This window comes from Odocoileus virginianus, chromosome 23 (genome assembly GCF_023699985.2).
Source record: "Odocoileus virginianus isolate 20LAN1187 ecotype Illinois chromosome 23, Ovbor_1.2, whole genome shotgun sequence".
In the NCBI taxonomy this organism is placed as follows: domain Eukaryota; kingdom Metazoa; phylum Chordata; class Mammalia; order Artiodactyla; family Cervidae; genus Odocoileus; species Odocoileus virginianus.
This window is the reverse complement of record NC_069696.1, coordinates 4265723-4730184: the sequence shown is the minus strand read 5'-3', so window position 1 is coordinate 4730184 and position 464462 is coordinate 4265723. Positions and strand designations below refer to the sequence as shown.

General features: G+C 44.9%; 4 protein-coding genes, 2 long non-coding RNA genes, 1 other non-coding gene and 1 pseudogene across 45 annotated transcripts; 3 read left to right on the top strand and 5 right to left on the bottom strand.

Annotated features, from left to right (window-relative positions):
• Window positions 1–45519: 45519 nt before the first annotated feature.
• On the top strand, window positions 45520–71996 carry RAD52 (RAD52 homolog, DNA repair protein). 9 transcript variants are annotated; one of them, XM_070453231.1, is made up of 14 exons: window positions 45521–46067; window positions 51045–51116; window positions 51915–52019; window positions 62936–63033; window positions 64026–64127; window positions 64480–64627; window positions 64722–64789; window positions 66850–66968; window positions 67646–67721; window positions 69169–69365; window positions 69508–69689; window positions 70426–70515; window positions 70846–71061; window positions 71483–71996. In XM_070453231.1, exons 4-14 carry the CDS (start codon window positions 62953–62955, stop codon window positions 71542–71544), a joined length of 1341 nt encoding a protein of 446 aa, XP_070309332.1. In that variant the 5' UTR covers window positions 45521–46067; window positions 51045–51116; window positions 51915–52019; window positions 62936–62952; the 3' UTR covers window positions 71545–71996. The 9 variants fall into 9 exon arrangements, with proteins under 9 accessions (XP_070309336.1, XP_070309332.1, XP_070309334.1 ...); XM_070453235.1 differs by lacking the exons at window positions 51045–51116; window positions 51915–52019 and having other exon boundaries at window positions 45520–46067; window positions 67649–67721; XM_070453233.1 differs by lacking the exons at window positions 51045–51116; window positions 51915–52019 and having other exon boundaries at window positions 45521–46063.
• A 483-nt stretch (window positions 71997–72479) lies between these two features.
• On the bottom strand, window positions 72480–203707 carry WNK1 (WNK lysine deficient protein kinase 1). Of its 28 annotated transcripts, none has more exons than XM_070453201.1 (32): window positions 202157–203707; window positions 147355–147527; window positions 139543–139763; window positions 137504–137661; window positions 118287–118375; window positions 116262–116481; window positions 114673–115006; window positions 113726–113913; window positions 108040–109281; window positions 105671–105754; window positions 98944–99093; window positions 97301–97777; window positions 96309–96587; window positions 95520–95617; window positions 95271–95433; window positions 94640–94756; window positions 94155–94328; window positions 93867–93924; window positions 93607–93729; window positions 91730–93132; window positions 90553–90636; window positions 88978–89061; window positions 88281–88341; window positions 85935–86017; window positions 84099–84748; window positions 83306–83505; window positions 81775–81969; window positions 80824–80916; window positions 78245–78286; window positions 76762–76788; window positions 75716–75903; window positions 72480–75295 (listed from the first exon to the last, which is right to left on the bottom strand). In XM_070453201.1, the coding sequence occupies exons 1-32, from the start codon at window positions 202919–202921 to the stop codon at window positions 74978–74980; spliced, it is 8541 nt and encodes a 2846-aa protein (XP_070309302.1). In that variant the 5' UTR covers window positions 202922–203707; the 3' UTR covers window positions 72480–74977. The 28 variants fall into 28 exon arrangements, with proteins under 28 accessions (XP_070309302.1, XP_070309305.1, XP_070309304.1 ...); XM_070453204.1 differs by having other exon boundaries at window positions 80845–80916; XM_070453203.1 differs by having other exon boundaries at window positions 98944–99090.
• On the bottom strand, window positions 142090–142619 carry LOC110130292 (dynein light chain Tctex-type 3 pseudogene; annotated as a pseudogene).
• Window positions 203708–206310: 2603 nt separating the features above from the next.
• On the bottom strand, window positions 206311–346054 carry LOC110130299 (uncharacterized). The gene is made up of 6 exons (XR_002311804.2): window positions 345823–346054; window positions 339807–339857; window positions 324187–324335; window positions 226460–226627; window positions 212758–212864; window positions 206311–208290 (listed from the first exon to the last, which is right to left on the bottom strand). It is a non-coding gene; the product is annotated as an uncharacterized lncRNA (long non-coding RNA).
• Window positions 237755–237861, top strand: LOC139030741 (U6 spliceosomal RNA). Its single transcript, XR_011483143.1, has one exon. It is a non-coding gene; the product is annotated as a U6 spliceosomal RNA (small nuclear RNA).
• On the top strand, window positions 275694–349536 carry NINJ2 (ninjurin 2). 2 transcript variants are annotated; one of them, XM_020882152.2, is made up of 4 exons: window positions 275694–276039; window positions 347862–348093; window positions 348571–348746; window positions 348918–349124. In XM_020882152.2, exons 1-3 carry the CDS (start codon window positions 275893–275895, stop codon window positions 348726–348728), a joined length of 537 nt encoding a protein of 178 aa, XP_020737811.1. In that variant the 5' UTR covers window positions 275694–275892; the 3' UTR covers window positions 348729–348746; window positions 348918–349124. The 2 variants fall into 2 exon arrangements, with proteins under 2 accessions (XP_020737811.1, XP_020737810.1); XM_020882151.2 differs by lacking the exon at window positions 348918–349124 and adding an exon at window positions 349169–349536 and having other exon boundaries at window positions 275699–276039.
• LOC139030551 (uncharacterized) lies at window positions 321568–324161 on the bottom strand. Its single transcript, XR_011482895.1, has 2 exons — window positions 322564–324161; window positions 321568–321926 (listed from the first exon to the last, which is right to left on the bottom strand). It is a non-coding gene; the product is annotated as an uncharacterized lncRNA (long non-coding RNA).
• A 956-nt stretch (window positions 349537–350492) lies between the features above and the next one.
• Window positions 350493–431362, bottom strand: B4GALNT3 (beta-1,4-N-acetyl-galactosaminyltransferase 3). 3 transcript variants are annotated; one of them, XM_070453199.1, is made up of 20 exons: window positions 431075–431362; window positions 374965–375068; window positions 373918–373995; window positions 366854–366949; window positions 366358–366448; window positions 365905–366005; window positions 365498–365565; window positions 364149–364227; window positions 363968–364034; window positions 362019–362162; window positions 361046–361155; window positions 360293–360393; window positions 360018–360079; window positions 358668–359472; window positions 356487–356806; window positions 355625–355778; window positions 355341–355413; window positions 354830–354983; window positions 354119–354245; window positions 350493–352535 (listed from the first exon to the last, which is right to left on the bottom strand). In XM_070453199.1, exons 1-20 carry the CDS (start codon window positions 431274–431276, stop codon window positions 352427–352429), a joined length of 3045 nt encoding a protein of 1014 aa, XP_070309300.1. In that variant the 5' UTR covers window positions 431277–431362; the 3' UTR covers window positions 350493–352426. The 3 variants fall into 3 exon arrangements, with proteins under 3 accessions (XP_070309300.1, XP_020737790.2, XP_070309301.1); XM_020882131.2 differs by having other exon boundaries at window positions 358668–359469; XM_070453200.1 differs by having other exon boundaries at window positions 431210–431362.
• Between the last annotated feature and the right edge of the window lie 33100 nt (window positions 431363–464462).

Sequence of the window (464462 nt, the reverse complement as noted above, 5' to 3'; positions counted from 1 at the left end):
CTCGGACTATCCGCACCGCCCGGGAGACCCTGCCGGCGGCCTGTCCGCGGTTCACCTCGGCGGCCTTCCCTGTCCTCGCGAGTGGCAGGCGGCCCCGCGTCGGGCACCCCAGATTGTGGTGCCGAAGCGCTGGCAGGTTTCCTAGTCTGAGGCGCGCACCGTTACTGTGAGGCAGTAGGTAAGCCGTCGCCGCCCGAAGAGTGATGATGTGGGTTGTTTGCAGCCCCTGCCAGCGAGTGTTTTATCAGTAACTAAACACCCTGAGAGCAGTTGAGTCACAGCAGCGTGAGTTCTTTCGTGGTCCCACCGCCACCTTCGCGCCCCTCCTCGGGGTCCTCGCTCGTCACCGCGTCCCCCTCCGCCCAGCGTCGCCGCCTTCGGGTTCCCCCGGCCCGGATCCTGCTACACAGTCGCCCCCTTCTGTACGGTCAGGACCGCGGCCGGGGGACGGCGCGGTCCTGCCAAACGAAGCGTCCTAAAGCATTTGATTTTGTCAGACTCTTCACCCAGGAAAAGCCTGTCCCCCTGTGACCATTTCTCACGGTCCTGCTCACCTGACTACGGATCCGCTCGTCTTGTAAGCTCCCTAGCAGTGTGAGGAGGCGGAAGGAAAGCAAAGTGGACTTGATGCTATCTACCTGGTTTCCCCTCGCCCATCCTCTACTTGTGTGACCTTGGGAAGATCACAGTACTTCTGGGTCTTGCTTTTCTTAACTGTAAAGTGGGGTGTGGACGAGATGTCTCAGGTTTATCTTCAAACCCTGAAATGTGTGGGTTTGAAGAGTGGAAGATGCTAAGTTAAGCATTGTTCTGCCTACACAGGAATACTGTCCACATCACAGGCTTAGAAAATTTTTTTGCTTTCTCTTTTTTGTCATTCCATTGTTCTTGTTTCTTATTGCCTACTCTGCCCTACATATCTTTTTTTTTTTTTAATCTACATTTAAGGTTTGGTTTTTTTTTTTTTTTTTTTTTTTTGGCCACCTCACACAGCATTCAGAATCTTAGTTCCCTGACCAGGGATGGAACCTATTCCCCCTGCACTGGAAACTTGGAGTCTTAACCACCGGACCACCAGGAAAGTCCCAGGGTTTGTTTTTGGTTTTTTTTTTTTAATTAAAGCTGGCTGAGTAAGTTCTCTAATTGCCTCCTCTTCCTAAAACCCTGTTAAAATGCTTATAAAGAAATGAAAAATGATACAAACCAGTACAGGACACAAAATGGGAAGGGAGCCACCAAAACTTTTTTTTTTAATTTTACACTGAGAGAGTGTGGTCTGATTAAACAAAATGGAAGAAACCATTGTTTTGGAATAGGTGTAGGGAATTGGTACTGCAGTTGAGGAAGGAGGCCTAGCAGCTAAAAGTGATTTAAAGAAACTGAAATTTGGAGACATCAGCACAACAGACCAAGAGGGAGAAGCAGGGATGAAAACAAGGAAACTAAATAAAGGTTTCTATGTAGAACAACAGTACCCCAGCCCTCCCCACCCCATACCTCAGATACAATAGCTAGGCATTTATCCCGAGCTAAAAGTCAAGTTCTTATAATCTCTGGGGAGCATTTAATGACTAGGAGTAAAGCATTCTTTATTCTGGCACAATAGCCAGCTTCCTACCCACTCACCCTAGAGTGAAGTTGGCAAGACCCTCCCAGGTTCTAAAAATTCGTCATCAGCGTCCAGCTATTTCATCTTAAATATGAACAGATAACCAAGGGCTTTTAGGTGTTTAAGGGAAGTCTCCAACTTGGGGCTGACAGAGGAGAAATTGTGACCATAGAGGAAAAAGAAACTTCAGAGAACTTAAAAAAATATAGTATGCTCCCAAGCTTATTACAGCTATGAAAAAAGGATAATATATAAGTTCACACACCAGGAACAAAAAGTAAATCTTAAATTAGAAATAAGAAATTGCCAAAATTGTAAATTCACTTTTATTGAAAGGTAAAGTCCATGAAGTTTTAAGGAAAATAGAAGAAATATGCAAAGAGATGGAAATTGCAAGAGAAAATATTAAAAAAAAGTCAATCCAACAGGACTAATATTACAAGAGAAAGAGAAAACAGTAAGTAAAAGATGGAAAAGTATCCCAAAAATAATGGAAGAAACTTTCCCGGAGCTAAAAAATGTCCACTGGTGGAGAGCAAAAACGGAAAACAACCTTGTGAAATGTTAAAACGCTGAAGATACAAGAAGGTCCTGAATTTCCCAGGAAAAAAGTGACCCATAAAAGAGTAAGACTGTGATTAGAATTCTTACCAGCAACAATAGATATGAGAAGATAACGACCTTCAAGTTTCTGAGGGAAATACTTCTTGAGCTTGAAATTCTAGGAATTTTTTTAATTAAAAAAACAACAACAACTATTCCTAGCTGAACTATCGTTAAAAGATCAGAATGAGAACATTCTCAGATATGCAGAGATTGAAAACGTCAAGCGCCCACATAGGCTTTTTTTTTCAAAGTTACTTAACAATGAGGTAGAAATGAGGTATCTGACAACACTACTGACCAGGAATCAGTGGATCTAATTCAGAAGTAAAGGGATGTCCCAAGAGCCAGGCTAGGGCTTCCCTGGTGGTCCAGTGGTTGAGAATCTGCCTTCCAACGCAGGGGGCATGAGTGTGATATCTAGTCAGAGCTGTGTCCAACAAGCCACAGGGCAGCTGAGCCCTTGTGCCGTAACTGCTGAGCCTGCGCCTTCTACAGCTGGTGCTCTGCGGCAAGGGAAGCCCTCTTGTGCTGCAGTGAAGACCCAGTGCAGCCAAAATTAATAAATAAATAGCTAGGCTGGATTGGGGTGGAAGAATAGGCATTCTGGGAGAGAAATCTGAAAAAGAGTTGAACTGAATAATTACTCGATAGAAAGTTTAGTGCAGGTTTCTAATCTTGCTGTAGTTAAAGCATACTGATGTTGACAATGTAAAGGTAAAAAATATGACTGGCAGTTGAAGATGTAAAACAGAGAAAAGGTAGAGGTAAAGGTAAAAGCACTCCAGAGATGTCTGTAGTTGGCAGAATCAGAAACAGTTGCTAAAATGTAGTGTAAGAAGTAGGAAAAGTGGCCAGTGACGGAGTGAGGAATTATTTGGCTTATTGAGAGGATGGGAAGACACAAAGTATAGGGTTTATAATTAAGCTAAATTGTGATCAAGAAATAGAAGACTTGACATTGTTACAATAAGCAGTACTCCTTTATTTGTTCTACAGGTTCTATGCAATCCTATCAAAAATCCCAGTTGCTTTTTTCCCCCAGAAATTGACAAGCAGAGTCTAAAATTCACATGGCAGTGCAAGGGACTCAGAAAAGCCAAAAGAATCATGAAGTAAAAAGTTGAAACATTCATTCTTCCTGATTTCAAAGCTGACTACAGAGCTACAATAATCAAGGTAATATGTGGTACTGGAATAATAATAGAAGTATATATTGTGGAAAAGAATTGAGAGTTCAAAAATAACCCACACATCTGTGGGCATTTGATTCACTGGGAACCCTTCTCAACAAAGGGTGCTGGGACAATTGTATAACCACATGCAAAAAAAATGAAATTGGACCCCTACCTCACAACACAAAAACTAATTCACAATGGATCACAGGCCTAAATATAAATGCTGAAACTAAAGTAATTTTAGATAAAAGCAGGTGTAAATCCTTATGACCTTGGATTAGGCAATAGTTTCTTAACTATGAAACCAAAACTGTGACAAAATTTTAAAACTGGACTCCATCAAAATGGAATATTCAAAACTTTTGTATGTTCAGCTTTGAAAAGGAAGGCTATTCGGACACATGCTACAATATGGTGAACTTTAGAGACATTATGCCAAGTGAAATAACCCAATCACAAAAGGACTGTACGTGGGATGTACATGAGGTACTGGTAATAGTAAGAGTCATAGAGACAAAAAGCGTAAGAGTGGTTGCCATAGGTTGAGGAAAGGCAGATGGCCATTTGCAAACCAAGCAAATCTGCCAACACCTTGATCTTGGATATCCAGCCTCCAGAAATGTGTAAAATGCTTTACTGTTACTTAAGCTGCCCAGTCTGTGATGTTACGTCAGCCCTACCAGGCTAATAACAGATTTTGGGACTGAGAAGTGGGGTACCGGTACCACTATAACAAATACCTTAAAAATGTGGAAGGGGCTTTGCTAGTGGGTAATGAATAGAGGCTTTCCAGGTGGCACTAATGATAAAGAACCCGCCTGCCATCACAGGAGTTGCAGAAGACTCAGGCTCGATCCCTGGGTAGGAAAGATCCCCTGGAGGAGGCCATGGCAACCCACTCCAGTATTCTTCCCTTGAGAATCCCAAAGAGTTGGACATGACTGAAGCAACTTAACACAACACAGCACACAATGAGTAGAAGCTGAAAGGTTTTTGAGATGCGTTTTCGGAAAAGCCTAGATTACCTTGAAGAGACACTCTTGGTAGAATTAATGCAAGTTAAAAGGTGACTGTGATGAGATCTCAGGAATGAGGAGCATGCTATTGGAAACCAGAGGAAAGGTGACTCTATTTATAAAGTGGCAGAGAAGGCCAAACTGTTTCCTAGTGGTTCTGTGGAAGGTAGAAATTAAAAGTAATAAACTTTGATACTTAGCTGCAGGAATTTCTGAGCAGTGTTTGTGGTGCAGCCAAATTTCTTCTTACTCCTTAGAGTATACAGGAGGTGAGAGAGAAATTAAAGGAGTTGTAAAGCAAAAATGAACCAGAAGTTGAAGATTTGGAAAATTCTTAGCTTATCTGCAATACTGTAACTTGCAAGAAAAATATATTGGTGAACATTTTGTAATATGTTTAAATGTCAAATCACTATGTTGTACACCTGAAACTAACATAATATACATCAACTATACTTCAGTTTTAAAAAAAGAAATACACATTTGGTCATTCAGACAACTAAAATATATCTCTCATATATATTTGGTCTTCATCCAAGGTTCTTGACTCAGCTCCCAAAACCCTTGGAATTTCCGGAGGGACAAGAGCAACAGGAACTTTTCTTGTAGTGTTTAGTCCTTGCTCCTCTGTTCCTGAAATCACTTTCAGAGCCATAAAGGTGAAATGGGTATCCTGTTATTTAAGTGTTTATGTTAATGAGGTGACTTTTGGAAAGCCCTAAGGATGGAGATTGTTAGCAAAGGACCCAACCAGGGAATACAGTGTTGGAACTTCAGCCCCACCCCCTTACCTCCACAGAGGGGAGAGAAACTAGAGGCTGAATCAGTTGCCAATGACCAATGATTTGATCAATCATATCTAAGTAATGAAGCCTCCACAGCCCTCCGCAAGGACAGGGTTCAGAGAGCTGCCTGTTGGCGACTGCCTGGAGAAGTGGGGAGAGGCAAGCAGGAGGGGGCTCGTTATCTCTGCGCCCTCTCCCCATGCCTTGCCATGTGCGTCTCTTCCATCTGGCTGTTCTTTTTATAATAAACCAGTCATCCAGTATGTAAAAATTTTTCTCTGAGTTCTGTGAGCCACTCTGGCAAATTAATCAAACGCAAGAAGGCAGTTGTGAGAATCTCTGACTAATAACCCAGTCAGTCAGAAGTATAGGTCACAGCCTGGAGTTACAGTTGGCATCCTGAGTTGGGAGAGATTGTTGGAACCTGTAGTTTGTGGCCAGTGGGTCAGAAGCACAGGTAACAACCTAGCTTGCACCTGGCATCCTGAGATGGGGGAGAGGGGTGTACAGCAGTCTGTGACCTGCACAGCCTGATGCTGTCTCTGTGTAGATAGTGTCAAAATTGAGTCGAGATGTAGGACACCCAGCTGGTACCCAGAGACTTGCTCCTTGTTGGTGTGGGGAACCACCCCACTCCTCACATGTTGGAATTACGCACAGAACTCAGTTACTATCCATATTACACAAAAAGAAAATGTCCTGGGAAACATGTCAAGGGTGTAGCTGGACAACCATTTGATAAAGATATCATGGGTCCAATTTATGGATTTCATCAGTTATCTCATAAGTAGCCAGGAATAGAACTAAGATTATACTGGCAGAAACACCACCAATTTGGACTAAGGGCATAGAGACAAGAAAATGGAGGAATGCTGTCAGACTTCTGAGATTCTTAGGATAGGACACTAGAGCTATCTGGCTGCCAGTTACATTACCCATCAAGAAAACAGAAAAATGACAACAAATGGGATTCAGGGATCAACAGCTGCTACTCCAGCCACCAGCCCACAGAATACACGTCTGGGGGGCAAGGCTGTCTCCTTGGTTTCAGTGGAGCCTGCTACCAACCAGTACCTCAGGAATAAAACTGCTGCCCAGGGCTGAGCGGATGGAGCCACTACTCAGGACCAAGAGGATAAGGTTGCCACCCCAGTGGGCCCAGAGGGCAGAGCATTAAGCCCAAAAGAGTTCTTCTTGAGCCTTAAAAGAGGCTCAGTTTGGGGTATGCTTTGGACCCATTCTCTTTTCTGATTTCTCTCTTGCAGAATGGAATATCTCTGTATGCCTGTCTCAACATTGTATTTTGGAAGCACATAGCTTGTATCACAGGTTCACAGCTAGGGAGGAATTTTGCCTTAGAATGAATCATATCTCAAGTCTCAACCGTACCCAAGGATCAGATGAGACTTTGTGCTTGGAGTCAATGCTGGAATGGGTTAAGACTTGGGATTGGGGTGAATGTGTTTTGCATGTGAGAAGGACAAGAATTTGGGGTATCCAGAGGACAGAGTGTTTTGGACTGAACTGCATTCTCTGAAAATTTATGTGTGGAAGCCCTAACCCACATGTGTCTGTATTTGGCGACAGGGTTGTTAAAGAGCCAATTGAGGTTAAATGAGGTCATATACAGTCTGTGGTATTTAGTTATGTCAGCCCTAGTAGACTGATTCAGACAGCACCAGGAAAAAACAGACAACTCACAGAATGAGAAAAAAAAATTTGCAAACCATATATCTAATATTTTATCTAGAACATTTAGATAATTCTTAAAACTCAACAATAAAATATAACTCATTAAAAAATAGGTATAGGATTTGAATAGATATTTCTCTAAAGAAGTTATATAAATAGCCAATAAGTACGTATAAAAATGCTCAACATCATCAGTTATTAGGGAAATGCAGTGGAAACCACTTCACACCCATTCAGTTCAGTTCAGTTGCTCAGTCGTCTCCGACTTTTTGCGACCCCGTGAATTGCAGCACACCAGGCCTCCCTGTCCATCACCAACTCCCGGAGTTTACTCAAACTCATGTCCATCGAGTCGGTGATGCCATCCAGTCATCTCATCCTCTGTTGTCCCCTTCTCCTCCTGCCCCCAATCCCTCCTAGCATCAGGGTCTTTTCCAATGAGACAGCTCTTCACATGAGGTAGCCAAAGTATTGGAGTTTCAGCTTCAGCATCAATCCTTCCAATGAACACCTAGGACTGATCTCCTTTAGGATGAACTAGTTGGATCTCCCTGCAGTCCAAGGGACTCTCAAGAGTCTTCTCCAATACCATAGTTCAAAAGCATCAATTTTTCGGCACTCAGCTTTCTTTATAGTCCAGCTCTCACATCCATACATGACCACTGGAAAAACCATGGCCTTGACTAGACAGACCTTTGTTGGCAAAGTAATGTCTCTGCTTTTTAACATGCTGTCTAGGTTGGTCATAACTTTCCTTCCAAGGAGTAAGCGTCTTTTAATATCATGGCTACACTCACCATCTGCAGTGATTTTGGAGCCCAAAAAAATAAAGTCTGACACTGCTTCCACTGTTTCCCCATCTATTTCCCATGAAGTGATGGGACCAGATGCCATGATCTTAGTTTTCTGAATGTTGAGCTTTAAGCCAACTTTTTCACTCTCCTCTTTCACTTTCATCAAGAGGCTTTTTACTTCTTCTTCACTTTCTGCCAGAAGGGTGGTGTCACACCCATTAGGATGGCCATAATCAAAAAGGTGTGTAACTGTCAGTGAGAAATCAGAACCCTCATAGACACCTGGTGGAAATGTAAAATGGTGCAGTCACTTTGTGAAACAGTCTGACCCTTATCTTCTAGGGACTTCCCAGACAGTCCAGTGGTTAAGACTGACCTTCTACTGCAGGGAGCACCGGTTTGATCCCTGCTCCAGGAACTAAGATCTCACATGCCACATGGTGTGGCAAAAAAACAAAACAAAAACAAAAACCAGCAATTCTACACCTAGCCGTATAGATAAGAGAATTTAAAATATCCACACAAAACCACAATATTTTGTATATGAATGCTATAGCATCATTATTCACAGTCACTGAGCAGTGGAAACTAAATCATGAATAAATTACCAAAATGCATAATTTTTAATTTCTGGCCTGCAAGAAAGTAAAGGAATTGTTCTCAAAGACTCAGTAGCTTATAAAAGAAAGCAAATATTTATTTCTGACTTAGCTGGAATTTGACAGCTGGAGGGAGGGGCAGTCAGCTGCTGTGCTGTGCTATGTCAGATCCACCTGCCTCCCATTCAGGGAGCCAGGCTAAAGGAGTAATAGTCACCTGCATTTCAAGTGCACAGGAGGTAAGCCGAGGAAACTCACTGTAGCCTCTGCTCAGCTGTGTCATATGTCCTGTGTGCTCACACGTCATTAGCCAGAGTAAGTCACTCAGCAAGGTCCAGCATAGTGGTGTAGGAAAGTATATGCCTTTCCCCTTCAGAAAACTGCCTAAAAAATTGTGCACGCCACTTCTGTTTATATCCCATGGTAAGAGCTTAGCTCATGGTCATTCCTTGCTGAAGGGCAAATTGGAAAAACAGATTTTGTTGTGGATGGGCATGTATCCAGTTAAAATTAAGAAGTTATATTACTGAAATAATATAGAGACTACTCTCTAACAACAATAATATAGATTGTGAGACAACTATCAATCTGCCAGAAACTTCTAAAACAATTGTTTAGTTGCTCACTCATGTCCAACTCTTTGTGACCCCATGGACTATAGCTCACCAGGCTCTTGATGGGATTTTCCAAGCGAGAATACTGGAGTGGGTTGCCATTTCCTTCTCTAGGGGATCTTCCTGACATAGGGATCAAACCCATGTCTCCTGCACTGGCAGGCAGATTCTTTACCAAAGAGCCACAAGGGAAGCCTCTAAAACAATGATATTTAAAAACTGTAAATAGACATTAGATGCATCTGAAGAACAAAATGAGGTAGAAGATGCAATGGAAGAATTAAACTGCTTGATAAGCTCTCAAACTGCTTAGGATGCAGCACGGAGAGACAAGGAGATGAAAATATGATGATTTTAAAGAGGGGGTAGAAAAGGCAGTCTCCTACTTTAAGCCTACTAAGAGTACTTTAAGGAGATTATAATGGAAGGAGGTGAGTGTCTGTTCATATAATGGGTGAGGATTTTCCAAACCAATAAGCAAAATAAATCTACAGATCAGGAGTTGCTAAGAACGGAATCAGTCAAAAGAAATCCAACCTAGATACAATGCAGTGGAACTGAGAACCTAAAGGACAACACGTCTTAAATTCATTTGTGTTGGTTTCCCAGGACTACTGGAATAGAATGCCACAGCTGAGTGGCTTAACATCATAGGAATTAAGAGTCACAGTTCTTGAGGCTCAGTTCAGTTCAGTTCAGTCCCTCACTCTTGTCCAACTCTTTGTGACCCCATGTACTGCAGTACACCAGGCTTCCTGTCCATCACCAACTTCAAGAGCTTGCTCAGACTCCTATCCATCGAGTCGGTGACGCCATCCAACCATCTCATCCTCTGTCATACCCTTCTCCTTCCTCCAGTCTTTCCCAGCATCAGGGTCTTTTCCAATGAGTCAGTTCTTCGCTTCAGGTGGCCAGAGTATTGGAGCTTCAACATCAGTCCTTCCAGTGAATATTCAGGACTGATTTTCTTTAGGGTTGACTGGTTGGATCTCCTTGCAATCCAAGGCACTTTCAAGTCTTCTCCAACACCACAGTTCAAAAGCATCAATTCTTTGGTGCTCAGCTTTCTTTATGGTCCAACTCACATCCATACATGACTACTGGAAAAACCACAGCTTTGACTATACGAACCTTCGTTGGCAAAATAATGTCTCTACTTTTTAATATGCTGTCTAGGTTTGTCATAGCTTTTCTTCCAAGAAGCAAACATCTTTTAATTTCATGGCTGCAGTCACCATCTGCAGTGATTTTGGAGCCCAAGAAAATAAAGTCTGTCACTGTTTCCGTTGTTTACCCATCTGTTTGCCATGAAGTGATGGGATCGGATGCCATGATCTTTGTTTTTTGAATGTTGAGTTTTAAGCCAGCTTTTTGTCTTTCACTTTCATCAAGAAGCTCTTTAGTTCTTCACTTTCTGCCATAATGGTGGTGTCATCTGCATATCTGAGGTTATTGTTATTTCTCCCGGCAATCTTGATTCCAGCTTGTGCTTTATCCAGCTCGGCATTTCACATGATGTACTCTGCATAGAAGTTAAAAAAGCAGGGTGACAGTATACGGCCTTGACGAATTCCTTTCCCAATTAAGAACCAGCTGGTTCTTCCATGTCCATTTCTAACTGTTGCTTCTTGACCCGCATACAGGTTTTTGAGGAGTCAGGTGAGGTAGTCTGGTATTCCCATCTCTATCAGAATTTTCCACAGTTTGTTGTGATCCACACAGTCAAAGGCTTTAGCATAGTCAATGAAGCAGATATTTTTCTGGAATTTTCTTGCTTTTCCTATGATCCAGCGGATGTTAGCAATTTGATCTCTGGTTCCTCTGCCTTAGAGGCGTGTGGTCTAAAATCAAGGTGACAGCAGGGCCTTGCTCCTTCTAAACAGAAGGGGGAGTCCCTTCTGCCCCTCCCTTGTTTCTGGTAATCTGCAGGCAGTCCTTGGCATTCCATGGCTTGCATCTGCAGCACTGTCTGCCTCCCATCTGTGTATCTGTCTCTTTTCCTCTTCTGATAAGGAACCCAGTTATATTGGATTAAGGACCCATCCTCCTCCAGTACAACCTTACCTTAACTAATTGTGTCCAAAATAAGGTCACATTCTTAAACACTGGAGGTTAGGACTTTAACCTGTCTTTTTAAGGAACACAGTTCAACCTATAACAGGAGATCAAATAAAAGATTGACTCACTTACAAAGGAATAGTAATTAGACTGATGGCAGACTTATGAACACACAAGGGAAGCCAGAAGATAGTAGAATAATGCCTCCAAGTGCTGACAGAAAATAACTGTCATCAGAATTGTGTGCCCAGTAACACTGATGGGTGAGATCAAGGACAGAATAATAACAGTTTCTAATAAACAAAAGCACATGGTTTATTACCAACTGATCTTCATTAAAGGAAAATCTAAATGATACTTCAGAGAAAAATAATCCTAGAAAAGGGTTTGAAAGACAGCAAGATGATAATCAGAAAAATTCGTGAACATGGATGTATCTAACCAGACACTATTTGTCTATAACTTCCCAAAACTGACTGAAGAAGTAGTAGAAGTCTGAATGTTCCTTTAGAAAAGAAATTTGGTTTGTAGTAAATCAATCAAAAATCTTCCACTCAAAAAAGTGTCCAGAATGTTTTATAGATCTGTTTCTTGGAAATATTCAAGGAAAAGTTCATTTTAAACTTATTCCAAGTCTTCTAGAGAATTTCCCCCCCACCCCGAAAAAATAGAGTGAGAGAAAATTCTCCACTCCAACTCATTTAGGGAAGTTATCAAATATTGATACAAAAGCCAGACAGGGATAGTATAAGAACATTAAATTACAAAGCAATCATATGAAGAAAGGTGCAAAGATGTTAGTAGCAAACTGATAAAATGTATTTAAAAAATAGTATTTTATAACTAAGTTGAGTTTACCCAAGTGTACAAACGTGAATTAATATTAGAAAACCAATGCAATTTACCATAATATATTGAAGAAATCATATCAATAGATGCAGAAGAAATATTTTTATGACAAAGAAAACTTAGCAAAATGATTATAAAGGAAAGCTATAATAAAAAGCTATTTATAAATGTGTATAGCAAACTTTTTTTTTTATGGAAAAACAAAAAAACATTTCTTTAATTTAGGGACAAGACAAAGCCACTGCTGTCACTTCCATCAGTGTTCTATCCTCATCCTAAATAGCACACTAACACAGGAAAGGAAATTTATAAGGATAATAAAGGAAGAGATATAACTATTACTTTTCACAGATGATATGATTGTCATCTTAGGGTTTTCTGCATTAAAAAATTGACAGACTAGGAACTTCCCTGTCAGTCTGGTGATTAAGACTTCATGCTTGCACTACAGATTCAATCCCTGGTTGGGGATGTAAGATTCCATACGCTGGGTGCTATGGCCAAAAAAACACACAAAATTGACAGACTGAAATCAGACTTACTAAAATAATTTAGTACTGTATCTAGATAAAAGATAAATATACAGAATCAAGCATATTCTATGCCCTAATTAGAAAATCTCATTTTAAAAAATGATAACCTGAGAAAAATACATATGCATGACCCATAAGCATATTACTGTAGATGGTGACTGCAGCCATGAAATTAAAAGACACTTTCTCCTTGGAGAAAGCTGTGACAAACCTAGGCAGTGTATTAAAAAGCAGAAACAGCACTTTGTCAACAAAGGTCCATATAGTTAAAGCTATGGTTTTCCCAATAGTCATGTATCGATGTGAGAATTGGACCACTAAGAAGTCTTGGTGATGAAAAATTGATGCTTTCAAACTGTGGCATTGGAGAAGACTCTTGAGAATCCCTTGGACAGGAAGAAGATCAAACCAGTCAATCTGGAATTTTGATACTAATTTTTAGATACTAATTTAGATACTAATTTAGATACTAATTTTTAGAAATTAGTCAATTTCTAAAGGAAATCAACTCTTAATATTCATTGGAAGAACTGATGCTGAAGCTGAAGCTCCGATACTTTGGCTACCTGATATAAAGGGTTGACTCATTGGAAAAAAAACTCTGATAGTAGGAAATGGTAACCCACTCCGGTATTCTTGCCTGTAAAATCCCATGGATGGAGAAGCCTAGTAGGCTTATAATAGTCCATGGGGTCGCAAAGAGTTGGACACGACAGAGGGACTTCACTAGGAAAGATTGAGGGCAGGAAGAGAACGGGACAACAGAGGATGAGATGGCATCACCAACTCAATGGACATGAGTTTGAGCAAATTCTGGGAGATAGTGAAGGACAGGGAAGCCTGGCGTGCTGCAGTCCATGGGATTGTAAAGAGAAGGACATGACTGAGAACTGAACAACACAAACATATGACAAGCTGCAACTTATGATAGAAGAAATGTGAATTAGAAGCACAGTAAAATATCTGTAATTAGTAGAATGGGAAAAATTCAAAATCTTGACAACACTCTGTGGGTGCGGCAGTAAGGAAAAAAACAAAAGAGAGAGACCCTCATACACAGCTGGTAAGGATATAGAATGGTGCAGCCCCTCAAAGGGGTCATTAAGAATTATCAAACAAAACTACCTGTATGCACCTTTTAACTCCGCTATCCATTTTCTAGGGATTTACCCTGAATAGGCACCTCCACAAACATTACACAACATACACATAAGGTTACCCACTCAGGCGTTATTTGTAGTAGCAAAACATTGGAAACATAGTATAAACTATGATAAATATATACAATAAAGAAATGCAAATATAATAAACCTATAATGGAAAAGGATCTGGAAAAATATACACACATGTGTATAAATATATATTAACTTTTACTGTACACCTGAAACATTGTAAATCAACTGTACTTCAATTTGTAAAAATACAGAGGTAAAAACAAATGAGAGATTTCTGTAGACTGATAAAAGAGTGCTGTATAGGATACATTGTTAAGCGCAAAAGAGCATGTAGTATGTTACCTTTTGTGTAAGAAAAAAAAAGGAAGTGTTTGCTTATTTTCCTGAAAAGAAACACAGGAGGGATAAACCATATATTAACTGTTAATTATTTAGTATGATAAACCATATATAAATTATCTCCTATATAAGCCTGCTAGGGCTGCCATAACATACCACAGCCTGAGTGGCTTAAACAACAGAAACTTTCTTGAAGTTCTGAGGTTGGAAGCCCAGGACAAGGTGCCAGAAAACTTGGGGCTCTGGTCAGGCGTGCTTTCCTGGCTTGCAGATGGCCTCCTTGCTGTGTCCTCACTTGGCCCTTTCCCCATGGAAGTGTACAAGGAGGGAGAGAGTCTCAGATGTCTCTTCTCTTAAGGACACCAGCCTTCTCTGATCAGAGACTCACCCGTATGAGCTCATTTAACCTTAGTTTCCTCTGTAAAAGCCCAGTTTCCAGATAGAGTCACATTAGGGATTCCTGCTTCACCATACACATTTTGGTGGTGGTTTAGTCACTAAGTCGTGTCCGACTCTTATGACCCCATGGACAGTAGCCTGCCAGGCTCCTCTGTCCATGGGATTCTCTAGGCAAGAATACTGGAGTGGGTTGCCATTTCCTTCTCCAGGTGATCTTCCCAACCCAGGAATCGAAGCCAGGTCTCCTGCATTGCAGGCAGATTCTTTACCGACTGAGCTATGAGGGAAGCCCAACTCGTTCTGGAAGCCCAATACACATTTTGGAGGAACACAAATCCGTAAGTTACCTCTGGGATTTGAGGGGAATGGATGGATACAGTAATGAGATTTCTCGGAGTGTATCATTATTTATAAGTTTTACATTTTTAGTAACATAAATGGTTTACATATTTTAAATGTATGACTTCAAAAAAACAATGAAGCAATGAACCTAATTTTGTCAAATTGATATGTAACCACATTGACAAAAGTTTCATTTAAGTCACTTTTGAACATAGTGTTCTCATGTACACCCTCGTAGATAGTCTGACAACTACAAAGAAATTTTGAAAGTTACTTCGGTTTGTTATTGGTAGCATCGGTGGAATAGCAGTTCTGGGACTTGTTCATCTTTTTTTTTGTAGAACAGAGCAAACGAGTGACTATACTGATGTCGTTATGTGAGGTAGGAAGTTCACATGTGGAATGGGGGAAGAGGAAGAGGAACCCTGCAGTGGGATTTGGATTGAAGGTGTCCGTGTGAACTGATTTTCCCCTGGACCTGTCCACTCAACGGCCTGCAAGCAAAGAAGTTCCAGTAGCAGGGACAACACAGCAAGAGCCAGGTGATACCTGCACACAATGTGGGATGGGTTACAGAAGAGGAATCCCGAGTTAGGGAGCTCCGGGTTTTTATAACAGGCTGCATGCAGACATGCCTGACTTTTGCCTTATGCCTTATAGATATTATCTTATTATACTGAATAATAATAATCTTGTTCTGGTGGGATACATTACCTCTGAATTCCAAGGCTACTCACTGTCAACTTTAAGAATAATATAGGTCATTATGTCACCAGAAAAATGAGTTTATTTGGGAATAGCTAGAGGAATTGCAATTCAGGAATGCAAGCTCTGGCAGACCATGGGCATCAGAGAACAAAGGAGGGAAACCTGCTATTATAGAGAAATTGGGGTTTAGGAGGGGCTGTTCTAAATGAAAGTTCACTGGAGGAAAGTAAGAGTTCAGGGTGGCACTAATTCCTCATTGACTGAGCTGCAGAGTTTTCCATTGGATGGGCTTGTTGCTGGGTGAGAAGAAGATCTTCCTTCCTCCTGCTGGCTTGTAGAGGGACCTTCTTGCTGGAGATGCAAACAGATCTGTCCTATTTGGAGTAGTTGACAAGGAGTGTTAGGGCATGAGAGTTCCCTCTAAAGAACTTCCTGACTTTAGTTGTAGTTGAGGTTTCCTGTGTTAATTTTCACATCATTATTCAAATACTTTGAAAAGATAATTCAAAACAAAAGGATAATTTGTGGCTTTCCACTCACAAGTCATGAAGAAACATTCAGTCATGGAGAACTATCTCTCAGTAGCCAGTTTGTGGGTCATTCTACAAAGCAACCGGTCATAGTTCATTAAAAATATTAATGTCTGGACTTCCCTGGTGGTCCAGTGGATAAGAATCCACCTGCCAACGCAGGAGACATGGGTTCAATCCCTGGTCTGGGAAGATCCCACATGCTGCAGAGCAGCTAAGGCCATCCGCCACAACTAGAGAAAGCCCACCCAGCAACAAAGACCCACTGCAGTCAAAAACAATCATAATGAAGTAAAAGCACTTTAAAAGTATTAATGTCCAAGCAAACCTTGTTAGTGTCCTGCCCACATTCCCTCAACGTTTCCAGCTCAGTGTGCTCTCTTGGTGTCTCTCTTCCAGATTTTGCATTTCTTTGCCTGAGTGTTTTTTGCCTGAGCTGCTGTGTAAGGCTGGTGGGGAATCAGCTCCTTTAGGAGCAGCATGACCAATGACTGATAAAAGTTAGAACATAGATTACCCCAGGTCCCTTGCCTTCTATGTGGGTAACTCTGAGGCACAGGTTGTAACTAACTCCGTGAGTTCCCCAGCAGTAGAAAGCAACTTCCTTCCATCATAACTGGCTTGATGACACACCCTGTTGTTTGGTCTCTTTCCCTGTCTCTCTTCCCTGTGACATTACTGGTGTTTCCTGAGTTTACCTCTCAAATAAGCTACTTCTAGTTGAATCCTTGTCTCAGGTCCGTTCTAGTAGAACTCAAAATAAGACATGTCCCTATGGAAATGTCAAACACGCAGTCAGATGTGAGTCTGGAATTCAGAGGAGAGGTTCACACAATTTGTGAGACATCAGCAGAAAGATGGTATTTGTTCCAGTTATCTGTTGCAACGAGAGATTACCCTAAAATTTCGTGGCTGAAAACACCACTTTTTTTTTTTTTTGTAACTCACACTTCTGTGGATCAGAAAGTCAAGCCTGTCAGCCAGGCAATTCTTCTGTTCCACAGGACATCACCTGAGGTCAGTCATTCCATGGTATTCAGCTGCCTCTGCAGGTAAAACTGTGAGCAGAGATAAGAAACCAAAGGTGTCAATGGGGATGAACTAAAAGCTCTGAAACTTCCAATAGTAAGAGGCCATCGAGCTGAGGAAGAGCCAGCAGCAGAAACTGGGCACTGCCTGTATCGTATGCTGCTGATAAATCAACACACATTAAAAACTGACATTGTGAACATCTGTTGGGACCCAGAGATATTGAATAATGTCCTCCAAACTTAGAAGGAGCTTTGTGACCAAAACACGAAGGAGGCAACCCCATGAAGTGCAGTCAGGAAGTTTATGTTTGCCACTTACAGGCGTGATTCTGTGGACCAGCATCCAGGGGCATTCACAGCTGTAGTCTGTGTCACCAGAAGGGATACCGGGACTGGAAGGGGCCAGGCTAAAAATAGAACCTGCTACCAAGTGGGAAGCACGTCCACAGTGATGGGAACCCAGGGTTTTTCTTCCCCTAGGGGTGTCTCGTGATCATTAACCACCTGCATCAGCACAAGGCATTCTTCCAGCTTCCATATCAGATGAAGGCAAGGGTAAATGTTGATAGGAAACTTAGAGGACCCGGATGCATTCCTGTGAGTGAACTGCAGCTCAATCACATGGGAAGGGGAGGGTTGGACTGGGGGCCCAAGATGGGGCTGACAAAATGGAGTCAGTATGGTCCAGCCACATGGCATCACATGGACCATGACAAGAGCAGATATTCAGGTGAGTCAGTCGAAACTGATTAATTGGTTCAAGGGAGGATGGAATGGGTGGAAATAGAATTGTGAGTATTAGCAGTTCTTCAGAGAATTTCTGTTATAAACAGGAATGGGGAGATGCGAGGTCAGCATTGTGCTCCCATGTCCCTTTCTCCTATTCCAAGATTCCATCTGACATCATCCACTTCTACACTTCTGGTTTGGGACTTGTACATGGAGGCATACTGGCTGGTGTGATAGCTTCAGATCCCCCTTTATTACCTGTTTTATTTGCATAATAGGACGATAACTAAACTTTAGTAATAAGTATCTCCTACAGCACTTTTTAACTCCAAAGCTGCAGGGAGGAGGAGTATGAGTATGGTTTTTTTTTTTTAATCATTATTTCACCATACACAGTATTACCTAACTTTACCCATTATATTTGAAGTTTTTATACCTGATAAATGTCTGTATTTATGTGTATGTGAAAAAGGATTTGCCACAGTGAGGTTAATAGTCACAGTTTTATGTCAAATTAAGCAGGCACAAATAATAGAAGGCATTAATAGCAGAGTCTCAGGGGCAACACATTTCAGTTCAGTCGCTCAGTCATTTCTGACTCTTTGCGACCCCATGGACTGTAGTAGGCCAGGCTTCCCTGTCTATCAACAACTCTTGGAGCTTGCTCAAACTCATATCCATCGAGTCGGTGAGGCCATTCAACCATCTCATCCTCTGTTGTCCCCTTTTCTGAGGGTCTTTCCGAGCATCAGGGTCTTTTCCAGTGATTCAGTTCTTTGCTTCAGGTGGCCAAAGTATTAGAGCTTCAGCTTCAGCATCAGTCCTTCCAATGAATGATCAGGACTGATTTTCTTTAGGATTGACTGGTTTGATCTTCTTGCAGTCCAAGGCACTTTCAAGTCTTCTCCAACACCACAGTTCAAAAGCATCAATTCTTTGGCGCTCAGCTTTCTTCGTGGTCCAACGCACATCCATACATGACTACTGGAAAAACCATAGCTTTGACTAGACAACCCTTTATGAGCAAAGTAATGTCTCTGCTTTTTTAATATGCTGTCTAGGTTTGTCATAGCTTTTCTTTCAAGGAGCAAGCGTCTTTTAATTTCATGGCTGCAGTCACCATCTGCAGTGATGTTGGAGCCCAAGAAAGTAAAGTCTGTCACTGTTTCCATTGTTTACCCATCTATTTGCCATGAAGCAACCAGATGCCATTATCTTAGTTATTTGAATGTTGAGTTTTAAGCTAGCTTTATCACTCTCCTCTTTCACCTTCATCAAGAGGCTCTTTAGTTCCTCTTCACTTTCTACCATAAGGGTGGTGTCATCTGTATATCTGAGGTTATTGATGTTTCTCCCAACAATCTTGATTCCGACTTGTGCTTCACCCAGTCCAGCATTTTGCTTAATATACTCTTCATAGAAGTTAAATAAGCAGGGTGACAATATACAGCCTCGATGTACTCCTTTCCCAATTTGGAACCAGTCCATTGTTCCATGTCCAGTTCTAGCTGTTGCTTTTTGACCTGCATACAGGTTTCTCAGGAGGCAGGTTAGGTGGTCTGGTATTCCCATCTGTATCAGAATTTTCCACAGTTTGTTGTGATCCACACAAAGGCTTTAGCTTAGTCAATGAAGCAGAAGTAAATGTTTTTCTGGAATTCTTTTGCTTTTTCTGTGATCCAAACGGATGTTGAAAATTTGATCTCTGTGGTTCGTCTGCATTTTCTAAATCCAGCCTGAACATCTGGAAGTTCTCAGTTCACATACTGTTGAAGCCTAGCTTGGAGAATTTTGAGCATTACTTTCCTAGTGTGTAAGATGAGTGCTGGGGTCCATATTGTGTCTTAATCTATCCTTGCCCAGTTTCTTTATTGAAACTGGAGACAAAAATAGTAAAGGTGTTATAAAGATTAAATAGGAAAAGATCAATGCATGTAAAGTACTCAGACTAGTGCATGTGACTCTTTGCGACTCTATGGACTAGTAAACTCTTCCTGAGTACATAGTGGAGCTTCCCTGGGTGGCGCTCGTGGTAAAGAATCCTCCTGCCAATGCAGGAGATGAGGCTTCAATTCCTGGGTCAGGAAGATCCTCTGGAGAAGGACATGGCAACCTGCTGCAGTATTCTTTCTTGGGAAATCCCATGGACAAAGGAGCCTGGCAGGCTACAGTCCATGAGGCTGCAAAGAGTCAGACATAACTGAGCACCTGAGCACACATGTACACAAGTATATAGTAAGTCCTTGATAAAGTTAGCTAGTGTGTTATTACTGAGCAGTAAATCAACTGTCAGTAGGAGAAGGCATGACTTACAGTGGCTTAAATAAGAAGAGATTGTTCTGATGACCCAGCAGGCACCCTGGAGCTAGGTGGTGCTAAAACCAGCTCATCTCTACAATGCCAGGGCTTTGCCCCGTGTCAGTTCCCTTAAACTTTCCCTTGTGATTATACTCCCGCCAGTCACCACAGTCTCAAACAGAGGCATTCAAAGGCAGAAAGCTGAAGGCAAGGAAATAATTTCTGCTCTGGTGCCTTTCTCTCACTAGGAGGGAAACCACTTCTTAGTGAGTTGTGTTCTGTTTTTAAGACTGCCTTAGTTTGAGAAAGCCCTCTGACTAAGAAATGGAAGTGCTGGCTGTTGATGGTCCTAAGTGCACCGAGATGGTCCACGCAAGGGGCAAGATGCAAGAGGCACCCACTTGCCACTGAAAGGGCATCTGATGTTGGGCGTGTACTCGCTGGAATACTACTCAGCCACGAAGAAAGAAATGATGCCGTTTGTAGCAACATGGATAGACCCAGAGATTGTCATACTTTGTGAAATAAATCAAGACAAAGACAAATATCATGTGATACAACCCACATGTGAAATCTACAATATAACAGAAATGAACGTATCTTCGAAACAGAAATAGCCTCAGAGACAGAGAACAGACTTGTGGTTTCCAAAGGGGAAAGGGAGTGGGGGAGGGATAAATTAGGAGCTTCAGATTAGCAGATACACACTGCTATATATAAAACAGATGAACGAGAAGGTCCAACTGTATAACACAGAGAACTATATTCAGTATCTTATAATGAACTATAATGTGGAAACATGTTTTAAATAAAGGGCATCTGAAATCTTACAGATTCAAGAACAAACTTCTAATTTCTAGCACCAGATCTGCTCTTCCCCATCTCAGTAGCTGACACTCCATCCTTCCAGTTATTCAGACCAAATGCTGGAGTCCTCCTTAACTCCTCTTTCTTAAATGTCACATTCAACTAGTTAATTAATGCTGTCAAACCTGCCTTCAGATTCTATCCAGAATCCAGTCACTCCCATCACCCCTGTCATTACCGTGCTGACCCAACCCACCATCATTCCTCACCTCCATTATTTCCATCCTTTTCTGACTGCTCTCTGCTTTCTCCCTACCCCCACTGTCTTTTTAAAAGCTAGATTATAATTATGTCACCTTCTGGTTCAAAACTCTCCAATCTCACTCAGTAAAACCCGGTTTCTTCTCATGGCCTACAATTCCTCTGAGAGAGTCAGTCCTCCTGACTCTGACCTCACCTGCTCCTCACCTTCTAGCTCATTCTGCCCGGCTGCACTGACTTCCTTGCTGTTCTTCAGTCTTGCTGAGCATTGTCCCACCTCAAAACCTGCTCCTCCTGATAAGCACACAAAGCTTGACCCCTTCCCCCGATTCCTTCAGGCCCCCTTGTCCCCACTATTGCCACCTTCCCTGACCTTTTCCTGTCCTCCCTGCCTCCCTACTGTTTCATTTTTCTCCATCTGACTTGCTGTGTATGTATATTTATATACAAGGATGTAGTGTGCTTCTTGGAGAAGGCAATGGCAACCCACTCCAGTACTCTTGCCTGGAAAATCCCATTGTCGGAGGAGCCTAGTATGCTGCAGTCCATGGGGTCGCTAAGAGTTGGACACAACTGAGCGTCTTCACTTTCACTTTTCACTTTCATGCATTGGAGAAGGAAATGGCAACCCATTCCAGTGTTCTTGCCTGGAGAATCCCAGGGACGGGGGAGCCTGGTGGGCTGCCGTCTATGGGGTCGCACAGAGTCGGACACGACTGAAGCGACTTAGCAGCAGCAGCAGCAGTGTGCTTCCTTACTTTTTTCCTATCTCTCCCACAGAAATGTAAGTTCTGTGAGGGAAGGAACTTTCTTTTATTACCTGTTTTAACCCTAGTGCTTGAAACCTGGTAGGCACTTGGGGGAAAACATTGCTAAATGAATGAGCAAACAATGCTGAACATTCGGGTTATTTAAGCTTTGTACAAAGATTTGTGCATATTCTTTCCATATTTTATGGCCGATACCTTTTGTGAATAATTCTCAAAATGAGAAGGTAAAGACATTTTTTGGCTTCTAGTAAAAGTTACCAAACTGCTTTTGAAAATATTTAAGCCAGTTAAGTAGAAGATGGGGGCTTCCCAGGTGGTGCAGTGGTAAATAATCCACCTGTCAATGCAAGAGATGTGGATTCGATCCCTGGGTCAGGGAGGTCCCCTGGAGTAGGAAATGGCAACGCACTCCAGTATGCTTGCCTGGGAAATCCCATGGACAGAGGGGCCTGGCGGGCTACAGTCCATGGAATCACAGAGTTGGACACGACTGAGCCCAAGCAGAAAGAACCAGCTATGTGATGCTCCTGTTAGACATTCTTGGTTGAAACTTTTCCATGTGTTTTGTAGGAAAGACTAGCAAAATTGATTATTTTTCCATATTTATCTGTAGCCATCAACAGTGCTGTTGTTTTTTTTCCCTTCAGTTTTATTGAGATGTAGTTGACATACAGCAGTATGTAAGTTTAGAGTGTTCGGCCTAATGCTTTGACTTACATACATCATGAAATGATGATCACAGTAAGTCTAGTGAACACCCATCACCGTAAGCAGATAGAAAAATTAAAGACAAAATGGTTTCCTTTTGATGAGAACATCAATAGTATACTTAAATAAATTAATATAATATTACTTTAAAAAATTAAAATCTCACCCACAGGCTTTCTCATGTTCATTCACCTTTTTGGTTCTGACCTATCCTTGTTGTTCAGTTGCTTAGTCGTGTCGGACTCTGTGACCCAGTGGACTGCAGCACGCCAGGCTTCCCTGTGCTTCACCGCCTCCCGGAGCTTACTCAAACTCATGTCCATTGAGTCAGTAGTGCCATCCAACCATCTCGTCCTCTGTTGTCCCCTTCTCCTCCTATCCGTAGTGACTTTAATTAAAGGTGAACTCATCAACCAACTTTAAACACTCCTTCCTGTTTTCCTGCACTAAGGGTCGTAGTGACTTTAATTAAAGATGAACTTATTAACCTATTTAAACACTCCTTCCTGTTTTCCTGAACTAAAGGTCATATTGGCCTCACAAGTTCTGGATTCTAAGTCCTGTTTATTAGCATTTATCTTACTTGTAGAATTCTCACACTGGAAGGAAAGGCAGTTTTTTCTGCCTCCTTGGCTATGCCCTTTTAAAAAATACCAGGCCCCTCCCCACGATATTTTCTTTTTCCTGTTAATATGAACATATGTATAGACTATATATGACCACCTGAGTATACTTTATACAGTTGTATTTTTTCTGTCTTTGGCTGTGCTGGGTTTTAGTTGCACAATCTTTAGCTGTGGCATGTAAACTCTTAGTTGCAGCACATGGGATCTAGTTTGCTGACGAGGGATGGAACCCCGGGCTCCTGCATTGGGAGCATGGAGTCTTAACCGCTGTACCACCATGGAAGTCCCACAGCCCTGGATTTTTTTGACCATACCGTATGAATATGTATTGGTCTCTGTCCCTACCTCCTTGTATCTTGCTCAGTGGTAAGAGTGTCAGAGCATCTTTTGTTCTAATATTTGATCTTTGATCTTAGTTCCTGACACAGAGACTTAGGAATCCTTTGGCATTTCTTGTGTGACAGGAGTGTCTTTTGTTCTAGTGAGGCGACTGTGGTGGGCTTCTCAATAACTTCAGGATGGGGCAAGGGTGGTGCTGGGCACCAGAAAGACCGAACCATGATTAGAAGTTCATCCCCTACCCCCTCTGAGAAGGGGAGAGGGGCTGAGGACAGAGCTAATGATTGATCATGACTCTGTGATGAAGCCTCCACAAAAACCCCAAAACTAGGGTTTAGAGAGCTTCTGGTTGGTGAACATATTGGGAGGGAGGGACGCCCCAACTCCTCAGGGACAGAGGCACTCATGCTTCGGGCCCTCCCAAATCCAGGCCCCGTGTATCTTCTTATCTGGCTGTTCATCTGTGTCCTTTGTTACATAATACATGGGTAAATGCAGGTAACTCTCTCCCTGCATTCTGTGACCTGTTCTAGCAAATAATCAAGGAGGTGGGCAATAGGAACCTCTGATTTGTAGCCAACTCAGACAGCTTTTTGGGGTAACCTGGGGACCTATTACTTGCAAATAGCATCTGAAGTGAGGGGCAGTCTTGTGAGACTGAACCCTTAACCCATAGAGTCTGCCTAACTCCAGTTAGTGTCAGGATTGAATGGAATTGTAGTGTCAGCTAGCAGTGTAGAGAATTGCATGATCTGTGGGAAACCCACACACTTGATGCTGGAAGAGTGAGTGTGTCAGTATTATGAGAATAAAGGAGAAATACACAGGAGGAGAAGGGTAGGTTTTCCCATGTACCTTCTCACTCATTTCATTTACTTGTTTGCTAAGTCATTTTATCAGAGACGCCTTCCCCGCATCATCCCTCAATCTAAACAGCACCACCGTTCTCATTACTCTGGCTTCTGCCTCAGTCTTGGTCATGGCACCTCCTTCTACCAGCCAAACTTTATAACTTTGCTTGCTCATCCTTTCTCTGCCTTCTAGGATACAAGTTCCAGGCGAGCCCAGGCTTTGTTCTTTGCTCCATCCTCAGCTCCTGGATTAGTGCCTCTCACATAGGAATGGTTTAATAAATATTTATTTGATGAAAGATGAATAAATGAATGAATAATAAGTACTACCCATTTACTATACTATGGGAGCCTTTGACTGGTAATATATTTGGAAGTGACATGTTACACAGCACTCTACACAAAACAGAAGAAACCCGCACATCTCATGTGTGCGTGCGTGATTTTACTTCAGTCAGGTCTGACTCTGTGAGCCTATGGACCGTAGTGCTCCAGGCTCCTCTATCTGTGGGATTCTCCAGGCAAGAACACTTGAGTGGGTCGCCATGCCCTCTTTCAGGGGATCTTCCCGACCCAGGGGCTGAACCTGAGTCTCCTGTGTCTCCTGCACTGGCAGGCAGGCTCTTTACCACTGTGCCACCTGCGAAGCCCCACACATCTCACATGGAAGCTTAACACCATTTAAACTACGTAAATGAGCACTTTTCTTTTAAAACCTTTTTCTTCTATGCACAGCAAAGGAAACCATCAACAAAATGAAAAGACAACCTGTAGAATGGGAGAAAGTATTGTAAATGATGCAACTGACAAGGGGTTAATATCCAGAATATGCAAAGAGTTCATGCAGTTCAACATCAAAAAGCAAACAAGCCAATCAAAAATTAGGCAGAAGACCTAAATAGACACTTTTCCAAAGAAGACATACAAATGGCTAACAGGCACATGAAAGGATACTCTCAACGTTGCTCATTAGAGAAATGCCAACTCAAAAACCACAGTGAGGACAAAATGACCATCTCAAAAAGTCTCCAAGTAATGCTGGAGAGGGTGTGGAGGAAAGGTGGTGGTGGGAGTGTAAATTGACGCAGCCACTATGGAGAACAGGATGGAGGTTCCTTATAAAACTAAACATAGAGCTACCATATGATCCAGCAGTCCCACTCCTGGGTATATCTGGAAAAAAAATGAAAACTCTAATTCAAAAAGATACATTCACCACAACATTCATGGCAGCACTATTTACAGTAGCCAAGATATGAGATCAGCCTAAGTGTCCATCAACAGATAAATGGATAAAGAAGATGAAATATATATATATGTACACAATTGAATATTACTCTGACATAAAAATAATGAAATAATGCCATTTGCAGCAATGAAGATGGACCTCAAGAATATTATGCTTTGTGAAATAAATCAGAAAGACAAATGCTGTATGACTTATATGTGGAATCCAAAGAATAATACCAGTTAATGTATATGCAAAAAAACAGACTCACAGATGCGGAAAACAAGCTAGTGGTTACCAGAGGTGGGTGGGAGGAAGAGACAAATTAGGGGTATGGGATTAATGATACAAACTACCATACATAAAATAGATAAGCAACAAAAATTTATAGCACCAGGAATTATTTGTCTTGCTTCCCTGGTGGCTCAGTGGTAAAAAATCTCCATGCCAAGCAGGAGTTTGATCCGTGGATCGGGAAGATCCCCTAGAGTAGGAAATGGTAACCCACTCCAGTATTCTTGCCTTGGAAATCCCATGGAGAGAGGAGCCTGGCATCCATGGAGGAGTTACATCCATGAGGTCACAAAGAGTCAGATACAACTTAGCAACTAAACAACAACCAAGAAAGGTATAATGGAATACAATCTGCAAAAAAAAAAGCAAGCCGTGCTGTACAGCTGAACCTAATCCAACATTGTAAATCAATTATACTTCAGTGAAATTAAAATTGCTCTATTTTTGTTCCAGTCTCATTACTCTAGTCTGGCTTCTTACATCTTACATATAGTGCTCCTCACATCTATCTGGCTTCTCCTGAGGGCTCTTCCCTCTTCCCTCGGCTTCCAGCTTCCAGGTGGCCACCTCCTCTCTGTCTTCACGTGGTCTCTGTGCTCCTGTATCCCGCCCTGGTGTCTCTATTTCCTCCAAATTGAATCAAGACCCACCCTAACAGCCTCACTGTGTCCTCTTAGCGTGGAAGGGAGCACATCAGTCTCATAATCTGAAGGTCTTGAGTTCGTGCCTCAGAGAGGACAGATCATACCTTTGGACTTCTCTGGTGACTGAGACGGTAAAGTGTCTGCCTATAATGCAGGAAACCTGGGTTCGATTCCTGGGTTGGGAGGATCCCCTGGAGAAGGAATGGCAACCCACTCCAGTACTCTTGCCTGGAAAATCCCATGGACGGAGGATCCTGGTAGGCTACAGTTCATGGGGTCGCAAAGAGTAGGACACGAGTGAGTGACTGAACTTTCACCTTTCACCTGTTTACAGGCCTTATCTCTAGTTACAGTGACACTGTGAGGTACCGGGGCGCAGGCTTCAACATGAATTTTGGTGCAACACAAATCAGTTCCCAACAAGTAGCTTCTGGGCTTCCCTCCTTACCTCACTGGCCATTCCCTTGGAGCTTTCTTTGTTCCTTCTCTTTTGTCTTGCCTCTAATGTTGCAGTGCTCAGGACTCAGTCTTTGGGGGCCCTTCTCCTTGTTATCTACACTTTATTCTTATGTTATCTCATCTACTCTCATGGCTCTAAATATTATTGGGTTGGCCAGAATGGTCATTTCCCTTTTTCTGTAAGATGGCTCTTATAGCCCTTAGGTGTCTTTAACTTCATTTGAAACAATTTTGTTATATTGTATTGTGACAGCTATCAGATCAGCATGCATTTAAAAAAAAAATCAAAATTGGTGAATTTTTGTGTAGCTATTTTAATATTGAAAATGGAAGAGAAAAAGCAACATTTTTGACATATTATGCTTTATTGTTTCAAGTAAGGTAAAAACACAACTGAAATGCAAAACAAGATTTTGTGTAGTGTATAAAGATTGAACCTGTCAAACCTGATTTGTGACGTTTCATGCTTGAGCTTTCTCACTGGATGGTGCTCTATGGTGGGATAGACCAGTTGAAGTTTATAATGTCAAACTGAAAAACTAGTTGAGAAAGTCAACGTTCTATCACACAGGAGATAGCTGACATACTCTAAATATCCAAATCAAGCACTGAAAATCATTTGCACCAGCTTGGTTATGTTCATTGTTTTCATGTTTGGGTTCAACAAAAGTTACGTGAGAAAAATCTTGACTGTAGTTCCACATATGATTCTCTACTTAAAATAGTGAAAATGTTCCATTTTTAAAACAAATTATGAGCAATGAAAAGTGGATACTGTGCAGTAATATGGAATGGAAGAGATCATAAGGCAAGCAAAATGAACCACCAACAACCACATCAAAGGCTAGTCTTCATCTTAAAAAAGGGATGTTGCATATATGGTGGGATCGGAACGGAGTCCTCTCTTACGAGCTCCTTCTGGAAAACCAAACTATTAATTCCAACAAGTACGGCTCCCAGTTAGACCAACTGAAAGCAGCTCTTGATGAAAACTATGCAGAATTAGTCAGCAGAAAACTCATAGTCTTCCATCAGGATAAGGCAAGGCTGCATGTTTTTGTTGTTTTTTAAATTTTTTTTCATTTATTTTTATTAGTTGGAGGCTAATTACTTTGCAATATTATAGTGGTTTTTGTCATACATTGACATGAATCAGCCATGGATTTACATGTGTTCCCCATCCTGATCCCCCCTCCCACCTCCCTCCCCATCCCATCCCTCTGGGTCTTCCCAGTGCACCAGCTCTGAGTACTGGTCTCATGCATCCAACCTGGGCTGGCGATCTGTTTCACACTTGATAATATACATGTTTCAATGCTATTCTCATCATCCTATTCAGATCATCCCACCCTCGCCTTCTCCCACAGAGTCCAAAAGTCTGTTCTATACATCTGTGTCTCTTTTTCTGTCCTGCATATAGGGTTATCGTTACCATTTTTCTAAATTCCATATATATGCATTAGTATACTGTATTGGTGTTTATCTTTCTGGCTTACTTCACTCTGTATAATGGGCTCCAGTTTCATCCATCTCATTAGAACTGATTCACATGTATTCTTTTTAATGGCTGAGTAATATTCCATTGTGTATATGTACCACAGTTTTCTTATCCATTTGTCTGCTGATGGGCATCTAGGTTGCTTCCATGTCCTGGCTATTATAAAGAGTGCTGTGATGAACATTGGGGTACACGTGTCTCTTTCAGATCTGGTTTCCTTGGTGTGTATGCCCAGGAGTGGGATTGCTGGGTCATTTAGCAGTTCTATTTCCAGTTTTTTAAGGAATCTCGACACTGTTCTCCATAGTGGCTGTACTAGTTTGCATTCTCACCAACAGTGTAAGAGGGTTCCCTTTTCTCCACACCCTCTCCAGCATTTATTGCTTGTAGACTTTTGGATAGTAGCCATTCTGACTGGCGTGTAGTGGTACCTCATTGTGGTTTTGATTTGCATTTCTCTGATAATGAGTGATGTTGAGCATCTTTTCATGTGTTTGTTAGCCGTCTGTATGTCTTCTTTGGAGAAATGTCTGTTTAGTTCTTTGGCCCATTTTTTTATTGGATCACTTATTTTTCTGGAATTGAGCTTCTGGGGTTGCTTGTATATTTTTGAGAGTAATCCTTTGTCTGTTTCTTCATTTGCTATTATTTTCTCCCATTCTGAAGTCTGTCTTTTCACTTTGCTTATAGTTTCCTTTGTTGTGCAAAAGCTTTCAAGTTTCATTAGGTCCCATTTGTTTATTTTTGCTTTTATTTCCAATATTCTGGGAGGTGGGTCATAGAGGATCTTGCTGTGATTTATGTTGGAGAGTGTTTTGCCTATGTTCTCCTCTAGGAGTTTTATAGTTTCTGGTCTTACATTTAGATCTTTAATCCATTTTGAGTTTACTCTTGTGTATGGTGTTAGAAAGTGTTCTAGTTTCATTCTTTTACAAGTGGTTGACCAGTTTTCCCAGCATCACTTGTTAAAGAGGTTGTCTTTTTTCCGTTGTATATTCTTGCCTCCTTTGTTGAAAATAAGGTGTCCATAGGTATGTGGATTTATCTCTGGGCTTCCTATTCTGTTCCATTGATCTATATTTCTGTCTTTGTGCCAGTACCATACTGTCTTGATGACTGTGGCTTTGTAGTAGAGCCTGAAGTCTGACAGGTTGATTCCTCCAGTTCCATTCTTCCTTCTCAAGACTGCTTTGGCTATTTGAGGTTTTTTGTATTTCCATACAAATTGTGAAATTATTTGTTCTAGTTCTGTGAAAAATACCATTGGTAGCTTGATAGGGAATGCATTGAATCTATAGATTGCTTTGGGTTGTATAGTCATTTTCACAGTATTGATTCTTCCAGTCCATGAACATGGTATATTTCTCCATCTATTTGTGTCCTCTTTGATTTCTTTCATCAGTGTTTTATAGTTTTCTGTATATAGGTCTTTTGTTTCTTTAGGTAGATATACTCCTAATATTTTATTCTTTTTGTTGCAATGGTGAATGGTATTGTTTCCTTAATTTCTCTTTCTGTTTTCTCATTGTAAGTGTATAGGAATGCAAGGGATTACTGTTTGTTTCCCTTGTGGCTCAGCTGATAAAGGCTGCATGTTTCTTTGATGACCAGGCAAAGCTGTTACAGCTTGGCTGGGAAGTTCTGATTCATCCACCATTTTCACCAGACATTGCACCCTTGGATTTCCATTTGTTTTGGTCTTTACAAAATTCTCTTAAAGGAAAAAAATTTCAGTTCCCCAGAAGACTGTAAAAGTCACCTGTAACAGGTCTTTGCTCAAAAAGATAAAAAGTTTTGGGAAGAGGGAATTATGAAGTTGCTTGAGAAATGGCAGAAAGTAGTGGAACAAAATGGTGAATATGTTGTTCAATAAAGTTCTTGGAGAAAATGAAAATGTGTCTTTTAATTTACCTAAAAACTGAAGAAACTTTGTGGCCAGTCTGACACCTACATACCAGCAACACCTGTATGTATGTTTCTAGCTCTGACCTCTCTCCTGACTTCTCTGATGCTCTCTAGCCTTGCCAGTTACCTCACCTCTCTGAAATGCACTTTTCTTAACTATGAATAGCAGTAACACTGCCTAATTCTTAGAGTATTTTGAAAATTTAGCACGACAGTGCATATTAAACACAGCATACTGTTAACAATTAATGTCAACGTTATTTTTATGTCTTTGGAATTTCTCCGTGAAGGTGTTAAACCATATGCCTAAATGCTTCTTTCTCCGGTGAGTGGAGTGGCAGTGACTTGGTAAGCAGTGGAGCTGCCATCATATAATAGACAAGGACAGGAAATGAAACAACTCCCTATTCCCTGGGGATCATGGCTGCATTCAGAGGGGCAGAATGTTATTACTGGATTGGGAACCTGGCTGAGTCACGCACACTAACACAGTGATGCTTGAGAAAGCCGCCTCCCAGCCTCCAGCAGCCAGACTCCACCCAGTCACTGAAGCACTGCCCTCTCCCATTTCACATAAAACAGAAGAAACTATGAATCACAGTGTCAGCTCCACACCCCCCAGATGCTTCCAACTGCAGCCTGCATTAAATGTGAAGTCCATAATAGGCTAGCCACCGACCAACCACATCATGTCCTGGCCCGATCTGCTATGGCAGATGTTACCAAAAAAAAAAAAAAAAATTCAAGAGGTGGAACAGTTCTCAGCTAATGTTATGAGACAAACTTTAACCTGTTGTCAAAACTAGACAAATATAAGAAAACTTCAGACCAATATCTCCCATGTATATACTGCAGAGGTCTCTAGAAAATTGTAGCAAAATAAAAACCTTTATGACCAAGTGAGTTTTTTCCCCAGGGATGCAAAATTGATATAACGTTAGATTAGAACAGGACAGAAAGCCAAGAAAGAAACCCAAAAACCTGTGGTCAGTCAGTCTGTGATAAAGGAGGCAAGATGACAACGATGGGAAGACAGTCTCTTCAACAAGTGGTGCTGGGAAAACTGGACGGCTACATGTGAAAAAATGAATTTAGATTATTCTTTAACACCATACGCAAAAGTAAGCTCAAAATGGATTAAGCACCTAAATGTGAACCTGGACATTATGAAATTCTCAGAGGAAAACACAGGCAGATCACTCTTTGACATGAATTGCAGCAATATCTTTTTCAGTCCATCTCCCAGAATAATGTAAGTAAAAGCAAAAACAAATGGGACCTACTTAAATTCAAAAGCTTTTGCACAGCAAAGGAAAGAATCAGTTCAGTCACTCAGTCGTCTCCAACTCTTTGTGACCACATGGACTGCAGCACGCCAGGCTTCTCTGTCCATCACAAACTCCTGGGGCCTACTCAAACTCATGTCCATCGAGTTGGTGATGCCATCCAGCCATCTCATCCCCTGTCATCCCCCTTCTCCTCGCACCTTCAATCTTTCCCAGCATCAGGGTCTTTTCAAATGAGTCAGTTCTTGACATCAGGTGGCCAAAGTACTGGAGCTTCAGCTTCAGCCTCAGTCCTTCCAATGAATATTCAGGACTGACTTCCTTCAAGATGGACTGGTTGGATCTCCTTTCAGTCCAAGGGACTCTCAAGAGTCTTCTCCAACACCACAGTTCGAAAGCATTGATTCTTCAGCACTCAACTTTCTTTGTAGTCCAACTCTCACATCCATACATGACTACTGGAAAAACCATAGCTTTGACTAGATGGACCTTTGTTGGTAAAGTAATGTCTCTGCTTTTTAATATGCTGTCTAGGTTAGTCATAGCTTTTCTTCTAAACATCTTTTAATTTCATGGCTGCAGTCACCATCTGCAGTGATTTTGGAGCCCCCAAAAATAGTCTCTCACTGTTTCCACTGTTTCGCCATCTTTTTGCCATGAAGTGATGGGACTATGACATGATCTTAGTTTTCTGAATGTTGAGTTTTAAGCCAACTTTTCCACTCTCCTCTTTCACTTTCATCAAGAGTCTCTTTAGTTCTTCTTCGTTTCTGCTATAAGGGTGGTGTCATCTGCATATCTGAGGTTATTGATATTTCTCCTGGCAATCTTGATTCCAACTTGTGCTTCACCCAGCCTGGCATTTCTCATGATGTACTCTGCATGTAAGTTAAATAAGCAGGGTGACAATATACAGCCTTGATGTACTCCTTTCCCGATTTGGAACCAGTCTGGCATTCCATATCCAGTTCTAACTCTTGCTTCTTGACCTGCATATAAGTTTCTCAAGAGGCAGGTCAGGTGGTCCAGTATTCCCATCTCTTTAAGAATTTTCCACAGTTTGTTGTGATCCACACAGTCAAAGGCTTTGGCATAGTTAATAAAGCAGATGTTTTTCTGGAACTCTCTTCCTTTTTCAGTGATCCAGTGGATGTTGGCAATTTGATCTCTGGTTCCTCTGCCTTTTCTAAATCCAGCTTGAACATCTAGAAGTTCACAGTTCACATACTGTTGAAGCCTGGCTTGGAGATTTTTGAGCATTACTTTGCTAGTGTGTGAGATGAGTGCAATTGTGAGGTAGTTGGAACATTCTTTGGCATTGCCTTTCTTTGGGATTGGAATGAAAACTGACCTTTTTCAGTCCTGTGGCCACTGCTGAGTTTTCCAGATTTGCTGGCATATTGAGTGCAGCACTTTCTCAGCATCATCTTTTAGGATTTGAAATAGCTTAACTGGAATTCCATCACCTCCACTGGCTTTTTTCATGGTGGTGCTTCCTAAGGCCCACTTGACTTTGCATTCCAGGATATCTAGCCCTAGGTGAGTGATCACACCATCATGGTTATCTGGGTCATGAAGATCTTTTTTGTATAGTTCTTCTGTATATTCTTGCCACTTCTTAATATCTTCTGCTTCTGTTAGGCCCATACCATTTCTGTCCTTTATTGTGCTCATCTTTGCATGAAATGTTCCTTTGCTATCTCTAATTTTCTTGAAGAGATCACTAGTCTTTTTCATTCTGTTGTTTTCCTCTATTTCTTTGCATTTATCACAGAGGAAAGCTTTCTTATTTCTCCTTGCTATTCTTTGGAACTCTGCATTCAAATGGGTATATCTTTCCTTTTCTCCTTTGCCTTTCGCCTCTCTTCTTTTCTCAGATATTTGTAAGGCCTCCTCAGTGAACCATTTTGCCTTTTTGCATTTCTTTTTCTTGGGGATGGTCTTGATCACTGCCTCCTGTACAATGTCACAAACCTCCACCCATAGTTCTTCAGGCACTCTGTCTATCAGATCTAATCCCTTGAATCTGTTTGTCACTTCCACTGTATAATCATAAGGGATTTGATTTAGGTCATACCTGAATGGCCTAGTGGTTTTCCCTACTTTCTTCAATTTAAATCTGAATTTGGCAATAGGGAGCTCGTGATCTGAGCCACAATCAGCTCCTGGTCTTGTTTTTGTTGACTGTATAGAGCTTCTCCATCTTTGGCTGCAAATAATATAATCAATCTGATTTCAGTATTGACTATCTGGTGATGCTGTAAAGAGCAATATTGCATAGGAACCTGGAATGTTAGGTCCATGAATCAAGGCACATTGGAAGTGGTCAAACAGGAGATGGCAAGAGTGAACATCGACATTTTAGGAATCAGTGAAATAAAATAGACTGGAATGGGTGAATTTAACTCAGATGACCATTATAGCTACTACTGTTGCCAAGAATCCTTTACAAGAAATGGTGTAGCCATCACACTCAACAGAAGAGTCCAAAATGCAGTACTTGGATGCAATCTCAAAAATAACAGAATGATCTCTGTTCGTTTCCAAGGCAAACCATTCAGTATCACTGTAATCCAAGTCTATGCCCCTACCAGTAATGCTGAAGAAGCTGAAGTTGAACGGTTCTATGAAGAACTACAAGACCTTCTAGAAATAACACCCAAAAAAGATGTCCTTTTCATTACAGGAGACTAGAATGCAAAAGTAGGAAGTTAAGAGCTGCCTGGAGTAACAGGCAAATTTGGCCTTGAAGTACAAAATGACGCAGGTCAAAGGCTAACAGAGTTTTGCCAAGAGAACACACTGGTCATAGCAAACACCCTCTTCCAACAAAGGAAAGAATAAACAAAATGAAAAGACAACCCACATTCAGGAGAAAATATTTGCAAATGCTGTGACCAACAAGGGATGTCTCCAAAATTTACAAACAGTTCATGAGGCTTAATATCATCAAAACAAACAACCTAATTTAAAAATGGCCAAAGACCTAAATAGGTATTTCTCCAAAGAAGACATACAGGTGGTCAAGAGGCACATGAAAAGATGTTCAGCATCTCTAGTTATTAGAGAAATGTAAATCAAAACTACAATGAGGTACCACCTCACACCAGTCAAAATGTCTATCACCAAGAAATCCATAAACAATAGGGATGGTCCAGAGGCTAAAACCCAGAGCTCCCAATGTAGGGCACCCGGGTTCGATCCCTGGTCAGGTAACTAGATCCCACATGCCACAAAGAAGGTTGGAGATTATGAGAACTGCCACTAAGACCCAGTGCAGCCAAATTAATAGTTTTTTAAAACAAAAGAAATCCACAAAAAATAAATCCTGGAGAAGAGAGCAAGGAACTCTCCTATACTGTTGGTGGGGATGTAAAATGGTACAGCTACTGTGGAGAACAGTGTGGAACTCTTCTCCTTTATAAACTAAAAATAGAACTACCATATTACCCTGCAACCCTACTCCTGGACATAAATCTAGAGAAAAATGGTTCAAAAGGATACATGCACCCCAGTGTTCATCATAGCATTGTTTACAATAGCCAAGACATGGAAGCAACCTAAATGTTCATCTTAAGAAAATGACATTATATATAGTATGGTTGGATAGGACAGAGGAGTGGGTAAAGATATGGTGCATATATACAATGGATTATTACTCAGCTATTAGAAAGAATGAAGTAATGCCATTTGCAGCAACATGGGTGGATCTAGAGATTGTCATACTGAGTGAAGTAAGACAGAGAAGGAGATATATTATATGATAGCTCTTACATGTGGAATCTAAAAAGAAATAATACAAATGAACTTATTTATGAAACAGAAACAGACTCACAGAGAACAAACTTATGGTTTCTGGCAGGAAGGATGGGAGAAAGGATAGTTTTAGAGTTTGGGATCGACTCGTACACACTGTTATATTTAAATTGGATAAACAAGGACTTACTGTAGAGCACAGGGAGCTCAGGTCAATGCTGTTGGCAGCCTAGATGGGAGGGGATTCTAGGGGAGAATCAGCGTAGTTCAGTTCAGTCGTATCCGACTCTTTGTGACCCCATGGACTGCAGCACGCCAGGCCTCCTTGTCCATCACCAACTCCCGCAGTTTACTCAAACTCATGTCCATTGGGTCAGTGATGCCATCCAACCATCTCATCCTCTGTCGTCCCCTTCTCCTCCCACCTTCAATCTTTCCCAGCATCAGGGTCTTTTCCAGTGAGTCAGTTCTTCACATCAGGTGGCCAAAGTATTGGAGTTGCAGCTTCAGCATCAGTCCTTCCAATGAATATTCAGGACTGATTTCCTTTAGGATGGACTGGTTGGATCTTCTTGCAGTCCAAGGGACTCTCAAGTCTTCTCCAACACCACAGTTCAAAAGCATCAATTCTTTGGCGCTCAGCTTTCTTTATAGTCCAACTCTCACATCCATACATGACTACTGGAAAACCCAGAGCTTTGACTAGACATACCTTTGTAGGTAAAGTAATGTCTCTGCTTTTTAATATGCTGTCTAGGTTTGACATTGCTTTTCTTCCAAGGAATAAGTGTCTTTTAATTTCATGGCTGCAGTCACCATCTGCAGTGATTTTGGAGCCCCCAAAAATAAAGTCTGTCACTGTTTCTGTTTCCCCATCTATTTGCCATGAAGTGATGGGACCAGATGCCATGATCTTAGTTTTCTGAATGTTGAGTTTTAAGCCAACTTTTCCACTCTCCTCTTTCATCAAGAGGCTCTTTATTTCTTCTTCGCTTTCTGCTATAAGGGTGGTGTCATCTGCATATCTGAGGTTATTGATATTTCTCCTGGCAATATTGATTCCAGCTCGTGCTTCATCCAGCCCAGTGTTTCTCATGATGTACTCTGCATGGTGGAGAGTTCTGACAAAATGTGGTCTACTGGAGAAGGGGATGGCAAACCACTTCAGTATTTTTGCCTTGAGAACCCCATGGGGGAGAATGGATACATGTATATGTATGTCTGAGTCCCTTTGATGTTCACCTGAAACTTTCTCAACATTGTTGATTGACTGTACCCCAATATAGAATTTAAAAATTTTTTAAAAACACACACCAAAAATACAAGTACCTTTATTGATAAAAAATGCTAACCATCATCTGAGCCTTCAGCAGATTGTAAACTTTTTGCTGGTGGAGTGTCTTGCCTCTATGTCGGTGGCTACTAACTGATTAAGGTGGTGGTTGCTGCAGGCTGGGTGGCTGTGGCAAGTTCTTAAAATAAGACAAAAGTGATGTTTGCCACATTGATTGACTCTTCCGTTTGTGAACAATTTCTATGTAGCAGCAATGCTGTTGGTTTGCATTTTACCTACAGTAAGATTTCTTTCAAAATTGGATCCAGTTCTCTCAAATCCTGCTGCTGCTTTGTCAACCAAGTTTTTTCTAAATACTTTGTTGTTGTTTCAACAGACTTCACAGCCTCTTTACCAGGAGTAGATTCCATCTGAAGAAATCACTGTTTTTGTTCATCCACAAGAAGCAACTCCTCATTCCTTGAAGTTTTATTGTGAGACTGTGACAATTCAGTCCTATCTTCAGGTTCCACTTCTAATTCTAGTTTTCCTGCTATTGCCACCAGGTCTGCAGTGCCTTCCTCCACTAGTCTTGAACCCCTCAAAGTCATCCATGAGGGCTGGGACCAGTGCTTCCAAATTCTTGTTCATGTTGATATTTTGACCTTTTCCCATGAATCACAAGTGTTCTTGATGGCATCTAGAATGGTGAACCCTTTCCATAAGTTTTTCAGTTTATTTTGCCCACATCCATCAATCAGAGGAATCACTGTTGGGTCTTAGCCACCAGCTGGTCTATGCTCCCAAGACAGGGGGCCTGGGGTTCAATCCCTGGTCGGGGGGCTAGATCCCACATGCCACAACAAAGATCAAAGATCCCAAGTACCGCAACTGAGACCTATACAGCCAAATAAATTTAAATAAATAAATTTTAAAAATAAGAATCACTGTCTATGGCAGTTATAGCTTTACAAAAGACATTTCTTAAATAATAAGACTTGAAAGTTTAAATTACCCCTTGATCCATGGGCTGCAGAATGGATGCCATGCTAGCAGGCATGTAAACACTATTAATCTCATTGTCCATCTTCCATCAGAGCTCTTGGGTGATCAGGTGCATTGTCAATGAGCAGTAATACTTTAAAAGGAATCTTTTTCTTTTTTCCTGAGTCGTAGGTCTCAACAGTTGGATTAAAATATTCAGTAAACCATATTGTCAAAAGATGTGCTGGTTTCTTTTATCCAGACCCCTCAGACTTCCTCCATATCAACAATAAGGTTGTTTTACTTTCTTATCATTCTTGTGTTCACTGGAGTAGCACTTTTCATTTCCTTCAAGAACTTTTCCTTTGCACTCACAACCTGGCTATCAAGAAGTTTAGCTTCTATCTCAGCTTCCAACGTGCCTTCCTCACTAGGCTTAGTTCATTTCTAGCTTTTGATTTAAAAGAGTGTGACCCTTCCTCTCACTTGAACACTTAGAGGCCGTTGTAGGGTTCCTAATTGTGTCTCAGGGGATCCCAGGGAGGCTCAGGGAGAGGGAGCAGGATGCGGGAGGGTGGGTCAGTGGAGCAGTCAGCACATGTATAACATGTATGCGTTTAGTTCACTGTCTTACACAGGTGCAGTTCATGATGTCCCAAAACAACTACAACAGTAACGTCAAAGACCAGTGCTCACAGATCACCATCACAGATATACTGACAGTGAACATTTTTTAAATATTGTGAGAGTTACCAAAGTGACACAGAGACACAAAATGTAACAGCAAATGCTGTTGGACAAATGGTATTAATAGACTTGCTCTATGCAAGGTTGCCACAGTTCTTCAATTTATAAAAACAAAACTGCAGTATCTGCAAACTACAGATAAGTGAAGAGCAATAAAACAAGTAGTTCCCTGCACAGTATTTTGTACCTACTAAGTGATCAATAAATATTTGTTGAATGAATGCAGTACAATCGGTTCATGTTTTATTTGGGAAAACGAAACCACTGTCTTGTGAAAGAGACATTCGGCTTGTTCTGTGTGGTCCCAAAGGATGGATCAGGAAGTACAGAACTCTGATAGAGAAGCTCTGTTTTTCCAGTTCCGGTTGCCCAAAGATAGATTTACCGACCTGTGAAGTGAGGTCTCCACCAGCAGAAAGGGGGAGATCACTGAAGATGCAGAGAGTTGAATGCTTCTCAGCTCTGAGGCCAGACCACCCCAGTTCAAAGTCCAGCTCAGCCACCTACTATCTGGGAGGTTTTGGGGCAAATCACTAAATCTGGCTGTGCCAGGCTCTGTGTCTACAAAGTGGGAATGCTTTCTTTGATGCTAAGATGCAGTTATTTCAACATTTCTAAATCAGGATGCTGATCACAGTCATTGTTAGGCAGACAGCAGCAATGGCACAGTTGTCTGCCCGTGTCGGGCATACTTGGAATGAGCTGTGTGCAGAGGTAGGACTCCATGTGTGCTGAACTTGACTGTCTTTTTAAAAATGTCTTTGAAAAGACTGTGGCATAGATGGGTATTGAAAATTAACAATTTTTTGTGTATGCAGAAAGATAAGGGAACAGCAGTGGGGTGTAAATTTCAGATTAGTGAACGCTGTTTACTGTTGACTAGATTTTTTTTCTTTTCTTCAGGGTTAATAACCTAATGATAAGTCTTGAACTTGACAGCATCTGAGATTCAGTGAATGTGGCATCTCACTAGTTACCTCCTGAGGTTATTATAAAGGTTGTAAAGTTGTAAGGATTAACACCTATCTGTAAATGGCCTAGAATGGGGCCTGGTGCAAAGTCAGCACCATGCAAGTACTGTGTTGTTTTATTTTTAAATACTTAGTCATCATTGATTTCAACAGTTGTTGCCTCTCATCTAGCTTCTGAAGGGGTGCCATAAGCATTGAAGTCATGGAGATTGCGAAAGGACAGTCAGGGTTTCTCTAAAATAGAGTCTCGGAAATTCAGAGTTGATGCCACTGAAGTTGCGGAAAGCCTCTGACAATACTGGAAGTTCTTACAGAACCAGACATTTTAAACTCAACGAGACTGATCGAAAAAGAAGACTCTGGAAATAAAAAATCGAGGTTGGGGCTTCCCCGGTGGCTCAGTGTTTAAGAATCCACCTGCCAATGCCGGGGGACACAAGTTCCATCCCTGATCCGGGAAGATCCCACATGCCGCTGAGCAACTAAGCCTAAGCACCGCAACTACTGAAGCTCATGTGCCCTGGAGCCCATGCTCCACAACAAGAGAAGCCACCTCAACAAGAAGCCCGTGCACCACAACTAGAGAGTGGCCCCTACTCTGTAACTAGAGAAAGCCAGGGCGCAGCAATGAAGACCCAGCACAGCCAAAATTAAATTTTAAAAATCAGGGTTATGGCAGCACCGGCCTTCTCTCTCTCATTCTCAGCAGCTTCTATGCTGACCCACATTTCCCTCCACCAAGTCACAGCCTGGCAAGGATTCCACCATTCCAAAGATTTATCACTTATAAAAGACTCCATTAAACACCGACTGACTCTTCAGCAACAGGAGAAAGCCAGTGCTTCTCCACACTTCCTTGCCTGCCCCTGCCTCAGACCCAGCAAACCTACCTGTTCCCAGGAAGTAGCTTAGTTGGGAAAAGATGTTTTGCATTGAAACAGAGTGGTTCTGATACCAGCCAGCTCCATCTCAGAACACCTGTTTGGGTGTGAGATGATAATTATTGAAAGAACACAATATGGAGATTTCCCTTTGACAGCTGCTCTTGTGTTCTTAAAGCCTCTTACTTCCTTGTTAAGAAATAGGCAGTAGAATGCATAGGGAACCAGGCTCATTATGTGTACTGCCTGGGCTGAGACTCACACCTGTATATTGTGTCTTCTAGCATGTCAGCCCCTGCTTTGCAGCACACAGCAGTTAGCCAGTCATTGGTTAAAATGTCCCTTGTCTTATTCCAAGCACTAAGTTCACTTCTGCCAGAGCTTCATGAGGGTCAAGCAATGGGGGAAGGCTCCAAGGTTTGGGGAAGAAGTCGAGGGTCTCGGGAGACCTGCCAGCTCTATCATCCCAGGATACCCGTGGAATAAAGACATGAAGGACCAGTAAGCTCTGAAAGTATTTTAGATTGCCATCCACCCTTCTCCAGCTCCCTCCTTTCTGGCTCGAAAAGTATGAAGATTCCATCATTTACACCAGATTGACAACCCAGATAAGGAAAATCAGTTTTCATTATGGCTGGTTTAAGTGTGTGCTTGCAGGCAGGTTCACAGAAACAATCAGCGGTACTGGGAAGCAGAGAATTTGCACAACTTGCCAGAGTGGGCTCCAAGTTGATAAAATAATCCTCTTGTTTTGAGGTATGATTCAACGTGGCCTGTCTCTACTACGAAGAATCAGGCTCAGGATAAAGTGTAATTATAAAATCCTGGAGCTTCTTAGAAGGAAGTTGCTTGATAAACACCAGGTGCTTTAATATTGCTGACTCAGTCATTGTGAGAAGATTTGCAGAAGGGTCAGGCTCCAGGTATGGAGGTGGCACTGAAAATGTGAATGCCTCCACTGCCATAAAACTATATTTTTATTATTATAAAAATAATACCCGCTTATTATGGGAGGATTCAGAAATGTGTAAGTTTAAAGAAAAATAATGTCACCTATATAGTCCCATGAAATTAAAAGACGCTTGCTCCTTGGAAGAAAAGCTATGACCAACATAGACAGCATATTAAAAAGCAGAGACATTACTTTACCAACAAAGGTATGTCTAGTCAAAGCTATGGTTTTTTCAGTAGTCATGTATGGATGTGAGAGTTGGACCATAAAGAAAACCGAGTGCCAAAGAATTGATGCTTTTGAACTGTGGTGTTGGGGAAGACCCTTGAGAGTCCCTTGGACTACAAGGAGATCCAACCAATCCATCCTAAAGAAAATCAGTCCTGAATATTCATTGGAAGGACTGATGCTGAGGCTGCAACTCCAATACTTTGGCCACCTGATGTGAAGAACTGACTCATTGGAAAAGACCCCAGTGCTGGGAAAGATTGAAGGCAGGAAGAGAAGGGGACAATAGAGGATGAGATGGTTGTATGGCATCACCGACTTGAAGGATATGAGTTTGAGCGAGCTCCGGGAGTTAGTGATGGACAGGGAAGCCTAGCGTGCTGCAGTCCATGGGTTCACAAAGAGTAGGATGTGACTGAGTGAACTGAACTGATATAGTCCCATCCCCCAGAAAAATTTGATGTTTCCTTTTCATCTTATAAAGATAAGTAATACATAATACATATGATACAAAACTAGTATCATATTGTATTTCCAATATTTTAAAACTTTTACTTGAAATAGTTTCAAGCAACACAAAGTTGCAAAAATAAAACAGCACAAAGAATACCTGTGTACCCTTACCTCATCTGCATTATCTGTGTTCTCTCCAGCTAGCCATCCATCATATATTCATCTATCTGTAATTAAAGGGTGAGTTTCATCTATCAAGGCTCTCTTACCCCTAAACACTTCAGGGTGTATTTCCTAAGGAAAAGGATTTTTCTCCTTTAACGTGACCACAGTTGTCAGCCTAACAAATTCATAAGCTTATGTTGATTTAAGAATTTAATCTATCATCCATATCCCAATGTAATCAATTAAGTGAAAAATGTCCTTTATGGCAGTTTTCCCTCCAGCACAGGATCCAGTCAAGGGTCAGGTACTACATTTGATTGTCAGATCTCTTTAGCCTTCCTGATCCTGGGACATTTTCATGTTGTTGTTAGTCCCTCAGTCGTGTCCAACTCTTTGTGACCCTGTGGACTGTAGCCCGCCAGGCTCCTCTGTCCATGGGGGAGAGGAGCCCCCATTCTTCTTTCCCAGGCAAGAATACTGGAATAGGTTGCCATTTCTTCCTCCAGAGGATCTTCCCAACCCAGGGATGGAACCTGCATCTCCCGCATTGGCAGGCGGATTCTTTACCGCTGTGCCACCAGAGAAGCCAGGACATTTACATATTTATCTTTTGTGACACTGACATTTGAAGAAAGCAGTGTCTCCACCGCTGCCCCCTAACACACAGCTTTCCCCTTGTAACTGAATGTTCCTTATTCTGCATTTGTCTGGGGTTTCTTTGTGATTCAACTGAGGCCATGCATTCTCCATTGGATACCGAGTAAGTGAAGCTGTGTCCTCCTTGGGGTGACACACCTGGAGACACTGTCCTGCTATCCTCACTGATGACGTTAGTGTGATCACCTAGTCAGGGCTTGTGCTTGCCTGGTTTCTCCACTGTGCCATTACTGTTTGCTTGTTTGTTTTCCAATCCTCCTTTGCAGTTTATGTCTGTAGGGAGACAGTCTGCTGCTGCTGCTGCTGCTGCTGCTGCTGCTAAGTCGCTTCAGTCGTGTCCGACTCTGTGCGACCCCATGGACTGCAGCCTACCAGGCTCCTCTGTCCATGGGATTTTCCAGGCAAGAGTACTGGAGTGGGCTGCCATTGCCTTCTCTGGGGGAGACAGTTTAGGATCATGCAAATATTCTGCTCCTCATCAAAATCTCCCCTGAGATTTAGCATCTATTGATGATGCTTGCCTGCTTCAACCTTGACTATGATAGTTGCCAGATCCACTCTAGCACCTCTTCAACATTTGCCAGTTGGCCCTTATCACTCTGTTTTTTTTAAATTGGTAAGGACTCATTAATTTTGTTCAATACAATTTCTCAGACATCCAAAACAGTCAGATAATCTCTCAGCACCACATCCCCCTATGGATCCTTCACCTAGAGCTCTTCCTCTCTTCTCCACTTCAGACCCATGGTCTGCTGGCTGCCGCAAAGCTGCCTCCCTGAGATTCTCACTTCTTACCATCTAAGGAAGTTCACGCCTTTTTTTTTTTCCTCCTATGTTGGATCATGTTTCCTGAAACCTGCACCTTCCTCTTTCATAGTTTCTTTCTATGTTTTGAAGAGAAGATATTTTTCTCTAACCTTCTGAGAAAGGCAGGCAACATTTTTTGGTTTTTTTTTTTTTTTGGTGCATATGTGTGTCTAAAAATGTCTTTGCCTTTTCTCTCACTTTATTGATAATTTGGGTATTGAATTCTGAGTTTGAAGTCATTTTCCCCGAGACTCCTGAAGACATTGCTTCAGTGTGTTTTAGCTTCTACTATTTGCTGCACAGGAAGCCCAAAGCCAGTCTGATTCCTGGTTCTTCTGATGTAAACTGAGACTCTGTGTATCAAGTTTTTGTTTTCATTCTGCATATTTTCATTTAAGATTCTGTTTCCTCTACTTCTTATGATCTAAAATTTCTCAGTGTAGCTCCTTGTTAATTCATCCCACTGAACTTTGGGGTGGGAACTTTCAGTTTGAAGACCTATGTCTTTCAGGTCGTAAGAGGTTTTTTGTTTTCTCTTTGTTCATTTCTTCCAAGCATTTTCTTACTCTTTCTGAAACACATATTCAGATGTTGGACTTCCTTGATTAATGCTTTAATTTTCATATTGTTTCTTTTTTATTATCCATCTCAACCAACTTTCTGGGAGTTGTTTTTTTAAACTTTATCTTCCAAACTTGTTAGTGACATTTTTATGTTGGGTATTGTATTTTAAGTTTCTAAATGCCTTCTTTATCTAATATATTTTTTCTTTTCTTTCTTTTTTTAGAGCATACTGTCTTGTGAACAGAATACATATATCTTCTTATCCTAGAATGTTATTTATGTTTTCTTTGGAAAAATATTTTTGTTTTCCTTCTCGCTTGGGTTTTTTCATTTGTTTTAATAGCTTTTATCTCAAAGATATTCCTTGTGATCCTTTATTGTCTTCATAGTTAAGAACAAGGTAGTCAATCAGTTCATATGGAAGCTCTCTGATTTGCCTCACTGTAGGCAAACTTTTAAAAAAATATTTTAATTAAAAAATTTGAAACTGCAATAGGATACACATAATATTTACCATAATATTTTCAAGTGTACATCTCAGAAGTGTTAAGGACACTCACATGGTTATACAGTCAACCTCCAGCTCTTCTCCTCTTGCAAAATTGAAGTTCAGTATTCACTTAACAGCAACTGTCCATTTCCCCCTCCTTCCAAACCCTGGCAACCACTCTTCCACTTTCTGTTTTTATGAATCTGACTGTTTTTATGGGAGGAAGGAGAGGAAGGAGAGGAAGGAGAGGAAGGAGAGGAAGGAGAGGAAGGAAGGAAGGAAGGAAGGAAGGAAGGAAGGAAGGAAGGAAGGAAGGAAATGAAGTCACTCAGTCGTGTCTGACTCTTTGCGACCCCATCCATGGATAGTAGACTACCAGGCTTCTCTGTCCATGGGATTTTCCAGGCAAGAGTACTGGAGTGGGTTGCCATTTCCTTCTCCAGGGGATCTTCCCAACTCAGGGATGGAACCCAGGGCTCCTGCATTGTAGGCAGACGCTTTTACCGTCTGAGCCACCAGGGAAGTCATTCTGCCATAAGGGTGGCGTCATCTGCATGTCCGAGGTTATTGACATTTCTCCTGGCAATCTGGATTCCAGCTTATGCTTCATCCAGCCTGGCATTCCACATGATGTACTTTGCATATAAGTTAAATAAGCAGGGTGACAGCATACATCCTTGTCGGACTCCTTTCCCAATTTGAAACCAGTCCGTTGGCCTGGGGACCGAGCGGCAGGGGGCATGTTCCGGAGGGCCCGTCTCCCTGCTGTCCCTGCCGGGCTCTGATGACCATAGCAGCCTCGAAGCACCAGGGGCGCCAAGCAACCGGGCAGTCCTTGCTGGGCTTGGGGCGCAGAGGGCGGCGCGGCGAGCTCGCTGGGCGCCAGGGGGCAGCAGAGGTCACGGCGACGTAGGGCCTGGGGGAGCCGAGCGGCAGGCACGGAGGTCCGGGTCGTACGGCCACCTTGCTTTACGGCTCTCAACAGACGGCTCTGCTTCCATCTGCCGACTTGACTTGCGGCTTCTCTTACTATGCCCCGCAGTGATCCGGCGCGAGTTCAGTTGGACCTACTCCTTTCCCACGGTCCTCCACTCAGCCATCCTAAGCAGGGTGGGGTCCGGGTCGCCCCGCCCCGGGGTGTTGTCACTCAGACCTTCTCCCCATGGTCCTCTGCGTGCCCTTCAGGCCTCCTCGTCCTTCGCGGTGTTTCCGAAACCTTCTTCCCAGGGGCCAACCTTCTTCCCAGGGTCCTCTGCGCGGCCGTTCAAACGCCCTGCTGCGTATTGAGGCCGTCACCACTGGCGCGATTTCTCCCAGACCTTCTTTCCAAGATCCTCTGCGGATCGTGCCTAGTGACCTTCTGCGCGTTCAGACCGCATCCGCTGGTGTGGTCTCGCCCAGACCTTCTTCCCAGAGCCCTCTTGGCGGCCGTGCCTAGTGCCCGTCCGCACGTTCAGGTCCCCTCCGCTCGCGCGTTCTTGCCCAGACCTTCTTCCCAGGGTTCTCCAGGCGGCCGTGCCCCAGGGAGTTTCTGTGCATTCAGTCTGGCCAGAGCTCTGTCCGCCCTGCGCGGCTGAGGCACGTAAGTGGAGTCGGCGCCGGGTGGGAGTTCGCGTCGCTGGTCCCGGCTTAGCAGTTCCGCGCCCAGCGGTGTGTGATGTGCCGTGAGGGCGCCGGGCCGGGCGAGCGGGCGCGCGGCCGGGGCCGGGGTCGCGGGCTCAGTGATACCCGGGGCGGGGACCGAGGGCTGTTACGCCGACGGGCCCCAGGCGGGAGTGGCTGCGGCGGGAAAGGCGCTGGCGTTTCGGCGGAGTTTGACAGTTAGCGCGTAGTCAGCTCTTGTGGCGCTTTCAAACAACTGAGCCGGAATCCACACACGGTGGACTCCCTCAGTCTGAAGAGACCGGCTGCGTGGCTTCGGCGCGTTCTCCGGGCCGGGCCGCGCCGCAGTAGCCGCTAGTGTGGAGCGTGTTGGGCACCCGGAGAGCCCCGCGAGCTCGTTAGCTGACGCGGCTCACCTGGTCCGGCCGGGGTCGGCGCTACTCGGTCCACGGCCGCTGGGCGACGTGGGGGAAACCTTGCTTTCTTTCCCCGTTAACTGATGGGCATTTGGGCTTTTGCGCTTTCTGGTCTCCGAGCCCGTTTAAGGTCTGTTCCTCCCGGGGACTCACAGAACGAGGCACAAACCTCTGAAATCTAAATTCTCCCCCAGCCTGGAGCTCTGGGCCCGGGTCAGGTGTTTCGGCGGCCTCGGGTCTGGTTTTTTCGGAAAGGTTTGTACAGTTTTCTTTTCTCAGTACGGCATTCCTGGACCCTTGGCTTGGCGGTCACGGGGGGAGCAGCGTTCGTGTGCGGGGCTCGCTGGAGACGCCGCCAGGCCGGCCGTCCGGTGATGGGCACCGGGTGGGCTGGACACGAGCGGACGGATGATGTAGTAGAGGCGGGGGTCGGGGGGGCTCATCTCCGAGCAGACCTAGCGCGCCTTCGGTGTTTGTGGGTTCACGGACCGGCCCCCGAACAGAACCAGTACTCAGGGCGCCTGGCCGGTGTGCGGGGTGATCCTCGCGCTGTCCCTGCCGAAATCTGGCGGACCGCCCCTCTGCCTCCTTTTTTCAGACTGTAAACCAGCGGCCTCGTTGTCCTTCATTGCCACAGTTTAAGCTTTTTATTCGTGATTCCACTGTTTCTTTAGCACATTTCTAAAAAATTGATTCAAAGATTCTTTAAATTCTGTAATTCTTTACAATTTTCCAGTTTCGCTCGCACGAGATCGTGCTGTGTAACAACCCTCTTTTCCCCACTACCCCTGCCTTGCCCCTCCCTCCTTCCCTCCCGCACTGGTACCACCACTGAGTTCACTAGTGAGTCTGCTTCTCTCTTGTTGACTAGTGTGTTGTGTCTAGTGTGTTGTGTCGTTTCCGTTCCACCTGTGAGTGACATCACATGGTGTTTGTCGTTCTCTCTCTGACTGACTTAGTATAACGCCCTCCCAAGTCCATCCCTGTCTAGAAGGTCCTCCAAGCTTGTTGGTGCAGGAAGGCAGGCTTCTTTCTGATGAGCTTTGTTCAGGTGTGAGTTAGGTGCTGTCGGCTGTGAGTTCAGTGTTAAGGAATCAGCAATGTCTTACTTAAATAGGGTGCCTTTAATAGAAACATGAAGAGCAAGGCTTTGTACTGACTGGTTGATGAAAATGAAGCAACCGGAGGCCCCAGGGAACCTAGCCCAGGTTTCTGCAGGAGTAGTGGCTGGGTCTTGAATCAGTCAGCGCTCAGGGTACCTGTAGAACAGACCACCACCAACAGTGAGAGCGGACTATGTGACCAGTTTAATTACTCAGAAAGCTTTGTGGGGATGTCTATTCCATTTCTATGACTTCTAACATTTTTCCACGCAAGATACTCATTTTTAATAAAGTCCTGGCAGTTTTGAAGTGGCAAAGAGCTAAAAATAAAGCTACCATTCTCTTTATTCTACAGGTTGGGTAGGGACTATGCTAAGTCCTAGAGATCCAGTCAGTACTTAGTATACGGCCCCTGTGTTCTCAGCGGTAGAAGGGATTATAGTGTTAACCTGTGCTGTGTGCTCAGTCGCATCTGACTCTGTGGTCCACCAGGCCTTCTGTCCATGGGATTCTTCAGACAAGAATACTGGAGTGGGGTGCTATTTCCTCCTCCAGGGAATCTTGCTAACCCAGGGATGGAACCCATGTGTCTTGCATCTCCTGCATTTGCAGGCCAGTTCTTTATCGCTGGGCTACCTGGGAAACCCATGTGCTGTGATGTCTGTCTAAATGCTATGGGAATTTAGGATTAATTCTGTTTAGAGTGTAGTGAGGTGTGTCACGTTTCAAGGAGGAGAGGACATTTTGAGATCTTTTTTCCTCTTACTTAATGCTTTTTCTAGTCTTGCTAAATTTAAAAAAAGTTTTACAAACATGGGAGCAGCATGTACATAAATGAAAATAAAGAATTTTGGTTTCTAGTCTTGGTGGTCTTGATCCTCATAGTCAGCACTTCACTGATCACTCAGCTCTGCCTCAGTGATGCACATACAGAGTCCATGCTTGTCATCTGTGGCTGTCACTTTGGTCGAGCCTCTGTGGTTTCCTCTGCCGACTGTTGTAGACTCCAACTGTGCTCTCCTGCAGTTATTCACTGCTGACGAGGAATATTTCCAGGAGAAAATATTATTGTATAATTCTCAACTTAAAATTTCCACTGCTCTCCCATGTTTATAAACTAAAGTTTTAAGCTTTTAAAGGTGGCTTATTCATGATAATGTTATCGGAAGGGTGTGTGTGACGGGAGGTCCATCTGCTCACCACTCAAAAGCCAATAAACAGGCCAGGTTGGTGGAAAGGAAAGTTTGCTTTGTTTCAGATGCCAGCAACTGAGGGGGAGTGTGGTGGACATCTGTCCAAAGACTGACTCTGCACCCCCCGCCCCCACAAGCAGGGGATGAGAGCCTTTATAGCTAGAGCTGGAGGGTTGGCCGGGGTGGGGGGGAGGTGGGGCGGGCTACATGCAGAAACAGCACAGTCATCTCTAAGTCATCTTCAGATTGGTCATCACTGGTCTTCCTAGCATCATCTTGGTTGTTTTGTATACAGTTAATCTTCAGTTCTGGGGTGCACGTGTTCCCATTTCTTTGCAGTCAGTTCTCAGAATTGTGGCAGCTCAAGTCCTGGGTTCAGTCTGGTCATCAAGTAGTTAATTTCTCTGCCTGGTGTTTTAATATCTGTAAGACAGCTCACAGGATATGGCTCAGAGTATTACCTATAGTCCTTGAGAAAAAACTAAAGGTCCTTGACTATGCTTCATGACTACATTATTATTTAGTCTCCTTTGACTGTTTTCCTTTGTTTCCACATTTTTCAATTTTCTGATTAAACTTATTATTTGAAATTTTCCACAGACAAAAAGCAAACAGAAGACATGGGTGGGGGGCAAGGACCATATGGTCCTGCTCCATTTCAATCCCCGCCCCCCGTCCCCCCCCTTAAGCATTAAACTTAAAAGCCAGCAGTCCTACACATCATGAGTAGTTATATCCTGGGACAACATTTGGTTCAGTCCCTCAGTTGTGTCCAACTCTTTGCGACCTCATGGACTGCAGCATGCCAGGCTTCCCTGTCCATCACCAACTCCCGGAGTTTACTCAGACTCATGTCCATTGAGTCCGTGATGCCATCCAGCCATTTCATCCTCTGTTGTCCCCTTCTTTTCCAGCCTTCAATCTTTCCCAGTATCAGGGTCTTTTCAAATGAGTTAGTTCTTCATATCAGGTGGACAAAGTATTGGAGTTTCAGCTTCAGCATCAATCCTTCCAATGAATATTCAGGATTGATTTCCTTTAGGATGGACTGGTTGGATCTCCTTTCAGTCCAAGGGACTCTCAAGAGTCTTCTCCAACAACATGGTTCAAAAGCATCAACTCTTCGGCATTCAGCTTTCTTTATAATCCAACTCTCACATCCATACATGACTACTGAAAAAACCATAGCTTTGACTAGACAGATCTTTGTTGGCAAAGTAATGTCTCTGCTTTTTAATATGCTGTCTAGGTTGGTCATAGCTTTTCTTCCAAGGAGCAAGCATCTTTTAATTTTGTGGCTGCAGTCACCATCTGCAATGATTTTGTGACAACATTACTGGACAGTTTTTCTATCCTGAACATTAGGTTCAAAAGTATCATTAGAAACAAAGCAATTACTTTCCATTGGGTGTCTCTGTTACCAAAATCAGATCAATATTCCAGGAGAACTTTGCTTTTTTAACAGAGGGGAAGAAAAAGAAAGTCTTGTATCAGTTTACTGTTAATAGCAAAATTTATATACCTAATTAAATTTAGTCTAATCTTAATCTTGACAACATAAATTTTTTTCAAAAAAATTTTTTAATAAACCTTTTATCACTTTTTGGATTTGAATAAATTACTCCTGTATTTCCCCCATCCAGAAACAGCTATAGGACAAAATTATCATCTTTGTTTTCAATAAAAATATTTTTATTTTTATATACCTTTTTTTGCCAACAACATGTATTACTTGTTTTTACATACCGAAATGCTTTCCTTATTATTTTTACATATCACAATTTTTAACCCTTGAAACTGTAACAAAACCAAGAAACAAGTGATTGAAATGTTATACCAGCATTTTCTGATTGGCAAACTTAAGAACATACTCCATAACCTCAAAAAACATACACTTTTAATAGCATAATTTTTTAAAATAGTACATGTATGTTTAATAAACCCAAACATCTTTAATTATCCTCTTGGTTTTATAAGAAGACAAAAGTAGGTAAATTTAGAGTTGTTTAATTTGTAAGCGCTTATACTTTTTTAAACCTAGTATGTAGAACTTCTTTACAAATTAACCTCAGCAATATCATCCAAAAACACATACTGAGACATGGAAACATCCAGAGATCTCATTGTTTTATCTTTTTACATTTTATGAATTAGGCATTGCAATTAATCTTACCAGCTTATAGATAATAGAATAGCCAAATTTACATACTCAATTTTAAAGAGTTTTTTCCTTTTTTTTTCTTAGCATTAAATTTGACAATTAATCCAAGGCTGGAGTTCCAAGCAACATGGATTATGTTTGTATTTTAGGGACGTGGTAAGTGTTAACTTCAAATTTTCTCCTAGGATTATTTTTGTTTCCTTAGGGTCTTAAAAAAGCATTTTATCAAACTAGCTTTTCTTAACTGTATATGTAAAAAGAACTGGCTTTTACTGAATTTTAAGAGTTCCATTTTAACCAATCTTCTCTGGAGTCTAAAGAATACTGTTGCCATACATGGTCGAAAAAATAATCATCTTTCTTTAGTCGTAATTTTCCAGCTAAAATTTTTCTTAATGAATTGAACCTGAATTTCCATTTCACATAAGGCAACAAGAATACCAGTCACACAGATGGAATACACACTCACACACTGATTGACAAATTTGTCAAAAACCCTCTTTGAGGGTGACCAGTACGGAGTCGCAAACAAATACTTCCCCAGAACAAACTGTACTCAGTGGTAGTCGGACATCAGAACCAATTGTCAAGAATGCCCAAGTAGCACCATGTGTGTTAGTTACACAAGTAACCAACTGTCTATAAACAGGCCAGGTTTGGTGGAAAGTTTGTTTTATTTCAGATGCCAGCAACTGGGGTGGGCAGTGGAGGACATCTGTCTGAAGGCCATCCCCCGCTCCCCCGGCACACAAGTAGGGGTGAGAGCTTTTATAGACAGTGTGTGTGTGTTATGCAGGTAACACTGTGTGTGTTAGTCGCTCAGTCGTGTCCGACTCTGCACCAGACTCCTCTGTCCATGGGATTCTCCAGGCAAGAATACTGGTATGGTTGCCATTTTCTTCTCCAGAGGATCTTCCTGACCCAGGGATTGAACCCGGGTTTCTTGCATTGCAGGCTGACGCTTTACTGTCTAAGTTACTAGCACTCACAAATGGAAGGTTGCCCGTATGCACGCCGGTGGACTTATTCAGTCTTGGAGATCATCAGCTTGTCCCAAATGTAAGTTTTTATTCCACCAAAGAAAAGCGTACGTTGGCAGTCAGTGCTGAGCAGGGGAGAAACAGGGAGGATCCTCAAAGCAAAAGGTTTTGGCAGCTGCTGGGAATATCCCCCAAATGCCTTACTTGGCTCTCTCACCACAGGCAGGTGTATACACCGTCATGGCCACAGCTCTCCCCTGGAAGACCTGGGAGAGCCTGGTGCCATGATAGCACAAGAGGCAGCCAGAGTGAGCCCCGCATTGGGTGCCAAAAATCTGTTACCGAAAGGGTGTGGAAGGTGGGGTTTGGCTGCTCACCGCTCAAAAGTTCAATAAACAGGCCAGGTTTGGTGGAAAGTTTGCTTTATTTCAGATGCCGACAACTGGGGTGGGTGATGGAGGACATCTGTCTGAAGGCCATCCCCCCCCGCCGGCACACAAGTAGTGGGTGAGAGCTTTTATAGACAGAGTTGTGGGGGGGCCTCCATGTAGAAACAGCAGAGTCAGCTCTGACAGTCATCTTCAGTTGGTCATCAGTGGTCTGACTAGCATCATCTTGATTGTTTTAGGTACAGTTCTAGGATCCATTTGTTCCCGTTTCTTGGTGTTCTCATGATGTACTCTGCATATAAGTTAAATAATCAGGGTGACAATATACAGCCTTGACGTACTCCTTTTCCTATTTGGAACAAAGGTCCGTCTAGTCAAGGCTATGGTTTTTCCAGTGGTCGTGTATGGATGTGAGAGCTGGACTATAAAGAAAGCTGAGTGCAGAAGAGTTGATGCTTTTGAACTGTGGTGTTGAGAAGACTCTTGAGAGTCCCTTGAATTGCAAGGAGATCCAACCAGTCCATCCTAAAGGAAATCAGTCCTGGGTGTTCATTGGACTGATGTTGAAGCTGAAACCCCAATATTTTGCCCACCTGATGTGAAGAGCTGACTCATTTGAAAAGACCCTGATATTGGGAAAGATTGAAGGTAGGAGGAGAAGGGGATAACAGGATGAGATGGTTAGATGGCATCACCGACTCAATGAACATGAGTTTGGGTAATCTCTGGGAGTTGGTGATGGACAGGGAGGCCTAGTGTGCTGTGGTTCATGGGGTCGCAAAGAGTTGGACACGACTGAGCGACTGAACTGAACTTGGCGTTCAGTTCCTGGAATTGTGGCAGCTCATGTCCTGGGTACAGTCTGGTCATCATATAGTTAACTTCTCCACCTGGTGTTTTAGTATTTATAAGACAGCTCATAGGACATACCTCAGAATAGTATCTATAACCCTTGAAAAAGAGCTAAAGGTCTTTGACTACGCTTAATGACCACATTATTACTCTTTAGTCTCCTTTGACTGTTTCCTTTGTTTCCTCATTTTTCACTTTTCTGATTAAATTTAGTCTTTGACCGAAGTTTTCCACAGACAAAAGTCAGGCAGAGGACATAGTGGGGGGCAAGGACCATAGGGTTCTGCTCTGTTTCAGTAATGCCCTGTCTTGTTTTTAATAAAGATGAGAAGAAGTCAGACAAAAGAGCGTGCTCAGTCACTCAGTTGTGTCCGACTCTTTGTGACTCCATGCACAAAGCCTCCTGCGAGGCTTCTCTGTCCATGGGATTTCCCAGGCAAGAATACTGGAGTGGGTTGTCATTTCCTTCTCCAGGGGATCTTTCCGACCCAGGGATCAAAGCTGTGTCTCCTGCATTGGTAGGTGGATTCTTCACCGCTGAGCCACTTGGGAAGCCCAGACAAAAGAGAAAACCATCCTTATGTGGCATGTGTCCTTCCCACCTTCCTTCCTCCCTCTACCATTAATTGGAAGTGCTTTTAGGTGATAAGGAAATAGATAAGAATAAAAGCATTTGGGGCAGTCTTAGTTCGGTTCAGTTGCTCTCTAGTGTCCGACTCTTTGCAACCCCATGGACTGCAGCATGCCAGGCTTCCCTGTCTGTCACCAACTCCAGAGCTTGCTCAAACTCATGTCCATCAAGTCAGTGATGCCATCCAACCATCTCATCCTCTGTCATCCCCTTCTCTTCCTGCCTGACAGTGAGTCAGTTCTTCGTATCAGGTGGCCAAAGTATTGGAGTTTCAGCTTCGGCATCAGTCCTTCCAGTGAATACTCAGGGCTGATATCCTTTAGGATTGACTGATTCGATCTCCTTTCAGTCCAAGGGACTCTCAAGAGTCTTCTCCAACATCACAGTTCAAAAGCATCAAATTCTTAAGTGCTTAGCTTTCTTTATAGTCCAACTCTCACATCCATACATGACTACTGGAAAAACCATAGCTTTGACTAGATGAACCTTTGTTGGTAAAGTAATGTTTCTGCTTTTTAATATGCTGTCTAGGTTGGTCATAGCTTTTCTTCCAAGGAGCAAGTGTCTTTTAATTTCATGGCTGTAGTCACCATCTGCAGTGATGTTGGAGCCCAAGAAAGTAGTCTGTCACTGTTTCCATTGTTGCCCCATCTATTTGCCATGAAGTGATGGGATCAGATGCCATGATCTTCATTTTTTGAATGTTGAGTTTTAAGCCAGCTTTTTCACTCTCCTCTTTCACTTTCATGAAGAGGCTCTTCAGTTCCTCTTCGATTCTGCCATAAGTGTGGTGTCATCTGCATATCTGAGGTTATTGATATTTCTCCCGGCAGTCTTGATTCCAGTTTGTGCTTCATCCATCCTGGCATTCCACATGATGTTCTCTTCATATAAGTTAAATAAGCAGAGTGACAGTATACAGCCTTGACGTACTCCTTTTCTTCTTAATATGACTTGAATTCATTGATTTCTTGCTTATAACCACAGTCCTAGTTCAGGCTCTTACCCACCAGCCCCAAAATTCTTTGTTTTTGGTCATATGTTTTTATTTTTTTTGGAAAATACCTATCAGAAGAAAATACTTGGGTCATATGGCAAATTCAAGTTTAATTTCTATAGAAATTATCAGATTTGTTTGCAAAATTATAAAACCATCAGGCTTCTAGAAGAGAATATAAAAAAAAGATAACTTCATGATCTGGAGGGGTGCAAAGGTTTCTTAGACAAGATTGAGAAAGCAATAACTGCTTAAAAAAGATAGGCTGGATAACATCAAAAGTGAAAACTTCTCATTTAAGGTAAGTAACTCTACAAATGAATGGGCACTGACATTTGTTTGACAAAGCACTGATATCCAGGGTATGGAAAGAACCTCTGGGGTTCAAGGCCTGGAACCAGGACTCTCTGGGATGCTGCCTTCATCTTCAAGCCATGCTTTTTCTGTGAAGGATATCCTGTGTTTACAGCTGTCAGCACTGCATGGGGGTTCTGGCTGCTTCACATCCTTGCCAGCTTTTGGTGTTGTCAGGCTTTATTTTTACCCATTCTGGTGGGTGAAAAGTGGTGTGGAATTATGTTTGGTTTTAATTTTAGTCCTTGATTACTAACAATGTTGAGCACTTTTTCCTGTGTTTGTTGACATTTTATAGCTTCCTTTGTGAAGTGCCTGTGCAAATCTTTTGCCCATTTAAAATTGGGTTAATTGTCTTTTTATTTTTGAGTTGTAGGAGTTCTTTATGTGTCCTTTTTATATCCTGGATATCAGTCTTTGCGGTTGCCTATTCTCTTAGAGTTGTTTCGATAAGTAGAGTTTTACATTTTGATGTAGTCATATTTGTCTTTTTTTTCTTTTCATAATTATTGGTTCCCAGGTCGTAAGTAAGAAATCTTGGCTACCTCCAGGTTGTGAAGATATCCTTCTGTATTTTCTTGTAGAAGTTTTAGTTTTAGCTTTTATGTCTAGGCTAAAATCCATCTCCAGTTTTTGTGGATGATATAAAAATTATTTTGTGAAAAATATTAAATGTTCTTCCCATACACATCTCCAGTTGTTCCAGCATCGCTTGTTGAAAATGCCATTGTACTGCACTGGTACCTTTGCTGGAATTTAGATGACGGCTGATTTTTGGACCCTCTTTTCTGTTCCAGTTTTCCAGTCCTCACCACGGTTTTTTTTGTTTTTGCTTTTTGTTTTGTTACTTATTTTTGGCTGTGCTGGTCTTCGCTGCTGCTCGAGCCTTTCTCTGGTTGTGGTGAGTGGGGCTGCTCTCTCTTTCAGCGCGCAGGCTTCTCACTGCGGTGGCTTCTCCCATCGGGGAGCACAAGCCTAGGCGCGTGGGCTTCAGTAGTTGCGGCTCCCAGGCTCCATAGCACAGGCTCAATAGTTGCGGGCCACAGGCTTAGTTACTATATGGCATGTGGGATCTTCCCAGATAAGGGATCGAATCTGTATCTCCTGTATTGGCAGGCGGATTCTTTACCACTGAGGTAGTGGGAAGGCCTCCCCGCCCCACTGTTTTAATTATAGCAAGTCTTGAAGTCATGCATTGTAGGTCAGCAGCTTCATTGGTTTTCAGCTGATTGATTTGGTTACTTTAGATCCTTTGCATTTTCCACATACATGTTTGAATCATCGTCCTAGCAGTTTCCGCAAAACAGTCTGGTAGGATTATGATTATGCTGTTATTGCCACACCATTTAATAAGGTACATTTTTGAGGGTGGTTTTATTAATATTCCCTTTTGCAGATGAGAAAATTGGGGCCCAAAGAGGTTAAGTAAGTGTCCTGTTTAAGCCCTTGGAGCTCAGTCCTGAGCCACGTTGGACTGTGACCTTCACAGCTTTACCACAGGGGATTGCACACTGTGACCTGAGGGCCGCAGCTGCCACCTCTTTTGTGGTAAAGTTTTTGTTTCTTTTTGGTTTTCATTGTTTTTTTTTAATTTTTATTTTATATTGGAGCATAGTTGATTTACAGTATTGTGTTAGTTTAAGGTGGACAGCAAAGGGATTCAGTTATACATATACATGTATTTGTTCTTTTTCAAATTGTTTTACCATTTAAGTTATTAAAGAATATTGAGCAACATTCCCTGTGCTGTACAGTAACTGGTCCTTGTTGGTTTTCTGTCTTAATAGATACCTACCAGTGTAGCAGCATGTACATGTCAGTCCCAATCTATCCCTTTCCTCCACCCTTCCACCCCAACCATATGTTTGTTCTATAAGTCTGTGATGTGAATCTGTTTCTGTTTTGTAAATAAATTCATTTGTGTAATAAAGTTTTATTGGGACACAACCACACTCATACATATTATCGGTGGCTTGTTGTTCACTCACTAAGTCATGTCCAACTCTTTGCGACCCCATGCTCTGCAGCACATCAGGCTTCCCTGCCCTTCATCTCCCGGAGCTTACTCAGACTCATGTCCATTGAGTCAATGATGCCATCCAACTGTCTCATCCTCTGTCATCTCCTTCTCCTCCCACCTTCAATCTTTCCGAGCATCAAGGTCTTTTCCGGTGAGTCGGCTTTTCACATCAGGTGTCCAAAGTACTGTAACTTCAGCATCAGTCCTTCCAATAAATATTCAGGACTGATTTCCTTTAGGATTGACTGGTTGGATCTCCTTGCAGTCCAAGGCACTCTGAAGAGTCTTCTCCAGCACCACAGTTCAAAAGCATCAGTTCTTTGGTGCTCAGCCTTCTTTATGGTTCAACTCTCACATCCATACATGACTACTGGAAAAACTATAGCTTTGACTATATGGACCTTTGTCGGTAAAGTAGTGTATCTGCTTTTTAATATGCTGTCTAGGTTTGTCATAGCTTTTCTTCCAAGGAGCAAGTGTCTTTTAATTTCAGGGCTGCAGTCATCATCTACAGTGATTTTGGAGCCCAAGAAAATAAAGTCTGTCACTGTTACCATTGTTTCCCCATCTTATTTGCCATGAAGTGATGGGACCAGATGCCATGATCTTTGTTTTTTGAATGTTGAGTTTTTGTTTTGTTTTGTTTTTTAATGTAATAGTTTTATTGATGTATGTTTTAAATACCATACAATTAACCCACTTTAAGTGTATAATTCAGTAGCTTTTATACTTGCACAGTTGTGGAACTGTCACCATCATTGATTTAGAACATTTTCATCACCCTGAAAAGTAACCCTGTATCCAGTAGCAGTTACTCCCCATTTGCCCTGTTGCATCTCATGCCCCAGCTTCTGGCAGCACTGATAAATTTTCTTTAGTGGTTTAGTTGCTAAGTTATATCTAACTCTTGTGACCCCAGGGACTGTAGCTCAAAAGGCTCCTCTGTCCATGGAATGTTTTCAGGCACGAATACTGGAGTAGGTTGCCATTTCCTTCTCCAAGGAATGTTGAGTTTTAAGCCAGCTTTTTCACTCTCCTCTTTCATCTTCATCCGAAGGCTCTTTAGTTCCTCTTCACTTTCTGCCATTAGAGTAATATCATCTCCATATCTGAGGTTGTTGATATTTGTCCCAGGAATCTTGATTCCAGCTTGTGAGTCATCCAGCCTGGCATTTCGCATGATGTTCTTTGCATATAAGTTAAATAAGCAGGGTGACAATATACAGCCTTGACATACTCCTTTCCCAAATTTGGAACCAGTCCATTATTCCATATCCAGTTCTAACTGTTGCTTCTTAACCTGCATACAGGTTTCTCAGGAGGCAGGTAAGGTGGTCAGGTATTTCCCATCTCTTGAAGAATTTTCCACAGTTTGTTGTGATCCACACAGTAAAGGCTTTAGCTTAGTCAATGAAGCAGAAGTAGATGTTTTTCTGGATTTCCCTTGCTTTTTATGTGATCCAGTAGATGTTGGCAATCTCTGGTTCCTCTGCATTTTCTAAATCCAGCTTGAACACCAGGAAGTTCTCAGTTCATATATTGTTGAAGCCTAACTTGGAGAATTTTGAGCATTACCTTGCTAACTTGTGAAATGAGTGCAGTTGTGCAATAGTTTGAAGATTCTTTGGCATTGCCTTTCTTTGGGATTGGAATAAAAACTGACCTTTTCTGTGGCCACTGCCAAGTTTTCCACATATGTTGGCATATTGAGTGCAGCACTTTCACAGAATCATCTTTTAGGATTTGAAATAGCTCAGCTGGAATTCTATCACCTCTACTAGCTTTGTTCATAGTGATGCTTCCTAAAGCCCACTTGACTTTGCACACCAGGATCTCTGGCTGTGGGTGAGTGATCACACCATCGTGGCTATCTGGTTCATTAAGACATTTTTTGTACAGTTCTTCTGTGTATTCTTGCCACCTCTTCTTATTCTCTTCTGCTTCTATGAGATCCTTGCAGTTTCTGTCCTTTATTGTGCCCTTCTTTGCATGAGATGTTCCCTTGGAATCTCTAATTTTCTTTTTTTTTTTTTGGAATCTCTAATTTTCTTGAAGATATTTCTAGTCTTTCCTGTTGTACTGTTTTCCTCTATTTCTTTGCTTTGTTCACTTAAGAAGGCTTTCTTATCTCTCCTTGCTGTTCTTTGGAACTCTACATTCAGATGAATATATCTTTCTTTTTCTCCTTTGTCCTTCACCTCTCTTCTCTTCTGAGCTATTTGTAAGGCCTCCTCAGACAACCACTTTACCTTCTTGCATTTCTTTTTCTTTGGGATGGTTTTGGTCACCGCCTCCTGTACAGTGTTATGAACCTCCATCCATAGTTCTTCAGGCATTCTGTCTACCAAATCAAATCCCCTGAGTCTATTTGTCACCTCCACTGTAAATCATAAGGGATTTAATTTAGGTCATACCTGAATGGCATAGTGGTTTCCCTGCTTTCTTTAAGTCTGAATTTTGCAATAAGGAGCTGATAGTCTGAGCCACAGTCAGCTCCATGTCTTGTTTTTGCTGACTGTATAGAGCTTCTTCATCTTTGGCTATAAAGAATATAATCTGATTTCAATATTGACTATCTGTTCATGTCCATGTGTAGAGTTATCTCTTGTGTTGTTGGAAAAGGGTGTTTGCTATGACCAGTGTATTCTCTTGACATAACTCTGTTAATCTTTGCCCTGCTTCTTTTTGTTCTCTAAGGCCAAACTTGCCTATTACTCCAGTATCTCTTGACTTCCTACTTTTGCATTCCAGTCCCCAATGATGAAAAGGGCATCTTTTTTTGGTGTTAGTTCTAGAAGGTCTTGTAGGTCTTCATCAGTTCAGTTCAGTCCAGTCGCTCAGTCGTGTCCGACTCTTTGTGACCCCATGAATCACAGCACGCCAGGCCTCCCTGTCATCACCAGCTCTCGAAGTTTACTCAAACTCATGCCCATTGAGTTGGTGATGCCACCCAGCCATCTCATCCTATGTCGTCCCCTTCTCCTCCTGCCCCCAATCCCTCCCAGCATCAGGGTCTTTTCCAATGAGTCAACTCTTCACATACGGTGGCCAAAGTACTGGAGTTTCAGCTTCAGCATCAGTCCTTCCAATGAACACCCAGGACTGATCTCCTTTAGGATAGACTGGTTGGATCTGCTTGCAGTCCAAGGGACTCTCAAGAGTCTTCTCCAACACCACAGTTTAAAAGCATCAATTCTTCGGCGCTCAGCTTTCTTCACTAGAACTGTTCAATTTCAGCTTCTTTGGCATTAGTGGTTGGGACATAGACTTGGATTACTGTGATGTTGAGTGGTTTTGCCTTGGAAACAAACCAAAATTATTCTGTCATTTTTGAGATTGCACTCAAGTACTACATTTGACTCTGGCTGACAATGAGTGCTACTCCATTTCTTCTAAGGGATTCTTGCTGATGGTCATCGAATTAAATTCTCCCATTGTCCATTTTAGTTCACTGATTCCTAAAATGTTGATGTTCACTCTTGCCATCTCCTTTGACCACGTCCCATTTACCTTGATTCAGGGACCTAACATTCCGGGTTCCTGTGCAGTATTGTTCTCTACAGCATCAGACTTTACTTTCATCACCAGACACATCCACAACTGGGTGTCCTTTCCATTTTGGCTCAGCGTCTCCGTTCTTTCTGGAGTTTTGTCTTCGCTTCCCCAGTAGCATATTGGACACTACTGACTTGGGAAGCTCATCTTTCAGTTTCGTATCTGTTTGCCATTTCATAGTGTTCATGGGGTTCTCAAGGCAAAAATACTGGAGTGGTTTGCCATTCCCTTCTACGGACCACATTTTGTCAGAACTCTCCACCATGACCCAACATTATGCCTGCTTTCATGCTAAAATGTCAAAGTGAAGTAGTGACAGAGACTGTATAACCTGTCAAACCTAACATATTTACTCCCTGACCCTTTATGGAAAAAGTTTGCTGACCCCTGCTTTTTAAATTTTTGTTCAAGTAATACATGTATGTATTTGAAAAGGAAATAGCACTAAAATTTTTATCTTTAAAAAGACGAGCCTTGATGCACTGTTGTTCACACTGGCACCACTCCTCAGGGACATTTCATTCCTGTCTTTTCTGGCATTTACAGTTACATTCTAATAATATTCTCACTGCACTGTTTTTTGATTTAACAATTTTAGACACTAATTATTGACTAGTATAGGCCACTCTTTACTTTTTTAGTGCAAGATTATAAATAAATTTACCATTTCTTAGCTGAAAGGTAATGTTTTATGATCATTTAAATAGTTCTTTGCATTTTCATAATTACATAAAGAAATTAACAAGCACTCAGCAAAAATTAATGTTTATTTAATACTTCATGTGTGCCAGGCACTCTTCTAATGCAGGTTTTAAAAACTGAAGTGTAGTGGATTTACAGTGTTGTGTTAATTACTGCTGTGCTGCAGAGTGATTCACTGACACATATTACATACATTTAAAAAATGTTCTTTTCCATTATGGTTTATCATAGGATATTGAATATAGTTCCCTGTGCTGTGCAGTAGGACCTTGTTGTTATCCAGTCTGTTTGAGAATCTTACACCTGCTAACCCCAGCCTCCTACTCCCCCCCTTCCCCCTCAGCAACTACCAGTCAGGTCTCTGTGTTCCTGATTCTGTTTCAGAGATAGGTTCATTTGTGTCATATGTTAGGTTCCACATGTGAGTGATACCATATGGTATTTATCTTTCTCTTTCTGACTGACTTCACTTAGTATGATCATCTCTAGTTGCATTGATGCAGTTTTATGCAGTTTCACACTTAAATCTTTACAGAACCCCTAGGAAGTGTAGGTACTATTGTTATCTCCATCTTCCAGATGTTGAAATGTCTTTGGAGAGCTTATGTGATACTTCTCTTGGTCAAGACCTCATGGGTGATGGAGCCAGAAGTCAGCATTAGGAATGTGAGCTCTTAAATACTGTGCTGTAATGCCATGTGTGGAATCATGTACTACTTGATGGTCACAGATTTGTGGTTTTATAGGTAATCTAAGGGTTTATATGCAGAGATTCATGTGCAGGTCCGCTGAGGCCCCACATGGAATCTGCTGGGTGTGCAGCAGGCGCAGGGCCTCAGGTAGCAGCTGACTCGCCTGCACACTGGCGTGGTCTCAGTCTAACACACTGGCTCTCAGACTGGAGCTGATGTCAGAATCGCTGGGTGGGCTTGGACCTCGCCTCTGGCTTCTGATTCAGTTGGTCTGGGGTGGGGCCTGAGCAAGGTCCCAGGAGATAAAGAAGCTGCGGGGACCATGGGTGGCTCAGTGCTGTGTCCTTTCTGAACACGGAGTCTTCTGTGCCACGCGACTCTCCCATGGCATCATGTCTCCATGACAGTTCAGCTGCTGTGGCTTATGTTTCCTTTTTGACCCCACAGAGGTCAAGGTCATGATGCTCATACAGTAGGTGATCATAAGCTGGTTATTGGCTCTTCCCTAGCGTGCTTTTGTAGTTTTGACTTTTTCTATTACAAACATTGTAATTATAACATACAACACATTCTTCCTGCAAAAATCACCTTTAGTAGCAGCACCACGGTGGAAGAACTCAGCAGAAAGGTAGACTAGGCCCTGAGGGATTCAGAGGCCTATTTGGTGACAGCCAGGCACTGAAGAGCTGTGCCCCTGACCTGTGTTTAAGGTCTGTGGAGAAAGTGACTTCATCTGATTGTAGCGGAGACTTGCCTTTCACCATTAGCATCCTTTGAAATCTCTGTTTTGCTCTTCTATTTAGAGTCCACCTGCATCAGCATGTCCGGGACCGAGGAAGCAGTCCTTGGAGGCCGTGGCAGCCAGCCTGCTGGGGGCAGCCCCGTGCTCTGCTTTGGTCAGGTGGGTGTGTCCCCCTCTTCCCTGGAAGGGATGAGAGTAAGTGGAAACCAAGACGGTCTGGGGAAGCAGTGTGTAAGCGCCATCATGTATGTAAGCTGCTGTTTTCATCTAGCGGCATTATTTGGGCATTTCTGTTGAGCTCTGAGCATGTATGGGAGCTTTAGCAGTGCTGGGGGCTACATTTATATATAAACTGTTTTTGGATAGGTTGCATTTTCATATGCTTTTAACATTCCAAGTGGAACAGACTATGTGAAAAGTCTCAGTGTTTCCTGTCACTCCTGTCCCCATGACACTTGGATCTCTCTTTTTGGAGGCATCCAAAGTTTCTGGGGTTTATGGAGATACCCTGTGCTTATAAGGGAGATTCTTGCTTTGTCCACCCACATTCTATCTGTCTTACCAGAGATCTGTGTGTATTTGTTCCACTTTAATAGGGCCAGGGGAAAACTACCAAGGGAACGAAAATCTAATCAAATAGTGGTGCAGTTCTCCATGTGCAGGATGGGAAATGGTTGAATTGGAGGACACGTGGAAGCAAGGCTTCCTGTCCTGTTTTCTCCTCTTCCATGTCTACATAAATGTCATGAGAGACTCTTGAGACAAGAAGTCTTAGTTTCCTAGTTTTGGCTGGAGAGAGTTGTGGTAACACACTAGTCACATCTAAGGCAGTGTTTCTCATAGTGTGGTCCAGTGACCCCTGGGGTCCACAGGACCTTCCCGAGCCTGTGAAATCAAAGTTATTTTCATAATACTACCAAAGTACTCTGCCTTTTTCACTCTCATTCTTTCATGAGTGAGGGTGTTTTCCAGAGACTGCATAGCATGTGCCGATGTCATTGCTCTGGTAGTTACTGGAATGTGTGGAATGTGAAGTTTTAATTCCTTGTATCGATAGACAACCCACATGAACAACAGCTCATAGGATCCTCAGTACATCTGAGCGTAGGGATGGCAGAAATGTCGGTTCAGTTTCCCCTTTCTGATTCCAGTACCAGTACACAGTGGAAGAACACCAGGCCATCCAGAACGCCCTGAGGCAGAGGCTGGGCCCAGAGTACATCAGTAGCCGCATGGCTGGAGGAGGCCAGAAGGTAGGCGAGTTTACTGCCTGAAAAGTGGGGGCCCATGATGCTGACTGTTGGACGGACTTGCCGGCTCCCTCTCTGGTCCTCATGGATTCAGTAGGTCTTTCATTCACTATCACTTCTCATCTCTGGAAAGGGATGGGATCCATCCTTCATTGTTCTCTGAAGTGGCCAAGCCACAGCCATGAGACTCTAGTCTCAGACCCTAGTTCTCTGAGATGAGTTCACTGGGAATTTCCCTGGAGTGTTTAGGGTGATTTTGACAAAAGAGCTGGTAAGGAATAAGTAAATTCTGATCCACAGTTAGGTATGGCGAGGAATTTTAACCAGGTGTTTTTTTCTTCTTTATTTTTTCCAGGTGTGTTACATTGAGGGTCACAGGGTCATTAATCTGGCCAATGAGATGTTCGGCTACAACGGCTGGGCTCACTCCATCACCCAGCAGAATGTGGGTGAGTGTGCGTCCCTTCCTGCCATCGGCCAGCTTCCAGCCGGATGGGCCGCGGGTGAGGGCCTGGTGGGTGTGCTCCGTCTCTGGCAGGAGGAACACGGGTGAGGCAGGATCAGCACACCCTCACCTGGCTGTCTTTCCCACCCTAGATTTTGTTGACCTTAACAATGGCAAGTTCTACGTGGGCGTCTGTGCGTTTGTGCGAGTCCAGCTGAAGGTGAGGGTGATGGAGGAGACGTGCTGGGGGAGAGTGAGTGCGTGTGGAGGCTCTGGGCCAGAGCGGGCTGTGTATTCACTCGGCCTTACTCAGGCGCCTGAGAAAATTTTGAGGAGCTCGTTCTCCTGCACATTTTTAAGTGACTAAGTATTTTCACCATATAGACAAATATTTGCAAGGGTGCATTTTTTGGTATATTGTAAAATTCTACATTCTAAAATAAATCTGCTACATCTTTTTAAAATGTACCAATGGATTCTAAATATTAATACCATAGATTACATGCTGTCATCTATTTTAAAAAATACGTATACAAGCTACTTTTCTTTTGAGCAAGTTACTCTAGTCATTAGAAATTTTATGTTGTTTCTTCTTGAACACATATTTCCATTCCATTTCCCCACTGTTTTTTTTTTTTTTAAATAATGCAAAGCGATGCTTTATCTCTGGCTGCGTTGGGTCTCCATTGCTTTGCAAGGGCTTTTCCCTGGCTGCAGTGGCCGGGGGCTGCTCCTGGTTACAGTACTTGGGCTTCTCACTGCAGTGGCTTCTCTCGTTGTGGAGCCCAGGCTCAGCAGTTATGGCTGTGGGCTCTAGAGCTCAGGCTCAGTTGTGGCGAACGGGGTAAGTTGCTCCATGGCATGTGGGATCTTCCTGGACCAGGGGTCAAACCCCTGTCCCCTGCATTGGCAGGCGGATTCTTATCCACCGTGCCACCAGGGAAGTCCCCTACTGGCTTATATTATATAATTGAAAATCTTTTAATAGTAACTATTAAAGCTTTTCTGCCTGTGTCCGTCTGTATGTGTAAAAATTTGGAGGGGGGAGTAAATTTCCAGTGACTTTAAGGCTATTAAAACATTTCTTTTGGATTGAGATATTGTTAATATTACAGGTGTTATTAACACACAATAAGAGTCAACAGTGTTTATTTTGAAGAGACAGCAAAACTGCATCAAAATATAAAATTTTATGGAGAACGCATTTCTTAATAAGATGGATGAAGCTTTTTTTCTATTGTTAATATATGTATAGTTAGTATTACTTATTCCTAAACATCTAGCATTAATTCTGTTCTGACTTATTTTTGTAAATAGTACTGAAAACCTTGGGCTTCCCGGGTGGTGCAGTGGTAAAGAAACCTGCCTGCCAATGCAGGAGACGGAAGAGACACAGGTTCGATCCCTGGGTCGGGAGGATCCCCTGGAGAAGGAAATGGCAACCCACTCCAGTATCCTTGCCTGGGAAGTCCCACAGACAGAGGAGCCTGGTGGGCTACGGTCCATGGGGTCGCAGAGTTGGACATGACTGAGCACACACACACACAGATTGAAATCCTTATTCACATACACTGGGACTGGCAAGAGTCTCATTATAGTGTTATTCATTGACTGCTTCTGAGTTATATTTCAGAATCACAGTGTTATCATCAGAAGTTATACTCAGCTCTTTGCCAGCTGACAGCTTGATCAGGCCTACCTTTGCTTTTTGGTGGAAGCCAAGAAGTAGATTCCACCTGACTTGTGAGAGGATTTGCTATCCAGTCATTACAATCAGTGAAATATAATATTTCAAATTTTCCCCTTTCTTGGTATCCCAAAGGCTTTTTCTTTAACTTTCTCATATTGGAGTACAGTTGACCAATAATGCTGTCAGTTTCAGGACTACAGCAGAGGGGACTCAGTTACACGTGCATCCATTCTTTCTCCAGTTGTCCTCCTGTTGGGTTGTTACAGAATACTGCGCCGAGTTCCCTGTGCTGTACAGTACCTCTTTGTGGATTAAATACAGCAGTGTGTATATGTCCATCCCAAACTCTAATTATCCCTCCCCCACAAGGTTTTCCTGCTGTGTGGTAGTGCATTTAGTAAGACTTGGGCTGGGTTAGACTTGTGCCTTTTTATGTAAGAGGAAGAGAGGGGAGAACACAGATCCAGTCCAGGAGGCAGCCCTGGAGGACTGTCGCCCTGTCTGAGCATGGCTGCCTGAAGACAAAGAGAGCTATGAGGGATGGGCTCTAACTCCTAACGGTGGGGCCTGAACGCCTTTTCTGCCCCCAGGATGGCTCGTATCATGAAGACGTGGGCTACGGTGTCAGCGAGGGCCTCAAGTCAAAAGCCTTGTCCTTGGAAAAGGCCAGGAAGGAGGCAGTAACAGATGGGCTGAAGCGGGCGCTGAGGTGGGCAGGCACCATTCATTTCAGAGCTGTCCCCAGCCCCGCCCCACCCTTAGCCCCAGGCGGCCTGTTTCCTGCTGTCTTTCCCTGCTGCGCCTTTACTCCTTGGCCCTCTTTGGGGAATACTTGGTAGGATCCTGTTCTGTGCGGGGACCCCCCCCCCCTCCCCTCCCCTCCCCACCACAGGGTGCTTCCTCCTTGTAGCGCACCTGTGTGGTTCTTTGTTATGTGCAGGTAAGTTAGTTACACAGAGCAGGGTTTTAACCTTTTTGGGGGTTAAAGATGCCTTTGAAAATTGAATTACCAGAAACAAATACAGGTAAAACTTGCTTTAAAAATCCGCAGTGCCACAGCCTGTAGGGGATCCGAGCCTCCCAGTACAGAAGTCTAGTAGTGACGATTGTGCCCCGAAGCACGTGTGCTCACTCACTGGGGGTCGCAGTGGTCCCTGGGAAGGGATCTCGGCCCTGGAGCTTGTGTTCCGAGGCAGGAAGGACCAGTGGGCTTTGTGAGTGGCTGACTCACGCCCTGTGCTCTGGAGCAGGGACCTATGACTGTCCCGCTCTCTGCTGTCTTCTCAGAACATCATTGAGAAGCAGCCTGAACAGAGGCTGTAGCCCTGCTCTCCAGTGTGTACACGTAACTGTTCTCAACCCGGTTCCACTCTGTCTTACCCTTAGAAGTTTTGGGAACGCACTTGGAAACTGTATTCTGGACAAAGACTATCTGAGGTCACTGAACAAGCTTCCATGCCAGGTATGTTGGAAGTGGGGATGGTGACTCTGCTGCCCTTGTGTCTGAGTATGTGGTGACGGAAAAGGACGTGAAGACTCGGCCAGCTCTGGAGAGGGTCGGGAATGTGCACTTCCACCGTCTTTGAACATAAGAGCTGGCAGGGACCAGCCGAGGACGATGAGGCCGAGAGTCCAAGGTGCAGAGGAGTGTGCTTGGCAGAGGTCTGAGTGGGAGCACAGGGCCCTCTCAGCCCACTGCCATTTCTTACAGACCTCTGGAGCCTCAGCGGCCCAGCCTTCTGCTCTTCCGCAGCCCTGTGTCTGGAAGGGCTGGATTTCCGTTTGTGTAGGTGCGTGCCACATGAGAGTGGGGCCTGGAGCCCAGCGTGACCTGGGCTGGTCGGGCGCGGGATGCCCCTGATGCTGCTGGGTGGGGCTGTGGTTCTTCGGGCCCCTGCAGAGCCTCCACCCGCCCGGGCAGCCTCCCTCTGCTGTCCTCGAGGGGGCTTTTTCTTGTGCTGCCCCTCACAGAGGTGTGTGTCAATTGGCAGAGTTTCGTTTGTTTCTTTCCTTTTTTAAAATCTTTTTTATGTATCATTGGACTGTTTGCTATTAATAATATTGTTTAGGATTTCTGCTTCTGTATTCATGAGGGATATTGTAGTTTTGTTTTGTAATCGTCAAGAAACAAACAGGAGCTTCCCTGGTGGAGTAGTGGGAAAGAATCCACTGCATCAGCAGGTTTGATCCCTGGGTCGGGAAGATCCCTAGAGAAATGAATGGCAACCCGCTCCACTTCTGCTCTGTGCCAGGCTGCGGCTGGGGGCGAGTGGCATGAACATCCCACCTGCTTGCTGTAATTTTGTTTTGGTTTCACGTTGGCTTGAGTGCTGGCACGTCTTAGCTGGTCACTGGAGCTCTTACAGGGGGATTCTAGTCTGTTTACTGTTACCATGGTGTCTCCGTGAGGGAGGGCGTGGAGCTTCTTAGTCGGCCGTTTTGTTGACATGACTGTACTTTTTCACCTTTTTTTAAATGAAGTATAACATATACACAGAAAGCTGCGAAAGTCATAATGGCACAGCCTCTGTGAGCCTCACATTACTGAGTGAGGCTTCGCTTGTGGAGCACATGCTCTGGGTTTCTGTACTGTGATGATGCACGATCATTTCCATAGAAAAGTATGTCAGGCCCAGTTGCCAAGGAAAGATTGAAGTTAGATTTTACAGAGTATTTTGCCCTACATAAAAACTGAAGTGTGATTCCTTCATATGAAAACCCCGTTAACACAGAATGGCTCAGGTGGGAAATGGAGCTGTTTTACTCCACACAGAGTTGGAGTTACTTGCACTTGTGGATCCTTTGTCTCAGCTTCTCAGGACCTTGAAGGAACGAGGGCAGAGAAATGCGGAATGCCTTCAAGGAAGGGGCAGGAGCAACTGAAGGAAATTATTCTCTCTCCTTATTAGCCGCCTCTTGAAGTGGATTTAACTAATGCAAAGAGACAAGATTTTGAACCATCTGTTGAACAAGCCAGATACAGCAGCTGCCAGCAGAATGTGACTCTGGAACCCCCTAAAGCCCGGGAGGTGACCTCACCGTGCAGACTGAGCCACTCAGCTGGCCCCCACGGTGTGATGCAGGGGGACAAGGAGACCAGCTCCCGGTACGGCCGCCTGCCCTCACCTCTGCTCCTCCCACTTGCACCTTCTGAGCAGCACGTGGGGCCGTGAGCCCCCTTGGGAACTGTGTGCTGTTGACCAGGTAACTCGGAACTCCCCCAACACCCCACTGGTCTCCTGCTGCAGAAGCCTGGTCCCCGGCACCACGGAGAGCGAAGCCACGCTCCAGCGGAAGCTCCGGCAGAAGCAGCTGCAGCAGCAGTTCCGGGAACAGATGGAGAGACAGCAGCAGGCTGCCACCTCTGCCCTGTCTGCCGGAAGGAAGGACCAGGGTGAGAGGCTGGGGGCACCTCTGCCTGGAGCAGCAGGTTCGGTCCAGACCAGGGCTCGGCACACACGGGGCCAGGGCTTCAGAGCGCTGGGTCCTGCCCTGCGTTTCCCCGTGGGTGAAGACAGTGGTCCTCGGGGAAGGGAAACAGACAGCCCCTGACGTCACCAGAGCTGAACTGCTCCAGTGCCAGAGCTGCTTTGGGTCTCAGTTACTCTGGCCACATGGACATGAGCTCTTTGACTGTAAGGCAGAAAGTTGCGTGTGCAGGTGATGGGGCTTTTGGCAGTTCTTCATGAACTTGTGTTTATTTCAGAGTCCAGATTCATTGGGAGCAGTAAATACAGATTGTCTTGAAGTCTTCCAGAGACAAGAAACAAAGACAAAACGGATTTTTTTCCCAGCTTCTACTTAAAAATTACTAAGATTCTGATGACTTGGTTCCTGTTTAGTTCTTTAAAACTCCCCTCAGCACTGGCCAGCCGAAATTAATGAAAGGAAAACCAACAATGGATTGTGCTGGGGCTGTTCTTAGAATTATTATTCTGGGTCTCTAGTTTCCAACCCAGACTTTTCAGTTTTTTCTCTAGTTTGATGAGAAGAATATGGTGTTTTCAGCTCTGGTTTATACAGATGAGTAGGTGGGACTGGGACATAGGGCTCCGAGCTTGATGGTGGCTGTGCGGGGCGGGTAGCCAGGCAGCTCTGCACGCACCCCTGAGGCTGCCCAGCCCCCAGATGACGACGGGAGCTCAGCCTGTCCCCTCTCTCTGCAGCGCAGCCGCCACCAGTGCCTCCTGCCAAGCCCAGCCTCCCCAGGACCCGCTCACCTTCGGAGCCACTCACCCAGAGAGACCTGCTGCCAGGTAAGCGGAGCTAGAGGACTGACATAAGGCCTAGTCAGTAAACATGTCAGGGGCCTGTGAGTCCCTGGTCGTCACGCACACATCTCAGAAGAGGCACAGGGATCTTCACTTCTGTCGGTTCTGTGCCACGGTGATGCGAGCGGCCCGATGCTGGGTTGAGTGCTAGCGCACGTGCAGCTCCTTTGCTGCCCCGTGGAGGCCTGGTGTACTTCCGCAGGACGGGCAGAGAAATTCAGATGCTGTCATGGGGCCCTCACGATACAGAACTTCTCATGACCTGCTCTTTTCTCTCGTTTGTGTTACGTTTTCCTGTGACTGCCGTCCTGGCAGACAGTCTTGAAATGTGGGACATGGCTATGGATGCAGAGGACAGCATGCTCAAGCCCTTGTCGAAACCAGAACCACCACAGACCCCTACCATCTCCATCCTGAAGAACCACATGGAGACCCAGAACAGGATTCCACAAAGCCTTTGCCACCAGACTCCACAGGCACAATCTGGACCCTGGCACCTCCAAACTTCCAGCCTTAACCAACACGCCACAGGTAGCCGAGTGTTCTAGGAGCAAACACCAAAGGGAACCTGGGTGTGTGTGATTGATTCACTGAATCTTAAAAGCAGGATGACATTCCATTTTAAGATGTCCGGTGGACTCCTGTCAGAGGGGCAGCAGTGTAAGAACGTGGAGGACAACTAGTTTAAGAGCCAGAAGTTCCCCTGGGGTAACTCTTCAGCTATATTTAACAGCTGTGGTTAAATGCAGGCCCATCTTGATTTCTCCTGCAACTTGGTCTCGTGTTAATGGAGGGATCTGTCCTCATGTAACAGTTCTCATTCTTGGGCTCTGTGGTTAAAAGTAGGTAAACTAGGACTGTTAGCTAATGACTTCTGGATTGTATCAGTTGTTACTTACTCCTGATTTTAAAAGTCACCGCAATTATGTTTGAACAGTTTCCTCTTCCACAGGGGACTGTGATTCCTCTAGGAAGAATCAGGACATGAAGAAGAGGAAACTGGATCCATCTTAACCAAGGCTCAGGTCACCTCCTGAACTCGGTTCTGACGGGACTTCATTTTGGTCCTGAAATGACTGCTCCTGCCTGAGGAGTGCGCTCCGCTTCAGGGCTCTGCCTGCTTCATCCTGAACTCTGCCGGAGGACTCGGCACCTGCTCACATCAAGTCGGGCAGTTGGGAAGCTGTGCAGAGACTCAGTGCCTTTTCTTGGGCTCCTCACTCTTTCTTTATTCCTAAGCTATTATGTTAATGAAGACAGAAATCACCTCGGCCTGTGGTACATCCCTGAGTGACCTCTGACCTCTTGCTGTGGGGTCCCCCGTTTTCTAATGCTGCCACACAAGACTGCAGTCTTCATCACTATCGTTTATCAGCTCATCATGAAACGACTTCCCTTTTCTCCTAAGACCAAAGAAAAGGCATTTTTAAGAAAGCAAAATTAAATCCTACCCTGTAACAATATAACAGGCATATCTCTTCTTATTGCACTTCACATTGTTTTTTAAAAACAAATGGAAGGTTTTTGGCCACCCCATGTTGAGCATTTTTAAAGATTTTTTTTTTAAGATACAGTGCTAGTGCACACTTCAACTACAGTGTCATGTCAACAGTGTTCATATGTAGCCGAAAACCAAAAATCTGATGTAAACAGCTGTTTACATTTACTTGTTTCAGATGCAAAGGGGCCTCATATCCAGTCCAGAGGCAGCTGGAGCCGTGGCCTTGGCCACGCCAGCATCCCCATTCCCTCACCTGAGCTGCAGATATTTTTTTTCTGATTTTGGTATCGTTACTGCGATCTTCCTCATCTGCAGCATCTTAGTTCAGGTCAGAATTGCTGTTTGAAAAAGTTTCTGGAGATAGGAATCCAGTTATAAATTGCACACAAGTCATATCAGAGCTAATGTGATCACGAAAAGGCACCTGCTGAAAATGAATCCCCACAGCTCAACAAAACCAAGTTCGGTTTATTCGAATGGCTTCATCACATGTCCACAGGCAGAAAGTGCAACCCACAGTTAGTGCCAAACATAGGAGTAACGGCTGCCAAGAATCCCCAAGGTTTGAATTCAGTTTATTTTTTTTTTTAAACAGTGTACATTGTTAAATAATGTAAGGAAAACATTTATAATTCAGAAAGATTTTTTAATGTGGAAAAAGATACTCAAAGTGTACTATTAACACGAAAATAATTTAAACAGTTCAGTAGCACTGGTTCATTCCTCTAGGCTTGTTATTTCATCCACAGGAGGGGAAAAAAATCAACAGTAAGTAAAACCAGTTCTTACTTTCCATGTGAGTGAAGAGACCTCAAAAATCATTAAACCAAAGTGACAAGACAGTCGTGCTGCATTTGGCTCCCTCCTTTGGTACAAAGTCCTGTCTCCTCTGTCCAGGTGTCCGTTTCCCATTTCCTCGGCACTTCTTGTTCTGTCCTTACTCTTACCATTTCCCGAGGATTATAGGCAGAGAAAAAGTAAAGTTTCAAAGCAAAGCTTGGAGCACCTGCCCTTCTCATCTCTTACCTTCCTAAAACCTCAGCTTTCGTTTGTATCTTTGGGGCCTTGGCTAACTTAATAAAGAAAATGGCCAATGAAGGATAGAACAGCCAGGCTCTTCCTGTCATGGGAGATTCCTGGGATGGGCCACTGAGGTGGCTGAGAGTCAAGAGAAGCAGCACCCCAAGATTAAGAGTCCTGGCTTCTTGCCCCATCTGCTGGGAGAACAGAGATCCCCAAAATAGGCAATTGGGAGGGTATTTCCTGAAGTTTCTGAAAATAAAGAGAACTGCCCATCACAACTAGACATAACACTAAATAATACTGGCTGGCTGCAGTTATTACTTGAGGGGAGTCTCTCTTGATATGAGAGTATCCATTGTCATTCTAGAAACACAGGTAGCCAGGAGATTATGACCCTGCAACCCTCTGGACATTATACAGAAGTGAGGAGGAACAAGCAGCCGTTCCTGCAGTGCTTATTTCAGATGTGGGACCACCTGCCACAAACTGCAGGCCCCCACTTTGAGAAATACACGGTACGTTTGCACCAAGAGGAAAGCAAGCCAAACAATTTTTCTTAGAGCAACTTTCTCCATCTGAGACGTTTCACTATCACACCTCCCAACTTAAAAACTAGCCCCCACCCCCTTCCTTTCTCTTCAGCCATTTCTTCTCAATCTTCTGTGTTCAAGCCCAGCGCAGGTAAGTAAGGCTTAGGGCAGCCGCTGGCCAAGCACCAAGTCTTCAGAACACGTCTGTTCTCCAGCCTCTAGCCTCTCAGCACCTATCGCACACCACGCTCAGTCTGTTAACTGCCCAATTTGGTGACAGCATCTCTCCTCACTTGTCCTGAAACAGTTTTCTGCTTTAACCACTGATGTCAACTTAACTTCTCATCCTGCTCATCTTACAAAATTGTTAAATGACTTGAAAAAAAATACCCTTCCAGTTTCCTTACAACATAGTCCACTGCTGGGTCACACGGACCCACGCTGTCCTTCCACACGCCCTCGCGGACCACGGTCTGACGAGAAGCTGATGCAACGGCAGAAGCGACAGAAGTCCAAGGCACTAAGCGTCCAGCAAGCGGCACTGGGAGGACGGAAGGATTCAAGTCGAGTGACTTTACAAGTGTACATTCACATTTATTTATCTAGTACAATGGAGATACAAAGGGGAAAAGTGAAACCTCAGTAAGTAAGGACAGAGCTAGCCTTTTTAAGCCTTTCATATTTTACTCTTAAACTACTGTTGTCCAACAACATTTATACATCACAGTGTTTCCACATCAAAACTGATGGCAAAGTTACATGTCCGCAGGGAACTTAATTTTTTTCCTAATTGCTAATGCTGCAGTCAAAGCTGCGAGTATCATTTGCTTAAAGCACTAATGACCTATTTTAAGAAAGGGCTGAAACCTCCATCCCTCCCCTGGTGTCTTCACTGGGTTCTAAAGATTGGTTGGTTTGGGGTGGGGGGTAGGGGGAGACAGGAGAAAAAAAAAAAACAGTGGGGGCGACAGGGTAGGAGAGAGCCCGATAGTTTAAATTTTTTGTCTTGTGGTTTATATTCTTGAGGGAGTAAGTAAGGGGTTGGGGTGGCTCCCAAAATGAAGAGCCCCACCACCTGAAAATGCAGACGGCTCTGCTTTTCCATAGCTCTCTAGGAGCCTTCTGACCAACCCGACTTCCCAAGCGCTCACTGCTGGGTCTGGGTGACGACAAAGCACACAAGACAGCTGCCCTCTCTCCTCCTCCCACTCTAGGCGGCGCTGAGGGCAGGGGAGAGAGTCCACTCCAAGGGCTCTAAGCGGGATTAAAACATTCCTTTCTGGCAAGAAATGACCAGTTAAATGCAGCACTAGTAGTTAGCATACAGGCTATTCCCCCCCACCCCCCACATTCCATCTCCTGCCCCCAAACCTTCCCCAGGATCGCCTCGGGTCTACGTGGTCCGCAGGTTGGAACCTGGGGGGTTGCTGATGGATTTCTGCAAGTTGCTGATGTTGAAATTCTGTAAGGAGGCTGTTCCCACAGGCTGGAACTGGCTAAGCGGCTGAGGTGCCGGGCCACCCGTCCCACTCCACTGCGTGCCAAACGGGGGGGCAGGGAAACCGTACTGCTGAGGGGGGCACATGGACTTGGGGAAGTGCCCTAGAGAGGTAGCTGACGCTGCAGAGCCGGGGGCAGAGCCGCCCAGGTTTGAGGTCATGGAGACGCACAGCTGACCGGGCGCGGAGAACTTCCTTGCCATGCCAGGGCCCTGGGGAGAGAATAGGCCGGTGAAGCCGTGCGGGTGGGACAGGCACAGGGCGAGGGAGAGTTCTAGGACTGGGCTGCTCTGACCTTCCAGAGTCGGGGGAACAACTCCCAGACAGCCTTCGGTCACCATCACTGGCTCCTGACACTCACCACATACCTGTTCTGACTGGAAGGGGGTGGCGTCGCATGCCTCGTGTGAGCGGCGCGAGCATACGCCGTTCAGAGTGTTAAGGAAAGGGGAAGAAAGACTGGGCTGACTCGGTTCAGTGAAAGGAATCCAGGGAAAGAACCTAAGGGACCTGGCTGATTTCTTTCTTGCCGGAAGTGCTAGAACTCAGGAGCCCCTGGAGGTGGTCATGGCAGGGTCCCGTGTGCCCAGCGACACTGGACAGGCAGGAGGAAGCATGAGGGGCGTGCTGACCTCATAGCTCACGTGTCCTTTGCTTCCCCGCCTGCCTGAGAGACTCATGGCGTCCCGGGCCCAGTTGTCCACCAGCTTGTGCAGGTCATCCGTGAACGTGCCCTTCCTGCTGGACGTCACGGCAGGAGGTGGAGCCGGGGCGGCCTGGCTGCTCACGGCTCCCCCGACGGCGTTGGTGCTGCTGGTCCCTGAGGTCAGAAGAAGCAACAAGGCACGCCTGTTAGCAGGGACTTGGGTGGTGACTTCAGGGAGAGGAGAAACCTCCCACGATGATGAACGGCAAGCCCAGGATGGGGGATGAACCAGGGAGCCATGCAGAAAGGAGGTTTCAGGGTCTCGGGAGCCAAACGCCGCGGCGGAGCAGGGCCGGGGGAGGCTCTCCTCAGGAGCTGCCGGGGAGGGATGAGGGCGGGGGGCCTCACTGCGCCCGTCCCCGCGGTGTCGGGACCACGGACACTTGCTCTGGGCCTCTGTGCCCAGCACCCGCTGAGGAGAGGTGTGCTGTAGCCGCCAAGCCTGGCTGCTCTGGACACTGCAGGATAGGGCACGCGACGAGGGCCCCCCGAGCACAGGCAGGGTCCCCGCGGGGGCCGAAGCACTGTGAGCACAGGCCCGAGGGGGGCCGGGCTCCCCAGCCTCGGGGGGCCGGGGTCTGGGACGCGCTCAGCCATTCTTCCACAGAGAGGGAGACGAGAGAACGCGTGCTCTGTTCAGAAAGCTTCTTCACCTGGGCCCCTAAACATGAATGCAAACATGAACTTGGGAGAGTGAAGGCTCAACCTCTCCCAGCTCCCCGTGAGTGAAGCAGCACGAGGACGCGAAGGTTCTCTCTGCTGCGCCCGAGCCTCTTGGCTCCAGGAAGCCACAGCGTCCCCGAGGACGACCCCGGCTGCACCGTGGCTGGCTTCTCCCACCCTGACTCTCCCCAAAGAGCAGGCACTCTCTGTGCACCCAGGGAGGTGGGGGGTGTAGGGGAGCAGGAGGCTCTGGGGCTGCGATGAAGGGACTCTATGGTTTGATGAGGAAGAAAGGAGTCTGTGTCCTGCCTGATTTCGGCTCTGCTGGAGGGCACACTGGCGATTATTCGAGAGGCAGGTTTGAGGGAAGAGGGAAAGAAGAGTCAGGGTCTTGTGTATTCCCCGCACCCCCACTTTCTTACCAGATCTCACATGTGCTGCGGAATAACTGTAAGCGGCCACTGTAAGGTGTGAGCCAAGAGGACTTCAGATCCCCAGTCAAGGCCAGGGCTGAATGTCTAAACGTGGACACTGCCCGCTGTCACAGCCCAGCAGTGCCAGAAGCAACTCCCCCCACCCCCAGGCCCCACGACGGGGAGGCTCACCCGCCTGGGCCGGGCACCCAAGCCCAAGTGCGGGATCAGCTGTCATGAGGTGAGGCTGCCCAGCGCAGAGGTCCCGTGCTTCTCAGCACCCAGGCAACACGGGGGGCAGGGGGTGGGGGCTGCGTTCCCTACAGAGCAGAACCCAGGAGGAAAAGTGGGACGCACAGGACACAGGCTTCCGGGACGGCAGGAGGGAGACAGCGCAGGCGGGGGACAGGGGTGGGGATGGGTGTCGCAGCGCATGCATGGGGACCATCTCACCCCCGCCCCCCGGGTGAGTGACCACGGCGGCATGAGCTTGGTGGCGAGTGAGACAATGAGGACGACACAAAGGATCACAAGTGAGCATAGCTGTCAGGAGCCCGTGGAGGGGAGCGCTGCTGGTCACAGGCTGGGCTCAGCTGGGTGCCGAGGCCCCTCGACATGGCTCGGGGTGGACACCGGGGGAGCTTCAGCCACACAGGCAACCTTCTTATTCTGGCTTCTGAAAACCGCCTTCCCGTGAGACGATGACACACACACACCCCTTTCCAAGCAGAAATTAACTCTGGGAAAAGCTGGCTTGGCTACTAAACCCAGGAGAATGGAAGTGCATGTGGTCCGTGGCAGCAGGAAAGCGGTGACGAGACCGGCAGAACAGGCGTTTCCGAGACATGGCCAGCCTTCAGAGGACACTCACTGTCCTTTAAACCCTTCTTAGTTCTGCTCAAAAATTCTAAAAGCAGTGCATGCTTTCCCACCAAAATGTTCTCTTGCTGTAGTCTGCCCCCCACCCCTGCCCCCTCCTAGTAACAAGAGCCCACTATGAGCCACGCTTATTGCTGCCTCCCAAGCACCGTTTTCTGGAAGAGTCCCTTGGCGGCAGCTGCTACTGTTCGCACTGTCTACACAGCTGGCTGACTCCTCAGGGGGCGCGAGGCAGCCCCACTCACCCTATACACCCCAGCGGGCGCGCCCACCCACAGCGGTCACAGGGCTGGGTGCGGGCTGCCACCGAGAGCATGGACTGTGAGGGGACTCAGAATCTGGAAGGAGAGCCAGTGGCAACCACTGAGCGTGTTGAAGACGACACCAGAAAAGGGTGCAGGGCTGGGGTCCGGGAGTCGAGAGGCTGCGGGGCGCAAAGAGCTCAGGGTGACTCGCTTCACAGTCAGGGACCAGAAGTAACAGAAAGAAAGGATAATTACTACAGAGCTGGTTGCAAGGGCAGACTTTTTTCACCATCTTCCCTGAAGCACAAAGAGAGAGCAGTGTGTTAAAGATAAGGAAACAGAAGTATAAAATAATTATAGACTCTCCAAACAGCACACCAGGGCCCAGCAGGAGAGAGCAGGAGGGGAGAGGACGGGGACCGGCACAGGCGCCAGGCTGTGCAGGGGGCCCCCTCCCGGCCCATGGCCCCACCCCACTCTCTGTCTGCAGGAGCGACCCTGCACCAGGCTTCTGGGGCTCTGGCCTCACTGCTGGAACCTCAAGTACCCAGGCAGTCTCTCCACGCCCTGGCCCCTTCCTGCTTCTCCTGCTGGGCTGTTAAGACGCACTGCATTAAATGCATTAGCAATTCTACCACAGGAGGCTGACAGATGGTACCATTGTTACAGTTCTCATTTAAACTGGCTAACACACTATTTCCAAACCCTAGACATACATACTAACCCCGTCCCCTCTAGAAAAATCTTTTTTATGTGGAAAACGAGCAACTTTCGAACAAAAATAAAGCATGAAGCCAAGCCGTGCTTCCAAACCATTATCTATTTTGAGCATAGAGTGAAGCACCCCAGACTGGTTAAGACCCCATGCCCGAGAGCCCGATCTCTGTCCATATTTGCTGTTTCACCTTTTTTCTTCTCTTCGGCCACACCACACTGCTTGTGGCTTTTAGTTCCCCGACAGGGACTGAACCAGGGCTTGGCAGTCCTAAACCACTGGGTTTGTTTGCTTTAAATCTGCATCTTGCCATCTGCTCACAAAGGCTTACATGATGGACGCTGATATGCCTCCAACGGAGGCAGGGCCTCTCATTTTAGACCTAAGGGAGCGATCAGATTTAATACTTCAAACCACTTTCATCTGAACAACACTGTAACACCACCTACCTTTAGGAGTGCGATGAGAATGTTCTGAGCTAACAGAAGAGGTCCCTATCACATGACACATCCCTCACAAAAATGCCCTGGTGCTTTTCCTTCCCCGAGACACTACAGGCTACATAACACAGGACTTACACCTCCAAACACTTGTCTCCTGCTATTACTGTCTCTTCAGTCATCTTTCTAACTGGACTTAAATGCTTACTTAAGTGTTGAGGAAATAACATTCTTGGTTCAACCTAGCCTTGCCAGGCCCCGATAGCTTGGTTGGTAAACAATCTGCCTGCAATGCAGGAGACCCCGGTTCGACTTCTGGGTCCAGAAGACACCCCTGGAGAAGGGATAGGCTGCCCACTCCAGTATTCTTGGGCTTCCCTTGTGGCTCAGCTGGTAAAGAAGCCGCCTTCTTCTCCCGCAATGCGGGAGATCTGGGTTTGATCCCTGGGTTGGGAAGATCCCCTGGAGAAGGGAAAGGCTACCCACCCGAGTATTCTGGCTGGAGAATTCCATGGACTTTGTGTAGTCCATGGGGTCACAAATAGCTGGACACCACTGAGCGCCTTTCGCTCACCCGCTCAGCCTCACCAGGAAAGCTGTCGCCCCACCAGGTAGGGCAGGCCTTCTGCCTCGCCCTTGGCCACGCAGTCCTGGACTAGTGCTGCATGAGGCCCAGGGACCTCTGAACCACATTCAAGAAACGACGACAGTCCAGAGCACATGCACTTAAAAAGTATGTCAACAGCCACATCAGAAGTTTGAGGCCTGAACAGAGAAGATCTTTCAGCTCAAATGCAGGCTTTCTATTTAAACCTCAGTTTTGTTTTTAAAATTCTCATTTCAACATACATTTATCAACTACCAGAACGTGCCAGGCTCATCAGAGAGCAATGATGTGTGCTTCCCTGGGCTCCTGTCTTGTGCCCGTGATCTCACCGGGTCTGTGCAAGACCGCCCTCACTCCTCACACAGGGAGGTGGGCTGGAGAAGCAGATGCCTTGTTTTGGGGAAGAAAGCTGAGAAGTCCCAGCAATTTTGTTAAAAAGCCCATCTTCGCTTACAGGTGCTGGCCCTCGGTCTTAATGAGCATAATTTATAAGACGAACTGCACTGAAACCCTCTTTGAAATACTGACTTTATGGAATCAGAGGGCAGTGGTGGTGAAAGCATCCAGTGAAGAGATTCCAGCATCTTTACAATTGATAAGATGGTTATGCTTAACTGAGATTACAAAAAAAAAAACAAAAAAAAAAACAAAAACCTTTCAATCTACTCTGCAAAATAATACAAAAACAGGGTTTCAGTTTTCCCTGCACCGGTGATCAGGAAGCTTTCTGTGACTTCTAATGCCAGATCAAGGGGCAGCACTATGCATGGCTGGGCGCGTGGACATCACTATGCTGAGTGACCCAGCAGTCCCTCGCCCTGGACACCAGGCTGCCCTCTGGCACAGGCTGAGGAAGAGGCAGTTCTATCAGAAAATTCATTTTGACGTTTATAGAAACCTATGACCAGTTCTCCATCTTTTATCATAATTAACAGAGGCCCAAACTTCTGAGGGCAATACTAGTTCAGCCAAGCCACTGCGGAGATGACGCACAGACACAGATGAAAATGGAGCGCGTGAGACAGACCCAGCGCAGACACAAGGACGAGGAAGGAGTAAAGGTGTTACACACAAAGAGCCAAGCAGGGCGTACTCAGAAATCGCGTCCTCCTGCCGCCAGCTTTGAATGTCACCTGCTCGGACGCACAGTTAAACTTGGCACAGCCTGTGAGAGGGGAAGAACGGGGAGAACAGGGAGAGAAGAGACAGAACACAGCTACGAGACGTTAGAACCCGAGCTGAGAGCCAGATGTGCTAGGACGGCACACAGAGGGACGAGCTTGCAGGACAGGCCTGCACGCCAGTGGCAGGGGTCAGGCCTGTCCCCCACCGGCCCAGACTGCACCACCCGCCAGCACGCACATCCTGCGAGAGACAGGCTAACCTCTAACCTCCACAAAGCTGCGGCAAAAGCACCTCCGTTTGCCATTTGGTCCCCTTCATTCTCTTCCACCCAGATGCCCAACACCTTTTAAGTTCTAATGTTACTAAAAGGTCTTTCCTCTACAGGAATGTTGTGAGTAATCATTTCATTAAACCTTGGTTTATTAAACGACCTACACTTGGGAAGCAGGTTAAAGGTAGCAACTTGAATTTTAGGGCTATTCACTTTAGTATGTCTCTCTCACACTTGGAAATTATTAAAGTCTACACTGGCTGAACAAATGCATTAACTTTCAGCAAGGGCTAAAACGCCTAAGAATCTGGTTGCAGGAAACCCTAGTCCAGTGTTAAATCATAAGTTCCAAATCCCAAAGGAGTCCTGCACTGCACTAAAGCATCAGAGGCACTTTCTGCTATAATCCCTTGAAGAAAACCTACTTCCACCAGAAGGAAGCAGTGATCTCACCCAAGCGGGTTGCCACCCACCCCCGACAGCCCACAGAACCGTGTGGGCAGCAGGCGGCTGGTACCAGGTCCACTGCTCCCCCAAGCCACCCGCCTGCCCCAGGCTTCTGTCCTGCGTATGGCTGTGTCTCCATTTCAAGGCTCTCGGAGGATGGTGGCTGCTCGTGGCTCTCACCTTGACCTGGAGCAGAAAGGCTTGGTACTGAAATGGCACCATCACTGGTGAAGGCCGAATACAGGTTGTCACTGGAAGGAGATGGCTTCATGGGCTGTAACAGCTGGTTGGGCCCTGTCTCTGGGATGCTGCCAGGAGCAGGGAGGGTCTGCTGAGGATGCAAGACTGAAGCTGCACTCTGACCAGACAGGGTACCTGTCAGAATATACAGTGGTGTGAGGGAGGTGCACCGCTTTCCACCTGCATGGGACAACTACTGTCCACTGCTTGTCCCACTGAGGGAGTGATAATGGGTCAAAAGCTACAGACCAAAGGGCAAAGGCCTCCGGACAGGACGGGGAGTAAGAGATGGAGGAGAGGCGACAGGGCTGCAGGGCCCCATCCCTGAAGCTGCTGAGTTGCAGATAACCTGGGGGACTCAGGAGTCCAAGTTGGGTAAGATGAGAGCACGTGCAGGAGACCTGAGAACTCCCCTGTGCAGCCTCAGCCCTGCCTTTACCCTCTTATAGCTGAGACTGGTCCAGAGAGAGCCTCTCCTCAGTCTTTCTGGTACATGTGTCAAACTAAGTACAAAGGTGTCAGAAATGATAGAGGGATTGTAGAGTAATGCATATTTAGAGTTATTTTTGATAAGTGGCTTTCACTCATTAGCCAGGTGTCCTAAAGTGTGGACATCTGGCTATTCCTTAGAGTAACTAGTGGAACAGAAGTGCACTTCAAAAGAAGGTTGAAATTGGGATCAGAATCTAAATTAGCTGCTGTGACGTATGATCTCACATCTCATAATGAATTGGCTTTAACATCCCAGAGAAAAGGTTTGGGCTCCTGAAAACTTGCAGAGAATGGGAAACTGTTAAGCCTGCAAGTGCTTTCCAATACAGTTACATGAGAACTGAAGAGCTAGTGTGAAGTGAAAGTATGTTCCAGCTGCTTTTACTTACAGCTAGTTATCTAACATTACCATTAACTTCACCAAAGAGTAAAAACTCTCTACATAATTAAGAAAATAGGCAAATCACAATTCAAGAAATTATGACTTAACTGTTTTTTAACTATAAATACTAGCGTGTTCTTTATTCTAATATAGCTAAATAAAACACAACTTTAATCAAGGACATTATCACATGACATACCCAAACACCTACATGAAATTTACACTCATCCCAACTGTGATTATGACCACTCCACTCATTAAAAAGAGAACTGACCTGGACTTTACTAAATAGAGAACAGCGTGTTTTTTTCCAGCCACCTAGGAGTTTGGGGACATGTGAGTTCTGTGAGTCAAGAACAACTACACATGAGGGCAACCACCAGACAGCGATGTGGACAACCCAGGAAAAGGTCACAGCACTACCCTGTCTCCCAGACTCAAAAAGAGGTGCTATAAATATGGGGAGCAGAAGGCAAGGAAGTCAGAGTACAGAAAAGTCAATCTCCTTCACAATTAATTCAACTGAAGTAGCCAATATTCAAAAGATTGTATACACAGATGGAGACAGAAACATAAGACAGGATGTCCACGGCTGACCTGGTCCAGGGCTTTTATTCCCCAAAGAGCTGCTGCGACTGGACTTGCTCCCTTTGCTTTTGGTGGGTCGCCTCCTTCTCCCTGCAAGGGGGGCTGCTGGGGGAATGATGACAGCGGGAGGAACCTTGCCCAGTTTGGTGTATAAAGACTCAATTTCATGTTTCTGGCGACTCTGCAGGTCCTGAATTTCTTTAAGATGTCTACAAAAGATAACCAAACAATTTAAAAATAGAATAACCAACTCTGTTTCAACAAAAATTAACATTATTTCACCTTTACCCACATTTTTACTTACTAATGAACCTGTCCCTCAAGTGCACTTAATCTAATTTATACTAGCTTGCGATTCTGGTTTTTCAGCTCTTCTTGCTGGCCTCCATCACCCAAGCCAAATTCCAACAAGCTCCTAGCCAACCACAAATGGATGATGATGTTCCAGAAGGATTTCCTGACTTTGAGGCTCTATACAGGATACTAAACTGGCAACTCAAATCCAGTTTGTCAACTGTGACCAAGAAAACCTGCTAAGGCAATCTACACCCCAGTGCCATTACCAGATTCATTCAGTAGGCCAGGAAATGGTTAAGATTAGGTTAATAACGCTAAAGTGCTATTGTTAAAAACCACACGGTAGCAGTCATGCACAGGTGCTGAGGCAGTTCTATAACTAGGGATGCCCCGAGTCCTCCCAAGAACTACATCCAGAGGCCCCGCTCCTGCGTCATCTCTCCAGCACCAGGAGCTGGGTCCTCACACAGCTCTGTCGCCACCCTCATGGGAGAAACACACTCACTTTTCCCGTAGTCGGCGAAGCTCTAACTTTAAGTCCTCGTCTTCAATGTCTGACTCATTGTCACTGCTCATGTAGGAAGAGTTGAAGGAATTGCTGAGGCTCTGACTGAGGCTCTGGGCAGGAAGGCTCTTGGAGCTCAGCTGCGGAGGGGAGTGTGGGCTCCCTGAGCCGGCATCCGCATCCCGGCTGAGGAAGGCAGCCTCCAGGTCGGAAGACGGCCCGTTCAGATGCGAAGGCTCCGACAGTTCAGGTTTCTCTTTCTTTGGCGTCACGGTGGGAGGAAGGTCGTGTTCCGAGTCCACGAAAGGAGGGGAGGCCACTGGCTCCTCTCCCTTCACCTCAGCCATCTTGTCTTCAGTTCTGGACACAGAGAAGCGGCCCACTCTGCTCGCTGTGGTGGTCACCTGGAAGCGGCCAACCCTGCTAGGCTGCCCAGCTTCTGAGGTGGGCAGCGGGCGGGCGCTGTCCGGCACATCTGCAGAGGCGCCCCGGATGGCCAGCCCATTGGGCTCTGCCTTCACCACGGTGCTCTCGGGGCTGCTACTTGACAGAACTGAGGACTCTGACGTGCTGGATTCGAAGTGGACAGACTTGACATCCTCTGACTTACTTTTACCCTCTTTCTGGGGATCATCCATTGCAACGGAAACCTGACATAAATAGACCAAAGTGAGATTAAAAAACTCCCAAACACTCCATTTTTACAATGGATGATAAAAAAAGTGAATCACTTTATGTCCCAGTCTGAGTAGGTGAATTATTTGTTTGCACAGGCCCTCCACCTGTGAAAACACAAGGAACCGCACTGTAGAGCAAGACATGTCTGCACTGAGATGTATGATCAGATGCAGATTCTGAGCGGCTGGCTAAGCTGAGTAAATTTGCTATTTCCATTATCTCCCGTTGTGCACAGGACTCAGATCACATCTTGTGAAAATATAAATAACAACAGGTCACAGAATACTGATGATTGCTTGTGAACAAGAGAAACTACAAAGATTAAATCCAATAAATGTTAAAGGCCAGCTAAGCTTCAAGAAACAACACAACTAGTTAGTGCTAAAGGAAGGATCCATATTCCTGTGCTAGTTCGACAAAGTATTATAAATACAAACTCAGGGCAACCACAAACTCTGAGAACACTTTACAAATGAGAAGAACATGACCCAATACCCCCAGCTTCAAGTGCTATCCTGAGAATAATTAGAAAGTAGCTAAGAAAACAGAAAAAGATCTTTAAAGCCTGCACTGTTTCCTATCACATTTTGCTTCCCAACTGGGAAAATATAATTAAACGGTATCATTTGATGCTGACTCAGTGAAATCAAACTTAAGAAAGTTATCCTAAACATGAAAACTGTTTTTATACAAAGATATTTACTGTTACTTATTAAAAAATTAGAAACAGCCTAATGACTGACAACAGGAGAATGGCTAGATAACCCTAGCCCTAAATGGGAAAAGCTACAGAGAGCCATCAGAAAAGAAGCAGGGTCAACGTCAGGTCCACACATGCACAGAGCAGAAGGAAAAGAGGAGGATAGGCAGGGATACAACTGTCTACTGTTTCTCTACCACTCTAAGTATTCTTCATTTTCCTTAATCAGCAGGTATTATTTTAAGAGAGGAAAATGATAAACAGCTCTTAAGTACTCCCTATAAAAAAGACATGTCATTGATGGCAATTCGGTTCCCAAAGACAGATGCGTTTCTTATATACACACTCCCACCCCGAAATGGGAAATTCCTTTTTTATCATACATACACCACTATCCCCCGTATTGGGGATCCTTTTTTCATCACACACACACTACCCTCTAAAAGCGAGAGTCTCACCTGAAATCGCCCCATCTTCAGAACACCAGCTGTGGAAGTGGGTGCAAGGACAGGAGCTTCTGTGACTTGAGAGACTGAAACAACTACACGGAGGAAGAAAGGAACGAATGTGAGCATCTTTTTAGCAGCTTCCTTTCCCTAGCCAGAAACATAGCAAATAGAAACTGTGCATTCCAAGAAAAAACTCATTAGAGGAGAGCAACACTTCCTTATATCTGTCCCCCCTCACTGAGCCCGACAAGGGGAAACGGTTACTGCTCGCCTTCCTACCAGACACCTTCTGTGTAACCCTCTGCCTCCACGTATACCATACACAGGACAGCGCACCACGTGGAGGAATAAAAGCCACACAGCAGCAATGCAGCTTCCCAGCTTAACTCACACAAGAAGAGATACTAAGGCCGACAGGCAGGGACACTATAGCTCTGTCCTGTAACTCAAAGATGTAAATAAATGAAGCAAACCATGAGAGTCTGTTGAAGACACTAAAGACCCATTTTAAATGGGAACTAGCTGTAGCAGACTTTTATAGCAGCAACTGCTCTAATATGTATATTCTTATATTAAAAATCATGGAGTAAATTAAGAATGGGCATACTGAATCTCTGCCATTTAAAACTCTGACAGACATAAACTGATCTCCAAAAAGGCTATATATATACCAAGTCACCAGTGGTTATTAACTTCTGAATTTACTAAGGACAGGGGGAAAATATGATGACTTGTAGTTTTATTCTACTGTTCTGTTTCATGAAGGAAGTCAAATATTTTCATGTCTATGTTTTTTTTTTCCCCCAGTTATCTTTTTTAAAATTTTGGTCTATGCCAAATTTACAGAAATTCTTTATCCTGGCAAAACTAAGTCCTTTTTGTGACAGGCATATACAACACACACATTTCCCAGGTTTTCATTTATCTTTCTCTTTGGACATAACAGTCCTTTTCCCCCCATGCAGAAATTGAAAATCTATAAATGCTTCTGGGTTGGGTATTAAACATAATAATAACATCTTTCTCTGTATCAGGGAGTAACAAACTATGATCTGTGAACCAAATCTAGCCCACAGATTGTTTTTATAAATAAATTTTATTGGAACATAGCTCATTCATTTATTATCTATTATTTCTTTGGGGCTACAACAGGTTAGATATTTGAGTAGTTGGGACAGAGACTGTATGGCCAGCAACACCTGAAATATCTCCTCTCTGGCCTCTTACAGGACAAGTTTGTCAACTCTGCTCTAGATAGTTGAAAAAAACAAAGAAAGATCCACTTTGAATTTATTTTGGCCTAGGCTAGTGATACATCTTTACTTTCTTCCAGATGGCTGTCCAGTTGTCCAAACCACTTACTGAAATACCCCATCTCGTCTCATCAATTTGAAAGGCTACCTTTTTCATATTCTACATTCCATTTTAGTTTGTCCATTTCTAGACTTTCTAGTCTATTCCACTCATTTTCAAGTCACTTCTTTTAAAATAAGAGCCAATTCATAGTGTGACTGTCTTGAACATAATTTAATTTAGAAAGGTCTTAAGTGAAACTTAGCACTTTTAAGGAAGACAGGAAGTAGTAAGAGCATTCAGGCAATCTTACTAATAGTTATACGGGGAATTACGCTTATGTCAGGTGGTGTTGAGGAGGATGGTTATTTGGAAAAGGCAACAACAAAAAGAAAGTGTTACATTTCCCATGTTCTATGGGACTGATGGTGAAGAGAGATTTACAACAAAACTTTACAGCAATAATAAATAGCTGATATGAACTTACAACTAACATCATGATAAAAGTTCTAATAAAACATTTAAGCTGTTGGTATGGATAATTTTTACAGAATTAAATTTTTTTGGAAAAGTACCTTTTTAAAACAGATTATTTTATGGACATGCCAATTCTAAACAATTCAGAAATAGATAAAAATAATGTTTAAAACTGAGAATCTGAACTCTTACATACGCATTTTCACCATCCATGCTGTTTAAGCTTCTATATTTCTATACATCTCAAAAGCCAAGAGGCTGCAAATAAATTAACTTTTATAAATATGCTTGAATTTCCTTGTCATGTTTTAGCAAGGATCTGGCCTAGCTAAAAACAAAGAGTCTTATGCTAAGAAACTATCATTACCCCCTGGCAAGCCACTGCTCAAAAAGAAGTAAAAACCTCATGACCCTACTGACACTATTGCTCTAGATGTTAGTATTGGTTCTTGTCAATCAGGAAATACATAAGAATGTCCTCTGACAGGCTCAAGTACACCTGCAAACTCTCAAGAACGTGTACCTCCCACCATCAACTATAGGAAGGCCTGGCATGGGAACAGGGAGGAAGAAGGGTGCTCTCACCATCCTTCGGAAGCTGGGCTCCTGTCTCCACAACCGCTGCTGGAGCCACCACAGACACGGGCTGCAAGACACACACAGACACCACGACGGCTTTAGTGTCAGAGGCTTGGTAAGAGGGTCTTTTCCCTGCTGCCTTTCTGCTCGTCAGAAAGAGCAGAAAGACAGGATATGTAAAGAAACACTTTTGTCTAAGGCAATTTTTCTTTAATAACCTAAAAACTAGTCTGATGTAAAGAAAGGCAGATGTTCTAGAGATTTTTTAAAGAGATTTTGAGTCTTCACCTTTCCAAACTGCTTTCTTAATTTTTCTCATGGAATGCTTAAACATGGATATTCCACAGAAAAGTAATCTGAATCAGAACATTATTTTGTCACAAGCCTAAAAGGAAGACGTTAAGACTTCAAACTTAAAAGTGTGGCCTCCTGCCAGGCATAAACACAGCATCCACAGGGCTGGTCTGTGGGAGAGCTCTAACTACAGGGAAGATAAGAAAATCAAAACTAATGTCTTGCTTGGTTACGCTGCTAGGTCAGGGTTACTCCTTCATTAACCATCTCATTTCTGTTGACTGGAACAAAAGCAAAGACTCTGCTTTGGTGCTAAAGGTATGCAAAGTGGTCAAGGTCACAGCTTACATCCCAGAAACCTAAGACATGAGGGTTATGGGGAGATTTTATCAAGGTTGTCAGAACTCACACCAACGGCAGACGTCAGCACGCCACTCTCGGGACTGAGGGTTCTTCTCAGCTGAGCGTCCAGGTCTCCCAGGGGCTGCGGGGGCTGAAGGACACAGCATGGTGAGCATACCCTCGGGCACGGCCAGTGCCAACGCACACGGGACACACTGCTTCCTGCTCAGACCACACGCGTGACCTTCTCTGCTCACTCAGTACTGAACCCAATAATCTACACTCACCTTAGCTTTCCTGCTTGAATGATTAACCAAGCTCTCAAAACAGTATCATCAAGTTCTCAAGCCACACAAAAAACCATTTACATTTATATTTTTACAGTTTTGAGGTCTTCTTATATCTGTCCTCTCCGTAAAAATATATTCTAAAACATGTATCAAGATTGACGGGCAGATGAGCCGTATGTTCCCTGTTTTCTTCTTCAGTTTGGTCCATCTCCCCGAGGACCTGTCCTTGTGAATAACAGGAGGCAGCAGCACACTGTCACTGCCTCGGCCTCCATCAACCGTGCATCTCTCTAGCCTTCGTCCCCTTAGCCTCACTCCCACAGGTCTAATTTTCAGTTTCTCATTTCGGGCCTTCTGAGGAACTGGAATACATGTTTTTAATGAGATAATAGGTTCAAGACTTTCACATTCTTTTTCAAAGTTTAGCACCTGATGGAGTTTGGGTTCTCTATTGGAGTTATTACTTATTTAGCAAGTTGCTTAAATTATGCTTTACTGTGTATCTGGGATTAAAGAAGTAAGGACAAACTCAGACTTCAAGTTAGCAATTTATCATATTTTTTCTTACATCTTATTCTAAAGTAAGTCCCTAATTTAGTTTCACTGTTTACTAACTTGTCCTGTGTCACAAGCTCTTACATAGTTACAATGGGATCATACCAAGTACTTTATTTATAGGAATTTGACTCATGTGTGAGGTTGGGGGTAGATTGGGAAAAGCCATATTAATTCACAGACTGCAGGCGATTCTGACCCCAAGTGAGCAGAACGGGTGTGAGATGGGATCTCATTGTTACGTCACTGGTCTCACTTGTCTCTGAGCAATCTCATGTTAGCTGAGCTCTGTTGGGTTTTGGATTTTAAGATTAGTATCTGTTTTTCGTAACCATGACCCTCTCATACCCAATTACTTCATGAAGAGGTCACTGAGAGAAATGTCAAAATTCAAGAAAAAACAGGCCATTATCAGTTATCAGGGTGGCACCCTTTTCTTGGGAAATTTCACCATTAATTTTGATCACATAAAAATTTTTCACTTGCCCAATGGTGTAATCTTTCAGTATTCTACAGAAGTATGAATGACAAAGCAATTATATCTTTTCTGGCAAAATGTCACGTTTACTATTTTTTTCCATAAGATATGAAAAAATATTAACATCAAATGATTTCTAGATGATTTACTTCTGACTTTAAGTAGGACCTATATTGTCAGCTACGGTGTTTTAAAAGCAAGTTGTTACTAAGTCAAAACCAAACGGGAGCCAGAGGCAAGTTCATGCAGTGGAGAACTGCAATAAGCTTTGAGAAAGAAAGGAGAGGCACAAACAGAAATCTGCCAAGTTGAAGGGCACCTGAGTTAGTGAAGGTCCCGGAAATGGTGGCAGCTGCTCACTGGGCGGAGTATCAGCTGGAAGTTCAGTGCCCACGGGCAGCACCTACACACAATGAAGGCAAATTCAAGTCCGTGAGATGCTGAGCAGAGACAGCATACAGAGAGCAAACCAACTAATTCAAATGCAGAAGCGTAGGAACAGGACACATCTGGTTAAGGGAAGTTTGTTGCCTGGGTCACAATCTGGTATCTATCATAAATAAAGGACATTATAACCGTGGCACTCTTAGAGGGGTTACCATGATATACCAACACAACGAACAGAACTTAGTAAAAGGCTGTTCCTGAGGGAAAGCAGAGCGGATGAAGGCTGCTGGACACGAGGCACAGGCCAGGCCTTCGCAAGCCTGTCTGGCACAGTGTCATCAGGGTGTCTGAGGGCACAGGACAGTTCAGAAATAACCATGGGGCAGGTCTGATAGCCAAAGGCATCAGAAATCTAATGCCATCAAGTCATCTGTATGCTGTCTGAGCGAAGCCGCTGTGCTACCCCACCGTACAAGGGATCTCACACAGAAGGCAAGGCAGAAAGAGGGGGAGGCAAACAACAGGAGAAACACAGCCTTGTTGAAGAAAAGCAGAGACTGAAGATGGCAGAATGAGAGGGAGGCACCACAGCAGAACCAGCACACACATTCTAGTAATCGTATCCTTCACGTTAGATTCACTTCTCCTTCCATCAAATTTACCAACTTCCAACTTTTTATAAACTCCAAATTGTGTGTCTATGGAATCTGAGCAAAGCAGAAAACCTGCTTCATTCTCATGGAAACAAAGACTGTGAACTGCTGTCACCCAAGTGCAGCTGCCAGCAGGAGCATCCCACGCCCTGTGGGATATGGGTTTCTTCAGTATCAGTCTGTACCGATTCAGAAACAATGCCTGTATTTTACCTACTATGCATTCTTAGAAAATCTTACAGTTAACCCCAAATCCTGCCACATTTCAAAAGAGAAAAATCTCAAGTTCAATGAACATATATTCTAAAATTACCTTCAATTAATTTCATAAGTATCTACTATTAGGAAGCCAAGCATCATTATAACCATACTGCAAGGCTGAACTGAAAAATGTACTTTGGGGTGGGGGTAGGGAAGAGCAATATTTTCCAAACTATCTCAAAATAAGAATCTTACTGGAGGCTTAGTTAAAGGTGGCTTTGCTGGAGGAGTTTCCAGTTTCACTCCCGGCGCAGAGCTGACTGGGGTGGGAACTTGCCCAGGAGTGACCGTTGGTATAACTGATAAGCCAGCTGCTCCTAAGGGCAGACTGGCCGGTGGCAAGCAAGTACTGGCAGAGGAAGTCAGAGGCTTGCTTGGTGCAACAGCAGCGGCCGGGAGGCCTGCTGTGACCGCGGTTTCCACAGCGAGCGAGGTATCCAGCGAGACGGGGGCATGCTGGGCTCCAGATGAGCCATGCTCACTAAAGAGAGATCGCAGCTTTTCCTCCAAAGTCTTGATATCGTCGATCCCGGGAGCTTTGGGTTGAGTGTCGGTGTCTATCTCAGGACAGTGAGTGTGGGGCTGGTTGGGGAGCGGAGCGGGCTGAGGCTGACTATGAACCAGGGTCTGCTGCACGGCAGGCACACTGACAACAGGCTGTACCAGGGGTGGGATACCGGGTACCTGGGGCAGTAGGGGTGTTGACATGGGTCCTGCCTGGGAGAGTACGGGAGTAGAGGCTATGACTGATGGGAGAACCAAAGGGTGAGCCGCGGCAACAGGCTGAGAAACAGCACTGGACACTCCTGCTCCGGGGGCGGGAGAGGACGAGGTGGCAGGAAGGGGCAGAGCCAGTCCAGTGGTGCTGCTGTGAGCTGTCTTATCCAGGGCGTGGGCACTGACCAACACTGTTTCTGCCAGAGCCGGGGCGGAGGTGCTGCTGCTGAGAGCAAGGGACGGCGGTGCCATGAGGCTGGGGCCCAGAGCGGCAGCGGGCATGGCTGTCAGCGTGGCCACCCCGGCCGAGCTGCCTGCCGCGGGCTGAGACAGCACAGGTGGAAGCTGAGCAGCGGAGGCAACAGCACTGCCCACAGCAGAGGCTGGTGCCAGGGATGTGGGTGCAGAGGGGAATGTGCCTGCACTGGAGGCCCTGCCGCCGGGGGTGGGAGCCTGCGCTGCCTGGGGCACCGGCAGTGCCGAGAGAACTGCAGGGATGGTGATGCTGGGGGCCACGCTGGAAGGTGCCAGGGACTCAGATGCAGGGGGTACAGGGAGACCACTGGGAGGCATGACACCTGTTCCAGGGGCCACTGTCACCTCAGCCTGAATGACCGACGTGGCCACGTCACTAAGAGGGTGACTCGGGGCAGAGGCTGACACTGAGGCTGCGGCTGCTGCGGCCGGGGCTCCAAGGGCGCTGCTCAGTGGGGGAGGCACTGCTGGAAACACAGGGCCTGTCTGACCAAAGTGGGGAGGAGCCGTGCTCGGCCCTTCTGCCATCCGAGCATGTCTAAGTTCAGAAAAGGCCTGCTGCAGACTAAGGGACGAGGCAGAGTGAGACAAGTTCATTCCAGGGCCCGCAGATGTGGAAGCAGCAACTGCAAAGGAAAAGGAAAACTCAGACTCAGTCCGTTGTAAAAAGCCAATTCAGAAGGGTGCCCTCACCTATCTTTGGGCTTCTTAACAGTGCCACACACCCACAAGGTGCACGAGCCCTCCCGAGCAGGTGTCAGCATGTGACAGAGGAGCTCGAGCAGAGTAGGTCATCTTGTATGAATGTGTACTTCTGAAAGAGACACAGAGGGACGGCAAGCCATCCATGGTAGCGCTAAATGGAGACACACAAGGTGCTGACCCCACGCAGCATAGGTCACACAGGCTGTGTCTAGTGCAGCCACCCTTTCGGGCCCATTTGCTTAAATCCACTCTATTCATCATCTATTTCCCTTCTCCATATGTTTATCTGTTGATTAGTCTCAATTTTCTACTCTTCTGTACTGTCTATGTCATCATTTGACCAAGCTTGCAATCTAGGAGGGACAGACATGTATGTGGGAGAAACAATTTCTTACCCGTATCTGAAATTTCAGTGAAAAGTTTTGATTCTCGTAATCGACTTTCTGGCACAGGACTTACTATAAACCGTCTTCCAGCAGAATGAACAACTTGAGTTAAAGAACTGGCAGGAACGCCTGCTTAAAAAGAAACAAACCACTTAACTGTGCTATTATTACATACACTGTCACCAACACAAAGCTTCAAAATTTCATCATTAGCACACAACTTCTTAGGTAAAAGGTAAGAACAAACAATAAAAAGAAAAGAAATTCACCTATCTGTTGTGGCATGGAAGATGCAGGAATCGGTTGTTTGAACTCTCCTTCCAATTTCTACAACAGACAAAAGGGATTAAATGTGTTCTCTAACTCAATCTTAATGATCAAGTAAAGCAAACAGCCACATGCAAAGAGAATATAAATGCTGATCATCTCAGTTACAGGTGTGATGTGGTATCATCGGACACTCGCAAAGTGTCAGACTAGATGGGTCAGACTCTGCAAGGCAAATACGGCATACTTTTACCATAAACAGAGCTTCACCATGGGAATAATGAACCTACCTGGGCGCCTGAGAAGCCATAGTCATCCTTGCCATGGAGACTCTCCAAGCTCTGGTCACCCTCTGGCTCCACGCTGACATCCTCACTGAGCATCTCGTCAGCTTTCTCAATGATCTCCCGCACTTGCTCCACAAACGCATCTCTCTCCAGTGCCAGAATAAAGTCATTGTTCACCTGTAAAAGGAATGTGACATCCACCTTTCGTATAGTGCTAGAGCTTTAGTCATCCCATCACCACTTCTGCCCATCTGTGTAACACCCATAATGTGATTTGATTACTACGTGAGTTGGTTCTTCAATACCTAGTTACACATGACCTAGAAAAAAACACCTGTAAACCACAGGTTTGGTGTGCTAGTTAAATTCACACTGAAATAAATTCGTTACTGTCAAAATAGTTCACAGAATACTGCACATGTGCCTAAGGCAGTGGATATGAAGATCAAGGACACAGGAAAAGTCTGGAACTCCAGACAGAGACGTACCATAATTGTGGCTATCTCCTCAGGGTTGTCACCATCTAAATCGAATTTGAATGTAACCATCTTCCGATTGTGAGTCTCTAACTGACATTCTACCACCCGATCTCCTTTATTTGAAACCTAAAAAGAAAAAAGGAAAGGTACTTCACATCTCAGAACACCACACTCAGCTCTGGGACTTAATGTGACAGGTAACACAGGCCAAGCACTGCCTCTTATACTACTAACAAGGAAACCTGAAGAAAGTATCAGCCTTTCAGCTGCTTGTACACTTATGGAGAAGGAAATGGCACCGCACTCCAGTGTTCTTGCCTGCAGAATCCCACGGACAGAGGAGCCTACTGGGCTAGTCTACAGGGTCGCAGAGTCGGATACAACTGTAGCAACTTAGCGTGCACTTGCATACATCTTTCACCAAAGGGTCTGGAAGAAATGTAAGGTCTTTGTTCTACAAATAAAACCCTATTTCTTTCCTAAAAGATAAGACAGTGCCTTCTCATAGAAATATCGAATTTAACAATATCATCTGGGTGATTAAAAAAAAGATCCCAAACTTTCATCAATATACCCAAGCTTTAGAAATATTTAAACATTATTAATCAACTGCATGAACCCAGAAGTCAGCAACACTTACATTGAGAATTCTCAGTTTGGGGCGGGAAGGCTTCTCATGACGAGAGCGGCTCCTTATAGACTTCCGATGCAGCCGCTTCGTCGTCCTGCCCTCATGCCTCCCGCTGGAAGAGGGGACGTTCTCGTTGCCATCACTCATGCCTGAAGCCACATCTGAGTGTGCGCTGCAAAACCAAAGTTTACGGTGAGATTTCAACCTTCCTTCTATTTCATCCTCCCATCAAGAATGGACAACTGCCCTGTCACACACCTGTCTATAGAAGAGACCACCGTGGCTGGCTGGGCAGGCTGTGGCTGAGCCCCGGGAGCTGGCTCTGAAGGAGCCACCTGAGAGACGACCTGAGTGCTCTGTGAACAGAAAGGGAAATTCACACCTCGGCCATAAAGCAGAGTATTACTGACCATCCCCAACTAGCTAGTCTTTTTTTTTCCTTATCCCTCCCCTAAGTTCTAGAAGCACTACATTTACTAATAACTCTCAAAATCAGCATCTACAGACAGTTGTCTTAAACTGCGAAGGAAATTTCTAAAGCCAGTCTCTGGTACAGACTGCATGGTGTGTCATCAGCCAGAGGAGCGGCTAGGTAGTGAGGAACTACAACCTGCCATGCAGCCAGCATCTCATCACAATGTGCAACAGGGCAGGCAGAGCAAAGTGCGGAAGACGGCTCAGAGCTCTCTCGGAGTGGGGCAGAAAAGACCACTGGGAGCATAGCAGGGGAAGCTATTCTGGTGACTGCCCATGGCAGGAACTTGTGAAAGAAAGGGTTAAGAACGACGGCTAGAGAGGGGTCAGCTAGAGAAGTGAAGTGCTAACGAGGTTAATCTTCTCAAGGCACACTCACTTCCCAACAGAACAGCCAGTGGCAACAAGGCCCCCACACTGGCATTTCATTCTGCTGTAAGAAAAAGTCATTTACAAGTTAGTTTGAAATAGTTTCCAAATGAATCCTAAGTCAGGGAACCTATGTTTCTCCTTTGTCATTTCTATCCCATTGTGCGTACGCTTCAGACGTAAACATGCAGGAACTCCATTTACCTCCAGAGCTGCTTGCTGGGAGGATGTGGTGGGGGCTTGTGCTAAGCTCACTGCTGGCTGGGACACCTGGACCTGTCCTCCTACACTGCCCACAGGAACCAAGAGACTGGATTCCACATAGGGCTGCACCATTGCAGGAAAGTAACCAGGGGCAGCCAGCGCTTCTGCTGGCATGGGAGGGGACAGGACTGCAGAAGGCAGGCACACAGAAGCTGCACTGGAGGAGGGAGCAATGTTTGAGTCTCCTGGGTACTGTGATGGCAGTCGAGGTGGGAAGCCCTGTGACAGAAACGAGGAAGGGAAATTAGTGCAGGTTGGGTCATCCAATGAGCAAAACAGCAAGACATGCAAGGGAAAAAGAAAAAGAAAGGAAAGCACACAGCAAAGAAAAGTAGCCCAATCTCTAATAGTTTAAACATTTTCAAATGAAATGATTGATTGATTTCAATTTAGAGGACAGGACTGTACATAACTGAACTTTTAAACTGCTGCTTTTTTTCCCTTCTGGAGATGATTTTAAATAGGAAGAATAAACATAATTCCTCCAAAAAAACATCTACTTTCCAGGCAGTCCAACACGAAAATGCAAAAACTCTTGAAGGTATCAGTCATGCCAATCACATAATGACTTGCTAGTATTCTAAATCTAAACCCTGAAGGTTTCCATTGACACCATGTTGGCTACCCAACCATTACTTCTCCCATAAAAAAATGCAGCCTGATACAATCTACTGTGAGTCATACCAAGCTCTCACTCACAGTGAATGCGGAGAGAGCCATTTTTCTCTTAAGGAGGGGTCTTGGAGAAGATGCAAATGAACCAGACATCTCTACCCGGTCCTTTCTCAGATGTGGACCATTCTGGCATAAGAACAGCAACCTGTGTTATTGCTGGTTATTATGATATTCAGTTATTCATTTTTTAAGTCCCTGATGTTCTGTCATTACGACCAAATGCTCCGTGGCCCTTCTTCTGCCAGCCAGCACAATACCTGGTAGAGAATATCTCCAGGGGGAAGTGGCACCTCGGCAGTCTGTCCAAGGCTGGCGGGGATCCCCATGGACTGAACTGCTGGCTGCAGGAGCTGCGGGTGAGCCTGACTCGGCAGCTGGGTCACAGGCTGCAGCAGGGCAGGAAGCTGACTAGGGACCACAGCGGGTGCCCCTGGGACAGCCGCCGCCGCAGCAGATGAAGCCAAGGTGAGCAGAGGCTGACTAATGCCAGCTGCCATCGTGACGGGCAGGGGTGGGAAGCCTGGCTGAGCCACGGACACGTGAGGAGGAGCAGAGGGGAGCTGAGAGACGGGCGGCAGCTGAGATATGGGGTACTGGGGCAGTAAAGAGGGCGGGAGGGGCTGTCCCACAGGAAGGAAGTGAGCACCAGCATGGACGGGAACGACTGAGGGCTGTGTTGCAACTGGGATCTGAGGTTCGCCTTGGAGAGTTGGTACTGGCTGGGAAACTGGAAGCTGGGAAGGTAAAGAAAAACAAAACAGATAGACTTAAAAAAAAAGAAAAAAAGCAAGGCTGCCAAAGCAAGACTTGTTTATTAGCCAAAAAGAAAGAAAATTAGAACACACACCAATCCCTGCATACATTAGTGTAAGTTAACGTGCCAACAGGAGCAGGGAGAGGCAGCTGCAGACAGGCGGCTGATGGACTGCTGCTGTTCTAAATCTGCACTAGAAAATTCCGCTCACACTTTACCATCAACAAGACAGCTCTTGCATAGGAAATGTCTTCTTCACATCCTGAATGAGGCATGTTTCACAAGCCATAATCCACTGGCACGTTTGCTGTCACTAAACTTACAACTGCTATTATAGTAATGGCTGAAATTCAAAGGACTTTCTCCCCAGTGGACTTATAGCTCATCCATATTGCTTCCACAGTTCTCATGTCCCACCCAGGCCTGTAAGAGTAGGTCTATGACCACATTCCACTAATTGCAGGATGTAATCATGTCTTTCCACATGGTCATTTTAACATTTATGAAATTAAGATATACCTTACAATTAACGGTGCATCAGTTCTCAGTGTTACCTAAAATAATGGTGCATTTTACAACTGACAGTCTCACAGATGTGACAAAATATGACAGAAACAATACATTGTATCAAAATACAAGCCCAAGTCCCAAGGTTAAAGTTGAAAAAATGTCCTTCAGAAAGGTGTATCTTCAACAGGGCTACTTTTCAAGTGACTAGAAAGATTATTCAGGAAAAAAAAAATCATATAGCGTTTTTTTTTATGACTGTCAGAAGACAATAAGGGCAGGGAACAACACATAAGTCTACATGAAAACAGCATAATTGCAAACCTGGAACAGATACAACTGACAATCCTAGAAAATGTCATCACTGCAGCACCCTTATCAGTTCTACATCTGTTAAACTTATTTTCTGTTCAACCTAAAAGCTGAACATTCTTGGATTACCACTGCTGTATAAACACCCATTTATATTAATCAATTCATATGTACAAAAGACACGCCATGGACAGAGGAGCCTGGCGGGCTGTGGTCTGAGCGACTGAACGGGAACAATGCACAGAAGTAATGTTCATTCCACTTAGCAGTTTTACCACCAGGGAAGCAAAAGTCATGGGGTGCTCCTTCCAGAAATGTGGCACTCACCTGTTTTCCCGCGGACACGTGTGGCAAGGCCTGTGGAGGTGGAGGCTGACTCACGGGCTGAGCAATCGCGGCCTCGCTGGGGGCCGATGCCTGAGGGAGCGGATACTGCGCCGCCTGCTGAGAGGGGGCTGTTGGCTGCACTCCTTGCTGCTGAGAAGAAAACCACCACTCAGTTTTATTTCAAGTCATTAATAGCACGTTTCTAAGGCAGTACATCTGCTTATCAGTGTCTGTAAGAGATGGCAATTTTAGTAATCAAGACATGCACAAAGTCAAACTCACCAATTCCCCTTTACACATCTTCATTTTTCCTCTGCTGCTGTGTGTGATGGGACAACCAAGAACTAACCCATGTTTCCAGTCTGAGTCACCACTGTTCTTCACCTGACATGCTCCTTACACCAGGAGCAGCTCAGATACAGGTTCAAATAGATGTTCTCTCCTCCAAATGCCCTCCCCTCTTTGCTCCCATTTCTTGATAGCAGCTCTCAATGTGGTTCATATTAAACCAATCCAATGGGCTTCCCTGGTAGTACAGATGGTAAAGAATCTGCCTGCAATGCAGGAGACGCAGGTTTGATTCCTGGGCCAGGAAGATCTCCTCGAGAAGGGAATGGCAACCCACTCCAGTATTCCTGACTGGAGAATTCCATGGACAGACCATGGAGTCACAAAGAGTCAGGCACGACTGAGCGACTAATGCTGATGCTGAATCTCTTCCTGTAATCTCTTAGTCTAGTTTCTCAACTGTATAATTAATTTGCTTAAAGAACAGCTCTGACAATAGCTACAAAACAGAAGAAAAGCACTGAATTTTGAACTCCACCAGAGACTAGCTCTGATACCTTTGTGATTGCTCATTTTACTGTCAAAATGAGGTTTCTTTCTTTGAAAACAAGGGCACAATCACTCAATTTGAAGTGAAGCAAAGTGAATGACATCAGGGAATCCAGCATGTGCTGGACACTCTGGTATAATACATCTACACTCAATGCTGACATGTAACTGTACCCAAATACTAAATTTTGCAGTAAAATTAATGGCTCCCTCTAGCTGAAACTCTGAACTTCACAGCTGACTTTCAAGATTCTCTAATACCTATCAGTAATTTAAAAATTAATTTTTAAATACAAAATAAACACTTGTTTGTAATAAAGTTTTAACCATTATATTACATTAATAGAGTTAAATGAAAACACCCAACTTCATTTCTCCAGATATAACCACAATTAGTGGTCCGGTGCACTTGCTTTATGGATTTTCTGCTATGCATAAGTGGTCACTTACACACATTGATTTAAAAAAGAAAAAAAACAAAAGCCCATTTTTATAAATACTATTCTCTGACCTACCTTCATTACATTTATCTATGGTACCAATATCCTAATGATGAACATTTTAGTTGACTCAATATTTTGTTACTTAAAATAATGCTACAAACAATAACAGATTTTCACATATTTCCTGGTCCATACAACTAATTAGTTATTGCTGGTATAAAGATAAGCTATCTGTGTGTATGTGTTTGTGTATATGTACCTAATTGAGATACAACTGACAGGTAACAAAGATTTGATATATGTACATACGGCAAAATACTCACCACAGTAAGTCTAGTTAATATTCATCACCACATATAACTCATATTTTTTTCCTGTGATGAGAACTTTTACAATCTTCTATTAGCAGCCTTCAAACATATAATACAGTATTATCAACTATAGTCACGATGCTATACACTGCATTCCCAAGATTTTTGTTTTTATATTTATTATGCATCTGGACACCTCAATAAGCATCCTAGATTTTGTTAGGTAATAATCGGTAAATAATATTTCTGTTCTCCATGATATTTATTTCTTATTTCTTATTATACCAATTAAAACCTTCAAAAGAATTCTGAAATGTAGTAGTGACAGTAATCATGTTTTATTTTTATTTAATTATTTCTGATAATGTATTCTTATTAACTTTAAAAAATTAGGAACTAATGGCTGTTGAATTATAAAAAATTTATCTTCAGCAACTAAGATATATCATAAATACCCAACTATAAGGCAACTCTGAATGTAAGACAATTATGCCCATTTTCCCACTAAAAACTAAAAAAGTAGAAAATGCTTTTGGTTAACCTGAATATATTGAAACTTTAAGGAACTCACATGGAACTATCTAAGTTACCTAAGTCATTAATTTACATAGCTAAATAAGACTGCATATTATATAAACAAAGTAATTCAGAAATACTGCTCCCCTTGCCTCATTCTAGTTCTTCACATGTAATACATCAGCATCTTTATCTTCAGGAGACCCACACTAGGAATGATCTTGGTTTTCTGCACACAACACAGTGCCTTTCCTTTAAGTTGTGTCTTGAGGTGAAATCTGCAGTGATAGCAGATTTGTCTGACATCTGTTTGGTTAATATTAGGATAGCTGTAGTGTTCTGCAATTGCTTCATAAGAGCATATTCATGTAACCTTTAAGTGATCTGTAAGTTATTTACAGTGAACCTGGAATAGTGAGGCTGTTCCCCTAAGAATAAGATGTATGATGTCTCGGCTTATATAAAACCAACTCTGTTAGACATTGCCTACAAACATTCCCAATCATACACATACCACTTAAGGTCCTTACAGGCACATCTGTTCTCAACAGTTTTACTTTAGTCCATTCATATTTTTTATGTTATTGTTCAAAACAAAGACCAGTGAGAGCCCTCTGATATGAACACTGGCTCAAGGTCTGATTATCTGGTGGTCCCCTTTGTTATAAGGGGTAAATTTGAGGAAAACCTCCGCCTTGTATTTTTATGTATGATTTACCTCTCCCCCGATCTCCATCAGTGCAGAACCTTGCTTACATCAAGGTTTGGACTTAATTAGCTCTTCTCAAAACTTACACCTTCACTTTCCCCTGCCTATGTTTTAGGCAGTATGTGGGATCTTAGTTCCCTGACCAGGCATTGAACCCCTGCCCTGGTCTGCACTGGGAGTGCTGAGTCCTAATCACTGGACTGCCAGGGAAGTCCTGACTTATCTGTATTTTGGTTACACTGAAGCCAAGGTTTGTTTGTCTCACAGCTGTCTACCTTTTTGCCTTCTACCTTTCTTATACTGCCCCCTAGCTCACTCTTTTCTTTGGGCCTAGACTCCTTACATCCTTCATCTGAATCTAACTCATAATCACAGTCCAGTTCAAAGGCTTTCATAAATCTACTGATATCCCCCCCTCTCTGCTCAGAAGAGATATAATTTCCTCCTTTCATGGAGCCAGACTGCTTGGGTTTAAATACCCTCTCTGAGAAGCTGTGTACATCTGGGTAAAGCACTCAGCCTCTCCAGCTCTCGTCTCAGCTTTCCCATCTGTACAATGGAAATGATGGTACTTGGAGGGTTCATATAAGGACCAAATAAAAACCCAGGTAGAGTGTGTCATGCATTGTGTATAATGTTACTATTATCCTCACTCCTTTTGTAGAAGCTGACATACATGTTTACCAGATGACTCAGGTTCCCTGAAACTAGCCTTCCACAGGCCATCTTGCTCTCCATCACTGCCAACTCAGCACATGGTCCTTCAGAGCATGAACTCAGTTTGGAAAAAAACTGTTTAATTAGTTGCTGGGTGTGTGTGTGTGTGTGTGTGTGTGTGTGTGTGTGTGTGGACTGTCTAAAATAAGCAGTTTTATAGACATACCCTCACTCCTTGCTTAAAGTAACCGAGAGGCACGTATGCCAGTTAACCCTTAAAGCATTTATAGAAAAGTGGCACCTCTGAATAAGCCAGGAGTATATGGGGTGGTTTTTTTGCACAATCACCCTGGCTAGTAATCAACACTTTAGCCAAACAAATATTGTTTTAGCCTAACAGCTTGATATCATGCTTTGCATAAAACTGCCTCATGAAACCAGTTCACATAACCTATACAGACTGTGTACTATCTGTCGGACAAGGGTGCTTGAAAAAAAAAATACTCCTACACCTGAGTTGAACAGAAAGTAAGAAATACCTAAATCTCTACATGTGTTCTGCTGGATGAAATTATTAAGTCAGTAGGGTAGGTCATGACCTTTCTTGGCAGCAAAATACTGTTTTCCAGGAGAAATCTATTTTTGGTACCGCATTAAGACACAACATACCATTAGAAGAGATTCCTGAGGAAAACCTGAAAAGACGCAATGCCTTATTCATTTTATTTCAGAAACACAGAAATAAAGAAAATTTCAGCTAAAGTTCATCTCTTTCCTTACACTAATAAAATTAGAGGTATGGTTTCCTAAGGAGGCACTGGGTCCTGACAGTATGTAAAACATAAATCACATCTAAAAAGAGACTCTAATTGAATACTACAAAAGATTTACCATTTTTCTTTTCTATATATGGAATCCCAGAAGATAAAACTAACTAAATGCAGCTTCTTGGGCACCTCTGCATAATCATGAGTCCCTGTGGAACTTTAATATAGGGGGGGAAAAATACTGGAAGAAATCTTAGGTTCTGGTTTGTAACATTTCATTCTATCTACCTATTGGCTATGCAACCCTGGAAAAGTTAGTCCATACTGCATACATTCATGCAGACTGTGATTCTACTTAATTAATCCTATATTTAAAATAAAAGTGTCTGAAGAAAGCATCACTGAAACAGGCACTTTCGTCTGTACTGCAGAGACAGTCACACCTTTTCCCATAGCCAACCACCTAATTCCTTTCAGCTGACAGGGTTTGCGGAGCTGCCCACCTGACTGAGCACACTCTTATCACTGCTACACTCAAGGGCTTCCTGCACTGTCTGCTTCATTGCATGCCTGAATATAAGACATCTAACAAACTCCTTTGAAAAGGAAAAATAGCATACACTGACACCTGTACATTTTACTGGTATTGGTAGGAAATTGGTACCAACGACAGTGTCTGTTCTCATCCAGCTTTATGGAACTTTAAATCTGTGTTCCTATGAGAGGTTGTTATTATAATTAGACCTGTTAAGGGTGGCAAAAATGTGACTACTTGAATTTAACTATAATTACACACAGATTAAGATACTTGTCTGGAAGAAAGGACAGGAGCAAGATAAAACAAGTTATTTTCAGCCCTTCCATTCTATAAGACAGAGATGTTGGTCACAGAGAAAATGGATTACATAGGTATCTCAGAGATAATACAGATTACTGGCTCCAGATCACTGCAATATAGTGAATATTACAATAAAGTGAGTCACATGAATTCTTTGGACTGAATTTCCTGCGCATATAAGTTATGTTTATACCTTACTGTAGTCTATTAAGTGTGAAATAGCAGTATGGCTAAAGAGACAATGTACGTACCTTAATTTAAAAATACTTTATTGCTAACAGATGATCACCATCATCTGAACCTTCAGCAAATCGTAATCTTTTTGGAATAGTAACAAAGATCACTGATCACAGATCACCATAACAAACAGAACAGTAATGAAAAAGCTTGAAATACTATGGGTATTACCAGAATGTGACACAGAGGCACAAAGTGAGCAAATGCTGCTATAAAAGTGGTGCCGATAGACTTGCCTGAAGCAGGGTTAACACAAACCTTCGATTTTTTGTTTTTTAAAAAAAAAAAAAGTGGTACCTACGAGCACAATAAAAAAAGGTTTCAAAGAATACCTCATCTTAAGCCAGCATCATGACTACATGATCACATGCTAAGATAAGCAGGCCATTTGTAATGAGAATTAAAAACTTAAGTTTCAAAAATTAATAAAAACAAGACAATTCAGAATTTGGTGGTTTGAAAACACACTTTGTAGGGAACTATCAACAATATAATTCATTGGGAAGTTTTTATGACACACGCAGTGACTATAAATTTTACTTGTAATGGGTAATAAATATTCAATTGTGCCCCTAAAGCATTATTTCCTTATAAGTAACTATTGTTAACTAATAGCAATGATGATCTACAGACTCTTAATTTTAGAATCAGCAGTTTTTCTGTTGAATACTTCAGCACTGTACCAATCTCTCAAGCTCTCTGAACCTTTGGGAACAAACTCCCCCAATCAGAAGTTTAGAACATGTTATAAAAGTTTCTGAAAATGGTTCCTAGGCTTTCATTCATTTTAGCATAAAATCTGACACCTCAACGTACAGATTAGAAATAATTAAAAAGGTGTGTAGAATCATTAGTGTCAAGCACAAGGAAAGCAATGATAAAATGCTCATAAAAGGACAAATCATGAAATATACAGAAATAAAACTGATATTCTTTGTAGAGTTGATCCTTGAATAACATGGATTAGAATGGCACGGATTCACTTATATGTGAATTTCTTTCAGTACTATACAATCCAAGATTAATGAATCCATGGATATGTAACCATGAATAGGGAAGACCTACTATAAAGTTACACACAGATTTTCAACTGAACAGAAGGCCTGTGCCCCTAACCCCCTGTTGTTGCTCAAGGGTCAACCACATTGTTAAAATAGCATAGAATCATCTGTTAAAGAAGGCACATAAATTATTTCAGGAAAAATTCTTTTGAATATCAATATATGTCTAATCGAATAAACTGTTCAAAAATACATTAAACGAAAGATTCTTTAAAATGTTACCGAAGACAAGAAATGTTATGCTTCTTGATTTTCCTTTCAAAAACTTAGCAAGCCACTTACATCAGGAACCCAATTCATGAAAGATGTAAACAGGGTTCTGGATAAAGCGCAGCAATGAGTTGCTCTCACCTGCTGAGAATGCTGCATGGGTTGGGAGGATGGAACCCCTGTTAAACTACTTGAAGATGGCTGACCCTGGCTCTGCCCCTGTGCCTGAAGGAAAGAAGTGAATACAAAAAATTAGAGCAGCCCAAAGGTACCTGTATACAGAGGTCAGGGTTCTGCAATAAACATATGAGTTCCTGAGAGCCTGACTGAGCAAGATGAAACATTAGCTTGATCAAGTATGGAGGGAGAGATGGCTGGGGCAGGTTTTTAAAGAGAAGGGTAGAGAAGGATCATATTATAAAACATACCATGCAAAAAACCACTGATGGTTAAAACCTAACCTATCCCACTGCTCAAACTATAACTCTGACCTAAATAGTAAGATTCATAATAAAATTGTTACTGAAAATGAGGAAAAAAGTAACCAGACTATCAATGTGAAAAACCTATCTGAACAAAAAAAAGGGGGTATTTGGATAATGTGACTTTGGTTCCTTTTGCTATTTCTTATAGTGATATAGTGACTTTTGTCAAAAATGTAAAAAACAAAAAACAAAAACCTGGTACTATTAACTGCCAAGTACCTGCAGCAATGGTTCTCAACCAGGGTCACTTTGGGTGCCCCACACCCTTCCCAGGGACATTCGGCAATATCTGGATGTGTCTCTGGCTGGCACAACTGGGAGAGGTAGCTGCTCCTGGCGTTTAGTGAGTAGAGGCCACAGATGCTGCTAACATCCGACAAATGCACAGAACAGCCCCCACAACTAAGCATCACCTAACCTAAAATGTCAATAAGGGTGAATCTGAGAAACTCTCACCTAGAAGAGATCTTAAGCTAACCGAGAAGGTGAGAGTGAAAGAAGAACTTGACAGAGGTGAGTTATGAAGATGAGAAGTCCCACCTCTGCTGTCTCATCTCAGTTCAGAGGCACTTCTTTGAAGCCTACTTGGATAGGACATCCAATCCAACTGCATCTTAACCACCTGAGCATACATTCCTGCTGTACCTTTCCTGTAGAGTACTTGATGCTTAAAATTTCATTTTGGAAGTTTACAGAGTGAAAGTGGCAGTGCACACATTTACAGCAGAGCTGGCAACCAGTGTGTTAACGTGAGCATATCACACTGCATGTGCACGCAGTACAAATTCTCAAGCTCTGCATCTTTCTGCTTCTTAGTATTGCTCTAAGTAACTAATATTTGATGTGTATTTTGGGGGATACTTTTGCCTCAGATGAGGGAAGAACATAGGAAGAAAGTATGAAGAACATATAGTAATTTATGTAAGAGTGAGATCATTTAAAACATCTAAATAACATCCTGAATACATAACTGCAAAGTTTCCTAATTAACTGCAAAGTCTCCTACAAAGATTTCATAAGACTTATACATTTGACACAATGTATCAAGGGAATATATGAAACAGTCAATACTGATTCCACTTCTTGAATCCTATTATGTCCATCACTTTGTCTTTACTTGCAAGAGGCTGCATATGTTCACATACATAAACAACATTTAATTTGTTGAGGAAAAATCTAAGAACTGAGATATCTCATGTTCCTTACCTTGCAACATATATCACAAATTCTTAAGACAAAAGAAGCCCCATCACCCACACTAGATTCTAATTTAGTTACTAAAAATTAGAATTAGTCAATTTTACGGATTAACATTTTATTTGAACATATAATACATGGTAGTCACATGCTGGATGCCATTTTTAAAAGGCATCTTCATTTGTTAAGACAAATTCCTAAGGTGTTTCCTGTTTTTTAAGATCCTTTCTTATTAGTGGAAACTCTATATATTCCTAATACTTACTTCAAAAAGAAAAAAGATTCCCTATTTTCCATTCTTTTCATTTTAGGGGAAAAAAAATTATCTCCTCTAAGTTTTAAAAACTAGCCATGTTTGTTTCCAGGGAGAAAGAAACATTTTACAATACTGTTTGTAAATAATCAATGCTCTGTCAACTTTATAGACACTAACATGTTCATAACTAGTTGAAAACTCCATCCATTCTATTGAGCTGACCAAAAAGTTTGTTCGGGTTTTCACATACCATCATACAGAAAAACTCAAATGAACTTTCTGGCCAACCCAATACGTATGGACAGAAATAACTGATTTTGACAAGCAATTAAAATTCTAAGTTTTTGTGTTCTTTTTTCCAAGGGTTTGTACACATTATAGGTAAATCAAGCAGCTTTGGTCTCAAATTTTGGTCTTAAATACAAGTAGTTTAAAATCACCCTCCCCACTCAATGGAGAAACTCCACAATAAATTAAACAATATCCCTGATGAATGGAAAAGAGGGACAGAAAACTTAAATGTAACTGTCACAGCAGGGTAGTGTAAAAGAACCGTGAAGTTTTCCTGTAACCTGTGGATGGAGTGCAGATCCTCCTGAAGAAAATGAGGCGGGTAAAACCTGCGGAGAGGTGGCTCCTTGGGGGAAACAGAAGAAGAGTGGGGATTCTTGCAACACTGTCTGAGGCAGGCGGATAAAGGGTAATGAGACGTCAGAGCCAAAAGGAGCAGCTGCTCCCCCTGTAGGGGGAGGTGACTGAAATTCACCGGGGTCTGAAGAAGTGACCTGGGAGGAATCACTGGAGTACTCTGGGCTTCCTATGGGCCAGGTCTGTCCAGTGGGCTCCACCACAGAGACGGTCAACTCTGGGGCCTGGGGCGTCTGCTGCTCTTCAGTCACAGGCTGCAGGCGGCTGTGTAATCCTGCAGGTGGAGGAGGTGGTTCTTCCTGGTTCGAGTCCACAGCAACCTGCCGATTTCGGTAAATGCGCTGAGGTAAAACTCCTCCCTCTCCTTCTCCTGAAGAGGAGCTTGGAGTATGAATGTGAAACTCAAACACACAACTGCTTCTGCTTTCGTTGTTATGAGTTAGCACAGCAGGTGCAGAATGAGGAACAAAGACAGGGTGAAACTTCAAGTGTGTGGCATCTGTACTGACAGGCGCAGAAATGCTAGACAGGGGAGAGCCTGGGCTCAGTCCCGAATCTAATCTTACATTCTGGAGGTGTCCTACCAGGAGAGCCTGTCCCGATGGAAATTCAAAGACAGAACTGGAGGTGGGGGCCCCGTGCACTGGCTTCTGCTCAGGTGTCTGCTTCATAGGACTTGACAGGACTGGAGAGCTGTATGGAATACCCTCAAACTGTTCTGCCACCTGGGCCTGGTAATGTACCCCGGCTAGATACACTGCTTCTGGAGGGAGGAAGTAGTGAGCTTCTTCTGGAAGCACCAGTCCAGCTCTGTAGTCACTGTAAACTGGAGCTGGCTCAAACACAGGATGGGCCTGCACCTCACACAGCTCTCCAGCGACTCTACTGGCTGCAGGGCCCCACATGACTACAGTCTCTGGAGTCCAGTTAGGTGGGCTGCCACCAGGTGGAAGAAGACTCTGGCCGACAGTCCTCAGCAGGGGTTGGAACTGGTGAGTTTGGGCTTCCAAGAAGGAGGTGCTCTTACGCCGCTGGGCAATGGCCACCTTCGGTGGACAGGTGGGAGGTGGTGAAAAAGAAACTGGACGTTCATGAATAGTTGGGAAAAATATCTGTGATTCTGGGTATGTTGGGGTCCCCCCACGCGGATGCGCCATGGACTGAGGCTGTATCAACATGAATAAGACAAGTAATTCATACATTCATATGTGAAATTACATCAGACATGCACAACTGGGCAGCTCTGTGTAACCCTACAAAATGGTTACACCAAATTTATAATTAATAAAGAAATATAATGCTTTTGGAAATTATGTGCATAGTAAAAACCCATTAAATACATCCAGGGTCAATAAAACTATTCTGTGGGCATCTTTGCATTAGATAAGAGCTGCTTTTCCACAACACTCCCCTCCTCAAAGGAAATGAAGAATTTAACCTTCCGAGTGACTATTCTGCTTTTACCCACAAGTAACATGCTCACTTATGACTGTACCAAATCTTCCTACCCTGAAGCCTTATCATCTTCTGCTGTGTTAAGACGCTCCAGGGTTCATTTCTGATTAACTAATGTCATGTCTTCTAACTAGAAATCAGAAGAGATTTCTGATGGGTAGTAAAAGATACACAGCTTGGCTAGTGACCATCATTTGGTTTGGGAAACCAAACCATACACAGTTAGTTTTACTACATGAAACATGTTAGAGATGCCAAACCACTGAATGTCCACTTTTCTGATACCATTTTAAGGATCGACTAAATTTGCTGTTCAAATCAGGTGAAAAGGGTAATGTAAATAGCCAACTTGATTTGACAGCATTTTTTGGTCATAGAAGCAGTTCTAGGTTAAACAATCTAAAATTAGAATTCTACCCTGTCAAATGCAAATGGTACACACTGTAACAATTCACTTTCATGGGCCCTTTTTTTAAAGGGTAGATCAGTTTCACTCTTTCAATGGGAAAGATCCTATCAAAATTGCAAAACGGCTCCACTGTTACTTCTTTACAACAGTTAAAAGGAGGCTTCTATTTTGAATCAGAATGTTCTGGTTTACTGTTGTTTATTCAACAGCATCTTGAGGCCACAAGACACTATACAGTTAATCACTCTCCTAGGTACAAATCTGAAGGTTTTGGGATTCTTAGATCAGAATGCTAACCAAATCCTCTATCTGGAAAAGCAGCAGCAAAGTCCCACAGTGTTTGAAATAACCTTAAGAGATAAACACATCTACAGACATTAATGGGGCCAAGACAAACTGCAAGTATTTTACGTGCACCTAATGTATTGCATTACAGTCAAGGTCCGCTATTCAATCTAAAAAAAAAAAAAAAAAAATTTGCCAAGAGGGAACATTATGTGGCCTTTAAGGTTGTTGATCCCTCATTTTAAATAGGTAACAAATTAAAAGCAACTTTCTTCAATTATTCCTCACTGACTACAGGAAAAAATGGACTCAAGCAGTATTATTGGTATCTCTCTAGAACAAAGTGAAAACATATTTGGATAATTTCTGATAAAGAGAAAGTTTGCTTTTGAAAAAGCCAACGAATTTAAAATTAAATAATACACATACTCTTTGCTAAGATATGAAAATGCAAGGAGTTGAATACACTGGTGGGGATAGGAGATTATAATAAAGGCTAAATTTTGCTGCTCACAGACTGCTATGTGCCAAGGGTGTTATAAGCATTCTCTCTGATTACCTCCTTGCTTTTCTCCCCATTACAGTCTTATAACAAACAAATTATAAGAAAAACCTATTTCCTAAAAGCGCACTATATTACTAAGTTCAGTCCTGTTCTTTAATCATTACTACAACTCCTGATGCCTGGATGTATTCATTGGTGATAAATGCTCATCTGTCAGGAAGTTGATGTTACATACAGCACTGACAAAGAGGGAAGGCAGGCTGGAGCGTCGGCACTTGCGCTGAGAGGCAGAGTACATAGGCAGGACCCTCTCCAATGCTTTAGAAAGCTTTTCGGCAAAAGTTTCCTCGGGGGCAGTCCGGAGGAGGGAAGGAGAAAGAGGTGCGGACAGCACTGGTGGTGGGGTGGAAGGAGCACTGGGAGAGATGCGGGACAAAGAGGGGACAGCAGGAAGATGGGGGACACAAACGGACATGCTACGGCCACGACGAGGCTAAACAGAAAACAAACACACACGTGAAAAACACAGCACTCTGAAAACAAAACAAAAAGTACAATGGTAACAGGGCATAGCTGACATAAAGAAATGTTCCATCCTCCCCCCATTCCACGAAGTCATTTTCTGAGGAGACAGAACTCCACAAAGCACACTTGGCAGACCAAGATATTCTCTCTACACTGTTGGCCAAGTGCAGGTTTTAAAAAATTAACCACCAAAATAATGATTAAGTACCTTCCTAAACATTCTGAAATAACATTAATTGTTATGAGTGTATGAATAAGAATGACCGACTGAGGCAGCAAAGCAGACTGGGAAAACGATGAATACTGGCTTGTAGTCTCTGCAAACTTGTTAATAAATTCTATCAGTTTAATGCACATTACAAGATACAGAAGATCTTAAGACTGAATTGCTCTGCTGGAGCTCTGGGAACCTCAGACATACAGGATTTCTCAGTCCTATTTTAGAAGGCAGTAAACAAAAAATTGTTGGCTGATAGAATAGTTTATCACATTTGCCTATCTTTGTCTATAAAGCTAAAAGTCATATTCCAGAAAAAGCATTAGTTTTCTAGACATAATTCATAGTACACACAGGAAATATTCTGTACTTTTACTAAAGTAGTCAATGGAAAAATATCTAAACTGTGAATCTCTAAAGCATAATGTTAAATTTTTTTCAGCCACAACAAAGTTGACTTTGGTTTAAAAGTTTAAAGCACCTTAATATAAAGGTTTCAATATAGCCACAAAGCAGCAAATCTAAAGCTCTAAGGCTGTCCTGAGCATGTCTGTTGTTTCCTTTCAGAAACTGTGAACTGTGTAATTAATTACATTTTTTCCCCACTCTTGCTTCTCTTGTATTTTTAAATTTTACTTGTAATTGATATGCTATTGCAAGCCATGGTAAATACTTTCTGGAATTAGAAAGGACTGATTATAAAAGCTTTGAAAAATCCTCAATATTTAGTAATTCTTCATGATACTTCCATAGAATATTATCATTAAAAGGCAAAAATGTCTGCCTTTTTTCATTTCATTTAATTAATAGTACGCTTTTGGAACATTAATAAATATAGCTATATTTGTGGCTCAAATATTTAGCATCTTCATAAATGGTCAGTCCTTTTCCATTTCTAAAATAGAGACCCAAAGTTCATATCCTGTGATGTGGAAAGCCAAGAGATTAAAAAGTTTTTAAAAAAATCTATAGTTATGATGATCCGGAAGAAATCAACAAGAGTAGAAACTGATAAGAAATGCTGACAAATAATATTTGTTACATCACAGAAATACACCTGTACAGTCTGTATAAAGCTCTTCTACCCTACCTACTTATTTTAAAGGTCAGAGAAGTAAATTGCTATTACACTGGAAGCTTTCTTTCTGTAACTGTGGCCATTCATCTTAATATGCAGCCAATGCAGAACTAACTAATGGACTCTAAAACAAGCAAACATCTTTTATTCCAAGCTGTAGGATAAGAGACCAGAACAAGCAGAAGTATTTTCTTACCAGAGAAAGAGTTTCATTCAATGAAGAACAAGAGTTCCACAAATTCAAAGTTTCTGAGACAGAGGGGCAAGCTATCTGCCTAAAGATCTCACTAAACAAGAGCACTGTAGTGACCAGTTATTCTCAATTCGATCCTGAGGCAGAAGATGCATCTTGTTCACTTCTGAAGACTTCATGGAAAGTTGACCAAAGAAATAGGGTATTATCTACTGGTCTATTTGAACATTCTCTGTATGAGAAGCAAGAGTGGCTAATGTAAAACATGGGTAATAATGTGTGTGTGTATGTGTATATATGCATAGGTACAAATGTACAATATATACATTAGGATATAATTGCTACAAATTGAATCTGAAAATAAATCAGTCATAAAACAGATACCAAAATAAAGGGAAGAAGCAAATGAACATATACTGGGGAAAGAACTTGTGTCCAACACAGACTTTAAGGCAAGAACACGCATAGCAACTGATGATTAAACACAAGCGCTAAATTAAATGGTCATTCCTTTTCTCTGGTGTACTCACATGCAGCATTCTATAATGGTTTGAAGGTCTTACCTGTGTTTTATACAATAAGATGTCTTACAGAAAATGTTTAGTAATTCTTTCAAGTAACTTCTGAAAAACTCTCCTTGCCCCCCACTCCCAAACCATTTGTATGTCTAACTTAGACTGCTTTGAACAGTTTGAACTTTAAAGTGCTGGAGAGCATCACCTTTAGTCAAAGGCTGAGGAGTCTGAATCCTGTAACAGTGTCTGCACGGAGTAACGCGTGTGCCCCACCTGCTGAACCGCCCTGATGGCTCTATATGAACCACCTGCCTCCTCTGGAGAGGCACCGCTGTACGCGTCACTCTGGACTCGTGCTGGCACTCAGTCAGGGGCAGAGTGTGCCCTGAGCATGTGACAGGCGTGCGCGCTCTTGCACAGTTACTCACCAAACTTGAGGGTGGATATACTGCATGGGGCTGAGCCTGCGCTTGGACAACAGATGCTGTGTGCCCTGGGAGGGCGCCAGTGGAAGGTGCCTGCTCATGCTGGGACCCGTACGAAACTGTCTGTTGGCTGCTCACTCGAGATTCCGTGAAGACAGAAGACCCTTGACCACTGTCAACTGTCCCGTCAGCTGAAGGAGAAGTTGCCAAAATACAAGACAGAGAGACAAATCATGAAAAGGAGATTCATATTTTCCCATCACAAACCCCTGATTTTAGAGTTAATTGGTCTTATCTTTGCACAGACCTGAACTAAATAAAGAATGACTAGTTTTACTAAGTAGATTTCTATGTTTAACTGACGAATCCATATAGAAAAGTTTCATCTTAAAAAAAAAATCCCCTGGCCATCACAGAATTTACCACCCAATGAACAAGGGGGAATAAAACAAAAAGTTGTTAATAGGCCTGAAGTTTGACACAGCTTCCAAAGTCTTAACCATGGAGACCAGTGGGCTCTAAGTATTAAGATGGCTCAATTAGTAACTAGTGGCCTCATTAATTTCTAGTTTATATGTTATTCAGCTTTGCTAAAAGAGCTGAACCAGATTAACAGGTTCAATATTAAGTAGCTAAGATAAACTTGTCACATTTCACTATTAATTTAAGAAACTGTAAAAGGTAGGAATCGACAAATAGAACATCCAAGATGCTGGAACCTGCAGAATTTCTCACATCCTAATCAGATTTCCTCACTGTCCCATTCTTCTATGCTATTAGCTGTGAACATAAGAACCAAAAGGAAAAGGAGACAGCAAACATTTCAAACCTCTTATTTATATGTAAGATTCACAATTCAAAACCAAGAGGCCAGTGCAAAACGATGACCAGGAAGACAGAGCGTCAGCTAAGAGCGTGCCTAGCAACCTCGCTGGGCCCCCGATACTCACATATCACAGACACACCAGGCTGCTGGTACTGCAGCTGCTGGTGCTGGTCGGCCTCAGGCTCTTCTGGCTCTACCTGCGTGGAGACGGACGCAGACGCAGCAGAGGCAGCGGGTCCGCCAGTGCTGGTGGCAGGCGGCTGCTGGACTCCGGCCTGGGAGGTGCTGGGCTGCTGCTCCACCTGCTGCTTGAGGCTGCTCTCCTCCTGCTTTCTTTTTTCTTGCTCCTCCCGCACTAGTTGACGCTGTTCTCGTTTTCTCTTAATTAACGATACTCTATCTTTGATGGCTTTTGCCATGGTCTTGTGGTCACCTTCACAGACATACCCAGAATCTACCTACAGGATGAAAGCGTACATCAGGAAGCAGCAGGATAGCAAAAGAAAACAAACCAAACACAAACAACAGTCTTTGGGGAAAGAAAAACAGAGAAGGAGAGGAAGAAAGAACTGTCCGAGGACTGACCTTAACCAAACAGTGAAACTACTGGTCTGCACTATGCACTTGCCCACCATTTTTGCAGATACTCATGGGGTGGATGCTATTATCTTTATACAAACTCATCAAGTACATGTACCTTCACTAATTATAACAAATCAACAGTGAACCTAAGCATCCAAGTGGTAAAACCAAAAGGCTTATTTTATTATACTCAATTTCCCACTCACATGTAACCATCAATATGAACCTGTGTTGCTTTTACTTCTTTTCACTAGAAAGAAAGTAATGTAGCCCACCAGGCTCCTCCATCCATGGAATTTTCTAGGCAAGAGTACTGGAGTGGGTTGCCATTTCCTTCTCCAGGGGATCTTCCTGATACAGGGATTGAACCCGGGTCTCCCGCACTGTAGGCCGACGCTTTACTGTCTTTTCACTAGACAACCACTTAACCAAACAAAACAACTGTGGTAAATATATGAAGGTTAAAAATAAAAACTCAAATAATATAAAAACCTGACAGTTAAAAATAAGTACCTCTCTCATGCTGAACCCTTCTCAAATGTAAATACTGAATGGCTCTGACACATTTGGGCAGAGACTGTCTCCATCTCTGCGCAGTAAATGGCTATTAAGGCACCATGAAAAGCCTAAGCTTGGCCAAGTGTTTCCTTGAAAACGACTGGCCAAAAGCTGCCTACTAACTATCGATCCTGAAAATTTCCTTTAAAGTAAAAAACTATGTGTGAACTGACTATTGGGTTTATTATCCAGATGACTGACCAAAGGCTAATGTATCAGTATGTAGAAACAATTTTTCATTCTAACTAAATAGGTTACACTAATTAGAAGTCAGTCAACCTTACAGACTTTGAAAATGACTTCAAAATGTCCTCCAGTTCATTCCCTCTGTATATCTGCCTGCCTGCCTGCCTGTCCATCCATCCATCTATCACTATACATATCTATGCATATACATGTCTTCTAAAATAAGAATAAATCTTGGGACCATTAATGGAATTTTGTATCAACAGAATATGTCATACACACTGCTTCATAAACTGCTTTTCTGCTCAACAGTATCAACGTATATCAACAGTATCAACGTACATAAATCAACATAAAATTTAAATGGCTTGATCGGTGCTAATTTACCATTTCTTGAGCAACATCTTCTGGCACATCTTTCTCCAAGTCAAAGGAAAACTCGATAGCTTCGTTGTCTTTGTATTTCCCCTTTAGTTTCTTAATATCTTCAATACGTAGCCATAATTTAATGGCTATCTTTTCTCCATCATCTTCTTCTGCTAATTCTACCCGTACCCCTGTTTCCTCCTGGAAGAAGGCATGGTTCAAAAGGTCTTTGATAGAGTATCTTCAAAAGAGAAGGGAAAGAAACAAAAAACAAAATGCCATTAGATTTAAAAGATACTTCTCAAGTATGTTATGTTTAGAATAATGAAAAAGGACTGCAAAAAGAACAGGAATTTTCTAATTCATCTCTACACTGCTTCATTTAAGCAGTGATTATAGTTTTATTCAAGTTATGGAACATCAAAACAATCTCATTTATGAATAACGGCTGAAAGTGATACTTTTTATTACTGGAGTATAATTGCTTTAAAACGTTGTGTTAGTTTCTGCTGTACAACAAAGTGAATCAGCTATATGTACACGTACAGCCCCTTCCCTCTCGAGCCTCCCGCCCCACCAGGCCATCACAGAGAACCCAGCCGAATTCCCTGTGCCATACAGCAGCTTCCTCTAGGTACCTATTTCACACATGCTAGAGTATATATGTCAGTGCTACTCTCCCTGGAAGTGATACTTTTAAATGTGTTTATATAGTGCTTATATTAATAGTTAACCAAATTCTTGTATGTATGATCTCATCTGATTTCTGGTGTCCAATGAGATACCATTTCCTGATCAGCAGGAAATGGATGGATCCTCAGGGACTGATCATCTTGCTCAATTATAAAAGTCATAAATCATGGAATCAAAACTCGAAAACCTTTTTATTTCTATAGTACATTACCTTCTAATATAGCAATTTTTCTTTATACAATAAATCCTCTCAAGTCTTGGTTCAGCACCTAGTGTACTAGGCAAGCAGAAGTCTGATTATGGAACAGTTTTCTCTAGATAAATGGTCTCAAAATACCAGTAATCTAGTAAACTGTTCCATCAAGACAAGAAACAAGAGTACCACATTCTATGACTGGAGACAAATATTCCTTTATTTATAGTTTTTTTAAAAAATGTTCTTAAAGAGATTAAGGCGTCTCTTTTTCATCAGTGTATATAAAAACAGAAACTCTAAATTTCTACTAAAAAGCTTTAAAGATCAAGATCTTAAGCTCTTCCAAATAACAAAGTTATGAAAATAATATGAGACTGGAGAAGAGAAGATATGGAATTCTTTAATTTGGCTAAAATACCTGACCACTCATATTCTTCAAGAGGTAGATTATGTTCAATTTACACTTTGTACTAGGTGGGTCTACTTTTTCTTCTGTGGATGGTGACGGGGGATGGTGAAGGTAGATTATTTTTCAAAAACAGACACTGGACCTTTGCCATGCCTAACGGGTGATGAATCAGCTATATGGCAGATCAGATACTTGCCACTCCTCTGAGAAAAGCCCTCTGTTAGCATAATGACTAAGCCAGATCTCCTCCCAAGCTCTGGGTGAAGTTGTCTCTTCTTACTCAAAGGAATTTTGACATTTTGCTCTTCTTCAATTCTGGCATAGCAACAGTAAATCAATACCTGCATAGCTGAGTTGATTTTAAAGAGCCAAAAATTTTACTTCATCTTTAGACTTCAACTGGTATAAAGCTAAGGAAGAGATCTGCTGTGTCAGGATAGAACCTAGTGAGTTTTGCAGATCAGGTAGATGGTATAAGTAGCCCTTACTGAATGCAGCAGCTACATTTAAGGTTGTTCTGGATTATTCAAAGTCTACCAAACCACACTTTTACAATATTTCAGTATACTAAATCTGAATACTACCTCCAGTGGACAGAACTTTACTTTCAAAGATATTAAGTGACATAAACAGAGAAACTAAGCACAAGTAAAGTACTACATACATCTTAGGTTGAGGGTTCTATTCAGAGCATATTATACCTGAAGTTTTTGTTTAAGCAATATCCAGGTCAAAAGAGGCAACTTACCTTTCATCTTTGTTTTGCCGTATGCATCCTTCAATAATTTCCTTCACTTCAGGAATTGCTACTTTGTCAAAACTGGCTGGCTTCACTCCCTGAAAATCATAAAAATAGCAACAGGAACACATTAACGAAGGCAGGGACTTTGAACTTGAATTTGAACTTGCCTCCTAAGGTTCTACTCGACTGCCTTCTCACCATCCTGGTTTTTTCCTGGTTTGCCTGCAGGATCTAGTTCATGCAGGGTCAGAGCTGGGTAGTAGCTATTTAGCCCCTACAAGGTAACAATAGGGAACAGTTAAGACAGAGGAGTCACTTACTTCCATGGCCACCACACTGCTAGTGACAAAAGTAGGCTATCGTTACCATCTTTCGCTGTGTTTCAGGTAATGGAAATTTTGGCTAAACAAAGCCCAAAGTTCTAATTGGTTAGAAGATCTTCTGTTCAACCCTGTTCCCTAACACATTAATCAACGTAACATGCAACTCTTTTGAACAGAGGACCCATGTGTGGGCATGAATTCACATGCTTAGTCTGGCAGGTATTCTATCAATATAGTACTCCTTAACAAGCTCAGTAAGAAGTGAAGAATTTAGACTGGTTTGGCATGGTAACTGAAGAGCAAATTGTCTTGTACATACGAAAACATAAAATGACAAACAAACTTTCCAATTAATTTCAGAAAAAAATTTAACATCACTATTATATAAAACAGCACCATTGTAATATTTTAGAATTTTCGCAAAAGGTAAATTCTTTGCAAATGAAAATTTCAGCGGTATGTAGAAAATGTATATAAGATAGAAGAATAACAACCCACTCCTGTCTGAGAGATGGTGTGAAGAAGAACATCTCATTATCTATTCCTGCCTCTTCTAAGTCACACAGACTGAGCTGAAGTAGCGACACGATATACTTTCCAAGAGGCAAGGTAAGTCTATGACCACCTAACACACAGCAAGGAGGAGACAGGAGACAGGGACTAGAAATAATCACCCAATGTCTCGGTGACAATATATATTATTTGAATTTTTCCTCAATCTTCTTATTTTTCAAGTCTAGCTAAGTCTTCTCAACCAGTCCTTGTCATCACATAATCATTCTAATAAAAACAAAACAATGTCACTGAAGGAAAAGCCTGCTTTAATTGAGCAAGCTGGTATGGTATGGCATGGTATTTTAAATTAAAGCTAAAGAAAACAGGAACTGTTTTTTGCTTTTTTAAAAAAAGGATGATGCTCACTAAAAGTTCTCTGGTAGCAGAAACACTGGAGATTTTTATATTTGCTTTTAATTTTTACAATAAACATGTAAAAGTATAAAAGCAAACTTTTAAGATGCCATTTACAAATATAATGGGAAGAACAGTCTAAAATACTTGAAAAAAATAAAATAAGATACTGTATAAGTTCCTAGAACATTCACTATTGGCAGAAAACTATCTGAAAGATTGTTCTTTGGTAAAATTAGACACTAATACACAGCTGGCCTTTCATGTAAGGACACTTCAAATGTACAGGAAAGAAGTTAAAGAGGCTACAGAATAGGATTAGAAAACATGTTCCCACGTCCATAAACACACACATTTTAGAGCAATGAGTCTGACCTTCTGACAACTCTACATATTGAGTTAATAAATCACACATATACTGACAATAAAGACTTCTCCATTTCAATTTAGCACAGGAATACTGGAAAGATGAAAGGATGGAGCATAAGACTTGAATTCAGTGTGACCTGGACAAGCAGAAGCAGCTCTGAGCTTCATTTCCCTGTCTAGCAAAGGGGGATAATACCTGTTTAACTATATTCATGGGAACTAGACTCATATGTGACTGTCCAGGTTGAAAGCTCTTTGAATTATTAAGTTTGCTGACCTAGGGCACCTTTGACTTCAAAAGTAATCACCAATGGTAATTAAGGCTTAGAGTTAAAAAGAAAGCATAGAATTCTCTTTGAAAAATAATCACCAAGATCCACAGTGAACATGCTTTCAGCTTTGCTTATCCTTAAAAACAATCCTCTTGTTAATCTGACCTATGCAGACAGACACAGTCACAAACAGGAATTTCTATTTACAGGTAGAAAAGCTAGTTGAATAATCAAGATACCAGATCACAGTTGCAAAACCAGCAACTATGCAGCATGTAACACACTGACTCTACTAGGGTAAGCTGCTTTCTCAACGCATAGCCAAGATTCAAGCACAGAAAACTCTGCACCACTGCTGTACAACTGAAACCACCACTGCCATGTTCAGCTCCTACTGCTGCCTTAAAGGACACTGCAGGCACCGAGACAGCCGGTACAACAGAGACAGTCCAGCAGCTGGCATTCAAACATTACCCACTGAGACAATGAAAAAGACAAGAAATTTCACCAAGCATCAAGAAGCCAGGATTATCCAAATATCTTATCAAAATATCAAACAGAGGTATTCTGAATCATTTGGGAAGAAGCAAGGATATACAGGAATTGTATATTAAAAGTGACCAAAAAAAAAAAAGTAAAAATAAGCATGAAACTTCAATGACCTGGAATGTGACCTACTGAAGTCATCTGGGGCACCTGATGGAAAGCCACTTAAAATCAACAAGCACATGTTTCAATACATAAGACGTATCATACTCAGAAGCTTCTTGTTCTAACAGGACTGTTTTTTTAATAATTGATAAATTTTTAAATTTAAAAGTTGATTTAAGATTACTCTAAAACATCATTTAAGCACCAGACAGAACAATGATAAGAAAATGTTTTCATGATGGTATTTCATCTCTTTTCCTTGAATTTGTTTATTTCAAAAAAGATGATTAAGAGTCTAAAAATCCTTCAAATGACCCCTCTTTTCTATACTCTCTGATTTAGCCCCACACAGTCTTTTTTCACTCCTGTTTTAAACAGCAGAAGCAAAGTTTTGCTCATCTATTCTGAACGAGGTTCAAGAACACAGAACATAAGAGTACTAAGGAAGATAAATTGGGCTAATGTTTTTTTTTTTTTGGGGGGGGCTAATGTTTTACACATAAGAAAACCTAAGTTAAAGACTGGTGCCTTGTCCCTTCACCCTTCCAGAGCTAGCAACCTGCCAACTCCAGAAACACTCTTCCTCACTGCTGTGAATCACAAGACCTCTCTTCAGGGAGAAGTGCCGTAAAATGTTTCTTTGACATGTAACAGCAGCTTGTTATTCTGCATTACACAAAAGTACTTCTTCAACAGCTAATGTATATCCATTTAAGACACCTTTGGGATTAAAATTATATATTCTCATAAACGAAACAAAAAAGGTGACTTTTATGCAATCTTAAATGGAGAACAAAAAGAAAAAAAACAATAGTTGTGATTCTCCAAGGGTACATCAGAGTTGATACTTAAAAAAAAAAACTGACATAAATCTTTATAAAATATGTTGCTTTATTTAAACTAAGAAAAACTCCAAACATATATGCATCTCACAGACTGAATTTTCTGTCAATTCTATATACTCACAGTTTGCAGCTAATCTGCTGGAAAAATAAAAGTGAGTCATAATAAAAAATAAAAGTGAGTCATAATATAGTATTCTCCGGTTCAATCTTCTAGCTCTTAAAAACTGTCAGCACTTGCTTCTTAAAAACTTAAGCTGCAGTGTGTGTCAGGGTAACATTTTTCTCTTCCTAAGAGTAAAAATTTTCCTAACCACTCAGAATTGAGAAAAGTCTCCTTCCTTCTCATAGAAAATGCTGTGTAAGTTAACTAAACTGCAGAACTATTTTGAAAAGCATTCTGAACTAACAACCCCAATACTTTAACTGAAACCTTCCATACATAAATATCACAACAACACTTTTGGTATATATTAGAAATTCTTACCCACCTCATTTACACAATCCTTTTGAGAGCAGCAGCAGCAATGAGAATTTACGAAGACAAACACTGAGCAAAAATCTCTCTTTGTAAAATCCATCAGAAAAGGCAAAACAGACTTGTGAGAGGAAAATGGAGGGGGGAGGGGATCATATAAGATGTAAGTTAACAGGATAACTTAGCCCACAGCATAAGCAAGGCAGACATCAAAATCAGGCTGAAGTTGAATTTCCTGTTTAACACTAGCCATGCTTCCACGACTCTCAAACATGGGTTTGCTCTGCTCAGCCAGCAATCTCCTTATTACTTACTGATCAGCCCTTTAAACACAACTACATGCTGAATAGCAGGCAAACTTATTCTGCTACTCCTCCTCCTGCCTCTCCTCCAACAGCAGCAGGTCCCTAGACAAACAAGATTCTTCACTTGCTCAAAGCTCCACCCCTGCCATGTCCACAGGTTCTGCCTCCTTGACACCAATACCTACACTAGAAATTTGTTTATCTAAACACCCCTCCTTCCCCTTACTCACGTTGAAACTAAGCTTCAAAAGAAAATGGGGAATGAATTCAGTGACCAAAATGTAAACTCAGAATATACAGCCTAAAGAACACTGGACAAGAAAACCCCAATACTGGGGTTGGGCTCCCAGTACATAAAGTTCAGCCTATAGATACCGAGTCTGTGTGACTGGAGCCATATTCTTTAAACTCACTTGAAAAGTGAGTGTAACAGTTCCTGTTTACCTAATTTAGAAAGTGGTGACATTAAGGTAAATTGTCTTACCACGGTCTCATGGTACATTAAAAAAATTTAAACAGCTATGCATTAGTACACAGAAGTGGTAAGAATTTCTTCTTCTCCTTTTCCTTCCCTAAAAGCCTTAACATATAGATCTATCTAAAGACATCTCCATTTGCCAGGAAGAGCTCTTGGACCCAATGACTACTGCTTTAATCCTGGTGATTAAGGAAAGGTTTTTCCTCATGGAATTTAACAAAGATGATAGAAAAAGTACTGCTCATGGCAGTGCTAGGTTGGGTAACATAACAAAGTGCCGTCCCTTGTAATGTGGTAAGCCTGAATCCCCACAAGACAGTGGATACTAAGGCTTCAATCACTCAAGAACAGTAACATAACAGCTTAGAAGTTATTTGATAGAAATATCTCTATTCTATAGGCTGGAAATGACTTAATTCTAACAATTTTCCTGCTCAACATAACTCATCACTATCAAGCACACCAAGTAGGTAGTGCAGAAGGCCAATACTGGTCCTAACTATAGCATGCAGTCCACCACTACCTTTAACTTTGGTGTTTGAGCAAGCCTGCTCAAGACTATGCTTAGATAATGAAAACGAAACAGAGGACTACAGGTATCATGTTCTCTGCTTCATAGGTTTATCATATGTAAGTATGTGAGAATGTTTTTAAACTTTACTGTGCAACAAACAAAACCAAAACTGAGGCAGCTTTGGGACAGAGGTAAAATGTAGGCACAAATAGCTAACTCTGTGAAGACCAGCATTTTTAATATACCAAAATTAAGGGTTTTCACTATGTACAATAAAATACCATTCACATACGTGTAACAGTTTATAGGTCTAAATCGTCTTTCTCTTTAACTCTGCCTTTCTCTGGACTTCACCAATTTCTTTCAAAGCCATCATTATTTCCATGATCCAGAACAGAAACCTTACTCATTCTCAGATGCTTCTTCACAACACTTAAGTACTATTATTCGCTGGGAGCTCCTTAAACAAAAAGAGACATTTAAAACAGCAGGTAACAGCTAGCCATTAGTACTCCAACTTTCCCTCTAATGGCTAAAGGTCTCTGGCTGGACAAAAGTGAGATTTTTACTAGCTTCTTTGTTACTTCTCAACATCATTGCCTTTTCTGCATAACAACTGTGACCACCAATCCAGACTGACAATATCATTCAGTTCAGTTGCTCAGTCATGTCCGACTCTTTGCAACCCCATGGACTGCAGCACGTCAGGCTTCCTTGTCCATTACCAACTCCCACAGCTTGTTCAAACACATGTTCATTGAGTCAGTGATGCCATCCAACCATCCCATCCTCTGTCGCCCCTTCTCCTCCTGCCTTCAATCTTTCCTGGCATCAAGGTCTTTTCCAGAGAGTCAGTTGTCAGTTCTTAACACAGGTGGCCAAAGTATTGGAGTTCCAGTCCTTCCAATGAATATTCAGGACTGATTTCCTTCAAAATTGACTGGTTAAGATCTGAAAGAGACACGTGCACCCCAATGTTCATCGAAGCACTGTTTATAATAGCCAGGACATGGAAGCAACCCAGATGCCCATCAGCAGACGAATGGATGAGGAAGCTGTGGTACATATACACCATGGAATATTACTCAGCCATTAAAAAGAATTCATTTGAATCAGTTCTAATGAGATGGATGAAACTGGAGCCCATTATACAGAGCAAAGTAAGCCAGAAAGATAAAGACCATTACAGTATACTAACACATATATATGGACTTTAGAAAGATGGTAACGATAACCCTATATGCAAAACAGAAAAAGAGACTCATATGTATAGAACAGACTTGTGGACTCTGGGAGAAGGCGAGGGTGGGATGTTTCAAGAGAACAGCATTGAAACATGTATATTATCTAGGGTGAAACAGATCACCAGCCCAGGTTGGGTGCATGAGACAAGTGCTCGGGCCTGGTGCACTGGGAAGATCCAGAGGGATCGGGTGGAGAGGGAGGTGGGAGGGGGGACCGGGATGGGGAATACATGTAAATCCATGGCTAATTCATTTCAATGTATGACAAAAACTACTGTAATGATGTAAAGTAATTAGCCTCCAACTAATAAAAATAAATGGAAGAAAAAAAAAATAGAAAAAAAAAATTTGACTGGTTATTCCCTTCTCCTGCCTCAATTGTTCCCAGCATCAGGGTCTTTTCTAATGAGTCAGTTCTTTGCATCAGGTGGCCAAAGTATTGTAGCTTCAGCATCAGTCCTTCCAAATGAACATTCAGGACTGATTTCCCTCAGTAGTGACTGGCTTGAACTTGCAGTTCAAGGGCCTCAAGAGTCTTCTCCAACATCACAGTTCAAAAGCATCAATTCTTCAGGAGCTCAGCTCTCTTTATGGTCCAACTCTTACATCCATACATGACTACTGGAAAAACCATAGCTTTGACTAGATGGACCTTAGTTAGCAAAGTAATGTCTCTGCTTTTTATTACACTGTCTAGGTTTGTCATGGCTTTTCTTCCAAGGAGGAAATGTCTTTTAATTTCATGGCTGCAGTCACCATCTGCAGCGATTTTGGAGCCCAAGAAAATAAAGTCTTTCACTGTTTCCATTCTTTCCCCATCTATTTGCCATGAAGTGATGGGGCAAGATGCCATGATCTTCGTTTTTTGAATGTTGAGTTTTAAGCCAACTTTTTCACTCTCCTCTTTCACTTTCATCAAGAGACTCTTTAGTTCTTCTTTGCTTTCTGCCATAATGGTAGTGTCATCTACATATCTGAGGTTATTGATATTCTCCTGGCAATCTTGATTCTAACTTGTGCTTCATCCAGCCCAGCATTTCGCACGATGTACTCTGTATATAAGTTAAACAGGCAAGTTGACAGTATACAGCTTTGAAGTACTCCTTTCCCAGTTTTGAACCAGTCCACTGTTCCATATCCAGTTCTAACTTGCTTCCTGACCTGCATACAGGTTTCTCAGGAAGTAGGTCAGGTGGTCTGGTATTCCCATCTCTTGAAGAATTTTCCACAGTTTGTGGTGATTCACACAGTAAAGGCATTAGCATAGTCAATGAAGCCGAAGTAGATGTTTTTCTGGAATTCCCTTGCTTTTTCTATGATCCAACGGATGTTGGCAATTTGATCTCTGGTTTCTCTACCTTTTCTAAATTCAGCCTGAACACCAGGAAGTTCTCAGTTTACATACTATTGAAGCCTAGCTTGGAGAATTTTGAGCATTATTTTGCTAGCATGTGAGATTGAGTGCAACTGTGTGGTAGTTTGAACATTCTTTGACATTGCCTTCCTTTGAGATTGGAATGAAAACTGACCTTTTCCAGTCCTCTGGCCACTGCTGAGTGTTCCCAATTTGCTGGCATATTGAGTGCAGCACTTTCACAGCAGCATCTTTTAGGATCTGAAATAGCTCAGCTGGAATTCCATCACCTTCACTAGCTTTGTTCACAGTGATGCATCCTAAGGCCCACTTGACTTCACACTCCAGGATTTCTGGCTCCAGATGAGTGATCACACCACCGTGGTTATCTGGGTCATTAAGATCTTTCTTGTATAGCGCTTCTGTGTATTCTTGCCACCTCTTCTTAATATCTTCTGCTTTTGTTGGTATTCTATCCCATTTCTGACCTTTATTGAGCCCATCTTTGCATGAAATGTTCCCTTGGTATCTCTAATTTTCTTGAAGAGATCTTTAGTCTTTCCCATTCTATTGTTTTCCTCTATTTCTTTGCATTGATCTCTTAGAAGTCTTTCTTATCTCTCCTTGCTATTCTTTGGAACTCTGCATTCAGATGGATATATCTTTCCTTTTCTCTTTTGCCTTTAGCTTCTCTTCTTTTCTCAGCTATTTGTAAGCCCTCCTCAGACAACTATTTTGCCTTTTTGCATTTCTTTTTCTTGGGGATGGTTTTTTTTTTTGGGGGGGGGGATGGTTTTGATCACTGCCTTTTGTACAATGCTACGAACCTACATAGTTCTTCAGGCACTATGTCTATCAGATCTAATCCCTTGAATCTATTTGTCACTTTCACTGTATAATCCTAAGGGATTTGATTTAGGTCATACATGAATAGGCCAGTAGTTTTCCCTAACTTTCTTCAATTTAAGTCTGATTTTTGCAATAAGGAGTTCACAATTTGAGCCACTGTCAGCTCTCAGTCTTGTTTTTGCTGACTGTATAGAGCTTCTCCATCTTCAACTGCAAAGAATATATCAATGTGATTTCACTATTGAGTCCCCAGTTATACCCACGTGTAGTCGTCTCATGTTGTTGGAAGAGGGTGTTTGCTATAACCAGTGCTTTCTCTTGGCAAAACTCTGTTAGCCTTTGCCCTGCTTCATTTTGTACTCCAAGGCAAAACGTGCCTGTTAAGAGGTATCTCTTGACTTTCTACTTTTGTATTCCAGTCCCCTAGGATGAAAAGGGACATCCTTTTTGGTGTTGGTTCTAGAAAGTCTTGTAGATCTTCATCTACATCTGTCAACATCTCACCTCCTTAAACTAAGATCAAGTTAAGATGGGCCTCACTGCTGCTTTTCTCTCCAGTATTTATTTTACACTATGGCCTGTTCAATCACCTAGCTTCATCCAGTCATCTGACACTTAACCATTCCCAACTGTCTGATATCATTTAATTCGTATCACATGACTCAAATATGGTTAATAATTCCCCACACTTACAAGATGGCCATAGGATCAGAGAGCTAGAAAGAATCTGAGCTAGAGTCCCTACCTGCTCACACAGACAACTAACTGTAGGCCAGAGAGATTAATGCCATGTCAAGGTCAGAATTCAGTACCTCCTGGAACCTATGAGGAGTCATGTCTAATTCAGTCTGGTATGTATCAGACACCTACTAAATATATTGCATCATCATCAGCACCTAGAATACAACAGAATATATTCTAGGGGCTAAGGGCCTAGTCCATGGTAAAGTAAAAATGAGAATCCTGATTCAATAATGTCTAGTTCAATGTTTCAGTCCATATTACAGTACTTTTAATTAAATTAACCTGGGGCAGAAAGCCCTCACAAGCCAACTTCTACCTACTCCTATCTCCCCAAGTAAATCCAGTCAAACTGGTTACTTTTTCACTGAATACTGCATATGTTCACAAGCATATTCTTTCTACTGCCCCTCTTTTTAGTCAACTGAATCCTACCTCAGTATTCAAGGTACACCTCAAAACACCCAGAGGCAAGGAACAACTACAATGTAATTGCATCAACCTCTGGCACATAGATTATCTACAAGATCCCAGGAAGCTCAACACTCTATACTGCACTTAAAACACAGCAGCAACCATCTTTCTACATCCTATCACTTTTTATTTGCAGTCTAATGCTGTGAGAATTACAGATCAACATTTAGTTGGGAGAAGTAAAACTACTTTTTCTGAGAAATTCTCAAACAAGGATTTCACAACTATTGTTTAGCATCTAAAATGTTGGCAATGACTTCCAACTCTGTGGTTTAAGATTAATGGTCTGATCTATTACATCTGAATATTAAGACCCTTTAATACTAATCAAATCACAGGAGAGTATTAGAATGACTTTGAAAATCATGCAAAATGTTCCCAGGATACACCAGATGATACACAAAGTTTTTGCCTATGTGTGTAATCTAAATTTACTGGATGGAAATAGGAATAAAATTTATAAAGCAATCATTTCAGCTAATTTCAAGTGGATTTAGATCTCTGGGATATCACCAAAAAAATTCCAACTGCTGAAGAAAAAAATACAAAGTTTTCCTCAACTTTTCAATCCCTATCTAATCAGGAATCAGCTTCACATGTTTCTGTAAAAAAGGAGGCTGAAATGCAATCTGTTATATAAAGACCAAAAGGCATTTCACTCCAACTGCTTTAATTTTGTTTTTCCCAGACAGAATGTTCGAATCTTGCAATCCAAAGGCTAATGGAATCAGTGACAAAGTCAAATTACACAAAGTAATTAAAAATCCCCATTATTTCTACCTTGGATGTCAGAAGGCTGGATTCAGCCAGATTCTTACTGGTATGAACCATTAATTTACAGGAATTTGAACAAACCTTATGATCCCACTGGAAAACAAGCCTTTTCAAACTCTCTACCAAATCTGACTGGCTCTATCCAAGGCAATTAGCTGACCTCCTGATTCCCTGAGGCTGATTACTCTCTGGATCCATGGGAGCCTGTGCACTGCTCCAAACACAAATGCACTATCCTCCACATCAAAAACTGATGCCACTGCAACTCCTTTACTTGCAGACAAAAATTGTGCTAAGTACATCAGCACTCTTATTTGGATCTTTTCATTGCTAGTGGTGGGAAATTTCAAGATAACTTCTTCTTTTTTGAATAGGGGCTCAAACCTATGACACCAATGTTAGACTTACCAATCTTAGACTCAAGGCTGTATATTGTTACCCTGCTTATTTAATGTCTATGCAGAGGACATCATGTGAAATGCTGGGCTGGATGAAGCACAAACTGGAAACAAGATTGCCGGGAGAAATATCAATAACCTCAGATATGTAGATGACACTACCATTATGGCAGAAAGCAAAGAACTCTTAATGAAAGTGAGAGAGTGAAAAACTTGGCTTAAAACTCAACATTCAAAAAACGAAGATCATGGCATCTTGCCCCATCACTTCATGGCAAATAGATGGGGAAAGAATGGAAACAGTGAAAGACTTTATTTTCTTGGGCTCCAAAATCGCTGCAGATGGTGACTGCAGCCATGAAATTAAAAGACGTTTGCTCCTTGCAAGAAAAGCTATGACAAACCTAGACAGTGTAATAAGCAGAGACATTACTTTGCTAACTAAGGTCCATCTAGTCAAAGCTATGGTTTTTCCAGTAGTCAGCTATGGATATGAGAGTTACACCATAAAGAAAGCCGAGCGCCAAACAATTGATGCTTCTGAACTGAGGTGTTGGAGAATACTCAAGAGTCCCTTGGACTGCAAGATCAAACCAGTCAATCCTAAAGGAAATCAGTCCTGAATAGTCATTGGAAGGACCGATGTTGAAGGTGAAATTCCAATACTCTGGCCACCTGATGGGAAGAACTGACTCATCTGAAAAGACCCTGATACTGGGAAAGAATAAAGGCAGGAGGAGAAGGGCACAACAGGATGAGATGGTTGGATGGCATCACTGACTCAATGGACATGAGTTTGAGCAAGCTCTAGGAGTTCATGATGGACAGGGAAGCCTGGTGTGCTACATTCCATGGAGTCACAAAGAGTCGGACACAACTAAGTGACTGAACTGAACCGAACCCATGTACTCTCAGGTTTTCTACCTTGAAATCTAGGGGGGAAAAGTTTAAAAACAAAGGCAGGCAAAGGAATAAATTCTAAGGTTTGCATTAGTTAACATGTTTAAAATGGATTTTAAGATTAAATCTTAAATGGATTAAATTCCATTTAACATGGATTTTTATGCATGCATTAAACATGCATAACATTAAGGATTTCTCTTCCTACAGTTAGTATTTCTCCTTCATTTCCCTGGGCAAAATGCTTAACCCCTGAATCTATTTTCTTACCTGTGAAATGAAAGTATTATCTACTTATCAGAATATAAAAGATTAAAATAAGATAGTATATGTAAAGCACTTTGCAAGGTGATTGGCAAGAGGCAAGATAATAAATGCTAGCTCATTTGCACTCATTTAAAACTTAGTTCATTAAACACATTTTTAACACTGCTGTTTGTTGAATGTCACTAGATAAAAGAATTGAACAAGAGACAGCTTATTTCGCTACCTGCCATAATGATGCTAATGCTAATAATAATGGTAATACTTAGTTCAGTTCACTCACTCAGTCGTGTCCGACTCTTCACAATCCCATGAACTGCAGCACGCCACGCCTCCCTGTCTATCACCAACTCCTGGAATTTACCCAAACTCATGTCCATTGAGTTGGTGATGCCATCGAATCATCTCATCCTCTGTCATCCTCTTCTCCTCCCACCTTCAATCTTTCCCAGCATCAGGGTCTTTTTAAATGAGTCAGCTCTTCACATCAGGTGGCCAAAGTATTAGAGTATAATCTTCAGCATCAGTCCTTCCAATGAATATTCAGGATTGATTTCCTTTAGGATGGACTGGTTGGATATCCTTGCAATCCAAGGGACTCTCAAGAGTCTCTTCCAACATCACAGTTCAAAAGCATCAATTCTTCGGCACTCAGCTTTCTTTACAGTCCAACTCTCACATCCATCCATGACTACTGGAAAAACCATAGCTTTGACTAGATGGATCTTTGTTGGCAAGGTAATGTCTCTGTTTTTTAATATGCTGTCTAGGTTAGTCATAGCTTTTCTTCCAAGGAGTGTCTTAATTCCATGGCTGCAGTCACCATCTGCAGTGATTCTGGAGCCCCAAAAACTAAAGTCTGCCACTGTTTCCCCATCTATTTGCCATGAAGCAATAGGACCAGATGCCATGATCTTAGTTTTCTGAATGTTGACTTTTAAGCCAACTTTTTCACTCTCAAACTTTCATCAAGAAGCTCTTCAGTTCTTCTTTGCTTTCTGCCATAAGGATGCTGTCATCTGCATATCTGAGACTATTGATATTTCTCCCGGCAATCTTGACTCCAGCTTGTGCTTCTTCCAGCCCAACGTTTCTCATGATGCACTCTGCATATAAGTTGAATAAGCAGGGTGACAATATACAGCCTTGACGTACTCCTTTTCCTATCTGGAAACAGTCTGTTGTTCCATATCCAGTTCTAACAGTTGCTTCCTGACCTGCACACAGATTTCTCAAGAGGCAGGTCAGGTGGTCTGGTATTTCCATCTCTTGAAGATTTTCCACAGTTTGTGGTGATACACACAGTCATAGGCTTTGGCGTAGTCAATAAAGCAGAAGCAGATGTTTTTCTGGAACTCTCTTGCTTTTTTGATGATCCAACAGATGCTGGCAATTTGATCTCTGGTTCCTCTACCTTTTCTAAATCCAGCTTGAACATCTGGAAGTTCATGATTCACGTACTGTTAAAGCCTGGCTTGGAAAATTTTGAGCATTACTTTACTAGCGTGTGAGTTAGGTACTGACTGCTAACTGTATTTAGGCACTTTTCTCATTTATTCTCACTACCAATTTAGGCTCAGAGAAGTTAATTAACTTGCCCCAGGTATCACAGCCAGGAAATGACAGTGGTGGGATCTGAACACAAGTAGACCCACCTCCAGAGCCCACTTCCTCCACAGCAACACTGTGTTTCACTCCCTATAGTTCTGTATTCATGCATTCATCTCACAAATACTGAGTGCCTTGTATCCGTTGGCTCTAAACACTAGGAATATAGCCAAGAATAAGCCAAATAACACCGCCAGCCCAAGAACGTGCTCTAATTGGGGCTTTAGGTAAACACGGTAAGGTTGTGACAAAGGTCATGAGGAAAAAGAAAATCATAAGGAGACAGAAGTAAAGTGTGTGCACATGTAAGGTCATTTTAGATGGATGGACAGGTAAGGCCTCTCTAAGCAAGCCCAGAGAGTAGAACCTGAATGAAATGCATGTGTACGACGACAAACAACAGTTTATCATCAGTGCACCACAGAATATAATTACTCAACGGGTAAATAGCACATCTCCACCCTTCACGTTGGCAGTTACAGATAGGTTTAAAGGCCCTCAGGTCACAGACTGACACTGCCCTAGACATTTATGGATTCAGTACAGAATTTTGATATGAGCAGGGGACCTGGAATAACAGAGTAACAAATAACCCTGTTATATTCTAGATATGTAATCATGGGCTATCCATTCTGAGCTTCAGACTATTTATTTACAAAATGTAGATAATACTACTAGTAAATCGCTCCTGTCCAGGGTTGTTGGAAGAATTAAATTACATAATATATGGAAAGTGCTTAATGCAATGTCTGAGACTAGCATGTACATGCGTTAATATTTACACTGCTAACATCTGCTATTTACATGGCAGTTGTACCACTGCAAGGTCAGACATGTAGTATACTATTTCAAGGTGTATTTCAGTAGAGTCATCACTATTGCTTATATAAATCACCATATAACCTAGGTGCTTAAAAACTCCCCACGTATTTATCTCAGCACCCAAAACATGAAAAAAAAAAAAAAAACCCACTAGAAAATTAAAAAAGGACTAATAAAAATTGCCCCTTTTATTTCTTCAATGAAAATCAGAAGATGGGAATGGAGGTTAGTGAAACCAAAACAGCACTTTCCAGATAAGAAATATAATAATTGACAGTACAGAATAATGAACTGTAGGTAATATGGAACTCAATTTTCACAGCTAAGAGGAAAAATAAAGAACAAACAAATGCTTTCAGTATCCTTAGAAATTAAGGATTCCAACAGTTCCAACTGACTTAATGCCTCAAGCTTTTTATTCTAACTTTTCTGCAGCTTGACTTATTTACTATTTTGCATTTTTAAAAAGCAACTCCTAAATAACACAGGAAAAAAAGCAATTAAATAGGGTTAGATTTCGAAGTCAATTTGGTTACTTATGTTAGTAAAAATGTTCCATGAACAATGGAACAAAAATTTATTCAAATAACGTTTGCTATTATAATAGTCTTTTTTTTTTTTAACCAAAAATAAGGTATATAGTCCTGGAAGGGACCTGTGGTGATCACTGTTCCAGCTCACACTTCTCAAACTTTAACATACACCCAAAGTATCTTTGGATCTTGTGAAATGCTGATTTTGATCCAATCAGTCTGGGATAGGGCCAAAATTTTCCATTTTGGGGGACTGTACATTGCAGAGCAAAGATCTAAATAGTGATGTGAGAACTGATGGAAGAACACATGAACAGACGACTTTATCAAATGCCTTTCTAATGATGGAATTCTGACTCTATCAAAGTTACTGTTTTCTGCTTGATTTATACCAAATAGTTTTTCCCATTTTACAGAATAAATTGTGTATGTACCTATATAAAGTGTATTAGTTTCTAAGCCACTACTTGATTTCACATCAGTAGGATAAAGTTAGTATTTCTAAGGTGACCTTATTTTGCAGGGTAAATTCAACTCCTCAATACTTACTAGTGTCTGATCTGACTATTATCTGGGATTCCTTTAACTGAATCATTTATTTTTCAAAATATCACTGAGTACCTACAACACGCTGAATGCTATGCTACAAACACAACACTGTAAGCAAAGAATTAATAAATCAGGCTCTAGGACAGTACCTTTTAAAACACTGTACATTTCATCCCTTCTGTTCCCAACTCCTCTCCAGGTGAGGGTGGCTATAGGTTCAAACAGTTTAAACAATGAGAAAAGAAGGAAGAAACTACAGAAATGTAAAGGACATACATACAATGCAATATTATTCAGCCATAAAAAGGACTGAAGAACCAATTTATGCTAAAACATGGATAAACCCTGAAAACACTATGCTATATCAAAGCATAACACAAAAACAAAGTGTAACACAAAAGGCCATATATGTAATGATTCTATTTGTCTCAAATGTGCATAACAGGTAAGTCAAATCCACAGAGACAGAAAGCACATTAGTGGTTGTCAGAGGAACAACTGCTAATGGGTATAGGGCTTCTTTCTTGAGGTGACAGAAAGGTTCTGGCATTAGTGGTAATGACTGCAGAACACTGAATACACTAAAACCCACTGAATTTTACACCTTAAAATGATTTAAACAGTTAATTTTATGGTATGTAAATTTTTATCTTAAAAAAAACCCCACACAACCCATTGAGAGACTGAAAAAAGGTTGAATATCATACTAAGACTATGGAAACTGTGATGTTGGTCTTCCTAGGGTCTATTAAGCTAACACCAGACTTTTTCATTTGAGAAGGGGATTCTCCTCTCAACTGAGCTAGAGCTCACATTCGAAAATAAAGATTCATCTGTTAATTGATTACAGTGTTTCAAATGCATTATCCTAAAATCAAATTAATTTGTTTTCTTTATGTTTACCAAATAACTGCTTATATAAACTTTTACCTAATTTTATGGCAGTGCTATCTGTGCCTGAGAGTCTGAAGTCAAAGAACTCAAACCATTGGTTTCAGCCCTGAGCCTGGTGAACAGGTTTTTACCCAATAGGGTTGACTACATCCGTCACATACTCATCTTACACAGTCATTATTTTAACTAGGTAAGCATATTTGGTGGGTAAATATGGAACAGGGTAGAATTTAATACAGGTCATTCTTTCATTCTGCATTAAAAAAAAATTGGTACTACCATGTAATTGATAACTTAATTTCTTTACATAGCAGAGTTATTTTTTGAACTTCATTTAACAACAACAAAAAAAACTAAAATTCCACGATCCCTTGAGATATTTTAAGTACCAACCTGTATTTGTTTAGAGAAATAATCAGGAGTTAAACTCAAAAGATTAATCAGAGACACCTACCCCTAGACCACCCAGTTATACCTGGGCAGTGACTCTGACAGCAAGGCACTATCTGTTAATTATTAACAAAATCTACCAAGTTTCAAGTTAGAATACTGTAAGATCCACAAAGAAGGGCAGTAGCTGAAAGAGACAGTAGAGAATGTTTAAGTATATGGCTAGCTTATGTGTACTTCACTCTTCTGGTCTGTTCACTATCAAAACATTCAGCATTGCTGGAAGGTAAACAAAGTATTTCTGTGAATAGGTCTTTGTGTTTAAAATCTAGAATGATCACCTCAAGCAGTAATACTAGGTTTAAGATGCTATTTATTCTTTGGCAATAGAAAGAATAAATATGGCCAGTGAAAAGTGGTTATTACATTAAAATCTCTTATGTTCTCACCACTGAAGTGATCATTCTACTCTTAAGAGAGAGAAAAGACTGCCTACAAATTATCAGAGCTGATTACTGAAGTAACTACTTGCGCACATTGAGATTCTCCTGTCTACTCCAAATATAGAGGCTAAGGCATTCTAACAGAACATTACCACTACTTCGGCAGATTGGTAATTATTTACAGAACTCTTCAGAGAACTTTTTAAGTTTTGGTGGCATATGTTTAGGAGTTGGCAACTTTCTGTTAAGAGCCAAACAGTACATAAGTTAGGCTTTTGGAACTAAATAGTCTGTTGCAATTACTCGACTACTATTGTAGTATGTGAAAACAGACATAGAAAATACAGAAACAAATGAGTGGCTGTCTTTACTTTCTTCTTAGATACTGGAATTTGAATTTCATATAATTTTCACATGTCATCACATGTTATTCTTTTGATTCCGGCCTCAATCATTTAGGAATGCAAAGCGCATTCTTAGCTCGTGGGCTGTACAAAAATGGGTAACAGGATGGATTTGGCCCATGAACCTTTGCTAATTCCTGGTTTAGAGTATAATGGAATGAAGAAAAAGTTACAGATGGTTTAAGTGAGTAAATAAATTACACTAACCATTCTATATACAAACTGTAAATTTTACAGTCCTAAAATTAAGATATTTAACCTTATAATCAAGTTCAATATTCAGTTTGATCTCCGTTCAGAGGATATGTATTTACAAAGGGTATTTTCATGTTATTATTTGTTTTCATAAAGATTAAGTGGAAAAGAACACCTTAGCTTAACTGAATTCTAATCTATAAAGAAAACTGATCTCTCATCCATCCGCTCTGGCCACCTCTAATCCTTTATTTCAGTCTGTTAGTTATTCCTTCAGAATAGTGCAATACCTCTTAACTGGGTTTTCAGCTTTTATTAGAGTTTCCTCACATACCCATCCTCTATCCTGCAGTCAAAATAATCTTTTAAAAATTTAGGTCTGATATTACAACACCTACCAAATGTGGGATTTTCTTTTTTTGGCTGTACCAAGTGGCTTGTGGAATCTTAGTACCCAGTCCAGGGAATGAACTTATGCTCTCAGTAGTGAAGACGCAGAGTCCTAACCACTGGACCGCCAGGGAAGTCCCATGACAACTACCACTGTCTTATAGTGGCTGCAATGGTTCTCCCAGTGCTCAAGCACAGTCTCAACTTTCCTTTCCTCCCTTATTCCTTGTCTCTTCTTTTTCCTATTTCCAAACTGCAGACACACAAATTATAGAATTTTTCACATGCAGTATTATCTTAGTCTCCCCTATTTCACATAATTTTCCTAATCTGATCAAACTCAATCAGGCACAACTACTACATGCTTTGTTACATACTGACCCTAGGAAAACGGTTTTTATACCCTATGGTAGCTGTCTGGTTTACTTATTTGTTCTCCTTCACTGAATAGTAAGCTCTTGGTAGACAGGTTTGTCTTACTTAGCAATAATATTCAATACCTAGGATCTAGAAAGAAGTCTGGAATATAATAGAGACTTAAATATTTGTTGGATGAACCCATGAGCTATTATGGGTTGAACAGTGTCACCCCCACAAAGATAAGTTAAAATTCTAACCCTCAGTATCTCAGAATGTGATCTTATTTGGAAACAGGATCACTGCAGGTGCAATTAGTTAGAAGAGCCAATCTGGAGTGGGCTGGACACAACGCAATCTGACCAGTGTCCTTATAAAAAGAGGAGACACAGAGAGATGAGGGATGAACACCATGTGATGCTTTCTACTGTTGTTCCCTTCTGCATGGTTTGACATTACCCAGCTTCTTAGATCACCAGTCAGTTCTGACGGGACTTACGCTAGTCACTCGACGGTAGATCTGTGCAGCGTTCTGGCACTCTGAGTACGGGTATTCAGACGTGGCCATCTCGAGCATGCACATTCCAAAAGCATAAACATCAACGGATTCATCATACTTCTCTTCATACATCTCAGGGGCCATGAACTCTGGGGTACCTTAAATTAAAAGAAGGATTCAGACTCAATGTGAGGAGAAACTGCAGAAGTACTCATGGTGGGGTGGGGGTTGGGGGGCACAGCAGAGGGGCTGCCCTGTGAGAGAGAAGAAAGTGGAAGGGGTAAAGATGAAAGAAAGACAGGGAGGAAGTGAGGGGAGAGAAGAGAAATCACCTTAGTCTGCTCTATCAAATCTGTTACAGACCTCTCACAGCAATTCCTTTATAAAAAGTATGAAGAGGACCAAGCATCTGTTTATTTACTGTTTCAAGTGGATTACTCTTATACAATGTCAAATAGAGCTTCACATAAAAGATAAACTGATATAACTCATATGAAAACAAATGGAAGAAAAAGGTGAGAACAGCAAAGAGTAAACTAGAGAAAATGGCATCTATCTGTAAGACAGGATGATAGGTTAAAAAGATAAAAATACTTGTCTGCCCCCTACTGTATGAGAGCTGTAAGGTTAACATTTAGAGCTAGTCTCTTGCCAATAACAGTTCATTGATCAATTTTACTTTTAACGCAGCTGTGCAGTAAAAAAAAACCTGACATTCAGTGCATTTTTAAAATAACATAGTGTAAACGTCTGTGAGGCCTCTCACCCTCCCCATAGTTCGCAAATCTACTGCAGATGTAAGAAATGTAGTAAGGGACACCCTATAGACACACACACACCATTCAGTCTGCATTTGTGTTCTCCTGCTGAATTAAGAGTGTGGAGTGTGTGATTCCACACACCAAGTTTCCAAAGAAATTAAGCCCAGATACCTCAAATTACAGAACATTTCTAAGAACAGGCTTGCATAATACAGTTTAAACAAGAAAGAAGAAAAAACTCTTGGGCCAGAGATTAACATACCAAAGACAAAGAACTGTTTCCTTTATAGGCAACAGGGAAGGCAGAAGGGAAATACAGCTTTAAATAACTCCCCAGAACACTATTTTATAAGGATGTGCAAATTACTGGTATTCTATGTTCTTTCTTATTAAAACATAGGATTCTAGCCCACTTAAAAATGAAGTTTTCTTGCTGTTGTCATCGTCACCTTTTCAGAGAACAGAGTTCATGAAAATTTAGGCTTTCAAACTGTCGCACCCTCTTCAGATGGGAAAGTTTATAAAACAATAGGCATTGAACTATATTTCCAGCTGCAATGCCCTAACACACAGCCTTGTCCTGTAAATCAATGACTGTCGAGGAGGGCAATTTGCCCCACAGGGGACATATTTGGCTGTCACGACAGGAGGGAGGTGGACAAGTGGGCATGCTACCAGCATCTACAGAGCAGAGACCAGGGATGCTGTTAAGTCATCTTACAACGCACAAGACAGTCCTTACAACAAAGAACTGTCCAAACCAAAGTGTAAATAGTACGGAGACTGAAAACTGTTTTAAGTAGATCTTTTGAAGAGTAGAAGAAAAAGTTGATAATGAACCATTATATTTTTACATTTTAAAAGTTTTAAAAGGCAGATTTTTTTGAATACAAATATATACAACAGACCTTTTCAGAAACTAAATTATATATAAACTCAATTTCTTTCATGGGGAAAGTTAACACAGTTTATCTATTATATAACTAAGTGTATGATACTAAGCATCAACAAAATGACCCAGGAAGGCGACAGTTCTCTTACATGAGGTGTTGTCAACAAAGTTCACCTTACTTCTCTTCATGTAACTTCACAAAACAACTGTCTTCAGGATGCTTCTAGAGGCATAAACACAGAGGACTCCGTATCGCTTCCTGGGTTCAAGCTATGAATTTCTGAAGGTTTATTTCACATTATAAAAGCTCTGACAGAGTCAGGTTTCTAAATAAAGTTAATGCCAGAAAGCCAGTTAGACTTTCACAAGGTATCTGTGAAACATACCTATCACACTCTTGGCAAAAGAAGCCCGCTTCAGGGTGGCCAGACCTAGGTCTCCAATCTTGACTGAGCCTGTGGGGCCAGTGATAAAGATGTTGTCACACTTAAGATCCCGGTGAATAATAGGTGGAGTTCGAGTATGAAGAAACTGAAGTCCTTTAAGAATCTGACGGCACCAGCTTCTCAAAACTTTGATCTTCATCACCTTAAACCTTTTCAGGTACCTAGAGAAGGCAAGGTACACCAAACGGTTATCGATGATACGTGTTTACTGCTTTGAAGAGTTCCATTAAATTCTAGCATATCTGAGATGGGAATATCAAATTTAGAATATTAAGATTCAGTAACCTAAGGTTAGTACTACTTTTAGCAAGGTAAAAGGGGATAGGATAACAAGTAGTTGGCAAGCAAATTCTGATAACAAAGCACAAAAAACAAATCCCTTAAAATTAGATCACTGCCAAGATGATTGACAAGAGGTAGATTACCAGAGTTTGACTTCTAGTAAATGGTGGTGCAACTGTTACTGGATGCAGATATAAACACCAGTGAATATACGTGCATGAGCGAACACACACACACACCCCTGAAGATTCTATAGACCAATCAGAATCAGGCACACACTGGAAGGGAGGACACATGAGAAAAAAGGGTAAGCACTAGTCTGTGCAGGTTGCTCAAACCTGTACACAGCCCTATTGCTTTATTGGCTGAGGAAGAAATATGAGGACAGAGTTCAAGATGATCGCAGCATCTAAAACACTGTGTTCAATACAACTTTCTACAATAAAAGTTCGTCCAATACAATATCCACTAGATAAATGAGAATATTTATATTTAAATGAATTAGATACATTAAACTAAAAAGGTCATCTCCCAGCTGCACCAGTCACATTTCAAGTGCTCAACAACCGCACATGGCAAGTGGCTATCATTCTGGAAGGTGCAGGTTATAGAACATTTCCATCACCACAGAGAGTTCTGCTGGACAGCAGAGATCTAGAAAGGTGGTCGGGGTGGGGAATCCAGAAAGGAGGCACAGAAGGGGCACTCCAAAGTTCTGCATATTCACTCTGCCCACATCTCTGGCTAACCTCTGAAATATGTGTGTATGCAGATTACAAGCAACCTAGCTGACGCTAAAGGAACAGAGTTTTCTGATGAACTGAGGCCAGATGCTATTTCATCTGAAAATACTCAGGGGAAAAAATGAAGTACACAAATGGTAAATATAAAAGAATACACTTTCCTAGCACTATCTTTATGTTACATGTGACTACCTAAAGGAAAATTTATAACACTGTGTTACCGGATCTATACAATAGGCATATATAACATAAAGCTTATAGCATGAATTATAAGTACTAGGGATAAATGGGCCTATATTTGTGCAAGTTTTCTATATTTTACATGAAATTATATTGTATCAACCACAAACATGCTGTGAAAAGTTAAAGATTAAAATTTAAATAAAGATTTGAAGATTTAAACTGTGAAAACAATACCTAAAATGTACACATACACACAAGGAAGTTTAACTAAAAAGCTAATATAGAAACTAATATGAAATTTTAAAAACAAATTTAAAAATGAAATTCTGCTTCACTTGGGGGGGATATGAAATAATTAAAGAAAACTTACGATGAACGTTGGTTTTATGGTTTAAAAATATATAAAGAGTTAATCCTGGAGAATGAGGAAAAGGTTGTCAAAGAAGAAGAGTAAGGCATTTACTGAAATGAAGGAAATGTTCTGTATGTTAACAGTTGGTGTTTTTTAAAACAGTTTTCATCAAAACTCATCAAATGACAGAACTATGATTAATATTTTCACTGCCTGTAAATTTCATTATAAGGAAAGATCAAGCATACAAATATTAGAACTTTGATGAAATGTGTACTCAAGTGTTTATGGATGTCTGCAACTTAATCTGGAATGAAAAAAGAGGGGAATGACTAGATGAACATATTTGGTAAAGCAGACACAACAGAGGTTAACTAAATTAAAGAATCTAGGGAGAGACCATGTATGTGTTCACTATGTAATTCTTTCAACTTTTATGTATAATTGAAAATTTTTTAGATAAAATGTTGGGAAATGTCGATTATTTCTCATTACAACTGGAAGAAAAAACAAAGAATACGCACATATATAAATACATACATTTAAGCTTATATATGCATGAAGAAACAATGAAAGATAAGAATTAAAATTATGACTTTTTAAGAAAAAAACTATTGGGAAAAAGATGAGGCTAGCTTGTATCTCTTTCACATCTATAAAATGATAAAATATAACAGATTGTCTATTAACCTTCTATCTTATAACCTTATTAAACCTGTTTAGAATCACTGCAATATTCTAGGTAAACAATTACATAATCTGCAAACAGGAGCAGTTTTATTTCCTCCTTTCCCATCTTTTTGCTTTTTCCTGGTTTCCCCATTCTTGCTCTGGGCAGGCCCTCTAGAACAGTACGGAATATAAACAGTGAAAGCAGGCATTTGTGCTTTGTTCCTCATCTCCCAGGAAGCAGTGATGTATAAAGCTTTTTCACGGATGCTTTTAGCATATTGCACACTTGTCATCTAGCATAAGAATAAGTAACTGTTACTCTTTTTAGAAAGGATACACTGAGAAATTCTTAGGTTAATGGCTTTGGCCAAGTATTTTTAGCCAGCTACAGGACAATAGCAATGGCAAAAACGTTGACGATACAGTTCATGGTTCGGTTCTCCCATCTTACAGTGCAGGTTCCATCAGATGTGGTGTCCCAAAAACATGAGCTGGCTGTGTGAAAGCCATATGAACTCCTCTGGACCACTGCGCAGGTCACAATATACTTAACAAGCTTTTCCCAACTTAACCAGATGTGCTAAGGATTGTTCCACTATGGTTGCAGTCCATTGGTTGATATTGTTCTGATTATAGTCTTCACCTCCCAAGACCCCATCTATACACTCTTTAACGATATTGTGGGCTTCATCAGCATTGAAGCCAACCTCTTCGCAGGGGCGATGGTACTCCTCCATGGTGGTGCCGAGTCTCCTGGGGCGCGGAGCTATGGGCCTCACGGATGCTTTTAGTCTGAGGAAATTTCCTATCACCCCTAGTCTGCTAAGAGTTTTTAGTAAGGAATAGATGCTGATTTGTCAAATACTTTTCCCACATATACTTAAATGATCATACAGTTTTTATTCTGTTAATGTGCTGAAAAACATTAATTCGTTCTATGTTAAACCAACTTTGCGATTCTGGGATAAACCCTATTTGTCACTGACATACTGAAAGTCCCATGGATAGCAAGGAGATCAAACCAGTCAATCCTAAAGGAAATCAGCCCTGAATATTCATCGGAAGGACTGATGCTGAAGCTCCAATACTTTAGCCACCTGATTCGAAGAGACGACTCACTGGTAAACACCCTGATGCTGGGAAAGATTGAGGGCAAGGCGAGAAGGGGGCGACAGAGGATGAGATGATTGGATGGCATCACTGACTCGATGGACATGAGTTTGAGCAAACTCTGGGAGACAGTGAAGGACAGGGAAGCCTGGCGTGCTGCAGTCCATGGGGTTGCACAGAGTCGACTATGACCGAGCGACTGAACAACAGTGTGATGGCTAGAATCTAATTTGCTGTTATCTTGTAAAGGAATTTGGTACCTATATTCATGGGGGATACAGCTCTATAAAATTCTTTTGCTGTGTCTTAGGATTTTGGTTTTGGGGTTATGCTGGCTTCAAAAAAGGAACTGGACACTATTCTTCCACTGTCTTTTTGAGAAAAGTCAACACACTTGGTCCCCCTCCACTAAAATAAAGTATGATAAATACATAGAACAAAAAATGTACCACCTGAAGTGTTGAAGTATTAGTCACTCAGTTGTGTCCAACTCTGTGACCCCATGGACTGTAGCCCACAAGGCTCCTCTGTCCATCGGATACTCCAGGCAAGAATACTGGAGTGGGTTGCCGTTCCCTTCTCCAGGGGATCTTCTCGATCCAGGGATTGAACCTGGGTCTCCACATTGCAGGCATTCTTTACTGAGCTATGTTCATATTATTATGCACAAACATCACCACCATCCATCTCCAGAACTCATCCTGTGAAACTGAAACGCTATACCCTTTAAACAATGACACTCCACTTCCCCTCCCCCTGAGGCCATGCAACTACCACCCAACTTTCTGTCTCTATGAAATTAGCCTACTCTAAGTATCTCATGTAAATGGAATCATACAGTATTTATTTTTTTGTGACTGGCTTATATCAGGTAGCACAATGCCCTGAAAGTTCATTCCTGTTGTAGCATATACCATAAATTTCCTTCTCTTTTAAAAAGGCTGAAAAATATTCCATTGTACATATATACCACACTTTGCTTATCCATTCTTCCACCGATGAACACATGGGTTGCTTCTACTTTGGGTCCATTGTGAATACTGCTGCTATGCACACAGGTGTACAAGTATCTCTTTAAGACCCCGCTTTTAATCCTTCTGGGTATATACCAAGAAATGGAATTGTTGAACCATATGCTAATTCTATTTTTTTTTAAATTTAATTGAAGTATAGTTAACATGCTTTAATTTTTGCTACACAGCCAAGTGACTCAGTTATACATATATATATATATATTCCTTTTCATATTCTTTTCATTTTTTTATTGAGATGTAATTAACATATATTGGCTTAAGGTATACAACATAATGATTCAAATATGTATATATTGTGAAATGATGGCCACAGTAAATATAGTTAAAATCCATCACAAAACTCCAACTTTTTTTTTTTTTTTACTGTGATGAGAACTTTTGAGATCTACTCTCTTAGCAACTTTCAAATATACAGTACAGTATTATTAACTGTAGTCACCATGCTGTACATTACATTCTTAAGACTTTTATTTATTTACAACTGGAAGTTCACACCTTTTGTCCACCCACCCATTTCATACTCCCATGCCCTTGCCCCTGCCTCAGGCAGTCACCAATCTGTTCTCTGTTATCTATGAGTTTGGCTTTTTGGTGTTGTTCATATGGTATTTGTCTTTCTCATTTCAATTAGCACAACCCCCGCAAGAGTCCATCAATGTTTTTGGCAAGATTTTCTTCTTCATGGCTGAATAGTATTTCATTGCAGATATACATACCATATTTTCTTTATCCATTTATCCATCAGCAGACATGTAGGTTGCTTCCATGACTTAGCTAGTATAAATAATGCTGCAATGAACATGGGGGTGCATATTATCTTTTTAAGTCCGTGTTTCAGTTTCTTTGGATAAATACTCAGAAACTGAATTGTGGGGTCATACAGTAGTCCTGCTTTTAATTTTTTGAGGAGCCTCTGTACTGTTTTCCATAGTGCTTACACCAATTTAATCCCCACCGACAATGCACAACAGATTTTCCTTTTCTCCATAATACTTGTTACCTGTCTTTTTGATAACAGCCATTCTTTACAAAAAAAAGAAAAATTATTTATTTTTGGTTGCTGGGTCTTTGTTATGCACGTGGCCTTTCTTTAGCTGTGGTGAGCAGGGGTTACTCTACTTGCAGTGTACAGGCTTCTCATTGCTGTAGCTTCTCTTGTTGCAAAGCACAGGCTCTAGGGCATGCTGGCTTTACTAACTGCAGCTTGTGGGCTCAGTAGTTGCAGCCCATGGGCTCCAGAGTACTGGCTCATTAGTTGTGGCACACAGGGTTAGTCGCCAACGGCATGTGGGATTTTCCCGAACCAGGCACTGAACCAGTATTCCTCGCATTGCAAGGGCGATTCTTAACCATTGGATCCTCAGGGAAGCCCTGATAATAGCCATCCTAATAGGTTATCACATTGTGGTTTTGATTTGTGCTTCCTTAATGACAGGACATTAAACATCTTTTCAGTGTATATTGGCTATTTTTGTGAGAAATATATATTCAAATTACTTGCCCATTTTTGAATTGAATGTCAACAGGAATGTAAAATTGTGGAAAACAGTTTGGTGGTTCCTCAGAAAGGTAACGAATTACCATATGACTCATCAATTCTACTCATAGGAACATAGATCTAAAAGAAATAAAACCAGGTACTCGAACACTTGTACACAAATATTCAGAGCAGCATTATTCCCAATAGCCAAAAGGTACAAACAGCCCAAATATCTATCAGCAAGTTAAAGGATAAACAGATGGTGGTTTATCCACAAAACATTAATTAGTCATAAAAAGGAATAAAGCATAGATATACGCCACAACATGAACCTTGACAAGATGGTAAGTGAACATGGCCAAGAACAGACACATATTTTATATTCCATTTATATGAAATATCTTGATCAGATAAACCCTTAGAGACAAAATGGTTGGGAGAATGGAGAGTTGTTTGATGGGTTTTAGTTTCAGAAGATGAAGAATTTGTCTTCATGAGATTTGTTTACATAGCAACATGAATGTATCTAACAGTACTAAACTATATACACTTAAAAATGATGAAGACAGTAAATTTTATGTGCTTTTACCACAGTAAAAAAAAAAAAAAAATTCCCATCCATAAATCCTAGAAATCAGCTAGTCCAACCATGCATTTTACACATGGAGAACTGAGGCCCAAAGAAGGGCCTCTCAATGCCCTAAATCACAGCTGGCCGAAATCAGAGCAGAGAGCAGACTCCAACTATGGTCCAGAGCTCTTTCTACTTTACCTCTTGCTGCCTTTGCTATGAGGCTCAGAAACTGAAACAGATGATGATGGGAAAAGAGAACATTAAACTTAAAAGAAAAATGCCTAAACACTTAATTGTGTGCAATTAAAGAAAAAATATACTGCGTGTGAAGTGGGATGGGGTATTCTTTTAGGGTGACAAAAATGTTTAGGAACTTGACAGACGTGGTTATACAACATTGTAAATGTAATAAATACCAATTAATTGTACACCTTAAACAGGACAATTTTATGAAAATTAAAAAACTACTGTGTACTGAAAGAATGACAACCCACTAAGTATTCAAACCAGAAAAAGAATCTCAAGATGAAGATATACATAACTATTACCACACAATTTTCCTTAATTCATTCAAATATTCATCAAGTCTCACGTACAGCACCAGGAGCACAGTCTAAGAAAAGAAATAGACATGTGAATAAGAAGAATCCTGGACAACTTAGAATAAAGATGTTGCCATAAATATTAGCAAAGTTGGAAGGGAAATTAGAATTTGCAGGGGGAGATAATCTGTTGGCTTTTCACATGTCACTTTTATGTATCCATGAGCACGAACACAGAGGTGCATCCAGGAGATACAGGACTATCTACACGTGACCTATCCATATTCCTGGAAGAGGCGATAGGTCTAGCTATTTGGCTTCAATTTTGATGCTCCTGTGGAAAACTGAATTATCTGTATAAATGTGCCAATAAAATTGGCATTCAATACAAAATTTGCAAGGACATAGCAAAAACTACCCAATATGAAGTGATAAAATAAATCAGTAAAACTTGTCAATAAGCTTCAGCTTCATTTCAACCACTAGAGGGCTACCTTGTCACTTGATTTCTGATCTCTCAGCCACTCAACTTTAGAAACGCCAATCACCATGACTTAAAAGTAACTAGGCTTACTCTGCGACGTCTCAGTTCATACTTACCAACACATAATTACCAGACCACTTTATACACCAGAGGACCTTGTGAGCAGGGACTATGCCCGCTTACTCATGTTTCCTCCTTAGGATGCTGGGCAACAACAAGAACTGACAAGGCCTGAAATAAGAGATTCAAGTTCTCTTCTATTTCCTGGTCAGCTTTTCTAACAGTGATAAACTTACGTTTTAAGAGTTCCAGATGTCATCAGTTCAGTCACCAACACAATGCACTTCTTTCCCTTTACTGTGGATTCCCAGGAATCATAGAATCGAACAATATTGGGATGCTGAAGACCCTTTAACATTTCAGCCTCTTCTTTAAATCGCTGCCTCTCAGACTTTGTTAACTTCCGATCCTATAATCAAAAAGCAAAAGAGAATATGGTTTAAGATTAGGAGTTTGGGACTAATAGGTATACACTACCATATTTAAAACAGATAACCAACAAGGACCTACTGAATAACAAAGGGAACTCTGCTCAATATTCTGCAATAAACCAAAAGGGTAAAGAACATGAAAATGAATAGATACATGTATATGTATAACTGAATCACTTTGCTGTATATCTGAAACTAAAAAAAACAAAACAGAATATGGTTTAAAATAAAAAAACACACCAAGCCACACAGTCACACTTACATGCTAAACATGTACTATATTATAATGACCAACAATGTTAAAGTAAAACATCCTAACACTGAAGTTACTAATAATAACTTCATTAGCCTGTTACAAGGAGTGTGAGAACAGGCTAAAGTGTATTTAAGAAAACTCTCAATTATAAAGTCATGCTTGAACCTAGATGCCCATCAGCAGACGAATGGATAAGGAAGCTGTGATACATATACACCATGGAATATTACTCAGCCATTAAAAAGAATTCATTTGAATCAGTTCTAATGAGATGGATGAAACTGGAGCCCATTATACAGAGTGAAGTAAGCCAGAAAGATAAAGAACATTACAGCATACTAATACATATATATGGAATTTAGAAAGATGGTAACAATAACTCTATATGCAAAACAGAAAAAGAGACACAGATGTACAGAACAGACTTTTGGACCCTGTGGGAGAAGGCAAGGGTGGGATGTTTCGAAAGAACAGCATGTATATTATCTATAGTGAAACAGATCACCAGCCCAGGTGAGATGCATGAGACAAGTGCCCAGGCCTGGTGCACTGGGAAGACCCAGAGGAATTGGGTGGAGAGGGAGGTGGGAGGGGGGATCTGGATGGGGAATACATGTAACTCCACGGCTGATTCATGTCAATGTATGACAAAACCCACTGAAATGCTGTGAAGTAATTAGCCTCCAACTAATAAAAATAAATGAAAAAAAAAATAAAGTCATGCTTGAGATTTTGGTATCTTTACAGTTATTGTGTGCTTCAGATACACAGTTCTTAGGTACAGTTTATTTACCAATTCTAATGTAAGCCACCTATTGACAGAGACACGCAATTTAATAATGAAACAAGATTGTATTTTAGAAGTGGTAAGATCTAAATTTCTCCCTTCTCCCCACCAAGAAAATTGAGGGATGACTGTGTGTGCCTTCACCTCATAGGACTGTTTTAAGAAGTAATCTACTAGGCATGTTTTTATCACATATTTAAAGTGCCTGGCACTTTACAGGTTAATTCACTTCGTATCTGAGATTAATGGAGAAAAGCACTTAATCTGATGTTCTTCCCTTGACAAAGCACCATACACAGAAACTCTGCACTGCCCTGTAAATTAAAGGTGAAACTGTCAACTACCAAAGCACGTAATACATATTTTAGCAAACTATTCCAGGCATACAATAACATAATGTGTCTAAACACTAAAGACTTAATGTAAACTCTCCCGTGTAACCAGATGGCCTTTCCCATTGCTACCCTTGAATAACTCTTCGTAAAGAATCTGCCTGCAATGCAGGAGACCCCAGTTTGATTCCTGGGTCAGGAAGATCCATTGGAAAAGGAATAGGCTACCCACTCCAGTATTCTTGGGCTTCTTATGTGGCTCAGATGGTAAAGACTCTGACTGCAATGTTAGGAGACCTGGGTTCGATCCACCAGTACTAGTACCGATTTTCACCACTACTACTACTACTATTACTACTACCCTGATTAGATATACCATCCCTATCTCAAAATACCACACTAGGCATTCTTTGAAATTATGCTAGTCATTAGATCTTCTAGGAGATCTTATAAATATATACATTAATAATGCATACTATATATCACAAATTCAAACGGTTTAATAACTATTTTAATACAATTTGTTTTCAATATACTATGTATTTTATTATATGAACTTAAAACATTATTCCAGCTTTCATTATTTAGCCTTCTGGGGCATAAAAAACTTTGTAAGTACATCTCTTAGGCTAAGCTAGCAGTAGAATTGCTGGATCACAGGGAACAGGTATTAACAGACTGCTTTTCAAAGGGGCCATGCCTGGCACTGCAGTGCTATCACTAGTCTTGGCCATGACTCCATGTAAAAGTGAAAAGTGACACTGTTAGTTGCTCAGTCTTGCTTGACTCTGTGACTTCCAAGTAATTCAAGTTCAAATCCTTATCTCATACTTGCATGAACACAGCTCCCAAACCATGAACTCTGAGGGTAAACTTTTTTTCACATGACTTGGGAAAAACTGTCATTTCCCTGACTCAGAAACTGAAATTTTCTCTAGTCTGTCTTTATATTAAAGGTGTTGCTCCTCTTTAGGGCTTCCCAGGTGGCGCTAGCGGTAAAGAACCCACCTGTCAATGCAGGAGATGAAAGAGACGTGGGTTTGATCCCTGGGTCAGGAAGATCCCCTGGAGGAGGGCATGGCAACCCACTCCAGTATTCATGCCTGGAGAATCCCAAGGACAGAAGAGCCTGGTGGGCTACAGTCCATGGGGTCACAAAGTCGGACACAACTGAAGCAACTTAGCACATATGCACCTCTTTAAGCAATAAGTTTACTGGATCTCAGTTCCAATACCTGCTTGGGCTTGAGGTTTCATCTGCTCTTGGGGAGATGATAAAACCATCAGTTCAGTTCAATCATTCAGTCATGTCAAACTCTTTCTGATTCCATGGACTGCAGCATGCCAGGCCTCCTTGTCCATCACCAACTCCTGGAGTTTACTCAAACTCATGTCCATTGAGTTGATGATACCATCCAACCACCTCGTCCTCTGTCGTCCCCTTCTCCTCCCACCTTCAATCTTTCCCAGCATCAGGGTCTTTTCAAATGAGTCACTTCTTCACATCAGGTGGCCAAAGTATTGGAGTTTCAGCTTCACCATCAGTCCTTCCAATGAATATTCAGGACTGATTTCCTTCAGGATTGACTGGTTGGATCTCCCTATAGTCCAAGAGACTCTCGAGAGACTTCTCCACCACAGTTCAAAAGCATCAATTCTTCGGCACTCAACTTTCTTTATAGTCTAACTCTCTCTCCCATCCATACATGACTACTGGAAAAACCATAGCCTTGACTAGATGGACCTTTGTTGGCATAGTAATGTCTCTGCTTTTTAATATGCTGTCTAGGTTGGTCATAGCTTTTCTTCCAAGGAGCAAGTGTCTTTTAATTTCATGGCTGCACTCACCATCTGCAGTGATTTTGGAGCCCCCCAAAATAGTCTGCCACTATTTCCCCATCTATTTCCCATGAAGTGATGGGACCAGATGCCATGATCTTAGTTTTCTGAATGTTGAGCTTTAAGCCAACTTTTTCACTCTCCTATTTCACTTTCATCAAGAGGCTCTTAGGTCTTCTTCACTTTCTGCCATAGGGTGGTGTCATCTGCATAGCTGGGTTATTTGTATTTCTCCCGGCAATCTTGACTCCAGCTTGTGCTTCATCCAGCCCAGCGTTTCTTATGATGTACTCTGCATATAAGTTGAATAAGGAGGGTGACAATATACAGCCTTGACGTACTCCTTTTCCTATTTGGAACCATGTCCAGTTCTAACTATTGCTTTCTGACCTGCACACAGATCTCTCACGAGGCAGGTCAGGTGATCTGGTATTCCCAGCTCTTTCAGAATTTTTCACAGTTTATTGTGATCCACACAGTCAAAGGCCTTGGCATAGTCAATAAAGCAGAAATAGGTGTTTTTCTGGAATTCTCTTGCTTTTTCAATGATCCAACAGATGCTGGCAATTTGATCTCTGGTTTCTCTGCCTTTTCTAAAACCAGCTTGAACATCTGGAAGTTCACGGTTCACGTACTGTTGCAGCCTGGCTTGGAGAATTTTGAGCATTGCTTTGCTAGTGTGTGAGATGAGTACAATTGTGTGGTAATTTGAGCATTCTTTGGCATTACCTTTCTTTGGGATTAGAATGAAAACTGACCTTTTCCAGTCCGGTGGCCACTGCTGAGTTTTCCAAATTTGCTGGCATATTGAGTACAGCACTTTCACAGCATCATCTTTCAGGATTTGAAATAACTCAACTGGAATGCCATCACCTCCACTAGTTTTGTTTGTAGTGATGCTTCCTAAGGCCCCCTTGACTTCACATTCCAGGATGTCTGGCTCTAGGTGAATGATCACACCATCATGATTACCTAGGTCGTGAAGATCTTTTTTGTATAGTTCTGTGTGTTCTTGCCACCTCTTCTTAATATCTTCTGCTTCTGTTAGGTCCATCTCATTTCTGTCCTTTATTGAGCCCATCCTTGCATGAAATGTTCCCTTGGTATCTCCAATTTTCTTGAAGAGATCTCTAGTCTTTCCCCTTCTACTGTTTTCCTCTATTTCTTTGCACTGATCACTGAGGAAGGCTTTTTTATCTCTCTTTGCTATTCTTTGGAACTCTGCACTCAAACGGGTATATCTTTCCTTTTAAACCATGCCTCTTAGTCAACAAGACTGGCAACTGTCCCAGAAAAAACCCAGTGTCAATTCACACTTTTCCTACTCTGGTTTCTAGTTTCGTCTTAGTTTTTAAACCTTGGAAGTCGTCCTGACATCCCCACAAGCTCGACTATGCATTTAAAAGGATAGGATTTTATAGTTTTTCTCATTAAAGTGTTCAAAGTATCTGGTATTATACAGTGGGAAGAATTTTCAGCTTGTTTCGTTTTCCATTTACTGACAATAGGGTTTCTTAATGTATGTTTTATTAAAAAAATATTGTTTACTATATATTCTTACACGTCCTCATTTCAAGAAACTATTCAAAAAAGAAAACCTAGATCCCCTGTTGACATTACTGCTGAATTATGAAAACTTAAAGAGATTATAATGTTAATCTACTCAGAACAATCAGAAGACTAATCACACATGAGCCAAATGAATTATAATATTCTATCTACCATTAAGTGATATTTAATTTTTATACTTTCCCTTTTTTTTTTTTCATATATAGTCTACTACCTGTCTTGATGTCTTGATAAGTACTCTTATTTTCTGAGGCATGCAACATTCACTTCAGTTTTAGCAATTATTCCATCTCTTCATAAATGGTTAATTAAATTTTAAATACTTGAGTACCCTGTGTCAGGCAATAGGATACGACAAACATAAGAGACAAGTTTCCTGCTAGTCTAAACCTTCCAATGTAAGAGGAAAAGGCATTAACTTTATTAGATGTTAAAAAGAGAAAATATTTTTATTCTTATTTGTATTTATAAAACAAGTACTTGAAGAGCAAGTACTCGATATAAGACCCAATTCTGTGTGCACAAGCTAGTGTTGGCCCCCACCATCAGCAGGCTACCCTAAGGACAGAGATCATGGGCATGAAGCTCTAGTTTTATAATACTTGAAATGCTTAAGGCCGAAAGTGTCTGCAGAAAGTTCTAAAGGCAAACTTGGAAATGCAGATATAGACTGGAGGCAAGGAGGCTCATAACTTTAATAACAGTGAGCTAGGAGATTTAAACTTATTTACTTAAATTTGTTTATTCAAGCAGAGTTTAGAGCTTCTGGAAAGTGTATCACTTACAATAGAACACTGCGGCTGAAACTTGGAATTTACATTGTACAGGATAAGGTAGTTTACAGTACTTAATAGTAAACAAAATGTTTTCTCTCAACTGGTATACCCAGAAACTCACTAGAGGTTAACCAAGACTGTAGCATAATCACTCTACATTGTTACTTAAATTTTAATTTAAAATCTACATAAAGATTGTTTCTATGATATCCACAAGTGTTTTAACCTACACAAGGTTTGTAAACCTTTTCTGCAGAAAACTCAAACCAAAGTAATTTATTCATGTCTTTCTCTACTGCCACCATCCTATTTCATTCAAGCCATCAGGATCTCTGCCTGGATTTCTGCAGTAAACCTACTAGCTGTTTCCACACGCCTAATCTTATTACCCCTGTACAATGTGTTTTCCACTCTGTCCAAATACAGTCAGAATATTTTAATGACAATTTAATCAATTCTATGGTATGCCCACTTCATTGATTCTTAGAAATGTCATTTTCCACACTTTTAACATCTCTGAAATTAGACTGCATCATATAATTTGGAATCTTAGACTCAGTGAAGTACTATATGTCATAATCCTGTTTAAAACTCTCTAATAGCTTTCTGCAGCCTTTAGGATAAAGGTGGAAAACCCCTATGACCTCCCACACAATACAATCCTTGCCCACTCATAGAGCCTTATTTCTTGTCACTCTCATGTTTCCTTTCTCAAGCATGGCATGCTTCTTCCCATTCAGGTCCCTCACACATGCTTCCTTCTATACAGGATGCCGTTCCATGGACCTTTCATGCCTGGTTAATGTCCAGCCATTCCCACAGGGATAGCATTGTTGACTGCCCCCCACTCTAGGTTAAATCATCCCCTCCCACCTATCTGTACAGTGACATGAACTATGTATATGCCTCTTTCAGAGCTCTTAGTCACAAAGTAATATTATAATGAGGCTTATTCTAAAAGCAGTGACAAAAAACGTTTTTTCAGCGTTCTATCTTTAGCATCTGATAACCTAGCATTGTTCAACTGCCATGTGTTAAAAGAATTCATGAATGTGCTTTCCAAAAAAAAAGTGTGTATGCTCCCCCCCCCAAAAAAAGTGTGTGTACATTCTTCACAAGTAGTTAGCATTTCCTAAGGAATAAAAGAAATTCTTACGACTTAAAAGAAAGGTAAGGATTAAACTTGGGCCTCTGAGACTCAGTAACTTAACACAACTCAAACATTACAGCCAATCTGCAAAGGTCAAGGCTGCCACCATTTTGATTTTTAAAAGGATTTGTTAAAAGCCATTGTAAAGTCTGCCAACTACTCATTTATAGGAAAATATAAAAGAGGGGTGGGCGTGCTAGTAACCAAACAGGGACTTCTTCCTCCACAAAAATCTACAATCAATTTTCTTCTACAGAATAAATACACTGAATGCAATTTTTACCTAACTAATTTTGCCTCAAAGTCATCTATACTGTAAATGGAGACTATTTTATGTGTCTGTTATAGATTTTTATCCTCCCTGAAAGCTACTGATGACTTATTTTAAGGGAACCTTGCTTTAAGTCTTTAACATTAGAAATATGAGTACATGACTTCCCTGGTGATCTAGAGGTTAAGAATCCACCTTGCAATGCAGGGAACATTGGTATGATTCCTGGTCCAGGAAGATTTCTACATCCCGAGGAGCAACTAAGCCCGTAAGCCACAATTACTGAGAGCACCTGCAGCAACTACTGAGCCAGCACCTAATAACTACTAAAGCCCTCAGGCCCTAGAGCCTGTGCTCTGCAACAAGAGAAGCCACCACAATGAGAAGCCCACACACCATAAAGTAGCCCCTACTTGCTGCAACTAGAGAAAAGTTCATGTGCAGCAATGTAACACTCACTACACCCAAAATTTAATATCAGTTCAGTCACTCAGTCGTGTCTGACTCCTTGCAATCCCATGAACCGCAGGACGCCAGGCCTCTCTGTCCATCACCAACTCCCAGAGTTCACCCAAACCCATGTCCATTGAGTCGGTGATGCCATCCAACCATCTCATCCTCTGTCGTCCCCTTCTCTTCCTGCCTTCAATCTTTCCCAGGATCAGGGTCTTCCAATGAGTCAGCTCTTCGCATCAGGTGGCCACGGTATTGGAGTTTCAGTTTCAAAATCAGTCCTATCAATGAACACCCAGGACTGATCTCCTTTAGGACAGACTGGTTGTATCTCCTCGCAGTCCAAGGGACTCGCAAGAGTCTTCTCCAACACCACAGTTCAAAAGCATCAATAAATACAGGTTAAATTAAAACAACAACAACAACTATGAAAACAGATCACCAACTAAGTAGGGAAAAAGCCCTACCTACCTACCAAGTAAGTTGGTGTTTCTTTAAATCATCTGTTAACTTGTTCTATCTATAAGACTTCTTAATCTAGGACAATTTCATATCTCAGAGAATTACACTATTTTAGCACCCACAAGAATTTGTAAAACAATGTAAAAGAGATCAAAACTAACATAAGCACACAGACCATAAGAACACCTGGGGCTTTTAAATTAATATTTGTCAAGTGTTTGCTATTTACACTAACTGGTTGTTTTACTTCTGTTCCCATTCTCAGAAAACCCATAGATATTAGGAAATACTTTAAATAGATGAACAGACTCAGAAATTTAGTGTCTTCTTCAAATTCACAATGAGAAGCAGAAGCACAAATTAAATGAAGATTTGATTCATAGCTCATGTTCCATTCACTAAACTAGACAAATATATCTTAATTTTTATATAGCTCCTAGAACATTTATCTTCTCAGAAGAGCCATGTTGATATTTGTTATTAACTAGGGATCACTGAAAAGAACTAGGCACTTTACTAAATTATAAATTATAGTTGAAGGCAAAATAAGAGTATATATTGTTTAAATACTATCATTTGTCAAACATAACAAAAAAGAAGTAGACTCACAGATACAGAGAACACACTCATGGTTGCCAGTAGGGGAGGGGGCCAATATGGCATGGGGGGTGGGAAGTACAAACTACTGGGTATATGACAGGCTACACAGATGTGTTGTACAACACAGGAAATACAGCCAATATTTTGTAATAACTGTAAATGGACTGTGACCTTTAAAAGTTGTATTAAAAAAAAGACTTGGACACTTAAAAAAATCACTGCTAAGTGACAATCAAATTATCATGAAGTCAATGGTAAAATTTATTTTTTATTTTATTTTTTGGCCACACCATGCAGCATGTGACATCTTAGTTCCCTGACCAGGGATTGAACTCAAGGCCCCTGCATTAGGAGCAAAGTCTTAAACCACTGGGGAAGTCCCTCTTTTTAACTTTAAGTATCAAAGAAAATTTCGAGCAGATTACCACAGCTGTTGCTTTTTTGGCATCTTCTTCTCCAACATTATCAAACTGGGTATTTCTGGGGGCTTGATACACTATCCCTACTGCAACACTCATTACCTTTGGTGTAAATGAGAGCTGATGCAGCTAACCCACTCTATTCATTTCATTCATTTCTTTCCACCTACATAAAATTGTTTTGACAGGCTAAATGAACAAAACCAAGGATCACTGTCACATGACCTCCCATAACATGCACAGTTCCAGGCAGCTAAGGGGTGGAGGTGGGAGCCTAACAACAACTGAAACAATTGTTCATCTCAGTGCCATCCAAATAACAGTGCTCAGGAGATTTGCTGATGCAATTTCTTCTTGGGTGAGAAATGCAATGTATAATGGCTTAAAGCAATTTGACATCTTCAGTTCCTTGCTTTGTATATTTTAAACATCCTCTGGGGGCATTTTCTCATCCCTAAATTTCAGTATTCTCTAAAATGGCAATCCTATGCCTTCCTATTGATTATTTTATCAGCCCCAGAAACAAACCTTCCAAACAAATTGCTTAACTGAAACAGTGAGCTTGATTTTCATAAAATCAAATCAGAAATATTTCCTTATTAGTTAATTAACATCTGTACCCCCAGAAAATTTGACACTTGAGACTTATTAACTTCTATTGCATTTTATTTTTAGCAATATTCAAAATTTTACTACTAAAATAAGAACACATATGATAAGTCTACACATCAAAATATGGGTGGAGAGTAGTGTCTGGAACTCCTTGATTAGAATATTTGAGGTCAATATTGGAGTCCTCCCTCTTTATCATTATCTGCACCACACTGACTTCGCAAAGACCTGAGCACGTATTCCATCTTTTACAGTGATACTAATTGTTGGGTGTTGAAATATGGAAATAAAAGCCTGTTTTCAGGCATAGAGACCAGTAGTTTGAACCACTGTTTGGGCCCATGCAGCATGGGTTCCAGTAAGTATTTACCAAAAATTTAAAGAATTATTCTGCATTTTGAAAGAAAGTTATCACATAAAGTTATCATGTAAATAACTAAGTCCAGATTCTTCTCTCTTACAGGCCTTCATGGTCTAAAATAACAATTCAAAGATAGTAGAAAAGTATTTTGTACTCCTAAAGACGTTTATCTACTAAATACTTTGCTTTTTAACTACAGGTAACATATTCTTCTTCTTGAAAATCCCCAAATAATCAGACTTGAGGCTTGAAGGCTTGAGGAAAGGTGGGGAAAATAACTAACAGAAGCAAAATAAGGATGCTCATGCAAAAACTCTTAACTGTTAACAACAACAAAGATTAATAGGGCTTTTAAAGTGTTGTGAAATACCATGTGAAAATTAAACCTGAGTTTTACATGGCCAAATCTACAGAGTAAAGCCATGGTGGCTCAGTGGTAAAAAACCTGCCTGCAATGCAGGAGACACGGGTTTGATCCCTGGGTCGGGAAGATCCCCTGAAGGAGGAAATGACAACCTACTCCAGTATTCTTGTCTACGAAATCTCATAGCCAGAGAAGCCTGGCTGACTATAGTCCATGGAGTCGCAAGAGTCAGACACGACTGAGCAACTAAACAACAAACTCCTTCTAAAAATTTCATTATGACCTTCCAATATGATACCCTTAGGAACAGGGTCTATCCTGTAGAAAAGAGAGTCTATTTGAATCTTCCTCAATAGGTCAACAGCTAGACTAAAAAAAAAAAGAAAAAGGTCATCAAAAGAAGAGCAGAAAAGAACCTAGCTGTTCTAACTCCTCCTCCACCGCTCCCTTCTCCCTCTTCATCTTAATTCGCATTTTATTTTCTTACAGAACATTCTGTGTTTCAAAGTAGGAAGAAAAAATAATCTACTTACACAAGAAAGTCTAGAGTGCTCTCTCAAACAAAACTTGTGCTAATTTATTAATTCTACCACTAAGCATCCTCCACTTTACCCCAAATCTGGGCCACAAATAAGTAAATGTGGGGCTTCAGATTCTCACCATCGTTCTCTTTTCAGAGGCACAAAACCAATAGGAAATTAAAAATATCTAAAGCCTGGTACATATAGAAAGCTTTATGTTAAGGCTAAAAAATATAGCAGATACTTGTAATAGCTGAACCACAAAAGAGTAAACATATTTAGTCCTATCAGAAAATAGCTATTTTCACTAAATGTCTTACAATATCTACTGTTTATAATACAGCAAAATTCAGAACACTACCTAGTCTCATAAATAGATTTCATTAAGATAAATCGTATTTATCTGAATGTGAATGCAGTTAACCGAGAGGGCTAAATTCCAACTGTTGTAGGGTAGGAACTTATTCTAAAACTTTCTAAGCAAAGAAAAGAAGGCCAAGGGGGGCCAAGGAGAGTTGAAGGTGGATGCCAAGATCAAAAAACTCTTGATTATTTACAGGAAGAAAATTTTACACTTCAGAGACAGAAGTCACTCTGCAATGGATACCGAAAACAAAGTCCAAATGAAATGGGGTTGATGAATGGTCACCAGGGAGAGACCAACAAAACAAAAACTCAGTGGGTCATCCTGGAAAGAACTGGCCAGCCTGGGAACTTAAATGTGGTAGGTACACATCACAGAACAGCCAGAGTCGCAGCACAGAATTCAGAGTCTGATATCCGAACTGTTTTGTTTTGTTCAGGAAAGAAGTCAACAAAATAAAGTCCAATATATAAGAACATGGGCTTCCCTGATGGCTCAGTGATAAAGAATCTACCTGCCAATGCAAGAAACCCGGGTTCCATCCCTGGGTTGGGAAGATCCCCTGGAGAAGGAAATGGCAACCCACTCCAGTATTCTAGCCTGGAGAATCCCATGGACAGAGGAGCCTGGTACAGTCCACGGGATCACAAAGAGCCAGACACAACTAAGCACAATGCAGGAGCTTTTCTGTGTGCCTGACAAGATATTAACCCAAGAAAATAAGAACAAAGAAAAAAAACTTTTAATTAAAAAAAAGGAGAGAAGACTCTTTAACACAGCCATTCATATGAACTTTAAATACTTACACATCCTCTTTTCTTCTAAATTCTTCTCATTAGCTCAGCCTTAACCTTTCTCTTTACCATAATACCTACTTCAGGTGCGGTGAATAAATATTTCAGCTTTCCAAGGAAACTCAAAAGTACAGTCAGCAGTAAGATTTGAAGAGTAAGGAATGAAAAACAAAATCAGAAAGTCTGATTTGCACAGGTACATCCAGCTTTAGAGTTTTATATGGAGAATGAATACTTGACATCCTCATGCTTATCAAGGTCAGACTACTTTAATGTACTGTTTTACTAATTCTGAAGTACAAATTATTATTTACAAACGTCTACTGCACATTTTACCGTCAAAAACTCAATGTATCTCCTACTCTACAAAGTTTCTTCCACAAATCAGCTTATCCACTTCAATTTCCCTGCTTCTCTTTGTCTTTCCAAGTAGTAAAGATGGAATCTCCTGTAATCTCTGAAATTTCATCATTTTCCACATTTCATTTACATTATTGTAACCCAGTAAAAGGTACAACTATGTCCTATCAAAATAACTATTGCCTAATTACGCATTTTTCCACCTCATTCTATTCTTCAGATTCACATGTTCTCCAAAACACTTTTTAATCACACCAAGCCCCCTGCTCTGAAATAGTGAGTGTAAAATTAGCTAATTTTGCCTCATTACAAGAATCTTCTGTGGTATTCGTAGCCAAGAATTTTCAGGCACTGCCCTCACCCTAGTGAATCAATCAACAGGGGAAAGAATTTCTTAACGATCACTAAGTTTGGGAAATCCTTGGGTACATCAAATTCATATTCCAAAGCCACTCAGATCCAACTCTTCTTCCACACTTTCCAAAACAACCCATACAGGTAGGAATGAATCCTGTAATCTCACACAGCATACTCCTTTTTCTGCACTTCTGTAACTAAAGAAACTGCCATGAATTTTCTTGCTGTAAAATGCAAACATCCTTCTTGACTAAGTTATTCTGAGGAATCAATATACTGCATGCAAACTTTTAAAACTGTGAAAATCATTACACAAAAGAACAGAATCTTTATGTCAGATACTCCATTCACAGGGATTTACTCCTCTCTATATAGTCCTGAATAGAATTAACATTTGGCCAGTTTTACAGTGCAGTGGAACAGACTACTGAAGAAGTCATCTGGAGAAGTTAGCATTTCCTTAATTTGGGACCACAAGAAATATCAGGAATGGGTAAAACAATTCTGGAATCTGAAGTCAAGTAGACCCTAAGAAGCATCACGATGAACAAAGCTAGTGGAGGTGATGGAACTGAATTCCAGTTGAGCTATTTCAAATCCTAAAAGATGGTGCTGTGAAAGTGCTGCACTCAATATGCCAGCAAATTTGGAAAACTCAGCAGTGGCCACAAGACTGGAAAAGGTCAGTTTTCATTCCAATCTCAAAGAAAGGTAATGCCAAAGAATGTTCCAACTACCACACAATTGCACTCATCTCACACACTAGCAAAGTAATACTCAAAATTCTCCAAGCCAGGCTTCAACAGTACGTGAACTGTGAACTTCCAGAGGCTCAAGCTGGATTTAGAAAAGGCAGAAGAACCAGAGATCAAATTGCCAACATCCGTTGGATCATTGAAAAAGCAAGAGAGTTCCAGAAAAAATATCTACTTCTTTATTGACTACACCAAAGCCTTTGACTGTGTGGATCACAACAAACTGTGGATTATTCTTCAAGAGATGGGAATACCAGACCACCTGACCTGCCTCCTGAGAAATCTGTATGCAGGTCAAGAAGCAACAGTGAGAACTGGACATGGAACAACAGACTGGTTCAAAATTGGGAAAGGAGTACGTCAAAGCTGTATATGGTCACCATGCTTACTTAATTTACATGCAGAGTACATTATGTGAAATGCTGGGCTGGATGAAGCACAAGCTGGAGTCAAGATTGCCGGGAGAAATACAAATAACCTCAGATACGCAGATGACACCACCCTTATGGCAGAAAGCAAAGAAGAACTAAAAAGCCTCTTGATGAAAGTGAAAAAGGAGAGTCAAAAAGTCAGCTTAAAAGTCAACATTCAGAAAACTAAGATCACAGCATCTGGTCCCATTACTTCAAGGCAAATAGATGGGGAAACAATGGAAACAGTGACAGACTTTATTTTGGGGCCTCCAAAAATCACTGCAGATGGTGACTGCAGCCATGAAATTAAAAGATGCTTGCTCCTTGGAAGAAAAGCTATGACCAAACTAGACAGCATATTAAAAGGTCTGTCTAGTCAAAGCTATGGTTTTTCCAGTAGTCATGTATGATGTGACGACTGGACTATAAGGAAAGCTGAGCATTGGAGAACTGATGCTTTTGAACTGGAGCGTTGGAGACGACTCTTGAGAGTCCCTTGGACTGCAAGAAGATCAAACCAGTCCATCCTAAAGGAAATCAGTCCTGAATATTCACTAGAAGGACTGATGCTAAAGCTGAAACTCCATCCAATACTTTGGCCACCTGATGCAAAGAACTGACTCATTTGAAAAAGACTCTGATTCTGGGAAAGAGTGAAGGCAGGAGGAGAAGGGGACTACAGAGGATGAGATGGTTGGATGGCATCACCGACTCGATGGACAGAAGTTTGAGCAAGCTCCAGGAGTTGGTGAAGGACAGGGAAACCTGGCATACTGCAGTCACGGGGTCACGAAGAGTCAGACACGACTGAGTGACTGAAGAGAACTGAAAAGAATTCTGTGCTCTGACTTAAGACAATGAATTACAAATTTATATACATATGAGAGTGAAAGTGTTAGTCGGACTCTTGGTGACCCCATGGACTGTAGCCCACCAGACTCCTCTGTCCATGGAATTCTCCAGACAAAACACTGAAGTGGGTTGCCATTTCCTTCTCCAGGGGATCTTCCTGATCCAGGGATCAATCCCAAGTCTCCTGCATTGCAGGCAGATTCTTTACTGTCTGAGCTATGGGTTTCCCAAGTTATATATGTATATTCTGGCTCAACTAGTTGAACAAAAGATTTCTAAAGGCAGTTTGCTTTTTTAATTAACATTAGCAACCAGATGATAACTAAGTGGCAATTTATAAATTCAAGTCATTGTTAATTTTGTTAATAAATTAAGTTTGGCTGTTAGCAGGTTGGCATGCCCTAAAATGTCAGCAAATTTCCCTATTAGTTACTCTGAATTCCTCTGGCAGTTAAAGGGAGTATTTCTGCAGTTATCATTTGTAATTAAAAAGACATTCTCATAGGAATAAAGTATTTATCAAGGAAGACTGCAACAATAAACATTAATTTTATTTCAGTTTAATTTGCAAAACTGAAAGTATATTTTGATTTTATAGTTGTATAAGACCTATAAAGCACAAGGAATATATATTGTTTTCTACTTACGCAAACAATATGTTAACAATTTAAGTTAACTTCAAACCCATTAGGAGGCTACCATAGAAACAAAAAACAAAAACAACTTAGAAATTTAAGTGTTAGCAAAAATACAGAGAAACTGGAACCTTTGGGTATTATTGATAGAAATATAAAATGGTACAGCCACTGTGGAAAAGTCTGGCAAGTTTACTCAAAAATCTAAACACAGAATTACCATATAATCCAGCAATTCCACCTCTAGGTTTATACCCAAAGAAACTGAAGCTGAGACTCACACAGATAACAACTTTTATACCACTATTCACTGCAACAGTATTCACAGTAGACAAAATGTGAAAACCCAACTGCCCATCAACAGAGTAATGGAAAACAAAACCTGGTAAACATGTAAAATGGAATACTATTGAACCAAATAAAACTGTCACATTTGTCAGTCATAATGGCTGAATACAGACAGTCATATGAGTCAATCTAATGTATGACTGAATTATTTTCCTTTTCATGTCTTCTCCCAGCAGTTTGGTAGGTACCTTATTTAATTCTATCAGAGTTTCCTTTTACTTGTCCAACAACATTCTTCACCTTACATCTAGAGTCAGGCTCTCTGGAGTGCCTTACAGTGAACTTAAACCATGTTTACCACCTTTCTTACCTCTTCTTGCTACAGTTATCTGGAGATTGGTTAGTGCTTCCTTTTTGATTCCATAGATTATTCATCACAAATTCCCTTTACAGCCATGTTTACATTTTTAACAACTTCATTTATACTGTCAGTCATTATAAAATGGCTTCAATTCTTGATGCCTTAGGTCCTGTTTCAATACTCTACTTCCTTTAAATAGTACATGCCATGGTCTTCTGGGAGTCTGACTTTGGATCTTTAGTATTAATAAATAACTATTTCTCCACATGGACATTTATAAGCTGCCCTTCTTCCAAATCTTTAGAGTTCAATTATTTTGCTAGATTCTTTGTCCAAGATGTGTATCTGTTGGTTTTTGATGAGAATGAAGTAATGAGTTCTTTCTGTCTGTATGCAAAGAACTTTTTTAACTCAGAAAAATCATCTTCTAGGCTATCAATTATTGGTCCCTTTAGAAACACAACTATCCATAAATTGTTTCTCTCTTCTTTGAATTCACTTCTCATTATTATTGACTTTCTATGGCATCAGCTTTTTTTTTTAAATGATATTCAATGTAGATTTAAATTCTGCTACTGTTGTCTTAAATTGTCTTCTCAAGCCCTCCTTAAAGTAGTCTGATCTTCTTTCTCTCACGCCAGAAACCCAAGTCTCCATGCATCTTACTGAATACATTAGCATTTTAATTTATATTTTTGAATCCCGCATGATTCTTCCGAATTCTCTTCTTATACCCATGGTTTTTTCTTTTGGCTTTTTCTTGAACGAAGATAGATCTTCCAAACTTCTGTTTATAGCGCCACTGTGAGCCACACATGTAGAAGGCAGGTGATTGGGTGGGAAAAAAAGTTGACAGCCATGCAGCAAGAAACCTGAATGCTAGAGAAAAGCTCAATGATGTTATTTTCTCTCTTTAAAATATTATAAACTCTCTGCCAAATTGCAAGGTGATCAAAAAAGATGAAGCCAAAAACGTGGGGTGGGAGAGGAAGGCAGGAGAGAGAAAAGGATTTAGAACTGTCAGTTCAGTTCAGTTGAGTCACTCGGTCATCGTATCCGACCCCATGGACTGCAGCATATCAGGCCTGCCTGCCAGTCCATCACTAACTCCCAGAGTTGATTCAAACTCATGTCCATTGTGCTGGTGATGCCATCCAACCATCTCATCCTCTGTCGTCCTCTTCTCCTCCCGCCTTCAATCTTTCCCAGCATCAGGGTAACTTTTCAATGAGTCAGTTCTTCCCATCAGGTGGTCAAAGTACTGGAATTTTGGCTTCAGCATCAGTCCTTCCACTATACAAATAAATATGCCCCAGAAAAAAAGAGAATAGGGAAAAAAAACAGGAATAAAAATGAGAACATTCCCCAAAGCAGGAAAACATTTACAACGGTCCATTAACAAACAGCCCAACACAACGGATGGCAGAGAAAAGGTAAAAACCAAAAGGACGCTCATGAGAACCAATTATTCCAAGTTAGTAGAGGCTGATAACAGGTTTTTAAAGGATTTACATGAGTGATATTATGGTTTTAGGATGCTTTCCATAATCTTTTCTAAAGGAAATCGAGCATTTTTTCTTAGTATATGACAGTAACCTTATTTTTATCCTAAATTTACTATTTAGTTCTCTTGCACATGTCTCATTTTAACAGACAACAGGGAGACCAATATAATAACACATTTTCCTTCATAACTTTATAGATTTTTCAGGTCATCCAACTTTGCTAAGCTCTGCCTTAAATAGTTCTTCCATAGACAGCTGACAATCTGGTATCTTAATGATTCTAAAAACCACAAAGAAAAGGTCTGATTTGTTCTTCATGACACAGCCCTTTAATCACTTGGCAACAGCCATCATTGCTAGACCCCGGAGATTTTATTCTTTAGATGGAGAGGGCTGGCTGCCCTCTGCCCTTCTACAAGTTTATTCCTTAGCTACAGGAGGATGACACAAAAGTGTTCTGGCCTTATTTCTTTATAACAGTAGCTACCATGTGTTACTCACCAAGAACTAGTTACCATACTAAAGAGTCCATATGTAGTCCTATTTAATCTGTGTATCAACCCTAAAAGGTAGATGCTACCATTATCTTCATCTTACAAATGAAGAAAATGGAGGCTTTTAATGACCTAGCTAGAATCTGAATCCAAATCATGTCTCTTTTCCTCAGACTTTCATAAAAACTCCGCAAGTTAAGGACAGAAAAGTCACAGAAAAATGGTTACAATTTTTTAAAAATGAATATGTATTTGTGCAAAGGCGTGGAAAACCGGAAGCACATGAAAATGTACAAAATACATGGCTGCCTCTGGGAAAAGCAGTGAAAGCAGGATAGAACAGACAAGGAGAAACTTTCAGGTTCTGTTGTAAACATCTATATATAGCTTTATTATTAAACAACTCAAATTTATTCCTATTTGTATGGTTTTCTCTTACAAGAGTCACAGATTAAAAAAATAAGAAGAAAAAAAAAAGTCTTATTAACCAGAAGTAAAATTACTATGGTTCTGCACCAAGCTCTTTCACCTTTATATCTTTGCTCTTCCTCAGCCTGTAACACATGTATTTCCCTTCCCGCTTTCATGTGGCTAATTTATTCCGCCAGAAAACGTCCTTGACAAACTCTTGCACTTTGAGGGGGAGGTAGGAAGCAGCAGTGTTTCGGATTTACCCAGATGGTTAAGAAAGTTCCTGTCCTTAGGAAGACAGACAGTTCAGTATAATGGGAAATCCCACAGTTCTTCTCTTCCATTGTGGGCATTCTGGCTACAAGTCTGAGTAAAATCAAACTGCTATTCCCAAGTGAAGCCCATAAGTGGGATATTATGACATGTATTTAAACCTGGACTAACAAATGACTCCTGTATCACCACATGTATAAAAATATAAAGACTAAAAACAGCCAACACTCTTCCAATTTAAGATTAGAAATGGAGAGAAAATTATCAGGAAGGGACACATCAGTCATATTAATGTGTGTTAGTTGCTCAATCGTTTACGACTCTTTGCAATGCCAAAGTCTGTAGCCTGCCAGGCTCCTCTGTCCATGGGCTTTCCCAAGCAAGAATACTGGAGTGGATTGCCATTTCCCTCTCCAGGGGGTCTTCCCAACCCAGGGATTGAACCCGGGTCTCCTACATTGCAGGCAGATTCTTTATCATCTGAGCCATCAGGGAAGCCCAATCATATTAATAGTTAACGTTATATACTTTAGTACAATGTTCTGTGCTAAATAAGCTACAAAACAGACAACTTTATCTGCCCTACTCAATATTTTTCACAAAGTAAATAATAAATACCTGAAAACTAAAATGGCTCACCATTTTGTGACAAGTTATGGTGACAGAACGATCAAGAAATGCAAGAAGACAAAGTGGTTGTCTGAGGAGGTCTTAAAATAGCTAAGAGAAGAGAAGCAAAAGGCAAAGGAGAAAGGGAAAGATATACTCAACTGAAGGCAGAGTTTCAGCAAATAGCAAGGAGAGATAAGAAAGCCTTCTTAAGTGACGAACACAAAGAAATATAGAAAACAATGGAATAAGACTAGAGATTTCCTTAAGAAAATTGGAGATATCAGGAGAACAAACATTTCATACAAAGATAGGCGCAACAAAGGACAAAAACAGAAGGACCTAACAGAAGCAGAAGAGATTTTAAAAAGGTGGCAAGAATACACAAAAGAACTATACAAAAAAGCTCTTAATGATCCAGTTAACCACAATGGTGTGATCATTCACCTAGAGCCAGACATCCTTGAGTGTGAAGTCACGTGGGCTTTAGGAAGCATCACTACAAACAAAACTAGTGGAGGTGATGGAATTCCAGCTGAGCTATTTCAAATCTTAAAAGATGATGCTGTCCAAGTGCTGTACTCAATATGCCAGCAAATTTGGAAAACTCAGCAGTGGCCAGAGGACTGGAAAAGATCAGTTTTCATTCCAATCCCAGAGAAAGGCAATGCCAAAGAATGTACAATTGCACTCATTTCACATGTCAGCAAGATTATGCTCAAAATCCTTCAAGCTAGGCTTCAACAGTACATGAACCAAGAACTCCCAGATGTACCAGCTGGGTTTAGAAAAGGCAGAGCAACCAGAAATAAAATTGCCAACATACACTGGATCACAGAAAAAGCAAGGGAATTCCGAAAAAACATCTGCTTCATTGACTATGCTAAAAACCTTTGTCTGTGTGGATCACAACAAACTGTGGAATATTCTTCAAGAGATAAGAATACCAGACCACATTACTTTCCTCCTGAAAAACCTGTACGCAGAACAAAAACCAACAGTTAAAACTGGACATGGAGCAACAGAGTGGTTCCAAACTGGGAAAGAATATGTCAAGGCTATATACTGTTATCCTGCTTATTTAACTTCTATGCAGAGTACATCATGTGAAATGCCAAGCTGGATGAATCACAAGCTGGAATCAAGATTGCTGGGAGAAATATCAATAACCTCAGATATGTAGATGACACCACCCTTAAGGCAGAAAGCAAAGAAGAACTAAAGGGCCTCTTGATGAAAGTGAAAGAGAGTGAAAAAGATGGCTTAAAACTCAACATTCAAAAAACTAAGATCAAAGTATCCAGTCCTTTCGCTTCATGGCAAACAGATGGGGAAAATGTGGAAACAGTGTCAGATTTCATTTTCCTGGGCTCCAAAATCAATGCAGAGGGTGACTGCAACCATGAAATTAAAAGATGCTTGCTCCTTGGTAGAATAGCTATGACAAACCTAGACAGTGTATTAAAATGCAGAGACATCACTTTACCAACAAAAGTCTGTATAGTCAAAGCCATAGTTTTTCCATTAGTCATGTATGGATGTGAGAGTTGGACCATAAAGACGACTGAGTGCCAAAGAACTGACACTTTCGAACTGTGGTGTTGGAAAAGACTCTCGAAGAGTCCCTTGGACAACAAGATCAAACCAGTCAATGCTAAAGGAAATCAACCCTGAATATTCATTGGAAGGACTGATGCTGAAGCTCCAATACTTTGACCACCTGATGCAAAGAGGTGACTCCTTAGAAAAGACCCTGATGCTGGGAAAGACTCAAGGCAGGAGGAAAAGGGGGTGACAGAGGATGAAATGGCTGGATGGCATCATGACATGAGTTCGAGCAAACTCAGAGAAATAGTGAAGGACAGAAAAGCCTGGCATGCTATAGTTCACGGGGACGCAAAAAGTCGGACATGACTTAGTGACTGAACAACAACAACATGGTGGCTCAGATGATAAAGAATCCACCTGCAATGCAGGAGACCCAGATTCAATCCCTGGGCTGGAGGAATTCCCCTGGAGAAGGGGATGGCTACCCACTCCAGTATTCTTGCCTGGGAAATTGCATGGACAGAGGAACCTGGTAGGCTACAGTCCATGGGGTTGCAAAGAGTCAGACATGATTGAGTGACTAACACTGCATGCATGAAGTGTACTCCCCCTCCTCCTTTTGCTTTTTTCTTTAAAGAAAAAAAAGAACCTCTTTCAAGCAAAGTACCTCTTGGCCAAATATAAACTTGAACCAGAATTACAGAAAAGCACAGATCTAGATTTTGGATAAATTAAGGACTGTGTTGCACAAGAAGTTCTTACCACATAAGTTTTACAAACAACCAACACTTATAACAGCATTCTGATATGGCTGAACTTTTGAGTATATACATGAAAATTTCCATTTAAGCCTATTTGTGTAGTAATTGCCTCTTTTTCTTAGTTACAAGAAAGACATTTTTTAATATGTTTCATAATTAAAAACAGTAAAATTCTATTACTGACATTTCTAGATTTCTTTTCCAAGTTTGCCACTTCATAATGATATACTGTGGTATTATGCCGTCCACAAAATTTATAATACCCCACCAACCCTAACAGAAACAATTTTATGTCCCTTTTAAAACTATTAGCTTTCTATAATTCAAAAAGATCGAAGGACAATCATCTTTCGCATCTTAACAGCACATTTTCCTTAGTTTTCCACTGCAGCTGCAATTCATCTCCCTAAACACCAGTTTCTAAACCTAGCTCTACTCGCCAAATAATATCAAGCAAATCATTTAATCTTTTGGGATTTCTACATCTTCACCTCTAAAATTAGAAGGACAAGATCAGGCAGAGCCAAAGATGTACTTAAGCTGCATTCCAAAATAAGAGAGAGAGAGAAAGGAAGAAAATGAAGAGAAGGGAAGAGAAAGAGGGAAGGAAGGGAGTGATGGAGGGAAGGAAGAAAGAGACAAAGTAACATTCAGGCTGTAAACTGGAATCTCCCAAAGTTTAAAAAAAAGTTAATACTAAGGTATGGGACATCGAAAGATTTTTGTCACTTTAAAACAGTGATTAGCAGTTTCCTATAAGGCCTCTATCTCACAGAAGACATTTCATTCAACTAAACCAGTTGCTACATGTTCCTTTTAAAGCCCACCACACAGCTTTTAGACACACAAACATAGAAAGTGAAGACAGATTCACAGGAAAATATATTAGGCATGTTTACTATTCTTAACAAAGAAAAGACAAACAGCAAAGAGGATGGCTTAGAAGGCTAAGGGGAAGTCTCTCTACCAACCTCCCCTGTTCACAAAACTTCAGTTTAGAAACCACTTTATCCACAAGTGGTCTGTCTCCTCCTACTCAAAGTTCCTTCCCATCCCTCAAGACTAAGTAGCAGGCATTGCCCACTGCCTACTCGCCCTTCCCAAACTCCTCCTCCTTGCTAACAGTGTTCACTTACTTGGTTGAAGCATCTACCTTGTGACAGAAGAGAAGCAGGTCCTACCTCCAGTCCAAGGAAAGGAATCACAACTGGCCTAAACCAGTCAAGAGTCCCATTCCTGGGATTTGAATTAGGCATGGGCACATGACCACAACTCTGGGCAGTGAAACAAGAGACAATCTGAAAGAAATGGTTTCTTCTGCTGGTGAACACCATCCAGGACACACGTGATGCCTGAGACTGGAGCCATAATGGGCACTGGCCCTAGAACGTCAAAGATACTGCTGATGACGTGACTGAATCAACCTATCTGGAAATGCTGTATCTTTTATTAAAGATTATAAATCTTTATTCACTAAAGCTGGCCTTTTGGCTACTTGCTGCCAGAAGCATCCTGAAAACTCTCAGCACTTTCAGAAGACACTTTTATCAGAGTTCAGTTCAGTTGCTCAGTCGTGTCTGACTCTTTGCAACCCCATGAACCGCAGCACACCAGGCCTCCCTGTCCATCACCAACTCCCGGAATCTACCCAAACCCATGGCATCGAGTCAGTGATGCCATCCAACCATCTCATCCTCTATCCCCTTTTCCTCCTGCCCTCAATCTTTCCCAGCATCAGGGTCTTTTCCAATGAGTCAGCTCTTCGCATTAGGTGGCCAAAGTATTGGAGTTTCAGCTTCAACATCAGTCCTTCCAATGAACACCCAGGACTGATCTCCTTTAGGATGGACTGGTTGGATCTCCTTGCAGTCCAAGGGACTCTCAAGAGTCTTCTCCAACACCACAGTTCAAAAGCATCAATTCTTTGGCGTTCCACTTTCTTTAGAGTCCAACTCTCAGATCCATACATGACCACTGGAAAAACCATAGCCTTGACTAGATGGACCTTTGTTGACAAAGTAACATCTCTGCTTTTTAATATGCTGTCTAGTTTGGTCATAACTTTCCTTCCAAAGAGTAAGCGTCTTTTAATTTCATGGCTGCCATCACCATCTGCAGTGATTTTGGAGCCCCGAAAAATAGTCAGCCATTGTTTCCACCGTTTCCCCATCTATCTGCCATGAAGTGATGGGACCGGATGCCATGATCTTAATTTTCTGAATGTTGAGCTTTAAGCCAACTTTTTCACTCTCCTCTTTCACTTTCATCAAGAGGCTCTTTAGCTCTTCTTCACTTTCTGCCATAAGGGTGGTGTCATCTGCATATTTGCAATTAATATTTCTCCTGGCAATCTTGATTCCAGCTTGTGCTTCCTCCAGCCCAGCATTTCTCATGATGTACTCTGCATATAAGTTAAATAAGCAGGGTGACAATATATAGCCTTGACGTACTCCTTTTCCTATTTGGAACCAGTCTGTTGTTTCATGCCCAGTTCTAACTGTTGCTTCCTGACCTGCATACAGGTTTCTCAAGAGGCAGGTCAGGTGGTCTGGTATGCTCATCTCTTTCAGAATTTTCCAGTTTATTGTGATCCACAGTACATGTATATAAAAACACTATCACAGAACTTATCACAGACTATTTGCAACTTAGAATGGCTTCTTGATTTTCTCAGTGTCTGAGCTAAGAATATAACCTCAATACATGTTTCGTGAATAACTGTGCTGGTGTACGTGTGTAAGGTATACGTCTGACATACTACAAAACATACCAAGAAAGAGTACCAAATACATTTGGGAAATGTTGGTAAAAACTAAGTTAAACAGGCTTCTTTAATGCAGGACTTGTTAAGAATCTACAATACACAATATCCACTCAACTCCCAAATGTTAGGAAAAAGCAGTTTCAGGCAACGGAAAGTAATGTGAACATCAAGTTGTTTCATAAAAACACATCGTGGCAGCACAGTAACAGAAGATTTTTATGTATGATTGGGTGGGGAAATATGGTGGGTATATGCAAGGGTTAATGCAGCCAAATGCAGGGGTCAGTCAGATTACCCAAACATCATGATAAGATGGCGGCCCACATGAAGGCAGTGGGCTGACACATGATACTCAAACATTAGCTAATCAAGTAGTCTAACAAGGCAAGAATATATGGATTTAAGCAATATGATGAACAAATGCAGAATATTTTCCTCTAATAAATAACAGAGCACATGATCATAGAACTTCAACTTCCTCTAAAGCAGATGACAGAAATGAACCATAAGTTATTATCTGGCCATATGCAATAAACCTAGGATTCTGACTTGCCTCAATGAAAACATCTAAATACCAACATCTGAGTTTCAAAAGATTCTCCAACAGCCCAGTCAGATCACAGTGAGGCCCACAGTAAACAAGCCCCAACCATTTAACTGCTTATCCGTTTTTCAATGCCTAATTCCAATGCCGGCAAGCACCTTAAGGCTTATCAACTTGAAGAAAACATTTAAAATTAAGAAGCAACTAAACTCAATTAAAAAAAAAAAACTGGAAAAAAGTAAAAGCTAGGAAAAGAGTTGAAAACGTCAAGTAAAAAGGAGAGAAAATTCTCAAATGAGAAAATCTTGTATATACAAGATGACTTTTGTTTAAATAAAACCCTTTGGAAGTTTAAAAATATGACAGCAAAAGTGAAATGCAATAGCATGGTCAAGCCAAGATTTTCTAAGAAGCAAACTAGAGAACAAAAGACATTAAAATACAAGAGAAAAAACACAAGGAAATTATTAGACCATTGTTTTAGAAGAACTAACATACATATGTAATAACAGGTTCAGAAGGAGCAACAGGGAAAATTAGTTCAGTTCAGTTGCTCAGTCATGTCCAACTCTTTGCAACCCCAAGAACTGCAGCATGCCAGGCTTCCCTGTCCTTCACCAACTTCATGGAAAATAAAGGGTAAGAAATAAAGCAACAAAGTGAAAATTATCTGCTGATGGCCAAGGAATTTTCAGACACAAAGAGACACATGGACAAATTAGGCCCACACCAAGGCACATCACTGAGGACAAGCAGAGAAAGCTAAAATCTTTGCTAGAGAAAAAGCATGTTACACGGGACAGAGAATCCTACCAGTATTCAGACTTCATAGCAACATTGGAAGTTAGAACAAATTAGAGATTCTTTAGGAAAACTATTTCCAATCTAGAATTTGGTATCTAAATTGCCAATTAAGGAAGGGAGGAAAAGAAAAGTGAAGATACTCTCAGAAATACAAGGTTTCAAAAATATATGTTACCTCCCAAATACCCTTTCTCAGGCAAATATTAAGGTACACTTCAAAAATGAGGGAAGAGACCAAGAGAAAGAAATGGAATTTTGGAAACAGGACCCATCATTAGGTAGAGATAAACAAATTGAGTGAACGAGCGAAAGGAGACCCCTAACCCGGGCATCAACCTGGAAAGCAAGCAATATGGATTGGTGAACTAAGTTGTTAAGTCTCTAAAAGAGGAATCTTCAAAATGGAAGACTATCTAGAAGATTCAACACACTGACAGGAGATTTAAATAACCAGGAGAAGAACTTGGGGGAAAAAATGTAATACATAGAAACTAAACAAAAATCCAGACATTTAACTCCAGAGAAAGCAAAAGTTGTACAATATACGAAAACTAATCATATATTACTAGGCTCAACTTTGCAGAGCATTTCCATAGTCATAAGGATGTAAACAAAGAGTCAGACACAACTGAGCAACTGAACAAGGATGTAAACACTAAATATTTCAACTTCTTTGCAGGAGATGACAGAAAAGGATGCATGACTGATGTGATAGTAACCCATGGTGAGACTCAAAAAGACTGTATCAAAAATTGGAAAAAAAAAAAAACCAACAACTGTAGTATGTTAAGTAGATATATGGAGGTAATTATCTAAAGAAATAACAAAAAAAAAAGACAAAAAAAAAGAACCCTGAAGGTAGGTACCTCTGAGGACTAGGAAATAGGAAGAGGAAGGTGGAAAGAGAATGGTGGCTGCTTTTTCGGCAATAAGCCTCACAGAACTATTTATCTCTACCAATTATGTAAGCAAGCAACCTATCATAAAATTAAATGTGCGTCCCCAGTTATATATGTTTGTTACGGTTATAATCTGAATACATCGACTAAATGTTCCCTCAAAATGATGAAGTAATTTATGATATGGTTATACTATTATACAGTAAAAGCTGCAAAACTGTCAGTGTACACTGATACAGAAAATTATCAAGTTTTAAATTTAAGCAGGAAGGGGTACGGGTGGTAACAATATTTCAACTTTTGCAAAAAGTTGTTAATTTATAGAAAAATTCATTGGTGACTGCTATAATGTGTACAGGGTTTCTTTCTGGAGTGGTAAAAATGTTGTAAAATTGCTTGCGGTGTAAGCCGCACGACTCTGTGAATATACTGAAAGCAAGGTTGTACACTGTGGATGGGCGAATTTATGGTATATGAGTATCTCAGTAAAGCTACTGAAAAAAATGAATGAGGAACACAGGTACAAAAACAATTTAGTGAAGGACAGTCTTTTCACCAAATGGTGCTATCACAATTAGATAGCCACATGCAAAATAATGAACTTCACTCTATACCTCTTACCATATTCAAATAGACCTAAATGCAAAACCTAAAATTACAAAATCTCTAACACTGGGTTAGGTGAAGCTTTCTTAGATATGACACCAAAAGGATAATCTAAAAAAACCAAACTGACTTCACCAAAATTAATAACTGTTGATTCTTTAAAGACATGTTAAGAAAATGAAAAAAGCCACAGACTGCAAGAAAACACTTATAAATTCTTACACCTATTAAAAGACTTGCATTTAGAATACATAAAGAACTAAAAAAAAAACCCCAATTTTTTAAAAGGTGGGCAAAATATTTTAACAAGACATGTCACCAAAGATACACAGATGGCAAAGCAGCACAAGAAAAAGATGCTCAACGACATTAGTCATTAGGGAAACACAAATAAAAACCATGTCATACCACTATACACCTATCAAAATACCTACAATTAAAGACTGACCATACCATGTATTAGTGAGAATGTGATATCAACTGAATTCCCATATCCTGCAGGCAGAAATGTAAAATAACACACTTAAAAAATGGCTTGGCGATATTTCAAAAAATATATATATAACGTATACCTAACATATAACCCCACCTTTCCATTCACAGTATTTATTCAAGGAAAATGAAGGCACATAACCATACAAAAAACTTGAACACAAACATACATATCAGCTTTATGTGAAACAGCAAAGACTGTAGAAACCCAAATATTCATCAACAAGTAAATGGATAGGCAAACTGTGATACAGCCATTCAAAATACTACTCAGTCATAAAAAAAGAATGAACTACAGTTCCACACAACATTGATAGTACTCTAAACAGTTACAGTGAATGGAAGAAAAAAAAAAACCAACAAAGAGGCACAATGAAACTTTTGGAGGTGACACGTATGTTCATTACCCTGAATGCTGAGATGATTTCATGGATCTACACATACACCAAAACTTGTTAAATTATACACTTTAAGCATGTGCAGTTTACTGTATGTCATATAAAACTTTTAAAATGAAAATATCATAACAGAAATATTCTTGTTAAGTGATGAATTATATGACATTCATAATCACATGAAAAGCAAATACAAACAAAACTGTAGGAAAAACTGACACAGACAATATGTTGTTTAGTCGTTAAGTCGAGTCTGACTCTTTTTCGACCCCATGGATTCTAGTCCACCAGGCTCCTCTGGGATTTCCCAGGCAACAACACTGGAGTGGGTTGCCATTTCCTCCTCCAGAGAATCTTCCTGATTCAGGGATCGAACCCGTGTCTCCTGTATTAGCAGGTGGATTCTTTACCACTGAGCCACCTGGAAGTGGCTCACAAAGGTAAACAACATAATGATTTGATACTTGAATAAACTGACAAATGATCACCATGGTAAATCTACTTAATACCTATCACCAAACACAAGAAAATTTTTTTCCTGTGACAAGAATCTTTAAGATCTACTTTCTTAGTAATACTCAAATATGCAATGCAATATTATTCATTATAATCACCATACTGTACATTAAATCCCATGACTTTTTTATAACTGGAAGTCAGTACTTTTTGATCCCCTTTATCTGTTTTATCCACTCCCCTGATCCTGACTCTCGTCACTACCAATCTGTTCTATATACAAGTTCAATTTCCGTTATTCTTTTTAAGACTCTACATGCAAATGAGGTCATATGGTGTTTCACTTTCTCTATTTCATTTAGTATAATGCCTGCAAGGTCCATCCATGGTGCCACAAATCGCAAGATTTCATTCTTTTTTATGAATAATATTTCATTCTATATAAATAACACAGGTGCTTTTCTTTTCATCTCTAGATCTTCCAAAACGTGTATACAGAGTATTACTATTCTAATAATGAAAATATTTAAAAACATTTTCTTCAACTTGAAACTGAGGAGAACTCAGGAGAATCAGATTTCATCTATGCTTTCAATCACAGCCTATCATATGGGATAACCTAAAACTTTTATCACGAACTTCTTGAGATGGTGGGGAAAGTTTGCTCAAGAACAATTTAACAAGAGGTCCTTAACATTCAAAAGATAAAAAAAGAAAAATTTAGACTATCAAAACTGAGTTGTCCAGTGATGGTAGCCACTAGCCAAACATGGCTAGTAAAATACTTCTTTGAAATGTTGCTGGCAAGGAATTATACTCAGTATCTTATAATGACCTATAATGGAAGAGAATGTAAAAAAAGAATATATATCTGTGTGTGCGCTGTGCTTAGTCGCTCAGTGATGTCCAACTCTTTGCCATCCCAGGACTGTAGACCGGCAGGCTCCTCTGCCCATGGGGATTCTCCAGGCAAGAATACTGGAGTGGGTTGCCATGCCCACCTCCATGGACTTCTCAAACCAGGGATCAAAACCCAGGTCTGCCACATTGCAGATGGATTCTTTACTATCTGAGATACCAGGGAAGCCCAAGAATATTGGACTGAGTAGCCAAACCCTTCTCCAGGAGATCTTCTCAACCCAGGAATTGAACCCAGGTCTCCTGCATTGAAGATGGATTCTTTACCAGCTGAGCTACCAGGGAAGCCCATTTGTGTGTATATGCATAACTGAATCACTTCTGCTATACACAAGATACTAACACAACACTGTAAATCAACTATATTTCAACAAAAACTTTTTTAAAAAACTCAGGTATTGAAAAGAATGCATTTGAATCAGTTCTAATGAGGTTGATGAAACTGGAGCCTATTATACAGAGCGAAGTAAGTCAAAAAGAAAAACAACAATACAGTATACTAACGCATATATATGGAATTTAGAAAGATGGTAATGATGACCCTATATGCGTGACAGCAAAAGAGACACAGATATAAAGAACAGACTTTTGGACCCTCTGGGAGAAGGCGAGGGTGGGATGATTTGAGAGAATAGCTTTGAAACATGTATATCATATGTGAAATAGATCACCAGTCCAGGTTCGATGCATGAGACAGGGCGCTCAGGACTGGTGCACTGGGATGACCCTGAGGGATGGGATGGGGAGGGAGGTGGGAGGGAGGGTCAGGATGAGGAACACATGTACACCCATGGCTGATTCATGTGAATGTATGGCAAAAACCACCACAATACTGTAAAGTAATTAGCCTCCAATTAAAATAAAAAACAAAACAAAAATTTTTTAAAAATAGGATTATTCCATTTCTAAAGGGGAAAAAAAAGCCTTCTCCAACACCGCAGTTCAAAAACATCAATTCTTCAGCGCTCAGCTTTCTTTATATATAGTCCAACTCTCACAGCCATACATGACTACTGGAAAAACCACAGCTTTGACTAGATGGACCTTTGTCACCAAAGTAATGTCTCTGCTTTTTAATATGCTGTCTAGGCTGGTTATAACTTCTCTTCCAAGGAGCAAGCATCTTTTAATTTCATGGCTGCAGTCACCATCTGCAGTGATTTTGGAGCCCAAAAAATAAAGTCTGCCAATTGTTTCCCCATCTATTTGCCATGAAGTGATGAGACCAGATGCCATGATCTTAGTTTTCTGAATGTTGAGTTTTAAGCCAACTTTTTCACTCTCCTCTTTCACTTTCATCAAGAGGCTCTTTAGTTCTTCTTCACTTTCTGCCATAAGGGTGGTGTCATCTGCCTATCTGAGGTTATTGGTATTTCTCCCAGCAATCTTAATCCAGCTTGTGTTTCTTCCAGCCCAGCGTTTCTCATATAAGTTAAGCAGGGTGACAATATACAGCCTTGATGTACTCTTTTTCCAATTTGGAACCAGTCTGTTGTTCCATGCCCAGTTCTAACTCCTGCTTCCTGACCTGTGTACAGGTTTCTCAAGAGGCAGGTCAGGTGGTCTGGTATGCCCATTTCTTGAAGAATTTTCCACAATTCGTGGTGATTCACACAGTCAAAGGCTTTGGCGTAGTCAATAAAGCAGAAATAGATTTTTTTCTGGAACTCTACTGCTTTTTGGATGATCCAATGGATGTTGGCAATTTGATCTCTGGTTCCTCTGGTTTCTAAAACCAGCTTGAACATCTGGAAGTTCATGGTTCATATACTGTTAAAGCCTGGCTTGGAAAATTTTGAGCATTACTTTTACTAGCGTGTGAGATGAGTGTAATTTGTTATACATAAATGTAATTAAGATGAAGTCTCTCACTACAATTTTACTTCCACCTTGTTTTCCTTGAATTTCACTTCCATGATGTTTTCCTTGAATTTTACTTCGATGTCTTATTTTCCTTGAATTTCACTTCAACATCTAAATTCTCATCAATTTCACTGACTTAGGAATCCCACAGTGATATACTCAATGACATACACCAAAGCCTCATAGGAGGATCCTCAATTTTAGAAACATTATTCCACCACGTATTTTCCTTGGTTTTCTCAGCTATAAAATAGAAATGACAAGATACTACATACAGGGTTACTTAGAGAACTGAATGAAATGATGTACTACAGAACATGTAAAGTAGTACTGTTACAGAGCTACCAGATTAAACAGTTATCTACGTTAACTGATACTATACAATTTTCTCTCAGGATTCAAATCCAAGACTCAGTGAAATGAAAATCAGGTCATGAAAAAACCTCAGAAGTTAATTTCCAAAGTCTAACCTCAGAAGATAATTTCCATATTGTGTGTGTGTTAAGTCTCTCAGCTGTGCCCAGCTCTTTGCGACCCCACGGACTGTACTTGCAGGCTGCTCTGTCCATGGAGTTCTCCAGGCACGAGTCCTAGAGCGGGTTGCCATGCCCTCCTCTAGGGGATCGGGCCCACCCGGGGGCTCCCACACCGCGGGCAGACTCTTCACTGTCCGAGCCTCCAGAGCAGCGTGTGATCGTGACTCTAAACCACAGGAACCATCGCACTAGACTATGAGTGTGCTGCCATTTTTACATTATTTTGCTGATATTTAAAATAACCCAGTCAAAAAAAAACCAGTCAAGTATACAAATTATCATTTTGAGATGAGGAAAAAGACTTAGAATTTAAGGAAATGAGAGGTCCAGAGTCACCAATAGTCAGTATATTCCAAGAGAAGTTCATTTTAATCCTTGCCTTAAAAAAGTAAGCCACAAATTTCATAAAAATGCAAACCTGGGAGCAGAAGGATGGGGAGAGAAGGAATCTGATAGGACTAAACAGACTGGCAAGTTTGAGTTAAATCTCTCTACCTATCTTGAGGGTTAGGACCCAAAAGGAAAGAACTTATTTAAAATAGCAGCACATGTATGCATTAAAATTATATATGTTTTCTACAAAATACCTTTAAAAACTCAAATGCAAAAAGGTGCTTAAGGGTTTTCGTGCCACCAGTTTTTGTCATAGCTAATGCCAATCTATTAATAAGGGACTAAAGAAAATGCAGAAATAAAACTAACATCATTAAATTATCTACACTGAAGACTAAGCAACTATAGATTTTACATATGCCTAACTTCAGATGTTATTAAAAATCATTATCATCTGTTCCTCACTAAGAATGAACACTATGGTCAGAGCTTGTGTTACCGGCAGGACTAAAATTCATATGGCCACTATATTTTTTAATTTTGGGGAAAATATTTATCAACAACTTACTGCTTGATTTAACTAATTCAGTTTATTAAGAAAAAAAAAGAACCCAGTTTCAAGTTCATACTTTAAATAAAGTGTTTTCAAAGAGCAGACTGTAAATCACACACACACACAAATGAAACCGAAGAGATACATAACTCTTCACTGGTAAGGTAATCTGTCAAACTTCTGTCATTTAAAATGTGTATAGGCCTGGTCTAAATGTAAAACGTATTTCTTAGAATAGGGCTCAGTTAAAAAGGTTTGAAATCTTTAAAAGTTAAAAAGGAATATTCCCTGGTGGCTCAGACAGTTAAGAGTCTGTCTCCAATGAGGGAGACCCAGGTTCAATCCCTGGGTTGGCAAGATCCTCTGGAGAAGGAAATGGCAACCCAATCCTGTATTCTTGTCTGGAAAATCTCATGGACAGAGGAGCCTGGCGGGCTACAGTCCATGGGGTCACAAAGAGTAAGACACGACTGAGCGACTAACACACAAAAAAGGTCTGAAAGCACTGCAATGCCGTCTGTGTATAGCAAACCTTCTAGGCATCAAGTGACTAGAGGAAATCAGGCTGAATCAAAGTAAAAATCCTCCTTTTTGATTGTTCATGCGGAAACAAAGCATATTTAAGGCAACAACCGAAAGCTGAAAGGACCCTTAAACAATTTCACCACTCATTTCATCAGTAAGACAACATACTCATCCAAGGTCATTCTTCTATAATTAGCCTTAGGACCAAGTTTCCCATTTTAATTCTCTTTGCACTGTATTAGGCAGCAGAAAAAATGTTATCAGTATCTAAGTGCTAATTCTGAATTTCCTATTTTGGTTTCTAATAACCAAAAGAAACTGCAGTTTAACACATGCAGCCATTTCCTCAAGCACTCTTCTAGTGGATTAATGACCACACCAGCTCTCCCATTAAGAGTTTTTCCCAGCTAGTTACCTGGTACTTAGCTTTTTATGGCACTTTCCTTTTCCCATTATGCTCAGCAGTGCATGCAACACACTAAGTTTAGGAATGCAACTGACTGCTTTGGAAAATGCATGACCAGGGCCACAATACAAATGAAAATTTCCTAAACTTTTACATTCTGTCCCAATTTTAGAAGCAAAGTACTACAAAATTCAAATGGGGGGTTTTGGTAATCTGTGTACCTCACTCAGTATGAAACATTATAAATATTTTAAGTGGTCTCGTTCAGAACAATAAACCTGGATGTAAATACAAGACTTCATTCCCATCTACTAACAAATCTTCATCAACTAACTGAGTCAGTAAGAAAAGAAATGTGCAAGGACTGCAGTCTAAACAAGGGTGATCTCTTTACAAAGAGCAAGAAACACTAAACCCTGCCCATGGTGGGCGTATCATCACCACTCCATACTGAAGTGGTCATACAAGCAATGACTGGTCTCCACATTCTTCCTCCTAACAGCCACAAAGTCATAATATCATTTGCAAGGAATCCCAAAAAAAGATACCCCAAAATTATTTCTATAAAGAATAGTAACTGCTCACCCTTAAACAAATCTATTAATGATTACCATCAAAATTCCAGATTTAAAAAATTGCTAAACACTGGGAATGGTTGAGATATGGAAGTTATTTCTTCTGATTTCTGAGCCTTATGCTGAGTAGTCAAATTAGTGTAGTACATAGAATATTTCAAACAAATACAGGCAAGAGGAAATGGGAGTTGACTGAGATAGTGTCCTTAACACTCAAACAAAAGAAAATGTCTTAGTTATTCTTTACTTCTCAAACTTCCAGGGTAATGGTAGAGATATTTTTAAAAACAGTATTTTTATTCCAGTCCATTCAATTCACAAGACTGTATATGGATTTTTCTCTTAGAATATTAAGTGAAAGAGAATTTATAAATAAAGATATGTATGTGTATATTTTAAAATTATATTCACAGCAACAAATCTTATTTTCCCAGCAGGGGATTCCTCATATGCAAATAAAAGAGTTGCCAAAGTTCACATACTAATTCTTCTAAAATATAACAATAAATACAGTGTTCAACTCTTTTGAGAGAGTTGACAATATGATCATCACTGTCAGGAGAAATATATAATCAGTGGCAGTTTTAACAGAAAAGAATACTATCCTCCTGAATGTGGGGGTGGGGCAGGAGGAAGAGGAATCATTTTCCATTTTATAGTAGTAAAATCAGCAGAACTGCCCATTTCCATTCCTCCAACAATATTCCCCACTGTTGCTTATTCCTCTCTCATGTTTATTCCTCCCTCAGTTCCAAGATTTTCCTAAGTTTTAATTTTCTGGCAATATGTGACTTTGACAGTAATATTTTTTGAACCCCACCCCTGGCCCTCTGGTCGGGTTCACCATGTTACCAGGGAGATGTTATACCTGTTACTAGACTACTACCAGTATTACTAAGAATTTAAAATTTTTGTTCTGCAATTTAGAATATATATTCCTATTGTTTTTTTTTAATCTTTTATTTTTCCATATTTGGTTATGTTAATCTCTTTACAAAATGGGTATGTCCTGTCCTACATTATTAAATCATTCATAATCCTAAACCCTAATCACATAGAGTGTTTCCTTCCAATTTCAAGAAATCACTTTTTAACAAATTACTCATCTGGTATGATAATCTAGTCACAATATTTCAACTTTTCTAGGTTTATGTTATATTTGTGTGCAGGCACGCTCAGTTGTTCAGCCACGTCTGACTCCTGTGACCCTATGGACTGCAGCCCATCAGGTTCCTCTGTGAATGGGATTTCCCAGGCAAGAGTACTGGAGTGGGTTGCCACTTCCTCCTCCAGGGGATCTCCCTGACCCAGGGATGGAACCCTTGTGTCCTGCATTGGCAGGCCAATTCTTTACTGCCGAGCCATCTATGGTCATGTAATCCAAGCCTTTACCTTCGACATTTCTTCTGAATGAGCACCTACTTTGTATGACTAGGTCTTTGCATTCTAGTCAACAATTATGACTCTCAAATAGAGGATTACCAATTAATTTTCTATAGTCCATATTCTTTTCTAAATCCCATTTTCTTTTACTGCCTTTGGAAGTCCTTGGAAAACAAGTAATTTCTCTCCCAAAGCACCTGCCCTGTTACAAATTCCATACAAACCAAGAACAATACATTGAGATTCAACTTTGACCTCATGTACCTAAGACACAACATCAAATGCCCGATTAAAAACTGAAAAATTACCAATTTGGCTTTTGGGTCACACACAGACTACCTACAATATCCATTTTAATGTGTACTGCTAGATAATTATGAAGTTTGAAGAGAAGCATACTGGCTTTTAAAACAAGAACAAAAAGAAAAAAACAGAAACAAGAATGACTTGGACTCAACTCCCACTTCCATCACTTGCCAGTTGTGACCTGGGCCAATTATTTAATTTCCAGACTCTTCACTTGCAAATGGTGACTGATCTCTATGTCACAAGAACTAAATGAGACTGTATATAAAACATAGTGCCTGGTCGATAAAAAGTAGACCCTAGAAGGAATTGCTAATGAAAACACAATTATGTCATAAAAACACAGAAATCTAAAGCAAACTGAATTAAAAATCATTGTGTCATAAAAAACAGTATTACCTGACATGCCATTTAACTCATCACATTAAGTAATATCTTAATTTACTCTCTAAAACTATATGAAAGAAAACAGAAACGAGGAAATAACCACTAATGTGATTGCAAAAGTAAAATTTTAAACACTGATGAGAAGCTATACATTCATCAAAAATCTGTGTATAAATTAAAATTTGAATCAATGCTATAGCATAAATAGGTCCACAACAACACAACGAATTTTAATACTAAGAATAGAAAAATAAGAAATTAGAAATAGTTACCCAGCTTCGGAGGGAAGACTTGCTACAATTAAAAAGTAATGAAGAAAACAGAATAAAGTTCTGAAGACATAAAATATAAAGCAATGAGAGTTTCACCATAATAAGGGCAGTGAAGTCTCACTGAGGTCACCAAATCTCTTTTGGAAAATAATCTCGCTATGTGTAGAAAGTATATAAATGTTCATACTCTCAGAACCAGTAATTCCATTTCTGAATTTAATACTAAGAAAATAGTTCTTAGTGAAATCTGAGGTATTAATTCATGTTTTGTTCACAAAGCAGTAGGTAAATTCTTTGCCTCAATTCCCAGCCTTTGAAGTCCCTAGCCTCCAGGTCTTTTGTGTTATTTTAGAACCAGCAATTAGAAGGCAATCCCTTCAACTGGGTTCTCTTTGAGAAAGCACAGCCCAAAGAGAAACACCAGAAGCCTGGGTGGTGAAAGCACTGAGGAGTTTGAGGAGGTAGAGATGGGAGGGAAAGAAGGGGATAGGAGGATTCACCAGACCATTATCGGTACCCTTACACTGACTGGGAGGTGAGCTGGTAAGGGGAGAGAAAATGATGTTAACTTTGCTTCAGAAAATTCAGAGAAGATCCTATTACCCAACAGTCCCTATAACTTGGCCTTCAAAAGAACCTTCCAGGCTTAACATAAAGGAGCATGTCATTCAAGTGTTGTACATACTGACTTAAGATCAAAATGTCAGTTCTGAAACTGACATCACAAAAGCATATGCAGCAGTAGTAAGAAGCAAAAGCAATTATACCAGTGAATAGGATGCTCACACACACACACACACACACACACCCCGCCCCCCCCATGATCCCAGCAGAACATAGTTCCACGAGGGCAGGGTTTTTCCTCTATTTGCCAACTAAGTACCTGGCACAAAGAGTTTATCAGTAAATATTTGTTGAATAAACATAACACCCACCTTGGGCAGGGAGAAACAAAAGGAAAGTATTCCAAAATGATACATCAGCATTACTTTTTTAGTGATGGAATTTCAGCAGGATTTAGTTCCAATTTTTCCCTGTCCTCTAAGATGTCTTTGAGCATACACAACTTGTATAATGGGAAAAACAATTAGGAAGCAGTGCACTTTAAATGCATTAAGAATTTCCTGTACTTTTAAAACATCTCTGTAGAGCTCTACAGTAGCTTGGGAGTAGACTTTGCTAAAAATTTAAATAAAGGAAGCAGGTTTAAGTTATCTGAAGTGGATAGGAAGAAAAATTAAAAAAAGCACACTAAGGCTTTTTCCCCTGCAATTTAGTCAATGTACAAAACTAAACTTCCTCAAAAAACTTTCAATGTACTGTTATTAAAGCCCCTAATACTCAACTTTTACAAACTTCTCAACCACAGTAACTGTTCTAGAAGAAAATGACTGATTTAAAACAATACTCTGACCATTCCCAAAATCATAAGAGGCAGTGAATGAACTCTGCTAATCTCTTGACAAAGGCTAAAGGTGAAAAACTAATCAGCTTTGCAATGTATCAACCATGACTTTTAAACTTCTGTTCAGAGTGATCAAATGCATCAGTGATCGGTTTCCAAGATTTAGCCGCCACTAAATGTAGGTATTTGTGAGACAAACATTCTGATTTTCTCTTATTGAAAATTAAGGAGAATTAATACATAATCAAGTAGGAATTCAAGTGTTTTACATGCTAATTTATTAAAATATGAGTTCTGAAACTGATGTCATAACTGCATGTAGTGGTTAAAAAGTATGAAAAACAATTGTAAGTGCACAAATAGTATTTTATCTAAATATTTAGTACTTTTTAATCTAAAATTTCAAATTTTTAACATAAGAAATGCTCTTTTCTATATAAATCAGGAAAATTATGTGACCTTAACAGTATATTAACAGCGACATTAACACACACACCAATTATAACTATGAACAGAATTTGTTGGTTTTGATCTAAAGACCTCAAATGTTTAAGGAAAACGTTTCTGCTATGCAATGAAACCAGCAAACTGTAGGACCATACAATATGATCACCACTATAAAAACAAAAATCAAACACATAATAATTAGACTGTTACACATCCTAACAATGATTATCTGTAGATGAAGTGAAACATTCCAGCTAATTTATATTTTCTCTTTGCCCTCTAATTTACTAATTTTTATGAGAATGCATACTTTTATAAAATTTTCTTATAAACCTTTTTTTGTCTGTGCCTTAAGGAAGGTTGTAAAATCTATGGTGGAAATAAATGAAGCTTATAATTCAGATAACTGAGTTAAAATCAAATTAACAGGTAGCGCTAAAAAGTGACTACCAAAATGTCCTTATACAAAAATTGTTTTCCATGGTCATTAAACTACCATACAGAGTTTGAAAAGCTTTGTCTTGGTATCTCAAATATTTTACAACTTTATTAAAGCAGGTAGCTACATCTTCACTAATCTTTTCAACCTTCTTTACTGTACAGGAACAGTTAGTCAAAACATTAACTATTTTGGAGAAACTTAATGCAAATAAGTTGTTGAACTATAAATAATGTCTCTTTTTATAAGCAAAAGATACCAATACATCAATGTAACCTATTTATCAATATCATTAAACTAGGAATATGGATACCAAATTAGCCAACAACTTTAAGAAACCACAGTGGCTATTAATGATAAAAGAGTATAAATAAAGCAGCAAGTTTACACATTCAATATACATCCAGACATGTATTTTATTTGAAATAAAATACTTACAGAAAATATTTCAAGATATTTGCTGAAAGACTGACTTCTAACATTCTCCTGGCAACAACTAAATAAAGTATTCAAAGAGTAAGGTCACAAGAAATATTTCTGATATAGACATGTTGGTTAATAACAAAAGATAAAATTTTAATGAACTGGATGCCAATTTTCATAATAATCAGGTATTAAAAGCACCACAAGCCAAAAAGAAAAGACATTTAAAAACCCAAATTTCTGTGTTCAGCAACAGCAAAAGAATTATGCTTTGCAAAGGGTGCTAATGAAAGAAACCACAAAAAGGAAGGTGCTAAGATATTTTTTTAAAAGGAAGTAGTAAACTTAATTTACTGCAGAATCAGCTCTCTTACAACATTTAACAGAACAGTCTCGGTCAGTGGTAGCCAACAGAAATATAACGTGAACTATGCTGCAATTTTTCAATTTTAAATTTTCAGGTAGCCATATTTTAAAAAGAAAAAAAATTAATATTTATTTCCTCAGTATACCCAAACATTATTATTTTAACATGTAATCAATTTTTTAAATTGCAATCTTTTAACTTTAAAAAAAATTACAAAGTCTTCAAAATCCAATGAGTCTTTATTTTAATAAACAGCCACCAGGGAAGCTCTTTTTAATACTCAGAATATATTAATTCGGATGCTAAATTTTCATCAGAAAAAGACTGAAAAAAAAAAACACACTAATTATTAGGTCGATACAAATGTAATTGCCATTTTTTGCATTGTTGAGATCTGCCATTTGATATTGGAATACATTCTTAAATAAATATGGTTATGTTACACATTAATACACATTTCTCGTTTTTTTTTTTTGCTAAAGGCTTTTTACTTGCTGTTTATTTTAGACTATGGAAATGATGTTAAACAAAAAGTGATTTCGAGCAATTTTCTTACTCAAGTTCAAAATAGGTCATAAAGCAGCAGAGACAACTCACAACATGCATGAGACAAGTGCTCAGGCCTGGTGCACTGGGAAGACCCAGAGGAATCGGGTGGAGAGGGAGGTGGGAGGGGGGATCGGGATGGGGAATACATGTAACTCCATGGCTGATTCATGTCAATGTATGACAAAACCCACTACAATATTGTAAAGTAATTAGCCTCCAACTAAAAAAATAAATAAATAAAAATAATTTAAAAAAAAAAAAAAGAACACATCTGGCCCAGGAACTGCTAACAAAGGTGCAGTACAGTGGTGATTCAAGAAGTTTTGCAAAGGACACAAGAGCCTTGAAGATGAGAAGCACAGTGGCTGGCCATGGGAAGTTGACAACAATTAAGAGCTGTCATTGAAGCTGATCCTCTTACAACTACAAGAGAAGGTGCCCAAGAACTCAACCATTCTATGGTCATTTGGCATTTGAAGCAAATTGGAAACATGAAAAAGCTTGATTTAAGTGGGTGCCTCATGAGCTGACCGGAAATTGAAAAAGTCAGCATTCTGAAGTGTCATCTTCTCTTATTCTACACAATGAACCATTTCTCGATTGGATAGTGACGTGCGACAAAAAGTGGATTGTATACGACAATCAATGATGGCCAGCTCAGTGGCTGGACCAAGAAGCAGCTCCAAAGCACTTCCCAAAGCCAAACGTGCACCAAAAAAAGGTCGTGGTCGCTGTTGGGTGGTCTGCTGCCCAAATGATCTACTATAGCTTTCTGAATCCTGGTGAAACCATAACATCTGAGAGGTATGCTCAGGAAATTAATAAGATGCACTGAAAACTGCAACACCTGCAGCCAACACTGGTCAACAGAAAAGGCCCAATTCTTCTCCAAAACACCACCAACCACACATGGCACAACCAACCAGCCGAATGACCTCGGCTACATCTGCCATATTAACCTGACCTCTTGCCAATCAACTACCACTTCTTCAAGAATCTCAACAACTTTCTTCCATGAAAACGCTTCCACAACCAGCAGGAGGCAAAAAATTCTTTCCAAGAATTGGCTGAATACTGAAGCATGGATTTTTACGCTACAGTTCAGTTCAGTCACTCATTTGTGTCCGACTCTTTGTGACTCCATAAACTGCAGCAAGCCAGGCGTCCCTGTCCATCACCAGCTCCCGGAATTTACCCAAACTCATGTCCATTGAGTCAGTGATGCCATCCAACCACCTCATCCTCTGTCATCCTGTTCTCCTGCCCTCAATCTTTCCCAGTATCAGGGTCTTTTCCAATGAGTCAGCTCTTCGCATCAGGTGGCCAAAGTATTGGAGTTTCAGCTTCAGCATCAGTCCTTCCAATGAACACCCAGGACTGATCTTCTTTAGGATGAACTGGTTGGATCTCCTTGCAGTCCAAGGGAATCTCAAGAGTCTTCTCCAACACCACAGTTCAAAAGCATCAATTCTTCGGCGCTCAGCTTTCTTTATAGTCCAACTCTCACATCCATACATGACCACTGGAAAAACCACAGCCTTGACTAGCGGACCCCTTGTTGGCAAAGTAATGTCTCTGCTTTTTAATATGCTGTCTAGTTTGGTCATAACTTTCCTTCCAAGGAGTAAGCATCTTTTAATTTCATGGCAGCAGTCACCATCTGCAGTGATTTTGGAGCCCCCAAAAATATAGTCTGCCACTGTTTCCCCATCTATCTGCCATGAAGTGATGGGACCATCCGGTCCCAAGTGATGGGACTATGATCTTAGTTTTCTGAATGTTGAGCTTTAAGGCCAACCTTTTCACTCTCCTCTTTCACTTTAATCAAGAGGCTCTTTAGTTCTTCTTCAATTTCTGCCATAAGAGTGGTGTCATCTGCATATCTGAGGTTACTGATATTTCTCCTGGCAATCTTGAGTCTAGCTTGTGATTCCTCCAGCCCAGCGTTTCTCATGATGTACGCTGCATATAAGTTAAATAAGCAGGGTGACAATATACAGCCTTGAGTACTCCTTCTCCTATTTGGAACCAGTCTGTTGTTCCATGTCCAGTTCTAACTGTTGTTTCCAGACCTGCATACAGGTTTCTCAAGAGACAGGTCAGGTGGTCTGGTATGCCCATCTCCTTCAGAATGTTCCACAGTTTGTGGTAATTCACACAGTCAAAGGTTTTGGCATAGTCAATAAAGCAGAAAGATATTTTTCTGGAACTTTCTTGCTTTTTTGATGATCCAGCGGATGTTGGCAATTTGATCTCTGGTTCCTCTGCCTTTACTAAAACCAGCTTGAACATCTGGAAGTTCACGGTTCATGTATTGTTGAAGCCTGGCTTGGAGAATTTTGAGCATTACTTTACTAGCGTGTGAGATGAGTGCAATTGTGCAGTAGTTTGAACATTTTTGGCATTGCCTTTTTTTGGGATTGGAATGAAAACTCACCTTTTCCAGTCCTGTGGCCACTGCTGAGTTTTCCAAATTTGCTGGCATATTGAGTGCAGCACTTTCACAGCATCATCTTTTAGGATTTGAAACAGCTCAACTGGAATGCCATCACCTCCACTAGCTTTTTTTGTAGTGATGCTTCCTAAGGCCCACTTGACTTCACATTCCAGGATGTCTGGCTCTAGGTGAGTGATCACACCATCGTGATTATCTGGGTCGTGAAGATCTTTTTTGTACAGTTCTTCTGTGTATTCTTGCCACCTCTTCTTAATATCTTCTGCTTCTGTTAGGTCCATCTCATTTCTGTCCTTTATTGAGCCCATCTTTGCATGAAATGTTCCCTTGGTATCTCCAATTTTCTTGAAGAGATCTCTAGTCTTTCCCCTTCTACTGTTTTCTTCTATTTCTTTGCACTGATTGCTGAGGAAGGCTTTCTTATCTCTCCTTGCTATTCTTTGGAACTCTGCATTCAAATGGGTAGAGTTTTCCTTTTCTCCTTTGCTTTTCCCTTCTCTTCTTTTCACAGCTATTTGTAAGGCCTCCTCAGACAGTCATTTTGCTTTTTTGCATTTCTTTTTCTTGGGGATGGTCTTGAACCCTGTCTCCTATACAATGTCACAAACCTCTGTCCATAGTTCATCAGGCACTCTATCACATCTAGTCCCTTAAATTTATTTCTCACTTCCACTGTATAATCATAAGGGATTTGATTTAGGTCATACCTGAATGGTCTAGTGGTTTTTCCCACTTTCTTCAATTTAAGTCTGAATTTGGCAATAAGGAGTTCATGATCTGAGTCACAGTCAGCTCCTGGTCTTGTTCTGTTCTTATCTACAGGAATAAACTTACTTCTTACTGGCAAAAACGTGATTATAATGGTTCCTATTTAGATTAACAAAGATGCGTTTGAGCCCAGTTATAATGATTTAAAATTCATGTTTGAAACTGCAATGACTTTTGCACCAACCTAATAGGAATTAGTAATTAATGTAATTAATTCCTGGTAGAAATTAAATACAGATGTTATCTGTATTTATAGGAAATGATTATGAATGTGGGTGAAGGAAAAACTCTCCTGGATTACTGCAATATTCTCCTACAATTACAAAGCAAATTCATAGCAATTTATGTCACCTGTTTTACTGCAGGCTTAAAAAAAAAAAAAAAGGCAGTACCATATCCCCAAAAGCAGCAGCAGATATAAAAGGACAGAAAGTGAATTAATTTTCAAAGAGCCTTGCTGGAGTGAGAAGGGTGCCTGAGGGACCTCTGCCCAGAGGAAAGAGACTGGCTATTCTGAACTGTTCTATTCTCAACTCTCTGACACCAACTGTATGGTGTTTTTCACACCACCAACAAATGTTTCAGCTCTTTGGTCACCAACTGGGTGTCCTACTGATTCAATTCATTTCTGACACTAACCACCTGGAGTCAGCAGGGACCCCTGTAGATGCTCAGTCCCACAACACTGCCTTCACTTCAGACACTAGCTGCAAGTCCCAGGTTGCCACCTACACTTCTGACCAACCAATAAATGCAGGGTTTCTATAACTCCCTCCTCAGGTTTGAGAACTTGCCAGAGTGGCTCAGAGAACCCAGGAACAGCCAAACAGAAGAGATCCACAGGGCAAGGTATAGCCTCTGAGAAGGGTCACACCGCTTCCATGCTCTCCCTGTATAGCGTGCCACCCTCCCGGCACCTGAAGTGGTCATGAACCCAGAAGCTCTCTGAACTCTGTAAATCAGGGGGTTTTGTGGAGGTTTTACTACTTAGGCATGGTTGAATAAATCACTGGCCATTGGTGAGTAGCTCAGTTTCCAGCTCCTCTCCTCCTCCACTCCTAGAAGTTGGGGGTGGGAGAAGGGCTGAAAGCTCCAACCCTCTAATCATGGCATGGCCTTCCTGGTGACTAGCACCTACCCTAAAGCTATTTCTGAGCCAGTCAGTCAAGAGTCACCTATTAGAACAAGACACTCCCATCCCTCTGGACTTTCAAGGCTTTTAGGAGCTCTGTCAGGAATCAGGAACAAAGACCACATATGTATTTCTAGATTATGCCAATTCATACACTCTCAGAAGTAGGGCGTATATATAGATGGAAAAGGGGAAAGCTAGAAAGAAGTCTACAACTGGAGATATGAATGTGAACTCATGGCTTTCAACAGACAGACAGATCTTACCAACACTATAGGGGTTTCCCAGGTGGCTCAGTGGTAAAGAACCCAACTAACAAGCAAGAGATTTGGGTTCAATCCCTGGGTCCAGAAGATCCCCTAGAGAAGGAAATGGCAATCCACTCCAGTATTCCTGCCTAAGAGTTGGACATGACTGCACAACTGAGCACACACCAACACTATAACCACTCAATTTGTCTATACTAGGTTGAAATTTGATACACAGAGGCCACTAAAAATAATATCCCTTCTCAAAGATTTAAGTCTAAAACAGACGTTCAAGGGACTTCTCTGGTGATGCAGTGGTTAAGACTCCACACTTCCACTACAGAGGCGGTGGTTTTGATACGAGGTTAGAAAACTAGGATCCAGCATATCGCAGGGAGCCACCAAAAAATTAAAAATAAACAAAAGTAATCAAAGATAAACAGAATGTTCTATATCATAACCAATGTAAATAATATCTAAAAAACTTAGAACACACCAAGAAGTTAATAAACACACCACCTCCCTTCTTATAGCATCTACATATGTAAACTGGTTAAAAGTCTACTGAAATGGAGATTTACTTCATGAACTAAAAGTATAAAAGGTGTAAGTTGCTCAATAACAAATTGTAATCGCTAAACAGAACAAAAAAATTCAATTCCACTATAACTCAAACTTCTTCCTAGTTTAACTGAAGTATTTTGCAGTGGAAAAAACAAGGACTAAGATGCCATATGATCTTAAACATGTTATTAAACCTGTGTTTGTTTCCTCAAATATAAAATGTTTAAAAATCTGCCTTGTACTGTTCCTCTGAGAATTATAAATAATATGCTATGGGCATATTACTATGCTTATCACCAAAAAAGTCCTAATAGGTAAGTATTAGTAATTATTAATACTTTTCCAGATTATTAGCAAGGAACAATCTTCAAAAAGGGTTTAAAGAAGTTCACACAGTTATTTAGGCTTTTTGTTGTAGATACGTCCATTTCAACCATATTCTAGAAATAGTATAATAATTAAGAATCTTTCTTGTAATAGTTTCATGTGAAATCTGCTTCCTCAAATGACACACAAAGACGGTCATTTCAGAGATGCCCCACTAATATAGTCTGTATCACCAGATTAACACGCAAATGCAGCATTAATGCCAGCGACTAACTATAGAGAGAAACGAGCTGTTTTAAGAATCAGCACATCACACCCAACAATTGAGTATTACAGAAAGTTGCATATGAAGTATGAAAACTATTTTGGATTGAATTTATCCATAAAGAATAACCAACACTAAAACAGTAACTGGCTTAGAACAGACCCTATCTGTTCTAAGGCAGAGAAAGCAGACAAAATATTATATTTCAATGCTTTAACTTTTAAAGAGCTTTCCCTGCTCATCTATCGTGTTCTCCATGATCATGCCTTCTACTTACCCAATCTTTCTTGCCCTATGTTTGTTCAAACTTGTCTAAAGAAATAGCCTACTCTTATCGTCTCTACTTCTTAACCTCCCTCGCACCTGCGTGCTCAGTCACTTCACTCATGTCCAGCTCTTTGCGACCCCATGGACCAGGCCCCACCAGGCTCCTCTGTTCATGGGATTTTCCCAGGCAATAATACTGGAGTGGGCTGCCACGCCCGTCTTCCTCAGCCACTCTTTAAACTCACTGCAAATCTTCCACTCTTCTGAAACTGTAAGATCACCAAATATCTAGAGTGAAGGTGACATAACATTAGCTATTGTTAATTCTGCATGTGTATGTGAATTTGTGGTAATATCCTTTGTGTATCTTTTCCAAAAAAGGAAATACTGTTTTATTAACAGAATACAGCTTTTTTAAATGTATAACTTCAGTTATGAAAGCATCACACTGTATATTCTTTGTGCTGTGAATTGTATCTCAATAAAGCTATTTTGCTTTTTAAAGCACAACTTAACCCACAATTTTTTCTGCCATGATAGAAATGTTCTATATGTGCCATCCAATATGGTAGCCACACATGACATTGATCACTTGAAATATGGCCAGTAAAACTGAAGGATTAAGTTTAAAGTTTCTGTTTCATTTTAATTAGTTTAAATTTAATGTTGAAGCTGAAACTCCAATACTTTGGCCACCTGATGCAAAGAGCTGACTCATTTGAAAAGACCCTGATGCTGGGAAAGATTGAGGGCAGGAGGAGAAGGGGACGACAGAGGAGGATGAGATGACTAGATGGCATCACCGACTCAATGGATATGAGGAGTTTGGGTAAACCCCGGGAGTTGGTGATGGACAGGGAGGCCTGGCTTGCGCGGTTCATGGGGTCACAAAGAGTCGGACACAACTGAGCGACTGAACTGAAATTTAAATAGCCACATAAGGCTTTATGGATAAAGAACTTTATTGGACATTACCAGAGACTTAGAGATGCTTATGTGCGCCCCCCTTATGCAACCTCCCCTCTCATTTAGGTACCATCCAGAATATGGTGAATGACTTAATAGCCAAAAACAATAAACAATTTCAACAGCCTAAATTTATCTCCACACTTTTTCCCTACATTTCCTAACATCCACTCTCCACAACTACTACTATGCTAATTGGACTTCTCTGCTATATTCCTTCCTGGAAATTTTATTCTTTCTGTTCTGTTCTCCTGCTGTTTTGTTTAGTCTCCCTGGGCTCCTTTTTCCTTTACCCACCCTTTAATTATTCCTATTTTGCCGTAGGCCCATTATTCTTCCCTGTCTTTTCCTCTGTTTCTCTTCATATATATCCTTTCCTTAGATAACTGCATTTACTTCCATTATTTCAGCTATGACTAATACAGACAGCCTCTATTTCTACCTCAGATCCATTCTTTTGAGCTTCAGGATGTATCCAGTGGCCTGGTTGAACTTCCTCCTGGAGGTATCACAAGCACCTCACACTCATCATGTCAACTGAATACCTCTCCACACCCCTTCCCCTCAAAGGCCAACCCTCCATTCTTTCCTATTCCCTCCCTCAGTTGACAGTACCATTTTCTATTCCCACCCTCTCACCTGTGCTTCATTTTTCCTCCAAATTCCACTTCATCAATAAACCCTGCCCTCATTTTCTCTATTAAATATTTAAAAATTCCGCTCCTCCTCTATTGTCTTAGTTCAGGCCCTAGAAATCTCACATTCATACATAAAACTAAACCCTACATATTCATACTCCTTAAATAATTCTCCACAATTAATTTTATGCAAATCTACTTCTCTGCTTCAAATTCTCACCACTGCCTACAGCTGAGTATTTGTGTGGGAAGGGTGTGTGGAAAGTTCAAAGAGCATGTAAATACGATAATGTCTAGGAACTCTTTAGCATGTTAAAGAGATGTTATGTTGCATTTCCCAAGTCTACCATAACCCAGGATGCTTCGACCGTAACCCAGTCCAAGCAGAGAGAAAATCCACAGAAATGAATACAGTCACCCCTCAAGGTCCTCAGGGGGCTGGTTTCAGGGACGTTCCCCAGCCTCCAACCCATGGATAACAAAATCCACAGATGCACAAGTCCCATCTATAGAATGGTGCATTACTTGCATTTAATCTATACACATATTCCATATACTTTAAATCATCTCTAGATCACTTGTAATACCTAACACAATGCAAACACTACATAAAGAGTTGTAAACACGATATAATACACACAGTTGCTACAAGTGCAGAAAATTCAACTTTTGCTTTTTGGAACTTTCTGGTATCTCTTTTCCAGTACATTTTCCATCTACAATTAGTTGAATCTGTGAATGCAGAACCTGCAGATATGGAGGGTGACTGCACGTCATGTTGTCTGGCTCAAAACCATTAGCCATGAAGAGAATCCTATCATTACCTCAAACAACATGTTTACTTCTATCAACTAATAGAGACAATGTGCACAACAGTAATGATGTGCTTCACTACTTCATTTCACTTATCACTGTTTGGCTTATATATATATATATATATATATATATATCAGTGCTCGATTAACTCAACACCATTCACCAGGTACATAAAGACCAAAACACAGATCATCTGTGTCTGAGAAACTGCAACCTAGCTGCACAAAAGGCATCTACAAAAACAGTGGATTTTCTTAACTAACCTGAATACGTTTATACCAAGCAGATTTCCAAATATTTTAAAATATTCTTAAAATCTTAATTTCTTAATACTTCTTAAATTTCAAGGAAAACTGTATTTGTTTGTGATGACAAAGCTTATCTGATGATTCTTTTCTAAAAATCATTAAGCACATTAATTTAGCACAGCACATTTAATATGTCAATCTTACAATGCCAAGACTCAACTCAGAACATCAAAAACTAAATTCTTTATGAAAGCCCACCTGAAAAGCTAAATTAATACAAATTAAGGTAGAGATTTTCTACAATCAAGTCAACCACAAAACCAAGCAAATACTAAAGTTTCTTCTCTCCTGCAGAACATATCAGTAACTAATCTTTTTAGAGCCACACACAAAATTAAGCCTGCCAGTTGTCAAAGGCATAATCCTCTTCCAAGCAAAAACACTCTTAAGAAAAGCTTCTGGCAATTTCTTTTCAGTCCAAAAGCTGCTCTTCAGTCTAAAAGCTGTCTTAAGATTTAATAAAACCCTTAAACTGAACAAAATGCTCCTAAAACCCAGCTAACTATGAAGTTTAAAATAATTAATCTGTAACAAGTGATAATAGCCTTCAAAATGGATTTTTCTTTGAAGTATCATACTTTACATTTTTCAAAGTACCTTCACATAGTATTTCAGTTGCTTCTCAGCAATCCTGTGAAGTCAGTAAGACATGTTGCTAATAAATCAGTCTTACAGAGTTAAGTTCCTTACTCAGGGTCAGATAATTGAGTAACACAGAACCCAAGTTTTCTGCCTCAGAGCTGGTTTCTGCTATATGTGTTGTATTATACCAGAGTGAAATCTCAAGATACAAGATTAGAGAATCTGCTGTGGACCAATGAAAGGCAAGGAATATGGATGAAAAACTCCTGAGATCTACAACTATTTCTAACTTAATAACAGAAAAAATTTAGTACTTACCAAAGTATATGGAGCATCTACTTATGTCTAGCTCAAAGACTACTGGAGTAGAAAAAGAATGTAAATGATTTTTAATCAATGTGAAGAAAACTGTAAGAATGATCCCAAGAGCAAAGATCTCAGCAAATTCTGGAAACCAGTTCAGAAAGACTGCCCTTTGGGAGCAACAAGTTATGAAATTAGCAAGAGGAAGTTAGGCAGAGGACAGGTAAAGCTAAAGGATGTGAAAACACTGATGATGCCATGTTCAATTCCAACATTTCTCCTGTAAGAAAGGAGTTTTGCTATATTTTTCAGGTATAAATGTAAACAAATCGAAATTTTCACCACCCTCAAAAAGGCAGCCTAAAAAAAGATGCTGCATCATCACAGTTAATATGTATGTGCCATGCTCGGTCCTAAAAGTTTTTTATATATACTAATTCATTTAATCATCACAACAACTCTGTAAAATAGGCACTCATTACATTTCACTTTACAGGTAAGGAACTAACACAGTTTATCCAAGGTTACATACACAATCATTAGCTGAGCCAGGATTTGAATGGAAAGTCATGCTTTCCTTAGTTCTTAATCACTGTGTTACACTGCAGAAAAAGAGTGCCTTTTCCAAATCCAAGTGCAGGTCATGCTAAGTCTCACCTAATCCTGCGCACTTGATTTTTAATACGGGACCAAACAAAATGCAAACAATAAGTAAATATAAAGAACTGGCATAGCAAAACCCACTAACCAATTATTGTGAATTTTTCACAGTATATGAACATTTTCAGAAATTATACTTTGAACATAACCATTCTTGCAGCTTTTATAGCTTTATCTAAAATACTAACTTATCAGGAAACACAAACAACACACTTAGGTTTATTTCTGAAAATGAGAACCCAGTTTTAGTTAAATGTTTCCACAGGGATTAACCAAGACGACTTTAAACAACCAGGATCTTGCACTAGAATCTGAATGTCAAGAAATGAACTCAGTCACCAGGCAACAATAGATTCCCAGTTTGTTTTACACAAAAACAATCTCTCTTTCCAAGTTCTTACACTACAAACAATTGTGATACTAAGGGTCTGAAAAAAGGTAAATAAGAAAAATGGAAAACATTTAAGCCCCTAAGACAAAGAACTATATTAAAAAAAAAAAAAAAAACCTAAATATAACTCTTTCTCCTGTACAAAGGTTACTCTTAAAACAATAAATATACATATATTTTAAATTAACTCTTACCTAGTCAAAATTATCCTGTCTTTAATTCTTATTCTGCCTGTTGAGAAGGGACAAAGGATTACTTCAAACAAGTCACCAATCATTCTTTAATTTGCACAACAGCTACCCTTGAGCTACCTGAATTTTGCTCATACTCCAACAGATCAGTGGCTCTGAGAATTTAAAAACAAAAAGACTCCGAAGACTATTCTCTGAAATTTAGTTTCTGAGACTAAAAGTTAGTACAGATTCCTAAAAACCAAGGAATGTGGCACAAATTTTAAAAGTTAAAGTAAGAAAAATCCTCACTATTCAAAACAGGAATAACAGTCTTCAATGAATTAAGAACAAAGAATAAGTTATGGTTTCTTAATCACAGAACCACAACAATTTTCTACACCATCGAAAAACTTGTCATAAAACACTGATGTCATATACTCATGATGAGACATGAGCATTAACTTGCTAAAAGCCAGAAAAAAGTACACACCAAGTATTTTGGAGTTTAATCAAAATTTATGATTTGACTTCTCCTTTCATGCAGATCTGGAAACAATCTTATCAATATATCCAATGAACTCTGTATTTAGAAGCAGCATGGGCAGAAAAGTGCTTAAAGTAAACGAATCATTCTTGAATCGCAGTGTATAATTATGTTTTATTAAAGCAACTAAGCTATGTTTCTTTAAAACAAAAAACAAACCCTCCCTAAAATAGGCAATGTAAATTCTGTAAAGTCCAGCAGTAACAACATTTTCTGATCAAGCCAAAAGAGAAGTAAAATTAAGGCACATCACCAGCCTAGTAAAACCAGGTAAGGAAATATGCATCTTAATAAATCTCTGTTATCACTTAAGATCCTGTAGTATCAAAGTACTACCCACATATTAAAAGTCAGTATTTGTTTTAACAGATAACTATGCCTATTGTGACTCTAAAAATAGGCCTGATGGAAACAAATTTGACTTGCATACCACACTCACCCATCCTTCATCCCCAAAAGCCTATTTATTTCTCCATTTGAAGTGATAAAATCACTACCCATATCGCAAGTCTGGAATCTGCCAGGGTTACAGGATCAGATTTCTCCAAAAATCTGACAGTAACTTCCACATCAAAACAGGACTGCTTGATTTGAGATTTACTAATTAACCATCTACTAGACTACAAATACTTCAACGTTTCTCAAATTATTAGATCCTAACCAGTTAATTTCATTCCTTATCAACCAAAGCAAGCCATTTACAAGTAACTCTATAACTTCAGGTTCTTCATTTATCAAATAAGAAGCTGGGCAGAACAGCCTAAGATTTCTTCCAGTTTTATAAATACATGATATTTTTAAGTCAACAACTTAACACAATATTTCTCCAGTCTTCCTACAGAAAAATTTGTAGTAAGTATACATTTAGTGGAAAAAGTTTTTTTTTTCCCCCAATGATTTAGTAATCCTTTGGCTTGTCCTTTAATTTAGATCCAAAGACAATAACTCAAACACTAACCTACTGAGTAGGTTGTTAGGCAAGTGTTTTGGCCAAAACATCATAAATGCTGTTCAACTTATTGCTATAGAAGATCTTGGGACTAAGATAATCACATTTTAAAAACAAAAATGAAAAACTGTAGAAGTAGGATCATATAAGGAAGGTTCCAAAGCAGGGTACCACTCAATGCATTTTCATTTGGTTCTCCAGCCAAATTCCAAACTAGCATAAAAATAATATGGCAATGGTACACATAGAAGATATTCTTTTGTTTAACCATGACCATGCCTAAAGAACAAAAATGATAAATTCATGAGTTCCAGGAAAAAAATGAGAAGCTTAGACAAAATTATCATGACATTAGACAAATTGAGGTTTTTTCCCCTACTGTATTATTAGTTTCAAGATAATAAACTATCTGAAGATTCCAGGTGACAAAAAAAAATACACATTCTGAGAAGTCTTAAAAGTTAAAAATTGAAACTAACAAAATTAATCCATAAAGTGCTCAACACTTACTTGGATCTAGTCTTGAGAGTAAGGTAACTAATTGAGGGGAAAAAATTATTAAAAAGCACCTATTCAAATATCAAACTATTAAAAAATACAATCCAGGATCAGCAGCAATAAGCACCTTAGGTATTAAAAAAGTAACAGGTGTTTGTTTGCTTGTAACTAAAACTCTGCCTGTAAACCAAAACAAATCAGACCTAAATTTCTGAGAAAGAATGACCAAGGAATAAAGTTATAATTTGACAATTAAAAAAAAGTCTACCACGTTCCCAACCCTAAAACACTACAAAATTGACTAGTTTTTATTTCACAATGCCTTTAGAAGTTCTGTATCACTAACTATAAAACCTAAGAAATTATACTCCTAAAAAACTTACCAGTTTTTTAAGTTTACTTCCTTCCACATGTTAATTTTCCTTCACACTTCATATGACCTTGGTCATTTGGAAGGTGACATTTAAAAGGTTAAATGTTAACATATTGGTTCACGGATAATAGATAAATTCCTAGATCACTCAGGTACTTTCACATCCTATTTCAGCTTGGTTCATTTCCTTTGCCAGAAGAATATGGATACTGGCATTTTTCACATAGAATATCAGCGGTTTTTTCATTCAGTTCAATTCCGCTTCTTCCAATAACCTATGTGAACACACATAGGTGAGGACAACTTCAGTCAAGCTGCTACAGATCAAGCAACAAGTAGCCCAAACCCCCTTATATCCTTGTCAACCAGGATGACACACCATTATTTACACCATGAAAATCTCCTAGAGGTTAAAATTGAAGCCTTTGTCACTCCTTTGTACCCTTGAGAAAGTTTAGCTTAAAAATCTTTCACAAGATTAAAACAACGATAATGACATTACAACTCTCAAAGCACACATACAATTTTACATAAGCTCCTGTATTACACACAGTACAGCCGAGCGGGCTAAAGACACACTAGTTTTAGTAACAACGTCAGCTCCCGGTTATCAAAAACTTGCTTCAACATCATTAGGTGGAACGATATCAAACACCCACTGTAACTCTCTAGTCTCAAACTATTCAGGGAAGGAAGCCTTTTTTAGTTTATATATGCCGGTGCGACCACCAACTAAGACACGTCGAAAAGGTCATTCATGAACAAGGTCGTTCTTAATTTAAAAAGACAGCCTGTTCTCAGGAATGGAAACACGCATCTAACACACCAGCAGCTCATCGCTGCAGATCTCTGATGAACACAGGGCAAGAGGACTGTACTTTCCGAACTCAAAAACTTCCCCGCTCTTTTCGTTTCCTGCCAGACGCTAAAACAATGACGAGGAGGCAATGCGCTGGTATCCGGATGACTTTCACTCCTTCCCTAGAAGCGAATCTCTAGCTACAAATACTAACGCCTCACCTGTCCCAACACCCCAAATCCTGGTGACTCTTTCGAAAGTTGGCCTCCCCCCACTCGCAGGGAACAGTTAAGAGCAAGACACGTAAAGGGAGCATTCGGCCCAGTGGCCGAACCAAATGAGGGACCCACAGCACTGTAAGAGAAAGAAGGTGGGGGCATACCTGCAGCTCACACCAGGCGACCTCCACGGTCGTCTCTGTGTCCAGACCCTTGTAGACCGTCTTAAAGGAGCCCCTGCCGATCTCGATGTCAAACTTGAGAAAGCGGCCGTCGTTGGACATGCCCACGGCCTTGGTCTCCAGCTCCTCGATGTCATCCTGCTGCTGGCTCCGTTCCTCCTGGGGCTCCTTGGCGCTGCCGCCGCCGCTGCCACTTCTAGACGACGTAGGCTCCTCTCGGCTCCCCACGGGGCCGGGCTGGACAGCCTGGCGGTCTCTGCCCGCGCTACCCGGGGCCGAAGAGATGGCCGGGCCCGCGGCGACCGGCTCTTCGCGGGCGGCGGCGGCGGCGGCGGCGGGCGGCTGCTGGGCCACCTGGGCGGCGGCAGCGGGGGTCAGGGTCTCCTCGCGCGGGGGCTCCGGGGGGCTCCGCTGCGGGACCACAGCAGCCGCGCCGGGCTGGGGCAGCGGCAGAGGGAGGCCGGGCAGCTCCAGCGCCGTAGCGTTGGAGTCGCAGATGACGCTGCGGCGGAAGAAACGGTGCTCCGTGGTGGTGGTCGCGGCCGCCCCTCGGCTGTCCTTGTCCATGGTATGGCGGCGACGCCGGTACTCCTCCGTCCGTCCGGCTGCGGCGTCGGCCGCCGCGGCGCCCAGTTTCTCCCCCACCGAGGAGTCCGAGCTGGAGCCATTCTTGGGGGCAGGCGCCGGCGGCGAGAGGAACAGCGAGCCCGGCGCGCTGCTCTGCTGGTCGGCGGCGCCGCCAGACATGGTGGGAGCGGGAGCGAGGCGGGCGGCTCGAGTTCGCGGAAGAAGGGGGCCGGCCCGGGGCGGCGGGGCGACGGCCCCTCACTCGGCACTGACTCGGCGGCCCGAGCGGGAGGCGGGCCCGCGGGCCCGGCTGCGGCGGCCGCTGCGGCTCTCGAGGCGCGCTTGTCGGGGGCGGCGGCGGGGCGGAGGCACGGGGGCTGGCGCCTCACGGCCCGCACCCATCGTGCGGCAAGCGGCGGACGGGCGGGCTGGAGCGCCGAGGGCGCGCGGTCATGGGGGCGGCGCGGCGGCCCGCACCCAGTCAAGGAGGCGGCGGCTGGCTCTCCACCGCCGCGGCCAGGGGCGGGTTGGACCCCCGAGCGGCGGCCGCTTGGCGCGGAGGCGGACGAGGCCGCGCTGGGGCTCGCGACCAGGCGGGCGGCCGCTCCTCCTCTCCGCCCTGCTGGACGGCCTCAGAGGCCGCCCATTGCCCGACGCGAGGGGCCGAAGCGCGACACGGAGGAGCGGCCCCCGGCCCCGGGCCTCACCGCCCGCCCCGGGCCGGGCGGACCCCTTCCTCTCCGGGCCGGGGCCGGGGGCTAACGGAGGGAGAGCCGGTAGGGGAGGGCCCGAGCCCGGTGCTCCTCCGGGCCGAGGAGGGCCGGGAGAAGTAAGGCCAGTCACCCGGTCGGACGCCTTCTGTCACGAAGATGAGTGCAGACAGGCCGCGGAAGAAGAGCCGCGTCCGCCGGCGAAACTCCGCGCTAAATGGCGCCGGGAATCTGAAGCCTCCACACAGCCCGCTCGTGCCCCGCCCCCCGCCGCCCGGGGCGCCCCACCCCCACTCCGCTCTCGGGGCTCTCGCGCAGGCTGTCTCGCCTCGAGACCCTATGGGACTTGTAGTTGACACCTTGAGTAATGAAAGGGACAGAGCAGGAAGGCGCCTACGACTCCCGTGATGCCCTGCGGTGGCTTAGCCTGAGGCCCCACGGGAGTTGTAGTTCCTTTTCAAACCGCCTCTTCTGGAAGGCGGATGGGAGCGTCACCGCGGGTCGCTAAGCCTCATCCTTTAGTGGGCGCTAGCTAGGAAAAGCATGACTTAGGCATTAATTGTGGAAGAAGGGAAGAGAAAACAGGAGAAGGACTCAGAAAGAGGGGAGAGGCTCCCACCATGCTGTGCTGAGGCGAGAGCGAGCTCTTGGGACTGCTATGGATGGAAAACGAGCTGCTGTTCCTATTTAAGTACGGTGTCGCGACCGGAGCGTGGACGGAGAGCCGGGTGTAGCCGGACCCCTTCGCTCGGGCCACAGACTTTGTGCATAACATTGATTGGCTGGGGGAGGGGGGAAGCTTCCTTCCATGGCACTTAAGGCCGCATCCTGGGCTCGAAGCCCAGGACAGATCCTCTGACTCGCAGAGACAGGCCGCCCCACTGCAGTCAAGGGTCACAGCGAACTCCGCCCGGAAAAAGCGCACAGCGCTCGGGAGGGGGTGGCTTCGAGAAGAAACGAGGTCTACGTATCTTTGCGGCTTTTACCACAAACTTGAGGGAGCTGAGTTGACTTGGATGAAACTTAATGTGCTCCTGTCTCTCTTGGTGCTTAGTAAAAACAGCCTCCCTCTTCCTCTGGAGGTGCCTGAGTGTGCCCGTGTGATCGACACCCCGGCTTTGGACGTGCGGCTTTCTCGAAAGCATCCTCGGGCTCCCTGGACCCCTTGCTCTGCGCAGCCGCCACTCAAGATGGTGCAGGTGATGAGCACCAGGGGGCACCCGACGGAGCAGGAAGCCGGACCCAGACGGCGGTTGAAAGTCTTAAGCCCAACGGTAGGAGCGGGAAGCGCTGAAACGTGCGCAACCGCTCCGAGCGCGCGTGCGCTCCGCCCGGGCTCCAGCTCCGGCCCCGAGCCCACCGCGGACCCGCTCCGGAGCGCACGGGCCGCGCGGCCGCATTGGAAAAGCAGCGGTTGGAAGCACCCGGACGGAAGATTCGTTAGCGCTTCGTTTCCTAGCAAATGCCCAAAGCTAGCTGCATGAGCTCCACTTAAGAGAGAGAAGTCTGGCTCTACAATCCAGAGCGATTTATCTGATACGTAGAACAGTTACACTATTTTTTAAATGTTTTTAATCAAAAGCTACCCTGTAGGTATACAAAAAAGTTTAAAACCAGGGCTTGTTAGGTTTCATGAAGCTAGCAGATTATCAGCATTTTAAAACACAGTTCAGTAGGGGCCACTGAAGTCTTAGTGTTCGAATTCCATTGTTTTAGAGACTATCCCCTTCTCTCGTTTGCTGTGGTAATGAATGGTAAATATCATTACGGTGTATTAAGTGGTTTGTCTTCATTTGTAAACTTGGTGCAAAGGGGAGAAATGCCTCTTGCATGGGACTTCTTGGGGCAGCACCTTAGAACTTGACGCAGTTGTTGCTTTTTACTAGGGAAAATCGGTGAGTTAAAGGGAGATCAGTAACTCACAATGTTCGTGTTTTGGCACCATAAAAAATGAGGATGTTTCTATGTGAACGGCCATTGAAAGCCTTTGTTACTACCTGGTCGTACTTACTGGACCATGAAGCTCTGGCCACACTGCATTGAGCACAAGCCCTATGACAACCACCAGGCCCTATCGACAGTCAGGAACAGCTAAATTCATTGTAAATAATTTAACTGTTAACTCAAAACCCATGTGACGGCTTTTCCAACTTGTGTAATGGTAGCTTCACCGGGAAAACAGGTACAGTGTTAGGTTTGAAGATTAAACTGTTTACGTGAATATTTTACTACCACACTTGTTTGTTGAGCTCCCTTTTTAACACCTACCCACTTTCAGTGGTATTTGCTATGAGTCATTACTATTATATCCCAAATCGTTCTTTTCCTTTCTCTGTAACGTCAAGTGTCCAGTAAAGAACCAACCTCTGTGTAATCCATATATAAAAAGCATCAAGAGGTAGCAGAAAGAACCCAGTGGATGCTCTAAGCAGAGACTGGACTGCCTGGCAGGTGGGTCCATAAGAATACAAATATTTTATTTTCTCTCACCATGTTCTTTACTCATTTAGTCCCTGTTCATTTTCTCACCCTGATTCATGTTTCTTTCTAGTTCCCATCCATTCCCATTTGATGTTTATGTGGTCCCTGCCATTGGTAACTGGACAGCAATGAAAACCACCTATGATTCAGACAGTGGCTTAACACACTTATTTCATGTTTATCTGGCATATTCATAGGGTAGCATCTTGAAGTGTAGAGGAACAAAAAAATACCATCTTAAGAGAATTGTGCTTTTTTGTCTCTCTCTCTCCCCGTTTTTCATGCTCCCTTGTCTTGCCTATGGTAATTCTTATTTCACCTCTTTGTCACTTGCAACCCAAGGAAGAAGGGAGAATCAGGCAGTTAAACAATGAAGAACAGATTTTGAAACCTTTTTTTATTATAAAGGAAATAAAGGGGGGTGGGACTTGCCCTATATCAGAGCATATTGGAAAACCATAAGATTAAATCTGCTTATTGTGATAAGCACAGATAATGGAGAGAATACAGAAACTGGGTGCATGGGAGGTCCATAAATGAGGAAGATGGCAATTCAGGTCAGTGGAAAACGTTAACAAACAGTGTTTGAACAATTAGTTACTTCTTTGAAAAAGAAATTAGATGTTTACCTCACACCATTTACAAATTGATATCCACACAGGGAGCTAATTTTTTTTAAAGAACTCTGAATTTTTAAAACATAGGGAAACATGGGATAGGAAAGGACTTCAAAGAACAAGCCAAGAACCATAAAGAAAAACATTTGACTATGTTAGAATTGACAGTGCTGATCGATAAAGCACAAGGATGAGCTGGCAGAAAAACTTGGAACCTGTATACCAGAAGCCTAATAGCCAAAATACATAAATAACACCTTAAATATAAAGAAAAAGATAGCTGTATAGAAAAGGGGGAGAAATTAACTGAGGCAGGAAGAAATGAATATGACCAAAAAACCCACAAATCCAGTAACTTAGGGAAGTGCAAGTTAAAATAAGATATATATTTTTCCCTCAAAAAAATTAGCAAAATTTTTACGGATTTATAATATCAAGGTTTGACAGAGGTGTGGAGAAACTCATGCACTACTAATGATAACATAAGTTAGTACGACTATTTTTGAGGGCCGTTTGTTAGTGCCTATTAAAATGTGCAGTGTGCATAGCCATTGACCCAGTAGTCTTCCTTCTTGGTACCCACCTTAAAGAAATGCTTGCACATATGCACTAAAAATAACTCCAAGAAGGTCCACTACAGCTTTGTCTATAACCAGGAAGTGAAACAATCTGCATGTATGTTGACAAGAAAAGTATGGTATAAATTTTGACACCATACAGCCACAGAAGAGCACAAAGTAAATAGATATGTAGTCACATAAAAATAATAAGTAAAAAACTCAAGTTTCAGAATTATTATTAGATCATATATATTTTAAAATTATGTTTCTGTATGTATTAAAGTCTGGGCAATACCCAAAGAGAAAAGATTTAGCTAACTAATTGCAGGACCACAAGAGAGTCCATCATATTAAATCCTACAGAAATTAAAGGATAATTGGAGAACATGCTGAACTACTTCATGTTGATATATTGACAAATAAGATGAACAAGTATGTTGAAGCACAAACTATCAAAGTTCACTTAAGGAAATGAAAACTTAGTGGCCCTATATCAAAGAAACTGAATTTATAGTTAATCTTCTCACAAAGAAAACTCCAGACCTGATGACTTAATTGGTGAATTATACCAAGCACATAAGGAAATATAGCCATATAATATAAATTCTACACAAACTTTTCCAAAACAGAAGCGTAGAAGCAATTCCCAACTCATACTATAAGGCTAGCATTATTTAGTCAGCAAAACTAGACAAAAATATTACACAAAAAGAAAACTACAGTTCAATACCTACCATGAACAAAATTTTAGTAAATAAAATCTAGAGATATTTTTTTAAAGGATAATACATCATGTCCAAGTTGGGTTTATCTCAAGATTTAACAGTAAACATAAAAGTAATCAGTGTGACTTGCCATTTTTTGTTTTTTTTTTATTGTGATTGGTCTATTTAACTTAGCATAATGTCCTCAAGTTTCACCCATCTTGTAGCATATAACAGGATCTCCTTCTTCTTTAAGGATGAAAATACTTAATTTTTTTGCTTAGTCACTAAGTCATGTCCGACTCGTTGGAGGCCCCATGGACTGTAGCCTGCCAGGCTCTTCTGTTCATGGGATTCTCCAGGCAAAATACTGGAATGGACTGCCATTTCCTTCAGGGGATCTTCCCAACCCAGGAATCAAACCAGTGTCTCCTGCATTGCGGGCGTATTCTTTATCACTGAGCCACCAGGGAAGCCCTATCAACAAACAAAAAAGAGAAATATCATACAATCACCTCAAGAGATGCATAAAAATCATTTGAAAAATCTCAAAGGAGTTTCTGGCGGTGCAGTGGTTAGGACTCAGGTTTGCACTGCCATGGCTTGAGGGTTTAAACCCTAATTGGGGAACTAAGAGCCCTGCGAGCCACATGGCATAGCCAAAGCAAAACAAAAAACGCAACAACTGTTATAATATATATATATATATATATAAAAAATCCTTCAGTTGACTATAAATAAAAGGGAACTTTTTCAACATGATAAAGTATATCTACAAAAAACCTAGAGCTAACATCATGCTTAATGGTGGAAGAACAAATGCTTTCTAGGATGGCAGATAAGGTAAGAATATTCATTCCCACCACTTTATATAACATGGTACTAGCAGTCCTACCCAATACACTGAGAGGAAAAAAGATGAGATACATGCAGACTAAAGAAACAGCTCAAGGAATGTAAAAAAAAAAAAAAGCCCGACTAGAACTAAGTGATTTAACATGGATAGTGGATACAAGGTCAATATACAAAAACCAATTGCATTTCTATATACAAGCCATGGACAACTGAAAAAAATTTTAAAACATGTCGTTTGACTTTCAGACTTAAACAAGTTTCCAGTGACTGCTACCTCACAGAAATATCAATTTGAATGAATATCCACATGCAAAAATACCTTCACAAGAGCTAAGGATTTTAAGTGGCAATTAGAGCACCCAAGAGATTGATTATATCCTTTGCAGCCAATCTGTATAGTCAAGGCTATGGTTTTTCCAGTGATCATGTATGGATATGAGAGTTGGACTATAAGAAAGCTGCGTGCTGAAGAATTGATGCTTTTGAACTGTGGTATTGGAGAAGACTCTTGAGAGTCCCTTGGACTGCAAGATCATCCAACCAGTCAATCCTGAAGGAAATCAGTCCTGAATAGTCATTGGAAGGACTGATGCTGAAGCTGAAACTCCAATACTTTGGCCACCTGATGCGAAGAGCTGACTCATTGGGAAAGACCTTGATGCTGGGAAAGATTGAGGGCAGGAGGAGAAGGAACGACAGAGGATAAGATGGTTGGATGGCACCACTGACTCGATGGACATGGGTTTGGGTGGACTCAGGGAGTTGGTGATGGACAGGGAGGCCTGGCGTGCTGCAGTTCAAGGGGTTGCAAAGAGTCGGACACGACTGAGTGACTGAATTCAACTGAACTAAAATGGCTAAAATTAAAAAGAGAGAATACCAAGTGGTGGCGAAAATGCAAAGCATCTGTTTCTATCACACATCCAATGGTACAGCCAGTATGGAAAATAGTGTGACTTTGTAATAAAATTGAATGTACACTTAACCATATAATCCAACAAATCCACTGCTGGGTAGTCACCCAAGAGAAATGGAAATGTGTGTCTACACAAAGACATTTCAGAGAAATTTTATTTATGATAGCCCAAAACTGGGAATACACCAAATAGCTATTGAATTGAATGGATAAGTAAACTGGTATTTCCATGTACTGGAATGCTTTACAAACAAACCACTGATGAGTACGGTAATATGGATGAATCTCAAGAGCATGATGCTAGCTGAAAGAAGTCAGACGTGAAAGGTGACTGATTTCACTTATGTGTCAATCTAGAAAACGTAAAATTGTAGAAACTGATCTATTCCTGGGTCAAGGGTGAGAAGGGGCAAAGGGGACTGACTGCAAAGGAACACAGAACTTTTAAAGTAAAGGAAATATTTTCTATCTTGATTTTGGTGGTTGTACGGGCTGTATTCATTCAAAACTCATTAAATAGTACACTTCAAATAGGTGAATTTTAACTGTACATAAATTTTACCTCAAAAAGCAGAAAATAAATAAGTGGAAAATTATTAAAGAGACAGGAATATCAGACCACCTTACCTGTCTCCTTAGAAACCTGTATGCAGGTCAAGAAGCAACAGTGAGAACTGGACATGGAATAACTTATGGGTTCAAAATTGAGAGAGGAGTACGCCAAGGCCATATACTGAAACCCTACTTATTTAACTTATATGCAGAATACATCGTGTGAAATGCCAGGCTGGATGAATGAATCACAAGCTGGAATCAAGACTGTTGGGAGAAATATCAACAACCTCAGATATGCAGATAATACCACTCTAATGGCAGGAAGTAAAGAGGAATTAAAGAACCTCTTGATGAAGGTGAAAGAGTAAAAAAAAAAAAAAAAACCTGGCTTAAAACTCAACATTCAAAAAAAGAAGATCATGGCATCTGGTCCCATAACTTCATGGCAAAAAGATGGGGAAAAAGTGGAAACAGTTATAGATTTTGTTTTACTGAGCTCCAAAATCACTTCAGACAGGGACTGTAACCATGAAATTAAAAGACACTTGCTCTTTGGAAGGAAAGTTATGACAAACCTAGAAAGCGTATTAAAAAGCAGAGATACCACTTTGCCACCAATGGTGTGTATAGTCAAAGCTATGGTTTTTCCTGTCGTCATGTATGGATGTAAGAGTTGAACCATAAAGAAGGCTGAGCACTGAAGAATTGATGCCTTTGAATCGTGGTGTGAAGACTCTTGAGTGTCCCTTGGACTGCAAAGAGATCAAACAAGTCAATCCTAAAGGAAATCAATCCTGAATATTTGTTGGAAGGACTGATGCTGAAGCTGAAACTCCAATCCTTTGGCCACCTGATGCAAAGAGCTGACTCACTGGAAAAGACCCTGATGCTGGGAAAGACTGAAGGCAGGAGGAGAAAGGGACAACAGAGGATGAGATGGTTAGATAGCATCACCAACTCAATAGACATGAACCTGAATAAACTCTGGGAGATAGTGAAGGACAGGAAAGCCTAGAGTGCTGTAGTCCATGGGGTCACAAAAGAATGGGACATGACTTAGTAACTGAACAACAACAAAAACTACACAAAGAAGATTTTTTCAGTGGCATATAATAATGCCAAACCAGTCATTTATGATCAAGGAAAAGTATATGTGCTACTTTAACATTCATAATTTAATAACATTTCTCTTAAGATGATGATTTTACTGAACACAATCTGCTTATTAATCTCCACAGTCAGATTAACTCTGTAACCAGAAAGAATATTTAGCAAGTTCAGTAACAACAGCAATAATAGTTCATCTTCCAAATGTCTGTATGCGTTTAGACCAATGAAGACATTGTAAATCTGCTCTCTTAGGATGGCTGAGAATTAGGAAAAGAGCTCCAAGTTCTACACTGAGTAATGATCTACAGCAGACAAAAGTATACATTATTTTTAGACAATACTAGTAGTCCTTAAGTAGTAGTCTCATCTTTCTCCAGTTTAATCACAACCTCCTAAAATTACACCCAGTACAAGGATCCCAAGGTGGCACTAGTGGTAGAGAACATACCTGCCAATGCAAGAGACGCAGGTTCAACCCCTCGGTCAGGAAGATCCCCTGGAGGAGAGCATGGAGAGCATGGCAATCCACTCCAGTATTATTGCATAGAGAACTCCATGGACAGAAAAGCCTGGCGGGCTATAGTCCATAGGGTCGTACAGAATCAGACACAACTGAAGCGACTTAGTACACACACGTGCACAAGGCAACAATAGGGAAAGATGAAGGAAGAGGAGCCTGGACCACCGAGGGCTACAGTGGATGAGACTCTAGCAGAGCTGGACTCTTTATTGAACTGAATTCATAACAAGTTGGTTTTCCTTTGTCAGACTGGCAAGTTACTTTAGCCTATTCCCTTTTGGACTTCCAGTGAAGTTTATAATTTCTCTAAGAAAATCCTAAAATGATTATTTCTTTCCCTTTCCAAGACTCCCTCTCCATCACACCCCCCCTAAAGTTCTTGCCAGTTTCTTTTATGTGCATCTCCTGATTAGCTTCCCACTGGAGAGAGAGTATGTCTGATTTCACACTTTATGTGCAATATGATTTTAATTCTTGAATAAGGGTGCTAAACAGTAACAAAAGTCATGGTGCTACTGAGGGCCGGGTTAGGGATGTGCATGTGGTATCTAAATTTGGATGTAGGGCTTTCCTAGAAAAAGACAAGACAGTATTGCTTCATAGCACATGTTGGGAGCAGCTTGTCAAAGCAGACCTTTTCAACTGCTAGGCTGATTTTAGCTCTCTATCTGCGCATCTCTGCAGCCCTGATCACCGAGCTTCAACAGAGGTATTAAGTTATGACAGAACAGGACTGGGCAATCTTATCACTTGTCTCTGCCTATAACAAACCAGGACAGATTGAAGTGTTGGATTAGCTACCCAAGAATCAGGACATAAGTGCTAGGCCCTGGTTAGAAAAAAATTGTCACAGGTAGTAATTAGAAGGAGGCCCAAAGGCTGAACCTGGCCCGAAGAGAAATTTAAAACCCTTGTAAAGACTTAGCCCCTATCTTATTGCCAAATCAATTTTAGTTCAACTTTTTATAAATGGGGGAAAATGTCTTACCTCAGCAAATTCCTGTGACACATGGTTATTACCTAAAGACAGATAACATCCCAAAAAACACTGACTAAGATGTTTTCAAGTGGACAGGTCCTCTCAAGAAGCATCTTCTGGAAAAAAAAAAAAAAAGTCTTCTGATCATCAAATTACATGAACAGAACATCATGTAACAACTGGCAGAAAAACCTGTAAGCTTCCTATGGGGATTGTTACTGACTTTTCCACATATTTAAGCCTTTTTCCCACATCAGATGTAGGCCTTCTGTAAACAAGGTATGTGCTTCATAACAACTGTATCCTGTACAATACCTGGGAAGGGGCCCTGGTCATAGCAGATGTCAACCGTGTGGTTAATTTGAAAGGTTAAATTTAACTCTGTGTATCCAAGATCACCCCCACAACACACACACATTTATATACACTCACACACATTTATAGACACTCACACATTTATACACACATTTATACACACACACATAACAAACCAGGTTTATAATAAATTCTGTTCATTGGAACAGCAAAGAACATATTTTTAAAAATTACATTATTTTATCTCTTTAAAGAATGGAAAACCATTTTATTTATCTGTTAATACTCTTTAAAACCAACCTTCCCTGTTTTATTATTCCAGAAGTATACATATTATTTTTAGAAAATTTACAAAATAGATATAAGGGGGGGAAAAGTAAAAACCACTCATAATTCTACCATAGAGAAATAACCACATTAATATTTTGATATATTCCCTTCCAATATTTTATCTGTGCTTTTATTTGTCAGTATATTTCTTACTTTCTTTTTTTAAATTGTATGTGTTGTTTTATTTTTAACCTAACACTAATCATATTTCCATCAAAATTATCATTAATTTTTAAATATACAATATTATTTTAAGTGTCAGAATAATCTTTCCTCACATGGCTGAACTTCAGTTTTGGACTTTGAATTGTTACCAACATTTAACCCCCATATACAAGCATAAACAAGATGCCTTTGGAGGGTCTGTCACTATCCCCAGGCCCATAGGGGAAGCTACCTGTGGTGGGGAATAGAAAGAGGGTAAAACGTGAGCTGACCCCACTGTGACAGAGACCTCCTTCCTCTCTTCCAGGACTAGCTCATCAACAGATTTCCCTTAAGACAGCTTTTAAAATTATTATTATTTAAGTACTACCTATAGGACATAAAGCTTCAATTTATTTGCCTTTCTAACCTCACTTGTCCATTTTGCCCTACTTCTTTATATTCATTCCTCCTTCCCCAAAACTGGTTTCTCTCTCCACTAATACTAATGCCAATTTCCTTCATGAAAAGAACACTTCAGACTTAATTCAATCTGATAGTCCTGTTGCATTGTAATTACACATAGAAAATACATAATATTTTCACTGGATATTCACTGGATATTATTGCACTGGATATCATCACTAGCACATTCTCTTGACGAGTTGGGGAGAGAACTGAAGTGAACTTCTTCCTGAGATTGTGTTTGTCGGTACAAGCTTGTGTCAGAGCCTTTGATTCTTACTGTTAGAAGCTCTGTAATGAGTCTGGTTAGAAATAGCTCTTAAAAGAGGTTAGCTAGACTTACTGCCCTGATCACTTTGAAATATATACAGATACCAAATCATTATGTTGGACACCTGAAGCTGATATAATGTTGTATGTCAGTTATATTTTAAAAGAAAGAAAGAAAATAGTTCAGTAAAGGAAGAGAGAGAACCTGCCAGCCTGTGTTGTTTTCATCACATTAAGGCCCTCAAACTAATATATTTCTTTTTCCATGACCACTGAGAATAACAAAAGTTGACAATGGGGGAAAAGTAGGGAAGGAAATAAGTAGGAAATTGTGACAAACAGACATGCAGGCCAAACTCCATTTAAAGGTCAATAAGTTCATTTAGATATTATGATATCTTGCCAACTTCTAACACACTGTAATCTTTCAGTATTTAGTATTAATTGGAGTTTTTTTTTAAAGACCTTTATTTTTTTTTTTTCAGGTAAAATAGGCACCAGAAACAGTCAATGTTGTGTCCAGTAAAGTCTGACCTGCCTAATCCTGACAAGAGTCCACTGGACAGTTAAAGTTGACAGCAGTCGCCGAACTTGCAGGGGCAATCCATGTGACTCAACCTGAATACAGACCGAATCCTCACATTTAATTTAGGATGAGATGGTTTTCCAGCTGGGTTGCATGTCTATGTGTTTCTTTCAAACTCAAAGCTTTTCACATAGTCATACTATTATTTTCATTTTCTTGAACTCCCTCTGAGGAGGGGTGAAGGGTGCAGATAAAACAGATGAGAAAATGAATACACAGAAAGGGAAGCGTGATGCCCTGGTCAACCAGCCAGTGACCAGTGGGTTCTCTTATGTCCAAATTATAACATCTAGCTAGACCAAGGCATTGGATCTTAGTGTATCTTATGGATTTTTTTTCCCCTTTGTATTTGCTAGTGAGAAAGACACTCACCTATCTGAAAACAAAACTTTTCTGGGCAAACAGCAAGTGCCAAGGTTGCTCTTTCACTCTCTTTGACTGATATGCAATCTGGAACCAGAGCTAAAATCCTGAGAGAGGAAACTACATCTGCAGATGATGATCCAAGACTTTTCCTTAACACTGAATTTGGGATTTTTAAGACACAAGGCTGGGGGACTTCCCCAGCCATCCAGTGGTTGAGACTCTGTGCTTCCACTGCAGGGGGCATGGGTTCAATCCCTGATCGGGGACAAAGATCTTGCATGCCACATGGTGCAGCCAAATACATAACAACAACAAAAGCCCCACAAGGTTGTTTAAGCACATGCATTCTCCAGGCAAATGAACTGACTCCAAAGGCCAGACTCGTAGGTGGTATAAGGAGACATATTTCAGCTTAACATAAGCAAGAATTTGCTAATAATTAAAACTGCCCTAAATTGGTATCAACTGTCCTGTGAGCCAGTGAACTCCCTGCTATAGGAAACATTCAGGCAGAAGCTAGATGACTGATCTGTACATGATATTGAAGGGAATTCCCACAATGGATAGTAGATTGATTTGGATGACCATTAGTTCAGTTCAGTTCAGTCAGTCAGTCATGTCCAACTCTTTGCAACCCCATGAACTGCAGCATGCCAGGCCTCCCTGTCCATCACAAACTCCTGGAGTTCACTCAAACTCATGCCCTTTGAGTCGGTGATGCCATCCAGCTATCTCATCCTCTGTCGTCCCCTTCTCCTCCTGCCCCCAATCCCTCTCAGCATCAGGGTCTTTTCCAACGAGTCAACTCTTCGCATGAGGTGGCCAAAGTATTGGAGTTTCAGCTTCAGCATCAGTCCTTCCAATGAACACCCAGGACTGATCTCCTTTAGGATGGACTAGTTGGATCTCCTTGCAGTCCACGGGACTCTCAAAAGTCTTCTCCAACACCATAGTTCAAAAGCATCAATTTTTCGGCACTCAGATTTCTTCACAGTCCAACTCTCACATCCATACATGACCACTGGAAAAACCATAGCCTTGACAAGACAGACCTTTGTTGGCAAAGTAATGTCTCTGCTTTTTAATATGCTATCTACGTTGGTCATAACTTTCCTTCCAAAGAGTAAGCGTCTTTTAATTTCATGGCTGCAGTCACCATCTGCAGTGATTTTGGAGCCCCAAAAAATAAAGTCTGACACTGTTTCCACTGTCTCCCCATCTATTTCCCATGAGGTGATGGGACCAGATGCCATGATCTTAGTTTTCTGAATGTTAAGCTTTAAGCCAACTTTTTCACTCTCCTCTTTCACTTTCATGAAGAGGCTCTTCAGTTCCTCTTCGATTCTGCCATAAGGGTGGTGTCATCTGCATATCTGAGGTTATTGATATTTCTCCCAGCAATCTTGATTCCAGCTTGTGCTTCCTCCAGCCCAGCGTTTCTCATGATGTACTCTGCATATAAGTTAAATAAGCAGGGTGACAATATACAGCCTTGATGTACTCCTTTTCCTATTTGAAACCAGTCTGTTGTTCCATGTCCAGTTCTAACTGTTGCTTCCTAACCTGCATACAGGTTTCTCAGGAGGCAGGTCAGGTGGTCTGGTATTCCCATCTCCTTCAGAATTTTCCACAGTTTATTGTGATCCACACAGTCGAAGGCTTTGGTGTAGTCAATAAAGCAGAAATAGATGTTTTTCTGGAACTCTCTTGCTTTTTTGATGATCCAGCGGATATTGGCAATTTGATCTCTGGTTCCTCTGCCTTTTCTAAAACCAGCTTGAACATTTGGAAGTTCTCGGTTCACATATTGCTGAAGCCTGGCTTGGAGAATTTTGAGCATTACCTTACTAGCGTGTGAGATGAGTGCAATTGTGTGGTACTTTGAGCATTCTTTGGCATTGCCTTTCTTTGGGATTGGAATGAAAACTGACCTTTTCCAGTCCTGTGGCCTCTGCTGAGTTTTCCAAATTTGCTGGCATATTGAGTGCAGCACTTTCACAGCATCATCTTTTAGGATTTGAAATAGCTCAACTGGAATTTCATCACATCCACTAGCTTTGTTCGCAGTGATGCCTTCTAAAGCCCACTTGACTTCACACTCCAGGATGTCTGGCTCTAGGTGAGTGATCACACCATCGTGATTATCTGGGTCGTGAAGATCTTTTTTGTACAGTTCTTCTGTGTATTCTTGCCACCTCTTCTTAATATCTTCTGCTTCTGTTAAGTCCCTACCATTTCTGTCCTTTATTGAGCCCATCTTTGCATGAAATATTCCCTTGGTATCTCTAATTTTCTTGACGAGATTTCTAGTCTTTCCCATTCTGTTGTTTTCCTCTATTTCTTTGCATTGATCAAGGGATCTCAACTCTTAACATTTTTTTCATTCCCTGATCCTTGACAATGTCAGGCAGATTTCCTTAGCACCCCTTTGCACCACCCCCAAATAAGAATGAGAAGTGTTTTTATCTACCTGGTGTTTTTTTGGTTACAATTAATGGAGCATATAAAGCAGTAGCTTCCAAGAAAGAAAGATGACTTAAATAGAATCGTGAAATAGGATCTTAGAAGAAAATTGAAAAACCCTTAGAGATAATCTGGTCCTATTCTCCACCCCGTGTGTGCGTGGTAAGTCATTTCAGTCGTGTTGACTCCTTGCAACCTTTTGGACTGTAGCCCACCAGGCTCCTCTGTCCAGGGGATTCCTCAGGCAAGAATACTGAAGTGGGTTGCCATGCCCTCCTTCGGTGGGTCTTCCCCACCCAGGAATCAAACCCACATCTCTTGTGGCTCCTGCATCGGCAGGCGGGTTCTTTACCACTAGTGCCACTTGGGAAGCCCACCCCCCACCACACCACACCCTACCCTACCCCACCCCACTCTAAAAAGTAGAAACTATGGCCTAAGGAAACTATCATCCCAAGAATCCTACATTCATCTGGTATCCAGGTGTGTTAAATCTAGAATATTACTTTTTAAACTGCCAAATATTTGCTGAGTGCCAAATCCTGATAATAAGGATTTAAGATCACAGAATTGTGTACAAACCCCTTTTCATAACTCATATTCGACTTGGAGTGTCTGTGGATTAATCAGAATTTTCTCCTCTCAGAGTGTCTATCTTCTAGGCTACTTATACATTCGATAAAGGGCACAAAAGGATATAGATGTGTAGAGGGGAAATTGGGAGAGCAATGTTGGGATAAAAATTAGTGGCTAAAATTTGAATATTGGATTATCTTTGGGTTTTATTTTTCCATGTTATCCCTTCCCCTATGATCAATTAACTCCCAACAATATATCAATATTTATCAAGAACCTATTGTGCACAGAGCATTGTGATCATCCACAGAGCCATTAAAGGGATTATAAAAATTAACTATTAACTACACCAAATTAGCATCAGGCTTAAGACAGCCTCGAGGAATGTTAATGTAAGGTCAAATATCTTTTTTCTTTGGTACTGCCAACACCAAATAGAACAAATTTGCAGAAGGGCTCACGTGTTTGTAAGTCACATTCAGAAGATAAAACTAGCTCTGTTCATTCTCAATAGGTAATTGAGAGATTAGTAAATTTCAAAACTGTGTGTAAAATATTGGATGAATTTACCAAAATACTTAATTAAAAGTAAACATAATTCGAATCCACAGCGAACACTATACTCGACGGTGAGAGACAATGCTTTCCTCTAAGATCTGGAACAAGACAAAAATGTCTGCTCTTGTCAGTTCTGTTCAACATTGTACTGAAGTTTCAAGCCAGGGCAATAAATAAGAACAGATTAGAAAAGAAAGCTATGCTTATTTGCAAGTGACATGATATAGGTAATCCTAAGGAATCTACTAAAAAATGATAAAAACTAATATCGAATTCAGCAAGTTTACAGGATACACAAACAACATACAAAAATCAATTGTATTTCTATATACTAGCAATGAACAAACTGAATTCAGAAAACAACTCCATTTACAATAGCATCAGAAAGAATAAAATAATTAGAATTTAGCAAAAGAAGTGTAAAACTTGTCCTCACATTACAAAAAAATTAAGGAAGACCTCAATAAACAGAAAGATGTTCTGTGTTCATTGATTGGAAGAATTAATATTGTTAAGATGCCAATACTCTCCAATTAAACTTCAGATTATCACAGTCCTTATCAAAATCCCAGCTTGCTTCTTTGTAAACACTGACAAGCTGATCCTAAAATGTGTATAAAATTTCAAGGGAATAGCAAACACAATTTTGAAAAACAAGAGTAAAATTAAAACAAGCTTTCTGATTGCAAAAACATACTACAAAACTATAGTAATCAAGGTAGGGTGGAACTGACATACAGATAAACATACAGCTCAATGGAATTGAGAGACTAGAAATAATCCCTCCCATTTGTAATCAGTTCATTTTCAACAAGAATGCCAAGACCACTCAATGGGGAAGAATGGTTTTTCAACAGATGGTGCTGGGACAAGAAGATAGCCACAGGCAAGCAAACAAACAAAAAAGAGTGAATACCTGCTTCATACCACACACAAAGATTAACTCGGAATGGATCATAGATCCAAGTGGAAAAGAAAACAGGAGAAAACCTAGGAGTGAATCTTTATGAGCTGTAGCTAGGCAATGGTTTCTTAGATATGACACCAAAAGCACAAGCAGCAACAGCAAAAAATAGAGTCACCGGACTTCACTGCTGCTAGGGATGTAAAGTGGTGCAGCTGCTCCCTCAAAAGGTTCAACAGGGTCACCGTGTAATTCCAGCAGTTCTAGCTGGAACTGGACTATTTATGTACTTGATCAATGGGACTGAGGATAAAGAAGCTTAGGAAAATTCCACTCCAAGGTATATCCCCCAGAGAAATAAAACATGCCTACACAAAACCTTGTATATGAGATTTCATAGCAGTGTTGTTCATAACAGCCAAGAGGTAGAAACAGATGTCCATCAACTAATGAATCAATAGATAAATTGTGGTATATCCATACAATGGAATATTATTCGGGCATAAAAATGAATGAAGTACTAATACATGCTACAACATGGACAAACTTTGAAAACATTATGAATAATCTGCCATTAATCCCACTCAGTATACCCATTATCTCAGACACTATTGTTTGTACTTCTGTAAGCTGAATTTGAGTCTTTTAAAAATATCATCCATATTTCTACTTAACATATTCAACCTTTTCTCTAGCCTTTTGAACCTATGGAACAGAGTTATAATAACTATTTTAATGTCCTTCCCTGCTAATTCTAACATCTGCATCAGTTCTGGGTCAGTTTGATTATTTACTTTTCTGATTACCAGTCATATTCCCCACTTATCTGTGTGTATACCCAGTAATTTTTCATTAATGCCATTCATCATGAACTTACCTTGTTGAGTGCTGGATGTTTTTGTAGTTTTAATTTTTGAGTATGTTCTGGAGCACGGTTATTTGGAAACAATCTGATCCTTTCATCTTATTTTTAAAAATCTGTTAGGCAGGACCCGACCTGCATTTAATTGAGAGCCAACTTTGCCCCTACAACTGAGGTAAAATCCTTCTGAATACTTTGCTTAATGATCTGTGAGTTATAAGATTTCCAGTCTGGCTGGCAGGAACAGGCACTCTGCAGGCCCTGGATGAGTTCTTGTTCCTACAATACCTTCAGGTGGTTCTTTCCTAGTCTTGAACAGTTCCCTCGCATTCATGTGCTGGTGAGAGTTTTGCTGAACAGCTGAGGGGGACCCTCTACACATCTCTAGAATTTGCGGTGGTTGTCATTTTTCTGTATGTGTGTGTAGTGCTCTCCTCTCTGATATTCTGCCCTGCAAACTCTGGCTGTCTTGCTCTCCCTGGACTGTAGCTCAGCTTCTCAACTCAGGGAATCTGCCAGGCTCTACCCAGATTCCACCTTTCCGTGTCACCATCTGGAAAATCTCTCAAGGCAGTAGGCTAGGCGCACATAGGGCTTAACTCATTCTTTTCCACTTTCATCAGGTCTGATGTCCAATATCTTTTTTTTTTTTTCAAACTTTAAACGTTCTATTTCATATTGGGGTATAGCCGATTAACAATGTTGTGGTAGTTTCAGGTGGACAGTGAAGGGACTCAGCCCTACATATACATGTATTCATTTTCCCTTAAACCTGCCTCCCATCCAGTCTGCCACATAACATTGAGCAGAGCTCCATGTGTTAAACAATAGGTCCTTGTTGGTTTTCCATTTTGAATATAGCAGTGTGTTGATATCCAATATCTTGAAAATGGCTACTTAAAAAAATACTTTCTCTAGATTTTTTTGTTGCTTCTGCTGGGAGGGTAATTTTGGTCCCTTTGACTGCCATCTTGATAGGAAGTGGAAGTCCAAGCTCATGCTAAATTTAGCAAAAAAAAAAAAAGTAGAATTAACTGGTTCACAAAACCACAGAAAGGAAGAAAGTACACTAGCCTTAAAGCTGACTGGATATATCAACTCAAGTTTCACCAGAGCACTTTCTCTTTCTCTCTCCCTCTGTCTTTCCATCTCATTTCTACTTCTATATTTTGGCCACATTCAAGTGGGGGTTACAGCCACTGTTGGCTCTAGAGCCTGCCCTGACAACCAGCATGCCAAAGACAAAGACAGACCTCCTTTTCCTTCTCCAGCTAGGAAAATTCAGTGTGAGAAAGGGCTTGATGTGGATGCATCCCATGTCTATGTATGGCTTCCCAGATGGTGCTAGTGGTAAAGAACACACTCACCAAGGCAGGAGACACAGGGGATGTGGGTTCGATCCCTGGGTCGGGAAGATGCCCTAGAGGAGGAAATGGCAACCCACTCCAGTATTTCTTGCCTGGAGAATCCCATGGACAGAGGAGCCTGGTGGGCTATAGTCTATGGCGTCACAGAGTCAGACACAACTGTGTGACTGAGCATGCATGCACATGTCTAGATACCAACCACTAAGCCCTGGAGGGTACATTAAAAGACTGACCCAACAAGCAACAACCAATGATATTTCACTGTTATTTTAATTTGCAGTTTTTTATTTTTCCTGAAATCAAGTGTTTTTCATAGACATTCATTCATCCAGTGGGTATTTACTGAGTGTCCACTGTGTGACAGTCACTATCCTAGACACTAAAGGTTTATTAGACTTTTGTTTTATTTTGTGACTTTCCAATCATTTGGTCATTTTTCTACTGAGGTATTTGTCTTCTGCTTATTGATCTATGAGAATTTCTCATATATAGATGGCATCAACTCTGTCACACATGTAGCAATATTTTGAAACTTAAGTCATTAGTCTTCAATTTTGTTTTTTATAATATTTTGGTGTACAACTGTTGACTATGTAAAATCCTTTAGATTCCTGACCTTTATGTTGATATAGTCTTCTCACTTTTAAGTTGGTCACATTTGGCATGTTAGCCAGTTTCTACTTAAGATCCACCAAGTCATATGTAAAAAATCAACTTTTGGCAAGTGTCTCTTCTGAAGTTTAATTGACTCCTGCTCCTTGTAAGACTCCCAGCACTGCAGGCAGCGGTGCAAAACAGGTTTTCTCCCAAAAGGCTAATTAAGGGAGAGACGACTTCTGTGTTTTCCAAGCTCATCTCAGACTTGGGTTATAAACAGATAATCTAGGTGATGATGTCATCTGATTATCAATTTAAGAAAAATCTGTGAGTGAGGAGACTGATTAGTCAAATAACAACACACTCATTTTTCATTTAGGACACTTTAAATTTTGATCTGCTCTGATCTGAGAGCTGACTTAGTTCCTGGTAGTCCCAGGAGAAAAGCAGGATGCCTGCCTCCACAAAAGTCAGTGTGCGGGAACTGCTTCCGTCATAGAGGCCCGCTAGTTGGGAATAAATAAATACCCTGCATGTTCAGTAAAAGTAACAAATGGAGACTGAGGCTTCTTGGCTATGTTACAAGGGGTCCTCTAGGTTCCAAATGCAACTTTTTTTAAGTGTGTAAAAAGAAACCTTTCCTGTGATCTTTTGCTTGGCAAATTAGGGTCCAATAAAACCTTCTGCAATGACAGAAATTTCTTATATCTGTGCTATTCAAGATGGCTATTGAGCTCTTGAAATATAGTGAGCAAAACTGAGAAAATAAACTTTAAAATTTTTATGCACTTCAATTAACTTAAGTTTAGCTAGCCACGTGTGTAGGGTTATCAGACTTCAGTTCAGTCGCTCAGTCGTGTCCAACTCTTTGCGATCCCATGGACTGCAGCATGCCAGGCTTCGCTGTCCATCACCATCTCCCAGAATTTACTCAAACTCATGTCCATTGAATCGGTGATGCCATCTGACCATCTTGTCCTCTGCATCCCCTTCTTCTCCTGCCTTCAATCTTTCCCAGCATCAGGGTCTTTTCAAATGAGTCAGTTCTTCGCAACAGGTGGCCAAAGTATTGGAGATTCAGCTTCAGCATCAGTCCTTCCAATGAATATTCAGGACTGATTTCCTTTAGGATGGACTGGTTGGATCTTCTTGCTCTCCAAGGGACTCTCAAGAGTCTTCTCCAACACCACAGTTCAACACCAAAGCATCAATTCTTCAGTGCTCAGCTTTCTTTATAGCCCAACTCTCACATCCATACCTGACTACTGGAAAAACCATAGCTTTGACTAGATGGACCTTTGTCACCAAAGTAATGTCTCTGCTTTTTAATATGCTGTCTAGGTTGGTCATAACTTTTCTTCCAAGGAGCAAGCGTCTTTTAATTTCATGGCTGCAGTCACCACCTGCAGTGATTTTGGAGCCCCCCAAAATAGTCTGCCACTATTTCCCCATCTATTTCCCATGAAGTGATGGGACCAGATGCCATGATCTTAGTTTTCTGAATGTTGAGCTTTCAGCCAACGTTTTCCACTCTCCTCTTTCACTTTCATCAGGAGGCTCTTTAATTCTTCTTCGCTTTCTGCCATAAGGGTGGTATCATCTGCATATCTGAGGTTATTGATATTTCTCCCAGCAATCTTGATTCCAGCTTGTGCTTTATCCAGTCCAACATTTCTCATGATGTATTCTGCATATAAGTTAAATAAGCAAGGTGGACTATATACAGCCTTGACGTACTCCTTTCCCTATTTTGAACCAGTCTGTTGTTCCATGTCCAGTTCTCACTGTTGCTTCTTGACCTACATACAGATTTCTCAGGAGGCAGGTCAGGTGGTCTGGTATTCCCATCTCTTGAAGAATTTTCCACAGTTTTCCGTGATCCACACAGTCAAAGGCTTTGGTGTAGTCAATAAAGCAGAGGCAAATGTTTTTCTGGAACTCTCTTGCTTTTTCGAAGATCCAATGGATGTTGGCAATTTGGTCTCTGGTTCCTCTGCCTTTTCTAAAACCAGCTTGAACATCTGGAAGTTCACAGTTCACATACTATTGAACCCTGGCTTGGAGAATTTTGAGCATTACTTTGCTAGCGTGTGAGATGAGTGCAATTGTGCAGTAGTTTGAGCATTCTTTGGCATTACCTTTCTTTGGGATTGGAATGAAAAAGCAAATCAATATATAGGATGCAGAGTTAATTACTAATTTCAAATAGGCAACCAATAATTTTGTAGTATAAGTATAACCCAAATATTGCATGGGGCACATTTACACTACAAATTTAGTCTTTAATTATCTGAAATTCAAATGTAACTGGTGTCCTGTTTTTTATCCAGCAACCTTAAATGTGTGGCTAGTGACATTGGACAATGCAGGTAAGAACGGATTGCCGTGAATTTCTTCAAAATTACTCGACAACTCCCATTGGATTATTTTAAGGAGGAAAAATGGTCATGGTCATATTTTGGCAAGAAAAAGTAACCTGACTTCTGAAAGAAAGCCATCAGATGCCAAGGTCAGGACTACCAAAGCAATGAAATTCAATCCAACAATCATTTACTGGAAGCCTTCCGTGTGCAGAAGAGATACTCAGCCATACTCAGCCATATGCACCAGTATAGCTGAACAACTGCCGAGATGCATGTCTGTTGGATTTGGTTGGTGCCTGTTTTGGGGCATGTAAAGGGTCAGCCTCAGAGGGAGCCATTGGATGGATAAGGTTGTTTGTTCAGTTGTGGTTTTTTGTTTTCCTTTGTCAAGATCTAACAAACTCTCATCTTCTTACTTTTTCTTCCTAGGGCTTGGCACGTGTTATGAATAGGACTTTTAAATCCCTATACAGTTAAAAAAAGGTGAGCATACTGGTGCATCCACACTCTGGGAAAAAACCCCACACTTTCCACAAAGAGCACCAATGGATTCCTCAGACAGAAACTCCAAACCAGTGAAACACTATTCAATTCAAAAAGACATCTGTTGAGTGACTACTCTGATTCCAGGCTACGAGGTAAGTTCCCAGGTGTAGGAGTCCATTGATTCTACTTCCTTAATTGGCAAGGAACATGCAGATTTGTCCATCACACCCCAGACCTCGCTGGCCTGTACTCAGGCCACCTGGGCCAGGCTCTAGCCTGTCAGCACTCTGGAAAGCTGCCCATTACACAATGGCCCTTTCTCCTCCCCTTCCCAAATCTTCGCTCCTAAGTGGGCTTCACTTCATTCTTCCTTCATGACTACTCTCTGAAATCTTGACAGTCTGACATGTTCCCTAGATTTTGAACTCTGAACGTGGCTCACCACCTCACGGTGGGTTAGAGAAGGTTCCAGCCGCTGAGGTGTTAGCTGCTGATGGTTCACAGCTGAGCCCCCTCTGAAGGGTCAGGGAGGGTGAGGGGGCTGCCTTGCACAAGGTTCTACCCCTCTCTGGGGCGGCCAGCATGCAGTGGCTGGTCACTGGGGATGCAAGGCCACACCATGTTTTACTGGGGACAACTCTGCACTGTTGTCCAGCCACCGTGGGCTCAGCAGAGGCCCTGGTGCTGTAGCATGCAAACTCACCTCCTCCCTCTGCCCAAACCTGCTTCCCTTACTGCCGTTCATGTGTCGTTCCTGAGAGGACACTCCACCTCCCAAACAACAACAAGAACAACAAAAATAACTGGGACTTCCCTGGTGGTCCAGTGGCTGGGACTTCACCTTCCAACGCAGGGTGTACAGGTTCAACCCCTGGTCGGAGGACTAAGATCCCACATGTCTCATGGCCAAAAAAAATAAAACAGAAGCAATATTGTAATATATTCAATGAAGACTTTAAAAAATAGTCCACATCAAAGAAAAAAACTTCAAAAATAAAGACAACCCCAACACCCTGCATGCATGTCTCCTCCTAGGAGTCTGTTTCAGGGGAGACTTACCAAAGACATAAGTTGTTGAAATATCTCTTAAGTAAACTTCCAGTTTCTTAGGACAAACTTCTTCCTTTGTTCAGCCTGGCTTTTTCTACTGCTTAGGGAAAACATGGCCTGGACTGCGTTCTTCCAGACAGATGGGCACACTTCACAGAGGCTGGAGGCTGAGCAGTTCTGGAATGAGAGCAACCATCCAGGGTTGGTTGTTTTATGTGGGATGAGCAGACTGGCAGATACCTGCAATTAATCTTCCTGTTATTCCTCACTAAGGTGCTGAGGACCCAGCGAGAGGTGTAGATGGCTAAACATCCCTGACCTAATCCAGTCCCGGCTAACAAACCAGCCACTTGTTACAGGGAAGACTTCCCAGGAACCGATTTCACCCTCTGCCAGGAGAAAACTGCCCCCACTTTCCTCCAGCAGACCTCTCCCTCACCCCTCTCCTGACAGACTTTTCTCACAAGAATAAAAGCTGCTCTGTGGGGTCTGGGCAGTGGACCTCACCACCTTTGATTCACATCCACTGAGTCCTGTGGAGCTGGACCAGCATCTCTCTTATCACTAGCTGTCCTCATCTGTTTTATCACCAGCACTCATCTCTCCCCGGCTGCGTGCCTTCCTACAGCCTAGCTGGGAAATGAGGGTGGAGCGGAGGGCAGGGATCATAGGTGTGCAGTTCCTCTGTGTACCACACTCTGTGCTGGGCCCTTCACATGCTCTCATTAAACCTCACTATATGTGTGTGTGTGTGTGTGTGTGTGTGTGTGTGTGTGTGTGCGTGTGCGCGCGTGTGTGTATAGTGTGTGCTCAGTCATGTCTGACTCTTTGAAACCCCATGGACTGTAGCCTTCCAGGTTCCTCTGTCCATGGGACTCTCCAGGCAAGAATGTTTTCTACTCCAGTATGTGTGTATAACATGTACAATATATATGCCCTCCCCCGACCCCCAACACACAGTCAACACCAAGGTTCAAAGAGTGACATAATTTAGTTCTCTGAGATGTGTAACTTCTCCTCTTTAGGAAATTACTGGCTTAGCTAGGTTTCCGTATGATTGTGAAGCAGTGCCCTAGGTTAATGCAACTCATGTCCACATTGGTCAGACTTGGTCTAATGGTGGTCTGGAGGCAGATCTAGCCCTTTAGTATTCCCTGACTTTATTCTGAAATCTTTTACTGTCTAAAGTGTCCTAATGCTGGCCACCAGAGGATGTGTGGGAAATTGGAAGGGTGTCCCACCAGCTGCCCAGTCTTCTTGTTGTATCACAGAATAATGAACTCATTTGATGAGTGTCTATTGCACTGTTGCTGCCTGCGGTGTGCAGGGAGCGTGGCAGGAGGATGCTGAGGCCCAGGAAGGAAGGGCACGGACTCAGGTCAGACAACCTGAATGTGAATCCAGCCTCCATCACTCAGGAGCAGCGTGACCTACTGAAGATCTGTTATGTGTGTGCTGTGTGTGCTCAGTCCAACTTTTGTGACCCCACAGACCATAGCCCGCCAGGCAAAAATGTTGGAGTGGGTTACCATGCCCTTCTCCAGGGGATCTTCCTGACCCAGGGATCAAACTCATGTCTCTTGCATTTCCTGCATCAGCAGATGGATTCTTTACCACTATGCCACCTGGGAAGCCCAAAGACCTACTATACTAGATACTAGATATTAATCTACTGCACTAGATGTTGTTAACCTTCTGGGTCCTCAGGTTTCTCACATATAAAGTGAAGATAACACACCCACCTCATAGAGTGGTGTCCTTGTAAAGAGAAGGATGGATCCTGATTCAAGAAACACATCATTTCGGAGAGGAGATAAGATGTGTGTGTACATGACTTGACACAAATTTAGAAGGTGATGGATGCTATGGTGGTAGGAATCACATATGATGAAACTTAAGAGGAAGGAACGATTACTTCTCTGTGAGGAAATCAGAGAAGACTTCTTGCATAAAATAGCATTCAAGTTGATGGATGATATTCACACCAACCAGTCTTAAACCTGTGAGTGGCAAACTTCTAATGGACCAGGAAGTACCACCCAAAGTTTAAAACTACACCAGACTTCCCTGGTGGCTCAGTTTTAACAAATCCACCTGCCAATGCAGGGGACACAGGTTTGATCCTTGGTCCAGGAAGATTCCACATGCTGCAGGGCAACTAAACCTATGCACCACGACTGCTGAGGCCGCATGCTGCTACTAAGCCCAAGCTCTAACGCCCTCCAGCCACAACTACTGAGCCCATAGTGCTGCAACTACTGAAGCCCACACTCAGCAAGAGGAGAAGCCACTGCAATGAGAAGCTCATGCATCCCAACAAAGAGCAGCCCCTGATCCTGCTTGTCACAACTAGAGAAAACCTGAGCATAGCAACAAAGACCCAGCACAGACAAAAGTAAATAAAACAAAAAACACCACCAAGTAATGGAGCCCTGGAACACTGCACCATGAGGCCAGGTGCACACTGGGCATGATGACATGCCTCTGAGATCAGGAGCAGGTAACACACACCTAGTCCCCCAATCCTGCTGCCCAGATGGCTCCATGGGTCATTCTGACCCCGGGCAAGGCATCTTCTGCCCAAGTGACTTCAGTCTGGGAAACACTCAAGACTTTACGGAGTTTATATGGTCTAGTTAGGAAGGTAAGATTCACATACAAAATGATTTTTATAACATTTATTGTTCTTTCTCATGTTAGAAAAGCAATCCAATTTTACCCTAGAAAATACACAAAATTGAAGAAAATCAAAATCATTCCAAGTTTCCCTGCCTGAGATTAACCACAGTTAACTGTGTGAAGTATGCATTTTTACCCACTCATCCTCCCTGACCCCCACAGACAGCACACTGCCCCTCCCCTCACCTCACGTTTGCTCAGGGGAGGGGGTTCCTGGGGATCACAGATTCTCCTGCTTCCTCTTTCCCTTCTGGAGACTTCTGCCTGGGAGTGTGATTTGGCCTAAGGCACAGAGAAGGGGTTTTTTTAGAGCCTCTTCAGGCTCTCTCTGCAGCCATCCATCAACCGCAGCTCCACAAAGGCTGCTTCCCAGGCAGGTGGGCCTCTCGTGACAGCAAAGGCAGTGGCTGACTCCGCTCTGCTGCGCGACTCGGGGGCTGCTCCCACTCAGGTCAGTAAGCATCACGGTGCTTATAAGAAAAGGTTTCCTCAGTATAAGGCTGCTCCAAAGAGCACTGTATTGGAGAGCTAATATTCGTGGTGTGTGTGTGCACGCGTGTATGTATGATTCTGGGTGTCTAGGAAGAATCCCCAATTCTCTATCTCTTAATGGCATGAGAACTTACAAGGATGTAGGTCCACGGATCTGCTGAAGGTCCAACACCCTAGGGTGGGTGTCTAGACCACAGGTTCTAAACTAGGAGCCCCACAGTGTCAGGCTGTACAGGGTGCTTACAACTGAAATTAGGATTCAACAGGAAACTATCAAGAAGGAAGAAAATGAAAGAAAGGAAGGAAGATCTGGCAATCAAGGGCTCTTTTTTTTAAATAAAAGAAATTAGCCCTTGAGTGTTTTTAATTTGGGGAGGCTTTTCATTGTTGTCATAGGTTTTTATTTCTGTGTGCAGAAATTTTAAACTGTTATGTAGTCAAATTTATCAAGCATTTCTTCTATAGCTTCCGAATGTCATACACCATTTAGATTTTAGTCACCTGTATGAGCTTGCAAGGCTGCCATAACAAAGGACCATGGACAAAGTGGCTTAAACAACAGAAATTTATCTCCTCGCAGTTGTGGAGGCTGGAGGTCCAAGAACAAGGTATTATCAGGGGTGGTTTCTTCTAAGGTCTCTCTCCTTGGCTGTAAACAGCTGCCTTCTTCCTGTGTCTTGTCTCTATGAGTGTCTATGTCCTAGTCTCTTCTTACATGGATACCAGTTATATCAGACTGGGCTTCCCTGGTGGCTCAGTGGTAAAGAGTCTGCCTGCAATGCAGGAGACCAGGGTTTGATTTCTGGGTTGGGAAGATCCCCTGGAGGAGGGCATGGCAACCTACTCCAGTACTCTTGCCTGAAGACTCCCCATGGACAGAGGAGCCTGCCAGGCTACAGTCCACGGGGTTGCACAGAGTCGGACACTACTGACGACTGAGTAGCAGCAGCAGCAACATGTTGGATTAGAGCCCACTGCCTCGACCTCATTTTAAATTTAATTACCTTCCCTATCTCCCCAAACAGTCACATTCTGAGATCCTGGGGGTTAGGACTTCAAGATACGAATACTGAGGGAATACAGTTCAGTCCATGATATCGCCCAAGATTATTTTCTTAAATTCTCCCAATGTTTTATGGTTTTATTTTTATCATCTAAGTATTTGATACTTTAGCATCTAAGTATTTGAAGGAGGAAATGGCAACCCACTCCAGTCTTCTTGCCTGGAGAATCCCATGGACAGAGGACCCTGGCAAGCTATAGTCCATAGGGTCTCAAAGAGTCGGACACAACTGAAGCAATTTAACACTAACACATTTGATACATCTGGAATTTGTTTTGGTATATGAGGAATGAGGTAGGGATCCAGTTTTGTTTTGTTTTTCTAGATAGTATGTTAAATGTTTCAACTCCATTTATTAGTAATCTCCCCACCACCCAAATCCTGAAATTCTATCTTTAGATAGAAATATCTACCTTTATCTTATACACATACAGCCCACACATATGTTTGGATCTATTTCTGAATAGCTAGTTTATACCACTAATCTGTCTATACCTGTGTCACTGGGAAACTTTTAATAATGGTAATTTTATAATATATTTCAATCTTCTAGGGCTAATTTTACCCTATTTTTCTTTTTCAGAATTTTATCACAATCTTTGCACCTTTACCCTTCAGCATTTACTTTGGCATCTAGCTGTAAAAATGTTCTGAAGGCATTTTCATTGGAATAGCGTTCAGTGGCTCAGCAGTAAAGAATCCACCTACAACACGGGAGACATGGGTTTGATCCCTGGGTTGGGAAGATCCCCAGGAAAAGCAAATGGCAACCCACTCCAGTATTCTTGCCTGGGAAATCCCATGGACAAAGGAGCCTGGTGGGCTATTAAACTAAATAGCCAGACATGACTTAGCTATTAAACTAAACACCAAATATACAGATGAATGAGCAAGACTGTACATGTTTGTATAATGGACACTCTCCATGTCCATATCATTGCTGAGCATTGCTTACACTTCTGTACTGCTTGAATTTTAAACCTTATACATCTTATTTTTTTAATGACCAGGAAAATGTGTATTTCCACTCAAATAAAAAAAGTGAAAAATGCAGTGGAGTAAACAATGACTAGCAAAGATAAATTTATCTGGAGGAGCCATTCTGGAACTCCTTAAGCTCTCAACCCTACAATTATGTCTTCTGTTCAGGGCTGAGCTGAGCCTTGCTTTCTCAAGGTTGGAGCAACATAGAGGCAGCAACACGTTTTGACACAGTCTGCACATTGCAACCATGAGAAACGTTGGTTCTCCCCTCTGCTGAGGCTCAGTTCTGCAAATTCAAGAGAGACACGCCTCTCTCAAAGGTTGTCCAGGCTGAGGGAGGCTGACTGTGAACTTGGCCGGTTTCCGCACATCCCCAGCCAAGGCCATCCTCGTGTGACTGCTCCCAAGAGGCTCGGGTTCCCAGCGACAAAGGAGTTGCTCCAGGCCTTCCTCCAGCCTCACCAGCAACCAGCTGTCCTTCTCCCTCGAGCTCCAGTGTCCTGCCTGCTCCTGCCAAAGCCCAGCACGGGCCTGGTACACAGAGCCTCCTGTCTCTAACGCAGTGAGAAGGTCAACAAGGAGCCACGTTTCTCTTGAGAGGGTGGTTTCCTAGATGGTGGCTTGGTTGCCAAGTAAAGGCCCGCTGGTTCTCCTCGTTTCCTTCCCGCCCCCTCTTTCTTTCATTCATTCACTCCCGTTCCCCTCTCTGGTGGGTGGTGGGATGAGGAGTGTGAGTTCTATGGGCTCCTCTGACCCGCCGAGCTCCTGGTCGCTGCCTCGCTTCCCAGGATCTATGTCAAAGAGACAGTGAGCAGCAGAGGGAGCTTCCAGGGGACGACGTACTGCCAGGGAAAGAATCTTTCTGAGAATAAAGTCGAGAGAAGAAAACAGAGCCCACAGACTCAGGGGGACAGTGGAGGTGAGCAATCCATCTGACGATGGTGGACCCAGCTTCACTGAAGATGCTAACTCTGAGACCTACAGCCAAGAAACTGCTCCTCTGCTTTTGTCTTTTCTCACGAGGAAGTTGAAGTTGAGTTTTTTTTTGTCACGTACCAATGAAAGAGTCCTGCCTGATTAATGCCTGGGGTGAGGCTCTGAGACGTGCATGAATGGAGAGCTGAGATGAGCTGATGGTAAGCGGAAGATACTGCCAAACATGAGTACAATAGAACTGGACACATCACTTTGGTTTTTGTTGTTTGTTTTGTTGTTGAGTTTTTTTTTTTTTGCTTTTACCGTTCCATGTCCTTTTATTACAATCCTGTCCTTGTGTTTCAAAATGAATGGCTATTTAACACACAACCCGAAACACTCCTAGAATGGATCTGACCTTCCCATTTCTTTCTCAATATACTGAATTGAAAGGAAAAAAAAAAATCTTCAAAAAAATCACCAGGTTTGGTACATCCCAGAAAAAGCACCTTTACTAAACAACAGGAAACAAAAATGTCCCAGGAATCTGACCAAACAGACAAAACAGCAGGTGAGATTCCTGACAGGAAAGGATGACTACCAGTGGAACATAAATAGATCCCCTCAAAGTACACATATTTCACATGAGTGGACATATCGCTTTGAGTGAAAACTGATCAACATTCTCTGGGGTCTGAACAAGCACGTGAACTGAAGAAGCCACTCTTTCTAATCCCACTCCCTCTTAAGTGTTAGTGTTAGTTATGCCCGACTCTTTGTGACCCCATGGATTGCAGCCCACCAGGCTTCTCTGTCCATGAGATTTTCCAGGCAAGGATACTGGAGTGGGTTGCCATTTCCTTCTCCAGTGATCTTCCCAACACAGGGATCGAACCTGGGTCTCTTGCACTGCAGGCAGATTCTTTACCCACTGAGCTACAAGGGAAGCCCACTCCCTCTTAACCACCATCCAAATACCATCACCACACTCTGACTGTTTCCACAACATACACACACTAACCGTTGCCTGCATTCCTCCACCATGGAGAGCAAGGAAGCAAAGAAAGCCATGTGTATGTCCACCAACCCGCTGATAGTAAGACTGGTGTTGCTCCTGAATCCGAGCAAGCTCTGGGAGATGGTGAAGGGCAGGCGAGTCTGGCATGCCGCAGTCCAGGCGGTCACAAAGAGCCGGACACAACTGAGCAAGTACACAGCAACAATAACCAAGGTAAAGGGCACACTGTCCTAATGAAATGATCACACACAAATACTGAGGTGTTAGGATAAAAACTGGGGGGTTCAGGAGAGTGGAAAACACTGATCCTTCTTTCAAAGAGTTTATAAGGTTCATGGGGAGATAAAGCCTAAATAGTGTGTGCCCAGTCGCTTCAGTCACGTCAGACTCTTTGTGGCCCGTAACCCGCTGGCTCCTCTGTCCATGGGATTTCCCAGGCAAGAATACTGCAGTGGTTTGTTATTTCCTTCTCCAAAAGATCTTCCCGACCTGAGATCGAACCCACATCTCCTGCATTTCCTGCATTGCAGACAGAGTCTTTACTGCTAAGCCACTGGGAAAGCCCAAAATAATGTATATAGAGAGTTATTATTAAAAAATATATATAAGTGTTTGGGAAACCGCTTAGGAGTTCCTGAAAACGTTAAACATGGGAGTTACCATTCTATTCCTAGGTATTTACCCAAGATAAAAGAAAACATAAAACTTACATATAAACGTTCTGTGCTGCTGCTAAGTCGCTTCAGTTGTGTCCGACTCTGTGCGACCCCATAGACGGCAGCCCACCAGGCTCCGCCGTCCCTATTTGCGATAGCCAGAAGGTAGAAACAGACCAAACGTCTCTCAACTGAGGAATGGATAAACAAATGGAATACTATTCAGCCATAACAAGGAATAAAGTATTATGGAACAATAGTAAATATATGTCTGGTCTCTGTCCCTGGCTCCTGGCCCGGAGCTCCTAAAGTCCTTGGGATTTCCTAAGTGATAGGAGAGTCTTCTGTTATTGATAACCATCCTCTTTCAACCACATCTGAGTCTATGCTAATGAGCTGACTCTTGGCGGCTCTTAGATGGCTTCAGGATGGGAGCTGGCAGCAGGAAAGACCAACCTATTGTGAGAGGGTTGGAGCTTTCAGGTCCATGCCCAACATCAAGGACGGAAGAGGGGCAGGAGATTGAGTTCAATGACCAATGGCTAATGATTGAATCAATCGCATCATCAACTCCCCCAAACCCCCTAAATAATAGGGTTCAGAGAGCTTCTGGGTTGATGGACACATCAAAGTGCTGGCAGGAGGTATGCCCTGGGAGGTCTACCACACTTCACCGCCTGCACCTCTTCCATGTCTGTGCTGAGCTGTGGTCTCTACAATGAACTAGTAAGTCAAACACTCTCCCAATCTGTGAGCTGGAGTCATCCCAGTGAGGTATCAAAGTTAAGTGGGGGAGGGGATCACAGTAACCTCTGAATTTGTAGCTGCCTGGGGAGAAATGTGGATAGCCTGGGCACCCCATGTGCAGCTGGTTTCTCATGTGGGGGCAGTCTTGTGGGACTGAGTACTTCATCTGTGGGGTCTGAGCTAACTCCAGGAGTTAGTTCAATAACTGAATAAAATTGTTGGGCAACCAGCTGGTGGCAAAGAATTGGCTGGTGTCAGGAAGAAAGAACTCAGAAGTACTGACCCAGGCTACGACGTGGATGAATCCTGAAACCATTATGCTAAGTGAAAGAATCCAGACACAAAAGGTCACATATGATTCCATTAATATTAGGCATCCAGAATGGGCCAATTTATGACACAGAGAGTGGTTGGTGGGGATCTGAGAGTGATGGGTTATGGATACAGGTTTCTGTTTGGAGAGATGAGAAGATTTGGGAGTTAGATGGTGGAGACAATTATACAACTTTGTGAATATACTGAAAACCACTAAATTTTACATTTTAGAAACAAATAAGGAATAGGACTGCCCTGGCAGTCCAGTGGTTAGGGCTCCAAGCTTCCACTGCAGCGACATGGGTTCAATCCCTGGTCAGGGAACTAAGATCCTGCATGCCACATGGCATGGCCACCAAGTAAGAAATAAATAAATAAGGAAATAAACCTTTGATTAGAAAATCAAAAGGCTGGTATGTAACCAAGTTACACAGGAGAAGTTATCACACCAGCGGCCTCTGCACAGAACAATGCCCTGGGCGGAGGCGCTGTAAGGACAGACCAGGGAAATTACAGCTTCCGGTCAACTGACAGTGACTTCAGAACAGCTGATTCCATAAAAGTGGCTATTTTCAGGCTATTGCCTTTGTTGAGCCTGATACAGAAACCAAGTATTTCTATCTTGGTCACAGAGCCATACCTTCCCTTGCTGACTCTTAACATTTACTTTACTTTTGTCTTGTATCACTGCTTACAAGAAATAATTTGTTTCTGACTGAAAAATAAAAAAAAGAAGAGCTATCAGAAGACTAGGGCTACTGTGTTAGCCTGTGTTCTTCCTAGAAAGCAAGGATTGAGACCAAAGTTTGAGTAGAAGCGTTGGCGGTAGGGAGTGGGAATAGGTGGGTAGGAACTGGGGAGGGTGAGACAGGAAAGGAGGAAAACCAACACAAAGGTGTGTTTTCGGGAAGACTGTTGTAGGGAACTGGGGCTGCGTGTCCTTAGCACTTTCCGAGGAGCCGTGCTAAAGGGCTTCAGAATCATCCACCCCCTTCGCTCAGGAAGGACTGGTTCCTGATCCCATGGGCCAAGGTTCACCCCACGGGGCACCAACTCACCTGCATTCCCAGGCGGTGTGTGCCTGAGTGCCGAGGGGATTCTGTGGGTATCCCCCACCTTGGTCCCTGAGAACTGTGCCCAAGAAGAGCCAGTGGTTTCTCCACAGGACTCATACCATTGGCCCCCCAGTTCTTGGGAATTCAGATTTGGATGGAGCTGTTGCACCAGCTCTCCAGGGCCTCCATCTTGCAGAGGGCAGATGGTGAGACTTCTCAGCCTGACCTTGCATTAGAGGACATTGGATGCATGCAAAGTCATGCCTAACATGGATCCTCAGCCTGACATTCAGTGAGTCATAATGAACTGTCTAAGAGATCATGGGAGCCTCTTCCTTGGTCTTCTAGATCGCTCCTCTGGGGACAGCTGAGTACCACATTGTGAGGACACTTGAGAATCCTTATAGAGAAAACCGAAGAGGAGCTAAGGTTTCCTGCCAGCATTGGTCTGCCAGCTACAGAGAAGGTGTAGTCTAGGAAGTGAGTCCTCATCAAACACTGTGAAAAATAAACTTCCGTAGTTTGTGAGAAAAATAATTGAGACCCTGGAGTCTTACAAATTAAAACACCTTAACTTTACCCAGTGCTAATGTCAAATACATTTCAATTTAAAATTCACACAAGGGACTTCCCCAGGGGTCCAGTGGCTAAGACTCCACACTCCCAATGCAGGGGGCCCGGGTTCAACCCCTGGTCAGGGAACTAGATCCCACTAGATCCCTGCAACTGAGAAAAAAAAAAATCTCGCAAACTTCAGCAAAGACCTGGTTCAGCCAAATAAGTTAGTAACTAGATAAAACATTAAAATGATAATAGTAATGATGACTTTTTAGAAAATAAAAATTCACGCAAAAAATATAGGCCATGAAAGCTAAGAGTCTGATATAGGACAGAATTGTTTTAGGCTGAAGAAGTAGGGCATCATGGAAGAGGTGAGACTTAGATCTGTAATATTAACACAGATCCACAGAAGAGTTATCTGGTTTCAATATTGTATTTACCTAAATGTAATATATTTTGCTCATCGACTGCTTACAGTTTAATTAATCCCCACTTTCCTTACCTTAGCAGGGAACTTAAAAATATGTAAACATAAAAGAAAATAAGAAATAAGGATAGTCTTTTCAACAAATGGTGCTGGGAAGTCTAGATATTCACATGCCTGAAATTGGCTCCTTTCCTTACGCCATACACAAAAACTAACTCAAAATAGATGAAAGACCTAAACATAAGTGCTGAAACTGTAAGCCTCTTAGAAGAAAACATAGGGGAAGTTCTCATGACATTGGATCTGACAGTGACTTGGCACCTAACAACAAAAGCACAGGCAACAAAAGAAGTTAATAAATTGGACTTGATCAAAATTAAGAACATTTGTGCGTGCTCACTTCGGCAGCACATATACTAAAATTGGAATGATACAGAGAAGATTAGCATGGCCCCTGCGCAAGGATGGCAGGCAAATTCGTGAAGCATTCCATATTTTTTGTAGAAAAAACAGTTCAGTGTTTCAAAGGAGAGATGTCAACATAACTGTGACCTGAAGTAGTGGCAGATGAATATGTAGCTTATCACGGATTTAGAATAAAAGTTATTTTTCAGAAACAAACAAACAAAAGAACATTTGTGCATCTGAGAATACTATCAAGAGAATGAAAAGACAGCCTACAGAATGGGGGGGAGGACTTCCCTGGGGGTTCAGTAGCTAAGACTCTGAGCTCCCAGTGCAGGGGCCCCGGCTTTGAACCCTGGTCAGGGAACTATATTCCACATGCTGCAACTAAGAGTCTCATGCCCCTACTAAAGATTTTACTTACTGCAACTAAGACCCAGTGCAGCCAAACAAATAAACATCAAAAAAAAAAAAAAAGAATGGGGGGAGATACTTTCACATCATATATCAGATAAGGAATCAGTATCCAGAAGATATAAAGAATGCCTACAATTCAATAACCAAAAAAAAAAAAAAACCACTCAATATAAAAATGGGCAGAAGGGAAACCCAGAGAGTCCCAAACAGGATAAATCCAAGGCGAAACACCCCAAGACACATATTAATCAAATTAACAAAGATCAAACACAAAGAACAAATATTAAAAGCAGCAAGGGAGAAACAACAAATAACACACAAAGGGATTCCCATAAGGATAACAGCTGATCTATCAATAGAAACCCTTCAGGCTAGAAGGGAATGGCAGGACATACTTAAAGTAATGAAAGAGAATAACCTACAACCTAGATTACTCTACCCAGCAAGGATCTCATTCAGATATGAAGGAGAACTCAAAAGCTTTACAGACAAGCAAAAGCTGAGAGAATTCAGCACCACCAAACCAGCTCTTCAACAAATACTAAAGGATCTTCTCTAGACAGGAAACACAGAAAGGTGGTATAAACGTGAACCCCAAACAACAAAATAAATGGCAACAGGACCATACCTATCAATAATTACCTTAAATGTAAATGGGTTGAATGCCCCAACCAAAAGACAAAGGCTGGCTGAATGGATACAAAAGCAAGACCCCTATATATGCTGTCTACAAGAGACCCACCTCAAAACAAGGGACACATACAGACTAAAAGTGAATGGCTAGAAAAAAGTATTCCACGCAAACGGAGACCAAAAGAAAGTAGGAGTCGCAATACTCATATCAGATAAAATAGACTTTCAAATAAAGGCTGTGAAAAGAGACAAAGATGGACACTACATAATGATCAAAGGATCAATCCAAGAAGAAGATATAACAATTATAAATATATATGTACCCAACATAGGAGCACTGCAATATGTAAGGCAAACGCTAACGAGTATGAAAGAGGAAATTAATAGTAACACAATAATAGTAGGAGACTTTAATACCCCACTTACAACTATGGATAGATCAACTAAACAGAAAATGAACAAGGAAACACAAACTTTAAAGGACACAATGGACCAGCTAGGCCTAATTGATATCTATAGGACGTTTCACCCCAAAACAATCAACTTCACCTTTTTCTCAAGTGCACACGGAACCTTCTCCAGAATAGATCACATCCTGGGCCATAAATCTAGTCTTGGTAATTTCAAAAAAACTGAAATCATTCCAGTCATCTTTTCTGACCACAGTGCAGTAAGATTAGATCTCAATTACAGGAAAAAAATTATTAAAAATTCAAACATATGGAGGCTAAACAACACGCTTCTGAATAACCAACAAATCATAGAAGAAATCAAAAAAGAAATCAAAATATGCATAGAAATGAATGAAAATGAAAACACAACAACCCAAAACCTATGGGACACTGTAAAAGCAGTGTTAAGGGGAAGATTCATAGCATTACAGGCCTACCTCAAGAAACAAGAAAAAAGTCAAATAAATAACCTAACTCTACAACTAAAGCAACTAGAGAAGGAAGAAATGAAGAACCCCAGGGTTAGTAGAAGGAAAGAAATCTTAAAAATTAGGGCAGAAATAAATGCAAAAGAAACTAAAGAGATCATAGCAAAAATTAACAAAGCTAAAAGCTGGTTTTTTAAAAAATAAACAAAATTGACAAACCATTAGCAAGACTCATTAAGAAACAAAGGGAGAAGAACCAAACTAACAAAATTAGAAACGAAAATGGAGAGATCACAACAGACAACACTGAAATACAAAGGATCATAAGAGACTACTACCAGCAGCTCTATACCAATAAAATGGACAACTTGGAAGAAATGGACAAGTTCTTAGAGAAGTATAACTTTCCAAAACTGAGCCAGGAAGAAATAGAAGATCTTAACAGACCCATCACAAGCAAGGAAATCGAAACTGTAATCAGAAATCTTCCAGCAAACAAAAGCCCAGGACCAGATGGCTTCACAGCTGAATTCTACCAAAAATTTAGAGAAGAGCTAACACCTATCTTACTCAAAGTCTTCCAGAAAATTGCAGAAGAAGGTAAACTTCCAAACTCATTCTATGAGGCCACCATCACCCTAATTCCAAAACCAGACAAAGATTCCACAAAAAAAGAAAACTACAGGCCAATATCACTGATGAACATAGATGCAAAAATCCTTAACAAAATTCTAGCAAACAGAATCCAACAACATATTAAAAAAATCATACACCACGACCAAGTGGGCTTTATCCCAGGAATGCAAGGATTCTTTAATATCTGCAAACCAATCAATGTAATACACCACATTAACAAATTGAAAGATAAAAACCATATGATTATCTCAATAGATGCAGAAAAAGCCTTTGACAAAATTCAACATCCATTTATGATTAAAACTCTCCAGAAAGCAGGAATAGAAGGAACATACTTCAACATAATAAAAGCTATATATGACAAACCCACAGCAAGCATCACCCTCAATGGTGAAAAATTGAAAGCATTTCCCCTGAAATCAGGAACAAGACAAGGGTGCCCACTCTCACCACTACTATTCAACATAGTTTTGGAAGTGTTGGCCACAGCAATCAGGGCAGAAAAAGAAGTAAAATGAATCCAGATAGGAAAAGAAGAAGTGAAACTCTCTCTGTTTGCAGATGACATGATCCTCTACATAGAAAACCCTAAAGACTCTACCAGAAAATTATTAGAGCTAATCAATGAATACAGTCAAGTTGCAGGATATAAAATTAACACACAGAAATCTCTTGCATTCCTATACACTAACAATGAGAAAACAGAAAGAGAAATTAAGGAAACAATACCATTCACCATTGCAACAAAAAGAATAAAATACTTAGGAGTATATCTACCTAAAGAAACAAAAGACCTATACATAGAAAACTATAAAACACTGATGAAAGAAATCAAAGAGGACACAAACAGATGGAGAAATATACCGTGTTCATGGATTGGAACAATCAATACTGTCAAAATGGCTATACTACCCAAAGCAATCTATAGATTCAATACAATCCCTATCAAACTACCAACGGTATTTTTCACAGAACTAGAACAAATAATTTCACAATTTGTATGGAAATACAAAAAACCTTGAATAGCCAAAGTAACCTTGAGAAAGAAGAATGGAACTGGAGGAATCAACCTGCCTGACTTCAGACTATACTACAAAGCCACAGTCATCAAGACAGTATGGTACTGGCACAAAGACAGAAATATAGATCAATGGAACAGAATAGGAAGCCCAGAGATAAATCCACGAACCTATGATCACCTTATCTTCAACAAAGGAGGCAAGGATATACAATGGAAAAAAGACAACCTCTTTAACAAGTGGTGCTGGGAAAACTGGTCAACCACCTGTAAAAGAATGAAACTAGAACACTTTCTAACACCATACACAAAAATAAAGATTAAAGATCTAAATTTAAGACCAGAAACTATAAAACTCCTAGAGGAGAACATAGGCAAAACACTCTCCGACATAAATCACAGCAGGATCCTCTATGACCCACATCCCAGAATTTTAGAAACAAAAGCAAAAATAAACAAATGGGACCTAATGAAACTTAAAAGCTTTTGCACAACAAAGGAAACTATAAGCAAGGTGAAAAGACAGCCCTCAGATTGGGAGAAGATAATAGCAAATGAAGCAACAGACAAAGGATTAATCTCAAAAATATACAAGCAACTCCTCCAGCTCAACTCCAGAAAAATAAATGACCCAATCAAAAAATGGGCCAAAGAACTAAACAGACATTTCTCCAAGGAAGACATACAGATGGCTAACAAACACATGAAAAGATGCTCAACATCACTCATTATCAGAGAAATGCAAATCAAAACCACAATGAGGTACCATTACACGCCAGTCAGGATGGCTGCTATCCAAAGTCTACAAGCAATAAATGCTGGAGAGGGTGTGGAGAAAAGGGAACCCTCTTACACTGTTGGTGGGAATGCAAATTAGTACAGCCACTATGGAAAACAGTGTGGAGATTTCTTAAAAAGCTGGAAATAGAACTGCCATATGACCCAGCAATCCCACTTCTGGGCATACACACCGAGGAAACCAGATCTGAAAGAGACACGTGCACCCCAATGTTCATCGCAGCACTGTTTATAATAGCCAGGACATGGAAGCAACCTAAATGCCCATCAGCAGACAAATGGATGAGGAAGCTGTGGTACATATACACAATGGAATATTACTCAGCCATTAAAAAGAATTCATTTGAATCAGTTCTAATGAGATGGATGAAACTGGAGCCCATTATACAGAGCGAAGTAAGCCAGAAAGATAAAGACCATTACAGTATACTAACACACATATGGAATTTAGAAAGATGGTAACGATAACTCTATATGCAAAACAGAAAAGAGACTCAGATGTATAGAACAGACTTGTGGACTCTGTGGGAGAAGGCGAGGGTGGGATGTTTCAAGAGAACAGCATCGAAACATGTATGTTATCTAGGGTGAAACAGATTACCAGCCCAGGTTGGGTGCATGAGACAAGTGCTCGGGCCTGGCGTACTGGGAAGACCCAGAGAGATCGGGTGGAGAGGGAGGTGGGAGGGGGGACCAGGATGGGGAGTACATGTAAATCCATGGCTAATTCATTTCAATGTATGACAAGAACCACTGCAATGATGTAAAGTAATTAGCCTCCAACTAATAAAAATAAATGGAAAAAAATTAAAACAAAAAAATGGGCAGAAGGATTGAATAGATATTTCTTCAAAGTATATGCTCAGATGACTAGTAAGCACATAAAAAGATGATCAAATCACCAGTCATTAGGGAAAAGCAAATCAAGACCACAGTCAGATATCACTTCACAGCCACTGGAATGGCTATTATACATAACGTATTCTTTTAAAAAATGAAAGTAACAAACGTTGGTAAGGACATGGAGAAATTCAAACACTTGGTCATTGCTGATGGGAATGTAAAATAGTGCAGCCATCATGGAAAACAGTTTGACAGTTCCTCAAAAGCTAAACATAGTACGACCATATGATCCAGTAATTCCACTTCTGGGTAAACACCCAAAGGAATTGAAAGCAGGAACTCAAACAGATATTTGGCACCCATGTTCATGGCAGCATCACTCACCACAGTCAAAAGGAGCTCCACAGACAGAGGGATAAGCAAAATGTGGTCCATCCATACACAGGAATATTATTCAGTCCTAAATAGGAGGGAGATCCTGCTGCTGGCAACAACAGGGATGAACCCTGAAGAAGTTAAACTATGTAAACTAAGCCAGACGCCAAAGAATGAACGTGCTTATATGACTTACCTGAAGCAGACACACTCCTAGAAATGGAAAGCAGACCAGAGGTTATACCAAGGTCTGGGGAGGTAGGGAGGTGGTTACTGCTTAGTGGGTACAGAGTGTCCATGCTGGGTCACAAAAATGTTTTGGAAATAGATATTAGTGATGGTTGTAGAATATGGTGAAATTAATGTCACTGAATTACATACTTAAAAATGGTTAAAACAGGGACTTCCCTGGTGGTCCAGTGGCTAAGACTCTGTGCTCCCAAAGCAGGGTCCCCGGGTTCAATTCCTGGTCCGGGAATTAGATTCCACATTCTGCAGATAAGATTCTGCATGCTTCAATTAAGACACAGTGCAGCCAAATAAATATTTTTTTTAAATGATTAAAATGGCAAATTTTATGTTTTACGTATTTTGCCACAATTTGAAAAATAGGGAAAAGTGCCAAAAGGAAGGAAGGAAGGAAGAGAATAATGTTAAAAGCCCTTCAAAGGAACCCCTTCAGTAACATCCAGGGCACCCAGATAACGTCTTGAACAAAGCAATTTTTACAGGCCTCTGGAATAGGCGATAAGGCCAAGTGATGAGCAGGACAGTGCGTGATGAGTACATACCTGTGTGTCAAGTGGGGGCATCTGCAGCTGCCATCCGTGCCTGATAACAATGCTTTGAGAAAAGCAGCTTCAGGCTGGGTGGTTGGCTCCAGTTACTCTGAAATCCAACTCCTTCAAGGTTGAGCTCCCCTCTTGACCTCCTTGTTTGGCTGCTCTTTCATTGTAATGAGCCAAGGCCAAGGCCAGCTTACAGCCTGATTCAGGAGACACTCAGATGCACCATCGAGGTGTCTCTCCAGCTTCTACCGCAGGTGACTGAGTGATCCTCAGTCTCACACTTGACTATCCATCCTGCTCTGTCATCTCTGCTTTTATTTGTATATTTTTGTATTATTTTATTTGTGTCATTTTATTTGCTTTTACGAATTTTATTGGCGTATGGTTGCTTTACAATGTTATTATTTTCTGCTGTGCAGCAAAGTGAATCAGCTATATGTACACATACATCCCTTTTCTTTTTTTGGATTTTCATCCCATTTAGGTCAGGCTTCCCTGGCTCAGCGGTAAAGAATCTGCCTGCAATACAGGAGCCACAGGAGACCTGGTTCGATTCTTGGGTTGAGAAGATCCCCTGGAGAAGGAAATGGCAACCCACTCCAATATTCTTGCCTGGAGAACTCCACGGACAGAGGAGCCTGGCGGGCTACAGTCCATGGAGTCACAAAGAGTCAGACACCACTGAGCGACTCACACCAAGTCCATGTAGGTCACCACGGAGCCCTGAGTAGGGCTTCCTGCGCTGCATAGCAGGTTCTCACTTCACTTCAGTCCCTCATTTGGGTCCAACTCTGCGACCCATGGAAGACAGCACGCCAGGCTTCCCTGTCCATCACCAACTCCTGTCAACTAATGAGGTTCTCGTTAGTTATCTATTTTACATGTAGTAGTGTATCTACGTCAATCCCAGTCTCTCCATTCATCCCACCCCCCACCCCCTGTCACCTCTGCCTTTAAAACCTCACTCTTTGAGCCCTTCTAGGTGCTGAATGGACTTCAAAACCGTTGTTCTGGTTCTTCCTGTTTAGCACCTGCTGTTGTGACTACCCTCCTGCAAGAGGCAAGGAAAATGACTCTTCCTGGCTGTTGCCTTTGACCATGGTGCATCCCCTGCCGTAGTGGGAGTGCAGCCAGGAACCCAGGTGCTCTCCCCGCTCTGTTCCTGCCTTCAGATCGTCTTCGCTGGACACAAGAAGCGCCTGTCTCTGCAGCCACCGCAGGGCCAACCCTGTGGCGGGCCATCCTGCACTTGGCACTGTTTCCCCTGAGAACTTCCTGCTTGTTCTTTTCCGTGATTCTTCAGGGCTTTGTCTTTCTCCGGCCGTATCCTGTCGGGGGATTCACCTCTCTCCTTCAAAGGCTTACGCCAGGCAGGATCTCAGATCGTGACCATTTTCAGAGAACTGTGTACACAGGAAAAAGTCTGAGACATGCTCTCTAAAACGCTCCCTTGCTAAAATTTAATTTTGACATCTTGCCACATGAAAGTTTTTCCTTTTTTTTTTTTTTGAATTGCGGTAAAATAGACCAAACGTAAAATCTGCCATCTTAAGCATTTTTAAGTGTGCAGTTGGGTAGTATCGAGTATATTCACACTATTGTGCAACCAATCCCCAGAACCCTCTGCATCTTGTAAAAACTGAAGTTCTGCCCCCATTAAACAGCAACTCCCCTCCCCCCAACCCAGCTCCTGGCACACCATTCTTCTTTCGGTCTCTGTGAATCTGACTGGTCTGTACCTCATTTGAGGGCAATCATACAATAGTTGTCTTTCTGTGTGTGGCCTATTTCACTTGACATAATACTTTCACAGTCCATCCATGTTGCAGCATGTGTCAGAATCTCCTTCCTTTTGAATGCTGAATAATACTCCAGCATGCACATACACCACATTTTGCTTACCTATTCATCTGCTGATGGATTTGGGGTTGCTTCCACCTTTCGGCTACAGTGAATTATGCTGCTGTGAACACGGGTGTATTAAATATTTTTCACTTCCTTCGGGTACATACCCAGAAGCAGGATTGCTGGATCATATGGTAATTCTAACTTTAATTTTTTTTGAGGAACTGCCATACTGTTACATAAAACTTTCAGAGGATAACAAAATCACCCAGAAATGATCAGTGGAGAAGACTGGATTAAAGTGACACAAGGTGATAAGTCTGGCATCTTTAAAACTCATCATCAATATTTTCTTTGGCCTTGGCTTTTCCTTAGATCTGTCTCTTTCCTTTAATTCAGGCTACAGAGTGAAGATGGTACTCTTCTCCAAGCGCCCGAGGCCCATGGTAACAGTCTCAGTTTATTGGAGAATGCCTGTGGGGGCCATAGTGGAGGAGGAAGCAGGATTGAGCAGAAGGCGGAATTGAGCTGCCAAGCAGGCGTTGATGGCAGTCTCGCCCAGCCCGGCAGGGCACTCAGGAACCAAAATACCTTGTCACGTAATCTGTGTTGGGCCGAAACAGCAGTCTACACACCCTCCTTGGTCACTGGATGTGGGCTGTCTAGGAAAGAACATGACCTTGAGCTTGGGGACCCTCTGCAGCTGAGATGGGTTCTGAAGCCAGCAGCTGGGGCCACATCTCCATCCTTGAAGCAGAGTCTGTGCGGCAGATCACCTTGTCCACCATAGCAGTTTCTGAGAAAGACTGCTGACCACAAGTGCCAACGAGAAGGTGGCCAGGCTACCATATGATACCACTTATATGTGGAATCTAAAACATGACCAAATGAGCTTGTCTGTGGAACAGACACAGAGTGGGTGTGTGACTGCCAAGCCAAGGGAAAGGACTGATGCTGAAGCTGAAGCTCTAATACTTTGGCCACCTCATGCAAAGAGCTGACTCATTAGAAAAGACCCTGATGCTGGGAAAGATTGAAAGCAAAAGGAGGAGGGGGTGAAAGAGGATGAGATGGTTAGACAGCATCCCTGACTCAATGGACATGAGTTTGAGCAAACTCCAGGAGATAGTGGAGGATAGAGGAGCCTGGCGTGCTGCAGTCCATGGGGTCACAAAGAGTCGGACACTACTTAGCAACTAAAAAAAAACAATGAAACAGACTCACAGCTACAGACAGCAAACTTGTGGTTGCCAAGCAGGGGGTGGGGTTAGGGGTTGGGGGAAGGATGGATTGGGAATTTGGGATTATCAGGTGCAAATTATTACATACAAAATGGAAGAACAACAAGGTCCTACTGTATAGCCAGGGAATCATATTCAACATCCTGTGATAAACCATAATGGGAAAGAATGTGAAAGAGAAAGGATATATATGTATATATGTATAACTGAATCATTTTGCTGTACAGAAAAAATTGATACATTGTACATCAACTATACTTTAGTACAATAAATTTTAAATGTGGCCATGTTAGTACAAAGCAGATCATTTGCTGGAAGAGGGTCTGTGTGGGTTGGTGAAGAGCACAGAGCACCTAGGTAGGAACCCTCAGCTTTGTCCTCCTCAGCTGGGTGACCTTGATCAGGTTACTGACCCCCCACTGTGCTCCGGTTTCCTCCTATGACAAGGGTCATGCTAGAATCTGCCTCATACAAGCACTCACCATCACATCATACCCATCACCAGCTCTGTATGTGTAATATCACCACAGATGCTTAGAGTGAAGGTGGGGTTCTAGAACCTGTGGAAGCAGCGGGAAACTAGGAGGGTGAGGATTTCAGAGAGTGAGGCTAAAATGAACAATGAAAGATGAGCAAGGCAGCATAGAGGTAAGAAATGAGACACTCAGAGAAAATAACATAAATGGCTGGGCAGAGAGTATCCGACTGAACTTTAAAATCAAAGGGCAACAAACAAAACAATTTGGAAACATGAGCTGGGAGCTGGTTCTCTGAATATTTCCGGGATCTTACTTGTAGCAAAATCACTTCTTACTCCAGCTGCCTCTCCTCTTTACAGTGACCCCACTACTTTTCTCCTTCCTCCTCCTGGCTTTTAAGTCCCAACCCCTATGGATCCACATGGGGGACTGCCTTTGTAGGCACATCTATTACAAGTTGTAGTAGGACTTGGAAGATGCCATGCAAAGGGTCGGCGAGAGGTGGGACAAGAAGATCAATGCACCAAAGAAGAGACTAAGACATCATTCCATCTAGCAGGGGCTCCAGGCAAAGCCGAACACATGGGCATCAGGTGCCCATAACGGTGGGAGTAAGGGAACAGCCAGGAGCTTGGTCAGCATTGGTGCTGGGACCTATCAGAGATGGACAATGTGTATAAAAGTCACAAACCCTTCAAGATAGAACACAGACAAAACAAAAGGAAGGAGCGAGAGCACTCGCGTACATTGAACTGACAGATGAGCTTTCCTTGTCCTGACTCGAAGGAGTCCTGCTCCGTCCCATCCACATGAGCAGGGTCATTCCCTGCAGACGCCTCACCCCTGCACAGCGAGCCCACCCATGCCTGCGAGAGGGGCTCCTCTGGGCTAGGCGTGCTCCGAGTTCTAGACTGTGTTCGTAGTGCCTGTGTGGTTCAGCGTTGCACTAGACAGCGGATTTCTCCTCTGACTTTCCAGCATGATAGCACATCTCTGAAAAGCGGCTGAGCTCCTGAGAGAACTCGGGATGGGAGGAGAGGAACATGCAGAGATCCCCATGCCCAGAGCCCCGCTTTCCACTGTGCCAACAATGGAGCGCTCCTCTCCTCCCTCCACCAGCAGGTCCATTGTCCTCCGGCTGCAAATGCGAGTGGGATAAACAGCAGCTGTGAGGCCCCTGCCCTTCCTCCTCGGAGGCCCGGGTATGCAATGTGAGAAGCCTGGCCTTAGTACAGCTGGTTCTGACCGCTCTCCAAAGAGAGCTGAGGAGGTGGGGACATCAGACCACTCGTTCAACACAGAACATCCTCTGCAGGGAAAGGGTGGGCAGTCACAACAGCCGTCATCACTAATATTTTCCTATATTCTGCACACGCACTAACTAGAGGAACGACATAGTTCTGCATAATTTATATATGTGTATTCGCATCTGCCTGGCTCAGATGATAAAGAATCTGCCTGCAATGCAGGAGATCTGGGTTCGATCCCTGGGTCGGGACGACCCCCTGGAGGAGGGCACAGCAGCCCACTCCAGTGTTCTCGCCTGTAAAATCCCAAGGACAGAGGAGCCTGGTGAGCTCCACAGGATCTGCAGGGCTGCAAAGAGTCAGACATGGCTGAAGGACTAACACACGCGCACACACACACACACACACACACACACAGCCTTATGTAGTCTCTGAGTCAATGGTTAAGTTTTTCTTCGCTTCTAATTAACTTTCGTGGCCCCCTACCCCTCGGATTCCTCAGATACATAGTAAATCTGCACTTCCTGGGGTCTGCATGCTCTGTGAAGTCGCTCCAGGCGAGGGGCCTGCAAGTCTCTTGCCACAGCATTTCTGTCAACTGACCAACTGTGTGTGTTTCTGTTTAAAGACATCTTCTTAGACACGTGTTGTTGGATCATTAACACTGAACCTAGGGCCCACAGCACACAACTGGTGTTTACCAGGTACACAGATTTTCTCTGAGAGGCCTGGCCCAACCTTTCTGCACTTGAGAACCCCAGGCAGCACTTTCCCATGACACCCATTCTCGACAGCAGAAACATCAACGACAAGAATCCAACTACGAAAACACGGCACCGAGTAGACACGGAATAGGACACTTGTTTCCAGAAGGGGCTGAACCGAGAAGGTGAGCATCATTCCCCCACACACTGCAACTGGGAACACGCATGTGTTTGGGCAGCACTTGTGTGCATCTGCATACATCCTCAGAAGCCCTGCCAGGGTGCTGTGACTCTGGGGTCACAAGTACATTTTAACAAGGAGACAAATTCACAGGTACAGAATCTTGGAACTGCATGAAGTAGAGAATGTCCTGTGGGCGAACCCGTGAGTGAAGTTGCTCAGTCGTGTCTGACTCTTTGCTACCCCGTGGACTGTAGCCCACCAGGCTCCTCTCTCCATGGGATTTTCCAGGCAAGAAGACTGGAGTGGGTTGCCATTTCCTTCTCCAGGGGAATCTTCCCAACCCAGGGATCGAACCCAGGTCTTCTGCATTGCAGGCAGATGCTTTGCATCTGCGCCACCAGGAAAGCCCATGGGAGAACCCGTATGGAACCTGAAATCAAGAAATCCTGGTTCTATCAGCTTTCAGAATGTGGAGAATTCTATTCTAGGGCCACTTTGGAGGCACTGGCCACTGTGCACAGAAGTGACACTGCCACGTTCCCTGACTCCACAGTCACTAGACCACCTACGGGGAGATGCTTTCCTGTTACTGGCCATGCACTGGTTCAAAGTCAACGATTCTCAAACTATAGCCCTGGGTGCAACTGTTAGAAATTCAGATGCAAACTGTTATAAGATAAACACAATGTCCTACTGTGGGTTTCCCTGGTGGCTCAGACAGTAAAGAATCTGCCTGCAATGCAGGAGATCCACATTCGATTCCTGGGTCAGCAAGATCCCCTGGAGAAGGGAATGGCAACCCACTCCAGTATTCTTGCCTAGAGAACCCCCTGGACAGAGGAGCCTGGTGGGCTACAGGCCATACTGTACAGGAAAGGGAACTATATTCAATATGCCGTGATATACCACAATGGAAAAGACTATGAGAAAACAAAAATATGGCTTCCCTGGTGGTCCCGTGTTAAGAATCCACCTGCCAATGCAGGAGACACGGGTTCGATTCCTGGTCCAGGAAGATTCCACCTGTGTCAGAGCAGCTAGGCCCGTGTGCCACCACGACTAAGCTTGTGCTCCAGAGCTGGAGAGCTACAACTACTGAAGCCTACGTACCCTGGAGCCTGTGCTCCCCAACTAGAGAAAAGCCTGGGAAGCAACGAAGACCCAGCAGAGCCAAAAATAACAAGTAAGTAAATTTAAGTTATACATACACACATATGTATAACTAAATCACTTTGATGTAGAGAAGAAATAAACACAACACTGAGAATCAGCTCTACTCCAACTAACACATTTTTAAAATAAGAACATGTAGATTCCCGGGCCCCACTCAGATCCACAGGATCAGAATCTCTGGAGATGGGCCCAGCCATCTGGGTTTTAAGAAGCCCTCCAGGAGACCCTGCTGTATGCGCAAGTTTGAGAACACCGCTCTAAATCACGCCGCTTCATCTGGTCCCCAGTGGCTCCTGGCCTGCAGTGGGCCTGACTCATTCTCCTTCCGTGTGGGAAGAGTCATGGCTTAAAAGTCAGAACAGAGTTCACATCCCACTTCTGCGTTTTACAACGGGGAGACCTTAAAGGACTGAAATACTCTGACCCTTCAGCTTCTTCATCTATGAAAACATGGAGATGAAAAGAAATACAGTAGATGAGAAAAAGTGCTCAGCACACACGAGGCCCTCAGTAAATGTGAGCATTCTTTTCTTTCCCTCCCTTTCAGTATTCATCCCTGAACAAAACATGAAGGGTGAAGGAAAAAAAGAAAGAAAAAACAAAACAAAACCAGAGAGACAGTGTTCTTTCTTTAGAATAGAATAGAGTTTAGGGCTTATCTCAGAGAAAACAATTACTACGTTCATCTCTCTCCCTCCACTCCTCAGCTCCCCTTCTTCCCCCACTACCCCGTGTGTGTGTGTGTGTGTCTGTGTGTGTGTGTGTGTCTGTGTGTGTGTGTGTCTGTGTGTGTGTGTGTGTGTCTGTGTTTGAAAAGCTGAGACTCTGGTGTCAGTGTGGCTAGAGGGGGGAAAACACACTGAGGTCCTTTAAAGAGAACTCAGACTATTTTACTGAGCTCCTTGACCTTCATAAACAGTGAAAAAGTCAGTCCCTAGACTCCTTACATCCTTCCTGTTTCCCTCCTGTCTGCCGCCTCCACCAGGCAATTCCTCATTCTGCTTTCCTTCCGCCTAAGGAACTAGAAACGCCTTTCAGCTGGCTTGCTAGGATCTTCAAAGACTTTGACCAATGGGTGACTGCAGTCTACTGCCAACCACCCCTGCGACCCCCCAGACAGGGCTGAGGGAGAATGCAGGTTTCAACCCACCAGCCCTTCCTTCATCCTGAGTTTGAAGTCACAAAATCAAAGGAGGGGCTTCCCAGGTGGCGCTAGTGGTAAAGAACCCGCCGGCCAGTGCAGGAGACATAGGAGACGCAGGTTTGATCCCTGGGTTGGGAAGATCCCTAGAGAAGGAAATGATAACCCACTCCAGTGTTCTTGCCTGGAGAATCCCATGGACAGAGGAGTCTGGTGGGCTACAGTCCATGGGGTCGCAAACAATCGGACACAACTGAAGTGACTTAGCACGCAAAATCAAAGAGGAGCCTAGCAAGGTGTTGTATTCAGAGAATCTAATTCTGCATGTTGGAAAAAAAATGTTTTTTAAATTATTTATTTATTTGGCTGCACTGGGTCTTAGTTGCAGCAGACAGACTCAGGCAGGCTCAGTTGCCCCAGGACATGCAGGATCTTAGTTTTCTGACCAGGGATCAGACTGGCATCACCTGCATTGGAAGGCATATTTTTAACCACTAGACCACAAGGAGACGAAGGGAAGTCCCAGAAGTTGCCTTTTTTTTTGGTTCCTCCTAGGACTGCAGTCCCTCTTTGACTGCCTTCGCAGACACTATCTTCCTAGAGACCTGCTGCGGCTGCCAGTGTCTAAAATAGTTTGTCACAGTCTTAATTCCTTGCCCCCGAGCAGTGGTAACACTCAGCAAACTAACCAACGTTTACAGTGAGGAAGAGATGGTTACGGTCTTGGAATTTTATTGGTAAAAACCAACAGGAATTTAGTGGTTAAAAACCAACTGCCCTGTTCTGAGCCAGGGAGATTCCTGAATGCAGGTTTCGAAATGTCTCATCAGCCTTCCTCACCTTAATTGTTTTATATGTCAACTCAGGCTCTGCTTCAGCTAGACAAGCCTAATACTATTTCCTTCCTGATGCAGTTTCCTTCTCTGAAAACAGAGCTGGAGGCAGCTCAGAGCCAGCAAAGAGAGATGACTGATCCAGATCATGTTTGGGTCCAGGGCTCCTTCTCCATCCAGCATTATGCCTCTCTTCCCAACCCCTAAGCCACTGTCTCAAGCCTTCCCTGTAACCTTCCCTGGGTGTGCGCAGCTGCTCAGTTGTGTCTGACACTTTGTGGCCCCATGGCTTGTAGCCCACCAGGCTCCATGAGATTTTCCCGGCAAGAATACTGGAGTGGATTGCCATTTCCTTCTCCACCCTGAAACCTCAAACCTTGATTTTTCCTTTCTACCAAAACCTGTCCTCAAACCTTTCAAATCTCTTGAAAATTCAGCTTCTCTGAGCAATCAGACCTTTCTGATCCTCATCAGACTCTGTTCATCCCATTTACTCCAAGACCCTCTTTCTCTTCCAAGCAAAGAATGATACACAGTAGGACCATCGAAATTTCTGACTTAGAGGATTATCCCAGTTTTTAATAGATAAGGACCCCAACTAGCTATGCCATTAGTCAGAGGTCCCTAAGCTGGTTAAGGAACAAAGTAAAGTCTAAAACTCATGCCTCTGAGTCCACAGTTCAGGATTTTGTTTTCATCACATGAAAGTGTCTATTTGTGTTTCTTTTCTCCATCAATATTCTACTGTCTTTTTAAATTTTTTCTTTATCTACTTATTTATTTGCCTGTATCAGGTTTTAGTTGCCACACTCCAGATCTCTGTTGCTCACTGTGGGATCTTTTTTTTGTTTGTTTGTGTTTCATCGCAGCACATGGGATCTTCTAGTTCCTTGACCAGGGATCGAACCCAGGCCCTCTGCATTGGAAGCGCCAAGTCCTAGCCACCAGACCACTAGGGAAGTCCAAATATTCTTCTTCTTATATCTTTACATGAGGTTGTTTTTTCAAGTTTCCTTTGTCACCATTACTGGTGACGTGATAAATCTCAATCAGTATCACAACTCAGCATTTCCCCAGAGTGCCCTACATGGGACCCACAGTGGCACTGCTGATGGCCCACTCCCTAAATTCTTTCTCCTTACGTCCCATATGACTCTAGCTTTATCCTCCAAAGACGGTCCATCCCCCTCAAGCCTTAAGGAGGCCAGAGTTGGTACAAAAAAAGAAACACTGCTACTGATGCAGGAAATCCACTCCTTTATCTGAAACATGAAATATCAAAATACAGCTGGTTGAACTGGAAGAGCCTGACAGATGGGGCTCACAGGGGACATCATACTGTGGATACTGACCCAAGGCTCCTCTAATAGGATTCACAGGACCTGATACCCACTAGTGTGAAGGCGCCAGACTTCAGAAGAACTGTTACGACCCAGCTATAATGCACTGGGAGCAAAGAACTCCGGCCGAAAGATGGGCCAATTAGATTCTCTTATGGCAATTTAGAATTGAGGCCTCACACACTGGTAATGTGTCCTTTGGAAGCTAGAATTATGCAGTAATGCAAAGTTAGGGCCCAGGTGGCCTTGCCTGATGATACTGTGAAAGAGGGAGTGAAGCAGAACCTCAGAGAAGCAGAGGTGAGACACTCAAAGAAACAGACAGCCATTTGGGATTCTCATTCCTGGTTCCACCTCTTTGTGATTTGTATGCATGCATGCTCAGTTGTGTCCAGCTCTTCGCGACCCCATGGACTGCAGCCCACCAGGCTCCTATGTCCATGGGATTCTCCGGGCAAGAATACTGGAGTGGGTTGCCATTTCCTTCTCCAGGGGATCTTCCTGACCCAGAGATCAAACCTGCATCTCCTGTGCCTCCTGCATCGGTAGGTAGATTCTTTACCTCTGAGCCACTTGGGAAGCCTGTTTGTGGTTTGCAGGAAACCCAAGAAGTCCACCAAACCTGTTTATTCCCCTTTCTTTCTTTTTTTGCTGCTTGACCTGAACTAGTCGAGCGGGTTTCCTCTGCAACAGAGAAATCTGGACTGAGACCCTTCCCCTCCAGAGCTGAAAGGTGAACCAGGCAGCCAACCCTGGCTGGGAAGTCAGGGCGATCTGGCCAAGGACTGGAAGGTGGTGACTGTTTCCTTCTCTGTAGGCAGAGGTGCTGGTCAGGCTTGGATTTTCTGTGCATCGGGGCTCTCAACCTGAGATATTTTCCTCTGTCCACTCCGAACCCCATCCAGGTAAACAGAGCAGCAGTCGCCAGCCTTCAGCATTCACAGAACTTAATTTCCCCTCATGCACTTCCTTCTGAAGCACCTAGAAGACACTTTTGCTTGTTTGGGGACAAAAGCAAGTCCAAAACCTTATTAAAGTGAATCCAGGGACTTCCTTGAAGGTCTGGTGGCTGGGAGTTCATGCTTCCAATGCGGGGAGGCCCTGGATTCAATCCCTGGTTGGGGAACTACAGCCCACATGGCGAAACTAAAGTTAGCATGCTTTAAGTTAGCATGCTGCAACTTAAAGAGTCCACATGTTGCAACTAACACAAGAAAGAAAGAAAAAAAAAAGATCCTGAATGCTGCAACTAAGCCCTGACACAGCCAAATAAATAAATAAACATGAAAAAAGAAAAAAGGGACTCCAACTGGTTTTGGCTTTTTGCCTCTAACTTCTGTTGGGAGCAGAGACTCTCCACCTCAGTCACTAGCACTATTTTTATGATTTTTGATATTTCCACATACCACTGGTACTATTTCCTTACTATTTAAAATATATATACATAATTTTTTTTTGTTTATCCTAACCTGTAATATTCATTGATAAAACCATGGGCTTATAAGGTATATTATATTTTTTCTAATAAATACCTAAATGCATAACTATTACCAAAAAAAAAATGTATTTTTTTTAACCACCTAAGATCATCTCATGTGTACCACCTTAGGAAACACTAGTATCATGTGGGTTTTGGATCAGCCAGGCTTGGTTCAGGTATTAGCTCTGCCATTTAATACCTGCATGACCTTGGACCAGTCACTCAATCTCTGTAAACTTCAATTTTGTCACAATTTCCCAGGGGTCCATGCCTAGGAGTCGGCACTCCCAATGCAGGGGGGCTGGGTTCCAACCCCGGTCGGGGAACACAATCCCACAGGCTGCAACTAAAGATCTCACGTGCAGCAACTAAGACCTGTCGCAGCCAAATAAAAAAATAACTGAATAACAAAACAAAATTAATATTAAAACAACAACGACAATAAAAGCGTAAGTGTGTCCTCGCCGGGGTTTTGGTGAGGATGCAATGGGGCAGTGGTACACACAGAGTATTCAGCTTGCAGATGGTACCAACAGGAACCGCTGGGTGGATGTTGCCTGGCACGGTTGCTGGCCCTGCACCTCCCACTTCTTCACTACATTCATTCCTCTTTCTTTCCTTTCTTCTCTTCTCAATCAAGGCACCAGCATGAAGTGGGTTTGTTTATTGAAGTGTAGGGAATTTATACAGATCCCTCCCAGAAGCCAGGATAGAAAGCTAAGTGTGCAGCCTCTGACAGGTCCAGATTGGTGGCATCTAATGACGTGACTTATTACTCTGCCTCCTGCAGTGGCCAAGATAAAGACATTGCCTCCAGAGAACCTTGCTCTGAAGGTTTTCAAAGCCTCGCGGACACAATTGAATGCAATCCCAGTAAGTGTGGACAAGCATTATCTTCCTCCTTTATCAGGTGTAGGAATCAAGACCCTAATGGGCCTGGTCTGGTTACTCAGCAACAGTGGCAGAGCCTCACAGAGGAGTCCAGGACCCCCTTCAGAGGCCACCATACCGCCTTCCCATGTGATGTGGAAGGTCCTGGGAGCCTTCTGGAAGTGAGCAGGGAGGGGGTTCTGTGCACAAATAAGATGTGAACACTGGGGACTTCCCTGGCAGTCCAGTCATTAAGACTCCACATGCCCAATGCAAGGCGACCTGGGTTCAATCCCTGGTCAGGGAACTAGATCCCAAATGCCTCAACTAAGACTTGATGTAGCCAAATTTTTAAAAATATATATGAACACTGAATCAAACACAGTTAAGACAGGTTTCTTTTCTGTGAGACTTCAATTGTTCATATGCTAATATGCATTATGATTCTCCAACAGGGAGACAGAGAGAACTTACTTTAGTGCATGTGACCACAACCCTGTGGTTGTTCAGTTGCTAAGTCACGTCCGGCTCTTTTTGACCCATGAACTGCAGCACATCAGCCTACTCTGACCTCTACTATCTCCCGGAGCTTGCTCAAATTCATGTCCATTGAGTCGGGGATGCTATCTAACCATCTCATCCTCTGTCACCCCCTTCTCCTCTTGCCTTCAATCTTTCCGAGCATCAGGGTCTTTTCCAATGAGTAGACTCTTCACATCAGGTGGCCAGAGTACTGGAGCTTCAGCTTCAGCATCAGTCCTTCCAATGACCACAACCCTACCTATTTAGCAATTCTTATGATACATATCCTCAGAGCTCTTGTTTGGAAACAGAGCTTGAGCTGATCATACTGGCATGAATTCTACTCATTTGACTCCCTTATATGATTAAGCTGCTCTTAGAACGCTAAAAAACAGCCATGTCTGAAGTTATTCCACCCCCACACTTCCATGGTCCCACCTCAGAGACTATGGTCTCATTCCTGTATCATAAGCCATTATACACCCTGGGAGCTGAGTCCCTCCACAGCTCGCCTCAGTTACACGCTTGCTAATGTGCAATATTTCAACTCTTTATTTGGTCCTTTTTAAAATAAAAAACAACCAACTTTAGGGACTTCCCTGGCAGTCCAGTGGTTAAGACTCCAAGCTTCCACTGCAAGGGGCATGGGTTATAGCTCTGGTGGGAGATCTAAGATCCCACATAATGTGTAGCATGGCCAAAAAAATTAAAAAAGAAAAAGGAAAAAAAAAGACCAACTTAAAAAAATTTTTTTAATAAACTAGACCCGATCTTATTTAATAAATAAGACCTGGCTGCACCAGCTCTTAGCTGCACCACGTGTAATCTTTGTTAAGGCACGCTAGTTCTTTAATTACAGCACACAGGATCTTTAGTTGTGGTTTGTGGGATCCAGTTCCCTGGTCAGGGATTAAACCTGGGCCCCCTGCATTGGGAGCACAGAGTTTTAGCCACCGGACAACCAAAGAAGTCCCCCAACTTTAAATTTTGTTAATTTTTTTAAGAACTTAAAATAATATAAGAAATTATTATTTAATATATATTAATTATATATTATATTATATTTATAAGCATGATTTTAGTATTTTAATAAAATTATTTCTAATTTTAAAAAATAAAATATTGATAGAAAGAGATAGGAGATATGCCATTTTACAAAGAAATGATGCCAAATCCTAGGGAGACCAAGTCTCATAGCAAGACCACAGCATTCCTAGAAACAGAAGTGAAATACCCTGTCTCCAGGCACAAGGCTGCTTTACACAACTGAAGTGATTCCTCAACTTAAATGTGCAGGTCAGGGGTATGACCGAGCCCTCTGAATTACGTGGACTCTGTGTCTCTCATCTGATGTTTTGTGTGAAGTTCTGTGTGGGGAAGGAAAAAGAGAGTTTTGGAAACATCTGCTTTAGAAATACAAATGGACCCCAAAATACATCTCTACAGGGGAACCCCCTTGTTATACTGCTGTGAAAGGTGAGCACCAGTCCCAACAGAGAGTCACCGGGACTGCGTCAGGCTCTTCCTTGGCTTAGTGGCTGGCCTAAGGGTCAGTGAGCAGTCCCCCACCTCCTGAAGCTGAGGCTCCCTCCCTGTAGAAGTGGAGCACAGTCAACAGACAGCGCCTGAAGCGGAGGTGGCGTGACAGAGGATTCATGCTCCATGCACTTCTGTTTTCTCAAGAGGTGTGAGACAGCTTTAAGAAAGGACAGTGCATACCACAACGTTAGTATCAGGATTTCTGAAAGTAAGAGGAAGTGAAGCAGGAAGGCTACCATACCTACTGAGGATACATTTGTCTTTGAGCCTCCTGGCAACCACAGCAAAAAGGGAAACATGTCATAAACAAAGGTGGATAGTTGGATAGTGGGGCTTCCTGGCAGTCCAGTGATTAAGACTCTGCACTCCCAATGAAGGGGGTATAGGTTCAATCCTTGATAAGAGAATTAGATCCTACATGCCATGCCATGGGATGTGGGCTAAAATAAGCATTTTTTAAGATAAAATAAATAATAACAATAATTTAAATAAATAAAAAAGAAAGAAAGGTGGGTGCCTACTAATTACCCACAATAGAAAAAGATTTTCCTGGAATTAAATTCTTAAAAATTTTTTTTTACCTAAGATCTTATTTTAGGGGCTACTATGCAATATAATGAACAATGTCCAGGACAGTAGGTTTAAAATAAATGCAGAAAGTTTTCAGGACTGTTTCCTATAACAAGTTTGGATTGGAGTTAAGATTGTTATATCAAAGTCAAGTGGCTATGGCATCAGACTGGTCTTTGATGAAGTTGTTATTGTTCAGTTGTCAAGTCATGTCCATATGCTTCTCAGAACTTCCCTGGTGGTCCAGTGGCTAAGTCTCTGTGCTACCAATGCAGGGGGCCCAGGTTTGATCCCTGGTCAGGGAACCAGATCCCTGGTCAGGGAACCAGATCCCAGATTTGATCCCTGGTCAGGGAACCCAGATCCCAGTGCCACAGCTAAGACCGAATGCAGCAAAAAAAAAAGCTTCCACCCAGAAGTAGCACCTCTATTCACATTTTTCTAGCTAAGGTAAGTCATAGGATAATGCCTACCTGCTGAGAATGTGAGCAAGTGCGGTCCCCCTGCACCTTGGAGGAAAACCAGAATATTCATGGACAGACCCACGATGAATATCCCCGGATCAAGCTTCCTCTCCATTCAGAGGCAGTCACTGCCATGAACTAGGGGCGTATCTAGACCCTATTTATGTTTTTACTACAAATAAGCATTTATAAATAGTATAGCACCAGTTTATGTATTTTACAAAACATTGGTTGAAGACACACACTTTTATATAGCCCTGCAATTTCTAAAATCAACATTTTGCTTTCAGGATTTATTTCTGCTGAGTCATATAGATCTAGCTTATTTATTTAATCTGCTGCATTGAATTCCATATTATCATAGACTGTGATTTATTTATTCACCCCCCTACACACGAACACACTGTTTCTAACTTTCTATAATTACTGGTAGTGTGTATTGTAAACATACTTGGGAGCATCCCCTGGCAGTTTTTCTCAGTTGGGTTTAACAAGACAAATGTCAAAATGCAACCACTATGTGTAATGAGCTAACTTCTCTCTTAAGCATCCTGAATAGTCATTGGAGGAACTGATGCTCAGGTTGAAGCTCCAATACTTTGGCCACCTGACACAAATTGCCTACTCAATGGAAAAGATCCTGATGCTGGGAAAGATTGAAGGCAGGAGGAGAAGGGAATGACAGAGGATTAAATGGTTGGATGGCATCACTGATTCAACAGACATGAGTTTGAGCAAACTCCAGGAGTTGGTGAAGGACAGGAAACTTGGCGTGCAGCAGTCCATGGTTTTGAAAAGTCCATATGCTTCTCACGACTGAACAACAACAGCAAGCATCTAGAATGATATCAGATAAACGTAATTCTTGGAAGAGTTGAGAAAACAGTCACTCAAATAACTGTCTGTGCTCTATGGCTCACAGGAAGAACCCAGATTGGATTCCAACAATTGCTAACAACGGGAGGAGCAGCCAGGAAACACCTGAGGCAAAATTTAAGCAACCAGAGAAGCTCATCGGGATTAGGAGACTGAATAAAAAAACAAATGAACAAACAAGGAAACCAACCACCTGAGATGAAGGGACTGCAAGCTTTGCTCACACCCTGATCTTGTCAGACTCCACATGTGAAGTGTTATAACACCCTTCATCAAATCCTCTGGGGTTGAGACACATGGTATGATAATCTCCATGTTCCGTCCATGCTGCTGCAAATGGCATTATTTCATTCTTTTTATGGCTGAGTAATATTCCATTGTATATAAGTACCACGTCTTCTTTATCTATTCACCTGTAGATGATCATTTAGCTTGTTTCCATATCTTGGCTATTGTAACTAGTGCTACTATGAACACTGGGGTCCAAATTATAGTTGTTGTCTGGACATATGACCAGGAGTGGGATTGCTGCATCCTAGGCCAAGACTTGCTATCATCAGACATTCTACTTTTGGCCAATCTCATGAGTGGGAAACAGCATCTCATTGTTGTTTTTAGTGAGCATTTTTTAATAATTAGCAGTTGCATTTCTTTTTTTGTGCATCACTGTTCAAGCTCTTTGCCCATTTATCTTTTGGGTGGTTTATGTTTTTCATGTGGACTTGTAGTATTTGCTATACGTTTTGAATCTAATGATTCAACTGTTACTAAGTGGCATCTTGAGGCAATTCTAGTACATTCTCCACCTACATATAACCCATCACCACTAAAGTCACTTATTTCATTTTTTAAGTCATTTTCATCTCTAACATTTTATGTATCCATGTCATGACTTGATATAGACACATATATATATACCCAAAGCTAAGTTGTTTTAAACCAAATTGCAAACAGTTTTACTAAATACATAGATGGATTTTATATATATTCCTTCTATCCCTAAGCAATCTCCTCCCTCAACAGGGGACATATCCTGGATTTGCCTAAATTACAAAGAACTTTGGAATGGCCAGATCTGGACATGGCTGTGTTTGTTAGTTATTGTTACCTGAAGATCAGCCAGTCCAAATGCCCTCTTCATGGAGGATTTCTCTGCCCTACTGGACAACGGAACTGCTTAAAATGAGCTGACCAGGGCTTTAAATGAAACTGGATTTGTGGTTACTCTCTAACAGATCAACAGAGCAGTCTTGTGTTCATGCATTGGCAATAGTATCTTGCAAAGGGAACATTAGCTTAAAAGACATTCTAAGAGCAAATAATAGTGTGGTAAAACTATAGAGAGTGAAAAAGCTGGCGTGAAACTCAACATTTAAAAAGATCATGGTCTCATAACTTCATGGCAAATAGATGGGAAACAATGGACACAGTGACATGTTTTATTTTACTGGGCTCCAAAGTACTGCAGATGGTGACTGCAGCCATAAAAAAATTTTTTTAACATGTCAAACTTAAAGTTTTTTTTTCTTTATTTTTATTAGTTGGAGGCTAATTACTTTACAATATTGTAGTGGTTTTTGCCATACATGGACATGAATCAGCCATGGAATTACATGTGTTCCCCATCCTGAATCCCCCTCCCACCTCCCTCCCCATCCCATCCCTCTGGGTCATCCCAGTGCACCAGCCCCGAGCACTTGTCTCATGCATCCAACCTGGACTGGCGATCTGTTTCACACTTGATAATACACATGTTTCAATGCTATTCTCTCAGATCATCCCACCCTCACCTTCTCCCATAGAGTCCAAAAGTCTGTTCTATACATCTGTGTCTCTTTTTCTGTCTTGCATATAGGGTTATCGTTACCATCTTTCTAAATTCTATATATATGCGTTAGTATACTGTATTGGTGTTTTCCTTTCTGGCTTATTTCACTCAGTATAATGGGCTCCAGTTTCATCCATCTCATTAGAACTGATTCAAATGTATTCTTTTTAATGGCTGAGTAATATTCCATTGTATATATGTACCACAGTTTTCTTATCCATTCATCTGCTGATGGGCATCTAGGTTGCTTCCATGTCCTGGCTATTAAAAACAGTGTGCAGCCATAAAATTAAAAGATGATTGCTCCTTGGAAGAAAAGCTATGACAAACCTAGACAGTGTATTAAAAAGCAGAGACATCTCTTTGCCAACAAAGGTCCATATAATCAAAGCTATGAGTTTTCCAGTAGTCAGGTACAGATGTAAAAGTTGGACCACAAAGAAGGGTGAGTGCCAAAGAATTTATGCTTTTTAACTGTGGTGCTGGAAAAGACTCTTGAGAGTCCTTTGGACTGCAAGGAGATTAAACCAGTCAATCCTAAAGGATATCAACCCTGAATATTCATTAAAAGTACTGATGCTGAAGCTGAAGCTCCAATACTTTGTCCACCTGATGTGAACAGTCAACTCATTGGAAAAGATCTTGATGCTGGGTAAGATTGAAAGCAAAAGGAGAAGGGGGCTGCAAAAGATGAGATAGTATACAGTATACTAACGCATATAAATAGAATTCAGAAAGATGGTAACGATAACCCTAAATGCAAAACAGAAAAAGAGACACAGATGTATAGAACAGACTTTTGGACTCTGTGGGAGAAGGCGAGGGTGGGATGTTTTGAGAGAACAGCATTGAAACATGTATATTATCAAGGGTGAAACAGATCACCAGCCCAGGTTGGATGCATTAGACAAGTGCTCGGGGCTGGTGCGCTGGGAAGACCCAGAGGGATGGGGTGGGGAGGGAGGTGGGAGGGGGGATCGGGATGGGGAATACATGTAAATCCATGGCTGATTCATGTCCATGTATGGCAAAAACCACTACAATACTGTAAAGTAATTAGCCTCCAACTAATAAAAATGAATGGGAAAGCAAAACAAAACAAAACAAACAAACAAAAAAAGATGAGATAGTTAGATAGCATCACTGACTTAATGGACACGGATTTGAACAAACTCCAGGAGATAGTGGAGGACAGAGGGAGCTGGCATGCTGCAGTCCATGGGGTTGCAAAGTGTCGGATGTGATTTAGTGACTGAACAATGACAACAAAATTATAGGAATAAGGAGAGTTTCAAATTTTACCTAAAACATCATCATTGTTAAAGTTGACTCTGTGCAGTCGTATGTTAGGATCATGATGTTTTTATGGCATTTTCTTTTCTTGTCTCTAGTCTCCAAATATCCTGTAATAGACCTGTGTGTGTCAGTCACTCAGTCCTGTCTGACTCATTGCGACCCCATAGACTGTAGCTCACCAGGCTCCTCTGTCCATGGGATTCTCCAGACAAGAATACTGGAGTGGGTTGCCATTCCATTCTCCAGGGGACCTTCCTGACCCAGGGATCAAACCCAGATTTCCTGCATCGGAAGCAGATTCTTTACTGTCTGAGCCTAGAGTGTGGATACAGTAGACCTATATTATATTAATAATTAAAAAATCATAATGAGAAACGAAACCAAAATGTGACCCACTGTGATTACAAGGATTCTTGGTTTCTCATGTAGGTGTTCACCTCAAGAGGAGGCAGAAATCAAAGGCAGAAAAGTCTAAGGGCCTTTCCCACTTGTAAGTTTTTCAAAGTCAGTTTGAAAGTGCTAAAAACCTGCAGGCTCACCCAGGATGGGGGCGGAAGTGGGTACATGCTATAACTGAAAGCGCAGAGAAAAAGTGCTGTGATAGAGGAAGGGTATCAGAATGGAGTGAGGAGGCCAGGTTCAGGGGGCTGCTGGAGGAGTTTTTACACCTGCCTGAGCAGGGCAGCATGTACAGAGAAAGAGGGCCAGGGGATTTGGTGCGCAAAGCCTCGACTGTAAGCCTGGGCTCTGACGGACTGTGGGTGGGTTGTTCAACCTCACTGTGAAATGCAGGTGACGTTCTGGGTTGTCATGAGCCCCAAACGCAACAATGTCCTTGAAAGCACTTGGTAGACATTGAAGCTCCCTTTGATAACTCATGTGGGTTATTATTAGTGGGAAAAGGGCGCCAGTGCTAGCAAACAGCAGAGAGAAAAAAGCTGCAAGCCCGGGCCAGGACAGGAGGGGTGCACATGGCAGAGAACGGCACACACGGCATGGGAACCAACCCACGCCTGTCCCACCTTCTTCACTGTGACTGACCCAGCGCCATCCTCCTGGGGGACACCCTTAGGACATGGCATTTTGGGGTAAGAATACTCTGTTCTTGTGTTGTGTCTAAAGTCTAATGATACTAAATCTTTAAAAAAAAATTTTTTTTAATGTGGACCATTACAATCTTTATTGAACTTGTTATAATACTGCTTCCATTTTATGTCTGGTTCTTTGCCCTGAGCATGTGGGAACTTAGCTCCCCAACCAGGGACTGAACCTGCATTGGAAGGTGAAGTCTTAACCACTGGACTGCCAGGGACGTCCCCTCATTAGATTTCTTTGTGCAACACTGGGTTAAAAGGGCACCATGTCATCCAGAAAGATGCATTTTGACAGGTGGAAACTTAAAACCAAACGAGGAAGGATTTTTTTCCTACCCCAATGCCTTCGGCTTCTGGAGGGGAGGGGTGACACCACCAGATATTATTAACAAAGAAACTGGCCTCAGGCTGGCGTCCCTCACTCAGCTGCTCAGCTGCCCAAGATTCCACTGACCCCAGAGACAGACATGATGACTTGTGTTCTCTCTCTCACACACCCCTAAGGCTGCACTGGGTGATCTTTCTTTCCCCTAAAAGGTAACTATACACTGTCTCCCTTTAAACCACAGCTCACCAGCACACACACACATCAGATTGTAACATGTGAGAGGAAGTGTGTACAGTAACAGGCCTTACTTGCCACCCACCCCAATTCCTAATCCCAGGGACCACAAATATGGTGGCAGTTTTCAATGAAAAGTTAAGGCCCCCAAAGCAATTCTAATTTGCAGTGACTTCTGCTTGGCTCTTAGAAATCCCCTGCTTTGGGAAAAGGCTCATTACACTGGTGGAGCTGCTCTTATGAGCTCCATGTTACATTTGTGGCTACTGAGACTCAGACTGAATTCCCCAGAGTCTGGAATGGTGTATGGTGAGACTTTTAATATGAGCTTCACAACCAGTCCTTTTTACATGTATCTCTGTGATTGCCAAGGGGGGAGGATGAGTGCACACCACTTACAGGGATATTTGTGTGTGTGTGTAAGGGGGAGGCTGAAATCATATTCAATAGAGTAATTTAATGAGTGCTTGGAAAACAAACCCTAATGACTTCCTTTGTAAACTGTAGAAAATAAAGTTTGATAGAACTCTTGGCTCTTGGGGATGTGCAAAGACATCTTCCTTACTATGGAGGGCATCCAGAGCAGAGACAGTGAGGTGTTCATGGTCTATTTATCAGATGGGGGGCAGGGGGTAGGTGCCATCTCCACTGGCCACGTGGTCCTGCTCTGGCTCACTCACACTTTGTATTTAACATCATCTTGCAATGGAATTGTTCTCAGTGTTGTGTCATCGGGAACTATTGCCTACCAATAGCCACTATTTTTCTCCTACATCTAATGCCACCATCTATGGTCTGAATGTCTGTGTCCCCCACCAGACTCACAGGCTGAAATCACAGTAACCCCCAAAGGTGATGCCAGTAGGTGGAGTCTTGGCAGATGATTAGTGCGTGAGGATGGAGCTCTGCTGGGTGGGATCAGTGCTCTTATAAAAGAACATTGAGCCTTTCCTGGTGATCCAGTGGTTAAGAATCCGCCTTGCGAGGCAGGGGACAGGGGTTCAATTCCTGGTCCAGGAACTAGATCCCAAATACCTCGGAGCAACTAGAGAGCCCGCACACCAATGAAAGGCTCTGCACGATGCAACGAAGATCCCGAGTGTGGCAACTAAGACCCCACACAGCCAGAAATAAACAAAACAAGCACACAGGCCCCCAGCCCTTCTACCACATGAGGTTACGAAGCAAGATCTCTGCACCCTGGAAGTCCACCCTCACCTGACCACTCTGGGGCCCTGATCTCAGACCTGCAGCTGCCAGAACAGACAGCAACAAATTTCAGTTGTTCATAAGCTACCCAGTCTGTGTTTTTTTCTTATAGCAGCTGGAACAGACTCAGACTCATTAGGAACAAGGTACGGGTGGTATAAAAACAGAAAGAATACAAGGTTTTACATATAGTATATTCTCAATTTTATGAAAAAAATTTTTTTTCCTAATTTATAAGTTAGTATGAGAAGCAGTATGCTGTAGTTGGAGAAAGCACGGGCCTGCAGTCAGAAGAACTAAAGCGTGGATATGGTCTCTGCTACTTACTAGCTGCATAAATGCTCTGCTCCCCTGTTGTCTTATCTGCAACATGGGAAGGGTGGGGAAAGAGCTACATTTATTTCTCGAAAGTTGAATTAAATTAGAACTAATTTAAGTAAAGCACTTTGAGGATAGAAAGCACTCAGTAACTGATCTTGTTATTATTCTGAGGAGGGACTACATAGAGCCAGATTCATGGGTCACACAATGCCTGGTACCTGGCAAGGGCTCTGAACTTGGTTTAAAGCTGGGCTGCAGTCATCTTAAAATTCGTAACGATTTTTTAACAAGGGGCTCCACCTTTTCACATTGGGACTTGCAAATTACATCACTGGTTCTGAGAAAATACATACACACACAACACATGGAGAAGACTGAAAAGCAATACATCAAAATGTTAACAGTTTATCTTTGGGTTATTTTAAAGGTGATTTCTGTTTCATTGCTTATTCTTCTGTATAGTCTACATTTTCCATTTTGAATGTCTATTACTTTGGTTTTGAGGGGGAAAAAAGTGAACACATGTTCTTTTATAAAACAGTTCTCCCCATTTTGCAGATGAGTGAAACCAAGGTAGCAGATAGATAGGAAATGACTCACACCAGAGCACATTAAGACAAGGGCAGAGGAAGTGAACCCCTTCTGGTCCTGCTCCCCTCACCATGGTCTGAGTTACCCAGCGTTTCCAGCACGAATGTCTCTGGGCATCTGACCTGGTCTGGGGAACCAGCTCCACACTCTGCAGAGGGAGCCCCAGATCCCTGGCCTGTGAGCATGCGCACAGGCTGACTGCTCTCAGAGCTTTGAAAGCAGATGCCACGGTCCTGCTCCCAGAGGGCTTCCAGCCGAGTTGTGCATGAGAAGGCTGTGCACACTCTAGATTCTGTGAGAATAGGGGGGAGGACCTGGTTGAGCAACTGAGGGGCTTCCTTGGGGGTCCAGTGGCTAAAACTCTGTGCTCCCAAAGCAGGGGCCCCAGGTTCCAGTCGTGGTCGGGGAACTAGATCCCACATGTCACATGCCACAATGAATATGGAGATCAAAGATCCCGCATGCCACAACTAAGACCAGTGCAGCCAAATAACTAATTAAAAAAAAAAAAAAAGAGCAATGGAGAGCAGTGAGCACAGTCTTTTCGGTCAGGTTCTCCACAAGGAAAATATGAAGGCTCCTTTGAACCTCCCTCCCCACCCAAAGGTGTCCAGAGGTGAGCAGTATGAAGGAGCAGGAGACATGAATGCAAGGGATAATCCTCCTGTGTTCCCCACAGTTCACAGTATTAAACATCCGACAATCGCCAGCAGGATGGTTTCTTTATTTCACGCTTACAGGAGCCCTGGGCTCTGATTTTCCCTCCTGCACTTTCTCTTCCCCGCCTGTGTCTCTTGGCAAGCATCCAAATCAGAATTTTTGGTGCGCTCCCCCACTCCCGCCCCATGAATGCCCCTTGAAGGTCCTTACAGTTCATTCCTATTTCACCCAACCCTTCCTCCTCCAAGGACCAAGCCTGCTCTCAGCAGCCCCCTGAATCTCCATAGACTAGCAATCTTTAAGGACTATTAGAACTCATCTCCAGTGGAATTTTCTAGGCTCAGACTTGAGGCTCTGGGCTGAGATCAAGAGAATAAGGGAAAGACTTGGGGGAGCTCAACAGCCAGGCTCACACTGGTGAGGGTCACACGAAAATTAACATTAGCTCCATTATGGAGTCCTTCTCACACCATCCAGGCAGGTAGTTGGCTTTACATCCATGATCTGACTTAGTTTAATCTTCACCATGATCTTGATAAATTAGGTACTAAGGCCCCCATTCTTACCGGATAAAAAGAGGCAAAGTAAAGTGCTCAAAACACAGTGAGTCAAAACCCACAGAACATGCAACAGCAAGGCAGAACCCCATTTCACACCTTGGACGTTGGGTGATCATGACTTGTGACATAGGTTCATTGTTTGTAACAAATGCACCCCAGCAGCAGGGATGTGACAATGGGGGAGACTGTGCTCTGTGTGTGGGGGGCGGCGAGGGGCGGGGAGGTCTATGGGGACTCTCCACACTGTGTGCACTCAATTGTGCTGTGAACCTAAATATGCTCCAAAAAATAAAGTTTATTAAACACAGACAGACACAACTGGTAAGGCCCAGGAGTTAAAACCAGGTCTGTCTCCGGCTCTATAGCACAGGGAATTCTGCTCAATGGTATGTGGCAGCCTGGATGGGAGGGGAGTTTAGGGGAGAATGGATCCATGTATCTGTATGGCTGAGTCCCTTCACTATTCACCTGAAACTATCATGGCATTGTTTGCTAATCAGTTATACCTCATTACAAAATAAAAAGTTTAAAAAAAAAGCAACAAAAGAAAACTAGGTCTGTCCCCTTAGGTGATGGTGAGATACTGTCTTCAAAAATTCGTTGAGCTGCATTGCACGGGCAGAAATAATGATAGTGTGTGTGTGTGTGTGTGTGAGACATCCTATTATAGATCACACTGGTGTGTCTGTGTGTGTGTTAAGTAGTCACCACAGAGAAAAGAGAAAGAACTGGAAAAGAGAAATCTTAAACTGAGTCCTGCCTCCATCGCCTGAAAGTAGAGTGATCCTGGGTTGGTCACTCTGATTTTGGTTTCTCCATCTGTAAATTGCAAGTTGGTCACTGGGAGGCTCAAATGAAATAAAGTGTGTATAGAGTACTCTGAAACCATAAGCAACCCTCCCCATATTGGTGGCCCCCAACACATACACACTCATACATACCCACATACAATCACACGTACACATCCATGGGATTGAAGGGTAACCAGGAACTTCCATTTCCACCTTCCCCACTGAGCCCCGGGCCACCTGTAACACAGAGTGGCTAGACTGGCACTTCCATCTTAGTCTGTGAGCTCTGACCTCCAATCTACTCAGAACCCGCAGCGGTACTGTCTGAGCCCCCAGCCCCGCCCTTCCCGCTGGTCTCCGGGCCGTGTGCGCAGCCCTTGTACCCTCGCCCCTGGCCTCACCCTCCCCACACCCTACCCAAGTCCTGGTATGACAGTGACACGCAGACGTCACTGTCTGGGGACACTCTGTCAGCAACGAGGCCCTGTGGACCAGTATCCCACCTGCTGCTGGGGTAAACAGTCATAATTTTCACTGTGCTTTTATAATCGACTTCCTCCCATTCGCTCTTTTTTTTTTCCTAATGTATCATTTCAAGACTTGAAAAACCCCACGTGATCCTGTGTGACTTGTGATTACATAGCCCCAACATACCCAGAGGTGCTTAGAGGCGTATAAACCACATTATCTGCCCGGAATTTGAGTGGTTCCCAGGAGGCACTTAGGGATAACTTGAGAAACAGACGGTGGGTCAGCAGGGACAGAAGTGATATGATCCTAGGGTCCCACCAGCTTCCCTTTAAGCCGCTTGACAGTAATGTCTCTACAAGGTTTCATTTAAGAAAAGATCCCCTTGCTCTGAAGAGTCTGAAGTCTCTCTCTCCTATGACTAAGAAGAGATGAGCTATTCTCACCCCTGAGCCACTGAAAGAGTGCCAGGAGCCTCTTCATCATGAGGTGAGAGGTGTTTTGTGCCAGTGCAAGGAGAACCAGGTATTAATCATTCACGGAGCTCTGAGTCACAGTTAAAATCCCCGTACTCTGAATGCAAAAGAACAAAGGGGAATTTTACTGACCACAACCAAGAGCATCCCCAGGCCTCCTGGGGCATTCCTGTGAGACCTGCGTGCCCTGGGTTCCTCTTCCTGTCAAATCAGCCTTCACCTAATGAACATCCATTGCTAGATGAGTGTCCAGGATGGGAATGTTTAATAGTGGTGGCCATTGCTTAGCAAAGCTTTGAAAATGCAATTTTTGCTTCAGAAGTTCCTGGCTGTTGTACAATATGGTAGCTACCAGCTACTTGAATGTAAGTGGATTAAAATTAAACAAAATTTAAAATTCAGATTCTCAGTCACACTGGTCATATTTCATGTATATTTCATATTTCGAGTCATATTTCAGTCCCTACATGTGGCTAATGGCTGCTTTCACGAAACACTGAAGATGTAAATGCTCTGTTGGATGGTGCCAGAGCCACCCAGCCTCATTCTTAATGACCCCTTCGGCCAGCTGGGCTCCTCATCAGTCCCTGCAATGGTGTGACTGCTCAACTGTTCAGTTGTGTCCAACTCTTTGTGACCCCATGGACTATAGCCCACCAGGTTCCTCCGTCCATGGGATTCTCCAGGCAAGAATACTGGAGTGGGTTGCCATTTCCTTCTCCAGGGGATCTTCCCAACCCAGGGATCGGACCTAGGTCTCTTATATCTCCGGCATTGGTAGGCAGATTCTTTACCGCTGAGCCCCTGGGGAGGCCCTTAGAGATTCTTAACTTTTACTAAAATTCAGACGTGGATCTGAGATCGTATGCTGTCACACAGGAAGTGTTTGATAAAAATACACTTTAGAAACAGAATTTAAGAGCTTTAGGGATGTTCGGAATCCTCTTTTGGGACAGCATTACTTTTCAAGAAAGAGAATGTAAGATCCAGAGAGGCTCAGTGATGTGCCTGAGAACACACGGTGACTCAGCACACACGATCCCAGGTCACCCAGTTTTCACCCAGGGTTTGTCTCACCAACTCAGCATTAAGGGGTCTCCTCTCTGTGCCCCCTACATGGCAAGCTAGCCCGAGGGTCTCACTTTGGGCCTCCTACTCCATGACCACTTTCTGAGTTGCTCTGAGTATTTACTTACCTATAAGTTCAAGCACATTAAAAAAAAATACATACTTTCCAAGAGGCAGTTTCCCTAAAAATGTCCCATGGGTTTCCCACTGCAGAAGTCACCCTGGCAGTAAAGAGAAACAGACTGAAGAGCCTCCGTGTAGGTACAGTTTCAGTATTACAAACAAAGGTCAGAGTACTCTTCACTACAGCTTAACTTGCCATGTGTGTCTCACAAGGGCATGTATTTTTATTTGATATCATATTATCTGTGCAGGGCTTCCCCAGTGGCTCAAATGGTAAAAAAAAAAAAAAAAAAAAAAAATTGCCTGCAATGTGGGAGATCCAGGTTCAATTCCTGGGTGGGAAAGATCTCACTCCAGTATTCTTGCCTGGAGAATTTCATGGACAGAGGAACCTGGTGGGCTACAGTCCACGGGGTCGCAAAGAGTCCGACACAACTGAGGGACTAACACTTTCACATCTTTGCAGGAGGGGCTCAGCTGGCACTTCTCAAGTGGGACTAAGACTTGAAAGGCCTGGTCTGGCATAGAAAACAAAACCTACAGTAACCAAGGGGGATGGCCGGAGTGCGGGGGGGCGGGAAGGAGAGATAAGTGAGGAGCTTCGATTAAATATATGCACACTACTATACAAAAACAGATAAACAATAAGGACCTACTGTTTAGCACAGGGAACTATATTCAACATCTTGTAATGACCTATAATGGGAAAGAATCTGAAATAGAATATATGCATTCAATATCTTGTGATCACTCATAATGGAAAAGAATCTGAAAAGGAATGGATATATGTATAGTGTAACTGAATCACCTTCCTGTACCCCTGAAACTAACACAACACTGTAAATTAATTATGTTTCAATATTTTTAAGGTTATGGAAAAGAAATAAATTTTTCTTAAAAAAAAAGACATGGTCTGGGAACTTGGACCTAGTTGCGATAATGAAGACTCTAGATCCTCTTTTTGTTTAGAAACAGAAGTCAGCAGATTGTACAACCTGCAGGACCCAATCATGTCCACTCTCTGTTTTTGTAAATAAAGTTTTATTGGAACATGGCAGTAGTTTTGTCTACGGCTGCTTTCAGGCTGCAATAGCAGAGCTGAGACAGATGTACTAGGTGTAACAGAAACTGGAGGCCCCATAATGGTAAAAAATATTTGTTCTCTGTCCCTTTTATCACTTTACAGAAGAAGTTTGCTGAGCCCTGGTCCAGTCAGAAGAGATAAACCATCTCCCAAATCCTGCTTGCTATTTACTGCCAAACGATGCTTATGAGGTGGGGAAAGTCTAAATCCAAGATCTTGCCAAACCGAAACCATTGCTGTAGCCAATTACAGCTGTTTCCTTTTAAAACCAATGTGCTTTTAATAGGGGTTTGGAGGGAAAATATCTTCAGGTGCTTTTCTCTTTTGCATTTTTTTGTTCTGATTTCCCCTCTATTTAGCCAGATGTATCATATTGTCTAAAGGATGACTGAGGTTGTTATAAACAGAACTGCAAGGAGAAAGAAATAATTAATATTTTGCTTCTTACATTCAAAATAAGGTTTTCCACTGAGACTATATTTTTGATAGCCAGGTTTTGTTGAGAATAAGGATTTTTAAAAAAAATATTAATTTATTTGGCTGCATTGGGTCTTTCTAGGTGGGGCTAGTAGTAAAGAATCTGCCTGCCAATGCAGGAGCCCCAGGAGATGTGGTTTCAGTCCCTGGGTGGGGACGATCCCCGGGAGGAGGGAGTGACAACCCACTCCAGTATTCTTGCCTGGAAAATTCCATGGACAGAGGAGCCTGGCGGGCTGCAGTTCATGGGGTTGCAAAGAGTCGGACATGACTGAGTGAGCACACGTACCCCATTAGGTCTTAGTTTTGGCATGTGAGCTCAGTGGTTGCCCCATGTCATATGGAATTTAGTTCCCTGACCAGGGATGGAACCCATGACCCCTCCATTAGAAAGGGGATTCTTAACCACTGGACCTCCAGGGAAGTCCCAAGAATGAGGATCTTCTAAATGTCTTTATTTCTTTTTGAATTATTATCAAGGTGTTCCACATAAGGCAAGTCCCAATCAAACAGAAAGAGAAAGAAGAGAAAGCCCACCTTTTCTGACCCAGGGTTATGTGGGCTATGGGAAGAAGGGAAGCAGAGAAAGAGAAGGCAGGTGTTCAGACGTGAGTCCCAATCTCCCCTCTCTGAGCTGAAATCATGGATGGGAGCATGACTCTGAATCCAGATCTCCTGGGTTCAAATCTTGGTTCGATCCTGGGCAGCATAACCTCTTTGTGCTTCTGTTTCCTCGGATGTGAAACAGGGGTCATGGTATCACCTGCCCTGCAGAATTATAATGAGAATCGAGTGACTGAGTGGATACTGAAGTGCTTAGAATAGTGTTGGTCACTTAGTGGCATTGTAGTGGAGATGTGGGGGGGTGGGTGTTGCTTTAGATTTTGGAAAGATGGCTCAGCAGATGGTGGGCTCTGTCTCTCACGCCCATTTTGGGGTCTGGAAGGAGGTCACCCTAAAGGCTGCCCCCGCACCAACCTGGAGCAGCCCTGTCAAAGTAAATTCTTCACCAGAAGTGGGGCTGGGCCTGGCCTTCATCAGAAACTCAGGACCAAGAGCCAGGTGTCTGGTAGGAGGGTTTCTAGAGGGAACCATCTTGGGGGCTGGGGAGAGGGGTGAGGAGACCACTGATCTGAGACCACCTGGAGAGGAGCTCATGGGAGTCATAGCAAGTCTCAGGCGGTCCAGTCACCACCAGAGTCCAGATGGGGAGAGTCAGCAAGGGAGCCCCTGGGGTCCGTAAGAGCAAAGAGAGAAGGACCAGGAGGTACTCTGGCCACAGATACCAGCCACCAAGGCTGTTCAGCAGAAGCAAGGAGCAGATCCAGTTGGGCTCTGCCTAGCAGCTCCAGAGTAGAAACTAGCAGAGATGGACAGGCCATCACCCCTCTGCCAGCAAGCATACAGAAATCACACCCCTCCCCTGTGGGGGACAGGAGTGGAAACTGGAAAGACTGTGCATTCTCTTTCTAAAAATATTTATTTATGTATGTGGTTGTGCAAGGTCTCAGTTGTGGCAGGCAGACTCTGAGTTGCAGCAGGTGGGATCTAGGTCCCTGACCAGGGATCGAACCCGACCCGTTTGCATTGGGAACGCGGATTCTTAGCTAGTGGACCACGAAGGAAGTCCCAAGACTGTGTATTCTATCTCGGCTGGACTGTTTGCTATTTAAATTAAATGCAAGTGTGTCTGTTAGATTAGCCCTCATCCCATGGTCCACCCTCCCTCTCAGCACCTGTCCAGCAGGATGGGGACTTATAAACATGTTACATCACTTCATACGAGCAGAGAAATTGCTCTTTTACTGCTGTGTTTGAGGGTGGTGGGAGTACACTTGTGACTCTGCCCTTCTCCCCCCACCATTAAACTGGGTTATACATTTCACGTGGCCTCTCACGCCCACACACGCACAAGCTGATGTCTAAAACCAGCTTTGGGAACAAACCAGAGGCGTTTCTGGCTCTAAGGTAAACAAGAGGAAGAAAATCTTTCCAAAAAAAGACTCATTCCTGGTAGCTTTATTTTAAAAACAGGGGAAATGCAACTCCTTGCATAAACAGAATTTAGAAGTACAACTTCTTCCTCCTCTCTTTCTAGCTAATCAAGGGAGAAAATGACAACCAAACTGTCAATACAAATGTATTGTTCACACACTCAGTAGAGCAAGGCTTATGCTTTGGGTCTATTAAGTAAACGACAATTTTTTTTAACTTTTAGGAGCAAAGGGAACTAAGGAAAGCAGAAATCCCTGAGCCTCAGTCTTCGAAATAAGCTGGAGGCCCCCTGGCCTTGGTGACTGGGGACCCTATTTGGCTCCACCAGCAGGAAGCCAGATGGTGTCTTCAGGCTGTTTCTCAATTTCCGGGATAAACCCACAGGATTTCTCTGCCAGGAGTAACCGCTCTTGCTAAAAGCAGGATGAGTGACCTCAGACAGCGCCTCTGGGGCATTGGGGCCACTGGGGTCAACGGTGCTCTTGCCACCGACTCAAAAGGCCACCTGCCAATGTGCCACATGCCACTGCCAGGAGCGTACACACACACACACACACATATACACACGTGTATACTCCCCAGGGGCCAAGGCCAGCACAGCATCCCACATCAGACGGGCGGACAGCATGTCTGTCCCGCCGCTGGGAGGTCTCGCCCACCCAGAGGAAATGGCAGAGATCAGACGGCAGGGCCTGGAGCCCACGCAGTCTGACCAGCACCCGGCCGGTGAGAGCAGCAGGATGGAACCAGAAAGAGGGATCGTCGACCCTCAGGTAAGTCTTCCTGGGACAGAGGGGAGAGGGGCCGGGGGCAGAGGGGGATGCTGGGGAGCAAGGATGGACATTCTGGTACTGCATACTTCCCCCTTGCGCCGGTTTATCCCTTTTCTCCCTGTCTCCCTGCCAGACTCTCCACTTGTTCTGAAATGTGTGAGAAAGGGACTGTTTGAATCCCTCTTGGGCTCTGCTTCCTCACGTCAGTCAAAGTTAATCATGCTGCTGTTACCAGAAGACAATTGCACATCCCTCCCGGGGCTTTCCCCCAAACCCCAGAGCTTCTGTGAAGGCTGCGGGCCGTTCTGCTCCGGAGAAGAGGAAAGAGAGGAGTTTGGGGTTAGGGAGGGGGCAGTTGGCCAGCTCTCCATAGCACAGGTTGGAAGAAACTGGAGTCGTTCCCCCATCTCCGGATAAAGCTCTCCGGTGTGGGACAGAGTGTCTCCTTCCAACAGTGCAAGGTCAGGAGGAGGTAGATACCTGAGTCCCTTCCCAGGGGGATGGGTGTGGGGGCATCAGCAAGTCCAGTCCAGCACCACAGGAGGAGGCAGAGGGGATTCCGATGAGGAGGGTCAGGTCACTGGGACTTGTACTTTTTGACTCTGTCTACTGAACAGAGTCGGACCATAGAGGTTGGAGGAGGACTTTTCAGAGTCCAACAACTGGAAGGATGGAGGAGTCTAGAGATCAGGAATTTGTGATCATGGGATCTGTTCTTTGAGCAAAATCTTAAGCAGCACCCAGTACATGCTTCACATTGAAGCAGAGCTGTAATGTGTGTCGGGCCAGGTAGGGGAGCCTCCGCCTTGGCTCCGCCACTCCTGGGACAAAACTGGGGAGGTCCTAGGATTGCCTGGAAAACTGTATCCAAACCACTGATGCAGCAGCATCTCATCTCTGTGTCTCCTTCCTTGTCCTCCATCCAGATGTGGTCCCATCTCGGGTGGGTTGCTCCCTCCGCCGGTAAGGCTCTTGCCCGCGACTGGTTTCCTAACTTTCAGGTCTCAGCTCAAATGTCACTGTGTTGGGGAGACCTTCCCTCCTCTCTCTCAGGAGGAACCTCCTCTGATTTGTCCTTGCGTGTGTGTGTTTAGTCGCTCGGTCGTATCTGGCTCTTTGCAACCCCATGGACCGCAGCCTGGAAGGCTCCTCTTGTCCATGGGATTCTCCAAGCAGAATACCGGAGTGGTTGCCATTCCCTTCTCCAGGGGATCTTCTTGATGCAGAGATTGAACCCGGGTCTCCTTACATTGCAGGCAGATTCTTTACCATCTAAGCCAGCAGGGAAGCAGTTACACTGCCTGTTTATTGCTTATTCAACCTAATCACTATCATTAGGATGTAAAGTCCGGGCCAGCAGGACCTCCTGTTTATTCACTGCTGGATCCCTAGTGCCCAGGGCTGTACTGGGTACATAGCCTTTGCTCAGAAAATACCTGTTAAATGGTCTACAGCCATACAACGCTGAACATGCCCGATCTCATCTGATCTGAGAAGCTAAGCAGGGTCGGGTCTGGTTAGTAACTTGGATAGGAGAAAATACCTGTTAAATGAACCATGAGTTAGAGGGGATCAACTCTAAGGTCATGAAAGATTCAGGGCTCCAACCCAGGTCTCTGACCCAGGGGTGTACTCTTTGTACTTCATCTGGTTCTTGCCTCCACTGGATCCTAAGTAGCTGGGGAAGCAGTATTGCTCATTTTGAGTCTCTGAAGAACGAATTTCTTATGTGCGACTGGGCTAAGCTATCCTAAGTTACAGGCTAAGGACTCTGCACTTGGGAGAGAGGTTCAGAAAAAAAGAGGCAAATAGGGCTACGGGGGAGGCAGGGTTGGCCAGGCCCTGACAAATGTCTCCACCTCTTGCAGGTGACTGACACAAGGGTGCCCTTCTCTCCCTCTCTTAATACACTCTTTTATTCTGCAATCTTAGTCACACTTCCCTTTGGTCATCTTTGTTTATTTGGCTGGTCAGAAGGCTATCCACTAGTTTCCACAAATTTCTGACTGGCTTCTGGGTCACACTAAGTCTTGGATCTTTCAGGAAACTTCAGCCATCTGAGGTGGCAGGCAGTGGTGGGGCCTCTGTCACCTGTTGGCAGAATTTCACCCTCTCCTCCCATGCGGCTACCTCATGGGATCTAGAGGAGCAATGCGTATAAGACCACGGCATGTCATGTACTGAGTAAACAGTTCTTGCTCTGTCTGAGGATGCTTTTCCAGGGGTAGTTAAGCTCTGTTGACTGTAGATCAGCACCTTATCCATTCATCCAACTCATGTCTTCTGATCAATGGCCATATACTGCACTCCGTGCTTTCAAGGTATGGAAAATTCCTCTTATTTCATGAGGTCAGTATAGTGGGTTCAATTTCTCCATGAGCTAAATGTTGCTCCAAGACTAATTCTTAAATGTGTAGATGTGTTATTTATTCCAAGAAGGATAGATAGAATGTGAATGACTTACTGTTTTCCAGCCTGATCACTCCAGTCCAAATTATGACGACACAGTATCTAAACCAGGGTGACTTTTTTTTACCATTTTATTTACTTTTTATTTTTTAAATATTTATTTACATATTTATTTGGCTGCATTGGGTCTTAGTTGCCGCATGTGGGATCTTTCACTGCAGCACGTGGACTTTAGTAGTTGTGGTGTGTGGTGTTAGTTGCCCCATGGCACATGGGATCTTAGTTCCCCAACCAGGTATTGAACCTGAGTGCCTTGCATTCAAGGCGATTCTTAACCATTGGACCACCAGGGAAATCCCAGGGAAGCTTTTTTTTTATATTTATTTATTATTTTTTTCTTAATATTTATTTTTGGCTGTACTGGATGTGGGCTGCACGTGGCTGCACATGGGCTTTCTTGAGTTTCGGTGAGCAGGGGCTACTTTCTAGTTGCGGTGCTTGGGCTTCTCATTGTGGTGGCTTCTCTTGTTGCGGAGCACGGGCTAGAGAGTACAGGCTCAGTAGATGCAGCGCATAGGCTGAGCTGCTCTGAGGCATGTGGAACCTTCCTGGACCAGGGATCGAATTGGCATCCCTTGCATTGGAAGGTGGATTCTTAACCACTGCACCACGAAGGAAGCCCCAGGGCAACTTCCTTGACCATATAAATGTTGCTCTCCTCTTTATAATCCTGACCTTGGAGGCTTCACTTATGTTAAGCACCTAGATTAACTCTTATTGACCAATATCCCATCACCAAAACAAACCGAACCACAGGAAGAAAAATATTTATTGAGCCTCAACACTCAAAGCACCAAAGAAACCATGATACCTGACTTTGGAAAGCTTATGATTAAGTCAAGGAAATACACATAGTCAACTATAATATAAAGAAACTGTTTAGTTAAAACAGTTGTTTCCCAAAGATGTGGTCCAATTACCACCAGCTGGTAGTAAAAGTATTAGCAATGGCTGACAATTTTCTTTTGTCACAGCTTTCGTTATAGTTTTAGTGTGTGTTACAGAACATCTAACAAATCTACCAAACCTGTGATTTCAAATTTTTTGCTGCTTAGGATGAGGCTAAAGCAAGTGGCATGATATGCTTTAAGGCAGACCTTGTGACTGATGTGGGCACACCCTGAATGTTTCAGTCATCGTTTTAACTGTAGAGAAGTGTGATGGCTTGGGTGATATGAATCAGGGGGTATGTGACTGTGCGTATTGCAGATTTCTTTTCGCTAAAACCCGAAATCTTGAATAAAGTACAGCTAAAGTTTGGGAAATGCTGACCTAAAAATCACAAATCTAAGCGTCTGCAATCAGCAATGCAGGTGCTTTCCGAAGTCAGGACCGTGAGCATGGGATGGCTGCAGTGGGCCAGCTGCAAGGGAAAGGGTGACCGGGTCCTCAAGGCAGACTACCGCTATCCAGGCATCACAGGAACTGCCCCCTTCCAGGCTCTGGACTTGACTTGTTTTCCATCTTCCCCGGCTCCCAGAGTCTGGATGCATGAACGGCTGAGGACCAGCCCTTTCTTCGCTTTGAACCAGTGATGCGTCCCCACCCAGAGAGTGGATACCAAGATGCTCTCCCTTCTCCTTCCCAAACTGAGCTCTTCTCCAGCTTGCACATTCCCCTAAATGGATTCAGTCCTCAGCCCCCTCTTTTCCACCTGTGCTGGAGGTAGAAGGAGACAGGAGGATGATAGGAGACAGCCTCCTAATGCCAAAGTTGCTCAGTCATGTCCGACTGTTTGGTGACCCCATGGACTACATGGAATATATGGAATATAGTCCATGGAATTCTCAAGGCCAGAATACTGGAGCGGGTAGCCTTTCCCTTCTCCAGGGGATCTTCCCAACCCAGGAATTGAACCCAGGTCTCCCACACTGCAGACAGATTCTTTACCAACTGAGCCATAAGGAAAGCCCAAGAATACTGGAGTGGGTAGCCTATCCCTTCTCCAGAGGATCTTCCCCACCCAGGAATCGAACTGGGGTCTCCTGCATTGCAGGTAGATTCTTTACCAACTTAGCTATCAGGGAAGCCCTCAAGACTGGTACATATCAAATGCAAACTCAGTATAGAAGGAGTGTAATACAACAAGAGACAGAATATAATGGGAGTGGAGGTAAAAGTGACTCATGAACAGGAGGGCTAGAAAGTGCTTGGCAAGTATCTTGCAATCGACATCCAGAAAACAATTTGGTCGTACATATCAAGAGGCTTCAAAACAAGCCAGTAACCGCACTTCTAGAATCAGCCTAAGAAAATAATCAGACACATGTTCAGATGTGCAAGGATGTTCACTGAAATATTATTCTTATAAAAAAATGGAGTAACTAACAATGGAGGAATGGTTAAATAAATTTTGAAAGTGAAAAGTCAAAGTGAAAGTTGCTCAGTGTCCAACTCTTTGCGACCCCATGGACTTAACAGTCCATTGACTTCTCCAGGCCAGAATACTGGAGTGGGTAGCCTTTCTCTTCTCTAGGGGATCTTTCCAACCCACAGATCGAACCCAGGTCACCTGCATTGCGGGTAGATTCTTTACCAGCTGAGCCACAAGGGAAGCCTAAAATAAAATTTGACACATCTGTTAATAGATATCATGGATGTTGAGGTTTGACAGAAAACAACAAAATTCTTAAAGCAATTATCCTTCAATTAAAAATAAATAAATTTTTAAAAATAGATATCATGGAATTTTTTTTCAGTGTTTAGGAAGAATATTTCAACAAATACCAGCCTGAATGTGAGAGGGGTTTGGAGGGGAATGGATATGTGAATATGTATGGCTAAGTCCCTTTTCTGTCCACCTGAAACTATCACAACATCGTTAATCAGTTATACTCCAGTATGGGACTTCTCAGGTGGCACTTAAGTGATAAAGAACCTGCCTGCCAATGTAGGAGATTCAGGAGACATGGGTTCAGTCCCTGGGTTGGGAAGATCCCCTGGAGGAGGGCATGGCCACCCACTCCAGCATTCTTGCCTGGAGAATCCCATGGACGGAGGAGTCTGGTGGGCTACAGTCCAAAGAGTCGCAAAGAGTTGGACACAAATAAAGTGACTTAACATGCATGCACTCCAATATAAAACAAAAAGTTTAAAGGAAGAATAGCAAAATGCTAACTATATTTTAAGTCAAAAAATTAATTTATAGAGAATATTTATACAGAACATTTATCCCAATTGACTTAAAAAAATCATATAGGATAAACATGTACAGGAAAACTAATCACAAGAAATATACCAAAATGTTAATACTGGCTACTTCTGACTTATAAATACTTATTTTCTCCTCTTGCTTTTATTTTTACTTTTTATTTCCTTTACATACTTTCTTCTAACCCATATTATATTTAGAGTAGGAAAAAAACCCTTCAAGTTAAAAAAGAAAAATAAGAGAAGTAGCTGTGCCTACATGCAAATAAGATTTGTGAACATGAGCCACAGCAGATACATACATACATGGATATTTATTTCCCATCTCTGACTACCATGGAAATAAACAGCTGACTAATTTGTGTTAGTTGGTTTCTCCTTTGAAGTGGTTGTCCCACTTTTTAAAATTTTTATGTAGTATTAATATCTCAACTCTAGCTTTTCACATCTGAGAATGTTCTGAGAACAGACTTCAGAAATGTGAGGTCCAGGGACAGGCCTGCAGGCCACTAAACTCCTTCAGAGGAACACTATCAGACATAAACGGGGGGCTGGGGGGGGGGGGGCTGCATCCCTGATGGAATTACATCTCACGCCTGACGACCCCAGCAACACATCTGCTATCATCCACAGAAAAAAGCAAAAATCACTGTATTACATAGAGGGATACAGAGGTGATAGCTAGACAGACAGACAGATGACAGAAAGATCTGGGATAACTTCTTGGAGGGGGCAGTCACTGGGTAGACTCGGAAGCATGAACAGGACTGAGCAGCAGAGAACATTCTAGCCGTGAGGACGGTGTGAACAAAGGCAGGACATCATGGGGCATCTTTGGGGAAGGACAAGTAGCCCAGTTTGTCTAGACTACATTGTGAATGGAGAAAAGATAGTGAGAAATAAGATTATAAAGGTAGGCTGGAACCAGACCATGATGGACCTTGAAGGCCATGCCACCCTCCTCTGGGGTAAACTGACCAGTGACTCTGGTGGCAGATGATGTTCTGAGCTCTGCAGAAGCACCCGGGCTTTCAGATGGAGGCCCTAGAGAGGGGTTGGCAAGGATGAAAAACGTGGCCATGCCTCCTAAGACCTAACTTTCTCCCAGAGCCAAGTTTGAAATGGCTACCTGCATTTAAATAGGGCAGACCTAGCAGACCCAGCAGAATGAAGGCCTTGTTTATAGAGGAAAAAAACTGAGGTCCAGAGACAAGTGATATTCAGCTGGACCTTAGAATCCTCATGCACACAGTCTGTCCACATCAGCCCCACATTGAGCCAAGTATCCAATGGACAGCAGACAATGCTTCAGTAAATATGGTGTCTGCTGACTGACCACATATTCAATTTGCAGGCACAGTGAAAGGGTCCTTCAAAAACAGGAAGCAAATAATCCTCCCACCCACCTCCCACCCACCCATCAATCATGACTCCGCCTTTAACAGGGAACAAGCTGATCAGCTCAGGAAGGCCAAACACCGCATCAGGGCAGGAGGGTGGCGGGGCCAGGGCTCAAACCCAGGTTTTCTTTCTGCCCTGCTCTGGCTCAGTGGTTTTGAGATGCAGTCCTGGGGCAGCTGCCTCCGGTCACTTGGAAGCTTGTTAGAAACGCAAATTCTCAGTCCCTACTCCAGACCATCTAGTCAAAGCTATGGTTTTTCCAGTGGTCATGTATTGATGTGAGAGCTGGACCATAGAGAAGGCTGAGATCCTTTTAATTGTAGTACTGGAGAAGACTCTTCAGAGTCCCTTGGACTGCAAGGAGATCAAACCAGTCAATCCTAAAGGAAATCAACCCTGAATATACATTGGAAGGACTGATGCTGAAGCTGAAGCTCCAAAACTTTGGCCACCTGATGGGTAGAATTGACTCTGGAAAAGACCCTGATGCTGGGAAAGAGTGAACACAGGAGAAGAGTGCAACAGAGGATGAGATGGTTGGATGGCATCACCAACTTAATGGACATGAGTTTGAGCAAACTCCAGGAGATAGTGGAGGACAGAGGAGCCTGGTGTGCTGCAGTCCAGAGGGTCACACAGAATAGGGACAAGACTTAGCGACTGAACACCTCCATATTTGCAAGATCAGAAGCCCTGGGCATGAGGCCCAGTAATCTGTGTCCTAGCACATTCCCTGGTGATTCTGATGGACGTGAAGTTTCAGAGCCACTGTTTACAGACATGGTCGATTGATGTTGGGAGACAGGGGGTGGGGGTGGGGGTGGGGGGCATGTGGGGAGGCGGCATGGAGGCTCCAAGACTGGCCTCTTTTCTCCAAGGTACTCCTAGATCCATGAAGGAGCACTCGCACCAGACCTGCAGGGAGCAGCCCACCCAGGGTCCAGGAGGGTTGGGGGCAAGGCCAGGGCCCAGGCTGGAGCAGATGCCAGGGAGGGGGGCTGTCAGTCACCTTCTGAACCTTCTGAGAGCACAAAGGCCTCAGCCCCCCAGTCCAACCTTCTTGTTTTGAGGCGGATACCACTGCACTGTTACTGCTGGGGGATTCACACCCACTCTGATGAGAGACGCATCGGGGTACTGCAGTACGGGAGAGAGGTGTCAGGCAGGCCCACCCCACTGGGAAGATTCAGTGTGAAGACACTGTCTCTCTTCTGTCACCCAGCCCTGACTCTCACACCAAGAGGGCAACTCTGGGCAAGAGTAGGGACTTCCCACAGGGCAATCCTCATGGCCCTGAGTTGGGGGGGCACTTGCTTTTTCTTGGGGTGGGGAAAAAAAAGCCCAGGGTCTTGAGGACAGGAGGAGGAGGAAGGGCAGCCAGATGAGGTCATGCAACATGGAGTGTCTCTGCAAAAGGGCTTCAGTGTCCTGGACAGCCAGCCTCAAGAGCTGGGCGCCTGCCAGGCCCCACGCCAGGAAAATGGAAAACCCGTGGGCCTGGCCGAGGTGAACTCCCTGTTTCCACAGCCCCCATCCAGGAACCGGGGGAGTTCCCCGCCCCAGGTGCGGGGTCAGGCTTCGGTCTTTGTTCTGTGTGCTTGCCTGGGCAGCAAGTCCAGGGACCCGAAGACTGCCCGGACACAGGTCCTCAGTCCTCTGCACACAGCTAGCTCGTCTCAGTCACACAACTGGGAACTTTCTCCTTCAGCTGCAGTTTCCTAGAAATGTGGCCGCCCCACGTTATGATTCAGACAGGGCTCAGTCCCTAGGGGTGCCAGGGCAGGGCGGGGCTGGCAGCCCTGGACCTTCAGGCCACTCCCTGTCTCTGCCTCTCTGGTTTTCACAGAAATCCACACAATTGAATGCTCATCCACACCCCTTGCTGTGAACGGTTTTCAACGGGGTGAGGGCTGGGAGTGGGGAACAGAGATCTTGCTAAACCCATGATCGCTCTGTTGCCACAACAGTCTCTGTGAACTGGATTCTGGCAGCAACTCCAGGCAATCACTGGCCAGACAGCCAGTGCCCTCCCAGTCCCATGGGCCTCCAGAGGCCATGGGGCTCAAGGAGCAGAAGCTTTGGACTCTCTGTAAAAGCTGAGCTTTCTCCTCTCCAGAATCTGGCGGTTGTCGGGGCAGGAAGGAGTGAAGAGGAGGCGGGAGTCGGGGTGGGGAAGGAGAGCGGAGGGTGCACAAGCTTCGGTTCAATACAGTGTCCACTGGTGTCCCCAGATCCCAGCAGTCCAGGATTGCCCGTGCTGTCCCCACAGGCATTTCACAGTAATAGCAGCCTGCAGGAGACCATCCTTGTGAGGGACAGAGGGAAAGAGAGGCCGAGGGATGGAGAGACAGGGTGGAGGGGATCCCTGTTGCTGCTTTTTCCACCCTCCACGGGAGGGACCTGCAGTACTTTTCCTCCTCCTATAAGGAGTCAGCATCCTCCCCCGCCACCCTAATGTGACCTACTTACCTACACCCTTTACAGGGAGGGACTCTGGACAGCATCCCAGTCCAGGGCAGGGCTGTCTGAGTGTCAAAAAGATGAGTTCTCTAATAAGGGAAATTCAGACACTGTAAGGGGGCTTCCCTGTGGCTCAGATGGTAACGAATCTGCCTGCAATGTGGGAGACGTGGGTTCAATCCCTGGGTCGGGAAGATCCCCTGGAGAAGGGAATGGCAATCCACTCCAGTATTCTTGCCTGGGAAATCCCGTGGATAGAGGAGCCTGGCATGCAGGATAGAGTGCATGGGGTTACAAAAGAGTTGGACATGACTGAGCGATGAATGCTAGACCCGTAAGGTGTTAGGGAGGTCAGGCAAGGCTGGCAAGAAGGGGGATGGAGGCTTGTGGCTCCCAAGGACAGTGCTCATCTGTGGCTGTTGGCCATCAGGCCTGAGTCACAGCCTGATTATAGGGAAGAGATATGGGGCCAGGAGTGGCTGGAGCAGTCGAGGGAGTGCACAGACCCAAGGGAAATCACACAGAACTGCCAACTCCTGCAGGCTCTCCAACACACTGCCCCGAGAGCACTGACCTGAGGTATCTCATCTCTGAGCCCATATCCTTATCTGCAAAACAGGGATAATACTTTCTACTTCAGAAGATGATGAAAAGAGAAATTATGTACCCCACCCTCAGTTCCTTCCTAAAGAAAACTCGACTTGGGTCTCAGAACAACGGCACCCACAAGATAACAGCGACCCGGCAAGGAATCTGAGACTCAAAGAAGTTAAATCATTTATGCAAAGTCACACAGCCAGGAGCAGAGCTGAGGTTCACGTTCCTGACTGTCCGCTCCAGACATGTGCTCTCAAATCCCACCCCAACCCCCACTGGAATATCACTGGCCTTAATGAGAAAGGGTTTGGCAAAACCCATGTCCCCAAATCTTAAGTAAATTTAGAATGCTGAGTCAGATTGGGGCTGGAGGAATCAAAGACTAATTGGCTTGTATAATGCTGTGGCTTTATCCTCCTGCTTTCTGGAGGCTGTAAGCGACTATCTGCTCTCAAGCCGCCGGGCCTCCAGCCTGGCCCCCCTCCAGCCCTTTCTTCTCACTGCAGCCACAGAGAACACTGTCCTGCTTCTAGCCGTGGTTCCCGGCGGCCCTCAGGATCTCATCCAGACCCAGTGCGGCCAGGGCCCGACCTATCCTCAGTAGGTCCTAGGCCAGGGGGGGCAGCCCTATCCTGTTTTTTATCAAATGTACAAAAATATACCCATACCATTCACCAAATACAAATGCTTCCATGTAAAAAAAAATCTTGAAAGGCTTTTTAATCATTTGAACGTTGAAAAATCAATTAAAATACTCAGTTTTCATACACAGGTTCTAATACATTTTTTTCATGCCTCAAATATTTGGGGTCTTTGGAAAGTGCTTAATTACTACACGTACATGCTGGTCACCTCTGACTGCGACTCCAAGGACTGTAACCCACCAGGCTCCACTGTCCATGGGATTCTCCAGGCAAGAATACTGGAGTGGGTTGCCATTCCCTTTTCCAGGGGATCTTCCTGACCCAGAGATCGAACCCTCATCTCCTTTGGCTCCTGCATTGGCAGCCTAGTGTTGTGCACATGATGCCTAAGGGGCGAAGGAGTGGTCTGTGCAGTGCTGGGGCCATGCCCCCCCACCCCACACACCAGGCCTCTGTAAAGACTGTTTCCTCTGCTTTTGTTTCTCCTCCTATAGCTGTAAATGCTCACACCATTGTCCCCTCCCACACTGCTCTGTAATTTATTTATTTTGACCCAAGTTCACAGATACTTAACCTCTCAGTTTCCTTGTATGTAAAACAGGAATTATAGTGACACCCACCTCATGGGGTTTTTAAGAGGACAAGTTCATACATAATAATGAGATTCACGAATCATCACCTGCAAGCTTGTTAGAAATCTCAGGCCCCACCCCGATGGACTGAATCAGAACAAGATCCCCCTGAGATTCAAATGCCATTTCAATTTGTGGAGCCCTGTGCTAAAGCACTGACCACAAAGCCTGTTACATGATAAACACTCAGTGACAACTGTGTTGATCATTATCATCATGACTATTAAAGTAGTCAAGCTTTTACGGTTGTCTCCAATTTCCCTGTTTGACTTACTTTTAACTTCCAAACACTAGTTCAGTGGTTCTCAAATGGAGTTCCTGGGGAACACTGGCTTCCCTGGTGCACCCACCCCAGCTAAACGCTGAGGCTGCCATCAAGAGGTGCTTCCTGCTCTCAGACAGCTTCCCTCCATCTGCAAGAGACACAAGGATAGAGGCAGCTGCAGCAGGGCAGCAGCTGGGGTGAAAAGGGCTACCAAGCTGCTCCAGGAGGCAGCTGACCCAGGCGCGGGCCGGTGGGGGTTGAAGGGAGAGTCAAGGAAAGTCCTACTTAATCTAAGAGCTGAAAGATGAGCTAGTAACTCAGGATTCTCCCCAAAAGTGGCAATGTGGTCCCCACTTAAACAGTGGACTGACTGCTCCCACAGTGTGAGAGGAGCTTTAAAGACCCTCAACTTTGCTCCAAGGAGCAAAGCCCAATTGTGTGTGTGTGTGTGTGTGTGTGTGTGTGTGTATGCGTGCTCAGTCATGTCCAACCCTTTTCCAACCCCATGGACTGTAGCCCACCAGACTCCTCTGTCCGTTGGATTTCTCAATCAAGAACACTGGAGTGGGTTGTCATTTCCTTCTCCAGGGGATCTTCCCAACCCAGAGATCAAAGAGGCATCTCCCGCTTGGCAGGTGAATTCTTTACCACTGCTCCACCTCAGAAGCCATAAGATATAATATATAGATCTAGATCCACTGGCTTTGCGGTTTGCTCCCCCATGCAAACAAGGGAGCCCTGGGGGTTTGAGTCTGAACCCTACGTGGCGTGCCGGTATGAAGCCCAGTCACTTAGAATTAATTCTGGCTTCTTTGCAAACCAACCCTCAGTAGTAGAACTGTTGTTCTGGGCAGCTGGGGTTCCTCAATTGCAGGACGAAATCAATGATCCTCCCCCACAGCATTCCTGTCAGGATAAAGTGAAGGCCCAGAGGTCCACTCCCTGGCCACACAGCAAGACAGAGGCCAAGGTTCCCGAGTTCGGCTCTTGGTAGCAGCATCTGGGCCTGCGCCGGCTGGACCTCAGGGCTACAAGCATTTCTTCCGATGTGTACTTGCAAAGGCCACACCACCCCCACCCCAGTCCAGGCTGCGGGGCTGAGAGGCTGTCAGCGAGCAAGATGCAGGGCGGTCAGCTGGGGCCAGCCAGGGTCTCTGATGGCTGGCTGATTCTGGAGAGAGGAGAATGGGCGATGTTTCCCGTGCCTGGCAGTCCCTAACGGATGTTCTGAGGACTCCAGAGCAGACTAGGACCAGTGCAGACTCTGGTAGAGGCCCTGTGGAAACAGCAATATTTTTTACACGGACCCGACCGCCTCCTTTACAAGCAATGCACTACAGAGGGCCTTTCCCGCCCCAAGCGCCACGAGAGGCCAGCGCGCAGGGCCAGATTGGCTGAGAGGAGTAGAGCCGCCGCCGATTGGCTGAGAGGAGGCCGGACCGCCGCCGATTGGCTGCAAGGGGCCGAGCCGCCGCCGATTGGCTGAGAGGAGACCGCTGGATCACTGCGGGGCTCAGCATCATGACAGCGACGTCAGCTGACTCGGTTGAGCTTCGGGAGGAAGCCGCGGCGCGGCGCTGGGCGGGCGGTGGGTTTGGCCTTGAGCTTTTGTTACGTGGCTTTATCGCTTCCTTCCCCCGCTGAAGGCCGAGGCCAATCCTAACCCTTTTCTAGAGCGAAACACCCCCTCCCCACTCGGCGGCTCCAGCCCGATGGTAGAGGGCCTCTTCCCTTGGGGCGGGCGGACGCGCTGACCGTGGAACCGCCGGGGCTATTTCGGTTCCTTCTCCGCCCCGCGGCCTTGGCTTCCTGCTGAGTTTCCCTAGGCTTCCCTTAGCTCACCAGTGACCACAGACGCCGCTTTCAGATAACTTGCTTTATGTCAAACAGACCATTTGCGTCTTGTTTGCGTCTTTTTTGGGGGTGGTGGTGGTGAATTTTTAGGGCAACGGTGCGGATATTCTTAACCCCCCCCCCCCCCCCCCATTACAGGTGAGAAAACATGCAGTTCGGGGAACTTAATTTGCTGAATGTCACAGCTCGGAAGTGGTTCAGCTGAGGTTCACCTCCTTGGCTGGCTGGCTGCAGCACTGTGCACTTTCCCCCTGCACTGCCCTCCCCCTGGGTGAGGCCAAGCCAGGACCCTGCTGAAGAATGGTTGTGGTTTGCCAGATTCTACCCTGGAGTCACACTGTCTTCAGAGACATTTGCGGGGGGCGGGCAGGCTAGGAAATAACCTAGCTCTAGGGAGTTGTTGGAAAAGATTTCCCCTGGAGCCTGTTTTCTTCAGCGCAAGGATCTAATCCAAGCGAGTGATCTGGAATTCTTTCCTGTCTTCTGTGAGGAGCATCCTGGCTTAAGGCACGTTCCTCCCCCCAGCCTCATACCCCTTCCTGCCCCCTGACCCAGCAGAGAAAGGTAAGGCCCCGCATGTGTCCCACTGAAGCTCTTCTGCAAATCAGGCATAAAGGTCAGGAACCCAGAGGAGGAGAAAGCGAGGCTTGGACACAATCACCCTCCAGTGCTCAAGAGTGCCTGAGAAAGACAGCCGGGTCCTAGGTCCTCTCCTTGTCCCCTTGTAGTAGACACATTTCATGTCCCCTGGAGAAACCTCTTCCCAGTGGGAGGGCAGAAACGTGTGAGAAAGTGGCAGCTTTAAAAGTCAGACACGCTGTACACCTGGAAGACAGGGTTTTTGTGTTTTGATGGGACATCTGTAAGGCCATGGCTGGTCTTTACTATTTAAAAGTAGTACAAGCAAATCACCAAGTAATTCCACCTTGTAAACATAACTACGTAAGAGAGAAGCCTGAAAACCACCTGGAGGACCCATACCTTCAGATCCCTAGACAAAGGGGATGCAAACAACTCATGCAGATCCCTTCTTATCTCATGTCCAACCTCCAGCCCTCCATCTAGCAGGGATGGGTGGGGGCATCTGCAACTTCAGAGCTACAGAGAGGGTGGGGTGGGGGGTGATTCTCCTACATATGAGTAAAATGATATGAACAGAGTATTCAAAAGGTAAAAACACTGTTAAAAGGCAAGGAGGAACAAAAAAGTTATCAGGCACCTGATGAATTCATGGCTGTAGTTGAAGGCCCTGGAGCCAGAGAGAGGGAGATATGAGACCATAGTGCTGGGGACCAGGGGTACTGTATCCAAAAAAAACCAACAACAGTTTAACTTTTCTCAGGTGGGAAGCTAATCCCTACCCTTTTGTAAAGCTTCAGTTTCCACATTTGTAAAAGGACTTCAGATAAGATGGTTCCTAAGCTGCCACACATCTGGAGACTCCTGATTCTGCAGCGCCCAGATATTTTCATTAAATGTTGCTCGCCTCCTCCATCTCAATAATGTGTGAATCATCTGACTGACTGCTCAGCTTCCCTGCCTTATGAGATCACCCCTGCCTGTTCCAATGCATTTGGCTGCCAGAGAGCAAACATTCCATGTGTGAGCTGGGGCTACATGTTGTTGTGATGATAGATCTGGCAAATTTGAGGCATTTGAGTTTAACGCAAAACAGCACATAATGCAGGCTCCTGGGGGCCTGAACCTGGGGCAAAGCCCCCTGATTCACTTGCAGGTGGTTTTGGTTGTCATGCCTCAGGGCTTGGAAGAGCCCAGAACCATCCACCTACCTACCTACCATCCTCAAAAAGTTGTCCAGTCTACCCTCCCCTTCCATCAGGTAGGGTTCATTATACCCATAATCATCAAACTTGCCTGCTAAGCCGAGATTCTACTTAATAGAACCCTAGGTCTCTTCATTGCAGGCAGATTCTCTACTGTCTGAGCCACCAGGGAACCCCTTTAGAATCCACAGTTGGAGTTAAAGTCGTCCTCAGGAGGCACTTGCTAGAGAATCTGTGTACACCACATACACAAACACAATCATACTTCCCAGATAGCACTGGTGATGAAGAAGCCTGCCAACATTGGAGACGTAAGAGACTCAGGTTTGTTTCCTGGGTCAGGAAGATCCCCTGGAGAAGGAAAGAGCAACCCACTCCAGTATTCTTGCCTGGGAAATCCCATGGATAGAGGAGCCTGGCGGGGTCCATGGGGTCACAAAGAGTCAGATGCAACTTAGCAACTAAACAACAAACACAATTGTGGAAGATGGTCATGTTCTCTCAGTAACCACCCACACACAGTTTCCAGAATGTACCAGGAGCTCCTTATGGGTACCTCATACCTTTAAATACACAGATGAAGCCACAGGTTAGGGTGGGGAACAGGATTCTTCTTTTCAGTTAATTGTCACACAGTGTTTTGAGTACCATCACTGAGCATATGAAGGAGAAGGAAGGGAAAGGGTGAGGAAGGGGCACATATTTTAACATGTTCAGCACAGTGGTCAAGAAAGCATGCTCTGGCCCTGGAAGGCTTGGACTTGATCCTGGGTCTTCCATTTCCTTGCTGTGCTGTCTAACCTAAGGCAAATTACTTAACCTCTCTGTGCCTCGGTTTCTTATAGGATTGTTATGGGGGTGAGATGAATTAATTCTGGTGAAACACTAAGAAATGCCTGCCCCATGTAAGTGCTCTATGAGTGTGACCATTATCGTGACAAGTCCTCAGCTAGCTACCTTACACATATTTTTTATTTAACATTAACAACAATTTCTTTTGAGAAGGAAAATGCAGGAAATCACTGCGTTCTACACTAGTTATAACAATGTCTGTGACTGGGGGTGTACGTGAGAAAGGAAATAAACAGATATTTGGACCAAGTCCTTATTTCTTCTGTTAGTCCTTTCTATAATATATAAAGGGTTTCTTTCTCTTTTTTTGATTTTTATTTTTGGCTGCACTGGGTCTTCGTTGCTGTGCAAGGGCTTTTCTCTAGTTGTGGCAAGTGGGGGCTACTCTCTAGTAGGGGTGCAGGGGCTTAGGACCATCTCATTCTTTTGAAGTGCTGCACAGTATTACACAATATGGATATACAATAGATTATTTATCCATTCTCATATATTTATTGGGCCCCTAATATTTACTGTGTCCATACGGGATGTGAGAGGAGGCATAGATGGCAAGGTCACACAGAGCATATTCCCCAAGAAGCTGGTAATTTTGTGGGGGAACCCAGGACTTGGATGAAATAATCAGAGACTGATACAAGAAGGCATGTAATAAAATATTCAACTGAATTTAAAATTTAAGTGTCCATGCTAGTGATTTAATAGGAATAACAACAGATTGTAATGATGCAGCTGAGGGCCTGCCTCCTGGAAGCCCTGGCTGGGAGGGACAGAGAGGAAATTTACCCATTAGTTCTTCCAGCCTCAATGAAAGATTACTGAGGGCAGGAAGGACACGCCTGCACTCCCTTACAAGCTGCAACACAGCAGCGCTGGTGTCCCAGCTGCAGGTGGAATGCAGCAGGCCTGGGGGCTCCTGCAGCTCCAAGGTGTGGGCAGCCCTTTCCTGCCAACTTGCTGCTGGGGGTTGTCCTCCCCTCCACCTTCTGCTGGGGGCCCGTGCAGCTCTGCCTGAATCCCAGGGGGTGCAGACTCCTCCGGGCACAGCAAGTCTGTTCCAGGAGCCAGGACGAGAGGCTCTCCATCCTCTGTCTGGCCCTGCTTCCTGGGTCGTGAGAATAGCTGCCCCACAGGCCGGGCTGGGGACATTCTGTGTGTAGGTACTTGTAAGCTTTTGCCAAGGTTGTATTTCTTTTACCCCACCCCTGAGCTCAAGTCACTACCTAAATCAGTCACACTTGGCTGCCTCAGAGAATTAGGGGGTGTCAAAGCCTACACTTGACATTCCTTCTGCAAGGCCCTACCCAGCAGCCTTTTAATACCTTAGTGGCGGTAAATCTTTTAACCTGAGCCTTGACCACTTATGCTTCCACACATGCCTCTGTGTTGACAAAGTCAATAGTCTATGAACAGAGAAATATTTACTAGGCACTTAATATGATTTAGCTCTGTACAAAGCCTAGGGTTAGGGGTGTTGGGGCAGGGAGGGTTATAGGAAAAGAGAGAGGTGGTCCTGCCACAGGGGCTTACAACTTCGATGTGCAGAGGAGCACAACACAGTAGATCCTCAAGTGACCAAAGTGGGCGGTGTGAACGGACTGCTGAGGGGGGCAGAGAAGCCACGCTGCTAGGGGTGGAGGGCCTCTGGCCAGGCCTCTGTTCTCACCTCCTAAAGAATTCACGCCATGGGACTTCCCTGGTGGTCCAGTGGCTAAGACTCCGAGCTCCTAATGCAGGGGGCTGGGGTTTGATCCCTGGGCAGGGAACTAGATCCTGCATGCCGCAACTAAGATGTGGCACAGCCAAATAGATAGGTGAATGTTAAAAAGAAAGAGTTCACAGCGGCTCCTCCAGGGAGTGAGATAAGACAGGATGGCCCAATGTGGCAAACATCCACATTCTGCTCTCTGGGTCACAGAGTCAGCGTTTTCCCCTCATCTGAATGACTATACCACTTTTTCCTCTAACTTTTAATTTTCCAGTACAGGAAAGTGGAAAGGCTTGTACAATAATATCATTAAACCCTTCACCTACATTCATCAATGCTGTCATAAGTACTTTATCTCCTTCCATAGATACACATTTCCTCCCTCAGTTGGAAGTAAGCTGCAGATACCATCCCTAAACACTTCACATAGATCGGCTTTCATAAATATTCTGCTACACAGCCTCACTGTGACGTTCATTCTGAAGAAATTCAACATTGATACACAGCTCATATTCACTTTTCCTAATTGTCCACACAATGACCTCTATTTGTAAATTAAAATGTAATCAAGGAAGGACTTCACTGGTAGTTCAGTGGCTACAACTCCGGGCTGCCAATGTAGTTGGCCTGGGTTCGATCTCTGGTCAGGTAACTATTAATAGATCCCACATGCTGCAACAAAGACCAGGCACAGCCACATAAATAAATAAATATTATATATATAATCAAGGATTAGTCATTGCATTTGGGTGTCCTGTCTCTTACATCTCCTTCCATCTGTAACAGGACCCAACTCCCCTTTGTTTCCCTTCCATCATCTTGACATTTTTGAAGAGTGTAGGTCGGTCACTCTGGTGAATGACCCCCAGTTTGGATTTGTCTGATTGTTTCCTCATGATAGAATTTATATTCTATTTCTTTTTCTTAAACATCTATACCACATAATTTACCATTTTAACCATGCTGAAGGGTCAATTCAGTGGCATTAAATACATTAATAACAGGGCACAACCGTCACCACTCTGTTTCCAGAAGGCTTTCATCATCTCAAACAGAAATTCCATACCCATTCAACACTAACTCCCAGCTCCTGGCAACTGTCATTCTACTTTCTGTCTCTATGACTTTACCTTTCCTAGGGTCCCTCACATAAGTAGAATCATTCGATATTTGTCCTTTTGTGACTGAAATTTCACTTAGCACAATGTTTTCAATGTTGTAGCATGAGTCAGAATTCCCTTCCTTTTCAAGGCCGAGTAATATTCCATTGTATGTATGGACCACATCTTGTTTGTCCATTCACCTGTTGACAGACAATTTGGGTAGCCTGCAACTTCCGGCTATTGTAAACACTGTTGCTATGATCACTGGGACACAAGTATCTGTTGAGCCCCTGCTTTGAATCCTTTGGGGTTAGGATTGAAATTCCACCTTGAAGAGGAATTGCTGGATTGTATGTGACTCTGTTTATCTTCTGGAGGGACTGCCTGACTGTTTCACAGCAACTGCATCATTTTATATTCTCACCACTTTGCGATTCTCCTGAGGCTTGAGATTTCATGATTTCTCCACCTCCTTGCTCTTTTTTTGTATTTGTTTTTTATAATAGTCATCCTAATGGGTAAGAGGTGGTATCTTTTTACCATTTTCATCTGCAGTTCCTTCATGACTAATAATTTTGAATGTCTTTTTATGTGCTTATTGGCCATTTGTGCATCTTTTTTGGAGAAATGCCTATTCAAGTCATTTGTCCAGTTTTGAATCGGGTTGTTTGTTTGTCCTTTAGTGCATAGAAGTTCTTAATTTTGATGGACTTGAAATTACCTATTTTCTTTATTACCTATTTGTTTGGGTTTTTGGTATCATATCTTGGAAAATATTGCCACATCCAATGTCACAAAGATTTCCTTCTGCGTTTTCTTCTAAGAGTTCTATAGTTATAGCTTAAGTTTAGGTCTTGGATTCATTCAGAGTTAATTTTTGTATGTGGTGTAAGGAAAGGGTTCAATTTCATTCTTTTACATGTGAGAATATCCACTTTTTCCAGTTTGCTGAAAAGACTGCCCTCTCCCCGTTGAATGGTCTCTCAGAACCTTTGTCAAAAATCAATTATTTCCGTCTCTCTACTCCACTGGTCTATATGCTTGCTCTGTTCTATTTTAAGACATATATAGTTTTTTCCAATCTCCTTCTAATACTTGCATCCACTCCCTCAAAGAGAAGGAGAATGAGGAGGAAAAGTCTTAACCTCAAAGGGATTTAATGTTAGGGGGCCCTGGATTTGAATGCCAGCATGAGTACAACATTCTCAAGGTGCCCAATTTTTTGATAAGCATCCAAATTGTCAGTGTTGAGCAAGCTGTTTATTCTATCTGAATCCATCCACTTACTATCTTGGGCACAAACATTCTCTACATTTTTTTGCCCTGTTACCAAACTTAGAGGACCCAAATATGCTTCAAGTTATGTTGTTTTGAAATTCCACACAACAGGGACAGGACTGGTGGTGTATGTGTGTTTAGCCTTTAACTCACAGAAGTAGGAGGATGACAATGAACCAACAGTTATTTACTTTGTGTGGAATACTGTAACATTAAACTCATATTTGTGGTAGCTTACAGTGTAGTTGGAGAGGCACAGTGTGTGTGTGTGTGTGTGTGTGTGTGTGTGTGTGTGTGTGTCTTGAAGAGTACTCGGAGATGGGAGAGATGAAAATGGAAATAGTTGGGAAAATCTCCAAAGGGGGGGGTTTCAGGGGATTGGCAAAGGGGAAAAGTAAATTAAGACTCGGGGTTAAGGGTTTCCCTGGTGGCTCAGTAGTAAAGAATCTTCCTACCAATGCAGGAGACACAGGTTCAGTCCCTGGGTTGGGAAAGATGCCACGAAGCGACAAAGCCCATGTGTCACAACTATTGAGTCTGTGCTCTAGAGCCCGGACTGCAAGTACTGAAGCCCATTTGCCCTGGAGCCTGTGCTCCTCAATAAGAGAAGCCAGGCTAATGAGAAGCCCATCACCACAACTAGAGACAAGCCCCTGCGCCCCCCAGCTGGAGAAAATCCCTCACAGCAACAAAGACCTAGCACAGCCAAAAATAAATAAGTAAAATTTTTTAAAAAATGGGGGTTGAAAAGTGGCCAATATAACCAAAGAAGCAGACTCACAGATAAAGAGAAAAACCTAGTGGTTACCAGTGCGGAGGAGGGACAACGTAGGGTGGGGGAGTAGTCGGTACAAACTATTGGGTGTACAATAGGTTCAAGGATGTATTGTACAACACGGGGAATATAGCCAACATTTTATCATAAGTGTAAATGGAAAGTAACCTTTAAAATTGTATAAAAGTGAAAAGTTATTTGGAAAAAAAAAGATTCGAGGTTGAAAGTGAAGGATACTGGGTATTGAAACACAAAGGCAGGAAGGAGTGAGAACTCCAGAGACGTGAGGAAGGCAGCTGGACTAGATGGGCAGGTGTGTAGGAGAGAGCTCGAGTGGATGGCTGGGGGGAAGGGGGGGGCGGGGTGGCGCGCTAAGTTATGTAGGATTTTAAATAACCAGGCAAAGGAATGTGCACTTGATTTATTTAGACAGTAGGTCACCCTTAAAAGTTCTTAAAAGGTATGACTAATTTTTTGAATAGGAGTGTGGGGCCCCTTATAGGTAGGTTGGTCCAGAAGGGGATGTGGGCGAAATTACTGGAGAAGAGGAACTGATTTATTTCTCATAGGGGCTTCCTTGGAAAGAAACGCAGTCCATCTCTGCCCCAAGTCCGACTCCAGACTGAGGTGTATACACAGCCCTGCTTATTGAAATCTGCTGTTAGGAAACGTGCTGGACCTAAGATCCTATGACGCCTTGCCCACATTCAACCCAGCCCACTAGTCTTTTGTGTTAATGGCATAAAATTTCCACCGCCGGTTCTGCTGGCACCCTCCCAGATTGCCTCATCACAGTGTCGTGCTCCCAGCACTTCCAAGCTATGGGGAGGGCTGTAATTTTACAGACTGAAGCAAGGAAGAAACAACAAAGTTTCCTCGTTTCTATAAAAGGTCAAGTTTTCTAAAGCTATTAGTGGGTCAGCTGGAACTTGTCTGTGTTGAGGTGAAAACTGGGGGACCCTACAGCTGACCTGAAAACCTTCTCCCCAATTCTCCTCCCTCCCCCCACCTCCTCCCGGCTCCCTTCCTAAGATGCTGCATCTCAATGGGACCTGGGGCTTCCTCTTCGTCCAGTGCCTTCCCACAACAGCTGAGAACTACCTGGGACACACTCAAGGGGTTCAAGCTGCTCGGTCCCAGACAGGGAGGCTGAGTCTTGCCAGGTGACATTCTGGGGGAACACAGGAAGAGAGACTAGCAGGAAGTGTCCTGTGGGCTAGAATCAGGGAGATGCAAGGACACCGGTGACCACTCCAGAGCACGGTGCATGGGGACGCCGGCAGGGGGAGGGCCGGCAGGCTGACCTCCCCCGTGGTCAGAGGCTGGCCGCCCCTCCCCTCCCTGCCTGGACCTCCCGGCTCTGGCATCTCTCCACAGGGCTACCGTGTTTGGTTTTCAACCGGGACAAACAGAGAAAAGAGGTTTGTTTTCCTGTCTGCTTCTGCTGAGTGGAGTCTCTGACTCTACTTACTGGTCATGCCTCAGACACCCTGGGGCTCGTTAGGACTTTAAACCCTGAGCACACTCAACTCCTAGCTTTACTGAATCCTTTTCCATGTCCTGAGCCTGGCAAACTTCATCCACCCCCAACCTTCCTTCAATCTGAGGGTGATTCTGCAGCCAATTTCCTGGCTAATATTTCACCCACAAATTGCTATTTCAGCTGAATTCCCCTAACTTGAGCATCCTTACCAAATATTTTGGGCTTCTTCACAATGCAGTTATGTTATCTTCAAATCTGCAAGCCGTTCTGCTATAATTCTGAAGTGGTAAAAAATCTCCTCTAATTTTAAAGGGCATAGAGTAAGCTCAGTCCCCTAAGGCGTGTTGCAGAAATCTGGGGTTCTACCCTATTCATACCTAATTCCAGCCTTCCAGGAGTTTCAGTCAAAATGTCCTAGAAACCTTTGTGCTTTGGTGTTATTTTTTTTTACCACCTTTCCTCCTTAACTGAAGATGGAATCAGAATGATTAAAAAGCATAATGCACAACATGAGGAGTCTATATTTCCCACTTCTGCTCCCAGGGGTCAGGAGGCAGAGGCGACTGTCAGGTGAGTAAATTTGCAGATGCCCACGCATGTCCAGAACATTCCCCAGGGGTCATTAGAGACTGCCCAGCGGGGGCGTGGGGGCTGGCCTTCCGTTTGGGGTTTCTTCCAGAACTTCTGTCCTGAGAGCATCCTGTTCTGTTATATACATACCTGTGGCCGTCGCCAAATTGCTAGGCTGAGTACAGCAAGCGGTGCTCAAGGGCCTGGCGCTGGGTTAGAAATAGAAACGGAGCTGAAAGCCCCAGGCCCCAAGCCTGAGATAGGAGCTATGGTTCCTCCCCACCAGACCCACATTTGCCTCCCTCCTCCTCCAGATCCCAAGTTTAACCCCTTCCTTGCTCAACAATTGAAGGCATCTCTGTTTTCAGATGCACCCTGGATCTGGGCACCTATTAAGCAGCAGCTCTTTCCTGTCCAGAGCCTCAGGCATAAGGCTGACCCCCTCCTCCCGCCCTTATGGGAGTGGGTGGTTCAGTTGCCGCCTGCCCAGGAGAGGAGAGGCTGAGCTGGGGTCTCAGGCAAGAGAGCCCAAGACCCAGGCACACAGCCGATCCCCCAGCCCAAGTGAGGGCACCTACAAAGGGGAGGGTCAGTGTCCCACTATGTTTAGAATCAGCTTTCCTGCTTGTAGAGGGCAGCGGGCCACTCTGGTTATAATTATGACTGGAGAGTCACTTTCCTTCAAAAACTCTACTTTCAGGTGTTAAACCCTCACAGGCAGGCAGGCTCCATGCACTCCATCTCTAGGAAGGAGCCTGGGAGGATTTGGTCTGGTTCAGTTTCCCTGAGCAGAGGCCAAGGGGCCTGCAGGGCGCCAGGGACTGGGCTCTCGTTTCTGTCACCTGGACGGTCAGTGGGTCTCAGCTTGTTGGTGGGCGGACCAGGAAGACGGGCTGCTGCCCCCTGTGTGGACCTGCACCGCCTCCAGCCGGGTGGCATGGCGGCCAGCAGAGCCAGACGGCCTGGGTTCAAACCCCATCTTGCTACTTGTGTGACCTGCTTACTAGCTGTGTGACCTGTTTACCAGTTGTGTGACCTGCTTACTAGCTGTGTGAACTCCTCCCCAGCTGCCCTGGACTCATAGGGTCATTGTGATGATGACTGTGTAGGACGGGCCTGGTCCGCAGCACATGAGCGTCACCGTGATGATGCGTTCTCTTTCCTTGTCAGTAAACTGAGGAGATGCCCTGTGTACAGACCCCTCAGAGAGATGCTCAGAGCATGTGCAGAAAGAGAAAACACGCTCCCCACCCCTGGGGAAAGGGCTGTGACACAGAGGCTGGTCAGAGGCTCGGGACCGAGGTCACTTCTCCACCCTGAGCAGGATACAGCTCAGTCCGGGATCGGAGTGAGTTGTGGACAGGTCACGCCCGGCCTTGATGTGGGGTCTGCGCTCCTGCCCTGGTGACAGCTGCTCCTCACGCCAGGCAGCCGGCTGTCTGGTGTGAAAGAGGAGCCAGACAGACAGAACTTGGCCCTGCGGACTGACCAGGGCTCTGGCCAGGGTCTGCTGAGCAGCTGATGGGCTCTTGTTGCTGGGCCAGAAATCTGCCCCACAGATTCTGGCTCCATCTCTGGGCCTGGCCCCACAGTCAGAGCCCAGGCTCTAGGCTCACCACTGCCACCCTGTGTGTGTGTGTGTGTGTGGAGGGCCACAGCCGTGTCCCCTAAGTCTGCCCCACCTGTCCTGAATCCTGTCTCCTCTGGGCTTTTACAAGTGGAGTCCTCCTTGCTTTGCGTTGTCCATCCAAATCCTACCCACATCTGTCAAGTCTATGTCAGTCTCACCTCCTCCATGAAGCCCTCCCTGCCTGCGCAGCTCACACCACCAGTCTCACAGTCCTAAATTCCCTATTACCTGTGCCATTCGTTTGGAAATTAGAAACAGGCTTCATTACATTTCCCCCAATGTTCGAGCACCTATTTGACTGCCAGGCCCTGGGTATGTGTTGGGGCAATCTCTAAAAGGAAAGGACAGGGCCATCTTCTATCAGGAAAATTAGACTCTGGGGAATTCCCCAGTGGTTCAGTGGGACCACTGCCCACTCACTGCCGAGGGCCCAGGTTCAAACCCTGGTTGGGGAGCTGCGATCCACAGGCCATGCAGCATAGCTAAAACAAAAACAATTCAAACAAACAAAAAAACGTATACTCTAAAGGGATGGCCTGGAAAACTCCCTCATGCCATATGTTTTCAGGTCTGATGTTATTATTTAACTCGGTAATAATAAAAAATTGGGGGGTTCTCATGTGTGCTGGCCCTATACTAAGGACTTCACATGGTTTGGTTGATCTGCAGTAGCCCTCCTGTACGGTTAAGTGTGATTATCTTATAGATCGGGAGACTAAGATGCTGAGTACCTTAGTCTCCTGATGTGTAAGACGTCAGGTGATTGCCCAGCGTCAGCTCGTGAGACAGCCATACGTGAACCAGGCAGCCTCTGCTGTTATGCTCGTAACTGCTGTGCCATGATTTTCTTGGGTTTCACCTTCTCTGTTCAACAAGAGTGAAACCCGTGGAGGCAGGCGCCTTGCCTCATCCCTCCAGTCAGCACTGTGGCCCTTGGTGCACCTCACCCTCTGTGAGCAGGAGGCCCGTACATGTCATGAGCACTCAGTGTCTGGGAAGCTGTGGCAAACAGGCTGAGCCTGGAGGGGAGAAGGGCTTGTCCACAGGTTCCTAGTCCTGGGGTGACAGAACTAGGAAAGGAGTCCAGGAGGCCAGAACCCAGACACACTCTGTACTGACCCTTAGCTCACACTGCCTTCTTACACACCCGGTTCTCTCCTCTGGACCAGACCATGGAGGTGACCAGCTCGGCCTTAGGAGGACTTTGTGTGACGAAGGCCCACTGGGAACAGGCCCGGAAGCTGTAGTGACTTCAGGTTAACGCCCCCCAGGCCCAAGGAAACCCTAACAACACCTGGCACTGGGAACAACGCTGTCCTGAGAACAGACTCAGCCACCCCAGGGGTCCAGCCTCCAGCAGCCTCGGGGTGTCTCACCAGAGCTGCCAAGTTATAGAGGGATTGTATGTCTGAGAACAGAGAGCACTTCAGGCAAGAAAATACCCGTCCTTATTCAAGGGGACAGGTTCTCTGACGTTAAATGAAAATCTTGCTCACACTCTAGCTACTCACTATCAGGTTATCTACTTCTTTCATATTCATTGATTGACTACTTGGTATAAGAAGCTAAGTAAGCGCCAAGATTCTTGCGGCAAGAATACTGGAATGGTTTGTCATTTCCTCCTCCAGTCAATCCTAAAGGAAATCAACCCTGAATACTCATTGGAAGGACTGCTATTGAAGCTGAAGCGCCAATTGGCCACCTGATATGAAGAGCCGACTCATTGGAAAAGACCCCGATGTTGGAAAATATTGAAGACAAAAGGAGAAGTGGGTGGCAGAGGATGAGATGATTAGATATCATCACCAACTTAATGGACATGAATCTGAGCAAACTCTAGGAGAAAGTGAAGGACAGAGGAGTCTGGTGTGCTGTAGTCCATGGGGGTCACAAAGAGTTGGACATGACTTAGCAACTGAACAACAACTTATCTAAGCATCTTATTTCCTTCAACAGACAGCTGGTTCTCTGAAAGCTGAACCCAAATCTCATTTGTTCTTATATTTGCCCACATCCTAGTATAGCTCTGTGTTCCTTGTATCCTAGCATCCTGACCTGATTAGCACTCCATAAGTATTTATTGGATAAATTAAATTTTCTAAATCAAAGAATAAAATAATCCAGGGGGGCGATTGGTATGTGGATCCCCCTGCCAATCTGCCCTCGAGGTGCTCCTGGCTTTCCACAACCTGAAAAGATGTCTAGGCAACGATGAGATTAGGGTCCTAGAAGGCCCAGCAGGGTGAGACTGTGGAGAACAATGCGTCATTTGCACAGCTCACTGAAGAGGAAAAGGATGGGACCAGAGTTCAGGGAGGGGGGAGAGGAAGGGCCGCAATAGAAATGAAGTTCATTCTTTGCAATGTTGTCCGACATCCTGGCATTTGGGGAATGACCCTCCCCCGTGCAGTGTGAACCATGGCACCCTCACCAAGCCCAGCAGCCCACACCCTCCCTGGTGGACCGGTTGGTTTCCTCCAAGCCCCTCCAGGCCTCCTGCCCCTCCCTCAACCCAGGGAACAAGATGGATGGAAACTCAGTCTGACAATGGGTGCTCCTGGGCCAATTGAGCTTGGGCCCAGGTTGATAAGCGACCACTGGACCTTCAGATTCAGAGCAATGTCTTGTGTGGATGGGAGAAGCCCGTCCCTGATTTTGGCTCATTCATTTGGGGTCTCACAGCACTGAGCAGGCTGTCTCAGCAGAACAGGTGTTTTCACCTGGATCTGAAGGCAAAAGGGGAGCTGCCCTGCGGAGTAGGGGTGGGAAGGGGCATGGGAGCTGGGGTCCTTCCCAGAGACAAGACCTTCTTGCTATTCCAGGGATCACAGCACTGCAGATCCATAGTTTCAAGCATAGAAATGTACAAAAACAGCACTGTCGGGGGGTTCCTGGCTCTGGAGTGGATTCAGCTCCCAAGCCCCTGTCTTGGCTCCATTCACCTCCCATCAGCTGCCCAGAGAGCCCGGCTCCAGGGGAGGCCAGTGTGTGCGAAACTCCATCTTGGAGCATGGGTCTGATAAGTCTCCCAAACCTAAGGAGCCTGTAATAACCAGTTTGGGATAGGGGACACTTCGAGGTCCCATTAATATCCTCTGAGGGATGGCCCTGGTAGTCCAGTTGCTGAGACTCTGTGCTTCCGATGCAGGGGGGCTGGGGTTCGATCCCTGGTTGGGGAACTAGATCCTGCATGCCACAACCAAGAGCACTTGTGCCCCAATTAAGAGAGGTCGTGTACCACAAGGAAGGTCCCACAGGCTGCAACTAAAGATCCCTCATGCCTCAAATAATCCTGGCCTAGCCAAATAAACAAATTAATTTTTTAAATAAACAAATAAAATAAAAGTCCTCTGGGACTTTAGGGCTTGGATCTGTGGAAAACAAGGAGAAGGTAAATGCAAACGTATTGAAAGCAGCCCATGTGAGAGCAGGACCTCCTCACCCTGGCGGGGGCGGGGAGGGCCACGGGGCTCCCACTGAGATGGTCAGAATGAACCCTGCACTGGTAGGTGTGGCTGCATACTTTCTGGAACAAGGGTCTGTAACCTTTATCAGATTCTTAATGGGCCTGTGACCTGAAAAGTTAAACAAAACAACACAAGGCATTTTTCTAGAGGATAAAGGTGGGAAACCGGGTGTCGGGGGAATTCATAGGACATTCCAACCCCTCCCACTTCCCACGTGCTGCGGACATGTGCAGTGGGAAACAATGACAAATGCAGGGAAATGACAGGTCGCCTTTTTTTAAAAAGAACTTCACATGCGCAGCATCCTGAGGCTTCCTGGGTTTTCTTACAGAAGCTGTCCTCCTCTCCTCGCCTGTCCCCCTCCTTCTGTCCTGTCCTTACTGCCACACACCACCTGCTCCAGTCTCTGCTCCCTCTGCAGGGAGACCGAGGCCAGGAGAGGAGGGGCTCGGTGGTCAGGCTGGACTAGGAGCCAGTTCAGGAGAGGCTGCGCACACCCTTCATCTCATCCTGTAGGAGCCAAACTCTTCCAGCCTGTACCTCTCAAATACTTCAGAAACTCTCCTGGGGACTTCCCTGGGGGTCCAGTGGCTAAGACTCTGAGCTCCCAATGCAGGGGTGCTGGGTTTGATCCCTGGTCAAGAGAGCTAGATCCCACATGCCACAACTAAAGATCCTACATGCCAGAACTAAGGCCTGGTGCAGCCAAAGAAATAGATATTTTTTAAAAAACACTCTTTTGGATTCCTCCAAGTAGTTGTAATTGTACTTTTAGTGTCCGTGAACAAAAAGCTGCGTGATAATAGAAAGCTACAGGGCATTCAATAATTCTTCCAATGCGTCTTAAAATTAGAGCAGCATCTGTGTGCTTGGAAAACAGCACAGCAGCTCTGTGTGAGGCGATCTATTTGTTCTAGAGACAATGCTTAGTGGGCATCGGGTTTCAAGGACCCTGTATGGTAACCGAGGACCCTCCCCTCTCACAGAGCAGGAATCATTGGTCTAATTTCAGCTCTTCATGTCACAGATGAGGAAACTGTGGTTGAGAACCCAGGCTGCTCTCTGTCCTAAGAGGCCCCCTCCCTCACTAACTCACTAAATAAAACGGACGGGCTCAGGTAAGACCCGTAACTGGACCTCCCTGGGGGTCCGTTGGCTAAGGCTCAGCACTCCAATGCAGGGGGCCGGGGTCCATCCCTGGTTGGGGAACTAGATCCCACAGGCCACAAATAAAGCTCCCCATGCCAGTGCAGCTAAATGAATATTTTAAATAAATAAAAAAGCCCTCCCCCCACCTTTTTTTTTTCTTTTTGAAAAAAGCCTCTTTCCATGATGACTTTCAGAACCATGTGGTACCACACTGGTTTTCCACTCCTTCCAAAGCATTTTCTCTTTGATCTTAAACACAGCACTTGCCTTTTGTCTCTTCTGACTCCTATGTGAGAGTCTTAAACTCCAGTGAGCTCCTTGGAAGCGGGCGCCAAGTCTTAGACGTGTTCTGTCTCCCTCACCCCCAGCGCCTGGCTCGGGGCTGGACACACCGTGGCCTGCAAACAAGGACTTGCTGAATCAAACCCAACAGTCCTGAGAACAAACGTCCCCACTCCAGAAAGAAATGCCATTCAGGCTTCCCCTCTCTCCAAAGACACTACAGGACCCCATTCTCTGCCCTGTCCCCATAGGGCTCATGAGCATGCTGGCATTTGTTTTTGTCAGAAAGAAACCTGACCTTTTTGAGGACCTCTTGTCTGTGGGCCCCTGGCTCTGCCTGGAGGGCATGAGACCTGCTTTTCTGCACCGGAATGGGTGGCTCAGGAATCAGAGCGGTGATGGCAGGTCAGGCAGAGCCCAGAGAGGTGTGGTCAGTTAGCTCTCGTCACTTCTCAGGGGCTCTTGTGAACCAAATGTGTTTGCCTTCTGCTCCCCTGGGAGGCCAAGAGCCTCTTTTCCTCTGCAGACCGAGACGGGACGTCTCGGGTAAGAGGCAGTTCAGCTCCTGAGCCAACAGCCCCATCTCCCCTGAGCCCACGCTCTGGCGCTACAGCTGGGCTGAGACGGCCCTCGGCTGTGGGGTGCTGCCCCACGGACCTCACTGGGTCCACCCAGTCTGCTAACCAAGGCCTGGCAGAGTCTTGAGCTAGCCATAGGCCTCTCTGAACCTCAGATTCTCCATCTGTAAAGTGGAGGGGCTGGGCATCACTGCACATGAGATTCCTCCTGCAGTGACGTTCTGGAGCCTAAAACTGTGAGGCCTTCTCAACACCAACCCGACTGCTACCCCCACTCCGACACTGACTTCCCCAGGATTTCTGACCACAGGGCAGTCAGGGCAAAACCTTGGCATTCTCCTGCTACGGGTTCCGACACACTGGGACAGCCCTGTTGACAGAATAAGGCTGCTGCGGTCCAGCACCCTAAAAAACTTGGCAATGGTGGGGCACGTGGGGCCTTCATTCAGTTGGACATTGAATTAGTAAGTTAGATCTTCAGTTGCCTCTGGAAAGTGTTTTATTCCTTTCAGACGACTGCAGCGCTGTTTTTCGCTGAATAATTTTAATAATGATAACAGCTGGAACTTTTATCTCATCTTGACAGTTTATGACATGATTTTACCTCTACTAACTCAACTTAAAATCCTCTTGACAACCTCATGTAGAAGACAGGGGTTCCCATTTAATAGGCCAGATGAATGGTCAGATTAACCCAAGTTACCCAACCAGAGTAACAGAGCTGAGAGTGAGTATCCCAGTGGCAACCACAAGTTCCTGGAAGCCAGGAACAAACACACACCCCTTTATGGGAGCTTACTGTGTCAGGGAGAAGTCAGCGGAGCATCTGAAGAACCGAGCTCAGTAATACATAAGCGCTACGCCAGCAACACGAGGGGTGGCCCTGGAGGCATTGCAGAAGGACAGGACGGCTCTCACTCTATCCTTTCCCCAGGTGGGACTCAGAGAAGCAGAAAGAGGATATGGGGCCATTTCCTGGCTGCCCTGTTCCTCCTCCTGACAGTTCTTGTGGGGGAGAGAGGCCACGGGGAGGGAGAAAGGGAGGGATCTGGGCTGGTGAAGGCCGGGAAAAGAGAAAGGAGCTCTTGTGACAGCTTTCTCGAAGCCACCCCCACCACAGGAAGTCAGGGAGGGAGGGAGGCTGGGCTGCGGCCCCTCCACGCTCCATCCACGTGCTCTGACTCTCCAGGGCCGGGTGCTGGGACCAAGCCTCCTACCTGCACATGGCAAAGTCTAATCCTTCTCTCCAGAAAGACTTGGAAGATGGCGACCAAGTTAAACTATGTCATCACCCAAACTGGGCAAAGGAAAAGAAGGTGACCCTTAAGAAGGTGACACAAGGACTTTGCTAGAGGTCCAGTGGCTAAGAATCCACCTGCCAACACAGGGGACATGGTTCGGTTCCTGGTCCGGGAGGATCCCACATGACTGAGGCAACTGAACCTGTGCACCACAACTGCTGAAACCCCCCTGTGCTGCGTACTGAAGCTCGTGCACCTAGAGCCCAGCTCTGCAACAAGAGAAGCCACTGCAGTGAGAATCCTGTGCGCCACAACTGGACAGTAGCCCCTGCTCGCCGCAACTGGAGTAAGCCCACACAGCAACAACGACCCAGCACAGCCGGAAAATAAAGGAAGAAATTTAGAAAGGTGACGCAAGACCTCCATACCCACAGCACATCCCGTCTGGAGCGAGAGGTCAGTGACCCCGGGGCGGCTCTTCCGCATCTGTCTACACTGTCCCCAGGCCCAGGCAGGAAGTCAGCTGCTCTGCGGCAGGAAGGGCCCAGGGTCGGGCAGGGAAGGCCACTCGCCTGGGCCATCCAAGGAAGACCTACTGACCAGAACCCATAGGGTGACCGCAGGGCTAACATAGACAACATTTCTCAGAAAAGAAAACCACTGTGCTTGTCCTTATTGAAGGCTGACACTTTAACATTATCTCACTTAATCCTCAAAATATCTCTGTAAGAAGGAACTCTTTTGGACCCCATTTTACAGCGGGTAAAAGTCAAGGTCGCTAGCCTGGGGCAGAGCCAGGGTTCATACTTAGAGCGGATGACCCCGGAGCCTGAACTACTGCCCAGAGCACTGCACTGCCTCCACGTAGTGGTGGGGTCTTTGACTTGCAACACCAGAGGAGAGCCCAGAGTTGGGGACAGCAGGGCTTGGTGGTGACCGAGGCCACCCGTTGGACAGTGGTGACTTCAGGTGGACTTGGGAAGCAGAAGCCAGTTCCTAGGGAGAAGGGCCTGGCTCTGCCACCCCATGGTAGTCGCCCACCTTCTGCAGCTCAACAGAGAGAGAGAGCTGGTGAGGAAATCAGAACATTCTGCTTGGGGAGCACGTGAGGAGCAGAGACTCCATCGACACCATGGGGGTGGAGGACACCCTGTGAGCCTCTGCCTGCAGCCACCTAATGGGAGAGTCGGGGACCTGGGAGAAAACCCCCAGGGCCAGGCTAGTCCTTTCATCTCAAGGAGCCTGAGAGCTTTACCAGAAGCCCTTAATGATACATCTGGGAGGGCAGGGCACAAGGACTGTGCTTGGGCAGGACTGGGGACTCTACAGCTGGTGTGAGGATAGGTCTGGAGGCTGAGGGACGCTGGGTGGTGGGGGTGGGGGTCAGGTGCTGGACTGGGCTTCTCAGCTCAGCAGGGCTTCAACTCCAAGGGGACGAGCCTGGGAGCCTCTGCCAGCATATGATGGTCCCCAGTCTCTTTCTTCTGATGCCATCAAAGCAGGTACCAGGCTTCCCGACAACCCCTCCCTAGGTCACGGGACCCGGAACAACAGCGGCGGGGACCACACTCTTAATCAAACACAGGCAGCTTGAGAGCTTCGAGTGCCAGAGACTTGGCACGTTCACTTGGGAAGGTGAATGTCGAGGGATTTTTAGTCCTTTATCAACCTAATCAGGGATTCCTATCTTCAGAAGAGCTCACTGAAGAGGCTGCTGCATGGAAGGGTGTTCTGTGCGTACTCATCTTAAAGGTACGAGGAAGGAGGGCGCCATGCAGTTTCCCCAGAGTGTTCAGAAGTTGTGCTTCTAATTTTTTTTTTAATTTAAAAAATAAAAAAAGAAAGAAAAATAAATAAATAATAGCTTTTAAAAAATAAATAATAGCTTTACTGGGGGGTATTAGCAACATAGGTTGAACTGCACATGCTGAAAGTGTACAATTTGATAAGTTTTGACATGTTTATATCTCCTGAGACCATCACTTCAATTGAGATAATATATTTGTCATCCTCAAAAGTTTCCTTGTGATCCTTGGTAATTCCTCCCTTCCATTCTCCCTCCTGTATCTCCCATTCCCTAGGCAGGCCCTCATCTGCTTTCTGTCACTTTATGTTAGTTTGCATTTTCTAGAAGATTTTTGTGGTCTGGCTTCTTTCACTCAGCCTGTTTTTTTTTTCCTTCCCTCCCAAGATTCATGCATGTTGTAGCATATCTAAGACCTTCATGCCTTTTTATTGCTGAATAGTATTATGGGTATGCTACAATTTGTTTATTCTTTTATTTATTGTTGAACATGTGGGTTGTTTCCAGTTTGGAGCTGTTACCTAAAAAACTGCATAAAGTTTGTGTATAAATATGGACATACACTGTTGTTTTTCTTTTTTTATATTCTTTTTTTTTCATTTATTTACATTAGTTGGAGGCTAATTACTTCACAATATTGTAGTGGTTTTTGCCATAAATTGATATGAATCAGCCATGGAATTACATGTGTTCCTCATCCCGAACCTCCCTCCCACCTCCCTCCCCATCCCATCCCTCTGGGTCATCCTAGTGCACCAGCCCCGAGCACTTGTCTCATGCATCAAACCTGGACTGGCGATCTGTTTCACACTTGATAATATACATGTTTCAATGCTATTCTCTCAGATCATCCCACCCTCGCCTTCTCCCACAGAGTCCAAAAGTCTGTTCTATACACCTGTGTCTCTTTTTCTGTCTTGCATATAGGGTTATTGTTACCATCTTTCTAAATTCCATATATATGCATTAGTATACTGTATTGGTGTTTTTCTTTCTGGCTTACTTCACTCTGTATAATGGGCTCCAGTTTCATCCATCTCATTAGAACTGATTCAAATGTATTCTTTTTAATGTCTGAGTAATATTCCATTGTGTATATGTACCACAGTTTTCCTATCCATTTGTCTGCTGATGGGCATCTAGGTTGCTTCCATGTCCTGGCTATTATAAATAGTGCTGTGATGAATATTGGGGTGCACGTGTCTCTTTCAGTTCCGGTTTACTCGGTGTATATGCCTAGGAGTGGGATTGCTGGGTCATATGGCAGTTCTATTTTCAGTTTTTTAAGGAATCTCCACACTGTTCTCCATGGTGGCTGTACTAGTTTGCATTCCCACCAACCATGTAAGAGGATTCCCTTTTCTCCACACCCTCCAGCATTTATTGCTTGTAGACTTTTAGATAGCAGCCATTCTGACTGGCGTGAAATGGTACCTCATTGTGGTTTTGATTTGCATTTCTCTCATAATGTTTAGCATCTTTTCATGTGTTTGTTAGCCATCTGTATGTCTTCTTTGGAGAAATGTCTGTTTAGTTCTTTGGCCCATTTTTTGATTGGGTCATTTATTTTTCTGAAATTGAGCTTCAGGAGTTGCTTGTATATTTTTGAGATTAATTCTTTGTTGCTTTGTTAGCTATTATTTTCTCTCATTCTGAAAGCTGTCTTTTCACCTTGCTTATAGTTTCCTTTGTTATGCAAAAGCTTTTAAGTTTAATTAGGTCCCACTTGTTTATTTTTGCTTTTATTTCCAGTATTCTGGGAGGTGGGTCATAGAGGATCTTGCTGTGATTTATGTTGGAGAGTGTTTTGCCTATGTTCTCCTCTAGGAGTTTTATAGTGTCTGGTCTTACATTTAGATCTTTAATCCATTTTGAGCTTACTCTTGTGTATGGTGTTAGAAAGTGTTCTAGTTTCATTCTTTTACAAGTGGTTGACCAGTTTTCCCAGTACCACTTGTTAAAGAAGTTGTCTTTTCTCCATTGTATATCCTTGCCTCCTTTGTCAAAGATAAGGTGTCCATAGGTACGTGGATTTATCTCTGGGCTTTCTATTTTGTTCCATTGATCTATACTTCTGTCTTTGTGCTAGTACCATACTGTCCTGATGACTGTGGCTTTGTAGTAGAGCCTGAAGTCTGGCAGGTTGATTCCTCCAGTTCCATTCTTCTTTCTGAAGATCGCTTTGGCTATTCAAGGTTTTTTGTATTTCCATACAAATTGTGAAATTATTTGTTCTAGTTCTGTGAAAAATACCGTTGGTAGCTTGACAGGGATTACATTGAATCTATAGATTGCTTTGGGTAGTATACTCAGCTTCTAAGTTAGATGCTGGGGGACCGGCTCACCTCATAATCAAGAGGCCCCAATCTATTTCGGGGTGGGGGGGAGTGGGTTTCTTGGTGCAACTGTAACACTGTCGCTGTTGTTTGTTCTGGGACAGAGTATACACGTTCACTGTCCTAAAGAGACATATGGATGCCTTTTCGACATTCCATCCCTGGAAACTTTGTGCTGCTATCAACCGAGGATCTAGGCTTCCCAGGCAGTGCTCGTGGTAAAGAACCCCCCTGCCAGTGCAGGAGACATAAGAGATGTGGGTTAGATTCCTGGGTCGAGAGGATCCTCTGGAGGAGGGAATGGCAACCCACTCCAGTATTCTTGCCTGGAGAATCCCACGCAAGGAGGAGCCTGTTGGGCTACAGTCCACGAGGTCGCAAAGAGTCAGACACGACTGAAGCTACCGAACAGGCACGCACCCAAGGGTCTAGGGTCAGGCCCTTGAACACACACACACTCCTCTCCTCTATAGCCCATAATCAATCAGTAGAATGTGTGGCACTGTGAGGCACAAACCAGAGGAGGTTAGTAATCTGTAAGTGCACTACCCAGCTGCTCAATGCAGTGTGACACAGTTGGCCCCAGTGACCAGGTCATCCTCATGGCCTCTGTTTCCTGCGTCCCTCCTCGAGCCCCCACTCCTGGAGAAGTCCAAGTTTGCTCCTAGAGCTGTTCTGCCTATAGGGCTCTGCCCCCATCCCGGCCAGGTAGCCGCTCAGGATGGCGGTGTGGTTCTGGGTTTCCACATCCAGAGATCTGCTTGAACTAGTTCCTCACCTTCCTGAGATCCTCCTCTGTTTCTGGAAATTCTCATTACCTTCTGTACCAGTTTGCTTCTAGCACATCATGTTAAAAGAGCTCTCTGTAACCTTTTACCCCAGACAGAGTCCGCTGGGATGGACAACGCGTGTCTCAGACAGTAGTCCTCACTTTTCAGCCCTGTCCCTCCCATGCTTCCTACACCCACACCACCTCTCTGTCAATCAGCAGGGCCTGCTCTTGAATGTCTGTGGATCCGGAATCAGGTACAGGAAGTCCTGTGGGGCACGCTTCCTGTGTTCCAGGAGCATGCAGCCCACAGGTGGCCCTCTGCACTACCGACAGGACATGCTGTCCCAGGGCGGGGGGGGGGGGGGGGTGGGGTGGGGTGAACCCGATGCTCTAGGAGGATTGAGAAAGAGGGAGAAATTTAGCCCACGGAGCTGAGAAAGGTTTCCCAGTTGAACTGGGCTCTGAGGGGTAAATGGAGTTTCTTCAAGTAGAGCAAAGAACAGGAACAGCTTCTGAAAGGGCAGGATCAGTCCTTTAAAAAAATCATGCTCCTTTTGATAAACATAGGTTTCCATTGGGCTTCCCCAGAGGTGCAGTAGCTGGGAATCTGCCTGCCAATGCAGGGGATATGAGTTCAATCCCTGGTCCAGGAAGATCCCACATGCTGCAGGGCAACTAAGCCTGCGCTCCACAACTTCTGAGCCTGTGCTCTAGACCCTGCACTCCACAGCAAGAGAAGCCACAGCAGTGAGAAGCCCACTCACTGCAACTAGAGAGCAGCCTGCACAGCAACGAAGACCTAGGGCAACAACAACAACTATATATATATATATATATTCTCATTTATCACTCTGACTTCTGAGATTCTGATGTCCTTTCATCATGAGACCTGTATCTCTCCTTTGAGAATCACTCACTGAAGTCCGTCTAGTCAAAATTATGGTTTTTCCAGTAGTCATGTACGGATGTGAGAGTTGGACCATAAAGAAGGCTGAATGCCGAAAAATTGACGCTTTTGAACTGTGGTGCTGGAGAAAGACTCTTCAGAGTCCCTTGGACTGCAAGGAGATCAAACCAGTCAATCCTAAAGGAAATCAATCCTGAATATTCACTGGAAGGACTGATGCTGAAGCTGAAGCCCCAATACTTTGGTCACCTGATGTGGAGAGTTGACTCACTGGAAAAGAACCTGATGCTGGGAAAGATTGAGGACAGGAGGAGAAGGGGGCAACAGAGGATGAGATGGTTGGATGGCATCATTGACTCAATAGACATGAGTTTGAGCAAACTCCCTGGAGATAGTGAAGGACACGGAAGCCTGGCGTGCTGCAGTCCATGGGGTTGCAAAGAGTTGGACACAACTGAGCGACTGAACAACATTGAAATGGGAGACAACTAGAGACTGTCAGTTCTATCATCACAGTGAAACCAGAGAGGGTTCTTCCACACATATGCGCGCACGCATGCGCACGCGCGCGCGCGCGCGCGCACACACACACACACACACACACACACGCCAGCAATGTCTAAACCTCCTGCTCTCTTAAGCTGTAGGGAGGAAGTGCCTCTTCCCCCTCACTCAGGTGCAGAACAGGAAGTTCTTGAGCGGATTGCAGAAGTTGCTGCGATAACACGATAACACAGAATTCTGTACAGAGATGGCTCCAGGGCTGCGGTTCTGGCAGCCCATGCAGGCTGCTCACCTGGGGGGCTGAAGTTACTTCCTGCAGGCGCGGGCCCATCCTGCCGCTGTGATGGGAGCAGAGAATCCAGCAGTGAGGCTGTGCTGAACGCCTTGCATGCAGGGCACATGCCATATGGGGGGGAGGCTGTGCCTGCTGATCCTCCTCTCAGCCTCCAGCCCGACCTTCTCTTCAGCCACGCACTTCCGGCTCACCGGTCGGTCCTTACATGACGGGTGTGAGGCTTGGCTGGTGTCAGCGGATGGATGTGTCAGGAGTGACGGTGCACAAGGTGGCTTTGTGGCCAAGCAGACACCACTTTGGGCAAGAAAGGAGCTGGGGGTGATGCCAGTTCTCAGACAGTACTGATTCAGTGCCTGTCCAGCTGGGATAGGGCAGGGGGTGGATAAAATGCCTGCAGGAGCAGGACCTGGGGGTGGACCTCGTAGCTCTCGGTCACAATGATGTCCATGGTGGGAGGAGAGCTGGTGGCATGGAGCTGGGCTGGAGGTCCACTTGGGGCCTCACCTACATGGCTCCAACTGAACTGAGCAACCATCCACATTCAAATACCATTTTCCCCGTTTTAAAAAATGGGACACTAACTGCCTTGCTGAATGCGGCCGGCAAAGGCAGGGTCTGTGCTCCCTGCTCCCTGTGTCCTTCCACACCTACAAGTGGACGCACCTCCCTGTGTGTAGTGACGCTGCCGTGCACGCTGTGTGGCCTGAATCCGCAGGATCGCCTACTCCACTTACAGTGCAAGGAAACTGGAAGTCAGTGAGGGATGGAGACAGGCCAGGTATTACACGGGCCAGCGGGGATGCCTCTGCTCCCAGCCTCACCCCACTGCCTCAGGCTCAGCTAGCTAACACTGTTCAGGCCAGAATGGCATTAGTGGACAGGAGCTGTCTTGGACTCCTGTCGACCAGGGGTTCTGGAGCCAGACTGCCTGGGTTTGCCAGTTCTACCACTTGTGAGTTCTGCCACTCACAAGCTGTGTGACCTTGTCACATCCCTTTATGCCTCAGTTTTCTCATCTGTAAAATGGGACCAAGACTGTATTTCAGCTCACAAGGAAGTCCTGACACTCAGGGCACACGCAGCCTGTGTCCGCAGCTCCTTGAGGCTAATGTCGGGCCTCTATAGCTGCTGTGTCTACGCAGGTGGTGACCACAGCAAGCCTGTACAGGGCAGCCTTCCGTTGAGGACAGTTTGTTGTTTCCGACGGTGAGATTCCTACAGGTGTTCTAAAGGCCTGGGGCTCTACTGTGCAAACACTGGGAGGGTTTGGGTGCTTCCTGGGTAGAGCCGGACAAGTATTGATGTAGCACCGTCTGGTTGGTGGACAGTGGAAAGCCTGCCCGGTAACTCCGGACGAGGCAGGCCCCTGGGATGACGCCCTCTATCCACTCGCGCTGAGGGTTCACATGGGACTCCAGCTTCCCATGAGCACATCACCTTCTCCTTTAAAAATCTTTAAAATCCCAGCTCTATGTCACATTTGCTCAGTATTGGAAAATCAACAGAACCCCTAGCACAAAAAAGGTGGCTGAAACCTAAAAGGACTGGAGCCAAGAAAACCATGTGCAAGGCTACCCTGCTCCTGCCAAGATGGGAAGGGATCCCCTGCCCCCATAGGGCGACCCAGCCACCTCTCATTCCTAAACCCCTCCCCCGCCCTGCTGTCCCACGGGGCCATGGGTTTCGGCCTGAAGAGGCACTTAGGAGTTGCTCATTCAGGACACGTCCTCCTGACCTGCTTCCTGAGTGCTGGGCCAGGACGCCCGCCCACTCTGCTGAGAAAGTGACCTAGCCAACATCTCCCCCCACCCCACCCCATCAGATGTCATCCCAGGTGCTGAGCCAGCCTGTCACTCACTCACAGCCAGCTGCCACACCTGAGAGGAGGTTTTCTTCATGGTTTCCCATGCTGACACCTGGTCTGACTAACCCGACAGGTTCCTGGCGTGGAGTTGAAACCCGTTTTCTGGTACAGACGTGCTTTCTGCCTTGTCTCTGTAATTAGGTGGTGAACCACCATGCGCCATGGTCCCAGGAATGCTTCCCTAGATTGTCATTCCAAGTGTTCTCAGCTCCGCCAACGTCCTTGCCACCACCACCTACAGAACACCTCACAGAGGACCCGCTATGGGATTAGGGATTTTATATACTATCTTTAATCCGCCCATCCTCACAAGGTCAATCTACTAGGACCATGCTGTCATCTGAGAATCTTGTTAAAATGCAGATCCTGTTGGGTGGGTCTTAGGGAGGGTTGTGAGCCTGCATCTCTAGCAAGCTCCTGGGTGATGCTGATGCTGCTGGTTCCAACTCTGAGGAGCAGAGGTATCAGGAGGAACATTTTGGTTGCAAGAGACTGAAATCTTGCATGAACTGGTTAAGCAGGAAGAGGAACTCAATACGAGGATGTCAAGTGTCTCGCAAGGCCAGCTATGGATGAACACTGAGCCTTGGGAAGACGAGAAGCTGGGGAGGACTCTCCCAGCCTCTTTTTTATTGGTGGGGGGGTGGGGGCACACACTGCATTGCATACAGGATCTTAGTTTCCTGACCAGGGATCGAACCTGTGCCCACTGCAGTGGAAGCGTGGAGTCTTAACCACTGGGACCACCACAGAAGCCCCTCTCCCAGCCTCCTGACTCTGCTTTCTCCATGCACCCACTTCCTGGCTTCATTCTTCCTCTATCTCTTCCCTCCTTCCCCTCTGCTCTGGCTAGTGCCAAGTAGCTCTCCCCGCTGTGGACTCCACATTTTGATCCTTGATCTACTCTTTGTTTGGATCATTCATACCTTCCAGGGATGTCCTAAGAAGGTGAGCAAAGGAAGTAAAACTTTTGCTACTAACATAACTGAAAATGTCTACGCACTTGATTGCAGTCTGCCTGAGTGTAGAAATTTAGCTCCCAGAGTGGCTGCTGAGATGACCCAGGCCATTTCAATTCTCTGTCCTTTGTTTATCTGGTCTCTCAAAGTGTTCAGATTCTTCTCTGGCTTCCTGTACTCTCAAGGTTCACAGGGATGTGTCCTGGGATGGGTCTTGTTTCATTATCCTGGGCACTTGAGGAGTCCTTGTGACCTGGAAACTTACATGCTTCTGCTCTTAAAAAAAAAAAGTCGTTAATTATGTATCTGGTTATTTCTTTCCCTCTCTTCTCTGTTCAGTCTTTCAGGAGCTCCTGTTACTAGGATGTTGCATCTTTTAACTAGATCCTTTAATCTTCTTATCTTCTGTATCTAATTTTCCATCTCTCTTTGTTTTACTTTCTGTGAGATTTCATAAACCTCTTTTCCTAACTTTTCAAGTTGAGTTTTAAATATTTATATTTCATATTTTTAATTCCTAAGAGTTCGCGCTCTCCCTCTCTCTTTTTTTGTTTCTGGAATATTCCTTCTTTTAATAGGATACTGTTCTTATTTCATGGATGTAATAGCTTCTCTTCTGTCTCCAGGGATATTGTTTTCCTTTTCTGAACTTCTTAAATCTCTATATCCTTAAATTTTTTCTCTGAGTTTCTAATTTCTTTATTATGGTCTTTTTCATGTAACTTTATGTTAAAGGGTGAGTGAGTCACTAAAGAGTTTACTGGAAGGGGAACTAAGTGGTGACATACAGAAGCCCTCTTCATTACACCTTTTTGAATCTTTTGAATTCTGAGTTGTATTAGCAGAAAGACTATTCAAAAAACAAAAGTTCTTAGAGTTTAAGCTTCGTGTGTGTGAGTATGGCTTGTCCATTGAAGAACCTCACTGTAGGTAAATGGCGGGAACTTTTAAATGTCAGTGTTTAAGAGTCTTCTCTCTGGGTCATCAAGTCTTTTCTGATGAGAATTTTCTGAACTCCTGCCTGGGGACAGATGTTGGCGGAGGGTATACACTTGGCTGACAGTTTTCTTAAACGAGGGTGGAAGGAAGGCTGGATGGCCCACTGTTAAGAACACAGATATTCAGCCAGGGACTTCGGCCTTCTCCCAACTACACAGACAACTGACCTGTCAGCCTCTAGAACATGCTTCTCAACCTATCTGTGCTGGACACTGATGGTTAATCTCCCAATCTGGCAACACCGACAGTGGTCCTACAGCACATGATGGTACATGTGACCCACCACTACACATGACTCACAGTAGGAGGTCAAACATCCAAACCAGCCTGTATACTATTCAGCAAGAGGAAACCACGGAGCAGGCACCTGAATGTGGAGGCAACTTCAAATTTCTCCAAAAATTCTAAACACTCTTATTTTTTTGTACATCTATACCTTACTGGGGCTAGTAACAAAGTCCGTGGACCTAAGCCAGTTCACAACCACACTCTACAAGCGCTGTCCTGGAAAAGAACAAATCTCTTACCTGAAGAAGGAGCTGCCCCCAGGCTGAGAAGGGGAGGGGGAGGAAATCTGGAGGGCTGAGTCAGTTCAGTTCAGTTCAGTCGCTCAGTCTTGTCTGACTCTTTGCAACCCCATGGACAGCAGCATGCCAGGCCTCCCTGTCCATCACCAACTCCCGGAATCCACCCAAACCCACATCCATTGAGTCGGTGATGCCATCCAACCATCTCATCCTCTGTCATCCCCTTCACCTCCTGCCTTCAATCTTTCCCAGCATCAGGGTCTTTTCAAATGAGTCAGTTCACATTAGTTGACCGAAGTATTGGAGTTTCAGCTTCAACATCAGTCCTTCCAATGAATACTCAGGACTGATCTCCTTTAGGATGGACTGGTTGGATCTCCTTGCAGTCCAAGGGACTCTCAAGAGTCTTCTCCAATACCACAGTTCAAAAGCATCAATTCTTCAGTGCTCAGCTTTCTTTATAGTCCAACTCTTTTTTTTTTTTTTATAGTCCAACTCTTATATCCATACACAACTACTGGAAAAACCATAGCCTTGACTAGATGGATCTTTGTTGGCAAAGTAATGTCTCTGCTTTTTAATACACTGTCTAGGTTGATCATAACTTTACTTCCAAGGAGTAAGCATCTTTTAATTTCATGGCTGCAGTCACCATTTGCAGTGATTTTGGAGCCCCCAAAAATAAAGTCTGACACTGTTTCCACTGTTTCCCCATCTATTTGCCATGAAGTGATGGGACCAGATGCCATGATCTTAGTTTTCTGAATGTTGAGCTTTAAGCCAACTTTTTCACTCTCCTCTTTCACTTTCATCAAGAGGCTCTTTAGTTCTTCTTCACTTTCTGCCATAAGGGTGGTGTTATCTACATATCTGAGGTTATTGATATTTCTCCTGGCAATCTTGATTCCAGCTTTTGCTTCATCCAGCCCAGTGTTTCTCGTGATGTACTCTGCATATAAGTTAAATAAGCAGGGTGACAATATACAGCTGTGACATACTCCTTCTCCTATTTGGAACCGGTCTGTTGTTCCATGGCCAGTTCTAACTGTGGCTTCCTGACCTGCATACAGATTTCTCAAGAGGCAGGTCAGGTGGTCTGGTGTGCCCATCTCGGCTGAACTGCTCCGTAAACAGACCTGCGGCCCATCCCCCACCTCAGCTCGCATGTCACTCCCACTTGCTTGGTACCCTGTGTTTCCAAACTTAGTGCCCTCCTGGATGGCTCATGTCCCTTTATTGGGTCCTTTCTGCAGGCACCAGGACACAGCTCCTACTGCTCGGCCGAACTGTGTACTCCTTTTTCTACTTGTTTCTGCTCCCAGTCTCTTTCTCCTTGTAGTTTTTTTTTTTTTTTCCATTTATTTATATTAGTTGGAGGCTAATTACTTTACAATATTGTAGTGGTTTTTGCCATACATTGATATGAATCAGCCATGGATTTACGTGTTCCCCATCCTGAACCCCCCCTCCCACCTCCCTGCCCATCCCATCCCTCTGGGTTATCCGAGTGCACCAGCCCTGAGCACTTGTCTCATGCATCAAACCTGGACTGGTGATCTCCTTGTAGTTTAAACATTTAAAAATACCTTTACTGCTGCTAAGAGTGCAATGCTCCCCACATTGGTTTACAGATTTAAGGGACCCCTATCAATATCTCACCCAACTTCTTGGCAGAGTTGATTCTAAAATTCATATGGAATTTCAAGGGACCCAGGCTAGCCAAAATGATCTTGAAAAAACAGAACAAGTTTGGAGAACTCATATCTGCCAACTTCAAAACTTACAACAAAGCTACAGTAATTGAGTAATCAACGTGTGATAGTGGCCTACGGATAGACATATGGGTCAGTGGAATAGAATTGAGAGTTCAGAAATAAGCCTTCAGCTCTATGATCAATGGATCTTCAACAGTGGTGCCAAGACAATTCAGTTGGGGGGGCGGGGTGTGGAATACTCTTTTCAGTAAGTATTGCTGGGATGACCAGATACCCACATGCAAAAGAATGAAGTTGAACCCCTACCTCACACCATACACAAAAACTAACTCAAAATGCATCACAGACCTAAATGTAAGAGCTAAAATTTAAAAACTCTTAGAAAAAAATATGAGTCAATCTTGGACTGGGAGGATTCCATATATGCAGGGCAACCAAGCCCAAGTGCCACAACTACTGAGCCTGTACTCTAGAGGCCAGGATCTGCAACTACTGAAACCCATGTACCTAGAACCCATGCTCCACAACAAGAGAAGCCACCACATTGAGAAGCCCGCACACCACAATGAGAGAGTAACCCTGGCTTGCCACAACCACAGAAAAGCCCAAGCTCAGCAACAAAGACCCAGCACAGCCACAATATAAATAAACAAATAATTTTAAAATAAATAAATTAATTAAATCAGAATTTAGAAAAGAAAGTGAAAAAAGAACTGACACAGGGCAAGAAAATATTTGCAGATCATATACCTGACGAGAAACTGGTATGCAGAATATTTTTTAAAAAACTTTTATAACCTATAATAAAAAGACAAAACAACGCGATATTTAAATGGGCAAAAGATCTAAATAGACCTTTTTTTTCCCCCAAATAAGATACACAACAAGCACACAAAAAGCTGCTCAACAGCATTAGCCATCAGGGAAACACAAATTGAAACCATAATGAAATACTACTTCATACTCACTGGGAAGTGTCAGTTGTTCAGTCATGTCTGACTCTTTGCGACCCCACGCTCCTCTGTCCATTGGGATTCTCCAGGCAAGAATACTGGAGTGGGTTGCCATTTCCTTCTCCAGGACTCACTGGGATGCTATTATCAGAAAGACATAATAACAGTCGTTGTTAAGGATGTGGAGAAACTGGAACCACACATACTACTGGTGAGAATGTGAACCACTTTCCAAACCAGCCACTTTGAAAAACAGTCTGGCAATACTCAGAATGTCAAACATAGACCATATGACCCAGCAATTCTACTCCTAGGTATACACATCTACACAGTGAATGACTGTAAAACAATGTTATTCATAACAGCTAAAAAGTGGAGACAACTCAAATGTTCATTATCTGAAGAACAGACAAATAAAATATGGCAATATTGAGTACTATTACTCAACAGTGAAAAAGAAATGAAGCATTGATACATGCCACAACACGAATTTTGAAAACATATTAAGTGGAAGTCACAGTGGATCACTTTTGTATGATTCCATTTATATAAAATGTCCAGAATAGGGAAATCTATACAGACACAAAAGTAGATTACTGGTTGCTTAGGCTGGAGCCTTGTGGGTGGGAGGAAATGGGCATGGGGTTTCTTTTGGGGGTGATAAAAATGTTCTAAAATGGACTGTGGTGATGGGTGCACAACTCTGTGGATATACTAAAAGCTACTGTGACTGCACCCTCTAAATAGGTGAATTATATGGCTTGTCAATAAAGCAGTTATAAAGGAGTCAGTCTACCACGTTTAACTGCAGGTCTCCAGCACCATCAGCCATGACTGTAGGCATCTCCAGCATGTCTCACGCAAGGGTTTCTCAGTTACCACCCTGTAAGGGATCATATCTGAAGTCACATGCTCATTCTTAATCTAATGGTAGTTTACAGGGTTGCTATTAGGTTCATTAGGGGATGTATCTAAAAATGGTGTTTACAGAGTCAGACAAATCAATAAACTGTGCCTGATTTTTCTATCTCATTATGCAGAAAATGGTTTCCTTTATTTTTAAGGAAGGTATCTCTTTTTATGAATAGCAACTAATACAAAAAGCACCCGCCTACTTGCCAGCAGGGGAATGCATTCTGAATGAGGATACACACCCAGTTCATTCATTTATTCAACAAATATTTATCGAGCGATCACTGTGCACTGGCTGCTCTGCCAGATACCATGAAGGCAGTGATGAGCAAATTACAGAGAGGAAAAGGCTAAATAAACAAGCCTTCAGGTCGGTGTGGACACAGCTTTCAAAGGACAGCGGTCTCCCTGCCTGAGGACCTGGTGGTGTTTCTTAACTATTGAGAGGTTCAGAGAACTATCTACACGCTTTTTTTCCCTTTGAGAACTCAAGGTTGAGGTTTTCAAATTATAGAAGTATTAGAAGAAGACTAACAGCAATGGGAAAATGTTTACAATGATTCTGCCACCTGCCCCTCCCCACCCTGCCCATCCATCTAATTTCAAACCTTTTCTCCGCTCCACCTTATTTTCTTACTGCTTCAGCTCCATGTCCGGCAGAGCTTTGGCACCTTGTCCGCATGTCTCCCAGAGGACCCCCTTCAAAGTAACTCCTGAGATTCACTGAGAATTTCAGACCTGGGGCTCTGAGGCCTGGTGGCAGCCAAGACTCAGGAGGCTGTAAAGCTGAAGCCCTGCGCCAAATTGCTACTGGGCGCCTCCCTACCCACTCAGAAACCAGGACGTGGGGGACGAGAGGAGGGGAATAGAGAGCTGCCATGCTTCCCCACCCTGGCAGTATCCAGGGCTTCCAGCACCCAGCTCTGTGGAGGCAGGTCCTGCCTGGCAGGTTCAAGGGTCAGAGACATGATGTAAATAAAGCCTGGTGCAGCCTCGGTTCTCAGGAATGGCAGCTTGTGCTGTGCTGTGACCCTTACCCTGTTCTCAGGGGCTGTGAGCCCCGTAAATTTCTGGGAGTCAACTTTGTTATTCTCAGCACTTTAGGACTGGAGTTTTTTTGGGGGTTTTGTTTATAATCATAAAATGTTTATTTTACAATATGACTACAAAGTAATACGTCCTTTTATAGAATCTTTGAAACTTTCAGAAAAACAACACAAAATCAAAACAATCTATAATCTGACCACTCAGAAACCAGTTAACATTTTCATGTAGACTGTCCCATTATTTGCTCTGTGTGCACAACATGATAAATTACGCATCTTTAACATCCTACTTTGTATCCTAATGAAATTATTTGAACACTAACCATGTCATCATAAACTTCAGGGATCTTCCTAGTGGTACAGTGGATAGGAATCCGCCTGCCAATGCAGGGGACACAGGTTTGATCCCTGGTCCAGGAAGATTCCACATGCCATGGAGCAACTAAAGCCCATGAGCCACCAGGACTAAGCCCCTGTACCACGACTACTGAAGCCCACACCCTAGAGCCCACGAGCCGCAGCTACTGAGCCCGCGTGCTGCACTACAGAAGCATGTACCCCTTAAAGCCTGTGCTCTGCAACAAGAGAAGCCAGCAAGAAGCCTGGGGACCACAACGAAGAGTGGCCCCACTCACCGCAGCCAGAGAGAGCCCACACACAGAAGGAAGGCTCAGCAGAGCCAAAAATAAACAAACAAATATTTTTAAACCTATATTAAAAATAAATCTTACATAAAAGCATTTTAAATAATTAGCATTTAAAATGCTATTATCCCACAGTATGATTAGAGCATAATGATTTAACCAATCCAATACTATTAGCTATGTCCAGTTTTCACTATTAAAGATAGTACCGCCATGAACACTCTTTTTTTTTTTTTATGAACACTCTTAAAGCTAAATCCTTGCACACATTTCTGATTATTTTCCCAGGATGAATTCCTGAAATGGAACAACTACCCTCAAGCTTTTGAGACCCACTCACGAATGAACTGGGGAGGAAATATTTTTTATGTTTGTGTTTTATCTGTTTAATATTATCTCTTTTTCTACTTATAAAAGAAATATGTTCTTATCCAAAATTTTCCTTAAATGCAGAAATATGTATTAAAAAGGATTTACGCTTTCCCTGAATTCTACCATCTAGAGATAATGCTATTAATCATTTGGTGTATAGTAAGAGTACCTCATATGATGGGCTTCCCAGGTGGTGCAGTAGTAAAGAATCTGTCTGCAATGCAGGAGTCGCAGGAGACGCGGGTTCAATTCCTAAGATGGGAAGATCCTCTGGGGAAGGAAATGGCAACCCACTTCAGTAATCTTGCCTGGAGAATCCTACGGACAGAGGAGCCTGGTGGGTTACAGTCCATGAGGTCGCAAAGAATCAGACACGACTGAGCATGCACACTTCCGCGCGCGCGCACACACACACACGCACACACAACATCAAGTGGTTGGACTCAATGGATAGCCAGGTTTTAAACGTCTCCCCACCTTTTTCCTCATTTCTCAGAAGCCCAGGCTGAGTTATGAGTGAGCTCCTTCTTTGAGGGTGGCCTGTGGCCAGGGCCGTACCGTTCACATGCCCCGCACAGCCCAGGCCAGGAAGGGGCAGCAGGACAGAGCAGAGGAGACATTCCCTGGTAAACAGGCTCTGGCACCTGCCCCCGCAGCTGGGGGTGGTGGGGAGTGAGCCAAAGCCCCTAAGATGCAGCCAAGTCTGCAGTCCTCCTTGGGCACACCAGAAGCAGGTCACTGGAAAGTACCCGTCTGCACGTAACCACACGCACACAGGGTTCACAGCTCCAGGCTCACACACAGCGTCAGTACCAGGATTCTGTGCACCAAGCTCCCCACCTCCACCTGCCACCCCCACCATCCATCAACACATTTTCGTTTCTCTGCGGAAAACTTATCTGCAGATGCTTGTGAAATGTGTTTATATGTGAGAGATTAATTTGTCTCTGGAGGGGATCTCACACCTACACAGAAGAGCCCAGAGTCATAAAGAAAACCCGAATGGTGATCAGAAGAGGTCCCTTATGCTGGAAGGGTCATTACACTAGAGGGGCAGCCAGGCAAAGGCCTCGGGGCCCTCTGGCCTGTAACAGTCCAGTGGCCTGGCAGACCAGCCACACCCCAGCCCATCCTCATCTTCCAGAATTCCCTCCACGTCCTAAGCTACAGGCTCCTATGCTGCTTCCTAGTGCTAACTACTCCTGGTGGCACAGTGGTAAAGAATCCACCTGCCAATGCAGGAGACACAAGAGACGTAGGTTCAATCCCCCGGTCGGGAAGGTCCCCTGGAGGAGGAAATGGCAATCCACTCCAGTTTTCTTGCCTGGAGAATCCCATGGACAGAAGAATCCATCAGTCTAAAGTCCATGAGGTCTCAGAGTCAGACATGGTTGAGTTACTGAGCACACACAGGCACAATTCCAACTAAGAAACCCCCTTCTTTGTCTTCTAAAATCCTACCTCCTCCATGACATCTTCCTGGCCACTGGCAGGAAGTGGGAATTCCACTTGGCCATATTTTGCAGACAATCTCAACTTATCACAAGTATAAAACATCTGCTTGGCTTTATGTAATATAATATGCACTGCCGTTATTCCTTGATGTGCATGACCTATTTTCACTTGTTCATTCCTTGTAACTTCTAAGTCTGTCAATGTCAATATTCTCACGTGTTACCAAGTTTTCAGCATAACCCTTAGTATCCTGGTCAACCAAAAAGAAGCCTGTATGTAAGAGAACATCAATTCTAGAGTCACTGAGGACTTACTTACTACGTGCCAGGTGCCGTTTTTTATGTCCTTGACATGCATTAACCCATTTAGTCCTCTCAACAACCCTACCAGGAAGGGACTATTGTTACTTTTGTTTCACCTGAGAGGAAATTAGGCACAGAGGTTAACTGCCCCGCTCAAGGTCACACAGGTGGTAGAACCAGACAGTACTAGTGAGCTCACAGCCTCCAACTGCACTTTTTAACCTGTGTATGTAAACCACTTTATTTTAGAAAACTGGGATCATAAATATACTTAAAAGGTGTTAAGTGTGTTTCTTTGTTCAGAATATAAATCTGTAATATTCGCCTTTTAAGAAGTGTTTCATGTGGCGGAAGTTTTAACATTTTGATATCTATTAGTCTTCTTGGTGATTTCTGCCACTTGGTTTAATGTTTGGAAAATCTTTCCCCCTTACAGGGTCACTATCTTGTCTTCTGGGTTTGTGGTTTTTTTTTTTTTAATAATTTTAATTATTTTTGGCTGTGCTGAGTCTTCGTTGCTACACGGGCCTTTCTCTAGTTGTGGCGAGCAGGAGCTACTCTTCGTGGTGGAGCCTTCTCACTGCGGGCGCTTCTCTTGATGAAGGGTACAGGCTCAACAGTCGCAGTTCCCGGGCTCTAGAGCACGGGCTCGATAGTTGTAGGGCATGGTGGGCTTGGTTGCTCTGAGGCATGAGGGATCTTCCCAGATCAGGGCTCGAACCCATGTCTCCTGCATTGGCAGGCGGATTCTTTACCACTGAGCCACCAGGGAAGCCCTTGTCTTTTGGTTTTATTGTTTCTTTTTTTATCTTTAGCAATTTGAGCTATTTGACATTTATTTCATTAATAGTATATCTCTTTTCCTGTGGTAAGTTTGTGATACTTTCTTAACATTAAATTTGGTTCTTATTTATACTAAGACCTGTTTCAAAGTTGACTGATCTGTTTATTTAATAGATGTTATTTTGTAGGGCAAGTCTTCCCTCTTCAGTCTTTTTTTTTCTCATTGTTCTTAGCAATCATGCCTTACTATTCTGCCCAATGAACAATAGGATTATTATATCAAGTTGCTTTGGCTGGTGGACATGTGGGTGGTTTCTCCATGTACAAGTTTTCACAGGGACAAATGTTTTCATTTCTCTTGGGTGTATATCTAGGAGTGGAATTGCTGGGTCATATGGTAACTCACTTCCCTCGTAGCTCAGTTGGTAAAGAATCTGCCTGCAATGCAGATTCCTGGGTCAGGAAGATCCCCTGGAGAAGGAAATGGCAACCCACTCCAGTAGTGTTGCCTGGAGAATCCCATGGACAGAGGAGCCTGGCAGGCTACAGTCCATGGGGTTGCAAGAGTTGGACACGACTTAGCAACAAGAGAGAGAGAGAACGGTTAACTCTCCAGGGGATCTTCCTGCCCCAGGGATCAAACCTATGTCTCTTGCATCTCCTGTATTGTTCTTGCCTGGAAAATTCCAAGGACAGAGGAGCCTGGTAGGCTACATGTAGTCCATGGGATCTCAAAGAGCCAGACACGACTGAGCAACTGAACACACATGGTAACTCTATGTTTAGCTTTTTGAAGAACTGCCAAGCAGCCCAAAGTGCTCCCACCATTTCACATCCCTGCCAGCAATGAGAGTTCCAGTTTCTGCACTTCCTCATCAACAGCTGGTATCTCAATCTTTTTTATTGCAGTCATTCTAGTGGGTGTGACGTGGTGTCTCATTGATTTGCAATGATAACTAATGATGACTATGTCAGCATCAAGTGTTTATCAACTGTTTGTGCAGCTTTTTAAGAAAATGGCCATGTTCAATTGGGTTTTTTCTCTCATCTATTGGGTTAGAAGAGTTCTTTATATATTCTGGATATTAACCCTTTGTCAGATATATGGTTTATAAATATTTTCTCCCATTCTATTCTCTTTTCATTTCCCTGATGGTGTCATTTGAAACACAAAAGTGTTTTTTTTTTACTTTTTAATGATTCATCTATTACTTAGGCCACGCAGCAAGGCAAATGGAATCTAAGTTCCCTGACCAGGGATCAAATCCATTCCCCCCTGCAGTGGAATCGCAGAGTCCTAACTCCTGGACTACCAGCGAATTCTCAAAAGTTTTTAATTTCAACAAAATCCAATTAATTTTTGTTATCATTTATGCTTTTGGTGTCATATCTTAAAAAACACTGTCTAACCCAAGGTCACAAAGATTTACTTCTATATTTTCTTCAAAGTGCTTTATAGTTTCAACTCTTTAATGGAGGTCTATATCCTATTTTGAGTTAATTTTTTTTATGATGTGAGACCAGGGCCCAACTTTAGCCATTTGCATAAAACTATTCCATTGAGATGTGCTCTAAGCATAAAGCACACACTGAATTCTAGAGACTTAGAATTAGTAACATGCTTGAAGGAATCGAGTTGAAGATTCAAAGGCGAGAGGAAGAACAGAGACTACCAAAATAACCTGGAAAGATTAACAAATTGACAAAACAGCTTCTGGAAATGGTGGGAAAAGCACAAAAAGCTCAACCCTGACTCCCTCCAACAATGATAGCAATTATCATTGGTATTAATATCTCCAGTGTTATTCCAAGGGCACTGCAATCATTTTACACGTATTTTCCCTTTTCATCGGCACATAGCCCAGTGACGTGAGGACCATCATTTGTCTCCATCAGGGAACTCAGCTTGTCCACGGTCACCAAGCCAGCGAGCAGGAAAGCCAGGCTTAGACACCACTCAGTTCAAAGTTCACATTTTTATTCGCTACAGATTTGAGGGGGGCTTCCTTGGTGGCTCAGTGGTAAAGAATCCGCCTGCCAATGCAGGAGACACAGGTTTGATCCCTGGGTCGGGAAGATCCCCTGGAGTATAGGAAAGGGCAACCCACTCCAGTATTCTTGCCTGGGAAATCCCATGAACAGAGGAGCATGGTAGGCTACAGTCCATGGGGTCGCAATAGAGTCAGACACGACTAAGCAACTTTCACTTCTCTTCATAGATTCTTGCAAGAATGCAACAAGAATGCAAACAAGAAAAGCATTTTCCTACAGCCTGACCTAAATTTTAGACAGTTGGAGGGATGAGCAGAGCTGAGAATGGAGGAGGGCTCTCTCTGCCCAAAACTGACAGCTTATGTCATAGACCACACCTGTGGTTAGCTGCTTTGCTCTGAAAGCTCTCCTGTTACATTGAGGCCCAGACCCCGCCCCCCACCCCTGGCCTTCAGAGGCAGCTCCCACGAAGTCTGGCAGCGCGAGCAGCCCAGCTGCACGATAAGACAAGACAAGAGGAGCGACCGGGGAGAGAAGCCAGCCTGGTGACGCCCCACAGCTCCCTCAGTGACGTCCGTCCGCTGCAGACACCATCCCCCTAGGGGCTCAGGGCTCAGCCAGGAGGCCTCTGTTTAGGACCAGCTCCTCAGAGCTCCAATAGCACTGCCCTTCCAGAGACTTCTGCAATCGGAGGTGCCCGAGCCTCTGGCCAAGGCAGCAGACCAGCCAGCCTTCGGCCCTGGGCTGGAAGAGAGCAGGGGCCCCGCATCAGGAGGCTCAGCACTCCGGCTGGCCGACGTGTACAACATGTATGAGGCAGGCGCTGTGAACGTGCAGGGCTATTTCTGCCCCAGCAGATTGCTGTCAGCAGGCAGGAGGTGAGGGGTGAGGCTGCAGGGAGTTGTGAAATCTAGACACAATCCTGCTGGGACCTTGCTGAGGGCTGGGGGCCCTTCACCCTGCAGGACCTAAAGCTGGCTCCGCTGTGGGTTCAGAGAAGCCGTGGGAAGAAGAGGCGCTCCCATGACCCTGACATCCAGACAGGAGCCAGAGCGCCAGGACCACCACACGACCCTCACAACCCGGATCGCGGTACACCATTCGCCACCTGCTTGGAAGTGGTACTGCCCGTGGATACCCTGCTAAAGCGTAAGGATGTCACTTTGCCAAGGAAAATCTTCTCACGGCTCCCCAGGGCTCTCAGGATAAAGTCTAAGCTCCTTACGGGCCCTGCCCCATCTGCCCCACCCCCAACCCAGCAGCCTCACCTCCCACCTTCGGGCCACCTCCGAGGACCCTTCAGTCCTGGGCTGACCCTCTGCTGCCTCTCTGAAAGCAGACTGCTTAGTAATCCTGGTTTGTCTAATTTAGCAGCTCAGTGACCAGGGGTTCAGTTACTGAACCTCAGATTCACAGGTTTTTATGAGGATAAAGTGAGTTAATGTATAGAAAGTGTCTGGCACAGCACTTCGCATGAAAAAACCGCTGTGAGGATATATGCTATTGTTACTATGATCACGTGCACTCTTAGTCACTCAGCCGTGTTCAACCCTATTGTGATCCCGTGGACTGTAGCCCACCAGGGCTATCCATGGGATTCTGTCCATGGGATTCTCCAGGCAAGAATCCTGGAGTGGGTAGCCGTTCTTTCCTCCATGAGATCTTGCCAACCCAGGGACTGGATTCCCATCTCCCTGCAGGCGGGTTCTTTACCAGCTGAGCCACCAGGGAAGCTCAGTTATTACAATTATTTGCATTCAAATAGGCTTACTTTGTGACTTCCCTGGTGGCTCAGAGGGTAAAGCATCTGCCTACAATGCGGGAGACCCGGGTTCAATCCCTGGGTCGGGAAGATCCCCTGGAGAAGGAAATGGCAACCCACTCCAGTACTCTGGCCTGGAAAATCCCATGGACAGAGGAACTTGGTAGGCTATAGTCCATGGAGTCGTAAAGAGTCGGACATGACTGAGTGACTTCACTTTCACTTTTCAGGTTTACTTTTTACATGATCACATTCACTGATATGTTATGACCTCTGGATTTCACATTATATAAACAAAGGTTTTCCTCAGTCTGAGATTAGAAAAATATCCAGCGGGCTTGACATTTAAAGGAGTCTGTGGGAGAGTGAGAAAGTTGGCTTAAAACTCAACATTCAGAAAACTAAGATCATGGCATCCGGTCCCATCACTTCAAGGCAAATAGATGGGGAAACAATGGAAATGGTGACAGGCTTTATTTTCTTGGGCTCCAACATCACTGCAGATGGAGACTGCAGCCATGAAATTAAAAGATGCTTGCTCCTTCGAAGAAAAGCTATGACCAACCTGAAAGTGAAAAGTATTAGTCACTCAGTTGTGTCCGCTCTTTGTGACCCCATGGACTGTAGGCCACCAGGCTCCTCTGTCCATGGAATTCTCCAGACAAGAATACTGGAGTGGGTTGCCATTTCCTTCTCCAGGGGATCTTCCCAAGCCAGGGATCGAACACGGCTTTCCCACACTGCAGACAGACTCTTTACCCACTGAGCCACCAGGGAAGCCCTAGACAGCATATTAAAAAGCAGAGACATTACGTTGCCAACAAAGGTCCATTTAGTCAAAGCTGTGGTTTTCCCAGTCGTCATGTATGGATGTGAGAGTCGGGCTAGAAAGAAAGCTGAGCACTGAAGAATTGATGCTTTTGACCTATGGTATTGGAGAAGACTCTTGAGAGTCCCTTGGACTGCAAGGAGATCCAGCCAGTCCATCCTGAAGGAAATCAGTTCTGAATATTCATTGTAAGGACTGATGCTGAAGCTGAAACTCCAATACTTTGGCCACATGATGTGAAGAACTGACTCATTTGAAAAGCCCCTGAAGCTGGGAAAGATTGAAGGTGGGAAGAGAAGGGGACAACAGAGAATGAGATGGTTGGATGGCATCACTGACTTGATGGACATAAGTTTGAGTAAGCTCTGGGAGTTGGTGATGAACAGGGAAGCCTGGCGTGCTGCAATCCATGAGGTTGTAAAGAGTTGGACACGACTGAACGACTGAACTGAACTGAACTGTGGGGAGTCCATTGCCGTACGGATCACCCCTCTCCAGCCCTCCCTCACTGTGCTCCTTCTAAGTTAATTCAAGATGTTTTTAAAGGGGAGGCTTGCCTGTGTCTATTGTGTGCAAGGGCCAGGGAAGGAAGAACGCATGGCCCTTTGGGAAATGGATGACAAGTAGCTATTGTTTCCTGTCTGAAGCCATGGGGCCGAGGCAGGTCACCCTGCTTCATAAACTACAATGAGTCCTCTACACACGAACCTTCAGGCTGTGAACTTTCAAACATGCAAATGTGCGTTCACACGTCCAATCACAGAAGTTAGTTCACGTGTCTGGTGTACCTTTCAACATACTGTCCTGTATGATCAAAAGCGTTTATTTTTGTGTTTGTTTTTTATGTAGTCTTTGTGTGAGAAGTATTATAAACCTATTACAGGACAGCCGCCTGTGTTAGCTGGGTATCTAGGATCACTTTTTTGAACTTAACAAACACGCTCTTGGAGGAGATCAGGCGTGTTCAGGGTGTTGTGGCCATGGAACACTCTTGGAATGGGACTCGTTCCTATGTCAGGAACTTACTGTAAACAGCTTTGTTTGTCCGTAAGTTGTTGAGCCTGAAGGAGTTCACGGTCCAATGAGAGAACAGACCAGTCAGCAGACTGAAGGTATCATCAAAGGCCTCTGGGGGGGTGGGGGCCAACATCCTTGCTGGGAGGAGGTTTAGTGGGTGGTGGTGAGTCGGGGTACAGAGAACATTCTCAACGCAGGGACAGAAAGTGCCATCCTGATTCCACAAACACTTGCCAGCGTCTCCTGCCACCTCTGCCCACGGGCCCCAGGGCGCAGCGCTGGAAGGAGGTAGAGAGGTGGAGAGCAGCCAGAGGCCAGGGCAGGGAGCTGGACCAAGGCAGCAAACCCAGCTTCTCTCCCAGTTCCAGGACTAAACTAGTCAGATGGTCTCTAGGAAGTGACTTCACTGCTCTGCGTTCATTGCCCATCCTTACAACACAGCCTCAGCTTGTGTCCTGAGGCAGCTGTGCAAATTCTATTCGATCACACATGTGCAAACATTCTGCCCTGTACAAGGTAAATATTTGATGCCCTTGGGCACTTTCTGCTGCTAATTGGCGACTGGAGTTGTTTCTGCCTGGGGGCCGTGTAAGGGTTCAGCCTGGCTGCTTTCCCTAGAGCTCAGGTCTGAAGCGGGGGCAGCACCACAGGGACCCAGACCCCCATGTGTACACCCGCTCCTGTGTCCTGAGCCTCCACTCCTGGTTCTCCCAGTCTTGCTGTTGACCCACATTAGGGCTCTCCTCCGGCACCTTTAACCGGACAGAGCTCCTTCCCCCACAGGAAGGGCCCAGGCTCCGCCCCCGACAGGTTTTAGCAGCAGGACTGTCTTTGGCGCAGGGCTCTCTCCTTCCCTGTCTGTTCTACTGTCTGCTCAAATTAAGGGTGAAAGGGTACGAGCCTAAGGGTGAAAGGTCATGAGCCTCTTCCACCCAGATCTCAACTCCTCTCCACACCACTAGAGCCCTGTGAGCAGCGTCCTCCAGTGGGCAGCAGTGGTTTCTTCAGCCCTGGAGAGTCTGGAGGCCTGAAGACCTCTGCCAAGGGCAGCCCCCAGCCCCCGCCCCCACAGTCCAGGGCAGAGGCCTCTTTAGGGGAAGGGCGCTTGGGGGAGCATCTGTAAAACCTGAGTTCTGGTTTCAGCGTTGGCGAGTCGTGTGACCTTGGACAGCCCCCCCTGGCCTCTCTGGTCCTCAGTTTCTTCGTTAGAAAGACAAGAGGGTGGGGGGGGGGGCATAGGGCTGAAACAGATGCCCTGTTGGCAGACAGAAGTGTGCATCTTTTGAGGCCTTAATGTGAGGCCAGCACTTCCCTCAGAAGCATCTCTTGCCATGTCCACCCCTGAAGGCGTGTGTGCTTGCGTTCTTTGCTGCTCCCCGGTCCAGGCACTTGGGAAGGGAGCCTGGGGCCTCCAGCCTCGTGGGCACCATTAGAGAAGAGAACACATCCCTAGCCACCAACAGGAAGGGTTAAATACAGAACCAAATCTGGTCAGGTTAGCTGGCCTCTGGAGCCCAACCTTAACCCGAGATGCTGTGAAGAGTCACTGGGCTTCCCAAGGCTGGTGGTCCTCCCAGAGAAAGAAATCCCTCAGCCTTTTCCCTGCACTTGCGAGCAGGCTGGGCATGGCAGCCCACTCTAGTACTCTTGCCTGGAGAATCCCATGGACAGAGGAGCCTGGTGGGCTACAGTCCATAGGGTCGCAAAGAGCTGGACACGACTGAGGTGACTTAGCAAGCATGCAGGCGAGCAGGCTGGGCTGGCTTCAAGGGGCTGCTCAGAAGGGCCCCCCCTTGAAAAAAAAAAAAAAGAGAAAGGCCCTGTGCTTGGCTGAAGGCCATTGCCATCTTGAAATTCTTACTACATTTTGTACCAGGGGTCCCTCGGGGTTACATGAACACCACTTAAACAGTCCACTAGCCTCTACCCCTAGGAAGCTGTTTCCCAAGGCAGGGCTCTGTGACCCCCCCAGACGAAGGACATTCTGGAGGACTCTTCTCGTCTTTCATGATCCAACCGCGACGGCCTTTAAGTCCACAAGAGCTCCTCCAGGCTCCCCAGAGGGGTGGTCCCCTGCTTTCCCTCTTTGTTCCTCTCTCCCACGTGGCACCCACCCCCCTCTGTAACCCGGCCCAGGCTCCCCACCTCCAGGCCACGCCCTCTGTACTCTGACTTCCTCAAAACAGAGAGATGCTCGATACACTTGTTGACTGAGGAAAGCAAACAGAGCTATCTTCTCAGGACAGGGCACAGGGCACTGCACACAGTGGGCGCTCAATCAGTGTTGCTGACTCACACGCTGAGCAGGCTGGGGCACCCCACTCCATGGCCATGCCCATCCTCAACCAGGGCATCACACAAATCAGACCGTCATTCTCTCCCCTTCCAACCTGGTGAGGATGGGTAACCCTAGGGCGGCAGAGCTGATATATGGGGTTTCCTCGTGCAGAGTTGGAAGACTTACTCCCTCCCCATACCTGGGGTCCCAGTTCCTAAATGCCCTGCAGGAAGGAGTGTTAAGAACCCCCAACACTGGAGCTTCCCCGGTGTCCAGCCAGTGGCTAAGACTCCCAGTGCCGCAGCCCTGGGTTCCATCCCCGGTCAGGGAACTAGATCCCGCATGCTGCAACGAAGGTCAAAGATCCTGAGTGCTGCAACTAAGACCCAACACAGCCAAATAAATAAATAAAAATAAATGTTAAGGTAAGAACCCCCAACATTTGCAAAGCCCTTTAAAGCTTGCAACCTGCTTTCATTAACTTTTTCCTCAAACTGTCCTTTGGTGGTTTAGATGCTAAGTCATGTCCAACTCTTGTGACCCCACGGACTGTAGCCTGCCAGGCTCCTCTGTCCATGGGATTCTCCAGGCAATACTGAAGTGGGTTGCCATTTCTTTCTCCAGGGGATCTTCCCAATCCAGGGATCAAACCCACCTTTCCTGCACTTCAGGTGTTTCTTTACCAACTGAGCCACCAGGGAAGCCCAAACTGTCCTTTAAGTCAAGTTCAGTTCAGCTCAATTCAGTCGCTCAGTCACATCTGACTCTTTGCAACCCCACGAACCGCAGGATGCCAGGCCTCCCTGCCCATCACCCACTCCCAGAGTCCACCCAAACCCATGTCCATTGAGTTGGTGTTGCCATCCAACCATCTCATCCTCTTTCGTCCCCTTCTCCTCCCGCCCGCAATCTTTCCCAGCATCAGGATCATTTCCAATGACTCAGCTCTTCGCATCAGGCGGCCAAAGTATTGGAGTTTCAGCTTCAACATCAGTCCTTCAAATGAACACCCAGGACTGATATCCTTTAGGATGGACTGGTTGGATCTCCTTGCAGTCCAAGGGAATCTCAAGAGTCTTCTCCAACACCACAGTTCAAAAGCATCGATTCTTCGGCGCTCAGCTTTCTTTATAGTCCAACTCTCACATCCATACATGACCACTGGAAAAATTATAGCCTTGACTAGATGAACCTTTGTTGGCAAAGTAATGTCTCTGCTTTTTAATATGCTGTCTAGGTTTGTCATAACTTTCCTTCCAAGGAGTAAGTCATGACAAACACTCAAATACCAACTGTGAGGTTGTTGTTCTAACATTTTTCTCTTTTATTGAATGTGTTCCTTGAGGAAGAACTTGGAAATACAGACAGAACCCAAAGAATAAGGATATCTCAATCTGAGCGCCCAGAAATGATGCTGTTAACATTTCAGTCCGAATCTCATGAGGTTCATCTCCACACATGAAATATACCTTTCAAAACAGGATGACACTGTCACTGCTTTGTCGTCTTATTACTCCCAGTTGTATAGGAGGCTAACAGAGGCCACTGGTCCCGCAGATGCTGGGGGCAATGCTGGAGCCTGACTCTGGTGTCCTGACTCTGAGGCCGGTGTCCTTATCTCTGAACCCAGCTGCTCCTCAGACTCCAAAGGGGCAGGAGGGACTGATGGTCCTAGGAACGGAGCCCCAGCGAAGAAGGGTTTGCTCTGACCGGGCTTCGGGGAAAAGACCCTGAAACCGCCCCGGTGTCCCACAGCCGCTCAGAGCCCCCACCTCCACACATCTGGACTTTGCCAGGCAGTAAACAGCTTCAGGGATACGGGGTCAGCTGTCAGGTGGGGCCCAGAGTGAGCAGGTGCCCGGTGGCAGGCACTGGCCCCAGAGGGCAGTTGGAGATCTGTTTGGTGGCCTCGGAGGGCTCGTCGTCTCTTTGTATTTTTAGAAAAAGTGAGGGCACAGCAGTGACCCAGCAACCGCCTCACTGTCTGCACATGGAAAGGGGCTTAAAGCCTGGGTTCCGGCTGGTGGTTAAGGGCAGGGCCAATCGCCCACCTGCCTTTCCTCCCTCCTTCCTTCCATTCTCCCTCCCTTCCTCAGCACACACTGCTGGCCAGATACTCAGCTGGGCACTAGAGGCAAGATTTACTCAGGGCTCTGGTCTTCCACTGCGGTCCACGGGGCCACAGAGTCGGACACGACTGAAGCGGCTTAGCACACACACGCACTGGCCTTCCACGAAGGTGGTAAAAGAACAAGAGCTGACCAGAGGCTTACAGAACTTCCCAATGCACGTTCAATCCCTGGTCAGGGAAACAAGATCCCACATACTGTGGAGTGACTCAGCCTGAGTGCCACAACTAAAGAGCCTGCAAGCCGCAGCTGAGACCCAAGGCAGCCAATAAATATTAAAAAAAAAAAAAAAAAAAAAAAAAGAGCATGGTTTCCTCATCGGCAGTAAGTCTTTGTAAAAATAAATAAATAACGTTAACAGCAGGAACTCTGGCATCAGACAGTTCTTATTGTTGATCAGTCGCTAAGTTCTGTCTGAATCTTTGCGACCCCATGGTCTGCAGTACACCAGGCCCCTCTATGCTTCACTTTCTCCCGGAATTTGTTCAAACTCATGTCCATTGAGTCGGCAATGCTATCCAACCATCTCATCTCCTGTAACCCTCTTCTCCTCCTGCTCTCAATCTTTTCCAGCATCAGGGTCTTTTCCGATGAGTCAGCACTTTGCATCAGGTGGCCAAAGTACTGGAGCTTCAGCTTCAGCATCAGTCCTTCCAATGAATATTCAGGGTTGATTTCCTCTAGGATTCACTAGTTTGATCTCCTTGCTGTCCAAGGGACTCTCAAGAGTCTTCTCCAGCACCAGAGTTCTTCAGTGTTCAGGTTTCCTTAGGGTCCAACTCTCATATCCATACATGACTACTGGAAAAACCGTAGCTTTGACTATACAGACCTTTGTCGGCAAAATGATATCTCAGCTTTTTAATATGCTGTGTAGCTTCGTCATAGCTTTCCTTCCAAGAAGCCAGCATCTTTTAATTTTGTGGCTGCAGTCACCAACTGCAGTGATTTGGGAGCCCAAGAAAATAAAATCTGTCACTGCTTCCACTTTTTCCAGACAGACCAGGGTTCAAACCTCAACTCCCCTGTCTCTAGCTGTGTGACCTCAGGCAAGTTGCTTAATTTCTCTAAACCTGCATGTCCCCTCTTAAGGTCTATGAGAAGGAATTGAGATAACACATAAGCATGCTTAGAATAGGGCCTGGAATGTGATAAGAGCTGGAGAAATGCAGTTATGGAAAGAGAGGCTGAACATGTGAAGTGTTCTGGAGCTCGGGCAGTCCCGCATGGGCAGTGACCCCAATGGGTCATTCCCGAGGAGCCCGGGGGGCTGGGTGAGGACGAGCCTGGGGATTCCATGGCCCTTTAGCCGAGAGTCTGACCGAGTTCAGCAGCGGCTCACTCTTTTAATCACACACTAGCTCCTCACAACAAAGGAGCTGAAGGGCTGGCATCCTCTCGTTTTGCCAAAGAGGAGGCTGGGAAGCAGAGGGTCTCGCAAGCTGCCTGAGGTCACCGGGGGAAGAGACGGCAGCCCTGGCTCCAAGTGCAGAACCGCCCATCCCCTGACCTTCATCTCTTTCAGACGCTGGCCCACGACACCAGAGCCTCTGCTCAGGCTGCAGGAGCTGGGGCCGGGAGCAGTGATCCTAAGGAGGGAAGATGGCTCAGCTCTGCTGGGCCTGGGGGAGAGCTGATGATTCCTGGGGCTGGGGCAGTTAGGCGCTGGGCCCAAGGGGGCATTTGACTCAGAGATGGCTGATTTTTTTTTTTTTTTTACTTTTTGGCCACACTCTGCAGCCTCTAAGGGATCTCCGTTTCCCTGACCACTGATGTAACCCTTGCTCCCTGCAGTGGAAGCATAGAGTCTTAACGGTGGACCACCAGAGAGGCCCCAGGGCTGGCTGACCTTGAGGGCCGTGTGCACTGGCTTTGATTCATGGGCACCCAGTGCCCACTCTCTGGGTCTCACCCGCCTGGAGTGGCAGCTGGGCTACAGCAGTGAGAACAATAGCATCTCCTGCCCTGCGCCTGCCTGTCCAGGGCCGGCACCAGGCACAGTTCACCCCAGAGACAGTGGACACACACACACACACAGAGGCTGTGAAGTCATACCAGGGCCACGTCAGGAGTGGACACGCCCGTGGAAGATGACCACCTCCTGTCCCCGCAGAGAGCTCCATGCGGGAGGTCCCGGGAGCGCTGCTCGGTGGTCCTGCCTCCTCAGCCCCTTCTGAATGAACACAGGGGTGACAGAGCCCTCATTCTGTCATTCAGTGTGCTGGGCTAGGCGCCGATTTCTGGGACACAGCAGTTAGCAAGACAGATAAGTCCTTGTTCCCGTGAAGTTTATCTACTGGGGTGGGACTAAAAGGCCCTGCTATCTCCCTTTCTGCTTCCCCCTTTAGGCACTTGATTCTCTGTTAAACCTTGTCATGTTAGGGGATGCAGGGAGCAGGGGTATATGGGAGAGGCGGGGATCTCTGGACATGCCAGGGAACTGAGGACATGTTGGCAGGCTCTGCTTATGGCTGGGTGGGGTGGGAAATTCACCACCTTCCCTTTTCCCATCTCCGTGTCAGATATGATCTCCCGATGAGGTCTGCTCCCCTGGATGGCGGCCAGGGACTGTCGGCACAGCCCTCGCGGCTTCTAACTGCCTGAGGTTCCAAGGAAATAATTCTCAAGTGCTGCAAACGTATCATCCAGTGGGAAGGTACAAAATTAAGGTGCACCAGCGTGTGGAATGTTGATATTTTGCTTTATGACTTTTTAAAATTGGAGGATAGCAGCTTTACAATATTGTGTTGGTTTCTGCTGTACAACATGAATTAGCCATATTGAAGCCACGTGAAGCCCATATATATATACAGGTGGTTTATAATGGCTTCCCAGGTGGTGCTAGTGGTGAAGAGTCCACCGGCCAATGCAGGAGATACAAGAGGCGTGGGTTCGACCCCTGGGTTGGGAAGATTCCTCTGGAGAAGGAAATGGCAACCCACTCCAGGGTTCTTGCCTGGAGAATCCCATGGACAGAGGAGCCTGGTGGGCTACAGTCCCTGGGGTCAAAGAGTCGGACACCACTGAGGGACTGAGCACACACACTCACACATATATATGTATGTAAATATATCTCCCCTCCCTCCTGAGCCTTCATCCCCCTTCCCATCACTCTAGGTGAAGTAAGTCAGAAAGAGAAAAACAAATACTGTATATTAATGCACATATATGGAATCTACAAAACGGTACTGATGAACCTACTTGCTTTATGATTAATCGTTCTGAGAGTTGTTTTCACTTACCGGTGTGTTGTCTCCCATCTGGACCCAGGTTCCACCACAAAATCTAAGGTTCTACAAAACCAAGAAAGGTTCTGTAAATGTTTGAGTGAAGACATGAAGACAGTCTGAGGGTGATCAGGTCAGGCTTTATAAACAGGGTGGGCAGCACCTGGCACTGGGAACTGGGGTTGGTTGTCTGTGCTGCCAGCTGGAGCCAGACGCAGGGTTGGGTTTACTCCCTGTTCCGTGAGAAGAGCTGGGAAGATTCCCTCTGCATCCTTCAGACTAGGGTACACCTCTGAGGGGTTTCCAGGGACTAAAGACTATAATGGGCTTCCCAGGTGGCTCAGTGGTAAAGAACCCGTCTGCCAATGCAGGAGACGCAAGTGACGTGGGTTCAAACCCTAAATCTGGAAGATCCCCTGGAGGAGGGCATGACAACCCACTCCAGTATTCTAGCCTGGAAAATTCCATGAACAGAGGACCTGGTGGGCTACAGTCCATGCAGTTGCAAAGAGACAGGACTGAGCGACCGAGCATGCATGCCAAGACTGTAGTGGTTAAGGACACAGGCTCTAGAGCCTGTCTGGGTTCAAATCCCAACTCTTAAGATCAACAGCTGGGTGATCCAGGGCAAAAAGGACTGAACTGTTCTAAGCCTCACCCATCTCGTCTGTAAAATGGGTGTTGTTAAAAGAATTCAGGGACAGTCAATGGAAGGAAGGGTCTAGCACAGAGCTTAGACGGTGGCAGGCATGTGAAGCGCCAGCTTCAGCGTGGTAGCATGGAGTAGATGGACGGCACTCACACTTTAGCCGTGTCGGAATCCCCTGGAGGCTTGTGAAAACACAGATGGCTGGGTTCCAGCCTGCATCTCTGACTCAGAAGGTCTAGGGTGGTGTCTGAGAATCCGCGTTTCCAACAAGTGCCCAGGTGCTCCTGCTTCAGGGACCACACTTTTAGAACCACAGGTGTGTAACAGAAAAGAGAATTCAGGTATAGGGTTCTGAGCTAGGACTGTCCCTTATTATCTGGTGACTTTGCGCAACTAATCTCTGAGCCTCAATATCTTCACGTGTAAAACGAGTCTGTTAATACCCACTTCACAAGAATTCCCTGGCAGTCCAGTGATTAGAACTCTGGGTTTTCATTGCCAAGGGCCCAAATCCAGTCCCTGGTCAAGGAACTAAGATCCTGCAAGTCACTTAGTGTGGCCAAAAAAAAGAAAAACCCACTTCATGGGGGTCATGCCCGGTGTACGGCATTTTCAGTATTCGGTTATCATTGTTTAAATTCTGGCCAGCATGTTGGTCCTAGAAGGATGGGGCAGGGTCACCATGAGCAGAGGTGGGTCAGGCGGGCTTGGGGAATGCTGCCAAGAACACCAAAGCCGGGAGCAAAGTGCCGGTCTCGAAGCCCCAGAGCAACGTGCTTATTCTGAAAGAACTCCTGCAGAATTTCTTTGGAAGTTTCTGTCTGGCAAATCCACATAGAACCCTGGCGGGGTGGGGGAGTAATTTGGCTGCACTGGGTCTGAGTTGCGGCACGTGAGATCTAGTCCCCCGGCCAAGGATCGAACCCTGGCCCCCTGCTTTGGGAACTCCGAGCCATACCCACTGAAGCGCTAGGAAGTCCCTCTAACCCTTTTTTGTCAGAAAGTCAGCTAACCTCAGCGGGATCAGCCGCCCTCCGGCCCGGCCGCGCGGTGCGCTGCCGCCCCCTGGCGGACGAGGAGGCGCTGCACACCCTCCCGGGGCGGCCTCTGAGCGGCCCGAGCCCGGAGCGCCGGCAGCAAGGCCAGCGGGCACCTGGGGGAGGGCTGGCGCCTCGCAAGGCTGCGCCCCCGGCCTGCGAGAGACTTCTGGACCAGTTGGGTGTTATTACGGGAACAGTCCGCGGACACCCCACCCGCGGTGGATTACAGACTGTTGACTTTTAAGGGCGAGACCCACTGTGCTTGGCACAGCAAGGCAGCAGGCTGAGTGCCGGCCCCAGACGCAGGCCTCGGGGCTCCAGGCCTGTGCGGGCTTTGGCCTGAAGGCCAGTGGCAGCGGCCAGCCTGAGTCATTGGTTCCCTGAGGCCAGGAGAAAGGGCTGCCCCTGGGCCAGGGGCTTCAGTTTGATATTCACTGTCCAAGCACCACACCCCTCACCCAGCAGTTCTTGGGTCTGCAACCCCAGCTTCAGAGATCCCTTCTTTTTTTGCCTTTTCTGGAAAAATTCCTTGAAGTAAATCCTTCATATAAAAAAGATCAATGCTGTCATCATTTATTGTGCATTTAATGTGGGCAAGCCACTGAGCCGGGCACCCAGGAACATGGAAGATGCATTCCCCCCAGGAAAGCAAGCACTGGAGGGGCCTCCTGGAGAAGAGGGTCTAAGAAGGGAGGGCTGACCTGGGGGTGGGGTTGGGGGGTGGGCAAGGGAAGAAAAGCCTTCAGTCCTGGAGGGAGTAGGGCTGGCGGAAGGGTGGGGTGTATTCAGGCTCAGTGAGTCATGTGGTGTGGCCCAGGAGGGAGGGTGAGTCTCGGCCCCTCCCGGGAGGGAGGGCTGGAGAGGGAGGTGGGAGCCAGCCAGGCAGGGGGTGGGGTGGGGGAGTCAGGTCTGCACAGTAGGGAACACCGGGTAGGTGGGCTTGTCTGAGAACCTCCCGCCCTGAAAGAGGTTTCTGATGGGATGGGCGTGTGTGAGTGTTAAGTGTTCTGACTCTTGGCGACCCTAGCGACCTCATGGACCGTAGCCCGCCAGGCTCCTCTGTCCATGGGCTTTGGCACAGATACTGGAGCGGGTTGCCAAGCCCTCCTCCAGGGGATCGTCCCCACCCAGGGATCGAACCCACGTCTCTTACATCTCCTGCATTGGCAGGTGGGTTCTTTACCCCTAGTGCCACCTGGGAAGCCCCCCTTGGGTGCGGAACCATTACAAAGATGGGTGTGAGGGGCTGCTGAGATGACAAAAGGGAATCTTTAAGTGTGGGCGGGGCCTGGCCAAGTCAAAACCCAGCACTCAGATGCCTCTCCGCCCACAGGTGGGAGTGTGGGCCTGTGTGGGAAGGACTTCCCTCTCCTCTCCTTGCTCTAAGGCTTCAGTCTTCAAAGCACATTCACCCAGGTTATCTCATTGATCTTTTGGATAGCCCTCTGAGCTAACCAGGGCCTATTTTTCCCATTTTACACATGGAGAAGCTGGGGCCTGGGTGAGACAGAATTATAAGTTCTGCTTTATACTAATTATTGGCCTCCTGGGGTCCATACTTCTTTTTCTGAAAATAATGTATTTACTTTTGGTTGTGCTGGGTCTCCAGTTACATTCAGCAAGGGGCTACTCTTTGTTGTGGTGAGCGGACTTTTTCATTGCGGTGGCTTCTCTTGTTATGGAGCACAGGCTCTAGGCACACAGGCTTCAAGAGTTGTGGTCCACGGGCTTCAGTTGCTCCAAAGCAGATGGAATCTTCCAGATTTGGGATGGAAACTTCCAGATTTGGGATGGAACCCATGTCCCCTGGGTTGGCAGGCAGATTCTTATCCACTGGACCACCAGGGAAGTCTTGCATACTGTGTTTTAATTTGGCTGTTGTTGTTTTATGACAGCTGAAACACTCAGAGGGGTCAAAACCCAAAACATCCAGATGAAAGTTTTGTCAACCCTATTCTCCCAGCTGCCCGTGTCACCTCTTAGCAGTGTGAACTCTAGCCTTTTGATTATGGGTGTTGGGCCCTTTCTGCAGGGGCTCAGGACACAGCCGTGCTGTGACCAGGGGAGCCCAAGGCAAGTGTCGCCCCTGGAGGGGTATTATACCTCCCCTGAGTAAGCGTACATTCGGTCTTCTTTCATCTGAAGCCACATGAGTCTATCTTTAGATCCTAAACTCCTTGGAGGCTGGGAGTCTATCTTCTGGGAGGTTGAAGTGTAGGAGTTACAATTACAGGCTCTGGCAAATAGAGAACTGGCATTAAACCTGTGTTGCCAAACCTTGAACAAGTTACCTAGGTTCTCGGAGACCCTCCGTTTCTTTCAACTACAATAATCACAGGTTCAATCCCTGGGTGGGGAAGATACCCTGGAGAAGGAAATGGCAACCCACTCCAGTATTCTTGTCTGGAGAATCCCATGGACAAAGGAGCCTGGCAGGCTATAGTCCATGGGGTCGCAGAGTCAGACACGACTGAGCAACTGACAGACTAACCAACCTAAGGGTGCCCTGACCAACTGCATTGGACTGTGTGAGGACTGGGTAAGATGACTCATGTCCTGTGTTAGCTGAGTCAGGCACAAGGTCTGTAATCTGTAAGAGGAAACTGTTGTCATCCCCAGTTCCGGGGCCTACTGTGCATGCCCACAGTAGGACAGACCCGAGCACCTTTTCACACTTAACCCTGACAGAGGCTGAGGGCTCACAGGTGATAGGGTCTACATGGGGGCTCATTGTTAAGATGGCTCATTATGTTGACCTTGCAAACAAAGAATAAATCACAGTGATCCTTGAGACTGACCAAATTGCCCAAATGGCAGACTGTTATCTTGCTGGCGCCTATCTTCTCAAAGCTGTGAGACCACGATTCCAGACCTCCGGCTACATGACCATCCCTTTGGAGAATTGTTCATTGGCGGGGTATAAGAAGGACTCTGTCAGAAAGGGAGGACGCTGGTTCTCCTTAAAAGTCAGTCACCCTCTCTTTTCCCTCTAATAATTTTCCCTTTTCTTGCATGACTGCCTGGATTGCTCTTTTTTTTCCTGCACTCGCCTTACAGCACCTCATTAAAGGTGAGCTGGCATAGTAGGTCACCCCAATCCACACACCTGAAGGAATCATTCTTCCTGGGATAGGATCCGCCTTTCCCTTTTTTGAAACCAGCTTGGCTCTTTGCCATCTCCTGCCAGGTGGCTTTTCTGGGTAGTCAGGCATCTTGAGGCCAACACAGGGCCATCAGGCCACGGCTCCTCTGGGCCTGTTGTGTCTGATGCCCCGTGTTATAGCTGATCCCCAGGGAAACTGCCATGTGGCTTTTCTCAGGGTCGACTGACTCAATGGAGGGTCGTCCCTGCCCTGGAGCTGCCTAGGGTGAGTGACTCAGGGCCTCTGACCCTGACCTGGTGCCCAGCCACCTGAACTCTGCCTCTTGGAGGGAAATCCCCGGCCCCTGAGACTCCACTCAGAGAAGGGACTTCCCCGCACCTAGACCGCCCTGGCTTGGAAGGGACACAAGAAATCATCTATCCTGTACACTGTGCATTATTATTTTATCAAGGCTTTATGGACAGTTCAGTTCAGTCACTCAGTTGTGTCCGACTCTGCGACCCCATGGACTGTAGCCTGCCAGGCTCCTCTGTCCATGGGATTCTCTAGGCAAGAATACTGGAGTAGGTTGCCATTTCCTTCTCCAGGGGATCTTCCCAATCCAGGAATCGAACCCAGGTCTCCTGCATTGCAGGCAAATTGTTTACTGAGCTACGAGGGAAGCCCACCCAGGTGCTGGGTCAATAAGCAACTGCAAAACTGTATTTACTTTTCTGCTCAAAAAGGCATTCCTTTCCTATCCAACCCAAGTTTCCTCAAGAAACAAAAATACAGGCCAGCAAGGATTAAGGGATAAATAACCGTCTGGAGGAACAATGGAGCAGTCCACGGCTTCAAGGGTTGGAACCCACACCAGCCTGGGGAGCTGGACTTGGCGAGCGGGCTGGGGACAGGGCAGTCTGAAACGGACCGAGGGCAGGGCGAGGAAGAGTGCGCGCCCGGCTATGCCCGGCGGCGGCGGCGGCGGCGTGGGGCACCCGCGACCCGGGGCGGGGTCTAACCACCCCCGCTCTCCACACCCACGTGCCCTTGCCGCCGAGAACGCCCGGCCCCCACTTCGTGTCCGCAGAACCGGCCTGGGTGCTCAGACGCCGCGGTGGGCAGGCTGGGGGCTGCGCATCTCTAAGGAGGACCCCGGGGTCTGGGGGGCCTATCCTGGAGGAACAGTGAGGGCGCGAGGGCGGAGGTGAGGGGGGCTGAGACAGACGCTGAGGGGCAGGGATCCCTGTGATACAGACCTCAGATGCGGAAAACGAGACTCGGAGAACTCTTTCCGCCTCACTCGGACGCCTCCCGAATGATTTACCGCCCCCACCCCCGGTTGTGGGTGTGGAAACTGAGGCCCAAAGTGGGAGGTCCAGAGCCGGGGCGGGGGGGCCGCGGAGCGCCTAGGCCCCGGCCCCCGCTCAGAGGAGCCAGACAAATACAGGGGCCACGGGCAGCCTGCGCCCACCGCGCCGCTCCTCAGACTCCTAGGCGCAGAAGGGGCAAGGAGGGGCCGGGCCGGGCGGGGAGGGCGCGGGCGCGGGAGCGGGCATAGGAACTGAAGTGACTCAGGCCGGTGCGCGCAGGCCGGGCCTTTGTTCCCGGGACGCCCGGCCTTAAAGGACCAGCGCCCGGGGCAGGCGCGCGCCCTGCGGCCGTCCCCGCCCACCGGCCGCGGGCTGGGGCGGGGCTGGGAGGGGGAGGGGGGAAGGGGTCGCTCCTGGGCTCCCGGCTGTCAACAGAAGGGGGGCATCCATCAGGATTCGGGGGTTCATCCAATCGGATCCTCAGGCCATAGGGAGGGCCCCCTCTGGTCATTTCAGCCATCCCTCTGCCTCAGGGCAAGGCTGCATCTAAACCGTCCAGAGGAATTTAAGAAAACTCTTCCCCCGCTTTGGGGGATTCCCCAGTGGTTCAGAGGGTTAAGCATCTGCCCGCAATGCGGGAGGCCCGGGTTCAATCCCTGGGTCGGGAAGATCCCCTGGAGAAGGAAATGGCAACCTACCTCAGTACTCTTTTACTCCTGGAAAACCCCACTGGTGGAGAAGCCTGGTACATGGGGTCACAAAGAGTTGGACATGACTGTCACGGGGACCCCTTTCTAGGCAGCGCCTCCCTGGGTCTCTCAGCCTTCTGTCCTCTAACCACAGTCCTTACCCTGCAGGGTGACCGGCCCACCCAAGTCAGCATTGGGTCATTTCTACCCGTTTCACACCTTTGGTGGGTTTTAGGTCAGCCGAGGCAGACCTGTGAACCGGCTCCCATCCTAGCCTCCGTGGGTCCAGGTTTCACACCAACCCTGCCTTGTCAGCGGATTCCTCGGGGAGAAACACCAACCTGTACCCTCCCCGCCAGCGTCCCCACCCCTGCTGCCCAAACTGCTCCTTTGGACCCGAGCGCCACCACGTGGACACGGGGCAACGGTGCCCTGCGGGACCAGAATCTTTCAACGTGTCTCCTCCGCTCTGGGCCCTCATTAGGCCATGCATCCATCCCCAGCGCCATCCTAAATGAATCGCCTCAAAACGCACTCCAGTTCTTTTGAGTGACTGCAGGTTGCCTGCAGCATTCAGTTTGCCCCCTGACCCCACAGCCCTGCTTGTGACCCTCTCTTTCAGAGTAAGTGGCTTCTTGAGAAAAAAACTTCATCTTAATATTTCAAAAGCAGATCAGATGTAAATTTTGCATCAATAAATTCTAGCTAAAAAGTAATAACAAACAAATGAAGAGCTTTTGACCGGCCCGCATTGCTGTGTGCATGGTGCTCACAGACGTGTGTGTATGATGGGCCAGGTATGATAACTGGGGTGTGTGCCCGAGCAGGGCTGCGGCTCCAGGGGTCCCCACGAGGTCGAGTTGGAGCAGGACCCACGAGCGCGCAGCTCCCGTTCCATCTGTGGCACTCTGCACCCCACCTTGGGTCCCACATCATTCTGGGAGGAGAGATGCCTTTTCCTTTCCCACCCAGCCTCAGAACTCCTCGTCCTGTCTTCTGCGACCCTCTCCTGTCAGGGGAAAGCAGAGGTGGTGCAAGTGGTAAAGAACCTACCTGCCAATGCAGAAGACTCAGGTTCAATCCCTGGGTTGAGAAGATCCCCTAGAGAAGGGATTAGCAACTCCACTCCAGTATTCTTTTTGGAGAATCCCATGGACAGAGGATCCTGGGGGGCTTAAGACCATGGGGTCACAAAGAATCAGACACAACTGAAGCGACTTAGCACACCCCTTCCCAGCCTGTCAACCACTTCCCTTCTGGAGCCTTCCCGGTAAGCCTGTATTTTGTCCTCAACAGCCTGGGAGCCCCAGCCCAGGGAGGAGCCGACCCATCAACCTGAACCGTTATGCCACCAAGAAGAGCCTGGCGGAGAGCTTGCTGGACATGGCACTCTTCATGTCCAACACTGCGCAGCTGAAAGTGGTGCTAGATCAGGGTCCGTCCTCCCATCACTACTCCGCCCTTGTCACCCTCCTTAGCATCTCTCTGCTCCTGCAGGCGGTCATCGGAATCCTCCTCGTGGTCATGGGTGAGAAGCCCGGGTCTGGAGCTGGCCTCCGGGGGTGGGTGGGAAGAAAAGTCCCGAATGCCTCCCTGCCACAGTCATACACTCACCTGCTGTTAGCCCTTCAAGTGCCCAAGTAGCAATGACACAGTGCGGGCAGGCACCCTGACCTACCTCCTGGCATCCCATCTAGTAGCCAGTACAATGCCTGGTAAATGACTGTGCTCAAACTCGTAGCAGCATTCCTTAGAGCGTGCATTCCCCACTCTGAGAAGACCCAGTGTAAGTTTCCAAAGTCGGCTCTATTGAGTACTGACCCCACATGGGTGTGGGTGGCGTGGACACCCCACATGGTCAGTGAGGGAGAAGACATTTCAGCACACTGGCCACCAACTCCTGATCTCTAAGGGGCTGTGGTGGGGGAAGCTCCAGGCTGTCCCCACCTGGACAGGCTGTCCCCCCAACCCCAGGCCCTCATTTGCTTCTCCCTCTTCTCCATAGCTGGACTGAACCTCAACAAAGTAGAAAAGCAGTGGCGACTCAACCAGCTCAACAATACGGCCACCGCCTTGATCTTTATCACTGTCATCGTCAACATCCTCATCACGGCCTTCGGGGCACACGACACTAGGCTCCTGGCTGCTGGGACCCCTCTTTGAACATGGCCTGGAGCCCAGGTGAGGGAAGATGGGAGGTGCCCAGGTGGCCCTTCTCACCTCTGCGGATTTGGGCTGAGAGAGATGCTTGCCAGGCAGAAGGGGAAGAATGTAGACCTGGGGCAGGGATGAGGTCCTGGAGCGGAGCATGGGCTGGGACTCACCAAAGTCCTCTGTGCTCTGTCTTCCTAGGCTGAGCTTCTCTGCAGCCCGGGAGGGTGGAGGCTGCGGTTAGTGGGGGAAGAGGGAGACTCTGGTGTTCTTGACAGCGTCAACAGGACCACAGGGAGCCAGCCAGCAGCACAGAGCCTCGGGCCCTGCTTCAGGTTCGGATCCGAACCCGCAGCTGCACCCTGGGAAGGCGCCAGGGGGACTGTATGACACTTGGGCCTGAGGTGCTGGTCTGGCCTGGCCTTCTCTTCATTTCCTTACTTCCCCTACAGGTGCTTGGCCTGGAACTGCTTCCTTCTCTCCCCCTTGATCTGCCAGGCTGAAGGGCACAGCGTACAGCTTCAGGGAGAGCTCCTAGACTTGGAGGGCAGTGTAGACATCCCTGCTTCTTACCCTCGGCACTGGAACAAAGACGGGCTCTTCTCCAGGCTTAAGTGGAGTCATCTCGGCCTGGAGTCCTGAGCTGACTCCAGTACCACCCACCTGTCTCCTGGGCCTTGGCGTGCCTACGGAAGGCTGTGTCTGCCCAGCTTAAGGACTCTGCTTCTGACCCCACCCTGTTCCTTCCCTCTGCTCCAGCCTGTTTTCTCTTTTCTGTAGGATGGAATGATTTCTCTCCATAAAGCTTTCTGCAGATCCACCGTGAGTCAATATTTGTGTCTTCGATTGTGAAGGTTCAAGCACCTGGGAGGGCGGCTGGCTGTCTCCATCTGTGTCTTGGAAATGGCTCAAAGGAGCAACCCCAAGCCTGGAGGGGGAAAAGGCTTTTAAGTCACTCCCTGTCCTCTGGGTTCTGCTCTGAGTCAGGTTTCCCTGCCTAGGATAATTACCATCTGCTGCATTAGCAGCAGACCAGTCTGCTCTGGATGCTTTTTGAGAACCTCCAATTGGCTGCCCCTGGGCTTCCCTGGTGGCCCAGACAGTAAAGAATCTGCCTGCAATGCAGGGGACCAGGGTTCTATCCCTAGGTCAGGAAGATCCCCTGGAGAAGGGCATGGCAACCCACTCCAGTATTCTTGGCGGGAGAATCCCATGGACAGAGGAGCCTGGCAGGCTACAGTCCATGGGGCCACAAAGGGTTGGACACAACTGAGTGACTAACAAATTGGCCAACCCAGCTTTCACAGCAGCACCCTCTCTTGGGCATGTGCTTAAGGAATACAAACTAATTTCAATCTCTGCCTAGATCAGATAGAACCAGGATGGTACCTTTGTACTGTAATGCATCAACAGGGCACGCCCAGCTCAAACACGGATGCTTTTCGATTGTCTGCTCTCTTAGAATAAGCCACACCTCAGCTCCTCATCCAACCTTCCTGTGTCCACCAACGTTTCTCAACTGAAAGCTCCAACCCGCATGAATCTATTGCACAAAAAATGCTCCTCAGACAGGAACATCGTGGTCCCGTTCCTGAGTAAACCACAGTGCAGGGAAGGCTGCCCCCTCCAACACACAGACATACAAGTGATGAAGGGTAATATGGAGCACCCTTGGCATGTCCACCAGAGGCCTCAGAACTTAGGGATGGCCACATGAGCCTGGGCCCTCTGCCCAGCCTCTCCCACCCCGATGGGCAACAGGAAGACACGACGGCATTTTGTTTTCTGAGAAGATGCTGTATTTAACGCTTTCCCTCCCCGCACCCTACACATTTCCCTACCGAGTAGGGGCCATGCCAGGCCCCCTCCATTAAGGCAGATGGTGTGGAGGTAACAAACACAGAATGCAAGGCACTGGCTGGGGCAGAGGGGGTGGCAGGCCGGGGAGGGGAGGCTGGGCAGACACCTGTCCTCAGGAGGAGTGAAGCAGGAGGGCCATCTGGGTGGACTCAGGCCTTGCTGGGCAACGCCAGGGATAAAAGTAGCCCCAGAAAGAAACCTGGCCGCCCAGGCAGCCGCAGCTCTCACCCACTCCCTACAGCCCTTCCCCGAAGGCACGGCGTGTGAGCCAGGGCCATAAAAGGCCATAGCCTGAGGGCAGATGGAGCATCCACAAGCCACAATCTATTAACCAAAAAATCCATGTCCTTCCTGATTTCTTAGGAGGGAGGCAGGGGTTCTCGTCAACATCCAGAAGGTTCCCGCGGGGCTCCATTCTCCCGGAGGCCAAGTTCATGCTCTGGGTGAGCGTGGGGCCCACCGGGCGGACTTGCAGTTCCACACACCGAGACCTGGACTCCTTCACGACACCGAGCCTGGGCTGCCCAGCGGGCTGGCCTCCCGGGCCCCGCCGCACCCACTCCGGGCCCTTCCTCACAGATGCTGGGCTTTGCGAGGCCACGTCCAGCACACTGGTGGTGAGTCAGAGCAGCGCAGAAGGCAGCAGCAGTAGAAACATCCCCAGCCTAGAGGCGCCTGGGATCATTAGTGCAAGAGAAATGTGCGATGAGATCTAAGTGACAGAAAAGGCGCCCCAGGCCACAGAGGCCGAGGGCTGTGCTCCCTGAAACGGCTTCACTTTTCAGTCCTGCTCCGGCTCTGTGGACAGAACGACACCCTTGCCTGACCTCCCCAGACCTTCCCCCCCGGGGCCCGCTCCCCAGCTCAGAGGGTCTTTCTCCTCTTCCTCCCTGTGGGCGGCAGGAGGGGCTGAGCCGGGAGGACTCAGGCTTCCCGCTTCCCTTCTCATCCCTCCCCCCGGACCTCACACCTCCCCTCATCCTCTCCCCGCTCTGCTTCATGTGGTCCCCAAGGCCCAGCTCACAGGTGGCTGGGACAGAAGGGGGCTTCTCGCCCCTGCCATCCCGCCCCCCTCCCTCACCTGTGATGCATGTCCGCCCTGCACGGGGGAGCCAGGAGCCCACCACCCCCTGTTGGTTCCCTGGCCCCCAACCCCTGAGGCACTGGGAGGAGTTGGTCCCCTCTGTGCTTCCAGCCAGCCTGGAGCCAGTGCGGCTGGAGGGTGAGGTTAATGCCCTGATCCGTGGCCAGCTGTCGGTTGGCTACCTAGGAGGGTGTGTGTGTCCCGGAGGCACGGACCTGCAGGGGAGCTGGGAACAGCTCCACGTGGGGCCAGCTCCCCAGGGCCCAGGGACGCACCTGTGAGTCTGAGGTATGCAGGGGGAGGCGGGGTGCCCTTCCTAAATGCACAACTCCACCCCCCTCACAGTCTATGCTGGGTCTGGACATGTGTGGTTTTGGTTTTCTATTAAAAAAAAAAGTAAAACCCCAATAAAATTCGCCCAATAGAAGAGCTTCCAGTCCATGGTCACTGCCCCCCCGAGGAGCCCCGGGTGGGCCCTGGAAGGCGCCTCCTGGTCAGTGCGGTCTGCCCAGGTTGGGCTCGCCTCCCTCAACCTGGTCCCGCTGCCCTTCCTGAGAACTCTGCCGCCTCTGTCTCGTCTCCTGGCCCTGGAGGCCCAGAGGCGGAGGACGGCCGCCAGGGCAGGGGGTACTCGGAGGCTGCTCGGGCCCACCACGGCCCTTGCTCCCCTCCCTTCCCACTCCGGCAGCGAGTGGGCACTGGCCAGGCCACCGCGGTCCAGGTGCTGGAAGCCATCAGTCCAGTGGGCGCCCCACCCCTGCCGGGGTTATGGCGTCTTCATCTGGCGGCGGTTCCACATGCCCCGCTTGGAATGGAAGTGATGGAAGAAATTTCGGAGGGAGAGACGCTCCACTTCCAGGCCGGCTTGGAGGATCCTGGGTGGGAGGGGGGTGGGATGAGCCACAGAAGCACCGAGGGAAGTGGGGGGAGGGCCAGCCCCCTTCCATGGCCCCACCAGGCCCTGGCTGCTTCCCATGAGGCAGGGGTGGGACAAAGAGAGCCAAACAGCCTGGGCCGTGTCTCAGAGCCTCTCTCCCTAGAAAGGGTAAATGGATACAGTGGTGGATGCGGTAAGGATCAGTGAAGGACCCAAGTGCTCAGCACACCTGGAGATCAGCCAGCAGGGGTCCCTCCACTCTGTCTGATGGAGGGAGAGGGAGTCCGGAAGCAGACCTTGTCCCAGCTCCCCCACCTCCCCCTTTCCACCCACATAGTCACATAGTCTGTTGGGAGGCCTGTGTTCCCAGCAGGTGGAAGTAACAGGAATTTGGAGCAGTTTCTCACTCTCTGGGCCTCAGAGGAGGCAGAACTGTGGAGGTCTGCCTTCCCCCAGAGGTGGAGGTAACACCAGGCTTCTCTCCGCTTTGGGGTCTGACCGCTTTGGGGTCTGACCGTGGAGCTTTATGGGAGCTGTATTATCTAACACAAGCTCCCTCACCCACCCTCGTTTGCACCTTAAATTCTCTTAGTATTGTCACCTTCCTGCCTGCCTGCCTGCCCTCTAGGGGGGAAATCAAACAGATCCAATTTTCAAGTTTTCAGATCAGGTTTTCAAGACAGTCAGAGCTGAGAGATTTGGGGCAAGTCGTTAACTTCTCCTGGAGGCTCAGTTTTCTCATCTGGGAACCAGAGATGACCACACGTCCCTCCCGGGGTCTGGGGAATGGAGGGTGTCCACTAAGAAGGGGGTGGAGGATGTCCATCGCCTGCCCAGGCAGGTGCCCAGTGACTAGGCGGTGAGGAGGTGCCCAGTCTCCCAGGGAGAAGAGTGTCTCTTCCTCAGCAGGGTCCCCTCCCCCTGGAGCCCTTGACCTTGCCCCATCTACCTCCTCTGGATGCGGCATCAGCAATGACATCCTTTCTCTCTTGGATTCTCCTCGTCTCTCTCCTTCACCCTCACTCCTAAAGCTCAGATCTCCAGGTGTCATCCACTTTCCCCCTCCTCCCCTTGGCAGCAAATTTCTTGAGAAATTTTGAGGAGGAATCTCAAACTAAGCCTCCAGTTCCTCACCACCCACACACTCTGAAATGCCCTCTCCCTGTGTCCTGCTAGCCTGTCCTCTTCCCCAAAACTCCCTTCTCTCGGGGTTCTAGGGACCCAGAGCCTCCTGGATACTCGATGCTTTTAATGGTCCACACTGGCTGTTATGGTGACCCTGTGCGGACTCTCTCATCAACCCCCCAAAACCCCGGCCTCCTCCCCAGCCATGTTCTCCCAGGTGGGCAGGGAGGTACCCAGGGGACAACATTACCATTCACACCCTCAGAGCTCAGAGTCTGTGCCCTTCCCTAACAGTCTGCCAAGCACCCTCCACGCCCGCCCTGCCACACAGGCAGAGGCAGGATTCCCTCCAATAGCTCAGACTCAGCAAGGAAAGGAATCCAGTCCAGTGGGGCCAAGGAGGCTGAACCTGGGGGGCTCTAGCCCCGCCCCTGCCCCAGGACCCTCCCCAGTCACCTGTCCAGCAGCTCCCAGTCCTCTCCGCCCCAGCGGTCTCGGAACTCCTTGGTGTTCATGCCGCCGATCCTGTCCAGGTCTGACTTGTAGATGCCTAGCAGCCCGAATCCGTTCACCTCCCAGTAGCCTGCAGACAGACAAGCCCCGGGGGAACTGAACCGGGGCCAGGAGGTGGACCGAGGAGGCTCCGGGGTCCTCACCCCTAGAGTATCTTCTGGGAGGCAGAAGATTCTCATCGGAATGAGCCCTTTTTCTGTTTGTAGGGAAAGCCCTCTGAGCTAAGTTTCCAGGTCCAGGGAAGGCAGCAGTTCCCCAGGGAGGGACCAAGCGCTGGTGACAGGCCCCAGGAGGCTCTGACAACAGCAGCCCCCAAGGGTGCAGCCATGCCTGGCTCCCTCTCCAGGCAGGAAACCTCCCATCCCTGCATCATCCACAGGCACACATTCTGGCACATAGAAAGTGCTTGGTAAATGTCTGATGAACAAATGAAGGGGAAGATGTGGCAGGAAGTGTTCAGCCTTGCTGCTGCCGCTGCCCTCCGCTCAACCCTGGGGCACTTCGTGGTCTGCCCAGGTGAGCAGGGCAGCCAGGTGAGCGGAGACAGGGAAAGGGAAGGGATGGAGAGTGGGTGCCCAGGACTGTCTCCAGCTCTGGGTTAAGCACCAAGGCACAGAGGTCTTTCGTACCCTCCCAAGCCCAGGGCAGGCTCACCCTCGGGCCACTGGGGGGTGGCCCCGCAGTGCAGCCTCATGACCATGGGGGCGAAGGCCATCTTGCCTTCCACGCAGTGCTTCCGGATGGTGTCGATAATGCCAGCTGGGAAGTGGATGTGGAGGTCGCAAAGGAAGATGATGCTGTGCGGGTCCTAAGGACAGATGGGGACATCAGCAGTCCCCCTAGACCAGGGTGAGGAGCTCAGCACACTCTAGGGCCATCCTCAGGCTCTCTCCCATTTCAGTGACTGACAAGCTTGCATGAAATAAAGTGCTGGATGGATTTCCACAGCCCTGGGCATTGGGGCACAGTTCTCGTGATCAGAGAGGGAACTCTGACTGTCTTCGTGGATGCTGGGGACTCTGGACAAATGCTCCCACCCTGGCCCTGGCCCTGCAGAGTAGCAGAGAGGACCATGTGTCTTGTGCCTTTCTCCCCAAGGAGCTGGCCATCTGAGGATCTCTTCACCAGCCTTCATTGTCTCCCGGGCCCCTCTCAGGCCGCTTACCTTCACCAGGTCCACACCAGCCTGGAGTCCAGCTGAGCGTTCAAAATTCCCACTTAGCTTCATGTACTGGTAGCTGCAGGGAGAGCAAAAGAGAGGTTGAGCCTCAAGACCCAGCTGTGACGGTCCCAGGAGGAAGCTGGCGGGCAGCATAGAGGTGATGCAGGCTCCTGGGATGGGACTCTGGGTGGGTGAATCCTCTGGGAAAAGCTAGACTGGGAATCAGGGCACTGATGGGACTTCAGGAAGAGGTTCCTCAGGCTGCACCCCACTGGGAACACTCTCACCTCCGCAGCTTGGACTGTTTCAGGGCCATCTCGACATCCATGTCCTCACTGCTATAGTCGGTGATGATGATATTGAAGTGTGGGTCACTGGTGACCCGGGACAGGGTCTCCATGTCTCTGATGAATTGCTGTACCCAGCGCGCCTGGTTCTTCACTGCCCAGAGGGGCAGGCAGGGCGGGTGGAGAGAAAGAAGCAGAGTAATGCAAAGGAGTGCCCTCCACTCCTGGTCCTGCGTGCTCAGGAGTCCCACTGGACCTTTGCTTAGGGCAATGCAGCTATGAGAAAGGTCAGCAGGGCAATGGGGGTCGGAGGGCAGGAGGAGAGCTCCTGGTACAGGGGCCTCTCCACCCCCTCCCTGCACAGCCTCCCTGGCGGGGCCCTGCAGAAGGCCTGGAGCTGGGGCTTGTCATCTGCTCTCATAGTAACCCTCCTGGGCCCTGACAGTCCAACCCACCAGCTGTCCATCCCACAATCAACCTGCACTTCCTGTCTGACCCCCTCCAACCCATTCTACTCCTGTGACCGGCTCCCCTCTCCCTCTCTCCTTGTGAAAACCAGCCAGCCCGCTCCCCAAGCCCCTCCCTGTCTCACTGTTCCAGGCCAGCAGCCCCGGCCCATTGTTCACACCCAACCCTGCATGCAGGTTCCACGGGAAGAGCTGCCGGTCAGCCGTCCTTCTCAGCTCCCGCCCTGATGGCCCAAGTCACCTGAGACCGGTTACTTTTCTCCCGTGAGCCCCAGTTTCCCAAAGTGGCCTTTCCCCCAGGTTCCATGAGATCACGTCGGGGAGCAGAGACCAGGTGCTCGCAATCTCACAAGGCCTTTGCTCGGTCGAAGGCGCCCAGGCAGTGGGAGGCTCACCCGGCACAATGAAGTGGACCACGGCGCGGTGGTTCCAGGAGAAGCCTTGGGGCCAGCACAGCTTGGGCTCCGGGGCCCGGGCACCCGGAACGTGCCCTTGGAAGTCATGTGGGCTCCACACCAGGCCCTGCAGGTTCCGGGCCTCAGCCTCCTTCCCGCCTGCGGCATCGGCGCCCTGCCAGCCGCGCGTGGACACGAACTCGGAGAGCCGCACCAGGCGCTGGCCTTGCTCCAGCAGCTCGAGCTCCAGGAGGTAGCGGCCCCCGCGGAGGTGGTCCTGCCGCTTCTCCACATTCACAATGCGCTGAAGCTGGTACCTCCTGGAAGGAAGGGTGGGGGGCTTCTGTCACTCCACCCCGTGTGTCAGGAGACCCCGGGCTTTGCCCAGCTTCACGGCTGGTTAACACACACACGATGCTTACCCGCCCCAGTGAGCACTGCCATCATCTTTAAAAAAAGGATCCATAGAGATAGACGAGCTAGTCTCTTAGAGCTCTAAGACCCTAAGTATTCAGCACAGGAGGTGGAGCCGTGAGTCATAGTGAAGAGATTCCTTCAGAAACTGACCCTCATTACTATGCAGCTCTGTTCAGTCAATAGTGCAAAAGACACAAGGGGGACTTCCCTGGTGGTCCAGTGGTTAAGAATCCGCCTGCCCATGTGGGGGACACAGGTTCGATCCTGGAAAATCTCACATACCGCAGAGCAACTAAGCTCATGCACCACAACTCTTGAACCTGTGTGCCACTGCTAGAGAGCAGCCCCTGCTCATTGCAACTAGAGAAAGCCTGCGTGCAGCAACGAAGACGCAGAACAGCTAAAAAACAAATAAATAAATAAATTTTTTAAAATATATATGGCTAATAAAAGAATAATTTTAAAAGAAAAGACACAACAGACGATTGGAAATGCTGACTGGTTGACCCAACATCACTAATCACTCAGTTCAGTTCAGTTCAGTTGCTCAGTCGTGTCTGACTCTTTGCGACCCCATGAATCGCAGCACGCCAGGCCTCCATGTCCATCACCAACTCCTGGAGTTTACTCAAACTCATGCCCATCAAGTTGGTAATGCCATCCAGCCATCTCATCCTCTGTCATCCCCTTCTCCTCCTGCCCCCAATCCCTCCCAGCATCAGGGTCTTTTCCAATGAGTCAACTCTTCGCATCAGGCGGCCAAAGTATTGGAGTTTCACTAGGGAAATGCAAATCAAAACCACAGTGCAATACCACTTCACATCCACTAGCGTGGCTATTTTTTTAAAAAAGGAAAATTAGAATTGATGAGAGTATGGAGAAACTGGAGCCTCTATAGACCACTGATAGAATGTAAAATGGTACAGATGATTTGCAAAAGAGTTGGTAGTTCCTCAAAATGTTAAACCTAGAGTTACTCTATGACCCAGCCATTCAATCCCAAGGAATTTACCCAGGAGAACTGAAAACAGGGTCACGCAAATACCCTGTACATGAATGTTCATAGCAGTATCATTCATAAGAGCAAAAAGTGGAAACAACTCAAATGTCCATCAGCTGATGAATAAACAGACAACATGTAGTCTACCCAGACAGTGGAATATTACACAGCTGTACAAAGAAATGAAGCACTGATACATCCTACAATGTGCATGAGCCTTGGAAGCACTTGCTAAGTGAAAGAAGCCAGACACATGTGAAACGTCTGGCATTGGCAAATCTACAGAGATCAAGCAGAGTAGTGCTTGCCAGAGCCTGGGAGGAAGGAGGTAAACCGCTAACCAGATTTCTTTTAAAAGTGATGAAAACATTATGGAATCAGATAGGGGTGGTGGCTGCACAACATTTCTAAATATACTTAAAAACCACTCAACTGTACACTCCTAAAATGATATATGCCTTTTATGTGAAGTAGAAAAATATCAGTGGGTTGAATGAATGAATGAATGAAAAAAACCAAATCGTGCCTTCTGCCGCCGCCCTTCCAGCCCACATCTGGGGTCTCAGGGTGTCTTTTTAGCACCAGTTTTGCTAGTTCCACCTCTTTACCGGTTCCTTGCACGAGCGCCTTCCCAGAGCTCAGCCCGTGCCCAGGGCCAGGCCCTGAGGGTTTCAGACCTTGCCCGACGGTGGGACCAAGACCCAAAGGCACGCATCCTCCCAGGTGCCCCTCCCCGCCCGGCCCCAGAGAGCCCTTTACCTTACCCCCGGCTCCTCTGGTTGAGCTTCTTCAGGAAGACCCGCGTGACCTCGAGCGCCTCCTGCTCTGGAAGCAGCAGGTTGCCCGACGTGTTACAGCTCAGGTCGATCCAGTCTGTCCGCAGTGCTTGGAAATCCAGGTCGTGGGCACTGAAGGTCTGTTCCCAGTTCACCACCGGGTCGAACATGGACAGGTACTCCAACACCTCGCTCACATCCTCCTCGTCCTCCCCCTCGTCCTCCCCCTCAGCCTCGCCGTCTGTTTGTCCTTCTTGGCCGGCTACTGCCACCACCACGTCCTGCTCTTCAGGCCAGTCCCTCCTGGGGTCCGGAGGCTCCATCCTATCACCCCTTCTCTGCTCTGCGATGTACGACTCGACCTGGTTCAGCCACTGGGACCGCCCTAGCATCTTCCCAGGACTGGCACCGGGGGGCCTGGGCCTCTTCGCTGGAGGCGAGCGCCCGGCCTGGGGACCCAGAGGCCACTTGTCAGGATGCTTCGGAGCCTGGTGGGGCTCAAGGCTGGGCTTCCTCGCCTTCTTATCTGCTGGCTGGGCAGGGGCGGCACTGGGCCTCATGGGGAGGGAGGCTGTGGAGTTCTGCCAGGGAGGGGGTGCTGCCAGGCCCTCCAGGGCCCGAGCCAGGAGTCTCCGCAGGTTTCGGAGGTGGTGGTCAGGGGTATCCTGCCGGGGAGCTGTGGGGGGGTCTGACTTCCCCGCTGGCATCCTGGCATTCTGGCCATCAGGGGTAGGGGTGTCCTCTGCCACTTCTCCATACTGGGATTCTTCTAGAAGGCCGTCCTCGAAACCTGCTGTTAAAACCATCCCTCACATGGGCTTTTCAACCTCTCCCCAACAAGATCCAGAAGACAGCTGAGGACCAGGTAGGTGAGATGGGCAGGGGTCCCCGGCAAGACCCAGGGTGAATTACTCAGCCTCAACTAACCCAGCGTCTCCATCAGCATAAAGGGTTGTTGTCAAGGGTGGTGACATGAGGGACAGAAAGTGCTAGCAGGGGCCCAGCGAATGGCCGGGGTCAGGCCCCAACCCTGCAAGGTGAGAGGCCATGGGAGGACAGTGTTTCTGTAGGGCAGTTTCCTAAGTGCAGGGCAGGCAAGGCCCTCGGGCCTTCAGGGCACTTCCGCCAGGGCTCTGAATCTCCTCCTCTGGACCACCCCACTTTTGAAATGTCCCTACTTGTGTCTTGGAAATTAAGGGGGCGAAGGGCTGCTCCCCATTTCTTAGGCCTGGGGGAAGGGGCTGCAGGGTTTGCACTCTAAGCTCCTGGGGGCGGTTCTGGCCCAGTCTGGACTGTCACCCTCCAATCTGGCCCAGAGGCTTGGCCATCACTCTGTACCTGGCTGCTCTGGGCCTTGCTTCTGAGGCTGGTCAATCTTGATGTAGTCTTGAAAGCTGAGCCTGCAGTGGGGAGGAGGGGAGCTCTGAGGTCACAGCTGGCGGGGGGTACAGGGGAGAGGGGTGTGAGTGTGTGTGCACATGTGTGCATATATGGGTGTGGGCACGCGCGCGTGTGTGTGAAGCACCCAGAAAAAGCCAAGGCCCTCGGTGGAGCGCCCTCGCAGCCCCCTTGGTCCAGGGAGCTCTCCTGGCTCCCCCCACTCAGCGCCTCACCTGTCTTGGTAGTAGGCGTTTTCCTGGTAGAAGCACTTATTCTGGGTCTCCATGTGGCTCAGGCGGGTGTAGTCATTGGGGTAAACAAAAGATAGGTGAATCTGGCGGGGGAGCAGGAAGGCACGGGGCTGCTGTAGACCAAGCCTCTGGATTCCGGCCACTCTTCACACCCCCTCCTGGGGCCTGGGTGGCACGTGCACCGAGCCGGGCTCCCCAGTGCCCACTTCCCGTTTTCTGCCACAGCTCATCCAGCTTCAGCCGAGACCACCCACCTCTCCTCCTGCGGCCTTTCCCGCCGCCTCCTGCACCCCGGGACCAACCCCTGCTACTCCCTACACTGCTTTTTGCGCCCCTTCAAACACAGCTCTAACACGGCCACCAAAACCCTCTCAACCCTGCCCCACAGCTGCCCCCGGCCCTCTGTCCTGCCTCCAGTCTCCCCCGCCGTCATCTCTGGGCCCAGGAGCCCAGAATCACCCCGCCTCTCGGCCTCCACACGGGCTCTGGGTTCTCTAAAGCCAAGCCCCTCCACAGTTCACCCCCTAGTGCCTCGTCTATAGTTTAATAAATGCCACTGCTCTCAGGCAGAGGGTAGGAGGTCTCGGCCGGGCCACACATTGCACAGCGCCGGGCTCCGCAGGGCTGCCTGTCCAGGCTGGGCACCCGCGGAATACCAGCGGTGTGGTGTGGGGAGGAGGAGGTCAGCCTCAGCCAGCCCCTCCCATTCCAGCCCGTCGCCCAGGCGAGACTTACAAACCGGAGTCCCTGGTAGCGCTGCAGAGGGAGCCCGTCCACCAGGTAGCTGGGCTTGTAGGGGCAGTCGGGCAAGACGTGTCGGAGCTGAGCCTTGGGGATCAGAGGCACTGGGGGGTGGAAGGAGGTGGCTGAGGGCTGCGGGCTGCAGCCTGGAGCCTGCACGTGTCTGTGTTTGCTTGTGAGAGAGCCCACATCCGATGGTTGAGGCTGCTAAACCAAGCTGGCCCCCCTCAAGGGTGGGGGTGGCATTCACGGGGCACCTTGGAGCTTGGACACAGTCCCTGGCTCAAGGAACAGTAGAATGCTGGGATCGCTGTTTATGGCCAATCTCAAAACAGTTCTCAAAACTTCCAAGAGGCCACAAAGTCTCACCTGAGTGCAGCGTCAGTAACCGAATTTCCTTCCACTTGTCATGGTGGGGGGGGGGGGGTGTAATTGTTATTTTAAAGTATTTATTTGGCTGCTCTGGGTCTTAGCTGCAGCGTGTGAACTCTTTAGCCGTGGCATGTGGGATCTAGTTCCCTGACCAGGGATGAAACCCAGGCCCCCTGCATTGGGCACGAGGAGTCTTAGCCACGGGACCCTCAGGGAAGCCCACGTCAACTTTTAAGATGTAAATGCCCCCAACAGTTTAAGATGCCAACGCCTTAGTGGGGACATACTTCTCTCACCGGACAAGAGCTAGAATCCAGTAAGAAACTGATACTTGATATTGCAGAGGCATGTCTGGATTCAGGCTCTACATCTTGTCCTGTCATGTTTGCTCCATAATGATCGGTATGACTGTGAAGCGGTCCGTCTGTATTTCTGCACTGTTCTGTAGATGTGTTCTATTTCACACACGTGAAAGCAAAGAGGCTCTGGTTTGGGGACACTGTGCAGGACAGAAGCCTCCCGAGTCTCCTCCCTGACACCATGGGCCTGGCAATACATCCCCAGGCCGGAGGTCAAGTGCGTGGCAAGGTCTTACCTCTATAGAGAGTGTCCCGAGGGTCGGGCCGCAGCATGTCGGCGGGTGGTTGTTCGTCAGTGGGAAGCGGGTCTGGGGAGCCCACGTGGCTGGCTGCTGTATGCGGGATATGGTCAACCTCGTCCATCCTCAGGAGGGTCTCATCTGGGCCCAGGGAGGAAAGAGCAGGACAGCTCTGACTCCCGGAGAAGCCAGACCAGAAGCCAGGCCTCTGCCTTCTCGAGGGGCCAGGAAGGGGCCAGGTCAAGGCTCTGGTACCAGCTGCCCCACAACCTGGTACCGTATGTGTGTGTGTGTATGTGTGTGTGTGTCTGTTTAGTTGTTCAGTTGTGTCTGACGCTGCAATCCTTTGGACTGTAGCCCTCCAGGCTCCTCTGTCTATGGGATTCTCCAGGCAAGACTACTGGAGTGGGTTACAATTTCCTCCACCAGGGAATCTTCCCAACCCAGGGATCGAACCTGTATCTCCTGTGTTTCCTGCATTGCAGGCGTATTCTTTACCTGCTGAGACATCAGGGAGGCCCAATACTGTATAGGATGTGCCCAATCCCTGCCCGCCTGAGTCGTGCCCCCACAACTTGTGGTTTCAGCTGTTTATCTCCCCTGGACCCCCTCCACCAGCCCCATGGCTGGCATACACCACAGTTCTGTGTGAACTGGAAAAAGCCACCTCTTGCTCAAAATGTTTTACTGCCACCTGCTAGAAATCTGTCCTTAGAAGTATGTTCAGTTCAACAAATACGTGAAGAGCACTTACTACATAATAAGCCAGACACTGTTCTTAAAATATTTGTAAGACAAAAAAATGTCTTGCAAATATCAACCCCTTTAATCCTCGTCATCACTTTGGCTTAAATACATCATGAGTCCTACCTGACAGACAAGGGACTCGCGCAAGTGGAAGCGAAGTCTTGTGCCTGAGATCACCCAGCTGACAGGCTGGCAAAGCTGAGTGTGAATGCAGGGTGTCTGCCTCAGGCTCCCCAGCAGGCTTAGGATAAGCCCATGCCCAGGTGAGCAGGGCACCCTGAGACTCCCAGCTCAGCACCTCCCTCTGGCCTCCAGAGGTGTTTGCTCTCTGTCTGAGGGTTCAATTGCCTTGGCCCACAGAGAGGTCTCCTTCTATGCTGCAGGCTGGGAACCTCTGGCCCATTTATAGGTTTCCTACCTGAATTTGCTGTGGGCTTCTTTATTCTTGGTTCACACTGATTCCAACTCTCCCTTCTTCTGGCCCTTCTGCCTTGACCCTGTGGCCTCTTGCTTGGTCGCTGGCAGCCTCCCCCACCCACCTTATCTCTTCCCCACGACCACCCTCTTCTGTGAGCCAAATGTGCCATTTCTTACTCCTTCCTGACTGCCATACACACACTGCCTGCTATCTCCCAGGCTCCTCCAGACCCGCCTTCCCTTCTTGCTAGGGCTTCTGGCGCACCCGCTCCTCCTACACCTGGGCCCACGCCGGTTACACCCGCTGGTGGAGACTGCTCTGCGGGGCCTCCAGATGGGAAATCACAAGCCGTGTCGAGTGTCATCAGAGAGTCCACGGGCTGCAGTCGGAACGCGCGTCAGCATGCTTTCTCTCCCCTGGCCACAGCTGTGCAAGAACCATGACGGCCCATCTGCATAGTAGGGGCTTGGCTCCCTCCGAGGTGTTTTCACCTGGACTGAGCCTCACAGTCTCTGGAGCCCCTTGGAATCATGCAGACAATGCTGTCTGGGGTGGATGGGCATTGTTCTGGGGCGAGGACTCCGAGAGCGTGCAGAGGGTTCTCCCAGGTCACTGACCCTGAGGGCTAAGGAGCTCTGACCATGGCGTCCCTTTGGCCTCTGCTCCTCGTCCCGCACCCTTCACATCCGTGTTCTGGCCTCCCCATGCCAGGCCCCCCAGTGGGTAGAGCCCAGCAGGCTGGCCCACCTGGCCTCATCCCCAGGCTGGGTAGGACACTCACTTGTGAAGAGGGACAGGGAAGCAGAGTCAATAATGCTGAACTTGGCCCCGGGGTCATTCCGCCGCCACTGGAAGAGGGGAGGGTGGACGTGAAGGGTTGGAGGTGGCTGATTGGGAACACGGTTCAAAGGAGCAGGCAGAGGCGTGGCCAGTTGGGGGCTGAGGGGACAGCGAGCACTCACCGCGACTTCCACGTGGTCGGTGCCCTGGTCGTTCTGCTTGTGCAGCACCTCGAAGTAGTAGCGGCGGGCAGCTGCCAGGCTGGTGGGAGAGACGGTACAGGGCTGCCTTCCAGCACCGCACATGCCCAGTCCCTCCCTCCTTGCTCCTGGTCCCTCAGACTTGCCGCTGAATGTCTGGGTCAGAATCCCCATCACCACTTACTGACGGGGCAGCCTCAGTTTTCCCTCCCATGAGGTGGGATAATAACAGCACAAACCTCCCAGAACACTCGGGGAGTCATGTGAAATAACAGTGCTAACCCTCAGGGAGCTGTTCCTATGTGTAAGCACCGTGTGTGTGTGCACACTTCATTGTGTCCAACTCTGCAACCCTATGGACTGTAGCCCGCCAGGCTCCTCTGTCCACGGGATTTTCCAGGCAAGAATACTGGAGCGGGTTGCCATTTCCTACTTCAAAGGATCTTCCCAACCCAGGGATCGAACCTGAGTCTCCTGTGTCTTCTGCATTGGTAGGAGGACTCTTCATCACTGAGCCACTTGGGGACCCCATGCTAAGTGCTTTATACATGCGAACTCACTTAACCCCTAATTGTAGATATGAATGCTATGTACAGAAATCTTTGGTAATTTGCCCAAAGTCACCAGGTAATAAGTGGCCACATTGGGGTTTGGATCCAGGCAGTTGTGTCTCAGCCCCGGTTCTCAGTTACTCTTCTGAGCCGCATGGGCAGTGGTGACCATGGGGGCTGGCACGGACAGCGCTCTGTGCAAGCTGGCCTGTTTCACCACCATCAACACCAGCACCAGCACTATCAAGCCCACACATGTTCTCATGAGTGGGTGGGTTGGGGGTGTGGGGGTGTGCGCGTGCGCGCGCGCATACGTGCGCATACCACCAGGTGGCGCTCTGAGGCTGGGCTAGTTCCCGCCCCAGCCACTACGGGCTTTCCCTCCAGCCTGCCCAGGGGTCCCCGCCATCCAGAATTTTGTGCAGCATAGAAAACGCAGCGGAGCTCTGGGCTGCACAGCTGTAGATCTCTCCAGAGATGGAGAAAACGGGCAGAGAGAAAGGAGACCCGTTCTGTTTCCCAGCCCTGAGTGCCACCCAGTATCTGTGTGACCCTCATTAAGTCACAGCCCTATCTGGGCCTCAGGTCTTCATCTGTAAAGTGAAGAAGGATGGGCCAGAAGGTCTCTGTCATTCTCCGGAAATGCAGGGGGCCCTGGCTTGCTGGACCTCTGTGACGGTTGGTGGGTGGCAGAGGGGTCCGCCAAGGGGACAGCTCCTAGCCTGCCTCCATTCGGGAAGGAGGTTGGGGGATCTGCTGCTTACCATGACCCATACTCACCTGACCGGCTTAGAAACCTGACTCCGGAATTTTCCGAACTCTCCAGGGGCAGTCCACTCTTTTCCAGTCTGGAGATGTGGGGAGAGAGGCAGGGTGGGAGTGATGAGTGAGGAGACAAGGAGAAAGGAGGGAGATGGGGGGGGGGGCGGAGATGCTGAGGGATGGGAGGGGACTCGGGACCACCCGAGAAGCAGCCGGCTTTCCTCGAAGTGTTCCCTCCAATGCAACCTGAGAAGCTACACGAATCCTCGGCACCAAGACCAGGACAGGTGTGACCTAGACCTGATTCTTCTCCAGGTCTGTTCCTGCCCATATCCCGTCCATCCCTCTGTAAGAGTGTCCTGATGGAGGCAGGTGACCTGGCTCCTGGGGGGATGGGAGGGCCTGTGGGGCTGAGCGGACCCTACCTTGCCCACGCTGGCCAGCAGCTGCAGGCCGGAGACCTGGTCGTCCCGGCTCAGCCAGAATTCTGCGTTGTCGTCAGCAGCGATGGCAAACTGGATCTCCCCTGGGCATGGGGGGTGATTTCCCAGGTGAGGGCAGGACGAAACTTCCCCTAGCGGACACCCACATCTCAAAGACTAAATTCTCTGTGGGGTCTTGTGCCAGCCTGCCCGCTTTGTAAAGCGGGGGTTTCTACACCTGGGAGACTCCATGGATAGGGCATGAGAGGGATAAGCTAGTTTTGGACCCTGCAAATCAAGGTGTGTGTGAAGTGGCCACCTAGGGGCATGCATGAGGCCTTACCATGTCCAAACCCTGCTCCCCTGAAAGTGGGCTAACGGTCCAGCCAGCCAGCCCAGGGCAGGTGACATGCCCAGGTACCCTGAGAACTTCAGCAGGATGTGGGGCGGCCTCACCGTCCATGAAGGGGTGCAGGTAGCCAAAGATGCGGAGGCCGTAGTTGGTCCACTTGGGAGACACGGCCAGCTTCCTTAGGGTTGTGCGGATCTATGCCAGGAAATTGGGGGATCGTTACCCAGGGAGGGAAGAGGAAAGTGAAGCGACGGGTCTGCTCAGGGCTGACGGAAGGACAGGGAGGGAGTGAGGCAGGTGAAACCCGGGTACAGGTTCCCATGTGCTACTTTATCCAGACCTTGAACAGTGCACAACCTCACAACTGGATGTGGTGGCCCCTGGGGAAACTGTATTTTGAGCCATGAGGAAGGTAGGGAAATGGACAGGATCTCTCAGGAGGGAACAAGGGAGATAGTGTGGGCAGACGAAGGGCGTCCATGGGATAAAGGAAAGGAAGTGAACCAGAAAAAGCAAGGGAAGAGGAGGAAGGAGGAAGTTGCGGGGGGAGAGGAGTGGTGAGAGCCAGGAGCCGGGCAGGAGGGGGAGGGAGGCACTCACGTGGGGGTACAGGGGGAAGTGGAGGTTCCTCCGCAGCTGCTGGATGGAGCTGCCGCACCAGTCCTCAAACACGTGCAGGTTGACGCGGCCGCGGAACTGTGGGGATGGGGCGGAGCGAGTGTGAGACAGAGGCCTGGCCCGCCCAGGCCAGCGCACCTCACTGTTCCAGGTCACGGTCCGTGTTGGCCCCTTTCGCATCCTCGGCCCCACGGCTGCGTGGCCTGGCCCTGAAGCCTGGGTCTCTTTATCTGGCCTTGCACGTGTTCACATGCAGATGCACACATGCATGCATACACACACACACACACACACACACACACACACACACACTCCGGGCTCTTCCCACACAGGAAGGGGGCTGGTCTGCATCCCCCAGGCAGGGGGAATTACGGGCAGGACAGAGTGGCAGGTGGGAGGCGCCAGGCTGGGTTTCAGCCGGTTTGGCGCCCCCTTCCCTTCAGTCTCATGGAGGAGGGCATGGCAACCCACTCCAGTACTCTTGCCTGGAGAATCCAATGGACAGAGGAGCCTGGAGGGCTACAGTCCATGGGGTCGCAAAGAGTCAGACACGACTGAAGCGACTTAGCACACACGCACGCCTTCAGTCTCCAAAGAGGAAAGCCACGTGGCTGTCTGGCCTGGGTGAAACCTCACCTCCCTGGTCTTCGAGCTGCCCCCTCAGCTGGCAGAGGGTCCTGCGGCTGGCTCTCTCCCGAGAGTCAGAGCCTCTCATGGACCACCGCCCAGGTGCCTGGGGCTCAGGGGCAGCCAAGGGAAAGTAGGAGCAAGCAGGTCCCCTCCCCTCCTCGGCTGGGGGCTGGTGGGCACAGGGACCCCGAGGGGAGAGGGGACGGGCGGGAAGCCAGGACCCCAGTGGGTGGAAGGGCATGGAGCAGGGGAGGGGCGGGAGGGGGGACCTATCCCGAGTCATCTGGACACAGCGCTTCGGGTGACCCCATCTTACTCTTCCCCTCTCCCCATGCCCCCCAGCTCTAGAGTACAGGAGGTGAACCCCATCAGGCCACACGAACAGGCCCTCTCTTCCTTGTATCAGATACCAAATCCCAGTAGCCTTAGGGAGACAGAGGAGGGGGTGCCAGAACTGGAAGGCCTTCCCACATAGAAGGCCTTCAGCAAGAGCTCTGGAGGGAGGGATGGTGGTGGGGGAGAGAGAAGGGACTGGGCAGAGCAGCCCCCCAACCCGATGGGACTGCCAAGACCTGAGGTGCAGCTGGAGGGGTCCCCCAACCCCACTTGGAGAGCCTGTCACCCCATCCCCTCAGAACTTGGCTCTTCCTGGGCTCGGTGGCCTGGGGACCTTGGGGAGCAGCCATCGCTCCCTGGAATGTGAGTGGGGGGCTGGGGTGGGTGGGAGAGAGAATGCGTGCCTCGTAGGTTGGGGGCGGCCTGGGGCTGCTTGGAAGGAAAGAATGGGGACATTGTGCCACTTCTGGGGAAATTCCTGAGTCCGGTTTACAAGACTCAGTTGTCTCCTCCAAGCCGCGCCCCCTCCTTGCCCCTCCCCTGGAGACTCGCGTCCACAGAAAACCAAGGGCGGGGGGACACCCCCGGAAGTCTCCTTGTTCAGCCAGGGGGCCAGAGGCCACAGGGGCTGGGACAAGGGAAGGATGAGGGAGGGGGGAGCTGGCTGCACCCACCTGCCCCTCGTGGCCTGAGCCACAGGGGAAACCCAGGCGGGTGGACGGAACTGTCCACATCCCGGGGGTAAAGCCCTGACTCAGTCCTGAGCCCACCCTCTAGCTACCCCTCACCCCTCCTGGGCTCTGGGCGGGGGTCCCCCGAGGGACTAGTCAGCACCTTCTTCCTCCCCAGGCCTTGATGGTGACCCCACCTTGGTTTGTGTCCCTCTACGCTTTGGAGACGTCGTGTCAGGCAGGGATGTAGGACTCAGGCTGGTCAGCACTGCCCTTTGCCCCCTTCTCACCGTCCAGCAGGGTTAAGGCCCAGGGAAGAACACATCCATGGCCAAAGACGGACTTGAAACGTCCAGTCACAAGCAGCGGAGAAAATACCTGTTGAACCTTTTCCTTTCAGGGTTGACACTATTAAAGCCCAGAGAGGTAAACCGACAGCCCAAGGACACACAGCAATGAACCCTGTGGAAATGGGAGGGCATCGAGGGGTGCACACACAACCTGTGGGTGCTCACCCAGGAATGTCCACGGCCTTCTACCACGACAGGGCCTCTGCCAGGCCTCACTGGGCTCACAGAGCCTCCCAGCAGGGTGGAGGTGTCTCCCATCACTGATTTCCTCACAAAGCCTGCAGAACTGTTTTTCTTAAGACAGATCCAAGACAGATCCAGGGACTTGCCTCACAGTCTAGTGGCTAAGACTCCACCACAAGTAAGAGTTTGCATCCTGTTACTAAAGATCCTGCAGGCTGCAAAGATCTAAGACCCAGCGTGCTGCAGCTGAGACCTGGTGCAGCCAAATAAATAAAAACTGAAAAAAAAGTTTCTAGAGACCGATGTGACCATGCCACTCTGCCGCTTCTGACAGTTCCCAGAAGCTTCTGGACAAAACCTGTCTTCCCCGCCTCGCCTCACCCCTCTCCCTCCAACCACACACACTCCTCTTTGCCTTTGCAGACAGTTTCCTGGTTGGAAGGCCTTTTCCTTTCTTCCCCACCCAGCAAATTCCAGTTCATCCTTTAAGGCTCTTTTCAAATCTCTCTCTAGGCATCTACAATTTCTCCAGGCAGAGTTACGGCTCCCTCCTTGGGGTTCCTTGCACATCTTAATTATCCAAGGGAACAAGTGCTCAGAGAAGCTAAACCTGGAGCCATATTTATGGCTTCATTTATCCTATAAGCACTAGAGATGTTTGTACCAGTGTTGATGCAAAGATGGAAAGGGGTCCCTGGAGGAGGAGATATGCGGAAGTACGAGCCGCCTGTGCCAGGGTTACTGCAGAGGCTGAGATGCAGAGGGCGTGAAGGTGGTCCACCCCCCCGGGGGCGGTGGGGCAGCCCAGCACCGGTGTGAGCATGGACCAGGCTGCTGCTTAGCCAGATTCACGCTTACAAGACCAGCACACCTGGCAGGACCATGTGACCTCCACCCAATAGGACAACGAGGCCTGCACTCCGGACTCCTGTTTAGAGTCTCTACAGCCCCTTGATTCCTGCTCACACCTGCCCCTCAAGTGAGCTCCCCTTGGGAATCAAGGGGCTCCCACCTCTTATCTATGAGGATAAGAGACTGCTCTAGATGGAAGAAGGGACCAGAGCCCCATCTGGTGAAATCCTAGTGGGGGACATTATCCCCATTTGAATAGATGCTCTGTAACTGAACTGGGATGTCACTTGTGTCTCCCATGGTGACCACGTGTATGACGGTGGTGGTTCGGGGCCCTGAAAAAAGGCAGGTCTGATCTGCACACAAATGTCTACAGCAGCATTACTCCCAAGAGCTGAAAGCAGAAACTGCCCAAACACCTATTTCCGAGGATAAGATAATGAGGTCTATCCACACAATGGAAGATTACTCAGCCAGAAAAAGGAACTAAGTTCTGATACAAACGCTGCCACGTGGATGGGCCTTGAAAATGTAATGCTAAGAGAGAGAAGTCAGACAAAATGGCCACGTATAGTACAAGTCTCCCTATATGACGAGAGTCTTCATATAGAGTCTATCTGAACGGCAGATCCAGAGAGACAGATTAGACTAGCATTTCCTGGGAGCTGAGGACTGGGGGTAGTGAGGCTATCAGGTGAGGGGTTTCCCTTAGTGGTAACGAAAACCGATTAATACTAAATTGATAGTTATGGATGACAACTCTATGGATATACTAAACGTTATTGAATTGGACACATTAATTGGGTGAATTATAGGGACTTCCCTGGTGGTCCAGAGGTTGAGAATTTGCCTTCCAATGCAGGGGACCTGGGTTCAATCCCTGGTTGGAAAACCAACATCCCACATGCAGCTGGAGCAACTAAGCCGTAGTGCTGCAGCTAAGACCCAGCACTGACATTAAATACACATTTTTAAAATTATGAATTATATGGTATATGAACTATATCTCAATAAAACTGTTAGAGGACAAAAGATGGGGGGGTGGAGCCTGAGAAGGGAAGTCAGGATCCCAGCCCTCAGGAGAGACACCAAGTCACCGAGCCGACGCGACATGACCCTTGGACTCCAACTTGCTTTGATCTGACTCTGTATCCACCACATTTCTTTCCTGTAACGATGTTGGCTTTGTAGGGGGAGCAGAGTAGCAGACAGTGTTCGGTCAGTGGACCGAATACCGACAGTAAGTGAACGCACTGCCATTGAGGTTTGTTAATTAGTGGGGTTTGCTAGTCAGAGTCTCATAATTTGGGCTGACAGAGACGGTTTCTGAGGGCAGTTACCTCACGAAGCCCAGCCTGCCAGCCGACCACTCCTCATCCGAACAGCAGAGCAATGACTAAGCCTGCTGCACTCGAGAGCCACTTCTGGCCTCTGAGACTCTGAGCTGCCAGCTGAAGGCTGGGGATGGGAGCTCGTCAAAGAAGAGACCACGGGCAGCCTTCCCATGTTCTGTCCTTGTTCACCCACAGGGCAGGTTTGCAGGAGCTATGCCACCTTGGGGAGTGACTGGTCAACCTCTTTGGAAGCCATTGCCCAGAAAGGGGTGATAATAGTGCAAGCTGACAGCCGCCAACAGCTAGCAGATGCTCAATAAAGCACTTTCTGCTGAAACTGTAGGTCCAAATGCAGGAGACAGGTAAGGAGAAGCAATAGAAGTCCCCACGAAGGGCTGGAGGAGAGGGTACCACCGCAGCTGGCTGACTGCATATGTGAGCCATCTAAATTGTCAGGACCTAAGTGCCCTCATTGGTGAAATGAAAAGACTGGATTGGTGATTCCCTGAAGATTCATGAGGGTTGTGATGAGGATTTTATAAGCCACTTTCTTTTCTTCCTCTTCTTTTTTTTTGACTGCTTTGCGTGGCTTGTAGGATCTTAGTTCTCCAACCAGGGACTGAATCCTGGCCCTTGACAGTGAGAGCATAGAGTCCTGACCACTGGACTGCCAGGGAATTCACTGTAAAAAGCCACTTTTAATAACAAAATACAAAAGCCAATGGAAATCAGTCATTTACCACCAAAAGGCTAAACAAACTTACTAAAAGATCAACTATTTCTTTTAAAAGTTAATCACATTTTAGTTACTATTTACTATTTGTTACTGTTTTCATTGAGATATATATAGATATATCTCTGGAGTTTCCCTGATGGCTCAGTGATAAAGAATCTGCCTACAATGCGAGAGATGGGGATTCAATCACTGGATTGGGAAGATCCCCTGGAGGAGGAAATGGCAACCCACTCCAGTATTTTTGCCTAGAAAATCCCATGGACAGATGAGCCTGGCAGGCTATAGACCATGGGGTCATAAAGAGTTGGACACTGCACACAAGCAATTCATATATGTCTCTTTCCTTGACTGGCCAAGAAAAGTGGGAAAATTAATGATTAATAAATGCAGTCTATGATGTAGTTACAATCTTTCAAAATAATTGGTTCAGTAAGAAAAATAATCCAAACTGGCCTCAAAGGAGAGAAGACCGAATCGCTGGACCAATAGTTTTCACAATACTATCTCCAGGTGGGGTGGGGCCTAATTACCCAATGATGTCACCTGGTACAGGTGTGCCAGTGATGTAATCCACTCTCAGGATTTAACCAGAGGCAATTTCATGGTAGATAACCTACCATCATATTTTGCATGAAACCACCTCCTTCACTCTCGCCCCACAGCAAATGGGTGGACTAGAAATGAAATCACCCAGGCAGTAGAGACCAACCCGTGATAGGTGTGGATGAAGACAACTGGCTGGCCGCCACCACCCGGCCAAGAAAGGCCTGGACAAGTTGCATGGTCCGACGCCCAAATTTAAAATGTTCACCCCTAAATCACCATGCTGCTCTGGAATGTCTGCACAAGCATTTACTCCAGGTAATCTTGTTGTCTGTAATAAACCTCCAAGCCTCTGTTTCTATACCAAGAGAAAAAGAATCTGTCCAGTCCAACTTAAACAAAAGGTGTCATGATGGTTATGACAATTTTTATTCACATGTTTGACAGCTTCCTATAAAAATTTTCTAAAGCAAGAGTTTCCTAGTATATAGTCCCTCAGAGCACTGGTTTCATAGAGCACTAAAGTTTAATGGAAAAAGGCAGTTTGGGAGGTGAATAAGTTTGGTATGTGTTGGGAGAAACCAAGTCAAATAGAGGATGACAGAACTCAGCATTTTTCATGTGCTAACATGTATTTTCAGGAAGTGGATGTCTATAGATGTTAAACCATATTTCACAATGGATTCCTTTCTGACTTAATATCTGAATATCTTATGGGACTTATGGTCCAAGAAAGACAGTTTGGGAAGTCGAATTTTATGACTGGGGACTGGAATAGACATGAATGTCCCATAGCTTCCTTGAGCTTTACTTTTCTCACCCATAAAATGAGGACATGATGCTAACCTACAGGGTCATAAAGGTGACAGGTTACACACAAAGCCTGGCACACTATTTGTGCTTGGTTGCTCACTCATGTCCCACTCTTTGTGACCCCAGGGACTGTAGCCCACCAGGTTCCTCTGTCCACAGGATTTCCCAGCGAGAATACTGGAGTGGATTCCAGGGGAATCTTCCCAACCCAGGGATTGAACCCCCTGCATTGACAGGTGGCTTCTTTACCACTGAGCCACCTGGGAAGCCCCCCTGCAAATGTTAGCACTTCTCTATGTTAGTTAAGGAAGAAAATTCAGTGAGCCTGGAACTCTAACTTTTTTCTTCAAATTAGATGAAAAAAAATTTGGGGGGGCCACACTGAGCAGCATGTGGGATCTTAGTTCCCCAACCAGGGATTGAACCCAAACCCCGTGCAGTGGAAGTGCAGAGTCTTAACACCACTGGACCACCACGGAAGCCCCTAGATGAAAAACTTTAATAATAACCACTAGAATACAATGCTCTGTGGCCTCTGGAGTTTCCTACTAATATCAACACTGTTTTTTTAACCCTGCCTTTCAAGGAGCAGCCTCACCTCTGAGAGCCAGGGCACCGGCTTATTCCACTTTAGGTAGCTGCTGTTTCCACTCCCACCATGCACTGAGCCTGGGTCCTGGCAGAAAAGAGAAGAATGAACTTGGTGGAAATATGAAGGGGGCGATAGGACCGGGGCTCCTTAAACGTGCCTGAGGAGATGCAAAGGGTTCAAGAGACACAGTTCTGCCATCGGAAGCTTGTCAACTTAAGGACATTCCTTTTTCTGGTCCACACTCCGGCCTCCACCAACACGCCTCCAATGTATATTCCTGGGATGTTTCTGCTTTCCTGACTTTTCTCAGTCTTCCCATACCAAAATTATTTTTTTCTAATTAGACCAGGCTCTCCTGAGGACAGGGACCCTGCCTCCCTCTTCCTCTACACCTGCTTAGCGTGCAACTCATTTATCCTAACATTTGTCCCCCTGGAGACACCCCAACTCTTCCCTACCCTGCAGGTCCACAGGCTCAGTTAGGCTGTGGTCCAGCCTTGGGGGCAGTGTTTCTTCTAGGCTCGGAAGTTCAATCTTAGGGCTCCAGACAGAACTGGCCTCGAGTTCCCGAACCCCCACCCAGAGCTGCTTCTAGGGACCAGCAGCCCAGTAAACGCTATCAGGAAAATGCTCCATTATTTGCAGCTATTTGTAGGGAGGGGTGTCTGTCTACTGCATTATCTGTGACTCTTGGCTGCCAGTATCCGGGATAGTGACTGGAGGACCAGCCCGGTCATCCCAGCAGGAGGCGAGACGTGCTGGTCCTTCCTCCAGCCCCTGCTCTTGCAGAGATGGAGCCCACATCTATGGACAGCTCAGACTTGGGCATCTTGAAGACATGACATAGGCTTTGAGGAGGGAAAGCAGGATGGATATCTCTACCCACAAGGTAGGAGAGCTGGGAACGCCAGTCTGCCATCCAGGGCGTCCCTCATCTCTGCCTCTCCTAACACGGGAAAGCGGAGGATGCCCTCAAGGCTATGTGGGTGGGCGTGGGGGGGGGGGTACTGGAGTTAAGGCAGCAGCAAGAGGACGGCTGACCCTGCCACCTACCTTGGGGCCCAGCCTCTGGGGACGGTAGAACTGCAGATTCGGGTCCACAGCCGGAATGTTTCTGCTGGCCAGAGCCTTGGCCAGCTCCCTCCAGCTGCCGTACCCTGAGGAGGGGAAAGAGGAAGAGAGGAACAAGGTCAGTACAACCCGAAGGCCACATACATCCGTGAGACTCAGGGCGGGAGAACCGAGGGAATGGCGTTCCTTCTGCTGCTCCTCATGGCTGGCTGTGGGGGTGGGGGTGTCAGGAGACAGTCACACCTCGGCCAAGGTCAACACGGCAGAGAGCGAGGACATGAGCTCATCTCCTGTTGGGATTTGCTGTCTTTCCTAAGTCAGAGAAGGAGCCAGGCCGGGTGAAAGCGGAGCTTTGTCCTGCCACGGTGACCACCGCAGGCCACCTCTCCAGGCCTATTTTGCCCAAAAACCATCATGGGGAAGGATGAGTCTCGCAGAACGGTGGAGCTAATCTTTTCCCTCCACAACTTTCCCTCCTCCAAGCCAGAGAGCCTGCGGGGTTGTCTGACTGGGAGCCCCCCGCCCCCCCACCACTAGTTGCTGGGTGGCTGGATGGACCAGAGCTCGGGGTGGGGGCAGGAAAGGGTGAGCCCGGTCCTGGCGCGCACCAATCGGATCTAGTAACAGCTGGAGATGTGAGATTCGAGGACCAGCTCCTCCTGGATTGACCTGGAGGCTGTGAGCCAGCTGACGCCTGTGCCCTCATGCACAATCTGAGAAGGTAACAGCCACACCACAGTGAGAAGGGGACGCACGTTTTTTGCATTCATCATCACACAAAGGGGCTGCCGAGGGTGGGGTGAGAGAGTCAGAATTCAGCTGTCAGCACTGATGCCCACGGGGGGGCTGCGGCCGCCCCCAGCTGAGGGGAACACTTGAGCAGGACAGAGACTTTGATATGTGGAAACATGAGCCAGAATCACAGGCTTCCAGGAACTGGGAGGGGCTTTCAAGACCACCGACTCGGGACTTCCCTGGGGGTCCAGTGGCTGGGACCCTGCACACCCAGTGCAGGGGGCCCGGGTTTGATCCCTGGTCAGGGAACTAGATCCCGCATGCCACAACTAAAACTCGGCGCAGCCAAGAAAAAAAACAAGACCACCTAGTCCTCATTTCAGATGAGGAAATGGAACCCCACTTATCTAGGCTCACTCAGCAAACACAGTCAACCTGCTGTCCATGAGGGGTACATTTAAGAACCCCCCCAGCAGATATCCTGAAACCACACATAGTATCAAACTACATATATATGCTGTTTATCCCTACATACCTATGATTAAGTTTAATTAGACACAGTGAGAGATTAATGATATGAAAAGTAAAATAGAACAATAATACAGTGTATCATAATATAAGTTATATGAGTCACTGTCTCAAAATATTTTACTGTACAAAGTGAATGCCTTTGCCATCTTAACTGAGCACTTACGTCTCATGCACTGAAGCTATAACTTGAGCAGTTTCAGGTTTGACAGCAAAACCAGTACAAATTTCTTTTCCCTTCTTCACAATTTCAGGAGAAGATTTGCTCTTGCTGTAGATGTTAGCAACCTTAGTATATGACTTTTTTTAAAGTTTCATTATTTTTATTAAGATTTCTATCAAGTTTCACCTCTTCACTTAAAAGAAGCACCTTAAGGAACTTCCTTGGTGGTCTAGTGGTTAAGACTTTGCACTTCCACTGCTGGGAGCACAGGTTCGATCCCCGGTCTGGGGAACTAAGATTGCACATGCCACATGGCATGGTCAAAAAGAAGCAACACGTTAAGGCTTCCCTTTGGCAAATTCACATTCCCAGTATTACTACTCTTGCACTTCAGGGACAATATTAAGTAGAATAAGAGTCACTTGAACATAAGCAGTGCGATGCCAAGACAGTCTGATAACCGAGATGGCCACTAGGAGACCAACGGGCAGGATGTGCAGGAGAAAGAGGGTGACCCACCTCCTGGGCAGGACAGAACTGGATGGTGAGAGATTTCATCACACTGATCAGAACGGTACACAACTGAAAGCTTATGAATTGTCCATTTCTGGAATTTTCAATTTAATATTTTCAGACTGTGGTTGACCTTAGGTAACGGGATCATGAAAAGTGAAATCAGTCATGGATCGGGGCGACCACTATAGTTCGGATGGAAGCCACTTTGCTGCAAAGGTGCAGGAACCTCTGCAACAACTTCCTCAAGATACCCCTAGGAGAGCAACTTCCCTTGGGGGTCGGTCCAGTGGCTAAGATTCCATGCTCCCAATGCAGGGGGCCCGGGTTCTACCCCTGCTCAGGGAACTCGATCCCACCTACTGCAACTAAGAGTTCCCATGCTATAACTAAAGATCCCGTGTACCACAACTAAGACCCAGCACAGCCAAAGAAGCAAATACAAAAATGTTTTTTAAATGATCCCCCCAGGACGCCACAGTGGGTGCTGCACGGGAGTGAGACTGGCATCACTGGCCACTAGGAGCCAAGAGCTGCCCGGAGGCCGGAGCGTCCTAGGACCCCCACATCAGCACTGGGAGAGACGCTGCCAGCCAAGCAGACACAGAGGAAAGAGCACAACCCACAAACACAGGCCACAGCAGGTGGACACCAGCATTTTGCCCAGGTGTGTGTATGAGTGACTCTGGGAGAGGGAGCTGGAAAGTGGGGTGCAGGGGATGCTTTTCTTGCCCTGGGGGTGGCCCTTTAGGGTTTCCTTTGCACCTCCCAGGCATGATCTCATCTGAGCCTTGCAGAACCTGGGGAGATGGCCCAGGTCTGTTTACTCCCACTGCACAGATGGGGAAAGAGACGCCAAGAGCTGAAGGTCACAGAGTCCACTGTTGTTGCAAAGCCGGGGTCAGACAGAGAGCCTGTCTATCTCAACAGCCAGTGTTTCCTTATCCAGCCTACATTTTCTCCTGGGGATGCTGTTCAGGGCAGACTGTGGGGAATCCGGTGGGCAGAGGCCGTAGCTGGAAATCAGTGCCCCTGGGTTTCTATGCAGACATTAGCCGTCTGCTGGTGTTGTGTTTATCGAGACTTTTGCAGGTTTATCCCACCGCATCAAGGTCTCTGCTGTTTCCATGGCGGGCCAGCTGGCAGGCAGAAACAGGTCAGACTAGTTCAAACGCAGAGAGATGTTTTAGGGAAGTAGGATTCTGGGGCTGGTGATGTGAGGTGAGGACAGGAGAGTGGGGCAGAAGGAGGAAGAATGTTCCGGACCTGCTCCTGGCTTTCTGCACAAGCTCACAGGAGAGATGCTTGTCCCCCATTAACCCCACTCAGACACCGCTAATGATGGAGCCCCATCGCTGCCCAGGCCCCGGGGGCTCTGGGTTAGTGGCTGGGGCAGGGGGCCTAGGTGCCATGTGATTCACACCGTGGGAGGGGAGGGGTGGACAGGCACTGCCTTGTCGCTGCCTGGGGACAATTGGGTCATCTCTTCTTGGACTCTGTGCGGTGACTGAAGACCATCTCCTTGTAGACACAGGCGTGAGGACAGAACACTGAAAACACAACACACCCCATCCTCGGAGTTCCTGTGTGTCTCACACCCACATTCTTTGCCATGGACTTGTCTTCAGTTCCAGCCAAATTCTCTGGCTCCTGGAAGTCACGCAGAAGGTGGGATGACTCACTCCATGGTCAACAGAATCTCACCGTGGTCTCACCGTGCCCTGTGCTTGCGTTTGCTGGGAAGGGACAAGGAATACCTGCTCCTGGACCAAACTCTGGATGGGCTCCTCTGAGCTCTCTCTTTGACTAGGCCTTGTCCTTAGGCCCTGTCTTTGGCCTGCCCAGCCCAAGTTTTAGGAAGAATACTGTTAAGTCTGCTTACAGAATTCCCCCTATCGTTGATAGTTGAACCTGATAGCCAGGGTCCTGTTAGGCTAGGCTGGCAGGAGTCCCCCAGCCTGATGGCTCCTCCTGGTCACTTCCCATCCACTGACCCTCACTCTGCCTATGCGCTCTGAATCCCCAGCTGCCTTTGCTGTCTTTGGAACTGAGCTTAGCTCTGTACCATGGTTTTTCTCCCACACTGTGACAGTTCTGAGTTCAATCTGTCCGTCACCTTTAACTTGAGCCTGGCTCTACTTCTGTCTCTCTTTTTTAAAAAGTTATTTATTTATTTTAATTGGAGGATAATTACTTTACAATATTGTGATGGGTTTTGTCATACATCAGTTTGAATCATGTATGAATAGGCATACATATGTCTCCTCCATCCTGAACCCCCCTCCCACCTCCCTCCCCACCCTATCCGTCTAGGTTGTCCCAGAGCACTGGCTTTGGGTGTCCAGCATCATACACCAAACTCACATGGGTCATCTATTTTACATATGGTAATGTGCAGGGAGGAATATCAATAACCTCAGATATGCAGATGACACCACCCTTATGGCAGAAAGCAAAGAAGAACTAAAGAGCCTCTTGATGAAAGTGAAAAAGGAGAGTGAAAAAGTTGGCTTAAAGCTCAACATTCAGAAAACTAAAATCATGGCATCTGGTCCCATCACTTCATGGCAAATAGATGGGGAAACAGTGACTGACTTTATTTTTTGGGATCCAAAATCACTGCAGATGGTGATTGCAGCCATGAAATTAAAAGATGCTTGCTCCTTGGAAGGAAAGTTATAACCAAACTAGACATATTAAAAAAACAGAGACATTACTTTGCCAACAAAGGTCCATCTAGTCAAGGCTATGGTTTTTCCAGTAATCATGTATTGATGTGAAAGTTGGACTATAAAGAAAGCTGAGCACCAAAGAATTGATGCTTTTGAACTGTGGTGTTGGAGAAGACTCTTGAGAGTCCCTTGGACTGCAAGGAGATCAAACCAGTCCATCCTAAAGGAGATCAGTCCTGGGTGTTCATTGGAAGGACTGATGTTGAAGCTGAAACTCCAATACTTTGGCCACCTCACACGAAGAGTTGACTCATTGGAAAAGACCCTGATGCTGGGAGGGGTTGGGGGTAGGAGGAGAAGGGGACGACAGAGGATGAGATGGTTGGATGGCATCACCGACTCAATGGACATGAGTTTGGGTAGGCTCCAGGAGTTGGTGATAGACAGGGAGGCCTGGCATTCTGCAGTTTATGGGGTCGCAAAGAGTCAGACACGACTGAATGACTGAACTGAATTGAATGTGTATATCTCAATGCTATTCGCTCAATCATCCCCACCATCTCCTCCCACTGAGTCCAAAAGTCTGTTGTTTATGCTGGTGTCTCCTTTGCTTCTCTCTCTCTTTTTTTTTTTTTTTTGGCTGCACTGCGTGGCATGCAGGATCTTAGTTCCCCAACCAGGGATTGAACCTGCATCCTCTGCAGTGGAAGTGTGGAGTCTTAACCACTGGACTACCAGGGAAGTCCTTTTATTTCTGTTTAAAAGAGGGTAAGAAAAAAAAAAAGAAAAAAAAAAAGAAAAAATAATAAAATAAAAAATAAAAGAGGGTAAGAGGCGGGTTTCCCAGTGAACAAGGACAAATCCACTGAGTGGAGGGGAGGCCAGTGGTTAAACCTAACTGGGCCCTGCCTGGGTCACAGACGCAGGACCCAGTTAGGTACATGGCTTTGAAATACCTGGAGCGAGACAGTCAACAGCCTAGGTTAGCAATTCAAGGAGCAGGAAACGGTCTTTCCAGATGTCACAGTATGGAAAAGACAAGAAGGCTCTGGAGTCAGAAAGGTCTCTTCGGCTTTCCTCCATGAGAAATGGTGGCCGGACCTCATGAGTAACTAGTTGAAGCTCTCTGGCCCGGTTTCCTCCTCCGGTAGGTAGGGGTGATGACACCTGCCCCACGGGAATGCCACAAGGAGCCAGTGATGTCTGTCAGGGCTGGTGTGCAGTCGGACACAGTTAGCACTCCTTCCTCCAACAATATCTGCTGAAGATGTGAACTCCAGCCGCTTCAGAATGTTGCAACCACAGACGGCCAGTAGCCACTGTTCTCTCTGTGCAGAGCAGGCAGACTGCAGGCCAGCAGTGACTCATGGTAGGGGTACAGACAGTCTCCTCTCTGCTGCCCGGCTGCTCCCGGCACCCCTCCCATTACCACCTATTCCCCCCTACCGTCCATCCCTTTAACATTCACTGAGTCCATAGTAGGCGTCAGGCACTGTGTGGGGCTTTTCCTGTGTTCACCCTGCCAGTGGAGACCCCAGCCCTGATCAGCCTCTCTGCAGGGACCAGGAGCTAAAGAATGCGCCAGTTCAACTACTGACACTTGTCACCTGCCCTCAGCTAAGTGATCTCCCACTCCCGGCCAGAGTGCCAGCTGCCAGGGCCTGTCTCTCCTGCACCAGGTATCACATTTGTGCCAGGAGACAGACACCCCGATCTCAGGTGGCAAAGCACCAGCAAAGGGCCTCACATTCTGCCCTCACAGAGCTGGGCTATCAAGTTCACCATCAGCCCCCGTGCTGGCAGCACGCCTCCTCTGCACAGCATGGACTCTTCAAAGGCCTGGAGACCATCTCTTCAGCTCTTTGGTGAAAACACGGCATATACACAGCCCATGGTCCTTTATTATCTTTTTTTTTTTCCAAAAAACTCTTATGTGTATTATTTCACTGCATCCTCACCACCTCCCTGTGAACTGTCATCTTCCTGAGAGATGAGAGGACACAAAAGTGAAGTCACACAGTGAATAAGATCATCTGTGTAAAGGACTCGGTGTCTGGAACACAACAAGCAGTTAATACACTGCAGCTCAATATTTCAACATTGGTTATGTGTTGCTCAGTTGTGTCCGACTCTTTTCAACCCCGTGGACCACAGCCCTCCAGGCTCCTCTCGGACACAACTGAGGCGACTTAGCACACGTGCACTTGTGGCAGATCTGAAACTTGCATTTGTTTCTCCTGGTCTCTGGTCTGAGTTTCTCGCTGATATTGCCCCGTGGTCCACAGAGATGTTCCCATGAGGGAGAGAGGCATCTCCTGGCTGTTCAGACAGATCTGGGGTCATTGGTGAAGGTTCAGCTGATGGACTGGACATGGGAAGAGGAATCAAGAATGACTCAGAAGGAACCCTCTTGCACTGTTGGTGGGAATGCAAACCACTATGGAGAACAGTATGGAGGTTCCCTAAAAAAAAAACCAACCACAGTACTCCCGTAAGACCCAGCAATCCCACGACTGGGCATGTACCCTGAGAAAACCATGATTCAGAAGGACACATGTACCCCAGTGTTTACTGCAGCTTTATCTACAGTAGCCAGGATATGGAAAGAACCTACATGTCCAATGACAGACAAATGGTTAAAAAAGATGCGGTTCACATAGACCACGGAAAAGTACCCAGCCACTGAAAAGAATGAAATAGGGTCATTTGCAGAGACATGGATGGACCTAGAGTCTGTCATACAGAATGAAGTAAGTCTGAAAGAGAAAAACAAATATCCTACATTAATACATATACGAGGAATCTAGAGAAATGGCACAGATGAACTTACTTGCAGGGCAGGACTAGAGACACAGATGCAGAGGATGGTCTTGTGGACACAGCGGGGGAAGGGGAGGATGGGACACACGGACAGAGCAGCACTGACGTGTACACTACCAGGTGTAAAACCGAGCTAGCGGGAAGCTGCCTATGGCACAGGGAGCTCAGCCTGGTGCTCTGTGATGACCGAGAGGGGTGGGATGGGGGGTGGGGAGGGAGGGAAGCCCAGGCGGGAGCAGATTACAGGTGTATATATATGGCTGATTCACTTCGTTGTACAGCAAAAACTAACATAATATTGTAAAGCAATTAAACTCCAATTTTAAAAACTGATTCTGGATTTGTACCCTGGCCGTTGGAAAACTGGAGTCGCCATCCCTGAGATGGGGAGGACGGGTGTCAAATGAGAGGGGCGAGCATGGTGGAGGGTGTGCCTCCAGCAGGCAGAGGCAACGGACCACTTCCGGCCTGGGCAGGGCTGCACTGCCAAGGGCTGGCGTCTGCCCTGAGCTGAGACGCACTTTGCGAGACGCGAAGGCCTGAGCCCTCAAGGGCCACAGGAAGGCGGGGCTGAAGGATGAGCCAAGAACCCGAGGTGAATGCAGACGATTTGCTAAGAAGCTCAGCATCTGTACAGAGACAAGGTGATGAAGCCTGGAGGAGCCGAGCCGAGCAAGAGCCCTCGTCCCACCAGAGAAGAGCAGGCTGTCCAGGGGACGCGAGGTCGTGACACCTGGGCACTGTCCCACCAAGGCTGGGAACCAGCACTGCGTCCTGCGACCAGAAAGCAAGACTGACTCTGATCTTGACGTGCACCCGAGGGCCAGTCACATGGGCCCTGCAGAGCAAAGCTGCTGTGGCTGGACGCCAGCAGGCCCCGGGCACCACCAGAAACCCAAGGTGGCACAGGCAGCCAGGGATGGAGACAAGGACTGTCACCTGGGAGAGAGTCTCAGGCGGCAAAGACAATGCCTTTCCTTTCCAGTCGTGACACCCTGGGGACCTGATGCAAGAGGAACGATTATTACTGCAACGTTAGCCTGTACGGGTCACACACATACTTATGTTTATGGTAAAAGAAATATAAATGATTGTATTCAGGACAACAAGCCTACAGGAAAACAAGGCTTAGAGGATAAAAAAACCTCACTGAAAGTCACAGGGATAGTAGGTGACAGATGGTTTGAACCCTGAGTCCTAAATTCCACGCTCTCTACGGAACACACTTGACAATCTGATACAACTCTGCCACTACCATCACCATCACCTCCTACTCACCCCCCACACCTCCCATATTAGCTCCCCGCCCCTCCAATTTGGCCAATAACACCTCCCCAAATAAGCTCCGAAACAGCCATACCTGCTTGCTTAGTCTCTCAGTCATGTCTGATTATTTGCGACCCGAGGCTCCTCTGTCCATGGGGCTTCTCCAGGCACGAATATGGTAGTGGGTAGCCATTCCCTTCTCCAGGGGATCTTCCCAACCCAGGGATCAAACCCAGGTCTCCCACATTGCAGGCAGATTCTTTACCATTGAGCCACCAGGGAAGCCTAAGAATAACAGAGTGGGTGGCCTATCCCTTCTCCAGGGGCTCTTCCCAACCCAGGGATTGAACTGGGGTCTCCTGCATTGTAGGCAGATTCTTTACCATCTGAGCTACCAGGGAAGCCCAGAAAGACCCAAACACCCCCAAAGAGCTGGAAAACTGGACAGAAAGCATCTGCACACAGGCCTGCTACCCTTGCCCTGGTCTCTGAGCCTTGTCCTTTTCGACACAAGGGTGAACCATGCAGCAGCCATGGGTCACGCCCCCTTGGAGCTCAGGTGCATGGATGGGAGGGAAGAGGCTCTGGGAAGGGAGATGGGTGGGGCCCCAATGTCTGCCCAGACCCTCTGATTTGATAAGCAGAGATACAGGAAGGGCCCCAAAGAGCCTCTTCCCCTACTGCCTGCCACAGCCCCCCCAGCTGCTGCGCTCAAACAGCCAGCTGCCCCCTCCTTCCTGCCAAGCTAGCTTCTCACCCCCAGCACCCCGCCAAGCCAGCCGGGAACTGCTGTGGGGCCTGGATGAGCAGAGCAGGCAGGAGCTTGCCAGTCAGACACCAGGGACTGTCCCTACTGCCTTGCCTGGGTCGCCTGAGGGGACCCAAAGGGGGCAGGGAGCTGGGCAGGGATGTGCTGGGCACTTGAGCCCTGCTGCCCGTGTTCTGCTCACCTGGACCCCCAGATTTGAGTGAAAGACTCTAAGGGGGTGGATGAGGCACGGAGATGGAGGGAGGGGGCAAATGCCCTTTGTCGTCCGTGCTCCGCTTGGGGAGCACAGGATCTGCCTGCACACGGACCCGCCCTGTAACTTCCTGCCACCCCTCAGCCGTGGACTGACCCACATCAGCCCCCCTGAAGGTCTGACCAGGTCCCAGGGCACCTCCAGGACATTGTCATCATCACCATCACCGTGACAAAGAACAAAACAGAACTGACAAACTTTCAGGCCCGGGGTACACGTCCAGATCAATATAGCACAGTCATAGCTACACACACAGTTCTGTCTGGGGGGAGTTTTGACAAAGACGCTTGATGAAATGAGATGGGTTCTGGAAAATCTAGAGGTAACAGGGTCCAGGGGGCCTCCCAGGTGGTTCTAGTGGTAAAGAACCTGCCTGCCAATTCAGAAGGCGTAAAAGACTCAGATTTGATCACTGGGTCAGGAAGATCCCCTGGAGGAGGGAATGGCTACCCACTCCAGTATTCTTGCCTGGGAAATTCCATGGACAGAGGAACCTGGTGGGCTACTATCCATGGGGTGGAAAAGAGTCAGACGCGACTGAAACGACTTAGCACATGGACACACAACAGGGTCCAGGATTTCTAAAACTGGCCCACATCGACTTAACCCTCGGGTGGGTGGACATGGACGAGGACCCCTCAGGTCAGACTGTCTTGTCCAGTCATCCCTCTGGACCGGGACACAGACAAGCTTCTAAACATGGAGGAGCAGAGGGACGACACTTTCCTGTTTGGAGAAAAGCAGGAGTTCAGAGGTGGTCAAGGGTAAGCAGTCAGGAGACTGGCAAGAGCATGAATCAATGAACCAACCAATCCCCAGGCATTTACTGAGCACCTGTTATATCCCTGGAGCTCAGCTAAGTGTTGCAATGGAGAAAAAGGTAGAAGCGGAGTCTTTCTGCTCCCTCCACTCCGGGTGCACTTGGGGTGGGCATCGTGTGAATAAAGGGATCGACGTGTCTGTGGCCTCCTGTGCCTGCGCTGGACTCGGGCCCCACCCCATGCAGGGTGAGCACAAGCAGACAACACACAGGTGCACCTCGGGCAGCTAGGTTCACAGGAGCTAAGGGCATGACATTGTGACTATCTCCCAGACTTGCAGGAACCTCAGACAAAGTGCTCTACAAACATTTCTTGGGATCAGAGAACCAGTCTCTAGGATCCCAGAGTTCAAGAGAGGCAACACAGATGGAAGAAAACCCTGGAGTCAGCCCAGCAGACAGGACTCCCCGGAAGATCTGACATGGCCCATGGAAGCCCTGGCGTTTGGAGCTACCATGGGCTCTAGGAACTCAGGCTTCTGTAGTTGTGGTGCGTGGGCTTAACCATGCCACGGCATGTGGATCTTCCCAGATCAGGGATTGAACCTCTGTCTCCTGCATTGGCAGGCAGATTCTTTACCACTGAACCACCAGGGAAGCCCCAGCTCATTTTTAAAAAATATTTCATAACAAGTATCCTTTGTTTGTTGAGTGGGAAAACAACAGAATCCAAAGGAAGAAGGAAGAGAGAAAAACCCTGATGCTAAGACAGTTTCGAAGGTCCACAGAAGGATTCTGTTTGGTACCTGGAGCCACAGAACCTCAGGCCCCTCCCCCTGGATGTCTGCACTGAAAACAATATACTCTTTCAAACATCTTGCTTCTCCCTTCTCCATCAGCCTGAGGACAAGGAAGATGCAGGGTCTGATCTGAAGGGCTGCCAGCTGCCAGGCAGGGAGGTCTGACGGAGCTGACTTGCCAAAGTCAAGCTGAGGTTGTTGTAACCTGTCCTGGAAAGGAAGGCAAAGAGTGGGGAAGAAGGGCATGCCCACAGCTGCTCTGATCTCCAACGGAGAACCTGGGGCCTGCATTCCTCGTGCTTGGAATATCACTCAAGGGTAAGACCACACTTAGGATGGAGGCCATCTCCATATGCTACCCCCAGCCCCAAGTTGGCATCCCATACCATCCAGATGCATCTGTGGGATCCATCAGATCAGAGCTCTCTCTTATATGTTCCTCCCAACCCTATTGAAGAGGGAAAGTTAAAATTTTACATAACCTCCTGCTCATTCTGCCTCTGTAACTCAGCTTGCTCCTTACAAAGTCTGGATCATGTAGGTTACCTAGTCTCAGAACGTGGGGACTTACAGTACTAGGAACTGGAGCTTATCTCAGTCACCCTTGTCCTGCTCTTTGAAATTGTCCAGCCCTGCAAGCCTGCTTAATCATGCCTGTCTAGTTAAAGGTTAGGCATCCCCTTCCCCGTCTTGACTGCTGTTCCCACACGTGAAACCCCTTAGTTTAAACCAATCTATTAGCAGCTAGTGTTGCCCACTATTGTAGGTCTATAAAAACTCTGTAACCCCTTTATTCAGGGCTCAGAGCTTGGGGTGTTAACTCCTATGGGCCCATTGGTGTAATAAACCTGAGTTTTCCAACTCTCCGAATGTGGTACTTGGTTTCTTGATTACGGGTTTCTACAACACTATGAGTCGTGTCCACCTTGCTGACGGGTCACAGAGATCTAGTTAACGGACTTGCCTAACAATGTCAAAGAGGAGCCTGGGTAAGCCCAGGCTAGAGCCAAGGGCTCGATGCTCACCACATCACAGCACCATACTCACCTGAGGCTGTGGGATTCAGAGGGCTACGGAGAGCCTGGGTGGGGGAAGACCTGGCTGCACCCACTCTGGAAGAGGGCCGACCATTAGCACCATGCTGGCAGGAACTAGGTCTCATTGTTATATTCCCGCCATGTAAATCGGTTGGAATTAGAATCACCATGCTACTTCCTATCTCTATGAATCTGACCGTTGGACATCTCATCTAAGTAGAATCATATAACATTTGACGTTTGTGTCCAGCTTCTTTCACTTAATGTTTTCAAGGTTCAACCACGTGGTATCATGTGTCAGAATTTCCTTCCTTGTGCAGGCTGGACCACATATCATCGTATGGATGGACCACATTTTGTTTCTCTCTTCATCCGTTGATGGACACCTGGGTCACATCTACCTTCGGCCACTGTGCTGTGAACATGGGTGGGCGAGTGTCTGTTCCAAACCCTGCCTTCTTTCCAGAAGGCACTGTCTTTTAAACTGTTAAAAACAGACTCTCCTGGAGGCGCAGAGGATAAGAATCCACCTGCCAAGTCAGGGGACTCAGGTTCAATCCTTGACCTGGGAAGATTCCACATGTTGAGTAGAAAATAAGTCCCTATGTCACAACTTCTGAGCCAGAGCTATAGAGCCTGCAAGCTGCAACTACTTAAGACTGCACGCTCTAGGGCCCACAAGCCACAACTACGGAAGCCCACTCTCCTAGAGCCCCTGCAACGAGAGAAAACACAGTAATGAGAAACTCACGCACCACACCTAGAGATTAGCCCTCCACTCATCGAAACTAGAGAAAGACCTCATGCAGCAGCAAAGACCCAGTGCAGCCAAAAATAAATAAATACTAAAAGAAAACCCACTTTCTTAAACTGCTTAAATTTTTTACATTCTTGCAGAGACAGGCCAGAGGGCGGGGATCAGGCTACCGCCCTCATGGTAGAGACACGGTGGGAACCTTGTGTTCACCTGAGGATGCAGGTGGTCTGGGGACCATTGGTGGGAGCAGAGAGCAGCCTCCCAGGTAACAGGTTAGGAGGGAGAGCAGAGCTTCCAAGTGGACCCAGGATAGGCCCTCCTCAGGGACAAGTGACGTCCTAGTCCACCAGCCTGTGTGGAAACAAGCAACTTCAACACAACCCAGTCTCAGAGAGAGGCGAAGTTGCCTGGGCCCCTGGAACTGCAGCCCGGTGCCAATACCAGCCCACAAACTGGTCCTCAGGGAGACAGGTACGGAGGCTCAGAGCAAGCATTAGGAACCCGTGAGTGCAAGCTGAAGTTTCTGTAACATCAACATAGTACAGGGCTTGGAGGCCATCTGGGATGTCTTGAACTCCCCCGGAGAGTCGCGTGGGCTGCAAGCCACATACTGTAACGTGTGACGTGGCCACAACGGTGATGAGTTGGGAGCCAAAATCCAGAACTGGAAAAACCGGCTCTTCCTCAAGACAGTATGTTCAGTTAGCATCAGAGGCATGCCTGCCTGTCTTCCCTCCTTCTCTCTCTCCCTTCCTAACTTAGACGCGAGGTGACTTCAGGAAAGACTACAAGTGTGGCCCGCAGAATCAAGAAAAGCACACAAGCAGGCCAAACCAGGGCAGCAATGGAGTCCCCACCAGCTAACAATGCTCCAAACCCTGTGTGTCTCCACTCGGAACACAGATTCCCAGGAAAGAGTCTCAGCTTGGGCCGGGTGTCCCTATGGTGTCAAAGTGGGTAAGACCCCTGTGGTTTCACTAGAACAACAGGTAGGGGGAGCGAGCAGTCTCAACATGGGGGATTTTCTGAATCTTCCATGTGAAAATAGCTTAACTCAATAACTGACCATGATTCCTAAAACAAAAGTATCTGAGACTTGTCTGAGAGGCATATTTTTTAAGCAGGGGCACATAAACTCAGATATAGCTGAAAGTATAGACATAGACACACCATGGAGTTAGCTCCATAATGCTTAAGAGACTTTACAGAACATGGGGAAGATGGGAGAGTGGATTATTTAGAATATCCTTGGGAGGAACTTCCCTGGTGGTTCAGTGGCTAAGACTCCACACTCCCAATGCAAGAGGCTCAGGTTCAATCCCTGGTCAGGGAACTAGATCCCTCATGCCACTGCTAAGACCCAGTGCAGCCAAATAAATAAATGCTGCTGCTGCTATTCACTTGCTCAGCCGTGTCCAACAATTTGCATCCTCATGGACTTGAGCCCGCCAGGCTCCTCCGTCCAGGGGAATTTTCACAGGCAAGGATACTGGAGTGGGTTGCTATTTCCTATTCCAGGGTATCTTCCCAACTGAGGGATTGAACCTGTCTCCTATATTGGCAGGAGGATTCTTCACCACTGCACCACTTGGGAAGCCCTCAAATAAATCAGTTCAGCTCAGTCGCTCAGTTGTGTCCGACTCTTTTCGACCCCATGGACTGCAGCATGCCAGGCTTCCCTGTCCATCACCAACTCCTGGAGCTTGCTCAAACTCATGTCCATTGAGTCAGTGATGCCACTCAACCATATCATCCTCTGTCATCCCCTTCTCCTCCTGCCTTCAATCTTTCCCATCATCAGGGTCTTTTCAAATGAGTCAGTTCTTCGAATCAGATGGTCAAAGTATTGGAGCTTCAGCTTCAGCATCAATCCTTCCAACGAATATTCAGGACTGATCTCCTTTAGGATGGACTGGTTGGATCTCCCTGCTGTCCAAGGGACTCTCAAGAGTCTTCTCCAACAACACAGTTCAAAAGCATCAATTCTTCAGAGCTCAGCTTTCTTTATAGTCCAACTCTCACATCCATACATGATTACTGGAAAAACCACAGCTTTGAATAGATGGACCTTTGTTGGCAAAGTAATGTCTCTGCTTTTTAATATGCTGTCTATGTTGGTCATAGCTTTTCTTCCAAGGAGCAAGCATCTTTTAATTAATTATTAATCAAATAAATAAATATATATATACTTTTAGTAAAAAATAAAATAAACTTGGTCTATTATAATGCATAACACTCAAATGTTTATTCAAACTTACTTTTGTATGATGTTTTCCAGTAGGTGATCTAAAAAGCTGTTGAAGTAAAGTGCAAAATAATGCAACTTTAAGGAACAAATCCAGCTGCACTAGATATACTTCTAAATAAACTAATGGCATAAAAAAAAAATGAAGATGTTCAATGAATGACTGATGATTTTACTGAAATAACTTTCATCATTTTTACCATAGCTTGTCCTCTAAGCACCTTTATTAAAAAACATTTATCTATATATACAGGGCTTCCCTTGTGGCTTAGCTGGTAAGGAATCTACCCGCAATGCGGGAGACCTGGGTTCAATCCCTAGGTTGGGAAGATCCCCTGGAGAAGGAAAAGGCTACCCACTCCAGTATTCTGGCCTGGAGAATTCCATGGGCTGTATAGTTCATGGGATCCCAAAGAGCTGGATGTGACTGAGAGACTTTCACTTTCACAGAAATATCCACAAGCACATTAAATATTCCTTTGCCAGGCTTTCTATCTACATTCTATTGACAGATGGAAGGAAAAAATACCCTTTTCTCTGGGTTAACAACAACTTCTTAAAATAAATGAACAGAGACTTCCCTGGTGGTCCAGCAGCTAAGACTCTGCACTTTTTACTGCAGGGGGTGCCAGTTCAATCCCTGGTCAGGGAACTAAGTTTCCACACACTTCATGGCATGGCCAAAATTTTTTTTAATTTTAAAATTTACAATAAATGAACAAATGTAAGTATACTTGATAATAAGGAGGAATATAGAATTGGTGGGAAAGGACTCAAACAGAAACTTGACCTTGTCTGTTTTCTACCTTCACAAATAAGACTCTGCTCACTGGAGTGCAGTGTAGTTATTAAACTATCTCCATAAGCACTGACACTACTGAACTAAATACCCCAAGAGAGTCTCTCCCACACTACTCTCAGCTTCACAAATGCAATGAAACCCTCTACGATGGCTTATTAAATGGTTGATTCATGTTGATGTTTGACAGAAGACAACAAAATTCTGTAAAGCAATTATCCTTCAATTAAAAAATAAATAAATTTATTAAAAAGCAAACTATTAATATAGGGTTTTTATATCTCAAACAGTGAAAACACCAGCTCCAGGTCTACAGGGGAAAGGGCAATGAGTAGAAGACTGAAAATCTGATGAAGTCCACTGATCATCTGATGTGTCAGTGATCAAACTTTCTGAACCCAAACTCAGGCTCTGTGGTCTGACCAAGGCAACAGCATCTTTCCTGGAAACCCAGGCCAAACAGCCACATTGTTTATCTGACACTAAGTTATTGGTTTCACAGATCATCATTGTCTTAGCCTCACCAAACTGGCTACGTTTGCTGTTGAAATGACCAGCAGGACCAATCTATACTACTCTGTCTAGCCTATGTATAGCCAGGATAACAGGAATGCTGGCCAGAGATGCGCAAATAGCTCCAGAGGATAAAGTTCATTCCAAGACCCTGTAGCCAGGCTGTGCCCTCAGCCTGCACCCCCCCCAGCTGTTCCCCATGCTCTCCTCCTCTGAGCCACAGACCGCAATGGACAGGACAGCCGGCCCCAGCAAGACACAGAAGTGGGGGCAGCATGGAATTACTGAGAGGCTGGATGAGTTCTGAAATCCCCACATGTCAAGGACACGTGGAGCGGGTCGAAAGCCAAGGGTGTCAAAGTGGCTCCCCTGGCAGCAAAGACTTCCAGGATAAACATCCCCAGAGAGGCACTATGTGAGGGGCGGGGGCTTCACTCTGCCTGCTTTTTGCTGAGGATACTGAGCTCCATGGGGTCTCAAAGAATCAGACACAACCTAGCAACTGAACAACAACAGAGCTGAGAAGCACAGTCACCCAACCTGAATCCATCTGCCCAGTGTCTTAAAGAATCTCAGTGAGTGAGTTCCCTGGAGATCCAGTGGTTAAGACTCTGCCTTCCAATGCAGGGGGTGCAGGTTTGATCCCTGGTCAGGGAGCTGCTTAAGAGATGCGGGTTCGATCCCTGGGTTGGGAAGATCCCCTGGAGGAGGGCATGGCAACCCATTGAAGTATTCTTGCCTGGAGAATCCCATGGACAGAGGAAACTGGAGGGCTACAGTCTATAGGGTCACAAAGAGTGGGACACAACTGAGCGACTTAGCTCATTCCCTCACTCCGGGAGTTAAGATCCCACGTTCCTCGAGGCCAAAAAACCAAAACATAAAACAGAAGCAATACTATAACAAACTCAATAAAGACTTTAAAAATGGTTCACAATAAAAAAAAAAAATCTTCAAAAGAAAAGAACCTCAGCAAGCCAAAACATCAAGGTCCAGCATGGACCAAAGAGGAACTCACGGGTTCGTGCTCCGAACTGGACAGAATGCGGATCCTTCCCAATAAAGGAGAAAGTGAGAGAGAGAACTTTGGAGAGGAGCCAGGACCTAGCACACTCCAAAGACTAGGAGAGGGGGGCTTGCAACCACCAAGCCAAGACCTGCTATGATCACGACCTCTTAGATCTTAGACTTTCGGTCCAAGCAACTCTCGTTTCACCTGCGTGATACTGAAATGGTTTCTAGAACATTCTCCCACTTGGGGTACTTGTGAAGACAAGTGAGGCACAGAGAACTTAGATTATTTTTTTTGGCCTCCAGAGCTTAAACTTTGATATTTAATGACCCATGATAGCGGTCGGTATCCTAGTAACACAGAAGACCCTTGGGGATCTATTAACTGTTTAGCATTCCCAGGTCTTAGGGGAATATGTTTTCCATCTTTCAAAGAGCCTGTTGTAGGCAATTTGGAGAGTAAGATGCAAATATTCCCCTGAGCAGGCTGAGCACCGCACTAGGTTTCCTCGGAGCTTACCAGCACACAAAAACACATGCAGGCTTCGCACAAAGAAGGCACAGTCTCGTATTTATTTTGAAGTGGCTTCTTGGATCAGCTTGTTAGAGTTGCAAGGGCTACACTAAATGGCTCACAGTGGGAAGGAAGCTTAAAAAGAGACCTGTGGAAGGAAAGTGGAAGCTGCACGGCGGTCACTTACTAGATTTATTGAGCATCTAATATGTACACAGTAGCCGCTCTGCCCAGCTCTGTGTGAAGTACCAGTGCAGGAGCAGATCTGGAATCAAATCGAGCCCCAGGCCCATCACTTCTAGCTGTGTGACCTTGGGCAAGCTCCTTAACCTCTCAGGGCCTCAGGCCACTCTCCTCGTCACCACCGATTGTTCACTTAGGAAGATTATTAATAATTAGGTCTGTGAATGAATTAAAGCAACATTTCCTCCCTGTAAGCAGGATAACAGGCGGCTTCCTCAGCACCGGGGACCCCAGCTGCTATTTACTGATTGTTTACTCCACCCCCGCATATTTCATTCATTACCACCCAACACACACTAACCCCGTAAGGTTAATGTTTCTCTCCCTATTCTCCCAATAATAAAACTGAGGTTAAAGAGTTTACAAGATTTGCTCAAGATCCTGTAAATGGCCCAACTGGGATTCCAGCTAGACTAGTCCTGTTTGGCTTCAAAGTTCACAGTCGTCCTGGTAGCCCCGTGAGACCTGCTTCCTCAACTCCGGTCTGCCTCACACTCAGGGTACAGCGAGGCCCCTGGAGTTCACAGAGAAGGATCCTGGCAGCCCAGGAAGACCTCGTGGTGGAGGAGCATCCAGAGCAGGTGTTCTGGGAAGCGGGTGGAGCTGCTGGGCCTGGGAAGGGAAGGGAGTCACTGCTCCCGAGGAGTCATAACTTTTATGGGGCAACCTGGGTTGTCTCCAGCTCTAAGCCCCACCCAGGCACCTGCCTTGGTTTCCACCTGGAACACAGAAGCGTTTCACTACAAGGAAAGTCCTATGAACACCACCCTCTCCCAGTGCAGATGTGTACCAGGTAGAAGCCGATGACCCCTGCCAGACCCACTGCCCCACTTCCAGCCACTGCCCAGTCTTATGGCTAACAGCACCCCTCGTTTCTCCTACTTTCACATCTGCACAACCCACCTTGGGGTTCAGTCTGGAACCCCTTGTTACCTGTCTACACACCCCTACTTTCCAATCTCATCCGGTCCTTGGAATCCCGTCTGAATGAGGATGGCTTCCCTAGCTGCCCCCTGGACGCCCCCTGAAGTCCACCTTTGTGTCTCTGAGTGACGAATCCACTCCCCCACCTGGAGACCCAAGAGACATCTCCAACTCAACAGGCCTGAAATCAAACTCTTGATTTTTCCTGCCAAGCCTGCTCTTCCCCATCTTCCCCATTTCAGTAACTGCAATTCCAGGCTTCTAACTGCCAGGATCACGAATCTTGGAATCATTCTGGATTCCTCTCCCCACATTTAATGCATCAGCAGGTCCCTTCATCTAAACCTTCAAAAACTACCCAAACCCAACTTCTTCTGACACCTCTACGGCCTCCACCTCGTCCTGGCCACCACACCTCTGTCTGGTCTGTGTGCCTCCACCCTCAGACCCTACAGTCCAGCAGCGGAGTGACCCCACTAAAAGGCATGCTATGTCAGCCTCCTGCTCCGAACACGCCAAGTCCTTCTCAGCTCACTCAGAGTACAATCCAAGGTCCTTTAGGTCCTATAGGTGAGGCTTGCCAGGGGCAGGCCCGGGCTACATTGTTTGTTCTGGCAGAGTTATTATCAGCATCCAGTTTCACTGTCAAAAGTGTCTCAAAGAATATAAGTTGGTGCAGCCACTATGGAAAACAGTACAGAGGCTCCTCAAAAGACTAAAAATAGGGACTTCCCTGGTGGTTCAGTGGTTAACAATCTGCCTTGCAATTTAGGGGATGTGGATTGGATCCCCAGTCAGGGAACAAAGATCCCACATGCCAAGGAGCAACTAAGCCCATGAACTGCTTCTAGAGAGTCCATATGCCTCAGTGAAAAATATCACATGAAAAATATCACATATATATTTCTCTCAACAAATATAAAATGCAATTTAAGCTCAGTGAATAAGTTTGAATGCTTGCCTTTGAAATACATTACAATCAGACTGGACTTTAGGTTTTTCAACACTTATTAAAAACCCTGTGTTTAAAAAAAAAAAAAAAAAAGAAAGAAAAAAAAAGAAAAATATCACATGACCCAGCGAAGATCCCTCGAGCTGCAACTAAGACTCAATGAAACTAAATAAATACATAAATATTTTTAAAAATACTAAATATTTTTTAAAAGACTAAATATAGAGTTGCCATATGATCCTGCAATTCTACTCTTGGGCATACATCCAGACAAAACTATTATAATTTGAAAAGAAATAAACACCATGTTCAAAACAGCAATAGCCAAGACATGGAAGCAACCTAAATGTCCGTCGACAAATGAATGGATAAAGAAGATGTGGTACATATATACAATGGAATACTTATTTAACTTATATGCAGAGTACATCATGAGAAATGCCTGGCTGGATGAAGCACAAGCTGGAATCAAGATTGCCGGGAGAAATAGCAATAACCTCAGATATGCAGCTGACACCACCCTTATGGCAGAAAGTGAAGAACTAAAGAGCCTCTTGATGAAAGTGAAAGAGGAGAGTGAAAAAGAGGGCTTAAAACTCAGCTTCAAAAAACTAAGATCATGGCATCTGGTCCCATCACTTCAAGGCATATAGATGGGGAAACAATGGAAACAGTGACAGACTTTATTTTTTTGGGCTCCAAAATCACTGCAGATGGTGATTGCAGCCATGAAATTAAAAGATGTTTGCTCCTTGGAAGAAAAGCTATGACCAACCTAGACAGCACATTAAAAAGCATGCAGACATTACTTTGCCAACAAAGGTCCATCTAGTCAAAGCTGTGGTTTTTCCAGTAGTCATGTATGGATGTGAGAGTCGGACTATAAAGAAAGCTGAGCACCGAAGAATTGATGCTTTTGAACTGTGTTGTTGGAGAAGACTCTTGAGAGTCCCTTGAACTGCAAGGAGATCAAACCAGTCCATCCTAAAGGAAATCAACTCTGAATATTCATTGGAAGGACTGATGCTGAAGCTGAAACTCCAATACTTTGGCCATCTAATACAAAGAACTGATTCCTTGGAAAAGACCCTGATGCTGGGAAAGATTGAAGGCAGGAGGAGAAGGGAATGACAGAGAATGAGATGGTTGGATAGCATCACCGACTCGACGGACATGAATTTGAGCAAGCTCCGGGATTCAGTGATAGACAGGGAAGCCTGGCATGCTGCTGTCCATGGGGTTGCAAAGAGTTGGACATGACTGAGCAACTGAACTGAACTACTTGGACACAAAAAAAAGAATGAAATAATGCCATTTGCAGCAATGCAGATTGAGCTAGAAATTATCATACAAAGTGAAGGAAGTCAGCCAGAGAAAGACAAATATCATATATCACATGTGGAATCTAAAATATGACCCAAATGAACTTATCTATGAAACAGAGAACAGACTTGTGGTTGCTAAGAGGGAAAGGGAAGGAGTGGGAGTCTGGGGCTAGCAGATGCAAACTATTATACATAGAATGGAAAAACAACAAAGACCTACTGTATACAACAGGGAATGTGTTCAATATCCTGTGATAAACCACAGCGGAAAAGAATCTGAAAAAGAATATAAATAATACATATATATATACACACACACACACACATATGTATAACTGAGTCACTTTGCTGTACAGTAGAAATTGACACAACACTGTAAATTATACTCCAGTAAAATAAAATTTTTTAAAAAGTGTCCTACAGGGGACTTCCCTGGTGGTCCAGTGGTCAAGACTCTTGAGTTCTCAATGCAAGAGGTGTGGGTTTGATCTCTTGTCAGAGGACTTTATCCCACATGCCATGAAATAGATCGAAGATCCCACATGCCACAACTAAGACCAGTGAACCAAATAAATTTTTTAAAGAAAAGGTCCAGAGTCAGATGCCATGGTATCTGGCTATGCGACCTCAATGTTTAAGCCTTGGTTGCCTTCTCTACAGTAATGACACTAGTAGGATTTACCTTATGGGGTTACTGATCATGAGGATCAAATGAGAGGAGCATATAAGTGCACTGCAATACTGGAGATAATAATAGAAAAAATAAGAGTCAATACATTTAGCATTTACTATGTACCAGGCAGTGTACTAAACATTTTATAAATATCATCTCATTTAATTCTCATAGAAACCCTTTGAGGTAGGCACTATTATTAGCTCCATTTTACAGATAAGGAAACTGAAATGCAGGGAGGTTAAGTAACTTGGCCAGAGCCACACAACTGATAAGTGGCAGAGCCAGGATTTGAACCCAAAGTGGGTTCAATTATCCTCCAATTAAAAACAAATAATTAAAAATATACAATCCATTTAAAAAAATACTTGTAACAATATTTCATGTGTACAGCTATAGCACAAGCTAGCAGACTGTTTTCCTACTGACAGATGTTAACTGGTTTCCAAATGATGCTTGTAGCTTGTGTGGCTGTTATAATTTTTACAGATCAAGTTTCAAAGTTAGATGTCGAGGTACAGCATTTTTTAAAAATTTTAGTGATTGTCATATTACTTTCCAAAATAGTTTGAAAACAACCCATGCTGTCAGCTGTGTTACTTTACAAGTGTGTGTTTCCAGGCAACTTCATCAGCACCACGTATTCATCTTTAAAATTTCTGCCAATCTTATGGAAGTATGTGTTTTTGAAAACACAGATGGGTTTATGTATACACATTATCCTGCAACTTACCTTATTCCCCTCAATGATAATAGCAAGGCCGTCTTTTCCATTGTTTCTAAACACTGCAGTTTATGTCACAGATTCACCTCCGTGACTTGGAACACATTTCTTTTCCACCTGGGACAGCTGATCTATGCATGAAATGGGGATGATGCTGCTGACCTGCCTTAATTGGCAGGAGAAGGTAGAAATTATTTCAAAACAAGTACAGAATCACTTGACACTCACTGGGACGGCAGTCAGCAAAAAGATGGGCAACAACAAGTGCCGGGGAAGAGGTGGAAGAAATCGAAACCCTCATACACCGCTGGGGAGAATGCAAAATGGTGCAGACATTAGGGAAGGCAGTCTGGCAGTTCTTCAAAAAGTTAAACATAAATACCATAACTTTACTCCTTGATGTATACCCAGGAGAAACAGAAACATCACAGGAGCATTACTCAGGTGGCCTACAAATGGAAACCACCCAAATGTCCATCAGTGATGAACAACAAACAGAATGCAGTAGTGTGTCCACTATGGAATATTATTCAGCCATAAAAAGCAATGAGATGCAGGTCCAGCCTACAACATGGATGGGCCTCCAATGATGCTACGTAAAAGCCAGCACAAAAGGTCATGTAACACATGATCCCATTTATGTGAAATGTCCACAAGAGATAGAGAGTAGATGAGAGGTCTTCAGTGCTGGGGTGGGGAGGAGGGGAGTAAGGAGTGACCACTGACCGGTACTGCATTTCTTCTGAAAATGATGAAAATGTTCTGAGATTAGATAGTGGTGATGGTTGCACAACCTCGAGAATATACTAAAACCATGGAATTGTACACTTTAATGAGCAAATACACCCACAAGGCCTCCACTTTTCTTTCCACCCAACATCTGGGGCTCTCCGCTGCCCTCCCTCCTTCCCTTCCTCCGCCACTGCCCCGCGCCCCCCACCCCAGCATCTCCCCCCCTTAGCTTCGGATACTCATCCCTAGAGAGCTGGCAACAGGTTTCTTTTCAAAGCCGCGCAGTAGGGTTTGTAGATAACGCTGCCCGCCTCTCAGACGCACCCCCTCCTCTCTGGGCCCAGATCATTTACTTATTAAACCAATTAGATTAAATGACTCTCGCCGCACCCTTAGGCAGGAGGCAGGTAAACAGCTCACAAAGAGTCTGACTTGCACTGCTTGAAAGGGCCTGTTTCTGTCTCAGCCCAGACTCTCCTTACCACCGCCTCCCCCCAACTCCCAGCAGCCCCCACAAAGAGCTTCTCAGATGGCGGGAGGAAACCTGAGATGCCGCCCCCACCTAGTGCTTTCTCTCCCCCTAGGAAGCCCACACCAACCCCTCAAAGAGCTGACACAATAGTCTTATCTCCACTGCTCACAAAGCCAGCAGGCCACCAGCTCAGCTTCTGGGCAAATGCACGTAGGATTCCCAGTTCTCCAAAACACCTGTCCTGGTGCAATGTGGCCAGGCCACATTGGGGCCTGCTGGCCTTCTGCTGCCACAGCTCAGCCCCCGCAGAGGGCACCCGCTGCCCTGCCCACGGCTGCTCCGTGCCCGTCAAAATGTGCTTGGGCTGGATGGCACGCAGAGGTCCTGCAGCTGGCTGGCTAAGAATGAAGCAGGGGACCCTCACTCACCTTACCTGAAAAACAAGGGTCGGGGGCTGGATTATTTCTCCGGCTTCTAAGACTCAGACTACACAGACTACATTCACCAGGTCCTGGACGGGACCACTGTCATAAAGTCTCCATCCTCAGGGAAGACAAGAGGGCTGACCCCTAAGGAGACTCTCTCAGGACAAGGCACAGGCTCTCCGGAAGAGAGGACAAGAGGGTCTGGGGTCCCTTCCGCTCCTTGCTTCCACCATCTCAGCCCACAGCACCCTTCTCTGCCCTGTAGTCCAGGGCTCTAGTTGGGGACATGCACCATGGAGACCACAGTTAGAACCACCCAGTCTTGCTCTCAGCTGTTGCTGCTAAGTCGCTTCAGTCGTGTCCAACTCTGTGCAACCCCATAGATGGCAGCCTACCAGGCTCCTCTGTCCCTGAGATTCTCTAGGCAAGAATACTGGAGTGGGTTGCCATTTCCTTCTCCACCTGCTCTCAGCATCTCCTTCCAAACACCACCTCCTTCCAAGCACCACCTCCCCCCCACCCCCAGTCTGGAATCTGGGAGGGAGGTGTGATTTGAGTCAGATCCTGTCCTAGAGTGAACCACATCCTCCTGCCCCCCCCCCCACCCCCCTGCCCTGATCCAGACATTTCCGCCTTTGTATATTTATAAGACTCTCTTAAAATAGGTCCCAGCAAACAGGAGCAGAGACCTGATTAGGGTCGATGACATGAGCACTGGGGAAAGTAAAGACTCCTGGAGCAAAGCTGCTCTTTGTCCTCCCATTCCACATCCGGGTTTCAGGATCAGCCCAGTCCTCCAGGAGCACTCCCTCCCAATCCAGGGCGGCTTCTCCTGTTGGCCAGCACCTCCCCCCTGCCCCCGCCCCCGTCCTCTCAATGCTGAGTTTCCTGAAACACAGTGGCCCCAGAAAGTGAAAGTTGCTCAGTTGTGACCAACTCTTTGCGACCCCATGGGCAGGGGAGCCAGAGCAGAATACTGGAGTAGGTAGCTGATCCCTTCTCCAGGGGATCTTCCCAACCCAGGGATCAAACTCAGGTCTCCCACATTGCAGGTGGATTCTTTACCACCTGAGCCACCAGGGAAGCCCTCTAATGCTCATTTATTAAGCAAACGCACTCTGCAAAGTACTTCTAGGCTGTCAGCCCTTTGCTAAAGGAGCGCATCCCCCCACCTAAATGGGGTCCTGGTTCCAGAAGGAGGGGGTGTAGAGGACCAAAGGGATCAGTAGGTACAGACATCCTCGGGACGAGTGTCCTTCACCTGTGACGGGCTGCAGAGTAGCATCCCGGGAGTGTGTCTTCCTCAGACATCTGCTTGGACCTGGCAGAGACTCCCAGTCGGGTGAGAAAAGCCAGTGGGGTCTCCACCTTTCCCAGTGGAGCCTGGCGCTTCTAACCAGCATGGGTCATACAATGTCCAGTCAGCCTTCCTGCGCTGCGTGGGAGAAAGGACTTCGGCTCCCTCACTCCCTTCTGAGAAAGGACTTGTTCTATTTTGCAGTGTGGGAAGCCTCCTGGGGGGATATTTGTGGAAGGAGACAGAGGGCTGTCTCTTTCTTCCTTTATGCTGGCTTGCCTAAGTCCCCAGCTGGAGAAGGTCAGGTCTAAATGGAGTCTGTGTGTAATCCCTGGTCAGGGGAGCAAGGACTGTGGAGCTCTGCTCTAGGAGACTGTGTAGAGGAGAGGTCAGAGGTCAGAGGGAAAAGGCCAGGGCTGAGGAGGAGGGAAAGACTGAAGGCGGGAGAAGGGGATGACGGAGGATGAGATGATTGGATGGCATCACCGACTCGATGAACATGAGTTTGGGCAAGCTCCAGGAGTTGGTGATGGACAGGGAAGCCTGGCGCGCTGCAGTGCCTAGGGTCACAAAGAGTCGGACATGACTGAGCAACTGAACTGAGAACTGAGGAGGTGGGTATGGGGCTTGGGATGGTGGAGAGGGTTTGAGGCTGATCAGAGTGACTCAGTGGTAGAGAACCCACCTGCCAATGCAGAAGACTCAGGTTCGATCCCTGGGTGGGGAAGATCCCCTGGAGGAGGGCATGGCAACCCACTCCAGTATTCTTGGCTGGAGAACCCCATGGACAGAGGAGCCTGGGGCAGCCACAGTCCAAGGAGTCAGAGAGTCCTCCATGACTGGGCACACACACAGAGGCTCTGATGCTCCAGGGGATGTCTGCAGAGAACCCAGCCTGGGCTCAACAGGTGAAATAGAAAATGTTGTCTGAAGGTAAGTTTGGGCCCTTCTGAGGAGCCAGAGACAATGTGAAAGATCTGGAAGCTTTCCATTTATCAACTAAGATTACTTGAACGCCCACCTGTGGACCAGCCGGGGGCTGCAGAGAAAGTGCGAAGTGACTGCAAGAGGAGACATTCTTGCCCCACTGCCTGGGACCTGGGCTACATAATTTTTCAGCTCTTTTCCACTTCATTTGAGAATCATCAGGGACTTCCCTGGAAATCCGGTGGTTAGGACTTTGTGCATCCACTGCAGGAGCTCAGGTTTGATCCCCTGGTTGGGAGATAGAGTCCTGCATGCCATTTGGCACAACCAAAAAAACAAACAAAAACCACACCAAAAACTAAAAAATTTGGGCCAATTCTTATATTGTCTGAACCACTAGGGAGGCCCATGCTCCCCGCCACCAAAAAAACTGATAATCATCAGCAGCTCCTTTCACAGATCAATACCAAGCCTTTACTCAAGTGCTCCTGACAGGTGGCCACCAAGCCCCTGCTGGAGACGCCCAGGGCCAGTCAGGGGTGTCCTGCGTGTGAGGTCGGGTGGTGGTGGCCTCACTGATGGGTGGTTCCCGTTGTCAGCATCCCTTCCTTTTGAAGGACTTCCCAGAACAAGCCCAACCCTCTTATGGGGAAGCACTTCAACCAGCGGTGTAGACCGTCCAACTGGTGGAGCTAGTATGGGCAGGGGGTGCAGGTGGCTGCCTGGCAGCACTGCAGGCCCCTAGCCCCTTTCTTCCAAGCTCCATCAGTCCATCTACACCCTGGGTCTCTGCTTCCTGTCATGTCAAAACTCCGAGGCAGCAGGAAGCGTCTAGTTCACTACCCAGGAGGAGGCCCCAGGACACTGCCAGTCGGGCTGTCTGCCAAAAGCAGATAAAGGGATGGGGAGGAGCCTTTCAGCAGAACACTGGTGACTTAGAAAGGCGTGGAAGGCCTCACTCACTCACCTGGAAAGATGCTCACATCTGAGTCATGTGGGAAAAAGTCATCTCATATATTACAGAAGTGAAGCTAGCCAAGCAACATTTAGAACTGTCATAGCCTAAGGAGACATGGTGGGTAGATGTCGTGTGGTGACGTGGATGGGACCTTGGAACAGAAAACGGCCCTCTGAAAGGAAACAGGAGTGAAGTGTGCACTTCAGTTAGAAATGATGTACCCAGGACTTCCCTGGTGGGCCAGTGGCTAAGACTCTGCATTCCCAAAGCAGGGGGCCTGGGTTCAATCCCTGGTCAGGTAATTAGATCTCACAGGCCACAGCTAAGACCCAGTGCAGCCAAATGAAGTATTAAAAAGAAATGATGTACCCAAATTGGTTTATTGTAAAAAATGTACCTTAATAACTAACTTAAGATGTGAATAATAAAGGAAACTACATGTGAGGTGCATTTCCCAGGTGGCTCAGTGGTAAAGAACTTTTCTGCCGATGCAGGAGACACAGGTTGGATCCTTGGATTGGAAAGATCCCCTGGAGAAGGGAACGGCAACCCACTCCAGTATTCTTGCCTGGGAAATCCCAGGCACAGAGAAGGCTGGTGGGCTACAGTCCATGGGGTTGCAAAGAGTTGGACATGACTGAAGCGCCTTAGCATGGAGATGTGAGGTAAATTACAACTCCCTGTACTATCTATATTTTTTGTAAATATAAAACTATTCTGGAACAAAAGCTTTATTTAAAAATGCACTTTTGTCTTTAAATAAAGGGGTTTGTATAGGCATAAACAAAACCGAGCAGAAGGCATGCCAGACCTCTGTGCTAGTTACTTCTCAGAAGACATTGTTTGCATTATATGCCTTTGAGTTTTTTAAAAATTCAGCTTTTAAATAGATGGAAGGAGATAGAAATAAAATAGAGGAGAATCAAAATTAGAAACCGGTGCTGTATTCCACTGTCCTGTGATAGGATGGGCACTGGGGCAGGAGTCCTTGTTCTCTCATGAGCTTTGTGCCCTCTCTGACCCTTGCTTTTCTCCTCTATCAAATGATGACTTTTAAGGATATTCCAGGGACTTCCCTGGTGATCCAGTGGTTAAGAATTCGCCTTCCAATGCAGGGGACCGGGGTTTGCTCCCACATGCCGTGGGGCAACTAAACCTGAACGCTGCAATACTGAGTGCTTGTGCTGCAAGGAAACATCCTGCATGATGACCTGACGCAGCCAAATAAATGATAAATAAGCATTTTTAATAATAATAATCTTTACTACATATAAAATAGATAACTAAAGCAAAGACAGTTAACAAGAACCTACTGTACATACGGCACAGGGAACTCTACTCAATACTCTATAATGACCTATATGGGAATAGAATCTGAAAGAGTGGATCTATGCATATGTATAACTGATTCACGTTGATGTACAGCTGAAACTAACACAACGTAAATCCACTACACTCCAACCAAAATTAATTTTTTAGATGGGGAGGGAGGTTCAAAAGGGAGGGGATATATGTATACCTATGACTGATTCATGTTGAGGTTTGACAGAAAACAACAAAATTCTGTAAAGCAATTATCCCTCAATAAAAAAATTAATTAATTAAAAAATAAATTTAAAAAAAGGGATATTCCTAATGTTACCTTCTGAGATTCGGTGATAAACACACATAAATGAAAACTGCGTTTTGTTGGCAGATCTATCATGGGTTCCATTAGATATTACAGATTACAGTCCCCCAATACATTTAATGGGCTTTCCTGGTGGCTCAGACAGTAAAGAATCCACCCGCAACGCAGGAGACATAGGTTCAGTCTCTCGGGGGGAACATCCCCTGGAGAAGGGAATGACTATCCATTCCAGGATTCTTGCCTGGAGAATCCCATGGATAGAGGAGCCTGGCAGGTTACAGCCCATGGGTTGTAAAAGAAGTGGACATGACTTAGAGACTAAACAACAACGACAACACGATATGTTTAAAATAGTTTGGGCCCTAAAAAACATTCTGAACTACACAGAATTTTTCAGGGACAAGTCTATAGGCACACTATACCAGTATAGTTTTTGAGGTTAAAAAACGCAAGAGAAATTGGGTTACAGTCTGATTTAAACGAAGGGTATTGGCCGAGGCTTAACTGGCTCAAATCTATGCAAATAGAAGACAAAAAACCATGGATGGAGTTGCAGGTGGCAGGCCTCCCGCTTGTCACGGATCTAGGGCTCTTCATGCGAGAGGGGTGAAAACGCTTGGCGGGCTCCACACAGCTTTGTTTCCAGCTCCCCACCCACCTCCCCCAACTCCTATCAGCTCCGGATGCCAGCGATTTGAGAGGCAGACCCATTCAGAGAGCTATCTCCGGGCAGACAGCAATCCTGGGCCAGGTGAAACGAGGGTCTTCGGGATCCTCCCCCAGAGACAAAGGAGGGTGGTGGGGAGACAGTATCTCATCCACTGGAACATTCCGAAAATGGGGCGAGAAAGCGTGAGAAAGGCCAGAAATTGCAGAAGATCACCCCATGGATGGAGACAAATGTTTCCTCTTGGCAAATTTCAGCAAGAGCCAATTCTTAATTGATCTGGGGTTTATCCAAAGAAACTCTGTGATCCAAGGAGGATGGGCTTGGGGAGACAGTGCAGACAGGCCTTCCTTTCCCTCACTGGGCTCTTGGGGTCCCAGGTGGGAAAGAACACTGGGGTCAACGCTAGTTCCTGGGGACAGTCAGCATGGTGCTCGTTCGCCCCCCACTTTATCCTTTCACTTGGTTTTTATTTATCCCAGACAGAGGGTCAAAGCAGAGCTACCAGATAACCAGCTAACTCACTGCTTAGGAGAGAATTAACTAGTGTAGAAATCTGCTTAATCTTGTGAACACAAAGGGGAAAGATGAGTCTTTTACAAAAGCATAAATAGAGAGAAATTAACATAGTATGTACACAATACCGTGTACATACCAAGGAAGTACTGGGAAGTACTGGGACTTCCCTGGTGGTCCAGTGGCTAAGACTCCATGCTCCCAATGCAGGGGGCCCAAGTTCCATCCTCAGTCAGGGAACCAGATCTTGCATGCTGCAACTATAGACCCCGAATGCTGAAACTAAGACCAATGCTGAAACTAAGCCAAATAAATAAATAAGTAGAAGACTTGGTGCAGCCAGATAAATAAATAAACATATTTTTAAAATATCTTATCCTTGGTCCGGGAAGATTCCATGTGCCTCGGGGAAACTAAGCCCATGAGCCACAGCTAGAGCCCGCGCTCTGCAACAAGAGGAGCCATCACAATGAGAAGCCCCTGCTTCTAGTTGCTCTCATCGCAACTAGAGAAAGCCCAACTACAGCAACAAAGACTCAGGGCAGCCAAAAATGAATTAATTATATATATATATACACACACACACACACACACACACAAAGGCAAACCAAATATAACAGTGGTCTCTGTTACAAGGTCTACACTTCCAGCCCGTGCCGGTCAGCACGCATGATAGTCTGATCAATGACCCGCGCTGTCGGGCACAAAGAAGACAGACCGGCGTGGTAGGACACCAGTCCTGCTCACAGTCTCACTTGCTTTGCCCTTATCTCAACAGGGCACTCAAACCCCTCTCCCTCCGCCCGCCCATGATTTTACAACTGTGACAGGACACCCCTTTAATCCCCTCCTTCTTCGTATAAAACTCACTGCCTTCCACAGGTTTAGGATTTCAGATACTAGAGGCCCGTGGCCCATCTGTACTCCTGGTTTCCTCAGCTCTTTTCCTCCCAACTCATCTGTTCTTCTCTCCCTGCCTTTCCCCAGCTTTCCTTCTTTCCTTGGGGTAGCACAGGAGACCACCCCCTAATTTCTGAGTTAGGGGTTCCAAAGAAGGGGAAGAGAGTTATGAGGCCAGTGCTGTGGGCAGAGAGTGTTAGTCACTCAGTCATCGCCAACGCTTTGCGACACCATGGACTGTAGCCCACTAGGCTCCTCTGTTCTTGGGATTCCTTTTTTTTTTTTTAACTTTTTTTTTTTCATTTATTTTTACTAGTTGGAGGCTAATTACTTTACAATATTGTAGTGGTTTTTGTCATACATTGACATGAATTAGCCATGGATTTACATGTATTCCCCATCCCGATCCCCCCTCCCACCTGTTCTTGGGATTCTTGAAGCAAGAATACTGGAGTGGGTTGCCATTCCCTTCTCCAGGGGATCTTCCTAACCCAGGGATAAAACCCGGGTCTCCTGCATTGCAGGCAGATTCTTTACAGTCTGAGCCACCAGGGAAGCCCCCGTGGGCAGTGAAGACACGGTTTGATCCTGTTATATTTGTTATATTTGGCTGTTGGGCAGTAGGTTCATCTTACTGCACCTTTTCTCAATAATCAACTCTTGCATGTTGGTGCGGGTGGGGTGTGTATTAAGACTTTGTTTTCTGAGGGCTGCTTGTTCAGTTTTAGGCTGAGTGGCACTTGATAATATACGGCAGGCTTAGCTGTCACCTCGGCCAAGCTTACCGGGGCACAAAGAAATGGGCCACGTTGAATGTTCCTTGATCTGCAGTCCAGCGCAAGGCTGGCAGAACCCCCATGCAAAGTGTCAGAGAAAGGGACATGACCCGGTGGTGGGCTTTGGAGTCATATATCCCTGCGTGTGACTCCTGGTTCTGCCACTTAGCTGGTGTACATCCCAGATAAATTCTGACCCTCCATGAGCTGTGGGCTTCTCAGCTGAACACCGGAGCTCAAGAACTCTGACAGAAAGGGACTGGAAGACAACTCATATAGAACTGCTGAGCCAGGCAGTATGCTCCGAGTTGAGGACCACCACCCATAAGTGGTCCATGAAATCATTTTAGTGGGACACAAACAGTATCTGTACAGAAAGGAAAACATCACCGTCACCCCCCACCTTGCAGTCGGAGGAACTACTGTGCTGTTAGCTTGCTCCTGTTATTTCTAGAACGAAGGTGTGTGTGTTTGTACCGGCAACGCCAAGTGTACTTTTTTGTGGATCATGGCAAAGTTTGAGACCTTGACACAGAAGGATCAGCTAAGATCTGGGGAAGACATGGCAGGTGATGTCACACCTGGCTCCTACATGGAATATCCTGTCTGAATCTATAGATGACGGCCTGACACTCATGTGTCCATTCTTCTCAAACTCCCTGGCCCATCACCCCAAGGCTCCCCTGTGGTCCCTCCTCCTCCCCCACCCGTGGGCTCAGGTTCAGCATCTGTATACCACTCCCCTGGCTGGGGCTTGCTTACCTCTCCCGAGCCCAACCATGAGCTCCCTGAGGGCAGCTGGCAGCTTCTTTTCCTTTTTTTCAATAGCTGGCCGCACAGGCCCTACACTGGAAGGGGAGTGGCTGGCGGGATAGGGGACACTCAGTAGCAGGGGGCAGCCCAGGTTTGGGGAGGAAGGGCAACTGGGTCCCCTTACAATCTAATTCAATAGCACTTACTGAAGGCTCACACTGTGCCAGGTACTGTGTTGGCACCATCACTGGCATTGTATTAACTTCAAAAGAATATGAATTATTATCCCAATTTTAAGGGTGAAGAAACTGAGGTTCACTCAACAAGGAAGCAGGAGAGATTTGAATGATAGATCTTCTTATTCACTCGTTCCTTCATTCACTTATTCTTTCAAAGGATACTTAACAAATGCCCACAATACACTAGGCACTGTGCCCAGCACCGAAGACATAGAGAGAGACGACCAGTCCCTGACTTCAAAGACGAGCTAAAGACACTTGAATATGAGAATCTGGTAAATGCTGAAAGAAGCAGGTGGAGAGAGGGGGCTGGATTTGAGGCACATTTCATGATTCTACAGAAGAGGTGGGGGAAGTAGTGATTCTTACATTTTACTTAAACACAAGTCAACAATGTTGGATTTTTCTCCTTTTTCTTTCTCTCTTTTTTAAAACAGTGAGCATGCATTATTTGCATAATTTTAGCAAGAAGGACACAGGTGGTAAGCAGCATTCAGATGCTCTGGAGGTGAGCAGAGTGAGACCTGGAGAAGGGGAGACTGCTGAGGCTTGAGGCCCCCCGGGGCCCTGCCTTAGAGTCAGCGCTTGTCTGCATGGTAGGCGGTCAGGAAGGGAGACAGGGCTGCTGGGGGACAGAAGCCGACTTTGGCCAACCTCTGACAAGCTCCAAGCTCCTTAAAGACAGGAATTCACAGCTCCACACAGCAAGGAGGAGTGAGCAGTGAGCCCGAGGCTCATCTTACAGGTCAGAAATCTGAGACACAGACAGGAAAAGACGCTTTGTGCCAGAGCCGGGAGGATTTGACCCTGATGGCAGCGATGTCGGGGCTCCCAGGAAAGGCGGACTTGTTGGGGGGTGGGGGTGGGCCAAAGTCACAGCCCTGGCAGGGGAGGCAGAGCTTGGAGGTGTGGCCCCTGGGTAGATGGAGGACCAGTGTGTAGTTGAAAGAAAGAAGTGGGTCAGGTGTGGCCGTCCAACAGGGAGGCCCCGGGGCATGAGTCACACGCACTCCCCGCAGCACCCAGATCTCATGGGAAATGCCAGGGAGCAGTGGGTGAAGCCTACAGGCCAACTGCTGGCCTCTGTTGAGTCACCCCATCCATTTAGGAGTTGTCCCTCGGGAGCTTATTTAAACAAAAGGAAAGATGTCACCCATCCTGAAATCAGGCGAAGGGGTGGTCACACCCACCATCCACGTCAGCACTGAGAACGCCCCCATCCCAGACTCCCCCAGCTCCTTCCCAGGCCTGGCGTGGCCTCTCTCCCTGAGGCTCCTCTGTCCCTCTTGTCCTTCCTCCCACTGGCCCCTCGTCCCTCCTCTGACTCCCCTGCCGCAGGGTCTCCACCCCACGACTCCTGTGCTACCTTCCGTGTCCTGATCGTTGGGAACTAACAAGCTGTCCCCGTGGGCTGTGACGATATCCTCCATCCGGGAGGCCGGCCATGGGCAGGCGAGGGGCCCAGCAACAGCTGCTTCTCAGAACTCCAAGGGGGCAGGGGCACCAGGGCGCAGGAAGCCCTGTCGACAGGTGGCTCACACAGGCCAGCCAACTGGGCCCATGCCCCATGAGAGGCAATGGCGAAACCGCCCATAAACGAGTTCCTCTGCCTGGACCGGATCTCCCCTCCAGGAAGAACACCCAATCCTCACCCTGAGTGTCCGGTTTATCCTGAAGCCCAAGATGCCTGGACTCCTCTCCTCGGGCCTTTGCTGTCAGCATTTAGGGGGCCTAGATCCCTTCCGGGGCTGGGACAAATATGTGTGACAGAAGCGGCAACAGAATGCAAGGCCCTACCCTAGCTGGCTGAGACACCACCCATGCCACACCCAGTGTGTGCCTGCATCCACACAGGGCTAGCATCCTTACTTAAGTCACCTGCTTGGCCCTTAACTTTTTGACCACCCCAACCCCAGATCTAAACAAAGGTCAGAAGGACCACAGCCAGACAGGAGATTTCCATGATGTCTAGCTAGCCCACCCTGCTGCTAGTTCAAGCTTCCAGAGGGGGAAGACCAGCCTCTAGAAACCTCCCCAGGCCCCTCAGAGTATTGTCCACAGATTTTATTAACACACTGTTGGGGTCTCTGGGCTCTGACCCAGAGCACCCTACCCCCCAAGATTTTGTATCTTCTCGTCAAAGCTCCACTGCTGGGTTCCTAGACTCACCGACTCACCACTTAACTGGTTTTCCCAATTGTACATCCAGGGCAGAGCAGTGCCCCCATGGCCATCCAGATGCTGGAGGAGCCTATGTAAGGATGGACTTGGGAACATCCAGGAAGACAAAGTTATAAATGCAGACTTATCAATATCCATTCCTCAGCTCTGGTGTCCTAGGTCTTCTAACTCAGCCCCACACATCTGCTTTCCCTCAGTTTGTTGTTCCAGGCAGGAAACTTTCTTTCCTTGTAAGTTCCATTCCAGCCATACCTGCCAATCCCCCTACCCCGACCCATGACCCCACACACACAGGAATCCTTCCTTCCTGAGTGTGTGTGCATGCTCAGTTGTGTCCAACTCTTTGTGACCCCATGGACTATAGCCTGCCAGTCTCCTCTGTCCACAGAATTCTCCAGGCAAAGAATACTGGAGTGAGTAGCCATTTCCTCCTCCGGGGGATCTTCCCAACCCAGGGATCAAACCCACGTCTCTTGTGTCTCCTGCATTGGCAGGCAGATGTTTTTACCAACCATGCCACCTGGGAAGCTCTTTGCTTCCTAAGAGCTCATTGAAAACCGACATGGGAGGGGACCAAAACAAACAAAAACCCCCAAATAAAAAACCGATCAAGAACAAACAGGAATCAGGAAATCAGCATCACATGGGTCCACAGATGTAACTATTAAACTTTATCCTGGGTCCAAGAGCATCCCTCGAGTGCACAGTCCAGGACACTGGTTTGAAGCATCCAAAGCCAGCAGTGTGTGACCACACAGGGTGTGGGAGCTGAGGGTGGGGACACAGGATCTCATTCAAAACCACCTCTCAGGGACTTCCCGGGAAGTCCAGTGGTTAAGACTTCACCTTCCAGTGGAGAGGGTGTGGGTTCAATACCTGGTTGGGGAGCTAAGATCCCAGGTGCCTCCTGGCCAGAGAACCAAAACATAAGAAAGACAGAAGCAATATTGTAACAAATTCAGTAAAGACTGTAAAAATGGTCCATATCAAAACACAACAAAACACCTTTCAGTGTTGAGGCATAAAGGTATAAAGGCAGGCCTCATGATACCCATCAGAGGCAGCATCAAGCAGGAAGAGGGAAAACAATCTCTCTTCGGGTCAACTGTGGGGCACTGCTAAGGTATTAATAAGCCCAGCAGAAAGCACAGAGGACCTGGCAAGTGGCCAGGGCAGGGGAGGGGCATTAAACCAGAGGAGCAGAGGGAGGTCTGTTTAGTGCTTAGCCGCTGCTCTGAAAATCTGGGGTGGGCTTCCCAGTTGGGGGATAGGGGAGGGCAGGGACTAAGAAATCTGGCAGTCAGTGGTCAAGACTCCATGCTTCCAATGCAGAGGGCACGAGTTTGATCCCTGGTAGGGGAACTAAGATTCCACATGCTGCACAGAACAGCCAAAAAAAGAAAAGAAAAAAGAAAGCCAGAGGACACCGTACCCAGAAGGTGACTCAAGGATCACAATGGCAAGGAGGTGCTTAGGGCAGGAAACCCAGACTCCCTGGAGGATGGCCGTCCTACTGCACAAGAGAGGAGCGATGAGGAGATGACAGGCGGACCTCACCAAGAACTGGGTGTTTACCTCCCAGCACTGAGACAGGCGAAGGTGAAAGGATGGGGACGGGAAAGTTAAGCATGGCAGGAAGGAACCCCCACCTGGTTCAGTGCTCAGAGAGAACGAACAAAGGAGATTCCTCCAGAAGAAAATGCAGTCACCACGTGACCCAGCAATTCCACTTCTAGAGTGTACACCCAAGAGACCTGAAAACTGGTGTCAAAACAAATATTTATGCAACAGTGTTCAGCACTATTCACAACAGACAAAGGTGGAAGCCACCCAAATGTCCCATCAGCAGATGAGTGGTCTGTCCCACACAACGGAGCATGAGTCAGCCATAGAAAGGAACCAGGTACTAATAACATGTTACAGTATGGATGAACCTTGAAACCATGATGCTAAGCGAAAGACGCCAATCATAACAGGTCACATAGTCTATGAATACATTTATACAAAATAAGCAGAACAGGTAAATCCACAGACAGGAAGCAGATTAGAAGGTGGCAGGGTTGGGGGGAAGAGGAGAGTGTCTGCCTGAGGCGTACAGAGTCTCCTTGTGGGGTGATGAAAATGTTTCAGAACCAGGCACAGGTGATGGTTACACAACATGGAGGGTGTACTGAATGCCATTGAACTGTACATTTTAAAAGGTCAGTGTTATATGAATTTCACTTCAGTTAAAGAAAGAAGAATGAATGAATGAATAGAGGCAGTAAGTAAGGGAGCCCAGGGAACAAGGTTGAGAGATGACAGAAGAGAAAACAGGAAATAGAGGTGGGCCAGAGACTGAGTCAACACGACTTGCTCTCTGAGTCCACAGCACTCAGCCTTCTCTCTGCCCCAGTCCTTGACAGGGTACCTGACTGTGGGCATAGCTGGGGCTCTCCTTGGTTCCCAAGGACCTAACAAATGCCATCCTTTTCTCCAGGCCTCAAGAAAAGGTATTGGAATACAAGTGAGGGAAAAGGACACAAAATAGCTTTTATCAATTATTTATAGATACATATGTAAACATTCACTGGAAAAGACCCCGACGCTGGGAAAGATTGAAGGCAGGAGGAGAAGGGGATGACGGAGGATGAGATGGTTGGATGGCATCACCAACTCTATGGACATGAGTTTGAGCAAGCTCCAGGAGTTGGTGATGGACAGGGAAGCCTGACGTGCTGCAGTCCATGGGGTCGTGAAGAGTAGGACATGACTGAGAGACTGAACTGAACTGATGCAAACAAAAAATATACACTACCAGCAAAGTATGTACCAATGTATACATACTTTTATGATATAAACCATTCATGGGGACTTCCCTGGTGATCCAGTGGTTAAGATTCCATCCTGCAATGCAGGGGATGCCGGTTCAATCCCTGATGAGGAAACTAAGATCCCACAAGCTGCAGAGCAACTAACCCCATGTGCCACAGCTCGAGAGTCTGTGCGCTGCCACAAAGATCTTGAGTGTACCAACTAAGACCTGATGCAATCTAATCAACTAATTAATTAAAATAAATCATTCAAGAGCATTGATATTCTCGTCATTCTTAGTAACCAGGAGTCCCCTGCTTCCATCTTTTCCTTGGGACACAACTTTAAAAAAAAAGTGCTACCCGAAGGCAAGACTTAACCCTGAATGCTCCAACACAATCAGGACCACCATTAGCCTGAGATCAAAGGGTGGGTCTCAGCCTCTGCTGCTACTCATGGGATCTCCGAGGCAAGGAAAGCCACATTCCTCGGGAAGCTGTCCCAAGTCAAACTAGTTTTACCTGAATGTGGGCCTCCCTGCCTTAAGCCACCATCCTTCCAATCCTTCAGGACTGCTGCGGAATGAGGAGGAGGGAGAAGAGACTTTGGAGGACTCACCTCCTGACCTCCTGGCTCCTAAATTCAGGATCAGGATTGGGTAAGCACCTAGCCAGCGTATTATAAAGCAGAGACATCACTTTGCCAACAAAAGTCCATAGAGTCAAAGCTATGACATTTCTAGTAGGCATGTACAGATGTGAGAGTTGGACCATAAAGATGGTTGAAAGCCAAAGAATTGATGCTTTCAAACTATGCTGCTGGAAAAGACCCTTGAGAGTCCTTTGGACTGCAAAGATACCAAATCATTCAATCCTAAAGGAAATCAAACCTGAATATTCATCGGAAGGACTGATGCTAAAGCTGAAGCTCCAATACTTTGGCCACCTGATGCAAAGAGTTGACTAATTAGAAAACACCCTGATGCTGGGAAAGACTGAAGGCAAAAGGAGAAGTGGGTGGCAGAGGATCAGATGCTTAGATGGCATCACCAACAGAATGGACATAAGTTTAAGTAAACTCTGGGAGATAGTGAAGGACAGGGAAGCCTGGCATGCTGCAGTCCATGCGGTCCCAAAGAGTCAGACATGGCTGTGACTGAACAACAAGCAGAGTTCAGTTTAATGTAAGGTCCTGGCTGTTTGAAATGCCAGAGCCTGCCTGCAATGTGGACTCTCTGACTGCTGGTGCATTTTGGAGAATGGGCATTAAGACCCTTTTCTAAAGTTGATCTATGCCCATGAAGATGAGAACTGCATTAAGAAGACTTTAGGCTAAGTGACCAATGAGAAGCACTGTCAAACCTTTCCAACAAGAACTCCATGGCCACTGCGCCATCAGTCCCAGAAAATGTAGAAAACCCACCACCTACCTTGATGGCTGCTGTTACTTTTATTAATTTTTAAAACCACCAATCAATCTTCATGATTTATGTTTAAATGAGATAGAAATGTACCTAAAGTGATGTTAAAGCTCATAGATAAAGACAGGAACTACTGAGGAAATTGGTTGAGATACTGACAGTTTTTAAAGTCTTGATAAATACAGTGGTGAATTATTGAAAGTGTTCCCTCTAGGATCAAGACAACATTTATTGTAAAAAAAGACAACATTCATTGTATTTCAACATTGAAGGTCTCAGTCACCACAGTAAGGCAAGAAAAATAAATAAAAGGCATAATGACAGGAAAGGAATGAATAAAACTACATTTATTCTTAATTGAAAGATTACATACTTAGAAAACCTAAAGTAATTGACAAACTATTAAAATTAATGAATTAATGTAGTGGGATCACAAGATACAGGGTCAATATACAAAAGTCAATTGTATTTTCTATATACTACCAATAAACAATTGAAAATGAAATTTAAAATACAATGTTTATAAGAGTATTATAAAGCATTAAATGCATTGGAATACATTTAGTGAAAGATGGGCATGAGCTTAACATTGAAAACCACAAACCATTGTTGAGAGAGATTAAAGAAAACCTACAGGGAAATCCCTGGCAGCCTAATGGTTAGGACTTGGCCCTTTCACAGACAGAACCCAAGTTCAATCCCTGGTCAGGGAACTAAGACTGCAAGTCACGGGGTGCAGCCAAAAAAAGAAAAAAAAAAAGAAAGAAAAAAGGGAAAGGAAGAAAAACATCATTAAGAAAAGAGAGAGCTTACATAAGCAGAGAAATACTCCATTTTTGTGAGTTGGAAGGCTCAATATTACTAAGATGTCCGTTCTCTCCCAATTTTATTTCATTCAACATCCCAGCAGACATTTTCTAGAACTTAATGAGCTGATTCTAAAAATTTCTGGAAAGCTAAAGGACCACAGATAGCTAGGACTATCATAAAGGAAAAGAAAAAAGTTGGAAGACTTATACTATAAGATTTCAAACTTAAAATAAAGAGGCAGCAATTAAGTCAGCGTCATATGGGTATCAAATTTGGATAGTCCACGGACTTCCCTTCCCACATCCAGTGGTTAAGACAGGCTTCCACTGAAGGGGGTGTAGGCTCAATCTCTGGTCAGGAACTAAGATCCCACAGGCCACATGACACAACCAGAAAAAAAAATTTTTTTGTATAGTCCAAAAGGGAGTCTATTGGTCACAATTGGTTTTCAATAAGGATTCTAATGCAATTCAGTGGGGAAAGGAAAATATGAAAATATTTTAAAACAGAGTTAGAACATATAGATATTTGTATGGAAAAAATTAACCTTAATTCATATCTCACACCATACAGAAAAATTAATTCATAATGGATCACAGAACTAAAGTCAAGAGCTAAGTTTATGGAAGAAAATATATCTAGAAAATCATATCTTCATAGCTTTGGCGCAGGAAAGGATTTATTACACAAGACATAAATGGCATTAATGATAAAAGACAAAAAAATTAACTGGACCCCATCAAAACTAAAAACTGCTCATTAAAAGACAAAGAAAACACCAGCCCAGGTTGGATGCATGAGACAAGTGCTCAGGGCTGGTGCACTGGGAAGACCCAGAGGGATTGGGTGGAGAGGGAGGTGGGAAGGGGGATAGGGATGGGGAATACATGTAAATCCATGGCTGATTCATGTCAATGTATGGCAAAAACCACTACAATATTGTAAAGTAATTAGCCTCCAACTAATAAAAATAAATGGAAAAAAAAAGACAAAGAAAAAGGCTGAAAGTGAGCAGGAAATGCGTAAAACATGACTGACAAAGGACTCATTTCCAGAAAATAAAAAGAACTCCTAAAAGTCAATGAGAAGACAATTCAATTTAAAAATGACCTAAGATTTAAATACTTCATGAAAGATACAGGAATAATCAACAGGTAATGGCAAAATCCTCAGCCTCACTGGTCATCTTAGAAATGCAAAGTAAAATCATAATGAGATACCACCTCATACCCACTTGAATTACTAAAATTAAAAGATTGATATTGCCCAACATTGCAAGGATGTGGACCAACTGTATTGCTTATACCTTGCTGGTGAGAGTATAAAATGATACAGATACTATAAAAAGAGTTTAGCAATTTCTTACGAAAACTAAACATATGCCTACCCTATGATCCAGCAATTCTATTCTTATATACCCAAGAGAAATAAATGTGTCTACACAAAGTCTTATACAAGGAAGTTTATAGTAGTTTTATTTATAATAGCCCAAAATGGAAAGAACTAAAGTTCCCATCAAGAGTTGATAAACAAATTGTTGTTTAGCCAAAATTAGGAATGCTACTCATCAATTAGAAAAAAAAAAAAAACTGATGCAAGCAACAACATGGACAAATCTCAAAACCATTTCTAATGAGAGTACCAGACACGAGAGTCCATTACTGTATAACTCCATTCATAGACAGAACTTCCTCGACTAGTGATGGGGTCACATCCCAAAAAACCCATCTTAAGTTGAAAACACCATAAATCAGAAATGCATTTAACACACCTAACTTAACGAATATCACAGCTTAGCCAAGTGCAGAACACATATCAGCCAACAGTTGGGCAAAATCATCTAACACAAAGCCTAAGTGCTGAATATCTCATGTAATTTATTGGTTACTGTACTTAAAGTAAAAAACAGATGGCTGTCTGGGTCCAGAATCTTTTGAGTGTATCAGTGGTTCACCCTGTGATGGTAGGACTGCCGCTGTCAGCATCACAAGAGTGTAGTGGACCACATACTGCTACTGCTGGAAAAGATCAAAATTCAAAATGCAGAGTACAATCTACGGAATGCCTATTGCGTTTGCACCCATCATGAAGTCAAAAAATTGTCAAACCATTGTAAGCTGGGGAATGTCTAAACAAAGTTCAAGAACAGACAAAGTAGATCTATTGGAGAAATCAGAACAGCAGTAGCCTGGGAGGAATTGATTGAAAAGAGGCTTTATTCACTGTTTCAAGACTCCTCTGGGGATTTCCCTGGTGGTCTAGTGGTTAAGAATTCACCCACCAATACAGGGGACACCGGTTCGATCCCTGGTCCAGGAAGATTCCACATGCCAGAGAGCAACTGAGACTGTACTACAAAAACTACTGAAGCTACTGTGCCTAGAGCCCATGCTTCACAACAAGAGAAACCACAGCACCCCAGCAAGAGAGTAGCTCCCGCTCTCCGCTACTAGAGAAAAGCCTGTGCAGGAGCAAAGACCCAGCACAGCCAAAAGTAAATAAATAAACACTTTTTTTTTTTTTTAAGAGGCAACCAAAGGATAGGTTAAAAAAAAGAAAAAGGCTCCTCTCACTCTACTTACTCATCCCTCCCTTTGACTAATTCCAGACAACCAGTGACATTTTCAGTCTCCAAAATTTCACCTTTTCCAGAATACCAAATATTTGGAATCATTCAGCACATGGCCTTTTCAGACTGGCTTCTTTCACTTAATAATTCACATTTAAGGTTCCTCCATGTCTTTCCATAGCTTGACAGCTCATTTCTTCCTAGTTCACCGCCTGAATGTACCAGTTTATTTGAACCATTCACCTACTGAAGGACATCTTGGTTGCTTCCACGTTTTGGTCATTATGACTAAAGCTGCTATAAACATCTGTGACTAGGTTTTGGTGTGGACACAATCCTTTGGGTAAAAATCAAGGAGCATGATTGTTGGAGCAGATGGTAAAAGTAGATTTTGTTTTATAAGAAACAACCAAGCTGTCTTCCAAAGTGCTGCACCATGGTTCATTCCCCCAGCAATGGCTGAGAGTTTCTGCTGTTCCACAGAATCACCAGCATCTGTGTTCTGACTGTTCTTTTATTTTGGCTACTTTGACAGGTGTGTAGTGATACTTCACTGTCATTTTAACATGCAATTCCCTAATAAAAGATGTTGAACATATTTTTCATTTGCTTACTTGTCATCTGGATATCTTCTTTGATGAGGTAACTGTCTAGGTAATTGGCCCATTTTTAAAAAATTGAGCTATTCTTTTTCTTATTGTTGATTTTAAGAGTTCTTTGCATATTTTGGATAACTGTCCACTATCAGATATGTCTTTTGCAAATGTTTCTCCTAGTCTGTGGCTTGCGTTCTCATTCTATTGACACTGATTTTTGCAGAGCAGAAGATTTTAATTGCAATGAAGTCTGAAAAGTAAAAGTGAAAGTCACTCAGTAGGGTCCAGCTCTTTGTGACCCCATGGACTATACAGTCCATGGAATTATCCAGGCCAGAACACTGGAGTGGGTAGCTGTTCCCTTCTCCAGTGGATCTTCCCAACCCAGGAATCGAACCGGGATCTCCTGCGTTGCAGGAAGATTCTTTACCAGCTGAGGAATTCTAGTTTATCAATTATTTCTTCCAGGGATTGTGCCTTTGGGGTAGTACTGAAAATCATTGTTATATCCAAGGTGAGATTCATCGAGCTTCTCACCATTAAGTACAATATTAGCTGCAGGTGTTTTGTCAATGTTCTTTATCAAGCTCACAAAGTTCATCTCTACTGCTGAGACTTTTTATCATGAATAGATGTTGGATGTTGTCAAATGCTTTTTCTGTGTGTATTCATATGATCATGTGATTTTTCTTCTTCACCCTGTTGATGTGGTGGATAACACTGATTTTTTAAAATTTTATTTTATTTGGCTATGTTGGTTCTTAATTGCAGCACACAGGATCTTTGCTGGGTCACGTGGGATCTTTCGTTGTGGCTCACAGGCTCAGCTGTTGCGGCTATTTGCAGCTTGCAGGTTCAGCAGCCCCACAGTATGAGGGATCTTAGCTCCCCGACCAGAGATTGAACTCATGTCCCCTGCGTGGCAAGTTGGGTTCTTAACCCCTGGACAACCAGGGAAGTCTCCCATTAATGGACTTTTAAATACTCAACCAGCTTTGCATATCTAGGATAAATTCCACTTTACTACAGGTATATAATTATTTTCATACATTGTAGATTTGTTTGCTAATATTTTGTTAAAGATTTTTGCACTTGATCATGAGAGATAATGGTCCGAAGTTTCCTTTTCTTATAATCCGCCCCTCTGCCCTGTTTTAGTAGTAGGGGAATGCTGGCCTCATAGAATGAATTTTAAATAAAGTTGACCCTTGAACAATACTAGTTTGAGCTGTGTGGGTCGACTTACACATGGATATTTTTCAGTGGTAAACACTACAGTACCACATGATCTGTGGTTGGCTGGATCCATGGATGCATCCTTGGATACACAAGAACTGCAGATACAAGGGCCAACTATAAGTTATACATCAATTAACCCCTGCATTGTTCAAGGGTCAATTGTGTTCCCTCTGCTTCTATCCTCTGAAAGAGATGTTGAGAACTGGTATACTTTCATTTAATGTCTAGTTAGAACTCACCAGTAAGCCCATCTGAGTATTGTATTTTCTGTTTTGGAAGGTTATTAATTATTGACTGATTTCCTTTAGTAGATATATACCTATTCAGATCGTCTGTTTCTAGCTAGTATTAGCAGACTGGATCTCTCAAGGGATTGGTCTAGTTCCCCCATGTTATCAAATTTGTAGGCAGAGAGTTGTTCAAAATATTCCTTTATTATTCTCTTAATGTCCCATGGAATTTACAGTAATGCCCTCTCTTTCATCTCTGATACTAGTAATCTGTGTCTTCTGTTTTTGCTTAGTGACTTTGGCTAGAGGCTTGTCAACTTCACTGATCTTTCCAAAGAACCAGCAGCTTTTGTTTTTGTAGATTTTCTCTACTGACTTCCTATTTTCAATTTCACTTATATTTCTGACGTAATTTTAAAAATTTCTTCTCTTGCTTACTTTGGATTTAATTTGCTCTTCTTTCTCTAGTATACTAAGGTGGAAGCTTAAATTATTGATTTTAGATCTTTTTTCTTTTCTAATAAATATGTGTATATGTGTGTGTGTATACGCTCAGTTGTGTCTGACTTTTTAAGACCCTGTGGACTGTAGCTTTGCAGGCTCCTCTGTCCATGGGATTTCCCAGGCAAGAATACTGGAGTGGGTTGCCAGTTCCTTCTCCAGGGGATCTTCCTAACCCAGGGATCAAACCCAAGTCTCCTGCATTGGCAGGCGGATTCTTTACCACTGCGCCAGCTGGGAAGTCCTTTTAAATACATACATTTCAACAATGCTATAAATTCTCTAAGCACTGCTTTCAATGTATCCCACAAATTGCAATAAACTGTATTTTAACTTTCACTTAGTACAAAATACTTTTGAAATTTCTTCTTTGACTCTTTAGAAGTATGTTGTTTAATCTCAAAGTATTTGAGGTTTTCCAGCAATCTTTTTGTTATTAATTTCTAGTTTAATTCTATTGTGGTCCAAAAGCAGACACTGTATGGTTTCCATTCTTTTAAATTTGTTAAAGTGTGCTTTATGACCCAGAAAATGATTTTGGTGAATGTTTGGTGTAAGCTTAAGAAGAATGTGTAATATGCTGTTGTTAAGATTAAGGTTTGTTATGTCTTCCTGTTGTATTAATATATAATGCCCCTCTTTATCCCTGATAACTTTCTTTGCTCTGAAATTTCTCCTCTGTCTGAAGTTAATACAGCTACTCCTGCTACCTTTTGAGTAATGTTAGCATGATACATCTTTCTCCATTCTTTTACTTTTAATCTAAATATCTTTATATTCAAAGTTGGTTTCCTGTAGTTGGGTCTTGTTTTTGAATCCATGTGACTCTCCATCTTTTAATTGGTATATTTAGACCATTGATATTTAAAGCATACATAAACATTCACAGTCAAATACACTGTTGCTATTATTATTTTGGACAACTTATCTGTGAAACATAAAAGCTTTTATTTTATTTTTATGTATTCATTCTCCAATGCTCTTCCTTTCTTTATGTAGATTTGAGTTTCTCACCTATATAGTTTTCCTTCTGTCTGAAGAACTTTTTTAACAGTTCTTGCAAGGTAGGTATACTGGCAATAAATTCTTCAATTTTTGTCTGAGAAAGTATTTCTCTTTCCCTCGCGAAGGATAATTTCACAAGGTACAGAATTCTAAGTTGGTGCTTTGCTTTTGTTTTTTCCTTTTAACACTTTAGAGACTTCACTGAACTCTCTTCTTGCTTGCTTGCATGGTTTCTGAGATGTCAGATGCAATTCTTACCTCTCTCCTTTATAAGTGAGGCATTCCCCACCCCATCTTCTTTCAGAATGTTTATCTTTGACTTTCTAAAGTTTGAATATGATTGTGGGGAGGGGATTTATCCTGCTCGGTGTTTTCTGAGCTTCCTGGATCTGTACTTTGATGTCTGACATTAATCGGGGAAAATTCTCAGTTATTATTGCTTCAAACATGTCTTCTGTCTCTTTCTATCTTCTCCTCTGGTATTCCCATTACGCCCGTCATACCTTTGTAGTTGTCCCACAGTTCTTGGATAGTTTGTCCAGTTCTGTTTTGGGACTTTTTTCCTCAGACTTTTTTCTCTTTATTTTTCAGTTTTGGAACTTTCTAGCATCATACTCTCAAGCTCAAAGCTCTTTCCTCGGCATGTCCAGTCTACTAATGAGCCCATCAAAGGCACCCTTCATCTCTGTTACAGTGGTTTTGATATCCAGCATTTCTTTTTCATTCTCTCTTAGAATTTCCATCTTTCCCTTTATATCATCTGATTTTGCATATTGTCTACTTTTCCCATTAAAGCTCTTAACATATTAATTGTAGGTTTCTAAATTCCTAATCTGATAATTCCAACATTTCCACCATATCTGGTTCTGAAGCTTAGTCTCCTCAAACTATGTTTTTGCCTTTCAGAACGCCTTGTAAACTTTTACTGAAAGGTAGACAAGATATACTAGGTAGACAGGATACATTGCAGTCAACAGACCTTTAGTGATGTGAGAGTAAGGTTTGGGGTAGGGAAGTGTTGCATAATCCTGCTATCAGGATTTGGTGAACTAGTGGCCCTGGACCATGCCCTTGACTGCTGCTTCTCGGTTCTCACTCCCCACCCATAGGTGGGACAGCATAGCTAGACTTGCCTGGAGTTGGTACTTCCCTTCCCTCAGGTAGGTCAGGCTCTGGGAAAATAGCTTCTCCTTGCAGCAGACCTTGTTGAGAAAAACAGAAGTCTCTGGCGCATTTCAAAGTGGTCCTTTCCCTTCCTCCTGCTGGAAGCATTTTCCTCCAGTATTCACTGGAGGGGCTTCCCTGATAGCTCAATGCACCTGCAATGTAGGAGACCCTGGTTTGATTCCCTGCTGGAGAAGGGACAGGCTACCCACTCCAGTATTCTTGGGCTTCCCTTGTGGCTCAGCTGGTAAAGAATGCACCTGCAATGCAGGAGACTTGGCCTTGATCCCTGGGTTGGGAAGATTCCCTGGAGAAGGAAAGGCTACCCACTCCAGTATTCTGGCCTGGAGAATTCCAAGGACTGTATAGTCCAAGGGGTCGCAAAGAGTCAGACACGACTGAGCGACTTTCACTATTCACTGCAGATGAGTGAGGACCTGATGGAACTCCAGGAAATAAAAACTCACAAAAGTGTAAGTTCCGCCTCCAGTGACTGGGCACCCCTGAAGTTTAGGATGTGTTTTTGTTTTCTCTTACTGAGATTCAATTGTCATAATTAAGTGTACTGTATGTTGACTTGATACATTTATATGTTGCAATGTGATTATCACCGTGGTGTTCACTAACAGCTCTATCATGTCACATAATTATCATTCTTTTTTTGGGGGGGGAACAATTATGATCTAGTCTCTTAGCAACTCTGAAGTTTATGACTCAGTATTGTTGACCGTAATCACTATGTGATGCATTACCTCTCCTACCTGAAGTTTTCAGCTCTCAGGCTTGTCCACACTGAGCCTCCAGCAATTTGACAATTACAGGTTAGGTTTCCCTACACTGTCACTGGCTCCCGTGGAGGTTTCTGCTACGCTATGTTTTGTTTTTAAATTAACTATATTACAGACTGGTTCCAAATAGGAAAAGGAACATGTCAAGGCTGTAAATTGTCACCCTGCTTATTTAACTTATATGCAAGGTACATCATGAGAAATGCTGGGCTGGAGGAAGCACAAGCTGAATCAAGATTGCTGGGAGAAATATCAATAACCTCAGATATGCAGATGACACCACCCTTATGGCAGAAAGTGAAGAAGAACTAAAGAGCCTCTTGTTGAAAGTGAAAGAGGAGAGTGAAAAAGTTGGCTTAAAGCTAAACATTCAGAAAACTAAGATCATGGCATCTGGTCCCACCACTTCATGGCAAATAGATGGGGAAACAGTGGAAACAGTGGCTGACTTTATTTTTCTAGGCTCCAAAATCACTGCAGATGGTGACTGCAGCCATGAAATTAAAAACCTTACTCCTTGGAAGGAAAGTTATGACCAACCTAGACAGCATATTAAAAAGCAGAGACATTACTTTGCCAACAAAGGTCCATCTAGTCAAGGCTATGGTTTTTCCAGTGGTCATGTATGGATGTGAGAGTTGGACTATAAAGAAAGCTGAGCACTGAAGAATTGATGCTTTTGAACTGTGGTGTTGGAGAAGACTCTTGAGAGTCCCTTGGACTGCAAGGATCTCCAACCAGTCCATCCTAAAGGAGATCAGTCCTGGGTGTTCTTTGGAAGGACTGATGTTGAAGCTGAAACTCCAATACTTTGGCCACCTGATGTGAAGATTGGACTCATTTGAAAAGACCCTGATGTTGGGAAAGATTGAGGGCAGGAGAAGGGGATGACAGAGGATGAGATGGTTGGATGGCATCACTGACTCTATGGATGTGGGTTTGGGTGGACTCCGGGAGTTGGTGATGGACAGGGAGGCCTGGCGTGCTGCAGTTCATGGGGTTACAAAGAGTCGGACATGACTGAGTGAACTGAACTGAATGTATAATTTATATACAATAAAATGTACCCATTTTAAGTAAACAGTTGCATAAGTGCTGACAAACGTACATATGCTTATGTAACCACCCTTTTGCCTGGATTATTCAGCTTCCTGGATGGTTTAGTATGCAGCTAGCCCTGAGAACCACACTCTGTTACTCTCTGTCATTCATTGCCAACTGAGGGCTTGGGATTACCACTTCTGAGGTTATTCACTTATTTCTGGAGCTTAGTTTCTTCATATCCTCTGAAATTGGATGGGACATCTGTGAGCACAAGCCCACCACAAGAGTACCAATTTACTGATCCCTAGTGTTATAGAATCAGGCTAAAAGTGAACACAGAAAATTTACTTACATGGTCAATTCATCAACCCTGGCACTTCCCTGGTGGGCCAGTGGCTAAGCCTCTGCACTCTCAACGCAGGCAGGGCCCGGGTTCGATCTCTGGTCAGGAAACTAGATCCCATGAACTTGAACTAAAAAATCCTGCATGCCTCAATGATGATCAAAGATCCCACATGCTACAACTAAGACCCAGTGAAGCCGAATAAATAAATATTTAAAAAGAGACAGACCAAAAAAAAAAAAAAAAAAATCAACAGGGATTTCCCTGGTGGTCCAGTGGTTAAGACTCCATACTTCAAATGCAGGGAGCACAGGTTTGATCCTTGGTTAGGGAACTAAGATCCCACATACCATGTGGTGTGGCCAAAAAAAAAAAACCAAACCAGTTCATCAGTCCTTCACACACGTGTTGAGCTTGTACCAATCTCCCATCGCTGGCTCCTGCCTCCCTACCTCTCGACTTTAGCTGTCTTTGGATTGTAAGAACTTCTTTCCTTTTCCTGCTCACCTTCCCTGGGGAATGCAGTCACCTCCTCTCCCATCAGGGCGCAGTGAACAGCCTGGGCTGACCCTCTGTCTTCATCTTCCCTCACCTCCCTTAATCTAAGTTCTCTCTCTCATGGAAGTCCCGTTTCAAATCCCACCTCCACCCTGAAGCCTTCCTCCCCCAGCTAGAATTACTGGTACCAAGCACGTGAGTGCATAATCACACTCCAGATGCCCTTGGCCTTCACCTTGCCCTAGTTGTTTTAAACAATCAAATTCAATTAAACAAACATGGAATCAATTGAGGGCTTTCTCTGGACAAGGCATAATGCTGGGTTTTGGGCAATAACAGAATGGTGACTAAGACACAAAATACACAGGGTTCCTGCTCTCACATGACAGACTCTAAACAAGAGTAATAAGCTTTGCCTAAGGTGAGGGGTTTCCAGGTGCTGGGGAGAACAAGTCAAGGGCATACACTATTTCCGATGTTTATATCTGTCTGTGCAAAAACACAGGTCCTGGGACACCAGCGGGGCTGGGTTCACCCTTCTCTGTGCCTCCTGCGGCTCTCACACACTGCCTCATCAAAAGTTCACTGGCTGGACCTGAACTCACAGAACAGGTAGTGTTGCACAAGTACAAGGACATTACAGGAGGCAACCTAGCATCCTCAATCACCAAGTTTTGTTTTTTTTTTCATTTTCTCTTTTCTTTCCTGCTCATGGTCTCCTTTCTTCCTCCCCTGTTCCTTGTCCCATTTCCAGTCCTCCCTGGCCTAATCCTGGACCAGTCTGGGACCCAAGGGGGGAGCCTGGTCATTGCTCAGCTGTGTTCTCCCTTCCTTCATCACCGCCCTTTATTTCTTAGCTCTTTGCATCTGGAGAGGAAGCACAGATCTTAAGTGGTCTGCCTTGGCGGCTCGTTAGACTCACCTGGAAAGCTGATGCTCAGGTCCCACCCCTCCCCAAGCTGATTGACTTGAGGTGAGATCTTAGAACAGTGCCTCAGGCTCCCAGCTGATTCAAACGTGCAGCCAGATTGAGAACCACTGCGACAGACTAAGGACTTCGAAATCTCCACCTTCTCAGCTGAGGGTGATGGTCCCTCCCCACAGATAACCATGGAAATTGGCATAGGCCAAAAAGACAGCAGCACTAGCTTAGGGGGTGGGCTAATGACAGAGCTTCAAATCCCCAGCAACTCAGCTCCAGAATGGATGTCAAAGCAAAGTTGAAGCTGCTTCCCCTAGAGAAGGCAGGAAGAAGAGAGATTTAACAGAGGAATGAGGAGGAGGAGGAGGCAGGAAAAAAGTGAAAGTGTAATCGCTTAGTCCTGTCCGACTCTTTGGGACCCTATAAAATGTTAGCCTGACAGGCTCCTCTGTCCACAGGATTCTCCAGGCAAGAATGCTGGAGTGGGTTGCCATGCCCTTTTCCAGGGGATCTTCCTGACCCAGGGATCAAACCCACGTCTCCATCATTGCAGGCAGATTCTTACTGAGCCGTCAGGCAGACTGCTCAGTAAAATAGGAATCATGTGTTGCTCTGGGTGGGCGAAGGGGCGGGGAGAGGGGAGCCGGAAGATGAGAGGAGGTACCGCTAGGGAAGCAGCTGGCACAGCTTTAGTTCTCAATAAATGTCAGCTTTACCCTGATACAGTGCTTTTATAGTGAAATTATTTGCACAAGAAGGAGCAGCCAGTAAAATGAGTTCCATATCCTACACTGGGAGCACGAGCTTAGAGAGATTGAGATTATCCACCCTCCACCCAACCCCACAGGCCAACTGACTAAGAAATCAACCCAAGGAATGGCTAGGATATCTGCACTCAAACTTGACTGCGAAGAGGAGTTGCCATGAAGCCCTGAGCAAGGTAAGTAACCTCTGTGAACTTCAGTTTTCTCACCCATGAAATGGAATCTATATAAAGGCTCTCATCCCCTAAAGGGCAATTGTGAACACTGAACGAGCTCGGTACAACATACACACAGTGGGCTCTCATTACAACAGCACTTCTCACCTGCTAGGTGATAACATTTACCTCTCTCCTCCTTACCTAACTCTCTGAACATTTATCTAAACTCCCTGTATTTTTTCAATTTTTTTATAAGAATCATATCATACATATAAAGGGATAGAGATCAGGGGCTTCCCTCATAGTTCAGTTGTTAAAGAATCCGCCTGCAATGCAGGAGACCTCTGTTATATTCCTGGGTCGTGAAGATCTGCTGGAGAAGGGAAAGGCTACCCACTCCAGTATTCTGGCCTGGAGAATTCCATGGACTGTATAGTCCATGGGGTCGCAAAGAGTTGGGACACAACTGAGCGACTTTCACTTTCACTTTCAGAAATGGTTTAGTTAACACCCATGTGTCCATCATTATACCAAAGAAATAGACATAATCAATTCCTGTGAAGCCCTTTGTGCCTCTGTTCATCTCCTCCCACAAAATAACCACCTTCCTGCAGGTTTCCTTGATTTTTCCTTTGAAGGTCAAAATCTTTAATTTTTGCCAACATGATGGTGGAAAAAACAGTATCTTTTTGTTGCTGTTGTTTTTTCCTTGATTTTCTTTAAAGCAAAATAGACTGTGTCCCCGCAACTATTTTTCATCTTTGTATCCCCAGAATATTGAACTTTACAGTATTCTATAAATATTGGATAAATGAAGGAATGTCCTAGCAGAAGTAGAACCAGAACAGGCTTTTAAAATTCTCATCTGGGTACTTCCCTGGTGACCCAGTGGTTAAGACAATGGGCTCCCACTACAAGGGGCATGGGTTTGATCCCTGGTCAGGGAACTAAGATCCTGCATGCCACACGGCATGGCCAAAAGTAAGTAAACAAATTTTCATCTGTTTAACCTTGGACAAGCTTCTCTAGTCCACGGTTTCCTTGCTCCTTGGCCTCCCTTCCAGCCTAAGTCATCAGTGAACCCAGCAGCTGTCTCCCAGGGCTGGGACTGAGCAAGCTGGAGATGACCTCACAGGTTCCAACCTCTGTGTTCTGGCTGTTAGTGGACTTTGCGTGGGTGACACAGGTGCCTGCCTAGAGTCAACCCCTTGGGTTCCTGGAGCAGCAGGACTTCAACCACAAATATGCTTCTCTCTTTACCCCACATGTGATGCAAATACATTTTCCCGTCATTTTTTATGTGAGTCCATAGGGAAAAAAAAAGGAGAAGGGAATGACAATGCATTCCAGTATTCTTGCCTGGAGAATTCCATGGACAGAGTAGCCTGGTGGGCTACAGTCCATAGGGTCACAAAGAGTCAGACACGACTGCGTGACTAACACTTTCATAGGAAAAAGATTGAGAAGCACAATAGTAGACTATTAGGTTGGTGGCGAGCGGGAGGCTAGATTTAGCCCAAGATCAGGACAGTTTGGGGCTTCTCTCTCTTCTCCACATTGCCCCATATGCCCCACTCAGAGGCCCACTGGCCCACAGTGCAAGTGCCTGTCAGTAGGTTCCGGGGTACAGAGTGACCTAGAAGGAGATGGAGGACTGAATTGTCTTTCATTTCTTTGCAAAAAAACAAAAAAAAAGTATTCGGTTGCACTGAGTCTTATTTGCGGCATGAGGGATCTTCGATCTTCCTCCAGGCCTGTGAGATCTTTAGTTGCAGCGTGTGGGATCGAGCTCCCTGACCAGGAATCGAACCCCAGCCCCCCACAGTGGAAGCACCGAGTCTCAGCCACTGGACCACCAGGGACATCCCAAGGACTGAGCTATCTAAAGGCAAGGAGGAGAAAGGAAGACTTGGAGAAGGCCATGGTTTCAGATCCTACCCCTGTGCAGAGGAACACTTGTCCCTGCCCCAGGGGTTTCTGCCACTGGAGAGCAGACCTGGAGGGCCGTGTCCAGGGCTCCCTGCGGGCCGGCAGCCGCAGCTGTTGGCAGGGAGTCTCCAGGTCTAAAATTAGCCTCCTGCTCTCCACCCAGGCAGCTCGCTCTGGCAGGCGGGCCCTGCGGTGAGGTAATCACGGGGACAGCGAGCGGGTGGGGCGACAGCACAGGGCAGGGTCCTCCTCCCCAGTGGGCGCCCCCTATCCCCCACCAGGCTGGGGACCCAGGAGCATCTGTGCACAACCTCAGCCTCTCCTTGTGGGTGCCTCTGTGTCCACCCTGACCTGCACTGGAGGCCCACAAGGAGAGGAACACACGCTTTCGTGATGAACGTGCCAGGGCCTCAACTGACCAGTACAGTCCTGTGGGGTCAGAGACACTGTTTCCATCACACGGAAGCCTCAGGGATGGGATGTTCACTGCGTCCGCTGATCTGAGCCTGGGACCCTGGGAGGGGGAGTCCAGAAGCTCCTGCCCCCTTCTTGGGAAGGGGCATCTCTCAAGGCAGAGCCCAAGCTGGAGACCGCAAGACCCCCACTGCCAGGTCCCTGGCTTCTGATGGTCTGGTCAGGGAGCCTGTGGTTGGATTGGCCAAAACAAGTGGCAGATCCCGGGCAGCAGGCCTGCCACCCTGGGCGGAGCACACAGAGGCACTTAGTGAGGGCTGGGTCGAGGTGGAGAGGGGCAGGCTGAAGCTCCGAGGTGGGGCCTGGCCAGCAGGGCAGAGGGGGAGAGGGAGGCCACAAGAGAGATATGCCCATGGTCACCAGGGCCTGTGAAAGGCCCTCAGGGTCACCAAACCTCTCCAGCCAGGAGCTTCCAAGACCACCTCCTAAAACATCATTGCCCAGGGCTCACCCAGCCTCACTCCTCCCTCATCACCTCCACCCGGGGAAGTGGGAGAGAATGCAGGAGGGGAGGTGGGGGACGGCCACTGTCTCCAGAGTGGGAACAGGGCCCAGCGCACTTCCAGCCTTGCCTGCCTGGGAAGGCAAGATCACAGGGCCGGGAAGGGAGTGGAGATGGATCTGAGTCCAGGTAGCTTCCAGCTCCCCAATCTTTCTCCAGCCCCTTCCAGTGCAGAATCCCCAGTGCTGGTGCAAACACCGCTTCCTTTGGGAACAATGTCAGAGCAACAGGGCATCTCGTGGACCAAGGAGCCGAGTATGCCCTACTTGAAGAAAAGGAAACTGAGGCCCAGGAGGTGAAACCAACTTGCTCAACATCACAGAGCCAGTTCATCTCAGAACTGAGGCTGGAGGCCAGGTCCCCTGACTCCAGCCCAGGGTCCTTCCCCCGCAAGTCCTCATCCAGCTCAGATACTCTGGTTCTGTAACTCGGCTTCTCCTTTCCTTCTTCCGCTAGGACACACCCAATCAATCATCCCACTCAGCAGTGACCTTCCACTCCTTGGCCAAGCATGTGAGGCCTCCCTTCTGCACCTGACACCCCTGCTCACCTTCTCCTTAGCAGTATGATGCCCCCACTCACAGTTCATTCTATCTCCCTCACTGCCTGGCTGTCCACAGCCAGGCAGCCAGAACCCTGCCCCGCCACCCCCCAGGTGCAGCCCCTTTTCCTGAAGACCAGATTCCATGTCCTGCTCCCCTCCCCCCCCCAGCTCTGGCAGTCCAGGATGCATCCATCAGCTGGTGGAGGGAACAGGTCTGGGCAGGAAAGGATGGTGACACCCTTAAGGCACAGCCAAAGGTCCTGAGCAGGAGCTGAGCTGCCCCTGGAGAGAGTCTGGACCACAGACTCCTGACCCATCCACAGCTCTCACCTGTTCTGGGAGCCAGAACCCTTCCGGGGCCTTGCGGGTCTCTGTGCCAGGCACCTCCTCCTCCCTTCTTCTTTAAAAAAGGAGCAACAGTCTTCCCCATTAACCCCAGGGCCCAGCATGCAAACGTCCCCTCACCTGGCCACCACCCACAGGCTGCAGCCGAGGACACCTTCCCCAACAGGTGGGAAGGACCGACCTTCATTCAGGAGAAGGGGCAGCCTCTGGTCCTTAAGTCAGCCTGTGGCCAGAGTAGCTCCAAGCTCCCAGAGCAAAGTGCCTGGTGAAACAAGGGCCATTGTTCTGTGGGGCGGCCACTGCATCCCCCACGTGACCTATTCATGAGTGCCCTGCCAGTTAGGGAAAGTGTTCATCACTCTAGAACTTTCCAGACCTTCTCAGAGACATAAAGGAGAAGAAAAGTATAGAAAAACAACTCTTTCTGGGGGATTTTTTTCTCTCTTGGTTTTAGAAGAAACAACTTTAGGGTTTTTTTCTGCCTTTTAAGCTTTCCAATGTCTAAATATACCAAGCATAATCACTGAAGCAAACCAAGTTATGTACAATATATATTTATCTTGTTAAACTAACAGAAAATGACTTTGGGTCTATAAGGGGTGCCAAAAGTATTTCATGGTTGTTTCCCTAAAAATATGACACTATATTCTCATTTCCCAGAAATCAAACCCCCACTAAGTTTTATATCAACAAGCACTGTGGATAGTGTGTGCCCACTTCTTTTCCTCAAATTCTATTCCAATTGAATAGCGTTCTCTTCCATCAATATTGCCCCAAAACAGGTAGTATTTCCTAAGTGTATAATGAAAGCTTCACTATTGTAAAATGTTCCCTATGCAAATATTTTTGCAACTTTCATGCATCAGAATAAAGTTGAATTCTTACTCAACATATTAAATCAAGCTTGAGTATTATTTTTTCCACCTCCTCTCTGAACTCTTTCAAAGGTGTTTGACCCCACTTATTGCTACCTATCTGCAATTTTTTCTTCAATTTGTCATCCATTTCATCTTTTAACGCCACAAAGAATTGCCAGTTCCATAATCTTAAAATGAGGATTACAAAAATATCAGCCTGCATCAGCTAGGATCTTTCTACATAAAAGAAAGAAGATAACATCTTTTTAAAACTTGTTACATACTTTCCTACCAAAGACTTTCATGATTCAAGGGCTCCAGTTTCTTCTCATTTGGGCTTCCCTGGTACCTCAGTGGTTTTGGAGAAGACTCTTGAGAGTCCCTTGGACTGCAAGGAGATCAGTCCTGGGTGTTCATTGGAAGGACTGATGCTGAAGCTGAAACTCCAATACTTTAGCCACCTCATGCGAAGAGTTGACTCGTTGGAAAAGACCCTGATGCTGGGAGGGATTGGGGGCAGGAGGAGAAGGGGACGACAGAGGATGAGATGGCTGGATGGCATCACCGACTCAATGGGCATGAGTTTGAGTAAACTCCGGGAGTTTGTGACGGACAGGCAGGCCTGGCGTGCTGCGATTCATGGGGTCGCAAAGAGTTGGACATGACTGAGCGACTGAACTGAACTGGTACCTCAGTGGTAAGGAATCCACCTGCAAATGCAGGAGACATGGGCTCAATCCCTGATCCGGGAAGATCCCACACACTGTAGAGCGGCTAAGGCCTTGGGCCACGATACTGAGTCTGTGCTCTAGAACCCGGGAGCTGCAGCTACCGAAGCCCAGTTGCCTTAGGCCTGGGCTTTGCAACAGGAGAAGCCACTGCAACAAACCTGTGCACCACAACTGGAGAGCAGAGCAAAGCCCGCACAGCAACGAAGACCCAGCACAGCCAAAAACAAATAAATACCTAAAGACAATTTTAAAAATCAGCAAAATCAGCTTCATCTGTGTATTCCTATTCCCGTCCCTCCTCAGCTCAAGGAGGTGAGATAGGAAGTCATAATTCCAATTGCTTCTTTTTGTTTTTAAAAGTCTATGCTTCTTTAGCAGAATGGGCTCTGTTCTGAGAACGGGAGGGTGCAGGGGACAAAAGGACCTGCTGGATGAGGAATGTCACATCATGTCTTGACCGTCCTTTGCAATATGAGAATTCAACATCAACAGGAACTTCCTGGCAGCTGACTTTCAGGTAACAGTAGAGTATCAATAGACAGTGTCACTGGAGAAAGTTCAGAAAAGCCCCAGATCACCCACAACAGCCTCTGAGTCGGGCACATGACCACCCCCCGCCAAGTGGCAATAACTTCAAAGCAAGCTGACTGGCAAGAAAAGATAAACAGATCTGAGAACGAATTATATATATATATATATATATATATATATATATATATTTGGTGCACATTGTGGGGGGAAAAGGACCGCATGAAGCCCAGATATTAAAAGGAAGTTTCTTGACTTCCCTGGTGGCCCAGTGGTTAAGAATCTCTCTCCCAATACAGGGGACACGGGTTCGACCCCGGGACCGGGAAGATCCCACATATGGCAGAGCAACGACCGTGCACCACAATGCTGAGCCCGGGATCGCCACAGCTACAGAAAGCACAGGTGATAAGTAAATAAATAAATAAAAGTATTTTTAAGATAAAAAGAAGCTTCTCAGCAAACTAAAATGGATGGTGAGAGCATTGGGTGAGCACCAGGAGTTCTGGACCCAGCATTGCTCCTTGGGCAGGAGCTAAAAACACTCTCAGCCTTAAATCCTTCACTGGTAAAATCAGCTGTTCAGTTGCTCAGTTGCATCCTACTCTTTGTGACCCCATGGACTGTAGCCATCCAGGCTCCTCTGTCCACGGGACTTCCCATCAAGAATACTGGAGTGGGTTGTCATTTCCTTCTCCAAGGGATCTTCCTGACCCAGGGATTGAGCCCACATCTCCTGCATTGGCAGGCAGTTTCTTTACCATTGAGCCACCTGGGAAGCCCTGGTAAAATCAGTAAGGCTGGGCAAACATTACACTTTAAGAAGCAACTCCAATCAGCTTGCAGTGACAGCCTGGTGAGCTGTGATTATAAAGGTTCTGAGCCTGCATCTGGGCTCAGGAAAAGAATTTCACATTCTACTGGAGATGTGTGCCACTGACCCCAAACATTTTCCATCTCAGAACTGAAAAATCTCTGAGGTCCGTTCCTATCCTAGGACTCTTTATGATATGTGAGAGAACGCACCCAAAACCAACCAAAAGAGAGACAAAGGGGCTTTACAAGCTGATCAAGTGATAAAAAAAAAATAGCACCTAATATTTAATAAGTGTTTGTTCTTAGTACTTTCTATGTGTTATTTCTCTTAATATTGTCACAACAAAACCCAATGAGGTGGGTACTCTTAATATTCCCATTTTATATATTAGGAATTGGGCACATTGAGGCTCAGTCATCTGCTCATGGATTTAAACTTGGGTAGTCTGACATCAGAGACTTGCTCTCAATCAGAAGGAAGGAAGGACGGGAAGGAGGAAAGGAGGGAGGAGGAGTAAAGACAGTGGCAGGTGGCATGCAGGACACCACAGCAACTTCAGAAGGCAGAGGGATGGCAGTGTCCACAGGGAGGAGAGTTGGGCCTGATGAAGTCTGTGTGTGCTGAATTCTAACCTGACCACCTGCCTTGTCCCAGGATCCATCCATGCTCATGGGGAGCATGAAGCCAACTGTGGTACCCAGACACTTCAGAGCCACCTCCGGCTTCTCTGACAACCTAAGCCAGCGTTCACAAGCCCAACCCAGACGAAGGAAAGGGATCAGAGAAAAGCATCAGCTGTGAGTTTCAGATAGTTCAACTGACATTCCAGAAAGGGTGAGGTCAGTTGGTACCAAAACAACGAAACAACAAGGAAGGCTCAGGGAAAGGATGTGGCTGAAAGCCCGGCAGGCAGAAGGGTAGCACGTGCCTAGAGAGCGGCAGTCAAGAGTCTAAGGGAAGGGACTTACCTGCGGTCCAGTGGTTAAGCATTTGCCTTCCAATGCAGGGGATGCGGGTTTGATCCCTGATCGGGGAACTAATATCCCTCACACTTTGGGGCAACTAAGCTTGGGCACCACAACTAGAGAGCCCAGGTGCTCTAGAGTCTGTGCTCCACAACAAGAGAAGCCCACACACCACAACGAAGACCCAGCACATCCAAAAAAAAGACTCCAAGGGAAGACCAACCGGGGGAGAGGAGGCCCAGCTCCGTTCTTCACTCGTGAAGCTACTGCTCTCAGGTGCTCGGTCCCAGAGTTTATACCCAATCCCTCACATCTCCCAGCAGCAGGGCTGCATCCCGGCTCTCTTTCTACCCTGACATGTGTCTCTGCAACTAGGGTTATTGTTGTTCAGTGACTAACTCACGTCCAACTCTTTGAGGCCCATGGACTGCGGCACGCCAGGCCTCCCTGTCCTTCACTATCTCCAGAAGTTTGCTCAAACTGATGGCCATTGAGTCAGTGATGCCATCCAGCCATCTCATACTCTGCCACCCTCTTCTCCTCCTGCCCTCAATCTTTCCCAGCATCAGGGTCTTTTCCAATGAGTCAGCTCTTCTCAATCAGGTGACCAAAGTATTGGAGCTTCAGCTTCAGCATCAGTTCTTCCAATGAATATTCAGGGTTGATTTCCTCCGTGCGGTCCAAGGGGCTCTCAAGAATCCACACCACAGTCTGAAAGCGTCCATTCTTCAGCACTCAGCCTTCTTCATGGTCCAACTCTCTCATAGTTGGATTTAATTGGGAGGATGTCTCCAAGCCAACCAGAGTCTGAGAACTTGTCACCTACAGGTATCAGGCAAGGCACACAGGCAGAGTTCTCAACTAGGGATCTATGGAGAGGGGCCCGGGGCCTGTGCACCTCCCATAAATAGCACTCAAAATATGAGCAGCAGACACATTTCTGGGGAGAGGGTCTCCAGGTCCTTTCCCAGATTCTTGCAAGTGTACACAAGCCACAAAAGATTAAAAGTCTCTGCACAAAGGAGACCAGGGGAAAGTGCCCAGGTCCGGCACTCGAGAAATTCAATCTCATGGAGGAAGACAGATGAACAGAAATAACTCAGAGGCAAGGCAGCCTCTGATAAGTATGCTAACGGAGCACAAAACGTGTGTGTGTGTAGGGGGGGGCAGAGGTTCAGTCCCATGGGGCTGTCTGTAGGATGTCCTCCCCTCATCCTGGTTTCAGGATCCAAGTTTGCAATGAGGGAAAAACAGCCATTACAGGAAGTCCCTACGTATGAGCCGTCAAGTTGTGAACTTTCAAAGACATGAATGCGCGTTCCATCAGTGTTGGGCACTTGCCCTCCATCTCCTGTCACTGACAGTCCTTCAACTCCACCACCTCCCACCTCCTCTCCCTTCTCCAGTCAGTACCTCTTTGTGCCTGGTCACTTGATGCCAGCCCCTGTATGCCAGCTGTTATGCTGAACCACTGTACTTTGCAATGTACTGTACTGTAAGATTAAAGATTTAAAAAAAAATTTTTGTGCTTGCTTTTCATGTATTATTTGTGTGAAAAATATTATAAACCTGTTACAGAGCAGTACTATATAGCTCCCCAGCTGGCTCAGTGGGTAAAGAATTCACCTGCGATATAGGAGACATGGGTTGGACCCCCGGATCATGAAGATTCTCTGGAGGAGGAAATGGCAACCCACTCCAGTATTTTGAAGTCTTTATTGAATTTGTTTCAATATTGTTTCTGTTTTATTTATTTTATTTTTTTGATCACACATGAAGTATGTGGGAGCTTAGCTTCCTGACCAGGGATCGAACCTGTAGCCCCTGGACTGGAAGGCAAAGTCTCAACCACTGGACTGTCAGAGAAGTCCCTAGAAGAACAGTTTTACAAAAGAAATCAAATCAGAAATAGAACCAAATAAAACTCACAGATATGAAAAACACAGTCACTGAATCAAATAAAAAAAATGAGGTAGATGCCTCCGCCTCCACTTCCCACTTGTGTCTGTCCAATTTCCCCTCCTTCTGCTGCTGGAAGTCCTTCATCTGAGATGTACTCTCAGCACTCTGCTCAGCTGATATAACAAAAGAGGACCCAGGGCTGAGTGTTTGCCCTGACTCCCCAGGACTCCCTCCATGTCCTCACTCTCCCTGCCAATCTTTGGCTCAGGGGTGATGACGAGGGATCTGAACACCAGCTGGCAGGTACTTGGGGGGGCATGTGTGTGTACAGGCCTGCACACATCCATTTGGACCCTGGTTGGCAGGAAGGGTGGAAAGGAGAGGATCAGAGGATTTTTAAGGAGATCTCAGCAGAGAGGCCTTTAATCTCTGAAGCAACTGCTTGTGTGGAGGCCACATTATCACGGGTGACCTTGGAGGCCAAATAGCCAGAAGCACTGGGACAGTGACCACCCCTCCACCAGGCAACTGAGTCTTGAAGGCCCAAAGGCCAAGGATGGACTGGCCCCCTGGACAGTGACCCAAGAGAGGTTCCAAACCTGCCCCTGAAACAAGCACCCTACTGAATGCAAGATTACCCAACTGAAGCCCCCAAGAGACACAGGACCTGTGAAAGCGCCCGTGATAAGTCAGCTTCAAAGCGGGGATTAAAACTGAGATACAGTCCAGTGTTGCTTCCTCCAAGCCCCGGACATCCTCTGAATGTTCTTGGGGGCGGTAGCTGAGCCACAGGCCATGTTGCCCAACTGCTGAGCATTGGTGCCCTGGTCCAGCCCCCAGATGACTCTCCTTCTCAGCAAAATCCTTGACTCCTAACCCACCCCGCCCCATCAGCGCAGATGGAAAGAAGGAGGCGGCACCGACCATCAAAAAAAGAAGACTGGTGGAAGGAGGTGGTGGCAGGTGCAGACGTGCAAGGTCTGGCGATGGCGAAGGGGTCTCGGCATGGCTGTGTTGTGGGCTGAGAAGCTGGAGAGGCAGCAGCGAGGGGGCTGGCTGAGGACCATGTCCACACACTCCCGTCCAGCCTTTCCCCAACTCCCATCAGACTGTGAACTCCAAAGGGGAAGAGATGGGAACCCACACTCTCCGAGCTCCTGACACATGCTGGGCTTATGTTGAGTCTCACTGGGTGCTTAACATGAGTTAAGCACTGAGTCTTACTTAACCATAACAGCTCTGCAGGGAGGTCACAGAAGCCCATTATCCAGATGAAACATCTGAGGCTTGAGAAGGAATAAAACTTTATACAAAGCCCTGCAACAGGTGAAGGATAAAGCTTGGATATGAACTCTGCCCTGTCTTCAAATTCCATATGTTTTTCCAAGAATTATCCATGCTTTTTATCCCAGTCAGCAGCCCCCCAGAAAAGTAAATACTCCAGAAATATTTTTACTTAAGTTTTAAAATAAATCACCTCTGCAGATATTCAAGATTTGCAAAAGAAAAGAATTGAAAACTACACCTCACTCAATTTCCTGAGCATTTATACAGGCATAACTTGCTTTAGTGCAGTTTGCAGATATTGCATTTTTTACACATTGGTTTATGGCAACCTTGGCTGAGTGTTGAGCCAGTCTGTCGGCACCATTTTTCCAACAGCATTTGTTCGCTTTGTGTCTCTATGTCACATTTTGGTAATTCCCGAAGTAGTTCAAGCTTTTTCATTATTATTTTATTTGTTATGGTGATCTCTGATCAGTGATCTTTGATGTTACTTTTTTTTTTAAATGATGCTACTATTGCAAAAAAATTATGACTCACTGGAGACTCAGATGATGGTTAGCAATTTTTTTTTTTTTTTTTTTTTTGGTTTATGTCACATGGCATGTAGGATTTTAGTTCTCAGACCAGGTATCTGGTCCCCTGCAGTAAAAGCATGGAGTCTCAACTACTGGACCGCCAGAGAAGTCCCAGCACTTTTTAACCAGTAAAGTTTCTTTTTTTTCCTCCTGAATTCAACCAATAAAGTATTTTTAATTAAGCTATATACGTAGGGGTTTTTAGACATAATGCTACTGTGCACTTCAGTTCAGGTCAGTTGTCAGTCATGTCCAACTCTTTGCAACCCCATGGACTGCAGCATGCCATTACCATGTCCCTGTCCATCACCAACTCCTAGAGCTTGCTCAAACTCATGTCCATCAAGTTGGTGATGCCATCCAACTATCTCATCTTCTGTTGACCCCTTCTCCTCCTGCCTTCAATCTTTCCCAACATCCGGGTCTTTTCCAAGGAGTCAGTTCTTCGCATCAGGTAAACAAAGTATTGGAGTTTCAGCTTCAGCATCAGTCCTTCCAATGAATATTCAGGGCTGATTTCCTTTAGGATTGACTGGTTGGATCTCCTTGCTGTCCAAGAGACTCTCAAGAGTCTTCTCCAACACCAGAGTTCAAAAGCATCAATTCTTTAGCACTCAGCTTCCTTTATGGTCCAACCCTCACATTCATACATGACCACTGGGAAAACCATACCTTTGACTAGATGGACATCTGTCAGTAAAGTAATGTCTCTGCTTTTTAATACACTCTCTAGGTTGGTCATAGCTTTTCTTCCAAGGAGCAAGTGTCTTTTAATTTCATGGCTTCAGTCACCATCTGCAGTGATTTTGGCACCCAAGAAAATAAAGTCTGTCACTGTTTCCATTGTTTCCCCACCTATGTGCCATGAAGTGGTGGGACCAGATGCCGTGATCTTCAATTTTTGAATGTTGAGTTTTAAACCAGCTTCTTCACTCTCCTCTTTCACTTTTATCAAAAGGCTCTTTAGTTCCTCTTCCCTTTCTGCCATAAGGGTGGTGTCATCTGCATATCTGAGGTTATTGATATTTCTCTTGGCAGTCTTGATTCCAGCTTATGCTTCATCCAGCCCAGCATTTCACATGATGTACTCTGCATATACATTAAATAAGCAGGGTGACAATATATAGACTTGAGGTATTCCTTTCACAATTTGGAACCAGTCTGTTGTTCCATGTCTGGTTCTAACTGTTGCTTCTTGACCTGCATACAGATTTCTCAGGAGAGACTACAGTATAGTGTAAACATAACTGTTACATTGGAGTAGAAAATGGCAACCCACTCCTGCATTCTTGCCTGGAGAATTCCATGGACAGAGGAGCCTGATGGGCTACTGTCCAAGGGGTCACAGAGAATCAGGTGCAACTGAGCATACATTCAACTGTTACATGCACTAGGAAACCAAAACCTTTGTGTGGGTCACTTTCTCACAATATTTGCTTTATTTCAGGGGTCTGGATCTAGACTCGCAGTATCTCTGAGGCATGCCTGTATAAAACCCTTGGTCTTTCTGGAATGCCATTTCTCCATTCCCTCAGCCTCCCTTCTCCTTTTCCCACCCTGGGCCCTGTTTCCCAGTCTTGGTGCCATAAAGCACAACTCCACCTTTGATCACTTGCAGGATCTCAGTTCCCTCACCAGGGATCAAACCTGGATCCTGGCAATAAAAGCAATGAGTCCTAACTCACCACTGGACTGCCAGGGAACTCCCAAGAACAGTTTAAAAGAAGAGAAGAGATTGGTGGGAGGCAGATACCACCTCGGCCCCAGGCCTGTTTTCTCATGTTAGTAAAGGCGCTGGACCGCTGATGTCTGTAATATCCAGAAGCCACAGCTCTTCCCGCTTTTCCCTGGACTGGCCTCAGGGGGAGGGGCTAGACCCCCAGGACAGAGGAGATTCTTGGCCTTCCTGTCCAGTCCCATGTGTCGTTTTAGTAGTATTGTCAGTGGTGCCCCAAGCTTTATTAAATTCCTAACATTTATGTCATTGTTTTCAAAGACAATCACTCAGGTCCCAGCATTTGTTAGTCAATTTCAAGCGTTTGATATCTTCTTCATATACAAGGAGGTGAGAATTTTTTTTTAAATTATTGATTTTTTGTTCATCGGGAGTTTCTTTTTTTGCACCAATTTTTATTTTTATTTATTTTTTGACCACTCCACATGGCATGTAGTATCTTAGTTCCCCAACCAGAAGTCAAACCCGTGTCCCCTGCGTTGGTAACATGGAGTATTAACCACTGGACTGCCAGGGAAGTCCCAAGGATTTATTTTTAAATGTAATTAAATTTTTCAATACCTAAATACACTAAAAAAGAAGAGAAAATAATTTTTCAGGTTCTAGGGGGTTTTAATCTAGAATTCTTTCCAGAATCAGGCATCTGGTTATCACACCTATTATACTTTATTTTTCTTTTCAATAATCTATATGTCAAAGTAGTGGGATTACAGGTGATGGTTAGTTTCTTCTTCATATTTTTATATATCCCATTGATTTACTGATTTCTTTAAAACCTGATTTAGTCTAGAAAAATGCTGAAGTTTTTTGTGGTTTTCAAGTACCACAGAAGATAAGATGACATAAATAAGAGTAGTTGCAGGGAAAAAAATGAAAAGATATAGGCATAAAATTGATGCCAAAATGCAGTTCATAAAATCTTTTACATGTTTTTCCAAATGATCCCCAAACTGAAGCTTTCTAGTAACGAGCACAAAGGGAGAAACCTGAGTGGTAGTACAACCTACATGGCCAATAAAAAGGAAAATGAATGGATTGCTCAAGAGAGCATGTCTAGTTCAATTATCAAGACCAGAAGAAAAGATCTCATCATAAGAAAAAAAAATTGTAATTATGTGATGATGGATGTTAACTGAACTTATTGTAGTGATCATTTTGCAACATATACATATATCACACCATTATGTTGTGTTATTGTGTTTAGCTGCTAAATCATGTCCCACTCTTCTGCGATCCCATGGACTACAGCCTGCCAGGCTCCTCTGTCCATGGGATTTCCCAGGCAAGAATACTGGAGTGCGTTGCCATTTCCTACTCCAAGGGATCTTCCTGACCCATGTCACCTGCACTGCAGGAGGATTCTTTACTACTGAGCCAAAAGGGAAACCCATTAGATGTATACTTTAACATTTCAATTATATCTCTGAAACAGGAAGAAAAAAATAAAGACCAGAAGAAACATTTCTGGATGGCTCTCAATCCCATCCTTGGAGAATCTCATGGGGCTATACACATAGCACTGAGGTCCTGGTCTTCCTTGACCCCTCCTTAAGTTACTGGATCAGTTGTGTGGAGAGCTCAATGCACAAAAAGATAATTTTATAGGGATTAATATGGTCCAGGCACACAGACATTATCTGGTATAATGAACATGTATCATTTTTACAATCATAAGGAAATACTATTTAAAAAATAAATCACACACTGTGTGAGTCACTTCCATAAAGTATAAAAATTAATCTATGCTTATGGTAGTGACAAAAAGCGCTGGTCAGGTTATTTCTTCCTTGGAGTGTTCCTTACAGGGGTATGTTCAGTCTGTGGAGATTCATCAAGGTGCTTCCTTACATGTGCATTTTTCTGTACATGTAATTACTTCCATGAAAGGTAAAACAAAACAGGAACCACATGGACAATTCACATGCTTATTTTCTAAAAATGTTGGTCAACAGTTAAGAAATTTAAAAGTTTAGCATAAAAAATTAATCACATACTAAAATATTACAGAGATTAAAAAAAAATATTCATGACTTCCCTGGTGGTCCAGTGGCTAAAACTCCAGGCCTCCAATGCAGAGGGCCCAGGTTCAATCCCTGGTCCAGAACTAGATCCTGCAAGTCGCAACTATGATCAAAGATCCCACATGCCCAACTAAGATCCTGTGCAGCCAAATAAATAATTTTTTTTTAATTCATTTTTGCTCATCTCATGGATACTTCTAACACACTGCAGCACTTGTAGGGACCTAAGAGTCTGTAGAAACGTAAAGATGTATCCATCATGCTTTGCTCAGGTGCACTGACACGTTCAGTGCAACGGCCTTTATATACCCCGTCCAAACTGCTTTCGGCTCTTCCAGGGGTCCTTTCTACATCAGACAACATTTAAACCCATTAACTGCGGGTCACAAGGTCCAAGAAGGATTGTCTGAAAGCTCAGAACGTGTGCTTGGCCTAGCTGATGCCTCATCATTCTCGGAGAGAAGGAAATGTGCTTGTGGAAGCTTAAAGGGAAGGCCCTGAGACTGGTGGAACTCAGTGGAGAAGCAGGCAGTGAAAGGCCAAGTCCAAAAGCAGCCTCCAGGCCCGATTCCAAAGCAAGCCCTGTCCTGGCGGCTATTCTGCTCCGCTCCATAAAGCCCAGGCTGGAGGGCAAGGCCAGGCTCTGGGGCCTGGAAAACTACTGCAGGCAGCCCAGCCCCTCTGCAAGCCAGTGCAGGAGTGGCCGCTGCAAAGATCTCATGCTGCTTGGACACATGACTCCCAGGACACAGTCGGCATCTGCAGCACCAGGGATCGGGGCCTCAGCCCACCCGAGGCTCTCAGGTTAGCAGGAGGAGAGCAGGGCCTGCCAGGCTGCCAGGACTCTGCGCCCACGTCAAAGAGGACTACAGAACCCAGGGAAAGGAGTGGTCACAGCTGAGTCCCTGTCCTTGCTTCCCCCAGGCCTGCTGCAGACCGCACTGGTCCAAAGGAAACACACTTCTAATAAAAAAGCACTGAAGGCATCATTCTTATCCTTTCATTTGCGTTTAAAGGCTATTGTTTCTATGTATTATGGACGAGGAGCAAGAATTCCTAGGTTCTATTCTTGGATCCATCACTGATAAACAAACTATCTGCCAGTGGAAAATATCAGGTGCTTGGAAATTCAGAGCTTACCACCCATACCCAGGAGGTATCTGAGTGCCCAGTATTTTCCCTGAACTGAATACTGATCTGAAGTTGCACGCGGCAGCTGGATGGCCAGAATGGCAGCATAAAGAGACAGAGGACTTGTGTCCTACAACATAAGAAGGACAGAGGGACAGGAGCCAGAGGGTCCAGGAGACAGAGGGACAGCCCAGCCCAGGGCGGCGTGGACAGGTTCCAGGAGCCACGGAGCAGCTGGGCTTCCGTCCCCACTTGCCTCTGCTGCTCCGAGTCTCAGCATCCCGGCTCAGCTCACACATCTGTCTCTCCTCCTTCTCCCTCTCTCCCAGTCTGCGTCTCAGATTACTCTTCTACCCCGAGTTACCTCCATGACTGGAGGGTTTGCATCACTTCCAAGTCAGAATGGCTGTGGTGACCCCAGGAGCTGCAGGGCCAGCCTGACCTCTGTGGTTGTACCTCCCCAGTCCGCTCAGAGTCCATTAGGAGTTGCAAGGCCAGCCAGAGAGAGGTGTTTTAGGTTTCAGGTGGTGGAAGCCAATGAATTCCTGAGCTTGTGGACACTCTGGGTGGTTCGGCAGGTAAACTGGGCCTTTACATGGGGACATTGCAGACCCAGCCTTGTGAGATCTGGGAAGAGGCTGGTATGCACGACTGCTCGGCCCTGGCTCTGTGCCCAGAGATGACTGCTTGGTTCCAGCATCAAGTTGGTCACAGCAGCAGGTCAGTTACAGATCAGAGAACCTAGAAACCATTCTAGTCCAGACCTCTGCCCTCGGGCAGGACGAAGCTAAACCAATCTGAACAAATGGGTCTGGCTCGTTAAAACCTGCCAGAACGGACTCCTTAACTTCCAGTAATAGTCTGTGCCCAGCGTTGCTTTCAGCCAGTACACACCAGTACAGCTGTGCCAGTTCTTGAAACACTGGAACATTTATGAACGTGTTGTTATATAGTGACTGCCCCAGACCCTTGAATGTCCCACTAGAGCCCTGACCTGTCCCCAGTGGAGCTCCATGACCCAACAGCTAAAGGCCAATGCAGCCACAGCATGGAAACTTCCAACCCAACCCAGCACCACTGTCCACAGCAAAGTACAGTCTTCTTAAACAGTTTCACTATTTCCTTTCCTGCTCCTATTCTGTTATAAAACTTTCAAATGTTTTCTTATCTACTGAATAAACACCACCCTTTAAGGTTGTTAAAAGTCTTCCCTAATCTGGCACCATTCTCCTTCACCAAACCCAGACACCCAACACTCCCCAACATGAACTTCTTGACTCTTGGTCTGGGCTTCTGCTGACCTCTCTGCCTGGAACATCGTTCTCTTTCTACATCTGCTAAAGTCTTACCAACTCCTCAAGTTCTCCTGAAATGTCACCACTTCCAAGAATTACTAGTTCAAAGAGCCATGTCTCATTTTCACAAGTGTCACAGCAACGGGTAGGTTCTACCCATGTAAAACACGATGGTTGTCTCATACTGTGATTATTTTCACACATGCGCCCGAACTGCCCTCCAAGAGGGAAAGCTTCGAGAGACAGAAACCATAACGGAGTCATTACCACATCTAAGTGACTGAGCATAATGCCCTGCTTGAGCTATGTGCTGAACAAATATTTGTTTAAATGAGCAAGTGAACAGCTCTCTGTCTTTTGTTTAAGGAACCTATTTTTATATTTGTGAACGATTTTGGATACTCCCCATGTGGCTGTATCTTTTTCTAATACGGAGCTCAAATTGCACATCGCCCATGTCAAACTATGGGGTTACTCCGAGAAGCAGCAGGAAGCACGATCCCTGTCATTACCTTACCACCCTGGAGTCTGTTAACTGCCATCTCTCCCCACACTTCTCCCAGTGCCAGATCAGGGCGGCAGCCACACGGGGACAGGCAAATGAAAGGTTCCTGGTAATGGAGGCTGGCCTTACAGATGACAGGAAGGCTGGTGGTGGGGTGAGCTGGCAGGACTGCTAGAGGGAGGCAGGGTAGTCAAGATGGGGTTCCAGTTGCTGCTGTGTGCCAGGGTATATGGTGAGGAAGGCCTGCAGCCCTCTTCCCAGCCTTCTGCTTCCCAAGTCCTCCCCCACTCTCCCTCTAGAGGAACAGCTGGGAGCAAGACCTAGAAGACAAGAGAAGACCTTAATGCCTGGTGTCTTGGCTTCTTAAAGACAAATGACGGGAGTCAGGGAGCCAGAAATCACAGCCACTATCTAAAAATCTCATTCCAACAGGAAATCAGAAAAGAGTAGAGGACTTCCCTGGTGGTATACTTGATAGGAATCCGCCTGCCAACGCAGGGGACACGGGTTCAATCCCTGGTCCAGGAAGATCCCACATGCCCCGGAGCAACTAAGCCCGGGAGCCACAACTATTGAGCCTGCGCTGGTGCTCTAGAGCCTGAGAGCCACAACTACTGAGCTCCCTAGCCCTAGAGCCCATGCTCCGCAGCAAGAGAAGCCACCGCAAGGAGAAGCCCGTGCACAACAACAGAGTAGCCCCTGCTCATCACTAATAGAGAAAGTCCTCACGCAGCAATGAAAACGCAGCACAGCCAAAAATAAATAACTAACTTTTAAAAGAAGAAGAAAAGAGTAGACTATGACGGGACAGCCCGGAATGAAAAGCCACCCTGACAGCAGGTGGCCTTGAGGAGTTCCAAGAGGCTGAGAAGAGGCTTGATGTTCAGTGGCTAAGTCGTGTCCGACTCTTTGTGACCCCATGGACTGCAGCTTGCCAGGCTTCCCTGTCCTTCACCTTCTGCCGGAGTTTGCTCAAACTCACGTCCATTGAGTCGGCGAGGGGAGGCTTGGACCCCCGAGGACCCTTAAAGATGAGGGTTACAGGAACGGAAAGCTGACTGTGGAGTAGGAAGCTGGGGACATTCCTTTGGAGAAGGGTCAGTTTAGAAAAGGAAACAAAGAATAAGGAAACCCAGGCAGAGAGTGACAGTGCATCGAGAAGAGAAAGCAAACAGACCCAGGAACTTCAGATGGCGAAGGATGAGGCAGCAGACAGGAGACAGAGGTTGGGAGCAGGTGTGAGAGGGAATGACTATGGCACCCCAGCTCTCTGAGGAGAAGTGCTCTTGAGGAAAACAGGATGGGGGAGGGGAAAAGGAGGTCATTCACCTCAGGTCACCAAGCAACGGCCTTCCCCTCTGGTTTTAATCTGTGCAGAGGACCCCACAGGCTCCCACGTTTGACAAGATGGTGGCCACACTGAGAGGGAGTGTCCCAAGGAGGAGAGAAGGCAGATCTCAACCGGACCTCCCGCCCACCCAACACTTCACCGGGCTCACCCACGTGGGTCGCTCTGAGTGGCCATGGGTCTGGGAGTGTCCACCCACTCTGTCCTTCAGAGGGAAGAGCGAGGCTTGAGGAGGGAAGACCAGCTGCGGGACAGCAGACCGGTCTTCAGAGGGAAGCACCCTCCTCCTTAGAGCCATGGATCTGACTGGGAAGACCCTTCCTCACACCGTTCGGAGCGCCCGGACCCCAGCAATGCTCAGGCGGGAGATCACACAATCTGACTGCCCACACGGAAAGGGACCAACTTCCCCCTTGGGCCTGAGCAGCAGCCACCTGCCCCTGGATTCCCCAACTCCTTAGCAGCAGAATCAGGGATAGAACCTCAGTCTCCTCACCACAGCCAGAAATATTTCCACATCCACAGAGGCAGAGGTTCTGCCACAAGTATCTATCTCCATCCTGAAGCGGCTCAATTACTGACCGGAGTAATTCCCTGTCTTTGGCCACAAGAGGAGGCAAAGCACCACGCCCAACCCGGGGGAGAGCAGCTGACACAAGAACTCAGAGCATCTTCTCAGCAGAGCTTCAGAACCAGCCGCTCCTCTGGTTTCCTGAATGGGGGGAATGTTTATCTAGAATTCCAGACAACATTCTGGGATTATAAACCTCCACCCTTCAGGCCCGGGAAGGACACCTGGTAGTTCTGGGAGATTCTCTTTATCCCAACTGTGACAGTGACCTTTCACACAGTCCTGACACCGAGGATTTTTACTTCACTCCATCAGTAGTAAACTGAAAATCGCCTTGGCTAGCCATGCCTGTGGAAGCAAAGCTCTCTCTCAAGACAATCCTCTCCCGTTTTCCTAGGAAGAAGCCAAGGCAGAGAAAAATTAAGTGGCTCTGGCTCCCTTGGAAGAGTAGGAATCCACCCACCGTCCGGTCCACGGAGCTGCCCACTGCGCCCTGACAGGGGTCCGGGGTTCAGCCCATTCTGCAGGGTGGTCTGGGGGCTGCAGACAACCCGCTGTGTGGGGACAGTGCGCGGTCAGGACCCCGAGAGGGGGCCACTCAGCGGGAGGTGGGCGACTGGAGGAAGAGGAAGGGGCTGGGAGGGGAGTGGCCTGTGGGAAGGTGGCGGGGGGAGGGGGGAGCGGCGGGTGGCTCTCGGCCTTATCGTTAAAGAACCCCCTCCCACCCGCCCCGAAAACGCACCTGGGGAGCGAACCCAGCGAGCCGTGGAGACACGGCAGGGAGCAAAGTCTGGGCCCCCCAGACAGGAGCGCGCGGCCTGGCGGAGGCGGCCGAGGGACCCAGAGGGACATGGACCCAGCCCGCGTGGACGCGTGTCTCCGGCAGCGGGTCTGCGAGCCCAGCGCCGCCGGGGTGACCCGGGTCCCACCGGCGCCCGGCATCTGGCGACCCCGCGAGTGGACACCCGGTCCGCGATGGGGGGGACGACTCCCAGGCGGGGGCCGCCGGCCCTGCCCCTCCCCACCGCGCGCCCCGGCGCTACTCACTGCGGTTCAGGGGGTTCCCGCCGACCTGGGCTGACGCCGCCAGTTCCAGATAAAGAGTCCAGAGCCCCACGGACACCACGGCGAGCAGCAGCAGCAGCCGGAAGCGCCTCCGCAGCAGCTTGACCGGGCGCAGGAGCAGCCGGAGCCGCGCGGCCCGGGGGCCCCCCATGGCCCCGCGCCCCCGGCCCGCCAGCCCGCCCGCTCGCTCAGCGCCGCGCCCCGGCCGCCCGCCCCGGCCCCCGGCTCCTGCCCACGCCGGCTGTGGGTTTGCAGCCGCCAGACCTCGCTCTGCCCACGAGGAGGTTCCCCAGGTGCGCCGCCCCGCCCCGCGCCCCCGCCCGCGACCCACCTGCCCCGCCCCCGACCCGGCCCCGCCCCCGGCCACAGGTGGGCCCCGCCCCCGAGAAGCGGCGGGAGGGGGACTGCTGCTCCCGCCTTGCGGGTCACTCCCCGGCGCCTCCGCAGATCGGGGTGCGTGGGGCGCAGCGGGCAGTTGTGATCCAAACTCTGCGCGGGACGGAGACCCGGCAGGTTTGTTCCCAAAGTGCAAGTGGTGTCGAACTGGGCACACGCGGGGCGCGGGGGCGCGCGGGGAGGCTTCCTCTGGGGGCGTTTCGTGGCCTGCAGCGACCCTGTTCTTGCCTTAGAGTGGACATCGGAGTCCGGGAGCCAGGGCCCCTTCTTTCAGCCGCAGTCCCCTCTCCCAGCACATCTCCAAGACGCCCTGGGGGAGTTACACAGCCCCCAGGGTGACCCCAAGCAGTTCTGACTAGGATGACAGAGCTTGGTGGGAGAGTGGATGTTGGAGGGTTCTGAGGAAAAAATTACAAGTCAAAAAACAAAAAAGCATAAGGAAACTCACTCCTTGAATTAAAAAACTTCATCAAGATATTCCTCCAGGCAGGTTACATTTTATCCTCTTATTTAAATGAGGGTTAAGAGTTCAGAGGGGCAGAGTGGACTATCTAAAGGAACAGTGCAGTTTTCTTTTTCCATTTTTCTCCTGGGAAGGACACTCAGGAGACTATAGAGAAAGTGGAGGACTACAAGCCTTCCTAGATATTTTAAAGCCAAATGAACTGCATGCAAAATACGGTTCAAAGACAGAAGCTCACATAGTTGAGTGCCGATCCCCTTCTCTAGGTTACTACTGAGAGTAGCTGGATGTCGCACTGTCCCACAGGCTTCACTGGACTATTGTAACTTTCTAACTAGCACTTAATTCCAGATTCCCCACCTGCACCCCCCATCTTCTCCACTACCACCAGATCGTCCTTATAAACTCCTTTATACCTGCTCAGAAATGTCTAACGGCTATGAATTAAAGTGTGGAATTCAAGGCCTTCCAAAATCTTGTCCAACTTCTTAAGACCATATGAAAGCTGCTCCAGCTAAAATTAGAGCCTATTCACTGCCTCCCAGACATTTTCTTTTCCAGTTGGTCAGGTCTGACTCCTACTCCAAGGTCCATTTCAGGTCTATGAAGCTTTCCTGGACCAGCCCAGTCCTGAGTAACCCCACCCTCCTTGGAGCTTTAACACAATTGCCTGCATGATACGTACGTAGCCATTCACTGATAGGTACACACTTATTTTGAGTTTGAGTCTCGTCTTCCAAGATTGAGTCCTTGCGTCACTGACTCAATGGATATGAGTTTGAGCAAACTCTGGAAGATAGTGAAGGGCAGGGAAGCCTGGTGTGCTACAGTCCAAGGGATCGCAAAGAGTCAGACATGACTTAACGACTGATCAACAACAATTTGTCTTCCACCTTTGCTGTAAGCCTTCAAAAGTGGGAACTGTGCATGCTTAGGATACAGCACGGCATCCATTAAGCACTCAGTACCATTGGTACCATTTGAGGACCAAGGCAGCACCAGCGAACATCCCTAGAACTCCATGTAGTTCTTTAGCCAAAGGTGAGTCTGGAGGACAATTCTGTACCAGTAGCCTCAGGGGAATGTCTCTGTGAAGGTCCAGACCACAGATATGGACACTTGCCACCCCTTCTTCCTCTCCAGGAGACCAAGACAGGAGCACCCAGAGTGTAGAAGCTTGGCCGAGGCAGGAGGGAGGTGACCAGGGTCCCTGCATGTGAAGTCTCTCTCTCACTGGGGCGACCGCCCTGGATTTTAGGCTGAATCACTTTCAGGATTTTGTCATGAAAACTGGTGGCATCCCCATGATTCTCTCCTTAAAGTTTGGCCCTCCGGAGAAACGGATGCAACTGCTTCAATGAACCAGAGCTTTGAAGTGTTTATTATGTGGGAACGAGGAGAGAAATAAAACACGGAGCATGCCATTTAGGAGAAAAAAATATTCCACCAAAAGAGAAAGCTAACACTTTAAAGGTCAAGTTTCTAGTCCAAATAGTGAATTCCAGAGAAATTCGGAAAACAAAAAAGAAGAAGGAAAAAGACATCTTTTCTGCACCTCTCAATATTGTGCCCTCCTCTTCTCACTCCTTCTCTGTTCTTACACCTTGAATGGTGTCCTTGAAGAGGACCAGGGGTAGGAAGGGGTGAGGTGGTCAGGAAATCCCTGGGACTCTGCTTCCCTCTTCAGACTCTGCTTTCATTTTTATTTATTTTTTAGATTTTGATTTCGCTGCGTGCATGGGCTCCTGTAGTTGCTTCACAGTTGCCCTGCAGTTTTGTGGGATTTTAGTTCCCCAACTGGGGGGTTGGAACCCCGTCCCCTGCTTTGGAAGGCAGATTCTTAACCACTGGACCACCAGGGAAGTCCCAGAGCAGTTCTTATTCTAGACTACAGAGATGTCAGAATATACTAACTCCTGTAACCCCAGCACTAGCCTTCTCAGTTCCTGAAACCCAATGTCTATGTTATAATACAGCACCTGAGGTGGTTCAGTGTTTAGGACTCTGTGCTCTCACTGCTCAGGGCCTGGGTTTGATCCCTGTTTGGGGAACTAATATCCCACAGGCTGTGTGGCTTGGCCAAAGAAGAATAATAATAATGTAGCATGTTTGAGCTTATAGTATACCATACTTACTGGTATTTCAACCAGTAAGTGATGAAATCAGGGCTAAAACCAGATCTTGGCCCCTGGCTTCTTTCCATTATACCCAGATTGTCCTCTCTCAGCCCGACTTTCCAAAGTCTTACGCCTATACAGACCTCCTTCTCCTCCTCACTTTTATTTTAGGAGCTTCCCTGCTATTCACATGTTATTTCTTGGAGATACCTTGGTTAGAAATTCCAACGATAAGTCCATGGGGAGCTCTGGGCCATCACTAAGCCAGTGGCTTAGACTGAGACATAGAGGCCTGAGTTCCTTGGAAAGAATTTCCGAGAGAGAGTGCTGAACAGTGCAGTCCCCAAGGGCCACGATCAACTCACATAAATCATCCGTACCCAAAGATGTAGGTTTCTCTGATTCAATTTTGCACATGGGAAATGGGCTCAGAAATGGTAAATAACTTACTCAAAGCAATAAAGGTAACTCTGTCTCAGATGGGACTCAAACTCAGGCTTGCTAACTTCAGACCCAATCCTTTTATTCCCTCCCCTTTGCACATATTGCTACCTTGGAAGTTCCCCTGGAGAAATATATTCACCCTGGAAACTGTGAGCTCACCCTCAGCACATCCGTAACTCACTCAGCCACATGATCCTTCTTCTCATCCTCTCCTCCCCACCCTCATCCTTGCCTCCTGGGCCACTCTTTGCTAAAGACATCTTTTTTCCTGTCCCTTCCTTCCAGGAGTCCATCTTTCACAAATCTCTTTTTTCCTTAAAACATTTTTTAAAAAATGTGGACCATTTTTAAAGTCTTTTTAAAAAAATTTGTTACAATATTGCATCTGTTTTACCTTCTGTTTTTTTCTGCCTGAGGCATGTGGGATCTTAGCTACCTAACCTGCACCCCTTGCATCAGAAGGCAAAGTCTTAACCACTGGATCACCAGGGAAGTCCCCATCTTTCACACATTATTTCTGCAGAGTTTGCTACTGCAGAGGCCACTCCCAGGAGAAGATGGAGACCCTCACTGAATGCTTCTTCATGTCCACTTCTGATTTCTAATGCAATTGAGCCCTTCTGTCTGGCTGGTAGAAAGAATCATATGAGCCCAGTTCAAGCTCTAAGCCTTAGCTCCATTGTCTGTGGTCCTAAATAATTCTACACACCAGAATAGGAAACAGATGAATATTTAGCATCCCTGTAGAAGGATGTATGCAAGACTGCATCACTGAGTCAAGGGAACCTGAAGAAGAGGACACAGACATGATGCTGAAGGGTCAGAACAAAGCTCATTGGCTGGGAAAGATCCCGGGCAGCTCACACACTGAGTGCTTGTGACTTCATCTCAAGTCATGAATGCAACCCTCAAAAGCAAGGCGTGACCCAGACCAGAGCTACACGCTTTGAGGCTTGTTTGGCATCGATGGCTGGGCCTGGCTCCCCTTTTGGGCACTGTGATCGCCTCCAGACTATTACAGGTACTCCTCCAGCAGTCTGCGCCCCGGGGAAGAGGATTCCCCAGCAAGTCAACAGACAATTATCCAAGTTGAAAAACGGACTTTGACTCATGGGGTTTTCACCTGAGTGATGCCAGTTGTTTCCCTCCACTCAGGTCTGCATGGTTGCTGGGAAACTGAAGAGAGAAAGAGTGAACAGTAGTCTTGGTTGCTGGTCAGCTGGTGCTGAAACAGAAGATAATCAGCTCTTGCTGAAGCTCCACCCCATGTCTCTCTGATGCTAAATGCAGTGGAAAGATACTCTTTCACCTCTGTGAAGATGGTCTCTCCTGTCTGTGTCCTCCTATTTGCTGACAGACAACAGCCAGGCTTTGCACTGAACATGAGGGTGACAGCCCACAGCTCAGAGTACATGTGTGGTGTCTGGAAGGCACGTGGCTAGCCATGGCTCCAGACACACACAGGCTAACTCAGTCATGTCCGACTCTTTGCGACCCCATGGACTATAGCCCACCAGGATTCTCTGTCCATGGGATTTTCCAGGCAAGAATACTGGAGTGGATTGCCATTTCCTCTTCCAGGGGATCTTTCCCACCCAGAGATTGAACCTGTATCTCCTCCATTGGCAGGCAGATTCTTTACCACTAGGGCCATCTGGGAAGTCCCCACATGTCTCTGAGCAAGCTCTCAGTCCTGCTTTCCTCCCCTCGGGACACATCCCACAGACTTGGTCCCCATGTGCACAAACACACAGGTGAATGCACAATCCTTGAGGATTGTGTCACAGATGTCAGCTTGCTCTCATGTCTGAGCTCTCGCACCACCTCCTGCAGTGCTGAGGGTGTTCTCAGCATTTGCTGAAAAGTTGTAGGTCTCCAGACCTCTGAGCAAAGTTGGATTTCCTGCTCTTATTCTTTCACCCTGGAAAGATAAACTCTTCCATGTGCGTCCCCCACTCTGGACCTCACAATTCTCCCCAACAGGGCTTGTCAGTGACCATGTCGGTCTTACGGTCTGTCATCTGGACTGCTTCTGAAGCATCCCGCCTAGAAGTCGTTCAGTAAACACTATAATCACAGAAAATATTCTTACTTCCTGTTCATGGAGGCTGCTGTTGTTCAGTCACTAAGTAGTCTTCAAACTTTTCGACCCCATGGACTGCAACTTGCCAGGCTTCATGGTCCTTTTCTATCTCCCTGAGTTTGCTCAAACTCATGTCCAGAGTCAATGATGCCATCCAACCATCTCATCCTCTGTCTCCCTTTTCTCCCTTGGCCCTGTCTTTCCCAGCATCAGGGTCTTTTCCAGTGAGTCAGTTCTTCGCATCAGGTGGCCAAAGTTTTGGACCTTCAGCTTCAGCATCAGCCCTTCCAGTGAATATTCAGGGTTGATTTCCTTTAGGATTGACTGGTTTGATCACCTTGCTGTCCAAGGGACTCTCAGCACCAAGAAGACCAAGGGTCTTCTCCAACACCACAATTTGAAAACATCAGTTCTTCAGTGCTCAGCCTTCTTTACAGTCCAACTCACATCCATACATAACTACCAGAAAAACCATAGCTTTGACTATACAGAACTTTGTGCCTCCTCCGAAGTCCATTTGTGTAAGGACTCCTTCCTCTCATGAGGCAAAAACGGGAGTGTGGATGTTCCTCCTCTTGCCTCAAGTACCACTGAATCTGCTCCTCTGCTGGGGATGCTGTGGGCTCCCCAGGCAAGTGCTCAGCTTGGCTGTGTTAACCTACCTTATGGCTTTGCCGGGGAAGAACAATGATGCCAAAGCCTGGGACATGTGCAGGGTGCCACCAAACAGCTCAAGTGCTCAAGCCCCAGACAGACTTTCTGAAAACCTTCTTTGTGTAAGTTCACAGGTCCAGGCTACGAACCCTGGAGCGAGAACCCCAGCCGGGCCGCTTAGCGCTCAATCACAGCCGCATCTCAGAGGCCCGGCTCGGGTTCCAGACAGCGATGCTGGCCTCTGATGGGAGGCAGGTTTCAGGTTTCTCAGCTGTGTTATCTAAGGACCGGCTGCTCAGGGTTTGATCAGGGCTGGCTTGAGAGAGAGTCAGACGCCGCCTTTTCCCCAGAACAGACTGCTCTTTGAGCTCTGCCGCCGCCCAGACTGGGGATGGAAGAAAGAAAACACAAATCCCCACTGTATGTGGTTCTCCGGAATTTAGCTTGGCCCTGGAGAGGGAAAGCTAAGAGCAACACCGCTCCCCTCTCCGTGCCCTCTGCAGGCGGCAAACTCCGTTAACTGAGACTTGTTGGGACTGGGAAGGGTTAGGGTGGGGTGGAGAACCACGTCTGACCCTCAGTAGTGGCAGAGACTCCCATCTCCTTCCAGAGACTGATTAAAGTCCATTTTCGAGGACTGACTGACACAGAACATTCTCCTCTGGCCAAGCTCTGGAAAAAGGAGACCAGCCCAGTTTAGGAACCTGGAACAAGACAGCGAAACAAGTCTGGGGGTGTGGTTTGGGTTCTGTTTTCCTGGCCTCTCATGTTCTCCCCACCTTCATCCCATAGGTGAAGGTGATGGAGGGCTGTTCAGTGTAAAGTCCCGTCTTTGGAGAAAGTGATAGCCTTTAGAGCTAATGAGAAACTCTTCTGCCTTGACAAAGATTCTGTTCTTTATCCAGGCATCTTACCCTCTAAGGGCTTCCCTTTCGGCTCTGTGGTAAAGAATCTGCCTACTAGTGTAGGAGACACAGGTTCGATCTCTGGGTTGGAAAGATCCCCTGGAGAAGGAAATGGCAACCTGCTCCAGTATTCTTGCCTGGGAAACCCATGGACAGGTGAGCCTGGCAGGCTACAGTCCATGGGGTTGCAAAGGGTTGGACACGACTGATCGACTGAGCACACTAGCAGGGAATATATAGGGAAAGAAGAGCTTTATAAGGTTATTTTTAGGGGGATAGAGTTTGTTGTTTTGACATGAAGCAAGAAAGAGAACAGAGCTCTTTTCCCAAGGGAGTAGAGCTATTTTCTGCAGAAGCTTATCAGGTGCTAGCTGGGGCCGGGGAGTGACAGGACAAGCAGTGCTGCGGTGGGGAATCGCTCGAAATAAAAGAACCCTGAACAGACCAGTTCAGCCTCGACTTACCACTGAGCTTGGTGCCAAAGGAAATCTTTTAACAATCTGCAAGGCAATGCTATTACAGCCTCCAGATTCTGGATCCCTCTAATATTTAGTTTTTTTATTGGAGTATAGTTGATTAACAATGTTGTGTTAGTTTCTGCTGTATTGCAAAGCTATACGTATACATATATTCACTCTTTTAAAAACCCTTTCTCATATAGGTCATTTAATATTTAATTATCACTTTACACATGTCAAGATGAGGTTGTCAACTAAGAGACTCTGGAGCAGTCAGCACAACAGTATCAAAATTGTGCTCATTTAAACTTAGCATGAACATTGCTAGATACTAAGGTGCTCAGTGGGTATGAGACAGTTGGTAGCTGAGAAGGGAGGAAAATGTCACAAAACCAATGCAAGCTCAACACTGCAGTCCAATCTGGAGTTATTGGGATGCAACAACCGCAGGCTAACCATGTCCAAATGGAGTGGCTTATTGGGGGGAGACCAGGAAAAATGTACACAGGATCACCCTGCTCTTTCTTACAATCACATGTGAATCCAGAATTATCTAAAATGTTTAGATAGGTAATTCAAAATATTTTTAAAAAATGGATAGATAGGTAGGTAAGTAAGTAGGTAGTAGATAGATAGAGGTAAGCTGACATTATCAAGCATATTATTTTCTAATAAATATTTGTCCAAGATAAAAAAAATATGTATTTCAGACAAATATTTAGCTTGTCAACTCGAAATATTCTGTAACTCAAATTCCAGTGTTAATTGGCTCTGTTTCTCAACCTCATATTCTTCACCACTGACTAGTCAGTTTCTGTGTCAATACAACACAGTTAATTTTTTTAAAAAATGAGTGGTTGTTTTAATAAAGAGGCCACGCAGCCCAGGAAGCAAAGACATGCCAAGATGTGCAAACAGAAGCACTGACTCAGGTTGAGCCGCCCTTGAGGTCACTTGCCCAGAGGGTTGTAAGGGCCATGGGTATCTCAGGGACCATCTTACTCCACACAGTACACACCACTTCAGACATGAGTTTTATCGTCTGGTATCTCCAAAACAAAGGTGCGTCAAGTCCTAAATGAAGGACTGTCTCTACACTATGACGTGGGTAAACTGCATAGTTACCTTGGGAGGTGAGTAATTCTCCAGAAGTTCAGGCAGGGTCCACACCAGTCTTTTATAGGGCTAACTAGGCCACCAGCCAGTGCAGGAGGGGGAGACTTCACAGCTCAGAACCATGAAACCATGTTTTCATCAGTTCAGTTCAGTTCAGTTCAGTTCATTTGCTCAGTCATGTCCGACTCTTTGCAACCCTATGAATCGCAGCACGCCAGGCCTCCCTGTCCATCACCAACTCCCAGAGTTTACTCAAACTCATGTCCATTGAGTTGGTGATGCCATCCAGCCATCTCATCCTCTGTTATCCCCTTCTCCTCCTGCCCCCAACCCCTCCCAGCATCAGGGTCTTTTCCAATGAGTCAACTCTTCGCATGAGGTGGCCAAAGTATTGGAGTTTCAGCTTCAGCATCAGTCCTTCCAATGAACACCCAGGACTGATCTCCTTTAGGATGGATTGGTTGGATCTCCTTGCAGTCCAAGGGACTCTCAAGAGTCTTCTCCAACACCACATTAAAAAACATCAATTTTTCGGGGCTCAGGTTTCTTCACAGTACAGCTCTCACATCCACACGACCACTGGAAAAACCATAGTCTTGACTACATGAACCTTTGTTGGCAAAGTTATGTCTCTGCTTTTTAATATGCTATCTAGGTTGGTCATAACTTTCCTTCCAAGGAGTAAGCGCCTTTTAATTTCATGGCTGCAGTCACCATCTGCAGTGATTTTGGAGCCCCAAAAAATAAAGTCTGACACTGCTTCCACTGTTTCCCCATCTATTTCCCATGAAGTGATGGGACCAGATGCCATGATCTTAGTTTTCTGAATGTTGAGCTTTAAGTCAACTTTGTCACTCTCCTCTTTCACTTTCATCAAGAGGCTTTTTAGTTCCTCTTCACTGTCTGCCATAAGGGTGGTGTCATCTGCATATCTGAGGTTATTGATATTTCTCCCCACAATCTTGATTCCAACTTGTGCTTCTTCCAGCCCAGGGTTTCTCTTGATGTACTCTGCATATAAGTTAAATAAGCAGGGTGACAATAGAGAGACTTAAAAAAATTTTCTCTTAGAGGAAAACATAGGCAGAACACTTGCTTTGACATAAATCAAAACAAGATCCTCTATGACCCACCTCCTAGAGCAATGGAAATAAAAACAAAAGTAAACAAGTGGGACCTAATTAAACTTAAAAGCTTTTACACAGCAAAGGAAACTATAAGCAAGGTGAAAAGACAACCCTCAGAATGGGAGAAAATAATAACAAATGAAACAACTGACCAAGGATTAATTTCCAAAATACAACTCAAAACCAGAAAAACAAACAACCCAATCAAAAAGTGGGGAAAAGGCCTAAACAGACATTTCTCCAAAGAAGACATACAGATGGCTAACAAACACATGAAAAGATGCTCAACATTGCTCATGATTAGAGAAATGCAAATCAAAACAACAATGAGATATCACCTTACATCAGTCAGAATGATGCTCATCAAAAAGTCTTACAAACAATAAATGCTGGAGAGGGTGTGGAGAAAAGAGAACGCTCTTGTACTGTTGGTGGGAATGTAAATTAATACAGCCATTCTGGAAGATAGTATAGAGATTCCTCAAAAAACTAGGAATAAAACCATTATATGACCCAGCAATCGCACTCCAGGGCATGTATCCTGAGGAAACCAAAATTGAGAAAGACACATGTATCCCGTTGTTCATAGCAGCACTATGTACAATAGCTAGAACATGGAAGCAACCTAGATGTCCATCGACAGATGAATGGATAAAGATGTTGTGGTATATATACACAATGGAATATTACTCATCCATAAAAAGGAACACATTTGAGTCAGCTCTAATGAGGTGGATGAACCTACACACCTATTGTACAGAGTGAAATAAGTCAAAGAGAAAGATAAGTATCATATTCTAATGCATATATACGCAATCTAGTAAAATGGTACTGAAGAACTTATTTACAGGGCAGCAATGGAGAAACAGACATAGAGAATAGACTTAAGGACTTGGGAAAGGGGAGCAGAGGGTGAGATGTATGGAAACTTACATTACCATATGTAAAATAGCCAACGGGAATTTGCTGTATGGCTCAGGAAACTCAAACAGGGCCTCTGCATCAACCTAGAGGGGTGGGATGGGGAGGAAGACAGGAGGGAGGTTCAAAAGGGAGGGGATATATGTGTACCTATGGCTGACTCATGTTGAGGTTTGACGGAAAACAACAAAATTCTCTAAAGCCATTATCCTTCAACTAAAAAATAAATTTTTAAAAAAAGAGGTTAAAAAAAAACCACAAACCCATTTTCCAAACACCTTCTTTGTTGTGCCTCTCCCCTTGCTTGGCAGCCAAGCCCTCCCTGTAGCTCCATCTCCTCACTTGCCTTCTGTTCTGCTGGTCTGCCTAGTCTGATCCTCTGGGGGCTCTGTGCCCTCATCCTTGGGAAGCTGGACAGGGGTGAGGGTGGGGCAGCATGAAGGGGAGAGGGAAGCTGACTGACTTGCTGTCATCTGAGGCATTGAGGCATTGTCAATGCAACTCAACAGCCTTCACCAAGACCTACTTCTAGGGACTTGCCTGGTGGTCCAACCACTAAGACTTCTCCTTCCAGTGCAGGGGGTGTGAGTTCGGTCCCTGGTCCCGGAAGCTAAGACCCAACATGCCTTGCAGACAAAAACCAAAACGTAAAACAGAAGCAATACTGTCACAGATTCAGTGAGGACTTTTAAAATGGTCCACATCAAGAAAAGAAAAATCTTTAAAAGAAACAAAGACCTACTCCTAACAATTGTATCGCTCGCCCCTCCTCCCTCCTTCTTGTCTTCCCAAGTAGTTTCAGACTTCTTAAGCTCCCTGTCACATCCATGCCTCTTCTCACTCTCGATGGAGGACTTTGATTTTATTTCCTATATGAGAATGAGGCAGCCACGCCTTAACAGTCCACCCACTTCTCTGCTCTGATTGCCTCCATCAGCACCAGCCCCTACCCTCCAGCAGTGCCTTCCTCCACAAACACCCTCTCGCCCTCCATCCCTTTGTCTTCAACACCGTCCTCCGGCTTGTTCCTTTCAGCCTCTACATGTGGGCACGTCGTCCCCAACCTGAAACCATCACACTCCATTCCTTGGTTTTCTCATCTCTAAAGCTGCTTCACAGCTTCCTCGTTGTCTCACTCCTGAGCAGAATATGGGTTGACTCCTGTCTCCACTTCATTGGGATGGCTTTATTTATTTAATTTGGCTGTGCTAGGTCTTAGTCACAGCATGCAGGATCTTTAGTTGTGGCATGTGGGATCTAGTTCCCTGACTAGGGATTGAACCCACATCCCCTGCATTGGCAGCTCGGAGTCTTAGCCATTGGACCACTGCAGAAGTGCCCTGGAATTGCTTTGATTCCACCTGCTCCTAACGTGCCAAATCCATTATCTCAATTCTAATTCATCTTATTTTTCTGCATCCTTTGACAATCCTGCCAAACTCTCACTTCTAGAAGTTCTCATTTCTCTAGGTTTATCTCCTCTAACCATTAAGGTTTCACCTCTTTGGCCTCCTTCTCATATTCTCTATGCTTCCCACCTCTGATCTCATCTGCATCCAATAAGATACAAGACTTCAGTAATTTTCTATATGCTAATAATTCTCCATCTCTATCTTTAATCCTAACTTCTCTTTGAACCTCCATATCCCTTTTCTCAAGTTTACTGGAAAACTGCTACTTCTCATATGTGCTAAATCTCACTTAATAGTGTCACATATACATGATGCCCCAAGCCGGAAACTTTGGAGTTAGAGAACTACTCTCCGGACTCCCTGGCGGCCCAGTGGTTAGGACTCTGTGCTTCCACTGCAGGGTGCCTGGGTTTGATCCCTGGTTGGGGAACTAGGATCTCTCATGTAGCTAGACAAACAAAAAAAGAACTACCCTTAACTCTTTTCTAACACACCTTCTCCATCACAAAGAAAGGATGTCCTTTCTACTCCTGAATGGTCCTCAGACCTGCCCCTTCCTTTCCAGTCCTAATGTCTCCCTTGAAACCTGGCCTTGAATTCCTCTATTGGATCAGGGCTACAGCTGTCGATTTCCTTCTGTTCTTGTGTACAGTGAGTGGTGACAGGACCGTCTGCTATGTTGCAAATATTAAGGGTGAATCTTGGTAGCCAACCTAGTGTGGTGTGGGTGGAGAGCAGTGGGAATCATAAGACTGAACCAAAAATAACATAGCCAGAGCTATTTTCTCTTGGGCAAAATCACATAAATTTCATGGATAAAAAAGTGATTTATGGAGCGGGAAATGGCAACCTACTCCAGTATTCATGCCAGGAGAACTCCATGGTATGAATGGCTGTAGCTGAGCAGGCTACAGTCCATGGGGTTGCAAAGAGATGGATATGACTTAGCAACTAAACAATTGTATATATAGCACAGGGAACTATATTCAATATGCTGATAAACCATAAGTAATATTTAAAAAATAATATATGTATGTATGTGAATCACTTTGCTGTACAGTAGAATTTAACACATTATAAATCAACTGTATTTCAATAAATTTTTAAAAGTGATTTATTCCTAAGCAACTCTTTTACCTAGCTAAAAGAGAAACTTTAAAAGACAAAGCAGATAAGGCTTTTTTCTGAAGATCTAAAGACCATCCTTTGCTTGGTTGCTGTAGATACAGCAGCAAACCCTGATATTGACTGTACCTTGCTTGCTTGCTTGCTAAGGTGCTTCAGTCATGTCTGACTCTGTGCAACCCCATGGACAGCAGCCCACCAGGCTCCTCTCTCCACCGGGTTCTCTAGGCAAGAACACTGGACTGTAGCTTACCCTCAAAGATTTCCCAAGAAATAAATGTTTCATATATTTATTATTGCATCATAGTTACTTCTCACTCCCAATTTTTAAGAAAGTGAGTTTGCGTTTCAAATTCTTTCTTCATGCATGAATTGGTATCACTATGCTTCTGATTTTGGTTATTGGGTCTTTTTTCCCATTTTTAAGCAAAACCAAATGTTTCCAATTATTGAAAAAGATTTTGAAATATGTAACATTTATATTATTGTATCAAGTGAAATTTCATACTATGTTTTACGGCCTATGTTCTATGCCTCTGTCTCCCACATCGCACTCCCCCCAAACTTTCCGTTCTCCCTGCCTTTGCTCTTGTTGTTTTTCCATCTGAAATACTCAGTTCTCTGCCTCCAAAATCACCGCTGATTCAGCTCAAACATTACCTCATTTGAGCCACTTTCTCTGCCTCCTGTCCTCGGCACCCACAGTGCTCACCTTCCTGCCAACCTTTGGAGCAGTTTTTGTGTTCTCTACAAACTTAAGATCCAGCAGAATTTCTAGGACAAAGCACCTACAAATGAAATGCTGAATGAAGGAATGAATGGTATTAAATATACCCTGCAATCTGAATGACAATGGTGAGAAATTCATAGAAAGTCAATTGAAGCCAAAAAACATAACAGTTGATTACAATTGGACATGGGTTACTTTTACTTTTTAGCTACTATGAATAATGCTGCTTTGAACATTTTTGTACAATTTTTGTGGATGGGTACTTTATCTTGGGTGTATACCTAAGGAGTCAAAGTGCAGGATCACATAACTGTGTTTAACTTTCTTTTATTGAAGAAAGTTGATTCACAATGTTAGTCTCAGGTGGACAGCACAGACTCAGTTATACATATATACATATATATTCCACATATACACACACACATATATATGTATGTATACATATATATGTATATATATATTTTCAAATTATTTTCCCATATAGGTTATTATAAGATATTGATTAGAGTTCTCGGTGCTATACAGTAGGTCCTTGTTGGTTATCTATTTCATATATAGTAGTGTGCATATGTTAATCCCAAACTCCTAATTTATCCCTCCTCCCGTCTCCTCCTTTGATAGGTGTTTAACTTTTGAGTAACTGTTAGACTGCCTTCCTAAGTGGCAGCACCGCTCTAGAATCCCACCAGCAATGCATGAAACCTGCAGTTTCTCCACACCCTTGCCAGCACCTATCTCGCTGTTTGATTAACTGGAGTATTATTTACAATGTTGTGTGAGTTTCTGCTGTATAGCAAAGTGAATCAGCTGTATGTGTACATATATCCACCCTTTTTTAGATTCTTTTCCCATAAAGGCCATCACAGAGTACTGAGAGTTCCCTGTGCTATACAGTAGGTCCTCATTAGTTATCTATTTTATCTTACTATCTTGTTTATTATAGCCATCCTATGGGTGTGGTATCTCCTTTTTTACTCTACCTCTCAGTAACGAATGTCAAGCATCTTTCCACGTGCTTATTGGCCATTTGTATATTTTCTTGGAGAAATGCCATTTCAGACCCTTTGGCCACTTTTTGTCTTTTTATTGATAAGTTGTACTAGATTTCCTCTTTCTTAATACTTATAATCACCCAGCTAAAGCAGGTAGTTTCATCTTGGTTCTGTAGATGAAAAGACTAGAGCCTGGAGTTCCAGAGAGAGACATGGCAGAATCCACGACCGTGACTCTCTGTAGCCCGTGCTTTTCCACCACATTATACTGCTTTTTGGTGATGATGAGATTTAGTGTGTGGTTAATGCGAAGAAGAACATCATTGGAATTGAGGCTAGGGTGTTAGAAACATTACTGACTGATTGCTCAAGTCAGTGGTGGCAGGCCTGATTTGCACATAAAATAAAAATGCTGGATCTCGACATGATCTCTGAGATTCCTTCTTACTCTGAAATTCTGTGATTTAATAAGCCTTTTTGTTTTGCCAGCATCAAAACAGCAACAATCACGGGCAGCCAAGGCCTTGAGTGTCAGGACAAAAGGAAGTACCACCCACTGACCAACATCCCTTGAAAGCCCAGGACTGGACCCTCTGGGAACCAGTCTCAGTTTATTAGTGAAAGACACTTGATCTGCTACCATCAGCTTTGGAAAAAAAAATAAAAGGCAGCATCTCCTACTGAGAGTTTTCTTTAACACAAATATGAAAACCCGAGTCCTTTCCTCTGTCGTTTGTACATTAGAATGATGCTATTCTAAGCCATTGTTGTTCAGCCACTAAGTCGTGTCTGACTCTTTGTTACCCCATAAAGAGTAGCATGCCAGACTTCCCTGTCCTTCGCTATCTTCCAGTTTGCTCAGTCATGTCCATTGGATCAATGATGCCATCCAACCATCCCATCCTCTGCTGCCCCCTTTTTACCTCCTGCTCTCAATCCCAGCATCAAGGTCTTTTCCAATGAGTTGGCTTTTCACATCAGGTACAGATACTTTTGTATCAAGGCTTTTTGTATCAAGTCTTTTCCTATCAAGTACTGGAGCTCCAGCTTCAGCATCAGTCCTTCCAATGAATATTCTGGGCTGATTTCCTTTAGGA

Bases quoted from the DNA above. Each gene is read 5' to 3' on its own strand.
- RAD52 (XM_070453233.1), top strand. From the start codon at position 62,953: ATGTCCGGGACCGAGGAAGCAGTCCTTGGAGGCCGTGGCAGCCAGCCT. The intron at 63,034-64,025 runs GTGGGTGTGTCC...TTCTGATTCCAG, and splicing joins CCGTGCTCTGCTTTGGTCAG to TACCAGTACACAGTGGAAGA. The intron at 64,628-64,721 runs GTGAGGGCCTGG...TTCCCACCCTAG, and splicing joins TCCAGCCGGATGGGCCGCGG to ATTTTGTTGACCTTAACAAT.
- WNK1 (XM_070453201.1), bottom strand. From the start codon at position 202,921: ATGTCTGGCGGCGCCGCCGACCAGCAGAGCAGCGCGCCGGGCTCGCTG. The intron at 137,662-139,542 runs GTATGTTTCACA...TTTTAATTTAAG, and splicing joins TTTTGCCAAGAGTGTGATAG to GTACCCCAGAGTTCATGGCC. The intron at 109,282-113,725 runs GTGAGTAACTGT...ATGTTGATACAG, and splicing joins TATATCCACCCTCAAGTTTG to CCTCAGTCCATGGCGCATCC.
- NINJ2 (XM_020882151.2), top strand. From the start codon at position 275,893: ATGTCTGTCCCGCCGCTGGGAGGTCTCGCCCACCCAGAGGAAATGGCA. The intron at 276,040-347,861 runs GTAAGTCTTCCT...TGTCCTCAACAG, and splicing joins GAGGGATCGTCGACCCTCAG to CCTGGGAGCCCCAGCCCAGG. The intron at 348,094-348,570 runs GTGAGAAGCCCG...TCTTCTCCATAG, and splicing joins AATCCTCCTCGTGGTCATGG to CTGGACTGAACCTCAACAAA.
- B4GALNT3 (XM_070453199.1), bottom strand. From the start codon at position 431,276: ATGAAGGTCGGTCCTTCCCACCTGTTGGGGAAGGTGTCCTCGGCTGCA. The intron at 364,228-365,497 runs GTGAGTATGGGT...CTCTCCCACCAG, and splicing joins CAGGTTTCTAAGCCGGTCAG to CCTGGCAGCTGCCCGCCGCT. The intron at 359,473-360,017 runs GTACAGAGTGAT...TGGTTTTAACAG, and splicing joins GCAAGGCCCAGAGCAGCCAG to CAGGTTTCGAGGACGGCCTT.